Raw genomic sequence first — 576,716 nt, 5'->3', positions numbered from 1 at the left:
TCAGCCAAGAGGGCACTGAAAAGAAATGAAACCCTGGCTATTCTTGTCAGGAAAAAAATGGAAAGTTAGATGAATGAGGGGGAAAGAAGATCTTTTTAATGTGTCTACCATAAGTGAATTAAACACAGTGAATAATGATAATGAAGTGAATGCATTTGTCTGTCTGTCTTCACCTCTGACTTTTCTATGCATCAGTGATAATGGAGTATGTTTTGAATGCTATAAATAGGTTCTTGTATTTTTATTTTACTAGCTTTACTTGAGTTAGGTAATTTTAAATAACTAGATTACCTCAAAATATTATTTATTCAAGGTATGGTAAAGTTGCCTTGAAGAAATTCTCAGTTGTAAGATTGGGTACATCAGTTCTGTCAGTAAAAGTGTTTCACTCCAAAAGCAAGTATTTTTAATGGCTACCTTTAATTGATAAAGTACAGCTATAAACTAGCCTCAAACAGTTTTCCTGTCTGTATATAAAACATTTCCTTTTGGCTAACTTTGAGGCACGTCTGCTTGAAAAAACTTTAATACAGGGGAAGTTTGATTGTCCTGCTGACAATCTTTTGTTTAGAGATCAGCATCAAAAATTAGTGTCACTAACTTGCTCAGTGTTCAGTGAGGGCATCAGCAGTTACATCTCTACTCCTTGAGGAGGAAACAAATGACCCTTTCATATTTAACAGCATTATCAGACATCTTGTAAATGTAGCTCGTTTAATTATATTATTCAGAAAAATAAATTTTTAAGCCAGGAGAGCATGTGTGTCACCCTAATTTGGTAATAACTCACACAGACCCCCTCTTACATTAGTTTTGATATTGAACTTCTTGTCACACAACAGCTGAAGGAGGTATCATTATTTTTATCCATATATTTGTTTATTTAGGATTTGGCTTTTAAACAAACACATAACTTCACTGCTGGTGGGTAATCTATATTGGAACTGAAATCTCAAAGTTTTAGGCTTTGAATCAGTTCGAATTCAGATGTGCACCCAGGACAAGGATGTAAGTTATGTAGCAAAAAATTGTTTTCCAGGTTTGCAGAACTAACCTACAAGAACTAAAGGTGTGGTGGTGGTGGTTCTGTTGACACCCCATATAATCTAAAAAATGTGAAATTCAAAACAGTATGATCTGGATTTCTGATAACCTATGATTTTGAGAGGAATGAATGGAAGCAGTCTCTTGTGGTCTGTACAGAACAGAGCATCCAAGAGAAGCACCTATTATTCAAGAACACTTTAATGATAAACCATCCTCAATTGCAGTTTCTGCTGCAAAATAGATCTTCATATTGTTACCTATGCTTTAAGTAGGTGCTATATAATACACACTGCTGAAAAAAAACAGGAGAAAGAGCATAGTAGCTTGGGATCCTCTCACTCCCATGGTAGTGCTCCTTCCAATACGACAAAGTTCTGATCTATGACAACAGGTCCTAAATGAAACATTAATAGAAGCAATAACAAGGCATAGTATCTTGAATAAATGATCATAATCTTTCCTATTGCCCTAACAGCTTTTTCAAAATAATTAGGTTCAAACCTCCCAGGATAATGACATTTTGAAAACATCGAATATATGATATTCCATGTGAGGAATACCCTCTGAAATTATTTATTTTTTAATTGCCTATACTACTCAGAGATTATTTAAGTTAGGCAAAACAAACTGATGACAGCTTCATAATTTTTTAAATTAAAAAAATATGTATCTTCCTTCATTTTTTACACTCATAAATTTCACTGGGAAAGTATATTGCCTCTACTCTGATTCACTCAGTCAATTACCTGATCATAATCACACATTGTTGTGGAGTACTGGCACAATTCAGTCCCTTTCAAGAGGAAAATGTGAGCATCTTGAATGGTTATAGCATTACCAGAAACCACCCTCAGTTATTTCCTAATTTGAAGATTTTTTGCTTGGTTCTTTTCTTCTGTGCAGGACTTACTCTGGCTACTTTAGCTGCTACCTTGGCAACTGTTTGGTCATTTATATTGCAAACGCTGTTTGTAAGCTACAAAGAGCTTTTTGAGGAGAAAAGGGGAAGATTAAATAATAATAAAAAAATCTTGTTCTCGTTAGTCTTTCTATTTCTGCAGTCCCTCACTACTTCCTGAAAGAAAGCCTTGGGGACCTCACCAGAGCTTGAATTTCTGGTAGGTAGAAAGGAAGGGGATGGGGGTAAAGAATAAATGTCTGTGCAGATGCATTTCTGTGATAGTAACAAGTTGTGAAAGAAAAATACTGAATGCATGCAACTTTGAAGCCCTTGGAACAAAAGAACATCAGCATTTGAAGACTTCCTAAAAACAATTAAAAATTAAAACAAATAAATAATATAATAATGATTGAAAAACAATATTAGAACTCAGAACATTTCTAGAACAGGGTAGAGGCCGTTGCTTATTGCGTACTGTAGTCTGGTATAGAAATATCACATTATTTCAGCTACTGAAAAGTCATACCTCTGCACTGGCAGTTCTACTCTGTTTTCAAGCGAGTTGGCGGAGCCAGTGCTGATCCCTCTGCTACTATAGCCCGGCAATTTCCAACATCTTCCTCGTTCAGAGCCAACAGGAGTCTCTCAACCCCACGATGTTCTCAGCAGTGTAGATACAACCATAAACTATGAATCAAATGACAATCAAAAATTCCAAACAAGATATCCAGTAATGTACATATACAAACTAAAAGACTACTACAATCAAACTCATAACTACTTAGGAACCCTAGATACCAACATACTGCTATTTGACATATAGACTCAGGAATGATTGATTTCAGCGGCCTTTGCTCTCCCAGCACAGTAGTGAAAGAAGCACTAGTTTCTGCTTCTTATCAGGACACAACTAGTAGACCAGTATTCCTACAGAAGATATCTCAAATAATTTGTAAATCCCCAAAATACCTTGAAAAAAGAAGAAAAGACCATTTATGTCCAGTTATGAAGACATGCACATTCATTCCCTAGGGTACAGAGGACCCTAAGGAATGAATCTGAATTAGCACAAATTGTATGTGGTTAAACTGAAGATCAATTATAAAAAACAAACAAACAAACACCCCCCCCAAGCCCTCCAAACCCCCCCCATAAGAAACCACACCAGAAAAATCAAGCAAATTGATAGCAAAAGCTAGTATATATGAACTTACTGTAATGATTTTCAGTCTAACTGAAGAATACATAATACTTGGTTTCAACATAAAAGATAATGTTAAACTGACACAATCTTTTCAGCACAATAGTATCACAGATGCTGCTGATTATCAGACAAACTGCATTGTGTGGGTGAAGAAACAGAATTATATGAAAAGAAAAAACCCAAAATGGAAAAAAATGCAAAGAGGAGTTAGGAAGGAAACAAAATGATATACCTGGATAACGCTGGCAAAGAATATGAAGAAAATGCTGAAAGGAATGATAGAGGAATACAGCATCATCTCCAGTTTGAAAGTAGCACGTTCACACCAATAACAGTGCCTATGAAGAATAAACAAAGAAAACCCCTCACTACAGTGATAAGAAAAAGAAGAAGGAGTATAATAAAATGTTTCCAAGAGCTATTTGTAGATTAGCATCAAAAAAAATATTAAATGTTAATGGAAATTAAACATTCACAATTACATAGAACAGCTTCTCACACCACAAAGAAGTGATACATGCAGAAACAGACTGAAGTCAAGGAAATCTGCCGGTAAATCTAAGCCAGTGGGAAATTTGTGGTGATGAACTCATCACTAAAATATTTAATCTTTTTAATGAAATATGGGACTAATAAAAGCTCTCAAAAAGATGTCATTATGGACTAGATATCAAAGAAGAGTGATTTAAGTTACTCCAATAGTTAGTGAGATATTTTATTTCTTTCAGTGATAACCAGTTTACCACAGCACCACATTAACCAGCAAAAGAATGCAACTGGTTAAAAATAAGAAGCTGGGGTTTCAACCTGAAAGGTTGCACATTTACCAGATTTTCAATATAAGCATAAATATCAAAGAGGCTAACAGATTAAAAAAGACACTAAAAAAACCCTTAATATGCAGCTTTTAGATTTTAATGAAGGATTTGGCATTCCATACCTCAATTCACTCAGGAAGATCTTAGAAGTTTAAGGTCTACCAACAGAAATAATTATCTTTGAAAAGGTTTCACATTAAGATTAAGGTCAAACTGCACAAGTCTATAATAACAGAAAATCATGTCAGCGAGAATTTATTCTCTTACATCTGCCTGTGTTGCCCTTGATTTCAGTATGAAAAAAAGCAGAGACTCATACAACACTGACAAAGCCTCATGTAAAAACTATTTTCTGATTCAGATTTTCTAAATGAAACTGTTCTTTAAAGAAATGAAATTTAAAATTAAATCCTTGAGAAGAAATATTTAAGAGGAAATTACATGAGATTGTTCTTTTAAAAAGTGACAGGAAAACAGGCCAGCAGAGAATATTTTCTTCCAGAAATGAACAAACAGAGCTAATAATTAACTACAAAACCCAAAGCGGTTCTTAGCTCAGGTGTTACAGTAGAAGACAAAAGGATGCATGCACTGGACCATTCATTTTCTTCACTGGTAATCTGAATTCTGATAATAACCAAAGAAAAATAATTTCTGAATTGCCAAAGCAGCAGTTTCAGTTGATCATTGAAAATCTACAACTTAAAAAAAATAACCTATGATCTTAACTCCAATGCAATTACTTTAACACAGTAAAAGCTGAAGATATATGCAAAAATAAAGATAGAGTTGAAATCACTATGTAGATAATGCAGGGTATTTAAAAACACATCCATTTTCATCAAAATACTAAATACTTTTTCCTGTAAATTTTTCTGGAAGCTAGAAATAACTAGGCATATCTTAAAAAATAAATCCAGAGAATCTCTAAGACAAACATGTGCTATACATGGAGGAACACACAAAAGACGACCTGCACAATTTGGTGTAGAAGACTGACAAAGATTGTCCTAGGATATGCAAGAATGGTGGAGCATGCTTTGTGTTCTCTGTCTCGTTAGATGACACAGAAACAAATCACAGTCAACATAAAACAAGTGGCATAATCATCGGGTTAGCTGACTACATCACTCATTTTGAATCTGCGACGTGGTTCTTCATGCAGTGCCATATCAAATTCAGAATTTACTATCAATCACGTGCAAAATTATGCCTCTCATTGAACATGTAAGCTTTTTTATTTCAATATTGCACAAACAACTTCATGTCTTCTTCACAGTACCTTTTATTATTCCTTGCACACTCTACACACTTGCAATTTATAACTTCTTCCCAGATGCTCAAGTCTTTTATTCATGAAAGGCATAAATTCAGCAAGCCTTTAAAGCAAATTCATATATTTAGACATGTATTTAGTTCTATTAAGTCAATACTTCAAAGCCATCTTTAAATGAAGCTCATACCCTAAGGGGTATTTTTGAACCAGAGCTACAAATCCTGTCAGAAATTCATTTCTTGCATGCAGACTTTGTTCCATTGTGTTTCAAGATTGGACCAGACTAATATACATCTAAGCTGCATAGCGCGCGCGCTCGCGCGCGCTCAACTGACAGTCAGAATCGCCTAACACGCAGCCGCATCATTTATATACTAGTAATATTCACACGCATTGGGACAGCAGTAAATTTCTTAGGTTAGGAAACTTCCCTTCTGTTCAAATACACTAAGTACACAAGAAATAAAAACAATAAAATTAAAGAAAATAAAAAAAGAAGGAAACCCAGCAATTTTCTGTCATTAAGGCAAAGCACTTTGTTGTTTTAAAGGGGATATACATGCTTGAGACGTTCAATTCCTCCTTGAAGCCTGGGGAGTGAAACATATTAACTCCCTTTTGAGCCTTAGGTAAAACCAGTAAAATTCATCATCTGATCCAGAGTTTAAAACTGTGACCTGGAGAGCCAAGGCTACTCTTGGGGGGAGCAAATCAGGTGTCTAATTTCTATTTTAATATTGATGATAAAACTTGAAAGTCATTTACCTTTTTGCTGTTAGTACAATGTAAATTTGTCTCCATATTTTTTTATTTGACTGATTAAACTTTCACAAATGTATGAGTAATGGAAACTGATTTGTCAGGATTAGAATTTCCTAGCGGAGCTATAGTACTGATTGTTTCTAGCAGCAGAGCCACATAAATTTCCCGTCATAAGGACAGAATAAAATAAAACCAGATAGGTTGAAACAGCTTGAGAGAGCTAGGTTTGCAAAATTCTGTGCATATTTCAGCTGGCTGATAAGATTAGGCATCATATGATTGTCCGTATGTTTTTCTGGGCTGACAGACAAAAATTAACTGTTTCTGGATTTAGTTCATCAGAATTTAGGAATTCTATTTTTGCTTGTTAGGGAACTCAAATATAAAACCATGTTCTTACGAATTCTACTTGGGTTTTGGGAAATGAGGAGGAAATCCAGAAAAAGAAGCTGTGCCTAGTTGTAAAACAAACTTTTTCTGGTCAAAAGTGAAAACTTTTTTTTACCTAACAGTCTCATCAGCAACATTTTTGGTCTGTCACAGAAATCCTCACCACAGTAATAGTTGCGTGAGAGTCGCTCTCTGAAATACTCAGACCAATACCACCAAATGCATTGATACTTTCAGTGTTCCACAATGCTGGATTGGATATCCTAACAGAGCATCTTTTCCCCCTGCAATTTTAATTTATGCACTCTGTATTTGGGACCCACCCCAAAGAGGGCAGTGGCAACAACAGTATGTACACTCATACCTGAGCTGCATTTCTAGATTCCCCCAAACAATTACAGTTTGACTAATAAATCTGTTAACCCCATTTGGGAAGGATGGAGGACAGATTTATGTGGCTGCTTCTGCACTGAAAAAAATTTAGTATGGGAACATCAGAAGCTGGGGTGGCACCCTGTTCATCTAGTGATTTTGTGCTATTTCTGCCCCACTTTTAACCTCTGAGGTCTAGTGGAATCAGGAATAACCTTTTCCGTATGCATACAGGCTGTGACATCTACAGTTTCAGACTTGCTTTCAGCTCAGCCGACAGCCACACATTTCATTAACATGTTATTTCAGGCAAAACAGCACCTGGAAAACAGAATTTGAGAGACCAGCATCCCTCATCTGTACACAGAATATCAGCAATTCAATACTGATTGAAAATATTGTGACTCCTTGCCCAGGAGATTTTGGTTTGCCTGCTGCGGGTAAAACGCTGCATGCCTGTTTGGTTGTCTGTTGCTCTGCCCAAAAACCTGTGCCATGCCTGCCCATTTTAACTTCATTTCCATCACAACTTCCTTCTCTATGCTTTGGGTAAAATTATGTTTCAGAGGCTACCCATGCTTTTACACTTTTTGTATATCATTACCTTTTGCTTTTTCTCTTTTCTCCCGGCGGCAGCACCTTTGGTGTTATTTCTTTGGCCTTGAACCAGTTTCCATCTCCTGCCAAGTGCCATAGATCCACAAAATGCTTGTTCTGCAGTTGTAATTTTGCTGCTTCATATAAAAGAGCAGAGCTTGCTCTGGAGCCCTTGCTATAAATAGAACAGAATTTTTCTTAGGTCTCCTACTGATTTGCTGGATTGATTGTATCTCTGCTAATCAACCTGAATAATACATTGGCATTCTCCTTTTCTCTTAAAATCATACTGTATAAATATTTTGCTTGATGATTCTGAAAGGTTATTTATGTTGTTTGAAATAGAAAAATATCTTTATTATTCCTAGATAACCCTTAATTTTATATCGAAACATCATTATATATACATATCACTTGTGTACATATAATTGAGATATTTGAAGGTTAATTCTGATAAGGTGACCTTAAGCTACATTTTTTCCCTTCTCTTTCCGTCTTTTCCATCTTTCTGGATGCCAGACTTCAGAACATGTCAGTAAAATGAGGAAGATGTTTATCAAGTATTTAAATAAAAAACTTGCTCTCTTCCCCTCACACTCCCCTATAAATGCCTTGAAAATGCTGTTTTAAATTATACATTAACATCCTGAACAATTTTAATATTAAAAAAAAATCCAGTTTAGATATCTCAGTGTGGAAAGGGAGAGACATTTGGTTAATAAGATTTTTAAAAATAATATAATTAAGGATCCAGGTCATTAAGAGTATACTGAAAAGCTAGTTATTGATATGGTAATTTCACTGTTATGAAAAGAGGAAATATATAGGTCTATTTAAAAAATAATCAACTATATAGACTTAAATATTTGCATAGTTTACAAGTACATTTAAATAGAATGTAATCTACCTTTAGGAGAAAATACTTGCACCTGCAATGTTTGCAATGGAAAAAAATGAAGTACACCTGTAGTTTGCACCTACAGCTGGGATCCAATCCAGTCCAAAAGCAAGTACCTGTACCTGTAATGAGCTGTTTGAGTATTCAGAACAGATATATCAAATTTGTAACTTCAACTAATTGCCTAAGAGAGTACAATAATTAAGAAAATAGCCCAGGAATAGGACATCTATTCCCCATTCCTGCCTCTGCTCTAAAATGCTACTGCCACATATTTAAGATGGCTTTTCAAATTCTTATGCACATTTAAGAAATCTATTGCAGTCTCTTTTGGAAGTAAAGCGGAGAGCAGGTATATTTCTGGGTACACAAAAGATACTTGCTGTTGTGCTGATGTCTCATGACAATCTGAAGCATCCCACCGCAGCTCTGCTACCACACTCTCAGCTGATGCATGACACACTGGGTGGCAAACCCAAAGAGTGCCTAAGCCTGGCGCGATCGCCAATAGAAACAGAAAGCAAACATACACAACGAATGACACACGCATCCATAAGTTATATGCGATTAGCAGGAATATTTCCTCCATTTTGCTGAAACTGTCAGATCTTCAGTAATTGTTAGAATATTGTGCAGAAAACAAGCCAAGAATATGGGCAGGACCAGGGATTTCACACGCTTTGGCCAAATCAGGGGGAGCTCAGCATTAACCCTATATTTATTTATGTGTTTCTGAAGATATTCCCTATGAATCAACAGAAGCAGAGGGTATCTTAAATAGAAAAAGAATAAAATAATCATTCTTTTGCTGAACCAATATGAGGAAGTTAATATTTCTTTTTCAGGTGAGCACCAAGAAGAAGATTAATCACAGGGTGAGTACATTGTCTGACAACTCACTCATTAAAAAAAAAGCATTCATTACAATTGCCATCTCACTGCAATAATTTACATTATTTTCATGTTATTTAGAAAGTTTTAGGGTTTTTGCACTCACCCTAATTAGAGATGTCAATTCAGAAGGATATGGATGTTCTGGTGCCACTAAAAGTCAGATATTGAACACATTTCTGTACTTTTACACAGATAGGTAAAACAGAGAGAAGATACAGAGACAGATTCTCTAAGGTTACAAATCGTGTCATTAACAGAGACAGGAACAGGAAAAGAGGTAAAGATACAGGGTCCTCTATCTTAATTAGTAGATCTTAAGAACCACTGTTTGCAATGCACGTGCCACAAGATGCAGAAGGACTTTGTGTTATAAGAAATATTGTCCATATCCTAACTACTGTGAGTTTGCCTGTGCAGTTGCTTATTAACACAAACATGCAGCACTAAATATTTAGGCAACATGCACTTAAGTTCCAAGGTAGGTCTTCAGAGGGACAGACTTCTAGAGGGACCAACCTCTGGAGGGACAGATCTTCACTGTGCATTGTACACAGAACTGTAGGGTATTAGTTGCATTTGATTTTACCTCTTCTGTGTTTACCAGCCAAATTAAATACACATCTGGTACATGAAGGAAGTAATACTGCTTAAACCACTGTAATATGAAATCACTCACGTGCAACATACAACGCAGGTTTTGCATGTCAAATGGGAGATTACCTGACAAAAAAAGAGTCTTATGGGATGTAGAACTGAAATTTATGCATAAAGTAAGTGAATATTAAATATACGCATGAAGAAACACTAATGGTTTTAAATATAGTTACAGAATTAAAGATACTTGTAAGACAACTTCATGTTTGAACATATTCTGTGTATGTCCACTAGTACATATCAACAATAATAGAACTAAAGAACAGTTTAGCATAGACATTTTTTATATGTAGAAACAAGGTCTGCTTTTGCCATTTAGTATGGATAAAACCTTAGTTTAAAAGATGTCTCACTGAAGTTTCAGGATGTCAACCCGAATCAAGGTTTCAGAATCTATCCAACAGCGATTAACTCAGGAGCATGTGAAAAGGATAATAACATACTCTTTAAATACGATTAGGTAAGTAAATAATCTTTATGTAAATACAAAGCAGATGTAGCACTGAAAAATACAGTGTTTCATTATATTTGTCAAGAGTGTGATTCTATTATCCCTATTTACATTTTCACATTTGTACCAATGAATAGTCCCACCACAGCCAAACCCAGGAAAATTATTTCTAGAGTACAGAGAAATTTCATAAAAACACTGCTACTTAATTCTGGAGATGACTAAGTTTGAGATGTTGAAGTTCTGCATCTAGATATGTCATTGAACATCCCAACTGTAATGCTGTTAAACAACCGGGTACAAAACTGACACTAGTAGCATCCTTTAGTTGACTTTGCTAGAAGGAAATGTTTCATTAAACACTACCAGAATACACTTTGACCTCTCTTGTCTACTGCAGTGATGTCCATAAGGTAGGGTCTTGAAAAACATATGTTGTATAGTTGATCCAAATAATTCATGTTTGGGCTACAAGAAGATACAGGGCATAGAGAGAGCAGATCAAGAAATGAGGACACCAAATTTTGAAAGATGGTCAGACTTCCAGTAGGGATGTAAAGGAAAAATCAGAAATTGTCAAGAAATTGAGATAACTTTGGTTGAGAGGATAAGTCTTGGAGCAGAGATTTAGATGATCAGCTTTTGGAGATAGAAAGGAGGTAGGGTTTTATACTTACAGACTGATGAACGGGATATTGAACACTCACAATACGGGTAGTGCAGCTGCTCTTATTAATTCAGGGTGAGATCCAGAGCATAGCAACACCACAGATAGAATGGGTTTCGTGAGTAAAACCTCAGCCATTTTGCACATAGTGGTACAGATTTTGTAACACCTATCAGGGCAACACCACTGGCAGAACCACAACTGGCCTTTCAGGATCTATACTGTCTGGCTGTATTTATTTTGGGGGGATTTTTGTAATTGTAATTGTGCAAGAATACAGTACAAGTACATTGCCTCTGGGACTCTGCAGGATGACTTTCTCAGGGCTTTCTTACACACCATAAATTATATTCAACTCTCACCTAATTTAGCCACCACAGATGGAGGTATTCAGAGGTTCTGTGTTACAGAGCTTTCAAGTGTGCCAAGATAGATAACACATTTGTCTTGTGCATTCTCCTTTCCTTTGACCGGACTGTGAAGAGCCCATATCTTATAGCAATTTACCAAAAGTTTTGCATTGGAGTTCTGTTTAGGAGAAAGTACTATTGCTATATCAGACAAAATTTCTGCAAAGAACTGAGGAAGGGAAAGGAATGCATTTAACAAGCAAAGCAGGAGTGGAGAGAATAAGGTGTTGGGATACACAGAAATACTGAGACTAGAGAAGGAATTAAAGTTCAGTTTTCATTAGTGGAACTGACGATGAAGGTATGTGATCATTGCCTTCTAAAGAAAGTCTGGAGTATGAGTAAGGAAGCATGACAATGGTGCTATGGATAAAAAAGCTTTAAGTCAAGTACCAGTAGCTCTGAGTAAGACAGTTACAAAAAATAATGCAAAGAGTGGATGGGTAGAGAGCAATTCAGCTTGCCTTAAAATAAGTGTCTGATAGTTGGCCAACTGAATGATTCTTTGTACTCCATTTACTGTATCAAATGCCCATATTGATCTCCTTCGCCTGCACCACATCTAGCTCATGTTGGACATCTACGCTTAGTCTTAATCTCAGACTAAATCCCACTCATTAATTCAACACATCTGAAAAGATGAACAGGCCATCAGTGAACTGCATGAGGACTGGACTGGATATAGATCTCTAGAAGAACCTGCTGAGACTGCTGTTGGAGCTCTCACTAGGAAGACCTCATGACACCTGTATCTGGTGTCATAGGTGAAAAAATGGCTTAAACTGTGAGCGTTAACAGGTGGCAGGTAATTGGGAGAGGGTGGCAAATGTTCAAAATTGAACTTTTGATCAAACTATATGTGAATTTTGATATTGCTACCACTAAAACTGAATGTCCCAATTCCTCCAATGTATAAAGAGACATAAGCCAGAAATATCAGTTAGGACACTGATTGCCCATTGTGCTTCTGTGCACAAACTGTTTAGATTTCGAAAACAGGGGAATCATGGTGCTGGAAAGAAGAGAAGGCCAAAAAGAAATGTTTATGAAAGGGAGAAGGGGTTTCAGAAAGAAGAAGGGAGTCTGGAAAGAAAATTCTGGCTGGAGGAAAGATCCTGGAAGTCAGGAGACTTCCTGACTCCAGAAGGCTGGAGATCAGGCACGTGTGTGGAGATAAATGTTGGATGATACTTGGGGACCTTGGCCCAGTAACAGCCAAGCCTGGGAAGAGTGAGCAGCAGCATGACAGAAACCAAACCAACTTTCTGCCCAGCTTTCCCCGACCAGCAGTGACCTCCCTGATGGGATGCCGACAAGTAGTGAACTTGATGCTGTGGGGGAAACAAGTTAGTGTTTAAAACAAGAAAGTACAGTAAAATCTCTACTCTTTTTAGTTCTTAAAAAAACCCCAGTGCCTGGTTCCACTACAGGTCATTGCTCAGTCTGTCTCGCTCATGACAGCTGCTTACATCGCAGTCAAGCACGATTCTCCAGCTTAGCATGTGTGTCTTGGATGATCTGTCACATCCTACCACACCTGTAATGATCATAAAGGCTTTGCTGTTAATGGATCCCACTACAGCTGTCAGACCTTTAATTAACTTTTAATCTGTACCTTGATATTTTTTTTGTTAGAGGGTCATTGAAGACCGGGGACATATACCATCTTACCATCTTATTCATGCATTCCAGGGAATGAGACCTGGTTTTAGGATCATCAGCATAGATGAACTGGGTTTACATCAATACATGAACTGGTTTGTATCAACACCTGCTGTAGAATACAGACTGTGGCAGACATTTTCCTTCATTCTACAGCAGATTTTTTCAGCAAAATGGTTCATTTCAAATCAGAACTGGGTGCAAACCTGTTACTGTTGGTATTAATAACAAGGCATCTCGGACCTAAGAGCAAAACATGAGTAAGACAACATGACAGCAAATAAGCACCTTTAATGGTGTGCTGCAAAGAATCAGGGTCAGCAACTGGGGTTTCAGTGCAGATACAGTGATTTTCTAGAAGGGTGAGCATTCATATGGCAGTGTTTAGCCCTGCTGTCCTGTGATTAGCCAGGAGCTACATGGAAAGAAGAGAGCTTAATACAGAGGTCTGCTCCACCATTTTTTTTGAACAAACTAATGAGGCAGAGGAGTGGCTAGTAGTAATCCAAAAGGCAGAAATTGTTTGAAGTGTAGGTTGCTGAAGCAGAAAAGGCAGTAGGAAGGGATTGAGAACTGCTGTATAACAAGATAACAGGAACTAGGTGATACGCTGTCACCCACACAAGAGCAGCTGGTTGCTGTACAGGCGGTATGGCTGCTAACCACCAAGGTGTGCAGGTGTCATGTACACACGACAGCGATCTTCGGCCTCTGAATGTACTTACTGTGGGGCTTTGGTAGCGTTTGCAGTGTGTTGAGCCTCTCGGCACCAATCGCAGATATCAGCACTGGGATAGCTAGGTCTGCTCCTGGTTGATCTCTGGGCTTTTTAAAGCTAGGTTTGTCCACTATTTCAGCAGCATCCCTACTTCGTTTTTTTTTATACTTCCTGAGTATTAACATCATAATCAGATGCTGGTGCCACTCTGATCTTTTAATCAAGGTCAATTTAAACATTTATTAGTTTGTTAGCATATGGTCATATAAAGATGTTAATTGCCTCAATTTCATCCTCCATAAAATTGGCTGTTCTACAAATATATCTGGCTGATATTTCGATTTAGAGATAGCAACATTTTACTTAAAGGAAAACAAAAAAGCCATCACAGGCATGGATCTGCAAACTGGGAGACACCTGAATATATCAAGCAGACTCATTACAAGCCAGACAGGTGAAAGTCATTGTGACCTGATAGTGCAAAGATTTGGGACATCCACCCAATAAAGAAATCCTGGTGTAGCTTAAGATGGCATTACAGATCAGTTCACAGGGACAACAGCCTGGACATGCTCACCTTGCAGTCCTTGTCTCAGCTTCCCTTCCACATAGATGCAGACATTAAAAAATGATTTTATTTCAGAAATCTGAGCTGTGTAAATTAGTGGTCATAATACTGTGAGCCTCTCATGTTTTTGTAGTAACAGGTGAAGGGGTTGTCACTTCACAGTCGGGACATCACAGGAATTTAAGATAAAATTAATGTCTGAACAGTTCCTTCTCAACAAACAGAGCCTCTCAACAGCTTGTTCTTTCATTTGAGGACACACAGCAGGTATATATATGTGTGTGTGTGTGTGTATTTACATATATATATATATAGGTATGTGTGTATATTTATATATGGAAGATGGATGGATAGGAAGATAAACATCATCTGAGGATATATATTCTACCTTTATTCCCTCCATCAGCCCAAACCGCTATCAAGCTTTACACTTTCCTTTTCTAAGCTAGTCAGCAACCAAATCTTTTTTTTCAATATCTCTTGGCTCATATTCTTCCTAGTTACAGCTCAAAGAAGACAGCCTGTGAGCCTTCCCATTTCTGTAACAGATTTCAAACCGCTAACTTCAGAGAAGCAGCAAGCTAATCTGCTGACTCAGCTCTTTTTCAGGTTCTTAGTGCAGGAGAACTGGCCAATCATTGCTGTTCTATTCCAGTCTGTTCTCTTCTGCCCTGTTCCTCATGATGAATAGTTCTCCAGTTCTCTTTTAAGAAGGTGCATGGATAAATTATTGTTTTTATTTTCTTTAGAAAGAGCCTATTGCTTTTCTTCAAGAGCATCTCATGTCAATTCCTCCTCAAAAAAAATCCCAGCCTGTCAGAAATCCTTCCTTCTGTCTCTTCTTGTCTTATTCTGTGCCACTTAACCTTGCTGATCAGATCCATTCAAGACACACATGCTCAACAACAAGTGGAGCTGAATCAGTTTTAGAGATGAATTAACCCTTGTACAGGCCCTAAAAACTTACCTGGCAGGAAATTACTGGTATCACTGTGGGGCAAGTGGACTGTATGTAGCATTAGAGACTGGTTGCCTTCTTTCAGTCCGTAATTTTGTGTCTCAATTTTATCACAAATGAGTTTATTGGTCCCTTTCCGTCTGTCTGAATTTCTAAGATGACCCTACCAGTTGTGTTGCAAGTTAAGTGGTGATATAGAGAGATGGATTTTTCCTTCATGCTGTTATTCTGAATTTTAGTAGTACCTGTGTATCTTTCTGTTTTGAATAATACTAACCACCAGGATATGGGGAGCTTAGTGTTTCTGCTTGAATCTTACTTTGCTTGGGACTAATTTGATAAACTCAACTTCTGTTCAAGATGCTACTGGCTTGGATTCCGTCCTTTTTCCCTCCAAACTGTTCTCAGTTGCTGGAAATCAGGTTCGTAGGCAAAGGTTCTTATTGGATCCAACCCTACAGGACTGCTAGCTTTCAAGAGTGGGAGATTCAGAAGTCAAAATAAAACACAAAGAGAAAAGACTTCCTGTGTCCTTTTATCTAGTCAGAAGTAGAATTAATAGCAGTTTGCATTGGTACCCCAACGGAAGAGTTACACCAGTTATTATACCAGTACAACCTTTCCCTGAACAGTGTGTACTGCCTCGCATTGCTCCTGTTACAGGGGTTTACAGAGACACCCCTTTTGAAGGAGCTGGATGAAAGCTGCCGGGCCTAAATGCAGAAATCATTAGATAGTTGTAAAATGAATAGCAGGAAAAGAAGTTAAATTTTAGCTTGACACTTTCAACTTCATAATTTTAGCTTGAAAAAAACCTTAGTGGTATGCACAAGCAATCTAAGGTCTTCAGATAACCTTGTCTTTTTCACCTGTTTTATCTGCTATACTAATGAAACAAGGGTAGGTGTGGGCACAACGGTGAACTCACTGAGGTAAAGAGCATGAGATCCCATCACTTGCATTGTCCTTCCCTGATGCCTGTATTTTATAATGAGCTTTACTAAGCTGGTATTTTTCTTAACATCCTGAATACAAGGATCGAGAGAATATGACAGAAATCTGATTTCTATGTTTTAAAAGTTCTCCTATTTTTCTCATCAGATCATTCACTCTCTGAGAAAAAGGTCCAGTTTCATACATTCAAATCCCATCAGTCAAATGAAGACTTTATGTTAAACTGTGTAGCTGTCAGTTTTAAATTTTTTTATGATTTTTGAGCACTGGCATAACAAGGATCAAAGAAGCTGCGACATCTCTGGGTACAATAAGAAAGATTTCTTCCTCATCTTTGTGCCAGAATTGCTTATAGAAAAAAGTAGTATTGAGCACTCTTTAGAATAATTCTGTTCAGATTTCTCTTCAGATTAGCTTTCAGTGTCTCTTATCCTGAGTTTTACCTCCAGGAGTCCAACCTTTGCTCCTTTCCCTTGAGTGGGGAATGATGGTGAGGAAGAATCACACAAAGAACAACCAACTGAAATGCCAAGTGCTTTATACTCTTTTTATCTTTCATTGAGCAGAACAAAATATAGCCCTGTATAAAATCTATATAAATCATAAGGCTGCCTGAGGCTAGTTTTTTACTTTCCTTTTTTTTTTTTTTTTTTTTTTCCTGATTTATCTTGCTTTACAATGAGCGTGCATGCTTCAAGGGATACCTCAGGAAAGAGAATAATTTTTTTCCCCATTAGTTCTTTGATCCAGACTGCTCTATCTTCACTTCTCAGTTTCACTCTTCAGTGGGTAAAATGGATGAAGTCTAAATTTCTGAGGAAAACAGATTAATTGCAAAGATATTTGGTCTCCATAGTAATGTTGCATCCTTGTTATTAGAGATGAAGAATCACAGGTAAATAATGCAGAAAAGTCAAAAGCCTGGACTCTTGTCAATAATAATTCTTAAGCCTTTTCCCTAATCTGTTCTTATGTTTTCTTTTGGAAGAAAATTTTGCATTGTTTGAACAATTAAATAATACTAACAAATATATCAGAGTAACTTGAAACCTAATTGATGGATTGGTTAATTACAGTAAAATATAGCCATGTAGTGATAAAAACTAATTCTTTTTTAAAAAGCCATTCCCTGGCAGAACAGAACATTTAAGATGAAAATATAAGTTTAATATATGCTATCTTGGGAAAAGAAAAAAAAAAACAACAATACCCACTCTATCTGCTTTTTGATACTTATTATCTGTGCACTATCTACCCACTCATGCACGTTTGCCACTATTGCCCAAGTCATCTTTTATTTTAACAAAATATGAGTTTGAATGTAGCTTTTTATCTCAAAGAAAAAAATTTCTGGAAGAATGAGCAGAATAAAAGGAAGCAAATTCAATTATTCATTCACATTCACATTTATTGAAGATACACTTTTGTCTGCTACAAGCAAAAAGAGAAAATTCACACAAAGGGAAGGTGCACTTTGCTTAGATATCTGAGTTTCTTCCAATGAGCTGCAACAGCCATGTTCACTTTCATAGCACGACAATATACATAAGTATATATGGGTTTGGTGGGAAGAGATGAAATAATTATGCAATTTATCATGAAAGCACACTCAGTAACTCATCTCCTGAGGATTTGTCGCAGGTCATTGTTCAGTTTGTTCGCAGAACAAAGACAAAAGTCAATGGAAATATCCCAGGCTACATGTACGAGGACCTGGCTTTACATTTTTTGCTAATGGATTTCAAGAAATTAACAATCACAGCAGTTCATATGGTTTCTAAGATCATTTTATACAGATTTCTGGAAGCCTGTTTGTCTGTTTGCTTTTTAGTCTTTGGTTTAATCCTCATTTAGATGAGGTAATAAAGGAAAAAAAAAAAAAGAAAGAAAGAAAAAGGACAGCATGACACATATTGATATCTTCTATATGCAAATATCCTTGTTGATCTTTTTTTTAATATTCTTCCTTCACAAAACATGTATGTTTTTCATCTTTCTGTGACTATTTTTCTTCTCCATAGCTCTTTGTTGCAGTCTGATGACTATATTGCAGTAAGGAATATTATGGAAGTTATCAGTCATTAAACAGCTGCGTGTTGTGAAGCAAACAGAAATATTAAAGAAACTTATCATTAAATGAGTTGTTTATTTTGCAGCACAGGATGGTAAAAACAGCCTTTGCTAGTTTGTGGTTTGGGTTTGGGGTTTTTTTCTGTCCACATTCTTCTGGTGATTTTAAGCTACTGGAAGGTAGTATTTTGTTACTGCTTTCTCCCATCCCTGGGAAATAAGTTCTTAGGTATAATTGTTTGTTTCTTGGTTGTTTCTCTTATTGTCTGCCATTCTAAGGTATTGGTTTTATTCCTCTTCAGCCTAGAGGTTGACATACACCGTATACTATCATTTCACCATAGGGACAAATTACCTTCTTTCTCAGTAGCTGAAGATAATACTATATCTAGAAATGTTTGATGAATTGGGCTTGAAAGAAAAAATAGAATGTCTACATTTTATACTGCTAGTATTTAATCTTCATAATAGGACACAGAATAAAATCCCACAGCCAAGATATTCTGATAATAGTTGATTAATATGTAGTTTATTTTATAGTGTAGAATGCCTGTTTGCATGTAAATGCAAAATGAGAAAGAAGTTGCCATGTTCTTGCACTTTTTCTAAGTATTTTTACTTTGCAATTGCTTGTGAATGCCATTGCCTTAAATCTCAGGGGCACATACATAGCTATATAATCCATAAATAAAATAAAATAAAATAAAATAAAATATTGCTGCCAATATAGTGTTTTGAATTCTTTATGCAATGGACATTCTCAGGCACAGAGAATGACAGTTTGAAGCAAAATTTAGAGAATAAAAGAAATGTAAAAGTTTTCAATTTTATGTGTATACATGCATATATATATATACACACACATATTTAAATATGATTATATTGAACAGGACTTTAAATTTCAGCATGCCAGAATAATTCTATCTTCTCTCAGATGAAAATAGATTTCCCAAGAAAAATATTCAGAAGAAGCTGTATTTCTCTTATGATACTATTCTCCATATTCCTTTTGCCTTTGTGTTCTGAATTGCTATATAGCATTTTCTGATGAAGTGGGTTTTGGGGTGGGTTTTTGGGTTTTTTTTTTTGCTATAAAGAATTAATTAGTCAGAAAGAAAAATTTTCATGAAAATTTTGTAGCCTCTTTAGGAAAAATCTCTTCGGCAAATTTTCCAGGGTCCAAGACAGCATCTGGGGAAGTGTGACACAGAGTGAAGGGTTGACAGACTGATTCCAAGGATTTGTTATTTAACCTAAAACCATATGGCAGATCATTTACTAGTTTTACATATACTGTAGGCTCATTCTGGACTATCTGGGAAACCTATTGCTGTTAAAAGACCAGTGAGTTTTTTCCTTCTAATCATCACTGTAGAATACTCATAATTTACTCATGCTAATTTGCCTTATGATGGTTCTTGGCTTTCAGCTACTTGAATTTGATGTGGAACTTGCGCAAACCTCATGATTAATAAATGCAGCAGTTTTATATTAATCAAAAAATGGCAAGATATTAAACTTTCTGGATAGCATGAAGTATTATTTATGTGCTTCTGAAGTAGTTTTCAGTGTTTCTAAAATTATGATGCTAGGTAAGCTCAGTTTGTTCATCTGCTTACCTCAGATGCATTGCTTTGATGAATAATTAACCATACATGCATTTGTCAAAAATAGCCACTATTTTTCATTCTCTCTGCTGTGATGAAATTTTCTGTTAAATATTATTTTCCATTTCCTTCAGTGGCATTGGTATTTCACAGAATAATTTAAAGTACTTAAATTCAACACTCTAGGTAAAATAGTTTTCTACAGACCCCTATGCTAAAACACATTTGTTGAGAAAAACAGCCAAGAAAAGGGAAGACAGGGCTGGACCACCACCTGACACATGGAGGAAGCCAAGGGGACACCAGGCTAAGCAGGTAGCAGGCCAAAACCAAAGGCTTGTAAAACTTGACTCTACTAACTAGAGCTGAACATTGCTTCACCCCATCATCCAACAGCTACACAAAGGAGTAGCGTACGGCAGCAGCCCAGGACATATGGGTGTCTGTAGGAACTCCAGCAAAGATCACAGCAGACAGTGCGCTGCCGGCAGCACGCCAGCGTGCCTGCCAAGAGCTGATGGGCTTATGCATCAGAAGAGCAGACACTGAGGAGGCATCTCTCCCTAATCGTCTTCCCATTAGTACCCTCTGACACTACCAAGTCAGAAAGTTCATGTTTTAAATTCTTGAAAAGAGCACAGTATTAAAGTAAGAGATACAGCCACCTGTACTGATCTTGCACAGGAATGTGTGTAAGCCCAGCAGTGACAGTTTACAGGAGGTACAAAAAATGTCAATCTGTGCGCACCAACAGTCTAAAACTATAGCCTGTCTATCACTAACTCTCTTGAGAAAACAACATGAGTTTTGCAAATGCAATTTTTTTCTTTTGTACCCTAGCTATGAAGCTGATTCAAGGGTTCAAGAGGAGGAGACACAGAGAGTGGGGGACTCCAGGTGACCTACCACCTCTGCTGAATCAGCTTTCATTTCACCTGCTGGAATACAGGAGAGAAGGAACTGAAAGTTTGGGGAGCTGTGTAGCATTGCGGTGGTGACGAATCGCTGTCTGAATGACAGCTAGGCTCATCTGTCCAAGTGCTGGGCCAACAGCTCAATCAGACAGCTCTGAAGAAGCTGTCATCCGGGAAAGACATATCTGCTTGAGATAACAATATTGTATAAGACTCAAGTATCTTGTGTGTCTTATTTGTTTTTGATATATTGATATATTCTGGCTTCCAGGGGCATTATTATTCTGTGCCTCATCCTGTATGAAGGTTTTACATATAGAAATAATGTGTCTAAGTTTCACATGAAAACAAAATTAAAGATATAGTGAAATGAATTTTAAGACTAACTGCTTAACGAGATTATGCAGCATAAGTGAGTTCATGACTGGTCAAGAAACTGCTACTCACCACCGTTGATAAAAATACAAATGCAATTTCCATCTATTGCTGTTGAATTAAATACTACTTTTTTCTGTAAACAAAATTTGAAAGATTTTTTCAGAATAACTAGGTGCTTATGAATCCTGTTGCATTCAGTCATAGCTACAGTGGTCAGGACTTAAAAAAACCTGTCAGTACTATAGAATCATTATCATGCTTAGCAGGATAGGATTTTATAGCTGATAATTGAATGTCTGTGTGCTTCCACATGATTTGGCAATAAATATCAGTCCTGGTTGCTTTCAGCTCTTTTGCACATGTCATTTTCTAGAATATTTAAAATCTTTCCATAGAATTTAGATAAGTCACTTTGCTTTTTTTTTTTTTTTTTTTCATTAATTGCTTTTAGCTGCTGTAAATTACAAATATTTTTCTATGGAGTGGTCAAATTCCTGTTTGATCATATTCACACATCTTTCTATTAGTCTAAGTAAATTTATAGTGTAATTTTACAGAGTTGTCTCTCATTGTACATGAAGGACAGTTTGTTCTTCTCATGGAAAATCTGAGTCTGAATGTTGTATTATATTTTTAAAACAAGCTACATGTCCTTGCATGTAATTCCACTTAGCAATGGTGGCTTGCAAGGGCTCATCTTGTAAAGGGAAAAAGGAGAGTATTGAAAAATAATTCTTCAGGTTTCTAACAAAATGGTAATAGAAACTTTATGCACAAAATATACAGTAATTGACTTCATACATATAAATATTATTTACCTAAATCTTAACACTCCCCTTCAAAACACAGAATAGTAGTATGTACTCACACGTTTTGCTGTATATGTATATATACACCAATGATTTTAGGAAGAAACACTAGCTCGCTCTCACTAATCCCCGGGATTTATGCACGCCACAGAGAGGCTAAGCTCCATATGCCTCCTGCCTTTTCCTGCCAGCTTGCTTTTTTCAAGTCAGTAGCATCTTGTGACCTATAGCATCAAAAATTTGATGCAGGTCTCATACTCGTGCATGGTTGTTTACCCAAAGGCAAAATACTCTGCACTCCAAAACTGATAATAATTTTCCTGAGTATAGGGACACTGTTTCCAGAATCCTTGTGGAACTTTGGCAGCAGAAGACAGCAGCTCTTGTGGCTCAGGTCCACCCTAGGGCTGCTGTTCTCTCCCACTTCTTGTCCCAGCACAAAGCTACATTAAAAATTCTCGTACAATGGACTGGACTGGTCAGAGCCTGTGGGGATTTTTCTGATATAGGCATTCAAAGGTAATATGATTTTGGCAATCTAGATTTGCTTAGAGTTTTGCCAGCCTCTAAAGGATCGTGAGCACCCCCTGAAATGTCCTTTCTAACAAAGCATAAATTACTCAAAATAAACAGTCTACAATAATGATCTTTACACAGTGGATCAAAAGGATGCATTTTTGCTGCATCAGAAGAGAACATGGCATTAGACTATGACTTTTCAGGATAACAGTTTCTAAGATTTCACACTCATTGTCATGGGTTGATAGTTTTGACAGCTGGAATGGAAAATATTTGCACCTTTTTCTTGAGCCTGTACAAGTAATTTTGCGAGAGATTTGGATTATAACTGTATAGAGCCTGGGCCAGTAATACTCACCCCATGGCTTTATTCTGCATATAAACTTAATGCTGTCTCACTACTAAATCAAGAATGGCTCTTTTTGTTTGACAGGTGATAGATCTTCCATGAGATAAGCTATAAGACGATTTTCAAATGTTTGAAGAACGAAGGCTTGTCTTGGTGTTACTCTTTCATATATGACAAAATGATCGATATAAGTTTAAATATTAGCTTACAATACAAAATACCAAGGCAGTATTTCATGAGTATTTCATTAGTACAGAACAGGTATGGAAAAAGCAGCTAGTAGGATGGTTGGAAAAGTATTACAAAACTACATTGTGCTCACACAATAAGGCAGTCGATGAGTCCTATTCTTGGCTACGTAAAGCCCAATTCAGAGCGTACAAAGTAGCAGTGAGATCAATTAGTTGTTAATAAACCACCACATATTGTAATAAACTGGTACCAATCTTGGAGTAAGATTAAAATTCAGTTTTAATGATGTGACTTTCAGAAGATACCAATAAGCGCTTGCAGTGGCAATCTCTAGTTACCACTATGGTTTTTCTAGGTGACCATCAGTTTAGACACCGTCTGTAAGTAAAATGCTTTGTTATGAGTGTGAGAGCTTGGAGTTTCCTGCAGCTTGTAAGAAAATGCACAAAAACAGCCTCATCTGCCTCACTTCCACCTTTTACTATGCTTAAAGAGGGAACCTTTGCTAGAGATACTGGATGGTTACACCCAGAACCTCTGTGCCATATGATGCCATTTACCTCTATCATATAACCAAAATCTCTCACAACTTCTCTGACTGCATAGTAAGAGGTCTTCAGGAAGGAGGGAAGTGGGGGTTGAGATGTCAGGAGGAGGCCACCTCAGCAATGTAAGTACAGAGAAGTAGGAAGCACCCATGCTTACAGTCCACAAGGACTCTGTCCTCCTATCTCAATGTACATAAGGTAATAAAACCAATATTTGTCTGGCATTTTGTGCCCCAGACACCTAATATTCAGTGCATTCACTTATCCTCATTCACTAATTTCCTTGCCGATAAGTGTCATCATCCACTCCATTGGGAATGTATCAGTGCAGGTTTGAACCAGTTCCACAGCTTCTTTTGACCTGGTCTAGGCAGCAGTGATTGTCCAGCATCCAAGAGAGTACTCTGATTTGTGACCGATAGCAATGTTGACACTGCACATGACAATGCACCCTTAGGAGCAACTATTCTTGGCAACTATTGAGAGCAAAACTCAAACATCTCCACAGTTCTTAAAACTCTCCTGAATTCAGCCTACTTTCACGTCACTTAGATGTCGGTTGCTCTTCCTGCAGATGTTCTCAGGGCACTGGGCTTCCGCAGGGAAAATTTGAATGTCTTGCATCTGCCTGACATCACTAGTGACAAGATAGATCTGTTAGCTAGAGGCTACACAGAGTCCAGGTGTGGTCACGCAGCAGATAAATATGCCTTGGAGGACACTGTAGGCACTATCTGTATCCAACATTTTCTTCCCAAAACATTAGTTAGAGTGGTCTGCATATAGTCCCAAGGGCCAGATGGACGGGCAGGATGTTTAGCCTCCAGGCTGCCTTGTGATACTGCCGTCAATGTCGTGTGGCTCTTAGCAAGGACTGTGTAACTACAGTCTTACACAGAGTCAGTTCCAGATTTAGCAACAAAGCCCCTGTGTACTAAGTACTATGCAGAGCAAATTAACAAAGAAAATGTTTCCCCACCTAGATGACTTAGAGTCAGGAGAAAGACAAAACTAGCACAAGGGTCAATGAGAAGATGAAGAGAGGTTAACAAGAACAGAATTCCTGTCACTCTTTCTGAATATTAAAAAAAAAAAAAAACCCACACAAAAAAACAACAACAAAAAAACAACCAGACAACATTGGATGAATTGTGTGTGGTTATGAGTTGAGGGGATTAAGCTGGTGTGGCTAAAGACATGAAGCGCTGTGCTACTGTTTAAACTCATCAGACCACATGTCTAGAGAGGTGAAAAAAAAAGCTCACAAACCTAAATTACTTGCTTAAATGAACCTTTTAAAAAGATAGTGATGTACAAGAAACCCTGCAGGATTTAGGAAGCTTATCAGCCAGTATGCAGACTTGCTTGTTTCTGCTCTGTGTCTCAAGCATCATTCTAAGGGTTGGAAATTCATTTTCTCCTGTTGCACTATGTTTTAACCATAGACTGTCAAAGCTGACAGGTTCAAAATATGTTCCAACCTTGAAAATGCATCTTTTTTTCCTTTTTTCTTTTTTTCTTTTTTCTTTTTTCTTTTTTTTCTTTTTCTTTTTTCCCCAGAAACAACTTTGATAAGTTTTAATCAACAACTCTGAAATACCTGTATCAAGATTTAAAAGAGTTATTAAATGCTAGCTTCTTGGGCATGAGAGGCAACCACTCAGCAAATCCAGGGAATGGCTTCATTGAAAGTGACCAAAAGATCAGCACCTCAATTCTTATGCATTCTTTTTTTTTTCTTCCTACTTTTTTTTTTCATTTTTCGTTATTAAATTGGTAGTGCCACTATATGGACAGTTACCATGCCCTCTGAGCACATCAGAAACTGGAAACCTTGCCAGTTTAACTCTCTGTTGTTTCACTAAAGTGCAAGGAAGCCCAGATATGAATATTCATTATCTTGAAACCACACATTCTGGACAGAACACATCTGACCATCATGCAAATCCCCCCAAGAGTTTCAGGGCCTGATTTAGAAGAGCTGAGAGTGAAGAATATTATGTGGGACTTTGAAATTATTCTAGAACCTTTGTGACTAGGTTGTAGTTCAGACTACAAGCCTATGCAAGCAGAAAAAAGAAAGTAAGATGTCTCATATGGCCCTCTGCAAATCTCTTATTATGCGGTGGTATGTGCGTGTTATGTAGCCACTCATTTTTAAGCAAAATATGTGGGAAAGTGAGGGTGAAGAATGGATGGTGTCAACCTTCTGTGTTCCCAGAGTGCTGGACAGCAGAGATGACCTGAGAAATGCATTATAACTAATGACAGTAGAAGTCATAATCTTGAAGCGATAAGAAAGCAACATGGAATTGAATTTTATAAGTGTGAAGCTACTTCTAAGATGGTACAGCTTTCACACCACATTTTGCTAGGGGCTGTGCCAAAGGACATACCAAACATTTAATGCTATGTAACAGCTTTCCCAGAGCTAAGCAGAGGTCACTCCCATGCAGAATACTGACATAAAATGTGGGGAAATAAAATTATGAGAGGGAAAACAGAATCCTAAGCAACAATTTATTGTGATTCTGGAATAATAGCCAACATCCATTATGATTTATTTTGTCTACTGACTCAAAGGCTTTTTTTCTTGCTACTGTCTTACATCTTTCATCTTTATATTTTGGAGAGACATTTTGCATATTTTCCCTCTACTTTTCTGAGAGGAATGAAACATTTATTGTTTTGATATATATTCATTTAAATTTAATTGGATAGACATTAATGTTTGTATGTGCTACCAATGTCACTCTTGGAAGTCCTAGTTTCTGTGCTTCTTTTCAAAGAATGGAATCCTCTGCCCAGATTTTCTCATACACTCTGGATTGTGCAGATTGCTACGGCACACAAGGGCAGTCCTGCTGAGCAGGAGCGCGCAGCGTACAAGCCTCAGTATGGCAGCCCCTTAGAAAGGCAGAGCTCGACAATCAGAATTAAGGTACATTTCAGTTTCATTCAACAAACAGGAGCAAAGTGTTTTGAGTCAGAAATGATTGAACATAATGGTGTGTTTGCAATTATTCAAAGAAAAAAAATTCTAATAATTATTTTAAAATACTAAAGACTTGCTGTTCCATAAGAAGATTAATTATGAAACAAATATGGGAAAGCACTTCTATTTCTGACATCATGAAATATGGAAACTATAGGTTTCAAGAGCCTTTAAAGGAAGTAACCGTTGCATCGCATTCTCCCTACAGCAAACTTTCATCAGAAATTTCCCATTGACAATAGAGACTTCTATGGAGGACAAAGGAGTTTCTCTGGTATGATTCTCCCTAATCTATTTTCTCTAAATATTTTATACTAATCTTAACTGTAATGTTGGAAGGAAGAGGAACATGGAGATGCTGTTGAAAAGATTACCTGCAGTATTTAATCCTTTTTGCTATTGGGGGGAATATATATTCCCTACAGAAACTAGAAATAATAGACAATGTTTTATAAGCTGTTTATGTCAATGTTAAAACCAGACTTTGTTAATGTATTATTTTTGAGAATTTTAATTCAGATTAACCAATGGAAAAGGGAATTAACGTCCCCCCATTTTTCCTTCTCACCCATCCCCCCGATTTTATTTCAATATTCCTGATGGCTAGATGCAGGTGCAGGGTTTGTTTTGGTTGTTTTCCATATGACCTAGGGTAGGCAAAGGATCAACACAGATTAACTGAAGACACAAAAGCAATGTAGAGTTTGAATTTCCTACCACAAATTAGATTAGTCCTTCCTAAGCCCTGTATGTGATTAGCATGTCTAATGAACAGTTTTTCCTTTGCTTTCTTGCTCCAGGATGGGACCAGAGTGGCATCATCTTGACATGGGTGGGAGACGACACTGCCTGCAGGGTGGCTGGGCTCGAGCAGAGGGTAACTGGAAGGCTGATTATCAAGCATTCCCTTGCTCCTACCAATAATTTTCAGACATGAAAGACAATATTTTCATTATTTTTTTGTTTCATTTTTTTGCTCTATTTCAGTATTTTTGTATTTTTGTTAAGCTTATTTCCTTCTTAATGTCTGGAAAAGTGTAACAAGAGGTTTTGCAGGTTTTTTTAAAGTGTCCTTTGTCCAAAGTATAATTTAAATTAATGTTGAAACTATTAGGAATACATTTCCTGTTCTAATGGCAAGGTAGAGGCTCTTTTAACCTTCCCTTTCTCTAATTTCACTTTCTTCTGAACACTGAAATTAATTTTCCACTTACCACTTCTAATTATCAATCCTCTGATATACAAAAATATGGCTTTTCCAGAAGAAATATTTGGTAGGAAATTCTAGCATCCTTGCCAATAGTGGTCTGGATGCCACCTTGTGAATCTTGAGTATCATCTCTGTTGCTGAACCTGGCAACAGTTGCTGTCAGCCCCTCGTGCTATATTAACCCACATAATGTGACAGACTGCAAAGGCTGTAGCATTTTAGGTTTTAGTGAAAAATCAATGGCAGAACTTCCTTTGCCTAGAACGTGGCTGAAATATTGCACACATAGAGCAGTCTTGGGCATACATTTTTATCTGGCAATAGCAAAACAGGCTGGGAAGTTTCTCATCCTGCTGGGAAAGCTTAGAGTTTCTGCTGAAAGAAAGGTCTTCAACTGACCTAATGTATGCAAAATGTGCTTCTTGCTTTTTTCTATAGGAATTTGATTCCATATTTATGAATTGTTCTTAATATCTGAGCAAGACTAGCATTATACATTTTCTTACTATTTATATACTGAATAATAAAAATACACAAAAAAAAATTCTTTTACAAGTGCTACTTCTTCTGAAACACCTCCTAGCATAGGGCAGGATGTTGAAATTTCCAAAAAGGGGTAAATGGTGTAGTCTTAGAAACATGAGCAAGGTTTTCTTCCCTTTTATAGTGTAGCAGGTATACTGTGATTTTTTTTTTTTTCCAATTACTTCTTCCTCTTAGATAAGCATACAGTTTCAAAAGTGAATTTTTTCTTCTCAAAATATGTGGCAGACGCAGTATTAAGTAGCTTGCAGCAAACTGAAACAAGGGCATGATTATATAGAAAGCCTGGAAAGAATTGTGTCCACATCATAAATATTTTAAATACATTTTCAAATTATTTCAAGGATCTTTCTTTAAATAATAGTCCTATAATGAAAGATACACCATAATGCTATGCTAAATCAGGTCAGATTATTGGAAGAAACAATGTTACAAACCCCAGGCATCAAATAAAATAATCTGAAAATTGAATTTAGTAGTTACCAAAAGAAAATAAACAATATGTTTAAATAATCAGCAAAGAAATTTGTGATAAATGCTAAAGCCATAGATGAGTACTGCTTTCAAAATTATTCAAATATTTTGCTTTCAAAATTGGCTTTTACATAAATATTGCAACTTTTAGTATTTAAGCTACGCTTTTTTGTTATTACTTGATACATAAAATGTTTTGATTACAAGTAAACAATCACTTGACATTTAGCTTTGAATCTGTTGGCAACAAAGTATGCAAAGCGTCTATTGAATATCATCCTACTTTCATTAATGTATTTATTATTCCAGTTAAGAATAGTAATTGTAATAACTTTGAGTGCCATGGCAAAGTGAAATGACAATTCATAATCTTAGAGCTGAATTCTAGGTCTCTGCGGTTTGTTTTCATTATGGTTTGTTGGTTTTGCACTGCCTTTCTCCTTTACAGTGTGTGGGATCCATTATATTGATGGATGTAAGGATATGAAGATTGTAAAATCTTTATGAAAGGAATTACTGATGGTAAACACTATAGAGTTTTAAGAAAGTTATGGGGTGTGTGTTGGGGGGAGGTTGAGAGGTTTTTTTATTTTGTTAATTTGTTTGTTGGGTTTTTTTAATCCCTATGCTCAAAGCAAGTTTTATATGAAAGATTTAATTTCACGATAAATTGTAGGGGGAAATTAAGATGTAGGAAAACTATCCCTCTTGTGGTCATTTATGCAAGCATTGCTAAATCACTGTGCTTATACAAATTGGTCTTAAATAAATGACTGGTTTTTTTACTTTTCATTGTTTACATACTGAGGAAAAAATCAGTCTTAACTTCTTAACTCCTCCACAGCTTTTGGTGTTTTCCCTACCAATCTTGGGTTTTTTTCTAGCTAAAGAGCAGATCTCACCTTATTGCAATTTACTGGTAAATAAAAGTGTCTTTACATGCAAAGATGCAAGCTACCCTATCTTCAGTATTTACTTTTCTAGTCATAGTAGTAGTTTTCTTGCACATTTCAGTCCTCTGAAATGAGCAGAGAAGCAAGCTAGCCACAGCTGCCTTTCACTCCAGGTTTCTAACAGACAGAGAAAAGTGTTAAGATGTCTGCAGAACTTCAATTCACAGCCTAAATATTTCAACTGGTATTATATTTAGTTTGTTTCTAAAATAATGTTCTTCACTGTTCTTCTGTTTAGATTCCTCTGTTGAGTGTCACTGTAGCTAATCTACAAGTGCATATTCATGCACAAACTGAAAAATTTTTGAAAACTGGAAATATTTCGAAAAAACATTTATGTATTTTGAAGTAGGATTCCTAACTCATTAATAGAAATAAGTCCATCTTATGCCTCAGATGACAACAGGAACTCAAGTTCAATGTGCATTCTTTTCATTTATTTGAAAAATAGAGTATTTAAAACAGTAATTTATATGAAAAGAGACCACCTTTTTAAAATATAATGTACATTTTCTCTGGCAAAAAAATTGCTATTTATTTGTGAAGACTAGTATGGAATAGTATCCCTTTATTCAAAACAAAAGTGATCCAAATAATAAATATAACTGATGGATCACTCAACTATAATCTAAAAAAAGTAACGAAAAATTTTAGGTAATTTTTGGTTTAAAAAGACCAGGTAAGTAGAAGTCTAGTTTGGACAGGCAATTGTCTACTGCGTATGCGTACTGGTTTTCCGAGAGCATATAAGCATATTTCTCTTCACTGCTCAGTTCATTGGTTAAATTCAAACCAAGCAGTAAAAATGTTCATTTCTTCATGTGAACCAATGTGCAAATCACTGAACTGAAGAGTTCTGCTCTTCAGCAGAATCACTGCTGAGTGAGCAATGCAGAAAAGATGGAATTTGTCTTACAGATGAGGGCTAAGACCTACACTATGTCTTAAAAGTATACAGCAAATTTATGTTACACCACCCCTTTGCAGTTCCAGTCTGGGGCCAGCTACATCACTTTCCCAAGCAGAATGTAAGAGTGTTGGAAGGTTTCGTCATCGTCCCCTGGATACAGAGGGAAGGGATGGATCAGCATGATGAGAGTATCACTGACTACTGTGACAGTGGGGTGGAATAGGAAAGCAGGGGCAGGGATGAGGGTGTGATCTTTCCCTCTCTATGCTGACAGTAGAGATTGCATCTCTGGTGGAGCAGAAAGTGGCCATAAAAAAGGTCCAAGCCAAGGACACAAAATGTCAAGGATGCAAAGACTTTCCTTACACAGAGTTGCCAAGGAGGCACCCCACTTGAAGGGCAAAACCAGCTGGGGACAGCATTCAATTAATAAAGTTATTATGACACTTTTTATGTATTAAAAGGAAATACAGATGCCAGGGATGCCTAGTAGGGAGCACAGAAAGAATTCAGCCTTTTTGGCCTTTTGCTTCAGCAGTAGCCTTAGAGCAGAAATGTGATAAAACTCTCTGTACTTAATGACTATGCAAGAGGCATTTGCAATAGCACTCTGACATACCTTATTTTAATGAGGTGTCTGGTAAACTGTAAGGTTACTTCAAGGCAAAGTTTGTGCTCTGTGACATACCTTCTTCTAGCACAAAGACAAGTCCAATATCACCCGAGCAGCCTGTTCCTATAAGAAAGGGATTTATTTTTTTTTTCTCACTGTCTTTCTCTACCGGGTCAATAGATCATGCATCTCTTTTGGGATCCTCTTTCCTTTAAAATATCTCTCTCCAGGAGATAAACACTCTCTGTGTGTCGTCTCAAAAGCATAGGCACAATCTTCGCTCTTTCTAATTTCAGTCTTTTTTTCTAAAGGTTGTTTAACGAAACAACCACAATAAGTAACTCACTGATATGGTTTTCCTTGTACTAGGACCTCTGAAAAAATGGTGAATGAGGTAAAATTCAAACTCAGCAGCTTGAGTGCCTTTCCTGCATTAATCATTTTTATTTGCATTACTATTTGAGAGGACAGTGTAGATAAATTTAAAGGAAATATAAGGCTGAAGCTGATGTTAGTCTTAGCTTTACTTGTTTTTACCTCTCTAGTCAGTGCTTTTGAGTACAGCTATCTGGGACTCTCCCAAAACAATTTAAACCAAGGATTCATTAAATTATTTTGATGATCCACTTATTAGGAAAAAAAAAAATCTTTGTCTAAACCAAATGGGGGCAAGAATGTACACCCACAGGCTGCGACACTGCCTGACAATTTCTTCCCATGTGTCTTATTGCTGCTTCAGCTGAGCGAGGCGGAGGGCTGGTCGGTTTTCACTCTGGGGTTAGTACCTTCGCCAGGTGCCGCATTACACCACGTGGATGTGCCAGCTCAGTTGGTGTGTCTTTACCTCACTGGTTTATGGTGGAGACGTGCCCAGAGCTGCCATCATGCCACTGGCACTGCCAGAACTCTCTGTGTCAGTCCGAGCAGGGATTTGAACCCCGTCCTCTCCCATCAGCCACTGCCGACAAGGTGCAGCTTTATCCCTAACTATCCATATCAATAAAAATAAAATTTTAAGTTAAATATTTTATACTAGAATTACAGTAGATGTAGTACTGCAAAATATATTTTATATTCTTGTAGAACTGCTACTCAGTAGGAAAACAATCTTTATTCCATGAAGATTTCTAAAGTATTCTCAAAAGCAATTCTTACCTACACTGTCCCATAAATTACTAAGCACATAATTTACAATGTTCCAGCTACCTATATGATTACTGTGTCAGGTATATTGCAAAACTTCAGAAAGTCACAGAAGCACCATTAATCATGAAGTGCTAGCCTGAATGTTATCTCAGCTTCTCTTACCAACCCCAGTAAACCCACTAAATTAAGAAAGGAACGCAGTATCATTTTAAAACCTAAGATATCATTGGCTTAAAGCATCATTCATACTTCAAAAACAAATTTTAGTTTGAAATATTAGTAATCAGCTTCCACATCACTGAGAATATTTTTTTGCTTAAGGTAACTGTAACAGTGGATACATGTCCCTGAAAAGGAATATGCTTTTATTATCACTCCAAAATATTTTTGTTCCTTCCTAAAGTATGATCTTTGCAGAGATCACCCAGAAATTCTTGCCTCCTCATGGCAGTGGAACAATTTAAATTCAATTGTCACCAAAGCTTTCCAAGTTGAAAAAGCATTAGAATATTGTAGTTAATAGGCTTTGTAAATCCTTAAAATAATTTTATTTTCAGTAATACACAGACATGTAATTTTACATTTTTTAAGCCCTTGCCCATATATATGTATTTTCCAGAAAAAATCTTGTTCAACACCTGTTATCAAATGCAAAGGTAACCTTTTCATAAAACCAGAAACAATTTGTAAAAATACAAAGCAAAAACCCCAACCCCAAAGCAAACCAACCTGCAAAACCAACACCTAAACCTAGCAGATTTACAGTATATTTATGTGAAAGATTTTTGGGGAGTAAATGCATTAGCGGAGGTTTAAGGTGCCAGATGCACGGTGCCGGCAGGTGCAGAGCAGTGCGTGGCAGGACCGATGCAGGCTCTCATCACAAGGAGACACATCCAGGGGATGCCACCGTTCCCGGTTGTCCCTGAGCCCCCCCGCAGTATTTAAGGGAACAGCCACACTCGGCCGATGGGCAAAGTCTTTCCTCTCAGCTGTGTTTTCAGCAGCATTAACTTGCAAGAAAGACTTCTGCCCTCCTGACAGCATTTCTGCCACTGCACTCTCGACAGCTTTGTGCCGGTACAAGGGCCTGAGTAGCCAAGCAGTGAACCCAAGAGGTGAAATCCTAAGTGTTGAGCAAGCCTTGCTGAAAAAGACAGACAGTTAATTTCTAAGTTTATTTCAGAAATGAAAATGTAAACTGATTCACCATCTGAAAAGTTTCTGACCCATGCTAAAGAATACTAATGCCTCTAGGTGAACGCATGGAGCATGGGGAATAAACAAGAGGAGCTGGAGACGTGTGTGTGCCTGCAAGGCTATGACCTTATTGGCATTACAGAGACATGGTGGGATAGCTCCTGTGACTGGAGTGTTGGGATGGAAGGGTACAGGCTCTTTAGGAAGGACAGGCAGGGCAGGTGAGGAGGGGGCATCTCCCTCTACATCAATGACCAGCTGGAGTGCATGGAGCTCCACCTGGGGATGGATGAGGAGCCGACCAAGAGCCTATGGGTCAGGATTAAAGGGAGGGCTGGGGCAGGGGACATCATAGCGGGATTCTGCTACAGGCGACCTGACCAGGGAGACTGAGCAGATGAAGCCCTCTATAGGCAGATAGGAGCAGCCTCACGTTCACAAGTCCTGGTCCTTATGGGGGACTTCAACCACCCTGACATCTGTTGGAGGGACAATGCAGTAGAGCACAAGCAATCCAGGAAGTTCCTGGAATGTGTTGATGACAACTTTCTCCTCCAAGTGATAGAGGAGCCCACAAGGAGAGGTGCCATGCTGGACCTTATTCTCACCAATGAGGAGGGCCTGGTATGGGACGTGAAGCTCAAGGGTAGCCTTGGCTGCAGTGACCACGAAATGGTGGAATTCAGGATCCTCAGGGCAGCGAGGAGGGTGCACAGCAAGCTCACTATCCTGGACTTCAGCAGAGCAGACTTTGACCTCTTGAGGGATCTGCTTGGTAGAATACCATGGGACAAAGCCCTGGAAGGAAGAGGGGCCCAAGACAGCTGGCTAATATTCAAGGGTCACCTCCTCCAAGCTCAGGAGCGATGCATCCCAACAAAGAAGAAGTCAAGCAAAAACACCAAGAGGGCCCCATGGATGAACAAGGAGCTCCTCGGCAAAGTCAAACAAAAAAAAAGAAGCCTACAGAGGGTGGAAACAAGGGCAGGTAGCCTGGGAAGAATACAGAGAAACTGTCTGAGCAGCCAGGGAGCAGGTTAGGAAAGCCAAAGCCCTGATAGAAATTAGTCTGGCCAGGGATGTCAAGGACAACAAGAAAAGCTTCTATAGTTATGTCAGTGATAGGAGGATGAGGGAAAATGTGGGTCCCCCCCGGAACGAAATGGGTGAACTGGTTACCCAGGATATGGAGAAGGCTGAGGTACTCAACGACTTCTTTGCGTCAGCCTTCACTGGCAAATCCTTGAGCCACACTGCCCAGGTCACAGAAGGCAGGGACTGGGAGAATGCAGAACCACCCACTGTAGGAGAAGATCAGGTTCGAGAATATCTAAGGAACCTGAAGGTGCACAAGTCCATGGGACCTGATGAGATGCATCCGCGGGTCTTGAGGGAACTGGTGGATGAAGTGGCCCGGCCCCTCTCCATCATATTTGAGAAGTCCTGGAGTCTGGCGAAGTTCCCACCGACTGGAAAAGGGGAAACATAACCCCCATCTTTAAGAAGGGTAAAAAGGAAGACCCAGGGAACTACAGGCCAGTCAGTCTCACCTCTGTGCCCGGCAGGATTGTGGAGCAGACCCTCCTGGAGACTATGCTCAGGCACATGGAAAATAAGGAGGTGATTGGTGACAGCCAACATGGCTTCACTAAGGGCAAATCGTGCCTGACAAACTTGGTGGCCTTCTATGATGGGGTTACAGCGTTGGTGGACAAGGGAAGAGCAACTGACATCATCTACCTGGACTTGTGCAAGGCATTTGACACTGTCCGCACAACATCCTTGTCACTAAATTGGAGACACATGGATTCGATGGATGGACCACTCGGTGGAGAAGGAATTGGCTGGATGGTCACACTCAAAGAGTTGTGGTCAATGGCTCAATGTCCAAGTGGAGACCAGTGACAAGTGGTGTTCCTCAGGGGTCAGTACTGGGACCGGCACTGTTCAACAGCTTTGTCAGCGACATGGACAGTGGGATCGAGTGCACCCTCAGCAAGTTTGCTGATGACACCAAGCTGTGTGGTGTGCTTGACACGCTGGAGGGAAGGGATGCCATCCAGAGGGACCTTGAGAGGCTGGAGAGGTGGGCCTGTGTGAACCACATGAAGTTCAACAAGGCCAAGTGCAAGATCCTGCATGTGGGTCGGCGCAATCCCAAGCACAACTATAGGCTGGGCGAGGAATAGATTGAAAGCAGCCCTGAGGAGAAGGACTTGGGGGTATTGATTGATGAGGAGCTCAACATGAGCCGGCAGTGTGCGCTTGCAGCCCAGAAAGCCAACCATGTCCTGGGCTGCATCAAAAGAAGTGTGACCAGCAGGTCGAGGGAGGTGATCCTGCCCCTCTGCTCTGCTCTGGTGAGACCCCACCTGGAGTACTGCGTCCAGCTCTGGGGGCCCCAGTACAGGAGAGACATGGAGCTGTTGGAGCGAGTCCAGAGGAGGGCCACGAAGCTGATCAGAGGGATGGAGCACCTCTCCTATGAGGACAGGCTGAGAGAGTTGGGATTGTTCAGCCTGGAGAAGAGGCGGCTCTGGGGACATCTAATTGCGGCTTACCAGTACCTGAAGGGGCCTACCAGAAAGATGGTGAGGGACTGTTTATCAGGGAGTGTAGTGACAGGACAAGGGGTAACAGGTTTAAGCTGAAGGAGGGTAGATTTAGATTAGATATTAGGAAGAAATTCTTTACTGTGAGGGTGGTGAGGCACTGGAACAGGTTCCCCACAGGGGTTGTGGATGCCCCATCCCTGGAAGTGTTCAAGGCCAGGTTGGATGGGGCTTTGGGCAACATGGTCTAGTGGAGGGTGTCCCTGCCCGCAGCAGGGGGGTTGGAACTAGATGATCTTTAAGGTCCCTTCCAACCCAAACCATTCTATGACTCTATGATTCTATGATTTTTTTCGATCTTTCTAAATACTGATTTGATCATTCTTTAATTACTTAAACATTTAAATTCATGCCCTAAAGAAAAAAAAGTGCATTCTTGTACTTTGTTACATAACCATGCACTGCTTTTTCTTCTGTTTCACTCAGTTCTTATGCAAGTTGTTATATATTTTCCAACCTTAACTCTACTAAAACACCCTGAGAACAGGAAGAACAAGTCAGTGACTTGGCAGTGAAGAGTAATGTCAATGAAGTCAGTTGGCAATGAAGAATAAATTAATGAGTGACAGAGTATGTGTAGTGGCTTCATTCTGTGTTGGCCACTGACTCCTTGATAAGAGACCAACTTTAAAAGGGAGGATTTTTGAATATACTTGTGCCTTTTCCTGACGTACAAGATGTAATGCCTTTTCCAGTGTAAAAATCCAGGTTGCTGCATTCCTGCTGTCAGTCTGTGAAAGTTGGCATAAGGGCTGGGAATGGGAAAGTGTGAAGACAACATTTTGAGAAAAATCTGCATTTATTCAAGCAATCAGGGTTTAAATGATTGCAGTGCTCTTAAATAAAGAGGTGTTATGTAGTGTTATGTAGTGTAGGACAGAATAAATGCCAAATTTTACAATTTTACAGTTGTATGTTTAAAAAGAAAGCAAATTCAGTTCGTTTCAGAAACATCCAAGCAGCCAGCATCAGGACCCCAAGGGATGACTCCTACCTACTCTTCTCATAACATTTATAAACACCTCTTTTTCTTAAAGAAACCTGCAATCCTGCATGGATCTCATTTCCTTTCATTGCATTAGTATTGACTTCCATTAGGACTAATTATCCTTTTTCGTGCTTTATTTCAGGTGGCTAATACTTGCTGTAATGGAAGTAGCATAAATTAACTCCCTTCTGAACTGGGAGAGTAGATTGGAAGATCTTTGGGCCAAGAATCATTCCTTCTTTTTCTATCTAAACAGTCCCTAAGCATCAGTAGCCTTTCTTATCTTGGTCAAGGGCTCATAAGCATTGCTGTAATAGAAACACAAAGCCTGCATGCCACTGCCGATGTGTGATTTAATGTAGCTAACATGGTGAAGAGGGAATTATAAGCCCTGAAGTGGGACCACGAGAAACGCTACATTGCAATTTGGCCTCTCTAATAATTACAACAACAACAAATTTTATTGTGCATCCTTCCTCAGCATTGTTGACCAAAACCTTACAAAAAAGCATTCTGTTTTATTGGTTTTACTATTTACTATTAAATTTAATATAAGAATAATTTAATTCATATTCTTGCTGTGACTTATGTTTTACAATTGTAACCCATTCTCTCAACATTACAAAATAAATGTTTGCATGTAAAATGGGTAAATGTATTATATTTTACATTTAGCCTCAGAGTAAAGTAAACATGTCAAAACTAACAACTCCCAGTGCCTTCATTGCTAAAAAACACATAATCTAAAAAAAATATTTTATTTCATTTTTATGAATATTTATGTTCAGATTCTTAAAAGTAAGCAGTGATAGTAATAATTCCTGAGAATGCATGGTAACAAGCAGGGTTAGAGGAATGCCATATCAGAGTTTTATCTCAATCACAGCGTACAGAAAGAATTTATTTCAGCTGATCTGTATAATAGTTATGGGAATAACAGTCACAGACCTCCTATCCTTTAATCCCCAGCCACTTAATACTGAATGTAACACAAGAGTGTTTGTGTGCATATGTGCATACACATAAATATTTACTACTGCAGCCACCATTTTAGACTCAGGCAGTGCTGCACTAAAGACTTTCAGAACTGCGCTTCCCCCAGTAAGTGCAAACGTAGAAGTGAAATGCTGCAGGGAACTGAGGAGACGACCGTGAAATGAGGCACAGTTTGTACATTTAAGCTTCCAGTCTGGAAATTTAGGTATCATAGTTATATTAGCAGCCACATATTCCTCTCGTTAGCAGTGAATAAACTGGGCCACATGTCACAGACGATTAAGTACAGGCCACAGCGCAAAAGAGCAACCGGAAAACAAAAGAAAACAACTTGGTCTTCATTTGCTCCAACAGAAATTATTTTTTGGTGAGCTGTGCTTAACTTGACCCTTTCAAAAAATGCCTGTAGCAGCTGGCAAGTGGGGTGATATTCATTTCGTCCTAAATTTAGGTCTCTGGTGTGCAGGTACTCTCAGGAGCATTAGGGTGCCCAGGGTCATTCAGCACAGTCGGGGGAGGCAGTAGCTGCTCAGCAGGGTAGAGGGGAAGATACAACACCCCCGTACCATGGCCACAACACTGCAGTCATCGGTTGGGGCGGGATTCGGGTCTTTCCCCCAACATCTGGCTGCCCCTTAAGCAGAGGGTGTCCCCAGGCCCTGCGCCAAACCCTTGCAGGGGGATGGGATGGTAGTGGGTGCCCACCTCTGCCCTGGCGCCCACCTCTCCTGGGCCACCAGGCTGCAGAGGCTGGGGCTTCCTGGTAAAGGGCTGACAGACTGGCACCTGTTAGCAAGTGGAATAACCAGGGGAGGTCAAAAAGTTTACAGTCAAGGGATGCCTTTTAGGAGGGAAGATCATATCTCTATTTTTATGCATTTTTTCACATGAACGTTACATAAAGGACCCTATTTGAAAAGGACCTTCAGACAGAAAAGGTAAACATACGAATACTAGACGAATGCTAAGTTATTCTTTCCTACCATTAACTGACTCTTCTTTTGCACACACATGGCAAGTTTCAGTCTTTATTAGGGCACACCATTTTGATTTGGATGGCTGCTTGCATCATCTGCTAAACAAGTAGCTATTCAGTATCTGTTTTTCTCCTCTCATTTGACCTATGTTCCCATGGCCCATTTAGCATACCTTATTTTCCTTTTTCTTTTTTTTTTTTTTTTCTTTTAAATGGCATCATTCACCTTTCTGGAAAATGCCCTGGCTGAGTGTAAGCCTGGCTTTATTGGAAAATGCCCACATCCCTGATACTGGGCCTCTGGGGAACAAAGTAATGGAGGAGTCTCATAATTCAAGAGAAAATACAATTTTGTGATTCCATGATTTAGCCATCCCCCTTGAATGAACGAAGCCTGGGTTTCATTCTCAGGTGACTGAATAGTTCTCATATTTTATCCCATGACTAGTTATAAAATAAGCCCCCCCACTGTTTCCAGTGGCCTTATTCCAAACTTTTTCTTTCTAATCACTGCTCTTGATTTGATAAGCTTTATGAGAGGTTTTTAGGTGCTTGAAGTTGTTCCTTTGATTCCTAGACTTTGTTTTCTCCAAAGGAAAATGCTATTAAAATTCTGGTGGTAGGTCTTGGAATATTCTATCGTAATGGTATGTCCAGTTCAGGAGGGATAATCCTCACCAGAAAATTTACTGAGAACATTATTTTAGCCCTAACATTGTTCCCCTCTAGGGGAAAATATGCTGACTGGATCTTTAAAGTTGTTATGATGTGGCTATGATTGTTGTTATAATTGTAGTTAGATATGATGACTGTAGAGGGTGTGAGACTTGAAGCCATAGGGTATGTTAGACATTACAACTAATTTTAACTGTGCGCGTGACTACCAGCCCTGTCTGTAGGATGGTACACCTAGGAGAATGTCTATTTGTCTAGGGAAATAAAAATTTTGAAATAACTATTAAGAAACAATAAATCCCTCATAAATAGAATTTGTATATAAGTATTCTGAGTATATTTTTGCCTACACCAAATTACTAAATATTTATGTATTGCTCAATCTTTGCTGAAAAGCACAAAGAGATCATTCCTCTGTATGTTCACAATATCTGCAGTGTACAGGGGAGAGTGAAGTTCTGATTAGCGATGCTTTACTGTATAACTATAGATCAGTGTAGGAGTAAGAAGGAGGACAAAGACCTCAACGCAAATTGCAAAATATAGTAACAATTGCTTCTGTTTTCACGACACTTGCGTTACTACTTAGCTTTTAAAAACTGTGTAAAATGTGTTCCTCAGAAATGTATGTCCCTGTAATATATGTATTTCCCGATGCAAATTTCTTGAGGCTGACGTGTTTCTAATACTTTTTGGATTATTAGTACTGGAACAAAAAGTAGAGGGGTTGGATTTATTGGAAAGGACTGAGAAATAGCTATGAAGGGTCACAAATTTGACTGCAGGAAAATTATATTCAACAACATCCAGTGATTGCACTGAAATGATTCTTCACGAGGCTAAATTTAAAATAGATTTTTTAAGACTCAGGAAATAACTACAGAAGGGTAAGAATGAGTGCAGGAGAATTATTTTCAGCAATAAGCAATGATTGCACTGGAAACCAAGTCATTGTGACACTAAATTTTAAAAACAAACTTTTTTTTACCTTTAATTTGAGATTGATGGGCTACTGAATGTGTTCTGCGAAAAGAAGTATTTGGGTTCTGAAATTGTTGGGTGTCTCTGTCATTGTTATAAAAAGGATGAGAGCTTTTATTCCAAGCCCAAATTTCCATGTATAATCTATTTCGCTTTCAGTGATACCTCATTATCATCACAGACTAAATGAAGCAGAATGGTCCAGTAGCTTGGTTTGCATTATTCTACTCTATGATTCCTGACCCTAAACTTAATTCAATTTAGCATAGCTGCATTGTTACTATATTTTGCAAATTGGGTTGATGTCCTTGTCTTCTACTTCTTCCAGCACTGATTTATAGCTATATGGTAAAACACTGCTAATCAACGCTTCACCCATCCCCACAACCTGCAGATAGCAACCACACACAAAACTGATTTCTCCATGCTTTTCAACAAAGAATTAGTAATAAATATGGTACCAAGTCTCCATAGAAAAAAAAAGATACAGAACTTGTGTAGAATATTCTAAATTATATTAGAGGTTAAATAATTACTTAGCAATTCCACAAACAATAGTCTGTGGCACTTTTTTTTCTTTTTATTTCTTTTTATTTCTACAAAGCTAGAAAGTTCAACATTTCTGAAGTTATCATTCAGTCCTCAATGCACAATAATAAAACTGCACCACTTCAAAAAACACGTTGGTACATATTCTGTTTTTATTTTTCAGACAAAATAACTTGTCTTCTCTTCCACCTTACACAGAAAATAATGGGAAGATCCTATTAATGAGAAACCTACCTAAAAATATAAAGACAGAGGTCTCTTTTCTATAAGTAGAATGAAAAAAATCTTTGATTTCTGGTTTTATCTGGTTAAAATCTCTTTTAGTAAGGGGATGTAATTCTTTATGCACCACCTATAAGTTTTGCCATGTACATAAACCATAAAGTGAATGTAAGCATTCATTTATGAATTAAAGTGCTGCAAAATTCTTTTAATGCACTTAGTAATGAGGCCCAAGATTGTAAAAATAGCTATGACCTCCAAGGGCTTCTATTAAAACTCATTTTATAATGAGTGAATTTGCACTAATTATTTCCCACGGAAGGAGAGTACGAGTATTAACTTTTGGTCAGCTTTGGCAATGTGTATCTTCCAATCTGGTAATTTCATTATAAAGATTTATCACATAAAAGCAGAAAATCCATTGAGTTCCTTCCAAGATATATATTTGAGCAGATAGAAACCTATTTCCCACTTTTTTTTTCCACACAGAGATTTTTGAAAAGAAATATTTTTAAATTTTCAAACCATTAATGGTATGAAATGTATACTGTTGAACTATATGTCAACCTAAAATTAGGATGTAGTTTTCCTAAAACTAGGAAAGTTATTGTCTTTCATCATTTTTTTTCTTGTTATATCTGGTTACTTTTGCAAAGCACATACCAGGTTTTTAAGTCCATCTCTACTAAAAATTGCAGTTAAAAATAAGCAGATGTATTTAAATATCTTTTTAAGTGAACATACATTTAAATGCTTTACTGACATTTTGCATCTAGCAATACTTCCTTTTAGGTCCCAAACTATGGCAAAACATTAAACACAGGCCACATTTTATGCTAGTAATTTCCCAAAGTACTTCTGTACTTAAATGCTTTAAATGACTACATTTGGTTTCGCAGGATTTGAAGATAGATAGACATGATATTATTATATATATAAATAATATACTTTAGTTCATATTTATATAAATAATATACTTTAGTTTCACCAATTAACTTCGATAATTTTAATCGAAAAGTTGCTAAATCTTTATCTCTTTTGTGTATGTGAACCACACTTCAGGGACAGCATCTCTGCTTTTTCTTTTTTGATAGCAAATACAGAAGTTTCATGCATCCCACCCTCGGGCAGCACTAGGTAAATCCCTACAGACAACTGAACACATGTAGAGAAAGCCAGCCCCCATTTCCTGTACAGACAATATAATATCCTAACAAAGATAGTTTTACTGGCTCCTTCACAGAAAACAGGCAAAGTAAGGGACAAAGAACTGAGGGTAATTTTGTGTTCATAGTCACTATACAAGGAAGTTGCGTAGTCTTCCGCTTTCCCTGAGCTATTTTACCTGCAATACCACATATATCTCATGAGAATGATGTTTCTTACACCACTCAATCATTTACTTCCAGGTACTGTTTCCCCCTTCCCAATTTATCCTCCAAATATTCTGTTGATTAATAAATGGAAAGGTTCTATCTTCATTGTTTGCACAGTCTGCTCCTTGTATGTGTAGAAAGACAAACAACAGAAGTGAAAAGTAAATTAAATAAAAGGAAATACTGACTATGTGAGGGAGATTACATCAGTTTTCTTAGTTGGTTCATAAAAAATGAAGTAGAAAGGCAATTATCTGTCCAATTTCATAGACAATCTTCTGCCAAAAACTATAGAACTGGTACAGGCACTGGATGCTTCATGGTATGAAAGGAAGCAATGCATGGTGCTCGTTTCAGCTTTCGAGTCTCTGCCTACAAGTCAGTAGGCAGATAAGTATTTCAGAATCTATGAGTGAGATCTGTCGTTACAGCTGTCTCTTCAAAAAATTACAGAATATAAAAATAAATTTCCTGTAGAAGTGATCATCCTGTAGTGATGATCTCTTCTGGGACAATCTCAAAGAGAGCCTTTAGCTTTTTCTATGAATAATGTCTTCAATACCTTTAAAAAGCCACCACTAAAACCCCTTCAAAATAAGTCTGTGAGTGAAAAAGTGGAAAGACTACTTACAACCTTTCAAATGCTCCATTCTCTATGCTGCGATCTTTTATTACCTGAAAAAGAAGACAGGCGAATGGAAATAATACCTGATTTGCTCAATGCCTGAACGCTTTTAAGAAAATCTATCTTGGCTCCTTAGCCTTTGCCGTTATCCTGCAAACACAGCAGCACAGTATATAAAAATATTGGTCCTTACCCAATCACTCTTGAGGGGAACAGTCTTAGCACTAGCTAACTGTCCTCTGGTATGGATCAGGAAAATCTGCTTATCAGTACAGACACCAGGCACCATATGAGAGGATATAGATGGATTCATTTGAATATCAAGCTCATTTCTCCATTTCGAGCAAATGAATCTTAGGAAACATGGCACATACGTAAGTGCTAAAAAGGCAGAAAATAATCAGCACCATCAGGAGTAGTTGGGAATGTGTCCTGGGGAGAAGCCTTGTGGGAGAAAGTCAGAATTTGCCTTCTCATGAACAACCTTAGAGCTGAGATGATGCAGTCTGGACCAACTGACCTCTCTAGGCATTACAGGTTGGAAATTGGTTTATGCACTTTACATTCGAATACAGATGCAAAGTTAAAAGAGCTTTATTCCATGAGACATGTAGAAGTAGAGACTGTCCCAGAAATAGGCTAAAGGCTTTGTTCATATCTCCATGACTGAAAGTAAAGTTAGTAAAAAAGGATTGTGAAGGGACGACCCTCAGTGATTACAATTACAATTACATTACCTCTCAGGACTTTGCTTTGGTTCTTGATTTAAATGTAATTGAAAAACCTTCTCAGCAACGTATTTGTGAAACACAGTAGAACAGAGATTAGTCAGAGCCCAGTGTTAGGGAGAGAAATGATAGTTGCTTTCTCTAAAGGAAAAAGCCCATTTGTTCCTCTTACTGAGAATACAGTAAAAAGAAAGACGTACTTTTGTTGAAGGCTCAGTTCTTATATTCACTAGGGAATAACTAAACCTCCATCCTAGAGCTTTCACAATCTTCCTCACACATCGTGAAACTGCAGAACGACGTAGAACAGTGCACAAGGACAGCTGCATTTAAGGGATAATTTGTGTTAGACAAATTTACAAGCATTTATTACATATATATATACACACACACACATATATATCTCATTGACAATATTAAAGACAATTGTATATCTTTATCATCCCAAGAGTATGTATATTAAGTCACGTAGTATGCAGGCTCAGTAACTTTTCATCTTTCTTTTGAGAATCACTGACTGCATTAAACATCCAGAAAAACTGCATTGAAAATGACATCAATAATTATGTTTGAGAATTGGAAAAAACAGATCAAATTTCTAAACAAACAAACAAATAAACATACACACACACACATCAAAATCATAATACGAGGAAATAAAATGCAGGCACAGGCAGTTACCTCTTGAGCTAGCTTAATCAGCTATGAATATATCCTTTCTGAGTAATTCTCTGAGCTGTATTGTTCCCACTCAGGTTTATTCAAACAACCCAGTTTCTTAAAATGTGAATACCACAGCAGGGACAGTTTGTAATCATTGCTTACTACTGAAAATGCTGTTGAAAAGCTTTGGTTTTGTGTTTCACGTGTTCATTATGATTACATCATTCTGCTCACAAATTCTTCCTCCTTTCCTTCCTGTTACTAACAAGCAAAACTAAACAAAACTTTAAAAAAAAAATCAACTTGACCCTCACTACTGAGCCTATTATCCAGCCTTGTTTACCTGAATTGTTGAAATAAATTAATAACTTGTATATAAGAAAGTAAGTGAATATTTAATTAGATTTACAAGTTACATGAGACCAATTTATAAATCTAAACTTCCAAAGAAAATAAATTGTGCATTTGCTCAGAGCCTGCAGGAGATGCTGAATAAGCCATGGGTATTCAGTGGCTCATCCTTACTATATACTCCTTTAAAAAATCAGGAAGTTTGTGGACAAAAATATTGTATCCAGTTAGGAGGCAAGGTACAAGTGGCTACAGAAACTTCCCTCCTATTCCCAGCCACTAGAGAAGCAGCATCCTCCCTTCTCTAGGTCATCACTTCCTATGGAGTTCTAAAGAAGAGAGCGACCTAGTTACTCTTCTCTTCTCTACAACCCAACTCCTTCCTCCCTTTTTACATACAAATGACCATGCTCCACATTCTGCTGGGATGGCTCGTGGAGGCACAGGACACAGCAGAATTCTGCCTTCTTGTGAATTTTTTTGTAGGGACCCAAAACCTTTGTGAGATTAGTCATCAGCTAAATTCTATGTTATTTTCACTCTTGTTTCTTGGCAACTGGATATTATATAGAATGTCTAGTCTTTCCATGCTAAAGATTTGTCAGCTCAAGTTTTATGTTTGTATTCTATCAAAGAGATTAGTGAGGTATGGTGATACAGTGCTACATAATATACTGGTCTCCATACAAATTCAGTCCACATGTGTTTTCACTCTAAGATGTACAAAATTGTATTACAATAAAAATTCAACACTGTTCTTCCAAGTGTCATTTGAAAGAGTCCTTTCTTTAGTATCAGTAGTTACATCATTCTGTTAAAGTTATGTCTAAGTGTTCCACTTAATGGTAACAGTAAGCAGTCAACAGAAGCTACAGAATTCTGTAAAATAGCTGAAATTGCAATGGAATAAGTTAATAAAGAGTAAATGGAGTTTTCTTGTCAGCTTGAGGTAGAATAAGAATTTCAATACCTTATATTAGCCTTTGCAGAGTAGCTTTCCAGTTTCCCAGGGAACCTCATGCAAATTTGGTATTAATAAAAAATATCAGAATTGCAGATGATATGAATTTTCTAAAGGGGCAATGATAAATGGTACTGGTAATCAAAAATTATAAATCTCCCATTATGTTTTCCAAGTTGTTAAATATTTTTATGTACTTTTAAATTATTATTTCTTCTCCACATTATTTTTAATTGCTAGCTATTTTTAAAAGCTAAGAAATAAGCCAGAAGATATCATATATAAAAGCATTAGTTTCTCATTTTACTTCAGACAGTTGAGGTATGCAATTTATATTGATGGCATAGATCACTAGAAATGTACTAAAAGTCCAGAACACACAAACTTTTGGGTCCTTCAAACATGAGACAGCATCACTCACCCAATGAGTTCAGCAGGGGAAGTACTCACAGTGCAGCATGAGCTCCTTGGTCAATTTGCATTTCTTTGCAGTTTTCCAGGACACTGATATGAATGAAAGGGTGCATAGGCATGTACTGACGAGGAACACTTCGAGGTAGTCTATCTATTCTTTCTGCAGTATGCCAAGAAGGTGAAAAGGGAGAGAACCTGAGGTGTTGAGGCCAGTCTTTTCAAAAGCAGCTGAAGTAACAGTTTTTACACTTTCTGGTGGAAGCCAGGATTAATTGTAAGGACTGAAAATCTGGGATGACTGCATACTCCACGCTACGAAACTGCATGTCAGAAATAAGAAATGACAGAGAGTGTATTTATCAATATAGAATACACTCAACCTTCCGGTTGCTCAGCACCATTAACTACTGCTTTAAACACTGCTATTCCCAATGGTGTCACAGAAAAACTCCTGTTGTCTTCCACAGGAGCAAGGAAGGATTTCTCTGTCTTAAATTCTCTGGGAGGGGATACCCAAACATAATTAGACTATCAAAATTCACCTTTGACATAATATTCTTGTCTGTCTAGACTCCCTAGTCAGGAAAGGTAATGCACACTGCTCAAATCACATTTCTGCTTTGAACAGCTTTCTCCTGGATCCAAACTATCTCCAACGAATGCAGAGAGAGTCTGGGGACTGATCTGCTGTTTGGAGCAAAACAGTATTCTGGGAAATTTTGGTTTAGTGTCAATTTTTATATAAGGTGGAAATAATGTTTATTAGGTTTCTGAATGACTTATAACAGGTTCAAGAAATTCTGCTTATTTTTTTGTTTAAAGTCCTGCCAACTGCTTTTTTCCATTCATCATTATGAGGCCATTATGTATCTTTTAGAATGAATTCATTGGCATGTGAGCTACGCTTCATGTTATTTAAATTATTATTAATTACAATGAAGACAGGAGGAGCAGGTATAAGAAAAATACTTATCTCAAATATCCAATGTTTAGATGACTGTTTTGCTGCTGCAGTTTCATTTCTCTGACAGAAAAAAATATTTTTTTGGGGGGAAATAAATAACTTCTAAGGTAAAAGTTCAGCTGAAGATCAAATAGTGTTAAGAAAATGCTGTAATGTGACTCATTACTTAGGTCAATGCCTAGAATTATGGAGTTTTGGTTGATACCTTTATTAAAACCTTCACAGCGCAGGTAAAGCAGCTGCTGAAAACTTGAGTAAAAAGACAAAATAATATTGAGAATATTGTAGAGGAAATTATCCAAGCTAAAGCGAAATTCTTTGTCAAAAAATTCAGTCAGAAATTGAGAAACTGCATCTAAATATTTTTAAAACTTATGATTAATAAAAAAATATACGTTTTGAACCTTTATTGTAATAGAAAAATTGGCTGGTTCCATGTGCAGGTAGTAGAAAACCACACCAGATTCATGCAGTAATTGTATATTGGTTTTGGTATTCAACTAACAATTGCTCTCTAAAGAATACAGATGTGAGTGGGAGTCTTGGACAAATAAGCTATCCTGTAAAATATGCTTCCAATATTACATATCTATGATAAAGTTTTAATAACTTTCTTTGTTGCTGGAAGCTTCAAATATTCTGCGTTTACTGAAAGTTTAAGTATTCCAAACTGTATCACAGCGCTCTGTTAAAATGATCTCAATTCTCTTCCAAAAAAACATCTTTTATCTCATCTTTAATCTCAATTTCTTTTGTTGGTAAGGAGATTGTTCCACAGTACTGTGAAGTCAGTGCGAAAAGATCTTACTGACATTAGTAAGAACTGAATTGAGCTCAGAAACCCCTTCTTCTGATTTTTTCCCCTCAGCCTTTAGTGTTTGACAGTGTTTCATCTTCCTTTTTCCAGCTAATCAATGATTTTTGTTAGTGTTCGTGTTAGATATGCCAAAGACAGTGTACAAAACATAACCCCTTGCTGTAGTACTTCAAAGCTAATTTACTACGGATACTGAAATTTGGGTTATTGTAACCTCAGAATCTAAAAATAACCTGCTAAAATTACACATACATCCTAATTCTTAGGAGAGACCCAAACTTTCTCATTAATTCTTTTCTAAAGGTCTTGGAGGAAGACCTGAAGGGACAAGAATCTTTTAACTTTATTGCAGTCTTTTCATCTGTCCTTATCCAGAAATTTTAACACTTTTTAAATATATATCTTTATTAAAATTTATGCTCTTGAAAGTGTTGTTGAGTCCAGGAGACATGCAGGGAGGGATTTTTTTAACATTGTTTTCATAAAAATAAGGCATGCCATCAAAGTGACTGATGCTGCTTACTCATAACAGTCCATGAGAAAAAAAATCCATTAGTCTTCCCTGTGCCTGATGCCTTCATTTTTTCCAATAAAATAAATTAAAAAGTCTTTTGTGTCTCAGACATGGAAGTCAGTTCCCTGGGAACTTGTTTTCTCAGCATTGGCACCATTGTGCAAGAAATCCTGTCCCTCGATTGACAGAGTGCTTTATTTTGGATTGCTGGCTTCTGTGGAAAACCTTCTATCAAATGGCAGCACTCATATTGTCCTTTCATAAATATGAAACCAGACTTTTTTTAGTGTGGCAAATTAACCTTACTGCTTGTCGTGGTTTAACTCCAGACCATACAGCCAATCGTTCACTTCCCTCCCCAGCGCGATGGGGGAGAGAATTAGAAGGGCAAAAGTGAGAAAACTTTTGAGAGTGGGTTAAGATAAAGACAGTTTAATAATTGAAATATTTATTATTATTAATATCATTATTACTATTAACAATAATAATGATGAAAAGGAAAATAACAGAGAGAAAGAAGTAAAACCCAAGAAAGACAAGTCATGCAAATGGAAACAGCTGCTCATCACCAACTGACCGGTGCCCAGCCAGTCCTCGAGCAGTGTCCTCCCTGCCAAGCTCCCTCATAGTTTATATGCTAGGCATGATGTCAGATGGTATGGAATATCCCTTTGGTCAGTTGGCATCAGCTGTCCTGGCTGTGTCCCCTCCCAACTCCTTGTGCACCCCCAGCTACTCGCTGGTGGGGTGGGGTGAGAAGCAGAAAAGGCCTTGACACTGCCTGAGCACTGCTCAGCAACAACGAAAACATCCCTGTGTTATATCAACGCTGTTTCCAGCACACTACTCCTTCTGTTTTGAAAAAATACAAAAGATAACAGTGCTGGCCATAAAATTCTGCAGAAATGTATGCCCTGAAGTGTTTAAAAACACCTACTCTTGGCTCAGTTTAAACCCTGATCTTGTGAGATAGCTTTATGCTGCAATTTACAGTTCTAAGCTGGTTTCCTCTTAAAACTGGGATTTTGTTAATATTGGTATTGTAAGCCTAAATTATTATTATTTTTTTAAATTAAATTATTAAACAAACTGAGACCCCCCAGCAGACGCAAATCTGTCTGACTCCTCACCACAAATGAGCAATGTACACTAGGGGTCTTGCCTTGGTAGGTAGTACAGGCCATATAGAGACCAAAGAAAAAATCACCTTAGCTATAATTTTTGCTATAACAGCAGATTTCCTAAAAGTAACAGAAAGCTTGCATAGCACGCCTTAATTACTAAAAAATTTTTGTCACTGGGATGTTACTTCAAAAAAATCAGAATGGATTTTTGCAATATGTATTCTCCTCTTCTGGTGGGAGGTAACTATTTTTTTGCCTAAGTCTTATCTAAAAAATGTCATTGAAATGACTTTTTTGGCCAAATTTAAAAGCAGTTTTCTTCGAGGATATAGAGTGGGAAGCAAGGGGATTATGGAGAGAGGATAACTGGTATTAACAGGATTTACTCATCCTATAATATCTGTTTTATATTTGTGCTTTTGATTAAAAAAGATTTAGCAATACTGCTGGCTAATAGGAAAGCCCTTGTTTCTCCATTCCTATCTGCAAGATGATCTGATGAGAAGGAATTCCAGCCATTGCCTCTCTATAGTGAAGTTACCTTCATAAAACTTACATCTTTGTGAAAACAGTTTTAACAACTGCATCACTAGGTTATAACAATGATTTTTGCATTCTTTGTGTGAAATATATAGAATAGTTATCAGTTATTATCCAAAAGAAAGGAAGATAGTTTTCCACTATATTTGATTCATGATTGCAAAACTTAAAAAAAACCCCAAAAACCCAAACAAAACAAAAACCCAAAACAAAAAAACAAAATGAAAACATTAATAATTTTTTTTAATAAAAACCTCCCCTTTTAAGTGTTCACAGTGGGATGGTCCTTTGGTGACCTGGGATGAGCCAGGGAGAGCTCTGGCAGTTGGCTCGTATAATGGGCACTGTGCCTGGACCCAAAAGCTCCTTCAGAAGATTGTCACAAAGTAACTCATTATTTCCAGATATTCCAAACCCACCTTCTTTTACTTCGAAAGGGTTGTTTTTCAAGGATCTTGGCATAATATGGCATATATTAAGATTTACTGAAGTTCTGTATCTTAACACTTTTAAAGTGTAGATGCTTATGCCTTCTGAGAGGTATTACAGCTGCCCTGTTTACCCAACTAATTTAGCAACTACTCACCTCCTCATTTTTGCACACTAGCTAATTAATCTGCCATCAGATCTATCCATTATCTGACCTAAGATTTACAATTTCTTCTTCTTTCTAGCTCAATAGGTAGGTTTCTCTTACTTTTTCTTTCATTTATCCAACAGATGAAAAAAAAAATCTTGATTAAAATATGAGAATCTAACTTTCAGATTTTCCATTTTTGCATTTGTCTTACTTTAAACTTTTTTTATAGATTAAAAAAAAATATTACTCTGTGGCTATAGAGCTCTCTGATCAGGTGTAAAGAAAATTTGGGGTTACTAAATTCATATTAGGCTGTGGTGGGTTGACCCTGGCTGCCAGCCAAGCCCCCCCACAACCCAGCTGCTCTCTCACTCCATCTCTCCCAGTGGAATGGGAGAGAATAGGAAGACAAAAGTGACAAAACTCGTTGTTCAAGACCAAGTCAGTTTAGTAGATGAAAGAAAGAAAAGGAAAAAATACCTAAGCAAAGCAAAGGAAATCACTCACCATCTCCCAGAGGCAGACTGATACCCAGCCAGTCTCTGTACAGTACTCACCTTGGAAGACAAACTCACCCTTTTTTCTTCTTCTTCCCCCTTTTTTTTTTTTTTTTTTTTTTCCTGTCTTATGATGTTATATGATATTGGAATATCCCTCTGACCAATTTGGGTCAGCTGTCCTGGCTGTGTCCCCCTCCAATCTGTTGTCCACCCTTCAGCCTACTCACTGGAGTAGAGACAGAGTGGGAAAAAGAAAAGCCTTTGATGCTGCGCGATCACTGTTCGGCGATAGCCAAAACATTGGTGTGTTATCAACCCTGCTTCAGCCACAAATCCAAACCAGCACCATAGGGGCTGTCGTGAGGAAAGTTAACAGCCAGTGGACGATCCCAGGTTCATTCAGCTGTGTGGATTGCTCTTCACTCTGCTTACATACCAAACCATACTGAACTGACCAGCACAAAATAACAGATTTACACATGCTTTCCTGGTGCTTTGGAAAAAAATATTGTAAAAGTCACTGACTTTCTAGGAATAATGCTGAATATAAAATGGAAGAGGCTGTGGAGCTGATTAAATGCCAACAGATTGTCAATGGCTATTTTTCCTGCAAGCTTTACAAGTAGCTGATCATATTGTACACAGTTGTAAATTCTTTAAACAATATAATTGTTCAAGTAAATTTTGCTGTTTAGGCTACAGATGTTTCATTCAATGTATAATCAGGGCTAATAAAACCTAATAATACTGAATAATTGGTCATGCCATAATTAGATTTGACTCAGCATACTTTTGTGTTTAAAAATGCTCTAGATAAAGATTAGGCTTTATTCTCTTGAAACAAGTAATTCAAATGATGAGGCAGGTGCTTTCTCTGGTTTCATTACAATTCCTCTATTTTCCGATATTTTTTTTTTCAGTTTGAGGATGGATGAAAATCTTTCTAAGGACAGAGGAGACAGTAGCCATGACTTACTCTTCCAGTCCAAAACTGAGGAAATCAGACTATTTCTCTAGCTAAACTTTAATCTGTAACATTATAGATCTCCACAGAGACATTGCAAAGCTTAGTTGGGTAATACTTCTACAACTGGTAGTTCTGGTGGGTGGAAAGCAAATAATGAAGAATTATTTTAACCAGTCATGGAAGAGCAGTTTTAGCACAGAAGACACTCACATTCACTTACCTGGAAGTTGGATGCTGCAGTCTGTCGTACTGAGCGTGTCCTAAATCATAGGATAGTAGACTCTGAGCTTTCTCTTTTGAGCTTGCGTTTGAAGGTCTGTAATTCTACGGGGCATTTTTGATTCAAAATTATTGATATGGTAGAAGAACATACGTAGACAAAAATGATCTCTATCTGCTTTTAATTACTTTTTGTTTTCCAAATGAAGTACAGTATATTACAAAAGACCCCATACATCATAACTCAATGGTAAAGGGGGAGTTTTGCTTTTTCTTGACAGTATCAGAAAAGTGGAAGTCCTTCTGACCAGGTGCAAACACAAACCCCTCTGAGTTCCATACCTGCAGTGGCATATACCTGCAGTAAAATGTCCAGACCTCCTGGAAAGTATATTATATTTTTAACACATGAAAAGATTAAAACTGCAACACCCTCTGAATTCTATATCTGTAATGGCATATTATGGGGAAATAATCCAGACCTCCTGAAAGGGATATTACAGTTTTTAATATATGGAAAAATTAAAAATCAGCAAGAAAAACTCATAATAAATGATGTTTAGGTTCTCTGAATTTATCCACTGCCTTTTCGAAAGACACTAGCATTTCCCATTTAAATAACTAAACTAATTACCATATCAGCATTTGCCCACAATAACAAGAAGGACCACGTGGAAGCTTTACTACAGAACAGAATAACTAAATATGCCCACATTTTAAGATCTCCAAATGAAAATAATTCAATATATATAGAAGGACATACTTTTACATTTGCAGTTCTACCTTTTAAGCTACACCTTGGAGTTTTACTCAGGTTTTGCCAAAGGAGCATGTCCTTGAGGGCTGAGATCTGCCTGCGTGTTGACAGCACTGCTATACCTCCCTCCAGCCTACCCTCTTCACAGCTTCAGAATATCCTTATTCCAAGTTTCTTTTGTACCCCAAATATCTGGTGAACTTGATGTGGTGGGTTGACCCTGGCTGGGGGTCAGGTGCCCACCAGAGCCGCTCTATCACTCCTCTCCTTCATTAGACAGGGGAGAAAAGGTACAATGAAAAAAAAAACAAAACTTACGGGTCGAGATAAGGACAGGGAGAGATCATTCTCTAATTATCATCACGAGCAAAACAGACTGAACTTAGAGAGGGAATTCATCTTATTTATTACTAAGCAAAACAGAGTAGAGGAATGAGAAATAACATCAAATCTTAAAAACACCTCCCCGCACCCCTCCCATCTTCCCCGGGCTCAACTTCACTCCCGGCTTCAACCTCCGCCCCCCTCAGCGGCACAGGGGGACGGGGAGTGGGGGTTACGGTCAGTTCCTCACGCGGTGTTTCTGCCGCTTCTTCATCCTCAGCGGGAGGACTCCTCTCATCGTTCCCCCGCTCCAGCATGGGGTCCCTCTCACGGGAGACAGTCCTTCATGACCTTCTCCAACGTGAGTCTCCTCCACGGGGTGCAGACCTTCAGGAGCAAACTGCTCCAGCGTGGGTCCCCCACAGGGTCACAAGTCCTGCCAGCAAACCTGCTCTGGTGTGGGCTCCTCTCTCCACGGATCCACAGGTCCTGCCAGGAGCTTGCTCCAGCGTGGGCTTCCCCCATGGGGTCACAGCCTCCTTCAGGTGTCTCCACCTGCTCTGGCGTGGGGTCCTCCACAGGCTGCAGGTGGAATCGCTACACCCCCTCATCCTCCCTCCATGGGCTGCAGGGGGACAGCCTGCTTCACCATGGTCTTCACCACGGGCTGCAGGGGGATCTCTGCTCCGGCACCTGGAGCACCTCCTCCCCCTCCTTCTGCACTGACCTTGATGTCTGCAGATGTTCTTACATCTTCTCACTCCTCTCTCTGGCTGCAAAAGCTCTCTCTAACTGTTTTTTTCTCTTTCTTAAATATGTTATCACAGAGGCGCTGATTGGCTTGGCCTTGGCCAGCAGCGGGTCCGTCTTGGAGCCGGCTGGCATTGGCTCTATCAGACACAGGGGAAGCTTCTTAAGCAGCTTCTCACAGAAGCCACCCCTGTAGCCCCCCCGCTACCAAAACCTTGCCACACAAAACCAACACACTTGAAAATCAGAAATCCCATTGGGCTTTTTTTTTAAGAGATGATTCATACTCTGACCTCCAGATATCAAAAGTGGGAATGCACTGTTGTACGTCCCCCTTGCTATGTGTCTACTTGTAAATCAGCTCACAGAAGATATTGGCACTGCCTGCAGAGACTCCAAATGGTAGAGTCCCAGTCTTAAATATTTATACTTCAAATACAGTTTGTATGAATATAAAATGAGTGTCACAGACTGAAGTATTCTCATTTTGAAAAGCTATTACAATTTACAATTAACTTGACAAACTTACGTAAGACCTACTATCTCTTTTTCCTCTGGCATTAACAATCCAGGGAAGGTTTTCTCATTCTCCATGAGCTGTAAGGTTTGTGATACACTTTAAAGGGAAAAATCATTACTTTGAGGATTTGGGGGCTTGGGTTTGTCTTTTATTTTTTTTTTAATTTGGGCTAATACTTCATTCCCAGTACTTGATATTTAAAAAGATGTTCTCCAATGTGTGTTCTCCAATCAAATATTTCACAAAAATACCTTTCTTTGAATGGAGGATGTTTTGATCACATGATAAAAAACAATGTGTCCACTGTACTGTAACATCTGAAATCATTACTATGGGTATGGTATTTGCGAAATATATGAACAATAAAGAGTACTTTTCTGAAGAGCAATTTAGTATAAAAATGATACTATACAATGCAGTTCTGCATGGGGCAATGTATCTAATCCCTTATTAATAGCTGGGGTGTTTCATTTCAAATTTATCTTTTATAAATGTGGTTATGTAGGCATTGTTAGAGAAGAAAAGGAATCTGCTCCATTTTTCTTTCTGTTGTAGTATGAAACATGGTGGATGATAACTACATTTTTCTAGAGATGGAGAAGCAAGCAAGTACAAAAAGAAAAGAAAGTTCAGAGAGGCTCAAAGCCTCTTCCCGTTGCAGCTGAAAATAGGCTCTTAGGCTGTATCAAGACAGCAATATGCTCAGCAACTCTGGTTTCTGCACAGCAACTCTGGTTCTGTAACCAAATAAAATGTCATATGAAAGCTACTTCTGTCAAAAACCGCTCGGGAAAGTCAGAGCTAGCATCCATCTTCCACCCTGCCAAGAAGGCGATGCTGCCTCAGAAGAATTTGTTGGAAAAGTGGCTTGCAGGTTCATTGCTGGAGGCAGTAAACTTGCTGCCCCATCAGATGCAACCACAACAGTTTGTGGAGAAGCAGCAGTTCTCCTGCCTGCTCCTCAGCGATCTCTGTTTCCACTCTGCCCCTACTCACTCAGTTCACACAAAAGCTGCAAATTACACAAAATAGCCCACATAGTTAAACAGTGTAAGAAATATGGAACTCTTTAATGTAGCTGCTGACATCCACTATGTTGTAAATCGTGAATTCTTCTTTTAAGGTACATCTTAATAAAGGTAATGTTCAAGATACATAAGACATCATGTATAATGTTTTATATTTCAAAATTCTAATTCTCTGGTAAAACCAGCAATTTAAGAGCTGTAACTATGAATTGTGGTCATGCAGATATGTTTCTTGAGGACTTTCACTTATATTTATACCACTGCAGTGTTAAGTTACCCTTCTCTAAGCCAAATAATTTTGGTTACAGGCAGGTACCTTGCAGGTTTTCATGAGTCATTTCTTTATATAATTCCATTTAGGACATCTGCCAAAACAAGTGAGATTTAGTGAATCAAAGTTAAGGCTGGGTACAAACTCCTGAAATATTATCACTATGGGATTCTTCACCATAGCAAGGACAGTTAATGCAAATCATATTATTCACATTCTGGAAGGCAAAAGAAGTTTAAAACACAGATTGGAGTAATATGCAGAATTAAGAAAATATTTTTGAAATAATACATTCAAAGTCTTTGCCTTAAAATTAATCTTAAGTGTCTATGTCAGTTTGTTAGCTTAAACTGATGATATTTAATATAATATTATTTAAAACAAATGTGCTGTAATGTGTATTTTTTGTTAAATTTGGTTTATTAGAAAGGAACATGATAGGTATATTAAAAAAACTCCCCTCATCTTTACTATGATTTTCATCTCAAAACATTTTCTAAACACAAGACACACTTCATCATGAAATGAAATGTATTTATGATAAGAATAGAGGCTGATATCTAAGAATAAAGCAAAACATAAAAGAGATAGTTGGACACAAAAAAAAAAAAAGAAAAATTCAAGTTTGTTTTAAAGATGTAGGGCAGACAATAGCTGTTTATAAAAATTTCAGCTTTGACATGGTACGAAGCAGTGTCCCTCCCTTCCAACACAAAAAAAATTTATTTTTTTTTGAGGGGGGGGTGTTTATGAAGCATTCACAATTTTGCATTTGTTCTAAGTTTATCTAAGTTCTAGAAAATTAACCCCATCAGGATATGACTCTGAAAATGAAGGGTTTCTGGTTTTCAAACTTGAAGCTCACCACAGCAAAATTTATAGGAGTTACAAGTCTTGCCTTGTATTTTTTCCAGTTACTTGCAGTTTTGGGAAATGTCACTGTTAGGCTGGGATTCCCTTGATAAGAATCCTGATTGGCTAGTATGCATATACATATATACAAATACATAGATTTATGTGTACATATATCTAAATTTCAGCACAAAATATTAATCTCTTCTGAGAAGGTAGTAAGGAAAAGCTTTGATTTTCTTAAAAAATCTCATATTTGAAAAATGCTAGTTCTTCTTTGCTCTTGGAAGCAACTCACAATTTGACAATAGGAATAAGTCCCTCCACAGGCAAAATGAACATTACTGCAGTCGCAAGCAGTAAGAGAATGGAAAAGAGGAACTCTCATCTTTCTCATTTTCTACGGTAGAAGTGAAGATACTCCCGACCTCTTTCACAGATGTGCTCAGGAGAAAAAATGCAATTAGCAGGAGGTTTATTTTGAACCCAGGAAAGTATCATATGTTGCCAAATCCACTGAAAAAAAAAAAAAAAAAAAAAAAAGCCTTGAGCTTCTGCAATTAGCATCCACAATTAGTTATTACTTGGAAATGTAGGCATTTTCTGTATACTTCAATTCCAGGTGTGTAAGTAGGTATAATAATTCCATGTTTTTCACAGAGCTGATACTAAAATACATGCCTTAACATCTGCTATCTATTTCACATATTTTGGAAACAGAAACTCTTAAAAAACAAGCAGTTATTTTTTCTGTTCAGGACATGGAAAATATGTTAGTGAAACGGGCATGTGGCCAAGAAGTGATTGATATTTAGGAAAAGTAACACTGAGTAACTATGCATTCAGTGAAGGAAGTAGGAATGTTGTGACAAAAGAACAGAATGAGATGAAATCTGGTTTCCATAATCACAGAGGATCCAAACTAATGTTATATAGATAGGAACAGAAATGATGTGCTGCTTAAAATTTGGCTCCTTGATCCAGCACTTAAAGACCACAAAGTTCTTTCAGAATAGGTAATCTTTTACATAATACTCATATACTTTAGAGAGCAATTATTCCCACTTATATTAAATAAGTTGGTGCTGGTTGGCAATAAATCTCACTGCAGCACAATTTCTACAAGCTGTGCTCTACTCCCGAGGGTGCCTGAAAAGTTGAAAATGTAGAAAATTGATATTTTGCCTGGCTGTAAAAAGACATGCTGCCTACCAGTCAGTCAGGAGACAACATCTGACAGCCTCACCAAGACTCAGGCATTCATATGAAAGCCAAAGTTAATTCGAAGATTCTGTAACATACTGCCAGGATTTGAACAATGTGTGACAGTGTAAATCAACAATTTATTAATTAGTCATGAGAATCTGCAAATATTTATTTAGGATTATCTCCACACAATTCCTTCAGGAATTACTCTTTGGAGTTGCTTATTCATTTGTGTTCACAGACTAGCTTCAGGAAAATAAAATATTTTTAAATGTGAGACAAAGAATGGATTCATATTTTGTCCTGAGTTCCTGCTAAAATTTCTCAATAAACACCTTTATATTCTAACCATTGACCCTTAAAAGGTGAGGTCCGTTCAGCTGTAGGAAGAGCCTGATTAAACTGTTCCACAGGCAAAGGGTATTTACTTCCAGAAATTCCCAGCGCACTGACTAGGGACAAACTTATCTATTGCATACCCTACAAAAAGCATTCTTCAAATCATTCACTCCTAATTCCTTAGGTAATTGATTGCATTTCTACCAACCATCTGCAAGGACAAATGCTTTTCCCTTAAGAAATCTAACTTCCTGGCACAACGCTGAAAGTTAAGGTAGTTGATAAGCATAATGGCTGTGCCCTATTAATATATTATATACCTCAATAATAAGGAATGAGCAACCTGTCTATGTACTAACAAGAACATCAGTTATAGCAGAATATATTTTTTCACGCAGAAGCTCCCAAATTGTGGCTCCTGAACCTATGGTGGCAGCCTGTTTGGTGGTTCTTCTGGAGGACTTCTGCTTCTCACTTCCTTCTGAAAAGGGTGAGTATTTATAAAGTCCGAGAACTAAACACAAGGTGTGGTGACATTTTAGACACTTAAGAGTATCTTGCCCAGTCTCCAGCTTTCACTTGCAGGGTGCACAGGTTACCTGCAGGAGCAGATGCCCCAGATACTGTCAGGCACTTAAGTCAGCACTAGACACATCTCTGTGTGTGTGAACTGGTCCAGAGATCTCTCTGAATGCCGTTAAAACCTTAGCATATGGAAGATGAGATGTTTTTCTCTTTTCTTTCCGGGTTACGGTGTTGAGTTCATGAGGCTGATTTCTGCTAGGGTAAATGAAAAGAGCACTGGTCATACAGTCCTATAAAGCACACTGATGTCTTTTGCCATTCCTGTGCTTTGCCACTCTCGGAAGTCCCATCTCTAAAAGGCATGTGATATCTCCATCTTTGCCTGTCCTATTAATTTATTTGGGTTTGTGGGTTTTTTTAGTTTATTTGTGGTTTTAGTTTATTATTTTTTTTACTTACAACTGTGGACATTATCAAGTGTAGCTGGATGATAATAAACCTTCAATGGATGTAAATAACAGAGACTAGAGATCTAAATGCAACCGATACATTTCTTTTACCACTCATAACATTCAGTAATATGTGTGTAATTCAGTAAGGATTTAGAAGCAGTAGAAATTGAAGAACAGATGTCATTTGAGCTCTATGGGTAGGAAATTGCAGTGCACTTTACATTTGTATGGGACAGCAGAAGTGCTGTACCAAATGAACTCTTTGTCTGCTCTAACTGGCCTGGAGAGTGCTAATGGCTATGTCTATTTCACTGATTTTGTTCAGAGCAGAAGTACAGTTTTGAAGCTAATCCCCTGCTTTTCTCCATTTACCATGTGTTGCTTTACTGCTGAGAGCAGTTTTGGTGTTCGTGAAATAGATTTTTTTCAGGGGAAACTAAATCAGAAGCTTTGCTCTCTAAGTGCTTCAGTGCTAATGAGTACATTATGCTCTGAACCAATGTGCAGGTTGTACCACCACAAGATCTTCCACCATGTACTTAACATTTTTTTCCTTACAAAAAGAGTCCAACCACAAGAGTAGCTGAAAAACTCAACCCAAAGAATGGGTTGAATGGCTCAATCCAGACTGAATTTAAACTGAAATAACCCCTGCACTATCATACGGTAGAAGCGGGAGTAGCCTTTGCTGCAGTCGCTTCTGTTTACAGACCCTTTCCCATTGTGCTGCATTGCCTACTACTCTAGGCATAGGGATAGATTGTTTAATTTTTTAGCACTTAAATAAACTTTGATGACTTTTGAAACCCAGGCACAGGCACTCCTATGGCTTTCTCTTTTAAACAGTGGCAGGAACCTCAATGGGAGAACCAGCAGTTCCTTTCCTCATTCCATCTCACAAGAGATAGCTCAAACTAATCCTACCCTTGCTGTTACAGCTAAATAGTGTATTACAAAAACATCTGGAAAGAAAATGGAGTAAATTATTAACACTTTTTGCTCAGATATGTTTCAAATGTTTCTGATTTCTGACAATCAGAAATAAAGTTTTTTTCAGTGTCTCTGACTTCTAATGAAATAAAGATGAGGAAGCCAAGGTTGCTATGCACTGTGGCACAGAGGGTTTCTTATAAAGTTTCTTATAAACACATTGAGAAGTGCCTTCAATAGTGCTTTAAGAAATCATTCTGAGAGTGGATACTGGGAAAACAATGGCTATCGCTGATCCAGAAGTCTGATTACAAGATATTGGATTTATATAAGTATTGAGCTGCAAAGGCCTCAACAAAACCGATATCTTTCTATTGATGCAACAGTAAGATCCTACATGGCTGATTGCTAAAAAATCAGGAAATATAAATATGAAAGCAATTCCCTCAAGGTTAAGTTCACTGCATAGCATCTTCTGTAAGTTCCGGCATATGTATATACCAGGTTACCTAGAAAGTAAAGCAGCTTTTAGCTTTAGATCTTGAAAAGTGCTGACATTACTAGTGATATTGATAGAATTCACATTCAGTCAAAAAAATTGTAATTTCTATACAAATTTTAAAATAAGACAAAATATTATTTTAATTGATATAATATTGTTGTGAATTTGCACATCTGTTTTCTTCCTATAGCTTATTACACTTTTTTCTTCCTCAGAGTGAAAGAAAAAAATCCTTTTTAAGAGGCTAGTCTTTTGTTATCAAATATATTTCAAACTGATTAAAAAAAAACCCCTACAAAATTAAAGAGAAGCCAGATAATTTCATGATCAGTAGCTAAATCTTCCCTTCTGGTAGCCCAGCCAACGTTGCTTAGACAAGGATTGCCTATGTTCATGCTCTCATTAAAGTCACTAGCAATTAGCAGTTGCAGTTGATTAGTCCCTCCTAGCAAATGCAAGTCATTGGTCCCTCGGAGCAGCAAATCTGCCTGGCAGAGGTATGCAGCCACACGACACAGCCACAGCTCTTGTTGCGGGGGGCTGAGAATGAACCAGCAAGTGTTGCCCGGGTGAGAGACGTGCCTTGAACATCCTTTCTTCTGCCATGTCAGGTATGACAGAAATGCAAAGGAAGCAGTGGAGTGCTTTCACACAGGCAGGCCAAGTCCATTCGCAGCTGAGAGAGAAGAATGAGCTCGCAAGAATTTGTCACCATTCCTTTGAATCATGAAATATTTTTATTTTTCCCCCCCTTATTCACAAGCATTGCACAATAATAGATGCACTGTAAAGGGCTTTATTGTCCTCTAGAACATCTGATGGCCACTTCTGTAGTTAATAATAAGACCTAGTTTTAGTCAGAGCTTTTCAATGATAACTCTGAATCCTTTACAAATGAGGCCTCATTATCTCCACTTTATAAACAGAGAAATGGATGTACAAAAATGACTTGTTCAAGTCATCACTGTCAAAGCTGGGAAGAGATACAAAATAGAAAATTTTTTCCTTTTGCTTTATTCAGAACAGCTACATAATATGTGCAATACATGCACCTGAGGGCTGAGCCAGCAAAAACAGTCTTTAGTCGATTTTGCCATAAATGTCATGGGAAGGATGGGCTTTTCCCTTGCTCAGTTTATGCTTGTTTGGAAGTGGGTATTTAGCAACAGTAGGGAATGAAGGTTTTGTTGAAGAAATAATAGCAGGCTGATGGTAGGCACAGTATGGTCCTTCTCTGGTCTGCATTCAGCCCAGCAGGAGTGCCAGAATTGCAGTGTTCACTCGCTCATAACTGTGTGTTAAAATATCAGTTAAACTCTTTATTTTTATTTTTTTTTATATTACTGTTTTCAATTGGTTTTCAATGCATGGGGCTGTCAGCTGCATACAAACTCTTTCAGAAAACAGCCTTCCCCTCTTTCTCTCTCTTCATACACTGAATATTGAAATTCTGCAAAATGCAGGGTACAATATCTTCCCAACTTGAAAAACAACAGTTCTTTTTCATTGCATTTGTGTACCGTCATTATGGCATTCAAATGTTGTTCAGCAAACCAAAAGCAGGTTGCAAAATAATGTTTCAGTTCTGGAACCTGAGGTCCTTATGTATTGTATTTTTGCTCTGTGTGTTATCTCTACTTCTTTCTTTTCCTTATGAGCTGTCACTACTTCAAGAAAATTTTAATTAAACCCCAGTCCATGTGCAAAACTAAAATACTGGATAAAGGACAGAGGGTTCTGACATTTGCAGGCTCAGTCCTCAAGATATTGCAACACTCCTTGCAAATACTAATTACTTTGCAGCTGTCAGTACTCAAACAATGTTTATTTATTAATAATGAGACTGTTTTTAGTTGTGTGTCTCTATAGTATTCTGGAAGCTGCTGTACTTCCAGTCTAATAGGCTGCTCCATGTTTTCACAGTTTATAAGCTTTGTCATTTATGTATGAGGAGAAAATAGGAATAACTCTTATCATGGCATTTGCTTTACATTCCTCTTCATTCACCATTATTTCAAAATATCTGAGAGGACATATTCATGGCTGTGTCTGCACTTTCTTATTTAAAACAGTTACCTTATTATTATTGTTTTATGGTTCCTCTCAATCTTTCAGACTGAGTTTTAAGAAATATTTTACTTGCACCTGACTGTCTTAAACTTCCTCTTAGGAATTTTAAGATTCTGGCATTTGTAGTTTAAAAGTATACTCATTAATTCAAATGGTAGATATAGTGAAACAATGTCAGAACAAAATAACAGCTCTCCCACTAACATCAGCAGCAAGTGTTTTTGAAGTATTTATTTAAAAAAGAAAAATCTCAGAAACAACAAGAGATATACAGGCATTAATGCCTGACATAACAAACATTTTAAATTCTTTAATTGAGTAATTAATCAATGTGAATTTTTTTTTCTCTGTGATAAATATTGTGGGCGGCAAGTAACTGGAAGTTATAGCACTCCAAACCAAGGAAGAAAGCACTTATCCTAGAGAGTATGTACAGGGTGCATAAAGTGTTGTGGGATATTTAAAGCGTAAAGCTGTTAAGATACACAGAAGATTTAATGTTTTCTTGGAACTGAGCACTCAGTGAATCACACAATTAATTTTGATAATGGAATAGAGTGTCTGCAAAATTCTACAGGGAATTAACCAATATGAAGTATTTCCAAGAGACAATGTTTTCCTGCTGATTTATATACTCATCCTTTGGAGAATTATTAGGTCTGATGATATCAGTTGGTATTACTTCTAATAAATACAATTGCTAAATGCAGAAATATTAGAAATTGTGAACTATAATTGCTAGACTGACTGTTACAAGTGGTGGCTGTCAACCAGTCAAAACACATATGTTGGGTTATTATTTAATACAATAACCTAAGGCAGAACTCCAGCAGAAATCATAATGCATATTGCCTAATTAAAGAATATCAAAGTGTATCATCATGGAGACAATGACTCAATGTTAGGACAATAAGCCGTACTCTTACTGTTAATATTCCTTAACTTCTGAGTGCTTCACTTTGCAGGACTAACATTACAGTAGAACCGTTTTCAAGACCGAATTCGCTGGCAAGGTTTGAATGCAAATTTCCATACACAATGAGACCAGTGAGCATCTAATCCATGACGTGCTCCAGGAGCTGCAAGATCCACCTGAACGGCAGGGCTGTGCTCCAAAACAGACAGCTGGTGAGCAACACACGCCTTCCCCAATTCAGTACTTCAAGGCTGGAAAATGCCACGACACATCACTGTTTGTATCTCTTGTAATTTTTGATTAATGTCTTTGGATACTAAGATTGCTATCCTTACAAATTTAACGTCCTGCCTTTATTATAGTTCTGCTAAGCTCTGTACTTAGTGCTTTTGTATGGCAATCACTTCACCAGTCTGTCTTTCTCCCTACAACTGCGACTATCTAATCACTGCAATTCCAAAACCCTTTTGTTTTCTTTATAACTTTCTCTGCATAAATTTCAAAATTGCAGGTCAATCCTTTGACGATATTTCACATGCCGTGTAAGAGAATCGAAGCAAACAACATCTCTCTGTAAGGCACAATGGGCTTAAAGTCTCCACTTTCTTTTAGTGGCAGGTTTGAAGGTGTGCTTTTCAGAAGTGTACTTTCGCAAGTGGGTACGTCAAAGGCAAATTCATCACATAAGTCCTAATGCAATGTTAGCGTTACACTGCTATTGGTTAGTAAACATTTTAAATGGATTTTCTTTCAAACCATACCTTATTAAACCTGCTGGAAAGCTATGTCCATTTAGTAAAATTGCTAATGAAATTAAAGAATATGGGAAAAAAATCCTCAGATTTGAGGAAATTTCTTTAGTTTTCTAAAATATTAAACTTTAGTAGTTATTGTACAATGGAAATTATCTGTGGAAATTTATGTATATAGGAAGGAAAGACATTATTCAAGTTTTCTTTCGATTAATGAATCATTAAGTCCCATTCTTGAAAAAGTACTATGAAGAAAAAGTGATCATGGGTTGTGGGGTGCCGGACTTATCCAGGCTTCTTGGTGCCGAATACAGGGCCATTATGACCCAGCAGAAGGGGCCCTGGGGGAGTCCAGCTGGGGCGAGAGCAGGGATTGAGCAACTTGCTTATCTTGCACTGATAAGCACCGAACCTGAACAGGGGCAGGAGATGAGCAATTTGTTCATCTTAACAAGATGTGGCGCCTGATGGGTCTGCTCCTTAATCAACTAAGTGATGCCTGGGGTGAGGGGGAGCCTTCACAGCTTGACGTTACTTTGGTAAAACTAAATAGACCACCGCTCCTCTGTACTGAATGCCTTTGTTCTCTGCCACTTCCCCCCCCCAGCCCCGATCAACTGCACAACAAGCCTTGTTAAGGGCCAATCGGCACACAATACCTGACTTAGTCCCACCTCGCCAAAAGTATAAATCTGGCATTTAGAATCCTCTTTTCTGAGGACGAGAACTCCAACTATCCGGATGGGTCAATGGGCCTGGACCTCTCTCCTCCCCAAGCAGGGACGCCTCTTTGGTAAGACTTGCGCCTCCGATTATGTCGGATGTTACCCTGGGAAAACTATCATTAACAAAAGCGCTGAACTATTAACTTGAGCTCAGAATTGTTGCAGTTAGTGCATTTACCAACAGCAATTCTGAACTTTTATATCTGTCGCTTCAATAAATTACCTATTTTTTCTTTTCAACTTTGCGAAACTGTTTCAGTGAAAGTCCTTAGTGGGGCTCTGACAGGCAAACGTTGACTCTGATAAGTGGCTACACACATAACCCTTTAGACATAAACGGTTGACCAAGTCTGGGACTAAGACTGGACCTAGCCGCACCTAGGCTCCTCTCTGAGAAGGAGTTTAGAAAGCAAGGGGGTCCTTTCTGAACCTCGTGACTCAACGGGAGGGCCTCCCTCAGCCACATATCAGACTTGTACCCTTTCACGCGACATGTGTACTGCAATAACTTTTACCATTCTCCTAGTTCATTTTTTAGTTTCTTTTGGCACACTAAGTCTGATAAATGTCTTTTTGGAAACAGGTAAGTCCACAACAGTGAGAGCGAAGCTATGGAAAAGTTGGTGAGTTCTCTAACGGAGCTTAAGTCTCTTTGTACATTTTCACTTCCCCATGTCTCTGTTTTAGGTGTACCTGCAGTCTGTGGTTCTTGGAGTAAGGCGTGCTGATGTTGCCCGAGGACCCTGTCGCTCTGACCTTGTAATATTCAGTCATCGTGAAAAATTTCCAGGAATTCTGAGGATTGTTAATGAGAAAAAAGAACTGGCTACTTTGTGTCACTCATAATTGGTAACTGGACTAAGACAAATCTGTGTGTAACTACAAGTTAGTTACTAACCAGTTACTACTGGTTAGTGTAAAAAACCCTGCGTGCTAATACTGGAATGAAGAGGAATCTTTATAATGGAAATTGTTAGGGATTGTAGATTATTAGTTTTTCTTCTAATTATCTAATAATTCTCAACTCTGCATTTTACTTAGTTACTGAAACACATAAAGTGTATTAGGTATTTTAGGTGAAATGTCTACAGTGACAGACTTCTCATTGACTTTGTACTGCATGCCAAACATAGAGGCACCTATAAATATTAGTCCTGAAAAATCACGTAGGAGTACAGAAAATGTAAAGGTACCCCAAAGACTGTAAAAAGTGCAGTGGTATTCTAAAATAGAAAAGCAAAAAGCAAAAGAATATATAAAAAACCCCTTGTTTGTCAAAAAGCAGATGTTTTTTATTGTGAGAATACAGTACCTGACTCCCTAGCAGTGAACTATGCTCTCAGAATGAAGCAGTATGGCAATGCTACTGGACCACAGCCTCAGAAGAAATCCAGAACACAAGTAATAAAAAATGAAGAAATAATTGCAATACATAAGTGTATACTTATGATTGGATTTTAAGAAATGACTAGGGGTTGCCACAACCAGATGAACAGCCACCTTCTGAAAATAAATGTGTTTGAGTAGCAAATTAGGCACCTTGAATTTGCAGTGTTCATGTTTCCTAGTTCTTTTTTTAGAAAACCCAATTCAAAGTGATTTCCTGTAATGACTGAAAGATCCCTAAAGAAACATATGCCACTTTAACCTTAAACCATAAATATTTTATATGGTGGCTACCGTTTTATTGGCTATGACTGCTGTTTGTTTTTACTGTGGCATCTGTGCTCCTTTAAATCAATAGCAAGCTTCTTCAATGTGAATGGTGCCGATGAAACATGTTGTTAAAATTTCCTCTTCTAGTAGGATAGTTTTGCTTTCGAGCATTTCTACCTTCTCCCTGAGACCGGTGACATGATTTTCAGCTAGTGGAAATCAGCAGAGTTCTGTGGCCTTCCTCCAGAGCTGTAAATCAAAGCTATTTGGACAAGTATTAAAACTTGGGGGTTTTGCAGTTCAACATCTACAGGGGTTATTACATCACTAGTAAACAAGATTTCTGCTTCAAGGTGTTTTCAAAATACTTCTGTAAAGAAACAATGAAAAGAACCATGAACATAGAAGATATAAAAATCCTTAGAGTTTCCTTCCAAGAATTCATACTGTTCACCAAAACACACTTTTTAACTGTTTTGATCAAGTGCTTATGTGCACTTCTACAAGTATCTCTGCAGAATAACAATGCTGTCTTGTATATGCCAGATGTCAGCGTAGATGAAAGCAACTACTACACTGATGTTCATGAGACATGGCAGAGGGTGAATGATCTGTACGGGTGGAATTCCTTTTGATGTCCTCTGGTATGTCACTGCTTGCTGACCTACTCTGTTGCTTTCTGGAGCAAAATCCAATAAACTGATGCCAGTCAGTGCCTCCTGTTTTCTTAAATAATGCCATGCAAACTGTAGAAATGAATGGTAAAACAGAAAAAAATAATCCAAGTTTCATTCTGATTTCAAACTGTTGTTACATCAGTGTACCTCCAAGAGATGCAAGAGAAAAGGACCTTGTTGTTAAGCACTGAGATGTGACTCCGAAAACGTGGGTGAAATTTCCAGTTTGGCAGATTTTTTGTGACCTTGAGAAAGACACACAATCCTAATGTATCTGAACTTCTTCAATTTATTACAGAAATAATACTGTAACTTGTTAAGAAAAGCTTATGTGGGGATAAACTCACTGACTTTTCAAGAGCTTCTGTGCAACAACTAAGGAATGTACTGTTACATGTCATTAGGATAAGACCTCTTTCTCTGAGCTCCACTGAAATATCTTTGCTTTTGGTAGCTTCAGTTTAGACTGAACATGTAGAAACTGAACATGCAATGATGTGCAGTAGAAATAGGAGGATTAGAAAAATGTTGGAACCCAAGGAAAGGGTAAAAAGGAGGGTTGTCTTTGCTGTATTGTATGCTGAAACCTTAGTTTGACTGTCCTGATGGAATTTTTAAGCATATAGCGTTCCCAGTGGCTCGCCAGCCTTAAACCACTATTAGAATCAAAGCAAAGTCACACATTTTAGGAGAAGTGTAGAATATGAGGTAAAAATGGACACCTCCACTTTGGAGAAGGAGGGAACCCATGAGACCCTTTATGATGCCAAGGCTGGGTAGGACAGAGGGTTGTATATCCACATTGCTCAAAGCCAACACTCTTCTAAAGAAGACAGTAACACTCCCATCCCACAACACTTGGAGATTGCCTTGGCTGAGTACGTACTCCGCAACCCTTTGATTTTGCTCATGCCCCATGTACTTCCGTAATACATCTGTTCCCTGTGCAACATGTAGTGTCGTGATCTTAAGAAAAAAGCTGCAGCCCTTCATATCTCTCATCATCTCTCCTTGCTCTTTCCTCTCCAAAGCCTGATGTTGCCTGTTGTTGTGAACATAGAGGTCACTGCTGCTGTGGGTGCACCTGTGATCTCTTTAGGTGTTAACCATGGACAAGCCAGAATATATTTCATGCAGTTTTCAACCCACCCATCAATATATCACCCTTTGCAGAATGTTAACATTTTTGCCTGTTGGAAACATCTTGTGTTTAGGGCCCAGGAGTCAAATGTTCGCCAGCAGGACAACATATTCTGTATATGTAGGATATATGTAGGATAAACAGAGGGTTTGGATGCACCTGTGAGGCTCTGCAGGGAGCCGGTGGCTACCGGGCAGCAGCAGAGTGGCAGCATTGCTTTGCAGTTCCTGGTGCATAACTATGGGCCAAAGTAGACAAGCAGATGACTTCTTGGAGTACAAGCAAGATTTGGGCCACAGGTAACTCAGAAATCAGGAAATCTTACTTTGTGAACAGCAGAAAATGTTTATTCAAGGGACATGTTAGAAACAAATCAACTTTTCCAGTACTATCAAGAAATGTTAATGACTGTTTTCTACTACTTATAGGACCTTTTTTCTGTAACAAATGTAGATCTTTATCAGATGTTTCACTGTTATGAGAAGATTAAGAACCAGAAAAATGCCAAAGGTGTGATTTTTTATCTTAGATTCACTTCTGTGAAGAGTATAGCTTTATCTAAACATGTGGTATCTAAATATACAGATCTTTCTCTCAAAAAGACATTTAAAAATATCTTATTTGACTGAGATAGTCTTACCAGATATCTTTGTGTTGTGGTTTAACATGGCAGGCAGCTAAAACAACCACACAGCCATTCATTCACTTATCCCCCTGCAGTGGTATAGGGGAGAGAATTGGGAAAAAAAAGTAAAACTCATGGGTTAAGATAAAAACAGCTTAATGGGACATAAAAGGAAGATAGTTTCCAAGCCGTGGGACTCCCCAGCCAACTCCCCTCAGCTTATATGCTGAGCATGACACCATATGGTATGGAAGATCTCTTTGGCCAGTTTGGGTCAGCTGTCCTGGGCGTGCCCCCTCCCAGGTTCTTGTGCCCCTCCTGCGGAAGGCTCACGCCTCCTCGCTGGCAGGGCCTGGGAACCTGAAAAGTCCTTGGCTTAATTGTAAGCACTGCTTAGCGACAACTAAAACATCGGATTCTCATCCTAAATCCAAAACATAGCACTATACCAGTTACTAGGAAGAAAATTAACTCTATCGCAGCCAAAACCAGGGCACTTTGCTATTTAATGAATCCTTTTTGCAGAGTGAAAAAATGATTATTTTTCCTATAGTGTCTTTGTCTTGAGACTAGTTTTTAAATAGAAGGAGAATATGCATTTGTTTTCTTTTGCAAAAAGACCTCACCAGTGTGATGAATGAGAATCTACAGTGTATCCCTCTTAAAGAATTTGGGTGTGACTATAAATATTTTCTCAATGCATATGAAATTTTGTCAGGTGTCTGGGGTTTTTTTTGAGGTGATGATGATGATATGGGGAAAGGGTGGAAGAAGGAGGATTTCCTGTGATATCTAAGCTACTTCCCTAGAGATATCTGAAATTTGAGCTTTTCTGTGTTTGGCTGTTTATGTAAATTATTTCTGTTCCTTGATTACATGGGTGTGATTGCATTCTGTTGTGAGGTTTGTTTTTTTTCACATTGACAAGTAGCAACTCCTAGGAGAATTTCAGCTGATGTTCCCTGATAGAAAACCTGGCAGGAAGGAAAGATGAAAAGCCTTAAAGTTGTAAACTTTCCTTTCAGATAGAAAGAACTGTCTATTGTTATACAAGATGAGGGCAATTCAGAATAATTTTAATCATGATACATTTAGCTTTACCTCTAGGTAGTCCTTATTCATTTTCTTTAAAAAAACCCAACTATGTCACATCAAGTTTTATCAATAAGTTGAAAAGAATAAAGGTTAGCTTTTTACATGGTAAAACATTTAACAATACACAAATTGCTGCAAAATGGATGTCATTCTTTACAGTTGAGGAAGGAGTCTTTGATTTCGGTGAAGATGTAATGACTTTCCCAATGGAGACCTTGGAAGAATCTTTCTTTACATCCATACTTGGTAAGATTTCCCCAGGTCTCTGTTTCTCTGAGATCTAGCTCCGCAGCATACAATTTCATGCCAGTGACATTCCAAATGTTGCAGTGCTGTTTCAGACTTCATCCATTTTTCACCATCTTTTTAATGTAATAAGCTATGGGTGTCTTCCTCTGATGTTGTTGATGTAGTCTTATGCAAGTCATGGACCCCATTCCTGTAACACAAGCACTGTGCTTTCTTTGCCACCTGCCCTTTCAATTTGAACTAAGATTATCTCTTTTCCATTTTTTTTTATTAAAATAAATAGAAAATTATTACCATTAGTAACAATGGGGAAAATAAATTATATGGCATAGTACACTTTATTGGATTTTTTTTTTTTTGAGTTGTGATCAGGAAATAATATGACAATTATAACAAGAAAAAACCAGCACAGTAGCAAAATGAAGAAAAGTCTATAAAGGAATAATTCAGCATAAGATTTTATTTTATGGTTTTTATTGAAGTACCAAGTACATAAAAATCAAAGCGACTTTCCCTCTGATTTCTCCTTTAGGACCGAATTCTTCTTTGAGACTTAGCAGAAATTTGTACTTTCCATTTTTCCCCACGAGTTCTGTCTCTGTGATCGCTGGCATAGGGAAGTATATAATTAACTGCAACACGGCTTTTTCCTCTTGCTTATCATGGTTAAATCTTAGATTCACCCTTTGAACCTTAAATGTACCAACGTTATATACTTCTTTCTGAAGAAAGGATTGTTTGCTTTAGAGAACAGGTGAAGTGTCAATAATATATTTCTTTGGAATATCACTGCATATTGTATGTGTTCCCAGATGTTTGTGTCATTTTGTTTAGGGGCAAATATGAAATGTAAGACAACTTATTACCTATGACTTCTTGCATACAGATATGTTTGGAACGAGGACTGTAAATGGACTGAGAGATTGTTCACAGACAGATTGCTCATCATGCAGCTATTGTCAGGTAACAGACAAAGGTGGATGTTTTCAGCATCACAAACTCATCATAAATCAAAATTGAAAGCTAAGTCAGTGAAGCAATTAAAATTCATGTAATTTTTACACCCCTTAAAATGAATGTATTTGTTCCTAATCCCTTCCAGGTGTGTACAGTCTTGCTTAACTGTAAACCTCAGGGAGAGTCAGAGTTCTCAATGCTTTTTGAACTAGATTCTTTATTTCTCAGCTGAAATTGAGCAAGCCAAAATGCAAGTTCTTATTTCTGGAAAATAAAAACTAGATTTTTTTTTTTAATATCAGGAGCTCAACTGGATCTGTGCAGAAACACAACAAAGTACGAGCTGATTACAAGATGATTTGGGGCTATGAAAGTAACACCTCCCTCACAAGGTCGCAATTCTGTGTATAATTATGTTCAAGAAAGATCTTAGAATTGCTTAGGAATACAAAAAGATTGCTAAGCTAGTAAGAACAATGAAATGTTTTCTACACAGATACTAAAAAAAAAAGCTTATGTTCGGTGCTTTATCAAATGCAAGTTGAAAACAGATATCACCATTGCATAAAATATAGGGACAAAAACAATGGGAAGAGAAGAAAATCTTTGCACTAAGATCCAGAACTAGCACAAAAGAAAAATGGCAATAAATTAACCAAGAAAAAATTGTTTCAGAAACTAGAAAAAAGAAAATTAAAATAACTCAGTTTTGGAAAACATATAAAATGGAAGTCATGGGCCCAAAAATTGTCATTTTTTTGTGAAAGAAGGTCATATAGCTGTGCTATCTCTGAGAGCAAGGTGCTGGACTCTGACTCAGGAGGGTCATTCTTCTTTCCAACCTCACTAACTGCTAAAAGACATCAGCTTTGGGGCTGTTCCCCCTACCATGTCTTTCAAGGTCCATCTGCCTGAACGCAATAACTCTCGATTCTAGGATTCTCGTGAACTACGACAAAACTTAAGCATGGTGTTTATATATTTGTTTACTTACAGCCACAGTAATCCTGGTGTGTGAGGAGGACAGATGTTAATAAGGTAAAAATTGCAATCATGTGCAGGCATGTGCAGGCATGCACACATACACACTTTTCTGCACAGTTGCACAGTTCAATATTAAATAATTATTCGGTTGATTTTAATTATTTATAAGCTATTTAAATATATATCATTGAACAGTAACCTCATGGAAGCAACTGTCCCCAGAGATGTCTAAAATGAGGCAGACACGGTTATTAAATCATAGATATGTCTCCTAATTTTTTTGTTTCAAAATAAAATTTAAAAAAATTCATAAAACCAATTGAGGGCTCTGAATAATAACCACAAATGTACTTGTCAGTCATTTACAAAGAAAGAAAATGCATAATTAAATGTATCATACAGAAATGAATCCACTAAAATTTTCTTAGCTATCAAAAATTAATTCATGTTTCACTGTAGGAACCTTTTCTCTGACTCAAATACAAAAGCCACACCACCCCAGTTAGAAATTTCCCATCCAGAATAAGCACGCACAAGTCTTTGTGTATTAACACTCTCTAATTTACAGTTCCATTTTGAAAAACAGCAGAAGCAACTGGACCGAGGAATAAATTATCAAGGGAAGTGGTCATGGCAACATCACTTCAGAGAGTGAAGTCTGTGACATTAGCAACGATGGCTTAATGAACTGCTGTGCCAAATGTAGGTCGAGTTGTATCGTACTGATAGTCGGATTATCTGACTCTGAAACCGGAGACTTCAGTTTCTACCACCATCAATCTATACTTTTCCTTTTCCTTAGCCTTCCTGTCTCATTCTCAGGCTTTTTTCCAGCTGGAGGTGGATGCCAGTGGTGGGGAATGGCTGCATCTATGCTGTAGCCCCCACCCCAGGGGTACCTGGCGGTCGGGTTGCCTGACTGCCTCCACTGCCTTCCATGCCCCTGGAGAATCCTTGTTTCTTGTTTTGCCCCGACAAGAAAGCCACGCACAAACCTCATGAGCACACCAGCCTGCCAGCCTGCATCTGTCTGTGCCGTAAAGTAGATGAAGCAGGTGGCATGACAGCTCTTCTCCTCAAGAAAAAAAAAAAAAAGAGAGAGAGAGAGAAAGAAGACTCCTTAAGCAAATAAACAGAAGAGGAAGAGCAGCCTTATCCACACGGCCTGCCAGGGCAAATCTTTGACTTACGCTGTCCCAGGAACTTGGTCTGGGCATTTCTCAGGCTACTTCTGGTTGCCACAGGCCAGAGCTGTGTCAAGGAGTGTGTTAACAACTAAATAGTATAGATGATGCTGGAAAAATGCCTGTGCCTGCACCATAGCTCATTTTGTTAGTGTAGATCTAGCTACACAAGGAATTATCCTGGCAGGCAGGTGTGCTCTTCTGGTTTTGACACCATCACCTCACAGTTTTTGTTTCTCTTTCTGTTTTTGTATTGTTGTCCCCAGTGTTAAATTGACTGATGGGATTTTTTTACCTTTGTATAGTTTGAGGAAGGAAGGGTGGTGTTTACAGCTGCCAATGTGCAGAGATAAGCTCAATCTCAGTGCCTGGATGCACCACATGACATGACATGGGTGAATATATTCTTTGTGAATCTAATTATTCCTGTGGCTCCCTTTCTAAAACCTCATCTATCAGCATATCTTTCCTTGGACCAGGAAGCTCCCCAAAGGAGAAATCTCTATAAGTGTTTGGTTGTTTTTTTTCTTTACCTAAGTGTCCATTACTGACTAGAGCTGGAGACAAGACAGACGATGGGTCAAATTTTGAGTCCTGAGCCAGTACTGCCATTTTGTTCCATGGTCTACTCTTACCACAGGATCTTACCATGGCATTCAAGCAGAGTTTAGTTGCTTCATATTTCTTTAAACAGATGAAATTTTTTAATAAATTTCATAGCATTACTGAAGCTGCAAAAGGGAAATTTTAGTGATGTATAGCTTTAAAAAGAAAGTCTTTGCATGATATTTTCAATAACTTATTTTGTAGCTGAAGACTATAATTACTGTGCCTCTTGTAGATCCTTAACAAAAGAATAAAATAACAAAACCCCCATGTCTGCCAGAACATGGCAGTGAAACTCACAGTTCAATGAAATGAAAAACCGCCTGGACTATTTCCCTTCCAGACTGTCTTCCTGTTTTAGTAAGTCTACCCACAAGCTCTAGCTATGAAATGTGAAACATGAAAGGCCAGAGAGACTGCAGCTTTCAATAAAAAGCCATGTTATCACAATAACAGAAAAGATTAATTCCACATGAAAGTGAAAAATTAAATCTATGCCTCCAGATGTTGTGATAAGTACTGGTCCAAAGGAGGTACTATGTAAGAAGAACTGACTGGACTCAGACTATATAAATTCATATGAGTGGACGCCTGATGCATTTATTACAAATATAAACAAATCAAACTTCTAAACCCTTTAGTTACCTGAAATGCAGTCATGGCTGCAGAAGGCAATTTACCGCCCAAATAGCCACAGAGGCTATTCAGTCTGATGACTAAAGAACAACAAGGAAGAAAACATTTTGACTTTATTTTTCTTTTGTAATCAGTAACATCTTATTTACTGCCCATTTCATGACTGTCTATTAGTTTAATGACTGGAACAGACTGCCCAGAGAGGCTATGCTGTTTCCATCCTCACAGGTTTTCAAGACCCACCTGGATAAAATCCAGAGCAACCTGGTCTGATCTAAGAACTGACCCTGCTTTAACATGAGGTTGGAGTAGAGATGTCCTGAGGTCCTTTAAAACCTGAATTATCCTATAATCTTTTCAGTCATTCAAAATTTTAACAGTTTATATTGCTTTTAAAATATGCTTAGCTAGTTGTTCTTCATTTTTCTGCCTTATTCTGTATTCATTACTTTTTATACAGTCTAAGAATGTTACTGTATTTTAATTGCAATAAAATTTCAAATATATGTGGCTTTCTTACACTTTATTTTAGATTGTTACTTCTACATTGGTTTGAAGTGTTCTTACTACAAAATAATTTTCCTAACTCAGCTACACAACAGCTCATACTTCAAGGCCTTGTGATAAATATTATCTATTTTATTTAATATAATTTTACTAAATATAAACTTTAAAAATGCAAGCCATTTTCATGCATAACAAAAGCTTACCCATTTATTGAACTGAAACAGTATTTGACTGTAGTAGCTATCTTCCAAGCCATCTGTTTCAGAAGTTTCATTCAGTGACTAGTAATTTGCTCAAACAAAATCCCAAACCTTATCCTCCTTAGTTAATCCACAGGTATAGTACTATAAGAATATCTCTTTTGTGCTTATTAGCCTGTGATAAACTCTAAGACTATTGTGATTTCACTCCTGATTGATTGGATTGAATATCTCTTCTCATGTCTAATAAGGTTGTAGCAATTCAATCCAGAAGTTTGTAGATTTCCTGCAAAAGAAATTAATCTTTTGCACAGTGATATATAATCCAAACTGTCCAAACAACTGCTCAAACCATCTTTATCCATTGTTCAGATTTTTTTTTCTTGTACACTTCAAGCTCATTTAATTTCTATCTTTCCTATTATTACACTTGTTAATATTTTTTGTAGCTCCTAGAGAGTTATATTTGTTACCCGTTTCCCAACCTCTTTGAAAGCACAGATTGTCCCTCTCCCCAGGACAAGTGTCCTTCTGGTGAAGGAGTACAAAACACCAGGTTTCAACAGAAGAGATAGATTATTTCTGTTTATATTGATAGATAAAGTGATGACAGCCACATGTGTGTGTTGTACAGAAGATTTAGACAAAATGTGGTTTCATTCCTGTTTGAATAAAGACGCACTTGGAATTAAATTTGGAAACACACATGCACACACACACATATACACCACATATGTGGACCTCAACAATGCATGGTTTTTCATGTCATTGCTTGTGAACAGAAACTGAATCAAAACCTGAGCTTTTGATCAAAAAAATGACAATAGTTTCCAGTAGCAAGGCTGATGACCAAGCTGAGGTCTTCAGATTTGATTCTTGTTTCAGTAGTGAAACTGGTGTGAACAGGTCTTTTTCCTGAATTAGAATCCAGGCTTCTTCCCCAAAATTGCAGGGTGAGGGACTGCTCATAGGTGTCATTAACAAGCACATTTACGCAGGGCATTTCTATCAGAAGTCTTTTATTTGTGTAGCCCTTATAGCTCAGGAATGCATGCAGCCAACTGAAGAAGGACAGTGACTACCTTAAGTATTGTATAGCTGTAGAGAAGGGAAGGCAAAATCTGGGCAAGAAATTCTCAGTGAACTCTAAATGCAGGCTGTGTGATCTTTGTTGTTTATACTAATAAGACTAATTCACAGTCCTTTTAGGTCCCAGTCAAAAGCAGCATATATTTAATGGTATAAGTGGTTTGGTAACTCAAGGAGAGATATTCTCAGTCACTCCTGCTAGTATTCAAAGCTATGTTTTGAGAGAATTTTGTCACTCTGCATTCATGCACCACTTCTTTTACAATTAACTAATAGTAGTTCAATTAACTATTTTTGCTACTTAGACAAAGTAACCATGAGGAATAGACCTACTGAATCTTTATCTAGAACTCTGGGGAAAAAAAAGAACTTAAAAATAAATGTTTTTATATATCAACAACCTACTGTGAACTTTTATTAATGTGAGATATCACTTCCTAGTCCACACAACGTTATCTCCGCACAACATCCTTGTTGCTAAATTGGAGAGATATAGGTTTGATGGACAGACTATTCAGTAGGTAAGGAACTGACTGGATGGCCGCATCCAAAGAGTTCCAGTCAAGATCTCAATGTCCAAATGGAGATCAGTAACAAGTCGTGTCCCTCAGGGGTCTGTATTGGGACTGGCATTGTTCAACATCTTTATTAATGACACTGACAGGGGGATTGAATGCAACTTCAGCAAGTTTGCAGATGACATCAAGCTGTGTGGTGCAGTTGATGTGCTTGAGGGACGGGATGCCATCCAGATGGACCTTGACAGGCTTGAGAAGTGGGCCAATGTGAACCTCAAGAAGCTCAACAAGGCCAAGTGCAAGGTCCTGCATCTGGTCAGGGAAATCCCTGATACCAATACAGACTAGGGGATGGATGGATTGAAAGCAGCCCTGCAGAGGAGGACATAGGGATACTGGTGGATGAAAAATTGGACATGAGTTGGCAATGTGTACTTGCAGCCTAGAAAGCCAACTGCATCCTGGGCTGCATCAAAAGAAGCGTGGTGATTCTCCCCCTCTACTCTGCTCTCATCAGACCCTCTTGGAGTACTGAGTCCATCTCTGGAGTCCTCAGCACAGGAAAGACCTGTTGGAGCAAGTCCAGAGGGGGGCCACAGAAATAATCAGAGGGCTGGAGCACCTCTCCTATGAGGAAAGGCAGGGAAAGTTGGGGTTGTTCAGCCTGGAGAAGAGAAGGCTCCAGGGAGATCTTACTGTGGCCTTTCCCTATATAAATGGGGCTTATAAGAAAGATGGAGAAAGACTTTTTACCAATGCCTGCAGTGACAGGACAAGGGGTAATGGTTTTAAACTAAAATAGGGTAGATTTAGATTGAATATAAGGAACACATTTTTTACAATGAGGGTGGTGAGGCACTGGAACAGGTTGCCCAGAGAAGCTGTGGATGCCCAAACCCTGGAAGTGTTCAAGGCCAGGTTGGATGAGGCTTTGGGCAACCTGGTCTAGTTGAAGACGACTAGATGATCTTTAAAGATCCCTTCTAACCCAAACCTTTGTACAGCTATGTTTATGTCTAACCCTTCATTTATCTATCCATAACAGTTCAAAACATAATAATACAATTACTTGTCTGATAGTTTGCTGGTGCCTCTAGAATGAAAAAAGGTAGACAGAAAAAAATGTAAAAGAGCATAGTTCAACTATATTTGCTTCTGGCACATAAATATTTTATTGAAGTAAGGCTTTTGTATAGGTCATCATTTTGCAGTCTAAAGCATTTTCTTTATCTTCGCTCTCATTCACTGGAGAGAATTAAATGGGAAACTCCAACATCCCAGTGCAAGTATAATATAAATTTATCTCTATTTTGAATGTGTGTGAACTAACGTTTTTAACAAAGCTATACTAGTGCAGATTGAATAATGACAGTATTCTTCACTTTCTCATTTTCTTTTAATATTGTTTCCTTATTATATTGAATTCTGTGAATTTGAATTTTTCAAAAGAATAAAAGAGGAATATGATTCTCTGCATGCCTGTATCGCCTGTATTAATTTATACCATCATTACAAAATGCTTGTAAAACATTACTGAGACTGGCTAACAGAATTTTATACTCACACAGGCTACTGTAAATGAAAACAAGCAGAAGAGTGGTATAAATTAAATCATTTATGAGGGGTGGCTGCACCCTGAGAGTCATGTGCTGATAAACATCTGTCAGCAAACAGGTGACACCAGGCCTGTCTCTCTCTTGAAAACATCTCATGTTCTTTTGGAAGCAATTTCAGGAAGTTTGAGATGGCTTTGTTTCCTGGACACAGTGCTTAGAATAAGGCCTTCCAGACTCTCAGGTCTTCAAGGCAACTCAGGGAAAGATATGCTCAGTCACTCCTGTTAGGATCTGAATTTGTGGTTTGGGAGAATTTTGAAACTTTGTACTCACACATTATCATTTCATAATTTGTTTAAATAACTCGACTAATTAGCCCAAAGACATCCTCGTCTCTTCCTTGAAGTAGTCAACATCTTTTGATACCGATATACCAACCTTGTAGAATTATGGCTTCCTTTCACAGCAAGGGAACTTGTGCAAAGCAAAGAGCAAACTGACTTCACCTACATTCTTCTCACCATGAGAGGTGATCTGGCATCCTGTAATAACTGAATAGTATGTCTCTAACCTTTGTGCAGCTAACATTTGCAATATTATTAGTGGGAAATAGCTCAGTTAGTGCTTACTGACAAGCTATCTGTTTCTGTGATTTCAATAGAATATAATTTATTTTAAAAAGCAGGCAAACAGACTTACAGAACATGTTTATCTTGCTTTTATCCATTTATTATTAAAGAACATACACTTCATAATTAAAAATGTTTCTAATACTAAAGTGAAGAATTGTTGCTTTAAAGAGTTTTTAAATGAGTTTGCATAGAATCTTATGCATGCATGATGTTTTAGAAAAATATAAATGTTCAAAGTGTTCTAGAGGTACAAATCAGCAACAGATTTGCTTTTTATGCTTATACAATAAAATTGTTTGGTACAGGTGGTGTAAGTAGAAAAGTCTGTACTTAAGGATGCCTACTAGTTATCATTGCTACAGACCGGTCAGTCTCACCTCTGTGCCCAGCAAGATCATGGAGCAGATCTTCCTGGAGACTGTGCTCAGGCACATGGAAAATAAGGAGGTGATTGGTGACAGCCAACACGGCTTCACTAAGGGCAAATCATGCCTGACAAACTTGGTGGCCTTCTATGGTGGGGTTACAGCGTTGGCAGACAAGGGAAGAGCAACTGACATCATCTACCTGGACTTGTGCAAGGCATTTGACACTGTCCCGCATGACATCCTTGTCTCTAAATTGGAGAGACATGGATTCGATGGATGGACCACTCAGTGGAGAAGGAATTGGCTGGATGGTCACACTCAAAGAGTTGTGGTCAATGGCTCAATGTCCAAGTGGAGACCAGTGACGAGTGGCTTTCCTCAGGGGTCAGTACTGGGACCAGCAATGTTTAACATCTTTATTGGTGACATGGACAGTGGGATCGAGTGCACCCTCAGCAAGTTTGCTGACAACACCAAGCTGTGTGGTGTGGTCGACATGCTGGAGGGAAGGGATGCCATCCAGAGGGACCTTGAGAGGCTGGAGAGGTGGGCCTGTGCGAACCACATGAAGTTCAACAAGGCCAAGTGCAAGATCCTGCGTGTGGGTCGGCGCAATCCCAAGCACGACTATAGGCTGGGCGAGGAATGGATTGAAAGCAGCCCCGAGGAGAAGGACTTGGGGGTATTGATTGATGAGGAGCTCAACATGAGCCGGCAGTGTGCGCTTGCAGCCCAGAAAGCCAACCGTGTCCTGGGCTGCATCAAAAGAAGCGTGACCAGCAGGTCGAGGGAGGTGATCCTGCCCCTCGACTCTGCTCTTGTGAGACCCCACCTGGAGTACTGGGTCCAGCTCTGGGGGCCCCAGTACAGGAGAGACATGGAGCTGTTGGAGCGAGTCCAGAGGAGGGCCACGAAGCTGATCAGAGGGATGGAGCACCTCTCCTATGAAGACCAGCTGGGAGAGGTGGGATTGTTCAGCCTGGAGAAGAGAAGGCTCTGGGGAGACCTTACAGCAGCCTTCCAGTACCTGAACAGGGCCTACGGAAAAGCTGGAGAGGGACTGTTTACAAGGGCATGTAGTAGCCGGACAAGAGGCAATGGCCTTAAACTGAAGCAGAGTAGATTTAGATTAGATGTTAGAAAGAAATTCTTTACTGTGAGGGTGGTGAGGCACTGGAACAGGTTGCCAAGAGAAGCTGTGGATGCCCCATCCCTGGAAGTGTTCAAGGCGAGGTTGGATGGGGCTTTGGGCAACGTGGTCTAGTGGAGGGTGTCCCTGCCCATGGCAGGAGGGTTGGAGCTATGTGATCTTTAAGGTTCCTTCCAACCCAAACCATTCCATGATTCTATGATATGATTAAAAGACTCAGTCTGTAATTATTTTTAATCTTATCAAACTTAATGTACCGCTCAGATTGGAATTTTCCACGCTATGCTTACTAAAGAGAGAATTTGCTGAGGAAATATAATTTAAAATATTTTAGCATTTGCGCAGGAAGAGCTTAGGGAAAAATATTTTGATTCCTTTTATTAATAACACTCTTAAAGAAGAGATTTTTTTCTTTTGAAGATGTAATGCTTTCTTATTTTATTAAGTATAATAAAATAACCATAATTTATGATTGTTATTAATGTTCTCCCAAACTTGGCCAACTGATAAACCATTAACAAATTAGAATATGCGAATGGTCAATTAATGTTCTACTGTGCCTGCTGTGACCCATCCACACTCAGGTCATTTGTGTGTACTAGCTTGGACTGGGAATATAGAATATGTCTAGACTGCTGACACAGTAATTGGTAGCAACAGGGGGCATGCAAAAAGCATCTGATTCCAGAAAGTTTTCAGGAAAGCAGGGCTGCTTGGCCTCACAGAGGCCGTGGCGGACCACTGCTGGAAACTTGAGTGTATTTGTTTGCTCCAGGGAAGTGGAAGGAGTTGTTGTGAGCTCAAGCTAGTCGGATATGACAGTCCTGTCAAGTCGCTAAGTGGAAAGGGAAGAGGCAGCTGCTGGTGAACGTGTGTAAGGATAAGGATGGCCAAGTTCCCTGAAGGGATAACACTTGGTGCCCTTCCCTTTTGTTAAGTGCCTGATGCCTCCTCCTCCTCTTCCTCCTTCCTCCAGGAGATGTGCTATGCATGTTTCTTCCTGGAAGGCTGTGCTAACTAAACTGCCACTTACAAATACAAAGTGTGAGGGATGGTGATCCAGGGGGTGGAGAAGGATGTGATCACAGGTGGCTGGAGTCAAGAAGGTGTATGAAAACATTCAAGACCTGACTAGGCTGCCATGTGCCCTCCTGAGAATTATCAGCACTGTGTCCCAGAAGTGCTTTGGAGTGCCATGGGTCAACAGGGTGCTGAGATGAGAGCTGGCACCCTCAGGAGGGAGGGGTGTGCTGAATGTCAAGAGCTGAGTCAGCCAGGGGAAAGGGGGAAGAGCTGGATAGTTAGGCAATAGAAGAAGGATTTTGAAGGTGGACAGGAGGTAGGAAAAGGTGCTGTTCCTCCAAGAAGAAGGAACATAAAGAAAAGGAGGTTGGAGAGATGCAGGAGAGATGGGGTCAGGAAGATAACAGCCTGAAAGGGAGATGGATTCAGGTACACCCATGGAGAGGAATAAAAAGGAACATAGTGGTCTCCTCCATCACTCCAAAAGGGCGAGGGAAGATGAAGGCAAAAAGGAGAGTCTAAGAATACAGACAGCTCCAGAAATGTTTGTCCCCCATGAATAGGCATGAGACTAGACACTCACAGAATGTGTGTCAAATTATTGCAGAGGTACTTATTATACAATACATAATTATGTGATCAGAAGCAGGGCCTCCCCTTTCCACAAAATCTTGATTTTATTAAGCATGAAGAACAAAAAAGAGTAAGGAACTAATGGCCAGGGCAGTAGCAGGGCAAGAATAACAACGGATTAGTTGTCTGAGTATCTCTGTTGTACCAATTCAGAAGCTCAGTGAACTAGAAGGAAAGAAAAAAAAAAGAAAAAAGAGTGATGCTCGAGAGGAGTGGAGGATGCCCTAAGTGCCACTGAGTGGCTTTGTGGGAGGCAGGACAGATCATTTAAGCCCGACTGTTAGTATGTGGGTTTGGGTATCTCAAAGAACACACCTCAGCTTTGTTTTGCAGAAAAGAACAAGGAGCTCTGCTTTCAGCGTATAAAGATGTAAAATGCATACAAATGCTATCAAAGTACTAAGTATTCTGAAAAACCCACCTCTGTGTGTTTCAAATTAGCATTCTGAAGAATGGATACTTTGGGTAATTTTGGCCTTAAGCTATTTATGATAATTCCCCATGTGTGAAATGGAGTTACCTCACAGAAGGACTGTGTAGATAAATTCATTAGCATCTTTAAAAAATGCACCGGATGCACTGGCAAGCATTTAGAAAAGCTCATGAGAATTAACAATTCAGTGTGCAGAACAGATTCAGTAAATAATGAATGGATCCATACACCTAGAATAATGAAAAAAAAACAAATAAAATAGCATCAAGCTATCCTTTCAAGGAATACTCTTTATTCTTACACTTCAGCAGACAGGGTTCTGGGAAAAAAAAGTATATAAATCTACCAGTCAAAACTGTATCATGAGATATAGGAAGCCCAGTTAATGTAGCCTGAGCCAATTTTGCAATTTCAATGTGGATTTTAGGAGCGGGAGGAAACGTGTTATTTTATAATAGTAGAGATTTCAATCACTGCTTAATTCTTTGGTGTGAATATAGCAAGTACGGTTCCAGAAAGTTTTTCCTTAGCAGATATTTTCATTAAAAGAAAATGTTTTCTTTCGGGCCTCCACTGAGGTGGAGGCAAAGCTCTCATTTATTTTCAGAGAGGGAAAGACTGAAGCTGTTTACTATGCACCTAAATGTACACTGCTCATCTGAGTTTTTTATCATTGTTATGACTATTTGATAAAAGTCAGACTTTGGAACTGTACTGTTGTGTATGCATTTCCAGGTGCTTTTTAAATGAATAATATCATCTGGTATATCTTTGGCACTCTTTCCAATTTTTCTCTTTTAAAAAGCATTGCATTTAGTTACTCTGTCTCAAACAATAATCATATCTTGAAATATATCGCTGCTTTGGCATAAGGCAAATAAGATAAACCTGAACCTGTTTTCTTATAATTTTTCTGAGCATTAGACACAAAACTTTCTTCAATGCAGATTTAACAACATTTATATGTTTTTTTGAAAGTTCCAATGAATGTAATAAATCTCTTGAGCTCAGCTTCTCTACTTGGCAGTTTCACCATGATCCTTTTTTACAAATAAAAGTTTATACTCTAATCTTTAAGGACAGCTTATGTAAAACAAACCACTCTTGAAGCAAAATAGTGACGTAGTTAGCTGTATCATTAAAACCTTTCTGAACATAATGATCACTGTCAGGCACATAGGAATTACAGACTACTGTGCTTCTTTCAGTTTTAAATTACAGCAAGGCTCAGAGTACGCTGTCTGAAAGTCATCACACACAATCAGCAGTGACCACCTACTCCATCAACAGGGCATCATTTCATAATAATTCAACAGTAGCACAAAGCTTACAGTTCAAGTGAAAAGACTGATAATTTTAAATATAAGAAGGTAATTTATTATTTGCCTTCCATGTCCTAATTCACTGTTAGTGTGAGCGAATGAGAGCTCAGAAAATGAAGATATTCTTATGTAACTTGCCTCAAGTGTCCATCAGTTTAGCCATGAGAGAGTTTAGGAAAGTTTAACATTGAGTACTAATTTGTTGTCACCTATTACTTATTCATAGAAATGATGTAAACTCAGGTCTGTGTTTTGAATAGTTTCATGGATATGATTACAGAAAGCACAATATGTACTTCTATACATTTCTTTTATACACTATGTTGATTTTTTCAGAGCATGTTATGCTCAAAAGTCCCAAGGACTGCAGCTATATAAGAACTTTAGGGTGTGTAAATAGCTGTGGCACATATCTCAGTTTCACACAATATATTGTGACGTAATAATGAATGGTTAATGAATGGTTACAGAGGAAGTGAGTGTTGTAAGCAGTAAGGAAAATATCAACAGAAGATAATTTGTACAATGGTCAACATCGACTTGATTATTATTATCTTACAAATGATGCCACTTTAAATTCAAAATAAGGAACTAAACCAAATCATCAAATTATGTTAGGTTGATATCATGCTGTTTGTAGGTTAAATATAGAAATCTATACAAGGAGTTTCATAGAAATTCAAAACTGGGAAGACAAAATACCCAGCAAGGAACTGGAATTTTGTTATTGGAAAAATGAAGATGAAATTGAATTTAATTCACCTGGCTGGTTAATTGATGGAAAATGATCAAAAAATTATGTAGCTTGGCCAATAATTCCCACTTTTTATAAAGAAACCTCTGTAATGACTCTATCAAATAATACATCTTAAACATTTGGAGCTAAATTCATATTATATCATTTTATGGTATGATCCTAAAAAGCTAGAAAAACTAAACTCTATCCCCTTTGTCAAATGAATGTCATTTAATAAACAGAATGATGGTTGTGAACGAGAATGAAGCACTCTGTTCCTTGCATCCTCAAAGAGGGAATTCTCTCATTTAGGTGAAAAACTTGAAGCGAAAATCGAAAGGCAAATGTTTGTTAAAGTGAAATGCAAAATGGCCAGACAAGTTGTGGATAGCCCCTCCCTGGCCAGGGTGGATGGGGCTTTGGGTAACCTGGTCTAGTGGAGGGTGGTCCTGCCCACGGCAGGGGGGTTGGAACTAGGTGATCTTTGAGGTCCCTTCCAACCCAAACCATTCTCTGGTTCTATGATTCTATTAATTGAGTATATATGTTAATATAAATAGAGCATATGTTATCTAAGAATTCATCAGTGGATGAAGTTATCAGGAAAACAGGTTTAGAACAAAACAAAAGGGAATAACCTTTTTATACAATGTATATTAGATTATGAAAATCATTGCCAACAAACCTTGCAGAGCAGAAAACTGGAAATATGTTAAAAATGGGTAGACAAAGTAATGGAAGTTTTGTTCATTTGTGGCTGATTAATTTGAGCGTGTGCAAATATCTCTAGGTCAAGAAGGCATTAATCTGCTGAATTTGGAAGTGGATTTCAGAAAAACTGCGTTTTGTACTCTCCCATAAGCATCCACAGTTCTGCACTATTTTAGACAAAGGTTCTTATGGTCATGATAAAGCTCGGCAAAGTTATTTTTGTCTCTACCTACATATATATATATATACAGAGAGAGAGAGAGAGACAGATGAAGCATTCATAGACAGTAAATTTAGCTTAATCTGCTTTTGCACAGTGCTGAAGACCTCCAAAGACTCCTTGGTATCTGGGAACCTGTTGAGTGATTTTAAGAACTAAGATTAATAAATGTACTCTTACAGTTTAAACAGAATTTTTTAATACTCCTTGCTATAAATTGTTGAAGAGACATAGCTTTTTATTGCTGTCCTATATATTTTAAGCACTCTCCACTGTCCTTTTCTAGGACCACATTCTTCATTAGGATAATCAGAGTTCTGCCTTCTATTTTTAAATGAACCGGTACACTTTAGTCAGATACTCTGCAGTCAACAAATATGTGCTGCATAGTTCCTTGTCTGGAAGGAATCTCTGTTGTCTACTTTGAGAACAGTTCTCTCACTGAAGAAATATTCAGAGATATACCGACATGAATGACTTGATTGCTTATGGTCTTGTAGCATTGTTCCCTCTTTCAGATAATAAAATATGGATTGAGGCCCCATGAACAAATAAGTGCAATAAATCACTACCTATACTGCATATATGAAACAAAGGTAACTTTTCTAAAAATAAGTATATTTACATTATAGTAAGGTTTGTAAATCATGTGTGAAGAAGATTCATGTGGCCAGATTCACTATAGTCCTGAACTGCTGGTGTGATGCTAATTATTCTTCCATTTAGAAATAGTTTTATATGGGGGTAAGTATGTGGAGGCTTCTTGGACAATGTAGTGTGGCAACAACACTGAATAAATATTAGAAGACATAGTTTTCAATGGTACCATACCAATCCATACTAGGAGATAAGTCACCAACCTCATATTCTAAATATTTTATAGCCTTACGCAAGCAACAAACAGTTGAAAAAGAAAAATATTAATCTCTCTGAAAAACAGAAAACTCATATAACATTCTTGTTTTCTTGTTGCTTAGCTGTCTTGCTTACAATAAGCTAAAACGATTAAAAAAAAAAATCCTTCATAAAATACATTAGATTAGAAATGAAATATGCAATTATGCTATAGTAAAATTTCATATCATTAATAATCTTTCAGGCATGGGAAAGAGTCAAACTTCCAGACTCGAACAAAACCAAAATTCCCCTGCATTTGGAACTGAATGTTACAGTTAAAATATGAATGAAAATCCTGCAAAATGCCACCAGAAAAAGCAGTAACTGCCTTAACCACAATGCAAGGCATGGAAACACAGAGCATGTAGAATGTCTGAAAATGGAATGATCTAGTCAAGATACCCATGGACATAGCAATGAGCAGATTTTATGAGTGATCAGCTTTCACCTAACTTTTCTTTCACTGAAATCAGTAGCAAAATTCCAGAAAATTCCCTGGGAGCACTGCTAGTACAAAGCAGAGAGTCTTTGAAAATCATGCCCTGGAGATTTGAGAAGAATTCATTGTAAACAATCCTTTTCATCTGCTTAATATCTTCTCCTCGATATTTGTGCATCTCTAAAATGTGGGATGCAAGCCTGCTCTTGACTCTGAAGCTGCGCTATGTTTCCTATCTGTATCCTTGCACCGTCTCGGGTGCAGCTCAGCACTACACCAGTCTGCTCCGTGCTTTGCTTTCCAGGGAAAGGCATCAGCACTATGCAGACCAAAGGGAGCCGCAGCAGTCTCCGGCGAGGATCTCATCACAGTGACTGATACTCTGAGCCCATTGGGCTCACCTGCCGGTCGGTTTAGGTGCTGTGTAGGATGAGCCTCTGGCAAGCCAGACATACGAGTTAGAGGTAGGACATACAGAAGAAAGTAAAAATGCGGAAGCTTCACGTACATGTGTCCATACGTACACAGTCATATACACACACTTCTGAGTATCTCGGGAGAAAGTTTGCATTCTTTCAGTTTTCATTGCTGGTTCCTATCTGTTTCTATTTTACTTAAAGCATAAAAGTAATTTCTGCCTCTCCAGATGCTATGGTTTCCTCTTGCAAACTGTTACGGATTTAGGCAAGTCTAACGCAGCTGACTTTCCCTGTAATTATTGTTTATGTGGTGAATCAGGAAAAAGCTATTTAAATGTTACAGTCTTTCCAGGTTTTATTGTCTTGTCTTTGTAGGAGGACTTTTCTGTCTAATCCGGCTCTATCTGATCTAAATGCTCATATGGGCCCAGATCAAGTGTAGTTCTTAGGCACTTATTTTGCTTCAAACAGAAAATTCATTTTACCCTTGCAATTTCAGTGTGATTACTTTTACATACAAAATGGATGTATGTTTGCTTTTCATACAAAATGAAGCTTGTACCTAAATACTCAGCTCACTCAGGACAGCAACTGTCCTGTTGGTAGAACACAGCCTGCCTGTGACAGCTTTATTGTTGTGGGCATGCAGCTAGTGCTTCAACTTCCTTCTGTTTTGGCTATCTGGTTTTGCTCTCCAAGCAACTTATGGAGTAAAAAAATGGCTTTAAAATAATCCTGCGTTCTATTCTGTCTTTAAGCAAGCATCTTCCTTCAAAGATCTATCCAACCCTTCAGTATGGCTATCATGGCAGCACCTCCATTTGAGCCTACAGAGTCCTAACAGAGTTTAGGTTCTCTTATTTCTTGGATAAATGAGGAAACCTACCTGCTCTATTTGATAAACACCTTTATTTTTCCTCTACAGTAACATAGGTGTTGAAGAATTAAACCCCAACACCTCTGAGGTTTTGATTGCTGCTTTTGCACCTCTGTTGCATGCTGAAATTTCTCTAAAGTTAGGAACTTTGTGAAACACATGTTGATCCACTTTCTAAATGTTCAGAATACTTTGACACTTTTGCACGATAGAGGGGTTGGTTACACTACATGACGCAGAAAGTGTTTGCCAAAGAGAAGACATAATGTGCTGTTCAACAAGATCAAGGAACTCTGCCAAAAGATGGAGTATATTTTAACACTATCCTTAGATTTTGAAATGCAACTTTCAAAGCAAATTCCCATTAGGGTGGAAAGCTCCTCAATTCAAGCATTTTAAGAAATAATAGATAGCCCTCATGTTGCCAGGATTAAATTCCAGAAATTAGGTTTTATCTTTAACTACCTGCCAGTTGATTTCTTTGGCAGCAATGAAAATACAAATCCTCAATGTAGCTAAACAGTACACTTAGAAAGAATAAATATTAGAAACAGTCTCAGTGGAATGGTATGAAACTCATATGGACAGTTACGTTCACCACTGTTGCCACCTAAATATCCTATGTACATCAAAATGGGTGGAAAAAGAACTGAAAATTACATTCTGGCTTAGACATGCAAAATTGTCCAACTGCTACGAAATGAAGTAGTATTCCTTCATTCACATTTGCAAGCTTAATTAATTATCTCAGACTTAAAATTAATTTTAACCATTTGTTCATTAAACCAAAGAAATGTTTGTGTATACCATTAGGGTTTCTTTCATGATCTCTCTCAAATCTTCAGAACCATCTTAGAGAACACAAATATCAATAGTGAACTTCATAAAATAAAACTATAAGTATAACCTGATGTTTTAGATTTCAGCAAACAAAAAATCCAACTTTTAATGCAAGCTTAAAAAATATGCCTACTATTTTAGTGCACTAGAAGAGCCCAGGTGACTTCAGGTTCACCTATCTGTAAAATCACACAGTGGTTAGGAGGTAGTGGACAGCCAGCCTCTTAAAGGTCTCATGGAATCAATATGTTAACATGAGTCAGAAGATTAATGTGGTCCTTTGGTCAAGGAAATGGACTTAGAATTAAGACATCCGGCTGCAATTCCAGGTCTTTTACATTGAGCTTAAATACATTTTCTGGCTGCCTATGAGTAATCCTTTCATTTCCATGTCCTTTTTCAGTCTTGTTTGGTTGTAAACTACTAAGGACAGAGCTGTTGTGAAGAGACAAATTTCCTGTTTTCCCAGCAAGAGGGAGAAATGATATCCATCACTCTGCAAAGGGGGTGCCATGCAGGAAGGACTGTTTGAAAACTACCAGTCATTTAAAAAGAAACTGGTCTTGATATTGGTAAAGGAGGAGTATGGACATCAACAGAGGTCTTCCTAGTCAAGAATTTTAAACTTTCAAGTCAGTGAACACAAAAGTAAAGAATTGGTGGTTATGGAAACATGTCATCTGAAACAGCTGTGCTTTTTTTAAGTGACTGTGGCTTTTTGTCCACTTATTCTAGACTGAGCTACTAGGAGCTCAGAAGTAGCCAAATCTCAGCTGCAAACTAAGTAGTACCTTCTGCTACTTTGGGAATGTAGTTCTAAGTAAGGCAATCATCAATTTTGGTGATTTTATAAAATGGCAAGATTTCCAATTTTCTTATTTTCTAACAAACTTTAAGTTCAGAAGATTTATATACTACAGGCTTATTTACAATATTGCTACAACAGGAAATGCCCATCCATCTTTGAACTTGCCAACAAATGTCATCATTGCTATTACCAATGAGTAGTGAAAGAGAAAGACATTCAAATAATCAAAATGCTGGAAAACAGCATTGTTGCTGACTGCACATAACCAGAATGAAAAGGAAAAGGAAGTATTTGTGGAACTGAAATAGAGATAGTGATGGATCAGCATATTAATTGCACATCCAAAAGTTATCAGTTTTAGATATTGCTCTCAATGAGAAGCAAAATGGAGATAAGTCACTTTTACTTAAAATCTTCTTGTTTAACCACTTGTCAGGCTAAGTGAGTTGATAAAGGATCAACTACTCTATTTAGGTAAAAAAAATAGCATGGGAAATAAATACTATATTCTCTTGAACGTAAATATGTTAAAACTAGAAATTATATTTTAATAGTTTGAAAACAGGTTTTTGCTTGTATAATTTCAGGCAGTAGCAACTCCAAGGCATGTTTTGCACATGTTTATGTACCTATATTTTAAAGAATTTATTCTTCTGGTTTATCCATATTTCTCAATTGGGTCATTGTGATTTTATTCATATATTATTTTATTTTGCTGCATGAAAAAAGGGAAAACCCGTTAACAATCTATTATAAATAAAACTTGTTTGGGTCTGAGCTGTGGTATACAAAGTAACACACAGAAGCAGTTTGATGGAGTTATTTGAAAACTCATCATACAACAATTGTCATCACTAACTCTTGAGAGTTATTCCTTATTCATATTAAGAAAAGCCTGGCACTAAAAGAAAATCTCAGCAACTTCTCTGTGAGAACTGAGAAGTTGCTAAAAAATTTCTACAGTTTAAAATGACGTTAATCTTTTAAAAATTGTTGTGGAGGACTTACAGTTCCACTGAGGTTATTCACATAAGCAACAGCCAAAGATTTAGGCCCACAGTATCTCTTAACCTTAAATGTTTCTACCTGCTACGACTGTTGAGAGAACCATATTACAAATGGCATACTATAAAAATTACTAAGTGAGGCTTTGGATCATTTTTTCCCTTTTTTTTTTTTTTTTTTTTGTCAAGTCTTCTGTTTTCTAAAGAACAGATGTGAGAGTCTCTATTTTTTTCAAGACCATGATTCATAGTAAATAATAACTAGCGTGGTACTTTAGTTTCCAATGATTCTAAGGCTTAAAATAGAGGCTGTACCTGAAGCTCAGGTCAATCAATAGTGTCATCCAGCTGAAAAAAAAAAAAAGTTATATGTTTTAAATTACCTAACTTTTCAAGTGTTCTTGATATGTAAAAATAACACGGTTGCTGTGTACACGTTACAGTACTGACATGCTATAAACACAGATGTCTAACACGAAAACAGATGTTTTCAAAAATAGGCTAGAAACAAAATACACTGACAACCTCCAGCAATGACAAAATCTGACAAGACATAGGGTGCTCAATTCAGTCAGCTAAACTGAGGTGCCTAGTGCCCTCTGAGACCCTCTTGTGTATCATCTGAAGCATTCACCTGGGGCTGTTCTCCATGCATCACCTGAAGGAGTCCCGTAGCCTTCTGGACTGGCAAAGCTCAAGCACCATACCACAAATGGCACTAGATGCTCTGTGTTTGTAATGGAAACTCGTGGACTTGCACTTAGATCAGCAACTGCCCTGTGATTTCAGAAACGTTGTCAACAAATCAGAAGTTGAATCTACCTCTCACAATCCAAAGACAAAGCAAACTAGACTAAATAGATTTCTCTAATCAAGGAAGAATTTCAACATAAGTGAGAAGACCCAAGTTTCTGTCTTCGATGCTGCAAAGCTCTCAGTAAACAACGCTTGATTTTGAAGACATGGATGTGATTTGCTTGCATCCTAGGTGATTCTGGAGGAATGATATAAAATACCCTTGGTCTGTCAGTGTGCCCTAGTCTGACATTGGCAAAATGATATGCTGCATGGAAAGGGAGGGGAAGGTAGTCAAACCTGTCCTCACAAGAATGTCCTTGTGCATCTGTAACAGGACAAAGAAATACAACTCAAACTGCAACCATTGTACAGTTGATTGGGGCAATTAGTTTGTAATTGTTTCCAGTTTGTGTGAAATAATGAAGCATCTGTCATTCTTTAAGCTGTGGTTCTCAAGATTTCTAAGACTTTTTTTTTTTTCCAAAGCATCTGCAAAGTAGCAAACACTTTGTAGGTTGCCTTCTGTGCATGTCTGCTGCTTCTTCTCTTTGTCAGGGCTTCCTTTGGTGTAAATTCAACTCTGAATAAATTTGTAGGTCATAGCAGAACTGAAGAGGTAAACCCATACAACGTTGTAGAGAGACTTGAGAAACAAACTGTTAGGAAACCTGAGATATGCAAAGAAGTTTTTTTGTACTACTAACTATATCCAAATAAGCAATGGCACAGATACACCGTAGAAGCATATAACCAAGCAGCTACATTTATCTTTCTGTTCACTGAGAACCTATTCCATTAAAATATGTGGTGGCTTAATTCAGAGCTTAGTATTTTAATTTCTCTTAAGAGAATTCTTTGGTGCCAGTTTATCTGACAAGGCAAGACTTTAATAAATGAGGGAAAGAGCTTAGCAGACAGAAGTATAATCAGTACACAGTGCAATTAGTCAAAGCTTTGTATCTGCTGAAAAAAAAAAGCAACTGATAATAATGCAAGAAATACCCATTTTCTGTTTTATGCAACTCACACTTAAAAAGCTTTACTCAATTATACAGAGAAAAAAAACCCCAAACCCAACCAGCTCTGAAGTTTAAGTGAAATAACTTCCCCATCCAGACCACCTTTACTGAAGGATGGGCAGTGTTCTTAAATTGTACACATGTTTATATAGAAAAGATAGCTCTAAGATGGTATTAGACAGTAAGGATTTGATGCACTTTAGGAAATAAGAAGAGATAGCAAAATAGAACAGATTGGTTTTCCTCATTCAAAACCACTTTGGAGGTAGATGTAAAAGGGACTCATCTGGATAGTGCTTTTGTAGACCTCCAGGACTGGATATGAATATGCATAACATTATTAGAGGTATTAATGCTGCTAAAAATATTTTGTTATGAGAAAGTGTAGCTTGTGATACTACAAAACCAATGTTAGGCTTTTCTGCAGTGTGTGTAATAATAAAAGATGTGATAGCCTACAGATTTTTCTACCATAGTCACTGAACTGAGAAGAGACTATCATATTTTAAACATAGTTTTCTTAAATAATGAGGTCATTAAAAAAGAGCTAGAAGTAAAAAGAGCAAATGAAAAAATCCTGGATTGAGTGACCATGGGTTGATTTAATTGATTGAAAGTATATAACTAAAGTTCTTCAGCCTGACTCATTTCCCATCATACTTCTCTCCTCAAGGGAGAATGTCATTTTTCATTAAGAGTTAAATTGGGATAGCGATTGGTAAGCGAGTGGGAAGGCAAAACAATGACTCAGAATAACATCCCACAGCAAACATTTGAGGGTAGTTTGAAAATGAGTCACTGAAGAGGCTAGTTCAACCTCCTGAATTCACTGAATTATTTTTCAATGGACTGAGTCAAAAAAACCACCACCAAACCCAAAACCAGGCTGAGAAACAGAAATTCAGTCAAAAATGAAACTCAAAATGGAAAAGGAATGGAAGAACTATTCAAAGGACTGATAAAGAAGTAGAGAACACAGTTCTCTACTGAACAGCGAAGTTCATCTGTGACTGACATTTGTGTATGCACTCTGGTGTTTTAAATACCTTTTTCTTCAAGACAATGCTTGAATCTGTTATTTAGATTAAATAATGTTTTCATTTGAAGAAAACTCTCCATTTAGTCTGTTCATCACCAGTTACAAAGGGCAGAACACAGTCATACTTGCTGGCTAAGAACAGTTGTTAACCAGGGTTCTCCCTGAAAACAAGAAGACTGGGTAGCACAGGAGATGGAGGATGAAAGATGGTAGCCCAGAAGCTGTCTTCATATTCCTAAAAAAAAGGATTCTGTAGTGCCAAAAGGCCCAGAAACTGGTTTTGACACTAAGGCCAGGCAGCACTGAGTGGCTTGTATCCACATCACATAGTATTTGACTCAGGGTAATTTTTTTCTCTCCCGCAAGGAACCCCTGCCTCTGGATGAGCATTTTTTGTTTGCTCTTTCCAGTTTATGTTTGATGCAACAATGTGAAGAATGCATTGCAGTCCATCACAATGGTGCTATTTCATATCATGAAACTGAATGCATCCATCACCTGCTCCGTGGTATGGAATGAGGGCATGAGAGTGTTTAGAGGTGGCAAAGCCTGGTGGGAGCATAATGTTGCAAGACGACGTACAGTACGAGTTCAGCTTAGTGAAGTCTTGCCCACGCTGCCTATTGGGAACAGTCACTGGAATAAGCTATCTTCTGACCTCTGCCTGGCGTTGTCTCAGGGGATATTCACTGGAAAGGAAAATAGTAGTTGGCGCTGAATAGAAGACTGTGGGTTTCATTCACTATCCAGGAGTTGCACAGGGGAGGCAGGGCTGCCATCATCACCATCATCAACTATTGCCCTATGCCTAGAATCAGAGGAAAATTCGCTTGGGGTTTCTTGCAGCCCTCTGGGATATATAATTAATTCTTCCTTGAAATACTGGAGATGTACTTTGAGTTGAGAAGCACTCTTCCACTTCGCTAGTACTTACTTTGTCAGACCTTGAACCTGACTTGCTGCTAAGAAGTTGTGTGCCCTGTTCTTCAATTTCCAAACAGAAGATACTTAATCAGTTTCTGGAAGCATGATGCAAGCCAAAAGAACCTTAACCAATGGGACAAAGATGGCCCCAGATGATACAATTTAATGAATTTTTTTAAGAAGTTATTAATGTTTTCAAAAACTGGTAAAAGAGAAATCACCAGAGCCTTAGCAAATAAGAGATAGCCAAAATATGTTCCTGTGGGAAATATGTACTATGCAGTAAATTGCCATTGTATTGACAAAGTAAAACAGATATGAATACAATTGAGATAACCCACAGAAATATTTATTATCATTTTGTATATTTAATTACACTTAAGAATCACGTCAAGGACATAAAGGCTTAACAATCTGGAAATTGGTTGTAAAACCCCAGGGAATTGGAATCCCATGCTAGGAATTCTCATATGTAACTTAAATTTCTACTGAGAACTAGAAAGAAATCATAAGAATAGCTAATTAGAAAGAAGTAATTTTACATGATGATTCTTTTGTTCAATGTGCACCCGCAGGGAGGAAAAAGACTCGATGCCTACAAGTCATGCAGGTTCTCAGGAAGGATGGCTGTCGGATGGCTTCTCTCTGTCAGCCAGGTAGAGACTGAAGTGGAAACATTAAGTCAGGAAATGATGAACCATGAAAATGTAAGCAGAATATAGAGAAAAACAAGAAAGTTAAAAACAAAAACAAAAAACCAACCAACCAAACAACAAAAACAAAACAAAAACAAACCCCAAAAGTAAAAAAAAAAATATGGACAAACCAGCTGAATACAGTGGAAATAAAGCATTAACCTCCTGCATGTATGGCAGAGTATGTTACATGTATGTGAAATAAGTGGGAGAGCAAAAATTATAATCAGACCTATGTAATGTCAGGCTCAGCTTGTTCCTCACTAACAGCATCTGTTTTCTATCCAGCTGTTTTCATGAAACGTGTAGGAACTTAATATATTCAATATATCTTCCCTCCAGGGGAAACAAACAGACATACCACATACAGTGTGTAATCATGACATTTGTTATTATATTTTAAATGATATATATTTCATTATCTCAGCAGTGAAATCTTGTTGATGCAGTTAACACAATGAATTATGGCTCAAGTTTTTGACTAAAGCAATCAAGATTAGTTAGCAGTGATGGTTTACAGTATTTAGGAAAGAAATCATAGAATCACAAAATCAAAGAATATCTTGATTTGGAAGGCACCCATAAGGATCAAACCCAGCTAGGATTTAAAGAATTCTTCTGATTCTGCTTATTTTAAAATAAAATAATATTCTAAATAAGTAATCTAATACAGAAATATGTCAACTGTATAGATAATAAAGCCAGTTCAAGTTCTATCGGTGCAACTTTTTCATTTAGAAAAGTCCAAAGATGAAAAAATGAAAGATCATGCTTTGCAGAATTGGAAGGAACTGGATTTAAACAAGACATGTGGAAGTAAGTCATTTGAACATTTTTGTAAAAACTTCAATTACCAGATTTGCTTACATTACTTAGCAATTAGAGAGACAGATTGTATTATTCACATGTTCTTAATTCAAAAGAAATAGTTAACTGAATTCCCTCGTGTCTACTAAGAAGTGAGCTTATTAGTAGTTTTCTCCATGTGAACATTAATATCTTTTTTCTATACAACTATTTTCATAAATATATAAAACATATATTTACAAAATTCTGAAGTGCCAAATTTGGTTGAAATGGGCCAATGTGATCAGAAAATATTGGGTGAAGTCAGAGGAGGTGTCTCACATACTCAGGCATACATGTAGCTGGGACAAAAAAACCCCGAACTTGTGTGCAGCATCTTCACCCAACTATGCATTCTGGGTTCTGGCCTTACATCATGATATTTTCAAGTCCATTCAATCAAAATCTGAGTAAAAGATTAGAAATGCAATCACACTATAAAATTTCACACCTCTCAACTGTCGAGGGGACACATGGGAAATAACTGAACTTATAAAAGACAGGAAAAGGGAGAATGATAAAAGGCTGGTGTTGGGCAAGGAATTGAATAGGGTATTCCTCAGAAAAGAACAGGAACATTGGAACTGTAGTTTCTCAAGAGATGCTCACTGAGGTCAGGCTAATGAAAACAGCTTGCAAAGTGAATTTAGTAGTCAGAAAACCGTATCTGTTTTAAATAAAATTATCTCAGCTCAGCTCCTCCAATCATGTTGCAACACAAATACACAGATGTAATTAATTCTGTTAAAAGGTGCAGTTATAGTGAGGCTGAAGGTTTGACACTCATGTCAAAATTGACCTTCGGTGCTCCAGCTCTAAGGGATGCAGGTTAGCGGGTGGGGAAATAAAGCCAACTGGAATGTCGCTCATACACCCCTGGCTGTAAAAACTCTTATAATTTAACTATTCTTGCCCAACAAACTGCCTAGGTTTAAGACAGAAAATTTGTCTGTAGGTTAGGAATACCAGTGATGTCATTTTAACCATTATTTGAGAAATTTCTAACTGGTAGATAATGCTACAAAACGTATTTATGAAATGATTCATGCTGCCATCATACCGCCCTTCCAGGTCTTCCGGAAAATGTTACTTTTGTAGCACATACAGCACACAGCACATCGAGATCCCAGCCTTAATATGCCCTCTGTATTTCAATATATTAAGATATTCTAAAAACACACAAAAAAAGAGGTACACTGCCTCAATAGATCTTGCAGTTGACTTTGATATGATCCAGTCTTGTCTTTGTAGCAGTTTTTAGCACTTTTTGTGCTCTTTCATAACACTGCATGAGAAAAAATGCTGCACACTCAGCTGGATTTGTATTGAAGGCAGTGTTCCATGCTAGAGAATATGTGAACATCTGCCACTAGCGTCAATGAAGTCGTACAATTAATTAATTAATTAATGTTTAATAAACCTTAAAGATGAAAAGTGTTATGTGCTATTATTGCTTGTTGACGGCTTATGATGAGTGTATTAATGAAAGTCTTTCTGATAATTCATGAAATCTTGGGATGAATCTTTTGCTGAACCATTAAGATATTGAAACACTTATCGTGCAGGTAAATAGAAAAGAAAATCAGGTTATTTGTTCCCAGCACATCATCTGTAAGATGAATGATTTTTTTCTTTAAATTAAACAGAAGAAACATGAGTTAAACTAAAATGAAATGCTTAGGAATTTTATTTATTGTGTGATATAATTTTTTACTTTTTTGACTTCTAAGAAATATCTTCCATTACCACATAGCAAATCACTTTTCATTCATAACTAAAGGCAGCATCGACAGTTTTCAGTTGAGTTAATTGGTACCACGATCAAATATTGTCTGTGAATCTCTGTCAAATGGCATGGGTAACGAAATGCTGACTGGTTTAATGACCTGGAGTACACAGAGCATGCCAGTAATCTCAAGTGCTAGTGTAATTATTTGCTAGATTTCAACAGCAAATAATAAATTGACTATCAGAGCAAAGAGAGTTTCTCGCTTCCACAGATGAGACCTACATTTGAGAAAAGAGCAACTCAGTTTCTTTGTTTTCCATCACTGAAGAAGGATCATTTAATTTTAGAATTTCTAGTTGTAAAGTGCATTGATTTTGAATATATATGAGAATAATGTATACACAGAAAACATGCAAAATAATTTTGATCATTTAATAATCTTTTTTTTTGAGGGGGGAGTGGGATAAAAATGGTCTTCATTTCACAACCTCATCATTAGTAATATCAAGAAGGGGAAGCACAGAGATAAATATTTTTTTCATTCAGGACACGACTGAGCAATAATTTCCCCAAGGAGCCTCCTCAGAAGTAATTTCTACTATTTATAAATCGATTTTAACAGTTGCTCTCATTTCAGAGGGTATTAGCTACATTGATTCATATGTTTGTGTATTGTCTAACTAAGGTTGCTGATGAAGATCTTAATTTTTTTTCCCTAGATTTTCTAACCTTTTGTCTTTTCAAAAGTCTAATTTTCAAAATTCTTCTGATTCCTTTTCATAGAAGCATCCAAGTCCTACTTCTGGAAATACATGTGAAGCAACAAATATAGCTCTGTTTTCAAATTAATATGTCTCTGTCTTACCAGTAAAAATTTTGTGAGTATCTCTGTATTTCATACCTACAAACGTGAAATGTTTGAGAGCGGAGTTTGGTGAGTGCTTGGCTCGTGCTTGGCTCTAGCAAAATACGGCTTTTTGCTTGTCACATTTTTATTTTGTCTCCGAGTAGATCAAGCAGTCTGGTAAAATCTGTTTGCTAATTTACACGAGGCACGAATTCTCTGGGGTTTGAGGCGTGCTCTCTCTAAGTGCGCTGACAACAGTGACTGCAGAGCGTTGCACGCACATGCACACACTCAACATCAGCCTGTTGTGTGATGAAATGGCTGAGCAATAATAGATTTGCAGAGGGCATAAATCTGCTAATGGTGATTTGATGTTCTGCTTCCTTCTCTTAAGAGAGTAATGGGTTGGGAGGAAAGGGAGGTCGTGTGGCAGCAGGGAAGACATTTGGAAAGGAGATGGTCAGAGGATCAGGTTCCCTGGGGAGACGGGGGGTTATTTAACAGGGAGTTGTGGTGGCAGCAGCGTAGCTGGTGGCCTAAGCAGTCATGCACGGTGCATGCAACTACAGAAATTTCTGCACAGGGATGTTACATCGAATCATTCAGTAACCACATAAACTAAACTGATGTTAATAACTATGAAAGAGCCCACATTAGGAAGTGGTAGAGAATTTCTCCACCAGAACTTCCTCCCAACAAAAAATTAAGTTTTCTTAACTAAGCAGTACCACTGCTTCTCTCAAAAGCATTATACTTGTCCTAGACTAATAACTATTTCCCAAATAGTTTTAACTCACATATTAATTCTGGTATGTAAAACTAAATACCCCAATAAAGGAGAATCTTTTTAATAAATTCATATTTTAAAAAATGTGACTATGTAGTGAAGTCATGATGTCACTTCTTACAATACTTGAACAAGTGGAAATACAGAAATTCACCTGCCTGTAGAGATTCTATTTTACAGAAAACCAATATTATTAATAGCAGCAGAACTAAGGTTAGAATAACTAATAGTTATCTATACTGTTATTAATAGTTGTTCTCTAAATTATATTGATAGTATTGAATTGTAGATTGATGTGTTACTGTGATAATTAATTGCAGTTTAAACAACAGATGAAAAATTCCTAAAGGTCCTTTTAGAGAAGGCAAGTGGAGGTACCAGGAGTAGAAAGAATCTTAACTGGTTATAATAAAATAACATTATTTGAATATTTAAAAAAAAAAAAAATTAAATAAAAAGCCTTACTGACATATTAATTGGAGAAAGCTGAGAAGTATTGTGAGATTAGATAGTTCACTGAGATTAAAAATCCACTGTTCTTAAAAAGGAATGCTAAACATGATGGGAACTCAGGTGTTCAGTTTGAAGAAAATCACTGCTTTTAAAAATAATACTTTTCAATTTCAATCTCCTTGTTTAAATTCCTTTTAAATTTTGAAAGACAAAAATAGCATTATTAGTGGTTAAAACAAGAAAAGAATCTGATTTTGGTCCTGAAAGGGATGATTAAAATATTTCTGATGAAGAAACTGGATATCTCAAAAGTCATTGCTTTAAGAGGATTATATATTATAATATATTAACACGATTCATGTATTATATGAAAAGAATTCATTTATATCATACAACATCTCAATAAGTGTCTTCAGCAGAGAAAATAACCATTGCAGTAATCGACACATGTCATTCTTCTTGCAAGTTATACTGCAGAGTAATGCTAAAACTTGACTGGAAATTAAAAAGTCATCACCTCCTCAAATAACCCTTCAAGACAGCTCCCCCAACAACCTTTTTCTGGTTTGAAAAAAATGCCTTTGCTGAAGCAGCTCTTCCTATAGTAGTATGATTATTATAGTAGTGATAACATAGACTATAGTTTTCTAAAGTGCGTTTTCAAAAATTAAAAAATTTTCTCTCTTACCCATCCTACCTCCATTCTGACGGCGGCTATAAAATAAGCCTGTGTAAAACCACCCTCAGGCCAGTATTCTCAGGATAAGTGTATGTATCTAAGATCACACTGACCCTTCACATGGGTGGCATGAGTGCAGCCTAAAAAGATATACCTAATATAGCTTAAATTTAGCAGGGTAACGCAATCAAAAGTTAGCAGCTCAGGTTTCAGTATGGGCCTATGAGAACATACTTTCAGAAACTTAACTACAGGTATGACTTTTATGGAATGAATGCTTCAGCTATCCAGATGAAAGCTGGATAGTTGCTGCAATCATGCCTTCAGTTGCAATGTAGACATCACATAAGACCTCCTGTGGAGAGAGAAATCAAACACTGAAAGTCAAATATATTTCATTTCTCAGATACGTTTCAGGTAATTTACAATTATAAAATTTGCACAGTTGGACTGCATCTTCAACATGACACAAGCTCTTCCGCTGTGCTACACCAGTACTCTCTGCAAAAGGGAAAACTAGGATAAGAAGTTATTTTAAATTAGAAAAAGAGATGCTGAAACAAGAAACTAATCTAAAACAACACTTTCAGCCAGCCATAGATCAAATAATCTGTGCAATTTTAAACTTTATTTTGAAAAGAGAACTAAGGAAAGGTGCCTTTTCTCTCCTTGATTTTTGTCCTCAACAGAAATCTGAATGATTTAACTCAATGATTTTTCATGCCACAAAATGCATAAACGTATCTGCCACTATGATTAGGTTTATAGTCACATTAATTTGTGTAGTTATACCTATTACTGGTAGTAATACAATATTTTTTATGTTTCCTGTCTCTAATTACACAGAGAGCAGTACAACACATGCAAAAATCCTTCTGTAATAAATATAAGAATTTACAATGGAATATAATAGATTTCCTCACAGTTTTCAGTACCAGGTTATAAAATGATATATTAATTTCTTGTTTCACACATTTTTCTTATCCTTATTACAGACAAAAATGTGAGGCTAGTAAAATATACTTGAGAAGTTCAAAGAACAAAAAATAAGAAAATAGTCTGCTCCTAATTACTAATATTTACTACAACTGCACAAGGGATGCATATTAGTAAGATATATAAGTTGCCTCTTCAGTAGATTAAGCTACAACACCCTCTTTATTTTAATTCAAAACTGGATGGTATAGGGTATAAAAACCTTGTGACCTCTTTTGTGAGACAGCACTTCAGGCTAAAAGTAGTCTAAAGTGTTCATTCACCCAGCTTAAAATCTAAAATACACTCCCTATGTGACAGTGCCTTCTCCCTGACTGCAGAAGTTCAGCGCTATTAGGCATTTAGAACCACTAAAATGAGGCATGTTTTAACACATGCTAATTCATACAGGATTATAAGGTGATAAGAAATAATGAATAACCTAAACAAGACAAAAATATTCCTTCCACGTGCTCAAGGTGACAGGTGTTGTTATATCATGTTTAGCAGGGGTCTGATCCATTGTCTTCTGAAGTTGGTGGAAATTATCTGGTGTTACTGAGATTGAATGAGACTCACAGAGCACTATGGACTTTTTAATATCATAATACGTCACTTTGCCTAGTAGTTAAATTCATAAAAATTCCTCACACTGGACAAAAAATCTAATTAGTAAGAAGCACTCTGCTCTTTGAAAGAAATTAGCTCAGCCATTCAAAGCTATTTATGAACAATTTTGTGTAGTTTCATGTACTTGCAAACACCAGCTAAGGTCGTACAAGTGTTGCCATCACTATCTTGTGCTGGTACAATATTGTTCTTTGCTGTCAATTATTTTAGAAATGTCAATTCTTTAAAAAATGCTGGTGCTTAATCTAAGTACCAGCAGCAAATACAACACCCTGGGAAGATGGATATTAGTAAGAGTTGTAGATATATTAACATCGATACTAAAATATCATCTCTCTGTGGCTTACTTAGGATCACTTGGATATGAAGAAACCAAATTTCCACATAGGACACAACTTGGTCCTCTGTAAAATTATCATAATTTAGTAAAAGAAAGAACTTAGAGGAAATGAACAGCATGGATATTCTGTGTTGGTTTCAATTTAAGGGTATGTCCCTATGCAGGTAGATGTAGAATGTGATGGGCTCATTGCACACACGCTCTAAGCCAGTTGGACTGCACCAGCAAGGTCTGGAAGCCACAGAGACCCAACAGCACAGACCCATGACTGGGTCAGTGAGTTCACCCGAAGTAAAATAAGCGAGGAGAAAGTGGGAAGAGGGATCTACAAGGAGGACAGGAGGAGTATCTGCCCATCCTCACCCCCAGATCCCATATAGTCTGTAGTAGCTTCTAGCACTTCCTGCCTCAGAGGCCTCTATAGCCTTCCCAGAACTTCAGACCTTCTGCTCCTGAGCTTACTCTCAAGTTCTTTGTTCCTAGAACTTTCAAATCCCTGTCTCCTCTATGCTCACGCTTCCCTCATTCAACTTAATGCACATAGTGCCCTACTACTTTTGTTCAAGAGTCCCTAGGCTTATTTATCCTATCTGAGAGCTACTCAGCTGTCACCGACCCTTCTCTAACAACTTATCCTCACAATGAACCATCCTATGAAAGACTTCTTTCTGTATTTACCCGATCCAAGCGTTTCCATTGAGAACCTCATGTATCTTCCATTCACATCTATGCTCTTGGAGCTAATTCACAGAATCACATTAAATATTATCATGAACTTTTTGTAATAAGTAGAGAATTGTGTGTCCTAATAGTACTGTGATTCCTGAAGAAATGTGTCACTTACTTGCCAAAATGTACGGGGCCCAAAACACATTTTAGGATCCAGGCTTCAGTGATTTCCAAAGGTGACAGAGGAAGTTAACGACAGAGATAGAAATTACAGAATACAAACTGCAAAATTATCTTTGTTTTTTTTTAATATAAGTGCCCTAGCTTTAATAATGCATTGCAGAAAATGTCTTATATTCCTGGATATAATGCACTGAATTATAATTTTTTTCCAATTCCTCAGATGTACCTTTTCCTCCAGACCATGCCTCCTTATTTATTCACCTTCTTCTCTTTGATTGAATGTCTGTGTTCTCTTTAGCCACTCATCAAACTACAGTCCTTAGCCCTGCAAAAATTTGCTTTTATGACTTGTGGACAGTAATAGGGCTCAATGCTACAGCATTTCTTCCAAACAGCCTCTGATTTACAGCACTCAGAGAAAAGAATTAAAAGTAAGAGGTCTCTATGTGTATATACTCTTACTGTTGACTTTCCCTCAAGCCCTGACATAGACAGAATTTCATTTTGATGTTTCCGGTTGTCATCAGGACAAAATGATAGCCTTTTTGCTGCAGTCTAAATATCATACTGGGACATCTGTCAGTTCTCTTCCTTTTTTTGTAGGTTTAATCATTTTCCCCATTGATTCTTTTGAGCTGCAGATTCTTATTCTGAACAAACCCACCCCCCTCCAAACACTAGGGTTCTGCTGCTTATCAAAGCCATTCTTTTACCTTTCCTGCTAATAGCTTTTCATGATCTCTACAGTAATGTAGCTTAAATAACAAGCATGGCTTGTTCAAAGTAATACAGATATTTTCTGTTATTCACAATGCTCTTCTCACTTAGGGTAGTATTACGATTTTTAAGCAATGTTTCTAAATTTGGGGTTAACTAACAATAGATTAAAATATCACAAAGTGTCATGTTTGTACTTTATTTTTGTTTTACTGATGAATACAATGACCAAACTGTCTTATCTTCTTTTAGGTTGCCATTTAATCCTTTTTAGTTATGACTCATATATTAAAAATAAACAATCAATATTTATGTTTATCCTGAGTGTGCTCTTATAAGGAAAGATGAAGATGTTCTCTCAGAAGATCTAAACCATTCTGTAGGCAAGTTATTTTTAAAAAATGACATATTTTTGAGTAAGTGGAGATCCTGCTACTGTGGGAATATTTGACTGCATGCAATCTTGGCATTGATTCCACCCACCTCAGGCAGAATTATTTATTATAATGCTTATGAGTGCACTATAGCTAGTTAAGGGCATAGTTTCCTTTTTTTGCCTAATGCAGCAGAAACCTTTACATCTTCATTTCTGTTTTAATATAACAATCAGATTACTAAAGAAACTTTGCTTCAGTTCTGGAAGCTATAGAAGTACTTGCATAGGCTTGTGATGTAGATTCCAATCAAGGCATTTTCTGTCCTGCTACTGAGCACTCTAAACTCAACTGGAATATAACAGTAATTTTTATGTATATGAAACAAAACTGACACTAGGCAATGAGTCATTTTTCAAACAGATGAAATTATATATATATACACACACACAATCCTTTATCAATAGTATATACCAATTTGTAAAGATTTCAGTCTAATCTGCTCCCTCCACATTAGCAGAAGCAGTTTAAAAATGCATAGATCTTGTACTGCCATCCAAATTATATGAGAAGAGAAATAAATGCAAGTAGTACATTTTCTAGTAGTGGATCTATATGCTGTTTGTTTTACCTTGTGGCTGGCAAGACAGAAAACATGTAAAATGAGATTTTTGATGCTATGATAAGCTTATTTTGGTTTCTGTCCTGTCTGCTGGAGAGGACACACCCACACAGCTTGGCTCATTACCTCTAAGCACGACTGATTCATTTTCAATGGAAAAAATGGCACACCACTATAAATTAGTCAACTGGAGCTATAATTGAAAGAAAGTAGAGCACATGAAAGACTTGCTTTGGATGCCCAGATAAATCCACTTGACTTTCACTACTAGCATCTGACAAAGCTGGCAAATACTCTGGTGCTATAAAAGCTTAAGACATGCAAAAGCCTTTGATGCTTTATTTGTCAGAACAAGTAGTGGAAAATATTATCTGTTTCAGAGTGGGAAGATGAACGGCATGAAATGTGATGAGTTTGCTTTGCATGGGGCTATATCTGACTTTTACTTAGTGAATTACAGTAAATACAAGCTCCAGAAATTTTTCTTGACTTCAGCCTAGCACTACCATTTCTAACCACCACAGGATCCTGGAAAATAGGCTGTACTTTGCATCGACTATATTAATTAAGCAACCTCTTAGAGTTTACTAGTGGTTCTTTATTTTTTGATTCAGCGTTACAACAGGAAGGTTATTGAGGACCCGACTCACACAAGTGAGACAAAAGCTTAAGAAATAAATTTTGGTACAAAATCATGATAACACTAAAGCACAATAACACTTGACAGAGGAAAAGAATCAATGTAAATTATCAGTATCTGCAGATGCACTACAATCTTCCCATCTCAGATGGTAACTATCTGGGGATAGATGGGACTGTCTCTCCAGAATTACAGATGACTGCTCCAGGAAGATATTGATCCAAGATGCCTGAATTCCCAGTCAACAGAGAGAAAGAAGTGCTTCTGAAGACCTACAGAGGCAGATCCAGTCCATCTAACATAGCTACTTTCTTTTTTTTTAATGACTACACTGCAGATGCTGTCAACAGGTTTTTTGCTTAAATCTCAGTTTCAGCAGAGCTCTACTTGTGAGACAGGCAATCACTCTGTCCAAAGCAGTGACCTTTAAGTATCAATGACTAATGTTAAGTGCCAAGGGAACTATTAAAAATTAGGGAGATTCCTAAAAAGTAGATGGGCTGCATTGCTATTTAGAATCACAGAAGCATAGAATAGTTTGTGTTGGAAGGGACCTGTAAAGGTCATTTAGTCCAACCCCTCCTGTAATAATTAGGGACATCTTCAACTAGATCAAGTTGCTCAGAGCCCCATGCAACCTGACCTTGAATGTTTCCAGGGATGGGGCATCTACCACCTCTTGGGCAACCTGTTCCAGTGCCTCACCAACCTCATCATAAAAAAATTCTTCCCTATATCTAGTCTGAATGTATCCTCTTTTAGTTTAAAACCATTAGCCTTTGTCCTATCGCAACAGGCCTTGCTAAAAAGTCTGTCCCCATCATTCTTATAAGCCCCCTTTAAGTATTGAAAGGCCACAATAAGGTCTCCCCAGACCCTTCTCTTCTCCAGGCTAAATAAATCCAACTCTCTCAGCCTGTCCTCATAGGAGAGGTATTTCATCCCTCTGATCATTTTGGTGGCCCTCTCTGGACCTGCTCCAACAGGTCCGAGTCTTTCCTGTGTTGAGGGCTCCAGAGCTGGACGCAGTACTCCAGGTGGGGGTCTCACAAGAGCAGAATAGAAGGGCAGAATCACCTCTCTCGACTTGCTGGTCACGCTGCTTTTGTTGCAGCCCAGGATATGGTTGGCTTTCTGGGCTGCAAGCACACATTGTCGGCTCATGTCCAGCTTTTCACCCACCAACACTCCCAAGTCCTTCTCTGCAAAGCAGCTCTAAATCCACTCATCCTCCAGCCAGTTTTGATACCAGGGGTTGCCCCAACCCACATGCACGACCTTGCACTTGGCCTTGTTGAACCTCAGGTTCACGTGGGCCCACTTCTTGAGCTTGGATGGTCCCTCTGGATGGAATCCTGTTCCTCAGGCATGTCAACCACACCACTCAGCTTGGTATCATCTTCAGACTTGCTGAAGGTGCGCTCAATTCCACTGTCTATGTCATTGATTAAGATATTAAACAGCATTGGTCCCAATATAGGCCCCTGAGGGACACCACTCATCACTGATCTCCATCTGGACATTGAGCCATTGACCACTACTGTCTGGATGTGACCATCCATCCATCTTCTCTTTAGAATGAAGAGAATTTTGAAATGGACCTAACTGTAATTTTTGCTGGATTTAGCACATGACTAGATCCCAATATACACTACTTAAACAATCCTTATGGGGAGTTCTGAGAAAGAAAGGTGGGATGGTGGTAAACAGCATTCTGAAGAATTGTGCTTCCTTTGACAGTATGCTGAGACATTTCCTTTGCAGAGTTACTTCTACCTATCCTCCTCTCATTATGAATTTCATAAGCATTATCTTTGATTAGAAGTACTTATATATATTATATCTATGCTAACTATATATGTTAATTATACAAATAAAAATGTTAAAAAGTATTACAGAAATCTACGATGTTACTGTAAGAGTATTTTTACTGTGATTTACACTTTTTTAGTTTTACTGCAATTTGTGTTTGCTCTTCTGAATCCACCTTTTTGCAGCTTTGCCAATGTAAATTCAGTTTTTCCTCAAGGAAGTTACAGCCAGGAAATATTTACACAGATATTCCAAAGATCATACCTTTCCTTTAGCTCTCTTTCCTAATTTTCTTCATAGCTTGAGATCAAATGTATCCCTGCATGGAGTAGAAAAAAAAATAAAAAAGACTGTAGATATTTGATTGATGTTGGGTTTAAAGATTAACAGCGTTCTTCATGCATCCAAGCTAAGGATCTATCTTCCTAAGGGAACAAAATATCACAGAGCAACAGAGGCTGCACTCTTCAGTGGCACAATGATAACTAGAAAGTCTTATTTTGGGATGTAAATACTTCATTCGTATTAGACTACAGAAAATAAGTAACCCTAATATAGTCCAGACAGAAAACAAAATACATTGAACTGCTTTTACTTTTTCTATATATGCCAAAATTATCTTGTCTAAAGATTTACGGTTTTAAAAAGAATGAGCTCGTACTTTCCCAAAGTGAAATATCTTAGTTCAGTCCTCACAACACCTTTATTGCTAGGCTGCATTAGGAAACAGGTCTCATGTTGTCCCACTTGTTTCCTCTTTCCTTTGTTAGAGCTTCTTCCACTTTTTTTTTCTTTTGTCCATTCTTACTTCATGTCCTTTTCAGCTGTGCAATTCACATCTATATTATTCATATTCTAATGGTTATCTTTTTTTCGCATCCTGCTTTTGTCCTTCAGTTCTGTTCTCAGTTCATCCTCTAGTCACCGGAAAGCCACATAGAGTTGGTATCATCCAAAGCTGAGTTCTGCAGATGTAGCAACGAGAAAGGTGATGCTGCTGTCTCCAGAGCCCAAGTCAGTACTCATACAACTCAATATATATCAGCACAAAACAAGAGCTAGAAGAAAAGGTAGAAATATTCACACTTGACAGAAAACATTTGCTTTTTTCAGACATGATAAGGATCGATTTGGATTGTTTGTGATTATTTGAAATCAGTTTTCCTGATCCATACTAAATTTTTTCTGTTCAGTACGTAACCTTCTCTCCCAATAGATATGACATCATTGTGCAAATTGGTAAATTTCATTATAAAGTTTGAGAAAGTTAAAAACATCACAAAGAAGAAATCTGTACAAGCTTGCATTACTGATGTGGTGGTTTACAGGTGATCAAAATACCTCTAGTGCTATGCTCTAGTACAGTGCACAACACTCACTAAGGTATACTGAATAAAGATGTATAATTAAAATTAAAATTAAAATATTACTTCAGAAAAATTAAGAGGAACAGACACATACATATTTCCCACAGGTAGAGCAGCACTCCTCAATTGTCCAAAACCCTTTTTGGACAAGTCTGAACTCATTCTTTTGAGGAGCTTGATCCTTGATCATTCAAGTTTTCTGAGATAATAAATCTGCTCCTTGTACAGCATCTTATCTTGATCTGTGTTGGGAACTGTCTGCTTGGGGTTTTTTGTTTTGTTTAGTTGGTTGGTTTTTGTCTTAGTGTACTGCACAAACTACTTCATAGAGAAAATATGGTATCATGTAAAAATTAGAAGTGATAATGAATGCTCTGTTTTCCTCTGCATAAAAATCCCTAAACAGACCAACCTACTCCCAAACTTCACACAACTACACCAAGTTGTTTCTAAAGGGCTGAATTCTGATACCACTATGTGTTCTGAACATGCCATTAATCCACAGTTAGACTGATCTTCAAGAGGAATGCCACAATAGTTATTGAAAACGGATGTCCAAGTGCTCTCTAAGAAAGAGGCAAGTGTCATATAAGAGTACATGCAAATGAAATTCAAGCCCTGTAGCTCTAAATGTCATCCTGTGTTCAGCAAAATTTGAATATGGAAGATTTCGTTTTCTGCTCTATTTGCTGTCTTGGTGCAGAAGAGATTAATATAAATACACCAGGAAGAGATGATTAATTTGCCTTGAAAAGTGATACATCCCATGCTTTATTTGCTGACCATCTAGAATCATATTCTGACACATTTAAACTCCTGCTGATTAGTATTTTACTTTGAGAACAGTTTCATTGATTTTTGGTCTGGCCCTGAGTCCAGGGAGAAAAGTGCCTGGTATGTGTTCTGATTTGGTTTTGCTTTACATCAGTGATGCAGAGGAAGGACAACTGATATGTCATTTAAAAAGGGATGTCAAGTCAGCATGTTTCTTTCTGCTCTTCTCCCACTTGCTGAAGAGTCACAAGGGCATATTTAGACTTTTGAAGTTTGAAAACTCTTGAACTCTTTTTCTCAAAAGAAGACCATAGCGAGGTATCAGAACTATCTCTCTCTCCCACTCCCTCCCTCTCTCTTGCTAAATACCAGAGCAACTGCTACTACTTGAGATGCTGCATACATGCCTACAATGAAGGACACAACAAAAATGAAAAGAAATTCACAGTGATGCAGATACAACTTATTTCCACTGTAACCATGGTTTCATCAGTGAGTACTTCTATTGTTAGTACACCATTTTAAAGGCAAAGAGGAAAACAGCAGGTCTTTCTGATAGCAAGATAGATTTGAATCCAACATGACAGAATGTCTTACATAAAGAAGACACAAGACTTAGGGATGTATATTATCACTCTCATTATTGCCAGGACATTCCTGAATTCCTGAAAAAAAAATCACATGCTTGAAAACACTAAATGCCATAACTGATTTCTTAATACTTTGTAGAATACTCTGAAATGATGAAGATTGCATCATGCAATGAAAAGATAAACTAGGACAATATACACAGATATTTTCTATTATGGTCATTAGTATTGTATATGCTTATCAAGTATTTTCTTTCAGTCATTTATCTAACAAGCAGTTTGGGATTAATTTAATTAATTTAAACTGTGTTCAAATAGACATTTTCTAGCAAGTCATATTAACACATTTGGAAGATATTTCTGTTCCTCTTGAAATTTTATCTGAAACTTTGAAAACTACATCTTTAATCCCCACAGTTGGTATCTACTTCATATATAATGGCAAGGATTAATGCAACATAGAATGAAAAGTAAAAATCAGTGAGGGAAGTTGTCAGAAGAAAATTCAAGCACTCAGATGACAAGAAATTCCAACATGAAGATTAAAAAACAAAAACAAACAATCAAACATGGGGAGTACTAGCATAGCTATATTTTACTCTTCCGTATTTTTAAAATCCCGTTTATGAGTTATCTATAAATATAATGCATCAAAAGAGTGGATTCTGAAATCAGAGTCAGGGTAGCAACTTACTAAGAAAGTTTTACCCCTTTATATACATACCAATGAAAGTCATGACAGACTCTACCAAAGTAATGCGTTTAGAAATTCTGCTGTAGGAGCTTCTGTTTGTCATTTGCAGAAGAGACTGGGCTGTGGGACAAATAGCTTACATGAGCCTCAGAACTGCTGACAGACGGACAGACAGTGGTTTCTCTCTTGATTTTAACATTTGCATTTTGGAGGTGATGTTTAACAACACATAGATGATGTACTTTTAGGCCAGTCTACCTGCTGTGGAGTTTACCGTTTGTATGGAGAAATTAGGACAAAGGCTTAACTATTTCTCATGCTATTTTTACTTTCTTCTCTAATTCTCCCAGGTTGTTATTGCAATTTCAATCTCCTTGGAACTGTTTTATCCAGGTTCAGACGCACTGACCCATGTTTAAAAGGAAAACAAAACAATATGAAAGAAGACACTTATGTACTCAATAATTTTTTTCACAAGTATCAGTCTAGTTGTCCTCTCTCTTTCCTCTTCTCTACTCAGGAATCCTAGTTAAACTCCAGGTTTGACATGCCTATCACTTCCAATCCCGAGTCATAAGATTGCATGACAGTAAATCTATTTTTAAACAAAACACGAAACTCTGGCCTTCCATTATGTTGCAAAAGAAGTCTTGAAATGCAACCAAATGTAACAAATGCAGAAATACATGCAGAAAACCTGAAACCCAAGTTCTGAAATCTGTCACAATCAGACACAGCCAGAGAGGAGAGCGCGGACCTCATAACCCTGTGCCCTCTGCCATGCGACACTTCTGACAGTGCTCCCAAGAGCTGGAGGCGAGAGGTTTCCTCACCCCGCCTCCCTCCCGCGCATACCGCGGATGTGCCTCCCTTCAGCTCAGTGTATTACTAGCAGTAGCTGCACGGGGTCCCAGCAACAGCGTGGCAGCAGTGATGGAAGAAAGTAAGCTGCCTCTCTGGAGGTGACAGGCAGAATTCCCCAAGCGAATGCCTGGCTCGCCCTCAGAGAGGTCCGTCAAGAGCCATTGACGTGTGTTGCAGGTCAAGGCCACCAAGGGCAGCGGTAAGGAAGCGCTGGGTGCTGGTGGAAAGGACCAGCGCTGACATACATGCCCAGTGACACCTCATTCGCCGCAGCGCACCAACCTACGCTTCTCCCTGACAAAGTTCAGTCCCCTTAGGTGCACCCTCACTTTAAAACAACGAAAAAGCAAGAAAGCTGCATGTACTTCAGTCTCTTATTTAGTTTGTTCCTCATTTATATGGCTCACTATTTAAGCGTTCAGTCTTTGTGTACAGTCACTATGAAGTTATTTGTAAAAATAATGTGTGGTAAATTGGCAGACAAGTACAGTTTAAAATATAGACAATCTGTTGAGTGCTGTAGGAGAGCTGCCATAAAATTTCATTTCTTACATTATAATATGTTTAACATTTTATGCAACATAGTACTTTAAGAAAAATGGCAAAATTAAACAGTAAAGATTCTTTGAAAATGCCTTGTAAGGAAGAACGCACATAGGGACTGTCAGGGCACAGCGGGAGCAGGGGCTGGGGTGGCAGGGACTGCCCCGGGGTGGCAGGGCAGTGCCTGGTCCCAGCGCCCGTCCCAGCCCCAGCCAGGAGCAGGGCAGCCGGGGGGCACCGGGGCAGCCCCAGCCCTGGGCATCAGGCACCTCCACAGGGATGGGCCGGGACACGGGCCGGCAGGTGGGCCTGGCTTGGTGGGGCCCATGGCCAGGCGGGGCAGGGCTGTGGGGAGCTGGAGACCGGCCCTGCTGAGGCATTGCTGGGGTGGGGGCTCTGGGGGCTGACATGGGGTCCTGGGCCGGCGACAGGGTGAGGGGGAGCCTTGGTGGGGGCTGACATGGGGTCCTGGGCTGTGGGCAGGTGAGGGCAGCCCTGGGGATGGGGTCAGGGCCAGTCAGGGGTGATGGTGCCCTTGGGGCTCTGGTTTATTGAGCTTTCAAGTGAGAGAGAAATATCTACAAACAGGACCATTTTAACCTTTAAGACAAGAAAATCTGTAACTGATATTCTGTAATTCACAGATAGAAATCTTCAGTGTAGTTTTCCAGGGTGGAGCTCAGTATTGTGAACTGGGGAGTTTATGAAATAATAAGATTGTACTACTTGCGCTCTACTTGCAATGAGCTACAGAGGATTGCAAATATAATATGTACGGGGCCCAAGGGCCCTGACAGCAGCTATTAACAAACACTGGTAACTTTCTATTTAGATTCACTACTTGTTAAAATTCCATAAAGACTCAGAAAACAATAATCATTTTCTAAACTCAGAAAATAATACCAAGTTGTTCAAACACATGAAGAAAAGAGAATACCAATTGTTTTTGCAATTGCAATTAAAAAAAAAATAAATAAACAGACATAACAAATTATTCACTTGAACATCTAAACTCTGTGAAATTGAAAGTCTGCTGAGGCTAAAGCCCATGCCTATCAGAGTCAGAATCTCAGCCCAGTTCTTTACACCAGTATCTAGCACACAATGAAGTTTTTTTGTGTTGTCATCGGTCTCTATTAAAAAACTATCTCAACAAAAGTAGCAAGTCTACAAAACATTATTACTTTATTTAGTTAAACTCAATAGGTTTGATTTTTAAGGAAAGTAAATGGGCTTTTTTGTTCAGATGTTTATTATTTAGATATTAAATAATAAATGCAGGGGGAAGAGAGTTGTTGGGGAGCTTTCACTACCTGGAAACTGTTTGGCAAAACACTCAACATATTTTTAAGGTCAAGATCTGCAGAAATGTTCTCCATGTTTAACTATATGATTTACAGCTGGTTAGCCTTGACTACATTGGTTTTTGTGTTCCACATGTATAGGTTTTCTTTTATCAGTAAAGTATTTTCTATGCCAAACTCAGTTTTCATTAATCTTTTTCCTGGCAAGAGTACACTTGAATATTTTTCCCCATGTGCATCTGTAGCACTGAAGAGCGATAGCAGGGAAGTTCCCAGCCTTGTAAGCCCTAATTGGCCCCACCATACTCTTTAGGTCTGAGTTAAGTGTTAGGCGATGAGGTATCCTATTGCTTCTGATGAGATTCACACAGGAAAATGAGCTAAGGGCAGTTTGTCTATGCCAAACCGTAGGAGATGCTCTGAGGAAAAACAGGGTTTAGTCTTAGTATTCTAAGGGGCCATATAGGATCGTGGGATGAGGCCTGTCAGTAAGCATTTATTAAATCAGGGGATGGGAAAAGAACATCCTGTACTTTGTCAGTGCCTTGACCACTGAACTCTGACACTAGTGGTAGTCATTGTCTTTACTCATCTCTCTCTCCCTAGCAGAATGAGAATTATGACAGTCATCTTTTTAACACAGCTTCAATTTAATTGGAAAATAACTGACTAATTGTATTAATCACCCTATGAATGACGATGGTTGTTTTTTTCTTTCTGAGAATGCTAGGTAAGATGTACTCACTGGTTAACTACATATCTCTCTTACTTCCCTGTCTGGTGTTTGAAATAATTCCTATTTCTGCAGAGTATATTTTTTACTTTAAACTGTATATTTTTCTCCTTGCAAATTTCAGATAGTCTTTTTCCTATTATTTGAAAAATGTTTATCTTAAATAATAGTTATCTATGTGTATTAGATTTGATTTGCTTTTATCTCAACAAATGAAGATAGACAGAAAAGGACGACCTGGAAGCAAAAGATAGAGTTGCTTTCTAAAAAAAAAAGATTAATAATCAGTAATAGCTGTTAATGGTCATGTTCAACTTTCCAGTAATAAATGGGAAAATTATTCTTAACAAAATGAAATGAATGCTAAAACAGTAGGAATAAAAAAAATCTCCAGGACATAAAGGAGACATGGAGAAGTAGAATGTGAACAAAAGATAATTTCTTAGGTGCGTAAAAATTTCATTCTAAAATGGAACTTCTATTGGTCACATTTAATAGCAAGATTTGCTCATTTTCATGTGATTAATATTGAAAAAATAAATAATATTTGGGGTTTTGAGAAAATTTATCTCGAATTTTCTGGAGAATTCTTACTGCATTGAGATTTTGTAGGCATGATTTTTTTTTTTAAATTCTCTTGAGGATCTGTTGGTAGGTGTGTACACGAGTATGTGTGTGTGCATGAAATGTGACAAGTCTCCTTCAGCTGGGATCTTCAGTTCTGCAAACAATGACTTTTTATTCATCTCTGCTCTTCTGCTTGCCTTTCCTTTCCTTCTTCGGTTAACTAATAGCAGGAGAAGTGTGAAGCTTGTCACGCATACAGATATTAAGAAATCTTTGCCATGACTGAAAATAGTTTGAAAGTAACAAAATAAATTGCCAGCAGCAATGCATATAATTAGCAGAAAATATGACTCACTTAAAGGGTAAAACTTAGAAATATTGCAAACAAATGTATTTTTCCCTACTACTGAATTTCTAGTCCATTACTCTTTTCAACTCTGAATTTTATTCAGATAATTGAAAAAAGAATTAACATTTTTATATTTTATTAAATATAATGGGCATTAAATAGCACTAAAATGATAAGAAAAGTAAATATTTTGCAATAATATATTATGCCAAACGTGCTCTAGAATAGCTTACCTTTTGTTTAACATAAGCCGTAACAATCTAACATATAGACTGCAAAATAAAGAGTAGGCTCAACATAACTGAGTTTTATGTAAATTTAAATTTGAACTGCTTCATGTTTAATGACAGCACAAGCACTCATAGTTCTTTGTTCATGGATGGCTGATTATTCATGTTACTCTATAAGTGTATAGAGGAGTACGGAAAAGAGCAAGCCTTGGTGTGCAGTCTGAGGAAGGGAGAGGCTGCAAACTACCAACCCTGTTGCATGTAGTTAATGCTGTTTGGGCCACATTATGAAATACGCTTTTCTGGTAGCACACAGTAGTGTGCAAGTAATTTTAATTTCTCTCTCTCTTTTTCTCTTTTTTTTTTGTTCTTGTCTCTCATTTATTTGATTATTATTTGAGATTCTTTGTCAGGTATATTTTATGGGCAGCAAACTCAACAGATAGATAGATACATAATAAAATGCTTTGTCTATGAAAACACATGTGAGTACATGAACTTCCAAAACAAGCAACTAATTTTGGCTTCTTGTAGTCCTTCATCTTCCACTGTTTTTCTCTTACTGATGATTGTGAACCGAAGCTTGTGCCATAAAGAAGATGTATGGTTTATATACTGGCTTCTCTTTCTCAGTTTTACATTAATGAAGAAAATACTTTGTACAAGTAAAACTCCTGCAGTCAACTCCTTTTTCTGGAAACAAAACTGGAAATCCCTTCGAAGTACCTGGTTGTTAACAGGGCTCTTAGACATCACAGTGAATAAAGAATCCTGTTTCTTTTCCTTGTTTTCTCTCTATCTCCTTTTTCTTTTTTTTTTTTTTTTTTTTAAGGCCTGGTTTTATAATTAGCTCTGTGTACTAAACAAAATGAATTTACATTTTCCAGAAAGCAAGAAAGATACTTTATTTTGCTTTAATGTAATTCCTTTAACCCACAATTTCCTCATAAAAAAAGGCAAAAAACCCTCAACCAAACCCAAACCAACCCAAACCTTAAAACAGTAAGAAAGAGCCAGCACATGTATATGGTAAAGCTAAAAAAAATACCTTGGTAGAGAAAGATTTAAAATTGGATTGCTAATTTTTGCCCTGTAAGCATATGAATTCTTGATTTCAAAAAGTGTGTAAAAATGTGTGGTGGGTTGACCCTGGCTGAGGGCCAGGTGCCCACCAGAGCCGCTCTATCACTCCCCTCTTTCATTAGACAGGGGAGAAAAGGTAAAACTTACGGGTCGAGATAAGGACAGGGAGAGATCATTCTCTAATTATCATCACGAGCAAACCAGACCGAACTTAGAGAGGGAATTCATCTTATTTATTACTAAGCAAAACAGAGCAGAGGAATGAGAAATAAAACCAAAATCTTAAAACACCTCCCCCACCCCTCCCATCTTCCCGGGCTCAACTTCACTCCCGGCTTCAACCTCCGCCCCCCCCAGCGGCACAGGGGGACGGGGAATGGGGGTTACGGTCAGTTCCTCACGCGGTGTTTCTGCCGCTTCTTCATCCTCAGGGGGAGGACTCATTGTTCCCCTGCTCCAGCGTGGGGTCCCTCTCACGGGAGACAGTCCTTCACGGCCTTCTCCAACGTGAGTCTCCTCCACGGGGTGCAGACCTTCAGGAGCAAACTGCTCCAGCGTGGGTCCCCCACGGGGTCACAAGTCCTGTCAGCAAACCTGCTCTGGCGTGGGCTCCTCTCTCCACGGATCCACAGGTCCTGCCAGGAGCTTGCTCCAGCGCGGGCTTCCCACAGGGTCACAGCCTCCTTCAGGTGTCTCCACCTGCTCCGGCGTGGGGTCCTCCACGGGCTGCAGGTGGAATCGCTACACCCCCTCATCCTCCCTCCATGGGCTGCAGGGGGACAGCCTGCTTCACCATGGTCTTCACCACGGGCTGCAGGGGAATCTTGCTCCGGCGCCTGGAGCACCTCCTCCCCCTCCTTCTTCACTGACCTTGGTGTCTGCAGATGTTCTTACATCTTCTCCCTCCTCTCTCTGGCTGCAAAAGCTCTCTCTAACTGTTTTTGTCTTTCTTAAATATGTTATCACAGAGGCGCTGATTGGCTTGGCCTTGGCCAGCGGCGGGTCCGTCTTGGAGCCGGCTGGCATTGGCTCTGTCAGACACAGGGGAAGCTTCTAGCAGCTTCTCACAGAAGCCACCCCTGTAGCCCCCCCCGCTACCAAAACCTTGCCACGCAAAACCAACACAAAATGTTAGTTTGCACATCTGTGATGGAGATTCCCCAGCCATAACACAGCCCCATAAACAGCTCAGCATTCTTTGCAACCTTTTGCACACAGTAGGAATGAACTGAAGACACTGAAAGCAGTGCTGGAATCTCCTAAACTACTGACTTTGTCTATTGGCAAAGAAAGGCTTTATTCTGTTGGCATCCAATTATTTTATGAAGTTCTTTCCTAGCACCACAAGTTACCTTAACTGCACCAAAGTGGAAGTGGACGTGCTTTCGCTACACATGAAAGTGAATGGTTGAAAGGTGGGGAAACATTTTTAAAGCAAAGACAGATAATTATTTTGTTAAAGTCTGTTTAACATTCCAAGTAAGATATTTAACCCATATGGTTCCTTACAGCCCATTCTCTACCATAATATTCATATACTTTTACAAGTAATTTGCAAAGCATTTTCACTAACGCTTGTTTTAACTAGCATCTCTTGTGCATTTATTTTATCTTTTCACAAGCAGAAGGTGTACAGTGAAGTGCCTTACTTCAGCATGTTTTCTTGTGTGTCTTTGTTTTGGCATGTTTATACACTGCTACATTCAGCCCAGCTGCTAAGAAGATCCTATGAGGGTCCTTCATTTTGTTATTTTTGCTGAGCAGATGAGATTTTTCCCAATAATGAAACATTCCGTGATAATAAAAGAACATAACTGTCAAACCCCAAACTAGTTAATCTAGACCACAGACATCCAGAGAACCCATGCAATAAAGTACTAAGAATAAGAACTTGTTTTAAAACTCCATGCTTAAAATCTAGGTTGAGAAGTGGAGTGTATATTTTGGCTTTCTCCGAGTAACCTGTCTAGCTGAAGAGCCACATTGCGCCATAGTGCAGTGCTTGCAGTTTCCTGATCATAGAAGGATTTTTACCCAGATGAATAGCTCTGTTGTAACAAAGCTGAAAGATTAGGGAAGTCTAAGTAGTTGAAGCTATCTCATTGACATTACACTGAGATAGAGTTTACTGGCAATCTAATGTATTGGGTCTGTCAGAGATGGAGTTAATTTCCCCCACAGCTGCCCTCATAGTGCTGTGCTGTGTATCGGTAGCTAGCAAGGTGTTGCTAACGCACCAGTGTGGTGGCTACTACTGAGCAATGCCGGCACAGCACCAAGGCTCTCTCCAACATTCTCCCCCTCACCAGTAGGCTGGGGGGTGGGCAAGATCTTGGAAGGGGTCACATCCAGGACAGCTGACCCAAACTGACCGAAGGGATATTCCATACAATATGATGACTGCTCAGCCATAAGAAGCTGAGAGAAAGGAGGAGGAAGTGGGGGTATTCGTTATTTACATTTGTCTTCTGGATCAACTGCTATGCGTACTGAAACCCTGCTTCCCGGGAAGTAGCTGGACATCACCTGTGGGGAAGTAGAGAATGCTGCTAGTCCAATCAACCATTCCATAGCCAGGAACTAGAACCTGTTCTGTAGATCAGACTGAGACAGAGATAAAACCCATCCTTTCTCAGCTGAGGACTTTCAGCTGTACTGAAAGGTGCGAACTATGCTATCAAACTCTCAAGCTTGTCTTTTATTGGTCTTTAGTTGGCTTTGAACAATTCACATTTAAGCTAAGTCTATGCCCCGTTCTAAACTTTCTCTCCCTCCCATCAAATGTCTGCAATGAGACATTTTTAAGGTTACCATGACAATTTTTGAAGCCACATGTGGAATGGTTTTTTTATGTGAGAAAACCAGGTTTAAGACAGTCTTCTAGTGAAACACAGCAATCAAGTTATGGAAGGTAAAACCCACAGCTGAAATAGGTAAGAAATTTAAAGTGAGGAACTACAGAAAAACCCTTAAAGCTATGATAATACACAGAGAACCTTTGGGAAATAAGCATGAATGTAATTGTAAAGTACAATTGGAATTATAACTCCAATTACATTGGAATGTAATTTATTCACACAATATTACATTTCTTTTTTCCAGTATCAGCCAAGATCCTCTGAACTTTATTTTTGCACTCCTCTCTTTAGTCTCTAATGGCTTCTTTATCAAGTGAAGACTAGCTCTAATTATTGTGGGGTTTTTTTTCTTCCTATGTAACATTTCTAAGACAGGTTCTTCTTTCTCGATCTTCATCTAAAAATCTTATGCAGGCCTTCATCATGCTGTAGTAGCTGTTGGCAAGCTTTAACAAATGAAGTGCTGCATCATCAATATTATTCAAAACAAGGCTATAGGAATCACCTTCTTATTGTTTTGACTACATCACATATCTTTGCTACCATCACCTGCTCCTCACTTTGCACTGTATGTCTTGAAAGTAAAGACAAATATTTTCCAAGTTGGTTCTTTACTTCCCTGTATGATCAGTTATTCCTTGAGAGTACGGTGGTGTCAGTTCCCTCTTTTACCCTATTCATAGCAAAAGATTTCCACTTTATCTTTGTTGGAGACAGCATGTGAGAAAGACCCATGGCGAGACTTACACAAGGGAGGAAGTCAGCTTTCAGACGTGTCTTTAAACTATTCTTTCTGCATAAGATGATATTTTCTTTTTAAAAATAACCTGGCAAATGGTAAGGAGGACTTCCTATGGTAATAAAGAGTACAGTCTCACTGTACTCTTCCTATCTGTCTTTATCTCCTGTAAGTTCCATATGCTCAAACACCAGATGAAACAGAGCCAGTTCACAGACTGACTGGGCATTTCATACTTTTGGGATAATTGATAGATTTGGTTGGCATACTTGGAGCTTAGATAAGCAAAACTATGTTTTGGAGATCTGATGGTCAAATTCCATTCAAGGGAAGCTTACGCTCATAATTAAATGGTATGTTCAGTACATTTCACTACTGAAGTTTCCATAAAATGTATCATTGTGCTTTTATGCTCTTGATCAAAATTATCCATGCAGTTAAGTTTTACCAAAAGATACCCTCTACTGTAGGGAGCATTCCCTTATGACAAAACTCAAAGGACTTGCTCCATCCCAGTTTTTGTGGTTCTTCCATAGTTCTTCATTTTCCATTCTTTAGAGTTTTTCCTTCTTCCACCTCATTGACCTCAAAAGCCTACATGCTTGAATAGAAGGAGGCTCCTGTTTAAATTGGTACCACAAAGCACAGGTACTAATTGGCAGCTTCTGCACTATCCAGTAACCTCAGCACTGTAAAACACGATACTTCAGCCACTTACTCATCTGTGAATCTGGCAACAGCAAAGGTAAGGGCAGCAGGTCAAGGAGGACAATACTATGAGTAGCAATAACAGTCTTTCTGTGCTGGGTTTTTGCTTTAATGATCAAAAGGCAGTAGAGAGGACGGGCATGAGGAGCTGAGGGGCCAACAGACTTCTCAAAGTATTCCACAAATGTTTATAGATCGAGTGACTGTGAAGGAGACCTGTCTGCTCCACAGCTTTGCAAACAATTGACTCCAGTCCATGGAACAGGAGGAGTTGGAATCTCTTCCAAGGCAAGTGCTGAAAACAACCACCCTGGGTGAATGCGGGCAGTGAGCTCAGTTCTCCCACATGCCTGGCAAATGCTTTAATCAGTAAGTTGTTGTTTGAAAGAGGGGAAGAAGGAAGGATGTCATCAACAACACTCATCTTTATCAATATTTAGAAAAGAGTGATACTTCCATGCATACAGATTCTGTTATACAAAATAACAGTTTGAAGCTGGAAATCCTGATCTGATCTACATACCTTATTGTGCAGAGAGTAAAGTGCTTTAACTCCAAAGGAAAAAAACCCAAACAAATAATGGAAAAAATGCATCAGACATGACCTTCTTTGAAGCCATTCACACTAGCCAGCCTATGTGGCAGCCTGCTCAACGTTATTGCTCTCACGAGTGCTTTCTGAGCTGCTTGTTTTTTCCTCAGTCACCTAACTCAAAGGTCAGATTTGTTGTGATAGCCACACATATAATCTCTGATGGATGATGGATCTGGCCCTCAGCTACAGTGTGACTGTCAGGCAGCTGCTCTAATGGTTTTTATCCTGAAGATAAATTTAATCAGGATAAGGATCTGGAATGGCCAAGAAAAGCGACAAAAAGCCACTTGGAATAGTGGCACAGTTGGACGGGAAGAGTTACTTTATTTTGGCTCTTTTAACCCATGCATTGTGCTGAAAGACCAACCTTTGGAAACAAACTCTGGCATGGCACTATACTTTCTTTGCGCTTGTTTTTAAAATGTCCGTGTTGGCAGCTCTTCTCAGCTATTTGCCTTCTACCATTGTGGTGGGTTGACCCTGGCTGAGGGCCAGGTGCCCACCAGAGCTGCTCTATCACTCCCCTCCTTCATTAGATGGGGATAAAAAGTCCAACGAAAAGCTCATGGGTCAAGGTAAGGACAGGGAGAGATCATTCACTAATTATCATCACGAGCAAACCAGACCGAACTTAGAGAGGGAATTCATCTAATTTATTACCAAGCAAAACAGAGTAGAGGAATGAGAAATAAAATCAACTCTTAAAACACCTCCCCCACCCCTCCCATCTTCCTGGGCTCAACTTCGCTCCCGGCTTCAACCTCCGCCCCCCTCAGCGGCACAGGGGGACGGGGAATGGGGGTTACGGTCAGTTCATCACACGGTGTTTCTGCCGCTTCTTCATCCTCAGGGGGAGGACTCCTCTCATCCTTCCCCTGCTCCAGAATGGGGTCCCTCTCATGGGAGACAGTCCTTCATGAACTTCTCCAACGTGAGTCTCCTCCACGGGCTACAGTCCTTCACGAACTGCTCCAGTGTGGGTCTGTCCCATGGGGTGCAGACCTTCAGGAGCAAACTGCTCCAGCATGGGTCCCCCACGGGGTCACAAGTCCTGCCAGCAAACCTGCTCTGGCGTGGGCTCCTCTCTCCACGGATCCACAGGTCCTGCCAGGAGCTTGCTCCAGCACGGGCTTCCCACGGGCCACAGCCTCCTTCAGGTGTCTCCACCTGCTCCGGTGTGGGGTCCTCCAAGGGCTGCAGGTGGAATCTCTACACCCCCTCATCCTCCCTCCATGGGCTGCAAGCCTGCTTCACCATGGTCTTCCCCACGGGCTGCAGGGGGATCTCTGCTCCGGCGCCTGGAGCACCTCCTCCCCCTCCTTCTTCACTGACCTTGGTGTCTGCAGATGTTCTTACATCTTCTCACTCCTCTCTCTGGCTGCAAAAGCTCTCTCTAACTGTTTTTTTTCTCTTTCTTAAATATGTTATCACAGAGGCACTGATTGGCTTGGCCTTGGCCAGCGGCGGGTCCATCTTGGAGCTGGCTGGCATTGGCTCTGTCAGACACAGGGGAAGCTTCTAGCAGCTTCTCACAGAAGCTACCCCCGTAACCCCCCCACTACCAAAACCTTGCCACGCAAACCCAACACAACCATACACGTGCATCCTCTGTGTATTTACATTTTCCACAATACAGTGTCAGGAACGAGCGAAATAAACCTACTGTGAAGCCACCAGAGCAGCAAGTGTCACTAAGCCTGAGCTCGCTGCTGGCCGTGGCTCCCTGCCTCTCCAGCACCTTTCTGAAGCAGATGAAGTGACTTCAGCCTTCTGAAGCAACAGGGTCAACCCTTCATGGATGAAACTCTTTTTGGTATGTGGAAGAAATCTAAACAAATATTTCTTGCAAGAACGAATTTTGTGTGGTTGATACCTGCAGATCATCCTCAAACTGGGATGAACTTAATTTCAAATGAACACTCTGAAAACCCCGCCTTTAAATCGTTTTCTGGTACTCATTTATTCTTCCTCTAAGAACCCCCACCCGCGTCCCGTCTCCACATCCCTTTTCCACCCGCCCCCCCCGGCCCTCGCGGGCCAGCACTGACGGGCGAGGAGGGCGGCAGGACGGGGATGAAGGGGCGTCTCCGGGGGCGGCAGCCACCGCCCCAGCGCCCGGCGCAGGTGACGTTTGGCGGCTGGGGCGCCGCAGTCCCCCGGCCCCTCCGCGGGGCCGGCTTTGCGGGGCTGGCTTGAGGCGCCCGCCGGCCTCCCTCCCGCCGGGGAGGTCCCTCGCGGAGCCGGGCGGGTGGGGAGCGGTGAGGGCGCCCAACGGACAGGCACGCGCCCATCCTCCGCCCTTTCTAACGGCCGGAGAGGAGCGGTGGCGCTGAGGAAAGGGGAAGATTAGGATCTGGTTAGGATCGCGCTCTAGTGTCCCTTTTTTTCCCATTCCCCCCCCCCCCCCTTTTTTTTTTAAAGGACGTGAGGGAATTAGCGCCGCGCGAGCCGCGAAGCAGCAGTAGCAGCTGCATCTGGGGAGCCGTGTGCGTGAGGCAAGGGGAGCAGACGTGATTACTTCAGAATTTATTTAAGGACTGGTGGAAACCACTGCAGCGGCTTCCAGGGGAAGTCCCCGCCGACGAGGAGCGCGCCGAGCCCAGCAGCGCCCGTAGCCGCTCCCTCCGTCACCACACCCGCCTCTGCCTCGCCCGCTGCCGCCCTCCTCGGGCCCCCGGCGCTGCCGCACGGCCAGGCTTCGGACGCGGGGAGGGGGCGCTTGCCCACGGCAAGGGTTTCCAAATGCGTAATATTAATTACACGCCTGGACTATTCAGATTATAGTAAATTTTACCACTGCTTTGTCATGGTCGGATTATAGCAGATGATACGTTTTATTACACTAAAAATCCGATTAGATGAGATGTACTGGCGTTTGCGTGAACTCGTTTAAATTCCAGAATACGGCAGTTTAGAGCTCTCATATCCCTTTCAAGACAGGCATCACCGAGTAGTTAGCCCAGACTAGGGCAGTACAGCACCCGGCAGCCGACAGGGACGGCAGCGGCCGGCCCTTCCTCGGAGGGGAACCGCTGGCGGAGCCCCGGGCGTAGCCGGTTCTGCCTCGCAGGGCGGAGGCGTCCGGGACGCGCGCGCTAGTGCGCGGTGTGCGGCGCGGCGCACGTGCGGTGGGTGACCTGCCGGGGTTCTCCCAGCTCCCATTGCCGTGGCTCCGTGGCCACGGTTCCCGCTTTGTGCCGCTGAGATCAGGCTCTATACGGTGCCTGCCAGGCAGCGATGAGCTGCGGGCAGAGGATTTCTTTCTGTAAAGCAGGAAACCGCGTTTGCTTTTGATCAGGCAGGGGGTCGTGCGTGCGTGTGGACTTCAGTCACTCACAGAGGCATAATTAGCCTGAGAGGTATTGAAGAGCCAGAGAAGCCAGATATCGCTCGGTTACGTTTAACAAAAGATGAGAAATAAAGATGCTTTCGCCCTGGCCCCTCCCCCTGTAATCGCTTGCCTCCAGCTGCAAAGATGCTGTTGCTCTAAAGGGGCTGCTGGAGCTTTAAGAGCCGCTCCCCCCCCTCCTGCTCCCGACAATGGTCTGAGCCGAGCTCTGCTTCCCAAAGCAAAATTTGTAATATGCCATTTTTCCCATGGATGCTTCTCCTCTTGGCTGCTGACGAAGTGACCGAAGAAAATGCTGAGGTGCCAAGCAGCCAGTCTTGCCGGAGGACGGGTGCGGGGGCTTGGGGTTCCTCGGAGCAACGCCTATGTCACCATTGCTAGGAAGATGGTCCAGGAGTGCGCGGCTGTGTGAGTCCCCGCTCGAAGCCGGTGGAGACTGCGGTTGTTATTGATCAAGTGAAATAGCAGACGCCGAAATAAAAGCCATTAGGTACTGAACCTTCTATTTCTGAGTTAGACATTCCCTCCTGAGCCCCGATACCCTCCAGGAGGTGAGGTGCAAATGCAAAATCTTGCTGTCTACCTCTTGCTGTAGTACTTACTTGTGTGGTATTATTTAAATGCATTTCTGTAATGGGAGTTGGGGAATTTCAGACTAAAAACTTCTTCTTTTTTTTTTTTTTGGTTTTTTTTTTTTTGGTGTGGCTGAGGGAGATAGGAGGCTGGAGGGATGACATAAAGAACAAATAGTTGGAATGAGTCCTTTTTTTAAGGTACTGTGTTGATCACCCCTCCTGTGTGGAAGGAGTGCAGGATGCTTCTGTTAAAGGTGATATCATAGTTTAGTGGAGACTGGCAGGTAAGGAGTTAACTAGGAGGAGGAATATGCATGTAATGCAACTCAGACAATAGGAAGGATTTTCCTTATGGAATTACACTGTGCTGCCTAAGAGCGATCTTGCTCAGAACACCTGAAAAGACGTAATTGCAGTAAGAACTGGTTTTATCAGTCACTATATCTATTTAACGATTTGAAAAAAAAATAGCTTGTAAATGCAAAATACCCAGAATGATCCAATGAAATGAGTTTTCAAGCTGATGTCACTGTGGACAGGCTAGAATGTATGGTAGTTAGATTTCTACTTCTTTTTCCCGCAGCAAAATTAGAAGTAACTTGAAATGACTCCTCAACCTTGGTGTGCAAATCAAACATCAGAAAGCAAGCTTTTAAAACCAGTTATGGACAGAAAGGTGAGGGAATAAAATTAGATTCACATCTAAGGTGGTAGCCTTCAAGGTGAGCAAAATGAATGCTTGTCTAAGAGCCTTTGTCAGGCAGAAGCCAAATTCCTTCTTCTCATTCTCGAGCTTGCCCAAGTGAAAGAAGTCCAGCTGGTAAATTATTCCCAGGCTACATGAGATTTCAGAGGTGCTTGTTACAGCATTCATTTTAGAAAAATTAGTAATTCCAAGACTCTTGGGCAATCGAGAGAACAGATGTCAAATAGGGTGGGGCCCGGTGAGAAGAAAGATGACTACTTTTTTATTTTCTACCTTTATAGCGTATGGACAACAGAAATTTCAAGTAGTTTGAGAAAAAGTCAGTATTGAGGATGCACTTTCACAACTGGTCCATACATGATTATCAGCATCTGTAGATAGAAGATATATAGGAGAATTGCTATCAATTTAGTTTTTAATGGAGTAGCTCCTGAAAAGGAGCTTTATATAACTCTTAACAAGAGTGGGCTGTACTGTTTGTTTCAATTTTTGTCCATTCGCTCATCTGGAGGTCTAAACTGAGCTGCAGAATTCCTAATTGAGCTAATATTGAGTTCACTCTTGATGGAGACACAATGCGGCTAACACTAAAGATCTGCTGTGACATTTTTTCGTACATGTGAAACATCTTTAATGCAATGACAATGAACCATGTTCTTTCCCCCTCTCATAGAACAGAGCACTTTAAACAATCGTTGCTTTTTGCCAGTTAAATGTTGTGTGTTTAGAAGGGAAACCTGTTCATGATTTCTCGTAATATTGTGGGCGATGGTCACATAACATCCAGCGTGCTCCCTGGTGATGTATAACATATATTTGTGATTTTTATGCTCCTGTTTGGAGGTACTAGAATGACAGGAGGTTTATGGCTTGCCTATGTTAGTGACTTTTCCATCCATCTACACTGATCCAAACCCAGTGAAGTCCATGATAGAATTTCCATGAATTTAAGCTGTTGTTGGGTTATGCTCCATGCAGATGATTGGAGAAAAGACTGAACTAGGAACCAATCAACCTGGAACAGACTTTGCAGTAGATGGTGTAGTAGATACACAATGAGCAAGGAAGAGAATGTATTTAGAGAACTTTAATGTTCTGCTTCACAGGCTGCCATTGTGTATGGCTATGATACCTGAGCACTTCAGGTCTAGAACTACTATTAAAATAAGTTCTTAGGCTTTGTTTCAAATGAGAATTGAAATTACATTGCCTAAAAGTCTTTATCTAGGGAGCATGTATGTCCTACGTGGATTTTAAGGGAAGCAGTAATTTGTCAGTATCCTGCTCCTCCTTCAGAACCTCTCAGAAGGTTTGGGATAGTTGTAAGGTGCTACACAAGTTCAGTATTGCAATCCTTGAGAGTCTTGGGCACTTGGCGTACTCCCTGAGCAAGGGAATTGTAAAATCTGCTCTGTGGCTCCTGATGAATCTAAGAATCAGTGTTTGTGTATTAACAGTAAAATGCTGGTGACTTAAAGTAAATGCATATTGCATTGAGGGATTGCTTTTCTTACATTCAGAATACCAGATAAAGTGATAAAGTTTTTATTGCAGAGATACTAAGTTCAGTATCAATGGAGTTTCTGCTTTTCTTTTTAAAGAAACACATTTTAAAAGTCTTATTTTTGTTGACTAAGATCAGTCAAGCATAGCTTTAATTAAGTTGTAGTACTACAGGGCAAGTCAGCCTTTTTCTGGCAAAGGAACAGAAAATTTCTTTTTTTTTTCCTTTGAGTAAAGAAGTGTAGAATGCACGTTTAGGTATTAATGGAGCATATGTCACCTTGTTAAACCCCTTCCCTCCACTCCTTCCCTCTCCTTCGCAGTCCTGGCTGTATGGGAAGTATTGCAATGAATAGTGTACGTGGGGGCTTATTCTGTTATTCTGTTTTCATGGGCCTCTGTGGTCTTGAAGATACAGGACAGGGGTGTTTAATCCACCGCTTGCAGTTCATAACACGCGCTGAAAGAAATTCCACCTCCCTCAATGTTCTTTCTTGGATGTTCCCTCATAATAACTCAGTGGGCCTTCAGTCATATCCTGACAGAGCAAGATAGCTGCCACTTAGTAGTGGGTTGCTGCTACTGTAATTATCTGGCCTGTTCCTCACCTGCTCCTGAGGAACAGGATGGTTAATGAAGGTCTTAATTATCTTTTCCCTCTCCTGTTCCATTCCTCCCCCAAATCCTTTTCTGACTCAGTTTTCTGGGGGCAACAGCCTGCAGTTCTTCTCCAGTAGCACAAAGAGCAGCATGGACTTGCTAGGTGCATGGTTGGGCACCACTGGTATAATTAAATAGGATTTGAGGTATCAAATTAGGAAACCAAGTTGGATGCCTGACGTAGTCCTTCTTCATCTTTTTCTCCTTTCTTCATGTGACCAGAGTCTTGGTACCAAAATTCTTAGTAAATTATTTCAGTGGGAATTTACTCAGACTCTGCAAAGCTGACTCCTGATAGCTGGTTACAGATTCTGAGTTATTCCATTCAACACCATGTATCGTTCTTTTGAGAGGAAAGCAAGTCTGTGTTTCTTGGTTCTTCGGTTTGTTTATGGGTTTGTTTGCTTGTGTGGTTTTTTGAGAGAATGGTGTTGCGAAAGCTTTTTATTTTTTCCTGATGAGAATATGATGTATTCATATTTTTATTTCTTACTAATGGCGTAGTCAGAAACTTCCTAAATGTACCAAGCACATCATGCCTTTATGTATATTGTAAACATTAACTTGATAATAGATTATGACCTTGTATAGGAACAACTTCAATGTTGGAATTTTTGGGAAAACTATTTATATTTACTGTTTCTTCTCTTGTGATTCTAGAAGGAGCATATACCATTTAACTACTGTCACACTGTAGTTCCCCTGCTAAGCTAGGCTTCAACAATTTTTAATTCTTTATTCTAAAAATATTTTTTTGTTCTTTGCTTTACTGTGATTCATGGTGTGGGTTACAAAATGTAAAGCATTAAAATCTTTCTTCAAACCTTTCTTTTGTTTAAAACATTTGAAAGATAAGTAAAGCCAGAAAATAAGCAAGGCCATACAAGTAAAGTTACAAGAATTTTCAAACTTTCAAATTTAAAATGTTCTGAGACATGGCATTTTGTCATCCAGTTTAATATTTTCTGGGTTTTTTTTTTTTTTTTGTCATGTGAATATTTTCTGGCAAAGAGTAATTGCCTACATTTCCAAAAATAAGCACAGATTTTTGTTTACAATTTGGATGCCTGAATGCATGTGTTCATTTCCCATTATCATGTGGTTGTGTTTTCAGATTTCTCTGCTTTGTGGGTTTTTTGGGCTGTTTATTTTCTTTTTTGAAACATCACTCAGACTTGTGCAAAGCATTTGACACTATCCTGCATGACATCTGTGCCTCTAAATGGGAGAGAGATGGATTTGATGGATGAACCACTCAATGGATAAAGAATTGGCTGGATGGTTGCACTCAAAGAGTTGCAGTCAACAGCTCAATGTCCAAGTGGAGATCAGTGATGAGTGGCATTCCTTAGGGGTCCGTATTGGGAATGGCACTGTTTAACATCTTTGTCAGCCACATGGACAGTGGGATTCAGTGCACTCTCAGCCAGTTTGCCGATGACACCAAACTGTGTGGTGCAGTTGACCTGCTGGAGGCACATGGAAAATGAGGAGGTGATTGGCGACAGCCAACATGGCTTCACTAAGGGCAAATCATGCCTGACAAACTTGGTGGCCTTCTATGATGGGATTGCAGCGTTGGTGGACAAGGGAAGGGCAACTGATGTCATCTACCTGGACTTGTGCAAGGCATTTGACACTGTCCCACACGACATCCTTGTCTCTGAATTGGAGAGACATGGATTCGATGGATGGACCACTCAGTGGAGAAGGAATTGGCTGAATGGTCACATCAAAGAGTTGCGGTCAACGGCTTGATGTCCAAGTGGAGAACAGTGACGAGTGGTGTTCCTAAAGGGGTCGGTACTAGGACCGGCACTGTTCAACATCTTTGTCAGCGACATGGACAGTGGGATCGAGTGCACCCTCAGCAAGTTTGCCGACGACCACAAGCTGTGTGGTGTGGTCGACATGCTGGAGGGAAGGGATGCCATCCATAGGGACCTGGACAGGCTGGAGAGGTGGGCCCGTGCGAACCACATGAAGTTCAACAAGACCAAATGCAAGGTCCTGCACGTGGGTCGGCGCAATCCCAAGCACGACTATAGGCTGGGCGAGGAATGGATTGAAAGCAGCCCCGAGGAGAAGGACTTGGGGGTATTGATTGATGAGGAGCTCAACATGAGCCGGCAGTGTGCGCTTGCAACCCAGAAAGCCAACCATGTCCTGGGCTGCATCAAAAGAAGTGTGACCAGCAGGTCGAGGAAGGTGATCCTGCCCCTCTGCTCTCGTGAGACCCCACCTGGAGTACTGCGTCCAGCTCTGGGGGCCCCAGTACAGGAGAGACATGGAGCTGTTGGAGCGAGTCCAGAGGAGGGCCACGAAGCTGATCAGAGGGATGGAGCACCTCTCCTATGAGGACAGGCTGAGAGAGTTGGGATTGTTCAGCCTGGAGAAAAGGCAGCTCCGGGGAGATCTAAGTGCAGCTTACCAGTACCTGAAGGGGCCTACAGGAAAGATGGTGAGGGACTGTTTATCAGGGAGTGTAGTGACAGGACAAGGGGTAATGGTTTTAAGCTGAAGGAGGGTAGATTTAGATTAGATGTTAGAAAGAAATTCTTTACTGTGAGGGTGGTGAGGCACTGGAACAGGTTGCCCAGAGGGGTTGTGGGTGCCCCCTCCCTGGAAGTGTTTAAGGCCACGTTGGATGGGGCTTTGGGCAACGTGGTCTAGTGGAGGGTGTCCCTGCCCACAGCAGGGGGGGTTGGAACTAGATGATCTTTAAGGTCCCTTCCAACCCAAACCATTTTATGATTCTATGATTCTATGATTTATATACTGCAATTTTGGTTATATCTCATCACATGACCTGAAAATTGTAAGAGAAGTTACTTTTCCATTTAAAATTGTGGCAATGCAATTCAAGTTTTTTGATGTAAGCTTCAGAGAAGGGATTCTGATGCTTCATGCACGTTTTCTTTGCTCATCCCTCCTTTATATTTACTGTCAGCTCTGAAATCTTTTTCCCTAATAGGACTCATTGAAGATATGTAACTGTTATTGCCTTGTAGTAGTTGGTAGGTATGTATTGGAATGGAATGGAAAGGACTACTACCCTGGGATAACAAAAATCTTTAACATCAAGAAGATTGATTCATGTGTATATAGTGAAATGTATCTGAGATGTATAAAAATTTCTGTAACCTTGGATCAGCCACAAAATGCATATGGCATGGTAGGTCTAAAATGTAATAGAAATGGGCCTGCCAATAGCCTTATTCTGAGCCTTTAAGAACTGCAGCATTGAATGTGGCTGTGTCTCCCACAGAAATACAGTTGAAAAAGGCATGTATTTTTCACAGAATGAATGACTAATTTTGGTTATTTTACTAAAGAGATCTCTTTAATGGTTGAAGTCCTTCCTTTATGAAATATATTTTAGTTTAACACAGATTTATGGTCTGTGATTAGTGTGTCAAGAGTACGTAGTTACAGTGATTCCTTCCGATTTCAGAGTATGAAATATTTCAGTTGATTATATTATGAAACCAGAGTAAAAATTGTTGGGGTTTTGGTGGTTTTTAATCACCAAAATTAGGTTTAAAATTCAAAGTTACATAGAAGGAAAATCAGAAGTTGCTTTCTTTCCCCATTGGAAATTTATAACTAAAATTACTCAGGGTGTGAGCACATCAGCAGTCAGACCTAACTTTTCATAGCTATACTATTTTTATTTTATGTTTCAGTGTGAATCCCTCAGTTGTTTCCATCAGCATTGTGTTGGCTTAGATCTCTATGATGTGTGCGAACAAACTTCCTTTCAGCTATAATTAGACTGGAAGCTTGGTCTTAACTCTAATGTCCTGACCCCATGTGTGAACCACATCATCATGTGGTTAACCAAGGGTTGTCTAATACATGCACACCATCAGAAGGCTCTGGAAACTTCACGAACTCTTGTAACTCCTTGATGTGATTCACTTGCTATATAAAGAACCAAATGCGTATGTGTTGTCCTATTTGTCCTCAGCTGACAATCTTCTACTGCTAAATTGTGATCCGTCTGTTTGCTGACACTTCTTCCTCTAGTTACTTTCGTTGGTTTGAAGTCCTTCTCTGCTTTACCTGCCTTAGCTTTTGTTGCAGCCCCTCTTGAACATCCATTTTTTCCTCTCCTTTTTTTTCTTCCTTTTAAAATTCTTCAAATATTCTTAGTATTTTTATTTCTTCCTGCTGTCAAGCAGAAAATTCATAAAGGATGCAGTAAGGTCCTGGGGAAGTGGCTTTATTCTTGAGCATGTGCTGGAAGAAGGCCAGCATTTCTTGGGAACAGTGTTAAATGGTGATAGCCTCAGGACATTGTAAGCATCCCATTTGCTGGCAGGTGTAAGAGTGATATATGCCAGAAAAAGAAAAGAGAAAGAATGCTTTTCTAAAGGCAAGAAGACACAAATCATAGTAAATCAGAACAGCATATATATCTTTCAAGAAGAGCTACAAGAAATCTTTATTTGGGAACCCCACAATAAACCTGCAGTTGTTTGAAATTTTGTTCCTTTTTTTGGGTTGATGACCCAGGAACATCCTGAGAAGCTGGGTTCCCTTCACAGTTGTTCCAGGGTCCTCCTACAAAAGAACATGCAAGAACATGGCCCAGGATTCCCCTTTCCCCCACTCCTCCCTGCTGCAAGTATCAGTGCATCCCTTTCTGGCATGCCCTACCAGCACTTCTGATCCAGCCCAGGTTAGCATACTGCTTTTCCATGTTTGTCTCTAAGCTGAGGATGGGGAAAGGGAGAGGATCCATGTGGTTCCAATGGAATAGTGACATTGATCTCCAAACTGCTGGAAAGCAATGTATATCACCAGTCTGACTGCAAAATCAACTGTACTGATTCTGTACAGATTCCCCTGAGGCTGTGAGCTGTGGGACAAAACTTCCAAATAGCAGCTGCCTATATCAGGGACTGCCCACCTGTTCTCTGCCTCCTCTGCGGTCTTACTCATACCCCACATTTGTTACTTGTGCCATGTCAGGATAACATAGCCCAGGCTTTCAAAATTGTATCACTCTCACTGCCACCGCGTGTGAGCAGTGGTAGTGTATGCTGTGCCATTCAGATCATAACTTGATCTGCATGTGCAGGACATTGGAGGTAATTTCTTGAATGCTGAAGGTTCACCGGTGAGAATCCCCTGGGTCAGGAAGTGTGCCCCATGAGATGTTGATGATCATGAGGCAGGAAAGGTTCAGTGACAATCCAAATTGGTTTTTTGGGTCTTGAAGAATGGGCATGTAGAGACCTTGGTCTCTGGCCACCTGCTGCATACTGAAAAGTTGTGATTAAACTGACCAAGTGGCAGATGGCCTTGGATGTTTTAGTTATCCCTTTGCTCACTGTGAACTTGACCATCCCAAACTGGTTAGCCGCAGGTGGGATCTGGATGGGGACACTCCACAGAGTGATTGTAACTTTCCCAGTGAAATGTACTCCCACAACATTGTGAAAGGGTTGTGGAGGTGAGACAGTGGCTCCTCCCTGCTGCTAGTCCCACATCTCAAGATATCTGTGAATAGTGGACAAAGCAGTTCCATCAGCATGAACTTCCCAAAAGCTGTTCTGCCTCTGCAGGGAAATTGAAGTGTAGGGGATGGGTACTAGTTTATTCAAACTGTCCTTCTGCTGGTGCAGCTGCAGAGTTTAGTCACTCTATGGTGCCCCACAGTACATGCTGTCCGTACTCAGAAGAGGAAATGGTAGGTTAGTTAGCCATGAAGGTTGGTTAGTAATGATGCAAATATGTTTAAACTTTAAGTTTTTTATGGTGATGGAGGCACTGATGTATTAACATCATCTCAATATGAAAGGACATTGTGGTGCTTCTAAGTGGAGTGTATAGTTTACGAGAGGCAAAGGTTTCTGGAATAGTGTATTTGGTCTGTCAGAGATGGAGTTAATTCTCCTCACAGCAGCCCTCATAGTGCTGTGCTGTGTATCGGTAGCTAGCAAGGTGTTGCTAACACACCAGTGTTTTGGCTGCTACTGAGCAGTGCCAGCACACATCAAGGCTGTCTCTCAAACATTTTTTCCCCCTCCCCTCAGCAGCAGGCTGGGGGTGGGCAAGATCTTGGGAGAGGACAAAGACAGGGCAGCTGACTCAAACTGACCAAAGGGGTATTCCATATGGTATGATGTCTGCTCAGCAATAAGAAGCTGAGAGATAGCGGGAGGAATGGGGTGGGGGCATTTGGGTTTTTTTACTTTTACTTGGGTTTGACTTCTGGAGTAACTGGTATGCATACTGAAGCCCTGCTTCCCAGGAAGTGGCTGGACATCGCCTGCTGATGGGAAGTAGAGAATAATCTTTTCCTTTTTGCTTTGCTTCTACGCATGGCCTTTTGCTTTTGCTACATTAAATTGCCTTTATCTTGACCCACAAGTTTGGAGTTGTTTTTTCCATCTTATTTTTCTCCCCTCCCTGCCTTGCTGCAGGTTGGTGGACATCTGCTGTCCAGCCGAGGTTAAACCACCACAAATAGAAAGTTTTGAACGTCATGAGTAATGGAGATATGCAGCATCAAATCAGATAATCCTGAGTAAATATACCTGACCTAAATATATTGGAGATGTGAGGAACTTTTCAGTGTCTATCACTTCAAGCTATTAACTGCTTCTCTCGCACCTAATAATTACTGAGTGGATAATAGCCACAGACAACCTTTACCTTGCCTTCAATCCAGACACCTTAAAACCAGGATGTAGACCTACCTGAAACCTCAGTAATGACACCATTGCCTATGAAAGCTATGCAGTAGTAGCTGATAATTCATCCTGAAATACCAATGTTTGGTGCCAATTTTGCTAGTTATCACGTCTGCTGAAAAAGTGGAAATTAAGAATACTAAATGCTGCATGAACATTCAGAATATGATCAAGGCCAGTTAATCTTAGCGAAGCTATGTCATTTTCCCAGCAAATCTTAGCAGCAAGCAGTGTTACACAAAGATTGCTTGTGACTTAGTGATGGTAGGAGGAGTTGGTTTTAATGAACTAAGTACCAGTGTCTTAGCTCTTTTGTTCCCTGGTGTATGGTCCATCTTTAAGTTATATTCTGTAACAGCTAGATCTTCTATTTCTTATAAATTCCACTTTCACAAGTTTCATTTTCCTACTTTGGAAAGCAGACCAGATTTCAGAGTATGTAGAGCTAATCAATCATAGTATTGAGACCGAAATGGTGAGAATGTTGCATGATGGCACACTTAACAGCAGAAATGTGTCAACCACATCTATTGTAGACAAAGTTCATGTCCAGAACGTCCACAGCGAACTCCTAGGTAAAATATTTTAACTCCCAGTAGTTGAACCAAAAGCACCTTGATCCCATTTGCTGAGATAAAAGGCTTCCAATAGTTACTACAATAGGAGAATTTCCAGAAATTAACCCTTAATTATGTATCAAGGTATGTTTGCTGTAATTCTTCAGTCATACTAGAAAAACAATTTCTGATTTTTGGATGATTTTCATTGGGTGGATACCATCTATTATTAACACAGTCTTTTTTTTTAAAAAAAAAAAATCTGACCTTTAGACCTGTCATATTTTGGGGTTTTATTTTCTTTCTTTTTTTTTATTTTTTCCCCCCATCCACTGAACCTAGTATCTCATAGCATAAACTTCTTCCTATACAGAAAATGAGGTTTTGAGATTTACATAAGAAGCTTTATAATTGAGGAATGGTACTAGGTGATATTTGCTCTGCTCAGGACTGTTTTTAGGAAAAAAACAATGCTAATTCTGACCCTGGTAATTCAATTTGCACAAGGTATCATAGGGAAGGTAATTAGCAGAGAGTTTCAGGTTCTTGATCTCTTAGTGAACGAGCTCACTGGAGAATAATTTCCCCTGAGGGTGGGAATAACTAGATAGAAAAATAGATGAATCTGGCATTGTTAAGGCAGTATGGTACTGGATCAATGGTTAGCCTGAGCTGTACTGTAGAAATGCCTAGAGCAGGACAAAATCTGGCAATTAATGGCAGCTATTGGCATCAATACCAGCAATTCAACAATGACATGAAGTAAGAGAGGGGAGAAAATCAACAATAAAGGAGACTACAATTGCAGGGGAAGTATCTTCTGTCATTTTAAGAGAGCATTATTTACAAAAGTATTAATAATTTAAAATATTATGTTACCCTCCATCTCCTTCCAGTCATTCTTCTCTCACACATTCAAAGTCTTTGCTGTGTGGAATTAGTCACTGTATTTAATCCCTGTCTATCGACCATCTGATTAACATTGAAAGCACAAAGTTGAAAGAGGGAACAATGCAATAATCTACTAACTGTGTCTATGTGGCAGAGTTAATTCCTCTTATGAAATCCCCTCAAGTGTTTTTCTACTGAAGAGATTTTCCTTGATTTGTGTTTTTTTAAAGAAATGATGTGTGAAGTGATGCCAACGATAAACGAGGACACCCCGATGAGTCAACGGGGGTCCCAAAGCAGCGGCTCAGACTCAGATTCTCACTTTGAGCAGCTGATGGTGAACATGCTGGATGAAAGGGACCGTCTCCTTGATACTCTTCGGGAGACACAGGAAAGCTTGTCACTTGCACAGCAACGCCTACAGGATGTCATCTACGACAGAGACTCCCTCCAGCGACAGCTTAACTCAGCACTGCCTCAGGTATGTAGTTTATAAACTTTTTTTTTAGATTCACCAATTTTCTGCTTAATGCCACTTACTTTAACCCTAATCAGTATTTATTCCTTGAGGCCCAAATTCTGCTCCCGTTGAGGTTGGCTGCAGAACTCCTATCAATTTAATAGTACCTGGTTTGACCTCTTTGAGACCTGTCTTCAAAGAGTAGGAGTAATGCTGCTGTCTTCAAGGAGGGCAAGATGAAGGCCTGTAGCTACTGGTTCTTTTGGCTGTTGCTCCAGCATTTACAACAGGTGAGGGATCATTTAAATTAAAGATCTAATGGTGGGAATGAAGAAAAAGAATGAGGATGTTTCCTATAGACTATTCCAGATAAGAGTTTCTAAATAGTGTTACAACAAATAGAACTAGCTTATGTAGGTTAAATAATGAACTACACACAAAACCAAAACCAATTGATATTTTAATATTTTTATTATTTTTTTAAATAATTATATAAATTTCATTATATAAAATTACTTTGGTCTGCTTTTAGGAACTGAAGAATCATTACTTCAGTTAAAATAATTATATGATATTATATTTCAAAAGTATATATCAATATAACATTATTTTTCAATATATTAGAATTAAAAGCAAAGAAACATCTTAGTTCAGTCTGTCTATCTGGCCAGATATTTGAAAAACACCATGAGTAAAAAGGCAGTTGTTCTTGATGTTACTTTCTTTGCATCTCCCAACTGTCACTTGCAAGAGAATTTGATTGTAAGCGTGAGTGCCTGGGCATACTTGCCTCGGCAAAGTTGTATACCTGTTAGACAGTGGCTAGAGAGGAAGGGAAACAGATTCAACTGTGATTGGAAGAAGGAAGTGGTAAAGATGAATCAAATCAGTGAGAAAGTTCTTGAAGACAGGAAAGGAAAAAGGCACCCACTGGAGTAGGGAACAGAAGCAGTTGCGTAAGGGCTAACCCCAGCAGGTTATCTTGGGATAGGGTTGAAAAATAGAGAGATACTGTAATCATTTGATGAATAGCATTAGCAACTTCAGCATTAGCTCCAGGCAATAAGAATGACTACACTTGGCTTAGGTCAAACAAAAGGCAGTAGCAATGATCTTGATATACAGTAAAATCAAGGGAGCTTTTTTGTTTTCCTCCAGTTTGTGGGCAGTTGAGCTTCTTTTCCACTGGTGTCCCTTCATAGAACAGCGTAAAAGAATAAACAAAAGGCAGCATAGATCCTTTATTCAAAGATTTATTGCTAGAAATCTGAAGAGAGGAGGTTCTGCATCTGTAAACCCCCATTCAGTGTGCCGCTTAGTACAGAGGCACTCTCCACTCAGCCCATAGTGAGATACTTCCATTAAGCACTAGCAGGTGTCTAAGCCTTAATGTTTCTGTCTCTCACATAAGGAAAACTCCTGCTAAAATGTAGGACACTAGCTAAGGAGAATAATATTCAGCATAAATGTGATATGGAGCCTAAAAGAAACAGAAATTCTAAGGAACTGGATCATGATATGATTTTAATCTTTATTTCTTCTAGTAAATGTTGGTGTTGCACGTTTTTGAGCGATAGCTGTACACTCCCTAAAAGTAATTGATCTGTCAGGTGAAGACTTTGCACTACCATGTACCATTAAGAATGCATATTTCACGTAGCATTCATACATATGTCTAAGTAGAGATGTGTTGTTTCCCATATGACAAACTGTGTGACATACTGCTTACACTTTAAAGCAGAAACAGATTTTTTTCCCATCAATTAGGTTGTCTAGATCTTCATGTAAGTAATTCAATTCTGTAGAAATCTGTTTCTATAACTACAGAACACTGGCCTAATAATACAACATTCTAGTAATACAGCCTTCCAAGAAAATAACTTCCATATGACTGCCATACTGTTTAGCTTCCTTTCTGGACTTGAGATATTCTATGTAGTACTTTTATCATTTTCTTATTTGTTTATGGTTTTATGAATGGCAAGCTTGCATTGCTAGCTGAGTGACATAGCCCTATGACAAAATGCTACTCAGCACTTTCATCGTGGAGAGGAAGAATTTTATGTTCACTTGATTTAAGAGAAGAATACATAAATATATAACTATACGATGATTATTATTTAGTTATAATGTGCCATCTAAGAGTCTTCATTATCAGCATATATTTCTTTTAGCTCTTGATTTCTTGAGTGGTTTTCAAAATTAAATTATTTCTTAGGATTTACATAGTGCTTTGCATGTAGAAAGTGTGTATTGACACATTTTTGTTAGGACGCTTTTTGTTTATTGTCTTCAACAGTTAAAAATATGATCTGGAAAAATCATTGCACTTTTCATAAATAAAATTTGAACAAAAAGAACGTGCATGAAAACTGGCGTAATGAATGAGCCATTGAAAAATCTTATCTGATTTGAAATAGGAAATAATTAATAACTTTAAATATGAAGCTTGAGATATTAATTAATGCTGTTACAGCTACAGCTGTTAATGCTGTAGCCAAAATGCGAAGTATGACTGTAGATGGCTCTAAGTTTTTATACTGAGCTATACTGCAACAGAACAATGTACAGTTACCTATGTCTTTCAAATTTGAATTAGAGAAATATAGTTGTCTTGTTAATTGCTATCATTGAAGTAATTTTTATTTCCATTAGATTAGCAGTCTTACCTTTATGAACATCTATGTCTAATTGAACAGCTATGTTTAAGGAAGGAGGAGAAAAGTGAGCAGGCAATTGCAGACCAGTTAGACTCAATGTAATAACAGATAAGACTTTAAAATTTATTTTAGAGGAAAAATTAATAAGTTGTCAAAAAGTTAACTTAAAAATATGACAACGGTTTACCAAAATTATCTTTGTACAGAATAACTCAACATCAGTGGAATTGTTAGACTAGGGAGCTATGATATCCCTAAAATAGATATCTTTTGAAGTGACCCCTTTTAAATTACTAGTAGATGTGAAGTGACTAAGAAAAAGCAAGATAATTAGTAAGGAAAGTAATAAAAGAGACAGAGGAAAAATTTTCACTTACAGTAGAAATTGACAGGGCAGAAGGAGGCTAGTAGTAGTTGATGAAGAATGTGTTTTGGGACCAATTTTTATTAATCTGAGCACAAGAAGGAGCATGCTAGTGGAAATTTTAGATGACACAAAACTGAGTTGAACAGTCAACTAAGGGAATGAATATGATATTATGCAAGAACAAGAGCAAGAGGGGTGGCATGATACTGCATGGTACAAAGATGAGGACCCTATATCTAACAGTTAATAACAAAAAATTATGTTCTGACCTTTTGGGTAGCAGTAGTAGAGAGGGAAAATGTATGTTATAGAACAGTTGCAGGCAGCCACTGGGAGGGGGTTGTGAAAAAGGGCAAATCTAATTCTGAAATGTGTTATGTAAGAGATTTATATTAGAAATAGATAAGTATTAATACAGTTAAACCAAGGGGTGCTTTGAAACTTATTGTCTGGGTTTTGGCTCAGTAGTGATTGAGAGTCAACCTCAAGTTGGAAGAGATTCAGAAAAAGACTGCTAAAGCAAAGAGGCAATAACACCTTCTGCATGAAGATGTTTTTCTGGGGAAAACTGAGTTGAGACGGAATATGAGTTATTTCATAAATTTTCTTAGAGAGGCAGGAAGATGGAGCGACTAGGTAAAGAGGAAAGTAATGGTTTAAGCCAAAAATAATGTTGATGGAGGAAATAATGAATATGAGGTACCATGAATAAAGATAGGTCATTCATCAGAAGAATTTCATTCCTGAATTATCAAGGAATGACATTCAGAATCCATTTTTCTTAGACAAAGATGGGGTAAAAACCCCAAACTGCTTTCAAGATTAAGCTGGTGTTAAAGACATTATATATCGTAGTACCTTTGGTTAACCTCTGAACTTGACCCAGAACGCCTGTTCCTGTTCCTTATTTCAGACTTTAGTGTGGAGAGATTCCACTTTGTGTGGGATCATTCACACAAAGAATGAAACATGAGTCTGAATATTTTTACAAAATCTATTAGAATTACGTGATAGTACAGTTAAGTTGAGAAGTGTTCTGTGCATAATAGGTTTTCTAATATTTAGAATCTAGTTCCCAAGTGGTCTTGTTTATTCTTCCCAGAGCTGCCTGTTGACAGTGAAAGCCTCTAAGGAAAGTGTATTTGGGTCTGCACTGCATGTTCCCTTATGACAAGAATTTATTGTATTTAGGTCATGACTCTTGTGTCCAGCAAAAAAAATAGTAATTGCTAAATACAATAAAACTCTACTGTAATGGGCAAGCATACTTAACATTATGTTTTTATTTTATCGGAGTAAAATTTAAGTCTTTTTCTGTAGCATAGAAGAGTGCTCTACTAAAAAGGTTAGTATCTGTAGTTAGGAACTGTAACTCCTGTTTTGAATGCTAGAAAGAGGAAAATGTTCAGTTACAACTTTCTCAAGCAAATTTCACCATAATCTTCTCTAAGCTAAATTGTCTAGAAAATGTCACCTATATTAGTTGGCTTGTAAACAAACATTGAAAAAATAAGACTTAAAATGAATCATAAGTCATAAGAGTTATAATAATTACAAATGTGCTCTGATGAACAATGCTGAACTAGGCTTGTTTTGTGGGTGTTTTATTGTTTCTTTTAGTCTTTCAAAAATAAGTTTCAAGGTGTGGAAGATACTGCAGTATTATTTATACGTTCATAGGTCATCACTCTGTAGTCAAATATGTATACTTTGTTTATTAATAATGTACATGCTCAGTGATTTGCATCAAAATTAATCTAATATTCACAGAATCACAGAACAGTTGAGGTTGGAAGGGACCTGTGGAGGTCACCTTGTTCAACCCTTCTGCTCCAGCAGAGTTACTAAGAACAGGCTGCCCAGGACTGTGTCCAGATGGCTTTTGAATATCTTTGATGGTAAACTCCACAACCTCTCTGGGCAACCTGTGCCAGTGCTCAGTCACTCTCACATTAAAAAAGCGTTTCCTGATGTTCAGAGAGAACCTCCTGTGTTTCTGTTTGTCTCCATTGCCTCTTGAATATTATATTACCAGAAACATGGATAACAACGTGGCCCAGGCCTGTGCTGGTGTAAGATGATATATCAAGTAGAACAATGTTGCAAGCACTTTAAAATACTTTAAGATGCTGAAATGGATCCCGATGATTGTCAGTCAGGACAATTTCTCTCATAATTGTCAAAGTCAGTCTCTTTCTCCTGTCCTGCACTGGGAATTTAGCTAGACATCCCTGGGCTCATTATTAAAGGACTGATGAAAATGTGTGAGATCTTTTCACTCTGAGGAGTGAGTTACTTTCAGTTTGAGTCTGGACCATTAACAGAATTATATTCTATTGGATTATAGTCATATATATGATTTATATTCTGGATGATTCTGAGAAAACAAATTCCAAATTAAGTTTTCAAATACAATGGTTTGATTTTCAATTTGAATGTTTATATAATTTTAATAAAAATATTAAATTCTTTTAAAGTCCTTTGAATAAAAATAAAATATTTAAACTTTTTTTTTTTTTACTTTAAAAGTCTGGTATTGCAAAAAATTTTTGTAAGTTTTGTGGTGATTTCATAAAGTCAGCATTTTTAAATTTTAAATGTTGCTAAAAAGTTTTTACACTTCAGAATCAAACAGAGCTTAAAGAAACGCTTTTGCAAGGCTGAAAAGCCTGTGATAATCACAATTTGAAAGCAAACTTCCTAGGTGAAATATTGTTCCAATTAAAAGTGGTAGATCATGACCTCCATTTAGTGACTAGTGCTTTGATTTACCAGTAATACATCAATTCAGTCTTTGAATAAAAAAATGTGATTTTAGAGAAAATTCATAGATGATGGAAATGTCATACCATCACTGACATTGCTGTAGTTATGTTGACATTTTCAAGTGGGTAACATATGTTGGTATATAGTTCTTGTTGCTTTAAATAATACATTAAATACCTATTTATTTATTTACCAAGTCTTCCCTTCATGTGTGTTTTGATCTCCTTTACTGGGCAGTTGCTGGATTTTTGTAAAGAAAGTCTAAGTTCTGATTTCGCTGAGCATTTATGTTAGCAGACTTTTTTTTACATGGCTGTAACTCTTTTCATGTTCTGATGATTGGAATCTGCATCTATGCTGTCTTTTATACTGCAGTTCATTCCAACTAATAAAGCTGTCTCTAAGTTTAGCTTTCAGTCTTAATCATATAGAATCTCTCTATAAGAAAATGGGAAAACTAGGCCCTTCAGGAAGGGCAGTTCATTCTGTAAGATGGGTAGGGTGAACCTGGAAATGCTCTGGTTTTGTTTTGTTTTTTTCTCGTGTCTATAGAAAGAGCCTGTCGTGGTTTAGCCCCAGCTGGCAGCTGAGCACCACGCAGCCACTCACTAACCCCCCCCCCCGGCCTTTCCCACCCCCCCCCCCCCCCAGTGGGATGGGGAGGAGAATGGGAAGGAAAAGGCAAGACCTGGTGGGTTGGTATAAGGACAGTTTACTGGGATAGCAAAGGGAGAGGGGAAGACAAAACAAAACAAACCAGTACTTAACAGAGTATATGAAACTGGTGATACAGAATGCAGTTTCTCACCCAAGGAACGTACAACTCAGACCGCACGCTCAGACCTGTCCTGAAACCGGACTGTCCCCGAGCCACGCGTCCTGGAGCTGCTGCCGCCTCTCCCTGGCTAGCCCCCTTTTATGCTGAGCATGATGTCACATGGTATGGAATACCCCCTTTGGCTAGTTTGGGTCACCTGTACTGTCTATGTCCCCTCCCAACTCCTTGTGCACCCCCAGCTGTCCCACTGGCAAGGCGGTGCGAGGAGCAGAAAAGGCCTTGGCTCTGTGTAAGCACTGCTCAACAACAGGTCCACATAATAAAAACATCTCTATATTATCAACACTGTTTCCAGCACCAATCCAAAACATAGCCCCACGCTAGCTACTGTGAAGAAAATTAACCCTCTCAGCTGAAACCAGGACAGAGCCTTAATGCCTAGTTTGGGTGGTTAACTTTTAGATAGCTAAACTTACGTGAGGTGAATTCTTCTGTGCATGGGTATAAAACCCTCTAAATTTATAATGGACCTTTTAAAAGTACAGCAGTGTAAATATGCTATTCTTTGGTAGAGATCATAGAATAGTTTATACGGAGAGGGACCATTGGAATTCAAGTGGTCAGAACCCCCTGCAAAGCAGGGCATGTTATCCAGGCCTAGGAAGAGGGTGTTACTGAAACACATATTAATCTATTTCATAGAATCATAGAATAGTTTGGGTTGGAAGAGACTTTTAAAGTTCATCTAGTCCATCTAAGACAGCATCCTTGTCTGAGAAATTGCACAGCAATAATAAAAAACTCTGTTAACAGTAGCTAGCAAACAAATGTATAACTTTTCATTTGATGAAATATTTAGTAAAAATTTACAACTTTATCAAAAAGCTGCTAATATTACATGTACAATAGAAGAATTGACTTGCATGTTTCTATACTAGCTTCTTTAGAATTTCATTTAAAGTATCTTTACTATGAATCTTTACAACAGACAGGGAAATATCCAGTACTAAAAAAATTAAAGTCACTCTTTCATCTTGATAAGGAACATGGAGGGGAAATGGCTCCAGTTTCTTAATCTATTTTTATTTATTTTTTTTGTTTCCAGCAACTTGGAGTGTAGTGTGATTCCAGTGAATCTCTCTGGTGGAGATCTAAAACCTAATCAAGTATGAATTCTTCAAGATGTTGCAAAAATATTTTTTTTTCTCTAATAAATATTGTCATTAGCACCTTTTTAAAACCTGTCCTTTCTGGATGTAGATAGTAGAATTTCTTGGGGTGTGGGACTGCAATGCTAAAAAAAATCTTTTGATATCCCCTAGTACCCCATAGATTTCAGCTAAACTCTAATTGTTAGCTACAATAATTCAGTAATAAAATCAGTAATAGAAATATACTGGTAATCATTAAGGTTTTATTTCATCTAATAAGATACCACTTATTTAGAAATGCTTAGTGGAGGCATGATAGAAGGGAAAATCCAAAGAGGGAAATGTAATGACCTTGTTTTATTGAACCAGTTTATGTAATTTGATCAATATTAAGCTTTAATAGGATTGTGATTAGAGAGTTTTGTTGATAGCCTTGCAGTTTCTTCCAATACTGATGAACAATGACTGTTTTACGGCCAGAGACAAAAAAAGTATAGGAATGCAACAGCAAATCAGTAGGGCCTTATTCTGAACTTGTATTTTCTGTTTAAATGTGTGTGCCTACAGTGCATAGATACAGAATAGTGGCATACATATAGATACATAGATGCAAAAATAAAATAGCCCATCAGAAAAAAATAAACACATTTTTAAATAATTGAAAAGAAATTTTGCTCATTTAAGATTGGACACTTGCTAAGCAATTTCAAGTATTTACTGTTTGGTTAGAAATAATAGTTTGATTCACAGTATTATTCTTAAAATAGCTCTTGTTCTTGTGATGAAGATGGAATAATGGCTTTTCTCACCATTTTACTTCTTTCTGGCTATGTTGAAGAACATAGAGTACCAATGGCATCCCACATATTTGAATGAATAATCAGTACTTTTTTTGGAGTACTGAAAACCTTCTCTTGTACGAAGAACTTTTGTAAGGTCTCCATCAATTTTCTTTATATTGCAAGATATTTTTTTTCCCCCAAAACATGTCCACAGAATAATTTAAAAAAAATTCCAAGAAGTGAAATGGAGATCCTATCCAATGTGTCTGTGGTGGAATTTCCAAGTTTTCTGTCTCAGGAGAGTAAGGCACTCAATAGTCATGTGTGAAAATTAAAGCTTAATCAGTGCTTGTTGCTATCTCTAGGAGATTTCCACTGTCTTAGAGAACAGTTGTTCAGGCTACCAAATAAAAATGTGTTCATTTTCAGGTGTTCTGAACCCATGCAGTTCCCACTAAAGTCAGTGCAAGTAGCAAGTCTTTGGACTGCCAAAATCAGTTTAGATTACTAAATATGAACATAAATATTTTCATAAACAAATTGGAATGATTTTTTTTTGCTAGTTATCTCAACTGTTTATCTCACAATATGAATATTAAGGGAAGCCTATTCATATGTATGTAAAAGACTAGATATCAAACATAACTATTAAATAAATTATAATAGAGTAAATATAGAGGTAAGTACATTTTGTTACAGGATTTAAATGTATGATGGAGAGGTGGAGCATCTGTAATTCAAAGGAAACTTGGCATTATTAAGTTACACTGGTTTAAAAGTGGAACACATTGCTGAAATATTAGTTGTGTCCAACCTTAGAAACATTTAGGAAAGGTTTAAATGTTCCCTTCCTCAGCTACTTACAGAACATGTATACGTGTTTTTCCTTTTTCTACATAAAAGCGAATAAAAGTTGTTTGCATAGTATTAAATACCAATTTTATTATGGTTGATGAGTCCTTACTAATATTATCTGTCAAAACACAGACTGGCTGTATCGGTGTAAGCAGAGCAATGCTTTACCTGGCTCCTTTCAAGACTGTCCTTTTTTTAAACTGCCAGCATATTCCCAACATCATAGATATAATTGTACATACAAGTAATTACCTGAATTCAAGAATAAGTTTATTTCCTTGCTCTTGTGAAGTTCTGTGTATTCAGTAGCATATTGCAAATATTTATAAGCATTTATATAAGGAGATTTTCTCTTAAAACCTGTGGACTTTGTAATAAATACTTGATGACTGAAGAAGACTGATGTGACAGTCCAGCAGAAGAAACTGGAATACGAGAAAAAAGACAGAAACATAAATGTTTAGAGGAGGATGAGCATGTGGTGAATGCCTGAAGTAAGCAACAAGACTGTGTACTCCCATTTCACTGTGTATCTGCTTCATAAACATTGTCGATTATTTTAGCTTGAACCAGGCACATCAACTGCTACATTAATTATTGATGGCTTATTATCTGAATGCTTATGTGACTGAATATAAGCTCACATGCCTGAATACGAGATAAAAATACAATGGTGCTGGTCAACTGAATAGAGCAGAGATGGTTATCCAAGTCCTTATAAATGAAGCTATTGCCAACAAAATTGTAGACACCGTAGTTTTCATAACAGCTACAGTCATGGGGTTTTTTTCTAGTTTTCATAGCAGCTGTAGTCATAACAGCTATAGTCATGTCTGTCAGTGTTTAAGAGACATTTGATCAATGGCCTTAATAATATGATTTAACTTGGTCAGCCCTGAAGTGGTCAGGCAGTTGGACTAGGTGATCATTGTAGGTCCCTTCCAATTGAACTATTCTGTTCTACAGTGAGAAAAAACTGGAAAAAATAAAGCAATTTTAAAAAGCTTAACTCTGATGGGATACTCTTTGCTCATGTCATTGGAAGTGGATGGTAGAGGCTCAGACATCATCCCAGAACAGCCCATCAAGACAAAAATGCAAGACAAAAATGTAGCTTCTTGAAAATACATATTCCTTCCTTAATAATTTCTCTATTAAAGGCAAAGAAAATTAATGTTTCAGAATCAACTTTTAGAAGTCTTATTCTGGCTGTCTTCTATATTAACAAATATTTGCCTATACTCACAAGTATTTGCTCAACATGAAATTATGTTAGGGACATGACTTTTTCTAAAATACATATAATTTAGCTCTCACTGAAGTCTGTGGAGTTTTCCTGTTGACTCTGAAGAAAACAAGTTTGCTTGTATTGTTGAATGTGTGTCTTTCACATGTTCCCCAGGAATCTGAACTTCTACGGATAGAAGTTAAGGGCCAGGTAGAGCAGTAACCTTATTTTATGTAATAGAGCATTTCTACAGTCTACTCAATAATCTGCTCCAAATTATCATTTACTGAGTAATTTTATCCTTTAAGTGTGTTTTTTTCCTAGTTAGCATGATATTATGTGGGTTTTTTTAAATTATTGTTGGTCTACTGCATTCTTTACCATGTATGAGTTCTAAAAAAAAAAATACACTGTGACAGTCAATTTGTTATGACAGTCAATCATAGAATCATAGAATCATAGAATGGTTTGGGTTGGAAGGGACGTTAAAGATCATCTAGTTCCAACCCTCCTGCCATGGGCAGGGACACCCTCCACTAGACCAGGTTGCCCAAAGCCTCGTCCAACCTGGCCTTAAACACTTCCAGGGATGGGGCCTCCACAACCTCTCTGGGGAACCTGTTCCAGTGCCTCACCATCCTCACAGTAAAGAATTTCTTTCTAACATCTAATCTAAATCGACCCTCCTTCAGCTTAAAACCATTACCCCTTGTCCTGTCACTACACTCCCTGATAAACAGTCCCTCACCATCTTTCCTGTAGGCCCCTTCAGGTACTGGTAAGCTGCAATTAGATCTCCCCAGAGCTGCCTTTTCTCCAGGCTGAACAATCCCAACTCTCTCAGCCTGTCCTCATAGGAGAGGTGCTCCATCCCTCTGATCAGCTTCGTGGCCCTCCTCTGGACTCGCTCCAACAGCTCCATGTCTCTCCTGTACTGGGGCCCCCAGAGCTGGACGCAGTACTCCAGGTGGGGTCTCACAAGAGCGGAGTAGAGGGGCAGGATCCCCTCCCTCGACCTGCTGGTCACACCTCTTTTGATGCAGCCCAGGACATGGTTGGCTTTCTGGGTTGCAAGCGCACACTGCCGGCTCATGTTGAGCTCCTCATCAATCAATATCCCCAAGTCCTTCTCCTCAGGGCTGCTTTCAATCCATTCCTCGCTCAGCCTATAGGTGTGCTTGGGATTGCGCCGACCCACGTGCAGGACCTTGCACTTGGCTTTGAAGAACTTCATGTGGTTCGCACAGGCCCACCTCTCCAGCCTGTCCAGGTCCCTCTGGATGGCATCCCTTCCCTCCAGCATGTCAACCACACCACACAGCTTGGTGTCATCAGCAAACGTGCTGAGGGTGCACTCGATCCCACTGTCCATGTCACCGACAAAGATATTAAATATGATCATAAGTCAAAATAGTTAATATTAAATAAGTCTTGGAGACCTACAGTAAGGTACTCTGTTGTAGGTTGGTTTATTTGAAATTATGAAGTAACCAAAGCTACAGATTTTTTTTTTCGCATATGGGGTTTTTTCATGACACTGTAAGCAGAAGGGAACATAATAGAGGGAATGACTAATAATGAAAATGTAATGAACAAGTAGATAAACCATATTTCTGCATCGAAGTGGTAGAACTCAACAAGAAGGACAGAGTGAAAGTCTGCATAGGAAGTAAAGCCCTAGGCCAGAGTTCGTGGAAGCCAGTATGAAAGTTTTTCCATTTATTTCAATCAGTGATATAAGTAGTCCTTAAAGAGCAAATAGCTAAGGAGCAAGCTGAACCAAGTGGGAGAGAGGCTGTGAATCTCTTCTCATATTTTTTTCACTAGCTGTTTGGTGCTGAAGTTACATCCATTATCCAATAATTGCATTACACATTTAAACAAGTGCACACAATAAAAAACAACCCTGCAGTTTTACAGGGAGAAATTCATCCCGTCTTGGAATGACCTTCCTGTCTATGATTTCTTTGGAGCCTGATCTTCTACCTGAATAGTCCACCACACGTCTACAGTTTTTATGGGTTATCTGGAAGACTGGGCATGTACATGGGAATGCAGTGCTTCCTGAAATGCATGCAGTTACTTCTAGAGTTTTGTGGCCAGTGCTTTAGACATATCCTAGTGAGTTAGGGAAGAAATATGCAGGGGCTTCTGGAAAACATTTTGGTGGGGCATGATGGGGCTTCTAGAAGACATTTTGATTAGGCAAGACCATTTGTGATTGATTGTTAATTTTTAGCTTGCGTAGCTAAACAAATGTATTTGCACTGTGCCCACATCCTTGTCATTCTCACTATTAAAACAAGGCTCATAAGAGTATTTGAGTCTGCAGTGCAAAATTCTGATTTTTGTATTTTTTTGCTGTTATTCTGACAAATATTATATAGGCATTGAACACTCAGAGATAAATACTACATTCAGAAAATAGATGTTCTGATCCCCTGGAAAAAAAAGTTACTTTCTTTGGTACTAATGAATAAAAGTGCCTTCTGGACAAATGTGTTTTGGAGACGGAATTTGGAGATTGTATTTATAAACTAAGTTTGTGTATTATACTTTGCTTAATAATATTAAATCCTGCATTGACAATGGAAATAATGGATAGCCAAGACACTAAGAAATGCTGAATGAATTTGCAATGTATTCATTTCTAAAAGGAGAAGGATGAATACTATCTCATATAATTGGCGCATAAGCACATTGTTGTACATCTTTGATCAAAACAGTGTAGAAGACAGTGGTTCTGAAATAGTGAACACTAGATAGATATAATTGCCCCTATTCAATTAATTTGTCATTGGCTGTAAAATCTTGATCAGAAATATTCCAAGAAAAAATGAGACATTTTAAGATGGAGAATTTCTTATTGTTCAGTAATTTATAGACAGTCATATCAGATCCAGATACCTGACTATTATTTGAGTTGCTGTTTGTATCTGCTATAAACTAGCACAAAATTTGTCAGACAAAACTTATTTAAAATTCTAGCACTGTATATGTGGACAATAGATCAATTGGCTTTCTCCATGTCTTTATGCTGTTTTATTGAATATTCAACTAAGTTCTGTGGCTCATTTTCCTTGCCATCTAACTGTACTTAGGTTCTTATCTATAACACAAATTTAATTGTCTCCTGAATTAAGAAAGAAGTATGTATTCATTTTTGTGTAGTCCCACTGATCTATTTGCAGTGTGAACTACTACTACTTCTGGCCACAACCATGGCATGCAGTTATGAGCATACAGTCAACAATCTAGTAATATCTCACATGTATAGATTCCCTACAGAAACTCAATATGTGGATTGTATGGATGGCTATGAGGAGGTGTTGTTTACTGAAAATTGTAATTTCAAAAAATGTATTGTAAGTTTCAAAAAATGCTTTCAAGAAGCAGCACAGTTTTCACAAAATTGAACAAGTCTATGCATATATAAATGCTCAGATTAAGTCTTCAAAAATAATACTGTGCAGGGGCAGATGGTTTTATTTCCATGCACATAGAAACTTCTGCAGACTTTATAAGGTTTAGTGAAGATTATGTGGGAACCTACATGTAAGTCTGAAAGTTGATAATCTGATTTCCAAAACAAATGATTACACAAGATCTCAAATAACCTGAATCAGACTTGCTAAAATATGTACATTTGCCACTAAAAAGATCACTATGTATTTCTAATTTCACTATTTCAGCTGGTTACAATTCTTTATAATTTAGTTATGCTTGAATCTGAGCCATACACTGATAGCTATTTTCTGTTTGAATACATCCTTGATAATTTTGCTTCTTTCTTTGGTATTGGAAAGCTATGATAGCCAGGATTACAAGAAGATCAGTAACAATTTGAGGTAATAAAAAAAAATTAGTGTTTTGATCTATGTTAGAAAATACAGAAAAAGACGGTTTTTGTTGGTGATCATTATTTGTAGTTGTCATGGTTTTACCCCAGCCGGCAGCTGAGCACCACGCAGCCGCTCGCTTACTTCCCCCCCTCATCGGGATGGGGGAGAGAATTGGAAAAGTTAAAGTGAGAAAATTCGTGGGTTGAGATAAAGACAGTTTAATAGGTGAAGCAAAAGCCGCACACACAAGCAAAGCAAAGCAAGGAATTCATTCACCACTTCCCATGGGCAGGCAGGTGTTCAGCCATCTCCAGGAAAGCAGGGCTCTGTTGCGTGTAACGGTGACTTGGGAAGACAAACACCATCACTCCGAACGCCGCTGCCCCCCCTCTCGCTCTTCCCCCAAGCTCCTTATAAACTGAGCATGACGTCATATGGTATGGAATATCCCTTTGGTCAGTTTGGGTCACCTGTCCTGTCTGTGTCTCCTCCCAACTTCTTGTGCACCCCCAGCCGTCCCGCTGGCAGGGCAGTGTGAGAAGCAGAAAAGGCCTTGGCTCTGTATAAGTGCCGCTCAGCAATAGGTCCATAGAACAAAACCAGCTCTCTATTATCAACGCTGTTTCCAGCACAAATCCAAAACATAGCCCCATACTAGCTACTATGAAAAAAATTAACCCTCTCAGCTGAAACCAGGACAGTAGTCTCAGATATGAGAAAAGAGAAGACTCACTTTTGCACTGGACAGAATAAAACAGAAAGTACTTGTCTCCTAGAAGAATACTAGCAGATAGGTATGAAACATCTGAAATACTACTTGTCCTAACTCAGTGCTGCACTTTTGAGTCCTTCACCATAATGTCTCTTTGTTTTCCAAAGTACCTTGCCTATATTACCTAATTTGCATGGTGATAATGATATGCTAATAATCCCCTTAAAGAAGCTACAAAAGTGTTTCTTTTACTCATAGTTTAACAAAAAGTTTACACTTACAGATGTATTTATATGTATTTTAAGGATGCCTTCCAGATGAGAATAAAATTCTTGCTTCGCACTGATTATTTAAAAAACCAAAAAAAGTACTTTATTTGAAATTTGAATTCATATGGCATTGAACTGAATGTAAAGCAGACGTTTTCTAGGCCTATGCATTAAGAACTGTTTTAGCTTTACAATTCCTTGTTTGATTTTTCCAGAGATGGGAGAATGACCTCAGGCATAATAGATAGGCAAGTATTGCCAAGTTGATAACCCCATAGTGCTCATTTCTAGAGTGTACACACACCAGCACCTCACAAAGAGATGTCAAAGCCAAGGCCTAATTAGAGGAGTAGCAACAGGGCAAGAGCTGTACTGTGAGATCTCCAGAATGAATTCCCAGACTTGTATCATTTGCAGGTGAGGGCAGGTTTTCAACTTCAACTTCAGCTTATATGCTACTTCTGAGATACAAGTAAAGTGTTTGTGTTCCAAAACTGATCCAGTCATTTTTGAGCACATGTAAAATTTAAAAAATCATAGCATGGACTTCCACCTACTTTGTTTTTTTTAAAATTTGTCACTTCACGGAATCACCGAATGACAGAATAGTAGGGGTTTGAAAAGACCTCTGGAGATCATTGAGTCCAACCCCCCTGCTAAAGCAGGATCACCTAGAGCAGGTTGCACAGGATCATGTCCAGGTGGGTTTTGAATATCTCCAGAGAAGGAGACTCCACAACCTCTCTGGGCAACCAACTTACAACATCACCAACTGATATCCTCACCTCCACAAAGACTTAAATGATGAAAAATCAGCCTTGCTATCACTTTTTCAACAACAAAGAAAGTATTTAGATATTTGTAAATATGCCAATCTTGTACATGAATGTACTTGCATACAAGCAATGAAATAAATAAAAGAATGCATATATGATATTAATTAAGTACAAGCTACTGATCCAGATGCACTTAAAAATCTGAAAACAGATGTGACCAAGTCCAGTAGCAAGTTAAATTTAGTGGACTCATCAACTGAAGTGTTTTCTCTAAGTGAGAAGGAAAAATTAAAAGGTATGGATACTACTGATTGCAAAATACTTTTTTTGGTTCTCTTATAATGACTCTGCTTCTGAGAAGAGGAAGAGCACTTTATACGTTGTCCTTGCAAAGTTGTTCTGTTGTCATTTTTGCATAGAACATATCCTTGAGTAAGAACGTAACCTGCCTACCTCCTCTTTTTCCATGAGTCAGTTATGACTCATGATTGTTGTACAGTTTCCTCCAAAAGTGAGTTATTTTATTTTATGAGTATAAAGTGTACTATGTATGAAGAACTGTGACACAAGTCGAAGTCATAGTAGATATTATTAGAACATTCACATGGAAGGTTGTACATCAACAGAATTTTAAATGGCTTGTGACATCTAGTTTGAAAAGGATGATGCTCTACATGCCAAAGATAAGTAATATATTTGTTCTTCTGACAGGGTGGTCATTTTGTCATGTAGTAGTATAAGTTATGTAATTTGATTATGTTGTACCCTTAGTATCCTTCAGGATCCTTCTTTTAAATTTTAGTAGTGAAAGTGATATTGGTATCTATTTAGACTATTATTTAGACTGAAATGTAGGTTCCTTTCCCTATGTCCAACCTTTTTTTCCCCAAAAACTTCTGCAGCATGTTGCTTCTGAAAGCAATTTTTGCACTCATAATGTACACACCTGTTGGAAGCAGTTTTAATCACTTGTGAGAGCAGGTTTACATGGAATATGGGTAAAACACTGATGGCTGCACATGACCAGTTTCAGATACACTGTCGTTGCTGGAACTGTTCTTGTAGTGATAATACACATGTTCAATTAGCTAAGGATTTCTATTAGAATTCAAGTGCCACTGCACAAAAGTTTCTACTGATTTTTATAAAAAAGAAATTCCAAAATTAATCTGATTGCATAATCATCCTTTAAAATCTTATTTATTATCTAAAACATTATTTTTAAAATCATTATAGTTTGGATTTTCCATGAAAGAGAAACTCTTAAATATTTTTGGTCTTTATCTGCACAGTTTTAGAATAATATTTTGGAACCATTTAATATAAATACATCTTTGAAAAAATAGTTTATTGGGAAAAAATACAATTCTGTATTAGGAGCGGAGGTTGCATTTTATGAAGAAAGAAATTATTCACTAAAAATTCTTATTTTGACAGCCAGATGTATTTTTCAAAGCATGTCATTACTGGGATATTGTTTTTATTAAGAAAAAAAAATAACATTACAAAAGTTGAAGACTTTTTTTTACAGACAATGAAAAAATTTTGAACACCTTAATGAAATGTTTATAATTTTCATTTAGAAATAGTCTTCTGTTTTGAATTTGCCAATTTGAAAAAAAAATAAAAAATACCTTCAGCTGGAATAAACATTGCAGCTGAAATGAAAAGAAGGTTTTGGGGATTTGTCTGATTTTTGTTATCAAGGAAATAAGAAAAAAACCCTCTATAGTGTAGAAGATAAAAACAGATTATTAGAAATTAAATTTTAAAAACAGTTAATTGCTAAACTTTAAAGCAATGAAATGTGTTCTGTTACTTACCATTGTCTATTTCACTGAATTTTTCTTACTTAAGTAAATATGATGATTTCAGGAAAAAAAGATTAGCTAGGACTCTGGCTGGCCATTCACATTCCACTTTTGGTAATGATTATTTTAGAAGGATATGCCACGTATGTGGGTTTTTTTTTTCCCCTTTTAAATGAGTCATAAAATAGATTGGTATTTCATGAAGGTGTAAAAATTCCTATCTGTCCATTTCTCTTCTGTTTTATAAAACAGCAAATGGTGGTTATTTTGCCTTCCACTACGATTATGTCTCTTGTTACCTTTCTTCCTGAAAAACACTTTCTGGGCAAACATGTCAATTCCAACTTAGCATTATTCAGTGGTAGAGTTGATTGCCTCTGTTCATAGCTTGAGAGAAAAAGAAGAGAAAATACTATGACATGGTTTAATCTTTGTAATTCTACCTTTTTTTTTCAAAGACAAAATATTTAGAAATAGGTGGGCATGCTTCTATTTAATTAGTTCTTCTTCTGTGGTTTAAAAACAAATATGTTTCCTCTCTGTTTTTTTTTTTTTTTTTTTAATTCAGCTCAGCCTGTATGCCCATATAAATGTCCAATAGTTGGTTATTTTGCACCTGGTTTATTTAAGAAACTGTCAGTGGATTATTTAAGGAGCTTTCTCTGCCCTCTACCATCTAACCAGTCTAGTCTCCTGACCCTTTGTCTGCAGAAGTAATTAATGCACTGCATTTGACATTAGTGGCTTTATTTTTGAGTTAAATTCTAATGGGAAGTCTTTTCTACAACTAACATGACATATACAAACCTTTTGGCTTGGAAATCTAATATTCTATTTGGGACTTCAGAGACAATTGGCCTTTAGGACCTTCTGGAACTGCATAGGACCATTTCTTATTAAGCTTTGGATAGAGATCTTTTGAAGCTTATGTTACCACATTCTGTAAATCTGCAGTTCCGTGAACTAAAGCAATACTTTGCAGTTGCTTCTGCATTTTGGGCATAGCAGGACCTGATGACCTTATTTCTCATTTAATAGCGATGAGGTTCTCAGCATTACTGAGCACATGGAGAGGAAGGAAGGAAAGAGAACAGACTATAGGTGAAAGGTTTGCAACTTCAGCAAAGCAGTTGGAGTACATTGGGAATAACACATAACATGTTCTTCAAATTCTTGCCTTCTGTCATTTTTGTAGAGAGTTTAGTTTCAACTAATTGAAGCACGTTGCCGATTTACATCTCAAAATATAGCATAAAGTTTACTTTAACAATGTTTCATACTTTTTCAGTGTTCTGTACCACAGTAAAACGTTACGGAAATTAAAATGTGATATTTCTACAGAGCAGTTTATGTATTTTTTTTTTTAAATTACAACCTATTTGTTAGTAGGAATGCCCCTGAAACAACCCAATTCTTCATTTGTCTAGCTGTCCCCTACAGAAGATGGCTCTTTTCATTCATATTAAACTGCTCTGAAAAAATGAGAAATTTGTATTTTTTCCTATTTCGAACAGATAGATATCACTTCCATGCTTACTTTTATTAAAAAAAAAATTAAAAGATTTTGAAAAAGTTAATCTGCATTTCTACAGTAGGACTGAAGAGCAATTGCTTCAAGGAGTGAGGAGACAAGCTATTGTAGATCATTTCTTTCTTACTTTGTTTGAGGTCACTCAGCTGGTAGAAACATTGCAGAAAAATCGAGGGTCATGTTACGACTGCATTCAGTCAGTGATGATTGCAGATTGTAGATTGCAGATATGCTTGTCTTCTTCTAAACTAACTGCCTCCTGCAAAGTGAAGCCGAAGACAGTGAGACAGTGCATTTTTTTTAATAGAAAAATGGTTTTAGATATCCCAAAGTCTGTATCTCTCGTGTATTATATGAGTAATCAAAATATTGACTTTTGTTGCATCATTGCTATTTAGTTTTTTAATTATACTCATTTTTAAAGTGATTGTAACAACACAGGTACCTAATTGGAAAACACAGGGTTTTTAATTAGAAGAGTGGCCGTATTTTGAAAGAGCAGCTGTCTTTGGAAGGTAGAACTTGTGCTAGAACTAGACACTGGACTGTGATTTAGAAAAGCTCAGGAGTGCTTAGGTATGCCTCTGATGCCGTATGAAACCATAGGTCAGTCGCTTAAATATGCTGTTCGTCAAATCTCTGAAAAGATTTCCTTTCTGTTTCTTTACCTTTTCAGTGTTTCTCAGGTGTAGCCCAGGTTTTGATCTAACTGGTCACTCATTTCCTCTGTCACTCAAGAAAATGCAATCTCTCCATACACCAGGATGCACATTATTCTAGTTTCCTAATATTGAGCTCTATTAAGATATACAGTAGTCTTCCAAAGAGAACAGCAGTTTACTGTTTGAAACTAGGCTGAAAAAGTATTTTAAATAAAACTTTGGGCTGGCTTTTGGAAGAGACTGTGTGGACATTCTCATACCAGATTTAAATACCTTTTCTTGTTCAAACATAGGAGCAAAGTTTTACCAAGAAACCTGTTATAATAAACCATTTAAGTTACTTTTGAAAGGAGAAAATTAGTGTATAAAATAAAGAAAGATAACCTGTGCAAGACCAGAAAGGTTTAATACCAATTCTGGATGACACTAAGTGAAGCAGAAACTTCTGATTTATGCTACAGGCAAAGGTAGGTTTTTGGTTGTGGAAACTACTTGTGAGATAGCTAAGAAAGCAAGATTTGTATTTCATTGCTTCTTTGGATGGTTCGTTGCACAACTATTTTGAAAGATGTACAATATATTTTGGAACATTCAGTTTTGCAGTAAATATTAATACTTGTGCAGCAATGATTCTCAAGGAATGCAGCTATGTATCTTTTATTAATAGATGGTAATGAAATAATTTCAGTTTATAAATTAATACACATTTTCTGAACATCACTTTTAAGCTTAGATGTGTAAAATTTGTAGCTGCCTTAAAGCAATAAAAAAAAGCCACAGATATGATATGCTGAAATAGTTGAAAAACTGTAATAAAAAGCAAAGCTTTAGCAGCATTGGTTAATGCAAATCTGTGTGGGAAAACAATGTGCATTGGTATTAAATGGATGTATTTACCATACAAATTCATTTTAGTAATACACAATCTTGCAAGATTTCTATGGTCTTTCACTCAGTATTCAAGAGCAATGCAAAAAAATATAAGATGAGCTTTCAAAGTTATACTTGTGGCATTTATATATTTTTTTGTAGTTTAAATATTAACAATCTTCATATTTAATGTGTTTGTGTGGTGTGTGTACTGAACATTTTTATTGATTTATGATTTTTTAAAAATATAAATAAATAAATAATGCTGTAGATATTTTTATCATATAGGCTATAGTGTTATGGTGCTACAAGAGCTGGGGGCTCCATGAGATCCAGGGGTCCGTCAGGGCAGTGCCTGGCCCCAGCACCTGGCCCCAGCCCCAGCCAGGAGCAGGGCAGCCAGGGGGGCACCGAGGCAGCCCCAGCCCTGGGCATTGGGCACCTCCCTAGGGATGGGCCGGGACATGGTCCCGCAGGTGGGCCTGGCTCGGTGGGGCCCTTGGTCAGGCGGGGCAGGGCTGTGGGGAGCTGGAGACCGGCCCTGCTGAGGCATTGCTGGGGTGGGGGCTCTGGGGGCTGACATGGGGTCCTGGGCTGTGGTCAGGTGGGGGCAGCCCCAGGGAGGGGTCAGGGTCAGTCAGGGCCGGTGGTGACCTGTGGGCCCTGAGTTCTTAAGGTGTGCTGGTTTTGGCTGGGATAGAGTTAATTTTCTTCATAGTAGCTAGTATGGGGCTGTGCTTTGGGTTTGTGCTGAAAACAGTGTTGATAATATAGAGATGTTTTCATTGTTGCTGAGCAGTGCTTACACAGAGTCAAGGACTTTTCTGCTTCTCACCCCACCCCACCAGCAGGATGGCTTGGGATGCACAAGAAGTTGGGAGGGGACACAGCTGACCCAAACTGGCCAAAGGGATATTCCATACCATATGATGTCATGCTCAGCATATAAAGCTGGGGGAAGGAAGTGGGGACGTTTGGAGTGATGGCGTTTGTCTTCCCAAGTAACCCTTATGCATGATGGAGCCCTGCTTTCCTTGAGATGGCTGAACACCTGCCCGCTGATGGGAAGTGGTGAATGAATTCCTTGTTTTGCTTTGTGCACGTGGCTTTTGCTTTACCTATTAAACTGTCTTTATCTCAACCCACGAGTTTTCTCACTTTCACTCTTCCGATTCTCTCCCCCATCCCACCGTGGGGGAAGTGAGCGAGCAGCTGTGTGGGGCTTAGCTGCTGGCTGGGGTTAAACCATGACACAAGGGAAAGAGAAAAATTGACAAATGTTACCATTTGAACATTTAACAAAAAAATCCTTAATTGATGTTCTATAATTCACAGAAAGAAAACTTTCCAGGGTGGAGTTGATAGTATTGTGATCTGGTGAGTTTATGAAATAATAACATTCCACTACTTGCACTGGGCTATGAAAGATTACAAATATATTGCAAAATGTGAAAACATCTTTATTTTGCATATATTAATGGCTTATGCTTTGCGATTAATTTCTTTTTTTTGTGCAAGTATCCCCAAATTTGAAATACATAATTCAGAAGGAATTTCCCAAGCCAATTTTTACAGTGACAGTTCTGTTCAAAAGCTACAACTTTGCAGGTTATAGCAAGTTGTAAGGTCTTCTGTTCAGCACATTTGTCTTCAGCAGACTTCAGTACCTGGTAGGGCTGCTCTTTTGAAGAAGCGGGGGTCTTGGGCATCGCAGGTCAAGGGAGGTTATCCTTCTCCTCTACTCTGCCCTGGTGAGGCCACATCTGGAATACTGTGTCCAGTTCTGGGGGCCCCAGTACAGGAGAGACAGGGAACTACTGGAGAGAGTCCATCAGAGGGCTACAAGAATGATGAGGGGACTGGAGCACCTCTTGCATGAGGAAAGGCTGAGAGAGCTGGGTCTGTTTAGTCTGGAGAAGAGAAGACTGAGAGGGGCTCTCGTCAACACTTACAAATATCTAAAGGGTGAGTGTCAAGAGGATGAGGCCAGACTCTTTTCAGTGGTGCCCAGCAATAGGACAGGGGGCAATGGGCACAAACTGGAACACAGGAAGTTCCATCTGCATATCAGGAAAAACTTCTTCACTCTGAGGGTGACAGAGCACTGGAACAGGCTGCCCGGAGAGGTTGTGGAGTCTCCTTCTCTGGAGATATTCAAAACCCACCTGGATGTGATCCTGTGCAACCTGCTCTAGGTGATCCTGCTTTAGCAGGGGGGTTGGACTAGATGATCTCCAGAGGTGCCTTCCAGCCCCTGCCGTTCTGTGATTCTGTGAACATTCTTTGAAGTTTAAGAAAACTTAAATTCTGTCACCCAGAGACTTAAAAATCATTTGGCTGGCTTTTTAAACTCTGCTGTCAGGAAGATGATGAGCCTAATTATATATGCCCAAGTGACAAAACAGTATAAATTAGTATGATTTGTTATCAATGCCCTATTAGGTTATAACTGACATTTGTTAGACATGACAATTCTCATCGAGATTTTAAAACAAAAATGCTTCTCAACTAAAATGAGTCTTGAAATTCCTCCATATGGGATATAAATTAGTCATTAATATACTGGTGAACTTGGTCACAGGTGATCTTATCTAGTGGTTTAGAGCTTAATTATCTGGAGGTGTTCCTTTTATTATAACAGAGATACTTCATGTAATTACTTGACTGAAGGGATATAATGTACTTAGGTTTATAAACCATATATGATTTTTACAGTCTTTATTACATCAGGGTTTTAGTGGTTGTCTAACATTCAGAAAAAAGCACACTTCATTTAATAAGGAAGAAGAAAATCATCTTAAGGAAAAATACAGTATTATTGTCCTTATAAGTGATGGTTAATGTGTACTTTAACACTTTCAAATGACTGCCCTTCCATTTTAGGTTGGTGGGATACAGTCTTAATGTGACAGCCGTAATTATAAAAGTGTCACTTCTGGAAATTAATAAAGAATTTCATTAAGAGCTCAGTGACTATATTTGTGAAGATTGTCTAGCTAATTTAAGTTGCAAAGGTACAGGATGCTATTAAGTGGTAATCTCATGCATTTTAATAGTTGTGTAATTCTGAAGAATTTCAAGGAGATAGATTGTTAAACAAATTCCATGATAGTGTTAAAGATGCTTTTAGCACAGTAGCTTGTTCATACCCCTTTCATTGTCAGCTTCCAAATATAAATTCGAAAACAGGTATAGGTTAAATCACTTGAGTGGCTGGGTGATTAACCTAGTTAGCAGGCTCATACAGTCATTGCTGCTCCACATAACAGCAGTCAGATGGGCTTACATCAGTAGGGCAACTTTGTGTCCTGGTGGGACAGATTGCCCTCATTCTTTGGGGCATCTGCAGCATCCCTATCAGTTTGACTGACTTTAAAAAATGGCCCAGATCCTTAAAGGTATCTTTGCCTAACTACCTTTGATTCCTCAAAGAGGTTACGCTTCATATCTACTGTTAGGCACAACCAGACTTGTTATCATGACCTCCGTGAGCCCTATACCTCAACTTTCGCACTCACTGACTTCAGTTAAATACTCCTCACTGTGCCATTAATTAGCTCAGAGAGGCTAGCAGCTGCAGTCTCTGCAGCCAACAGCCTACACTGCTGAAAGTTCCTGGAAAAGGAACCTTGATTCTCATCTAGTCATTGTCTGTTTGGGGGGAAATTAAAAACCTATAATTTTGCATCATTGCTTTAATGCTAAAAAATACAAACCTGGTATAAAATGTAGGTCTCTAGAGTACCATGTGTTATTTTTTATTGCCTACAGGCTGGCCAACCGAGTATAATTGGCTGAGAATGCATGTATTTTTTGGCTTCTCAGACTGCTCAAAACTGATGTTGAATTGTGTATAAGAGAGGTCATGGAAAGAGCACAGTACATTATGCTGGCTGTTCATCTCCTCTAGGCAGAGTTATACAAATATATGTAACTTTGCACTCTGTCATCTTTCTTCTGAGTAGATTTATTTCAAAAGAAAGTTGGTCTTTTCTAATCCGTAATCATGACTTGGCTTGTAGTCTAGGTTACTTACTCTGTGACCAGACTCACTAAGGGAATGCAGTTGCATGTGAAGTAAAACTAGCTTTTGGGAGTAGTATCATCTGAATTTGTTTTCCTGATTTGTGGGCTTGTAGTAATATACATATGAAATGGAACCAACTAAAAAGAAAAAACCCAAAACAATAAACTTTTAATCTAACTTATCACTAATGAACAAGTTTTCAATAAGTCTTCCCTCTCCCTAGAGGGAGAGCTCTGTATCAGGAGTATATAGGTATTTCTCATGATATATATGTGTAGAGTTGTCACAGAAACACTCTAACTGAACTGTTGCTATTACATAGCTCTGCTGAAGCACGTTTTTCTAAGAAGCTTTTGAAGTGTAAACTTAGCCTTACAATAACTTTTAGTTGAGGGTTATAGAATCTGAACTAATAACCTAATTTACGAAACACATTACCAGCTTCTTAAAGGCTGGATATGGTCACCAAAGTCAACCACAGGACAGGACAAGAAAATCTTGAAATGGGATCTCTAGTAAATCTTTTTTTTCTAGACTAGGTTGGGGAACTTAAGTCACTACGTCAGATGCAGTAACATGCTGATGTAAAATGTGTCAAAAATATTTTGAGGTTTGGGTTTGGTTTTTTTTTCAGAACTGGTAGTCCGTTAATAAGCTACCTCCCATTTTCAAACTTATTGAAATTATCTGTAGTTTAGATGCTAAAAGAATACTTTAAACAGCAAAAAATAATTTCTTGGATAAACTGAGATTTAACCTTAATCTGTAAAAATAGATACAGGGATAACATTTCTGTTTTCTAATGGACTCACTAGTCTCCTAGCAAGACCTACAAGTTGAGGTGAGGCTAATTTGGACATGAAGTAAGATTCTCTGAGTACAGTCAGTGGTGATAATAAATCATTGGTGAGATAGTAAGAAAAATTGTCAAGGAATTTGGTAGGTTCCTAATTTTTTTTAATTTAAATTGCTTCTTGTTGAAAAGGAGGACTTCAGCCTTTTTCAGGTTTTTCTCAATAAAAGTTTACATTGCAGGTAAAAGCGTATTGCTCCAAAATATTGGGAAAGTAGGAGGAGGATGTACTAATACGAAGTTATGTCAAATGAGGTTGTAAACTGGCAATATACATAAGAAAGGCTTATTGCAAGACAGCTTAATAATGAAAGGACGGAAAATGACATCATGCATTCGCAAGTACTGAAAATGAAAATAAATGTAAGGACTACAACTGAGAAGGGACATCTGTTTTGAACAACAAATGAAGTTTGCAGATTATGGTGAAATATGTAATACGGTATGAAATATTATTTTTTTCATTAGAAACTCTCAATGTAGAGGGGATCCTGTAGTGTGAGAGTGCTTGATAACATTGCAAAAGATAAGAGGTTAGAGAAGCCAGATAACCGTAAAATTGAGAATGCACATGAACATTGCATGTTCCTGAAAAAAAAAAATGGTTTGATTTTCGTGTATAATTAGAATGGGAGGGTTAGGCAGCATGCGAATAAAAGAAATTTAGTCAATCTTGAATGTAATGGAAAAACCTGCTATAATACAAACATTCTGTTGAAAAGAATTTCATATAAAATCATATGTAATAATGAAATGCAGCTAGTATCTTAGCAACTGTATGAGTGAAAATCAGGATAGGCATGCAACTATTTCTTTGATTATTTATGATGATACATTGTGGGTAGGAAAATGAACCTGACCTTCTTTCCAAAAGGTTGTGTTACATTTCTTGATCTGCTTAAAATCATAAAAATCTGAACTCTAAAGTTCTGCGTAAAAAATGACGTGGGTTGTTTTAAAAGGCTATGTAAGGCTTCTGTAAAAAGAGAGATTTTACAGAAGTAAGGTCCATCAGTAATAATTCTTGGCATAAAATCAAACATTCAGTTGGTACGCTGTGAAGCGGAATGGCTATGAGAAAGGCCCACAGGGGGAGGACAGTAAAAGTAGCAAGCAAACTGGAAGGAAGTCACACTGATACGTAAAGGCACAACTTCTAAAGCATTACAAAACAAAAATAATAAAAAAACCCTAATGAGCAAAATGGTTCCTTTGTGGATCAGTGGTTCTTTCTGCTGTTGCTTTGTAACCAGTTTGGTTTCAGGGCCCTGAATTTATTAATGTGTTATAACGGTTCTCTGCATGCAAATGCTTCCCTATTCTGCTCCTTTTGTTTCTCTGTTCTAAATTATGTATCACTATTAATAAAATAAAGCTTTTCTCTTTTGAGCATAGTTTTAACACAGTGTGGGGACAGGGAAGCGATAGAGTCTCCCTCACACACAAACCCTGCTCCTGCCATCCCATTGTACTTAATGTATGCTTAAAGCAAATCCCATGGGCCTATGTATTAATAGAAACAGCAGCTTCACGAAGTGTTCAGCCTCATGTTGTTTGTTTGTGGAATGAGAACATGACCTATTCCAGAGACACAAAATTGCCAAGTTTAGAAGGAATGATTTCAGCAATTAAGTAATTTTTGATAGTTTGGTTATTGTATTCATTTTATATTATTATCTTGGCCTTTTAGGGAAATAAAAAAGTTTCTCATTTGATACGTTTTACTCATTTTAAAACTGAGTGCAGAAGTAGCTGACAAGAAACGAGCAGAGGGATATTTGACATTACTGATTTGTATCTCAACCTCATTGTGTGCTTTTTTTCCTCAGATTGTTGATTTATTGCTTTGAACCCACATCAACAGCTGTGTGACACAGTTACCTCCAGGTCTCTTTAAATTATGCATATCTGAATGTTCTTTTTTTTTTTTTTTTAAAAAAAAAAGTGCTTCTGGCACATAATACATAGATAGGCTCCAGTGCAGATAAAAATTTTGATATGCTTTGGTTTGAGAGAAAGTTCTTTGCATAAGAAAAACAATATCTGCAAATGTGATGAAGTATTAATTAACTAATACTAATTAAAAAGTGGCAGGTGATGGAGTAAAGAACCAATGTTAGAAACTGATTTGGAATGAAATTACAGGTGCTTTTTTCTTTTATTTTTTACTTATTTGTAGAAAGCAGGCTTCTTGCATCGAACAAACACTTGGTCTGCATGTTCTTGAATGGCAAAGAAGCACAGGGCTGGATAGCTACACCTGGAGGGGTTTGATGTCGGGGGGGAGACGGTAACCACCTGGCAAGCAGAAAACAGGCATGTCACCGTGTGTGGGAAAAGGCTTGGTGGGCTGGCTGGTTGCAGACTGCTGCCTTGTGTCGTGGAGGAACTGGCCTAGCCGAGTTACTGCTTTGGAGAGAGCCTGTTGTCAGATGGTTTCCGCTGTCAACAGGAGGTTTTTTGCCCTCAGTTTAACTGCAGATAAAGGGGCTTTGAAGTGGGATTCTGCAGCACCTGAAGTTAATTTTTCTTGAAGAAGAAAAATTACATAAAAGTAGCAGGAGGAATAACAGGGAGTGGCAGAAAAATGTTTATAGCTGCTTTCATCTTGGTTGTAGTGCAAACTTGTACTTCCCTGCTGGCTCCTATGGGACTGGTTACTGAAGTCCTGAGTACTCCATCAGGAGTGGTGTTGCCATGAAAGCAGGGAGATGTTGCTAGAGATCTACTGAGTTCCTTGTGAAGTACTGGATGGTGAAGTGGTGAGATGGTGTTCTGTTGTACCATAGTCACACTTCTGCCTCGACAGTTAATACCTCAGGCTTTTTTCCCCCCGCTACTTCCCTGTGTTAATGCTCTCTCTGCTTCATCTCTCATTTGCTTTCTTGCGGCAATGCTGATGTTTTTATTAGCTTTGATTAATTTAACAGTACTCCACCCTGATTTAATTATAGTTACTCTAAATTTTACTAGAAGTTCTTAGGCATGATTTTTCACGACACTATGTTTTAAAAGCTCTTACTTTTATTCTAATCTTCCTTACTGTAAAGCCATAAAGGATCCATATCTGTGTTCTGTCAACCATATAAGTGACTTCTAACTTGTGGAGAGAACTTCTTATCTCCTTCCCTGGGGAAGGCAAATTACCCATAACTAAATTTCACCACCTCTTTTGTGTGATTTATTGTTCATACCAATAATTTTCCATTCTTTATGTTAAGCTCGTGATTCAAAATCTTGATGAAGTGTTGTTTCTGTTCAGAATCACTGGACAAAAAAGCTTCTGTAGGGCTATCTCACTCCCTTATGTTGGTCTAAAACATGTCTCATTCTGACACCAGGCTATGTGGTGGTGGCAGTGAATTCAGAAATATATTGCTTTCTTCTACACACAAAAGAATTTCATTGGAAAAAGAAAAGTAGTATCATGATGGGCCTGTCTTTTTCTTTTCCTGTTCTGTTGTAGAATTGTTGTTAGCCTTGCCTCTAATAATAACAGTATGGATACCTGCACACTCTTAAGTTTGTCATTACTTTCAAAACCTGTTAGTTTCTCTTTCAATTTTCAGTTTTCTTCAAAAAGGACATAGTTAGTTACCTTAAATTTTCTTTTCATAGTCTGGACATACTTGGTTTGTACCTTATTTTACTCCAGCAATGACAGCTGTTTGCTACCAATGGTCTGTAGAAAGACATGTATTTTTTCTAATACCACCTCTTTCAATGTTTCAAATTAGTGTTAATTTTTAATATCAAATGAAGAAGTTAAAGCCTTGTGGTCATATGTTTATGCTACCCTTGAATTTCTGAAAAGAATGAAGTATTTGGGGTTTTGCTTACTGTCGCATAGTTTCAAGTGTTTTTCTAGAAAAACATTTGCTCAATATTCAGTATCTAGTTCCCTGGAAGTAATTCAATGAGCACTCAAATGTCCTTGTGGAGCTGATGCAGATTCTACAGTTTTGTGCTGCATTATCTTTGAATATATGCCATGCCTTCTGAAATTGTTTATTATATTCTCTGTCATCATTAAGTTATACAACCCATTAATTAGCTTTATTACAAGAAAAACTTTACGTGAAGTACACTGCTTTAAATGATGACATACTGAATGTAAAGGATACATGAAGAGAGAGAAATTTTGTTTTAAGCTTCTGTTTATTATCAGTATAGATCATTTGAACTTATCCTTACAAGAATCTAATATTAACAAATCAAATAACGTAAAAAGCTTGATTAATCTGATATGCAGACCAACAACTCCAAATTCTGGTCATTTTGTTACATTTTATTTTTTCTGTTTGTTGTAGAATTTTTTATTCAGTTGAATGTACCACCAGGACAACTTTTTGTAGCAGTTTGGTGAAAGGAGTTTTTCTTACTGTTTAGACTATACAAATCTTTAAGTGATGAAGTTAGGATGGTATTTCTAATGAAAAAGTAAATCACTGTTAGTTTTCCTCTAGTTCATAATGGAAACGTTGGGGGATGCAAATTCTGGTTTTTATATTGAAGTTGTTCTATAATTTGTATTTTGACAACATCATGCATGCTACCACTGAAAGTAGTAGGTTGATGCACACCTAATATCTTGTTACGGAAGCTGAACTTCAAAAACACAAAAGAAGAGAAATACTAAAACAAAATTGTAAGTTTGTAACAATGCTACCTAATATGCAAGAGTTGGGTGAAAATAACCTAAAGAAATGGTAAAGAGAGCTCTTGGATTTGGCAGCTTTTTTCTTGTGCTCCCTCATTGTGATAAGTAATGGGCTAATGATTCCAGGAGTTCTCCATTTAGGTCATTGCGATTATTTTTCTTAAGGATTTTTTTTTTTTTTTTAGCCATGTAAAACTAGGCAGTTGAAGATATTTCTGTTGACTTGCATTAGAGTCTAGAGTTGTGATAACGAAGCTTTCTCTCAGAATGTAGCATACTTGCTATCTTCCAAAAACATAACACTTAAAAGATCATTAGTGCTTGGCAGCATGCTGCAGGTGTGTTATCAGGAGGTCAGAAAATGAAATAAAAATGCCTTTGTGAGTATATGTCTACATGGTTTTCATTTTTTGCTTTTTTGTTTAGCTTCTTATTGCTACATGAGGCAATTCTGAAAAGACTTTTGATTTCCCTTTGTGATTGTTTTACACTTAGAAATCTCAGCAATATGTCAGCTGTTGTCTTAAATGAAATCAGCCTATATTTTTACCTCCAAACCTCCATTAATACATTAAAATTTAAAGAATCAAATAGTATCCTGCTGGTTTCAGTGAATGAGTAGAAGAACAACGTGTTCAATTCTTGTTAAAGCAGAGAGCTTTTTGCTGAGGAGAACCATCTCCAAGAAATGTCTCCCTTGGGGAGTGGGGCAGTGGGAAGAAAAGAGGAGGGTTAGCGTGTCTTAGACTTGGCAGCTAAATTAAGTTTTATTTCTCCCTCTCTGTCTTAATGTGCAGATTAGGTACATTTGCACAAAAGTAGACAGTGTCAGTTCTGCATGATCAGGGGAATGCAAATTGTCTATTTCAGTGACAAACTTCTTCATTCTTTCCCTGTTGTGTATTACATTAAAGCAATGAGATGTGTAGTTTGTCTAAACTATTCTTGTCCTAATAATGTACTATCCACAAAACTTATACCAGGAAGAAATTGAAGCATTTTGTCTCCCAACTGTCTGCTTTTCTTTAACAAGATATTTAAAAACAAATAACAAACGAAAAACTCACTGGGCTTAAAGGTATGGTAATTTGTTCCTCAGCTCCTGCAACGTAGCTTTTCTAGCCTATCAAGTTTTTTAGATATCAGTGAACTGAGGACACTCAATAGTGTTCAAAATCAAAACCAGTGGCGTTTTACCTGAGGCTTTTTACTAGTCTAGAATCCTCTTGTTCTCTGTTCTGTTTCTTTTTTAACTATGGGAGGGCTTTTTCAAGGCCCATGGGTGTTTGTATATGTTACCTGTGTACACAGCAATATCTTAAATTCTGGCCTTGATCAGAATTACTGTGGATACATCTATTCAGCTATGAACATATTTAATTACAGCCTGGTTTTGTCTGTCTTTTTCACTAGGATCAGGAAACGTACGCTGTGTTCTTCCTCAAAGCCAGTAGTATTTTAGTCATCTGCTCATTCCTACTAGCGCAACAGACTTATTTCCATAGGAGAGACTTTGGCTGCAGAGAAGAAAAATGGTCAGCAGACTGTGCTGTGCAATCCATGGCTGTCAACATTAAATCAAACCCTCAGTTTAATAAAAGCAAATCAGATGGGCCATTGTTAATCTGACACTTTTGGTCTGAACATAAAAAGACCTCAATATTTTTTATTATTAGAAATCGATAATGCGTTCTCAACTTTAAAAAAAAAAAGTGATTTAAATGAATAAACCAACAGAATAAATACAGAATATAGAATCATAGAATCATTTTGGTTGGAAAAGACCCTTAAGATCATAGAGTCCAACCATAAACCTAACAGTGCCAAGTCCACCACTAAACCATGCCCCTAAGCACCACATCTCCACATCTTTTAAATACCTCCAGGGATGGTGACTCAACCACTTCCCTGGGCAGCCTGTTCCATTGCCTGACAACCCTGTCGGTGAAGAAATTTTTCCCAATATCCAATATAAACCTCCTTGGCACAACTTGAGGCCATTTCTTCTTGTTGTATCCCTGGCTACTTGGGAGAAGAGACCAACCCCCACCTGGCTACAACCTCCTTTCAGGTAGTTCTAGAGAGCAATAAGGTCTCCCCTCAGCCTCCTTTTCTCCAGGCTAAACAACCCCAGTTCCTTCAGCTGCTCCTCACAAGACTTGTGCTCTCTAGACCCTTCACCAGCGTTATTGCCCTTCTTTGGACATGCTCCAGTGCCTCAGTGTCCTTCTTGTAGTGAGGGGCCCAAAACTGAACACAATATTTGAGGTGTGGTCTCAGCAGTTTAGCTTATTAAAGATGGAGTGGGTGGCAGTATGTCTTGTTAAAATTGCCTGATAGTTTTGACTCCCTAAGGAACGCTGAGAAGTTTTTAAGCACTGGCATGCAGCTTAATTTTATTTCTCTAACACTGAAGTAGTTCTGATTATCATTCTGTTTGGTATGCAATATAAAGTGCCCTATTTCACTTCTTACTGCACATTTAAACTAGGGCTTGGTTTTCATTGTAGTTTAGATACACTAAGTCTATCTGTCAACAATGAAACATAGATTTTCATGGCCAGAACTTGTCTAAACAGATGACACAAAAGTACAATTTTGTTTGTTTGTTGAAGCAACTGGGGTTTTTACATAAGAGAAGAATTTCAGCTTCCTTGCAACACTGAAATGAGACAAATTACAACGTGGTTCTTCTGTTACCTTCTGAAATTAATACATTTTCTTGTAATATTTGCATAGATTCTAAAGTCCTATAGAGCATAAACATTAAATATTTAATCATATGCAAGTTATGCTATGCTGGCTGGAAGCAAAAAGTTGGATAGGAGATGCTCTGCAATACGCAAATTCATAATAGGCAATGCTGAGCACTTTCGGGCAGGTGCATGAGTTCCCTCACTTCCTACTAGGTTCTTTTTCTTTAATGCATTCCAACTCTGTCAAGTTATCATTCATGTTGTTGCTCTGTTTAGCATTTCTTCCTATCCCTAACACTTTTTATCTTGGAGGTGCGATGACCCATGAAATCTAATTTTCTATGTAAAAATTTTAAAGGGTGATGTGAACTGACGTATAGGAGAGCAGATCATGAATGCCTAAGACACTCAGGATACCTGTTGTCATCTTACTTACTAAGTCCTATAAAAGGGATATAAATGACAACTGCCGATGTATTTCATACAGATCATTACTGTCCCCCAGCTAGCATTTACATCCCCACCACGTGCACTTTGGTGACTTAGTAGAAAAGGTTACAACAGGATTTTGTGTATGGAAGTCAAAATAATGTAACTACAGCCGGGAGATATGATGTAGATCTATTTAGATTCAGAGCTACCAAACAAATAATAAACATAAATGATTGTACGTATGTCTCTTCAAACTGAAAGAAGACAATGTGTTTTAACCAGAGGAACAGTATTAGTATGGTGCTAATAGGACTACAAGACAGACCTTAGAAATTCAGTCTTACGGAGGCGGGGTGGTGGTGGTGGTGGTCAGAAAAGGTCATCTAATACAATGCTTCCCACTCTTCACTGTTCAGACTTGATTTCATTTAATCAAGCACTTTTTCATGCTTCATTATAGTACTTAGCTCCTGGTGAATGAGTAACAGATTTGGAAGGTGACAGGCTCACTCAATGTTTGTAATGCCATTGAGAGAAGCTTTGACCCAATAGTCCATTCCAGTCTAGTCACACTAACTCTAAACTACTGTGTGGGTCCTTTCAGCCTAGGGGAGTAGATTAACAGTGAAGGTGAGGAAGGAGCAGTGAAGCTTCATGGCTGCTGTAAGATAAAAACAGTTCAAACTGCACTGCAGATGAAGTAATTAATGCAGCTAAGTCATATGCTGGCTTTGCATTCTTCCCCCCTTACCCCTCCTTGACTATAAATTGCAGTGACAAACCCAGAAGCGGAGATCCAAGTCGCCTATATGCTTCCTGGCTCACAGGTAGGAATTCAGTTTGATCCAGTGTTCTGCCTTCTAAATGGGATGTGAGGGATGATCGTATACCTATGAGAGCTATATGTGCAGCTCCACTGCTTGTGCCGATTTTGATGCTGCCAGTGTGGATTTTTTAAGAAATAGCTGTCCCTCCTCTGCAGTTGCAAAATACAGTTATGCAGAAATTCTTGATCTACATCTTTTTCTTCAAGGAGTGTGTTAAATTAAGAACTGGAAACTGCATTGATCCCTTTTATCCCTATCAATGCTTGGCAGATCCATAATTTTATCAGATGTGACTCTCTCCTCCAACCCCACCCTATCCCCCTACCAATTGAATTGTTCTATTTCTTATGTTGGAAAGAGATACTGTTTATAGCATAAAACAGGATTTCATAAAGCGGTGGTAAATAATCCTGAATTTTTGTGTGTACTATAGGGATTTACTAAACAATGAGAGACACTTAAGATTTTTCCTAGCGATTAAAAGTTTGAGGTTTTCGGGGTTGTTTTGCATTGCTTTTTAGAAAGAAATGGCTCCACACTTTCACCTCATGCCTTTTTTTTTTTTTTTTTTTAATTCTAAATAATACCTGTCAATTAAAATTTTCTGTATCACTTCACATCAGCCTTTGCTACAGAGCCTCAGCTCTTACACTTCTTTCTCATCTTTTTCAGTGGGTGAATGACACATGCTAGGTTAAAAGCTCTGAGTACCTCTTTTTTATTCTCCAAGATAGTTTTGTTTCAGTTGACCTGTTACAACATTTATCCCCTAATCATGGTGGTTGGGAAACAGGATGTAAGTTGGTAATTGGGAAGAGTGTATGTCCTTTTATCGTTCTGCTCCCCAGTTAAGAATTCTCATAAAGAGTCTACTCATCATACAAAATTAACTTTCTTAATTAAGAAAGTTTCAAACTTTAATTTGGAATTAACTTGCTTAGTTTGCATGGTGCTTTTTTAGTTGTAGTTTTCTGAAAATAGCATTAAAACATTATCTTTATTGTATAGCATTAATAATTACTATATAATTATGTTAGAGATTTCTTCTGTGAGCTTCAGATAAAAAATAAACATGTGAGTTTGGGAATTGCTTCATTTAAAACATGGAGAATTTTAGAACCACTCTTCTGCTCCAAAAGCTACTTAAATCTTTCTTCTGTGCTTCTACTTATTATGTGATTCTAAAAAATTTGCCTTGGGCCCCTCTCATCCCACTAGGAACAGGAAGGCACTAAAGCAAAGGCAAGCCATGTCAAATGCCACACAAAATGGAAGTGTATTAGTAGATAATGCTAGTCCTGTCAGTTCATTTTTGTGGTAAGAGGACTTTATGTGACAGTGTTCATCACTGATGAATGCTGAAATATAAAAAATTTGAGTTTGGACAGGAGAAGAGAAAGCATGAGGCTCAGACTATATATGGCCTTGTTCATTAATATTATGTGTAAACCTAACATTTTCTTCCTTGGAAAATGTTTCATAACATCACTTTTTTAAAATGTGTTTACGTGAGTTCAATGTTTATTGTATTTCTTGGTCTTTAATTGACATTTCCTGGTACAGCAGTTTTGCAGATAAATCAACCTCTTACACTTAGTCAGAAAAATGCATTGACTGCATAATATTTATCACATTGTAAGAACATATTGATGTTACTGTCAGTTTTGCCTGACCATATGCTTGAACTTGAATAGACTGATGTAATTCCTGTCATCTTAATGTGTTAAATATAAAAGTTTTAATGTGGAATAGACTACAAACTAGGCAGGGAAAATTCTAAGGATTTTTTTAAAGCCATCTTAAACACAAGAGGATTGTTGAAGTCAGGTAGCCTCAGTTCATGTAAACAACTTGTAGAGAGAAGTAGTTGCAATGGCTGCATCATTCTGATTTTCTGTGTGTCCTAGTTTTGGCTGGGATGGAGTTAATTTAGTGGGTATAGTGCCGTGTTTTGGATTTAGGATGAGAATAATGTTGATAACACACTGATGTTTTTGTTGTTGCTAGGCAATGTTTATACCAAGTCAATGACTTTTCAGCTTCTCACACTGTCCCACCAGCGAGGAGGCTGGGGGTGCACAAGCAGCTGGGAGGGAGCATGGCCAGGTCAGCCAACCCAAACTGGCCAAAGAGATATTCTATACCATATGATGTCATGCTCAGTATATAACTGGGGGGAAGCTGGCCAGAGGTTTGGACTGTGGCTTGCGAACTAGCTGGGCATCAGTGGTCTGCGGGTGGTGAGCAATTGTGCTGTGCATCACTTGTTTTGTATGTTTTTTATTAGTAGTAGTATTATTCTCTTCTTTTTCTGTCCTGTTAAACTGTCTTTATCTCAACCCATGAGTTTTGCCTTTTTTGTCCCAATTCTGTCCCTCATCCCACTGTGGGGGCAGGAGGAGTGAGCGAACAGCTGGCCAGGTTTATTTTAGCTGCTGGCCAGGTTAAACCACAACATATGTGTGCCCACCTAAACTAAAAAAAAAAAAAAAAAAATAATAGGCAGCCCATTACTGAGAGACTGTTCAGGGAAGATTTCAGTCTCTAAAGTATTGCTGATGTTAGTCTGATCCCTAGTTACAGGTGCAACACTGCAATGTGTCTCTAGCATTTTTCTACACCTGTGCCTGTTTTGTTCACCAGTAACAGACCTAGAAGTGTTTTTATGTATTCATCCTTTACTGTGATGAGCCTTTCAGCATTGTAAATTGTTCCATTTTACGGGAGAATAGAATGGCAGCTCTGTCAGTTGTTGGCTCCACTATGATTTGAGTACTTTGTGTGTACTGGTGTATTCTCCCACTGATAAATGAAATGGATTTGCTGCAGTAATTCTTTCATTCTTAAAGTAGATCATAACATTTGAAGGTGAGTTTTATTTACTTCAGTATAAAATTATGTCTTTATCTCCTGCATCTGTTTCACTATTAAAAAGTCCTATAGAAAATCAAAGCATCTATAAAATTGATGATTTTTGCTTTTCTGCAGAACTTGATAGTTGATTCTTGAAGACTAAAGATTCAGGTTCAACATTCTGTGATCACCTGTTGTTTGATTCCTAGCAATTTTTTTTTTTCCCATAAAATTAAGGACTGATTATGCTAAAAAAGGATTCCTTTTGAACTTAGTATCAAAACTCATGGAACGGTTGAGGACAGAAGGGACCCCGAATGACCACCTAGTCCAGTCACCCTGCTCAAAGCAGGGTCACCTAGAGCACGTTACTCAAGACCATATCCAGTTGAGTTTTGAGTATCTTCATGCACAAAGATGCCTTAACCTCTCAGCAAATTGTTCCAATGTTTGATCACCGTTACAGTAAAAAAGCTTTTATTTTTCCTGATGTTTAAACAGAATTTTTTGCATTCCACTTTGTGCCCATTTTCTCTTGTCCATTCACTGTGCATCACTGATAAGAGTCTGGCTCCATCTTCTTTTTACACTCTCGTTCAGTATTTGTACACATCAGTAAGATCCCCCCTGAGTCTTCTCAAGACTAAACAGTCAGTTTGAACTCTAAACAATTGAGATGGTACTCTTCATGTGTGTACCTTAGAATTTGCTGGAAAAATAACAATTTCAGTGAAGACATGATATTTTCATCTACTCAGTAATTTTCTCTTTGGCATTGTGCCTGTACATTGTGGATGGTGTTTGCACAGCTGTTAGGAATTGCTCACAAAGAGACTTGCAGTAGGGAATCTAGCTCATAACGTTAGATACAGAAGACTTTATATTTTCAAAATCTACAGATTTTCAACCCAAAAAGATAAAAAGAAAAACTTTTTAAAGTATTTTTAAAACCATCCTTAGTAATGTTAGTTCATTGTGTTCTAGGAAGTTTTTAAGAAACACATCTACGTTTGGTGTGGAATTTAGGGAAACTACTCATGTCTGCTAGATGCTTTGCAGTGAACAGGGAGACGATTTCTTCACCAAAGGCATGCTATTAAGATAGGACGGTGGGTTGAGGTAGCAAGAGGAATTTAACTTGCCGGTGTTGATTGGCAGAAGACAATATTGATCACAAAGGTAATCCAGGTGTGTCCATGTCAGCCATTGCACAAGTTTTTGTTCTTATTGAAACAAAATGGAATTTTATTAGTAGATTAAAGTAAAATCACAGAAATCTGTGGTGAATTCCTTTTAAAAATGAGAAACGGCTTCAGATGAAACTCAAAGATGTAGATTGTATAATATCACAAGTAAGCAGAGTTTTGTATCATGGTATGCTTAATGGTCAGCTCCCATTGAATCACCCGTAGAATTTCAGTTAGGAATTTGAGTAGCTATCTTACTAGTGCTGTAGTTTGAAGGAGGGAGAAGTCAAGAAACATAATTCTTTTTGGAAGCTAAATGCACAATGAATCAAGCAACTACCTTTCACACTTAGGTGCACAAGTGATGGGGGGTGGGTGACTTTTTTTTTTTTTTTTCTCCTAGTTTAGGCAGTCTCTGTTATGTTGCTATAGCCCAAATTAATGGATTGTCTTCTGTTGCATTCAATCTTCAACTCAATATCTGGTATTATGTGCCTGCTACCTTTACTTACCAATGGGTAATTTCACAATGTACTTAAGACAGTTCTCAACAATAAACCTCTCAAAAGTCAGTGTGTGTGGGAAGGCTCAAGTGAAAACTGTGTCTGAATATGTTTGCTGTGCAAACAAGAAATACTTAGAGAATTTCAGGAAGAAGTATTTCTCCTGATTCTGGGACACTTTTTTTTTTTTCTTCTTTGATAGCCAAATCATTTCCAGCCAAATGTTGGAAGCTCCCTTCTGGTCTGTGTTTCTTGATGTCTTTCTCATGGACACTCAGAACAGGAGCAGGAATTTGAACATAACAAATTCTCTCCCGACATGGAGCTCAGAAGCAAACTTAGAACTAGGTTCCTAGTTCTGCACGCTGATGGAAATGGGTGATTATATCTGATATATCCTTAAATTACAGCTCGAAGAGAAGGAAGAATACAGTGTAAGGACCATCCATAAGTTGGGGTTTTTTTTTAACTTGCAGATGCCAATGTTCATTTTTACAAAAGGAAGGAGAATTTGTATTCACAAACCAGTTTCTAATGCTATTGTATGGTTGTGAGATAGAAATGATTAAGCAGAGCAACAAAGAGAATTAAACATTAAAGGCTGCTGGGTGTTCTGTTTCTGTAAACACTTCTGTATTCTGAATTAAATAGCATGCAGCTTTTCAAAGCCAAACTGTTCGAACTCTTGGGCCAAGTAGTGATGAAACTTACTGAGATGTAGATGTCCTATTTGATACAAAGTTCAGGTGAATTGCATATGTAATGATCTGCTTAAGGTCTGATCCAAGACCTCTTTTGAGCAACCTGTCACATTTCTGAGATGTCCTGACAGGAACAGCCAGATTGAATGAACCCAGATTCCAGTCTATTGGAGAACATTGTAATTAGCATTTCTGCAATTTGGCCATAGATTTGAATTAGCCCACACTATCTGTTATTTTTAGTGACACACTTATCTTTGCTCTGTCCTTTAGAGTTGTAAAAAGCTTTTAACCACAGAGTGGGCTCAGTGGAATGTTCTTTTGCCTTAGCAACTTTGGCACTAATGTAGGGAAAAGCATTAGAAGTGGGAAAGATGGAGCTGCAAACTCCTATACTTCAGCCCTGGACATCCCTGCTACCTAGGGGAGCCCAGTATTTCCTGCTGTAACTTAGATGTGCCAAAAGCCATTATGAGCACTGGAGCAGCACAAACTTAGGAACATGCAATGACCTTGGCTGTCACCTCCCTCAAGCCTCTCAGAAACGGTAGTAATACCATACAGCGAGATTGCCTTGTATTTCTGGAGCCCATACAGGCACAAGCTGACCTCCGTGAGAGCTAGTGGTGCTCATGACGCAGATCTGAGGCTGGGATGTAGAGGCTCTAGACTTGTTTTCGATCTCAATCCTCGTTGCCTAATACCTTAGTCTATTTGAATGCTGTTAAATATAAACATGGATTTATTCACCAAACTTCATAGTTCTGCTGATGTATCTGTAAGCAATGTTCGTTTGAATAAAGGAAGACATGCCGAACACTAATGAATATTATGGGAACTTCCTCATCAACGTTCCATTGTCCAGAGCAAAGAAAGTTCAGGCACATTTTATGGGGCAGATATGAAATGGTGTCTTAAAACAGGCAATGATCAGATTTGTTTGTTTTGCTTACAAACAAAAAAGAAATCTCAAATGAACAAGGAAAAAAATCTCCAATTAACTTGAAGTTGAATTAGAGTATAATAAATTAGAGTATGTGAATTACCGCTCATCTACATTTTGTACATTTTTTCACATTTCTTTGTCTTTTTACATCGAATCAGGATAGATTGCCTCCAGTTCTACTTGTCCAAAAATGTGAGTAATAAAAATTGAATAGGCATAGCGTGCTGAAATATCTCCACATAGATGTTCATACCCACTGAAAAAGAAAGGACATTATATTAGAAAGGCAAACAGCCATGAATAATCAAACAAAACTCTCCATGTATATTGCGACTTAAGCAGAGTAAAAGAGAGAAAAAAGAATCATTAGCAAAAGAACAGCTGGCAGAAACACATGTTTATTCTTTATGTCTCTCACGAGATATACAGCTTTCTTCTCTTACTGGAAAATTTAAATTGATACTGTCATTTGTAATAAAAACAGTTCATGTAGCTTAACTTCATTTGATGTATATACAGGAAGATAGTAAATTCTTTACAGTTCTTCAGGACAGTAATATCTATTAATAAAAAGGAACATGTATTAAAAGCCACATAGTGACATTTACATACTGAATCTTGTAGATTTTTTTTTTTAAATGAAAATCTGAAACAAATATACTCCTGTCCCTGTCTGAAGCAAGATGGTGTAGGGAGATAAAATGATTTTCTCACAGCTTAGTGATTTAACCCTAGTCTTGGTTTCTTTAACCTATTCCACTTTAGTTATAGCCCTTCCTTGAAACAAAATTGCAAAATATGCTGAGACTGTGATTTGGTTTTATTTCTAAAGATCTGTGAACTTATTTTTTTTTAATGGTCACAAACAGAGTGTCTATATTGATCATTGAACTGGAGTGAAGGATCACTAATAAAAGATCTTCTGTGCAGTGTGAGAAGGCTGTAATATTTTTTTACCATTAAAAGCTTATGAAGATAGATCCTCTCATTATCTTTTAGTAGATACATAAAATACAATTAAAGATGCTATTAAAATTATTTAAAAACTCTGTAACTTCTGTCATGTTCCCCAAAGATGGAAAAGCATGCTTGTATGAATAAAGTATCTATCAAGAATGTATGATCTGGACAGTGCAACTTACTGGACTGGTGGTCAAAAACAATTGGTTTGACATAACATAATTTACCTGGCATCCTGCCTGACTAAAGAGAATACAAACTATTGCTGTACACGGTGTGTTTAGTTTGCTGTACATATTTTGAGGATGATACAGGAAAATACTTCAGGACCTATTAATTTATTCTTCAGTATTTAAAATTGCATGACTTCTTTGAATTATGTATGATATTGATGTGTGACTGGGCAAAATCTAGCTTTTTTTTTTTTTAATAAAGGAAAACCCAAATACCTCTGAAATGCCTATTTTAAGTCATTATGCCTCCTCAGCATAAAATGTGTTCTTGACTAGAAAGATTATTCTTTTATGACAAAAAGCCTTCCAAGGGCTAAACTACATGACTGAGGAACCACAAGTGGACTTGGTTCCTCTCTGCTCCCCCACCCCATCTGTTTTGCCTGTTATATTCTGCCTGTGTAATGCCAGTTAGTCTTATGAAAATACAGCTTAAAATTCCTAAAGATGTAGTGAAATCAAGTCCCGAGAGTATAGTAAGTTTAGGGACCTTAGAACAAAAGTGGCTTTTAAGTTCCGGGCAGTGTTTCACTGAAGCACTAGAATAACATGAAGCAAATCTGATACAGAGCTCAGAAACGTTAATCAGTCTCATCATTACTGAGTTGAAGAATAAACTGTAAAGTATGTTAGGGAATTTATGTTAAAAGTTTAAAAGTAAAGGAGGTATTTTTTTAAGAAGCTGTCTACTTTTGAATATATGATTATCTTTACTTTCTATCACATGAAATGTTTCTCTACTAGTAAGCCTAGTATTTTCTCTGTAAATGGAAGGTACTTACAAGAAGAGGGTAGAGATGGAGTAGGTATGTAAGACTTGAAATTATTTGCAGGAAAGAAACAGTATGCTTCTAAACACTTAAGGTTCTTAATCCTATCTGTGTTATTTAAAAAATCATATTGAGAAGTGATCAGTCTTTGGAAAGTGCCATCTCTGTGAACAGAGTAGAACTGATCTATTGTGATCGCACTTGAAGTACAGTCAGTCTCCCCTTCACTCCACCTGTCATCGCATTTGCATACCTGCAAAAGGGAACATACATACCTCCAGGGTAAGCAAAATTACATAAAAACACAAAATTGGACAAGTTGGTTTCAAATAGAAGCAAACTAGGTTTTAATTCCTTCTTCAGCCTTTTTTTTTTTGCAAGGGTTAATCTTTTGTTCTTAACTTTTGTATACGTTTGTATTTCTTCTCAATTTTTATGTACTTTATGCCAGCTTTCAATCATATTTAAGATATTTTCATGAGACAAGTGAAACAAGAAGTCCTGACTGAGAGGCAATTTGGAGTAAAATACTACTTAAAGATGCCGTTGAATGTCCTGTCTTTGAGAAGACCTGGGCAATAGCCACTTTGCAAAGGAGATAATGATATTTTTCTACCATATTACTGTAAAAGCAAATATATGAAACCCTTCAAGACAACTGCATATATCTTGGTAGCTTGTTTTGCAGGACTGTAAATATTGTTTCCTGTTGGTGATATTTGAAAGTGAGGATGATACTTAGCAAAAATGCAACTAATGAAGTTTTGGTTCTTGCCGAGACTTCTGGTGTTAAACTCCAATACAACCCATGAGTTGGTTTATTTTACTGATGGGAAGCAAGATAGGTATCCCCTCTGTCCTGCTGTCCTTTGGAATTATTAATGCAAAAATTTCTGAAGCACACACTTTCAAAACAAAATATTCTGGTGAAAAGTGCAAGTATGGCAACATGGAACCACAGATGTTAATTTCTCCCAAAGTTATGAAAATGGGAGTTTAATATTGTTTGTCAAAGATATTATTCAAGAAAGTATTTGTTATCGGGTAATTTGAAACTCACATATGACTATTTCTATAGCTCATCAGAGGGAGTTCTCAAATTATTTAGTGAATAAGAATTATGTAAATTGAATACTTTGGCTGATTTTTTAATTATTTTTTCCCTGTTTTTTAAATAGTTTCATTTTAAAAAAGCTTTACATCCTTGCAAATCAGGAGCTGCTGGGGCTTATTTGAAATACTTAAAACTAAAAATGCTTTACACCTCTAAATCATGTTGTGGGTGAAGACTAATAAAGACTGTGTTTTGCAGTGGCAATCATTTAGTTATTCTGATTTTTAAAGCAGAAGAAACAGATGGGTTAAATGATCTTTCCAAAGACACATAACGTAACTGAAGTAAGACCTAGATTCATGCACTAATTGTTGCCTTAAAAAGGGATCTTCTTAATGAAAGGCAGAGCTTTTTCAAATGTGACCTTTACTTTGAAATTCTGTCACTTTCTGGCTAAGGTAAGCACCATGTTAATGCCTCTGATTTCAAGTGTAGTACATGTAAACAAGTATTAGATTATTCACAACTACTTTCATATAATATGAATGAAAAGTAAATAGGCTAAGATGGGATGCATATGGGTCTCTTAGAATTATTGTTCCTGTAAGCGAAGACTTTACCAAGACTTCTGTGTTCCAGTGCCGCCTTCTTCTGTGTCCTTAGTCTTTTCAAGTTGCCTTGTGACTGTGACCGAACCAGTCTGCTCATGTGCCGAGTGTTTGTGATGTGTTGGATGATTTATTTTATTTATTTTTTTTCTCCCAAGGAAAGTAACTTTTGGCATTTGATAGAAATTCCTCCTGGTTGACTGGGCAGTCCTTTACTGGAAAAGGCTGGCTCCTCATTTCCCAGGCAGCTCTTCACCAAACTGACCTCTTGGTTACGTCCACTTAGACCATGCCAGGAGCTGCAGGCCACAGAGCCTGTGTAGCTTCCCTGCTGCATAAGCACTCAGGTGGATCCTTTGGGAAAGGTACCGGGTGCTCAACTTCCTTCCCTGGCAGTTACTAGGAACTTCTTTTTCCTTCTCAAAACAGTTCTGGTCATAACTTGACAATTCCTTCATTGAAAGAAGATCTTCTTCTTCAACAGTTCAGATCTGTTGGGGGAATTGCTGGCACCTAAAACTGGGCTTTGAGAGCTGGCCATGAGTCTGTTAAGACCAGCAAATGTACTAGTTGGAGATTTCAGTGGATTGTGTGAAACATCTGGAATGAGCGACTGTGCTGTTATGGCACAAGTCAGCTGCGCGTTACCCATTTGCTGTGATTTGCATATGTCTCTTTCCAACCTTTTCTTGTCAGCAGCTGTTCCTGGGATGCAGTGAGCCACCGTCTAGCGGTACCCAGAGCAGGATCTGCCAGGTTTCCCTCACAAATGATTAGGCAGGAACTACTGCCAATGCATTGCGCCTTTCCTTCAGGTCTGCCACCATGGAGCGCAAGGGTATTATTCTTGTGTAGGTGATACTTTCCTTCTAAAGACCAATTTCTCTTCCTAACAGGCTAGGTGAAATTTGTGGCTGTGCCAAAACTGCATTGCTTTCTCTAATCAAAGACATGCCAAGACAGGATGCTCAAGGGTAGGATTTCATTGTAGCTAATGTTTTGGTTTTGCTTTCAGACTGAGATGAATTTCTATTTAAAGTTGTGCTTCCAGTGGTTTTTAATCAGGTGTAATGTTTAGGCTACTCTGAAAACCATGCTATGTTTGCTTCCAAATAAACATCATTTGCTAGTTGGTTGTAACTAATACATAGCTAAGTTATTTGGAGACATTACTAAGAATTGCACATGATTAGGGATTTTATAGTGATGTATTTTTCTTGCAAACTGGTGCTTCATTAAACACATTACTTTGCGATGTAATTGCTCTATGTCTTTATACTACTTGAGTTCAGAAAAATATACCTGCAATTGTGTCATTGTGAGTAACTTAGAAATACCATTATTACTAAGACACTGTAATATTTTCACTCTGTTTGTATTATTTTATGTCCTGTGTTCAGTTTTAGCATGAGAAATTCATTGCTTGAATTTCTTCAAATGCAAATGAAAGAATGCATTTTCAAAAAAATTGTAATTTTATTTGCTGCTTTACTAGATTATACTACATGGATTGATCCACCATATTATATTTTAATGAAAAGAAGCATGGATTTGTTTTGGTAGTCTGCCTACATTAATTTTGCTTTTGAATTAGATAAGAAAATTAATTGTTGGTTTGAATGTGCATGTTTAACAGCATTGTCAAAACAATCAACCCATTACTACAACTTCAGCCATAATCCAGTTTACTTTTTATACACATTGGTGTTTATTTTAAGTCTGTGATTTTTTTTTAATTTCTAATTTTTTTAATTCTACTTTTTTTTCTTTTATATGTCTTTCCTTGTTTCATTCTTTTCAGTATTGTATCATGTTTTTTAGCAATCTCCCGCCTACTTGCTTTATAGAGGTCAGAAGAACACATGTGAGAGTACCACCTTTCATAGCTGCTATAGAAACTTTAAATTTCAGCACCAGCAAGTCTGGAAGTCTTAATTCATAAAAATTCTGTATCTATCTTGGGGAAAAAAAAAAAAAAGAAAGAAAATTTTGTTTCAAGAACACCAAATTCCTACCTGAATGGCATAAAATTGGTATAACTCTTAAGCAGTGAAACTGCTATCTGGCTAGTATTATTAAAAAAAAAAAAAGATGGAAGCTATCAGGATATTAATTCTTAAAATTGTTTTTTTATCAAAGCTAGGAGATATGTGATGTTCCTGAACTTAATGTGCCTAATGCATTGATAGAAGGAGAGAACTATTTGGATAAAAATAAACTACAAAGCATTATCCACTAGAGCTCATTAAATGTTGAATTTCTTTGGAGTTTGTTCAATGAGTATACAGTGAAAGGGTGGATGGGAGGATATTTGGTTCAGACTGTATTGAAACTAACCTTCTAGATTTTGCATCTACAATTTCAAATTTTGATATTTCACCTTTAATGAATTAAAAAATACTTAATTTTACTCAAAAGTTTGTTAAAAAATTGTTTTTTGGTTTGTTGGGTTTTTTCCAATTTAAGGCAATTTTGGGTTAGTGCTGATTAGGAATGGACAGGCAGATTTTTTAGAAATGATTTCTCTCCTTTATTTATATGAGCGTAATTACAAAATAAATGGTTTCTGTGATTCCCGCTTAAGTTTTGTTACATGGCTATTTTGAATGTGAGAGAAAAAACATTAAACATGTTCTCACCATACCTCATTCAGAATGCAAACATGCAATAACACTAATTAATGTTTCTGGAATTAAGATATTTAATTGTGGTAGCTAACTATAGTTGGTATTTTAGAGTAGTTGGTTTTAAAGCTCCTTGTGTGGTCTTAATGAAACCAAATGGATTATGGACTGGGTTTTACTGTCTGGTGGTTATTACTCCAGACACATGTACCTGGACCTCCCCTCACACCAGTGTGAGGTAAAGCTGTTTCAATCTAGGACCAGTGAGGATTGTTTTAGTAGGAAAGAAGGCACAAGATGAGGCCTAGGCTGCTAATTAACCTTAATTAGCAGCAATTTGTTTATAATCGGAAGTTTTATAGCCGCCTCTAAGTACTTCAGTCCTCCCTGTGGTGGCTTTTTTCAGGAATTTCACCGGATCAGCCCTGTGCAATGCTTTGAATGTGTGTTGTATCTGAATGTTTGTGGCATCTTCTAATGTACAGAGTGCTAAACCTTCCTTTACACTGAAGGAAAACTCTTTCTTTGTAGCAGTAACTGCATTTTTTATTGCGTTCTCTGTTACAAAGGTCACACCAGCACTGTACAGACATTTGAGAGGCAGAACTAGACTTGGTCTATGCTGGTGCTATTCAGTAAAAAAAAAAAAAAAAAAAAAATTAGCTAGTTTACAAAAGGTATAATGAAGTCCATCCTAAAATCATTTGAGTAAGGACTTCTGAGGGTTTACAAGGTCTGAGGTCTAGGCTGTGACTTCATTTCTTCTGTTGTGGTGTTCATCTTTTATTTCTCCTCTTGTGGTGTTTATTTTTTTTGCACTTGCTACTTGTGAGATTTGTAGTTGTCTCTTCCAGGAGGTACTGGAGACCTTTTGAAGGAACAGTAACTAACAGAGAAACAGTAGAAAACGGAGATGCAAAGACAGCTAGAGGGATTTTGGAGCTACCTGTAATACAGCATATTTAATATTGGGGATTGGACTGGATGATCTCTAGAGGTCCCTTCCAACCCCTACCAGTCTGTGAATATCCAGAAATAGTGCTTTCCATCCTTGAAAATTTTCCTGAAGGGCTTGAGAATGCTATGGTTATATGGAAATACTTTCTCAAAGGTTCAGGAATAGGGTAAATATTTTGAGTATAAGATTTGAGGTACAGTAGGCACAGAAAAATGAAAGGGCATGTAAACTGTAGAAAAAAGCATGAAAAGAAATATAATATTTTGTATTATATCAGAGACATCAGACCTGAAGAGACTGTTGCATTTAAAGGATGATTTTTTTCTTTTTGATATCTCAGTTATCATCCTGTTAATCCAGATATAGGGGAATAGCTCAATTATATTGATTCCTGAAACCAGAAAATGCAACCCAAGGAACAATTTAGACTTACCTGAATTAAACTGGAAGGAAAACCAGTAACAGCTTTACAGCACTTAAGTTACAGTTGTAAATTCAAAACTTATTTTGGAAAGTAAGACTCTTAATACACTTTCTGTGGTGAAAGCAAACATGATCACAAAAATGTATACAAATATTTCTTCTCATTTTACAAATGCTTTCATTTGAGATGGCAGACTGTAGTGGTCTATCTACTGTAAACAAAACACCCCCTGAAATGTCTCACCGGAAACAAAATTTAGGCTGAGGTTAAAGACTGGAAAAAATTGTATACCTCTTTAGGGCTAGTACTACCATTCATATTGCTACTTACTTTTTAAGTTTTCCTAATTACCATAGCTTAAGAGCATGGGCTTTCATCAAAGTATGTTCTTCTGGTTGGAGGTGAGGGAGAAGAAGTTAAAGCTTCTGGTGCTGAGACCTTCTGGCAGCAGATTTGAGCTCGCTCACCCTACGAGAGCTGGAACAATCCCAGCTGGTAGAGAGTTCATGCACTGTGAATCCGGGCAAAGGAACTGAACTGTAAGTCTGAACTCGGTCCCACGCTGCTGTCCTTGATGTCATTGTCTTCTGGAGAAAGAATTATTGGAATAGGAGTCATTGTAGTGACGAGATGAAGACACTGCCACCAAATTGCCACAGTCAGTAAGCAGAAGCAAGAGTGCTGCCATGGGGGGAAGAGGCACTACCTCCTGCAGAGGATGATTCTGAAATCCAGTGTCTGGCTTGCTGAACCTCAGAACAGGCGCATCGCTTGAGGTGGAGCAGTCCTTTCCCCTTTCTTGAATCGTAGGAGCCTAGGGAGGGAACAGCCTTCAAGCAGATAGCGTTGTTTACGTTACAGTGAATTTACAGCCAGTGAGATAAACAAGGTCCAGCCCCAGATCTCCTCATAGTGATGAATGCCATCTCTCCCTCCAAACTGACTGACCCTCGTACAATCTTATTCATGTGGATATTGGCACATGGTTTAAAATGAAGTCAAGGAGCAGAGGAAGGAACTAGTACAGCCACAAGTAAGAGAGAAAAGTACTAATGGAAATGTTAGCCAGCAAGTTTATTCTAATGCCTCGGTCTCCTTGTTAGGAGGATAATTGTCCATTATAGGGTTCGCAGGCAGACAATTAAAACAAGATGGCTTTATGGCATTTCCCCATCCTGTCATGCTCTCAAACCCTCCAAGTGGCATTTATGTTCTTGAGAATTCAGTTTATTTCACAGTATGATGTAGACATCTCTGTTTCTTTTAAAAGGATAAAGTATTATACTGACATAAAGACTGTAAAATATTGTAATGATATATATGACACATGGTGTCGTCATAGCACATAGTAGCAAGACGTAGCTTATCAGTTTTCCCACTGCATATTCAGGGGAATCTCTGTGTTTTTAGGTGTATGACTTCTGTTACTTTGTTAATGGCTGCCACAAGGCTGCCAGGTTTCCATTGCTAACCCATCCCTACTGCTTCCTCCACTCAAAATCCTTTTCTGTCACATCCCCATTCAAAATGCAGAGCTGGTACGAAGGTACTGGTCTATTCCTGCTGATTGCCCTTTCCTCCCATCCATTATCTTTCCATTGATGCAGTTAACTCTCACCTCAGGTGACCTCCTGGATCTAATAAAGCGTTCCTATAGAAATGAGGAAGTATTAAAAAAAAAATTTCCTCGCTCTGCTCTTTAGTCTGCAAAAGTCTGTGGGAGTGCTAATTTCCTTGATTGTGAAAAAACTTGCATTATTATCTATTGGAGATCATCAGCTGGAAAGGATTACTTGTTTTCATCCTTTTCCTTCTGTAATATCTTACATGTAACAGCATCCACAGACAGAGGTGCCACTTTTCGACCAAAGTAAACAAGAGGAGGAAGCAATTAGGAAATGATACAACAGTAGCCTGCCACTGGAATATGCCACTTTGCAGAGAAATGCTTCAAAAATAGAATTCTCTTCTACTTTATCTGTATGACAACAGAAACCAGAAACATAAACACTTGCTTACTGAGTGAAGAGATTGCAAAGGAATGCTCTGTAACTTCGTCAGCTAACGTGGTGAATTAAATGCCACATCTTGAATTACTCAAGATATCAACAAACTCACAGTCAGGCAAGGCTAAAAATGTGATAGTCCAGATACCATTTCCTTGCCATCCTCTGCCTGAACAGATCACATATGGTCTAGTTGTAGGCAAAGCAGCATTATCCACCAAAAGTCCTCCATATGCTGACAATAACTTTTAAATATGGACATTGTGTGGAATTTTAATAGAATTACAACATACAGGATGCTTTTAGTAGCATAGTTGGGGTTTTAACTAAATGAAAAAATAATAACATAAAACTTAATCTGTTTTTACTATATCATGTTGGTATTAATGATCTGTTGCTCAACTTGAAGTTTAACCCTAAATATGGGGGGGGGGGGGGGGGGGGGGGCGTGGTTGGGTTTTTTAATGCCCTTCTGGATTGAAAGTTTCAGGCATTGACAGAGTACTGTCAGAAATTCATGTCATGTGTTGTCCTAGATCAGAGGACTGCCTGTCAGGAATACCAGCAGATTGATATATGGATATGGAAAACTGACTGAGGATTTAAGACTTTGGGCATCATGTGTATCACAAATGGTTTTGTTAAAGATACATATTTCTGTCAGTAGCTTTTGGAGAAAGAAGAAGAAAAAAACAAAACAAAAAGCAAGAACCACTTTCATTTTTTAATTTGGTATAAAACTTTCTTTTCTTTTCTTTTTCTTTTCATTTGACTCCACAAATTAGTCACAGATAGAATATCTAAGTCTCAGAAGATAATTTTGTCCTTTGAAGAACAGGGTGTTGAAATTGATGTTCTACCTCTTTTTCCTCTTCATTTTCTATGTGTGTATCTTCTATGCAGACTTTTACTGTGGTAATAAATTATCAACATTGTTGCCTCTCAAATCTGTGTTGTTTACTTTTGGCAGGACTCGGGGGGGGTACTTAAAGAGATTAAACAATTACTAAGTAAGGTCTCTCAGCACTATCTCTCTTGCTAATGTGAGAAAATGCGTGCATGCTTCAATTTAAATGAGAGATGTTTTTAATATATCATAGTACCATAGAACATGATGTAAATGTGTTGGAGAAACATGATGGCATATTGGAAGAGGAAATAAGATTGGACGTGAAGCAGCAAGTTTGCTAAGGGGAAACATAGTAGATCTTTTCATTGCATGCTTTGTAGCCTTTGAAAAATTCTAATGGAGCTGGAATTGGTGACCATTATTCGAGCCATCCCTGAGTCAGTATTTCTTCATTTTCAGGGAGGAAGGAATGAGTCCTTTTTTTTTTTTTTTTTTTTTCCTTCCCCCAGGATGTGGAAAGCCTGATTTTGCAAAACATCAAATGAAGTAACTGCTGTTCTAAGCATGGTTAATAAGTGTAAAGAACCCACTGAACACAAATATGGTCTCTTCCACTTCCTAGTAATTCTGAGAGTATTAAAGAATGTAATGAGAGGAGAAAAAAAAGCAAAAAAAAAAGCTGCACTTCACAGAGCGTGGTCAGTTTATGAGAAAGATTATATAAAGTGTTCATCTTCATTGGCACTAGGAGATGGATCTTTCTGGCACAGGCTGACGTTGCGCAGTTCCATACTTTGTAGTAATCTAGTTGAATTTTTGTCAACTTTTTTCAGGGCCAGGAATTGTTTTGTTGTTCATTGTTATTTCCTTCTGTCTTCTTTTTTTGCCATCAAAGAAAGAAGAGGAGATCAGATCGATATTTAAAAAAATAATGCCCACCCTACAAAACATGAGACTGAAAGTTAGTGTGGTGGGTTGACCCTGGCTGAGGGCCAGGTGCCCACCAGAGCCGCTCTATCACTCCTCTCCTTCATTAGACAGGGGAGAAAAGGTACAATGAAAAAAAACCAAAACTTATGGGTCGAGATAAGGACAGGGAGAGATCATTCTCTAATTATCATCACGAGCAAAACAGATGGAACTTAGAGAGGGAATTCATCTTATTTATTACTAAGCAAAACAGAGTAGAGGAATGAGAAATAACATCAAATCTTAAAAACACCTCCCCCCACCCCTCCCATCTTCCCGGGCTCAACTTCACTCCCGGCTTCAACCTCCGCCCCCCTCAGCGGCACAGGGGGACGGGGAGTGGGGGTTACGGTCAGTTCATCACGCGGTGTTTCTGCCGCTTCTTCATCCTCAGGGGGAGGACTCCTCTCATCGTTCCCCTGCTCCAGCATGGGGTCCCTCTCACGGGAGACAGTCCTTCACGACCTTCTCCAACGTGAGTCTCCTCCACGGGGTGCAGACCTTCAGGAGCAAACTGCTCCAGCGTGGGTCCCCCACGGGGTCACAAGTCCTGTCAGCAAACCTGCTCTGGCGTGGGCTCCTCTCTCCACGGATCCACAGGTCCTGCCAGGAGCTTGCTCCAGCGCGGGCTTCCCACGGGGTCACAGCCTCCTTCAGGTGTCTCCACCTGCTCCGGCGTGGGGTCCTCCACGGGCTGCAGGTGGAATCTCTACACCCCCTCATCCTCCCTCCATGGGCTGCAGGGGGACAGCCTGCTTCACCATGGTCTTCCCCACGGGCTGCAGGGGAATCTCTGCTCCGGCACCTGGAGCACCTCCTCCCCCTCCTTCTGCACTGACCTTGGTGTCTGCAGATGTTCTTACATCTTCTCACTCCTCTCTCCGGCTGAGCTCTCTCTAACTGTTTTTCTCTTTCTTAAATATGTTATCACAGAGGCGCTGATTGGCTTGGCCTTGGCCAGCAGCGGGTCCGTCTTGGAGCCGGCTGACATTGGCTCTATCAGACACAGGGGAAGCTTCTAGCAGCTTCTCACAGAAGCCACCCCTGTAGCCCCCCCCCCGCTACCAAAACCTTGCCACGCAAAACCAACACAGTTAGAAATATTAAAAAAATGCTAAAATGGATATTGTTTGTTATTGTTTGAATTGAGAAAGCATGTATAATGTGATTAAGTCTATTTAGGGCTCTTGTGTAATAGTTATTTATTAGGCTTGAAAAAAAGAGTATAAATAAAAACTATTGCGGTGAATTTTGTAAGTGATTAAATAGTTGACTACAAAGTTTTAACCGTTATCTCCTCCTATGCCTGAAATTAAGCTTGTTTTGGATTATTACCTCCACTTACTTTCACACTAGTGAATATAATAAGAGAACTTCAGTATTTTTAGCCATTGGAATCATAAAATTCCAGCTAATTAAGGTGACAATTTGGATAAAAGATAGAATATTCAATTCTGGATGTTGCAGTGAACATGTTGCACTGATGAAACTGTGTTAAAAAGCAATCAAAACACAGAATAAAATCTTTTGTCTCATTGTTATACTGCCTCTAAGGAAGGAAGGGACTATGATCATAGAAATTACTAAAAAGCAATCATACTTCTTGCTGTGCTATGCCTTCAATGAAATTGCTACTGTAAATTTATTCTAAACTTTTGGTTTTATCAAAGGTGTGCAAAAAGGAGATGGTGCTTTATTAAGTCCGATAGTTGCACTTACCCAGAAAATGGCCAAATAAGATTTTCGTATATAAATCTACATTCTGGTAGTTTAACTATTGTTTAAAGTATTTCCCATGTAAGCAACTATTAATATATTTAGGCTTTTTGTTTTGAAAGGTTTATAATCTTTACTGTGATTTGTGGGAAACTGAAGAATTTATTTCTTATAACAGGTGTAACTTTTCAGGGGGAAAGAAGAGCGTGGGAACTCCGTGTTCCTCCACAGACTCTTTCTTGCAAATCACAAAGTATTTTGCTCCAAAGGTTGTAATGTGTGTGGGGTTTTTTTGTTTGTTTGTTTAGCCAAATGAAATAAATATTTATGTATTTGACATGTATTTGACATATGCACTTCACAAATTTCCATCAGAACATTCCATCCATAATCTCTGTGAATGTCTCTAAATATGCACTGGGGTCTGAAATGTGCCCTCCCTAAGTAAATGCAGTCTATTTTGCAAAGTCACAAGCAGTAATTTAGTGTTTTGAAATATTTTAAATTGGGTGGAAGAATTATGTGAATTATGCACACACAACAAGCCTTTTAAAGAAAATAAATCTGTACCTTGTACAGCAGGTGATGTTTATGTGTTTACTGTGACACAAAGGTGATTGATTTTTGAAGAAGGGCATCATCTGCTACTTATTTATATGCAATTTTTTCTTTTAGAGAAGTGTTAAAATGATTACCACATCAGAAATCCTTTTTGTTAGCATTACGATTGCAATAATCTCATGGAAATCTTGGTGTCCTCTTCAACACACCATTATTTAGTAAAGAGGACATAAGCTTCTGAAATTGCTCCTTGCTCTATGCACGCCCCGTTTTCTATTTAAAAAATAAAAACACAAATTAAGATTCAGATAGCAACTAAATACTATGCATTAATATTAATGTATTGAATAGCCTTGGAGCTGTTCTAAAGAGCATTAATTTCAGCTGTTTCATCTTAACTTGATTTTTCAGGGCTGTTACCAGTTTATGAGGGGAACCAGAAAGAATATATCCAACTTCTATTCTGCCACCCTATTTGAGACATATCCTGCAAACCTAATACAACTGAAGGATGCATTTTATTTCCTCTTTTATACTATTGATCTCTTTTACTGTGCCTGATGTTTTACTTTATCATAATCAGTGATCTTTGTACCTGAGCGTTAATTCTGTAAGCTTTGTCAAAATTCCTTCTAATGTGTTAATGCCTTTTTTCCCCTAAAATCACAGTTAGTGTGGATACAGATATAGCGAATTAAGATGTAAATATTTTTCTGCTTTAACTAACTCACACGCAATGCTTTGCCAATTTGTAACAACAATTTTCCACCAATTTAGAAGGGGATAATGGGAAGCAAAATTTCTCTCTCATTTTTTCCCCAGTAGATACTTTCGATTTTGAACAAACAGTTGAAATTCTGAAAAATATAGATTTCTGCTCTGTTTTTACTAAATCTAGTGCTTACTTCTTTACAAGAGTGAAGTACTGGAAATTGTGGCAAAAGTGTACACTTTAAACATACATACCGATACAGACACACACGCTTATTCTCACATCTTAACTATCTGGCATTTATGTGAAGTATTCATTGTACTGAATTTTGTCCAAAGGAAAAAAGATTACTTTGTAGTAAACAAATATGTCTCTGCACAACAGCTACCAAAAGGTAACCCTGTGTATAATGAAGTTACGGTGACAGCATGTTCCTGATCGTCAGTGAGGCAACCATTATTTTGCAAACAGATATTTAGAAAGAAATTGGAACTCTAGTTTTTGAACAGTATCTTCAGCACATCAGAAACTGTGGCACTGATTAGTTCAGGTAAAGAAGGTTTAACACAACATGTCAAAAGTTCTGCCAACGTTATTTAAGGTTCTGGGCTTTTATCCAATGAACTTTTCTGGTTTTGAAAATATGTGTTAGACTAGATTTAACTGCCATTGGTGACTAGCCATAGAGGAAATTGCCACTGTAGAAGAACAGAAGTTTACAAGCAGTCCAATTCATATATAAGTTAAAAACCAAGAAACCTCTTGTGTGCTCTGAAGGTTTTTAATCGTGGTTTTCAAGTAGAAATTTATATCCAAGTTAGTTCCTTCTGAAATAATATATTTTAGAAAAAGGCGGATTTGGTTTTTTTTTCTAGTTTGACTAGATATCTAAATGTTACATGGTCTCTTCACAGATGGGATTTTATTAGACGATCTGAATTTTACTATTCAGGTAAATCAAAAAATCTGGTTTTCTCTGCAGAGAAAGACATTTCATATTTTATTATATAGTTAGAGATAATAATATACATTTACAGTGGTTGTAGAAGTGATTTTTGATAAAAGTGGGAAAGTGCTGTTGAGGAAAACAGCTTCTACTGAAATTGAATTTCTGATCTTGTGCTTGGAAGCCAGCTGTTGCCAAAATACAATGAAACTAGGATCCAATAAACACGTGACAGCCAGTATTTTAATCAAAACACTTCAAGAGGTAAAGCATTAGAAAGAAATGCAATATATATACCAAAATCATAAATACCTACTAGGAAAACCAGATACTCCCTACCTGGTAACCTGATAGCTATGAACTGCTATTTGTAGACAGTCACAAAAGCTCAGGTCCTGCTTTCGTACCACTGATTCCAGAGAAGTTTAGCGAATTCAAAAACACTCCTACGAAGTCTAATTAATGATAGATTCGCAGAGGTGTTGGAGCGGGTATTTATATTTGGCCGGTAGTTCATGTCTGTTAGTGAAACCTGAAGAGAGTGAATAGAGCTAATGAATTTGGAACTTCCAAACTCTTGGCAGCTCCAAGAGGATGCTGAACCACTGACATGAAGATGCATAGTGATTTAAGATTCTCTTTAAAAATAGTAGAGTGCCTGCAAACTTTGGTCTGTATTGTTAATTTTAACTATACCATATGTTTAATCTTTCTGTCCTTTTCAGAAAGACAGTCTGACAGAACAGTGTTTCTGTGGAAGCTGCAAAGACCATGTGATACGCATTTACAGGAAACTGTGAAAACAAGGATGACTTTATCTTAAAATATGGCATGTCTTAATCATTCATTAAAAGAGATTGTCAGAGAAAATCACTTTCTTCTCTCCCCCCCTTGTGTGTATAATTAGAAAGTGATGATGAAATGCAAATTATTAGTTAACAAGAGATATGCAAACTATAGCATGTCTCAAAATCCACTAGCAGTTAAGTACTCATTTTCTCTATTGTATCTATTATCAATACAGTATTTGGAGTGAATGCAAGGATGGGTAAATATCAAGTGCTTAGTAATACATACCAAGAGTGATCAAACTACATGTGTTCACAGCCTAAAAACTTGCTTGAATTTCTCTTTTAAGTAACATAAGAATACAACCTCTATATTTGCCATGCTGCATAGAGATAAATCAGATGTTCCTTCTCTGTTGACACATATAATAATGAAACACATCTGGTTTAGCTTTGCAGCTTCTAAGGCCTTCATTTGTTTTCTTCCTCCAGTGGTGAGGCACTGGAACAGGTTGCCCAGAGAAGCTGTGGATGCCCCATCCCTGGAAGTGTTCAAGGCCAGGCTGGATGGGGCTTTGGGCAACGTGGTCTAGTGGAGAGTATCCCTGCCCATGGCAGGGGGGTTGGGACTAGATGATCTTTCAGGTCCCTTCCAACCCAAACCATTCTATGGTTCTATGATTAATTGAAATATTCAAGATCAAATTTAGGTAGAGTTGTCCAGAAAAAAAAACAACTTTCAGTCACTGCTGTAATACAGATGGATGTGTGTTATTCATGCATCTGCATAGTTTTACAACAGGCAGGGAGTACGAAAGTGATTCTAAGCAGATTATTTGTCCTTAGACTTTTTATCCACCCTACTGCCTTCAAAAAGATTTTTGAGACTGATTTAAAGACGTTAAGTTATATAGAAAAATATGCTCTTTCTTTCCATTTTCTGAGTTCATAATACAAATGGATAGTTCTGTTAAATACACCTTTCCTCTTCTATTTAGTAGCTTTGTGTTTTGATGGGAAAGTCCTGAAGAGCAGACTTGTGCAGGAAGTAGAACATCACTGATAGAAAAGTTTGTGATCTGAACATTCGTGTGAGATGAACATTTTAAGGACTAAAGTCTTGACCTTTCTTGCAAATCTACACTTACAGAAGTACTTTGGTGTTGGTCAATTAAAATGCTCAATTTTAAAATTAAAATATTTGAAAATTAAAAGTTTATCTGAAATATATTTTGATTTTTTTTTTGCAGAAATCCAAACATTTTAGTTTGGAAAAATGTTAATGGAGTATTTCAACAGTAAGTGACATTTCTGCTTAAAGCTCAAGTGAAGTAAATGTTTCAAATCTATTTTCATATGAAATGGTTTTGTTTTCATAAACCAACATTTTTGGACAGAAGAATACCCCTTGGAAACTTTTACCAAAAAACCCTCTACTTTAATGGAGAATGAAAAAAATATACATTTTTAATCTTCTGGAGCAGTACTGCCTTTCTTCTTGTATCTGCACAATGACGTGTGACATACATTCACAATTTATTTTACATTTCTCACTCCATCAAACAAGCTATTTGCATTTTTCTCCACTGGAATCATTTATTTGCACTTAAGTGATCAACAGCTGTGTTCTAAACTTCACAGTAACCTCACTTGTAAATCTAAAAGGAGTCTAAATAAGGATTAGGATGTATCTCTGGCCAACTAGAGAAGGGTAAGCAAAGAAAACAGCCTGCAAACAAAGAGGAAAAATGGATTCTTCACAGTGATACTAACACAAGAAGCTGATGAGCTGCTCTGTGCTCATCAGTCTATTCCCTTATGTGAACCCATGTCCAAAGGGATAATGGTAATTTCTGCCTTGTCCAATTCTCCCCTTCTTCCTGATTATCCTTGCACCACTGATTCAATCATCTGACATTCTGTTGCAGATTAATTCCCCTCTCGTGGCTTTTTTTTTATGGAGACGGTACGGATTCAGAAATACATATTGAATAAGTGCAAAATCATAATTTTAGGAGGTTCCTTTATGGCCAAATGCTTTTATATCCACAGAAGGAAAAGGGAAGTAGGAGGGAGAGAAATGAAAGGAGGTGATTGGGAAGAGAGGATGTGACAGGGAAATTGTGTTCTGGATAAAATGTCAAGAGGATGGGGATGTGGAAAGTTGCTCTGGTTGTGTGGCTTCCAGGAGACTCCATGAGAGGATTAAGTCACCTGCAAATAACAGCACTGGATCCTCATGAGTGTTCTGTCACCGTGAAAGGAGCACACATGAATATTGAAGGTTTTTCAGGGTTAGGTATAATTTCCCATTTTCTGTCATCAATCAAAGATGAGTGATGTGAATTAAAAAATCAAACAACTTGTAGGCAATAATATACCTTAAAACCCCCCAGCAATTCACTGGTACTAACTCTGAGGAGAGTAAGGCCCAAAGCAGCAGCTGAAACATGGATTATTACGTTCCATTTTCATACATTCCTCTCTCCAGTAGTATCCAAAATGTTCAAAGAGAGAGACGTATGATGTGTATAAGAATTGAAGAGGACCTGAATAACTGAATAGCCTGATTGTTGAGAGGCTTGGGGGTTTTCAGCCTGGAGAAGAGAAGGCTCCAGGGAGACCTTATTGCAGCCTTTCAATATATAAAGAGGGCTTAGAAGAAAGATGGAGAGAGACTTTTTACCAGGGCCTGTAGTGATAGGACAAGGGGCAATGCTTTTAAACTGAAAGAGGGTAGATTTAGATTAGATATACAGAAGGAATTTTTTATGATGAGGCTGATGAGACACTGGAACAGGTTGTCCAGAGAATTTGTAAGTGCCTCATCCCTGAAAGTGTTCAAAGCCAGGTTGCATGGGACTTTGAGCAACCTGATCTAGTGAAAGATGTCCCTTCCCATGGCAGGGGGGTTGGAACTAGATGATCTTTAGAGGTCCCTTCCAACCCAAACAATTCTAGGATTCTATGATTATTATGAGTGCTAGACCTACCAGCATAATTTAGCTGTATCATTACAGCTAAATATAGTAGTGTATAGTATTCAAATTTGCAGGATAGGTGATGCAACCATCTTTCAGGACTTCGAGCACAGCAGAAATTAATTGAAAAATGAGATGCCCTTTGTAGGCTTTAGCTATACATAGGACTAACTGCATATTTTTCTTTCATGTTGGTGGTATCCAACCAGGAAAATATCAGATGTGTTAGTAAGCTCTTTCTCCTGCGCTCCTTATTGTTAAAACTTCATTGTATAAAATCTTCACTGTATGTAACAAACTTTTTCATCCTTTAGAGGAATTCAAGTGTAGATATTAGAGAAGAGATTTAAGGATCAGCAAGTGTTAGTCCCATAAACTCCAGATGGAAAGCAAGCCCATAGCCTATCCTTTGAACTTTGAACCTTCTCCTTTTCTACTACAATAGTTTATTTCCAACTAGAACATTTTTAAACAATTATGGATTTTAGTCTTTCTTGGCAAATACTCTTTAAACACATTAGAGGAGGATTAGTTGCTCGTTTTACAGAATCTTTGGTGAAGATGCCATTTTCTATATCTTATCAAAAGGACAAGGTTGAAGATTTTATTTAAAAGTTTAATGCCCTAAGCTATCATTCCACTAAAAGGGAAGCAGTTTTTACAAACATGTTGCTTAAGAGCTTTCATCTGAAAATAATTAAAAAGAATAAACACCACCACCCAAGGACTGATTACTTGCCATATACAGTAGATAAGGAGTTTAAGTTAGTGAATGTATTTGTATGCAAATGTAAAATTAATAGTCAAGTTTAATGTCTCACACAGGAAACTAGCAGTTATGAAGATCTTGAGGTTTGCATAGGCCCTCCAAAATTTGGAATCCTTCTATAATTCATAATACTTTTCTGTAATCATCACAAGCCAGCTACATACACCATAGCATCTGTCAGCTAAATCATGCAAAGTATTGGGAAAGGTGGGAGTATTTAAGTTATTAAACTGGAATAAACTATTCCATATTAGGAGCACTGTGCTTTGTCCTAGTGAAACAGTACAGTTCTGAAATGAATGCAAGAAGGCAGTGCAAGATATTCAGTGTGGGAGGTCCTCTAGGGACATAGACTATAATATTCCTGATGTGAGTCTGGGATCTTAGCTGCTGTCAGCCACAGCCACGTGTTGGCAGCTTTAGAAAACCATGTTATCCCCAGAGAAGATGGTAGGGGAGAAGGCCCTTTGCAGATTCTCTCCAAGCTTTTCAGGGTGTACTGGAACTTCAGGTGTTTTTCTGTTAACATGGAAGATTGGGTTCATCTGCTTCATCTATGATTCTTAATTTTTAAAAAAGAATTATAGCTTTTTTATTTTGATGTTTTTCATTTCTTAGAGAGAGATTTGTTCTCAAACGTGATGAGCCAAAGCCAAGCTCCCTATGAAGCTGCTAATGATGCATGATAAAAGTGACATGCTTGCTTCAAGCTAGTGATTTGACTGACGTTTCTCTTAAAAATAAAATAAATTCATCTTAATGTATGCTTAGAAAGGAATGCAAACACTTTATATGTTATCCATGAAGAACAGTTTCAATGTTTACTTTTTTAGTTATCCCACTTCCCAGTGGGAGCTGGGTGTGTATTTCTTTTTAAACAGAATTGAAAAATATTCCTACTGATGTGTGATCTTCCTAAATCGGAATGTGTTTATAAATATTAACTTATAAGAGGAATTTATACTGTAGTCACAGAGGCACATCATTTATTAAAAACAATTTAATATTATTTATGAAATCTGTATTTTTTAAAGAAATAAAATTACATTTCTAAACTAAGAATTTAGGAACAGCTTGAAGCCTCCTGTCATTTATTAAAGTTATTGCAATACGTAAGTACAGAATAAGGCAATGTTAGAAACAATAATCAAAAGAGAAAATATGCCCAACTCGAGGAAACTTTTGATTATTTCTTTTACATGCTCCTGACTCTTGCTTTTCTTCTTGTAAAGCACTTGCATTATCATTGCATTACTTCCTTACTTACTAAACCAAAAATTGTATTTTTATAACAGATCATTTCAGGAGAATGGAGATAGTAAAATGCAGTTATATTTGCATTCCTGCTGCTTAATTGCACATAGATGAGAAGAGAAAGCAAGGCAATGCCTGTAAGACACAGGCCCAAGCCGCAAGAAGGACAGCCATGTTACCTCGAAGGCAATGCAGGGAGACATTGTGTGCCTCAGGGAGGGAGAGAGCAAAAGAACAACTCATTCACCAGGAAATACACTTAGAGCAATGCCCTGAGAAAGACGTCATCCACTGCTGAAGGTGATGGGGGAGAGGAATACTTTGCTGCCTCTAATGGCTTGCATTGCTTGCAAGGCTACGTTCCCATTTGTGCTGCAACTGGGTGGTCGGTCTTCTGAGAGCTCCAATAGTTGCAGCTATGCTTCTCCCTGTGTACCTTACTTCTAACGATGCCCTAAGAATGACTCCTGGCTATATAAATTACACAAAAAAGATCACGGCATGCCCTCCATATTGGACCTCCTCTGTCATCAACATTGAATTGTAAGAGTACAACAGTGGTGCTTATAATTTGGGAAAAATTCACAGTATGACTGATTAGATTTTCTTTTGACGTTTTAATCATCATAAAGGCTTATTGCTGCTTTGTTGCACTGAAACCTTTGTGAATTGGATAATAAATACATGTCATATATTTGAAGGATGACTCCTTTCCCTGAAATTAGTTAAGCTTGACTAAATGTTGCATATGCTAGAATGCTATCAGTTGGCAAATAGGTTGCTTTCTTAGAAATGTTCTTAAACTTTGCAACACATGTTGCAACAATGTTTTAAGTTATCACACAACACTTATTTTAAAATCAATACTGTGTATTTTCTTGAAACTTAACTGCTAATGGATAGTTTATTTGAACAGGCAATTACTATGATAACCAATTTAACATATTGTAGCTTTTCTGAGAAATGCTTTTGGGAACTGACTTTATCCCAGTACAATTTAAATTCAGAACAACTTGCTGTGGATTTGGATAATATCCTTTCCATCGGCACCTAATTGGCAGGAAACCAGATTAATAGTACATGAGGAGTTCTTCAAAAAGTTGATTGCTTGTAAGTGTGCTAAAATACCTGAATAACTCTCCATGGCATTACACAGCGCCTACTGTGTAAATAGTCCCAATCAAGCTACTGAGACTAGTGACTCGAGTAGATTTAACTTTCAGATATTGCTAACAAACTACCTTATAAAAGGACAAGGTTCTCAGATTGGCTGTCCTAAATCAGTAGATACTTTTTTGAAATTCAGGCTTAGGTCTTTGTAGCTAGCTCTGTCTCGACTTAAGAGTTGCATGTCTACAAGCACTGGTAAAGAAATTTGGGCTTTATAGTCTAATAACAACCCAGACATTATTTCTCAAAGATGACATTTGCCTCGAGAATTTAGGACCAATTTTAATACATCCAATTGTTTCTGTATAGTATATTTTTTTTTATATCCTGCTTAATATGTGTCTGGTTTGCAAAAATATGTACACAACATATGTCTTTTCTATTTGCTTCTTGTCCAAAACAGTTTTAGCACAAATTAGTACATAAATAGTGACTATTATTAATGTTGGCATTAGTCTGGAATCATTTGTTATACCCACTCATCTATATTTCGCATGCTGATCATGTTGAAAACCAATGAAGCATGTGAAATTGCAAACGACAAAGTGGAAGCATTTGCAATTCTATCCACTTCTGCTTACAGATTAACTGTTTTAATCTTCAAAAAATAAAATCCCCATGATACTGAAGGCCAACAATATGAGGTCTAGCCATGTGAAATTTGTCATGCCTGCAAATGGAGATTTGTACCACTTGTACCAAGATTTCACATACAGGGTTCCAATGATAAAGCAGCTACAGTGTGTGTACCCATTTGTGTTGTAGGTGCTTTGCACACATTTATTTATACCCACTATGTTGCTTGTATAATATGTAAGTTTGTGCTGGTGAAACAAGAAGGGAACGAAGCAGTGTGGCTGAATTGCGCAAGGTCACTTTTATGAAGTTAGTTGCAGGGTGGGACTAGAAGTCAACAATTTTTGTAATTGTGCTGCAGATGAATCAGTCCCAGAACCTTATCTAGGTGGTTGTATCCACCTCACATTAAAGTGCCTTTCCTAAAGGGCATTGAACTCCAGGCTTGATTAACGGTGACACGTTACTTTCTGTGACAGGAGCATAAGCTCTGAATGAACAATTATTTAAATGTTCTCAGCTGAGAATCATGCCCTCGTCATCCATGCTTGATGTACAAACATGGTCTCCTGACTGTCTACGCTTTTGCCCATCTGTTTGGATGGCATAATGCCTGTTCTCAAGTAGGTCAAAACCTTGCCGTAGGGCATGTATGCCAGGCAACAATGGCTTTCAATGGAAGACTGCATAACCCTGAAAGTGTCTTCACTTCTACAGGAAGTCCTTCCTTTGGTGTAAGATTGAATCATTAGCTCCTCAGGTTTATATACTTATCCTCAGATATTGCAGAGCAGTATCTGAACAACAGGGAGGAAAAGGAGAGAATGGCCTGGTACGATGGAAACGAGGCAAGAAAATCTTTCTTTGGTTTTATCCCATATGAACTCTGAGAAGAACAGTATAGTTTTACTGTTTTAAATTGTGGAACCTGCCAGGCCAAGGGGAGAATCTGGTATGGTGTCTGTTGTGTTAGTTTTCTCTGGCTACTTCTACTCCACATAATCAGGCCCCTGAGGCTGAAAAACAGGGGGCATTGGTCAATGCACAGACCTCTGATTTCTCATGAAGACGACCTACTGTAGGAGGTATTGCATAGAGAGCAGACTGTCTTCAAATAATTCTCATCCAAGAAATTAGTGAAGATATGTACATAATTTTAATTAGTCTGACTTTAATACTTGCCTTGTTTATATCTGGCATGTAAAAAAGCAGCATACAAAATGGTAGTAATGGAGTTGCTACGTGGTATGACTTGCTCATTGTATGAACACTTATCTATAGATAGCAACATACATATCTTTTTGCAGGAGATAGATAGTAAAATGAGTAAAATATCTTGTATATGTTTTTCATTGTTGATCTCTCAATAGAGTAGACAAGAATTAATCTTCTGAGCCCGATGGCTGCTGTACTCTGCAAAATATAAGCTAAGCTCTTTTAGGTTATATTAAATAATGATTTAAATTTTCTATTACAAAATATTTGAGATGCTGTCATGTTTATTTTATTTCCAGCCAATATATACTAGCATAGCAATATAAGCACAAAAATAGTTAAAATTATGTTTCAGTTTCAATGGCTTCAGTACCCTGAATGTCACTGAATGGATTTAGACTGTACATCTGTCCCATTTTTCCCCCTGTGATTTAAGATCTGCAGAGTTATCTCAGATATGTACTGATTTAAACTGGTATTCACTTTAATGTACTTATTGCAAAAAAAACCCAACACTAAAAGCTTCTGGAGTTCGAATACTGCAGAAAACTCCATAAAGGTTATAGTGCACTAATTCCATGAAATATAAGGGAATAAACAAAGTGCCCTCTAGTGTAAAAAGCTTAGTAATGCCTGTTTATGAAGTATAATATATATATAATCATCCACTCTATTTTTGTTCTAGTAAGGGCATGGATAGAGATGAACTTTTTAAATTTTGCTGATAATTCATAACTGATTTTTTCACTAACACATTACTCTCATTTATTCATTATAAAAGCAAATTCAGGCCCACCACCAGGAAAAATCAGACAAAATAAAAATAAATAGCTCAAAACCAGTATTAGGCATATGCTGTCCTAAAGAAGCATCAGTTTCCATTATGCTTGTCTTTGAACAATGTCAGTCCTGGTGGCCTCTGCCAATCTGTTGTGTTTCTTCCTCTCCTTCCCACTTGCTCCATGCCATAAAGCTTGAGCTGGTTACCAGTGTCGTTGCCTGTCTAGAACGGAGAGAAAACTTCCTCATGTATACCTTATCATTGGCCAGCTGTTCCTTTCTAGCTGTAATCCAATGCAATCATTTAGTTAAATTGTCCAAGTTCTCCATATGAACAATGGGTACATATTTATATAAATCTTCAGGTGGGCAGTCAAAAGTGCTTAAACCAAGAACCCGAGTCTCAAGATTAGTTTTACAAGTGGTCTTGCTCTGTAAAGCGATCTGCATGCTGCCCTGGAAGTCTGAAGAGAGCTGGTAGGAAATCTTACATATCAGACACTTCTATGCACGCATGTGACTCAGTGCTTCTCAGAATTATTCAGGACTCAGTTATCTTCTGAGATGGCAGCCTATTATTTAATAGTCTAAAGGTTAAAACAGGAGATTTGGGGGTCTTAGTTCTTCGCAGCTTGGATCCATAGCTGTGTCACCCTAAATGAATGACCTAGCCACCAGACTTCCAGCAGCTGTCTGTGGGGCCCATGGCATCCTGCCCAGGGAAGCAGTGTTACTCGGCAGCCACAAGTGCAAGAACCTCTCAGGTGGAACAAGGGTGAGCTGGAGCACAGCACGAGTCTGGTGAGACCAGCGAGCTGGAAAAGGGCAGCCCGACAGTTCCAGCACTGGTGCTTGGGCTGCTGGAATCGCATAGAAAACAACCGAACTAACCTTCTTTCAGCCAAGTGCCCTAAATTCTTACAATGCCTTTGTACCAAGGTTCATCTTGCTGGCCGTGCTTCTGGACCCTTGTATTGCTTTGCAGTCCCGGCATCAGCAAGAGCCATGGCAGGAGCCCTCAGACAGAACAGGCATTTGCCTGGAAGTTAAGGCTGTCTTCTTGAATTGGGAGCTCTGGTTTACAACCTCCTAGGCTATGTAAATGTTTTTACCATTAGGACATGACTTCAATTCAGTATAGTCACATTAGGATAGTGTACTGCTTGTCCATATACCTCAGATACATCTAAACATTCTTCAGGGACCTACAGATGAAATCCGGCCTTCTGATAATTAAAAAAGGACTAGGAAGTGCTGTGTCCTTGAAATGCATCACAATATACCTCCATGAAACAGCAAACTGTCAGAGAATCAAAACCAAGTCAGGGTGATACAAACAATTTCCCTGACGGTTCTTCAGAGCTGCTTCAAAACCACTTGCCAAGCTTGAAGATGCATCTCAGAACAATTTAGAAGGACTGTACAAAATACCCTCTTGTCTGCTTTCTCTTGCCATAACCCAGAAATAACAGGCAGCTTCCAGAGAAGCCCAAATAGTTGTGCTCAAAACATTAGACTAAATCTTTCTTAATAAAATTCAGGAATGTGTACTACAGATGTTTCAGGGTACGTTAGCAGTATGTGGTCAGTAATGATGGCCTTTTGCAGCACAGAGAATTGTTACGATAGACCATAGGAAATGAAACAGCCTACTCTGAAGCACTAAGGGAGAGCTGTTTTCTGTCTCCGTTGTCCTAATAAATGATGGACTGCAACAGATTTCCCAGTTTCATCTAAACTTTCTGTAAGCTTATGTCTCTACAACTTTAGACCACACTCCTTTAAGCGTATGATTCATTTTAATTACATAGTCTGGAGGTCAGTCTGCAAAGGAAGATCTATAGAGGAAGCGTTAGGAAAACTAGCTGGCTAAATGTTCAGGTTAGGGACTGTGAATAATCCTCTGTTCTTTTCTTCCTAAATTTAACCCTTTCAGTGGCAGCATTATAAGCAGCACTTATGGTTTGCCTTGCACTCCTGTTATTACTACTAAGTAGGAGCCAGTCTTTTTTACAGATCTTGCAACTTCCCAGTCAGCAGGTCTGTGTTTATTGATGCTATTCTGAGATACCTAATTTCCTGTGCGCTCTGGGAAGCCTTGGTGCCTAATACAGGGTTTTGGATTCTACCCCAGTGACCAGGTGCCTCCAAGTTACTTGTATAAGCACCTCACACTTTTTTTTTTTTTATGTCTAGCTATTAAAACAGAGTTAATCAGTGTTGAACTTCAAGGTGTTATGTCCAGTGACATGAGGTAGCTGGATGTTAGGAAACAATAAGATGAAGAAGTCCCTGATCAGAGACAAATTGGACAAATTTTAGATGAGGAAGCAAAAAAGCTGTAAGTGGATTTATTTTACTTTAAAAAATTCAGAATTGTAAAAATCAGAGTAGTATATGTCAAACCTATGCAAATGTGTATGTCCAGCTTCATTTAAATATATTGTTGAAGAGATTTAATAGGAGTAACAGATAACGAAAGCTTGAATTCAAGAGTGACTCCCTTTGAATTAAAAGTGTTTCACCGAATGTTGAAACTTTGCATAGAAATCTAGCCTGAAGATACTTGGTACAGGTTTTGGTTAACACTGTTAACCTTGTCCTTGACTGCTTAGCAATAACTAAGATATTAGTGTGTTATCAACATTATTCTCATCCTAAATCAAAAGCACAGTACTATACCAGCTGCTAGGAAGAAAATTTAACTCTGGCCCAGCTGAAACCAGGACAACTGAGTATTTGATAAATCTGATAAAATGTGATTTAGTTTCATGAAATTCATTCAGGCCAAGTTGGTGGTACTAAAAATCAAAAGTACTCGATCTGTAGCCATCTGTGGCGAACAGAACTCTTTACAGTAAAGGTCACATGTCCATTGTTCTGAAAACGGCCCTAGAAGTGAAACAACTCTTGTTGTTTCTATTCAGTAGCTGTAGAATATGGGCAAAAAAAAATAAATCATACTGTGGTTATCAAGAAGCAGCAGCACAAACAAAAGAAGCGTCTTAAAAATGTAGGTTAAATCAAAACTTGGAGTGAGGGAAGTCTGTTATTTGGTCTTCCAGCTACCATCCGTTTTACTTCTGTTGCCTTTCCCTTTCTGTGCTAGAAGTGGTAAAAATTATAAGGTGAATCCCAGTGCGCTGCATTTTTGATTGCTATTTTATTATATGCATCCCATTTTCAGGATATTTTTGCTTGCTGTTTATCTCTCAGCTAAATTTGGAAAGCTGTCTGCAGGCTGGTGTTCTGTTGAATGAGCTGGCTGCCTGAATAGATAACATGACGTGATTTTGCACCAGTGAGGGACTGTAAAGTAAGAGTACTGTTCTCTGGCTTGCCAAGGGCCTCTTTATGTATATTAAATCTTGTCTCCTTATTTCATGTGAAAAGTCAAAACTAAACCAATAATCTCTTTTCTGATTAATTCTCAGATTTAGCAGAGAAATCATTTGGAGGAAGGGTTGAAGGGGAGATGCCTCATACTTTACAATAACAAATTCAAGACATTGTTAGAAAGTAAGGCTAGAAAGGGATGACTAAGATCAGCTACTCAGATCTGCCCATAGAATTCCTCCTAGGTACTGCCATACGTTGTGTCTGAAGTGAAGTGACTGAAATCTCTTCATTTTAGAGACTCAGACTGAATATATCAAATTTTGTGGTAAGTTATTTTGGTTTTTAATTTCTAAACAGAGAAGTGTTCTTACATCTTAAGTCTAGTCTTACCTGTATACACTACAGAGCTGGAGACAAAAACAAAGCAAATGTGTATCTTATATCTAAATCTTCAGATTTTGCCTTTTTTTTTGTTCCTCACAACCAAAATTAACAAAGTACTTAGTTAAATTTCATATACATTTTCAGAGTTGTCCAAGCTTGAGTTCACAAAGACATACTATTTCACTAGCTTTTGGCACAAAGCTGCTTCTGCGCAGAAAAAAGAACGCAACGAAACAGAGTGCTAGAGAAGAGATGATGAACAGGAGGAAATGATAGAGAAGACAGAAGCAGGGCAGAGCTCTGAGGCACTTCAGCTGTGAGGATCTTGCCTGTGATACAAAGGGAAGCTGAGGCGTCTTTGCCTGCCTCTCTGGCTGAATTTAAAAGCTATGCTTTTGAAGTCCGTACCTGGCTCTAATGGAGGTGCTTTTGGGAATCCTCTAATCTGTTCCTTTTTGGTGATGCATTAAGCACCTTGTGAGAACACCCCCATTTCCAGTCATCCCATTTTAAGAAATACATAAAATACTGCTTTCCCAGTATCTTGTTTTAGATACCATTCCTGTAATGTTTTATTAAGTAAAGGATCTACCCTATAAAAGTCACAGTTTTATATAATGTTGTTGCAACTCTACAGTACAATAGGAACAAAAGGAAAACACAGAACTTTTTAAAGGCATCAGTTATGACTGCCACTGGCATATACCCAAAAATTCTGTAAAGGAAACTGCCACATGCTGCCAGCAGCACATAACGAGCACACTCAAATCTTTGCATAATATTTCCACTTTGAATATGTTGCTTTTAACCTCCGGAAGTAGTGCTGAAATTAGTTTTCCCTGAATTTTTGCTGGAGAATATATAGAAATTTCCTAGGCCATGTTTGCTTTTCACAGACTTTTAATAAACGAGTTTATTGCCAGGAATGTTTAGTGATATGAGGAATTTTATGAGTTATACAAAGTGAATTTTGTAATTGTAATTGTGAATGATGGCATCAGAAATTGATTTATGTTATGTACAGAAGATGTAAATGTGTCCGTTTAAAGCAAGGGATGCCAGATGAGAATACCATTTTCAGAAAAACATAATTCGAACCCCACCCAATATTAAATAAATACTGAAAAAGCTTCTTTTCACAGATTTCAAAATCAGCAATAGAGATATAGTGAGCGAATAATTGTTCATTGTGTATTAGTCACCCTGCTGCAGTAATTATTATTGCTAATAATAGCTGTCTCAGAATGTTTGGACCCTGAATTTGGATTAACTTTTCCATCTGCTCATCAAATAAAAGTCCTTAATTAGGCAAAGACTTGGAAAGAATCATTAGGAAGCATTAACTAAACATAGCTAGGGCTTTGTGGAGACATGTATCTTTTTACTGTCTCTTCCAGAGCAAGGGCCACCCTAAAGTCATGGGAGATGTATTGTCATTTTCCCTGTATGGTAGCTGTAGGATATCCCTTATCCTCTCTGGCTTTTGTCCCAAACAGCTGTTCACAATATCTCACACGATAAAATTTGTACTAGTAGTGTGACACTTAAAAGGATCGAATTCTGCATCATGCTGTCTTGAGATCTCTTGTAACCAAACATCATGGTTAGAAGCAGTGTAACTTCTCACTGCATCATATGCAAAACAACATCCCTAGTGGTGTTTAAGGATTACAAATTTCTTGTGCATCATGGCATACAGCAATCCAAGCACCCCTCACCAGCCCTGCAGGAATAGATCTATCCAATGACTTTATCCTTGTAAAAGGCACTTCCAGTTTGAGGAGGAAGGAAAGCAAGAAGATGTATGAGTGAAGGAGAACGGTTCATGGCAGTTTTACTTTCAGCAGTAGAAAAATAATTTCTATTTTTTCTGTATTCCAATCCTCCAGGAAAAAATACGTAAAACTAGAATCTTAACTTTAAACATGGACTTGTGTTTGACTTGACGAGTATACTTTGCTAATAAAAAGATATTTTTATTTTGTGGTACAGCTTCAGACTATTCCATATTTGTGCAATTAAAAAAAAAAAGAAAAGTTGTTTCCATTGTTCATCAAATATAAAGGGAAAAAAATGGTTTGTTCTACCTTCTTGTAGCTTCCTACTCCCTCTCCTTGCTGCTTGTTTAATTGGTTTCCTCTTCTCCTCCCCAGCTGCTTAGAGATTGTTCTGTCCCTGTGGCTTTGCTCTCTGCAGCTTCACACTCCTGATTTGCTCTCTGCAGTTGTCTCCTCTGCTGCTCTGCTTCGCGTGTGAGCCGCAGCAAACTGTCATTGACAAATCTCAGAGAAGGTTAGGAGCTGGGATTTTCGGTTTTTTCCCCTTGCTGTGCCTACATGTGGAAAAGCAAGAAAACAAGGATGGCGGAGCGTATTATGTTGACGTTTATTCTGTTTCCCCCTCTATCCTGTCTAAATGATGATACATATTGTGCTTATATGTGCCTAAAGCATAGCACAATCAGGATACAGACAGTAGCAGTATATTGAAGCTAAATAAATAAGACAAGAGCTTTTCTCAAACCTAATCAGTTATTTCCTTTAAAAGATTACCATAAAACCCTATTTGCTTCTTAAAAACAACTTCTGCTGCATATCTGCAGCAAAGTTGCAGAGGGATTGTCTTAATACATTGCCAGAGGGGTTTTCTGGCTGAGCCAGGCCATGTTCATTGAAGAAAATTGAAATTATAATCATATTGGGAGATTCTGTGATCCATGCTAAAAAAAATTACATTTAAAATGTTTGTTAGACAAAGCTATTTCCACTATTGATGCTTTTATTGATGGTATATTTCAAGAAAAATGAATTTCACTTAATTTCATAGAATATGTTTGCTAAAATTTATTGAAAGGCAATAAGGTCCCGTGTGCTTGTGTAAAGCTTTCTTATTTCTAGTATATTTAATTTAAAGTGAAAAAATACCCAACAATTTCTTGCTTGAAGGCTTTGCTTATCAATAAACATATTTCTCAAACATCAGCAATGCTTATTGCAGACAGTATAATAATCTTCGGGGAAAATCTGGTCACCAGCAGACTAGGAAAATTTAACTATGTAAACTGTCATAGATTAAGGCAGGAAGTGACAGCTAATTATTATTTCTGTGATTAATCGTTGCAATTCAGTACTGCAAAACAGCTCAGCTCCACAGTACATACGTCACATGACGACATGGGACTAAAACCATAAGTCTGAATCTCTCCACCTCAGACTGGAACTTTGAATTCTTATTTTCAGGAAGATTTAATCATTTATCCATTGATTAATTCCCATTTAATTGCTTACACCTACTAGGAATCAAAATTAATTGAAATTACAGTCTCATCCAGCATTTTGATGCTGATCATCTGTAGATAGAGTTGGAGACAGCTCTGATGTGAATGGGGGAAATGAGCACAGACCTTGTGGTGGGGATGGCCCTTCAGTATGAAACTTCAGCTCGACTTGAATTCCTCTCCTAATTCCTATAACATGCTCTCGCTGAGCTGGCAGCACTCATGTTTACAAAAGGGTTGTATGATTTCTCTGTATCCTGGTAAATCTGGGACTCAGGCTGAAGGAGCTTGGAAAGGCCCGCAGGGTCTGTGCAGTGTCTGTGGGTTGATGGGGTTGGCAGGGATATAAAGTCCCATTTCTTTCCCCCAGTATTTCTGCATGCTGTAGCTACAATGTTGGAAAGTCTCCCACCAGTTGAGCTCTCTTGGTACTGGAATTGAGAGAGCTAGAGGAAACCAGCCACCTGCAGCATTAATTATTGAAACATTTACAGCTACTGGGAAAACTTCCTTAGCTTCCTGGCCCACATCAGTGCTGTAATTTCAAATAATTATTGGGTCATTCTGTTCACTGAACCAGCCAGCTTGGAACTAACACAGACTTTAAGTTAGCTGAAATTTGAGACACTGCAACTCATTAGTCATCCTGAACATTATTGATCAGAAAAAGATGTTGTAGTAAGCTTCCCTGACATCTGATTTCTTCCAAAAAGAAAGGCCGAGCCACCTAAGCACGATTCCCTCACCAGCAGGAGGGAGAGCGAAGCTGCCAGTAGCACCCCGTGGCACCAGCGGCAGTTGACGGCTCTCAGGAACTGGCAGGTGCTCGGGGCAACACTGCTTTCCTGAGGGCATGGAGGGGCGGGTGGCACTCCATGGTCAAGTGTGCATGTGTAAGGCTGGAGACAGGTGATACTCCCTTCACATGCCGGCGTCTTTTGGATACTTTCTCTGGAGGGAGAGGGGACAGGTAGAGGAAATAGTATGCACAATGGATAGAGCATCCTGGAGCAGTTTCCTGTGAAATGAACTTCATCTGTATTTCTCCTTAGGCTGGGTCCACTGATACGAGGATCAGATTGAGTGTTTTCTCTAAGCTGATGCAAGTTACAGCCATTGCAATAAAAAGGAAGTAGAAAGAGGCTTTCCTCTGTTTTATTTTTACTCTTGATTTCTTAGCCCATTGATGCAAGTGAATCTCTATAGGTTTGTTTTTAATGAGTATGAGGTGACCAAAGAGAATGGTACAAGCCTGGTTAGAAGCAGCTCTGTTTGCCCAGCCTCTGCCTGGGGAGAAAGGATGCAACGCTGCTTGTTCCAGCAGGCTGCACGCATTCCTGCTGCTCTTGGCGCTGGAGATGCTGTGAGGAGACGCGTGGCTGATCCTCGGCAGCATCAGAAGTGGAAGACATTGGTCTCTGGATTTTATGCTGACTCCCAATCTCTATCCTTTCAGCTGCTTGTAAGCCCTAGGAGAAGGAGATGGTCCTGTGATGAACCCTTCCTGCCAGCCCAAGGGGAGAAGTTGGGTGCCCTGTGTTAGTAAGGAAAGAGGATAACATGGCGAAAGATTGAAGAGGAAGGAGTGTTTTTAAATGGAAAGATTACTCCTGAAAGCGCACTTGTCTCCCAGTCTCTCTAGCTTCCCCACTACCTATCTAGCCTACTTCTACTTCCTACCCCTATTATACCCATGTAGCTGAGAAGTCTTGAAGTATCTTTTAATTCTGCCCAGTACCTACTTCCACTGTCACACAACATTATTTGCTGTTTAAGCTGCTTTTTCATAGCACTTCAACAAAAAGGTAGACACTCTGCTGTGAAGATACGATTGGTACAGTATCTCTGTTACCAATTACAGTTCAAGTTTATTTATTGGTAAAAGAATTTTTCATATAGCTAAGGGCAGTTCAGGTCACAAGAGGAAGATTTTTTTCCCCAAGGGAAAAAAATGTCAACATCTGCAAACATTGTTAAGTTAATGAAAATGAGCTGAAATCAATAAATATAATATGACATATCCCTCATTGGACCAGAAGTTCAGGTTTCAGAGACATCTGTGCAATTCCCAGCGAAGCCTGTCTTTTTCATCAAAACCAGAACTTTACCTGTCTATTAATATTTTACTTTGCTATGTGTGTTTTTGTTATTTATATGTCCCTATGAGTAACTCACAGCTTAAATGGATTTGCGCTAACCTCATTGCCACAAGATTCAGACGTGTAACCATCTTATATTTCCCAAGCGAGGAAACAAAATGAAGAGGTATCAAAATCCCAGTTTTGACAATTCCACTTACCCTATGGGGTTCCTGACTCTGGGAATAACCCTGTTGCTGCTTTTTTGTGGAGCAAATCACAGCAAATCACAGGTTTGAAGGGTATGATCTAAATCCTTCTGGAACCCATGTACGCCAGCTACTTAGTGATGGGTTCAAAACCAGCAACGGGAAATGAACTCCAGCCTCCCAACACCCCGTCTGATACTTTGAAACCAAGTGACTTGTTTCCATCCCATAGCTCTGTAGGCGACCTATGTCACCCGTCAGAAGTGTGGGGTGAAACCCCCCCAGGACGCGCAGGAGCTGTGGAGCTGCGGAGCTGTGCGTGCTGGCCTGCAGCCCATGGCTGCTCCCCTGCCTCACCCCGGCAGGCAGCCACACACCCAGCGCTCCGCGCCCCGACGCCCCGACACCCACAGCCGCTGCTGTGGGACCTGCGTCACTCTGCTTCACACGGCTTTGCCGTGGTGAACATCGGCTCGGGAAATGAGGGACAAGACTCCTTCTATGTGACCTCGGCTGGATTGCCAGGATGTCACTGGCCAGAGATTACAGTGCTTTAAATCCCGTTTTTCACAAGCAAATTAGTCTCCTTGGAGTGTTTTTCTTCATCGTTTACTAGTCAAAACGTTTTATTGTGCAGGCTTCAGCGTCTTATCATTGCAAATACTTGCATAGGTAAAATGGAGTTGAATCTCTCATAGTTTCTTGGCATTTAAACTTGTTGGGCACATTAAAGTAGGATTTTTTAAGAAAGAGCACCATCTTGCGGCAGTGGGTGCTCTGAGTGTGCTCAACGGCCGAGGTGCTGAGGAACGCCGCGCAGTCACTTGGGCATTCCAAGTTTCAGCAGCAGTAGTCTTTATAGTGACAGTTTTACAGCTGAGAATTAAGGAAATAAGAAAAGATGAGGTAACATATTTCTTTTGTATTATCGTAAGGATTCATTAAGACTAATTTGGAAGCATAAAAATAATTTCACATCTTACTGAAGTAGATAAACTTTGAGATTAAATACTTCTAGACGTTTTCTAGGATGACAAAGTGACAAAGCTAGATTTCAGGCTAATTCCTGAGAACATGAACTTTTTATTTGAGGTTTATAATTCCTGCACAGAAATTATTTTAGACTGTAAGTTTAGGCTATACACTTTCATATACTTGTTTGCTAAAGCAAGGCAATGGCCTTGAAAGCGAATCCATAGCACTGTCCTTTGCAGTGAAGCCAGCTGTTAGAGCCTGGATTTAAGCCTACAGTGCATTCATTGTAAAGCAGTCACTTTTGTACTAGATGTTATTATGCTGTAGGTGAAGTGCAATCTTCTTAGACCTTCTGTTATCTTTGATATTTTGCTGTACCTCTCTGTACGGTCTGGCTGGTTTCATGCTTTGTTTTCCAGAGTCATTAAGTATAAAAATGTCAAATAGAACTGCTTCATTAAATGGAAATGAGATGAGAAATTGACTCTATTTATATAAGCTAATCAGTTTACTCAAGTTATTACTTATTTACATAAAATCAGCACTCAAAATTTACATTTTTACTGCAGTTTATTTTCATGTGTATGTGGCACTCTCAGATCCTCTGGTGTAGCTGCTACGGCTCTTAACATCGAGCTGTGAACGTAGAGTAGCTGTTGAAATCAGGCCTGATATGCCGTGCCCACGATCAAGTCTGCACAATTGTCCCAGCAAAAATACCGTCATCCACTAGGCAACTGCATCACACTGCCATTCATCATTTGGTATATCAGAAATAAAATAGGAGCATAAAAGTATCTTACTTCAAAAGTAAATACAGGATTTCTTTTGCCTTCTCTTAATAGCAGAGGAGATTTTCCTATGACACATATTCTGTTGCACCGATACTAACATTTCAGATACATGCATACTTAAATATATATGTAATACAGATGTATATTTTCAAATATATATATACACATATATATACAACTCTGCAGAATAATTCCCAAAAGTTGATTCCATGAATAAAAGTGAACAGATTTACATTTTTATGTCTCTTTCCAACATATGACAACCTTGCAATAACTGTTTTGTTGGTGGAAATGCAGTTCAAAATGGGTATAACTTAATGACTCGCAAAAGTACTTACAAGTCCCTTTTGTATTACCAGAGTGGACTTCATAACCATGAAAATAACTTTTATATTCCCATTAAATGTCTCCTAGCCATCCTACATAGCCATTGATTGTTACTGTTATTTCATATCAAATCGTGCATGTTCAAAGCAAGCGCTAAATCAGACCAAAACACATGCTTTAATATATGAATTGCTCTTTAAGCAGAAAATTTCCTGAAAATTTCCATTTAAGCTTTTGAAGGAGTCAGATTATTTCTGATGGCTTCCTGAAAAACTTCAAACTGTAGTTTTCTTTTTAGCAAGTAGCTTGTTCTTCCTATTGTTGAAGGGTGGGCTAACACGACTGATCACGGTGATACCTTTGTTCCTATCCTGGTAAGTGTATTTTGTCTGTGCTGTGGTAATGGCCATGTGTGTATTTAGGCTAAAAGCATATATTAAAGCCTTAAAGTTTGATGTGTCTACCTCCAGTGAACACAGATCAGAATGAGCACAAGCTATATGTTACACTCACATCTGAAAGATCATTGAGTGAGAAGTTTTGACCAAGTATGATAGAAAAACACAGGTGCTGCCAAGTAGAGGAGACTGGAGATCTAACAGTTTCTGCTATGCCCTTGAACCATGTTCAGGGATACATACTTCCACAAAAAATGTAAGAAATTTTGAAGGACATTTTGACTATCCATTAACAATAGAAATTTCCTTTTTGTTGGTGGGTTTTTCTGGAGAGTTATTGTTTTCTTTTAAAACTCTGAGTTAAAGATAGAATCTAGCATCATGCACTTGGGTAAGCTATGATTTTTTCCAGGGTTTTTAAAATGTATTTTATCTTATAATTCTAAATATTCTGTGCATGTAGGTAAATGATCGTTCTTTAACTTGAAACCTACTGCGTGTTGGAAGTGAAAACTCATAGAAATAGGCTGTACATATTCTAAATTCTCTCACTTTGAATGACTATTCTAATGAATTTGACATTTGTTACCCTTCCCTCTTAAGTGCTGCCACTTTGCAGTTTTGGGGAGAACGTGGCATCTTTTACTTTGCTCAAAAAAATAACAAGAACGTGTTCTGAAACAAATGCCTGCAGCAGCTTCAGATATTGTCACCTCTCTGCTTGGTGAGAGATGCCTACCCTTGGTCTGGGTCACCTCATGTTTTGAAAGAAATGAAGATGCACTTTCATCTCAGCCACCGCAAATCACAATCCAGTGCAGCAGTACAAACAGTTATTATTAGTAGTTTGAGCTAATGTTGCAGCCTACAAAGTGTAATGTGTGTGAGTGAATCTCCGTTTATGGAAAAGGCAGAATGCTATAAATGGGTATATATACATTTTCTATAGTTTAAGAAAATCATTGCCTTTCCTCACGTCTGTTCATGTTTAAGATGTGTGAAAAGTTTCTTAGTGTTAGGAACAGCTTTTCTCTTTTGGTTGTATATGCGATGGGTGCCTCCTTCTGAAATCACACGTCTAAATACATCTGCCTGGAATTTAGCAGCCACAGCTCTACTGGAGACAGAAGGAAGGTGGTGTAATCTTATCTTTGTTTTCTCTGAGGGCTTTTTCTCCCATGCCTCATTATTTCTTATTTAGAAGACTGCTTGAAGGTTTGTTTTGTTGTGTTCTCTCTTTTTCTTTTATATATTCTGCAGTTGTTGCATAATATTGAGATTTCAACGTGCACAGCAAATATATTAAAACGAAATCAGAAAAAAACCTCTTCGTTCCTCTCCCTCCCCAAATATAAGAAATTCTAGTTTCTCTAATGATCCTGGCTTTGCAGAGTTACTCAAATGTGTAAAAGAATGCGAGATGTGCGTTTCTAGCAGGAGTAGTTGTTAACTTCCATTTTATTATATGTATCAAAGTCATTTCAAGAATCCAGCCCTGTATTATGTAATTTGTCAGGATTCATACTCATCCAAAGAGGTCGTTAAAACGATTACATGCAAGCTGACAGGAAAACTATGTTTAAACATTCTACATGAAGCACTTACTTTTATGTATGTTCATAAGGAAATATTTCCTTGCCAAAAGCTGGGTAAAACTTTCTGGCATGTTTTGATGAGGTGAACATTAAGGTGTTGTCTGTTATTTGGTGAACAAAAAAACCACAGTCGTCAACTACTTAAATTTAAGTCATAGCATTTGCGTGGCCAACAAACCACAATTTCCCTACTATACTGTGTGTTATCTTTGATAAATTACTGTATTTGTAGTTTGTATTTGTAATTTATCTTTGACGACTTTCTTGCCTTGGCAAGCATGGTCTCTGGTGCTGCTGCCTGCTGCTTCTCCTTGTCAGAGCCCTGAGTCAATAAGCTTCAGTTTGCCCAAGTTCATTTTTGTATAGAGCAATCTTTGCCCATTTTTAAAAAATCTACAGTTAGTTCTGAGATCCATTGGCTCTTCAGTGGTGCCTACAAGTCCTTTTCCTTCATTCCACTTCTGCAGGCAGCCTGTGTTTGCAGCTGGGCTTTTGAGAGTTTGAAGAATATGTGTAGAATACAACACATCTATACGTGTTTCATGCATAAGCTGATTAATTCTGGCTCGCACACAGCCAGAAGAGTAGAGAAACTCTGCACCCGACACAAATTTCCCAGTTTCAGAGATACTATTGCTTCAGGTTTTTTGCCATTCTTGTGTGAGGATTTTTGGGTTTCTTTTTGGTTGCTGTAGGTTTGCTCCGTTCTCTTTGGCCTGGTCGGGTGCTGTGGTGGATCCCCCGCCAGCGCTGAGCTGGTGGTGCTTCGTGCGATCCCATGTCTCAGAGAAGAGGTGACTCCCACCAGCATTTGCTTTCCCTGTCATGCTCTGTCTTTGTATTTTGCCACCCACTTGCAGAGAAGGAGAAAACTTGTTCTCCCAGATAGTCAGTCCATCATTTTGCTTAAGGTAACTGTAGGGACACATCATGAATCAAGATTGCTGGCAACACATGGCAGAGTCTGCATGTTTTGATACTCTATGATTGAATAATTTCACAGTAATAAGTTCAATAAGAAATGTTAACACTGACTTTTTCCTGCAAAGAGAAAATTTTGAAACATACTGCTAATACAGGGACAATCTTGAGAAAATTTCAGCCTCATTACACCTTATAGCTCTGTTGTTACAAATGTCGTATACAAGTAACACGGTACTACCTCTAGAGAACAGATGTGATTATGTCTTTTGTACTGTTCATCTTGCATGAAACAGAAGCATATATAGTTCCATAAAAATTTTTCATAAGGGATACAAATCATTGTCCCACTTGTGAGCTTTAAGACTCATTCTAGTAAGACTGTAATTTATATTTGCCGTGTAAATGAGTTCAGCAGTTTAACAACAAACTGAGAAAAATTTAATGAAAAGTACTTGGTACTCCTATCAGTGATTTTGAAGGCTCATCTTAAATCTTTACCTAAAATATGTACTACATATTTTACATATGTACCACTGCTGAGCAAAGTTGCTTATGTGCATATATGTTTGCAAGACTGGAACTTCAGAAAATTAAAATGAGTTAATGTCTGACCTTTTTGTCAAACTATAAAATATCCAGAAATTAAGAAAACAATACTCCAAAATTATGTCCTGTATTATTCCACATGAAACATTTTATGCATCTATTTAAAATAATTTACAATTCACCTTACTGCCTTTTCTCTTGAATGAGGAAACCTATTTAATTTTGATAACAGCCATAATAACACTTCAAAGGACCCCTGATTTACTTCCTCTGTAATTGCCTTCTGCTTCCATTAGAACTGTTTATCACTGATTTTAAACAGTACGTAACACTGAGGGTTTCTAAAATTATTATAACTGAGTGCGTTGGCTGTAGAAGGACTATAAATTTGAATTGATTAAAAGTAGCATGTCTTTTTGACAAAAAGAAATGAAGATACAGCTTGTGGAAAAGTTTGGGTTTGTATGTAGTTTGTATTTATCGCCTCCATCAAAATGCTAATGAAACAGTAATGGACCAGTGAGTGAGTTAAAACTTTAACAGTTAATATAAAGCTGCCATGCTGACAGTAGTGAGTGGGGAGACGTACTCTTTCACGTTTTTCTCTGATCTCCACCAACAATTATGGATTGAGTAATCTGCGTTCTATAACAAGCACCCACCTGTGTCTGAGCTGTTCATAGATTTTCCAAGAAGCCAGCACTTTGCAGAGGAATGACAACTGTGATGGAGAAGCCCCAGCACACGTCATTTTTTCCAACATTATCCTTGTTCCAATGAAAGACTTTACATCTCCCCAGAACTATTGTCGATCTCCATCTCTTGCAACCCCCTTTTCATTTACTGATGACCTGAAAGAGCATCCGTAAAGGATCCTCACCTGCTGTGGAAGAGGCTTGGGGGTTGGGATGTCCATCCCGAAGCAGGAGCAGGACCCCCCAGCAGCCGCAGCCCGGGCTGGCAGCGCGTGCGGCAGGCAGCGGGGGACGCGGTTGCAGGCAGCGGGGGACGCGGTTGCAGGCAGCGGGATCGGCCTTCCCGGGCTGCTGTGGCTGGCCCGACAGCAGATGGCACTCGGTGGAAGGGGATCGGGCGAGGGCTCGGCTGTCGCCATTTGTTTGGCTGGTGCCTGGGGGTGTTAGGCAAACCGAGAACAGGGGCGTGCGGGGCGAGGGGTTTCGGCTGGTTGCAGAGCAACAGCCTTGCGGCTTCGCAGACCTGAAAACGGGTCGTTGTTTTCCTGCTTCGGTATAGTATAACTAGAAATAATGCCTTATAGTGCCTTTGTATCTTACAGTTTCTCGATGGTCGTTTCAGGTTTAAAGCCTGCGTAAGATGTTATATTTTGCTGGGAAGACATCGGTTTTCCTCGTGTCGTTTAACACATAACTCTTGCTAGGAATACAATGAATCGTGCACATAAATCCTCACTTCCATGTCCGTTAAAATGAAAACAGGCCTCCGGAGCGTCAGCGTCAACTGGCTATTCTTACGCTAAAGATTTAGTGCCCAATTCCATGTTAAATTTGTGACATATATCACTGCATAGCTAAGAAATCATCCGATTCACATATATCGTAATACTGAATGTTTATAGATGTTCATTAACTGCATCCTGCTTGACAGAGATTAGAAAGTGGGCCCTTACGTTTTAAATAGGATATGCATATACTTAAAGAAAAGCCTACTTAGTGACTGAGGGGCCACTTTCTAATCTCAGATACATAGCACTCTCTGCCTATTTACTATCTATGGAAAACCATTATAGTGAGCAGAGATTAGTGGGCAGTAAAGTTGTACATTCTGCAATAAATTACCTGTATGATGATAAATATTTTAAAATAATTTCTTGAACCATAGAATGTTTTTTTTTTTTTCTTCTTTTTAAGTCTATCAGCAGCTTCCCTAGGCATTTTGCTAAAACCTTTATTTAAAAGCCAGTATGCAACTTCGATGTGACCTTTGGTAGGATGAGTCACAGATTATTTTTGCATGAATAGTTTGATACCCACATTTGTTCTCTTTGTATCTGCAATTGCAAGTCATATGGGGATAATTAGTTTTGTTTTAGAAGCAACCACAATGCAGTGGGAATGCTGCATCTTTCACATAAGGTGAAATCCTTTAAAGTATCTTCCTTTTGACTTGTTTTTGGCTTTGTTTTCCTTTCTTTCTGAAGAAACATCCTCATCGGTCTGAAGACATTCGTAACACTGCATAATCAACAGAGGAGGCTGATTTTTAAAATGCCTCAAGTGATAGAAACCCAGTGCAAGACATAGGGGACAGAGTAATATTTAAATATGTGTAGGAACATGATATAAATTTTGCATCAGCACAGAAGCCCAAACTTAAAGCTTTCTCTTCCAATGATGTCATCTTTCAGCAACAAGAAACCAAAAGTATTCTGTTTTTTGGCTGGGACCTTTGGAGAGGCTGCTGTTCACCCTGCACAGCTCTGTTGTACTCATGTGCTGCTCATAAACCCCTCCCTGTGCTGATTGAACGGTATAGGAAAAGACCGGCTCTGCCGCCACTTCTGAAGTTGAAAAATATATAGCTTCTTAGCATTCATTGTGCTAGACAATTCCTTGGAACACCTACATGTACATTAAGATGCTTGTATGCTGAATTGCAGGGAAAACTCAATGCAAGAGGGATAAATCCTTCACTTGGATGACAGATGAAGTCTTTTTTTTGGGTGGTAATTGTGTAACCGGTCCACTGTTACTCCCTTATCCTTTTGTTTATGTAGCCTAGTTTCATGGAAAAAGCTTCCCATGTTCCAATCTAAGCCATTTTTTCCCCTATGTCATCTCTGCGGTGTCTGTGCAGCAATATTCTGTGTCAGCAGAAACAGTGTTCTGTGAGGCAGCCTTTGCTTTCTAAGTTTTGAAACCTACTCATATAGTATAACATTTGTTTTAACTAGCCTAGTAGTTTATTGTAAGGCATTAGGGGATGCGGTTGGTAGTTGCAGTGTTCATAGCACGTGTGTTTGGTACAGGGTTTAGGTCAGTGGTATTTTCTGTATCAGCTGGAGGAAGGGAGTAAAAGTACTTTCTTTTCTCCATGGATGCTTCCAGGGCTGATGCATCGCAGTCTACAGAGCAGAAAGGGCTGCACAGAGTTGCACCATTTTGGACTTTTCTGTGGATAGTAACATGCCTGAATAGCCATAGACACAACTCCTGTGTTCTGCCATCTTCAGAACAAAACATCAAATGAGGTCTGAGCCAACTAGATTTTAATGAAAGCAACATTTTGTTAATCGTTTCTATAAAATCTAGCTCACCAAATTTCTGAAGAAGCTAATATACAAGAGGAAGAAACCACAGGTTTGTCAATGCCTAAACCAGATGACTTTCATTGTATAACCTACCAAACCTTTAGAACAAAAGCATTAATGTTGAAAGTAACTATTCTGATGGAAAATGTCCAGTGTAGTTTTGACAGCAGCATTTTTAAAGACATTGTAGCTAATCGCTCTTTTCTTAGAAGAATGAATGAGCAAAAAAGTTCAGTGCTCTGAATTTAGGTACATGATCCTAGCTCAAACTTAGGTCCTAAACCCCCAACCAATCACAAAGTATACATTATGAATGTATATATATTACAGCTTTAGGAGTTGATTTGGGAAACATTGAAAACTGTTAAATCATGAACATCCTGTCAAAAGTTATTTACTGTTATAACAGATACAGAACTTTTTGTTTTGTACTTCTAGATTTTTAGGGGAATATTATTGACTACTGGAAGTAATTTCTTTTAATGAAGAACTGATTACAAAATAAGAACTTATCAGTGAGTTCTTTTCATTTAGCGCAGCTCAACTGCCAGAGAAATATCTATCTCACTTATCATAGATGCTGAGCACCCATCATTTCTGTGGAAGGTGATAGGATGCTCAGCATATATTGGAAAGGGCCTGTGGTTAGCAATACTTCCTGGCAATCATTAAGTGAAAGAAAGGGAGGCTGATGGGGGGGGGGAAACAGGTTCTAATTAAAAATTGCTTCTCTGGAGTCAGCTGCTTGTAGCTGCATATTGCTGAAGGGTGAAATCGTTTGTGAAACAAGCAGACTGAAAAAAATCCTGCTCAACTTTTACAAGCAGAGGTGACTACAGTTTTATGCAGTAGTCCTGTCTGCAGGATTCAGTATGATCTGTACTCTGGTGATTAAATCAGGAACACTTAGTGAAGTAGGATGTTGTCTTTTGGACTCCGCTGTGCCACTGATTACAGCTATTAAGATGTTGGAGTGTGGCAAGAGAGCAGAAAAAGGAAAAGTCTGTCTTCTGGCTAAAGCAGTTGAATTATTCTCTGAAGCATTCTGTGCTGCCTCTGCTACGGACTGCTTGTGTGATTTTGGTCAAGTCACATAAACATAACTCTTGAGACCCATCTACGGTTTGCAGGTCTCAAGCACTCTCAGTAAGAATGAGAAAATTTCTTTGGTCATATAATATTGAGTTAGCTGAAAAATGTCCCATAAGGTACTTCAAGCTGGATGTAAAATTAACTGATGCTTTTGGTTGCAATTTGCCAATGTCACTCAGTCTGAATTACTGATATATACTGGAAAGTAAAAAGTAACCTCATCTCAAGTTGCACAAAGGAAATGAGACTTTTAATCACTGGGATAGAGAAATACATATTTTTCTGAGTGGGTGTTAGCAAGACTAAACTAATTGTAAGGCCAGGTCTTAAGCAGCTGAATACTTTCTTATTCAGAGAGTAACATCAGAATGTCAAAAATATTTTTAAAACCCTATTGGGAGAAAATAAAAGATATCAGAACACAAAGACTGTCATCATCCAGAGTAGTTCATTGTGCTGAATTTCTGGACATTTAAAAGAAGTCTGGAAATGTATTCAATTTAGAAACTTTTCTCTCAAATCTGTCCTGCCAAATCAAGTAAACAACCCAACCTAAAAGTACTATGCAACTGCTGCTTGCTTATTTCCATAATATAAGAAACACCTCCATACCACATGGATTTAATGCTTAGAATAGAATACATAAAAGGATAAAAATTACCAGAAGGAAAACATGGACAGGGTGGATCAATGTGCCGAGGCCAACTGTATGAGGTTCAGTGAGACTCAGTGCCTGGTCCTGCACTTGGGTCACAACAACCCCATGCAACGCTACAGACTTGGGGCAGAGTGGCTGGAAAGCTGCCCAGTGGAAAAGGACCTGGGGGTGTTGGTCAACAGGCAGCTGAACATGAGCCAGCAGTGTGCCCAGGTGGCCAAGAAGGCCAACAGCATCCTGGCTTGTATCGGAAACAGTGTGGCCAGCAGGACCAGGGAAGTGATCGTCCCCCTGTACTCAGCACTGGCGAGGCCACACCTCGAGTGCTGTGTTCAGTTTTGGGCCCCTCACTACAAGAAGGACATTGAGGTGCTGGAACGTGTCCAAAGAAGGGCAACGAAGCTGGTGAAGGGTCTAGAGTACAAGTCTGATGAGGAGCAGCTGAGGGAACTGGGTTGTTTAGTCTGGAGAAAAGGAGGCTGAGGGGAGACCTTGTCGCTCTCTAAAACTACCTGAAAGGAGGTTGTAGCCAGGTGGGGGTTGGTCTTTTCTCTCCAAGTGATAGGACAAGAGGAAATGGCCTCAAGTTGTGCCAGGGGAGGTTTTGATTGGATATTGGGAAAAATTTCTTCACCAAAAGGGTTGTCAAGCACTGGAACAGGCTGCCCAGGGAAGTGGTTGAGTCACCATCCCTGGAGGTATTTAAAAGATGTGTAGATGTGGTGCTTAGGGGCATGGTTTAGTGGTGGACTTGGCACTGTTAGGTTTATGGTTGGACTCAGTCTTAAGGGTCTTTCCAATCTAAATGGTTCTATGAATCTATATGGAATCTTTTCTGGAAGAGGGTAGCAAAACTGGAATTCACATTGTGGTTCATATGAATGTTTGTTTTCTTCTGCAAGCATTGAAATAGACTTTTGTTTCTGCAGAGCTATTTCTACTGTCTAGGGTGTTGCAAAAAGTGATATTTCTTGACTCAAACATATTCTGAAAGAATTAGTAGTTGTTGAAGGATGCCTTGAATAGAAATATCTTTTACCTTCTTAGCCTGAGAAAAGATATGAAACATCTTGATCACATCTAGTAATTCGACTCCTCTATTTCAAGAAAACTCTCATTCTTTAAGAATAAGGTCAAATATTTTAAAACTGAGCCCAACACCTTAAAAATAAAACAATCCTCCACCAACTTCACCAGCAGCCAAATAAATCTGCTATGTTGCTCTTTGGCTTGGCTATGACATGATCCAAATGTTGTCTTCCCCGACACATTTTTCAGCCATTTCTTTAGTACCTTATGCAACTGTCATGGAATAGTTTTCAGGGGGTTGTTTTGCCTTTTTAATTTTTATCATGTTCTCATGTTTCAACAGCTTTATGTCATCCTCTTTTAATATTGCTACAGCTTATGCTTTTCTAGGAATGTCTGCTTATGACATGATCCCTCTTGGCTAGACCATGCACGTTGTTGTATAAATTACATGTAATTTACATTGTAAAAGTTGAATGTTCTCCAAGAATAGTTATTTTCCACACTGAACTGCTATTCTCCTATTCTAGGACTGAAACTTGCATCTAGCTTCAAGAGACTTTTGAGATGTATACTTCCTTTGGCCAATTCTGTTTCTAATTCATTAACTGTATTCACCTGAGATCTGACATCTGATGACAAGACACATGTGAACCTTGTGCAATGTTTTGTTTGCATCTTGGTACATTTGGCTTTTCTTGTGGGTTCTTTGCTGAAACCTTTGTTGAAGGTTTTCCCTTCAACAAGAAAAACCATCTTCTGTTATCTTTTTAATTTGTATCCTTTCCTGCTTTCTCTTCTAATTTTTGAAGATTAGTGGGATATATTAGGTTCTAAGTATTTTCTTGAAATACAAGATATTTTCTATGCTCTTGAAAGCTCCTATATAACTTGCATTGTATTGTTTTGCCTTGTTTTTTTTTCTCCTGCCAGTCTGTTGGGTTTTGTCTCTGCATTTTTTGTATTTCTGTTATGTTAGCCATGTGTTTTTTAACTGTGCTGTACACGTTATGTACTTTGTGCTTTAGCTTGAGACCTCTGTGTGTGTTTCTCCATGTTCGCTGCTTGTGGTAAACTCATGCCTCAATCTTGAGTCACCTTTCACATGCTGTTTCATTATTGATATTCTACATGGATAATGGTATTAAAAATTGTAAAGTTTTGACAACTTACATCTCCCCCTTCTCTCAGGCTTTATTTCAGACTATGTGCACTCTGTATTCAGGAGATATGATTGGAATATGTCTAGATAATATAACTTGTGCCACGTTTGTTCTAGATTACTTGCATATAAAGAGTCTTGAAGACTTGGCAGCACAGCTGCCAGGAATCAGCGATCTATAGACAGTACGGGCAGAGCACATGCTGTTTTACATCAACAGCTAGGGATAACTGAGTGACATGAAATAAAGGTATCCATCATCTATGTGGTATCAATCTGCATTCTCTCCCCAATTACAAAGTTGTTTTCTTTCAGTCAAAAATGCAACTACTGCACATCATCCAGTATGATTTATCTTGATGGAAATTTTAGAAAAAGATTAATATTGATCATTCCTATCCTATCTTTAAATATTACCCTAAACACCTAATGATTTTCAACAGAAAGACTGGAAGTGCATGAAATCTTTTATTATGTGCCATAACTTTAAACCTTCTGGAAAGGCTTGGCATGTTTATATGCTAGTAAATCAAACAGTACTGGGAAATATTCCTGGATGGTCAAATACAATCGTCTGTAGTAATAATCTATTGGCTCAGACCCTGACACACTTTTCATTCACACTAATTTACACTTCTTCTGGGCAATTCCTAAGTGTGGTGTGGGAACTGGTCTGTTGCAGGGACCATTCCCAATATGCAGTTTGCGTGCAGCCTCTTTGGAGACTTCAGCATCGACTAGCGTATTTGTGTCCTCTGCTGTGCCAGTTGGCCGCAATGCTTGGGAACTTTCCCAAGCACATTTAGTTTACTCCTCTAAATATAGCTTTCCTTTCCCCTCTAATGGTGTCACAGCCTCCATGCCAACTCTGCTACCTCTTCTGTTTTAGCTTTGACACGTTATGCCTACCTCTTTCTTGCCCCGTTAATGGCTCCAGCAACTCGGATAGCAGCTCTGGAGATGGGCAATAACAGTGAAACACAGTAATGTTTGGGATGGGATTGCTTAGGAGCATGATCTTTGTCTAAACTGAAATGAGAAACGACTGAGCTGAAAAAGTCTGTGAAAGGGTTTGTGAAACAGGTTTGTGCTTGTTGAAAGTTATTGATAATAGTAAGAGCTTATTTTTAGCCCTCATGAAAAGGGATGATTTTTAACCATGGAGCTTGATCTAACATGTAATTTTAAATCTAACTATAGCATTCAGCATTCCACAACAGACATTTTGGTCTCTTAATAACTGTTTACCATTTTACTCTTTAGATGCATTAATTGCAAAAATGAAATTGCAGAAATTAGGAAGAATTTTTCAAGGTTCTTGTAAACCAAATGAAGAGTTCTCTGGTTAATTTAATATGTGAACAGTTCAAAGACATATGAAACAATAAAATATCTTGTTTAGCTTGAAACAGAAAGTTCATCTGTTCAGATATTATGAGGCAGAGTGTATGTAATGGAAAATTATGGGGAGATAATCATGAATGAGTCATTTGAAATTTTTAAAAAATAAAATCACAAGTTTTATTTAAATTGTTGACTCATCTGTGATTTATTTTCCCAACTGTTCTATCTTGCTTGTCTGTCAAACCACGTACGTGGTCATCTTAGTTTTTTCAGTTAAACAGAGAGCGCAAATATAGAAAACCATTCTGCCATTTAATGAAATTTCTTTCCTGGTCAGTGTCCGAAAGCTTTGAGTTACAATTTGTGTTTGTGCTCATCTAAATTGGTTCGTATGCCACCTGCTTATTCTGAGGTGTAATGTGGTTCAATCTTAGCAAACCACAGCTAACTGCAATTTCAGTGCTGTTTTCCATGCGCCAACTAGAAGGTTTGGAGTCTTGGTAAATGGACGGGAGTAGGAGTAAGATAAAATGTTTCCTTTTGATTTCCATCTGGATGTGCAGAGAAGGAGCAAGACATACTCTGTCATGGTAAGCTGCTATCTGGAGATGTAGAGACAGATAGTGAAAATGATTAGGGATAAGAAGGAAATTTTAAGTGAAGAGAGGCTGTCAGGATTAGCACTGTTTGGTTAAAGGAGAAATAAACCATGGCATATTTATGTAAAATGTAACTGCTATAGAGGAGCTACACCAAATGTATCTATTTTCTTAACAGAAGAGAGGCCAGTGGGTGAAGTTGAAAAATAGAAAAAATTAAAAATGATGAAGTCAAACAAATTGTATTCTCTGTATAATTTTTCTATGGGTATCTTTCCCATAAGGTATTGCTGAGAATACGTACTGCATCAGACTCAGGAAAGGAAACTTTCATATGGATAATGCAGGTTAAATCTGTGATTGGCTTGTGCCATTTTTTCTTTCCAAATGAAAATTCTCCCTAATGCACTTCAATTAGGAAAATCTTCTACACATGACAGATACAGTGATTTTACTATTCTATTAGCCATAGATGCATGTATTTTATATACATAAGCTCATTATATATTTGGTGCTCTACAATTTTTTAAGGATTTCCTATGCCACCTTAAGAACATATTAACATTGCCACTACTTAACCCTTATCAAAATTTAAAGCTGCTTGATACTATATAAAAATCTAAACAAAATTCTGAGCTTTGAATCACAATAAATGTATATTGTATCCATATAATGTACGTAAGAGACATGTTCATGCTGCAGTGAACATGAAATAAGCACAGATATAGTACTAAGGAACTGCCTGGCCTGAGGTTGCTATGTTATTTAACCTTGTAGATATGATTTAACCTGTTTGTGTCACAATATCTCCTTTTATAAAAGGTGAGTAATTTCGCAGTTAAATTTTGCTGTGCTCCATAATGTTCAGTATCTTAGTCTGGGATGTTAATCTTGCATGTGGTTATAACAGCAGACTGAATGTGGATGTGACTCTGAATTTGTTGCTGAGGATGTTCCTTTTCACATCATTTGTTTTAGGAAAGTGTGAAAAGCTGTTACAGGTTTGCGTGGTTTTGGTTTTGTTTCACATAGTTACAGGAATAGTTATTTCTAATAGTAAATTTCCCTCAAGTGTACTTAATCAGTGGTGGGCTTCTTTTGTTCTCGATTATAATGTTTTGTTGTCATATTTTGATGACTTGTTTAACATTCAGTTCAGGCTCCCAGGGTAGGATTCACTGCACCTAACTTCAGACATCTACAGCGTAGGCATTTCTGTCTTTACTGCCACCCACCTCTGTGGTGTGATTCATCTCACACTAAAATAGACATCTAAAATAGGTCAGAAGCAGTGCCCCTTGAAAGTGTCTCTCTTTATTTGCTGTAAAGGGAGCCTCTGGTAACGCACAGACACTGGCACTTACGATGCAAATAAAGCCCACCAGAAGACGCTGATGTTCATTCCTGCCATTGCTTTCTTGAAAGAAAGAAATGGAAAAGCTACCTGAGGTACATTGGTGAGGAGCTTTCAACGTGGGGATGTAGTCCTTGCTCAACAGCAGCCACATAATTCTCAGCTTCCCACCTGGTATCACTCTACCTGAGGCTCTCTGCCCTTTCGATCTAGCGTCTTTATAGTCTTGCCGCTGAGCTTTCAGCATTTTCAGAATGAGCTATGAGTGCAGAACACCAGGCAGTAGTCATCTGCTACCATGCAGAAGGGACAAGGTTTTGTTTAAAGATGAGAGCAGTACTGTGTCAGAATCGCAGTGTTTGATTTAGGTTTGACTACATTTTTATGCGTTTGTCAAGTAGCTATTTTTCCTGACCGTCCAGTCCACGTGTATACTTGTAGACCATGGTCTTTAATAACAACAGTTCTTTCTTCAGTTAATATTGGCACACACACACATATGTTAATTATCAATCCATCTTCATGTCGATTTTCTAGCTGGAGATACAGATGAAGCCGTAAGAATGTTAAGAACATATATATTACACTGCTTATAAGTTTATGGCACTTTTTAGATGCATGGCAAGATAAATCATGAATAATGCTGCTTAGTCACTTGCATGATGAATATTGAAGGAAATTTTTTTTCCCTTTTTATGTCATCCAGACTGAATGCAGAAAGGAAATAAAAAATACTTTTATTTTTCCTATGTCCTATAAATACTATCTTACTTACTTAATATCCTATCCTACTTTTTTTTTTTTTTTTTTTTAAAACATGTTTAATAAAGAATAAAGGTGGCTATTGTGAAGATTAATACTTAGGAAGTCCTTTTGCAGGATTTAGCATGTTTTAAAGCCATTCAGCCCAAAGGTTAGGAAAATGGTGTTTTTATATTGTAGTCTTTTAACTTTTTTTCCAGAATTTTCAGAAAGATAAATAGGATAATTGAAAATCAACATTAATTCAGCATTAACTAGCACAGCATATTCTATGATTGCCCAAGTCTGAATTCTGAAGGAAATAAAAAATCAAAAATATTTATTTTGATTTGAATTCACATTTCCTAGCACTGGAAAAGTATCTTTCCACTGTATTTGTATATCATAATTTTCTTCCCAGAAAAATGCAACGCTTGCATCTACTTAATATGTATGCAGTTACTGGATCGTTCTATATTTTTATAATAGCTTGTAAGGGGAAATGAAAGTCTGCTGAGTCAAGAGCTGGAACAGCCATTTGCCCTCAGGACAGTATTGACTGTTTTGTTTTATAATCCCCTATCTTTTCTGTGTTGGAAAGATGACTTTAGACAGTATCAGTACACAAACACTCCCACTGTACTTTTGAAAGGGAAAATGGCATCGAGAGGTTAAGGACAAGTGCAGAAGAAATAGGATACATTTTTAGAAGAGATGCTCTTTCTGCATTCTACCATGACCACTTGTCTTTATAAGGCTACATGTGGGACAATGAAGAGATGTGCACTATAGCAAAGTCTTGAAGTCTTTTCAAGCTAATATGTTATTACTGATTTGTGGTATGTACTTAAAGAAAAAAAAAAGAAGTTAGAAGGTTTGATTGCTTGTCTTTAGCTATAAATAGGAATTTTACATCATCTGTAGAAGACTGAATTTTGTGAATAGAGCTGGAGCAACAGGTCTGACATTTTCAAACTTGCTCAGTCACTCCAATTACCTGGCCTGTTATGTGTACAACAGTGAGACCTAATGCTCAAAATGGCATATAACAGCATCAGCGGGGCTGAAGTGACTTAGAGAGGCTATTCAAAGACTGAGCATCCTTGAAAATTAGATGAAAGACGTCTTCAATTAAACAACTGCATTAATTACTGCTTTTGGAAGTATGACTGTAAATATTGTTCCCATTAACAGTCATTTAGCAGATCCCAGTTCCAATGGTTGTGATCCCATTCAGAATCATTGCTCTAGTTAGCTTCAGGACAGAAAAGCTACTGGCATAAATCTATTTTTGGGAATTTTATTAGAGCATCAGTAATATTTCAGTTCTTGCAGAATGTGAAAGAAGGTATGATTATGCAGTTTTATGGGGTTTGTTCTGGTTATTCATGTTTCTCTAGTTTATGTTCATTTCATTCAGAAATATGTTCACTGATACTATGAAAAATTATGAAATTTTAATTGAGAAAGAAAACAAACAGCCTTCTTTTGCAAAGGCCCACTGATATCCGCAATCCTTACTCAAGTGAGTATTCCTAGTTCCCATGTACAATATGGGACTAATCAGTTGTGAATTTTAGCTTTTGATTCAGTTCTTGAAGTTCTTACTCAAAGGACCGACTTAGCAACTTGTATCACTCATTAAGACAAAAAATATTTTCCAGATGGAGCAGAAATAGAAATAAATGACAATTGCCTTGGCACAAGCTTTCCTGAGAGCCTGTATCTTTTGATATAATTCTGCTACTCATTTTCATTAGTAGTTTACTTTCTGAATAGTTTTTATACTTGTGGAGTGGGATACATCTCAGTATATGTAAAGATTCCAGAATCAGTATAAAATGAATACAATGAAAATTAATAAAATAATACTATTAGGAAGAAAAAAAATATTTTTTGAAGGGAGGAGTGGCAGGTTAGAGAGGATATCTATCCATAGTGAGCTGTGCTAAGTTGTAGTGCTTGAACACATTATCTCAAATTTCTATCTTCTTTTGTTTTTCCATTATAGGCCCTCATCCTATTTTTAACCTCATGATGAGGCACATAATGTAAAACGTTCACTTAAAAAGAAAAAGCCTCTGCTGGGGATGATACATAGGCAATGATTATCATCTCTTATGTTCTTTCATAATTTCTCTCATCCTTAATGTACTGTGATCCTTTGCAGTAATTTACGTGACTTAGAGTCTGCATTTACTGGTAAGAAACGACTCTTATTTTGCCAAGTACAGTGATACCACTGCATATAATGTTACAATATAAACAACTTAAAGGATGTAAATAACGAAAGTGATACCTAAGTGATATGACGCAGGGTGAAATAACAAGCTGACTGTTTTCATTACTTCTTTGCTACCATCTGGGATCATGTTATTTTGGAGTTTTTGGTCTTGATACATCAAGAGTTAATGTTGGATTTGACTGGAATTTTATTAAAAATACTCATAAATGCAGTCACTGCTATGATTCTACATTTAAAAGTGTCTTTCATTTCAAAGAGCCTCTAGACTTTTTCATGAAATATGTAGTTATGCCACAAACCAGAAAGGCAGTCATTCCTGGCATCAAAAGTGAATGGCAGAGGACACAGGTTGTGTACTAAATATAGCTTAGTATCTGTGCTTTTGGCAGTTGAAGCCCAAGAGTTGTGGAGAAAAGTAAACTATGTATCTCTTCAAATCAGGTAAGATACATGTTAGTGGAACAGAGAGAAATCTTCCCTCGATCTTTTGTTGTTTTGTTTCATTACACATTCTCGCAACTCTGCCGTCCTCTCCTCCTTTAACTCCCACATATTATGCTCAACGTCCAGAACACTTCTCTATAGGCGAGCATTATGTTTTCATTCAGTTTCTTTTTTAGATTCACTGAGTGAGTCACTGTCATCAACACATAACTTAAAAATAGATAAAACCAGTGGTTATATCAGGTTCATTTCAGTTACTTAAGCTTCTGTGTACAATCTTGATTTCCTGATGGTCAGGTTATATGGAGGAAACACAGATGCAGTGCTGAGGACTTGAAGTGTTTCAAGAAAAAACGAATGGTACTTTGGATATTTCATCCCAGCTTTGTTGAACCATGAGGAAAGGGAGTCAGATATAGAACTATTTAATCAATGTCTTGAGAGCGTGAGAATTAATTTCTCATGCCTGTGATGACCAGAATATTGTAGGCCGCTGCTGCACAAGAGTCCTAGCTGTGGTCAACAATTGCCTGTCCAGAACGTACAAAAGGAGGGGAAATTTTGCTTCTGCCCAAGCAAACAAATTGCAAAATCAGACATTGTGTCTTTTGGACTTGTATGCATTGTGGTTGCATTTGGTGGTTGTTGATGATGCACTGCATACTTGGTAAATTGTCAAAAATGTATTCTGGATTAGCTCCTGTATTCATAAACACACTTAGACCTTGAATCAGTGATTTTAATTTTATTCACCTTTTATAGCATAGAGATAGTGTTAGAAAAATGAATTTGGAAGTTTGCCATTTAAAAGAGAAATGGTTATGAGAGTCTGAGGTTGAGTAGTCAACGTTAACTCTGTTTTTTCAAAATAATTGCAATACTTGGTAAAATGTCCCAGTATATAGAACAAAGCAAGGGTACTTCAAAAAGGAATTACATTCACATTTGCATTTCCTCTGAAAGCTTCAGTCATTGTTCTTGTGCTTGAAAGGGAAGCCATCGTACAGAATACACCTGTCGGGACATGTTTGATCCTTTACTATTGCTGACATTGAGTTTATACAGCTAAAAGTAGATATTTTGTTCTGCAGTGTAGTTGCCTTCATAGGTTACACAAATCCTTATGTTTGAGGTTAAAATAGGGCTCATAAGTGCATACGGACTTCGTACTAGCATTTGCTCTTGTAAGACATGCTTCCCTGTACAAGCACAGGTATTTGTATATTCAAGATACAAAGCAACAAACAGCAGTGATGGAAAATGTTGATAATCAGCTCTTAATTACAGAAACAGGATGACTAATGGGCTTTACTTATCAATAAGATAAGCTGATCTATTTCCACAAATCTTCCATTCTAAAAGAATTTTCTGTTTGTACCAGAAGGCTGAAAGGGAGCAAAAACTTCCTTGTACTATGTTTCATTTTCCTTAATTCTCCCTCCCACCTCGCCTTCTGGGAGCTATACCAGCTGGGAAAGGTTAGTTTCTGAAACTTGATATGAATGAGTTTTATACATTCTTTAAAGCATATTCATTTGTCAGATAATATGTTTTTGTGTTGCTATTTCGGTGGAAAAAAATGGAAATACTTTTGCTGTAGAACTTCATTAAATGAGCTAAAAGGAATTGTAAATTAATTTGGATATGGAGAACGATTAGATGCGATGTGTGACTTTATGAAGATATTCATTGCAATTTGATATGCAATTTGAATATCTTTTGTCTGAACTGTGGTAAAGGTTTAACATCTTTTTAGCCATTAATAGTTGGAGATCAGAACTCTTTAAACATTAACAGTTTTCAGTTTAAAGCAAATTCAGGGAATTTTAGCCAGATGAGTAATGTATCATATGATACTCCCTCTATATTGATGTCTACAACAACAGATATTAAAGAAACATTAATTCAAGTGCAGTATTGTAGATTTTGGAAGCTTAGTAGGGTTTCTGTGAGTCTGGGAAGTAAAAGTGATGTGGTCTAGGTTTAATGTGAAAGCTTTCTAATGTTCTGAAAATCATACACTCTCACTGCTGCTGGAGGAAGGCATGTTTCTTTTATGTGGTTTTCCCTGATAGAGACAGAAATGAGAACAGTATGTGATATAAACTCCACGTTTCTGGGTAATTACTCACCTAATTTAATAAGAGCTGGTGATTTAAATCTTAACTCAAAACATCTGCTTTTCTATTGCACTACATATTCTGAGGAGAAAGTATATCACACAAGCACTAGCATATTAAAAAACTAAGTGTGTTTGTCAATTTAAAAAAGTGTATCTTGTCTAAGCAGTCGAGACACAAGGTTTTGCATTATTGTCCCTGAATTTTCAAAATACTTCACATAGTGATCTGGTTCTTCTTTTCTGTGTAACTTACTGGGTTTTAAATACATATATATATATTTCTCTACATATCTACATATATATATACACATATCTACATGTATCAACATATATCTACATTCTTGTATCTACTATAAAAATAGTAGGCTACACATCAAAAAAGAATACTTTTTTTTTAAAAAAAAAAATTGTATATACCACACAAAGTTTTGGAGAGGGGTATCTAATTAAAATGCAAAGTCAACATAACACATATAATATAGATTCAGAGCTTGGTAACTCACACACTAAAGCCATCTCAGGAGCGTTGCCACGTCTCATACTTTTAAAGATGTAGGATTTCTTTTCTTTTCTTATAGGAGGTTTTTTTTTTTTTTTTTCCTCCACTACAACTATTTCACTTCATGGAATAATTAAATCATTCATTGGAAGACTCATTGGAGCAAGTATTTGAGTTGGGATTACATCTTCTGTGAGCGCTGCTACCACTGAGCTGTAGTCATGGTCTGTAGGTCTGTTTCTCCATTTGGCCTGTTGGGTCTGGTCGGTTTCCTTTATTCTGTTCCATTTTCTGCTCGCTCTCAGGCCGTGTTGCTTGATACCCAGCTTAGTGGTTGTGGCATTCAATTAGACATGGGAGACCTGGTTTCAGCTCCTTGTTCCGAGGAGATTGCTGAATCCCAGCTTTGAGGCTGCTGGCTTTTCTGAAATGTGACTGTGTCTCTCTGTAATTGTGAACACGCATTCTGCCATGCATCAGTTCATACTTTACTGAATTTACCTATACTCTGACCGATTCCTGAGAGGAGGCTGGTTTCACGTTTTTCAGAAAAATGCTGTTTTACACAGGTGTTTTCATGCTGTTTGAGTGTTACATCAAAATTGCATTCTGATTCCACGAGGGTCCTGCAAGAATGTGGTGTTGGCCTGTTTTGCAGTGAGCTAAAAGAAAATTTATAGTCGTTACTGGGAGCACTTTCACATGAGGTAAAAGTTAGTGGAGAGATAGAACAACACTTATAATGACATGTGTTCTCTCCAGATCTATACTGATTAGCTAGGGAGATGTGTTTATTGGAACTTAAATGCAGGGGGAGGAGGGTTGTTGGGGTTTTTTGGTGGTGGTGGTTTTTTTAAGTGCAAATTCCATCACCTGAGCAGAAAAGCCAAAGCAACAACAGATAAAAGATCAGGAGCAGTATTTTGAAAAGCAGTAATTTTTTTTCAAAATAATAGCCAGCTAAGTCATGGTGGGCAGTGATCGCAATAAGAGGTCCCAGTGGAAGGGTCCAGCTAGAAGATGATGTGCAGCCCTTGAGGAACAACTAAGGAACTAGCAAGTCAAAATACAGCAATAGTGTTATGATCGTGGAAGGCATTATTGAGACTGTCACTAGAGCAGTTATGTTTAACTTCGGTATTGACCATTTCTTAAAGATGTTGACAATATTTTTTTAGGAATTAACTAGTTTAAAGTTTAGCAAATGCCAATATGGGAAGATAAACTGAGTTTCCTACATCCCTGATAGAAACAAGCATTAAAAATTTGTGACAGTTGAAGTGAGGGAAGTTCAAACTAATAGGTACAGTTATTTAGCACTGAAAGTAGTTGTCTGTTGTAGAAATGTATGTAGGATTTTGCACATGAATTCTTCAAATTACGCACTTGGTGAGGAAACTGAGAGGTAAATTTCTACCATCATTCAGGGCAAACGACCTTAAGTGTCCATAAAAGAAACTTAATTCATTGTACTGCGGGGAAATATCACACATTTGGTAGGTAGATTATAAAGAGAAAGTATCAGCTTGGAATAAAGGGTTCTATACTCTGATTACCAACAATCTGGTATCTTTCCTTTGACCAGTTGAGGGACCCCTTTGCTAATACCAGCATCTAGATTTTCTGGAAGAGAATTCAGAGGGAAGAATAATCTGTAATCTGAAATCTAGCTCTCAAGAAAATGTTTGAAACAGTAGCTTTGCTTTGATTTAGTAAATGTTATAGAAGCAATATCATGGTAATTATAAGAAATGGTTAGACATGATTAGGATCTAAGAGGATTTTTTGTCTTTGGCTTACAAAATAAGATTATTGTGGTATATGCCACACTGGCGTACACATTTAAACAGACAGACATCTCTGCATCTATCCCAACTCCTTTCATAGTCATTTTACTTTAGAAGCTGTGTTATCTACAGTTGCTAAAAGCATTAAGATAAAACAGAATAAAAAACAGAGGCAGCCTGGCAACTCACTAGGCTTTTAGATTTTTGACAAGTTTCATTTTGAAAGTACTCTTTCTTAAGTAGTTTCTCTGTCTCTCTTTTAAACCTTACGAATAAAATACAAAGTGCTTGACAGAACATGTAAAGTTAGTTTTACAACCACTTTACATTTTTTACCCTTTACTGAAACCCTACTTTTCAATTTTTGTAAATGGAACGCTTATTTTTGTTGCTAAAAGGTGCCAAGTTCTTTGAATATTACTTTCTTTAATGTCTTCATGTAGTTCAAACGATCTGTGTGTGAAGAAAAAATGAATGCTTTTTGGATGTTCAGTGCAGGTGTTCACAAGTATTACCAACCTTAAAAAATAACTTTTTTAAAAGATACTGTGTATAGCTAATGAACTAAGCTGTAGGTCTATAGTTTAGTGAAGCACAGTAAGGCTCAGAATAAAATTTCAGCCTTATACTTACTAATATTTGGTAATCCTTTCCTAAAGAGAGATTCAAACTGAAGATGAGAAAAAAGAATTAGAAAAGAATGAGAAAAGAGAGACTTATAATGTGTATTATATTTAAACTGACTGTAGCTCTATAGTGGGAAATATTTATTTCCCACTATTTGCAGCCTGTAGTAGCACCAAAAAATTAAGAAATATAAAAAATATTAATTTGGAGAGCAATATACTTTCTTTTATCTAGGCAAGACAGTCAAAACAAACAAACAAAAAAAAAACCTTCGTGTTATTTAAAGCAAGTTGGTATGTGTTACCATAGCTGTCAGCAACTGAAATGATAAAATTATCATTGTTATCAAATACAGCTATAAACTGAACACAAAGCATGCTTCAGGTTAGTCAGAAGAGGTCCTCTGTTTTTCACTGTGCATGCTTGCTTGAAATGAAACTGTGTGTTATTGGTTAACTGGGATGCTTAGCATAATCACTTTGCAAGGCTGTGGTGGAGGGAGGTGATTATCACTGAGAACAGATGGGCAGGTCCAAAGCGTTGCCAGATTCTGCACAAGCTCCATGTACTGTAGGTTCTAGCTCTCTTTTCTTCGGCATTTCTAATTTTTATTCACTGTGCATATTTTGAAGGGCTAGCTGAGTTGGAGGTCAGGGAGCAATGACCTTACAGTTTAGCTCACAGATGTAGGAGTGGGGAATTCAAAGCGCTGTCACTATACGTCTGAACGGATGGGGCAGACTGCATTTTCTACAATTGCCTCCCTAAATGTATGAAAGGATTTATCTCCGAGCTTAGCACTCTACTCTGCATCTGTAGCTCTCTGTGGATTGTATTGTGTGTGTGACCAGAAATGATATTCTCGGATATGAACACTGTGTCTGCCTCTCCTAAAGTGCATCCTCCTAATGGGACCCGGTTTTATACTTTTCAGGTAAGTGAACTTTAATAAAACTGAAAGGATTTTTCTTGGTACTTAAACGATAGGTAAACTTTGAGTAAGAGTAGCTAATAGGTTAAGAAGCTTATGTGTTAATTCGTTTTGTATTGGTAGGAGAAAATATGTAAGAAATCAACATCCTCTCAGTAAGTTTGCTGCCTTAAAAAAATCAGCATGTACATTGTTCCTAAACAAACATGAAATTGCATTCACAATAGTTTGGCTATCGATTGTCTTTCCCAATAATATTATCATTTTACAATTCATTAGATTTATAGTTCCTTAGATGGACCCACACTGTCTTTCTCTTTAGTTCAGTAAGCACTGTGTTGGCATTATCAGAAAATCCAAATTCACATTATACAAAAAAAAAAAAAAAAAAATTAAAAACTTTGTATGTCGTACCTGTCTGGATTTTTTCATATTAATCCTGAATGTAGTTTCATGCTATCTGATGCTTAATTTGGTTCATGTGGATAGTAATCATACATGTGCAGTTGATAGAACAGCAGAATCTATTGTTAGGATTATTAAGGTTCTTTCTCAGTTTTAAGCCAAGTTTTGCTCATTCAGGTAAATAAGCTTGTGTGCTCAGCTAAAGGTAAGAATTTATTATATACTCTAAATCTAATGTGCAATCCAGTCTAATTACAACCATCTTTCAGTAGCATTTAATTAAAAGAAATCTTCAGTGCCTTGGCTCTGGAAAACTATGTAATCCTACATCAAGATTTAACAATAATAACAGCCTCCCCCCCTGCCCCAGCTGCTCCTTATAGCACTCCAGCCCTGCAGGGCAATTCAAACACTCCACTACTTTAAAGTGGCAATAGCTTTTTCAGCTCAGTCTCTGGCACAGGTAGCATTTAAATAACCTTCCCATTCCTGACTGTATAATGGTTTTGTCTTTTTTGGTTACTTTATGCTATTGTAGAATGATGTCTTTAATATGTAATAAATCCTGTGTATGCTACCAGAGCAAACAATCTGAGGCAATTAAAAGTTGATCATAAAATGCACGGCACACTTCTTTCACAAAACACGGGTACCTCATTCTTTGGGTCCAATAACTGCATTTCATTCTCGTCTTCTTTTAATCCATTGTTTTTAATCGTACTGTCTTGCCCTTCCTACAGTGATGTCAAATGATAGTTGAGGGCTGTGCAGAAAGAGTGGCATCCTCCTAACAGTGATGCTCTGCTGATCCTGGCAGTGATTCAGAGACATGAATGCCCCAGGCCTGTTCCTCTACAGCGTGACTACTTTTTTCACACACTGACATCTAAATATTCTGTACAGCCTCACGTAGCTGTGCTTTTAAACACAGTTCCTGACGTCAGGTATTCTTTCTGAGTGTGTAGAGTTGAAAAAGTCACTAAAATTAGGATGCTTGGTTGTGATACCAAATTGACTATTTTATTATGTGGTACTTTATGAAAGTACGTGCTAACAATGAAGGATATAATTTTTTTCAGTATGTATTGTTGCTGCTAGCAATCTCTGTGATTACTGTAGACATTATGCCACATACAAAAAATTCTCTTTTAAAAAGTATTTTTTCCATTTATTTTTCAGCTGAGGGGACAATAAATAAAAGGGAAATATAACTGAATTTCCTGTTGCATTCCAGATACTTTAATGAGCAATGTAGAGTTAAATGACCTTGGAATGTAAAGCTGCTAATTCAGGACAGTCTGTGTTTGTGTTCTAGAACGGCCTGGTGTTAGCGGTTCTAAAAGAATCCCTGAAAAATTAAAAAAAATGACCAAAGAAAGCCTACATTTTCCTGTGATGCCCTTTGAAAATTATTTTTTCTGTTTATTTGTTTACATATGTGGAGTATAAAGAAAGATATGTGAAGTAACTTTGCAGTTCTTGCCTTGACTCCCTTTGTCATTCCTTGCTTCCTGGCTTTTGACCACCATGTTTGTGGTATCTTCTCCTTCCCTCTTGAGTTACCTCAGTCTCTGCTTACAAATGTTATAATCGCTGAGAAGGACTTCATGTGACTCTTGTTAATTGTTTTCATCTGTTTTAAACTACTTCCGCCTTTTGCTTTCTTACCTATTCTATTGTTTCCATATGTTACGTTGTAATCTCTTTGAGACAGAGAATCTCTTTCCTTAGCTTGCAAACTTACGGGACAGCTCAATGGTTCTTAATTTGAAATATATATGCTGGTATTGAACCTAAATGTGTGAAAATATTCTTAGCAAAGGCAATGTCTAGCATGTTTAAAACTGAACGAATACAAAAATTGTGAGATGAGGGCCTGAACTCCGACTGATGGGGGTAATGAGCGATTAAGCTACTGAATTAAATGTACATTGATGTAATGATTGAGCAGCTGAATTAATTGTACATTGATTAAGAAATGCAACATTTTAATTCTTTCAGCAACAAAAAATGGTAATGAAAGAAGCAGAAAGCATGCGTGCAAGTTGTAACTGCATTATTGGCATTTCACAGATCTTCTTAGGAAATAAGACCAAATTGGCCTCTGCTGGCCAAGGAATCAGCCTGGCCTTACAGGGATCTACCAGAGCACTTGGGCTGGGGAGAATCATCATTAGTGGATATCAAAAACTCTACAAGTTTTTGAGCATTTATTAAGATCTTAATCAAATGCTTTCAATAATATGCTTTAAAATCAACTTTATAAAGTGTGTTCACTTTATAAGTGAGTATTAATTGAAATTAAAAGTCTGCCATAAATTTTCAAATTCAGAGATTTTCTTGCCTGATGAACTTTATTTTTAGTAGATGAAATCAACAAGGAATTTCTTGACAACTAATTGCAGCATTTAAAATTATATTTTCTCCTGCAGTGACACAGGATGAATAAACAGGTTTTTTCACTTCCCCTTTCTGTCCCACTTTGTTGTGTTTTATTAGCTTCTTTGGTCTCCAGGACACCTAGCGCTTGGGAAAAGTAATGAATTTGAAAAAAAATTACATCAGTATCTGCGACTATCTGAAAGCTCTGAAATTCCTAGTGCCTTTGTTCTGCTCAGGAAATGTGTCCTGAAATTCTGCAAATGTTGAAAGTGTGATTTGATTCAGTATATTTGCTGAACCACCTGCTATAATTAAAAGAAGCTTAAGCTTTGATCCCTAGACTATGCTTGATTAAAGCAATTAAAATAGAAAGCTATATGAGAGGAGGTCATATGAAGAAGTTGTATACTGTATGAAAGGAAGGAGTTGTAACTCTACTATGAACAAGGTTTGGTTTTATAATAACCAAGGCAATACCACAGTTTAGTGCTTTGTATTTCAATATCTCTCTGTTTCATCTCAATTTACTTGTGCCAACCTTAGCAGTCTTCTGCAGCTGTATAACAGAAAGCAGTGATTTTCTTTCTTTTTTGTCTTCAAGCTCAATAAAAAGATTGCTGCTACTCTATGTGGATAAATTAGTTTGCCAGCAATCCCACAGTGAGCGTGTATCTTCCATGACCGTTGTAAACATCAAAGTCCAAGTAGTAACATTGTGTTGCTCTCTGGTTGGTCTTGTATTTCACTGTATTTAGCAGTTATTTGCATAAAGTAATGACACAGCTGGAAAAGTTTGGATTAGAAAGGAGATATTTTAACTTGGTTATCGGTTATGAAATGGGAAACATTAATGCACTGAAAAAAAACTTTTTAATCAAGATGATTTTATAGAGAACTTGAGGGTGTTTCCTTTTTTATGAAAGCATAGCAAAAAGGAATTTAATTTTGAGATTTCAGACTGCATTTTTGAAAGTTGTGTAATACTGCTTTGATCATTTAAAAGCAACTTAAATTTACGTTGGTGTTCATCATATCCAGTAAATATTTTATCTTTTCTTAAATAGGTTCTCTACACTAATACATGTGAATACTAACTTGCACAACTTCTAAACATTCAAAGTATCTTCACATTGTACACGTTCATTCAACAGAATTTGAAACTGAAAGAGCCTTTTTTCCATTTCAGCATCTTTGCAAAAGAAAAAATCTGCAATATTTCTATGAACAGTATTTCATAACTTTCAGTTATTAAGCTAAGCACACATCTGACACACAGATCTAAGCACAGACCGAAATGCAGACTCAAAGTAGTTGCCAATAGGCAGAATTTAGGAACAGGCACGTGCAGTAGAGCGAGACAAATGCTCAGGTTGTGGCAGCACACGGGGTCTCATGGATCCGGCTGCATCTTTACCTTTGAAATCAGCAGTATGGAGTAACAGTTTTCTTAGATGTTAAACACAAACTTTCAAATATTTGGAAGCTATACTAGCCCATTGTATAGTCAGATTAAATTTGTGGTTTATACAGAAACTCTTAGGAGAACTAGAGTATACTCCTTTTTGCTAACAAGTAGTGAAGTAAGGGCTGGTCTTTTCTGAAACCTTGGGAGGTTAAAGCAATTTTTTAAAGTTGTCACATAATCAGAAGGTCTATAAAGAAATAAAATTATTTTCTTACCAAACCTGCAGAGAAATCCTAAAGTAGTCATGTGACATAGAAGTGTAAATACACTATGAACTTCTGTAAAACTGCATTGCTGATCAAAGGTTTGAAACTGGGTTACTGGGAAACATTGCTATACATAAAACCTATCTATCACCATAATACTGATTACTACTGGGTTTTATTTCTTAGCAACTAAATGTTACACTCCAGTGTTCACTCCAGATAGTGAATTAACAACAGAATGCAAACAAAAATGTAACTTTCTCGTACAGAAGATGCATTGAGGTGTGGAAAAAAGCATATTCTGTAAGAAATACTAGATTCACTCAATAATTTTCCTGTTAATTCATATATTAATAGTTTAAATGAACTGTATACTTACCTAGAACTTCTGTTTTATACTGTCTTGTAGTTTTAGTGTTTCAGTAATCCTATTATTCTTTCATGCATCTTCTTATATGGAAATAGTAAATGAAACAAAAAGCCTCACCTATAAGAGAAAGTATCTTGTTAAAATTTATAGTTGCACTTGTTACATTTATCATTAGCTTATGCTTTGGGCAGGTATGCCATGCTACTCTCTTTAGTAGGCCATAATGTTTCTTTTTTGACTATTTTGTTGACTATTTGTTGACTATTTTCTATGCCATATAATTTGATATCAAAGACACAGCTTTTGAGTTTCTTTGCAGAAATCCCCAGTTCTATGAAAAAAAAAAATATCATTTTGGTGATGCAGGTGGATTATTAGTCACCTTGTATCTGATGTGATCACTCATACCACTGCAAAATTCTTGTAAAATGTATATTTGATGACTCTTTTCCTACTCAATGAAGACTTAATGGCACATGTAGAAAATATATCACATATAACATTCTGAATAGGGTCAAAAGTTTGTGGGTACTTCCAGTGCTGTGTCATCAGGTCCAAAGAAGAATTGTGGAATCTGATCTTATCTCGAACCCTTCAGCTGGCCAAGCACAGGGCAGCTCCTCCCAGCAACCCTCTGCCAGACATGGGATTTCTCCCTAAGTTTTGCTTAAAGAAAGATTTTTTTCTCTTCTTACTTAATGCGCTGGCACACCACGTTTTTTTACAAAATCATGTAAAAGTACTAGAGGCATGTTCATTGTAAAAGCTGCAAGTCGGTGGCCGATTGGTAATTTGTATCAGTAATGATGGTAAACATCACTAAAAGGCCAACTACAGCAGGAGTCACCTGAATGATTAGTTTTGTGTGCAAAAAGTTGTGGTACAGATCATGCAGGTTGTTGTAGACTTCAGAAGGTATGGAAGCTGTGTTAGTGAATATAAATGAGAACAGTGGCAGAAAGGCTGACAGTGAGGTGTTTTTAAAGACTTCTGACATGATAACAGTGACAGAAAGTAGTAATGCTGAACCAATGCTTTACCCTGTAGCCGAAAAAAACCCCTCCAAAAAAAAATCATTAAAAAATCTGGGCAGTGTCAAAGGCAGGAGACAATAATAAAGTGATTTGCATTGCAAATAGCTTGGAAATATTTTTAGCCATATAAGTGGGTTTTATGTAACTTTGGAATTTAGGAACTTCAGAGAAATAGTGTGAGAAATACACTTAAGGCTTTTTTACTCAGAAATAAATGACAAATGACAATAAAGGCTGGTCTTACATTACAATGGAGTGTTATTTATTCTTATTTACTATTATTATTCTGTGATATGTATTTTTATTGCCTGTTTTGTGAAGAACAAACTTAAAGCTTTTCTGCTCAAATACAGATATGTTAATGCAGTGTTAATCTGAATGTACCCCCAAAAAATAATGTTTTATGTATTCAAAAAATTATAATATTTTGAAGGAGAAATATTTTAAAATTTTATACATTAAAATATGTTATACTAAATAAACTTTCAATAAGTTTCATCTGGTAGTGCTGTTAATTTTTTTTTTTTTTAATGGAAAAGACTATGAGCATTTGTTAATCAGTCCAGCTATACTGACAACTAGTAGGTTTAATCATTTTACCGAGTTGGTGAGAATGTGGCACTTGGACTCCAAAAATGGAACAGAATTATTCAGGCTGACAGGAAAATAAAAGCATCATCTAAGTGTTTGGCTAAAAAGCCCTAAAACTGTGTTACTGTGAAGTATTTAATGTAATGTGCCTTAAGTATCCAGAGAAATAATTTTTTTTTGCACAAGGGTTTTTTTTTTTGCGTAATTCTGTTGTGCCAGAGAATTGGAATATGTGGCCATCAGAGCTCATGAAAGACCATGTCCTCACCACCAGCAATCCTGTCCACACCCATGACACGGGGAGTATCTCTGACAAGCTACTTCTTTTCTGCTTAGCTTCTGAGTTTTACCTGGAATCTTGCTGAGAGTTACCCCAGCTGCCACCACATACCCTTTTCCTGTTTAAAAATCACTGCATGGCCCCACATTTTCCATGGCTGTTGTTCTGCTGTGGGTTTTTGGTTTGTGGTTTTGGTTTTTTTTCCAGCCAGTCAATAAAATGGTCTGATATAGTTTTTATAAATACACTGTTCTGCATGCAGTGAACTGGGAAGGGTGACTTGACTGAACAGTAACTGACTGTTTGATCTATAGATACATTTGCATCCTCCTCTGGGGGGAAGCACACGTTGCTTAAGGAAGAAATGAGAAACATTAGGGTCCTAAGATAAGCCTGATTACCATGAATTTCGTAGTGGAAACCAGGAAAACTAATCCTTCTCCCCAAAAGCCACGAAACTAAACCTATGCACATATACAGACTCATGCTTTCCAAAAAAGCCCATAAGAAAATAATCAAGCATAGAAGGATTGTGTCTATAGTATTTTTCAGTTGTAGAGACTTAGTAAATTATGTTGTTTACTCCAAAACTAGAATAACTAGAATAAGCAAAGTATATAGGACCTTAAAATACATACCTAAAAGAAAATAGAAAGTGCTTAAAGGCTTTGTGTCTAAGGCAATGTTCATGTAAGTTTTTCTTTTGCCTATCATACAAAAATATTTTGTCCACTTATTAGCATTTTTTCATGTGTTGAAGCTGAACAGTAACCAAGCAGAGCAGTCAATGCACGTTTCCCATGCTGAATTCCTGTCATTCAGAGTGTTGCAAAGTAATGGAGCAAAGAGTCAGAAAGTACCTTTCCTTTTTCTGCCAGGAGCACCAAGGCTAAAACCGAGCTGCTTTTTCTTTTCCAGCTGAGTGGATGTGACCAATAAAAGCAGGGGACTAGTAGGAGGAATAGCAATAGGAGTGCTTTCCTCTTATTCCAGAAATAGGATCATGGTACGGTTTCTGAATCATAGCTAGAAACCATGTTTCTGGCTCAATTTCAGAAGTGCCTTCAGTGTTGGATTCTGAACCTGGACTTCTTTTACCATAGTTTGCATAGAAAATAAAACTAGAGGAGGAAATGTACTGGTATTTTCCATAGTAAGAATACTAAGAATTATTACACAATAAGGTGTGTTGGTTTGATAGGCATCGCCTGTTCTGAGAGCACAGATTGTGTCTCTGTAGATGGGTCTCCTGAACATCCTGTATAAATTGTGATGATTATTGGAACTGGCATGGATTTTCCCTTGATGAATATTAAGAAGCACTGCTGAAGCTTTCCCTTACTTCTCCTCCTGCCTGTAATTAATTTGCTGATTTCATTGAACATTTCAGGCATAATCCTAGTAGTTGTCTCAGATCTAGATCATACTGCTTCCTTCTTCTTGATTTGCTAAACACTGGACCAAGTAGAGGACAGTACTACTACCTGGTATTTAGTAAATGAGGATGTATTGTCTGGAAGTTTTTAGTGCTGTCTTGACTAGCTTTTAGTACTCTGTATAACTTCAAAATTCTTCTCAGTATAGCTTTTACTGTCTGAAAGCCTGAATTTGTCAGCTATAAGAACATAAATGTAGCCCTCTACATCAGCTGATAAGCCTATGCTAATTAGATATCCTTCAATATCCTGGAAATATTGTATATCAGCACTTAAAAAATGTTTTTCTTTTAGAGAAAGATATAGTCTAGACAAAGATACAGTTGCACAGAAACAACTTATTAGACTTGGAAAAGAATAATTAAATGGAATTATTATAATTACTAGGCTAGCACAGTATTCGCTTTATTTTATATAAAGCATTTTCTCCTCACAATTTTTTTGTACATTGTTCATAAATTTGTAAGGCTAGAGGATTCCCTGTTATTTATGTAACATTTAGTCATATAGTCTTCATCACCAACAGCATCAGCTGATGATGTTGAGAGGCGGGTGATCTACCTGCAAATTTCTTTTTATTACATCTGTCTTAAGGCAAGGAAAAAAGCAGGTGAAGACAGACAATGAAAAATACTTGGCATATTGAACTGTCCTATGATTGAAGGCAAGCAATAAAATGCATGATTTTAATGGTTTTAAATAAGTTGAGATGTGAATAAACTTTTTTGTAGTAGCCTATAGATATGTCTGTTTTGGGTAAATTACTCTAATAGAAGCATTAAAGTAAATATCCCAATTTTACCTTGATTCATACATTGTATTCTTATTTTGAATGGAGTAGCATTAATACATATCACGAGATTTTTAATACTAAATTTCTATAGTAGTGATTTCAGTAAATTTTATTTCGCCTCAGCTATTCCTGTCTAGTTCAATATTCAGTTGGCAGTTATGCTTGGCATAACATTTATGGAGGACTATAAGGCTAGGATTATTTTGAAATGACAGCTGACATAATTCAGTTGATATTGTGATTCACTCAAATATGTAAACAAATGAGAAAAATATGGATTCAGTATTTCCACTGAAAGAATTAGAATTACTGATTCATGGAAATTTAACTGATCTGTTTTCATTTTTTCACTAGGAGGAATTATACAGTTTCACATGACTAAGAGTCTTTGTTCCTATGAAATGCGTTATTTCTAGTGATAGGTCTAACAAAGTAATTGTGGTTTGTTTTGTGTTTGGGTTTGTTTTTGGTTTTTTTTATTAAGTATTCTAATACTGCATGCATGGTGGTGGCACAGTGTGAGGAATGACTTTGTCTACACAATCAGCCATAACAGTGTTAGTGCTGAGCAAAGCCAGAGTGGTGAGGAGATGCCAATGGCACTGAAAATGCATTGACAGTGTGATTACATGTAGAGATACGGTTGTGCTATAAGCCTATCCGAGGTGTAAGGGAAACGACTGGATCTGGATTCCTGTGCTTATGTCTCCATTAGTTAGTAGTGTGGCAAAATAAAAATTAATCTCTAGAGCAAAAGAGGAGGATCTGATGCCTGTGTCATCCATGTTTGTGGGCCAGGTAGCTTGTTTTGGAATAGGTCTAGTCAGGTCCCATTGGCTGAATGTCCACAAATGGATGGAAAGTGTTAGATGCACTCTCAGAGATTATCTTTCAATTTCATTTTGTCCAGGAGGGATCCAGTTCAGGCACTCTGCAATCACTTCAAGATGCAAACCAAAGCCAGTTGAGACAATGGAGAAATTTGCTTCAGACCTCCTGATGCAAACTAAAACACTAATGTAGACTTGATTTCTGTAATGGCAGGCTCTGATAAACAGCATTTCAGAATAAGGGCGGAGTTCTGAGAGTCCCAAATCATGTTTTGGGAGAGTGTATCCATCTGAAGGAGTCCAGAAAATAAGCCTCCCTATGATGAGCTAATCTGTGTCAATATAACTATATTGATAAAGACTATGTTGACTCTCTAATGCCATAGTCATTTCAGATTAATCTTTTCAAGGCATGCTATTTGCAGTGTGTTTTATAATTTTCCTAGGACTGTATCACTAAAGTAAATATTATGTGGAGAAAATTATTATTAGGATGTTACATTTCTGAGCAGGCAAAAAAGTATTAATATACAGTTTTGATGAAGCAAAGAAAAAGATTTTTTGACATTGTTATGGAAAGCTATTTTCTTTACCGTAGTTGGTGTCGTGGTTTTACCCCAGCCGGCAGTGGGATGGGGAGGAGAATGGGAAGGAAAAAGACAAGACCTGATGGGTTGGTATAAGGACAGTTTACTGGGATAGCAAAGGGAGAGGGGAAGACAAGACAAAACAGTGCTTAACAGAGTATACGAAACTGGTGATACAGAATGCAGTTTCTCACCCGAGGACCGTACAACTCAGACCGCACGCTCAGACCTGTCCCGAAACTGGACTGTCCCTGAGCCACGCGTCCTGGAGCTGCTGCTGCCCCTCCCCGGCTAGCCCCCTTTTATGCTGAGCATGATGTCACATGGTATGGAATACCCCCTTTGGCTAGTTTGGGTCACCTGTCCTGTCTGTGTCTCCTCCCAACTCCTTGTGCACCCCCAGCCGTCCCGCTGGCAGGGCAGTGCAAGAAGGAGAAAAGGCCTTGGCTCTGTGTAAACACTGCTCAACAACAGGTCCATAGAACAAAAACATCTCTCTATTATCAATGCTGTCTCCAGCACAAATCCAAAGCATATCCCCACACTAGCTACTATGAAGAAAAATCAATCCTCTCAGCTGAAACCAGGACAGTTGGGAACCTGAATTCCAGATTGGCTCTGTGGACAGATTTGATGTCTTTCATAAGGTTTGAAAACATATACGGCCTCTGTTGGCTTGAAGCATTGGATGGCTTGGATAGCACTGTAATGAACAGTGGAGCATAAAGCTAAATATTTGCTAAAATGTGCTCAGGAAAAGAATGAAATTAGTAACTTACACTAAACACACACATACACACATCTATTGGTTGAAAGAAAGCTGTCAACATCAACCTTTGTGCTTGAAATAAAGACCTGCTGACAGTAGTGTGTATGTTCTTCTCCCCAGCCTGGGAACATTGTAGCTTGCTTGAGATGGGCTGTGAATTTTGATCTGGTCAGTAAGAGAGACCAAAAGATTTTTAAATTTGAATAAACCAAGGAGTGATATTAAAACCAAACTTGGAATTCTCCATCAGCTTCCAGTTTAGGGAACAATCCTCTCTCCTTTTAGCAGATATAACAGTCACCATCATGTTTCTCACATACATAAAACTAACACAGCTCACCTACAAATATAAGTGAATGAAGGAAGAATGAGCAGTTTTGGAACAATCTCAGAGAGGTGATCCGAAATAGTTTGTTGTTTGTTTGTTTAATTTCACATAATGGTATAAAACTCAATGCATTTAACCAAACTATTAATCAAGGACCAAAGGAAAATTTCAGGTCTGTAGGGAGCATGAACACCAAACTCAAAGTTACCCATTGACCTAAAGAATCTGTCAATTCTACATAGATTGTCCCTCAAGAAACATTGCTTCTATTTTAAACATGGTATCTTTCCGAGCACACACAAAGCTTCTCTACTGATATCACTTGTAAGACACTTCTAAGAATTCCTAGAGGTATGATGGGAAGCTGTAATGGGTTCATTATGGAGGAGTGGTGCTTTGAATTGCTTCTTGGAGTTGGATTGCTGGCAAGTAGTTGAATAGCTATCCTCTTTTAATCAAAGTAATTTTGGAAGCATCAGTCATGGTTTTTAGTTAAAGCTTAATTGGATTTTGCATTTACCATAGTATAATCATGTTTAGTACTCAGTATGGCTTTTTTTTTTTTTTTCCTTCTCTCTCTTAGAAGTCACTACTTGTTGTTGCATCCTTTTGAATAGTAAGAAAACAAAATGTAAAAGTTATGTTGAAATATTTTCTACTGTGTTCCTTTTTTCTAAGGGTGAGTCAGTGAATAATATGCAGAATACAGCTCCTACTGAATGCAATAGAAACAAGTATCTTTTCTTCAAATGCTGTGCTCTACCACAGCACAGCACAGCACATCTTGAGTGACTAGAAGACAGAAAATACTTACCATAACTAATATGAGAGCCTGTCCTCATTTGTACGGACTCTGAAGGAACTCTCACTTTTGCCGAGCTCTGCCGCTAAAGAAGTCATATCTGAAGTCAATAACAAGTCTCAGCTTTGTCAATATTCGCTATTTACTGGTGTTAATTCCAGTTTTCCAGACCAAAATAACTTTAGAAATCTTACCTTTCAATGGCTCTCTAAAATAAGTAGATGCAAAGTGACACAAAAATCTGCCTTGATCAATGAACAGAATTCATTCAGGTTTTGTGTAGCAAATTAGTCTGGCAGTTTTTAAAATAAATCAACATTTGTTTTCTCCTGACAATACTATTGTATTACATAGTGCTCAGCACCTTTGACATTTGTGGAATTAGAGCTCCTGAGGGTAATGTCCCAAGTAGACTAGAACTGTAATGTATTTTAGCTGTTTAAATATTAAATAAATAGATATACTTTTTACATTTAGCCCAATATTAAAAAACTCCTAGTCTGTTTTTGTTACCTGTTAAAGATACCTTTAATTGGATTCTTTATGTACTCATTTTCAACACTTTCATTATGTGATTTTCTGAAAACACCACTCTTTGTGGTGAAGTTCCCCGATTATTGTAATATTTAGCCTCCTCTCTTATAGGCCATTTTCTTGTCATAGACTTTTAATAATTTCAAGTTACACTTTAAAGCCACACACTTTTGGTCAGTTATTAGTCAAGCAGTTGTCAAGTATAATTTTGGGAGTTAGACAGCAGATAGGCCAAATAGCCTTTATGCAGGATTACATTCTTAAGCTCAGAGTAAATCAGCAGGGACCATGAAGAAAAAACAAATCAACCAAGACAAAACCAAAACCAACCAACAATAAAACTATTGTTGGAATTTTCTCAGAGTTCCCCACTTCCTTTCTTACTCTTCCAGGAACAGCAATATATGACAACACTTCACAGACTGCATCTTATTTCCCTATTCTGACCAGCACAACTCCATTGGAGGTTTGCGATTCAAGACAAGTTTCATCCTCTCTCTCCCCCTTGGCTTGTGAGGAGATTCATAACAGGTCTCTGAAACCAACTCTCCCTCCGTTACACGTGGTTTTTTAATATTAATAGGCTATTTATAGAGGGAAGCTTAGTCCTCTGGAAGCACAAAAGTAGCAGTAATGTATTTGTGTCAAATTTAGTCTCTAATCTTTGTAAAACAACAACAAAGAGACTAGTCAATCTTTTTTATTCAACAAGTGGAGAATTTCATTAGATGATTATCTAATTTTAAATGCCCTTCCCTCTTAATGTAGGTGTCTTCTACTTAAATGTAATGCTTATCTGTAAGAATTTTTAAATGTGATTGCTAGAAGTGGAAAATAAAGGAAATATATTCCCCCCTTTAATCTATGTTTTGCTGCAATTTGCATCAGCTCTTTGCTTTCTGTATAAACAGAGAACTCTGATGTGCATTGAAATCTTCTAACGCCAGCTCCTGGTCCTGTTTGAGTCTCATTGATGTTAATTGGAATATACTGAGAACTCTTCTAAACAGCTCTGGACCCATAGTCCCCTGATTTGTGGGCATGGGCATCTTTAATTTAAAAGCTATGCTAAGGAAATGTGGTGGCATGACCCTGAAAATAGACAGCATTAGATCTAATAGTTACACCTTTAGGTTAATTCTTATCTCTAAACTAAAATGAATGTGTTTTTTATCTCTTCAAACAACTATGACTTTCTGGAGAAAGAGCAGTTTGAACTTTTCTAGTCAATCAGAATCACTAAATTAAATTATCATGACTCCAGCGTGGTCCGTGACTGTCTCTAGAGTAGCAGTGGTGGGCTTTACTAGAACAATAGTATATCTGGTGTATTGTAAGCATTTAAGGAGAAAAGGAAATTCAGAAGTTCAAAGGAAACGCTTATGAGAAAATCCATGCTTTTATCAGTCTTTCAAAATGAAAGTTTAAAGGAGGAATTAACTGTCCATTTCTGTTATAAAAATCAATTGTTATACTAACTTAATAAAGATCCTAACTCTGTGAAAAATGTAAAAGAATATAAATCTCCCCTTTCTGTATCACAGACCATTGATTTCAAGGGAGTTATTCCTAATCCATGACTATAAGCATCTGTGTATCTTCATAGGACCAAAGCCTGTCTGCCTTGTAAATTTGCTATCTGTCTAGCTTATCCTAAAAATGATATGCCATGTTAAGTGAAATCAGGAAGATTGTTGAATAACAATGTTGAAATCAACTCTCAGATACTTTTTTAGAGAAGTTGTGCTTGCATGTGTACCTGTAGCTCAGTTTGCATAGTCACTGTGCTTAGCAGCATAGTGAAACATTGCTGCTCTCAAATGTTTCCTGCTTTCATTGCAGGCTTGTCCGCTATTTTAATTGTTTGGGGTTTTTTTGACCTGAAGTACCATAATGATGTTGTGAAACTTCAGCACCAAGTGTTTGGGAGCACTTTCTAGGTCAATGGTAAATTAAGCCGTTTATGTCTTCAAAAGCATTGACTTTTTAAAATAATACATATTTTTTATTTTAAGGTAAACCACATGAAGTAGGTCCGTACTCCCAGCATGTCTGTGAGTTGATATTATAGAAGATTTATTTTTTTCCAACATTTATTCTGAAATATCTTGATAAAGCTTTAACCCACAAAATTTGCAAAATGTACTTGAGAAATCTTTCTTCGGGCAGTACTTATGCAGTTGCTTTTTCACTGGAATATTTTTCCCCAGTAATTATATATAAACTAAATATATACACATGAATTTTAATACTGCATATGTGCACAAATATATATATATTTCACTATGAAAAAATAGCACTTTGGAATCTGATATAAATGGCAGGACATCAGAAATCTTTGGAGCACTGAAAGAATTCTTAAGACTAGGGGGGTTTTTTTGTAATTTTGAGGGATTCCAGCAGTCAGAGTTTAAAAATATCTCTGAGAAAGCATGAGCTTTTACAGCTATGCAGCTGTCATTAGCTGTCACAGACCACTTAAACATGGTGTTGAGTATTATTTAATTGCTGACTCTATTCATGAAAAGTTTTGTGTTTTTCCAGATAAATTTGAGGATATGGCAGTCTAGTCTTGCTTTTCATAGGTGTAATCAGCAAAAGGGTTATTGTGGGGCCTCTGAGTAAAATTGTACACTAATAAAATTCTAATGTCCTGGTGGAAATGCAACTGAAGTGTCTGATATGCCACTGCAATAGAGTCCAGGATGGGACCTTAGTCCTGTATGCTGGACTCTATCATACCCCTAATCCTGTGGGTAGGAATATGATATATGTGAATTTCTTGCACAGGTCAGGATCTGCTTTCCATGCTGTGTGACTAGGTGGGAGCTCTGTAAATAGAACTTTTTTATTCCTCAGCTTTTTGACTGCTTTTAGAATATCAGTGGGTAAGGCTGTATAGAAAACTGGTCAACAGAGAGAGAGAGAGAGAGCTTACCTTCCATTTCTCCAGAAAAGACTGTCCAGGCAATTGTTTTTCATCATTCTCATTATCTAAATGAAGCAAACTTCACCTTAAGACTTTTACTTCTTAGAGACTCCTGGCCTTAAGGAAGCTGGGGAAAGTCAGCCTGTAGTAGGAGCTGATAGTTCCCACATGTTTGCATGTTTGCCTCTGTGATTCATTCATAGAATGCTGGATTTCAGAAAACTGCTTTTGAAAACTTGATTTCAGTTTCAGGGAAAAAAATGTATTAGTTGATCCCCCATCAATGAAGAATGATTTCAGAGCTGTGAGATGAGGAGCCAAGGGCCATATGCACAAGGAGATATTGGCATGACCCTCATTTTGGCTCACAGCTTTCACTAAAAAAGTAGGAATGCCATTGTATCTAAGTCTGCAATTAAGCAACAGAGAGAAAATTTGAATTAACTATACAATTAAGCACCTGTAAGACTTTAAAATCACATTTAGCCTATCATCTTTTTTCCCCAAAGGTAGCCAGAACAAGGGAATGAAGTATGTTGGCCAAGACAGTTCCCTCCATAAATATGTCAAAAATAAATACATTTGCTTTTGGCAAGTCAGCATTTATTAAATCATCCCTGGTAATTCCCTGTTCAGCAAATAAAATCTCCTAGATTTCTGCAATTGAGCAAAGGGCTAGAGTTAGGTCTTTTAAAGGTCACCAATTCCTGTAAGAGGAAGAATTTAGAGATATGAATTGTTTTTATTAAAGAGGATTTTACCAAGGAGACAATGAGAATTCATTTCGATCTTGAGAAGCTTAATTGAGAAAGACTCATAGTGTGGTTGAAGAATATGCTGGAAGCTTTCCTATGGCAGCTGCAACTTGTGAGATCCAAATCACAAATTGGATTGCATTTCTCTCACACACAAAAAAGGATATGGATATTTTCAAATTTAAGTCCCACTCATTTCGTGTACCAGCTGCTTTATCACCATTTAGTCTCCTTTTATTCCATTTACAGTTCTGATATAGTTACAGCTCCTTTAACATCTCATTGAACATGACAAAAATATACATACAGATAGCAGCTGAATATACAGTATGGTATGACTGGATGGTATAATCTACAAAAAGAATAATAAAAATGTTTTCATTCCATATGTTCTGCATATTTGGGAAAACCAGGCATGTTAGCTCTGATTCGCCACCTCACATTTGCATGAAACCAGTGTAAGAGTGGAAAGTCAAACCCATTATTTTCTTCCACTTAATTTCTTCCAAATAACAGTGTTATATTACTTCCTGACAGGGTTTAATTAAGAGCTCTGGAGATTTTTCCTAAACTAAGGTTTAAGATTCTTCAAAAAACTCAATTGTGAATTTATCTGACCAGGAGAAAGCTAGAAGGCTTGTTGTCATCATTATTTTATTTACAGTGTATATGTGTCTTTGTGTATGATGTGTGAGAGTTAAAATCATTTCAATTTCAGAGCATTCAGCTCTGGGCCCCCCAACATAAGAAGGACATTGAGCTGTTGGAACAAGTCCAGAGGAGTACCTACAAGACATCTGGAGAGGGACTGTTTACAAAAGCACATAGTGATAGGACAAGGAGGATTGGCTTTAAGCTGAAGGAGGGTAGATTTAGATTTAATATAAGAAAAAAATTCTTCACTGTGAGGGTGGTGAGGCACTGGAACAGGTTGCCCAGAGAAGCTGTGGAAGCCCCATCCTTGGAAGTGTTCAAGGCCAGGTTGGATGAGGCTTTGAGCAACCTGGTCTAGTGGAGGGTGTCCCTGCCCATGGCAGGGGGGTTGGAACTAGATGATCTTTGAGGTTCCTTCCAACCCAAACCATTCTATGATTCTGCAATATGTACAATTTTTTTTAAATGGGTGAGCACAGCTAAGACCCATTTTTTGCTAAGTGAAGGTACAATTCTACTTTTTTCTTTTCAGAAACAAATTTGGATTATAATTCAAGGGAAATACAGATTTCCTCCATTTGTCTGTTTTGGCGTCCTCTGAGGACTCATGTTTCTAACACAAAAAATTCGCCTTCACTTTCAGGGCAAGGTTCATCTCACTTGATAGTCTATATCTGTACTGTGAAGCTTTACCCAGACTTCTAAACCTACTTGCAATTCACCTATCTTTTTTCTGTGTACTATGTAAAGTTATAAACTACTCTAAAAGTACCTGGGGTACTAAATCTAAAAGATTCTGGGGTCAGCTGAGAACGGTTATCTTTGATATTTTATGTGCTGATATTTAGTCAAATCAAACTTACCTGCAGTGTCCACAGGCTTAAGAGTGAATATTGGTTTTGTTTTTAAACTTAGCTCATATTTTTACATTTTGAAAATTTAAGGAGTAGGTTATTCATCAAAATTTAATGTATGTGTTCGCTGTATACTTACTTGGAGGAAAGCAAATCTGAATATGAAAAATGTGTATTCCAATCACCTTCTGAAAATTGGATAAAGATAAGCTGATAGCAATGTTTGAAGTGTGGTTGTCTGATCCTTTCTTACCTAACATTATTTTAGAGACATTGAAAAATTACTACTGAAATAAACACCATTCACTGATTTTTGTATCAAATGTTATGTATATAACCATAACAAGACTGGGGTTTCCAATGAATAACGGATGTAGTTTGGGGTTTTAGATCAATCTTTGTTTAAAGAACACATCTAAAAATACTGTTTACTTACATTTGTAGTAGAATTGGCTATGCTTTCAAATTTGAATACTCTCTCTACGATATGTTTACTTTGCTTATATTGCTGAAGGAAATTTCTGTCTGTTTAATATTCAAAATAGTTTTGATATAATCCTATCTGTCAAGAATTGAGAGACAGAGCAAAACAGAATGAATTATGTCAAAGTTTACATATCAAGAAATCAATCTTGACTTAAAAATAATACTATGCTTTATATGAAACATATATTAAAATTGTCAGTAGACCTGCAGCTTTTTTTTTTTTCACGATTTCAAGTTGTTTGTGATGATCATAGCACTGATCTACAGCAGCTTAGGAAAGCTATGACCTGCATTATAAGGTAATATATGTATGGATATACTAGGTTCTTGATATCTTTTATTTTTTGGTTCTAGAGTAGTGTAGTTAGGCAGTTTCTAACAAACAAATGCAATGGCTTTAGATAAGCAGCTGTCTGGAAAATATTTTACCTGATCTGGGAAACAATGACTGTTCTCTAAAGAAACTAACTCTGTATAACTGCAGGGTCTAAGGACTTCTACGGAATCTAGGAACAACAGATTACTAAAGAAGTTAGAGAGTTACTCTTGAGAAAGAGAAGAACCGATCAGTGACTGTCACAGTCAGTGCATTGATCCCAGATTTTCAAAGTCTGAGATGATATGAGCCTAGTAATACTAACAAAAGATAATCTTTTTTTTTTTTTGGTCATTAATGTTGAACCTTTTCTCAATATCTGAGATATTTTTAAATCCTGTATTTCAAGTGGGCTGCTGTGAATGGAATTTTTTAGGATCCGCTGATTGAGAAGGTGCCACAGTCTGTTAGCCAAGGATGACTTCCAGAGGGACTGAAAATGCAATTCATCGTCAAAGGGATTCTATGGAATTTATATTTCCAAATATCAGTTGGCTCCAAATCTCCCCAGCTTAAAGCCAAAACTGTCTGAAACCCATATAAGACAGAAGGAAGTGCAGGGGGGTTTGTAGGTAAAAATATATTCTTTGCCTTCAACATGCAGTGGCAGCACTTGAAGACTCACTTCAGGGGATAATTAGACACGAAGCAAGATTTGTAGCTGTGACACTCCTTATATACAGTTTACTCTCATATAAAAATCAAGCACCTTGAAAATGGTTAAAAACTGAACAGGATCTGCTATAATATCAAACATTTCATGCATTAAAGCTGTAGGTGAAAGGTTTCTTCTGAACGTGCTATTAGATAAAAGACAAATTGATCACTGTCATTATCTAGGGTTTTTTCCAACCTAGCAGGTAAATCGCTTTCTTTAATGTAGTTCTGAAAACATTTAAAGAAGCTGTTTTGTGGAAGACAGTAATGCTGGAGAATGGAGCTTCCAAAACAAAATAATCATCTGTTCTTGCAAAGAAGGTATTGAAGTAGAATTATTTTGGTGTTTAGACCCACAAATCCAAGAAACAGTATTCATTGCTGCCCCTAGCAAAACAGATGGAACTCTGTGCTTCTCAACTTGCTAATTAAACACAAATTAAACCTTGTTTTGTATCAGCTATTGTTTGTCTTTCTCTTTCTTTGTTCAGAGCAGTGACAAGAAGACATATAATTCTCTTTACTTTCCCTCTCATCTTTTCTTGCTTCTGCCTACCCTATGTGCTGATTTCCTTAAGAAAAGCTAAAATTTTGCATTTTTTTTTTTAAAGAGATAGAAGGGTAAAATACTTTAAGAAATTTAAGCTTCCTTCACAGCCTAAAAATTTTTGACATTTTTGTGCTTTGTGGGGTAGAAAGAACATTTCCATTCGAAGTCCCGCTGTGGTAATAATAATGAGAGTTTTACCACCTACAATGTAAAGGTAGCTCTGTTGCAAGTTCAGAATGAACAACTTGTGAGCTGGCCTTCTCCATCTCTCAAAGGAAGGATTAACGATAAAGGCTGGCATGTCTTGTTCAGATTGTCAGTGCTTTCAAAGACTATGAGCCCCTAAAGCTTTGCCACTTTTGTGGAGCTTACTCACTGTGTGACAAAAAATGTTACACAAAAAAATATTGCTCTGTAGGAAAGCTGATGGAAATACACAAGATCAATGACTGCCTTACAACAGCTTCTGAATATTTTTAATATGAAATTTTATATGAAACCATATCCATATATTCCATGATTTAGTATCCTATGAATTATTTGTTATTGAATTTTCATCAAATACACATTAAAGTATATAGTATCTTTATGCTTTTTATGAAAATAGATATTATGTTCTGGTGTCATTATCTTTCTATTTTAAAGTTATAAAGCTTTAAGGGTTAACTCTGTCAGTCTTAAAAATGCTGGAATTTGATGGCAGTATTGTGTCTAAATTATAAAATGTATGAGACACCTTAGCTTACATAGACCATAGCTGCAAAGGTCCACAAATATATCATTCTGTTAATTCACTTCTATGATATATTTCCTTTAAAAAATTTCCATTGTCCTGTTATTTACAGTTGTTGCAAATTAGCAATACTAAAGGTATGATATTAAAACCAAATAATGTTTCTCTAACTTTCCACATAATCATGCAGAACCTCTGTTTCCAATATTCCCACAACACTAAACACATACTTGCTTGGAGGTATTAGAAATGATCCTTATTATTTGCCCTTGCCATGGTGCATTTCTTTCAGTATCAGTTTACATATCCTATCTGTAATCTTTCTAGATGAAAAACTGCAATGGACTTAAGTGATTGTCTAAGAGCTCCAAAATAGGCTCTTTTTTTATGTGTTTAATAGTGCTATATTACGACAATAAAACCAAATAAAAAGTTAACAAAGCTACATTTTATTTACTTTCCCAGATTTATAGGATGTTAAAATGCTAAGGAATGTAATTTTCACAGATTTTCTTTATACTGAATATTATAAAAATATATTTTCTATAATATTATTTTAAAAAATGAAAATTTGTATATTGTTTGTATACTGCCTTTTATCAAAGGCATTCAGGGTTTTTTTTTCCCCTAAGATCTATGTCAGAAACATAATTTTATCAAAACCATGTTTCAAATTATTTTTTTTCAAAGAAAATTTAATGTCACAAAACACTTTGTATTATTCACATACAGAAATAAGACTAAGACTCTCTTTCAGAATACACTACATAGTATTAGCTAAATGTGCTAAGCTTTTCTGAATATTTCTGCTAGAAAAATGGAAGCGATGCTTTGTTTTGTGGTGTGCCTCTTCTGTGAAGAACACAAATATGCTTGACACTGGTCAGCAGGTTGAGCAATACTGCTATCACACACTTTCAGGAAGCTTTATCTGAACTCTTTAATTTAGTGAGAAAAAACCCCAACAAAAACTCCTCCATAAGACAGTATAATTACATGTATATATAAATTACATGTATATATAAAATAAAATTCAAAATTGTTTTGAAGATCGATAAAAACTGGGCCATTATTAGGATATAAGTGAAGACATTAACAATTTACATTAACAATCCAGAAAGAAAAGCAAAACAGAAAAAACCCAGAGTCTACGATAATTTTTTTCCATTCATAAATTTGGAAGAAAATATTTTCAAATGTTACTAGACAGAAAAAAAAGATTTTTTTTTCCTTACGCCAAGCTGAGCTGGTGATCAGAGATGTAGCCATTAAGTGCAACTGCAACTATTACCTGTAAAGGTTTTGAGAAAAGACTAGATCTGTTTTAAACACTGGCGGGTTTTATTCCAGTCCAACTTGATATTTAATAGAAATGTGTCAGCAGTTCAGTCTAGAGGCATATATATGACGAATATAAAAATAGGAAGGATAATAAACTTGCTGTTTATCGCCAAATAGCAAAGCCACTACAATAAGCAAGCGGCTATGACCCATACTTCATTTTCAACACTGTTGGGAGCTTACTGGTAATTGAAGACTACTAGAACTGTTGAGCAAAATAGCTCCTTTTCCTTTTCCAGGAGAGGGAGAATACATGCAGGCTAGTGTCAGGGAAAAAGACAGAAAAAGTAGTCAGCATGGATCTGTGGTTTATTGACTTTCTCAGCTACCTCTTCCAACTTCCACTTTCACTCTGTCAAAGGATGGCATCCTATGGATGGAAAAAGAAATAAAAAATAAAAGTCATGGTCATATATACAAGATAATGTCTGCCGCAGTTAGTATTACAGACTAGATTACTTCCCCTTAGGGGGCCTTTGCGATCCCAGAGCAATGAAAGGGTTTTGTTGTTTTGTATCCCAAAAATACAAAACAAAATATTAAACAATATTAACCTCCCAAAAAGCAAAGTCCAAAGTCACAATTTTTTTCATAATGCATTTAATAATAATATAGGACTACAGAACAAGTCTATGACATTTTTCTGGTTACCGAATATCTCTCTTGCAATTTTGTCCTGCTCAGAACTTGTCCAGTTTCCTTCAGCACTTTGGCTGTATTATGGAAAGTAGTTTAGATGAACAACCCAGAAAGATCATATTTTGTTCATTTTCCCTCTCTGTCTGTGATTTGTGAATATTTTATCTTTGTGTAAGATAGTTTCTTTATTATTGTGAGTTTACAAAATATATTTCTGTAACTGTAGAGTTAAGAAACTTTTTTTTCTTGATGTTAAAACATACACTTATAATTGCACACAGAAAATATGTCTTAGTCATGGCCTAATATGCCTGACTTCAAAAATAAGTCATTTTTTTAAAAAAATTGCAACATTAATAATACATTAAATACAACAAAACTCTCCAACATTTACATGGAAAGTTTGAAAGCACACCACCAAGTGTGTTTTTTCACATAATTCAGCATATGCAACAAAGCTGCCCAGAATAACCAGTAAAACATTTCATCTCAATTTTGATCACTGTCTTGTATTTTAATTTATGCATGAATATTATAATTCATTGCATTTTATCAGACTACTAATTCAAAAATAAAAAGATCTATCACAAAAATAAACACTTTGATCTATGAGAGTACTTTGAATCTTGTGGAACGAAAAAGATTCACCAGTTCTTCTCAATCTAAACCTTTTCACTATGTTAGTTTCAATAAGGTTTGTGTTGAGGGAATAGTACAAAGCAATCCAGATCTCCTCGAACTTTATTCACGTCACCAATTTTTCCCACTATGATCCTTATATGCCCTCCTGAGAACAGATATTTTGGAAAGGACATTATCTTTAGACTTATCCAATGAAACATTTTCAGTGGGGTCGCAATATGAAAGGGCATGGGAATGTTAGAAGTTTTTAGCCAGGGGAATATTTTGGCATCATATGCTTAGCAGGAAGTTTTGTTGCCAGACATTGATGTTACAGCTAAGTTAAAACTAAGCTGGCATGAGACTGATGAGACAAAACTAATGTTTTCAAGAAGCTGAAGTTACTCCATATTTGGAAGCCTAGCTCTAGGTAGGAAGCTTTTTCTTGTATTAGATTAGAAAAACAGAAGCCATTTTAAAAAATATTTCCTCCTTTTCCTTTTTCCTACTTTAGATCACGTGATGCATTTTTGCCTTTGTTTCTTTTTTTCAAAATTTTAACTAAACAAGCTTTTTTTGAAGAAAGTAATATACATCAGATGCACAGTTTTTCCACTGCTTCCCATCTTTTCCTCCCTACTCCGGCCTCCTCCTGTTTTAGAAGCAGAAATCTGCTTCAGACGAATTACTCTACTTCTACGCTTCTCTCATGTGCATGGGCTGACCCTGTGTTACCAGCAGGCTGGGTAGTGGAGAAAGCTCACAGCTTCTCTCCCCTTCTTCTGCACTGTTCAGTCGTTTGAGTAAGGGACTTGCAGAAAACTGGTGAGGCACTTCAGAAAGATATGGAGTCCAGTGTGCAATGTGGACCTCTGTATTAAATGTGCTGTGATTGAAATGCAAGGTTTGAAGGGAGAAAGCTCCATGGTGTAATAAATACAGAGCCTATGTATGCTAGACAAACTACGTGTGGAGCTGTGCACGGAGTCCCATGGAACTCTACCAGCAGTGATGTCCATTCATGCTATTTTGCATTGTTAGACCTGAAGAATGCCCTTCAAGACAAGATAGCTCTGTTACCTTGGAAACATCCAGCTGTCCATGGATAATCTGTCCAGCACTTCTGCCACTTTTCATAGCTTTTGTCAACATTTACTGAAACACCACCTTTGACTCAAACTAAAACTTGGTTATGTTTATGGAAAAATCACCATTAGCCACTCTGGTTTTCTGATTACGCTTCAGCAGCCTGACTGGAAAAAATGAGTTTGTTATACAAGAGCAGGTCTTCCTGTCTACCCAAAGCCTGAATGTTGTCTCATTTACTCCTTCCTTTCACCCACAGAAACTACCATTATTGCAGTAGTTTGAAAAAATTAGCCTTTTCCACTTCTTGAGGATGGCCTCAAAAGGGAGCATCATTTTTCTGGGACAAGTACCAGGCACTACTATTGTTATTTCAGGTGATTACTTACTCCCAACTTACTGTTGAGATCCGGAGTTGTGTGTCTCAACTCGTAACACAGTACAGAGCACGAAGCTTCTGGCTGCTACTGCTGTTGCTGGTCTCAGTTGCAACACGCACACAAACTAAACTGAGGGACATCAGACATAATACAATGTTCTATATTTTTGAGAAAGCATCGAAGGTATCTTAAATAAAGGGTCAAACTTCATGTTTTTTCTTAAACAGGCTAACTTCATGAGTCAGTTAAATTGATGTGTTTAGATTGAAGATGTGAGGGAAAGGGAGTAAGGCCATTGATGACATGACTTTCTCTTTAAATGTCACAATTTTCATTTATAAACAACTTCTGATTAGCCTTCCCGAGACATACCCCCCCTCCCCCTCCATGTACTAGAACCAAAGATGCAATTGGCAGAGCTGCTGCAACTAGATATCCATCAAGATGAGAAGGAGAGGGAAGGAGAGACTGATGACAGGGCCAAAGTGCTTCAGAAAGACCTGATGGCCCCAAATTATTATCTCCAGTAGTCTGGTTTTGGTGACTTTGGGGGCACTCTTTTCACCTGGAGTCAAGAGAAAGGTGAGTTGGCTGTTGAGCAAGTATTGTTCTTCATAATGCATGGAGCTTTACTTTGAAATACCTGTAACCTTCTCGCAGCTTGCGAATTAAGTGTGCTTTCTCTCTTGCCAATCTAACAACCTACTTCAATGGCAGTGAGAAAACTGGGTCTTTAACCTCGCATTTGGCCTTTAAGTACCATCATAATTAACGACAGAAGAAGTTTGCCCAAATAAAGACTAAATACATGTTAAAAAGAACCTGTGGAACTGTCCTGTGTTGTATTTTTGAGAAAAGAAACTTTACATTCAAAGTCAGCCTCAAAAGCCATTCTTGGCTTTTGAAATGCTACTCATTTAAATTTTAAGATATTCTTCTCCTTTTTCTTTTGACATAATTTTCTAATAACATACCATATTACATATATTCATGAAAAAAATGAATGCATTACCAGTAGTATTAGGTTTTGCTTTTCTTGAGAATGTTTGTATTTCTTTTGAAACATAAGTAACAAAAACAAAAAATAAAGTTTCAGTATAGCATTTAACCAGAGGTGATTTGACATATGAAGTGGCATTTCTCATACATCTCAAGATGAGAAAATGTCAGTAGGATCAGTCTACTAAAACTCCTTAGGATGCTGCAAGGTGTTGATGATAATGAAGTGGAGGGATTTGGCAAATTTCCTCTGGGAAGGCAAAGCTTATCACCTGCCTAAGACTCCTATCAAAGCTACTTCACAGATAAACTGCAGGGGTGGTGTGGCTTAGATGAAGAAAGATCAAATCACCTGGTTTGATCAAATCCTACAGAATAGAGGCTGCCTAAGGAGACTTTCTAATTTGGATTGCAAATGCAGTTATTTATTTTTAAAGATAATTCTCATACTAAGCAATAAAGGAAGTTCAAGGCAGAGAGTTCAGATTGTGTTTTTGCTCCTTGCTATGTGACATATTTCATCTTTCACCGTTACCATGCTTAGTTCATCAGATACAGAATCATAGAATCATAGAATCATAGAATGGTTTGGGTTGGAAGGCACCTTAAAGATCATCTAGTTCCAAGCCCTCCTGCTGCGGGCAGGGACACCCTCCACTAGACCACGTTGCCCAAAGCCTCATCCAGCCTGGCCTTAAACACTTCCAGGGATGGGGCATCCACAACCTCTCTGGGCAACCTGTTCCAGTGCCTCACCACTCTAACAGTAAAGAATTTCTTTCTAACATCTAATCTAAATCGACCCTCCTTCAGCTTAAACCCATTACCCCTTGTTCTGTCACTACACTCCCTCATAAACAGTCCCTCACCATCTTTCCTGTAGGCCCCTTCAGGTACTGGTAAGCTGCAATTAGATCTCCCCAGAGCCGCCTTTTCCCCAGGCTGAACAATCCCAACTCTCTCAGCCTGTCCTCATAGCAGAGGTGCTCCATCCCTCTGATCAGCTTCGTGGCCCTCCTCTGGACTCGCTCCAACAGCTCCATGTCTCTCCTGTACTGGGGCCCCCAGAGCTGGACGCAGTACTCCAGGTGGGGTCTCACAAGAGCAGAGTAGAGGGGCAGGATCACCTCCCTCGACCTGCTGGTCACACCTCTTTTGATGCAGCCCAGGATACAGTTGGCTTTCTGGGCTGCAAGCACACACTGCCGGCTTATGTTGAGCTTCTCATCAATCAATACCCCCAAGTCCTTCTCCTCGGGGTTGCTTTCAATCTATTCCTCGCCCAGCCTATAGTTGTGCTTGGGATTACGCCGACCCACGTGCAGGACCTTGCCCTTGGCCTTGTTGAACTTCATGAGGTTCGCATGGGCCCACTCCTCAAGCCTGTCCAGGTCCCTCTGGATGGCATCCCTTCCCTCCAGCATGTCGACCACACCACACAGCTTGTGGTCGTCGGCAAACTTGCTGAGGGTGCACTCGATCCCACTGTCCATGTCGCCAACAAAGATGTTGAACACTGCTGGTCCCAGTACCGACCCCTGAGGATCTCTGGGCACATCTCATATTTGGACCATGTCACATCATGCAGTATCCTAGCAGGTTTGACCAGTAAAATGTAAAGGGAGATTTTTATTTGGTTGTTTTTGTTTTTTTTTTACCAACAAATTCTGTATGTAACAAGGTGTGAAAGCTATGATCTTATATGATAGATTGATTTTCTAAATTTCAATTTGGTTTCTCTAAGTTATTTGGTGATAGCCATAGTGAGTGTCAGGTTTAAGAATCCAGTATGGGATGAACAGAAGAAACATGGATCACTCTGCAGTAATTAATCCTTTAGGGAACAATTTTACTTTATTCCTGTCTTAATAGCAACATAGTTTTTAAGTACAAGTTTATATTGAGTTTGTATATCATTTGACATGTTGAAGGTTTTTTTGTAACATTTTATATTGTAGGTAAACTATTGTGTAAGTAGGATAACAGCAATGTACCCCCTGAAACTGAAGTATCACAGGGTCAGTTACAATAATAATGCTATTTATTAATGGACTGCTTGTAAAGTCAGGGAAATAAATAATCCAATGTAATTAAGACTGTCAAAAGGACACTGTCAATCCTTTAAGTCTATAAAACTATTTTATACAATGTGATCTTCATTCTGTGTCACATTTAAAATGGATAACCTTGGGTTTTTCCTTTTCAAGTTTTTGGTGAAACTAATCCCATGTAAAAAGACTGCTTTCGCCCACCTTATGCTGTGACAGATTCCTTAGGAAATGCTGCCAAGTAATTTATTTGTGACTTCTGGGTCAGTAATAGACAAGGCATTTTCCTTGTACAAAAGAATAGAGGAAAAGGTCTGAAATAAAATGCTCCTCCATATAAGCTCTTCTGGGGACATGAGACAGAATGGCAAAACTCAGCATAGAAGAACTGCAGCAGTCTTATTTTTAAAGTCACTTTCCAACTTTCTGGAAAGAAGATACATTTTTGTTGATGATTTTGAGGATGAAGCACACAAAGAATAATCAAAGAAAATATTCTCATTCTCTGGACGGACTTGGAGATACGTCGCATATTGCTGTCAATATCAATAGATGCTGGGAAAAATACACTAGCCTCTAGAGCCTGAGCTTTAGAAATGCAGTAAAAGATACAAATATGTAGGGGACAGTCAATTCTAAGGTGCTGTGGTGGGTTGACCCTGGCTGAGGGCCAGGTGCCCACCAGAGCCGCTCTATCACTCCCCTCTTTCATTAGACAGGGGAGAAAAGGTACAATGAAAAAAACTTACGGGTCGAGATAAGGACAGGGAGAGATCATTCTCTAATATATCATCACGAGCAAAACAGACCGAACTTAGAGAGGGAATTCATCTTATTTATTACTAAGCAAAACAGAGTAGAGGAATGAGAAATAAAACCAAATCTTAAAAACACCTCCCCCCACCCCTCCCATCTTCCCGGGCTCAACTTCACTCCCGGCTTCAACCTCCGCCCCCCTCAGCGGCACAGGGGGACGGGGAGTGGGGGTTACGGTCAGTTCCTCACGCGGTGTTTCTGCCGCTTCTTCATCCTCAGCGGGAGAACTCATCATTCCCCCGCTCCAGCGTGGGGTCCCTCTCACGGGAGACAGTCCTTCACAGCCTTCTCCAACGTGAGTCTCCTCCACGGGGTGCAGACCTTCAGGAGCAAACTGCTCCAGCGTGGGTCCCCCACAGGGTCACAAGTCCTGTCAGCAAACCTGCTCTGGTGTGGGCTCCTCTCTCCACGGATCCACAGGTCCTGCCAGGAGCTTGCTCCAGTGCAGGCTTCCCACGGGGCCACAGCCTCCTTCAGGTGTCTCCACCTGCTCCGGCGTGGGGTCCTCCAAGGGCTGCAGGTGGAATCTCTGCACCCCCTCATCCTTCCTCCATGGGCTGCAGGGGGACAGCCTGCCTCACCATGGTCTTCACCACGGGCTGCAGGGGAATCTTGCTCTGGCGCCTGGAGCACCTCCTCCCCCTCCTTCTGCACTGACCTTGGTGTCTGCAGATGTTCTTACATTTTCTCCCTCCTCTCTCTGGCTGCAAAAGCTCTCTCTAACTGTTTTTGTCTTTCTTAAATATGTTATCACAGAGGCACTGATTGGCTTGGCCTTGGCCAGCGACGGGTCCATCTTGGAGCCGGCTGGCATTGGCTCTGTCAGACACAGGGGAAGCTTCTAGCAGCTTCTCACAGAAGCCACCCCTGTAGCCCCCCCGCTACCAAAAGCTTGCCACGCAAAACCAACACAGGTGCATTAGAGAGACAGTATAGGCACCTAAATTTAGAAAAAACAGTAGGGCATGATGATGTGGGATAATCTGGCATTTTTTTCCTTTATATGGTTATTTTTAGATTAAATTTTCAGAGATCTACATCTTGTGATTAAAAAAAAAATCATTCATTTAAAAAAAATCTCTAAGAAAAGGATATCAGTCAGATTTTTAATTATGATGAACTACTTTGTTAAATGTTATTTGTAGTTTTTATCATGTAAAAGAGATGTCTGAGCATCATGTTCATGTACATGTAACAGCTCAGTAGGTCAAGGCATGTCAGGCTTGCTTGGCATCTTATGTATGCAGATCATGTCTTGTAAGTTTATTATAATTAAGGCGGGTGATTGTTTTAAATGATAGAATTACATGACTAAATCTCATTGCGTTGCTATCACAGGAATTGAATTCAAAGTCCACTGTAGGCCTAAGGGAGTTGGCAGTGTCCAATTAAATGAAAAGCATGTCTAATACTAAGTGGCTAACAGAAACATAATTACCATGGATAACTAGAAATAACAGGATTAGAAATGAAAAATTACACATTATAATTCTGATCCTGAATTTATTGTGCATGAATTCAGTAGTGAACCCATGCATAGCAAATGTCAGGATTGGGACTTAAGTAAGAATGGATCAACTTTTATTATTGTCTTTTGAGGAAGTAGGAAAATATGAGACTAGCTGGTACATACGCATTCACCCTCCTTCTACTACCCCAGCTAAAAACACTCCCATAACTGGCTGTAACATTGCCAAAGTCTTGCTACAGGTCTGCTTAGACCAACACAGACCCACACTTTAGTATGGTCTAATTCACAGATCTGTTCTTGCTGATAGGTGCAGCTGTGGGGGAATCTTTTTACTGCTATGTAGGATTTTTAGGGGATATTACCAGCTTATTGAAACAAAATTGCTTTTGGTACAAAACCAGGACTACGTGAACTAAAACTGGGATGATTTCATTGTGTTGCCAAAAATACATGTTCTGATAAGGCCTATCGTGTGCTGTCTGTATGCATGAAGAAGCTAATAAGGAACAACATGTAGGTAGTGTAGTATTAACAAAACAATATATCTTGAATTCCCTTTTAAGAGGAGAGAGAGAAGAACCAGACATGAGGATCCTTTCTCTTCTGCCAGACAGAACAGCACCTGGCCACTGACTGGTTTAATTAGGTTAATTTGAGGGTGGTTTTATTGATCAAAATCAATTTATCTGACGTATCAAACCAGTTATAGCTTATTTTTTGCTATGCTTATATACTAGGTATCCTTATTAGCAATGGGTTTTAATGTACCTCATCTCTGTCTTCCACAACGGCCTTGATCCCCTAATACAATTCCTAATATAATAATTTTGCTTTCTTCCTTCCTTCAAGTAGTTCTGAGAAATCATCTACTATTCCTGAATTTTACTTCTAAATTCATCTAGTCTTTTTCTCCTAGACTGTTCAACTTTCCACTGCACATTACTTAGATAATCCATTATAACACTTATGCAAAAGACCGTATAATTTGATCTTGAAATGTTTCTATTTATACTGAGCTTATCCAATTAAAAATAGTAAAGGCTTAATTAATCCTTACAGCTTTATACAACATGGTTTAGTTACTGCAATATAGTATTGGCAAGAAAAATAGTAGTTATATATCTGTAATATACCTACAGGTACTAATGGATTCGATATAACTCTTTTCAGACCCAGATGTTTCTCTCCTTATTCTGAGGAAACTTGTATCAAAGACATCAGTAGTTTTAATATGTCCAGAGGCAAATCCTGTAAATAAATTCTCTTCATATGCAGGAATAATTAAATCTCAGTCTTGAGATTCTCTGTGCATGGATCATAGATCAGAATTTATCATATTAAGGAAAAGTACATCAAGGTTGCAAAATCAGAACATTAAAGAACTTGCATGTTTCACAAAGCAAATCTCTTAGTTCACCTTCTCAAGGATACATTACTATTAAAAGGCATCATGTACTTAGTTTTGTTTTGATTCTTTGTTTATTGCAGAACATATGAAGCATTTTTAAATATGCCGATACCTTCTATTTCATATTCACCCTTCTCTTCTTATCCTGTACATTCTGAATAGTTTTATCATTTTGACAACTGGTGTGATATTACCAATACAGCAAATGAGGCTTCCCTGATGTAACAAACTCAAAAATATTACTGAGCTTCCTAGTTTTGCATCCATGAGCCTGTAGTAAACCATCTGTGTGTATAACTTTTAAAAGAAAGGTGTTTCATTGAAGTGGACTGACCTGGACATTCACCCAGCATTTGCTGCTAGGTTCAAGTTTTATGATGTTTGGCCTGAATTCGATTCAGCCTCCCCCAGGCTGATTGGGCTGCAGCTCTCTCTCTCTCTCCTTGCCCTTGCCCTTGTCCTTGCCCTTGCCCGTGCCCAGCAGGATGCCTGCTTTCCCAGTGGTCCAGCCTCCTCGGAATGGGTACCAAAGCTGTCCCACGGCCCCTTCGTCCAGAAATGTTTGCTCTTCGGCACTCCAGCTCGGTCATCCATCTATCTGAGCATACATACTCAGATGTCATGCAGGTATTCCAACATTGATCGTCTCTAACTTTTGCTACCCCAAGAAAATAATGATTTAAGCAGAAAAACACTAGAGTTGGATGTATTTTCTCACAGCAGATAATTACTGCTAATTAGACATTCTCTGGACTTGGAGGCTTATGATTTAAAATTCAACATCCTTCTTCCCTTTTCTTCCTCCAGCATCTTTTACAGTATGGATCTCCAGATTCTCTTCTCAGTAACTGACTTTTTCTTCTCTTATTCTGAACAAATGGAGTCTTCCTTTATAGCTTCAACCTTTTTCAGATAGTCTTTTCATTAGTTTCACTCAGTCACCTTCCTTAGGTATCTGTTGCCTGGCTCCCGCTTCTCTGACACTGAGTTTTGAAAAACTCATTAAATTCAGAGGATTGTCTATTTATAGTTTCAGGATATTACTGTTGCATCATTTCATACAGAAGTTAAAAAGGAAGCAGGTAAGGCTCCACATTCAAATGTTAGAATTATTAAACTGCACCCTGACAGGCTTCCCAAACTATCACGTAAGTGAGGAAACGGGAAAAATGGAATGCTATAGGAATTTAAGATCTGTACCAATACAGCCTTTGAAGGTCAGTTTTGCCTTGAAAGTCACTTTTTGTCCCTTATATCTGACTATTTATTTCTTTAAGCCACACAATATACAAACATAATTCAGTTAAACGGTCTTGTATATGCACACCTTTGCTGCAATCCCCAAACCTCTTATTCTGGCACTCTTAACATTTGAAATAATCAGGGGTATCTACTGCAATGGGCAAAAGTGTCATGAAGATAAAGAGAAAGAAAATGTCCAGGAGGAGAGAAAAAGAGAGTTATGGAGAAGAACATTAAATACATCACATGTGTCCCTGCTTGTAACTTAGATGCCAAATCAAATTTCACCACCAATTAAAATGCACTTAAGTCCTAAGCCATGGACTGGCTGTCAGGGGAACAGGTAAATTTGAAAGAAGAGGGAGACGTGTTAGAGGGCTGCTGCCAGGCGTAGCAGGCTGCTTGGTACAGAATGTGACGGGAAACCCAGGAGGCTTTCCTTATCTCACTGGCTTACTGAACCATAAAGATGAAAATGTTCAACTTGGGGCAAGACTGAGTAATTGGTTTTACCTTTTTTCTTGCCAAAAAGCAAGTTGAAAAAGAAGCATAAAATATGTTTTAAGTTGAACTAGGTATTTCATTAGACAGCTACTTTATTTCATTTCCAGGTTTGAAATACTGTCCCATAAAAGTTAAATACATAGATTTTTTTCAATATCTAAATTATTATTTTGAGATAAAAATCCAATTAATTTTGAAGACATCAAAATTTAGCAAAAATATTAGTAAAATCTGTCATCTGATGAAAGTAAATTTGTAAATCATTTTATTGACCTGAATCTCTGACTGTTTGGTGTTACTGTTAGAATGAAAAATAAATTCAGTTCCTTCCATTATTTTTCCCATGACATGACAGTAAAATTATTTTTATAGGAGGCTGCCATGGAACTACCTCTCTAAAAGTTTACAGTCATAAAAAGTTGCATTCTTCTCATTGCTTGCAATCTTTAAATACTTTTTTCAAACAATCTCAAGCATGTACTTTTTGTCTCATAAAAAATTACTTCACTGAAAGATTTAAATGATAATATATGGAATATTGTTAAAGTGTATAAATTTGTATTAGGAAAATATGTTTCTGTATGTTGTATCATACAACATAGTTCTTAATCACTCAGCTAAGCATTTTGCCCATCTCTTCTTTTCATCTTCATATCCTCTCTCTGGCTTGACGCTGCCTCAGAAAAAACACTGTAGCATGTACACAAGTGCTTGGCATAGCTGATCAAAGGTGGGTTTTCATACTGGCAGTGAATACAGTCATCTGTCTTAGCTGAAGTCCCTGTGTTCAGCAGCTCACATATAGTATAGGTCAGTTTTTGGGCCATATCAGTGCCTTCTCAAGAAAGAAAAAAACAGATACTTTCACCTTGCAAACCACTGGGCCCATCTTTCCTTTCTACATCTGATTCGTGCCTTTTCTACACCCATACTAGAACCTCAATGATTTATTTTATTTTATTTTATTTTATTTTATTTTATTTTATCCTGTTGGTAAAACAGCTATGGGCTCTGTCTGAAATCTTTCAGGCTTAGAGAGGTCAAAGGGGCACCATCCAGGCACCCAGTGAATAGGGTTGCTTCCCTGAATTGCTGCCACTTTTTGTTAGCTTGTTCTGCTTTTTTTTTTTTTTTTTTTTTTTTTTTAAATGGCGTTGTTTGTACTTCAGATAAGGACACCTATGCCAATTCATTTTCAAATGTAACATGGTGACTTTTTTGTGCCATTTAGAAGTAATAGTGATTACTACTACCAGAAGGCTTACATCTGAGAAAGCTCTCTGAAATCTGCGTAATACACTCTACCAACCCACAGTACTGTGTTGGTGAGGACTGAAAACCTTCTTGAAGCTAACTGTGTAATCAAAGAATATGAAGGTAGTATTTATGTTTGTGGGAAAAAATTCATCTCTACTGATAGCTGGAGCTAAGACTGTATGCTACCAAAAACATTAGAAGAGAGTTAACTGACTTTCTGTATATAGGCAGATTAAAAAATATATATTTAGCCTAAACACAGCTTGTTGGTGGTCCACAGAGTCTTTAAGAGTCACTTACTCTGAGGTGTATCTCTCAGTAGAAGAGCCTGTTACTACCCAACCATGTCTACAAGCAGCTGCAGCCGTGATTAAGAAGAGAAATATAGCTGTAAAGCAATTTACTTACCCACCGCTGCTGAATTTAATTTGAACATTCCTTATGGCTTTAGTAATCTAGTTTTATCATATAGTGTTTTATTTGATCTGAATATGCTAATGAAGAAGACTGAAGTATGTATGAAGACAAAGGAAAAGTAGCAAAAAGAGAAAAAAATACTCGGAGAACATAATTATATGTTGGCTATATTTCCATGATGCTTGTGTTCGTGGTTTTTAATCCTAAAACAGCTGCATAAAGAATGTTGAAATGTTTTTCAGGCTAATTAATAACATAGTGAAGTCACATTTACTATTTATTAATTAACACATGGTTTTGATTGGACAAATGAAGCCACTGTTTTGTTAGTGAATTATAAAGATTGAAGCTTTACGTTCGTCAAAGTGTATTAGACTTCCTTACTTGAATGTGATGACCTTCTGAAGCTGATGAGATTCCTTGTGCTTAAAATTAAGCACATGGTCTAGTAATTTGCAAGATCAGAGACCTTGAAGGTTGGCACCCATAAAAAAAGTGAAAGAGGAATAAGTCTAGTGTGTCAAGAAGCTGTTAAAAGTATTCCATTTTTAGCAAGAATACTTTTGAGAAGCACAGAATATCCTAAATGAACCTGAGATATTTATCTAACTGACTTCACATAATTTACAGAAAGCCTATCCAAGTTGAACTCATTATCAGTGTACAAAACAATTAATTAAAAAAAAATAGAAATTCTGCCTATAAAAAGTAAGGCAGAACTAACCATGACACATCTTGGACAAGTATTAAAAAAAGCAACTGGTGGAGAATGAAAATAACCTTCATGAAAGAGTAAACATTAGATAAACAAGATAAAATTAGGTATTTTTGATTCAGGTATAATAGGAGTTTTTTTCTTTCCTTACTAAAATACAAAATCTAAACCAATTCAAGTATCTTCTAAATGAGAAAAATTAAAGCAAAATTATTTGAACAATAACAGTAAAATCTCTTTTTAGAATGAATATAGTATTTTTAGTTCTCATTGCATATTGACATATTTCTTATGTAGCCTGTACTTGAAAGTATTTTTCTCTCAGATTTCTCAAGAAAATAAATTACTCAGTATCTTCCATATGTTGTTCCTTCATTGAGTAACACCTACATAGTTTGTGCAGCAATGCTATAGACTTCAAGAATGCCCAGCACTGAAGACAAGTGATTTGACTTAAAAAGAGAAAAGAGGTGCTTTAAAGAAAAGCCCGAATACCTTTTCTTTCCTCACATGCAATCAGTTTCCAGGTAGTTTGGAAGAGATGGGCAACCTGGGCTAGTGGAGGGTGTCCCTGCCCGTAGCAGGGGGGTTGGAACTAGATGATCTTTGAGGTCCCTTCCAACCCAAACCATTCTATCATTCTATGATTCTATGATTTTGGTTTTATTAACTGTCTGTTCCCTTTGCCCAGGAAAGGCATTTGGCTACTTGAAGAAAAGATCAAGTTCTCCGTGCCGATTCTTTCTGGGAGCACTCTGCCATATTTGTCTTTTTCAGGGTGGACAAACACTTTTCTTGACCGATGCACATGGCATGGCTCTTCACTCTACTCTGCAATGGCTGAATAGTTTGATTTTTTTTTTATTTTTTTTTCTGATGCTTAAGTACAAATCAGTGACTCGGGCCACTTTCTTTCTTCAACTGGTTTGTTTGATCAGTTCCAAGAAGAACCAAGGTTTTTAGGTGCCTCTCAACAGTTAGAAATCACTATTCTGAAAATTTAAGTGCTCCCACATGTTGGTCAAGTGTGAGATTTGACTGGTTTAAGGTTAAGTAAATGCTGCCCCAGGTCCTCATTGCATTGAGGAGAGGAGTGAGATTTTAGTTTCTGGACAAGTCCAGTGTTACAGGGGTTAGGAGGCTGCAGCCATGGTATGTGTATGGATTAAACAGTTTCTTTGATAGCAGCAGCTAAAAAAAATAAATCCTATAAAAGCTTACTAGACACCTAGGAATTTTTGTGGTTTGGCTTGATTTTTTTTTTTTTTTATTCTTGTTGATGTTACAAAATTAGAGAGCATGATAGTGCTACAATCACATTGTGGCCTCCGGGGCAGGTTATCTGAAGTACCAAAAGCTGCCAGGCTGTTGTGTAATTACATGAAAAAGCACCAACAGACAAAGGTTAAAGTTGGCTGGTGGACCATGAGTTCAGGCAACAAGGTTAAGAAATTTTAGGTGCAGCAAGAGATATCTTATGTCCATTCTGATCCCTGAGGGAATTACAGTTTTTTCCTTACATGTTTATGAAATACAAATGGTGCTTTTATGGCCAAGATCTGCATATGCACCCCTTATGCCTGGTTATTATTATTTCATGTGTGATTCAAGAGAGCCGTGGCCTGTCATTTAAGCCTTGCCCTGTATTTGTGTCATGCTGCTTTGTGTGTCTAGGCCAGTTCAGCATTTTCAGAGTCCTTATGTATTCAGCTGAAATCTGAGTGAAGCCCTCTGGGATTGCTATTTATGATTTTGTTTTGGTGTGTCCTGCTACTGTTCTGTGCATGTTTGTTTTCTTGTATGAAATGCAAAACTCCTTGTTTACTTTCTGACAAGGGATTAGCTTCATCTAGAGTAAAAAAATGCTTTGAATGAGCTTCTGCTCCTAACAGTGAGGAGGATCCTAAGCTCCGAGTCTTTAAACCTTTTATGCGAAGGGATCAGTGGGGATTTTTAAGTTGACTAAACTGATGGAGATTACCATACCGAACAACCCTCAAATAGCTGAAAAGGTTAGACATATGTTTCAGACGAATGTACTTCAGCTGAGTAATTGGAAGGCAATGCAGTGTTGAAGAGTTACAAAATATCATGAAGAAAGTTATAGCAAAAAATGCATAGCATTTTTGCATAGATTTTTACCTGAAATGTAATGTGCTACCTATAATGTAGCTGTTACAAATGAGAAACAACATTTCTCCTAATGTCTTTGGAATGCCACTGTTTAATTATAAATAATATAAAGATTTTATGCATTAGATAATTGGATTGAGCTGTAATTGAAAAAAAAATAAAAATTGCTGCTAAATTATCTAAGTAGCTAAAATAAACATCAAGATAGTGGTATGTTCATGTAGTAAAACCAATCTCAGATTTTAGGAAGACAGTTATTATGAAATCCTAATGTACCCCTCTTTTTCTAATGTATTCACATGGAATTTCCTGTATTCAGGTACTACTGCAGGACTTTACTGGCAGTGATACTTTATTCAGGCTTTAAGGTGGAACGACCAATGGAAATTTTTAATAATGACAAAGGTTACTTATGCATTCTTAAAGGTACTCAAGGCCTTTAAAAAGTATACTCTACTCCCGCCCGTATATTACAATGTTGCTCAGACCATACTCTGCCTCTTCGTTGCATTGGGATTCGGGACACTAAAATTGGTTGGATAGAGGTTCTTAAATTTTGACAGGGTTAGATTCAAGTTATTAATAAAAGTGGTTTTCTTCACCAAAGTGCAACTATATTTTCTAGAGAAAACTGCAAGATTGAAGTTGCAAACTATAAGTGTATATCTGAAGAGTTTTAAATTCTTCAGAAACAGCTATATTTCTCAATTTGAAAGGGATTTTCTTTTTTTTTTTTTCTCACAGAATGCAAAAATATATACCGGAAAGTTTTTATTGTATTTTGAGAAGTTAAAATGAGTTTTGCTATATACTATCAGAAATCCTTTTTTCAGCCTCCAGAACTTCTGGGACGCTCATGTTGGCGTGTAGGCTCAGATGGGGAGGGGAAACCCAAGGCTGCCCTCTAACGGCACTTTCTCCAGTGATCCAGTGTAGCACAGCTAACCAAACCTGCCTGGTAATTACCGTACCGTAGGTTACACAAACCATTTCCAGTAATTATAGCTCTTCTTTACTTCTGCAGAACACCTGTAAGAAAATGTACTTTTCATCAAATGAAGAAACAGTTGAAAATGTCTGTGGCAATTTTAACATTGTAGGGTTCACAGAGGGGAGAATGGTTTTGACTCTTCACAAATCGCTTCTGTATAAAAAAGAAAAGCAAAGAAAAGAAAAGAAAAGAAAAAGACAGAGGTACTCAATTTATGAAGCAGTAGGCTCTGCTCGTTGCCGAAATGAATTTCATTTTGTCAGTGCACTGCAATTAGAGAATATTAGGAGAATGATTATGACTCTGGGTTTTTTTGTATCTTGATGCATGTTAGAGCTGTTAGCTTCTATCAGCTGGATATCATCCCAAAATTAGGGAAATAACATGTTCTGGCAGGACTCCAGACATGCTACTGCCAACTGATGCACCTGTGTGCTGGGTGTGAGCTTTACAAAGGGTCCAGAAAGCAAGAGACAACTTAATTCACTGTAATTGTGGTGGGGTTTTTGTTTGGGGTTTGGAGGGTTTTTTTGAGCCTCGTGAAGAACAAATTACCTTTTGATGGGAAATGTCCCTGCAATATGAAATAAGAGGGCTGTGTTCTGCTTCAAAATGAGCAAAACAGTCTTATTTTGCATTATTACTCAAAGAAAAAAAGGGAGGAGGTGAGGAGCATTCTCATTGCTTCTGAGTACCTAAAAAATGCTTTATAAACACCATTCTTTTTAGGTACTGTCGGTTGTCTCTGAGAGGTAATTTCTACTATTGGAATATACACAAATATATTCCTGTGCTTTAAGTGCCTGTGTCTTTGCACAGTAAATTCATTTGATCAAATATGACTTTTAAAAAAATCACACTGATGCTGGCCAATAACACTGGGGTTTTTAATTTGTAGACCTTTCAGCATTACCTAAGAAAATTTCAAGTATATTACCCTCACTAAAGCTGTCTGTTGGTCTGGAGGAGGCATGCCAGATTGAGCCGAAGCTGAAACTCAGGAGCAGCTGTAAAATGTCTCATGCTTCCTCAGAGAATTGGCAGTATTTCTAATGAAAAGCTGCACTAGAATTTAGTTAATTCACTTTTTCATTCTTCCAAAGGAACAAAGGGCACACAGTAATGGAGTGGTAAGAGCTGTGTTTATGCTGATGCCTACTGCAGAAGCAGTAAGATGACACAAAGTATAGCTCAGAAATGTGGACTCTCTCATGAGTAACCCTATAATTTTGTAGGCTTAAGAGAACCTTTCCTATAAGTACATAATCCTGTGTGGGGTTTTCATGCTTTTTTCATGCAGCATCTGGGAGATTATAAACCTTGTCATTATTAGGAGAGCAAAAACTGCAAACTCCCTGAACTCAAAATCATGAACTGTGAGTAATTTTCTCAAAACTTTCCCTGTGTGAGGATATGACCTAACTGTTGGAAACAGGTAGGAGGATAGGTAGAAGGTAGGTAGATACGTAGATAAGGAAAAAAAGTCTTCAAGTGTACTGAGATGATAGCTACTCTCTTGGATGTCTCTGTTTTCCTATGTTCTCCTCCAGCCCATTTTGAAAGATGGCATGATTTCAAAGGATGTTTCACTGTGGGACCTTCTTTCAAATTATTATTTCTTAGAAAGTAGAAGCTATGTAAATTTCTAATTTGTGTTGCACCAGTTGGACAGACAGCATAATAGGAGTTAAGAATAAATTTTCAACTATGTTAAAATAAAAAAAAAAATTGTCTATAATGTTAAAATAAAAAAAAAAATACTGAAACAAGGGCATAACAGAACCTTGCAAGATCATAAGCTGAAATGTACTTATCATTGGCAAAGTACTTTTACAAAAATATTGCCAGAATAGGGGCTACTTCTGAGATCATGGAGACACAATCTGACCATTGGTCTGTCAAGGGCATTAGAACTGAGAAGGGAGATTTCAGAGCTCATTAGGAATATTTTGTGTCTAGGAAAATTAGGCACCAAGTTCATGCCAGTTCGATTTCCACAAATATCAGAGAACTTCTGAGCTTCTCCAGTTTTCGTGGCGGTGGAGTTGAGGTTTGATTCTCTCAGTGCTTTGTGTTGACAGTGTTTCAGTGAGATAGTGGGGAAGTTATTTATACTGCTTACTCTGTGTGATTACAGTAGCTTTCCTGATAAGGGAGACAGAGACGTTCTTCCACAAGACCAAACTTTGGACCCACCTGGCCTGAGACTGTGATTATGGAGACCCCTAACCTGACACACCAGCTGCCTGCTGTCCATGGGGCATGGTCCCCTGTTCTCTCCTTCCATTTCCAGGTTGTGGCCACAAGGGTCTGCCTTCCCCTTCACATTGCCAGGACATTCACTAGATGATTTAAATCACCCACGTGGCAGCTTGGGTTTTTTGTTTTCACCCTGAAAATTTCTGGTTTTATTAAATTAAGTGATCTCACAGAGGAGTCAAATAAGCTGCAGAGATGCATGTGGTCAGCATATGGAAATGGGACCTACCCTTTCAGAACCTGTAAACTCTTATGTCAGCTTGTTATGTCTCTTGAAAGTGTACTGTGAATCACCCCGGCGGAAATCCACCCTGCCCACTGCCTGCTGGGGATGTTGCTGGGGCAGCTTGACTTCCAACCTGCATGCCTCAGGCAGCATTAGTATTCTCTCCCACCCCAAAAATCGGCGAGCAAGTTGTTTTGATTTTCTGTTTGGCAGTCTTGCACTCTGCCACTCTCTGAAGTGGATGACCTCTTTCTAATCTACATAGAGTCTTGAACTGCTAAACTTGTGTAATTTATCATGTCATTGCAGCTGCCCTCGGGGATGTTGTACAGGAATTTTGATTATTTTAATCACAACATCATTTTAAATGGCTTTATGAATGATACTCTTTAAAACTTAAAAATAATTACAGAGCATAATTTACATTTAGAAAGAGCACATAGTTCATAATAGTGAATGAATAATACATTTACTTGACCTGAAGCTTTTTCAGTTATGGTACACTAATACAGACAGTTTCTAATATCTTTTATACTCTACGTTAATTCTTAGAACAGTAGGTTTTGAGATTTTGGGGGTTTGGGTTTGTTTTTTAATGTCAAGTCTCCCTAGAGGCTAAAGATTAAAAAATTCTCTGAGGCATCTCTCTGTAAAATAACGAAATAATCTCCTTGCCTAACTCAGACCTACAGGTCTGCAATTAATATGATAATATAACTATTCTGTTGGTCTTCTCCATATACAAGCTAATTTATTTGTTCCTGTATGTTTATCAGTGTTGTCTAGTAGAAGATAAACTGATAAGACTTTGCTAGTTTGCAACTTAACTTGAATAGATATATTTAGTGTCAAGCCAAATCATGAATGCTGCTTCCTATATTAAAAGTATCATTGGAAATTGCCAGTTGTAGAAAAATAAAAGAATAAGAAAAAGCTTTCTATAACTAAATACTATCTTTTTCTGTTGTAACAAGACCAAAGAAAATCAGTAACTTCTCTTCCCAAATAAAAACAAATAGTCCATAATTAGCTCTTCCTAATACCCCAGATCTGCATGGGTATACATGCTTGTGATATTATTTCACAGTATAAAGCCTGGAGGGCCTGTATTCTCATTTCCAGTATTTAAATAATAGAATATTATTCTAATACTTTCTTAGCCTGCTAAGAGTCAGTTACACCTATGCATAGAATCTAATTAATTATTCAGAATCATGAATATATTTTATGCCTAAGGTATTGTAAATATTGGCTATGGTGATACTTCAGGGACATAGGGAAATTTTCAATTAATCTAAGCAATTTTTTTAATTTTCAAGATAACAACTGATTTTTTAGTCTGAAAATACTTGCCATAAAATTTGTTCTACATGTTCATTCTGTGCATTTCTCTTAAATTGGTTTTGGAATAATTGATTCCACTGCAGTGGCTTTAAGGGAAACTTATAATTGGTAAGCACAAAGTCAGATTTTATTTTCTGTTGCAAAATAGATTCTGTCTTAAACTATTCATACATGGAGTATTTATGCAATTACATAATAATCTGCCCAATTTTTTTTAAAAAATATATTCTGAGATAAGGTTAAATTAAATTTTAGGTCAAATTATATTTCAGGAGAAAGCTGAGAGACAGATCTTTCTCTGCCCATGTATGAAGCGATAACAATTTTGTTGCTTATTTTCTGGCTATGTCATAAGAGTTTTCATTGGAGAGGGAGCGTGCTCACTGTACCTGCATAATACATTGACACAGTTGTACTGCGCTACTATTACCCAGAGACTATGTTGGACACACTGTGTAGTTATAATGCAAGCTGCTCTCCAGCAAGCTTCCTTCTATTTCAAAGTCATAGTATTTTTGACCTTATTTATCTCTGAGAAATCTAACCTGGTGCAACTATATTGAAATTAAAGCTGATTTTTTATACACTAAACTAACTTGAATTACATGATGAAGGGGCACTCTTGTAAATCCCACTCTACAACACTGCAGTGCTTCCATGCTAAACAACTAGTGCTCAGTTTTCATTACAGTGATTCCATTTTCTCCTAATAGAAAATTATATTTGGGATTTTTTTAGTTCTTAATCATTGGATACAGCCTCCTTTCCCAATAATATTCCCCACTCTTGCCCCCAAACCCCTCCATATTCTAAAGTAGTATTTTTTATTTGTAGGTAAAATTAGCTGGTAGGAAGTAGGTGTTGCTGTAGCTTAACTGTCAAGACAATGGGAGGACAGACATGAATTTATATAATCTCCTTTATCTGATACTAGATAAAGATTAGGCTAATAATTCTGACATTTCCCCTGTTTCAGTGTCTGTAACATTAATACACTATTGGCCTTCCTATTACTTCCATATGCTCTAATAAGAAAACAATAGCTAGGAACAAGTGCATGTGAAATGTGTTTATTAATATAGCATATGAAAGCAAATAAATATTATTTATTAATATTTGCCTCAGCATTTATTTGTGGATAGAGTGGGAACAAACCAAAGGTATGTACTACTTCATAGAAGTTCTAAGGTAGAATGTAGTCATTATTAACTTTAGTAAGCGTAGTTTGGCCACCACGTTCTTTCCTTCATTGTTACCACCTTGCCCAGATTTACCAGAATTAAAAATTTATTTATATTACAGGAATGCCTCTGGCTAAATATAAAAAGGGAATAGGACTCTTGGATATTAGGACTGGACTAGAACAGTGTACCCATGAGAACATTAATAGATCTGTTATGACATTTCTTTTCCTGTTAGAGGGGTGTCGTCTATATTTATAGATTCCATCTCCCATGGATATATCTGTTTTGAGACAGATGGGTGAGTGGGCACTCTGTACCAGCTGTAGGGATACAGGCATTAAGCAGCCACAACTTGGCTCCACTGTTGCTTGCACATCTTTCCTCCTCTTAGAAGTTGCCTTTATTAACCACATATTTACAATTGCTAGTTGTGCATATAATTGTTTTTCTGAAAGTACTTTTACACTTTCCTTGTTAGGCATTTGTTGTAGATGACCATTGTTCGCATACATTCATAGCAGCAGGTATAACTGGATATTAAAAATAATATATTAAATGAGGCTAAAGATGCCAATACAGAATCAGTGATGCCTGCGTACAAAGCTACAGCAGGATGCAGGATGGTTTTAGAGCATAATATAACCTTTAGTTCATACCATTCATAATACACACAAAGTGCTAATTCTTCTAATTATATTTAGATACTGTTGTTAATACCTTTATATTCTATATATAAAGATATTCGGCATCAACGTTGTGTTGTTCAAGTAACACTGAGTTACTTGTATAACACATGGGGACTATGGGAGTGACTTCCGTACAAAGGTATTTGCTTTGCTTTCAGCTGAGGAGATGGAAATAGCACCAAGGAGTGGGAGTCTAACAAAATGTCCCTTTGCAATTCTAAATAACAGTGCAAGCATGTTTTATGTACTGTCACTCCAATCTACATGTGTATCTTCTTGGTCAGGTAGCCTGCAAAATGTTCTGTTAAGCAAGTAAATAATGCTTAGGAAAGGAGGATATGTATAGGGACTCACAGCGCATGCATTAAGTCAGTGATCCATCCCATTTCACTTGCAGTATTTGTTTCACTGCAAGAAAAACTTCTGAGTACTAGGTGTGTCACTGTAATAGTGGTAAAATTTCTTCTTTAACACATTTCTTAAATGACACATCTCAAAATTTCCTGCACAAACATTTCCTCTTTCCTGCACAGCATGTACTTAAGGCTAAATTTAGGAAACTGGTGCTCAGTATATCTATCAGGTTTGATATTGTGAATTTGTGTGTCATCTGCTGAAAGTTCCCTCTGCTACAGACGATGTAGGAATGTGTTTAGGACTCGGGCTCTCAGACTTCCCTGATGAGTACAGATGCCAACCTCTTCTGTAAGGAAAAAGTTGGTTTAGTTTTAATAATCACAGCGAGTGCTTTAAAGAATAACAATGTCTGCAGAAAGCAAAAATGGAATGATGGCAGGAATGATTCCATTAATCCAGATACGTCCTAAATTTCACTGGCAGACCTCTACCAACGGTATCCCAGTCCTCATGGTCAGTAGCTCATCGTGGTTTCAGTCAGAGTATTTATTTGATAAGGGAACTGGAGCATGAATCATCATCACTTTGAAATGGACTTTAACTGGTCTTGTGGTGTAGAGAAAGTCAGGGACAGATTAAAAAAACCTTGTGATGCTTTTTGGAAGCTTTTTCATGCATCCTTGAAACCCAATTTAGATATCATGTGTTAGGTGTGATGCTGGAGTTAATAGGACTTTGCTGTAATGAGGCATTTTTGGAATAGCTCTTGAGCAAAGTTGATTTACTTCTTGCCAAAGAAAATCCAATAGATAGAAGCAGGTAAAAAACAGGTTTAGGAATTTGTTTGCAACAATAAAAAGGGCAATAATGATAAGGAATCAAGCAGCAGAGGTGGAAAATTAATAAAAGAACCAAGTGCTGCTCTATAGCTCCTAATGATAGTGTTTACCTCTACCATATATTGTCATGGCTGTTAAGCATCTACCACCCTAGTAACCTTAGTATTCCTCTGGGACTCCAGACAATTGACGAGTCCTTCAGACCCACTTGAGCTGGCAAGTTCAGGCCAACTTGAAATCTTACATATGGTGAATGGAAAACCAAATAAATTCGCTACTGCATGCACTTATCACATATTTGAATGCAACAATTGCACTCAGAGCATCTCAGATGTGTCAAAGAACAGTGTTCTGCTCACTTTGTAATCCCTGGGTTTTCACTGTTGTAGGCTGACCTACAACACAAGGAGACTGTAAGTGTGCAACCTTACTCTGGTTGTGAGATCACCTTAATTTGGTTTTGAATAGGAAGGAACAAGGTGCCTTTTTTCTCCTCCCTGATGTGTTTGTGCACATAATTGTGTGGAAACTTCAACATAAACATTGCAGGCTTTCTGTGTCTGCCAGCTGTGGCCCTTACAAAGCACAACAGCCTGGCTTTCTGTGCCCCAACATCTCTGTTACTACAGTAGTTGACTCTCCATGGTGGTATGAATCTGCAGGTGACATGCAGATATTACTGTGGAGTCCATCTAATGGAAATATTAGTACAAATGACATTCGTTCTGTTTCAAGAGCTGGTGCTGGGTGTGGTAGTGATGTCGACAAGTGAGTGCTCCAGAGGTAGAATTATGCTGTCCAAAATTTGATCTGATGTTGAATATATCAAGTCGAGCGTTGTTTAGTGCTCAGATTCTTCTGTTTGGCACAGGTCTGATGATAAAAACTTGGAAAACCAAAAAGACAAATAATGTCTGTGAGAGAAATTATATAACTTCAGACCAGTAATAGCAAATAAAGCCCTTCTAGCTTCCAAGTTTAGACACAACAGAGTTCCATGGCCATTGACAGAATAGCCTAATGAGTACCTCTGAAATAAAAGCAATTTTTATCAATAAAACAAAATAATTGATTGTAATCTGCTATTAAATAAAAAATGTTTACTCAACCTCCTTTTGAATATTATTTTACTGTGATTATTTTTCTTTTCTCCTGTTAATACTTCTAATTACCTGTATCTTCTAGTTAATAAAATGGATTACTCCAAAAACAATTACTGATTTAAAGAATAACTTAGCTTTTGTTGAAATAAGCAAAGCCACTCAGTCTGAGAAGAAATTCTGCGAACAATGCAAAAATAGGATTAGCTACTTTTACACCATTATTTCCGCCGGTTCTCCAAACCATTGGTATCAAGGATCTTCCATGTGGAGATGGGAGCAAGAGAAGTGCAGTACAGCTCCCTCAAGAGGGAATATTACATGGAAACTAATGCAGAGGGAATCATGGAGTCCTAAAAATAGACCCAGCTTTATAATGAATGTCCTGTTACCATCATAACTTTCCAACTATGTTGTCAAGCACCTGATACCGACAGATCAAGAGATTAGACAAAAGGCTTTCTGTGTTAAAACCATACAAATTGCACTGAATGCTTGCACATTTATAATTAGGGAGTATTATTGCATGTTCCTGAGGGTGAAAATTCACATGAATGCACAGCTATTTAAGCAGAAAGATAAAGGGAAATTCTTCATTTGCAGCTTGAGGAAGCAAAAGGGACAATGAGGACCAAAATTGTTAGCTAAATTTGGCCTCTTGCTCTCGCAGTGTTACAGTCATTTTGTTTTTATAGTTATAATTGAAAATAATCTTGAAGCATCTCTTCCCTGTAAAGGAGCTGTGTACAAACAGCACCTTCTCACTCCACTGATCTGTGTCTTGCACACATTCTGAGTCATTCACATGCACTTCAGGGACAACTATTTTTTCTCTGTTTTTCTCTCCTCTGTAGGATTCTAATATCAACAGCACTCTAGGGAAGGGAGGTGCAATATATTCCACCTGGCATATCATCACCATTAGCACTGGTTCCATTCTGATTATAAAATGTTAATTGTTCTCGGTGACCAAGATAAAAATAACCATTTCTGACTTTCAGATTCTGGTGTTAACTTGCATGCAGTGGATTTCTCTATGCCTTTTAACTGAAGTATGTTTTTCATACTAGAATTATTTTTTCAGTAATTTTTAATAGTAACCATGTCAACTGTTGTACCTTTAGTGGAGAGATTTTTTGTACTTTTCTTTGTGTTTTTCAGAAATCAGTGCAGAGAAAAAAAGCCTCAATCCAGCGTTTATTTTGAAGAGAGCAGAATTTTAAGTAGCTTTCATCACCTTTCTCCTTTTATCAGCAAAATCATTCTTGCCAATTTGTTCTTTAAGCAGTTTTCGTAAGAAATGCATGAGATATAAGTATATAAAGCTGTAAAGGTTTGTAGCCACACATATGTACATATTCTGTATAGTTTAGTTGATATGAGTAGTCTTCAGTATTTACAGACTTTCATACAAGGTTTAAATTATTTTTGTAGTGCTGATACAGTTTCATGTTATTAGACTTCAGAAATTCTAAAGAAATCTTTAGGAAGACCGCTGTTGGAGAAGTTTCATAGTCAAATACAAAAATTCAAAAGCAGTCACCAACCTGAAAATGTTTTGTGTTTACTTTTCCAGCTGCAAGATGATTTACTAGAATACCTGAAAGAGAACTGAATATGCAGCTTGTTTCTTATTTTGATGTTTTGATGCTATCTGCGTTAATACCAAAATAAAAATGGATTAGAAGTTAAACCACAGAACTATTTTCCTTGGGAATTCCTGTAACTATATTCCTATTTACTCACTTATTTCTGTGTTTAAATGAAATAGAGATATAAAACTGCATTCATTAGTAGCTTATCCCTTCAAAATCTGATGGAATAGAAAGACTTAAACGATTACAAAAGAAGGATGGCTAGGAAAAGGATTGTTATTAAATATAAAATCTAAATCTATGTCATTTTGTTCTAAATATAAGAGGGTTAAGTAGGCTGCCAGCAGCACTGTTCAATTAAAAATGGCTTATATCCCATAGTTCTGCTATTAAAGTGTGTCTGTTTGACTTAATTCCACAATAAAATTGTTCTGTTAAAAATTCTTGTAACAGCATATGGACAGGGTTTTATGTTAGTCAAGCAGATGCACACAGAATTCTAATATGTACTTAAGGAGATACCCTTTTAACAATATAAAGACTTAACCTATATTTACAGCTGGGATTTGCATGAAGGTTTATTCTGTGAGGTATTAGTGGCCACCATCATACTACACAAGCAATTTTTTGTGGGGGTGGCGGTGTATTCAAGTGGGAAAAACGCAAATCAGCACAATGAAGATTATGTCAGAAATACCTTTTACTTTCGATTTATATATATGTATATTTATATGTGTGTATATATATATAAAAACCCTAAATCAAACACAGGCTGTGAACAAATACTATGAATGCTTTCTGACTAATTCAGCACACTGCCAGCTGTCAAAAAGCCTTTAGTCTGAAGTATGTTTCCCAGCGCTGCTCTAAAAAAAAAAATCCAAATAGCAAGTGATGTGGTTTTTAAAAGTGGCTGAGATGCCTAAACATCTTACAGTACACAGTTGTCAAACAAGATGACATTCTTGAATCTTGTGAGAAGGAGATACAGAGAAGTGGTCACAGGACACGTGACATTTATACGTTGACTCCCCTTGACTTGAACTTTGGATGTTCCTATGGGCTCCAGGTCAGTATGTGGTTGTGTATTGGACACGAAGTGTGTGCAACCCGAAAGCCTATGCAGGTTAGGTTAGGCAATTTATTGTGGGGTTAGTTAACACAAAAAGTCCTGCTTAGAAAGGCAACAGGCAGTAAAAACAGGATAATGGAAAGTGGGCAGGGTACACTACCTTTCAGGCCATTGGTAAATGACTTTCAGAGGTTACAAGAGAATACTAAGTGAAAGAGGTACCAAAGCATAAGAGCTGCGAATCTAAGTAGGAGACTTCTCAGGTGTTTAAGTTGTTTCTGGGCAGAATGATTTATAGTATTTGAGGACACGGTGGACTGATACATGACAGAACAGCAACTGCTGGCAGATTAGAAATGAGAAAAAAGGTTAGGAGTATTTCAACAAAAACATGCCAATGAAACAAAGACATAGCTACATAAACCCTTCTATCATAACAAAATGAAATTATCATTTTGATGATAACTCTCTGTTCATGTAGAAAAACCTGATGCAGTGAAATTCTGGACATAATATTTTGGGGTTAATTTGTAAAATAAAGTAGAATGCAAGCATTTTAGTTTACAATGTTTATGAATTTTTTAGTTTAGATTAGTTGTGAGTTCCTCTGAGCTTGTATGTGAGCCCAGAGAAGGTACTGGATATGATGGATAGGCATAGTACATACAACATAGCAGATATTTTTTATTAATGTACTTGAGAAATAGAGAATCACTCTTAGAATCCATCCTTCTCACAATGTTTGTGAGTTTTTTTCTTTCATAAAAATCATTGTGTTTTGTGCTGTGAAGTAAAATGACACCATTCAGTATGTATTCCCTGGTTTAACCTAGCTGTGCAAAGGCTGCAGTTCAACACATTTCGATTTTTGGTGGCGGAAACTCTTATCTCCAAGCTGGATGCCTATACAAAGGACCCTTCCTCTTTTTGCACCTGTCCAAACTCATTCTTCAGCTTTGCAGTTCTTTTAACTCCTGCAGAAATGCAGAAGTGAAGCTTGCTAAAACGGGCAGTTGGCCAGCAGTAATCAGCCGTGTTCAGAAATGCTGCCTGCTGCTCCGCTTCTGCCTCATGATTTTACAGATCGCTAATCCACAGGATTCTTCTTAATCCATCCCTTCTGGCTTTCATTTTTAAGGTTTTATTATAAGGTTCTACCTCATGTAAAGACCTTGAATTAACTATAATGATTGTAAAGAACATTTTTAGACATTCATCATTGTGACATATAACATCTGTACTCTTCAGAAATATTGCACCTGTTTTTAACATCAGGACTGTTACACGCTCTGTGTAGTGTATGTACTCTTTAATATTAGTGATACTACTTAGTCTAATTAAGGGTGAGGTCCCATTGTTCCAGGCAGGGTAGAAATGTAGTCATGGCTACAAAGCGCGCACAATGTAATAATGTGATACACCAAATTAAGGGAAGGCTGGAACAGAGGTGTAAAAGCAGAAAACAATACATTACTGCATAGGACATGTAATGCTTATTGTACTTGCAAATAATGTTTGCAAACTTCCAGGTTTTTAAGGCATTTTACATGTTTCACAGCTGGGATTTATCAGCAGTGGGTGTCTCTGTTTCTAGAACTATAATGTGTACTCTAAAAGCTCAATACTCAATAGTAATATACAAAAGAGAAAATTCTATTAGACAGCAGTGACAGAAGCATGTAGTTCAGAAGATGAAGAATAACAAAAGTCTTAAGTGAAGTATTCAACACCATAACAAAACATGAGCAGGTGAAGATGTGACATTTCATTCCCATCCAACAAATGTTAAAATCTAGACGTCGCTCCATCTTGCTTTCAAAGTGTAAGTAGGTTTTTTCATGCAAGTTCTTTCATCTAGTGTCAGGAAGTGACATGAAAAAAGTCTGCATGGAAATTTGTGGATATCACAGAGAGATATCTGAATTTTCTTCAGTTCAAGTTCACTTGTAAGAAAGTGATTTTGTTGTTTTAAACCAGCACATTCTCCTAAGTGTGGTTTCAGAATGCTGGAGTACCGAGTACAGCACAGTATCCTCATGTGGTTGGAAAAGTATCAGAGCCAAATAAAATGCGGTGGTTTTTTTTTTTTTTTTTTCATCACCTTCTGCTGATAGCTTTGAAAGTTTTGGAAGTCTAGAAATGATAGTGTATTGTTAATGCCAGAGAAGGGGATATATTGGTCTTAAAAAAAAAAAAGAGGTGAGCTGGCAGTAGCGGTCATTGTTCTGACAACAAGGTATCTGTCTATTAATACATCTTGGGCACTAAAAGGCTATGAAATCAGCCTCAGTTTGGAAAGTATTTGTTAACAGCTTTTCATTTGCCTTTACGGAATAGCAGCATTGACTATATCTATTCTACCTCCGTTTGGTTGCAATAATGTGTTGAGCAAAAGTATGCACTTGTGATGGCTTAAAATGTTAAGGGTTATTCTTTTAATCACCCAGGTATTTTGGATATTTCACAAAACTCTGTTTTGGAAATTTTGGAGAAAGGTTAAATATGTTTTATCTGAAATTCCCTTAACATGACTCCCAGCCATTGAAAGATTTTGAGAATATATCTTGTAATTTATGTTGACCTAAAGCTGGAAAACAGGTTTCAGAACACATTTACAAGAGTAATCTTAAAAGATATTTATCAAGAAGTAAAACTTGCAGTTTTTCTGTCTCTTATGTGATTGGAAATAGATAAAAATCTGAGGAAGAAGCTCTGATAATAGTTCATTCATAATATTCCCAAAGTTACCAAGAGTTTCTTGTTTCACTTCTCCAGAACTGGTGAACTTGCTCCTGCTGATCTTGAATATGAAATGGTTAAAACGGAAGCCTTGTACTTAAAAATAAATACAAGCCTAGATATAAAAGTGAAAATCACCATTGCATTTGATTTCTCATTGGATTAGTCAATAGTATTTATACTAATAATCTGAATGATTATATGAGTTGTAGTATGTTTCAGAACATAGTGTAAGATATACAACCCTAAGAAGCAATGCTGGAAACCTGATAAAGCACGTTTAAAATTTAAGGACTTCGTGTACTCTGTTTGCAGTGTTGACATTTTTTTGAAAAGCTTTACTTAGGAATCTCTGGCTACATTTTATAAAATGCAAGTTTCTGTCTTTTTTAGTTTTGAAGGTTATAGTAAGCATCAATAGAGTCATCAGAGATCTTAGAAACAACTAATATGAGGTGTGAACCATTTCATCTGCTCTTTTGGAGCACCGTGAGTTTACATATCTGCCTGCAGTCCCAAGGGAGCTAACATCTCAGCAGGTCACGGCACAGAGCGGTGTAGAAATGCCTGCTTTGTATGCAAAAGCAGGGTGTTATTTTGTTGTTGTTCCTGGGTTATTGAGCGTTGCTTCTTCGTAGGCATCATGCCCCACTCGTACGGCGCTGTTGCTTTCCATTCTGGGGTTAGGTCATTCAGGACTAGCTCTGGGGTCTCCCGTGCCCGCAGACTCTGTTCTGTGCACTGTAGATTTTGAAATGGCTCCAGTTTGCTTAAAAATCCCCTTTTTTCTTTTTTTTTTTTTTTTTTAAATTGCTGGCATGTTTGGTTTAGAGTCAGAGTCTGAGGCTGGTTGGGACTGTCTGAGCTGGGCTTCTTTTTGATTCGTAATCTTTGCCCGTGCTTGTAAGGAATAAGTCATAAAACGCACTTTTTGTTCTGTGTGCAACTCGCACGTACGCCCGGAGAGCAGGAGGCTCCAGATGAGCACACTGGGGAAGTGTAGTCAGCCTGGAGAGCTGAGCAGCACCTGCAGCTTGGGGGCTGCTGGCACTGGCTACACATACAAGCCATTACTGGTACGTACTATTCCCAGGGTACCTAGTGATAAAAACAGATCAAAACTTAGCAATTTCCTCTCCAAAGCTTGCTGATGAATACTGCTGCATGTGAGCAGGGTATTCTTGGTTTTCTGCTGAGAGAGTTAACAAAATTTCAGCAATGTGTAGACACTGTGCAAGAAAAATTAGTTATCCCATCTGCTTTCCTTTGACTAACATTTCTTCCATCACATGTTTAAAACTAAGCTTCTCTGATGGAATTAAAAATAGATAGCTACAGAGGAGCCCACATCTATTCATTGACAGTCTTTGAAACTTACAACCATAAAATCACGGGAGTAACAGGCTCAACCAAGCATATATAGAAAAGCCAGATTTTCATTAAATGCTCCAGTTGCATTGTTTCTGTATCTCAGCCTCTTGGGAAAATAATGTTGGGAAGTTCAAATATGTAAATAAATTGATGAGGCTTACACAAACTGGAAAAGTGAAAAGGGTTAATTTTAATTCATCAGGATGGTGAAAGGCAGAAGGTTTCATTTATTCTGGCTCTCATACCAGCCCAACACTGCAGTATCTGATCACCTCAGAGTTACTGCAATAGTGATAGGGAATAATTGATCTTTTTGTTTGACAGCACAATACACAAACGGAAGAGGATAACCGTTCCACTCTGAGCTTGTCACGACCTAAAGGGTTACCTGGCCTGCGGGTGCATAGAGATCGTACCTGTGGGTTCATAGGACACGGAGGCTTTATCCTTTAAATTCTCTACTTTATTACAGATTACCACAAATACCACAAAAAATCACCACTCACAAGTATACCTAAGATTAATAAAGTGAAGATATATATAAAGCTATTGCAAATTATTATCAGCAATCAATAGTGTAACATCGATCAATAATAGCAGCACCCAGTAACAGCAGCAAATATATGTGTAATATTGCAGATACTACAAACTTATTACTAGTGAAGAAAAGTTATCAATGATATAACAGCAAATATACTTATGATAGATTACTTATATGTGTGTGTGTATATATATATGGTACCAAGTACATTAAACAGATTCAGGAAGGGACCAAACGATCCCAGAGAGGAGGACCAACCCATCCCAGAAGGGGACCCAACCATCCCAGAAGTGGGGGGACCAAACAACCCGACCCCAATTTTTATTTTTCTAGACTGTTTTCCTGTTCTTGCAGTTAAAGCAGCCAATGGTAGTTACCGGTTCTTTCTTTCTCAGGATGTTTTCCCCTTTTTCCAGACTATTTTTCATGCTTCGATGGTGTCTCAGGATGTCTCTGGTTTCTATGTACCCAGCTGTACTTCAAAGATGCCAGCTGCGCTTCTCAGGAATGCTTCTGGTTCACAAGCCTAGTTCCCAGGCTAACAGTTCCCAGGCTGGCAGGCATCCTCTCTGTCATTATTTCAGCAGACATTTTCTTCTATTCAGTAATTTTTCCTTCTAACCAGGTTGCTTTTAGGGCTGCTTACATCAGAGTTATAATTGCATGTTTTAATTTTTCTATGAATAAGAACTTTGTCAGAAAAAAGTGAGATATTTGGTTACAAAGCTGATGATAGTTTAGGAAGGTAATTTAAGTAAACTAAGAATATGTGATGGGATCCTCTCTTTTACCCATTGTTTAGTAGCTGTCAGGATCAGACATTAAATCCAAGCAGCCTTTAGATTCCTTCTGTATTTGGGAAGATTTTCCTCCACTCCTGGAAGAGGGTGCAGCAGCCAGGCGATCCCCTGATCTGTGCCGATCTCCTGCTTGGTGCCGAACCATCACGTGTAAAACGTTAACAACCGAGTAGGGGAGGCACAAAAGTGCCATTACTGCGGGAGGTGCCCAAACTGGTCTGAAAGTAATTTTCTCTTCTGGAGGAGTTAACCGTTTGTAAAGGGGAATAACTCCAATAGGAGAGATCAATATTTTGTGAACTTAATCCTGTGGACATTCACCTGAGCAGTAGCAGACCTTGGTTCATATCCACATTCTGAAAATGACAGAGACTAAATTTGACATGAGTGTCCTGTCTATTGTGTTACTCTCTTAGCTATACTGTGCAATGACATGGGGGTCTCTGTCGTATATTGGAAATAGTCTTAGTAATTAAGAGAGAAGTAAAAGAGAGTCTTGCAGGGTGACAGTGGAGGAGAGGAGACAGGCAGCTTTAGTGCCTCAGTGATAACTAAACTCCCACTGGAATGTCACATACATAATCTTTTATTTATTTTGTTTATTTTAATTTTTTTTAGTAACAATATAGTACTTCCTAACATAGGATTTCAAAGGTATTGAAACTTTTGAATATTAACAGCAAACCCAGACTATCGGCATTGATATATGGCACTGAAGAAGATGCATAACCACATAAACTCTCTTAAAGAAACAGGCATGTAAAACGTTTCATTGTCAGTTTCACTGTAAATGTGCAATTCTGTCTGACCCTGTCCTGCTAGAAGGATAGGCTCTGAGAAGGCAACAGCTTCAAAGATGATCAAAAGATGGATAAATAGAGTATGTTTTTAAAACAGATTCACCTGAAATCACAGCTATGATTTCCTTCAAATTCCTGTCTTATTGTAGGAACATTGGAGTAGTTCTCTCACTATATGCTATTGAATTATTCAGTAACACATCGGGTTGCAAAATGGCTCGACAATTATTTTTTCCTTATAGTTGCTTATCATTAGTCCCATCACGGCGTCTGAGATATCTGGATGAGTAAAACCATAAAGCTGTTAAAATTGCATCGAAAGAGGCAGAGTTGTTGGTAAAAAGAGTGGGATTCTGAGTTAGAAAAGACGGTACTTCTGTTAAGTAAGGTTACATGACACTCATAACTAAGACTATCAAATGAATACATTATTGATATAACGTATGTATCTTTGTTCCACAACAAATGTTGTGTTAATGATTAAAACTGCCACACTTCTGACTCATATATTATTAACCATGTCTTCTGCCAGTGTTAATCATGTATTCCTTTGATGCGCACAAGTGCATACACCACGCCATTGTCTGGAGAGAGGGTTAGTCAATATACATATGGTGAAATTCTTCATAGGTTTGCTTTTTTATATTGTTGAAAGCTAATATACTGTATTTAAAACATTATTTAGTCAATTGCAATATTAAATTGCAATATAAAGTACTGACTAAATGTCATCTTTTTGGTAACCATTTTTTCCTAAGCTTATTTCCTGTGACTACTGCTACAATTTTAAGTAATGTTTCTAACTCCAAAAAATGTAGTGTCCTGTTTTAGTGTCATGCACCAAAGTGCGAGCAAAAAGTAAATGGAAAAAAACCCCAGGAATTAGTCATATTTTGAAGTCATGTGGATGGATGGATGGATGGATGGATGGACATGAGAAGAAATTCACAAGTTCATCCTAACAAAACACCTTTTCCGTATACAGAAAAATTATAATGATTAGAGAAATACACCGTAAAATCAGTTATTACTAACTGAAGATATTTCTTAGTTACATAAGATGCTCCATTGCACTAAGCCCTTCATGTCGATACCAATGAGACTAGCTTCAGGAGTGAGCTCTTTGCAGCATTCAGGCCTCTACAGAACTGTCATCCTTTGAGATGTTTTATTATAGTCAGAGGCAACTCGCCTGGGAAACATCTGCACATGTGAGTTTTGAAATGTAACTGTCCCGTGCCCAACCAGCACTTCTTGAGCCTTTCCACTTTTGGGAATGTCATGCTGTGGGTCTCCCCAAGGGATGGACATGACAGCTGTGCATCAGTTACCAACAGATACTGCAAGAGAGTTACCTCTGTTTCCCATCCTGCTCCCCCCTACCAAATGCGTGAGCTGTTTTCACTGCTTTTAAGATATTCCTTTTAAGACATTCCTGTGAGTTAGCCTAGCCAGGATGACTGTTTGTGCACACTGTTAACTTGGTATGCACAAGCTAACGCAACTTATTTTAGACCACGGTCTAAAAAAAGAAAAAAGTTACTTGCATCATTTCAAGTTCTACTAAGGCAAATTACTTTGCATTTTCCACAGGCCAAGAGCAGCGGTTAATCTACAGTGCCTCTTTTGGTAAATTTACTGTCATCGGCATATTTGCAATTATAATGCTTTCTGCAGTATCTTAATACCTATGAGATATATTTTCTTTTATGTTTTATGTGGAATTGTGATACATTGCAGATTACATTAAAGTTATCCTTTTAACTCCATTTGCAACAGAAATACAGAATATCTTGGAGTAAGGATTTAATATTGAGGAAATTAGTTTCTTTCTGAGTGTTCCCAAGCTGGAATAAGTTTGCTATAGTTGAAACCCATACCATTGTAAGGAATTTTTCATAGAAAATATTGCTGACACCATTCCTCAGCAGTCTGATTGTCTAGATATTGTCTTGGTCTCTGAATGCCTCCTTTACAAATAGTTAGCAACTTGTTTGTGTTTTGCTTGAAACGGGAACTGAGCTCAGCTTCCTTCTGACAGAGATGTGGTAAGCTTCAGCGCCAACCAGAAAATCCAGTGTCTTTGGCACCTGCTAAAGTTTTCCTTTCCTGTGCTTGCCTGTGGGCAGCGATGATGCAGCAATGGTGAGGAAACAGCTTTTCATAGCAAAGTGTTTTGCCAAGAAAAATGGAATTACATGACAAAACACCTTGTCTATGCTTGGCATTACTTAGGAAGCAAGACTGGCTGAGAGGACTGCGCTATATTCAAACCATCTAACTTTAGGCAATTTCCTCAGATGTGAAGAATCACCTTTGAAGGTACCTGCCTTTCTCACTTACAGGTCAGGAATCTTGAGCTTTTAACTTCCAGTACTCCAAATTACATTTAATTTAGATCAGATGTGCAATTCCATTTCAGCTTTCTTGGTACAGATTCTGGATCATAGTTGCTCTTTATTGATCTGCGCTCTCTCCATTTCTTCTCTGTAGGACTGGTCTTTTAACTGATCAGGGTATTTTGATCTGCATGTTCCCAACTATTGGAAAACTTGCCCTATTAACAAATCTGAGATCTTCATTACCTCATGATGGTTGGCTGTGTGTTTTATGGTGATTCTTCTTCTGGGGGCTATTAGTTCATATCTTTCTTTTCCCTTTCTAGCTATGTTTTATGAACACCTTTTAGTTTATAAAAATAATACTTGACGTGTACATAACATAGAGATAAAATCACATGATAATTTACTAAGTTGTTACAGTTGCCAACTTTTCAGTAACAATATGATGTAAAATTCTGATTTTTTTTTTTTTTTAATAAATATTGGGAACCTGTATTTCTTTTTTTCTAGTCCCAATACAATGTTCAGAAAATTCTATTTATTATTAAAATTACAAAATATTATTAGTGGTGTTGTTAGACCCTCATGGTTTAAATTTGGATTTTTACACTAATCAAGAAAATACCTCTGTTTTTCAAACTAGATTCTTTATTTTTTTATATATGCATTTGTCTATATCTGCAGTTATGATGTACTCAAAAAGATTGGTTTTGTCTGGATTTGCAGCCTTTTGTGTTGCTGTGTGGGTGAGTCTGAGAAAAAATATAGCCAATATTTATCCAGTGATGCTTTGATGCTAATTCTTGGGCTGTTTGAGTAAGTGTTGCCAGGGTAATGTTTTAGTCTTTTTATTATATCCTTTTCATTGTAGTCAGTGGAGTGTGCACTCTTGAATTTAGCATTTTAAGCTGTGCTATACTCTCAGTTTTATATGGGCATGATAATTATTGTTATACTTTAAAATCCTGGTGGTTAGCTATGTAGAATAGCTGTTTGTAGAGAAGAAAGATCATGGGTATCAGGAAACCTTTTCTGTCCTGGACCACTCCTTGGTCAGTGCCACAACATCAGGGACTAGCAGCAGCACAGCAAAGGAAAGTGGCCTGGTGGACATGTCCGTGACTTGCTTCACTTACCTCAAGTCTCCTGGCATACACACAATTTAAGTACCTCTTTCATTATTTTCAATGGATTTTCAACATCCATTTCTGTACATTTTCATTAAAAAGATGTAGCTCTTCCAGCATATTCTGTTAGGAAATTTGATCTGATTTATACTTCAAGCAGCTGAAGGGAATATTGCAGGTGGAGAAAATAAACTACTTAAAGAAAAGCTCCTGAAGCTTATTTTTTTTCTTGGAGTATTTTAGATTCGGGCTTTCAGTCACTACAGTGTTATAAACCAGTGTCAAAAATGACAGTTGAAAAAGTTTTAAAAAGCTTTTGTGAATAAAAATACTGTTTGAATACACAAAGGTACACAATCCTCAGTTTGCTGGTCTTCACCTGCAAAGTTTCGTATTTAATTTAAATCAGAATTATTCCAGTTCTGTCCTTTACATTTATAATTTCATTTCATCTTTGAATGTGCTCTTCTGTCATGGTAAGCAGGCAGCTAAAATAACCATGCAGCCATTCCCTCGCTACACAGGTGGGATGGGGGAGAGAATCAAAAAGAAAAAAAAAAAAAAAAGAAACTTCTGGGTTGAGATAAAGACAGTTTAATAAGACAGAAAAGGAGAAGGAGGAGGAGGATGATGATGACGATGATTATAAGGATAATGATAATGATAATAACAGAAGAATCTACAAAACAAGTGATGCACAGCACAATTGCTTACCAACCGAGGACAATACTCAGCTAGTTCTCAAGCCACCCCACCTCCCAGCCCACCCCCCAGTTATATAGTGAGCATGATGACATCATATGGTATGGAGTATCCCTCTGGCCAGTTTGGGTCAGCTGTCCTGGCCACGCCCCCTCCCAGCTTCTTGGGCACCCCTACCTTCTCGTTGGCAGGGCAGTATGAGAAGCTAGAAAGTCCTTGCCTGCTTAGCAACAACTCAAAACATCAGCATGTTATCAACATTATTCTTATGCTAAATCCAAAACACAGCACTACATCAGCTGCTAGGAAGAAAATTAACTCTATCCCAGCTGAAACCAGGACATCTTCTTATCATAAAATGCTTTTCATAAAAACTTTTCTGGAAAGACTGGGTAATCTCTGTCTCCTACCTAGCCAACTTACCAAATGTAGAAATTACATTTGAGCTATAGTTAATGGAGAGGAATAACCAGTTTTATGTGCATTTCATCCTAAAATAAATCCTGACATTGGTCACATAAATTTTGGTTTTATTTTGATGGTGTAGGTTTTTTGGGTTTGGGTTTTTTTAACTCCTAGACTCTGTGGTTGAACACATTATTTCCTGCCCTGGAGCAATACAAGAGATGGAACTGTATCTGAGGGCTAATGCAAATAATCTTTTGTTTTCAATCACATATACTTCTTTTCATATTTTTTTCATGAGATAGTAAAAAAGAGGCTTCTGGTTTGCCTCTTCCTCACTCACAGCTTCTTTGCTATTTTGAGTGGAAGTGCCTCCACCTCCCCTCCACTGATATCCTCCACCTTTGGGCTGTCTTTCCAAGGTGCAGTTTCACTGCCTGCATCTGCCACTGCTCATAGCTTTTTCAAATGATATTAATGTGAAGCTGAACTGATTTCTGACATCTGGCTGTTGCCCAAAGGGTTATGGACAGCTGAGTAAAAGACCACAAAGTCTTGTTAATTTGTCTTTGCTGCTGCTTGGCAGCATCATAAGCAGCCTCAGTTCCTGAAACTGTGTAAATCATGAATGTATCACTGCACTGCTGTGTATTTGTTTGGTATTTGGATGTCTTTTGGTATGTCAAAGGACTGACTGGATGGTCTTTAATAGCAAAGAAGAATACTGCTGCTGAAGTCTGTGACTTAGGCTTCTATACTGACCAGGAAAAGCAAATAAAGCAAAACCACCAAAGTGCATCCAACCAATGCACATGAATGCCAAGCATACATTGTTTATACACACATGAAACGTTCCCTTCTGCCTTTTTCCAGAGCAGAAAAATTCTCAAAGCTATACTTGCACAGTGCCTAGCAAACATGGTGGCAAGTTATAATATACATTACTTTCAATAATAATTGCTGTAAGACAGGAAGAATGCATGTGAAGGCCATCACCTATTCAGGACCTGCAGAATGTTGTGGCAGTCATCAGTGGGACAGGGAGGGAGAGAGCCAGATGGCTTGGAAGCTGGCCCAACAGAGTAGCATTAAATCCCCCAGGAATTAGCTCTATTCCACTTGTATCTTCAAGAGCAAGCTGGATTTTTTCAGCAATGTCTTCTCTAGAAGATAAATATTTAAGACAAACCACCAAACTAAGAACAGTTCTACCAAAACACTTTGCAGACTGCAGATACCTATGTATTTGTACATGTTTTCTCTGAGGGGACAGGCTGTGAGAAAAATCAGTGTGCAACAGTGTTAGCCATATTTACTAGGCTGTAGAATTATAGTTATAAAAGTGGTACTTGTATAAAAATAGAATAGGAAATTCTTTTTGTGGGGTCTAGGATTTGCACTGATTAACTCAGCAGACCTGGAATTAGAATTGGCAGAGCTTTAATCAAAAAACCTCCTTCTTCTTGCATCATCAGACAGGAGAGAGAGTGTTTTTATGTACTTTTTATTTTCCTCTTTAACTTTCTCCAACTCTATAGTTTTAAAAACATAGATTTTTCTATTCTCCAAAGAAAGAGCAGAAATAAATTCTCTTAATCACTACATAGCCAAATGCCAAAAGGCATGTCTTTGTTGTGGATGCCTTTCCAAAATATATTTAAATCAAAGGTGAGGAGATGGAAGAAAGTGTATGTTCTTTAAAAGCTTTTTCATATAGTATTTTCTCAGATAATGTTCAAAAATCTCTGTCTTGGTAGAAACTACCAATGGTGTGCTGATATCTAAGATTGAAGCTTGTTGTCTGAGATGCTGGTAATCGTACATTTCAAAGCTATACCAAGACAACTTTCAGTTATACACTCAATTTGTGCAAGGTTATTATATTTTGCTGTGCATTCACATCCTTCATACTTAAAATTTAATGAACCATCCAAGAAGCCTTAAATGTGGCGTTTCCTATATCCCCCCTCCCTCAGCTGTGTTGCAGAGTCTGGGATGGAGGATGCAGAGTCAAAGTCAACCTCACCCTTGCTTTGTCCCTGTAGTGGCTGAAGCAGTTTTCTGAACTCTCTCTAGGTTTCGTACAGCTCTCTTGACACAGCTGCGCTGAACACAGCAGTGTGGTGGGCGTACGGCCACTCCTTCTTGACTGGCATCCCTGGCCGCAGGGGAAGGACTGTGTCAAGTCATTTCTTTTTCATCCTGCACCATGGGACTGAGTTCAGGGAAGACATGATGTTCCTTTTCCTTTGTAAGAGGAGTAAAAAAGTAGTTTTTCACTCCACTGTCTGAAGAAAGAACTTCTCCTCATTACCTCGTATGCCTTCTCTTACTTTTCCTAGAAGGAGTCGTTGGTCTACATTTGAAGTCTGGCATATTGGGAATTCATAAACCCACATAGCATAGACGGTACGAGCTCACGAGACAAAGCAGGCAATGACTTGCAGAGGGGGTACAGTAGGAAGTTCCCAGACAGATGTAGGAAACTTTGAATTAATACAAGTTGGTTTTTTATACTGTAATGGCTATTTTTTTAATATGAAGGTTATGAAGGATAAACCATCATGGAAGCTTAGCTATCTATGATTACAATTTCCAGATAGACTTATTTTGAGAATGCTACTGAAGGACCACTTTGCAGTTGGTCAAAATAATTCAGTGTATATTCTGACAATTTGGCTTGGTGAGGATATTTCAACTGATTAGGCACAGCACAAATTCTTTTATGTATATGTATGTACAGTTAAATGATAAATGTGTGTTAAGTGCCTATAAAGAGTATCCTATCTAACTTGTACTTTCCTAAGTAAATACACAAGCCAAAATTAGCAAACCACAAATCTCTTCTCTTAAAATAGAATTAACTTACCCTCAGTGTTGATATTTGAGAATTTATAGTGGTGGGAATTTTTTAATGGTTTTCCCACCATAGGAACACTTATCTAGTCATGAAGCCAGATAACATGCTGCTTAAATCAAAAGTACAAGCATTGATTGGCTCTTTCAGGGAAAAAGACATTCACCTCTTACCTAGTGGGAATGCTTAGTTGCAAAATTCCTCAAGACTGTCTTTCAAGCTCTTCGTCATTTTTCACACATTCATACTGTGATATTTATTTTTAGTTGTTCTGCTACTGGAAAATTACAAAAAGAAAAAAAAAACTTCATTTAGCCTTTATGCTATATTTTTCCTGAAAAAATATACATAATAAATGATGTAAAAACACTGTTGAGAACCTGACTCCTGTTTGCAGGCTGAAGTACCCTGATAAGGACATAAAAAAAATGAGCACTGAGGTGATCGACATGATCACAAGCCTGAATGAAGACTTCTGTACTTTATCCCTTACTATCTTCTGCTTGCACTTGTAAACTGAGAGTTGAGGTATATCCTTCTGGGCCTCCCTAATGTACATGGGGGGTTCGTACCGGCTTCTCCTTTTTGTTTGCTCACACTTGTACCAAACAGGCATTTCCTAGAGTCCATAGCCCAGGCAGAGCAGAATATCTCTCAGGATCTCAAGAAGGTGCTGCATTCTGCACTCAGCCAAGGGCACATTTTCTCCTGCCTCATCCTGCTTCCAGGAGATTAGAGGGCAAATTGTCCCTCTGCAGGAAACTTGACATGCTGGCACATGCATTCAGGGAAATGAGGGAAATATTACTACACAATAAAACTGATTCTTTCTCCTATTTTTTTCCCTACATAGAGATCTGAGGACTGGAACAGGAACAGCCTTTGAACAGGCTTCACCTGACTTTTGTGGGACAAGCAAAGTTGTATGCTGTTGCTGAAAATGATTTAGGCATTCTTTTGGCTTTGCTGCCTGCTGTAGTCATACAGTAAGAATGAGACTACAAGAAGTAAAATTTTCAAATTAGAGCAAGTATTATTCACTGTATTTTGAACGTGTGTTCAGAATTTTGGCTTCATTTTGCCTTTGTGAAAGCTCTGATAGTCCCTATGACCCATGTCTTGTTTTTGAGATTTCTCTCTCCCACAAGATCTGTGAGGTTTTTGAAAGCTGTACAGGCTCCTCAGGTCCGCTCAAGCTCTGTCTAACCTGGATCTGTCAGAGGTCTGATCTCCTGGGACCCTGTGCACAGTTCAGCAGCATTCTTAGCATGCCTTCCTAAACAACACTTGTCTTATTGCAGGGCAGTATGCAGACACGCGGGAACTGCTGGATCTGCCTTCCCCGCAGCCTGGGCTTCGGTGACAAGAAAGATTATTACTGTAGGCCGGGGACCGCTCTGGCAGCTGGGTCATGAGAGGAGCAGGGTTTCAGGGAGTGCAGGAAAGCACTGTAGGTGTAGTCAGCTGGTGGGTTTTTTGGTTTGGTTTTCTTTCATTTTCTTTTCCTTCCTTCCTTTAGTCCTCGATAAAATGACTTGGAACTGGATGTGGAATGTAAATATCAGACTCTTTGTGCTTCGTTAGACAGAGCAAAAGAGCAGTCAGCATGATTTCCACAGACCTAGTTTGAAAAGCAATTAGTGTAACATTCCAACATGTTCTTACAGTTTCATATTTTTACATGGTATCAAAGGAGCATGTCCTTTGTTTTCTACACTTGCAATAAAAAAAAATCTTGTAGTTTGAAAAGGCTTTATGTGAAGGAAATTCTAAAAATTAGGCAAGGAAATATTTTTCGGTTTTGACTAAAAACTCTTCAGACAGTTCCTTTCTAGACTTTTTATTAACTGAATTTTTAATGATGGAATATATGCCTGAATTAGCTCTGTGCCTCGGTACAACACAGAGGCATGATCTTGAGTTATTTTAATGGCTGTATGAACTCAAACTCTGATTATCTGAGCACTGTTCCGAATCTTTATTTGCTATAATAAATTTCTCATAAGTTCAATACATTTAAATCAATATTTTATAGTGTAAATGTAAGAAGTTATTTTAACCATGCTGATTTTCAGCATTCACATCTCAAAAGATTTTTAAAATGAAATTAAAGAATAATTAGACAGCTCAGTCACTGTGATACAGGTAAACAAATAAATATGAATCTCACTATCTCTTTAAAATGATCTTTTAATAATGTATCTTTGTATCATCATGTCTTTCTACATTTTAGGTTTTAAGGGCCAGATCTTGCAAATTTTTACATGTATATTTAATTCTACAGAGACAGCAAGTTCCATGTAGCTCAGTGGAAATACTCCCATGTACAAAAAGTCAAGTATGTACAGGTTAGTGTACATACCAGAGAGCCGCTATTGATACAGATGGTTGTAGAGGGTGGTTTTTGTTATTTCTTTTTAGTTTTTTCTGCAGCTTATCATCATCAAGCATAAAATAATTATTAATTTATGTATCAACAAGATCAGGTTGCTCAGAGCCCCATCCAACCTGGCCTTGAACACTTCCAGAGATGGGGCATCTACCACCTCTCTGGGCAACCTGTTCCAGTGCCTCACCACCCTCACAGTGAAGAATTTCTTCCTAATATCTAATCTAAATCTACCCTCTTTTAATTTAAACCCATTACCCTTTGTCCTATCGCTACAGACCTTACTAAAAAGTCTGTCCCCATCTTTCTTATCAGCCCATTTTAAGTATTGAAAGGCCACAATAAGGTCTCCTCCAAGCTCTCTCTTCTTCATGCTAAACATCCTTATATACGTCTTTGTATATATTGCATTTTATAGATGCAAAATTATTATATATTTATGTGTACACATACATGCACAGACACAACAATTCTGGTCATACAAATGATACTCCTTTTGATTTCCTTAACTTCAGAGTGTGGACACTTTCAACTCTGTTGAGTTAAAAGCACTAAGTTGATAATTTAGGACCATTCATGTACTTCCCATCTTACAAAGTTATTGCACATAACTGAATAGTTAACTGAATGAGAAAGTATAATTAAAGAACAAGGATCTTATATTAAAGGATTTTTTTTAGATGGGGGAAGAAAAATAAATTATGTCTATTTTAGTTCAACAATAAAAGATGACTTTCTGCACAGAACCAGCTGGCAGCTTCAGATAAGAGGCCCCTCGTGAAGACAACTTTGATATACTAAGAGCAACTGATAGGAAGATGGGGCAATATAAAGCATTAGATTTAGTGAAAAGGTTATTGTTGATGGGTTTGTTGATTTTTTTTGAAGAAAATATCTAACATTGTTTTCTAGTACAAATGATAAAAGAAATCACAGTGAGTTTTTTTTTTTTTTTGTTTAATTTAGATGATCTAATAAAAGCTCAAACTCATTTTTCAGGGATAACTATGCATTTCCATTGAATAATCAGTTTCCTGTCCAGTCACGTTTTGAAATGGTCTTCCATAAACGAGAACACATGGGTGGGATGATTGTTACTGATAGGTATTCAGTACTCAGTCTGTGAATTTTAAATATATGTTTGAGATTATTAAAGTACTTTTTGCCAACATCTGGATATAACCCTTTCTCTTTAGAACAGGCAATATGAATGGCACCTGAGAATATATTTTGTTACTACGAATTCACATGACAACTCAAAGTAGTACTATCAAAGATATCACACATATATGCTGTATCTGTGGTGAGATGTGCCACGATATGCCATGATGACTTTGCGGTCTCCAATCTTAACAGGGGAATATTTGTTTTGTAGCGTTTCTTCTAGTCTAGCCCACACTTAAAAAAAAGCCCCGAAACCCAAACCAATGGATTCTGCATTAGTGTACGTTTGTGTACATGTATGCATCAGTGCAATACAGATTAAACTGATTTCAACTTCAGTTGAAGGTACTGGTTGTTGAACTAATCATTTAAGGTGTGGGGGATATTACATGGAACAGGCTTCAACTCTGGATAGGCTTAGCTGAAGCCACTTTCCTAGTCTGAGTGCAGAGAATAGGCAGTGAAATACAAACTTCTTGAAATATTGTACCTATGTATTATGGAAGTGTTCTTTTTGGTTTTGTCTTGCTTTTTTTTCTCTGACTACTAAAGTAACAAATAGAATACTTTCTACAGGAATCGCTTTAGAAAGTAGCTAATGGGTCCACTCCTTTGGGGCTTTTTACCTTGATGACTGTTCCGACAGCTTGCTAAGCATGACCTCAGTTAGCTCCCCCACAAAGAGATGACATACAAGGGAAGAAATGGTTCTTTTTCTGACGTTGCCTGTTTTCACTAATTAATATGAGTAAATAAAATTTTCAATAGACTAAACCATCTCAATAAAATTTTGGACTGTGGTGAGTGATATAAGACTTGTCACCACAAAATTGTTGTCAAGAAACACCAGGTATTGCTCTGAGGGAGAATTTTTCTGAGAGCAGGATTATTATTATTATTTTTCTAGTAAGTAGGTTCCACCTGTCAAATACCTACATTATAGAAGTCAAAGAGTTGGGGAAGATTCTGCATTGGGCTCTTCAATCTATCAATAAATTAGATGATTGGAATTTGTCAGCAGCTTTGGATACCACTGATTATAAAACCTGACTTCCTTTTTTATTCCATTTCCTTATTTTGGACATGGCCTTGAAATTAGTGCTGTACTGCTCACATTATAACTGAGAGCAGGAGTTCCTGCTTTACCAGAGCTTTGAGTGGGGACTTGCTAAGAAGGATTTGATTATAACAACAACAATGTTGGTATTTAGGAAAATATGTCCTGTTTCATGTGATCTGAACAGCACTTGAAAGCCCAGTGTAACTAACCAGTTAAAAAAATGCAGTTGCTACATGGTGTAAACTCAGGAATATGGATGTTAGTCTTCATGAATTTTCACCTGATACTCGTAGGTTAACTTACAGATTTAGCTAAAACTTTGTTTAATTTTAGTGGTTCCACAGAAGCTTGAAACTGTAATCTCATGTATCCTTTGTCACCATTTCCATCTAGCTGTGAAATACAGGCCAGTTTGGTGCATATGTGGACTGTTATTCGTGATTATTGTCTGATGCTGTCTTGGAAACTCCAGGAGGTGTAGCTTGGCTGTCTATGTACCGAGAGGGCTTTTCATAGGGGATACATTTTCTGAAAATGTTTGCCAATGTGCCACAGCCTCATACAAGGCTTTGGTATGGGGGAACCCAAAAGAGGGAGGAGAAGGAGCCTGGAAACATTTCTGGGTCTATCATTTAGGATACAGCTTGAGAATCTGTCCCCATGCATGTGGTTCACAGCAAATAGTAGCTGAAGTGCTCATCCCAAGCAAGAATTTATGCATGTTCAACAGCTTCATTTTAAGAATTTTTCTCTCCCTGTTGACCCTGTTTTCTCCTCTGATAAATTTTAATGCTTATGCATTTTCTCAAGGAGGAAGACCAAACTGTAATAGAAAGTTTCATGAATATTAATTCTAATAGGTTATCGTTACTAGGGTACAAAGTAATAAGTAGATGCTATAATACTGGATGCACTCTGCAATGGAATAAATATTTTATCAACATGCATGAGATGGGAATTGCTGCATTACTTACACTGCATAACTCACTCATGGATTTTGTATCTAAAATGATTGCCAGTAAAATGTTCATGACAATATGATGTCTTTGCCTTAACATGCATGGTTGGAAGACAAACAATTTTAGAATTAATGCACAAATTTTATACTTTTTATTAAATATTTTTCTTTCATTTCTCTTCTCTTACACTTGATATTTTAAGTACTATGAGTCCAGTTAGATATGTAAGGCTATAAGGAAATAGCCTTACAGCATTGAAATACCAGGAATCACTGATTTCCAATTATGTAAAATTTCCGATTGTAGGCCTGAAGAGTCAAAATAGTGGACCTTAAACCTATCAGCTGCTAGAATTGAACACTGTTCATTTTATACCTTTCATCAATAAGCCTTTAATCACAGTTTTACAAGAGGAAAGAGGGGGAAAACTGTTTACAAAATAATTTGAAAAATTAGGCTGAAGTTACTGAGAGATTATTGTTGTTAACAGTGATGGACAGTAAAGATGAATTAGTTAACAGCGCAGATGCAGCAGTCAAAAGTATACAGTAGATCTAACTTTTCACATAAAAGTGCAAAATTATCAGAAAACACCATATATGAGACATACATAAATTAAAAATGTGCAAAAATATGTAAACGTAGTAGTTGCATATTTATAAACATTGAGATTAAATTCAATAAGCATTGAACTATTACTAAATAAAGACATGTGAGACTGAAATAATGAAAGGATGAAGTTTATAATGTGTATGTTTTCTTGTGCTGAGATATTGTTTAATGAAGACCCTGTCATGCTGACATAACGTGGGCTGTGTTTTCCTTAAAAAATTCTGGAGCAACAGTGGTGTTAAAGATCCATCTAAACATGATACATGAATTGACCATGAAGTTACTTTGCATGGAAATGTTCTTTTCAAAAGTAGCTGTTTTGTATGAAGTGAAATCTCCTTTTAAAAAAAAACAAACAATAAAAAAGCATTATAAAAATGTTTTCAAATATTTAAGGGTATAAATCTAAAGAAGGGAAATCTGACACAAGGAAGTTAAGAACTTCCAGCATACATGGAGAGTTTTGCTTAAAATTCAAGATTTACTCTTTCTGGTACCACTAATAGCATAACTCTTCTTTGAAACATTGAAAATTTAAAACTCTTTCCAATATTTAAAAACTGTTACAAATCACAATGTGAAGTTCATTGGCAATGTGTGGTTTGTAGATAGATGAACATGTCTGTGGCTGTTATTAAATACATTGATAGTGTGCACATTTTTGTTTACTGCAAAAGTAAGTAATAATATACAGTCAGGTTTAACTTCCTCATAAATTATAATAGTAAAGTCATTATAAAACACATCTTGCAATATGTTGTATTTTCCAAATTTTATATTGTGCTATTAGAAATACTTGAATCCAAAAATAATGTCTTTTTTGTCAGTTCTGAATACCAGGTTTACTGAATTGAGTTGGTAAACAGTCACAGATATAAAGCTTAGGTCAGTATTTACTTTGAGAGATGATGAAGCTCAACTATATTTAGCATGAACATTGTATGTATTGTTACATATGCTCTCAACAATGGACAGAAATTGTTTAGGGGTTTAGTCTAGAACTGTTTTTTGTTTGGTTTCGGTTTTGGTTTTGGTTTCTTAAATGGCAGTCAGGATAGATTGAATCAGAGGTTTAAAAAGTACTTCTAGAACTTTTTGAAAATTTCTGTTGTTAATTTCCTCTGAAGTAGATATTGCGATCTGAAGAAATGTCAACTTGTCAGATTGCCTACTAGTTGATGTCTTTATAAAGAAGAATGTTTTATGTTGGGCTCTGCAAAAATAAGTGAAAAAGTCATGAAAAAGGAGGAAAAACAGCATTCAATGCTAAGATATATTCTTCAGATAGCTGAAGGGACTTCCAGATTTTTATCCACACATAAGTTTTTTCCTACTATTTTTCCACTCTTATGATTATTTGGTGCAACAGAGAAGTCTGAGACGGCATGAAAAAAAATATCAATTTAATAGGTACATTTTGCCTAATAATTTAATAGGTTTACTTATTTTGATTTCTTTCTATAAGACATTTTAATTTGGCAGAGAAGATCCTACTTTCTTCAAACCTCACAAACCTCTGGCTTTATGCAGAGACCTCAGATTAAAGTTAGCCATGGAGCTATGATTATTTCTCCATGGTTATCTGACTATATGACAGTGCTTCAGGGTTCATTTCTGTGAACGCAGTACAGAACACCAAAGTGACTTTCTATTTAGTTGTTCTCAGTGTCTCATGAACCAGGAGATGTAACAATACTTTCAATTTTTTTATGTGAATTTCAGTTGAGCCACATTTTTATTCTCTTAGATCAATTTGCTTGAATGATAATAGCATTCATCTTGTTAGCATGGTGTAATTTAAATATACTGTAGCACTGTACAAAATTCTGTTCCATTCAGCAGAATCTCTTGCCCCCTTTTTCAGATGACGGTTGCTGCTGGTACAAGCATTGAGAATAACATTCAAAGGACCATATCCTGCCCTAATGTATGTTCAAAATATCTTGGATTTTTTTGTAATTTAAATGCAAAGCCTCCTTATGTGAATTTGATACTTTGTTGCCCACAGAACCTTGTGCATTTTGGGATTACTTCACATTGTATATTTCAGAGTCAATGAATATTGTACTACAAGTGAGGTCTCAGCCTATCAAAATTACTGAATTACTGTCATTTTTTTCTATATGGTTTGATGGTGCAGCTAAATAAAGATAATGATAATATATTCACAGCTCCTTCTGCATTTACCTTGCTTCCCACCTAGCTCAATGCTGCTGTCAGTTGAAATCAGTAGCATAGCAATAGGCAAAAGGAGGAAAGCAATGAGAGGTTATATTTATTCTATTTAACCTTGTTCTGAATTGGATTTTGATACAAAGATGTGTAATACTAAATTTAGAAGGAAGGTAATTTCATTTTTCTTGATTAAACAAATATATCCCATGACTTGAAATAGAATAGGGGAGGAGTTACTATTGCTCGTGAAAGGCAGAATAAGAAATCTATTTTGTTAATAAAAACATATTATTCACTTGTAGTATAATAGGTCATTTATCTTTTTCTACTAAAACTATTCAGATAATGGAAAGTCATTGGGCCAAAATTGAACTCTTATGCATTAATGGGGAAACATTAATGAGAATTTGGGATGTACCACTGAGAAAAGACTGTGGCTCTGCATTGTATAGAAGCTATTTTTTGTAATGTAATGTGTTTAATAATTATTTTTGTTTTCAGCTGAAGATTATGTTTATAGGGGAACTAGCAGAAGGAATTCTGGATAAACATTTCCATCACGTTAAGTTCTTTTAAGATATAACAAATAATCAAAGTACACGCAGAATATAGTTAAAATAGCTAATAGCTAAGAGAAAAAATACTGTCATTTAATATTGGCAAGAAGTGAGATCATCATCCCAGTTTGGGAAAAAAAATTCAACATCTTAAAATACTGGAAAGTTTGTGCTCTTAAGGGAACATAGAGAAATTTTTTACACCGCATTCTTAGAAGATACTGCATCTGACTGTCTGAATCATTATGGATTTCTGAATACATTCCTTGAATGGACCAATATTATAAATTCTTGGCTGTGATTTGTACTGTTTGATTCCAGTTTCAGACTTGCTTCTATGCAGAGGAAAAAAGCTTCCTCAATACATAATGTATGATTAATGTCCAATCTCTTGCGGATTTTCAACATGACTTTAACTTCTCCAAGGCAATTTTAGTGTCTCATTCTGCAAGTAGTACCATTTTTAATGGAAGATAGAAATATGAAAGATGATAATATGACAGAACTGGCAAGCATGGAAAAATGCAGGATTTCAGATTTAGTTCTGGAAGTCCATACAATTACTTCAAAGCTGTTTGGGGTCTTTTAGTTTGTTTGGTTTTGGTTTTTTTTTTTTTTTTAAAGTACATTAAGACAGGATCTAAATAGATGCTTTCTTAATAAAATAAACCAACAACTCAAGTGGTTACCTTTTATTCTTTGGATTATATCTGTTACCACTAAAATCAGTAATTCATTAACTGCCATTGAACAAGAATATCTTTATTCTTGTCTTGAGAGATTACAAGAGCTGTCATTGTAAACTACAGGTCTTAATTATCCCATATTTTTAATTTTGTTCCTTCTCTTTGGACTTCTGTGAGGATTTTTTTTCTCCAAAAAGAAATATATCAACCTCCACAAGAAAGGGGAGGAAGAAATTTAGAATTTCTTAAATGCTCTTCTAACTTCATCTCCTGATTTTCCTGCCTAATGTTGAATTTAATGTTGTTGTCTCTCCTCTAGAGACAATGGAGGCTGGAGTCAGTCTCACCTGTTGGCTCTCTGTTGACTAAAAGGAGGACCTAAAATGCCATCTTGTCTTAGATACCTTGCTTATAAGTGATTAAAATTAAGAAATACAAACTCTGTTTTTCCAATTTAGAGATGATGTTTAGGGTAAGAATTACCTCACCAAACTGCAGCCTCCTAAAAGCCTGACGTTCAGTTAAGCTACGATGCAGCCACTTTCAATGAAGGAAACAAGGTATACCATCTGAAGAATCATCCCCTCTTAAAATAGCTTGGATGGATTGTCACTGAGGGGTCTTTTTCTCTTAACTTAAGCAGTAGATTAGGCGAATAGCTTAGCCTAGACATTAAAGACCATTCTCAAAGCTGAAACTTGGAAAAAAATGTAATTCCTGTGTAGATAATAGTGAAAAAATCTTGCAATTCAGTTGAAAGACTAGGCTTTAATAGTTCCCTCTGAAATCTCCCCATGAACTAAAAAGAATTCTTAAATGGTCTTTAATAAAAAAGTTAGTTCCCATTCTAGATTTCACTTTTAGTGTAAATGCACTTAAAGTAAAAACTTTCATTTTTAAAACTATTGTTTATTTCATCCCCAGGGGACGATAACACAGTTCAGTCACAAAGGGTGTGAAACAAGTTCTTGCCACTATTATTTACTTATACCCAGGTCATGAGGCCTAATTTTAGATTCTCACTTTATAAATAGATACAAAGTATCAACTTCTTAAAAGGAGATACAGTATTTGTTCAGTTTTAGACTTCCAAATAATTCTTTATGAAAGCTTATCTTACGCAGATGATATTTTATACTTTAATTCCTCAAATTTCTTTTCAGTTTTATCAGATTTTTGAATTTAGAATTAATAATGACCAAAAGTCCTGTTAGATAAAAGGAATCCTGTTCAGAGACAGAATATAAACCCTACCAACATCTATATGTCATCCAAATGCACAAAACCTTCAGCAAGAGCGAGGAGTGGAAATCTGCACTCACCCTTTCGCCCAGCATCTTGCGGGGAGGATAGGAAGGGAAGGCACTTCTGCTGCACGGGCACTTCTCTGGGCACAAGGTCTTCCTGTGGCACTGGAACAATTGCGAAAACAGATCCAGCTTCAGTTTAAAGAAATACTGTAACTGAAAAGAATCATCCAAAAGTTGATGAATAATTGCAAAGTGTTTTTTTCATTTCTAAATCCTCTAGTTTCCTGATGATTGGAAACTGTTTATGCAGCTATTCGTTACTGAATAAAACCCAGCTCCTTAGACTTTTTCACAAGTACACTTTCATATTATGACTGATTGTTCTTATGCTAATTAGAAAAAAATTGCTAAAGGAACAACTTAATGCACTTTGTAATATATCAGAAAGAAAATTAATTAAATCATTTATTTTATTCCATTGAATTCCAAACCTGCAATTACCTGTGTGAACCATGGTTTTAATAACTGGCATTAAGGCTGTCAAATCTACAGCTGAAACTGTTTGAATGCATCGTAACTTTTCAATTATTGGGCTACATTATTCTGAAATCCTTTCTGGGTTCTTGTAATTACTGTGAATTGCACAACTCTGTATTTCTACCCTTTGTAAAAGGGATAGTTGTGGAGGATGTTCTCAGAAGCATAAAATTTTCAGTCAGTATATATTGCACTGGTTCAGCATTTTAATTACATAGCATTAATTATACAGTTATAATTAATTATAAAACTCAGTTATTTAGTCAAAAAAAGTCACAATAAATTTGATTTGGCTTTTCTGGCTCTTCTGGCTTCTTCTGAGACCTAAAATATATTTCTAGAAGTACTCATGTAGAAGCAGGGTTTGAGATGCTAAAACTGTACAGAAAACATAGAATAGATTGTTTATAAGACATATATGCTAAAATATTAAAAAAGGCATATTCAACCTGAGGAACATCTCTTAATGGTATTAATAACAAATGTAAGCAAGTTTTTAAATATAAAGGGTGTATAGTATATAATTTTGATTAATAGAAATACACTGCAAAGCTCACGATGAAACTGAAACTCAGGAAGAAACTGCAATATATTAAAAATTGAAAACTCAGATATTATGATGATTTTCAAGGTACAATTTTGTGGGTAATTTCCCACAAATGAAAAAAATCAAATTTGCATGCTGTTGCTCTATGAAGTTTACACCTCCACGGTCTTCATTATAGGCCTCAATTTACATTTATTCCCACCTAAATTTTCTGGTTTATATTTTTCATTATTATGACTTGTTGACATGACAGAAGCTGAGTGAAGAAATTGATATCATATACAATAGTAATATGCTATTGCAGATTATTCCCTTCTCTTACGTATTGTTTTGTGGGATAATAAGAGGCACTTAACTGCTAAGTTTGCTCTCTTTCATGCAAGATATCCCAAATCTTGACTGTATCTATATATATATATGTATCATTTTTATAGATTAGTCTTTAAACAACCACTACAATTGTTGTATGCTTTGAAAACACTGTTTCTTCATAAGAAGAAATCTTAGTACTTAAGATTAAGTACTTAAGTACTCTTAAAGTATACATGTGTTCTAATATGCCTGGATGGACATTACTGATGGATATAGAGTTGTTTAGACAGAACAGTCTATCATACTTTTATATCTCAATGCCATTACTTGATGTCTGGAAACAGTGCAAGCTCACGGGCGGAACAAAGACAGGACATTTGTATGCAGATCCAGTTGCTGTGGTTGCATGACCTTGAGCTTCTGCAAAATGGCAGTATAAATACTACTTTTTTTTACAGTTCTTTAAGATCCACACTAAAAAAGTAAATAGCAAAATAGAAAAGAAAATGGTAGCGGGTATTAAGCGTGCTGTGTTTTCTTCATTCGAAACAGCAGAACGGAAGTCTGAAGTTTTTAAAACGAAATTGCTCTACATAATAAATGAAAACTTACTTCACTGCATATAACTACAAAGAAAACTAATTATTTAATCTTAGTCAAGTGCAAAACCAATGCGTTTTGTTATTGCACCATCAGCTGTTCCAGTGCTCCTTCATGGAAAAGCCACATATATTCTGTCTAAAGGGATACATACCTTCAGGAATTCTTCATAGAGCTTCTCACAAGTTTCAGAGTAATTTGAAAATGCAAGGTTTTTTAAATTCCAGCATATGTGATTCATGCTGTTTTGTTTGGGTAGATGTTATTATTAATTACATAGCTTACTGTGTGTAAATTTTTAACATCAATGTTTTTTATTATCTTATGGCTTTAGACAAGATATGGAGCATTTTCTACAGTAGTTCTGTAGGAAAACAGCAATTTGCTTATATTTTATAAAATTCAGCTGTTATGCAGCATCTTATAAAATGGCTGGGTTTCATTCATTGGCAATCTTGATTCTTTACACCATTTCAAAAGGTGTTTTGGGAGGGTTAGAGTAGGGAGGGGAGAGAATGAGAGAGAGAGAGAGAAAAAGCTTTGGTAATATACAGATACCTTAAAATACCAGTGTATTTATTTTTCTCCCAAATGAGAATGAACTGTACTTGCTATGCTTTCCAGATACTTCTTTTTTTTTTCTATCAAAGATTAAATCCTGCTTGTTTTCGCAAGTTTGTTCATGTGAATAAGCTGAGCATGTTTTTTTCCTTAAGTTTAAGCCAAATGCCTTTATTCTCAGGTGAACTGAAGCAGAAATCATTTTTTGTATCCTGGGAACATTTCTGAGATTGAGAGGAAAAACTAATCCAGAACTATTACAGATAGGAACAAAAAGTCAGCCTAAACATAATTGCAAGCCTCCAACCTTTCTCAGGTTGCTGTGAAAGATCCCTGAGCTTTCAGCTCAATTTCTTAGGCTTTTTTTCAACCTTCATAGGATTCAGGGATTTACCAAATAGTGACCTACCTCTTGAAGTTACAAACACATTTTATGTGGTCACCTGACACTTTCAAGCACCAGACCCTTTTGGCACACAGATGTCTTATTTTTGTGCATGGAAGGAAAAAAATTGTAGGGAGGTTTCCTTTTCTCAAGCATTTACCCAAACTCCATAGCTCAGTCTTCAGAAGTTGCTTCATTAACAAATAAAACTTGCAGATAGAAAAGCAGTTCCAGTTCATTCTCACGGCCAATGACTGTGCAGCCCTGTATGTTGAGCATGGCACTAATATTTTGGCCCTCATCTCCCATTTCCCTGCTGCAGGGCCAGCGAATCTCACTGTGCAGCTCAACATTTCTGCCTCTGCTCCAGACCTGGTGACAGGCAGATCTGCTGCCTGACCAGCTGTGCCAAGTGTGTTAAATCCTAAGGCAGAAAGAGATAGCAGCAGTGTGCTGCAACTGGGGAGATGTATCACAGGCAAATGTATGTCTTAGCACCAGCGTGGCATCCTGGTCCTCAAGCGTGTGGCTGCACACTCATGGTAACGCTGTTACGTGCACAGCATTGGTGTCCCCGCATAGCTTTGCAAGCACTCTAACACTTTTCCATGGCATTTGGACTGACACAGGCCCAATGCATCAATTCCACTCATTTGAGAGATTGAAAATTGCCGAATGGAAATCAGGAATTTTTAGGAGTTGTAGCAGCATTAGCAAGGGGTTTGCAAGGAGCAATGTTCAGATGACATGTAAGTTTTTCCACATCAATTTTTATATATGCACTAGGAACGGACACAGTACCACATGGTTAGCTCTGTTTTCAACTACAGTATGCCAATTTATAGGTGCTTATCTGTTTCATCCTGTGAGAGGAAACAACTTTAAAATCGGTACATCAATATCATGATGAAGAGGTTTGTATGGAAAAAAAAAAATAATCTTGCCTGGGTTCACAGAAACTAGATGTTACTAGACAGCTTTACTGAGCAGATCCACTGGAGTGAAATACCCAGGACCCTTCAGCTTGGCATTCCTTGCTGTGGCCCACATGGGCTGACACCCACCTGGCTGCTTCCTCACTCCTCAACAGGACAGGGGGACAAGAATGGATGAGAATGCTCATGGGTCGAGATAAAGATGGGGAGATCACATACTGGTTACCACATGGGCAAAACAGACTCGACTTGGGGAAAATTAGTTTAATGTATTGCCAATTAAAATAGATTTGGATGGTGAGAAATAAAGACAAAACCCCACAATGACACCTCCCACATACCCCCACACTTTTTCCCAGGTTCAGCTTCATCCCTTCACTCCAAACGCCTCCACCCCCTGCCCCAAGGGGTGCCGGGGAATGGGGAATGGGGGTTGAGGTCAGTCCATAACAGCTCCTCCCCGCTGCTCCTTCTTCCTCACACTTCCCTCTCCTGTGGCATGGGGTCCTCCATGGGCTGCAGTGTGGATGTGTGTTCCGGTGCCTGGAGGTTCTCCTCCTCCTCTTCCTTCTCTGACCTTGGTGTCCACACTGTGGTTTCTCAATCGATTTTCTTTCCCTCCTCCTTTGTCCATGTGGCATTTTTTTTACCCTTTCTCACACATGCTTTCCCAGAGGTGCCCCCACCTTGGCTGCGGAGCTCAGCTCTGCCCTGCAGGGTGAGGGGTTGGAGCTGGCTGGATCCGGCTGTGTCCAGCACGGGGCAGCCCCGGCCTCTCCTCACGGGGGCCACCCTGCAGCCCCCCTGCTGCTTGTGTACCTGTGCTCTGAGCCTGCCTCGCACATGCAGATCTACACACTGGGGTGAGCACTGCCCGTGTCCATCTAGTAACTGAGATGAAAATGTCCAGCTTTCAGACTCCTCTATGAGCCACCGTCTGCAAGAGCACATGGAGAAAATTCTATCACCAGAGGTTTTCTCCCTCTTCAGCTCATGTCACATCTCAAACCAGCTTCCATGTGCTTTCAAGAGAGGAACTGAAAAGAACAGAAGAACTTACCTTGCATTTTCTGTTTTCTTCTAGACCTCCCCACTGGTTTTCTCTCTTTTTTTTTCTTCCCCTCCCCCCCGCTTCTGAGACACATCTTAAGTAAGGAGGCTTTCAAGCCACAGAAGGAAGATCTAGATTTGGAAAGAACTATGCTTTGCCTGACTTTTAAGGGAAATCGATGCATGTGAAAATGTTCTTTGAGGATAAGAGCAGATTTTCATTGGTTTGGTAACATTTTGCCTCTGTATTATTACTGAGAAAAATCTTAGTCCTTACCACCAGAAAACAGATGGGAGGAAATCATTCCATGACAGAGATTTAATGCATAGGAAATTTTTTTCTAGATAATGGTGATACTCCTAGATACTTTCAGTTACTGCTCTTCTGGAATTTGCATTTGTCTTGGAACACAGATACCGAAGAGCCACTAGCTGTTAATGACTGAGAAATACCTCATTTGGCAAAGGCCAATTGGCAAATCCCTTTGCAAGGATGAAAGAACGCCATCCATCCTTTTTCTGTACCCTCCGACTCTGGTCCAAATGTTACTGCTGACGCTTTCCTGAACACTTTCTATGCTGAGGTAAGAGGACTGGAAAGAGAGCTTGGCTCTTTGCCGCAGCCATTAGCAGGCTCAGTCACCATCCCCTTCTAATAACGTAATCTTAGTTTTATTCATTTTCAATGAGCTGTATGCACTCTGACACCATCATGAATCAAAATGAAGTTTACATCCCAGCAATCTTACTGGTCCTTACAAAAAACCCCCACCATCAAAGGTCAAAACTCTCCCCTGATAAATGAAACATTGGGAGAAACTGTCCGCAAAAGATGACTAGTCTGCTGCTTGGCAAATATGAGCCTAAATGGATTTAGAAATTCCTTTTGAATTTTTATTTATCTGTCTTTACCACATGGCTGTCAAGTACTGTGATTTTGTTAGCATTACAATGTAAAGTCATTTTTAATCCATTTGAGGCAAGGATAATTGCCACTCGCTATGATCAGTGAAAGTCTGATAAAATGTTCACTGCCTGTCATCCGAGACTAGGATTTAGATTGCTTGGGATATCTAGCAGTTTCTTAGTGATAATCTTGTTTGTTTGTTTTAAATCCTCTGTGTTTATATGCTGATATTCCAATTAAATTGAAGTATCTGACTAAACATCTTTTAGTAAAAAAGAATTAACTCCGTTTACTTATAGATGATCAGTGCATCAAATTCCAGACTTACTTTTCTGCAACCAGTAACAGTACTCTTTCTTGCTTTGGTTACATGTAAAATTTTTATAGCTACCAAAGATGTTGACTGATTCCTGGCAGTTTCAATAGTTGATTATTGTGAAAATAACATTATTGAACATTTGCAATACTTTTCAATCTCCTAAAATAAGTGATGTCCCCAATTAGCAGGCCATGTCACTCCCAGTGTGTCTGAAAATAGGTTCACATGTTTCTGTTTTGTACTTTTTCTGCACTACAGATTTGGAAAGTTGTACTAAGTTAGGTTCTGCTCTGAGTTAGTGAGTGAGAGGGGGTTTAAGATAGAAGCACAAGTGTCCTGGTCCTGAAGAATTAGGTCCAGGACCTGTGCAAAAGATATAAGCTCAGATTCAGTTTATTTTTATGTTTAGATTTCAAGGAATCCTTCAGTTAAACTAAGTAAGAAAACTTGAAATTCGTTATTTTCATAGGGCTTTAAATGACAACAGCAGCAACTTACAGGTTTTTTTTTCCTTCCTAGTATATTGAAATAGTTGATGGCAAAGAATATCACTTTAAAAAAAGCAATCAGGTCATTTTCATGATAGTTTTATAATATGCTAATATGTACAAAATAAATACACTTTTAGAATCAGTGTCCAGTAGGTTGAAATTGTTTGAATTATACTAAACACATCATTCAAAGTCTAAAAATGGGATTCCTCAAAATCTTAACAATTATGACAGGTTAAGTTTACATAAACTGATGGACGTGCTATTTTTTTTACAAATTATGATAATGAAGGTTTGATTGAATCTTCTAACATATTTTAAAGCTGAAGTTAAATATGCATATTAAGGGTGAACAGTCATAATCTAATATGTGTTTAACCAAAGCTTAAAAAGCCTTTTATTTACACCTATACAGAAATCTTTATTTTTTATTAAAATATGTGCCTAAACTGCATAATGAAAGTAACGGAACAGCCACAAAATGACAGCAAACAATTAGTTCAGACAGTATCCGTATTAGTCATGTTTATGCTACTTACTTTTAATATTGATGTTCAACAGTTCAGTGCTGCTATCCTGATCCTAAACCTTCACAGAGTGGCGAATTGTGACATCTATGAACACAAGGATTATGTCAAAATTGCATTTCAGGTGTTTGATGGATCACTGTGTCCACTCTGTGGTTCTTGTTTGCTGCTCATGGCTGTGATCAGAGCCCATTGCTGTTCCCGCCTGCCCTGCCTGCTGGGGTCTTGTTCTCCCCAGTACAATGGTTACAGATATAACCCACTCTGATTTACCTGAGAATGTGCCTGGGGCGAGTATCTTTTCCCCAACATATCTATAGCTGAGGTGAATATGTTGCCAGGCAAATTTGATTTTAAATGGAATCAGTTTCTAAAACTATTTAGAAATGGTTTCTAAAAATGTAGCTATAACCTATGTAAATGCATCCAAATTCCTCAGAATATGGTGGAAGGGATTGTGTGTGTGACAGATAATGAGACAAATCAGTTGTTTTAGTGGGTTAAAACAGTGTTCCTTCAACCTAAATCCCATAATGTGAAACTTCTGTAATTTAAAATGGCAGTGGCTGCTGGTATTGTGGTTGCTAGCTGTAACAGCTGTAAGCATAAAGCATAAAATATGAGTTTTGAGGACAACATAGCCCCCATAGATGCTCAGAAAACCCCACTCAAGCTTTGCTCCTATGCTTAGTGTTTAGACCTACTCATAGAATTAAAAGTAAAATCACTGTAGACTCTAAACCAAAGACATTTGATGGATTATACAATCAGATTAGTGCTAGGACGTCAGTACTACTACTAGTTAATGTTGATTGACACTGGAAAGTACTTTTGGTGTTGGGGTCTCATGGTCTGACTTGCTTTCAGTGTATAGCTTTTGCTTAATGAACCTGGAAGCCTTTCTCTCTCTTGCTGCTGTGGTGCCTTTGCTGGAACCAAGGGGAGACAGAGGAAGCTCTCCCATGCAAAGGGGAAAAATCCTGGACTAGAATGAAATAACGATTAGATTGTAAAGGGCAGCCAGGTACTGGACGGGGGAAAATAATGATGAATCATTAAGCATGGAGTGTGGGAGCAGATGGAGGATCAGAGACACCCGTGGGAACAGGGACTGGTGGCTGTGCAGGAGGGACATGAACTGAGACAGATGAGAAGTAAGAGCAGAGAAGAAAGTTTTCAATGACACAACTCTCCCAACTGAAAAAGCAGATCATTGGAAAGAGAACTTTTCATGGAAATGTATCAGGTTTTATAGGAAAGATGTCTCTGGTCTAGAGACTGAGAAGGTGAAAGCGTGACAGAGGTGCCCCCTCAGAAGGTATCCTGAGTTCCAATAGACAAATCTGTGAATGATGGTATAATAGTGACTTCTGTGCATGAGGCACTTCTGTAGACAACCATAATCCTGGTACTGGCACCTAAATAACACTCTTGCACTCTTGTAATATAGCTCTTTTACTGTAATTACATATACATACAAATGTATTACATTCTGAGTGGTGAGACAGACATTTTGTTGTAATTGTTTCCTCGGCCAATAGTTCTGGTGTATTAAATTGCTAATAGTTGTCTGCTAAGAAGAAACAAACATGCCCCAAGAAAGAAAAGGAGTTATTTTAAAGGTCAGTATGACTTTAGTACTTGTTTCATGCTTACAGCAGATTGGAGTCAGAAATAGTCGGAAAGCATATCGATATTGCAAGTGACGGATCAGAGGAAAAAGCTTACACCAAAGATTATGTTTTGAATTTCCTCAGTGCCTCAAGGAAGTTAGTGGCTTGGAAATGCATAAATACTTTATACAATAATGATTGATTATAATACTAAGGCAAGGATTAAAGTTGATTTCAGTTTCCTAAAGGAGATGCCAGGGAAAATAAAATAATCTATACTGAGAACTCTAAACTGTATATCTCAAATATAGCATATTTATTTTCTTTATCTGAGGAGCCATGATGACAGACCATTAAAAGAAATTCATTAAGAGAAACTCTCCCTCCAATGTTACATTTACATTCTAATGCTGCTGCAGTGTGATTTAGTTTATGTTTGCAAAAAGATAGAAGTGGGAATATGATCTTTCTGTAGAGTTTGAATTTCACCTGACCTTTGAATTGCACCATTACTTTTTCATTCATATGTAGTAAGGCTATTGAAGGTTGCCTGGGTAGTGATACAATGAATTTTGCAACTCATTTTTCTGACTAAATTGTTGGTGCATTGTAATCTAGGTAAATAAAACAAGCACAAAAAAACTTTAGAAGAGCTTCTCATCTGCCCATTATTTGTTGTCTGATCTTTCTTATATCTAATTGTTGTATGTATGTAAAATATTTAATTTTTGATCTAGATATGTCCGTCCTTTGTATTTACACATCTTAGAGAGACAACAATATCAAATTATTGGCATCAACTGGCTTCTTATCTATTATTCGTTATCTTGTATTTTACATAGTAAAAGGCATAATTATACAGTAAGGCATAATTATAGGGTAAGGGAGAAGTGTGAAGAGACAGATGATTTGAAATAATGGAAAATATTTAAAAATTAAACATAAAGAAGAAAAAGAAACATTGTTAGGGACAAGTGAGAAGAAAGAAACCTTATGAAGATACTTCTAGAAAGGCATCCTGTGATCTACTAAATATATTAAACTTTATCTCTCTTAAACATATAGTTCTTATATATGAATAGATTATTCTGCAGACAATTTAAAAATTTTCCTACCATGATTTCTTGATTTTGAGGCATATTGAGTTACTTCTTAGCTTTATTATTCTTGCAATTAGACTTAATCCAAATTTTATACAAATGGAAAAAGAATCCTTTTCAGATCTTAGTTTTAAAAACTTCTCAGGATTAGTCTGTCTCTGGCTAAATTTCTGTTCTGAGAGTAGTATTAACATAATTCTGAAAACTGAGAAATCATAATACATTTTACATAAAATAAATAGTTTCTCCATTTTAAAAAATACTACTTTTGAAAATATCTTTGAAGAAATAACCTTATTTTTTTTATATAAAATAAAAAGTCGAATGAGTTCTCCTGTCTTCTCTATGTTCATATCCTCCAGGTCAGGATCAAAAGTTATTAACAATTTTTTAAATTTTGTCAAGATTTATGGAATCAACTAGTACTGCATTTGAGGAATAGATAGATTAATTTTGAGATAATTGAAAAAGAATCAGTTGAGGATACTTTGAAGCATGGACACCCAGTTAGATTTAGGTGTGGAACATGTGCTGGGAGGCTGGTTTCCTGTCATAAGTCCGTAATATTTTCTTGTCATGAGGTCATTCTGTGCCTCCCCTTGAAGGGCATGATCTCTACAAGGGAGAGGAGAAAGGAGAGCAAGAATGTATTTGGTTTCAAGATTATAAGAATAGAAGCAGAACCGCTTCCAATTTGCAAAATAATCAAAGAAATGAAAATAGGTTGTGTATATTGTGTAAAAAGCCTTGCTGGATTTCAGAAATTATAGAAGTACCTCTTGAAATGGTCTAATTTTTCTGGTGAATTAAGTACTTTACTATTGACTTCAATATATCTTGCTCATTTTCATCACATGAAAATCTGGCACTTTGTCTCTTTGATCTACTATTTTGCTAAAGCACAATAATTAGAATATTAGTGAAATATTATTAGCTCAAGCGTACACTGGAAATTATTTCTTCTTGCAGTCATGCAAAAGGAATTTTATATTTCCATTTAGTTTCAGAAAGATTTGGGGTTTTTTTCAGGCAAGTATCATTACTGAAGCTTTATTAGGAACTATTAGCTTTAAATTAGTTTTCTTTTTCAAATATCAACCTCGAATTTCATAATACATTTTTATTTGTTCCATAAACACTGTCTTTGATATTTCTCTTGAAGCAGATGAAAATAGATACAGAACTAACCACTTGTTCAACTCAATTGATTTTAAAATATTGGGTAAGCATCAATATTTATGTTGAAAAGGAATCAATTTTGATTGATAACTATATGTTTAAACAACAACATTGAAAAGATGTCATTTCTCAAGATGTATTGTTTACTATTAGATCCAGTTAATCAATATGTGAATTACCTGCCTGACTGTTTAAAAGAATATGGTTTGTCATAAATTACATGGACTGTTGCTGGAAAGTCTGACACAAGCCTATGCAGTCACACTGGTAGTCTTTCCTCATTTTTATTTTCTTACACATTTACACCTGTTTTAACTCAGAACCCAAATCCTAATGAAGTTGGTAAAAGCAGATGAAGGGTAAAAATAGGACTAAAAGTTCATAATCTGTTTAGTATTTCTAAACTGAGATATATAATGTGATCTATCTGACATAGCCTTTATCAAATTGCATTTTGCAGTCACAATTAGTCCATGGTAGGTGTACTTTTCCTCCAAGAAGCAGGAAAAGACTGGAAATGGTAGTGAGTTTCAATCCCGTGAATTACACAGTCACCAGAAACAAGCATACTGCTCACACATAGGAACGACACTGCTTCCTGGGAGCTACTGTAGGTAAAACCCATGTACTTCCTAGACACTGTTTAACCTTTTTCTCCTGTAGTAGAGTCTGGTCTTATGGCCTCCTGCCCACAAACAGCATAAAATCCCTGTTAGTTTTCCTGTTCATACATCCCTTCGAGGACGAGTCTGAGCTGTTGCAGTAGTACAGTTTCAAGATCTCATTTAACCTCCAACTTCAGGACCAGCTGTCCAGGTGGCATACAGTTGGGGGCAGTTTTAGCATTCAATAGATTTAGTTACTTCTGCAAAGAAAATATGCCTACAGGGTAAGGAGACAGGTTTTCAGGGACTATCTTGTGGTATAATTCCTTTTTGGTAACTGTAAATGTGTGACCTGTATCTATATATTCTAGCTAGTCCAAAATCCTCTAAAGGTATCCCAGGAGGCATGTCATTCTCTCCACTTCTTGGTCTCCCCTTAAAATATTCTATTCTCACATGACAAAAATTATGACCTTTTTTTGGTTATTCATTTATTAGTGTGTCTAAGGAACAGAAAAGGTTTGTACGGGGTCCCATGGAAAATTACATTTTTATGAAGCTCTGACCTCTAGCAAACTATGTGCTTTTATTCTTCACTCTAGAGCTGCACCTGAGGATGAGGTCTTCTTCAGACTGTACCTCTGTCACAGCTGGTGATATTATGCACTCTCCAGCTGTCAGCAGAGGAGATGAGGTTGTTCTGATTGTATAAATGAACTTTATTTGGCCTGCACAAAAGCATTTGCCTGAGATCAGGAGCAGGAAGGAGAGTGATGTGGCAATGCTACGGCAAACACTCAGGAATTCCTAGCACAGTCAGGGAGTCAGGGACTGGAAGCCGCTGCAGGACATCTTGAGCCTTAAATCTCAACCATATGCTGCAAAGCCATCTGCAGATTATTTTTTCATTCTGCCAGCTGTGTGGACAGCTCACGTTGCAATTTGGGAATTGCAGGCTGTGGAGGCAGACACCTCTGTAGCTGGCATAAATGTGCACTGCTGCTTATCCCAGAAGGCACCCGAAGGGAAGGGAAGCACAGAACAGTTTTTTTCTTGTTGTTCTATCCTATACTTTTCTATCCTTGGATGCAAGGATCTCCTAGCCTTTGTTTAATCTGTCTCCAGAAACACTGCAGTAGTGAAGGACAGTCCTGACTCTAATCTACTGCTACATCGTGGAGATTCCCGGTGGCTGGAGGTGATCACCCATTGTTGTAAGCTTTTAGAATGGTCCCAGCACAATTTATCCCCAGGACAACTAGCTGTCACCCAAAGTAATTCCCAGGTTTGGTTTGGGAGTTGTCGTGAGCCAGAGACAGTAAGCCACTGAGCAATTTGCCAGTAGTTACCCTGTTTTCAAGGCTGAGGAAATGTAAGTAGCATAGGTTTGGCCAGAGTAGGTAATTTTGCCTTTACCCTTGAAATGTATCAAGTTTCCACTTGCAGCTTTTGGTGGGCTATAGAAGAATGTATGGCTGTTGCCTAGGTCTTCATAAACACAAACAGGTGTGGTTAATTCTCATGCCTGTCAGAAAGCCCATATGCCTTGCAATAATATATTTGTTCTTATAGTCGTCACTGCTATTTTTATATACTATTCTTTTACTCAAATGTTACACATATTTTTAATTAATTGCTATGTTGTTCCATTGTAGAAAATTACTGAAATCTGGAGGTTACTTCTGCCTTGTTGAATTTCTTATCCTGGGATTCATTTGTAATTTTTTTTCCACTTATAAAACTGTTAGCTACTGCTTACATATTTTACTTTTAATTCCCTTCAGTTTAACTTACTGTTCATATTTCTGCCATTATTTTGTTAATTTGCTTTCCTGCTTACAATTTAATGCACTTTTCAAAGCTGCTTCATTTTGCTGAAAAGACTTTACTGTTAATCAGAAAGAGAAATGTGTTTCCAGTGTTTACATTCACAATATTATTTTGACATAGAGATGAGAAAGAGAATGGAAATGAGAGCTCCCACTGAAAAGTGAGCTGTGTCAGAAGGTAGCATGGCCCATGTTGCTGGCCCACGACTCTGTAAAGGAAGAGTTAGCAACCAAAGCACTGAAGGAGATCACACACAATACCGGCCCATCACGCTCTAGATTCTACTGTATGAAAGTGTCTAACTCAGCTCTCCCCTGGGATTACTGTTTGTTTATCAGCCCAGGTGGCTGTGATGGCTATCTTTTCTCATTTCTGTTGATTTATCAGGAAAATTGATTATGCAGTATGTAGCTGAAGCCAATTATCTGTCATGTTGTCACATTGTCTCTGACTTGTCCCTCGCAATCTACTGCCTCTTTTTTTTATACTCGGATTGTAAGTTCCATATCTTTCTCTGGTTTATACCACATTGTACAATGAAGTACTAGACCTTGGGGTAGCACTTCCAGTGCAAATTTATAAAATGATTTAATATGAAATAAATTTGTTGTGTGTATGGAGTGTTATACCATAAAGACTGAAGGAAAAGTTATATTACTTTCACCTGCATCATCCAGAGATGATGTCCAATATATTTGACCTTAATGAGAAAGTGTTTCCAAGTATTGTATTGCTAGCGGCAAATATTTCCAAAGCTATGTGTGCATGGGATGATATATTTGGGTTTATTAATATTTTCAAATTCAAATTGTCCCTTCAAAAGAAGTTTACTGGTTTAGACTTCTAAGCCTGACTGACTTTTGAGAGAGACATCTGAAGTCCAATTCATAAGTCAGGATAGAGGGATCCCAACTGTATAAATCCTTGATAAGGAATCCATCCATTGGATTTAGGTTTCAAGATGCAGATTACTTTTTGGAATTAAAAGTTCCCAAAAATATTAAGGTATTCTTGGGATCTAGCTTAGCAAGAGTTACTGTGAGGGACTAACTTTCTGATGTAGTTAGCCTTGCCACATTAACAGATCCGATGGAGGGTATGGCTGATGATGCTCATCTCTTATCTGGGTCCCAGCATGATTTTTTTTCTTGACTGAAAATAGTGCAGTAGGTGCTAGAGGCATTGCCACCTGGTACTTTTAGGCCATGGGGAATCATTTATGACTTTGCAGCTACCATAGAAACCTATTTCAACTCAACAGAAATTCAATTCATGGAAAAAGCTTTTGAGTCTGAATCATTCATATGTTGTTGCTCCTAAGGGGTTTGCCAATGCTGTCGAGACTTCTGGAAACATGTCCAGTCCCTCGGAGCAATAGTTTTATTCAGATGCTTTGAAACACTGACTGTATCCACAATGTGGTCCCATGGTCTGTCCTTTTAGTAAGGCCCCAACAAAAACTAACATTCTCCACACATGCCTACATAATATCATCAGTTTCTAAAGACGTGAAGAAATCTGAGAGAGCTATTGAATTTCTATTGCTGAGTTTTCAGAATATCAGAGCCCAATGCTCTCTGACCAGGTTCTTTTAGCTATTACATATGAGGAAGGTATAATGTTTAATACTAAGTTTACTTGTTTGAAGATATTTGACATTACCTGGGATTTTGATTTAGAAAAGTGATACAGCAATATTCTGAAATCACAACACAAGCACAATCTATTAATCACACTATATGGTGAAATCACATAATGAACATAATTCTCTTTACCATTGTGTATATATTAGCTGTGATGGCACTGGGAATTGTTGATTGCTGGGAAGGAATACATAGGTTGAAGTCAGCTCAAACCTGTTGCTTCTTCAAAGTCAATTTTGCTGTTTGCTCAATATTTATACTCTTTGTTGGGCTGAGCCACATAAACCCCTCCCCCATGCTGGTCTCTCTGGCTCAGGAAGATAATGTTTTCTATTGATTATTTTAGAGAAGGCCATTGACATAACCAGTTGACTCACTCAACTGATACAGCCATTTATCTACAATAAAGGCCACTTCCAGTGTACTTCATGTTGAGATACGTTCAGCTTGCTTTATGACTGCTGTGGCCACTTCCAACATTCGTTTCTGAGCTTCATGAGCACATCATCCTTGTCTGTCTTCTCTGAGCTTTATTTCATTGTACTGGTTCACTGATGGATCACACAGAATGAGCAATATTGCAAATTACAGCAGATATTCTTGGAAGAACAAAAAGAACGTTAAGCAATTTGTATGTGCAACTCCTTCTTTCCTTAACGAATCCAAATGACCACTTTCAGACAATAAAGCTGAAGTTTGTCAAATTCACCTTTTTGGTCCAGTCTTCTGTAATACATAAGTCCTAATATGGAAGTTGCATCCATAAAGAAACAGAAATATGATACTGCACGTAGGAAAGGTGAAGAAGACATCAGTCATATGAGCAATTCTTTTTATTACATAATTACTTCTGTAATACCAGAACAAAGATTTGGTTTTAAATGTTTTATAAAGATATCTATCAAATACTATCCAGTTATTACAGAGAAGGCCTTTAGAGAGTATTTTAAAAGAAATACAACTTTTCATTTATATTTAAAAATTGATATGTGTAAGTTTTTAAGCAAACTGTTGTTTGAAGATCTAGTAAAGACTGCATACATATATCTTCATACAGTTTTACATAAGCTACCCCATAACAGACAAATAAAATTATTTAAATCTTGACATAAATTGTAGAAAAAGTTGAATAGGCATCCTGAGGCAAGACAGAAGATACAACTTTATGCAAAGCTCAACATGATCACAGGGGAAGAATATTTTCAAGTATTTCTATTTCAGCAGATACGGGCTTGTGTGTCTATGGATATAAAGTACAAAAAAGGATAGGTTTTGTTATCCCCTTTATTTTTGCAAAGCAGCCTCGTTCAGTTCTCATATTTCATTTTTTCCTGTTGAGAAAGTCTTTTGATATGACTGCAATGCTTGGGGTTTTTGTTTGGTTGGATTTTGTTTTGTTTTCCAAAAAAGTCTAAAAGGGAGTAATGAACACTGAAATGTTGTCACTGCATTTTAATTCATTTAGTCTTGTTATTTTTGGTCACTGAATGCAGTTGAAAAATAACTCCAAAATTTAAAGAAAGAACTGTACTGTTCTTAGATGTCCATTTACTCTCTCCCACACCAGATTACATTACTTTCTTAGTGTATAAGGTATATATATTTCACATTAAATAAAAATATTGTATTAACTTATTCTGTAGCTCAGTGGCTTATTCATAAAGGTGGTAATAAAATTTTGATTAATAAAGACTAGAAATGGAAATATTAGATACCACACAGCTTTACAGAGTATTGAAACCTAGTTGGTTCAAAAAAAGATGAGAAGGAACAGAGGTGCCTCGAGGTGCCACCTTCAGTTCCGTAATATGAACTGATTTTCTTGCACTGCAATAGTGCTAAAATAGATGTCTACCTATGTAGATATCTTCAAGACTTTTAGTAAATTCAAATGTGATGATTATATACTAAATATAGCGCAGGCAACTAGCTTTCTGTCTGACAAAGAAGTCAGATTTCCAGTCCATCAGGGAGGTCAAGGCACAGACAGGGTGCTCTGCCCAGGTATACTGAGGCATTACCTTTCCAAACCGTTAGGTGATTTAGCACCCAGGCAGGGACCCTGCCTGCCAGGTTACCCGCGGGAAGCGCCGTGAGATAGCTGGGGTACCTGTGAGAGAGCTGAAGTGGGGCTGGGTTGCGGGCTGCATGGCCACACCTGGGACAGGGTTTTTTGGGCAGCTAGGATGTAGACTTTGGCACGTAACAAGAACCTCTGGAGTTATCTTCTGCTTTATTTCTGATGCCTGGGATTCTTTCATCTTTTACCTCCTCCTCTTCACAGCCTTTGTTAAACAATATAAACTCAGAAGTGCTATGTCTGCCTGAAACAGATATATTAGATTTTTTGTGAACTAATGAGTGATGGCTATATACTAAATATATTCCAGGCAATTACTTTTTGTGATCACAGAGATTTCAGGGCTTCAGACTGAGAGGATTGCGTGTCTCTAAATCAAAGTTTACAAAGTGTAGTATAGTATGATTGCTGTAATTATTAGTTATCTTCACTACACTTAACTAAGTCCCACTGCTTTTTTTTACAAGTAGCAAAGCATGTACATTCCCTAGAGAATGAGGAACTAGTGAGGTATCATTTTCTGCAGGATTTATGTTCTCCCTGTTTACAAAAATCTTGCTTTTATGACCAGGAAATTTATTTTCATATATGACTGGCATGATGCAATGCTGTAGCCTTAATTCATTATCTACTTTTTTTCCATATCAAAGGTACCAAATCCCATTTCTCTTCATTGAAATATTTCTCTACAGTTATAAGAAATTTTCCCCTTTTACTAAGGAACTAAAAGGTAAATGTTTAACATAAATGGCTTACTATAGAGTTTTGTTGGTAATTTATGCAAACAAGCAACTGTTGAGTTTTACCAACTTAAATTAGTATAAGAAATTCTCTTCTGGAAATAGTGTCATCTATTAAGTTTTGCTTTTCAAGGAATTTTAGTATCCTCTTGATGGGAACGATCATTTTTTTCTCAGCTTTCTCACTTGATGACTATTTTTTTTTCATAGATACACCAAATAGTTGATGAGTGAGGAGTTCCTTTATTTACTATATTTACTTTTATTCGCTTTCTGTTTTATTCAAGAGATATTTCCAGATAATTATTTACAAATTTATCTCCTCCTTTTGCTCAGTTACCCATCAAATAAAGCATTAGCCACATTCAGAAACGTGACAGAATAAGCTGTTTGAGCAAGTTAATTGCTATTAGCTATTAATTGCTTATCAGTTTATCAGGGCAAGCACAGAGTTTAATACAGGGCTACCAGCATGGATACTTTGGTGATACTTAAACCCAACAATCTTAATCTCATTTGTGAGGGCTGGCACTTAAAGTTCTATTGTGGCATTATGATGTCATCCACTGCTACTGGGCTGGGAAAGGTACCAGAGTAAGTCATCCTGGCCAGAGACAGAGGAAAGAGTGCCTGGGTGAGAGCTGCTCGTAAGCTCATGGGCTCTAACTGTGGCTTTCTACTCAGCTACAGTAAAATTTTTCCTCAAAAGTTAATATGCTTTTCAGTTGGCTTCAAGTAAAGTCTAGGGATTGACTTTTTAGAAGCTAAAAGTCCTTCAAAGTTTTTCCACTGTTGTGATTCAGTTTGATTTTTCTGCACCCACAGGCATCAAGAAGAGGGGTACCAGGGCAAAAGGAAGAGAATACAGCCATAAGGTTTTGAAGCACTCTGAAGTGCTATGGCAGCCTAAGCTTCAGTTGTATATTGTGTTTGCTGTCTTGTGGTTGTCATGAGAAGTATAAAGAGGCAATTTAGGAAAGATAGAATGTTATCTGATTTAACAATATTGCATGATAATATATAGTTAGGCAAACAAATTTGGGAAGATTTATGAGGTTACAGTACTAATGCATTTAAACCCAGCTGGCAATAATGAGCATGCTCTGAAACAAGTGTTCCACTTCTATTAGATTTCTAGTGTTTGTCTTTGGATGTTTACTTGTCATTTTTATAATGGTATTGTTTCTGGAAATATACTGTAAATAAATATACCCAAGGAAAAATATGTATTTAACATACAAATTTTTACACAGGTTAGCTAGTTTGGGGGTTTTGTTTTGGATTGGATTGCGTTTTTTTAATTTCTGAACCTTGGGGGTGAACACATCTTAGAGAAATACAAATCATAAACTGAATATTATACAGTAAAATGTGAGAAGTTTTTGAAGTATTTCTATGCCGTGAATCTGACAGATGTATCTATGGGCAGGTAGGAATGAGTTGGCATGCATTCTATTTCACAGGGGAGGCGTAATATAAACATGGTTTGTTTGTGTTGCAAAGACACCAGGATTTCTGAGAATCAGTATTATTAAACTCGTGTTTCCCATTTCTCGTGATGCTAGCTACTGCAAATGCAGAGTGATAAAGAAGGGCTAAGCTATAGTCTGAGTCTGGTGGGTTATGAAATTTAAACATATCTGGTGAATAGGGCTTTAAAGTAAGGTTGCCAAGGGAAGGGAACCTCAGTCCATCTCATTCGTCCCAGTTTTATGCCAGTGCCAGCAACAGATGCCCAGAGCCGGGAGAAGGATCACAGGTCAACAGGAGAGCATCTGAAGTTCAGCACAAAGCAATTCCTTTCTCCTGTAGAAGATCAGGTTCGAGACCATCTAAGGAACCTGAAGGTGCACAAGTCCACGGAACCCAATGAGGTGCATCTATGGGTCCTGAGGTAACTGGCAGATGCAGTGACTGAGACACTCTCCATCATATTTAAGGAGTCGTGGCTGTCCAGCGAAGTTCCCACTGACTGGCAAAGGAGAAACATAACCCTCATTTTTAGAAAGGGGAAAAAGGAAGACATGGGGAACTACAGACCAGTCAGTCTCACCTCTGTGCTCAGCAAGATCATGGAGCAGGTCCTCCTGGAAACTACACTCAGGCACATGGAAAATAAGGAGGTGACTGGTGACAGCCAACATGGCTTCACTAAGGACAAATCGTGCCTGACTGACGTGGTTTAGCCACAGCCAGCAGCTGAGCACCACGCGCCACTCGCTCACCCCTCGCCTGGCAGGATGGGGAGGAGAATGGAAAAACAAAGGCAAAGCCTGTGGGTTGTGATAACGACAATCTACTGGGAGGGCAAGGAAGAGGGAAACAATCAACAGTACTGGTAACAGATATTCACAATGGGTGATAACAGATATTCACAATGGGTGATAACAGAAAGCAATTTACCGATCCCAGGACCAACTCACCAATGCTCAGCTCCTCCCGGAGCCACACTGAACCTGCCTCTCCCTGACTAGCCCCCTTTTATGGTGAGCATGACATCACATGGTATGGAATAGCGCCCTGGCCAGCTTGGTTCACCTGTCCTAGCTCCTTGTGAAATTAACTCTATCCTACCTAGAACCAGGACACCGACTAATTTGGTGGCCTTCTACAACAGAGTTACAGCGTTGATGGATAAGGGAAGAGCAACTGAATGTCATCTACCTGGACTTGTGCAAAGCATTTGACGCTGTCCCGCACAACATCCTTGTCTACAAATTGGAAAGCCATGGATTTGACAGATGGACCACTTGGTGGATAAGGAATTGGCTGGATGGTCACACTCAAAGAGTTGTGGTCAACGGCTCAATGTCCAAGTGGAGAACAGTGACGAGTGACATTCCTCAGGGGTCAGTACAAGGACCGGCACTGTTTAACATCTTTGTTGGTGACATGGACAGTGGGATCGAGTGCACCCTCAGCAAATTTGCTGATGACATCAAGACGTGTGGTGGGGTTGACATGCTGGAGGGAAGGGATGCCATCCAGAGGGACCTTGGCAGGCCTGAGAGGTGGGCTCATGCAAACTTTAGGACGTTCAACAAGGCCAGGTGCAAGGTTCTGCACAGACTGGGTGGAGAATAGATTGAGAGTAGCCCTGAGGAGAAGGACTTGGGAGTCTTGGTGGACAGGAAGTTCAACATGACCCAGAAATGTGTGCTTGAAGCCCAGAAAGCCAACCATGTCCTGGGCTGCATCAAAAGAAGTGTGACCAGCAGGTCGAGGGAGGTGATTCTGCCCCTCCACTCCACTCTTGTGAGACCCCACCTGGAGAACTGCATCCACCTCTGGGGGCCCCAGTACAAGAAAGACATGGAGCTGTTGGAGGGAGTCCAGAGGAGGGCAAAGATGATGAGAGGGCTGGAGCACCTCTTCTATGAGGACAGGCTGAGAGAGTTGGGATTGTTCAGCCTGGAGAAGAGAAGGCTCCGGGGAGACCTTATAGCAGCCTTCCAGTACCTGAAGGGGGCCTACAGGAAAGCCGGAGAGGGACTGTTTACAAGGGCATGTAGTGACAGGACAAGGGACAATGGTCTTAAGCTGAAGGAAGGTAGATTTATATGAGATAGCAGGAAGAAATTCTTTACTGTGAGGGTGATGAGGCACTGGAACAGGTTGCCGAGAGAAGCTGTGGATGCTCATCCCTGGAAGTGTTCAAGGCCAGGTTGGATGGGGTTTTGTGCAACCTGGTCTAGTGGAGGGTGTCCCTGCCCATGGCAGGAGGGTTGGAACTAGATGATCTTTAAGGTGCCTTCCAACCCAAACCATTCTATGATTCTATGAAATTATTTAATAGTCTATATATGCATGTTTGTGAGTGTGCATGTATTTCACTAAAACACTACCTTAGAAGTGTAATTTTTATTTCCTCTCCCCTTCATATGACTCTTTCAGATCTTGTGGTGATAACTGTAATCCTACACTGAGCTTTCCTGAATAGGAAAGCTCAAAGCTGTCACGTATACTCTGTCCTGAATGTTATCATCTGCGTTTATTTAGTTATCTGGAGACACAACATAGTAAGAGGAGACAGATGTAACACTGAATCAGTAGTAATATAGTAAGATAATGAACTTCAAACAGAAACAGTAGATCTACAGCATCTCAAAGGCACCTGGGTTTGTTTGAAGTGTAACTTGCATTTAGAGCACTAGATCTGGATCAGCAAATCTGATTTAGTTTTCAAAGTGACAGTCACACTTCAAACAAGCCCAACTGCTTTTGAAGTGTGTGTGTGAGGATTAGGCAGCAAACCTTTCTGTGATACACGCTTGTAGTAAATATTTTAAACATAACTTCAAAAAAATTCTCTGTGCTTGCCCATTTCTGAATTTTCCTTTTTATGGAGAAACATGGATAGTGTTAGGTGGAGTCATCTAAGTTATGTAACTGAATTAACAAAACTTTCTTCCAGTTCATATACTGTGTAAAGTTTATGTGAGGTGATCATATACATACATGAGTAGTTCTGGCAAGATGTGCAACAAAACTCAGGAATGTGCATACATTTTTCATCAGAACAGATACTACACCATTTTTTAGAAGTCACGGACTAGATCTCAATTTTGGGATATTGTCCTGCTGGTAGTCTTGCTGTTCTCTGGCATTGCAGAGGCTCTACCCATGCCTGAAAGACCTAATAACAAGATGTGGACGGGGAGGGATGAATTGCCTGTGCTCTGAGCAGAATCAGCCTCTGGACCACCTGTCCAGTGGGCAGCTCAAAAATTTATAGCTAATGAGGCCTTATTTTGATGTAAATTTCTTATTTATTGAATGCAATCACCAGAGTCCTGCAGAGCTCTTGATAAGCAGTATTTTTTCTTCTATATTGAACTGCTTCTCATACCCAAGAGTAGTCCATGTATAGAGGATATAATTTATACTTTTTTTTCTCCTTTCATGAACACAGCACATTATTGAGCATCAGTGAAAATGTCCTTTCATCAAAATTTCTGATTTAGTGTCCTATTTTTCTGAAATCAACAAGACCCTTTGTATTATTTTTGCTGACTCAAAATAAATAAAATTCTTTAGGATAACAAATATTTTTATTATTATCATTATTAACTACCGGGCTTTATCAATTTCTTTCTTTAGAGGAAAAAAAGAGGAGCTTACACATTACATTTTCAGAATTGAAAAACTGCTATGTGTTTTACACCAATTATCTTGTATTCTTAGGGGAAAAAAAAAGAAAAAAAAAGAAAAAAAGCTTTAAAATACTTTAGTAGCAGGTGACAGCATATGAATGTGTGTTGGTTTTGCGTGGCAAGGTTTTGGTAGCGGGGGGGCTACAGGAGTGGCTTCTGTGAGAAGCTGCTAGAAGCTTCCCCTGTGTCTGACAGAGCCAATGCCAGCCGGCTCCAAGATGGACCCGCCGCTGGCCAAGGCCAAGCCAATCAGCACCTCTGTGATAACATATTTAAGAAAGATAAAAAACAGCTAGAGAGAGCTTTTGCAGCCGGAGAGAGGAGTGAGAAGATGTAAGAACATCTGCAGACACCAAGGTCAGTGCAGAAGGAGGGGGAGGAGGTGCTCCAGGCGCCGGAGCAGAGATCCCCCTGCAGCCCGTGGTGAAGACCATGGTGAAGCAGGCTGTCCCCCTGCAGCCCATGGAGGGAGGATGAGGGGGTGTAGAGATTTCACCTGCAGCCCGTGGAGGACCCCACGCCGGAGCAGGTGGAGACACCTGAAGGAGGCTGTGACCCCGTGGGAAGCCCGCGCTGGAGCAAGCTCCTGGCAGGACCTGTGGACCCGTGGAGAGAGGAGCCCACACCAGAGCAGGTTTGCTGACAGGACTTGTGACCCCGTGGGGGACCCACGCTGGAGCAGTTTGCTCCTGAAGGTCTGCACCCCGTGGAGGAGACTCACGCTGGAGCAGTTCGTGAAGGACTGTAGCCCGTGGGAAGGACTCACGCTGGAGAAGGTCGTGAAGGACTGTCTCCCGTGAGAGGGACCCCACGCTGGAGCAGGGGAAGGATGAGAGGAGTCCTCCCCATGAGGATGAAGAAGCGGCAGAAACAACGTGTGATGAACTGACCATAACCCCTATTCCCCATCCCCCCTGTGCCGCTGAGGGAGGCGGAGGTTGAAGCCGGGAGTGAAGTTGAGCCCGGGAAGATGGGAGGGGTGGGGGGAGGTGTTTTAAGATTTGATTTTATTTCTCATTCCTCTACTCTGTTTTGCTTCGTAATAAATTAGATGAATTCCCTCTCTAAGTTCGGTCTGTTTTGCTCGTGATGATAATTAGTGAATGATCTCTCCCTGTCCTTATCTCGACCCACAAGCTTTTGTTATACATTTTCTCCCCTGTCTGGTGAACAAGGGGAGTGATAGAGCACCTGGCCCTCAGCCAGGGTCAACCCACCACAGAATGAAATTGCCAGTGTCTGAATGTTAACATCATTTTAAGATGCTTTATTATTCCTTTATTTTTAACATGTGAGGAACAGAGGCTAGTCAGATCTTTGTTGGTTGTGTGATTTCTGATATAGAAGATGCCATTCCTTAATTTGGTGTTCTTTGTAAGTACATTGTATATTTTTCCTCTGGACAGTCTATGTCAGTAGTTATAAATTCATCATATTTCTTGCTGAAGAATGTTTGCAACTAATTATCTTGTTTTGTCTACTGAAGTTTTTAAAGTTAATTGTAATAGTATAGACCAAATGAAAGGTTACTGTTAAAAATCTCAGTATATAAAACAAGGTTTGAGCAAATTTTAATGTTACTTCTATTTTCATAAAGCAGCCAAATGATCTATTAGATTGCTGGAAAGAGCAAAGTTGGGATTCCTTCCTGAGTTACATATTTGTGCTTTGTGGATGTTAGATAACTGTTTAGACTAACTGGAAGGAGAGCAAATCAACATAAGAAGAAAAAGTCATTTGTTTTTGGTGAAAAGATCAATAAAGCATTTCTACAAAACAAACCACTTGTATCTTACATTTCTTATCAAACAGAACATAAGTTAGTGAAATCCATGGCCATAAACCCTCACAGATATTTGTCTGAATTGTCACTGAAAGCATATTACTGCACAATTCCTGTATAGCCAGGTTTGTTGCCTAACTATTCTGATAAAAGATTTTCCTAATGCCGCCCTCAACTGCCTTAGCTGCAATTTAACCTGATTGATTATTTATGCCCCACTCTCAATGCACACGGAGAATAATCATGTCCCCAGTTAAACTTCTCTCTTCTAGAGAAAACAACCTGTCCTTTTTAAACTGTCTTACAGACGGCCTCTCCCTTACATTTCGCTATATTCTCATTTGAACTTCCTGGTACTCATCCTGACTCTGGTCACTTGTCTTGTTATCTTCCCCAGGAACCAAACCACCCCATATGGCTCCAGTTGAATACTAGCATGTAGAAGACTTGGATAATTACTACCATTTTATATTTGTTATTTCCACAATTTTATTTTGGGGAGTAGGATGGGGGAGGTGATTGCCATCAGTGATACCAACTATAAAGTGATCCCTGATAGCTAAAGTTGCAAATTTTATTTTATTAACAAGCTTTAGTTATGCTGGGACAGGTCAGACCAGAAGCAGACATCCATAGAAGCAGACATCCATAGTGTAGAAGAGGTAGTTTTCCCAACTGCCTTTATAGAAGCCCTATATAGAAAAATAAGGAATTCAAAGGTGCACTTCTTTTCACCCCAGAAGAAATATCTATAGCATGTTGGGTCAATCACATCCTAAAAGTATCTTTATTCCCCTTTGCTGCTCTTGGGTGACCAGTTTGGATATAGATTTTAATATAACATGCCTTTCAAATTAGATGAGATAAATCCAACCCCAGAAAATCTAATATTTGCATAGTCAAGCATCAGTTAGCACCCATTCTTGCCAGGAAAAAGATCAAATATATTTTATGTAAAGAGATCATTTCATGGATGAGGTCAGTTAGTAGACTTGATTCTGCTTTTAGCTTGAGAAATCTTTTCTGATGAAAAGAAGAAAAAACCCAGCTTTTTAACTTAATGATTTTTTTGTTAGAACCAAGTATGTGTAATAATCTGAAGTTTGGAGGTTGTTATTAAAAATAATAGAATCAAGCATGTTTACATTTTCTTTATTCTTCTCCTTTTCTATAATTTTTTACCCACTGAGAATATTCATTAAAAATGCGAAAATAGCCTTTATAAAGTGATGGAAAATATTTTTAAGTATATTTAAAATATTGAATGATTTAATGTCAGTTATTTAGTATGATATTTCAAATTCTGAAAGGGGAAAAAATGTGATTTTACTGTGGAAGGAAAGATGTGTTCTGAATCAAAACAGCAGACTTGTTGACCTATTACTAATAACTGAATGAGTGACCATGGATAAAATTTACCCAGAGACAATGCTGAGGAAGAAGGGAAGGAAACAAGTGTCAGAACAGTACGTGTTCCCCAAAATGAGGGAGAAGGACAGGTCACACTGTATTTTGTCAAGTTTGCCTGGAAGAAAACAACAAGATGCTGTGTGGAGAAAGAAGTCGAAGCGAGAGAAGTAGAGTTTGAAAAGTGAGTCAGGCACACTAAAAATCAACCAGACTTGTAAGCTGGAATTGGCACCAAAATAAGCTTAACATTCCTTACCGACGTTATAAGACAAGGCCTATTCTGTTTACTGGTAAGTATGTGTTGCTTCTTACAGTCCCCCTTCATATATCCCCTCTCTGTCAGGATTTATTTTAGGTTATTTCTCAGGGCCATGTACTGACCTCAATCTGCCTTATAATGAGAGTTGTACGTGTGTGTGTGTGTGCTGAAGCCATTGTACAGTCTGTAAAGTGCTTCAATAATTCGCATCTTGTCCAGGGTGATTCCCTTTATAACTTTGTGTTTATTTTAGTTTTGAAAAAAAAAATGTGGCATAAAATAAAACTCTGTGCTGGCAGGGGGAGGTTGTAGTCTTGTAATTCAATACAGTAATTTATTCTTCGATTATGTTACTGCTCCGAGACCATTTCACATATTTAAATATCTGGAAAAAATATACTTCTGATTAATTGGAATAAAATCAATCCCATTTTCCTTAAAATTATTTTATAAATTAGTCCTAGTCTGCAATTTTAGACCGTATTTTGCTCTTTGTCTTTATTGATAGATGATAAATTTCTAGCTGTGGAGTAGTAAATTGTCATCAGCTGGATGCAGTACAATATTTAATCAATCAAGACATACTGATAGAATTATCTTTTATGTTAAAGAGTGTCATTTGAAAATAATGATATACTCTAGTCTGCAACATAACTATACCTGCAAATTATTTATATACTTTTAGAAGTGAATACAAATATCTGTAAAACAAAGGCATTGATTATTAAATGGAAAAAAAGTTAATGGTGCAGTTTCCCTTATTATATAGCTAATTCACTTCCATACTCTGGTAGTATGATTTGAAGAAAAAATCATTACAGCTCCAACTAACAAGACTTTCATCCCACTTCTGAAAAGTGTGCTGCCATACTGTCTTACATGAGTAATACATCTACAAAATAGAATACAGTATGTATAGTAGAACATTCTGAAATATGACTAATTAAAACACATTGTAAGCCAGTCTGCAGTTTCATCCTACACTATCTATAATATTATGAGCTGTTTAAAAGTCACCCACCTGAATTATAAATTCAGCTTTATTATATTTACAGATGTTTATAGCAGTGATGTTTTATCCCATCTGGTTTCAGTAATAATCCAACAGCTGTTTTATTTGCTTACAGACTCTCTGTGCCTCAGTGTTCCCATCAGTCAGGGGCAAAGCACTAAAGACAGAATTGTTGTTATTTTCAAAGTGACAGAGTGGGCTGTCCTTCACTGGGATATCTGTTCCAAATTGAACCAATCTAGTTAACATGAACTGCAAAACAAGAGACTTTAAATTTTCCATTTGTCTTTTTCAAGGGGAAAAAAACCCCAAAACCCACTTTAATTTCATTCTTGTTCATAAATATGGGAGAATGACTCTAGTTTGGTATAATTACATTTGCTAAAGAAGAAGAAGAAGAAGAAGGCGGCTATATTTTTATAATCTTTAACATTTACTTCTTTACGGATGGAAGCTGTCAAACCTTTGAAGCCTCAAGCTCTTACAGCTTGATCCTAAGGATGACAAATAAGGAATGTTGAATTTTTAGCATCTACTCAGGCCTTGTGCTTGAAATCATTATTTTTAATCTTTTGTGAACTCATATCTGCTGTCATAATCTGAAGAGTCTCACAGAACACAGGAAATTTTACATAAAAAATTGAAAGTCTGTTGTCGATTTTATCATGCCCTTTATCCCTTGTCCTTCTATTTTATTATTACTGTAAGTGTGAAACCTATATTTGTTTTAATAGACCCATACCCACTTGGTGGACATTATTCATCAAAAGCGTAAAGTTTAGTGTTGTCTATACAACAAATAATACTGAGCACCAAATCTAAATTATTTAAAAATAGAGGGAGTGGGAAAAAATTATCAAACCAGCAGATTCCATACTTTGTTCCGCAGTTTTCCATTAAAGAGCAATCGACTGTGAAAAAAAAAAGGAACGTCAAATGGGCACTTTTTATCTGAAGTTGTGTAAAATTCACATTTTTACATGACAACTTTGCAGGCTAATTTGGAAGATAATGGAACACGGGTTTGTGTTTGGTTGTTCGGTATTGATCAGAGAGTTAGACTTGGGTCGTTGCTTGTGGATGTATTACTTTTTAAGAGTGATTCTAAAACCACATGAATTACATTCATGTTATTATTTCCCTAGTTTCAAGTGAAAACTATCGTGGCAGATTTGTGCAATGACAGTAATCCTGGGTGACAAAATCATTGTCAAAAATTGAGCCATTTTCATAATACTCGTGTTGCTGGGGAGATTCGCTTTGGCTTCTAAAGGCTGTAGGAATTAATATTTATATGGCAAGTGTGTAGTATAGCAGGAAAATTAGGCAGAAAACATCGCAAGTCCTAACAATGGTATTTCCTTCCCATTATCTTTAAATCTATCTAGAAGTACTATCATGTGGACTAACATTTAAACAGATAACATTTAAAGTTTCTTTCCGTTTGACTTCTGAAATAATAGAATTTTTGGTACTCTTGTTCTTCTAAAAAATCATGAAAGTAACAGGATACAGCTGTTGAATTTAGAGGACATTTATGTAAAAGTCAGGTTACATATGCTGCAAAGTTAAACCAAAATATGTATATCCAAATTCATTCAAGTTGTTCTATGGCCTTAATCAGACATATAAATTTTGTCTAATATAATACTTAGTTCTCTATTCTTCTTTTCAGGTGTATTCTAGAAGCAAGTTTGTTGTTTGGGGTTTTTTGAGGTACTGAAAGAGAATTTGGGGGGCTTTATTTTTTGCTTAGAAAAAACAATTACATCTGGATTAATTTGGGACCAGAGTCATAATGGTAAATAATTCACTCATAATAATAGGCCATCCACAGAGAGGCAACACTAATTTGAGATGATTTCTTCTATCCAGAAAGGGATGGCTGAAAAAGTAAATACTTGCAAGACTTAGTTCAAAATCTGATGTAGATTCAACTGAGTATTTAAAGAAGGAATTCCTTCTTGATGGCAGTTCTCCATTTGTCCCATTTCTGTTTAGTGAATGTATGGGGTTTATTATTGTAGATGTTAACATTGGCTCAGAGTCTCTGAAGTTTTTTTCTTTCTTGCAAGGAGCCTTGACTGTGTGCTTATGTGTGGGTAAGTGTGTGCATATTTCAGAATTTCAGTCAGTGCCCACATTGCTAAAAAAAAAAAAAAAAAAAAAATTTAAAATATTTAAAAATATGGAGTGTGAGGTCACAAGTCCACTCTCTCTTACATAACAGAAATCTCATCCTCTACCTTTTTCTCTGTGAATTGATCAACTCTCACATTGTCACATTTAACCTCACTTTCCACATTTTAAATGTCTTGCAGACTGATAAATAGCCCAAACCCGTGTTGCTGATTCCTTGATAGTTTGAAGCATGTTTAGTGGCTATGTAAGAGCCACTGAGATCACACCTGAAGAAAAGCCCCTTATTCCCTGTGGAAGCACGGTGTGAGTCAAAGTAACAGTTCAAATTAGAGATTCAGTAGTTCAACGTGATGTGGCCCATCCACATCATATTATTTATTATGTAAATTACTTCTAGTGGCCCATTTTCTTGAAAGGGTAAGAATAAATACCCACTGTATAAAATTGGGGAAAAGGAGGACCAAATCAATTTTGCTTACATTTATTTGTGGAGAAGTACAGAAAACTCTCCATGCAAACAGCATCATAGTGCAAACTGATCTGGTAATATTTTTAAGAGATTAATTCAGAGACTACTCTACAATTTTGAAAGTATGGGTTTTTGTGTATGAAGAGACCAAAATTTTAGTCCTGAGATCCAGATTTCGTGTTTTTACCTGGGTCCTGTTACAATACAGTATTTCAGGGTACATTTTTTTCAACTTAAAACTTGTGTGCAAATGAACTCTCATTTTTAGCAGAAATGTAACAATAAATATTTCAGAAGATTGACACCAAACCCATATATTTAAATCTTGCATTCAGCCTAATCTAGAATCTAGACTATTATTATGGCTCTTTTGTAGTAAGAAGATAAACAGTGAATTATATTCAGAATTTTGTAGTGTTTTGTCATCAAGGTTGAAATCTGTTTGCTAGTAATGGCAAAATTGCTAAAATAAATCCTTGGTCATTTAAAAAGCATGGAGAATTTCCAGCAGTATTTCCTATGAAGAAATAATAAGAAAAGAAAGAAGGTACAAATTTTTTTACAAAATTGGATTGGATTAAAACACAATAAATGAAAGGTTAAAACTCTGAGAGAATTGTAGTAGATAGTCATTTCCTATGTTAAATGAGTTACATCTAAATTTGTAAAGCAGATTGGTTGACATAGCTTGTGTTGAATGTAAAATAAAAATGATAAAGCCTTACCATTCTTTCTCCATGCAGAGATTAGTTCACACTTTCATTCCTGAAAGGAACTGTGGTTTAAAGATGGAAAATCCAGAGGAGATTTTAAGCTGAATCTCCCCAGTGTCTCTGAAATGAAATTTTATAGATTTTTTTTTTTTTTTACAAAATTTTTCCTATCTTTCAGTAGGCTTTTTGTTCATTCGTTTGTTTGGTTTTTGTGAGGATGATGAGATGCTGTTTGTATTTTCATTTCAACTCGATCTGTACTGGACTGTATACACAGGCTGAAGAGTTGAGCGTTGCAGCTAGGAGGTCTTGTAATTTCTGTGGCATACCCTCAGCTTGGAGACTAGTTATATAGGTTTTCTGCATATTAGGTCATAAAAAATAAACCTCGCAGGCCTTTCCTGGGAACAATAAGCAAAGAAAGCAGCATTTGTTAAGCCAGCCCCTAGAGGCAGAGATTTAATGGTAAGGGAGCTGTGGTGTGCCTCCTCTGCACAGTCCTGCTGCCAACACATCTGGCAGCGCTGTCAGCCTGCCTGTCCCGACGGCCTCTCGCTCTCCCAGGCACCCTCCAGCCTCTGCTCTGACTGTATCTACCTCAGCTGCTTCACCAGGGGAAGTCCTTGACTTTATTTATTTATTTATTTATTTGTAACCCCTAGTAGTCCTTTCCGTGGCTACAAATTTCTGTTGAATTTGTTTTCAAGGCTTCTGCCCTCTCTTCAAAGGTAAACATGGTATAAATGAAGAGCTGTCATTTTGAGTCAGCTGTTTTTCAGTGAGACTGAGTGTTATACCCCAAGTATTAAGACAAAAAGAGAAATGGCAGATAAGATAGTCTCTGAGATTGTATTTATTCAGATGGCAAAAAATAAAATGCTCTTTCTTGGGTTGTTTATTGTGAAAGAATTTTGTTAGTGCCCTGATATCATAGTATAGTATAAAAACAGTGCAATCAACTGAATAATTTTCATATAGTTGTAATTCACTTCAGTTCTTAATTAGCTTTATGACCATAGAACTTCTACATAAGCTTTAAGACTGCAGTTGTGCCTGTCAAATCATATTAGTTATGCAACAGATACTACCTTCAGGGCTCCCAAAGTATGACTGACCATGCAAGATTTCTGCTGCAAATAATAATTCCAGACGACAGTATTCCCTTGATCCCTGTATATATAGGAGGAAAATGCAAGAGCAGAGGTTGTTATCATCACATTATTTATTACATAACTGGGTAAAACAAAAATATGCTTTGCTTTGCTTCTAACCTGTGGGAGAAACACATTCCCTGAAGCATTACGTTGTCATATCTCAGGGATACTTTGGACAAAAAGTGTATATTTAAAATGAGTTTACTTGTACGTTTGGAAGCATGAATTAAAAAGCAAGTTGTTGTGAGGTTTTATCCTAGTTATTAATTCATCAAAGCAGATATGACAGAAATAATGATTTGTAAAGCTCTAGGGCAAACTCAGTTTTACTTTGAGACTTACTCTGTAAAAACCTTATGATATAAACAGCAAGAAAAAACCCTCCTTCTGTCATCATTCGATTCAGAGAAGTCCAAGCTCTTGACAGCTGAGGAGTCAAAGCTCAATGACTGAGCAGTCTCTGGTACTTCAGATGAAGAGACAAAGCCAGCCACTTTTACTCCAGAGGTACGAAGAGGTGACTGCTTGTTGTGAGTGCTAGTACTGCAGGTATGGCAAGAGCACAGAGGAATTTCAGAGAGCAGCAGCACCGGAATAATTAAAAGGCTTGAAGAGGCTGTGTCAGTGACTCAAGTAAAAAGGTCTGTAATACTGGACACAGGTAGCCCAGCTAAAGTGGATGATTCTCTGGCAGCAGAATTTTGAGTAATCATTTGTTTTTAAGCAAGGGAAAACTGAAGCTGATGACCAAAGAAAATTTCCCTAAGAATAAGCTCCATGCTGCTCAGCAAACTAATAGGAACTCCATTCCTTAATTATTTGAGATTATATTGACCAAACCGTTAGGTATTGTACTGCTGGTAGCAGGCTTGCCTTGGCACAGGAAAGAATGTACAACTTGATAAACTCTTATCTTTTTCTGTTTCCAAGCAAAGCAGCAAAAGCATGTTACCAGACTGCTTTGCCTTAGTGTAGTTAGAAACTGGAACTGTAAGTCACCAGATGATACTTGTTATCCTTTTCACCACTTGTCACCCATCCGGATGCCCAAGCATATGCCAAAATTTTTATTTTAATTCCAACTGAAACAATACAAATGAGAAAAAGTAAAAAATAATTACATACTACATAGATTACACAGCAAGTTTTTTGTGTGAGATTCTAAAACTATTATGGATACTTATCCATGTGTATAAACTGTATGTAAATTGGTTCCATCTTGTAGCGCTGTAAAGTTTCTCTTAGAGGAACGTGAAGGAAAAAAATATGTGTGTATGTAAGGTTTTGTGCCTCAAAATTCTGACTCAATATGACTTGAGATCGTTGGCTTTCTATTAAATATGATATTTTCATTTAGTATGGATCATCAGTTATAACCTTAAGGACAGGAGTTTTTTAAAGAAAATTCTGGAAACTCCTGGACTTGCAGTTTCTGAATCCTAGAGTAAGACCTACAGGCAGAAGTTTTAATGATACTTGTGAAAAGTGAGAGAGGAATTTTAAAATTTAAATCTCATTTTCAAAGCTAAGTTAAGGGCTTTAACATCAAAGTTTGCTGGATAGCCTTACAAGTTCTTGACCACTAGGGTGTAAAATGAAATACCAATTAGGAGGTATGACACAAAACATCACTACATGGTTCATGTGATCCATGTGATCAGCTGATCACTAAACCAAAATCCACTGAGGATGTCAGAACAACACTTTCCTTACTACCTTGAAATTTGCGTGGAGGTTTACTGTGAATCCAGTTCCAGCTGCTGAAAAATGGGGGGGGGGGGGGGGGGGGGGAAGAAAACAGTTTAGTTACACATTGTCAGATTATCATTTGAAATCTTTTTGAACATTTTTTAATATATTATTAATAATATCATATACCATTAACTCTTTAGAAACTTGATTAAACCAGACTGAGCCTAAGAATACCTACCAAACTTCTGTTGAACAGCACTTTAGTTCTGATAAAAGCGGCTTTCAGCAACTCCAGGGGAAGCAGCAAACCACGGCCTTTTGAGATCATTGCTAGCTTTTCTTTTAATAAGTAGATTTAGCCTCAGCTTCATCCTACTGGCTGATAAGATAAACCACCTGGACATGTTTTTTTCTTAAACTGCTTTCTTTTTAGGGGGAGGGGAGATTAGGAATTATTTCAGTTTAACTCTGGCTGCTTGCGGGTGGTCTTAAGCACTGACTATTTTGGTCAAACTAAAATTACCTTAATATTTCAAAATATGTATATATCTTTGTTAAGTAATGATGCTTTTCATCAAGACATCTTTTTTTTTTTCTGAGTCATGATCACAATTTTTAAAGACTTTTCATCCTTTGCCTCACTGTTTTCATGAGACATGTAGCATCTTTTTGCTGTAAAAGATAAAATTTACCACCACGGTTTACTATATGTTGTGCCTGTGGAAAATAAACACATATGGACTGAAACCTTTTCATTATTGAAATGAATGACAAATCTGTGACTGCCCTTTGTATAGACAAAAAATTGTGTATATTGTTGAAAAGTAACAGCAATGGTAAAATCAAGACATTTTAATAGGAATTTTGACAAATGAAAAATGTGTTTTTCAAAAGAAACTATTAGTTGCATGTATAAAACTTAACATTGGAGCAACTTAAAATTCAGTTTCATTTTATGTTGTTATTTCATAGGAAACTCACTCCAAACTAACAGACATGAATATTGCTCTGACTCATCACAGCCTTTCACTGTAATGCCCAAATACATTTTAATAGTGAAGTTCAAATATCAAGTAAAAATAATGAGCGTATTTTTTTCACAATGCATGTATTACTCATGTTAATCTGATATTAGATAGATGCTGATCAGTGAATACCTTAACTTTTTTCTCCCATGCCATATTGCAACAGCTGCCTTACAGAGAGGCAGGAACTCTCACTAAGTGGATATGTTGTGTTGAACCTCATTATGTGTGAAATGTGGTGTCTCTGATGCTATGAAATAGGCCAATTCCGTTCTTCTTCTGGTCTGGTTCTGATAGCTTATGTATGGGGGATGTTGCCATCACCTTGAACCTTCTTTTGTTTCTAAACTGAAACCAGTCTTTTCCATAGGCACTCCATATTAGATATGCCGAGACTTTAAATGGTTTTGGTAGATGCTGATGCTTACATATGCTATTTTAGTTTGTGTTGATGATTACTAAATATTATTTAAATCCTCAAACTCTAGTGTGCGTATGGATTTGATTATTCTAGTGCTTACATCTTGAGTAACTTCATATATAATTTTATTCCACAGGAATTTGCTGCACTGACAAAAGAATTAAATGCGTGCAGGGAACAGCTGCTGGAAAAAGAGGAGGAGATTTCAGAACTGAAAGCTGAAAGAAACAACACAAGAGTAAGTATACAGCAGACCTTTTCTGGATAGCATGTGTGTGTAAAGCAGGAGGAAGATACTTATATATGAATTTAGATCTTCATTTGTATAAATAAGAGGACAAAATTCCAGCCTTTTAATAAGTACATGAGACTTGTAAGGTTCTAAGTAACAGATGTACCTACCATGCCACAGTCCCAGAGGAAATGACTGTAAGGGTTAGCAAGACATAATACAAAAATAGCAGATTTTGTATATAACATGGTTAGTACATTCAGTTTAAACGTTTTCTAAAGCAGGGGACTCATGCAGCTTTCCAAGCCGCAGGGCCTGCAAAAGTAGCCTGCACATATCCTCATCTCTCATCAAGGCAAAAGGCAAGGTTACAACAGACCCAGCTTTCTCTTGTGCCTTGGATTTGATCTGAGTAAGGATGAGATGAAGGCTGCTACACATATCACAATGAGTCTGCTGTTTAGTCCAGATGCAGCCATGTGACCCTTGAAGTAAATGTCATTTGACATACAGCTGAGTGAGGACAAGTTTTCACCCTTAAATTTACTATGTTCTGCTTCAATCAGCAGATGTTATTCTGTCTGGGAACAAAAGTATGTGATAGCACCTTCTGAAAATTCTCAAATGGTGCACAGAATGGTTTTCAGAATACAAGAATTTGCACATGCAAGTGTCTGGGCAAAGGCAGAACTGATCAAGAAATGAAAGAGGGTATCAGAGGAGGCTTTATGGGGTGTGGAAAGGTGTGAGAAAAGAGATGGAGTGGTCCCAGATCAGACAGGAGTCAGGCTAGTAAAGAACGTATGGAATAGATCTCAGAGAAGTTGAACACCAAGGATGTTTTCTTATATCCGTATTTCATTCATGTGTGATCTGGGTACTCTTCCTGTTTTCCTCCTCTCGCTAAACTAATAGCACTTTGGCTGCTCAGATAACATCTTTCCTTGGTCAGCTAATTTGCTTTCTGAAGGAAATCTGACAATGTAAATGACAAAAGAACTGAGAGAGGGTCTTTCTCCCTCCTTTCTTCTGTTCAGGGTGCCATAGACTTCAGAAATCCAAGGAAGGGCAGATGATACAGATGCCTACAAAGAGGCAAAGCTGTCCCATCTACCTCCATGCTAGCTTAGAGGTGCAGGACATGATCACATTTACCACAAAAGTCTTAGAGGTGATGGGTTTGGGAAATGTGATGGGAGACAATAAGTGAGACCTACTTTTTCTCCCATGATTCTCATATATTCTAAACAGTCCAAAATGACTCCCACAAACATAGAGTTAATTAGTGGAGAAGCACGTAGGAATTGCACTGCATTCTTTAGGTTTAGCAAACCATCTCAACTACAAATCTGAAGACTTTCTAAAGCTGCTTAAATTGTCAGTAACTGCTACATGTACCAGTTATTTTAGTATTTAAGGTAAAAATAGCAAAGTCAATTAAGAAAATAATTTACGTAGAATAAAGAATACTTTGTGCTAATTTCCAGCACAAACTTTTGAATACAGAGATGTAGTTAAAATATACACTCAATTGTACCTATTCAATAATCTACACATACCCATTCCTGCACAGAATATATATCCATTTGCCTTTCTTTACAGAAAAAATACCATATTAACTAAATTGGAAATATCATTTCCTCAGTTGTCCTAAGCTCTTCATAAGTATGCGCACAATGCTTTATCCACTTCACTACAAAGCCCATTGAGCACCGGCTTTGGTATATTAAAACTGTAGTGTACCAATACTTACTGTGGGTCTGATATAAGCAGCACAAACTAGCAAAAATCCCAAGACAACCTGGTAGCCAAAGATAGTCACTTGCCAAACGACTGCGAGAGAGAAGGAAGATGAGTCAACTGCAAGTCATCATCTAAGTCAGACTGAGCTCTGTCATAGGCACTTTCCTCGCAGACCAAGAAGCTTAAAGATCATCCATCTTATGTTTCTTGTGTTATGTAAAAGAAAAATCGGTAAGAGATTTTCCAGGAGAACTAGTACCCGCAAATGAGAGTTATAGAGTGTGGCAATTCTTGTGAGAAGTCCTTGCAGTTAAAATTAGTAAACTCTACCAGTGTGTTTTCAGAATGAGGATGAAGCTACGTATTGGAGATGAAAAGCTTAAGGCAATGAAAAAATACAGGAAATGCAGGAGATGTTACAGTAAACAAGAGGGGAGGATATAGTTCAAGTGTTAATGGGGAAGGAGAGAGGAAAAAAAAAAAAATCAGAGATGTGCCTTGCCCTGACCTCTAGCCTTTTCATTAATAAGTTATCAGCCCATCACATCATATATATGCCAGGCTCTAAGCTGCCATATACTACATTAGTTGCCGGAGTTTGCTGTAATAGTAATACTGTCTTCTATAGACTTCTGTACACTTTTTATAGGGAAAATCAACATTTTAGATACAAAACTGTTGTCTTCAGAATACAGTCTTGAGGACCTGCTAGTGATGAGATTTCTAGGAGCATTCATTGAGAAGGCATTTCCCATAAAGAGGCACCTTTGCAAACTGAGATGTATGCTGTTGTTAATGCAAAACAGCATTAATATTTTGTACAAAAAAGTTGCTCTAAAATTTTTCTGTTAATTAAGCAAAGATTCTAATAAAGTAATAATTTTTGGAGGACCACTGATACACTGTTGCAATGAGGAAATTTAATGTATTTTCTAATATATAAAGTTAGTCCAACTAATGCTTCTTTCTTCCATCCCACTAGTGTTCACACTTAATCCAGCTCTAGCTTGGCTACGCTGGCAAGGCTTACCTGCCCTCCCAGGACACGCTCATGCATAACCACATGTAGTGGAACTACTCACTACAACCACTTTTGTCCTAAGTAGCACTTCCTACTGCTTTTAAATAAAGAGCCTTAGTTCCAAGTTCTCAGATTGCTGTTTCTGAATTTTTTAATCCAACCTTTTATCTCCCTTGGGTAACAGCATAAAGATACTGTTTAAAGTACTTACTGCTTCAAACTGAAGGTCAGCAAGAAGAAATAAAAGTGGCAACTCTGTCAGGTTCTGAGTACACACCAGACTTCTAGCTCCCTTTTACATTTTCAGTTATGCCTAACTGGCACTTTATTCTGGACCCGCACCTATGTGTTCGTTTATTTCTTGGCAACAGGCTCATACAGTTTTTGCCAATCTTCACAAAAACAAACAAAAAACCACCCCAAAACACCACCACACATCCTGATTTGCCACTCTATGCCAAGCTGCAGTGGCAGACCCTGACAGTAGTGTGTATTAGAGAGGGACCATGATGGAACTACATTCTTTGGGACCCATATATTTCAGGTCTTAGCTTAAATACCAGAGCTTAAACCTTACCCCACTATTTAATCAAGTTCCTACCCAACCCTTCTAGCAGCATTCTTAAGCAAAGATTCCTACTGGCCTTTTGCTGTTGAATATGTATTTTACTGCCTATGATAATTAACTTTTTCTGACCTATTACAGTAGAAATATTTTCATGTCAAGAACTTAGCTGGCAACTTAATCTGTCACTACACGAGGCAAAATAGAAAATGCAGGAGCATACGTATATGTATTGATTGGTGTGGCGTTGGTGACAGGAAGACAAACAGGTTCTCTGGAAAATCATTGCATGGGACTTTGAAAACATATACAAAAATATCTTAATAGAAACTGTTAAAGTTATTTCTGTGGATATTCTCTGTCTAGAATGATGACCTACAGCATGTGGAAAGACAGCATCTTTTCTGCAGCTGGAACACAGGTCAATGTGATCTAGCATATTATTTGATGGAAATTTTAAAATAATACTAATTTGGCTGTGCTAAGTTTAAATTAAAACTGAAAGCTATTTTTGTCTCAACTTGTATTCTTCAAAAGTAGAAAAAGTTTGTAGGATTAACTTATTAAATCAGAATATGATTGTGAGGAGATTCGGGGTTTGGTTTGGCAGCTTAAGCAAAAAATATATTACAATACTGGATGGATTAATCTTAATGTGGTTTTTTTACTACAACAAAAAAAACCCAGATGCATACATATATTTTTATATGTAGCATGAATTGTAACAAATTCGTCTGAAATATTTTAGTTCAAGCAGTTTTAGAAACAAGAAAAATTAAACCTATATTCATGAATGAAACAGCAGTAACAAAGACAGTGTCATCATCTTTCTTTTACTTAATACCTCAGGAGCTGAAGCATTTATTAAAGTGAACAAGGCTGACCTAGATTAAATTTTATTCATATTTTATTGTCTCAATTTCTTAGTGAATGGTTTATGAAACATCTTCAATTAGGCACTGCAGTCTCATAATACCTATAGATCACAACTTAACCCTATATTTTATGATTAAATTTCCCTTTTGTTGTGTTGGACAACTCTAAGAATATATTTTAAAGTATATTTTTAACTCCTTTACTTAGCTCATTTTTTTAGAGGTCCTTTTACTTACATCAGTTTGATGGGTACTGAAACTAAATCAGGCACTCCGTTTTCTTTTTTAAATATGATAACATGAATTCTTACAGGCTTGAAAGCCTTGTACACATGAAAATCAGTATAACCTTTTCTAAAGTTCTGTAAAGGCAAAAGCATTATTTCACTAATGTAAATGACAGTAATTGTCATTATTTTTGCCTCAATGTTATGATCTATCTTCTAGACTCATGTGCTTCTTCTTTCAAAATAAGAGCTTCTGTCACAGAAAACAGCATGACAATAGATAGTAAATGTAATATATAGTAATTCAATACCTGTATTTTCAGACACTGGATAATCTAATAGTTATTATATTTGTATTCACTATTCTCATAAAAACCCTCTTCTTCATTTCTATTACTTTGTATCATCCTGATTATTAGATTTTCTTTCATAATTTTGCTTCATATATGTGTGTTTCCATTAATGTTTTAGGATGCCAGTATTGTATTTTCTGTCTTGGATGTACAGAAAGACAGACATGGGACATACGCTGTAGTTAGGCTCTAACTTTGTTTTTTCAAAGAAAGATTTTCACCAGTAATTTACCAGTATAGCTATTTGAGGTCACTCCAGCTGACCACAGGTGCAAACTGGTTTCCACCACGGTGGAACAGCACTGAAGAATATGACTGATTTCTTGATTGGTTTTAGAGAGAATCTTCAACCCCATGTCTGCCTATTTTACTTGTCGTCTTTGCTTGCACCAGAGATGGAGATTCACTAAACAATGTGCATTCTAAATATAGACTGAAAGGAAATTCAATTTTGCCTGTGCTGGTGAGAAATTTTAAGCTGGACTTCGAAAGAGAATGGTCTTCTTAGTGGGTTGCCCCATTCCTCTAAGGAATCCCTGAAGCTAAATCTGTCTGATTTTAGTAAACCCTTATCTTCTACATTTTTCCCCTGTATTCTCTTATTTATACCTCTGTTTTTCTCTCCATCACCCTCTCCTGATTCTTTAATTTCTTCATTTATTATCCTGCTATGAACTTTTTTTTTCCAGACAGATTTGTTGAAAATAAAGGAAGTTAAGATAAAATGTTTTGTATTGATTAAAAGCCAGGTCTTGTAGTAATACAAACTCTACTGAGTCACACTAATTTCAACTTACTGAGTCATCATTCCTAAAAAAGAATATTTTAACTTTTTTTCATTTTCCATATGTAAATCAGTATCCATGTAGTAATAATGGTATAGTATAATATAGGTAGGTTATGACCTACATGATGTAGTTTATATCACTGAATTTAAACATGTATTTCCATTTTACAGGAGTCAATCACTTCCATAAGTGCTTTGGAAGTGATTTGAGAAATACAGGAAGCTGGGTATATTCTAACAATTTTCTCTATTTTTGTTGATTTAGTTCTAATTAACATTTTAAAGATGCTTTGATTATTTTTAAACATTCTTTAATGCTCATGAAGAGCCCAGAGCTCCAGAAACCTTCGTCCCATTTAGCTAAGATACAATTATCAGCATGGCATCTTGACCGTCCTAAAATTTGCCCAGCATATCAGTAAAATTCACTTGTCAGATTATTCCATAATTCATTGTCAAGCTTATGTTTTCCAGTAGGAAAAGCATAGCAATGATGCGTGGGTGATTCTGTCCCGCCTGCTGCTGTTGATCTTCATCTTCTTTTCTCTGCGAGCTGCCTGTCCCTCTGAGTGCTCGACAACTGTAGCAGCTTGACACAGTGTGAGGGAGCAGAAAATGCTCAGCAGCACATGATCTTTATAATGCCAGAGGTTAATTGCAACATCCTAAAATACCTAAAGCTGTTTCTAATAATTCTTTTGTAATTTAAATGAACTACCAATATTGTTACAATGTTATTTCAAATGAAATCTCGTGGTGTTCTCACAAATATTTGGAATAGTAAATCTTGAATTATATAGGGAAGAAAGTCCTCAGCATGCCCCCACACCCACAGGATATTGCCCTTTCCTTCAGTCATTAAACTTAAACATTGCTTGGACACACCATTATCTTCAATGTCAATTTTTTATGATGGTATGTCCCTCCCCCCCATCATTCTAGCAATGGGACACTTCATAGTTCTGTCAGTGTAGTTATGTTTGCTCTTCCCAGGTGTCATGGTTTAAACTGGCTTGCAGCTCAACCAACCACACAGCTGTTCGCTCACTCCCCCTCCTCCCAGTGGGATGGGGGAGAGAATAGAAAATGAAAAGAAAAAAAAAGTAAAACTCATGGGTTGAGATAAAGGCAGTTTAATAGGACAGAAAAGGATAATAATAATAATAACAACAACAACAGCAGCAACAAGAAAAGTGATGAACAGCACAATTTCTCACCACCTGAAGCTGATGCTCAGCAAGACCCTGAGCTCCCCCACCTCCCGGCCCACCCCCCAGCTCTATACAGAGCATGACATCTTATGGTATGGAATATCACTTTGGCTCAGCTTTTCTGGCTGTGTCCCCTCCCAGCTTCTTGGGTACTCCCAGCCTCCTCACTGGGGGGCAGTATGAGAAGCTGAAAAATCTTTGACTGCTTGGCAACAACTAAAACATCAGTGTGTTATCAACTTTATTCTCATCCTAAATCCAAAACACAGCACTATACCAGCTGCTAGGAAGAAAATTAACTCTATTCCTGCTGAAACCAGGACACCATGGAAGTAGGGAAGATCTATTACACTTTTTTCAAATATAATTGTAGTTAGGGCAAAGATGGATAAAATAGCAGTATCATTTCAGCAGAGCAGAGGAGCAAGGATTTGCTATCAGGTGCTCAGTCATAGTCAGATGTTCTAAACCTTGGATTATACTTCCCTTCCAGAATGGCCAGGAGTAATGTGGCACTGGGAGATCTGGTTAATAATACTCTCTGCTCAGCTGGATTTGCTGCAAGCAGTGCTCACAGAATTTGTGGAGAAATAGAGTTGACTTTTGTTGAAAAGCAAAAATAAGAATTTTTTACAAGCCAGAAACCTATGTCAGCATGTCTTCTTGAGCATTCTTAGGGATGACAGTAAGGAAAATTCTAGTGTTCATAGGTAGCTTGAGTGAATAAGAAAAGAAAGAAAAAGCATGAAATATTCGTAATGTGCACAGTAATTCTCCATGAGTATTTTGACACTTAACTGTGATGTCAGCTCATCTGTCTTCATACAGTAAAATAAGCAAAACAATATTTTTCACTTGATTTATTGAATGACTATGAAATATAGGCAGATATTGAAATATGGTTTTGTCACCTCTACGATGGTAATTCTAAGCTAAAGGCAAAATTAGTTTTTGTGTATATTAAATGGATAACTTTCATTTGGTTTAGTTTTATGTATTATAAATGTTTCTAACATGGCAGTAACTTAAGGTAAAGTTAAATATGTTTGCTGGTAGTGTAGAAAGGGTAGGTGCTGCACTGTTCATCCCACATAGTAAACTCCTCCATGTTCATCCCATTGGAAATTCTGAGTTCCTACCATTCTACCCTCTTCTTATACATGGAATCTTATTTAACTTTTTTTTTTCCTCTTCATCACTCTCTTCAATCTCCATTCTTCCTTCTCTTAATAAAATTCTTGTCTTTCTTCTGTCCATGCTGACTTCAAATTCCCTGTTGAGATTGTCTGTCTACACCAGTTCAAAATGGGGTGCTGGATGTATATTCTTTTTTTTCCTGTGTTCCTTATTTATCTCTGTGCTATAGGTTATGCGTAATTCATTCTACCACTAAAGTTTTTACCATGCCAAGAATTCTGTGTCACCATCATTTTTCATGTCTCCTAATGGTTTTCTCTATTTTCCCTTCCAACTAAGACTTGTATACAAGCTCTCAGAATTCTCCTTTCCAATCATCACAGTGTTTGTCTGGGAGATAAGTTGTTTAGGATAGTAGGGCATCAAATATAATATATTTGTTCAATGTTGGCCAAAAAATAGTTACCAAGGTCTTGTTATTCTGGGATCTTTTAGTGGGTGTCAGTTTGAGCTTCAGACAACTACTGACTTATGGAAGGAATGGCCATGCTGAAAGCTCAGCTGTGGTTTGACATTTTTATTTTTTTTCCCAATTTCCCCAGAATTTCGTAGCATTTTGACTGGATTTAGATTGTCACAGAGGTAGCTATGATGGATTGAAAAGTTTCTGCGTAAAGAAAGTCAGACAAGACAGAAAACAGAGCAGGATGAGCCAGGCTCTAACAGGATCAGCCAGAAAATGGGAATGACTGTGGAGAAATGTATGTCCACAGCATAGTTCCAGCAGGGTCAGGGCTACGGAGGGGGCTACCTCAGGGCTACAGAGCGGGGCAGAGTCCGGCGGCAGAGAGGAGGAAATGTTGCAGCCGCACAGTCTCTTTCAAGAGATGGGGCAGAGAGTAGGCCGTAGCATTAGAAATCAACTACTGACTGACTTTCCTCCAGCTATCTCCTACATAACTGTGGCCTAAAAAAATCACGAAGATGTATGAATTTAGACCAAAATTCAGAAATTAATTTCTATTCATGACAGCAGTTACCTGTGTATTGAGTACTGCTATGAACAGAAATACTCTGTGAGTATTTGGAAGCTATTCTGAGCTCATCAAAGTGACAACCTTACCACATCCCTGTACTGAGTTCCTGATGCCTCTTTGATGAAGAGGTCTCTTCAAATTTGCCTGATACTTTGGACTGCCTCAAATAATTAAAAATCCACATACATCTGCCGTCAGCCCTGCAGGGATCAGATGACAAAGCTTGTGAATTTCTTGCTTATTTGCTTTTGATAAATATGGGCCATCACTTGTATTCAGAAACTGTAGAAATACCCTCCTTTCTTGAACTACACGGAGTCATTACAATTCTTAATGTATTAATATTGTTTGCATATATGTTCGCTATTTTTTGTGAATAATACAGTTATTGTAACATAATAACCAGGTGCAAATCCAGACACAAGAGCTATGTTTGAAGAAAAGATAACATCAAACCCTAATCATTCCTGACAATAACAATGTACTACAACTATAATGTGATTACAGTCTGGTTTTGCTCCTATATCGATTAATTTATGTGACAATAAATGTCTTTATGTGACTGAGAATAACTGTGGATTACAGATAAATACATATCTATACTAATAGTAGCTATATTAAGAACCACATCGAAGGAGACATAATAAACAGTTATCCATGTAACTTTCAAATTTCCGGTTCAATGACTTAGATATAATCGTATGTTGTAATTATAATACATTTAACATGCATTGTGATTCATGAATTAAGCTGCCCTGCTTTAACCTTACAGCTAACCAATTCTCTTCTATGTTCAGACAGTGAGAACAGCAATAGCAGCCTTATGAAAGTATAGACAAATGAGGAATTTTCTATATAGCATCAACATATCATTTTAATTTTTCATTTAACCTCAGAGTAATAATGAAAAATAATTATCATATGTTTTTACACTAGGTTATTTACAGGTTATTTTACAGATATTTAGAATAGTCTGAAATTTCTCTTTATGGACCTTTTTGTCTTCGATCATGTTTGTAATACAACAGAAACAATGAACATTTTAGAGCACATGCTAGTGAAAAATGCCACTATCTATGGCATTTAGAATGAATAGTCTAAAAAGTTAATAAAATATACTGTTTACTTTTACATATTAATTAACTTCCAGTATAAATTAAAAATATATGACAGCTGATGTGAATTAATTATAAATTTCTTTAGGTTTTTTTGCATGATGCTTTAGACTGGCTTTGGTTGTTATTTGGTTGCTAATGCTCATCAATTACTATCACAAATAATATTGTAAATATTGTAAATATTTGTAAATTTAGTTAAATGGTGACCTTATGCTAAGTTATTTGTTGTTCTTGCTTTTCATAGCAGATTTTTAAGTGAAATCTTGAGTAAATTTCCTAATTTTTTTCTTCTATCTGATTTAGAATCAAAAAATGTCAATAATTCCAGCAATCTCTCCCAGAATGAGGTTGCCATGAAAAATGTCATTTGATAGCATGCACATTGTAGCTAGAATTTCCATGGCATTTAGGTGCACAAAAATTAATAACCTTTTATATCAAATCCAATAGCTGTTACTGGAGCATTTGGAGTGCCTTGTCTCAAGACATGAAAGGTCACTGAGGATGACAGTGGTGAAACGGCAAGCACAGTCTCCCTCAGGAGTTTCCAGTGAAGTTGAGGTCCTCAAAGCTCTGAAATCTCTGTTTGAGCACCACAAGGCTTTGGACGAGAAGGTACAGTATGGAAAAAAACCTTACTGAATACACTCTTTCACTTACTTAACTCTGCCTTATGATGCAGCAGAGCAACAGTATTGTTTATTTACTTCTTGGAATATGTCTTGTACTTTCAGCATTTACAGGTGTCCAGAGAAATCCATAAGAATGTATGACCAACAGCTGTAATGCACTGCAGGTCACTTTAGCTGTCTTTTGTAGACAATAGTACTGACTTTTCAAAATAAGCAAATCTCACCTGTACCAGACATGCTTCTCCTATTTAGCGCTAAATAAACATGACACCATGGAATTTAGTGTCTGTACAATATGCTTTTAAGTTATTGCTGAAAAAATGTAGGTATCTCAAATTTTAAAAACATCCATTAAAAAGGCAGAATGAGATGTTTATAACTATACAAAGGAACTTGCCTCTTAAAAATTTTTAGAAGGAAAACCTCCTAAGTTTCAGAGATGTTTTTAGCATTTACTACATAAGGACAGTGTTCCATTTACAAGAAGGGTAACCTAAAATAAGTAGTAGATCCTTCGTTATCAGAGGTAATGAAGGGCTTGCAGAACCAAGATAAAAGCCACTGATGATAACTGCATCTAGTCACGTTAATTAAGGGGGTCTTTCCACTAGATTCCTGTGCTGGAAAGACTCCTTTGTGTGAATGAAACTTTGTGCAACTATGCGGTATCACCTTGAGCATTGCTTTCATGAATTCAGAAATGAAACAGTATGCTCAGAAGATGATAGACCCGAATTACTAAGCGCCTTAAAACAACACATGTAGGGAGCACATGAGAACCATTGCTCACAAGCAAAGAACCTAGTTCCTTGGGGTCTGTCTTGGCTGATTTGCTTGGGCACATCACTGCGGCTGAGTTGCTTCTCTCAGCTGGATGGTTAGGTAAGCACGGGAGGCGTGGTGCAGCACAGCATCTGAAACTGTTGAGCTGTGTTGTGTAGAACTCATTCACTGGTCTCACAGTAATAAATAAACTTTTTTAAATTCAGAAATATACTCAGAAAGTTAACTATATTTAAGGAACTATTGTTAAAAGAAACAGCTTTATGAAAGGATAGCTGTAGTTATATAGTAATATTTATTTTTCATTGGTAATAAAGGTCTGAAACACTGTGGGTTATGAGTCATACTGGGTTAACCGTCAGCTTCAAAGTTAAATCAATTTAAGGAACTTATGCCAAATCAAAACTTATTTTGTGTTTAGGTATATCTCTTTATTTATATGTTCTATTCACTTGCATATCATGAAAGCATATTTAAAGAAAATCTAGAAAAGGGAATATAATGACTTCTAGCTGTAAGCAATTAATTGTAATAAGCTTTTGGATGTCATTAAGACTTACAGAATCCTGTATTATTAAAAATATCTTTGGAGGATTGATAGAGGTTATGGTCTGAGCTTTGATCTTTTGTCTAACACTTTAAACATTGATAAAACTATAGAAAGAGTAGGGAGCTCTCCTGCTTTTATACTTTGTGTTGGATAAATATGAGAAATAATAAGAACTAAACTTTAAATAGATTCTGATTATTCAGCAGTTATGTACTTCTTACACATTTTCTTTTGTGAATGTTTTAGTGTTTAGATACTATACATTTTATTTTACATCTCATTTTGAAAATTATTGTACAGAATTAGATTGAAGCTAAATATAATATTTTTACCTATATTCTTGAAAATTCTGGTTGTATATTTTTCAGTGTAACATGTTAAAATCAGTCTTCAGTTAATTTAAAAATTTTGGAGTGACACAGGTCTCTGTCCCAGTGCAAATGGTAATTATCAGTGTAGAAAAATCAGCCATCTGCAATCATATTAACAGGAGATTTGTTACATTATAAAACAAGTTTTAAAATTGATTGATTGGCCAAAATTAATTTTTCCTTTGTGCTATTCATCTATGTGTTGAACCTTTTTTACTTTTATATAATAAATCATATTTTTATTATAAAACATTCAAGATCTACCAAGAAAACAGTTTAGTAAATGATTTTAAAATAATTTGTTCTAAACCTAGCACGCATTATTTTAAGGTACAAATCTTGTATAAAATTATGTGTTCATGTTATAATATCTCTCTTTAGGATTGGATAAAAGATGTTTTATGTATCATCCAGATACTTGATAATATAATGCTATCACATTATACCACACATTGTCAGCATTATTGGGATTTTTATAAAAAAATAATGGAAATAAAAAAGACTCCATACACCCAAATGTGCTAAAAAACCTTTATGGCATGAGTCATCTATTCTACACTTTCTTTGACAGAAAAATTATATAAGTTAGATTTGTTTCAGACTCTTCAGAAATAAGATGTTAATCCACTTGTGAAAATTCATAGAAGTAATTCAGAGATTAGTAGAATAATGTAGGTTGGATCTCCTAGAGGACACCTGGCCCAACCTCCTGCTCAAACCAGGACCGACTTTCAGGTTGCTTAGGGTCCTCTCTAATCAACTTCTAAATATCTCCAAGGAGAAAACATATTCTGATGTTTCACTATTCTCATTGTAACTTTTTCCCATAATACCTAGCTGGAGTTTCCATTGTTGAGTCTTGCACCTGTTCTCTCTTGTCCTGTCACACTGCGTCTTCAAGAAGCTGGCTTTGTTTTCTCCACATCTTCTGGTTAGCTAGTTGGAGACAGCAATAAGGTCTCCCATGAACCTTCCCTTCTTAAGCTGGACCAGACCCAGCTCTCTCAGCCTCCTCTCATATGTCATGTGCTCCAGACCGTGACTAACTTGGTGGGCCTTCATTGAAGACTGTCAGTGTCTTTCTTGTACCAGGGAGCCCAAAAGCAGATGCAGTCTCAAAAGTCTGGAGGGATATAATCATTTCCCTCAACCTGCTAACTGAATTGTGTGTCTGGCCTTATTCACACCTAGGTCTTTTCTGCAAAAAAAATGCTTTGTTTTCCCCAAGCTTGTCCTGTTGCCTGGAGTTATTCCATTCATAGTAATGGGATGCCACTTGGACTTTGTGTCACTGATCACAAACCTCTGAGCCTTGCAGTCCAGCCAATTTTCTATGCACTTATCCAATTCATGTCTCACCCTTTTCTCTAGGGGTAAATGGAAGATCTTGCAGAAAGCCTTGGTAGAGACAAAGCTAAAAACATTCACTGTTCTCCCCTCATCCATGGAGCCAGGCATCTCATCACACAAGGCCGTGAGATTGGCCAGATGTCATTTGCCTTTGACAAAGTCCTACTGGCTCTTCCCAGTCACCATTTTGTCCTTTATGTGCTTGGAGATGGCTTCCAGGAAGATTTGCTCCATAACCTTCCCAACACTGGCCAGCTTATACTTCTCTAGATCTTCTGAGGATAATTCCTGCCTTTCATGATGGTGGATGCAACATTTGTGGCTTTTCCACTTATCAGGAATCTCCCCTGACTGCCATTACCTTTCAGAGATGAAAAAGGCCCCGCTATGACAAGTTAACCAAGTCTCTCAGCACCCTTGGATACAGCCAATCTACTCCCTTTGACTTCTGTATGTCTTCCCCTCCTGTATTGTGAGTTACGCTTCACTCCCACAGACTTCCACTATGCTCAGGGAGGCCTGACGGCAGAACTTTGCAGTAAATACTGAGGCAAAAAACCATGTTATATGGTTTATAAACCATGTTATACTGATGTCACAGGAAATAAACACTGCCCCATCAGAAAATGCACCCAAAACCGACGGTTAATGCATAGAGTAATGAAAACTGTCAAAAGTGCATTGAAAATGTATCATGACCCTTTGCAAATGAATATGGAAACTTTTCTTTGATTTTTTTCTTCCCAAAAATGTTGACATTGAAACCAATAATTTAGCCTTACACCCCTCAAAAAGCATAACAAGATATTTTCCTAAAAATGTTTGCTTTTTAAACTTCCAAAAATCCCAAGAAAGTCTTTACATTCTTGTAAATACAAATTTTCTTTCATTTTTTCACTTCCTACACTAAAACATCTTGAGGTGTTGTAACAAGCTCTGCCAGAAAACTTGACTGGTCATGCAAGGATTGCTATGTACACAGTACAAGAACTACAAAAACATCCTTATTACTATAACAAAATTCAATGAAAAATACAAAACAGACTGGAAGATGGAAAATAAAACATATCAATTCAGGGCTCATATTTCCAGGGAGGCCTGCTTAAGTATAAGGAGAACCAGGAATGATAACTTAACTTCTTTCAAAAAGCCTATTGGCTCTCTGTATATTACATGAAGTCTGGGATTTGCATTTACCTTTTGTCGAAAAGATAAACCACCATAGAGAGATTGTGATTGCATTATTCAGAGAAAGCATGACTATCATTGACAGTTATTTCAGTGCCTGACAGCTCCTTCAGCATCCCTTCACTCCCTGTAGAATGAAATCTTGTCATGAGCTTCCCATGCTAGACAGCCAGTCCTGTTTGGCTGAACCCAATAGGTACATCCAAGGTGAGTAGAAGGTAGTAAGAGTATGCTGTTATTCTTACCCTATTATCTACATGAGATCCTAGCCGTGTCAAACAACAGTCTTCACAGTCTGTTCTTGCATAGTTGTAGTGTATTTTGTGAGAATTTTCACTTTAGGACATGGGGATAATGAAAGTTAATTTAGTTTAAGAATATTTACTAATTTGTATGTTTCTTAAAGAAATCTCATTGTGTCCCCTTGGGTAAGGGAGTTGTGTCGCAGCAATTGATACTGCACTAACTGTATTATTATTATTTAGAAATTTAATTTGACAGAAGCTATACATATTTTCAAACATCTTTACATACCGAATTATGCTACAGTTTTTAGAAAGCTGAAAACACAGGACATGGGCAGTTCTGTAACCAATTCTAGATTTTCTTCATGTTAATGTTAAATTCAGTGATTGTTTTTTCTAAGGTTAGATTATGTCCCACAAACAATGAGCATTGTTACAAAAATGGAAAGTTTTAAACATTAGAGGTTAGGACTTACTATGACTTGGACCGATGTGAAATTCTGACTTAACATTTCTAATAGCCTTTGTAACTGTAGCCTTGCAACTGTATTCAAGCAAAGGAGGCAGGAGACCTGCATAGATGAGCAAGGAGCTTCTGGAAAAGCTCAAAAGGAAGAAGGAAGTTTACAGAATGTGGAAGAAAGGAGTGGCCAGTTAGGAGGAATATGGGAATGTTGTCAGATTATGTAGGGATGCAACAAGGAAGGCTAAAGCCCACCTGGAATTAAATCTGGCAAGGGATGTCAAGGACAACAAGAAGGGCTTTTTCAAGTACATCAGCAGCAAAGGGAAGACTAGGGAAAATGTGGTCCCGCTGCTGAATGAGGTGGGTGCCCTGGTGATGGAGGATACAGAGAAGGAAGAGTTACTGAATGCCTTGTTTGCTTCAGTCTTTATGGCTAAGGCAAGCCCTCAGTAATCCCAGACCCTGGAAGTAAGAGAGAAAGTCTGGAAAAAGGAAGACATTCCCTTGGTTGAGGAGGATAGGGTTAGAGGTCATTTAGGCAAACTCGACATCCACAAATCCATGGGCCCTGATGGGATGCACCCACGAGTGCTCAGGGAGCTGGCAGATGTCATTGCTATGCCACTCTCTGTCATCTTTGAAAGGTCATGGAGAACAGGAGAAGTGCCTGAGGACTGGAGAAAAGCCAATGTCACTCCGGTCTTCAAAAAGGGCAAGAAGGAGGACCCAGGAAACTACAGGCCAGTCAGCCTCACTTCCATCCCTGGAAAGGTGGTGCAACAGCTCATTCTGGGGGTCATTTCTAAGCATGTGGAGGAAAAGAAGGTTATCAGGAGTGGATTCACCTTGAATTCACCAAGGGGAAATCATACCTGACCAATTTGATAGCCTTCTATGATGGCATGACTGGCTGGGTGGATGAAGGAGGGCAGTGGGTGATGTCTACCATGACTGCAGTAAGGCTTTTGACACTGTCTCCTATAACATCCTCATAGGCAAGCTTAGGAAGTGTGGGTTGGATGAGTGGACAGTGAGGTGGATTGAGAAGTGGCTGAATGGCAGAGCTCAGAAGGTTGTGATAAGTGGCGCAGAGTCGAGTTGAAGGCCTGTAGCTAGTGGTGTGTCCCAGGGATCAGTACTGGGTCCGGTCTTGTTCAACATGTCAGTGACCTGGATGAAGGGACAGAGTGTACCCACAGCAAGTTTGCTGATGATACAAAACTGGGAGGAGTGGCCGACACACCAGAAGGCTGTGGTACCTTCTTTACATTGAAGGTGAAAAAAGAGACTTCTTTACTTTGAGGGTGACAGAGCACACGAGCAGGCTGCCCAGAGAAGTTGTGGAGTCTTCTCTGCAGATATTCAAACCCCATCTGGAGGCAATCCTGTGCAACCTGCTCTACGTGATCCTGCTTTAGCAGGGGGGTTGGACTCCAGAGTTCCCTTCCAACCCCTACCATTCTGTGATTCTGTGAAGATAGTCTGTATGGAAACTTCTCTTCAGTTAGTCACCCCTGACCTTCTTAATGCTTCAGATCTGGATGACTTCTCTTACTGCTGCTAAGTAGCTGATACCTTTCTTTGCTTTATTTCGTGCAATGAAAAGATGCAGAAATAATGTAAAACAGAACTATGACATATTTTGGGATTTATATATGAATATATAATGAATAGTTTATAATACAGCAAATGAAGACAAGGTTTACTAGACATTATTAGAGTTGAATAGAAAATAGAAGCTTAGATTAACTTAATGGTTAGAACAGATACTGAGTATAGAGTAGGTCAGGAAGTACATATCATTATATGCAATTCAGGAAGAATAAAAACTAGAAAAATGGTTATTTTATTTCTACCATTCTACAGATATATTTGACTTTGAATATCTGTCTGAGCATGTTTATTTTCCTGCAGACATTTTTCCTATTTTGCTTTAAACTTTGGGTTCAACATTTAAAATGTTGATTCAGAAAGAAGAAACTGTTTGAAGCAACTTCTTTGCCAAACCTATTTTTTTGTCATTTATTTTTTTAAGAAAAGCATCCAGCTGATCTTTACAGAGGAAAGCAACTACCAGGTGTTATTATCCTAGCTAAGATTCAAAAAACACTGGTTCTCTTAAGATTAATTCACAGCAGAAAAGTATACCTAATATTCTTGCAAATAAAACCAACCTATTCATGTCAACACTATCACTATTTTTTTATTCATTAGCAGGTAGCTAGGAAAGCTTTTGTTCAATAGACTGTTCATTAAAAAGAAGTGATTCAATTCTAGTGTGTGCAAGTGTTTTTTAAAAGCTCTTTGGGAGCTGCAGATCTGGAGAGAAAGAAGAAAGAATTTGACAGCAAGGAAAAAAGTGGGAAGCAGTTGCTAAGAGACGGAGAGAGATGGGTGATATTTTGCACCGACAGCAGTGCTAACATGACATTGACTATGTTACATTTCAAAATAATGTGGTTGCATTTAAAAGCCAGAGGAATACCCAGTCATCAGGGCGCGTGTTGGATACAGCCTGTAACGTGTAGAGAGCTACCCTTTTCTGCCGTGTCTGTGGCACTGTAATGGGAATCTGTCCTTTAAAAATGCGTATTATGGCATGTTCTGATAGATCTGGTGACATCTGATTAGTCTTACTTTATGAAACATTATTTAGTAAAGCTTTATGTCATGTCCGAGAAAATAGAAATACATTGAAAGACTATATGAAATTATAGTATTATGTTATTTCGTAAGTGATAAACACAATCTCACTAAGATAATGCTTACTTCTGTGAACTATATTACTCAGTTACTGTCTTTGACTTCCAGAAAAGAGAAAATGATGTAATATTCTAATCATTAATTTGTATTCATCATATGAAAAAAACCCAAATTATCAGATAAAAATAGTTTGCATTTGTTTCTGTTCCTTTGTCTCTAACAAGATAATTACCAGGAACAGCAGCCTTTCCTGCATCTCTCAGAAATGAGGATGGTTCTGTACATTTTGTTTGATGTAACAGAAATTTGAAAAGGGATTCCAATACAAAATTCTTTGCAGTATATTTGTTTATTGCTTTTCAGAGGCTTCGGCTGTTGCCCCATATTTAGAGCCAAAGGTTATTCAATATGAACTTACAAAGTTCATGAAAACATTTACATACGTTACTATGGCATTTGTAGCCTGTATTCTTTCCTGGAATGTGAATGACCAAACCTAAAACTTTATTCAGCTTTTGTGTTCTTCTTCAAGTTTATTTTGAAATGAATTGAAGACTGAGAAAGAAATTTAAAGTGGGAAATAAAGTTACAGTTTCTGGGCTGTAAATGAGAGCAGATTTGTCCAGATCAGAGTGCAGATGTAGCACTTTTCCTTTTTTCCACTGGTAGAATCAAAGATTTCCCTCAATTTTAACAGCCGCTATGTATGTGGTTGAATATGAAGAATTAGTTGCAACTTTTCCTATGTCACCATGGCAAATGTGAATCTGAATTAGTTGTTCACTGGTCAGATGAAAGGAAAAAAGGTCTTCCATGCCAAGGCTGAGTTGCTTTCAGTTCCTTGTGCAACTCTTAAATTCAGAGAACAAAGAAGGGCCATCAGACTGCAATTTTGGTTAGGTCATTATAAAAACGACAGTGCATTAACTGTGTACATACAAGGGAGGCAAGGCAAGGCAAGGCAACACAAAGCAAAGGAAACAATTTCCAACTGCTAATCTGTGTCACACTGATACTGTTCCATGTTGTTACTGACAATGGGACAAGAATGAAAAGAATTGGATTTTAATATAATAGCTTGATATTCAGAGTAAAGACATTCATTCTCTACCTATTTTTTCTGAAGTGCCACGTAAAAAATGTGTCTCCTAAATTTTCTTCAAAACAAATGCCTATTATTTCCAGGTAGTGTTGTTTTCAGGCTTTAAAATATCCACAGGATTCAATTCTACAGTACCACAGTGTATAAAGGTCATGAATGATTTTTCAGATTCCAATTCCTTGTGTAGCTGTGACCTCCTCAGTAATGTGGCCTAGTTGGTTTGCAAATTCTAACACCATTCAAAGTTAATGCCAGTGTTAGACATCTTATATTTTTAAAACATGTATTCTCATTTATAAAAAATTTAGGCTTGAATACGAGGAGGTTTCAGAAAACTTAAAGTAAAATTGCCAACTTGTGGCATTTAATTTCAACTATTGACAACTACCGTCTTGTGAATTTTCTCTCAATCATCTTGTCCCTCAGCAGTGCTTACAGCCAAGAGGACTGAGGCCAGGAAGATGACTGTCATTTTTCTATATATTTTTTACATCTAGGTTGAGCTTTCCGTTAAGAAATTGTTGTCTTTGTAGAAATTGAAATCAGGCCTCTCAAGGCAGGACTACACCCCTAATAATAGTGGAGAACTAGTGAAAGGCAGAAATGGTAGTGGGAAGAGAAGCAAGATACAGAAAGAGAGTTTTGGGATCCACAGAGGAATCAGAGCCTCTGGGAAGGCAGAGAGTATGGTAGGAGTAGGGAGAGAAGAGAGATGCCAGTACCAGATAGTGGACTCATACTGCCTTGTTCTTCTTCTCCATCTGGATAGGGAAACAGCTCATTGAGCAGCCCTTGGAAATTGGTAGAACTGGTGAAATAATGCTGGTTTTTAAGCAGAATATGATTTAAAAATAGGAAAAAGGAAAGGTGAATGAAGAAATACTTTTTCAGCTATTTAAACAATTACAGTTTTTCAACTATAGCCAGAATAATTGATGTTATACGTTTGATGTGAAATATTTTTATGAAAATTACAATTAGATAGAAATTATGAATAAATAAAAATTAGAAAATATAATATTTCAAATTAATTTCACATATTTTACATGTGTTAGAATTGAATACTAAAAAATTTATGTAACATGACTGTGATGATAGCTTATGTACTACCATAAACCTGAAGCTTTAGGAGTATGTTTGCCAGAAATTATGTAGCTCATTTTGGAAAGCAAGCTTAATGATTAAAGGGTTTTACATACATCTTTGATGAAAAATAGTAAAAAAAATGTAATAAATAGGAAAAACATTTTGGGTTCTGTTGCATATTCTCCCTGTATGCTGTTGTTCTGGTATAAGAAAACAGTTGAAACATTTGTGAAAGCCTGTAGTATTTTCGCTTTTATCACTGCCCCTCAGAGGTGGCTCAGTCACTGCCACTTCAAGATGGCTTCAACTTCACTCGCATCAGGTGAGGAACAGGCAGAGTCAGCTACTGCAGCTCAGCTATTGATTAGTCATACCCAATTTAAGATACAATATGCATCTTTGGGAATGTTAACAGTTGATTTTTTTTTTTCAGTCTTACAGTCCTGAAGGAATAGAGGGAAATTAATAAATCAAAAATTGGACTATAAAATTGAGGATTCTTTCTAGTTTGGGGGATTTCTTATACCTTAACACTCTTCAGCTCACTTTTCTTTTGCTCCTTTGAGCACCTCTCACTCATGATTTATGTTCTGTTAAGGCTAGCAACATTGTTTAGTGTATAGTAAAACTATGGTCACCTGAGAGTATTCAAATAATTTATACGAATACATAAAATGCATTTTAAAATTTTGTTTCTTTTAATAGAGCTGAAGTATATAAAGAGGACCAAAACCTCAAAGTACTGCACAAGCAACTAGATTTGCATTTGTTAGAAAGGCTGAATAGTTTTATTTTTTAGTGTTCATTTCCTGAATATGTATTTGATCTTTAGATTTAGTTAGTTTTAAAGTTTACTTGGGACGAAATTAGTGTATATGCTGCTATAGTTTTGCAAATAAGTAATTTTCATCTATTAAACTCTAAGCCAATCTTGGGATATACTGAATCTATTTGCAAAATTTCACTTCTATCAGTAGTAATGGAAAACAAAGTATGTAAGAAAAGGTAATATTTATTAGATGAAGAGATATCACTGGGAAAAGTATGAAAGCATTAGGGCATACACATCCTGTTCAGGGGTGTCTTGTATTTGTCAAGGATCTAAAAACAATTTTACATACGTGAAAATGTACAATGTTTCATTGTACATTAAAGATTGATTTTTGTTTTGCTTTGTTTTCCAGCTGCATCTGTTGGTCCAATAGAATAGGCTAACTTTCCCTACAAACATTGCTAACAGCCTTAAATATCCATGGATCATCAGCTGGAACAGCATTACCGCAGTGTAGCTGGAATGGGGATAGAAATACATCCTGAATGTTGGCTGATTAGCCAGGTTACAAAGTCATTTACTGTGAGGTGCCTAATGCAGTTGTGTAGATTAGGAGAGGAGTTGCCATAGGCTCCCTTCATAGTCAGAAGAGAGAGGATCACCTACACACAGCACTGCAGATCACTTGAAGTCTCATTTGCCTTCAGTCATATTGGGAGGCTGGCACCTGCATTGCTACCTTACGTTGTCTACTGCTACGTGATGCTGAGCCAGGGCACTCAAGCAACAGTAAATATGTCTTCAGAGATATTAAATTACTATTTTTACTATTAATAATTAATATTGAATGATAAATTTAATGGTAATACTAATTTAGTAGGTCATAATCATCCTTAGAACAGACTAGGTCATCTATGAAACTGGTACAAACACAGCAGTCTTTTCTGCTTATGAGAGAATATCTTGTTTATGACTTTTTGCAAAACCCAAGCAAACTGCATGGTGATATCAGAAATCTTTAGGATGTGTGCCTGAGGCAATGCTGCAAGTTATTTTTTCAATGAATTTGTTGCATTCAATTAGTATGAACAGATTAGTTGTCTTCCATGGAGTGAACTTAAAACATTTGCAGATGTTTTTTTCTTACCCTTTGTAAAGGATACTTGTGAAAAACATTTTCTTTTTATGCCTAATGTGGTGTTAGAATATTTGCATTTGCTATGTATTCCATGAAATTATAGGCAAACTGTGGAAAAGCAGTATGGCATTTGAAGTTTGACACCTATTTTTGTGGGTTAACTCTTCCTATAGTTAGGTTTAAATGTTTACTACACAGTATGTCTCAAGAAAGGATGCAACACACATGCCTGCAAACAAACTGGCAAGTGCATATGGCAGATTATATAATCTTTAAAGACTGATAGAAATTACGTTACTGCACATATTTTGATTTTTCTTCTAGGTAAGGGAACGACTGAGGGTTTCTTTAGAAAGAGTCTCTGCACTGGAAGAAGAACTAGCTGCTGCTAACCAGGAGGTAACATAAAACACTTTCTCCCCTTTTGAGGTTCAATTTCTTTAATACTCTGTCCCATGTGTTCCCCGTCACTTTTCTTAAAACTGTCAGGAAAAAAAAAAAATACATTCTGAGTAAGCTGCTCAGTGAGGCTTGTTTAAGGTGGTTGTAAGATTACTACAACCTTCTGTTTAGTGATTTATTCCTTTCTTCTATTCCCTTGTGAGCAAGCCAAAATCCAAGAGCTAGTGACAGATTCCCAAATTTCTTATTGGACATGAAAAATGAGTGTAAACAATTTAAAAACCTGAATTTCCATTTTACTATAAGATTCAGTAAAACACGTACACACACATATATAAATGTTTTATATATAAATATATAAACACACACATTATATAAATGCTAAAATTGATGGATGAAATATTATGGGTGACATTGAAATTTAGATTTATCTCTTGCCTTTTAATTGCAATGTTTCATGGCGAACTTTGGTGCCATAGAACGATTGTGAACTTGGACAAGAGATTTTTTTTTCCTGCATGGTAGTTTGCAGGCTGTTCTCTTTTGTTTGAAAGTGTGAACGGCAACACATAATTGTGTTGCACACACAACTGTACACACATGTAGAAAGAAATTTTGCAACCCAGAGAGACTATTCTGAGGCCAGAAAATATAAATAATGGAGTCTGTTGATGGCTGACATCCCTGTCACGTTCTCAATCTCCACTTGACGTATGCTTCTCATACTTTTAAAAATAAGTCAGACAAGCAATAGAATTGGATTAAGGCTATTTTGGGTTATGTCCATTTACTGGTGTCATTTTACTCAGCCTTAAGGCAGAAACTGAAGACAGCCACAGACAAACTTAAAGTACTACCAAATAATTCTGGAAAAATGGAATACTTGCAATTCAGAATAAAATGTGATCATGTATAATAGAGATTCCTAAAGTAATCTTTTTCCAATATTAAGCTAGAAAAAGTTACTTTCTTAAAGTAACTTCTTAAAAATAGGATCTGCAATTAAGATATTAGTACTTCCTAAACCATGAACTAGAGATTTTGAATCATCCCTTTCTTCTCTGAAGTAACTACACATTATCTGTGCAAAAATAAAATCTCTCTTTAATTCTTCCCTTTCATACTGTCCAGAATACTTGTGTTCAAATGATTTAGTTACACCATGTTGCATAATCTGTTATTTGCAATAGTGTTTATTAAATAAAAAGCAGTCCTTTTGGTCAGTCAAGCCAACTGAGATGCATCCCACTCCCCTAATCCCTCCCAATCATGATCCAATTCAATCCAAGTTCACTTCACTGGGCATGGGACCAGGTCTTTAGAACATCGCCTTGTTAATTGGAGTTTTAAAAAAATTAGTGAAACTCATATTGACAATAAGGAATAAAAACATACACAACAAAATTAAATTGAAATAGGACTTTCATAGCTTTTCTTGACCCAAATCCTTAGAAATATCATGCAAACTTTGTGTCTATGTGATACTAAAAACATTTAGAAGGACATTTAATCAACGAAGCACAACGTGACCATTAACATAATTGGAATACTGTCATTCTAGTTTCCTATGAGGAACTGTTAAAGCTGAAAAATGGAAATTCAATATAATAATAATGAAAAAAGAGCTAGATGGGAAGAGATGTGGAAGAGAATGAGTGGATTATTTTCAGTTAATGCATTTAAACAAGAGTTCAGATAATGTTCACACAATGAGTTACTTAAACGAGATGAAATTAATTAGACAACTGCAATATATAAGCCTTTTTTATACTAGATTCCACAGTGAATGCACAGGCAATAAAGGGCTTTAAAAATTTATTGTACTGTGTATGAAAATAAATGGACCAAGTTTCCAAGGGAATTGAATATATGTTTTTCAGTAATTTCTGTATTCCTGTCACTCAGTGTCTGGTCTCCCAAGAGAATTCATATTTTCTTTCATATCCATTTTCTCATACTGATTGTAAGAGTGTACTACATATTCAGGGCTATATCTAAACATAACATGATGACAGAAAATTGGTCTCCTGATTAAACTAGTATATGATTAGGTATATAACAAGTATCAGATTCAGGGATAAAAAAATAGTAGAAATGTATCTGTTAAGGTAACACCTTTCTCTGAAAGCTTATGGCTGTGGCTTTGATGCAGAGCAACAATGAGAAACTGCAGACACCCATGAGTATTTATTGAAAGTTTCCTTGTATAAAAGAGAAAAATTGAGAGAGACTATAGCTTTCCATCATTAGATGGTAAATAAGCTCTCGTTTAACAGTCTTTGTAGCATATTACGTACATACCGAAGGGAGTGAAAAAATCTGTAATTCTGGCAAAGCTGATTTCAGCTCTAGTTGCCAACACCATCTCACAAAGCACTTTGTATTTGATAGGGAATAGTAACACACATTGACTTTAAACTGCAGGGACAATTGAGATGGACAGTTGGACCCACTGGGAGAACTTAGCTTGTGTAGCTAATATTTCTATGTAGTCATACAAGGGAAATAGAGAAGGGCTTTGGTCTGAAGTTCCAGTGGTGACTGTTGATATGGCATAAGTCACTGTCCTTGGTTCAGTTGAACTTTTCAGAAACAAGAATGTCCACCAAATGGTTCATTGCTGTTTTGATTCCTTGAAGGCAATAGTTTCTATAAAAAAGTGAATATGTAGTTTATCATCTCCTTTACACATAAATGCTGCACAGAAATCATTTTGATTTTATGTAATATTTTAAATATGCCAGTGATTTGTAATATTTTTAACAAGTTGATTCTCTCTGTAAATTACAATATAAAATATACATCAAGGGAATTGTTATGTTTACTACAAGTTTAACAAGAATGGTACAGGGGTAGAATTAAATCAGATGTGAAGTCTTGGTTTTAAGTTGTGTCAAGCTGAAGGATATTTGCAGGGTACATCAGCTCCTATTAAAACATGTTTACAAACAATAAATATTATACTGTATTTTACAGAGCACAGGATTCAGCTCAGAATTGGAACTCTTGAATTTGGGTGTCTACATGTGAGCCAGATGTCTGAAATTCAACTGTAGTCTGTGGAGCTCCAGTAAATCCAGTCTGCCAGCTAACCTGGTGGTCAATCTGCCAGGGCTGCCAGATACAACTCAAAATTGACAGGAGAGCTATTTCTGTCTGGAGCTAGAGGTGGGGAAGGAATACCCCTTGTCACTATGATGACACCAAATCCCTGCGTTAGGCAGCTGGCTCTCACAACAAGCCCGTATGTAGACACCTAATGCATAGACAGCTAAACTTAGGTGTCTTATTCCTTACAAACAGCAGAAGCTCTCTGAATCAGGCAGTGGGCTTCTAGATATGGGGGAGATGATACAAAATGGGCCTATATTATACTTAAAGAGTAGATGATTGAAAATTCTTGGCATATAGATTTCACTGGGAGAAAAAGTTATTTGACTGTATATTTTATTTTGCTGTAATAGATTATTGGCGGTAGCAGGGACCTTTAAACATAGCAGCAATCTGGATTGCGGTTAGAGAGTTTTCATGCAAACTGGGGCAAGATAACTGGCTACAGTAATTACATTCCATAGTCATAATATTTGCTTTTTAACACCCGTTATCACACAATGTACCCAAAATTATCACACTTTTTTCTTTTATGCTTACACTGGAAGCCATTATTTGCTCACAACCAGTAGATGTTGTCCTATTCATTGTCTGTTGTAGCTGAGTAGTAGATATTGTTAACAATTTTCTGAAAAATTTACCTCCCATATTTAGTTAAAATTACTGTAAAACATTGGTACATTTGCTTACCCCTCAGGTGCTTTTAAATTGATGCTGGCTTTCATCTGTTTCCACATAACCCATGGTCTCTACAAATTGTTTTGTTGCTGAAGGTTGTAATTTCCAGTTAGCGGTTAGACAAGCTGCAAGTGATACATCCAATACCAAAGCTCAGTGGTACAGTAGTGTCTGTATATGAACATTTCGAAGGCAATGTGATGTTTTTCAGTGAGGATATGAACATTTTCAAATTTCAGCAAGGTTCTGCTAACCAGCTTCCTTTTTACACACTAATTGGAGAAGAATGAGATTCATTTGCAAGGGAAGTGGGATGCGAATTTTCCTTCCTGGCTTTGTCATTTATGATCTTCATGGAACTTACGTTTAATATTAAAATTACTGACAAGATAACCACTTTTGTTCCACAGCTTTTGAGATGCTCTTACTAGTGTTATGAGTGTGAGCCTTTGTTAAAATCATGCTAAACTGCGGCATGTGCAAACACCACACTAAGATATTTCATTAGCACCATATATCACCGGGAACTCAAGTGCTAGTGGCTGCCACAGGGCAGGGCTACGTAGATTATAGACAGATGGGACCATGGCCCATAGTGATGTTTTTAAATCCAGTTCTGCTGCAATGCGCAGCATTAAATGACGACTGTTGTGATTTCCATTAACAGATTTCTCTGTTTCCCAGATGTCTTAACAAATAGTTTCCCAAAAGATGACCTTTAGAACTTTTTCCCATGGATTGTATGTAAAATTAAGCTTTATATGTAGTTAATACTATACTGGGAAAAAGTAATTTTTTAAATGGCTGCGCTTACTATGCACATGAATTTTCTCTTGCCCTTCTTAAACATTTATCCAGCCCTGTGTTAATCAGATTCATATATATGTGGCTTTCCAAAACTCTTTCTTCTTTCTGGTTAATATGTTGGCTTTTCCATCTTTCCTTATTAGTAGAAAATGTGGCATGGAAAATACAGCTTTAATTACATTTATTATCTCAAAGATAGGAACACAGAAAATACTGGGACTGTGTAGAATATGAAATTAGAGAAATTACTGATTTGAGTTTATATATCACTGTGCTACCATACGCTTTTCTTCAGCACTTATTGAAAATGCCAGTGCTGTTTGCAAACGCCAAACAGCATTACATTGCTTCTGTCAATTGAAACATAGATTATATTTAAAACACTCAGGCTTCCTTTAAAAAAATCATTGTTACAATTTCCACTTGCTTCTGCAGAATTTTCCCAACCTTTGAGGATAAATTTCACTCCTGGAACTATCAGAGAGATTGCAGGTGATTCGGATTGCAGATCTCTGCTTCATATAACTGCATGCATTCTATTTGGGCAGTGGGTTTCTTCCTGACGGTGGGTTAGTTTATTCATTAGGGTGCCCTAATGCTATTTTTTATAGCATCCATGAAAGCATTCATAAATGATTTACATCACTGAAGAGAAAGGATGATTTGTGATTTTTGATTCTTTATATTCTATACCAGAAACACCAGAAAATGTAGGCTCTTACTCACAAAAGAACTTTCAAATACCATGTTAATTGCCTGACTTTTGCTATGCAGGGCAAGTCAAGACACCAGCAAAAAATGCAGATACTTTTAACTGTTGAGGACAGTTTTGACTCTCACCATGAGGGATACTGCAGACATGATTATAGTATCATTACTGCTAATTAAATGTTCTGTAATATTTAATATATATGTATTTTAAAGTAAAACGTCAGCTAACTATGGTGTGTTCTTTTTACCCATGGTTGCACGTGAAAATATAGTTTTATCCCCAGCTGTTTCAGGTCCTATTATCTTAAGGCACTTTTTGCTATAGAAGTTCCTTGGTGGCCTTAACCTTTGTCTGTAACACAATGCAAAGTGGGTTTTGGAGTAGAAATGTTGTTAAAGGAATAGTTTGCGGAGAAAAATAGCATGTGTATTTCTTGAATGTATAATATACACAGAATTTCATCAAACTAAAATTCAGAAATTATGGATATCAAATCTCTGGATGAAATTGGGTGAAATTCAGTGACTGTTTTTCTGAAGAAGGCCAGGCTAAATGGATTATACCTATTTCTGATGACTTTAAGTATAATTTTTTGTGAAAAATCTAAACAGTCTGCATCTATAGTACCTCATTTTACAGTATTTTGTCGGAATGGTGTAACTGAAAGTTATTGCTTTGTAAACTCTGTCATACATATTAATTTTTTTTTTTCAAGCTATAACTTTACACAGGTTTAACTCTGGAGAGACCTTCTTTGTGGTCTGAACTTTAATTTTAAATGTCTATGTAATTGTGCCAAATTATATCTTTTCTGCAAAGATGCACGTAATTAAAAATATCTTGGTTTGAAATGTAATCTTTATGTGCTATACATAATTGCTTTTCATTCTGCCTTTAACCTTAGCCATCTAGTTAAATGCTAACTCTGCAAAAAGTTATTGTTGCCCTTAAGTTTTAAATGCACTAATGAAGCAAAATGTTTTTGGGTTTTTTTTTGTTTTTGGTTTTTTTGTGGATGTTTCTCATACTCCATGTTCCAAAGCATTAATTTCTATCTCTGCGCATTTGAATTAGGATGTGTGGCATGGCAGCTGAAGAGGTTGAAAACTAGTACAGCAGTACTACATCCTTTCATGCCTTATTTTTTTTACAAAGTAAAAAAGAAATAAGCACAAGAAATAATCAATTAAATTGCTATAGCTATTTCATTTTATGCCCTTAACTAATTCTGATCTAAGTTCTCAGAGGAAAGAAACCACTAAAATTCTTTGAGGGCAGCAGAGCTTATCTTTGCATTGCCATCAAAAGCATTTTTCACTAAATTCAGGACAGAATAGGTCTAAAATTCAATGTATTTTTCAGATAGTCACTTAAGAACGCTAACTCCTATTGACATATTTGAGATGAACATCACTATTCCACTTGCAAAAGTGGTTTCTCAGTATAATTTCTGTAAATATCTATCACAGAGAAAAAAATTCCAAACAATTTGGAGTACAAAAAGCTCGTATATTTTCTGCAGTGACAGCAGATAATGTTTTTGCACATATTTTAGTATTGCTACCCAAAAATCTTGATAAAAAATGCTTATAGATTTAAGTTGTCCTTTTATATACTTTCCTTAGTCACTTAGGCCTATTTGTGTGTTCGCCACAGTGTACTGTTGGCAACCCAGTAATATATGTTAAATATACTCAGCAATTTTGGTCTTCACTGAAATGACTTGGCAGAGCAGAATTGTGTGGCTGCCCAAACATCTTGGGGTATTTTCCAAAGAGATCCAGAAATGCTGTGTTCTCTTACCCCTCCGTTTAGCATGTAGCACCCGTAACAAATCCTAAAATACTGATAGCATCTTCAAATTTTGCACTGACTTTTCATCTGGTTTGAATGTCTCCTGTGTATTCTTTAGAAGAAACCAATTTGTAAGAAAGAGTGTGATTAACAGAAGGGATGCATAGTTGATGCTCATGTGTTCATGGAGAGCTTCTTTTGAGGAAAAATGTAGCTGAAGGGAGAACCTGTTTATTCCTTCACTTATCCGGTGTGTTTAATAGTTCTTCTAATAAAATCTTTGATATTGAGTGCTTGTTAACTTGTATATATTAGTCTGTTTTCAGAGGTGAAATTATTTCTATTTGCAAAAATAAAAAAGTGGCCTAATCTTAATTAAAACCTAGAGTGCTGCATAAATATAAATATTTATTAGTATATTTAGTAATAATATATTCCATCTTCACATTTATATTGAAATGCTTTCATTGCACATTTTTGCTATGATTATTATTGTATTACTACACTCCCAACAGAGCTCCAGTAAAGGCCTAGGACTCCATTTTGTTGTAAAAAAATAATAAAAATTAAAACCTAGTTCCTGCTCCAGAGCATTTTTAGTACAAATTTGCCTTGTTGTGTCCATTGCTCATACTGCTGTGGAACAGAGGGCATTAGTGTAAAGCCAAGGTAGCACCATGACCTGTGCAATATACGTGGCGGACATCACTTACCGTTTTTAGTATCACAGGAGCTCTGCGAATATCACTCACAAGACTCAGGCTGATCTGGTCCTTTCCGAATATTCTTGTTCCTAAAAGCATCAAAGTTATTTTAACTTGGGTGACTAGTTTACTGTTCCTACAGCAGGAAAACTAAGATGCCATCCAATAGAATTCATGGGTGTGATGATCGACTTTGGAAGTATTGAGAGATGAACTTGGCTAAATTGCATAATTTGATTTTTGGAAGCAGATGGCTGTAATGGCATCTACTCAGGAGAACGGTCTGCCACACCGCATAAATCCTGGTACGTGCTCACCACGTCATAACTGAGTACGTGCCCTCACCCCAGCTCCATGCCTGTTTTTTTAATGGCAGAGAGGCTGGGGCTGCAGGCATGCAGCCTCTATGAGGTCCTGAGTCTAAAGAACTGTAGGACATGGTATTCAGGGCTCCCTGCATAACACAACTACTTTGAGGGTCTGTGCAATGTTTTATGTTTATCAGTAAATAGGCATCATGGAGCATGCCTGACATTTCTGCTAAACGACAAACAAATGTATCAATATATGACACAGAGCCATGAAGCTGAAGATCATGTCTCAGAAAGTGATAAATGGATCTTCTGATATCTTCCCTACTTTATTCCAGAGAATTATGGAATAGCAAATCTCTACGTTTCTAGCACGGGTTTTCCCGTGCACGGGACCACATATTCCTCCCCCAAAGTAGAAAAAGGGAGAAAGAGGAGATGGGATGACAGCCAAAGAAATACAATCTAGGAGGAGAACACAGGGATGGCAGGAGCCAGACGTGTGGGTGAGCATATTTCACAATAGTTTGCTTACACACCTGAAAACTCCAGGAGATTAATGAAACCGGAAGGTTATTTGTGTATGGTTAGCTTAGGGATTGTTCGTAGTCAGCATGAGATTAGATACTGGGATAATTTCAGATTGTATTTAAGATCGTATATTTGGCAGGCTGTTTAGGGAGCTTACGAATCAATGGAACACAACTCTCACCAGCCCTGGTTTCGTAAGGTTATGTTAGCAAATGCCTTACTTAAACACACCAACTTGCTAAAGTAAAGAGCGTGGTGTATATTTAAAGTCATGGCGAGCTGATTTACATTGTAGAGTTCACTGTTACTTGTACAAAGGGTATCAGTGAAAATTTTAATGTCTATTGTTCCATTTGGTCACAGTATACACACAGTGCCTTTCATGAGACATCAGAAAGAATACCTCACTTTTCTCTGATCTGTTATTTTGGGATTCATAAACTTTGAAATGTATGCCATTTTATCCTGCATTGGAGGTATAAATTTAGGTTTAAGAATGTAGTTGATTATCTTTCTGTCTGTATCAGCTTCAGGGTCATTTGATATTTGTTTTCATGTGGAACAAGATAATTTCACTGCAAGAATTAGTCTTGTTGATTCTTTATCGTTAACAATCTTCTTGTGCATCCATCTTGATGAAAATGCAAAACACATGCCCATTATCCTTTGGTTTTAATGTGCTGGAACAATAGATTGTTTTATCATTTGTTTAATGTGCTTCTTTGGAATGAATATGCAATTTTGTGCATATTTGTTAAATATTACATGATTTGTTAGGAACATCTACATCCACTAACCCTTAAACGAGATTTTAAATAGCATAACAAGATCACAGTATTATGTGTTATGCCTAATACTCTCCATAATAAATTTTTTAATGTATGAATAGGCCTTACATGCTGCATTTGAAGAAAAGATATAAATTAATGACATGAGCCAATAAATAAAGTCAACTTTAAGCTTCAGTAGGTTCATATTTATTAATCAATATTCCCATTAACATATGAACCAAAATATGTATCATTTGTATTTTCGGATTAGATCTCGTCAACCCAACAGTGTGCGTGCAGGTCTAAGAGTATCCTACAAATTCATAAGGTAGTTAACTAGCAAGACAGTAAAAACTAATATCTGTGAGCATGGTCAGCAATAACATGAATCAAAAGTAATTTGCCACTCAAAGGTCTGTATTGGCCCTCCATTGTCAGGAGGCAGAGCAAGGTCCACAGGTGTGACAAATCAATTCCACATTTGTTACTGATACACTATGAAGAAAATTATTGCCATTTTGCTACTGCTCTGCTAATGCTGATAAAACAGCTTAGTGATAAAATATTTGTGAGAAAAATAGGAGCAGAGACTGTGCTGAGGATAAGCAAAGGATAGGTGTATCTTGGTTAATGCTTACCTAAGTAATCATATCAGGAGATTTTTAAAATCGGGTTTGTTTGGTTTTTTTTATTTTAGTGCAAACAAGTTCCCAACATGTCTGAAATAGATATAAACATAGAAGTAATTTTACTTGAGATCCAAAAATGTAAAAAATATCATGGGTTTGATGGGGCAAAATTAAATATACTTCTTTGGGATCTTGATTGGAAAATATCAGCACTAGGAAATATTAAATAATCTTCATTAATATTAGAAGGTACTATCAATCTATAGGTGGAATTAGTCCAAGAGGAGTCGTAGAGGGCTTGTTTTATTTGGTTCAGTCTATAGTAGATGATCCAGCTTGCTTGACATTGCAGCTGGAGAGTGTAGTTTGGACACCGTTAATCAAGTAGAATCCGTGGTTACTAAAAAGAAGAAAAAAAAGAAATCATATGTATAATTCCTTTTCCTTAGAAAATTACTATCATGTTAAATTATTTTCTGCAGTAATCCTAGAATAAAAACATTCTTTTAGAAGTTTCACTTATGAAGAATGTTCTTTATCATTAAAAATGTATAAAAATTGTATCAGTGAGGACCATATCCTTGATTTTCACAGGAGAAATCTGTGGGGGAAAAAAATGTCTCCCAGTAAGAATGTCATTGAGAAGTATTAAAAACTTGATTAAAGTTAAGTGGGTACCTTTGGTTTACTATTTAAAATATAGACTTTAATTTGCTCTACTGTGCTTTGATTTCAACAGACTGGGAGTTACACTTAAGTTGGAATTTCTTCAGTTTGTACATGCAGATCAGGGCTTTGATATTCTTTAATTGTAGTTCTGGGGTAAGGTTAATTTCCTTTCTGGATTTTTACTCATATCGTATCTGTTGTATGTTCATGTTTTGTACAATCAGTAGCACAGATGGTGATTTTAATACAGATACACTGTATAGCAAAATCTAATAAAACTACACATGCAGAATAGTAGGGGTTTCATAACAGATGTGTCCAGTCAAAATAAATCTAAAGAATCTCAAAGTGTCTAGGTGACAATATGCAGACAAAGAATACAAAATTTCATTTGGGGAAGGCTGTTTTTACTCAGAGGTAAATATATTAATGTAATGAGAAGAGGAAAATGGGTTTGCAGTGCAAATAGCTAAATAATTCATTTTAACCTGAGTCGGATTTTTTCAAACTGAACTGTATGTCTTAAGCATGGGTAGTTATCAGTTAAACGCTTATGTACTAAGAGCAATTACATAAAGCCCTGGCGGCACATTATTTTATTTATATTCAATGTCCTGGATACTGAAAATACTTTTGTATGTCTAAACATATATATCCATATATAATTATATCCACTGTGTCTGGGGGTGTGTGTGTGTGTGTGTGTGTGTGTGTGTATAAAAGGAGAATATCTGTGTATATATTATCATATATATCATGTATATACACACACTATGTATATATATTTCAATAATCAGACATTGTTGAAAGCAATGGAGATGGTAATGTTTCTGCCAAATACATTCTCAGCTCTGACCAGCTGGAATCCAATACCTGTACTAACAAAAAACTCTACGGCTTTTGTATCCTGGTTTGAGTAATTTACTAGTGTCTTTGTGAGAGTAATAATGAAAGAATAATAATTTTGCTACTCTTTTGCTGGTTAGGAAAAAAAAAAAAAAAGCAAGATAAATTAGTCAGCAGGTGTCAACTACATACTATAATACAACCATGTAATTGATATTTGTTATTGTTTTTCCATTGTGCTAGTCTTTGTAAAAGACAGTTCTTTCACTATATCATATTTCATACAATTTTTGTGACAAATTAAAAGTAGCACATTTTTGATTACTTAGATGAGGGTTTCTGAAAAAATGTACTGAAATGTACCTTGTAATCTTCTGTGAAAAATCTTGACAGATATTCTTTTTCATAATAGCAACTGCACAATTGCTTTAAATGACTCCTGTTCTGTTTACAAAGTGTTGCCAGTACACCATAGAAATAAATGGTGCGTGCTCTAGACTACGTGCAGTAGCACAAGACACTTATTTACACAGTAACACTTAATTTGGTTTAGAATGCGTAATGAAGCAGAGGAGACTAATACACATTTTGCCTTATTACCAGCCTCAAATGTTAGTGCATTATTACATGTAAAGTATAAAAATGACCGCTGCTCCAGGCACGTGGTGTTGAGAAGGAGTCAGGACTCAGTGGCGGTGTGCAGGGATGGCAGGGGGTCCCCTGCTGCAGCCACAGCTGTGGGCTACCCCTGGACCACAGGACCCTGTGACGAACAGAAGCGACCTTCGTAGGCACCTCAATAAAACACTGATAACCAGGACCTGTCAATAGTTATCACAAGCACAAAGCACCAACAGTAAAAGGTCACACCTGTGGTTAGTATTTTCATGTTTTACCAGTAAAAATTATGAACCTATCAGAGATTCAGAGAATCTTCAGTCATCTCTGCATGTTGTCATTCATTATTTGCTCTTCAGTGGCATGAAAGCAGAGCCTGAAAGTGCTGGCCACCATACAAGCAGGATCGCAGAGAGCAGTGCCTACGTCAAGATTACAGAAATAAAATAATCAAGACATACCAGAAGCTGCAGGGAGCAAGATGGTTTAGCTTTCTTTGACAGAACTTGAAGCATAGAAGGTAAAGACTTCCTTAAACCATCAAAGAACTGTAACCGAGGGCTGGAGCTCAGTGTACCACCTCCTTCTTTTGCCACAAGGTAAAGACTTTTTGTCTTTTACAACGCTCCTCTGATCAGTTGAAAAAGAGGTGCTGTAACTCTGAATGTACGTTCTCATGAAGAGCTCGCTAGCAACTGCTGGATTTCTCATAATGACAAGGCAACACTTCTTGGCCGTTAAGGAGTAAGAGTATAGAGATTTCCTTTCAATTTCTGCTTATTTAAACTCCATATAGCACAACCATACAAGATTTGCTTTCATTAGGCCTACTACTGTCTAATCTCCAAGGGTTATAAAGACTCCCTCATGAGGGTGATTTCACCTTAATGGGTATTTCTCCATAGGAATGAAAGCTAAACAGCAATATTAATAAAAGGTCAACAATCTCAAAGAGGAAGGAAGAGAAGAATTTATGATGTAAAAATGTTGAAAATATGCATTACTCATAACTCCTACAGGTTTTTTCTTTGAATAAAGTAGTATTTTTCTTGACACTTCAGGACGTGTTTTAAAGGGCTCAATTGTGTAAAGTTTCTGAAAAGCTCACCACTTAAATAGCAATAAACCATACCGGAATACAGGGAAATATAAAATAAACCTAGCTGAGGTTGTCAGTCAGACATGAACGTTTAGTTTAACAGTGAATTTTCAGAGTGCTACAAAAGCCCTACTTGCAAATTTGTCTGATTCTTTTTGTTTTAAGTAGTTGAATGGGAGAGAAGACAAACTGCTAAGTTAAAAAAAACCAAACATCAAAACTGTTATGTTTTTTTCTTCACCCAAAGTGAGCCCAGAGTGCACTATTAGTGCTGAAGGTTTCATTCCCCACCTTCCAAAGTTATTTTTGTAATCTCAAAAGGTTTTTTTCTTTTCTTTTGTTCTCTCAAAGTGTGGCTAGTGTTGATTACAATGCTACACGGTCCATAGTTATTTTAACTCCTACCTATTGTGAAAATAAAGCTCTAAGTCCATATTTGTGCTTTTAAATGTAACTAGTTGCAAAGCTCAGAACCTGCATTGCTGAAGGGAAAAAGTCAAGCATTACAGTTGTAAAGCTGTCTTCAGGGAGATTAATTTTTATCTGTTGTTTTAAGACTCTGTATGGATTTATGAGAAATGTGGTTTATGAAGTCAGAATGTGCATTTAGGATAGCCTGAAGAGCACCTTACATTCACTCTCTCAAATGCTACATATATAGCCAGTCATCAATCCTATGCAGTTCATTTGATCATGATACTGAAATGTACTGAGATTTTAGCTTCCACTTGGGGAAGAAAGATTCCCCTCACTGCAAGCCAGCACCTCACTTTTCCATGTGTATTTATTAATTTCATTTTATACATGGATAACCCCAAAATTCTGTATTTGCTGCTCTGTTGGAAAAAATTAAATTTGTTTCATGCCTTAATCCCTTCTTTATCCCATCTACCAAAGTCAGACATTTCAGTAGATGAGAAGGAATTTACATTATTAGACAAGTTTGTGAATCTTAGGCTTTCATCTGCTGTTGTCTAGTAAAGAATGTTGAGAAGGCGGCTGAGCCACACACACCACCTCTCCCCCTGGGGTTTCAGGAACACTTTGGTGGTCATATTTCTGAACCATCTCACTAGTGCATGTTTCATCACTGTTATTCACAAGTGAGACAAGCTCCCTACTTGGGCTCTTCCTTTGATCAATGTAGAAAATGAAGCCAATCAGAATTTGTGACTCAATCCCATTGATTGCAGGAAATAATTAAAACATTGTTGATCTTTATGACAGGCTAAGAAAGTCACCATTAGTGGATGACTAAGTAGAATTGGTTCGGTCATGTTGATTAATATGTAAGTTCTTACAGGGAAAAGGAAGTCTTATGAGAGTTTAAATGACAGGTGTCAGGATGGTATCTGCCAAAACCACCTAAGCCAGTTGCACTGCTTTACGTAGTAAAATTCAAACAGGTCTTGTTGCAATGCAATCAAGCTGCTAATCCTGAGATCCGTTGTAGTGCTCCAAGTGTGTCTCTTCAGGGCAGCTGGCACTCAGTTGGTAACTCTGCTTCTCACCACAAGAGCTTGTGATCCAACCGCTGTCCTGTGGGGCCTGTGGTTAGGTCCAATTCTGTGCTATTTACTGGAAGACCCCATAGCTTGGCATGTGCAAGGCTTCCTCTGGGATCTTGCAAACAGTGACAGCGTGATGTAACTTAGAAGTGGTTTCTTTCATGCAAAATATGCTTTATTGTGCCAAAAGGTGCTGTGTCATGATTTTGCCTTTCCTGCCTGGTGTCTTATCTCATTTCAGGGCACATAATACAACATAAACAAATACGCAGGGACATGTGCAATACTCATCTGTAAGAATGTAGGGGTTTCCCCCAGTTCTTCAGGGTGTATATTTTAGGCATGTTTGAAGATAGGACTGCTCAATTGGAATATGTTTAAAGCCTAGACATGGCTAATCTTCTTGCCAGAACAAATTTAAAATCTTAATAATGTATCTACTTTCAGACAAAATTTAATTGCTCATTCAAAAAACTTGCCACTACAGTGTAACAACAGACTTCCATTCGAATCTTTTCATACTAATTTGACTACTCATAAACCAGCAGATTACAACACCTATACAGAGTTCTCGGTTTTGATTTCCCCAAGTTGTCTGTTGTGCAAACTTATCAGTGATTTATTCAGTGATGAAAATATGTGTGAAAACATATGTAGGTAAGTGTATAGTATGCTATGCTGGAATTGCTATAATTTGGCAATCATGAGGCAGCAAGTGATTACAAAACAGTGGGACAAGAAGTATAAGCTGAAAAGTTAAGGGTGGAAAGACTTTCAGACACCACTGTGACAATTTCTTTTGCTTTTGGTTTGTAAATTGCATTAACGTTGTAGACTGGAGGAATCTGCTAAGAAATTCCAAATCCTCAGTAGATTTTTCTCTGCACTTGTATAACATCCCCTGCCCCTGTAACAGCGAATGTATTTCTGCCCCTTGGGTACCACAGGTACTGGTTTTGCATCCCCTATGAAACTGTGTTGAAGTGGAAACTTGTGACCAGCAGCTCCTGGGCACTTACTCATGCTGCTTCTGCTATTCTGCTGATAAACTCAGACTGAGAGGATGGAACCATGAATGTCTTAAAGTACTGAAGCTAAATCTGTCACACCTCAACTGACAGAGTGATTAAAATTGCAGTAAAAGCTGAAACGATCCAGTGGGATTCTAATTAAATATTGAAAGTCTCTTTTGAACAGGATTATTAAAAAATTCCTTTTTTACTTATGGAGAAGTACAATTCAAATTAATATTTTGGCATATCCGTGGGATTTATGTAAGTCCTGTTCTTACAATTTACAGCAGGTATCCAGGTGACCCCACTGAATGAGATGCAGCTTTTCTAAACCTGCCCTCAGGAGCACATAAAATCTCACATAATTGCCTTAGTTTGGTTAAAATGTCCTTCCCCTCATGAAAAAAATCTCATTTTGTAATACCTGTTTTTACTCAGATTCAAAAAAGGATCAATTTGTTTTTCCTGAAAAAGTTTTACAAGTGTGCATCCCATGCTGTTTTTCCTCCACCAAGGAGTGAAAGAAATATAGTCTATTGTTTGTACAAGATCCTGATAATACAAAATGCTGATTACAATTCCTTTCAAAAGTTACATATAAAATGTCAAGAAAATGTATGTGCATTTCTGGCCCTATAAATAAAATAAAATATTAAGAATGACAAGTTTATTATACAATTGAAACAATTTCAATCATCCTATTTAAAGATCTTTGAACTTTCTAACCAGTGGCTTCTGAAAGGCTGTGTTGAGGTTATCACAAATTAGAAATATAACTGGAAAAGGCTATTATTATGTTTATGAATCAGGGTTTAAATTTCCATTGAAGCAGAAGGAAATCATCTCAGTCTCTAAGCATCCTTTATTCCCCATACTACACTTAATATTTACCACATAAAATTTTAGACATTGATTAAAGCTTAACACAAGCTATCCCTGTCAAAATGAAGGCAAAGTCAGAAGGTGGACCCAGGGTCTGAATTATGTTCTTTGTAGACTGCAATCTGGTATTTAGCATTGTTTAAATATAGACTGTTATGATAGAATAACGTAGGAGGACATCCAAGTAGACGATTTCACTGGTCTCTGAGAGACTTACATAAATAAAAGCTGGATGGAAAACTGCTCTAATACAATCACAAGAAGTTTGGTTTCGCATACTGTCCACGTAAAAAGAAACACTTTCTTGATAAGAAGAGATTAAACAAAAAGCCTTCTAGATCTGTCAGCTGTAGCAAAGTGAAATGTGGTTATCAGTGAGTTTAATTGCCTAGGACAGATTTATTTCAATATTGCAAAAATCAAAGAAACAAGTTCAATGGTTTAAGGTAGGGCAAGTTTATATCAAATAGCTTTTCAAAAGCTTAAAATAATTGTCTTCCTTTAATGCCTTACAGTTTCGAAGTGATCCAGGTTCTTACTTGTTTTACGGGACTGTAACATTATATATTTGTGTTTAGAGCCTCTGTTAACAACAAGAAAAATATATTTAATTTGTTCTAAAACTATTTAAATTAATGATAAATACAATAAATTCAAAGTAGAAAATTTGTAATAATTAAGTAAAAAATATTTCTACTGTTTTAAATATTAGAAGGAAACCCGCAAAAAGAAACCTCTGTAAACATTTGGCCTTATATATTTATAAATTAAATTAAATATCTTTATATCTCTACATACTGTAATCATTTATTCAATGGAAAGCAAAATTAAATCAAGATGATTACAGTAATTACATTTAAATCCTTTACTGATGGATGATTTTAAAAACAATTTAAATAGCAAAAACATTAAAGAAAAAGTCAGTAGAGAAATTGATTAAGCAACAATTTTAAAAATTAGAATAAGATTTTATTTAGCCTACACAGAGGCTTTTGAAAACATATAACTAAATTTGGGGTTTTTCTCTGTACCATACTGTGTAGAGTACTCTGTACTGTATACACACGGTGAGAATGGAAATATGCATCCATAACGTAACTGGAATAGTTTTCCCCACTGTGCCTGAGAAGTGGGCAGGAAGGTTAGTGTATAATGCCATATTACAGGCATGGCTTTTACTTCATAACTTGAGGTATTTCTGGAATTTCTGCAGTCCTTTGCTGGTATTTATTTTGCTTAAATTTAGCCATTATAATGGGAACCTCTAGTTTAAGATAATCATCTGTTTTCCCTTCAGTCAGGAGAAAAATTATGCATGTCGTTCATCCCACCTATTTCAGACATAGAAGACTCACTGGTGATGTTTCTCTCTCCAACGTTTATAAAGCAATCAGATAAGCACTTTTTAATCTAAGCCTTCAACTTTTTGACTTTTCAGTTATCCTACTCTGTGCCAGCCAGATAAGTTCAAGATCTTCAGCTCAGTTATTGTAATTCTGCCTTAAATCACTGGGTGATATGGTGTGCCAAAGGCTGCAACTTAGCATTTTTGCCCTAAGTAGACTGTGCTCTGTGCTGGGGTCAGATACGGAGAATTCACTTTTTTACAGAGCAGCAGCACTGCGAACAAGGCCTCAGGAGCCAAGATTTCAAGCAAAATAAATTCTCATGTTTAGGAAAAGTACCCAGAATTCTATCCTTGTAATTTACAGTATGTGATATACATTGATAGTAACAACAGCTTCTCCCCGAGGATTTCAGAACACTTACAGGGAAAGCTTGGTGGTGAGGGCGTTATGTTGTCTGGTCCCTACCTACTCACTATTCTCTGATTCACCCAAAATCTTATCAGGTAACACCACCAGCAATCATCTCAGACTCCCAAACCCTGAGCCCCCCTGAGCTTTCAACTACAAAACCATTCTTCCTGTCTAGAGTTATCAGTTTTCCTTCATGGAGCTGTCAGCCCTACTTATGAACCAAATACCACCGTGATTCATAACAGAAAAAGGAATGCATTTAGTTCCTTTCCACCAACCTGGAGGGATTTCAACTTAATATTTGAACGGGGAAATATTTTCTTACATATTTATATCTTATATCTAAACTGTATCTGACAAGCTTCTTGTGTTTCGTAGGTTAAGTGCTGCTTTCTTAATGGACTTAAAGTAATTTGATCAGGAAGATAATTCAGGCTTGTACTTGTTGCAAAGTAGCAGTCACCTTTTGTTCAGCACACGCACACAGAAAAGCTCAAACCACAGGGCAAAAAGACATGTCTCTGAACAAAACCTTAAGGAGTGGAAGAATGCTGGTGCTTTGAGGGAAAGTCTGGCAGTGAGCCAGTTACTGCTCCTAGGAAATCTAATAAAAGCTTTTCCAAGCTTTTTCCAAAAGCTTTTTTAATGACATTAAACCAAACAGACCAACAAGTGCATAATAAAAAAATGGATCTATAGTAGGCAACTGTTAATAAAACAAGTGTAATAAATTGGTAGTTGCTTTTCATGGCCATTATAGGTAAGTATATTATTTATTAATAACAAAGTTCATTATCTGAAACCTCAAACTATAGTGAGGTAACAAATTGCCAAACAAGTGGAAGATAACTGATTAAGTTTTAACAGCAGAGGTACCCAGTCATTTATGATTTAATATGTTTAGAAATGAATTCTGACTTTAAACTTCTCAAATAATTTTAAATTAATTATTATTTTGTAAAATGCTGTAAGTAAACATGTGGTTGGAAATTAATTTTTCTGCTTCATTTTATGTCTTGCGAGAGGCTTGGCACTATGAATAAATCCATTGCATCTTCATAAATACTTTGCGTGTTCCTGTTTATTTTTATTCTGTCCAATGAATCTAGTTCAAATGTTGCCATTTTTTGTGTGCTGATTTTTCCGCTCCTTTTTTGGTTATCCTTCCCAATTTGGTGGTTTTTGCAACTACACTGTGAATTTTTTATTTCTTTCATTTGTATGTCTTAGTGTCCTACTACAGGTAGTAATGACTGTTTCTCTTCTTAAATAGATGGAATTTATGCTATTTTTTACTGATTTATAGTTTTGTGTAATCTTTATTCATTAAGAAACGATTTTATTATTTCATTGTCCTTTTTCACCAGCATGGGTGATGGGTATGGTTCTATAACATCAGGTACTTCTTCAGATCAGTTCTGGCTTACATAGTGATATCCTGCTCTGTGGTGTATTTTAATATTTGAAATTAATATTCCCTTAACACCTGAATTCCAACTAGTATTTTCAACTGTACAGGCATGAGATGTAGATTTGGTCATTTATGGAAATGAAGACTGGTTGTAATTTTGAATATGAATTCTTGAATCCTAACTTCATAAAAAACATATGATTCAGTGCTGTCTGTAAATAATTGTCCTGGTTTCAGCTGAGAGGATTGATTTTTTTTCATAGTAGCTAGTGTGGGGATATGTTTTGGATTTGTCCTGGAGACAGCATTGATAATATAGAGATGTTTTTGTTCTATGGACCTGTTGTTGAGCAGTGTTTACGTGGGGCCAAGGCCTTTTCTGCTCCTCGCACCGCCCTGCCAGCGGGACAGCTGGGGGTGCACAAGGAGTTGGGAGGGGACATAGACAGTACAGGTGACCCAAACGAGCCAAAGGGGGTATTCCATACCATGTGACATCATGCTCAGCATAAAAGGGGGCTAGCCAGGGAGGGGCAGTAGCAGCTCCAGGACGCGTGGCTCGGGGACAGTCTGGTTTCGGGACAGGTCTGAGCGTGCGGTCTGAGTTGTACGTTCCTTGGGTGAGAAACTGCATTCTGTATCACCAGTTTCATATACTCTGTTAAGTACTGGTTTGTTTTGTTTTGTCTTCCCCTCTCCCTTTGCTATCCCAGTAAACTGTCCTTATACCAACCCACCAGGTCTTGTCTTCTCCTTCCCATTCTCCTCCCCATCCCACTGCGGGGGGCGGGGGGGGGGAGTGAACGAGTGTCTGCGTGGTGCTCAGCTGCCGGCTGGGGTAAAACCACAACAATAATGTACACAAATCCTACTAAGATTTTAGAGGGAATTTATATTGGTAATATAGTAGCGACATTTACCAAAACTGTAATTCAGAAAGCTGGGCTTTAGGAAAGTTGAAGAGATTTTAGAGTTGAGACAAAAATCTAGAAGTTGTGTAAGGTTATGTTCAGAATGATTATTTACAGAGTGGGGCTTTAGAAATTGTGCCACTTGTTTCTATGTAACTTTGAAATCCAGAAAACAGAATCTAGATAGACTGAAGTTCTTAAAAGTTTCAGTGTTAAAAAATTGTCCCTTGTCAGTCACAGAAACTGAATACAAAAGTGAGAAGAATGTTGAAGACCAACATGTGCATGAGAAGAAAACAAGCTATAGGAGCAGGGTTTTTAGTTACAGGATATTTTTATGGACTTAAGCTATAAAAGTTAGAAAGGTATAACTAGAAAAGTAATACCATTTTAATCTTCTTAAATTCACAACTGTTTCATTTTTCTCAATCAAAAAACTGACTGAGCTTGGCAAAGTTAGCAGGGAGCCAAATTTAGACTTGCGATAGGAAGCTATCTTTAGAGTTAACTATGGAGAGACTAGCATCTCTGCAATTTTACACTCACTTCAGGTTAGAGTCATGTTCAAAAGTGTTGCTGTGGTCCAGGTCAAATCTTGACAAGTATGCTAAATAGGAAAAGAATGTCTGTGATTGATAGCAATTTAGAAAAGGAATCTAATCATTTGAGGTCCACACTCAGAAGGTGATAATGAAAAAAATCTGTGCTATACTTGATCATATTTTGGCGGGTATTATTTGGACTTAAATGTTTAGGCTGATTGTCCAGTTTGGGGTACAACAATGGAAAATACAACAATGATATTTATGCGCATTTATTTTCTATTAATCTGTCTTTAATTTTTTTTATTTTGTTTTGGTTTTAGCAGATATGACTTCATCCTCAATAATGTTATCCCTTACTTTTTCAAAAGAGAACTTTTGAAAACATTAATAGCATGAAAACATTAATAGCATGAAAACATTAATAATTATATCAAGAATTATTACCTTAGAGTGTTAAAGAGTATGTAGGTACTTAGAAAGCCGTCTGTAGACATGTTTTGTGGTAAATACATTAAGTTGGATATCATAAACATAAAAGCATCAATATAAGAAATAGGTATTTCTCAAAAGTAATATTACTGAGTTTTATCTATATTGAACAGTCATTTTCTTACCTAGATCTGTGCTATTACCACTGTCTGCTGTTGTAATGATCATTAGAATTTTAAGAAGACTCAGAGACTACCTAGGAAAAATATTTAGTTGTTTGTGTCTTCACCTTCACCTATTTCATCACCATCATCCATTCAGGCGTGTTTTCGCTATCTGTGTTGAAAGTTACAGAAATTGTTCAGTGATTAAATTAGCAAGTTTGCAATAATTTGCACATTATTGAAAGTTCAAGTTAAATAAAAAATAAGTAATAAACATGAGTGTGATAGCAGTTAAAAACCTTTTGCTTCAACAAACCAAAAAGTAAAAATTCATGTTTATTTGTAAGACACAGGAGAGTTTGCATGCTTCCTTAGGAGCATTAATTCTGCCTTAATTTATTCATTAAATCAAGAAGAGAGAACAAGTATGAGAGCAAGTTAGCTGTGTGGTTCTTCACAGCTTAGACCTGTTATCTGACAGCTACCCTAGAGTTGAAACTTTTAAGATGTGCCAGACTTCAGACTCCATGTTGTTCCTGTATATAGTTACTCTGCATTCATTACAGTAATAAAACCACTGACACAATAAGCTTTAACAATGATGGATTTTTGGCAAAGAAATTGTTCCCAAACATTCAAAACTCAATTGAATCCCCCAAAATAATGATACACAATATTGTATTGGTTTAGTTGCCTTTCACTTTGAAGGGATAAATTAATTTTATGTGATTATTATTTATTTATTTTGTTTAGAAAGTGATGATCCTAGGATTGCTAAAGACCAGCAGAGGCTAAAAAAATAAACTGCTGTGGAATATGTGATGAAATTATAAAATTTTGCAGTACTGTCTATAGAATATTCTTATTGTGATAAAGGACAATTAAGGATTTGTGTTAGACACAGATGATAACTCAAAATGAAGGCATAGTGAAGTCTGTATTTTAATGGAGCATTGAAAGATTATCATATGAAAATCCAGATCTATCGTTGGCTGCTAGTTAACATATCCTGTGATTTTATGTTTCTTTCACATAACCTATAATTACTCTCCATAAATCATGATTTTATAATATATACATTGAAGTATATCTCTCTTAATCTACCTGAAAGTCACTTTTATCACTAATTGATAGGTAATTTTGCTTGCTGGGAACCATAATTTCTTTAGTTTAGATTTGAGAACAATTTGAACCGTAAAGAAACAGACCTGAGTGAAGCTATTCAGAAGAAAAAAAAAAAAAAAATTTAAATTGCCGATTACTGTGTAAAAAGGGAATCTGTGCTAATGAGATTATAAAGACCTTTTTCTGTTATTTAAGACAGAGTTAATTCTCTTATTTAAGCAAAACATTTTAAAGATTGGTGTATTTGTACAACCCCAAAGACACTGAGTGTCTCAGACGGTTTTAATTCCCACTCTTATATTTTCCCATAATTGCTCTGGGTGAAATGTTGCCCTCAAGTCTCAGTCTTGGTACTGAAATCAGTGGGAGTCACACGAGTTCTACAAGGGCTGTAACTTGGAATTTAGTGAGCAGTAAATCAGTCTGACTCATATCACAACAGTTTTCAACATTTATATTAAGGAAGAGTTGTTTCAATTGGTGTGTCCCTGAGATCTCAAATGCTGGTCAGAGCTGATTCAAATGGTCTTTACAATCAGAATTTAAGCATAAGTTAAAATACACATTTGAAAAAAACTCTTTTTCAAACCAAATTATTCAGATCAAAGTAAATATATTTTAATGTAAATGAAATTAAATGAAATTAAATTAAATTAAACTAAATGTCCCACAAAATCATGGCTGCTGTACACTCCTACCAGGTAGTACTGCCTTAAATCTTCCCACTTACCCCATGCTTTTGTATTCTAGGACAGGACAGTGTTTTAGGGTGTTTCTGAGTCGGGATTTATGCAGACACAATACAGAGATAGAAGCCTTAAGATTTACACCAGCATTCCAAAAATGGCATCTGTACATCCTACCAGTGTTCTACTGTGTTTAATACACAAAGTTAGCCATTCAGTAAATCATTTATTATGATTTTATCATGAAAGCAGAACATTACAGAGAGATCTAACTGTGCAATTTATCAAAATAAATAAGTTTTATAGTAGCCAGATCTTTCAACTTACCATAGTATACCATGTAAAAAATATTTCAGGACCTGAATCTTTCCATCCTGTGTATTGTCTGAGAGTAAGATACAAAGTCGGAGAGAAAGCAGCTTATTTTCCAGTAGCTGCATAGGATTTTTAATAGCACTACCAATAAATAAAACAGTATTTTGAATGCAATAAAACCCACTTGTATATGCACTAAAATAGTCAATGAATATCACAGTAGAGGACTTTTATATACATATTTCTCTTCACAAAAAAACCCTTAAAATGTATGTTGCGGTTACTACTTTTGCTTTAAATCACTTACTTAAACTTTGCTTTACATCACTTGTTTTTAATTCCTAGCCTGTTGGCATTGTTTTCCTGTAAGGCCAGTTTGGCATCCATTGTGTTCTCCATGAAGGAACAAGTCTTGGTCTTGCAGTGTTACAAAATTGGTGCCTAAAAGCTCTTTCATCTTTCAAGCTAAGAAGTACCCAAGCACAAAGGATAGAAGATAAAACAAGACAATGTCAGCTATCCTGTTATTTATAGGTTTCTTTGTATCCTTAACAGCCTTTAGTCATTATTAATATGTTTGTGTTTTAAACCTCTCTCCATGTAGAGACATAATTTTGCAAATGCCAGAAATGGCCAATATAGGGTTGAAATGTTAATAGATTTAATAAATTGCCTGCTCAGTAGATTTTGGGTTTCTAAGGTATGTTGACCGCTTATTTTCTTTCTTTTGCAGATTGTAGCTTTGCGTGAACAAAACGCACACATTCAAAGGAAAATGGCAGCTGGTGAAGGGCCTGCCGAATCAGAGCACATTGAAGGAATGGAGCCAGGGCAAAAGGTTCATGAAAAGGTATAAAATGTTAGTTTTCATTGGATCACACAATCAATATGAGAAATAATCATATTTCTCGTGTGTAAGATTTTTGTAATGTGAATAATTTCTGGGACTTCCCTTTAGAATACTGTCTGCCTACTGAAAGTAGAATCAAAAAAATGAGCTTGTTTAAATGGAAAGGAAATGCAAATGGGCAGGTCCTTGCTTTTTGATACGGTATTGAATTAGACCCACAGCTTATAAGAAACTTTTCTTGGAATTTTTTATGTAATGCTACAGTTAAGGATGCTATATCCTGCTGAGTGATCCTCTGTATGTCACATACAGAAGAGCAGGGTGTAGTGGCATTTACATGCAAAGGGGTAAATATTCAAAATCTGCTGCCAAAATAGTCTTTAAGGGGAGGACAGAGACCTAAAAGCTAGAAAAAGTAATTTTCCTCTGTGCTACCTATAGATACTGTTCAAATTCATCTGTGTTCATACAGAGAAAAGTGAAAAGCATTTTACTTATTTAGCACTCGTTCAATATGAAATAGGTATGTAGAATTTAGGCTAAATATTTGCTGCTTAAGGCTGAAAGAGAAAAAAAAAAAATCTTTAGAAACAAGGTTTTCTTCCAAGTCTCAGTTTTCCAGACTGATGAAAAACAAGTTGCTTATCTTCCTCTCTTGCTTTACAGTTATTAAATTGAAGTGCAAGCATAACATAGCATTTGGCAGACAGCTGAAATGAGTAGAGTTGCTGCTTGGATCTCTAATTGTGCAGTTATGTCTAATGGCATGTGATGAACAGTGGCATAAATCATATTTCTAAAAAATAACACTTGTCATTACTTATTTATTTTATAGGCAATCCAATTTACAAGGACTCACTTGCACTGCAAGCATTAATTTTGCATGTTTTGTGGTTTATTTTCTGTGTGTATTTTTCTTTGAGTAATCTATGTGGTTGAGAAACATAACAGTAAATACTGTTCAGCTACTTTCCTGTTCCATGCAAAATCTTACTCTTTGACATATCTGTGAAATTTTGTTAAAACAGTGAACATCCCACTCGCTTGTGCTTTTAAATACAATCACACTGCTCAGCTAAAAATCACTTTTTCCACTTTCTTTGCAAGCTGTCTTCTGCTTTGAGCCATTGGGCTCATTACTTATAAGCAGAACTAAGTGGAAATAAGAATATCTGTCCTTTAAGAAATCTTCATATTTAAAAATTAGTGAAAGGGGAATGAAAAGACATTATTATCATTTTATATGAAGTGTTTCTAGAATATTATGTGCAGAAAACTTATATGCTTCATAGAACAATTTAAGTTGATCTTGTTAAGCTGAATTAAAGTCTTGTGCTTACTAATTTTTGCTCCTTATAGTAATGAAAGCATACTAGATAAGAAGTTAACAAGAGGCAATATTGACACCAGATCAACCAGTGCGCTCTAATTCACAATCTCTGCGCCAGCTGCTCTCTCCCTTTCTGCTATTACTTTAGTGCCCGCCATCAATTCCTCCTTAGTTTGTGAAGTCTCCACTTTGTAAAATACCTCAGTTTAAGCCCAGACTCTAAGCATTCATTTAGAAAATATTCCTTCAACTTCAGCAGTGGGCATGGAGAACAATAAGCTATAACATAATGGTTTGCACCCTCTTATAATACAAGAGGTCAAGGTTCCCTATATAATATGGGAAACAGGCTTGTAATAATTCTGCAGAGGTGGATCTGGGGATTAATGGGGATGATAAAAATATCATGGACCAGCAGTATAAAGGCAAATGCCGTGATAGGACAGCTAAACAGAACGAGAACCTGCAGGATGTGAAATGTTCCTGAACCTTCCTCAGCACTGGTAAGGCTTCAGCTGAGGTCTTGTACCCAGCTTTGGGTCCCACACTTGAGAAGAGAAGTAGACCATCTTGAGAAGAATTCAGGAGATAGCAATAAAAACAGTCAGAAACCTAGAGAATGTAACCTGTGAGAAGAATTTTCAAAATGTAGGCTGAAAGCCTAGAGAGGAAAAGACTAATGGGCACAGAATTATTATCTTCAAATATATAAAATGTAGCTTCAGATATAAAGGGAATCAGTCAAGGAGTCTTGAGAATTGGAAACTTTTAAGGATTTTTTAGGAGAAATAACCTACATTTGAGACAGGATACAGTGCTCAGAAGGTGGTGAGCTAGGTGGCTAGCTCTATGATTCTGTATTACAGGCCAGCCAGAGGACCATTTTAAATTCTATATTCACAAGCACTGTCCTCCGATTGAAGCACCAAGGCTTCCAACAGTAGTATATTAAATCCCAATAAAGGTGGTAATATATTCAGTAATTGCTACAGAACTCTGACTACAAAAGCAGTTTTATGAGATAATAAAGCAAGGCATATGTCCTTCTCATTGACAACTACATGGCCAATTCTTATGTGTGAAGGCTAAGAGGAATTTTAAAATAGAGAAAGCAGAGAAAAAAATATTCTGATGATAAAACTAATGAAACAAAGACAAGTAATAAATATGAGAAACAGTTATTGAGTGTGTAGAGTGATCCAAGAACATGCAAAACCCCAGACATAGCCATTTTGCCATGTATCAGTGTAATTTTTTTTAATGTAAAATAATGAAATCATATTATTTAAATCTGTAAGAAAAATTTCAAAGGATAAAGAAAATAAAGATATTATGGCATACCAATGATACAGTTAATGTAGCACTTCTTCTCAGTTCCAAACTGTGAGATGTTTTAGAGAAAATCCATCAAAACAAATATTTGGGATTATTCCTGTGCAAGATTTTTTTTCAAAGTTCTATTTTGTTATGTGTAGTATTATATCGGAAACATTTTTTCCAGTCCTATCTGAAGTCACTTTGAATAGCCTTATAATTCATATTATGAGCAAAATAAACATATCTAGAAAGAGAGAAAAAGAGATTCTACACTACCAGTATAAAACCCAGATGTATTTTTATGGAACTTCACTTCATCATTCTTTTTTTTTTCTTTTTTTCAGACAAATGTCTATACAAATGCCAATATTTTGGTTTGAAAAAAAAATAAAAATTGTACATATCAAAGACCAACATCAGATTATTTGCCCATCTAACTTACAACCCATTGTGCTGTTTCCTGTGTAATTTTAAGTCAGTATGATTCATTCTGGTTTTATCAAAAAGCAATATAAAAGCCTTTGTAAGTGTATGAAGTAATGATTTAGTTACTTGAGGAATCCAATGTCTCTACTTTTATTTGCCATTTTGAGCTATCAGTAATTTTCATCTATATCCAATCAATGGTCACGGTCAGACTGGAGGAAGGAAATATTTTTCCACAAAGTTTGAAGGATAATTTGTCAAGATACCCCAAATATAAGATTTTCCTTACTAAAATAGTAGTTAGTACATTTAAAGACAAATTGGGATGGTGAACCGTGGCTGAATGTCATGCACTGTCTACCATGAGTAACTGAAGCAAGAAATAGGAATGAGTCTCAGATCCTGATAGGAGGCATGGTGTGCTCTCATTTCTTGCTATAAACTGTGTCCCTTTGAAGTGGTGTTTGCTGGACCCCCAAATATAAGATCCCGAGAAAAAGTATTTTGTTTGCAAATAAAGTCATTATTTCATGCCGATACTTATTTCAGCTTCATAAGAGCTATGGAAATGTAATTATTCAATAAAATGGAATGCTTTCAGAAATGCTCATATGCAAATTGGGAAGAATTGAAGTCGCTTTGGAAAACATTTTTTGTTTGTATACCTTAAACGTCCACCATTAAAGGATCTCCTTCACTTACAATGATCTCTTTCCTTGATGGTTCAAAATTCATCGCCTATTTCTGGCCCATACTGGAGAATACTCCACAGTAAGTTCCATGCCACATCTTTTAATTCAAACACATAACAAATCATTGCTATAATTCTTCTGAAGTTAAGAGAGTTTTATCAGAGAAGACTTGGCCTGGGGAATGACTATTTTTATCCTCAAAGATGCCTTGTATGCAAAGGAGGATTCCTGTTTGGCAAAGCACTTGAGCATGGACTTCTGTTACACCGAAGACATGAAAGCTAAGCATTTAAGTGCAGCGTAAATCAGGATGTTTCTCCTTGGCAGCACACTGTTTCTGTTTTTAAACTTGATCGCTGACATTTGTAGCTGCAACTTGTAAACACTAGTAAAATACAAAGCCTATTTGTCCTTATTTGGTGCCTTTATTTTTTTTTAATATTTCATATGTCACTATGATATCAAAAACCTGCTAATAAGGGAACTCTTCCTTATTCCAAGATACATAACCGTACCATTAAAACTCATTCTAGTTTTGTGTTTTTACCAACTTTTTATAACAAGTATACCACCCTGGTCCTACCCATAGTAAGGGCAGTTTTAGCAGCATAGTTGTTCCTTTCCCCACAGAATGATAAACTAGGACATTTTAGGCATGTGGAAACAGATACGTATGCCAGGTAAAACAGTCCGATAGTTCTGGTGCAACAAAGACATTTTTCTCCTAAATAAATAATGGTACATTTCATGAGGAACTCAGAGCTGTATATAATTACTTTTTACATATATTAAACATAATGTACCTCGGGCAGTTCACATTCAGCTTATTTAAGAATCACGTTTTCTTCTTACTCATAACACTAACATATTCCAATAATTTAATCAAATGGCAGTAGTTTATAAATACTAAAATCTGTTAAAACATTGACAGCAATTATAGATATTGTATCCTGTAGGAGTAAAAGCTGTTTTGCCAAAGCAAACACAGTGGACTAAAATCCTCAGAGTGCAGATCAAATAAAATTAAAATGAAATAATATAATAAAAGTAACAGATCACTTTCAGAGCAGTGATTCATGAGAACCTGTTCCATTTTTGGACTTGACTGTTTTTGGATTTTTTGATCACTTTCTGTGGTCAGTAGAAAACTGCAGAAGAAAACCTTCTGTTTCAGTTTTTACTTATTAATTTATATCACATGTGCTCCTTTTTTTTTGAATTAATAGATTAAAAAATCTTTCCTTTTAACTGGCAGCATAGGGGAATGGCAGAGAATGGAGTGAAGGCAGGATATGTGGAGCCCTCATCAGAAGCACCAGTTTAAGAAAGGACTTAGTAAGGATCCATCAAAGACATGTTAGTAGCTTAGAGAAAGTTTGCTGTAAGGACTTTTTGGTTTGCTGTTTACTGAGTGCAGTCAGAATATATGATGTATAAAAAATAGTGGGAGACATGATCCTTGCCCCAAAGCATTCACATTCTGGACTAGAGAAATAACACACTTCAGACACAAAATACATTTGATAACCAGATGATGAGTTTGTTTCCAAGCAGCGCAGATATCTTTCTGGCTTTCTAATCATCTCTTTCTGGATTAATATTGATAAAGCTAATTAAAGAAGCATGTGCTGAGGGGGACTTAATGAAGATTGACACACCTGGGGAGGTGAGGAGTTTTCAGAGTGAGAGGAAAAATGGATAGTCTTCATGAGTCTAAGGAGTAAGTCTGGGAGAGTATGCAATATTTTCTCTGAAAGAGTCTAGGCAAATATTCTGTAAGTACTGTTCTGCTTAATAGTTGAGTATATCTGTATGACTATGAATTCTTAGTACTCAACACTATAGCATGAGGATTTTACTATACTGAAAAGCTGTATTAGTTATGCATTATTTACATGATAAATCAATAGGCTTCTCAGATCTGTAATTTTCCCAGAAATTGGCTTTAGGTCTGTTTCATTTAAATTAGTTTGTCTTTCAGTCATAAAAACTTCTTTTCCTTTTCACCTAATAGGAACCCCTATACACTTCTATATGTCAAGCCTGTTAAGGCACTGCTTTAAAAGTCTCATTACCTTTGCAGGGGAATTTTACACATCAAGCACTGTGCTAGCTGACAGCATTGGCTGACTGACTTTTGCTGAATGATTTACTGCAAGGACTTGCCAGGCCAGTCATTTCTAATAGTAGGCTAGTGAGACTACTAAGAAAAAGGAGTTAGTCAAGGCAGATAGGGTTTGCATGTATAATTTGGTTTGGGCAGCTAACTAGCCCTTATAATAAATAAGCAGGAGCTGATTTCTCTTTCTCCTGTGTAAGATCTCAGAAACTCTTGTAATAGTGTAAAAGAAAAATAGGCAGACATTCTGGAAGAGAAGAGCAACAGGAAGAGAAATACCCACCCATCAAGTAAACCTTTTTTTTTTTTTTTTTTACTCTACCCCATTTTGCAAAATGAGTAAAGTGTGACAGATGATTACAGGCATCAGAAAGAAGAATAAAAGCTGAAAGCTGATCAGGAAGCAGAGATATTCTAGATCTTTAAAGCAGTAATAAAAGCTGGAGCCTTTTGATGGCTTGGTAGAAAGAGCAAGAAAGTGAGGATGTTTAGAGAGCAAAGTGCTGGAGAAAGCAATTTTTACATCAGTATTGTGGTGGGGAAGAAATACATCAGCTGAAAGAATGTGGGCTTTGATAGTTGATTAGAGCTTGGAGAAAATTCAGAGTAACTAAAGAGGACACCTCTAATCACAGAATCGTAGAATGGTTTGGGTTGGAAGGGACCTCAAAGATCATGTAGTCCCAACCCCCCTGCCATGGGCAGGGACACCCTCCACTAGACCAGGTTGCTGACTATGAGACTACTGCCTGACACAGACCAAAAGATGTGGAACAGCCTAGAGAAGTAGCATAGCCTTCAAACCAACCATTTAGAAGTGACTGTGACAGCTTAGGTGTAATGTTATTATTTTTTTTATAACTTTTCACATTCTGCTTTGTGTGCTAATTATATGGGTGATCATCATACTGTTTTTACTTGTTTAATTGTCACTTGTGATTGGGCTATCGCATAGCTATGTATCTGTGGTAATATCATTTACTTTCCTGTAAACCTTTTACATGAGGCATTTGAATGGAATAGGGGTGGAGGAACTCTACACTGTAGTAAAGAGTGTCTTCTGGTAACTTGTTACTAATTTATTCTTACATCTCAAACAGTATCAGTAAATGTTACTCTATGTAGCATTTAATTTTACTCTTTCATAAAGTCAAGTAACGTGTATAATTTAGCTTCCTTTGGTGATTATTTTTCTTCCTTTTTAGTATTTCTATACTACAGAATTCAGACAAGTTTATTTGACCTGAGAAAATATACAGTATTTCTGTCTCTCCCCTGATGATCTGGCCTTCATGGCCAGCCTTTCTAAGTCAGAAGGAACATCTCCATCACTACAGAGCTAAAAATAATCTTTTTTTTTTTTTTTTTTTTTTCTGGGATTTCGGGCAACACTTTCCAATTTGTCCGCCTAACTGTTTTAAAAGCTTCAAAACAAAACAAAAAAGCCCTATCAAACAAAAGAAACAAAATACCTGTTTTTAAAGCTTTTAAACTTTATATGGCATTTCTTTCCTACTCTTCTTCATGTTGTATGTATTATTTGTATTATTTGTAGGAATTATCTTGGTTCAAAGAGAGTCTAAACATAACTTAGGTTTTAAAATTGGTACTACTGCTGATCATGTTGTGTTTCCAAACTATTTCTTCAGTGATTTATACCATCAAAATTCTGTATATTGCATACAAAGTACAGGAAAGCTTTCATATCTCAGCTGCCGTATCAGCAGTTGACTGACCAAAAGTCAGAGCAACTGACCAAATACATCCATATTTTATAGAGCAACAGCTGGCACCTGCCTTAGTAGAAGATGAAGGGTGAAGTCTCACAAAATCAAATGAGTCAGTGATGTTTCTTTAAGTTGAGATGCCATCCTAGAATAACAGAGAGTGAAAGAGGGATATCCTGGAGTCCAGTCACAATGAGTGCCATGACTTGGCATGTTATAAGATTCAGAGAGGACTTGCATAAACTTGTGTTCTTTGCTTACATGTATTTACAGTATTTATATAGGCAAATGAACCTTCACATAGTTAGTAAATAGAACTTTATGCAGACCTTTGAAAAGCCATTTTAATTTAGACTTTACGTTGCATGTCAAGAAAAATATGTATAGTCAAAAGGGTGTTTTTAACAAAAGTTTTCACGTTTTTTAAAATAACTCAGTTCTGACATAACTCTAGTGTAGCGTAGTGTCAGAAGTCCTCTGAGTTATGCTATTTGGCGAAGGTAGCCAGCCTAACTACCACAGATCATTGCCTTGAACATTAGGAGGAGAACCTGAGAGAAATTGGTTCAGCATGAACTCTCGAAAACCACAATGACATTATACTCACTTGAGAACATGGTGAGGACTTCAGTTTTGACACTAGGGATTTATGGTGCAATGAACTTGCCAGTGCTCCTTTGAAAAAGAATTTAGAGTGTCTTAGTAAAGAGTAGACATAAGGCACACACTTTTAAGGTTAAAAAACCCCCACAAACAAAACCAAAATACACCCAAAAAAGCCCCCTGTGCTTACATCATAAAAATAGTGGTTTGTTCTAGGAATTCTAAAATACTTCTGAATTTTAAGATTACTTTAAGTTATTGAAAGGTACCTGTTCTACAGAGCTTAATTTAGTCCTCAGGCATGGAAATGCTTATGCACACATGCATCATGTGAATCACCTGCGCTCGTATTACCACAAACTGAGAGGCCTTGATGAGGAGGAGTTCATTCAGGTAAATGAATCCTATCGCCACCGCTAACTGTTCAGAGGTAGCCCCATGAGATATTCTTTTTTTTTCCTTCTCACCACTCTCTGAGGTTAAATTCTAGCACAAAATATGTAATTAATTACTGATTGATAGTATTTAGACCAAATATATCTGTGCCACATGTTTTACAACTGGAGAGAAAATATTACCTGGATGTGCTTTTTACTGTTCTTGGGCTTTGCCTTTATAAAATTAGATCTGTGTGTATTTTGCCACTTAGGTAGTTGACTGTAAGGTTCTTTCTACAAAATAAAGTGGAGAAGTACTTTGCAGTCAATACCGTGGGACAATTTTACAATTTCTTTGCTAACTGTTGTAGTCTGGTGTCCTTACTCTTTTTTTTTTTTTTTTTTTTTTTTTAACTGACGTGTACCTCCACTCAGTTTGCCTTCAGTATTATTACTATGGCTTAATTGAAAGGGCAATATTGAATGGATTAACAGAGGCTACAATATTCTGGGTTAATCTTGTTCTACACTTTCTCCTGGTGTTCCTTTTAGCATTGTTCTTGGTTTTTACTAGTAAACCAGTCTGCAGCTGGATTTCCTATTATTATTTCATGGCAGAGAGAATAGGGGAGAGAAGCAATGATCTAGGGGGGATTTATTGTTATGTGTAATGCTTCAATTTGCTGTCCTTCTCCCTGCTGACACTCCTATACAAGCAGCAGATTGCCTTACTGCTGTGCTTTTTGGATCTTGAAAGAAAGAAAATCTGATACCAGGGATGTTGGTTTCCTTTTCATACTGTTCAGCGGTAGGGAACATGAACATTTATTTCCCTCCTCCATTTCCACAGACCATAAGCAATTCAAAGACTTTTTTCCCCTAGACATTTCTTGTTTAATCTGTATTGCCCTTTATGGCACTGGATCCTACAGGATATTTTTTGAACTTTGATTTCCTTTGTGGTATACCACCTCTGTTGTAGTTAATACCATCACTGTCATCAGATTTACCTGATGATTATTTCATCTCCTTTCTGTTTCTCCTGCTAGCTCGTTTTGCTATATTTGGGTGAGTGTAAAAGCTTTCTTTATGAAGTAAGAGTATCTCTGAAACCCTTAGTATGGACTGTGATTTCTCAGTTATTTATCTGGAATGTGGTGATATATCACAAAAAAAGCCCTTCCAAAAGCCCACAGCAGGCCTTCCTCTTGCCGTTGCTCTTTCCCTCATTCCCAGTGATGAGGAAAGCAAGTCCTACGTTGCTGGGTACAGATGGAGTTGCTCATTTAACTTTGTTTGCTCTGAACTAGCTCAAGCGAAGACATCTGAGGTTGTATTAGGTCTTTCAGGCTGAGGCCAACCAGATTTCTCATCTGGTTGAGAAACCTTTGGGAGGGGGCAGAGACCCTTATGGTGTGTGTAGCAGGCTGTGTGTACCTGTGGTGTCTGTAGAAAGCAAAAAAAAAGATGAAGTCAAGAATATATGATGATACCATTTCTGCAGCATTGTGATCTAAATAAGTAAATGTGACAGAAACAGATGGACTATATTTTATTGGATAAACTTGTTCGTAAAAATAAGCAAAGCCTTGGGAGCATATGAGCTGTGGCCATGTTTGGGATTTTTTTCCAAGGAAAAATAACCATTGCTAGTAGATACTTTTATGTGAAATTATTTAAATTAAGGAATGTGTTCATATGTAGCTCTTGCATGACCACATTTGATAGACAGCATCATGAAATTTCTTGATGGCCTTATCTGAAAGACCAACTTGTCAGCCAGATCTGCGAGCCATGTACATTTTTCATTTTCTCTGCTAGAATGTTTCAACCAGTTAGAAAGTTTGCTTTAATGTTCCTGCCCTCCTTTAAAGATTTCCCAATTGTTTCAGCTTACTTCCAGTACTTTCTTTTTCCCTCCTCTCTGTACTAATTTGACACAATATTTCTTGCATATATTGGGGATTTTGGGCAGTGTAGGGATATGACAGTTAAGAATTTCTACTTTGAAACTCTTTTTGTGCATGATCTTTTGACAAGATTTCCCTTAGAGCTTCAGGTAATAATTGACAGAGATCTATTCAAAACTGAGATTTCATTATTATAAACATTCAACTGATTGTTTATTTACAAATGGATTGTGATTAGTGCATTACATCATCAACAGGAAACTGAGTACCAGGAAATATTTCAGCACAAAAAATTCAACTAGATTAAAAAAAAAAAAAAAAATCAGCCAGATAATTAATAAATAGATAAATAAATAAATAGAAAGATGAGAGACATGGACATTCTTCACAAAACCTGTAATAGAGAAAATGCTGCAGTTCCATCCCTAGCTTATTCCGTAGGGAATTCCCCTGGGGCATGGGAGGTTCCTACTCCTTTCACTAATTGAGAAAATGCATTTGAATCAGTGTCATCTACAAGATGTCTTTTGCTTCTACCAGCATAGCATATTTTCACATTCTTGTTCAAGCTTTTTTTGTTTGGAAGAGAGGAGAAAGCATGACCAAAAAACTGTTGGTAAAAACCCTCCTGAGAACCAGAGGAATGTTATGTCAGTTGCTCCTTGAATTAATGCTTCATAACTTTCTACCTGTGATCTTTTGGAGTCATTATTCTATATGATGTACCCATATGATCGATATAGCATAAAATAATAGAAAGGCATAAAAGTGACAAAATGTCTGTTAAAATTCCTAAGTAAGCTTTTAAAGTATGCTTCAAAATTCTTAAAATACCAAATTTTAAGCTGTCTTTTATTTTTAAATATTTTAATTGGTAAGTTGGAAATTTTGAATACAAGACGGCTCGATATATGAATACAAGAATAATGTAAAGCAAAAGTGGACTATGAGTAAAATTAAAGCAGCTTTTACAAAGAGTTCATGAAAGAATTATGAGGGAAGTTTATGTATGTAAATCAAAATATATACATGCATAATTTGCCATCACAGCATTTGTCTAGTGGTGAGAGATTAATTCTAAATACATTTTTATTTGTCTTTCCAGAAATCTCAGATATTAAGTAAATTAGTAGAAAAAAAAAATCTTTTGCATTTAATTTATATGTGTTTGTGTTATTAATATCTTAAGGAAAAACTTATATTAATGAAACGAAAATATTTCTCTGCTAGTGAACATACTCCTAGATATCACAGCTTGCCGTTTCAAAATAACCGTGGCTTATATTACATGAGGTACATGATCACATGCCCTTTAGTGCTTTTCAGATTTGGTATTTGGCTTGTGTCTACTTTGGAACTCCTTTCGTGCATGATCTTTTGAGAAGATTTTCCTTAGTGCTTCAGCTACCTTGCAGCAATTCCTGGATGACTACTCAGAGAATTGTGGGGCAAATTCAATGCAGGGTAAAATTTGTTCGTCTGTGACAATTGCTAAAATTGCTATATGAGATTAAAACTGTAAAACAGATTATAATTAGCAAAGATACAAAATTTATCTCAAATTTGCAGAATGGAATAAAGTATGACAATCAGAAAGTTTTATCCTGTTTGAGTACTATTTTGTTTACATATGTGATTGCTGCATATTAATGGGACTGTGATTCAAGTAGACTAACTGAACACTTTCCGAACAACAAACTGAGTGTAAATAAGTATTTAAATTGCTGTTGTCATTTTACCATGGTGTTTTGAATGTAGATCATTGATGGCTCAGCAGCTAACATAAAATGTCAAGATAATATAATTAACAAGTATAAAGAAAGCAATTTTGGAACTGAGTTATTTGATGTAATGAATTTTTAGAGTAAAAGAATTTTATTCAATGATCCACAGAGGGGCAGGTGGTCTTGATCTGGGTTCATTTTATGGCTGATTAGGGAAAGAATGTTGTTAAAGCCATTAAGCAATGTTCTTTGAATTTGCTAGAAGATTTCTGTATAAAAATATTTTGACAATAATAATACAGAAGTATTATTTTCAGCCTGGAGAAGAGAAGGCTCCGGGGAGCCCTTAGAGCAGCCTTCCAGTAGCTGAAAGGGGCCTACAGGAAAGCTGGTGAGGGACTGTTTACAAGGGCAAGTAGTGACAGGACAAGGGGTAATGGCCTTAAGCTGAAGGAGGGTAGATTTAGATTAGAAATTAGGAAGAAATTCTTCACTGTGAGGATGGTGAGGCACTGGAACAGGTTGCCCAGAGAGGCTGTGGATGCCCCATCCCTGGAAGTGTTCAAGGCCAGGTTGGATGGGGCTTTGGGCAACCTGGTCTAGTGGAGGGTGGCCCTGCCCATGGCAGGGGGGGGTGAAACTAGATGGTCTTTGAGGTCCCTTCCAACCCAAAGCATACTATGCTTTTATAAGTGCTAATGAAAGCAAGCTTGGTTTTCTTTCAGATCTTGCTAGAAATACTCCATATATACATTGCTGTACACCCTACCATCTGAAGGACAAGTGCCTTTTAGGACTATTGTTCCTGTGTGATGCTCTTTGAGATCCATAACTTATTTAAAATGACAGTTACAGTGAAATACTTTGTCCCGATACTGCATCATATAAATTTAACCAATAAAGTTGCACCTAATCAAGAAAGTTCATGACAGGTTAGACTACTTTGGTTTTATTTTTTTTCATGTTATAGGTCAAAATCAAATCATTTTGGTTTTGCTTGTTCTTTTTGCCTGCTTTTTTGACATGAGATAATTGAATTTGTATGAAACCATTGCTTAGCCTATGCTGGAAAAGGTTAGTGTGACTATTATAATGAGGCAATGCCAGCAAGTCCTGCTAGTGAATGCACTTTTTTCCTAAAATCATTTATTTGCACTATAAATCATATTCCTGAGATCATATTCCAAATGCAATGTGAATTCTGGACTCTGGATTTATTATTTTTTTCTTTATAACTATATTCATACCAGGGCTTTCAGCAGCACACAAATTACTTCAGCAGAACTTGCTTCTAATGTAGACCTTACTAGTATGTTGACCAGACTTTCCGGTGTAGTGAATTTGTGATTTATTAGTGTTACTTCCTGTCAGCAGCATGGCCTATTTTGCAAATTAAATAGACTATGATGAAGTTTAAATGCTGTGTAAGTTTAGCTAAGATGTATGCATGAAGTTTCGTGCTTTTTAGGAGTAGTATTGTTGCAATTTGTACTTGAATAGTTACAATGTCAAACTAAAGCTATTTTGGTATAGTATTCTGCTCTTAATGCAAACGTTTACTTCTCTATGTGATGTTACCTTCTGGAATCCCTTGATATGAATGAATACTAATCTTTTGCAATTTTTTTCATAACTACACCTGTCTTATCAATCATGAAAATTATTGTGTTTTTTTTTTCTCTTCCTAGTTGCTTTTTTAATTTTTAAAATTATCTTTGTTTTAGAAATTCTTTAGAGTCCACATTACAAGATAATTAATGAATAATGTCACTTCTCTGTAAACAGCGCCTATCAAATGGCTCCATAGACTCAAACGATGAGGCCAGTCAAGTTGTTGAACTTCAGGAACTACTGGAAAAGCAAAACTACGAAATGGCACAAATGAAGGAGCGTTTGGCTGCACTGTCTTCCCGAGTGGGAGAGGTAGAGCAGGAAGCAGAGACTGCCAGAAAAGAGCTCATTAAAACGGAAGAAATGAACAGTAAATATCAGAGAGACATTAGAGAGGTAAGGAGTTCACCAGACTCACCTCCTATTTCTTGATTGCTGTTCCTGTGATACCCAATAAAAACTGATAGAAGCCAATGAGTACAGGAAAGCAAAAGCTGAGCACTGATGAAGGCCCTTGTACATAGGAAACGCAAAGTTTACTGTAAGAAATAGTACTAGAAATCTCTTCATAAAACTGTGTTCATAAAAGTGCATCTGTATATGCGCAACTCTAATAGGAGGAAGGCCAACACCTTTGTGTTTCAGCGTTACTAGAGTGCCATTTTTCAGCCATTTCAAGTTTTTGAGATGAACTCTGATAAATAGAGATGCTGGTCATGTAGGTAGTCTAAAGTACATTTTTAAAACTCCTGGGCTGTTCTATAAAATGGTGTGATTTATATAATCAATTATAATATTTACTCATGTGTGGTAATTTCATTTCTCCTGTTATAATATGCTATTCCCTTCTCTCAATAAGTGGAAATATAATTCAATTTTCCTTTTTTTTCCTCTTCTTAAATTTGTGGTGCTCCTTTGTACTCTCCAGAGTATCTTCTCTTATGTGGATGTTCTCAATATGTGTGGATGGTTGGCTCCTGGAATTTATTTTAGTATTTTGAAATTAGAGTAGTTATCTTTCTGTTACACTGCTTCCTATAACAGTATTTCATATGGATTTATGTGTGTGTGTGTGTATATATGCATATGTATCTATATATTTAACCTGTTATTTCTAGTTTTCTGGAAAAAAATGTTCCTTCAGAACTTCTGATGTCTGACAGCCTCAAAGCATCTTCACATCTTTGTACTCTGCCTCTTTTTTAAGTATTGTGTCATTCTTATCCAGTTACAGAAAATAGTTTGTACTGATATGTTCTTCCTTTTCCACCACTGCTACATTATATCACTAGGGGGCTCTAATACCACCGCTCTCATTTATCTGTTGACAAATATTACTGTTCCACGGACACTTGATTGCCACTTGCTCCTTCTCCCTTAAATACCACATTACACCAGCAACAGGTCGCTTGCTTTCAGCCCTTCAATTCCTAAGCAGAGTGGCCACCAAATATCAGCGCAAAATCTGCTGTGAAAGTTATTTGTAAAGGTGGAAGTGCCTGTCTTCATTATTTCATACAGCCACAAAAGATAGTCTTCCCAAACCAGAAAATTAAATACCTGACAACAAGAAGGGTAGTTTAGTATTATGTAACTTGGATAAATTATTGGATTTTTTTTCTGTGTGGTTTTTTGTAAAATGAATTACATACATAATTACTATTTTTATGGTGGTCTTTTTCCCAGCAATATGCAGAAGGATCACCTGGATATGGTCCACTTTAGGACTAGCTATTTGGATCAATTTATACATTCATTGTGTCTTACTTGAAAAATAATCTCACTTACTTCAACACTGCTTTCACAATGTAATATAATGCAAACAGCAAGACATGCTCATCAGTAAATACTTTCATTGTAAAGGATTATGTGGCAACATGTAAGTCTTCTCAAGAGTTTAAAACTAGTTTAAAACTAATACAATTTTCTGCTTTCCTAAAATTGATTGAAGATAAATAAACAATGTAATAGACATACTAATGAATAATCTATCTGAATTACAGCTATTGAATTTAGTGAGGCCGGCTTGTAATACATGAACAGATACAGCTCAAGATTTTAAAGAAATCCTTATCTGTAACGGATATGGATCACATACCCATATGTTACGGTTCTGTTATCTATCCAGCATTGTGGACACTTGTTTTCCTGAAATTTCAGGACATGTCACCTGCTGTTTGCTACATGTCCTTCAGCAGAAAATTTTAGCAGGACCTAGGAATGAGAGTAGCAATGTGCATATACATTTTTTTTCCCCACATCACTGCACTATGTTTTCTATTATTACGTAACTATAGCAGTCTTTCTGTTTTCTAATCAAGCCCACTGTTGTTTAAGAAGCAAACATGTAAAGGTGAGCTGCCTTTGCTGGTTTTTTGCATTGAAAATATAGAAATTAGAAAAATATACAAAAGGTGAGGATTGTTTCTGTTTGCTCTACTCAACAGCTAACACTTTAAATATCATATTACAAGAAATCCCAAAGGAAATAAATTCTCTTTAAAACAGAAAAATTACTGCTGAGCACATCTTACATCCCTGTGTACTGTTAGCATTAAAATTAAACTGATAGAAAATTATGTAACATTTTAATTGCATGGTTCTTGATGGGGTTTTTGTCACATTAGGCAATGGCACAAAAGGAAGATATGGAAGAAAGAATAACTACGCTGGAGAAGCGCTACCTCAGTGCACAGAGAGAATCCACCTCCATACATGACATGAACGATAAGCTGGAAAACGAACTGGCAAACAAGGAAGCCATCCTACGTCAGGTGCAGTATCTGCATTAGTCAGTTGATTTCTTCATACACAATGAAAATTAATGCAAGAAAGGGGGCAGATCTACTGTAGGAGGTTGCCATTAGGTTAATCTGTTCATTTTTAATCAACAGATCAGTTAATCCAAAAAACCCCAAGTTGTTCAGCATCTCTAAACTTCATGTCACCTACTACAACTGTGAATACCAAAGCAATGTGTATGTTCAACACTGTAAAACAGCTGTGTTTTCTAATAGTATATTGCATAAATTAACATCATCATATCCCCAAAGTAAAGGATTATCTTTGCTTCTTCTGTAACAATTTTCTGAATTTTATTTTTAAAGCTGAATGATCTTTGAATATCTTTTCTAAAAGAGTAAAACATGATTGTGCAGTTTTCTCTCATGGTACTTTGTTTCCACGGTGATTCCAAGAGCTGAAGCGTCACGTGAACAGAAAAAAAATGGTATGTAACTTCAAGAATACAATGTAAACTGAAAGCTAACATAAAATGAATATCATTCAAATCATAAAAGATGAAATTGGTCCTCAGCCTTAGTATCAGAATTCTGTATTTCTTTTCACCTATCGTGTCTTCAAACAATATAAAATGCTATATGGGAAATAAGCCTGTATGATCTGATAATGTCTGCTTCTATGATTGTATGCAGATACATTTACATACACATGCACACATCCCTCTGTATGTGTGTGTATATATATATACACGTGACTACCTCTTCAAGGAAATTAAAGCATCAGGACTCAGACTCTCCGGCTTCTGCCAGCTTCCTTTGGCTATTTTAAGAGGTATCTTCAATTGTTAGCCGGGGAAAAAAAAAGTACCCAACAATGGAAAAGTAAGGTACCTTCATCTGTCCTTCGAGTTTTTATTGCTGCCAATGTAAGTCATGCCGTGCTGCAGAGGTCTCCCACTCAAAGCAGTGAGCAATAGAACTAGGCTTAGAATATATACAGGCGGACTTAAAGCTGCTTTGCAGCATTGCGATGTGTAAAGCCTACCTTTTCATGCTTTTGAAGGATTAAAAAAGAATCTAAAAGCACACGCCTTTTTCATTATGTCTTCTATTACCTGGAATGAATGGGAGAGCAGGAAACACTTGTCAAGCTGTGAAAAACTTCTTAATCATGTGGTGCATGTCAGTAGGCAGGAAAATACTGCAGTTATCAAAAGTTTTCCTGTTTCTCTTTAATGGTTATCACAGATTAATCAGTTTCACTGCTGTAAAATGAGACTTAATTGTAGGTTCACAATGAAAAATATAACTGTAAACTTAAGCAAGTAGCAACCAGGATATGATCATGAATGAATTAGTTGGGCAACAATTGTCAGTTTTAACATTTCCTGATATATGATTGGCATTTGTTCAGAAAATTGCATTTGGCAATTTATGAATAAACTTTGCTGAGAATTCTATCATTTTGGAATTGTCCTTCTGTCCCATTTTAGCTCATACATAAACTTTTCTGTGATATGGGTTCAATATTTCCATTTAGAAAATTCTCATTTTACTAGAACTAATACTTTTATTTTGCTCAGATAAACAGCACATTGATCAGAGGAGCTTTTGGTTCATCTTCATTAGTACCATTTTACAACTCCTTTTCTTCACCTTCACGTGATTCTTGAGCCTCAAATCACTCATCATCAGTGAGACTGGCAGCCTACACAGTTCCGTGCTTGAGTTAATACCTTTCACTGAGCTCTCCCAGGTTGTGGAGTATCTATGCTTACGTAGTGAGTTTTGATCGCTTCCCTGATGTCTAAGAAATTGAAGGAAAATCTAATTCCGATTTTATTTTTTATACCTGTTTATCTATCTTTGGCCTTCAGTTGGAAGACAAAAACAGACAGCTGCAAGAGCGTCTGGAGCTGGCTGAGCAGAAGCTGCAGCAGACGATGAGGAAGGCTGAAACCTTACCCGAAGTGGAGGCTGAGCTGGCTCAGAGAATTGCAGCTCTGACTAAGGTACTACCCTGAGAAATAGGTTCACTGCAGAAGCCCCACTGTTTAACGCTGATTTCCGTCCTGATTCCTCACCTCAAGGACAAAACAAAAGTAGTGTCAAGCTGATGTGAAAGGAGGAAACATTTCCCGATAAATATGTGCCACAAGTTTAACCAGGAATGGTCTCAATGACGTGTTTTGTAATTCTTAGGATTTTGGTAATAGGAAAAGTAGTTATATGAAAGTTAGCCTAGACTATATTGATAAAGGAGTCATATATTTCTAACATGTCAGCATTACTTATCCAGGGAGGAGGATTCATTTTACTGTGTAAGGGTTTCTAATTTAAGGGGAGAGGGGAAGTCCCATTCCTAAACATACTTAGTTCTTCTGGACGTTTTCATACACCATGTATATGAAACAAGAATTATTTTCATTCCAATAAGTGCTATAAAATCATATCTGAAGGGCAGCTGGGATCATTTGTACAACACAAATGAAGACAACTTGCAGTACATACTTACAAGGTTTGTTTTGAATGAGTCTTTGTATCACCTATTTGCAAAAACAACTGTGAAACCCTGAGAGGACTTCAAACTGGGTTTTTTTCTGATGAATTTATTAAATGGCAGCTTTCTTGCAGAAAAAATAAGAAGATAAAAATAAATTTTCAGCAGTGTGGTTTTCATATTTGGCCTCTAATACTTTCAGATGTGCACGTAGTTAGTACTACAGCCCAGGTATTATCAGCTTCATAAAGACATATAATGATAATATGTTTATTCTTAATCTCTTAAAATCAGACAAATAAAGAAAAATTCATTTAAGAGGCTGTATTACATATCATTCTGATTTATCTCAGCTTTCCTTTCTCTATTGCCAAGGAATGATTCTAGCTATTTATGTGCCTAGCCGTTTTTATATTTGATGGATTTTTTTTCAATTCTCATGTTTTTTCCATTTATAGTGAAGCCTTAAGTGCTGAGCAGCTCACTAATGAAGTCCAATTTTTAAGCAATTTAGTTAAGTAGAAAGAAAGAGAAGCTTTGGGGGTATTTGATGGTTGAGGTTTTTTGGGGTTTTGGTTTTTTAATTTTATTAAGAGAAGATCATTATTCAGTAATCAAGATTTTGTGCTGTCCACTTCAGGCTTATATGAATGGGTGGGAATTTGAAACAGTGACTGAAAATGGTGGGAAAAAAAAGAAGAATCAGCAAGAAAGAGAGCTACATGAAATACCAAACAAATATTATTGCATTTTAATAAAAACTCAGGTGCACATAAGAGCAACCCCTTGGCATTTTAACTTTTTTTTTCAGATGTTTCTGATTCAACAAATAATCACATATTGTAATGCCCTCAGTAGCTTAAAAATATTGTTTTCTATTTTAAGAGGTTTTTTCCTGAATAATTTCTCCAGCAATTAGGCACCAGTAAGTATTTTGCAGTCTCAAGCATGTCTTTTCTTGCAACTGCATTTTTCCTTGAGCACATATTAATGACAAATATTGTAAGAAGAAATCCCATTTCAACCATGCAGAGCACTCAGGGACTTCCATGAGATACTGTTGTTATTGTGACCATAAAGCTGCAGTATACATCTCCGTTTGTCGTCTTACATTATTTCATGGGATGCGTTTAGAGAGCTGTGAACAGAGCTGATGCTCCACACCGTTTCACTTTGATGTACTTTATCGAAGCTTTTGCCAAGCGGGAAACTGTAAGAAGTCTATTAGACTGTAATGTCAGTTCTGTTCATTTCTCTGTAATTACAAGAAAACTGAAGAAATTAATTTTATTTAAAATTATGTCTTTTTGGAATACATGACATGAAGAAGAATGTCAGAATTTGACCAATAGGCCAAATAAGCCTATGTTTTATATATCCTGTATACAACATCTATGCAAACTGTAGAGCTTATTAAAGTGCTGGTTTGACAGCTCTGAAGTTTAAAGTCCAGTACTTTTCATGGATCAAATAAACGTAGCTCAGAACCAAGGACGACGTTGTAGTCACTGCAGCTTACTTGAGTGGTTTTAAATTAGCTAGCTGGTATACTGTTACCACACTAGCTATTCAATGAAAGCTGCAAGACCTACCTAAGGGGCTGAATAATGCTTAATTACCTTTGCCTTTGTTGAGCTTTGTGCCAGCATACACATTGTCAGGAGGGCTCAAATTAGCTGGCTTCGACTACCTTAAGTCTGCCAACCTGAGCTATGGTCACTGCAATGTCCATGTATACTACGTAAAAAAGAGCCCCCTGAATCAGCTAGTCTTTCTGTTCTGCAAAAAAAGTCAAAACTGATTCTCCTTTCTTTTGTACTACCTTTATGAAAGTGGCTTCTCTGAGATTAATGGGGTTACAATCATATGAAAGAGGTGAGTTAAGCCTAATATTTTACATGTTTGCTAAAGGAAAGTAGTATGGGGTAACTAGAAATGATGACTGCTTCACTGTGGGTAAAATAGGTCCAATTATTTACATGTGGAAACAGAATAAACATGTTCTGGATTTGGATGTGATTTTCCTCCCCCCCCCCCCAGTTTAAAATATGCATGTTACAATTCTGCATTCAAGTTATTTTACTCTTCCTCATATTAAATCTGGGTTGGGATTCTGCAAAAGAAGGATGTAGAATGAGATCCTTCTGTGATGTCAGTTTTTAAAACAAGTTGTTTTTCTTTTTTTTATATATATGGGCTAGTGAATGTCTTTTGCTACTTTTCCATGCCCAAACTAGTTCATAAGGAGTGAACTTCCAAAAGTTTGGACTGTACAGTGAACTCAGATAAGTACCCATAAATTTACCTGAATCATTTGAACTTTTCTTTGGCTTTGTTTTCACTGTGTTCTGCCCATTGGGTGAGCAACTGGAGGGTTAGTCTGCCGGAGGCAGACTAACCTGGAACAGCATGATCCCATGTACTGTGCTGTCCTGCCTGGCCGTCGCACTGGTATCTGTCTGGTCATGACAAGTAGCACAGCTCTCGGCATGTATTCCAAGATTTAAATTGCCATGACTCATTGAGCCACCTTGTACTTACTCTCACAGTATTGGTCTGTTTGCCTGCCCTGCACAAGAGGCAGTTGGTAGTAGAAAGAACCTCCCTCAAATATTAACTAAACCTTTCTTTATCCTGTAAGATGTTTGTTTTCCTCAGAAGAGACAGATATTGGAGCATCTAGAATCTTCAGATTGTTAGTCTGTCAAACATGGTTTCTCCTTGCATGTATTCAAGGAGGGGTCTAGTGGAGACAACCAGCATCCACCTACTTCCATTCACTCACTCCCACTAGTAGTCACTCTGCCCCTTGGGTGCTTGTGCAACAGAGGTACCATGTCACTTCTCTGATCACAAGACAGCAGTCAGCATTTTACTCCATCATTCCTGTATGCAGGTCACCAGAAATACCAACAGTGCTTTTTAGCTGCATTAGAGAAGCATTGACATGGAGAAGAGGAAACCATTATCATAATAAACCACATTTAGCATAGTAACACATTCAGCTTATTTTAAAGGTGATAAAAAATGACTTGAAAGTTGGAGGCACGTGGGACACAATGCTTATTTTGTGACAATGTGGGGATTTGGTTTGCATTAAGTAGGGAAGAAGTTGCAAGAAAGTGAAAGGAGAAAGTCTGCAGTGGAAAGGATGCAAAGAGGGGAAAGAAGTTCTCCTGCAAGAAGTGGATGTGGTTAAGGCAGAAAACTCTCTGATAACAGGAGAGAGAGAGAAGATGATGTGTTAGCTGGAAAAGGAAGTTGAAAATTTTCTGGGAGGAAAAAAAAAAAAAGAAAAAAGAAAAAAAAAGATAAAAACTTCTGTGGGGATGGGAGCCTAAGAAAACTCCACATTTGCAACACATTAGTCTCCTCAAACCACCTCTCTTTTTGTGCTTCCCTTTCACAGAAGATTTTGTCCAGATAGGAGGAAGAAATGAAAGAAAGAAGTTTGACAGAGCTAAATGGAAGGAGTTGCTTACTAAAACTAGGAAGTGGAGAAGGTAGTTGGGGAATGAAGAAGGGGCAGGAATGTGTGGATATCTAGTTACTGAAAGGTTGGGTTTCAGAAAAAGAGGTGACTTAAGCCATTTTGTCACACTTGAGTTAGTTAGAAATGAGCATGTGAACAAGTAGCTGATAACTGTGAGCTGTTGTGACTCAGCCACCATGATCGCCTATTTTCACTTTCAGTTGCATACCTCAATTCAATAATGCCTTCTTTCTTCTTGAATAACTCATTCAAAGGATAGCCAAAAGAATGTGTGCAATAAGAAGCCATTAGAAATCTGGAGACAGCAGGTGTTCCAAAGTCAAGGTCTCAGAACTGTGGAAACTGGCTTGTACCAAGGAAGAAAAATTATAGCACCTGTACTGTACAGGTGCTTTCTGCATCTGAAATTGGATATTTTATTTTTTTTCAACTAAGATGGAAAGACCTAGAAAATGTGCAGTGCCAACAGTAACAGATGATGTGAAAGCAACATTTTTTTTGTGGGCGCATTAGCAGCAGGAGCAGCAGCAGAGTTTTAACAGGGTTAGAGAGCAATAATACAAGCTGCTTTGGGACTCCCTCAAAGCAAAATTTTCCTCTCTATTACTGGCTTATACTGGCTATTTCTTTGCTATTTCATTGCATATAGAGTGCAAAGTGAGCATTAAGACTCATGCTGGTATCTCATAGGGGTCAGACATTGTTAGTTTTTGTCCATATATTTTTAATCCAGTCAAAAATGCACAATTTCACAAATCTATTTATAACTGAACATGCTGGCTAAATGCTTTAAATGCTAGTTGCTGAATACCACACTATGTGTCTTACTAATCCTCCTGTACAGAGTACTGGTGAACAGGCACACAAGTCATATATTAAAAAGAATGGTCTGCCAAGCAAGTAGTCATGCAAGTTCCACTTTAGGAAGTTTTTAACTCAGTTAACTCTTAGCAAAGCAAGTCAGAAGAAATCCAACTTCTGTTTATGTCCCTTCCGTCTCATGTGTATCTGAAATTCTGCTGGGGGAAGCTGACTAACACTGGTGTCAACCTCTGCCTTGTGCCTCAAACCACATTAATGTCTCAGTTATAAAAATAATTGGTTCTTTTAGAGTGACACAGAATAACACTTTAGGAAAAAACAAATGAAATGCAAATAGATAAAGGAAACATAAAGTATTCAAATACATTTTAAGTGTTTACAATAATGACATTTCTTCTGATTCTAAGGCATATTCAATTTTAAATAATTTTAAAGGCTCTTTATCCTACCAAAGAGATGTAAAGGGAGATGAATGTGGAGATCAGCTCTGTTTTCTTTTATGCTGGAAAACAAAGTACAGGTACTCTGTGAGTACCTGAATGTGAGCCACATTCAGGAAGGCTTTTTAACAAGCATGTATCCATCAACATTTTAATATACTTTGTGAAATACTGAAAACTATCGTGCAAAAAGGGTTATATATATCTTAAACATATATCTTACTGAATTATTAAAGCAGGAAGTTATGAAATAGCAGAATTAGATAGCTATAAGAATCTTGAGAGAACATCATATTCTTTCAAGGATGTTTTCTATATAAGAATTCAGATAACATATAATTCAGACAATAATTTTATTCCTCCTCCTCTTCCAAATAATAGTTAGGCCTAACACCACAATTATTTTATGCATTGAAAAGACTTTACTGCTGAGGAATAAAGTATGACATAGTTTGGACTGAAAATCTATTTTTTAGTTTGAAAAATAAATGTCAATCATATAGCCAGGTAGATGGGCTTCTCAAGGACAGGTTATAACACACAGCACCACATATCAGAAGACTTAAATGAGATCCCCTTTGAACCTAGAAGTATTAGTTTGGTTATCTTCATATTTTGCATTAATCTGCAATTAAGTGTATAGAAGCAGTGAAGATTAAGTATCTTGCCTTAAAAGTGTGCAGTCAGCTAATGAAATTTCTAAGTAGTTTACTTTTGTAGGATGATACCCCCAATAGGTTCTACATCTCCATGAAAATGGTTTCAAAGGAGGTAGAATTTCTTAAGCCTTTACCATCATCAGCTCATAGCTTTGACGATTTCAAATCTTCACCTGACCCTTAGAGACACATTAAGGGAAGGCCTAGAACCAAGAGTGCAGCCAAGACTCAAAAAGGTGAAAAGTCTGTCTTCTGCAGAGGAGGATGAAGCTTGGTCTCTTTATGAAAGTGATAGCAGGGTCTGGTTTTCTGCAATCACAAGGACTGAACTTTTTCAATCCTTTCTATTTATCCAGTTGGGAGAGGAAGCAGTGCATTAGGAATTGTGTGCTGAAACAAACCAATATGTAAACCTGAAAGACCAGATAAAGAAAGTCGTAAAGGGATTGTTACTGGTCCAAGTTGTAATAAATGGACAAAATAGTTTCAGATAATAAGTTCAAATACATACAATACTCCTGCTTCATGATCAGAAATAATAAGTGCACTTATTAAATGAGCTTAGTTACATAGTATACTGACTGTTCCTTAAATTTTGCAAGAATCTGAGTTTTGTGAATATACTTACTCTGAAAAGAATAGTAGTCATCTTCAAAGTTAAGCATTATTCTTGTATTTATACAAAGCAGGATTTTCTCATATGAATGTCTTCGTGTCAAAAGCTGCAGTTTATATTTATAAATCTCAGATCACAAGCTTGTTTTCTGTCTGATCTTTTGGTCCTGATAATACTACTGAGTTTAAGTTATAGGTAATTTTACGTCATGATATACATCCTGAATTACTTTGGTATATATTTCTAATTATTCTGATAAATCATTAGTAGACAACAGCATGAAAAACAGTCTTACTAAAAAAATACAGTTGAAAAATTAGTATTTCTTTTATGTATTAAAGTTTGCTCATCTAAAGATGCAGTTCAGGATCTTTTTTTGAGAGAGGGTAAATCTGCCAGAATGAAATAGCATTTGACAAGCGCAAGCTCACAACTCAAAGTCATCAGTAGCGCTGTCTATACACCTTATGCACATTCCTGTTTCCATAGCAACAAATCCAATATAGCATTTCCCTTTCTTTAAGGGCTTTTTTTTCATTTTGAATGATAACTTAGATTTGTTTGATATGACAATAACATGAATATTCATGTTTTGCAAAAATGACCTAATTAAGGTCAACTTCTGTCAGAAATAGTAATGAATCTTTGGATGGATAACCATTTCTGTACTCAGTAATAACTTTTCATTCCTATTAATGATTTTTTATTTATAGGTTCTTCTTTTATCTGATGACCTTGATCTTCCAAAGAGATCCATCAGGGTGGATCCTTTCAAAGGGATGAAAACTATATTGTTTATTTGAATGAAAGGGCTTACGTAGTGTATTCTAAAATGGAATACTAAAGCTTGAGCCTTGTCTCTTTTGATGTTCTTTCTGTTTTCTAGAAATTAGGGAATGTACCATAACATTGCACAGTTCTGTAACTGATCGATCCATTAATTTAGTATTTATGCATTGTTTTCATTCCTAGAAAATGATAGAAGAATTATAAAGGACTTTCTGACATTGGCCTCGTAGAGTCCTGTTCTGGTGTTTAGTTTGCCATAATTCAAAAAAAAAAAAAAATCATTAGATTAGACAGTGTTGCTTTGAATCCACTCTGTAGTAATATGTCATCAGCCAGCCATCACTAACCTTGAACTTCCATGTGTAGGTTGATAGCTTTTTTAGCATTCCATTATTTTCAGTTTCTCCACATCAACTGCATCATATTCACCAAGTATCAGTGTAGTTTATTCCACGTAAAAATCTGTCAGTTAAAAGTATTAAATTTTCAGTCACACTTTTCTTTTAAGCATTCTGTGCTGTGTTCTGTTCAGTGTCAGTGTCTTTAGTTCTGATTTTTCAATTTTGTCCCTCTCCTTTTCCTTGACTTGTTAGTCTGATCCAACCTCTTCTACCTCATCTGATGATTATCAATATGTTATGGAAGCTAAACTACAAGAAATGATCTCCATACGTAGGAAGGTAGTCCTACTGGACTTTACTTTCTATTGCTAAATAGAATCCATCTGATTTGTTTTCATTTTCTTTAACTTATTTTATTTTTTTTTTTTATTGATAATCAACCATCGTGCAGTTCAGTGCTTCAGGAGCTTACGATTTTACGATGGCAGGTTTGTGTTCAAACCATGCACAGTCTGCATGTTACATTTGGCTGATTTCATTGCTCATAAATAACTCCAATGTTTTGCTGATGCTTGGATGTAACAGGCCTTTGTAGCTGACACATTTCAAGCAATGCTGTTCAGCTGCCTGTTTAAATAAAGTTTCTTTTCGGAAAACTAAGTTTGCAGTTAGTAGTAGCTTGCTTTATGTTTTGTTTAAACTTTACTGAGATAAAAACTTATGAAGCCACTTAAATTACAGAAAGAGTCTTTCTATTTTTTTTACAGGCAGAAGAAAGACATGGAAATATTGAGGAACGTATGAGGCACTTAGAAGCTCAACTTGAAGAGAAGAATCAGGAACTTCAAAGAGTACGTGTGTTGCAGACAACTTCTGTGTACTTTTCTTTTAATTTGTCGATCTAGTGCTACATTATGTGCTCCAGCACACAAATCTATCTACTGATAAATGTTTTGTTCATAGCAGTGATGGTAGCATCTTCCCACCCAGGACACCACTTAACCATCTTAATATACTAGTTTACATCTAGTTGCAGCTTTCAGTGTATTCTGCTGATGCAAAAATGAATGTGCATTAATCAGTAACTGTAATTACCTTTCCCATAGAATTTCTTTAAATGGCTACAGTTACCATATTTTTTTTTTTTTTTTTAGTTTTTAATGATACAAGTCTGTACTGGTTAATTTTGGACCCTACCAATCTGTCTCTTCTATTCTACATTAAAGGCAAGGCAAAGGGAAAAAATGAATGAGGAGCACAACAAAAGATTATCGGATACCGTAGACAGACTTTTGACAGAATCCAATGAGCGTCTGCAGCTACACTTGAAAGAGAGAATGGCAGCACTTGAAGAAAAGGTAGAGTGCAAAGAGCAGTATAAACTTCGGCTTAATAAAGATTTTTCTATATGAAACCTGTTCTGCTTTTGTCATGCATCATGCTGGTTTTCTGTTACCAAATATTACCACAAATATGGTCTTATACATTCAACTCCTACTTCAAGAGTGTGTTTAAGAATCATTCCAGAACTAATGTGAACTACATATGCTGAAGATTATGAGTCCCTGTTTTATCAGTGGTGAGTCTGATGAAGTGCACGACTCGGTATGAGGCAGAGAGAAAGTGGACAAGAACTGAGGAATGGCCACGTTTCAGATGTGCTGTCATTGCCATATTTTAACCTGCTGATTTTACCTCATTTCCTCTGGGAAGAGTAAAATGCTGTCACCACAGGAGAAGGAGCATCTACCCTTGAAGAGGGAATGTTATTTACAGGTTTTCTGCAATGTGAGACACAATGGGGTTGCAAAGTTCAAAATCCATGACCTTTTTATTCACCCTCCTTAATCCTTCCCTCTTCTACGTATTCACCTTCAGTTTGATCTGAGGGGAATCTTTCAGTATTTTTCAGAAGGGTAATTCAGAACCTCTCAGAGGATGTACTTCTGGTTTCTGTCATTGAAACAAAATATCATACAAGGGAAGAAATAGGCCTGCCAAAAAGAAGAACCTGGGAGAAATAGTTGTAACAGTGTTATAGTTGCTCAGTTCAAGGAAAATGCAAAGTTTTTGCTGTTCCTGAAAGAACATGGTCCTACGTGTTTGGATTACTTCAAGTGTTTTAGATGTAATATATACTCAAACTGAAGCGTTAAGGGATTTTAATTTTAAAGTCTGGTGAATATGATCTTTGCTAACTTGTACATGGAGGCTACATGTATATCGTGATAGCTGAATACTGAACATTTCTCTAATTTCTTTCTTTTTTGTCTATATTTATTTTTTTCTTTTAATTTCTAGAATGTATTGATTCAAGAATCTGAAAGTTTCAGGAAAAATCTGGAAGAGTCTTTACATGACAAGGTACTATACTGCAATTTTATCTATTTTTATCAAAAGTTTCACATTTATTATTAGGAAATATGTACATGGTATATTAATTATCCAACTAGCATGTGAAATCTTCCTGGCATCAATGATCATTCTTTTAATCACCTAGATGTTTTAACTAGCCTTTGGGGGTCTAGTTAAGTTTATGGTTGAGATCCTAGCCTCAGGAAGGCAATACTAAAATTCACATTGATTTCACTGGCTCTGGAATTTTTGTTCTATCAGTTTTAATTCTGAAAAACTCTTGTTTAACAGAGATGTATGCATAAGTGGTTACATTTTCATAGTGAAGAATGTAATTGCTTGATTTGATGCAATGCTTCTTAACAGGTGCAGTGGCATTATACTAAATATAGTTGCAAGTGGCCTTTCTTAGTTCATTGCAAATTAACCCCTAATACTGTTTAGTGAATCAGTCAAATTACTTATAAATATTTATTCCAATCCCAAATATTAGGATTTTGTTTTGAAGTTATGCTTGCCTTGACCACAGTAGGATACACAAATGTATCTGCCTTTGGATTCAAAGAAGTGGTTTCATAATGTATCAAATCCATTTAAAAGAGATTGCATAAAATTTTAAAAACATAGCTCCATTCGGTACTAATATAATTATATCATATGACATCCAAAATCAAGAACTTTGAGAAAAATAACAGAAGAAGTATCTGTTCAAATTGTTATTTTCATCTACATTTGGATAACCTTGTAGAAAGGCAGAGATTAAAGCCCAAAAAAAGAACATGTAGTGCATTTTAAATAAATAAAATTTCCCTGCTGTACTACCACAGTTATAAGGTGATTCAGCTGTCACAAAATCAGGATCATGCTTCACCATCAAGTTAGAGGACGAAAAGGACATTTCTAAAGCTGTGTCAATTGAAACAAAAGTTTCTATCATTTTGCTACCAGAGAATCTAAACCTGAATTATGGATAGCAATTCTGTGTGTGTAAATAAGGTATTTTGCCAACGTTATCTCCAACATAGCTTCGTTGTTTTAACAGTGTTAGAGTGGTAGTGAATACAGTGGCTAATTCTTTTTCAGTGTATTTTCTGGCTTGAATGTTCACAGCGACTCTTGACAAAGATGAAAAATCTGGTGTCAAAATCTACATTTGTATTGAAAGTATGTTTGCAAAGACATTTTTATTTATTATATTTATTAATTCTTGCTTAAAGATGGGAAGTGAAACAACAGAATCACAGAATCACAGAACAGCAGGGGTTGGAAGGGACCTCTGGAGATCATCTAGTCCAACCCCCCTGCTAAAGCAGAATCACCTAGAGCACGTTGCACAGGATCGCGTCCAGGCGGGTTTTGAATATCTCCAGAGAAGAAGACTCCACAACCTCTCTGGGCAGCCTGTTCCTGTGCTCGGTCACCCTCAGAGTAAAGAAGTTTTTCCTCATGTTCAGATGGAACTTCCTGTGTTCCAGTTTGTGCCCATTGCCCCTTGTCCTGTCACTGGGCACCATCGAGAAGAGTCTGGCCCCATCCTCTTGACACCTGCCCTTTAGATATTTATAAGCATTGATGAGAGCCCCTCTCAGTCTTCTCCAGACTAAAGAGACCCAGCTCTCTCGGCCTTTCCTCATACAAGAGATGCTCCAGTCCCCTCATCATCCTTGTAGCCCTCTGATGGACTTTCTGCAGTAGTTCCCTGTCTTTCTTAAGCTGGAGAGCCCAGAACTGGACACAGAACTCCAGATGTGGCCTCACCAGGGCAGAGCAGAGGGAGAGGAGAACCTCCCTCAGCCTGCTGGCCACACTCTTCTTAATGCACCCAAGGATACTCCACTACCACTCTGTGCAATGGATGGAGATGAGTTCTCTTCACACACAACCACACAGGTCTGACTCCAGAGCTTCTAAATTTCCACTTTGAAGGGTTTATTTGTTCCACTTTGATGAAGAAACTGATGAAGCAATTGCAGATGCATGGACTTAAAACCAGATATTAATAGTCTCTAAATAACTGGCAAATCATACAAGTAGAGTAACCACCAAGTCATCTATTCAACCAAGAAATGGTGTAAAAATAGTCATAAGAATTACTGAATCTGATAATAATTAAGCGCAGATCCCTTTCCTTCCTAGCATTTTAGAATCCTGAAAGTTTTAAACTCTAAGAACAGCTGTGTTACTTCTTCATCCCATGTTCTCTCTTAATTTGTTCTAAAATTTTTTGATTTGTTTTCCTTTTATTAGTAGACTATTGCTATTTGTAGACTTTGGGAACAGCGCCTTTTTGCCTAGTGGTTGCTGTCAGTAGTCTTTTTGTTAGTTGGTTCCAAAAATCCAATTTTTTGTGAAACTCCATCATTTTCCACAAGTAGCACCTCATACTGGAGTTTCATCAGCTCCCAAGAACAAGCTGTAAAGCTGCAGTTCAATAAAGTACCTATAATGTGGTTGTCTCTAAGTCTATGTCTCTATTCATAAATAAAAAGGTCAGGATGCAATCTCTGTCTCTAAAGGGTAAATAGCACGTCACACACTGAACTACGCCTGTCACGGAGAGTGCAGTTAGTGCACAAATCAGTGCTGGTTCTTCTCCTTATACCTTAGCTGTATAAGAAGAAAAAAGTAAGTTTCAAGTACAAACCTGTCCTGTCACCACTTCCAACCAGTGGAAAAACACTAAAAAGTGCTATACAACCTCCTCTTGATGCATCTCTTATTAGCAGTAATGGGACTTGAATGAGTTCACTGCCTTTTCTTCGTATAGTCAGTGCTACATTTGTTTTATCTTACTTGTTTAGCTTTACGAGAGCAATATCTCATAAAGTAAATCTATTTTGTATGACAAGTGTAAGTATATCTTAGTTTTCTCCTTTCCAGGAAAGACTTGCCGAAGAAATTGAGAAGCTGAGATCTGAACTGGATCAGATGAAATTGAGGGCTGGTTCTTTAATCGAACCCACATTGTCAAGGTAATATTTAATGACAAAAATTTCCTCACTTTGAGTTGAAATAGAACATAAATATGTGTCAAGCCTTTACATCAAGGATGTGTTCAGGCCACACATAAAAATATATTTCTTTAAAAATGTAAAACCTGTGCAATGATTATTATTGTTGCTTTTCACTTTTTTCATAGGTAAGCAGTGAGTATACACTGAAATATTACTGAGATTAAGGGAAAGTTTTTTAAATTATGGGATGTTTTCAAAAGTATATCTAAATACCCATTTTTTCCCAGGAGAGCTTAATAATAAAGTTGCAACCATCATCTTTAATGCTGAAACTATTCAGCATATTTATGATCATATTTATTTATTTATTTTTCTGTCAAGTACATCTAATCATTATTTTTTTATTACCAAGAAATAACTCAGCTTTTCTGAGTGTATAAGATAAGACCACAGACCTTCAGCTAAAAATGAAGGCAGTATTCAGAGAGATCTGAAAATATCGTAATAGGACATTAAACATTACACCTCTTTGTGGTGGAAAAGCAATATAGGAACAATAGTGAGACAGGTGTCAGAGAAGTAGTTACCAACAGCTGAAATGAATTTATTATTCTAGACAGACAGTCCTTCTTCCCTAAAAGTAACCCTCAAAATAAAATTGTTATTTAATTATAATCGTGTGCCTGTTTTCATAACAAGCAACATGTTAACTTTTAAAACCTCCCAGCCAAAGCTCATGGACCAAGACTAAATTCAGAGCACTGTAATCCTCTAAAGTTATTCTTGTTGGATAATTGTTTTGCTTGCATCAGGTATTGTCTGCCCATTGTTTCGTCAGACATCTTGCTCAGTACCTGGATGTGGTTTCTCCCTTGATCTTTTATTATCTCTTGAAATAATATTTTTCTATACATGGACAAGTGTAAATCACTGAAGTTCAGAATGTGATGCTTGTAACTGTTCGAAGTTTTGTTCCTTTGGGAGTGAAAGTGTAACTACAGGTACACACAACACTGTTTTTTGAGAGTTCTTGCAAGAACACAGACTATTGAACTGCTGCAACAAACAGCAGAGATGTTTTTGGAGCAGCCATCCTTGGTGAACAGCAGTCTTTCTTGCTGGACAGATGAGTAGCACTAGCTTGTGCTCTGCAAATAGTCTGATTTAGTTTGATTAGCCTTTGTCAAAGGGCTGTTTGAACTTGATAAGATGTCTAAACATCTTGGGAATTCAACAGGTTCCCCCAAAACAGCATACTTCCCCTTCTATAACCTCACCTCGCGAAACTACCGGCCCTCTTGGGAGTAGGGAGGTATCAGCATTAAATGCTTATTGTTCTCAGCCCATATTCAGTTCTGTATTTGCAGGAGTTTGTCCTTTCAGCAGAAGAATAATGAAGCTGGTCGGCAGATAGGTATTTGCTGACAGAGGCTGGAACCTGGGCTGTTTCTTTTCTCCTGCCAACTTGCTGCATAAGTACCAAGTATTAGTAATTACCAGAGCAAAGTTCTATTACAGCAAATACGGTACAAACACAGAAAATAAAAACCAGTCACTGCCCTAAATGGTTTACTATATAACAGATGAGAGGGATACAGACAAATTAAACACAGAGACCCCAAAAGATTATTGTCTGGTGCTTTAGACAGAGCGCTTAGGAGATTTGTAGCCCAACTGTTGTCAAGTTGTCTTATTTGTATAATGAAAAAAGTGAGGTTTAGAGAATTTTTTAAAAGGTAAAATCATAATTTGTCTAATATTATGGAAGCTCCTACTGGGCTTGATGGGAAGCCTAAAAGAAGATAAACTGATGTTTATTCAGAAAAGGACATTTATGATAACAGTATGAGGTCTGATGTATGCTCTACCCAAAATCTAAATTCTAAAACATTATTCAGTATCTGTGACATTTTTATATATCTGATTTGATTACTATGGCACATACTCATGCTTTAGGAATTCTGGCACCTCTTTTTTTAATTTGTTTTCTTACAGTGTTTATTTTTTTGCAAAACAAACTATATTAGTGCTTGAAATCCTTCCACTATTACATTAGATTTGTCACAGTACTTGTAATACTAGAAAGTAATTGTGTTTCTTCATACCACTCTGACAAAGGAGCTTGTAGTAGAGGCTTTCAGGTTTATCATGATGTTTTTGCATTTCCCATTTATCAGTATACAGCCCTCACAATTATAATATTTTATATTTTACTTTATTAAAGTGATGTTTGAAATTTGAGACCAGTGCTTCAGTCTTCCAAGTATGAGTATGTTTTATTTCAAATTAAGTTGTTCACAAGGAAAAGTTAATCTCTATGTTTGGAAAAAGACATAGAACTTGAGCTCAGGAAAACAGTAATGCTTACAGTCTGCAGTTTTCAGCATTAAATATACATGGTTTTCTGAATTATTTCCTTTATTTTGGAAAGGTAGATATTCTCTTACTTAGCCTTTATGTCTAGGATTAAAGCCATCATTGTTTTGAACAGCATTCTTTTTGAAGTGAGATACGTGTTTAAGAACAAAAGTTGTTCCTATTCTGTTTCCCATAACTGATTATTAACATGGCTGTGAACCCTGTAAGTTGTCTGTAGGTGACTGTAAGCATTTTTCCCAAGTTTAAGAAAAAGAAGTACAACATTAAACTCATTTTATGCTCTTACAGATAGTGAAATGTCAAACATTTTTCAGTAGTCACTATAAACAAGTACATATATAGTTGTCTTATTGGTATACTATTTGTTACATTTCATTTTTCTACTACAATTGTACCATTCGTATATTTTGATGTGGAGATTGCTTATGGGTTAAGAAATAGGAATTGTTCAGGTCTCCACTGCTGTGGCTGAATGCTCAAATGGTGCTCCTCTGACTCGGCCACACAGCCCATGGGCAGGACGCTTTTCTTGTGTCATGTAGGGAACTTATTGCTGCTGTTTGACCAAAGACAGAAAGGCCAGGGACCATTGTATACAGCCAAGAAAAGATATGCTGAAGTCATCATGTATATGCCTCGCCACAATGTCCCAAGACTTACCAGGACTGCAGGAAAAATTGGGGGTTAAAACTCTCAAAAGCATCATCAAATAAACATGAATCATATAACTGATGTTATATATTGCAGGGCAGTTCACTAATGTTTTCATAATGCAGAGCACAGACTTACAGTATGAAATTGTTATAGATATCCTCATTCATGAACATGTTAACATGCTTACAGTAACCTCAGGCATATTTATTCAGGAAAGTAATGGAAGGAAAATATACAGGATAGTACATTCAGCAGCCAGTTCTGTTAATTATCTTGTCCTGAAATCTGCTTGGTTTTTCATATTCCGATTTTGAACAATGAGTTTTACTATGCAATTCCTTCATTTTGAAAAAATCAAATGTTCTATTCGTTTGTTTTCTTCTTTCATTTTCTTGTAATATGATTTCAAGTTTTCACTTTTAAATTATATTTTGTGCCTTGTTTTCGTCTTTTATTCTGATACTTAATAATTTGTTTAAAAAATATATCTGTGTTCCTAGACTGAAGGTCATTGGATTGTTGCTGTTGTTCGTACTATTAGTCTCTTAGTCTTCTGTGGCTCTTTTTATAGACCTCACCTTGACACATCAGCAGAGCTGAGGTATTCTGTGAGCTCACTGGTTGATAGCCAGTCTGACTATCGGTCAACTAAAGTGATAAGGCGACCTAGAAGAGGCCGGATGGGTGTACGCAGAGATGAACCAAAGGTTAATCCCCAATTTTTTCTCATATATTACCTGATAAGAGAGTGTATTTCAGGCTGTTAAGCTGACAGTTTGTGTATTTCCAGGAAAAACAACAACAACAGCAAACCCCCAACAATACACCAAAAAACCAACAAACAAAAAACCCAGATAGCAGGGTTTTTTTCTATACATACTCAGACAAGAGTACTGTTGTACTAAAATGAAGGCAGAAAAGGTTGAAGTTCAGACATCAAAGTTCAAGTACACCTGACTGTCTGTCTTTTCTGGGTATATTTTTGAGTAAATTTTCCTGGTAGTTAATTTTACATAGCATTAGAAATGATGTGAAGATACTTTACATCATCTGCCGTAATATTGCAAGTATCAATGGTGAATTAATCATTGAATAAGTATTGTTAAATGTTAGTGGCTTTCCTTTCCAATTTTATAAAATCACAGAATCACAGAACGGCAGGGGTTGGAAGGGATCCCTGGAGATCATCTAGTCCAACCCCCCTGCTAGAGCAGGATCACCTAGAGCAGGTTGCACAGGATCGTGTCCGGGCGGGTTTTGAATATCTCCAGAGAAGGAGACTCCACAACCTCACTGGGCAGCCTGTTGCAACTGCTTTGCAGTTGTTTTCCATGGACTAAGCCATGTACATCCTAATTCCTGCTCAGGTAAAATCACTTGGAGATCACGAGTGGAATAGGACTCAGCAGATTGGCGTTCTGAGCAGCCATCCATTTGAAAGCGATACTGAAATGTCCGACATCGATGACGATGATAGAGAAACGCTTTTCAGCTCCATGGACCTCCTGTCACCAAGCGGCCATTCCGATGCCCAGACTCTGGCAATGATGCTTCAGGAGCAGCTAGATGCAATCAATAAAGAAATCAGGTATGTAGCCTGTATGCAGCTGTGATGCACTTATGATTACAGCTTCAAACTTTCTTCAGTGCATGAGTTCAGGGACCATTCATAACAATTAGGAAACCACTTGCACATTTTAAAGGATTGGTAATGTGTCCACTTTTCATATGAGAGTATTGATTGTGTGAAGATAACAATGGCATCTTCATTTCCTAACCATAGAAATTTCTTTCAAAAAGTGTTCCGAGTGAAGAACTGCTGGCCAATTGAACAGAAATATGTTAGAGAAGGCTAACACAGGGCAGATATGACAGATCACTATTCACAGTCCTCTTTTCAAGGTCTTTTTCACTGTTGTGCATGAGTCCTCTTACTCACTAATGACCTCCTATCAGAAATGTTTTATTATTTCGGTGCTTTTCATGCATTTTTCTGATAATTATTCCCGTGTTACATCTCATATAAGCCACATTTTCTAAGACATCATTTTGATTTTCTATGGAATCACAGAATGTGATTTTTCATGCTCCAAGTTGGGTTATAGTGCTTGGAAATAGGTTGTCAATTGAATGTATCTTAATAATTTCTGTGCAAATTTAATGGAGTGATAGAGAATCCAATGACATATTTTAATTGAGTTTTATAAATGAAACCATATTTTAGGCTTAAAGCATTCTTACATGCTTTTCAGGAAGGGTAACTTTTAAATACTTGGCATATGAAAAACATCCTCTCATTAGTGACTGTTTCTTTAGAAGGAGATGAAGGAGATTACGGAATGTATTAGTGACTTTCTGGTAATGCTATAGACAGAAAGACTGTGGTTAGAAATATAATCAAAACCAGATTACCTTTTTCCAAAATCTTGGTCATTCTCTGCGCAAGGTAGCTTTAAAGGGAGAACTCTATTGGAATATATTGAATTTGAATAACTTTTCTGTTCATGGGAGAGACATTTTATTATAGATCTACAGCTTGCATTTTCACTACTCCCAGAATTTCTTCATTCAGATAGGATTACTCTGCTATTTTCTAAAATCTCTTATTACAACTGTCAAGTTGTAGAGAGAGTCAAAGAGAAATTTTGTTGTTGGGAGGTTAAATCTCCTTAAAACAGCGTATGTAAAAGAAAGAACCTTACCTATATTTTCTGTTATTACAAAGAATTCAGCACTGTGACCAATTCAGGAAGCTGTAGATGCAACAAATATATTTGTTTTAAAAGATACTAGCATTTTGACAATTTAACAATTATGTAATACAGTAAAAGGTTTTCACAAGAAGTTGTACCTGGAGGTGACATAGTGGGATATTATTTGTGCCACCCTGAATCAGACCACTCAGTGGTTTACTTAAAACAGGATCTTTACTTAGATGCTATGTAGCCATTTTTACTGGAGGTCCACTGAGAGTTGTTTATTTCCCCTGCTGCTAAGCTTATACTGAAGTATAGGCTTTCTTTACCATCACTGTCATTATTACAGATCCAGGCAAATAGTTTTGTATTCTTTTTTTTATACGTTTCAGGAAAAATGGTTCCAGAAGGATAGTCTTATAAACTGTACTGCACTTCACATTTTCTTGGGTTTGGGGGGATTTTTTCTTGCCAAACACTACAAGTGTTTATCAAATGATTGGAGATACTGAAAGAGGTTAAAATTTATTTTGTCTTAGATTTGTTTTATTACACAAGATGATTCAGAATTTAGATTACTAAAATAAGACTTACAATTCCCTTTCAAAATATTATTTGCCTTTAAGTTCCTGCCATGAAAAAAGTGTAGACATTTTGTAGAAAATTTGAAATAGATGTCAGGGGAAAAGCACAGCATATGAATTTGTAGATTTCTGTTTTCAATGTATTATGGTTTCATTTATTGTTTTGCTTCATTTCACTCAGAAAAGTCTGGTTCAGTCTCAGCCTCCCAAAACTTCTTATTCTGCCATTTAACCTTGATCCTTCATACTTTTTCCTCCTCTACACAAAAAAAAAAAAGCCTGCTTTTAACACAGGTTTATGGGCAAAGGGCTTCTAAACAACTGTTTAATTTTAAACATATTCTACCATTCTAGGTGCAATCACAATTAAAATGAAAGAAGCCAGTGGAAGCATCCTATTGAGGTTCTATATGCTTAAGAAACACATTTGTTGCCCACAAGAGAGCTATTTTAATGAAATTCCCTTAAAAACATAATGCTTTAGAAACAACTGTCATTTTTTCATCAATTTGCGGGGATGAAGTGGGCAAATTGTTTTGCATGTTCTCTTGGTTTATTAATATGGATTATCTCAGCAATTCCCTTCTTAAAGGCCTAGTTTCATTTGACTTTAAATTTGTGTTCATGCTTTAGCAACAGAAAATCAGATGAAGCCAACTTAAGATTGGAATTAGTTTCCTATGGTAAATCGGATTGTTAACTCCCCCTCCTCATACTGTCTCCTTTGCAAAGGAACCAATCTTCATGAAATATCATAAAGTCTTGTTGTTAGGCAGATTCTTCAAACAGTTTTTGAGGATAGAAGAATTAAGAAAAAGAATCTTATACTTCCAGTAATTAACAAATACACTTTTCAGTGTTATTTTGGAGTTGATCTACAATAGTCATCTTTGTTTTCTTTTATTTTCAAATCTCATTTGAAAGGCAACATTTTTTAATTTTGCTTTTGGGATATGCAGAGACAAATATAACCACGTTCTTCTCTTATTTAATAAGGTTAATCCAAGAAGAGAAAGAGTCGACAGAACTGCGTGCCGAAGAGATAGAGAACAGAGTGGCCAGCGTGAGTCTGGAAGGCTTAAATCTGGCCAGAGTCCACCCAGGTACATCCATTACGGGCTCAGTGACTGCATCATCACTTGCAAGCTCATCTCCTCCCAGCGGACACTCAACTCCTAAACTCACCCCTCGCAGTCCAGCCAGGGAGATGGACAGAATGGGAGTTATGACGCTGGTAAGAAACTTTGTGATGTCAATTTTAGGTGTGATATTTCTAGTACCAAATACTTCATCTTTTCACTGTATGAATGGCTTATGTGTCTAAATTTTTTTCACCTCTTCATCATTCATACAGATAGCAAATTCCCTAGAATATGAACGTTTGGGCGGCTTTGGTGTTTGTTACTGTGTTTTTGAGCATTGTATGATTCACCAGGGACATAATGATCTGAGGATCAAGGGCCTTCAGCACATAGGCAGTGCAATTAAGAACAAACAGAACTGATCATTGGAATTACTGTAATCAATTTATGTGTAAAAAATGGTTACTAATTAAAAGCTCTGAAGTAATACAATTATTACACAGTGGTCTGTGGGACTATTGCTGAGTTTAAACCTACAAGAAATGTCTAGAAGACATTAAAACCTTCTACTGCTTCATATATACAATCATTTGGATATACTTCTATATTTCGTATACTTTTTTATATTTGCAGAATTTTGTATGTATTCTTCATGAAAGTATATCAAGCACTTGAAAGGAATGCTTTGTTTTCCAATAATTCATTTAACTGATGTATTTCACCCCTGCAAGCAGCACACATAAACAGATACCAAGCCATCAAATTATCCTGCAAAGCGTTTCTAACATTACTGTACTTCTGAAGACATATTCTGCAATGTCTGGTTTGATCTGAAAAGGGATGTGCAAAAAAATTAGTTTTGGTCCTAGACAAAAAGAAATAGTACAACAGTCAAGTAAGTGAAAAAGTAGTATGTGTCAACACATTCAAGATGAACAACTCTGATATTGATAAGAGTGCAGAGGCAGGGTACGGTGTTCAGTGTGGGCTACAAACCAGTCTGGAGCCTGGTGAATTCATCCCTTTAAGCACTAGGAGAGAATCAAAGCAGCCCACTCTGCTGTTCTCTACATACAGTGAGGAGAATAGGATATGTGTGACCCCATTTTTTTATTTGCTATTTCTCTGATAATCTGAATGTCATCAGTGTCCCCTTGTGGTCCATTCCTGGGAAGCAGCAGCACCGGTTCCCTGTGGACCCTCTTAGCAGAGGAAATGAGCTCTGATCTCAAGCAGAAAGCAGAAATTAACCTTCCTAGCTGAGAAGATTGTTAAGAACAGCTGGGAGTGGAGCCTGGCTGTTCATTCTCCTCAGTTAGGAGTAGGGACTTTTGTCTACCGTCATCTAGCTGAGTAGTCTCTTTTCCTGGGAACTGACAACTACTTGTATCCACCTCTACCCCTCCCAGTTTAGGATGGTGTTTGCTGCCTTCTTGGGAACTAAAGACAGCAGAGAGGAGGTCAGGGCTGGCAGCTGTTGTAGACTGTGGAACTGATTCTTTGCTGCGCCCAGTTCCCACCACTGAACAGCAGAAATGAAAATGGTGGTGATGCAGACTGTTGTGGAGGAAGTGGGTGTGCAGGCTGCCACGGTGCCACCTACTTCACCAAAGCAGCACCTTCCTGAATATGCAGTTTGGCTTCATTTCACCAGCCATTTTAACTAAGCAATCTGGCTACAGATAAATGGTAATGGTTAAACTGACCTTCCAGCAGACAACTGCACTGCCTGGTTGGCTGGATTTGGACACAGTAGCTTTGGGTCAGTAGGTTGACCAGATTCAAATACAAAATGACAGCATAGCCTCTGCACTTCAGGTTGCCATGGCCTCACTGGCACCCAGCTGTGTCTGTGCTCAAGCTCAGACAGATATGTCTGTGTGAGTTGCAGTTGAACTCTTGACATATCATAAGCTGTAGAAGTAGCACCCTGCCTGCTCAACGGCACAGCCTGCAACTTTGATCACCCTCATCAACCATTTCAGGATACTTCTGCCCTGCACTGTTTCAGCAGTTCAGTGTTGAACATCTCCTTCTCCTTGCTGGCTGGGGACAGACACAACAGGCTATCAGACATCCTCTCAGTGGAAACTTTGAGTTGGGAAGAGCTCTGTAGAGGTCTGGTCTCTAGAGCCCAAATATTGTCAAATGATCCTGTAGGGGTTAGCTGGAGGAGCAGTATTGTATGAGTTTCCACGGCCCAGGTCCATGCAGTAAATAAATTCTGCAGAGTATCTTCAGCTTTCCTTGAATGAATGAGACATCTACCAAAAATAAAAATGAAAAGGAGGTTGAACAAGACACATGCTAGCAGCCTTCTACTGCCAAATCATCCTGCAGTACAGAAGATGGATGAATTTGTATCCACTGAACATGCCAGTCACATTAATATGGAATACCTGGACAGAAAGACCATTTTTTCAGACATGGTATTTGTTGATGATATTTTGTGTTAATACTTGGTGAGACACTAATACATTTGTAATATTAGATAAAACTAAAAAAACCAAAAACAAACAAAAAAACCCAAAACAAACCTCGGTGTTGGGGTAGTGGTTTTATATGAAAACTCCAAAAATAAAAAGTGCCTCTATCATAGAATAGAATCATAGAATGGTTCAGGTTGGAAGGGACCTTAAAGATCATCTAGTTCCACACCCCCTGCCCCCACCGTAGGCAGGGACACCCTCCACTAGACCACGTTGCCCAAAGCCCCATCCAACCTGGCCTTGAACACTTCCAGGGATGGGGCCTCCACAACCTCTCTGGGCAACCTGTTCCAGTGCCTAAGCTATAAGCTTACTATAAGCTTGCGTTATCCTTGCAATATCCTATTCTTTGCTAAGCTTATGAGAACAAAAGAGATATTGTAACTTTAGAAAAAATAGCTGCTTTCCCAGAATGGCATATTTGTCAGAGGTTGTCTTATGTTATGACAGCAAGTGTATAATTAGTATATAATATGGATATTATTAAATTAATGAAATCTTCTCTTCCCACTTCTGAATGTGAGAAGAACGAATGCACGGCATTTTGTTACACTCAGTAAGATCTATTAATCATTCTTTTTTTGTTGTTGTTGCTTTTGTTACCAATCTAAGCCAAGCGACCTAAGGAAACATCGGAGAAAGGTATGATATTGTTGGGGTTTTTTTAAGTTTGGGAGAGCACATTTATCATATTCCTCTGCTATTTACATAACCGGGTTCCTTGGCAGCTACTGCATCCTCTCCACTCCTTTTTGTTTGATTCCTGAACATTATCACTAATCCTACCCAGAAAAGCTTGCAGGGATCATAGCTAAGCCATAGAATCACAGCCCACCAGTGATACCTTGGAGTAGTAGCCTCTACAGAACAATCTTAAAGGAACACAGTTAAAAACAAAGTGTGGACAGAAAAGAACTACTTTCAAATGTATTTTGGCCATTCTTCTTGCTAGAGGAACCAGAGTCAGATTACTTGAAATCTTCTGGAGCAATATAAAGTTGTTTACAGAATTGGCACTGAATATCGGATTTGTCTTTACATGAGAGGAGATGTATTTAAGATAAATCATTATATGCTGTGGCAAAACTCCTTTTTGTTCATGCTTATTTTCAAGCATTCTGACCATTCTGTTAACAAGCCACAGAAGAGTGGTCCTGTTCATGTCTGTATTTACCTTCTCCCTTACATCCCTGAGAAACTTTACTTGAATAATTCTGTTAAATACAAGAGATCCGCTCATGTCTAAGGTTATTTTCATGTTTAGACCTTTACTAGATCAGCTTGTTTGGCATACAAGGAATTAATTTCTTCCCCAACTGTAATCTTTTTTCTTTCAAATATGTACTTTAAGCTGCTATATTTAAGCAATTGTTTTTTCCCAATAGTCTCTTTCAAAAATAATTCTTAAAATTTGCTCAAAAAATTGCACTTGAATCCATACGTGCTTCAGTTCACTTGACAAATTCATGCAGCATATGTTGAAATTTTCTTGAAAAGCTAATCTGCTCTCACGGAGTCTCTGTCCCCAGATTGCAGTAGTTGAAGAAGATGGGCGTGAAGATAAAGCCACAATCAAATGTGAAACTTCTCCTCCTCCAACACCCAGAGCCATCAGAATGACTCATACCCTTCCTTCTTCATACCACAATGATGCCAGAAGGTAAGATATTTGTAACACGTACTTCACTATTTTACCACGTATTATTCTTTTCAAATCGTGTTGTTTTTTAACTATTCCAAAATGACCTGATTTCTTCATGTTTCTAAATCATTTAAGGAAGAAGATGGGATTGTTTCACTTGTGGGGAGATTATTACTGTAGTATAACCAATTAATTTGTTTGCAGAGCTGCTCAGAAGAAAATAAAAAATTACCTGCAAATGTTGATATGATATCTATTCAGTTTCTTTATTATCATTTTGTAGTAGTTTGCCTGCTTCACTGGAGCCAGAAAGTATTGGTCTTGGCAGTGTCAATAGCAGCCAGGACTCCCTGCACAAAGCTCCCAAGAAGAAAGGAATCAAGTCTTCGATAGGACGTTTGTTTGGTAAAAAAGAGAAGGCTCGACTTGGACAGCTCAGTAAGGAATTAGTGGTAACAAACCAAGATCACCATTTCACAGTCATTTTTCCATTTTTAATTTTGCTTCTGTTCAGTTTTCAATTTGCTTTTTTGTTTTTCTTTAGTCTGGCAGAACCTTCCCATTAAACTTTATTGCTATCAGCAATTATATTTGTCAGGAGTTTGCTATGACTATAATGCAAATGAAAGGAGACTTCTGGCACAAATTACTAGAGTCATCCTCTTGACTGAACCTACTGCTTCAATACTCTCTTGAATTAGGGTAAAAGTGGTAACAGTGTATTCTCAAATAATCAAAGTAAAGAAGAGATGAGAAAGTAGTAAGTAATAAACATCTATAAGGGGTGTAACTATGTTATATGGAAGGTCCTTGCAAGTAAAAGGAGTTGCTTTTCAGATTTCATTGTCTCAATAGAGGTCTGCTAGTACCTGTCAGTGAATGTCACCATAGCCTTTCGATTAGCTATGCTGCTCACAGCAATGCTTTGTTTTCTTCCTACTTAAGCCCTTTTCCCTTGCCAAGACTTTAGTCTAATTCATTCCTAGTAAAAATTTTCCTCTGTGATATTCCGTAGGATATGCCTATACCACATGCAAAAAAAAACCCCAGTCATAGCATAATTTTATTTAACCACCTTAAGGTAGCAGAAGCAATGGAAGGTGAAGCGACGGTCTTCAGCAAAGGCTTATAGTCTGCATGTGCAGATGGGCAAATACATCCCTAGTCTATATTGCTAGGCTATCTGGTTTAGCTAGGTTAAAATTAGCATATATACACATGCCAACACAAGCATCAAATTGGTATAGATGTGTCAGTAAAATAGAAATACTAGCTCTTTCCTAGTCACGAAGATGTCACATAGTACGAATTTGTGAGGCACTAAATTTTTACTTCCATGGTGACCACATAACACTTGTAAAACAATTTTAAGAGTTTGCAGTAACTATAAACACTTAAGCAATATATAAGCCTGAAAATAAAAAACTAAATTCGTATCAAAGCATGTCCTTATTGCAACTAACAAACCCACCACTAAAATTGTACAGAATAAAATATAGTAATATTAAGGTCAAAGTATCAGAGTAAAATCAAATAACTGAGCATTCTCCATTTATGCTCCAACCTTTCTCCTCTCTGCCAGAGAGAACTTTATGTTCTTGGAAAAAAAACACCCTAATTTCTAATTGTAATTTAAATTCCCTTTTTTCTCACTATAGGAAGAATAAAACTGATTTATTCAGTCTTTTTCATAGTTTAATGTATTTCAGAATCTATTAAATGAGTCTCTCAAATACACCTGCATGTCACCATCTGCACTGATGGAGAATTTTATAACTTTAGACTGCATTATTAATTCACATTTACATTCCATAAAACCAATTTTATTGATACTGATGGATTATGCATAATAATCTATGATTTCACAGAAACTCAGGAACATAGAGGACAAAGATGTAATAAATGTGTTGGTCTTCCCTGTGGTTCCTTGCAGTGTGGAACAAAAATAAAATAACAACTTTAAAGATTGTCTCAGGACCAATGTAATCTGGCAATAGCTTAATTTCTTAATAATACTCAACATGATTAATAAGACATATATATAATTGGATAAAGCCTATTTGTAATTCCCAACACTAGCTCATGAAATTGCAAAAAGATGTTAGTGAAGATTTGCAATTAAATGAAATTTTTGTGGCTTCCATCCTTTAGCTCAAGAGCAAAGATTTCAGTATAATGTACATTTTAATTAAGCAAACTAGGTTTACAAGCATGTATAAAATTATCAGTAGGATTGTTAACTGACAAAAAAGTAGGAGCAAAATATTTTTAGAAATTAAGACAACATTGAGCAGCTGAATTACAGAGTAGTTTTTATCATCTTAATTTTTTAAGATACCAAAAGAAAAAAAAAAAATTGAGTGTCAGTTTCCATTCAATGGCAGTACTTTAAAGACAAAATAAAATTTTAAAAAATAGCAATCGTGGTAGTACTCGAATCAATTCTGTGACAGGTATACTATCTGTGCAGCTATATAGTTAATAATTCTATTTATAGTAAGATACTATATCACAGAAATCTAGATAATAAGTCCTATCATCACTGCATTGCAATATATTTGTATGGTTTTCATAACCTAAATTTATAATGCAAAATCAATAAAAGAATCTCATTTAATTCCTTGCTTAAATTAAACATTCTAATTATGTGTGTATATATATCTCCTTCTTATATTTTTGAATAAGGAAAATACCTTTTCTCAATAGCATTTCAAATACTGAAGAGGTAATAAACCTAATTTTGAGCCTCAGAAACATTAAGTTGTTTTCTTATATGCATATTTGCACATGCACACAATTATGCTTGACGGAGTACTTTAAAAGTTCATGTCAATGGAGAGGATGTTAGGGATCCCAGTGATATACATTGTAAGTAAACATAATACTTCTGTAACTAATTCTATAGTATCTCTAAAATCACATGTAATATATACTCATATTTAAGAAGCAATACTGGAACCTCCAAAGTTTTATCACTAACTTCAACAGAGCCAGGCAACCACCCAAAAGATTTCTTTGCTCTGCATTCCCTGCAAAACTCTGAAATCATTAGTTTTCACTGCTAAACTTGCCAGACTTTTGTGATTTTGTAATTTGCTACTTTTACAACCTCTGCTAAACCATTTGTGTTATTGTTCAAAAGCAAATTAATGCTTTAGGAGATCTTTCTTGGAATCAAGATTCAAGATTTCTAGATTCTTCAAGATTTCTTTTAATTATTGGAGAAGGGAAAATGAATGTTACAGGGACCATGAGTGCCTTTTTTTTCTTTTGTATCTGTTTGTTTGTTTGATGTTGAACTCATCCAGCCTTCTCTCACTTGGAGAAATGCCACACTAGACACTTCCCATGTTACATTTTAAATATTCTAGTCCCTAAAACAAAGAATGCATTACAGTGATTTTCCCTGCCCAGGCAAGCTGATCTGGATGATGTATGCAAGGTCAGCTTGTTAGGCAGCATTTATCGTAGCCATCTACATGCCTAAATACCGACAGGCACAATCACTACGTCCAGTACAACGTACCCTGGGTTACTCGAAGGGCCAGAAGTGTTTTACTTGTGGTGAAGTCCATTACGCCAAGAATACTGTCCAATCTGTGATAAACCCTCGTGGCGCTGCACTCGTGCCATCTCTATCTAACATACTGCGAGCCGCTCTCTCAGAAACGTGTGAGATATTGCTACAGCAGCTTGCTAAATTAAAAACTTACTTCACAGTCAGTGAGAAACGTGAGGTATATGTTCACGTTTTCGGCATTTGTGATTGGAGGCATCATTCTCATCATGAGATTTGCAGAAGTAATGTCCTCTTTAATAAAGAAAATTTCTGTCTAGAGAAGCAGGAGTGTTAAGACTACAGCTGCTTTGAAAGGGCAGCTTAAAACCAGGCTTTTCTAAGTTAACATCATACATGTGATACAGCAGAAGGTTTCGATCTCACTTGATTGAGGTGCATGTAAATGTGACTTGTAAAAGGCTGTGATGCTATTTCACTATATAACATTTACGCATTATTTTATGGTTAGAATCAATGAATCAGAACAGTAATCTTTTCATCTATACTATGCTTTCTTAATTATACCAACGTCCACTCTACAATTGTTCACTAGCCATTACCTGAGAAATAAGAAGTTGCCATTGCCAAAAGGAGTCAAGCACCAACATTTACCGTACTGTTGTCTTCCTTCTTGTACCAGTTACACACCTTCTGAATAGCAACACATGAGGAAAGCAGCCTTCGAAGAAGTGCTGCAGCCTCTCTGTCTGCACACATACATGTGCGAACGAGAGGGCAGCGTGGAGCCAGAGCCAGGAGACTGTACTGACAGCTCTGTGAGCAGGTCCCTTCTTCCTTGAATCCAGGCAGCGATAAACAAGTCAGAGCATCTTTCCACTTCTGCACCGGGAAAGTCACGTTAGCTGACTTATTGTATGATCAGCATGGATCATACAATACCATTCATGTCCTTAGTTTATAATATGATTTTATTTTGGTCCGGGTGTCCTGGCTTACTGCAAACTTCCCTTGTCACTCTATGCAAGTTATGCAAATTCCCATGACTTTGACAGGAATTAGGTGCCTACAAGGCACCTCCAGGGAGACCTAGGAGGCTTTTTACTTTTCTGACAGAGTCTTTCTGTCATCTCTGGCTTGGGATTTTGCAGGGATAATGACAACAAAAGCTCTGAGACTATAAGAGCAAAATGAAGACTTTAGTATTACAACATTAAGTGATGCTGTATTATGTCAATGAGACAGTTCTTGAGATGGCACTTTCATTTGTACACTTCCCAAATAAGCTTAAAAAATGGTGAGGGCATTGCTTACTTAAGACCATGAGACTGAACCTTAGAAGGCAAAGAAAAGCAGGCAAAGGAGGTCAGGGTGCTCTTCTCATGTATTTCTGCTAAAGACAAGGAGGAGGAACCAATTTTTCCCTCTACTTGTACTCTTTTCCATGTAGTAAACACTTGCCCAAATTCACTTCCGTAGGTGATAGATGTTCTCCAAAACACCAAATGTCATGGCTTAAGGAAACAAACACAGATGATGGTGGTGGGTGGGAGGGGGATGGAAGGGTTGAGAGGGGGAACAACTGGGCAAGAGCTATGGGAAAATACACAGGGGCTTGGTTTGGTTTGTTTTCCAGGAGGTTACATGGAAACAGAGGCAGCAGCTCAGGAATCTCTGGGATTAGGCAAACTTGGAACCCAAGCAGAAAAGGACCGAAGACTAAAGAAAAAGTGAGTACCTTTTTCACGTGACTTTCATTGGCTGAAACTTGATTAAAATGTCAGGTTTTGTGTTGGTTTTACGCAGACATGTAATGAGAAGCAAGACCATCTACTATGGCGGTTTACCACTTAGCGTGTTTTTTTCCACTGTAAAAGTTTTTAAAGCTGCATATAAAATATAGGGGAAAATCTGTCAATTGTACAGTAGTGTTTCATTTGTGAAAGAAAATAGGTGTATGAGAAAGAGACATTTTCTACTTCACATTGCCGTTAATTCCATGCCGTTTGCCTTCTGTGCAATTCTTAAAAACAGGCAGGCACTTAATGACTCACTACATAGATTTTTCAGAAGGGAAAAAAAAAGATTTTTTGCATTATCTATTGAACACATGATTGTTTCTGTCTATAGAAGTCAAAGGCTCCCCATAAACCCTAGCAGCTTCACTTTCTTTTTGCCTGTCAGCAAATGGCAACCTAGCTTTTTGCTCGCATAAATTATATAATCATTTCATGCTGTCTTTGGTGCATCTCCTTGTAAAACCAGTACACTGATTCATAGCAGCTGCCAGGAGCTAAGAAGAACTGTTAAAATAAAGCTACGAACACAAAAGAAACCTCTTGGCAGCATCGCAGTTCCAGGGTAATTAGAGGGTGTCAGAGAAAAAAGATGGTACTTAAAAATGACTTTGCAAATTCATTCTGTAAACAAACAGGTTTATTTTTCATCCATAACCATTAACTTTAGTGCTATTATTCACATTCCGAAAGCCTCATTTTTAAAATTTGTAGGGTTTTCATGTTTCTTTCAGTCTTTTAATATTCCTTTGCAAAGTTTCAAGAGAATTTGCAATTGTAATCCAAATAATCAAAGGATAATATTTCAGCTTCTCTTTAAATTTATATGTAGAATATTTTAAGTCACTATTTCCATATCAAGCATATCAAGAAATATAACTTTCAATGTACACATGCATGTAATGTACAAATGAAAGTGTGCCATTTAAATCAGCCTGAGTTTAGCAAAGATAGAGAAGCAGTCATTGTGCTAGCTGAGAGAGAAGAAACATTTTAAATTCAATTAAGAAACTCACAATAATTTTTACAGGGGTATTGCAGTTGATGAGTCTTGTCCCTGTATTTCTTATCTATACATTTTTTCACTCATTAGTCATTTAGAAAATTATGGATGAAAAAACATATTACTGTGCTATTTCACTAAATCTAGAAAGCAGTTTTGAGACCATCATTACCATTTGTGAAGAATTTCATTGAATTTTCAGCAACCAATTTTTTGCAGTCCCTATTTATCTTCCAGCTCTGAGGACTGGAGGTACCACAGTATTGAAATCACTTTGAAGGGATGAATGTGTTCACTTCGTTCATTTTCTCATGTTAGTTCCTTAAAGTGGATGAAATAACATAGGACTTGACACATACTACTGCATACATGACATGACTGCTTCATGTATGATACTGGCTACCAAGTTTTGGGTCTGGAAATAGCAGGCGTAGAGGTATTCTGTTATTAGACTTCCATCTAATCGCACACAATTAGACTTTTTCACGCTTTCTGCTTTTCAAGTCTTTCCTTTTTCCCTCCTGTGTCTGTCTGCCTTTGATTCTTTATGGATTAGATCTAATCCAAATGTTCTCTGGTGGAAGGAATCTTTCCTTTGTGGCTATGATTATTCATCTAGTTTGAACTGTATACTATTTATCCTAAGTATATGTTATATACCTATGTCATGAAAACTTTAAATTTCTTCCCCTGTTCCTTCAGATTTGTCTGCTTTCATAGCTTCTCACACTGGAATCCTTACAACTGCTTTTAAGATTCATCTTAAGCTACTATCAGAGAAAAGTTAACATACATTGCTAGTTTATATATATATATGATGTAGTTCTAGAGGAACTTTAATGTGGGAAAAATGTAACATGTATACATTATCTCATGTATATGATAGTATTAGGATGCCAACGTATCAATAGGGTGTAACAGAATTAACATTTCCTTGTAAAAAATGCAGTCAGGGATTTGCATCTTACCTTGGGAAGTATGAAGTTGAAAAAGTCCAGAAAGTAATTTAAGTAAAAAGTTTGTCTCAGTAGGTCAGATTCCTTTCTGACAACACTTAACAATGCATAAATCCCTCTGGAAGTAGAGTCTTCAAATACACGCAGTAGCTGCAAGTTTGCTGATCCGGGTAGTGCAAATCAGAATACTATTCTGTGTAAAATTAAGGACGATAGTAATGTGTAAGAGGTCTTTATAAAAGGTATTAAGAGAAGTCTGAGAATCATTTGCTATCTTGTGATGTAGCAGTAAGATTTAAGGCCAAGCGTTTGATTCCTTTTTACTGCTAATCAGGCCCTACAAACCCTGCAGAGACAGCGAGCCCTGGCTCTGGAACAGAGCGAGCAGAGCCCTTCACCTTGTGAGGATTTCTATGGCTAGTGTCGATTAGGACAGAAAACCCCAAGAGAACCAGGTCCACCAGAAGGATAATTAGAGGATAGGCTAAAGCATGAAGCAGTCCTTTGTATTATGTTTCAGGTCTTGGAGAGCTTTCTTTATGCTAGCTTTGTCACTTCCTTAGGAAAAAAAAAAAAAAAGAAAAAACAACCAAAAAAACCTCAAAACAGTGATCCCTGAGCCAATTCCCTTTTCTATAAAGCAGGCATAATACCACCTACTGAACTTGTGTTTCTCTTTTACACACATAAGTCAAGTGAAGTGGCTTTTGGCCCTCTTAATAGCTCAGAGAACTTCTTTTTCAGTTCAATGGCAGTTCTGGTGCAGGAAAGCAAGGGTTCTCCCCTTGACATGAAACCAGATGTCTGATTCATCACTGTGATCAACACATTCTCACAGTACTCATTAACCTCACCAGAGTTTGCAATTAGCTTTGCATTAGTAAATTAAAATTGGATTGAAGATATTATAAAAGGACAAATCCCTGTTAAAATGTTATCCATGGTATGCCTTTCCGTTGAATAAATCTCTTAAGTGAAAAATACCTTAAAAAGCTAAAATTCTAAATTTGCATTTTTTAATGTATTCAAGTAATATCAGTAATATTCAAGTAATATCAAGTAATATCAATATTACATCAGCAATTCAGCAAGGATGCCCCTACCCCAGGGATGAAGAAGCACGATGTTTCAAATTGTCAGCTGCTGCAGCCCGTAGGTACTGATGGTCCACCAGCTGTCCTGGCCACCTGCTCCCTGAGTAGCAAGCACGTGCATTGGCCTTGCTCTGGCAACGTGCAGGGCCGTGTTACGCTATTTTAGAGCAATTTACATGCACAGAATAGACTAGTGAATAATACATTTCAGTCTGAAAAGTTTCAGGGGGGAATATGATAATTCTGGAGACCAATTCTCTCTCTGGTGATTATAGTGTCATTAACCTAAATTTCAAAGTTTTCCTGCTTCTTGCTTAGAAGATGCTATTTAGATGTAAAATTTCTTTCAGTTTCAATAGACTACTTAGACATCATTAAAATGTAATTAACAGTTTGTCTCAATGATATGCCAGACATTTATAAACCTCAAACGAGAGTCTCTATTCATCCAACATTTGGTTATTACAGATTTATTAGGAACAAGTCTTTCTCCTAAGGCATCAGAGATATTAAGGAAGCTGTGTAGAATATTTTAATTAGACCCAACATGTTCCTAAAATCATCTGAAAAGATGAACTTCAGTTGCCTGATTCATCCATAGATGTTTATTCTCAGACATTAAATATGACAGCTCTAGTTAATATTAAAACTTTTTAAGTTTTACTATTTGTAAATTGAGCATGCAGTCCTAGAGAACAAAAAATGAATGTCAGTAGTGTTTAGAATGTTTAGGGTGTTATCCATTATTTGGTGAAAATAAGTGATGTTGGGATATGACAAAGAATAATGCACTGCCTTTTTATTATTTAAACTAGCCTTTATATTCCACTTCACTTGTTCCATACAAAAGCTGTTAATATTTTGTATATAATGTCTTCTGCCTTTGTCTGACTCTCAGAGCCTATTTGCCTAATGAGTAACTTCTTCAAGAAACCTCAGATTTTAGGACTAAAACCACTGATTAATGGCGCTGATACTGTCTATGTCAGCATTACATTCATTTGAGTCCACAAATGCTTCAAATAATTTGCACTCATTTAAATAAAAAATTTATTTGGATAAGATACACTTTCCAGAAGGCACCCATCACTGAAATGAGAATGGAGATTTTTCTCTTAGTAGTTTTTTTTTTTTTAGTGAATAGTCAGTCTCCCTGTGAAAAATGGTTACCTAATTTCCAGTTCTGAATTTTGTAGGTACCTTTTCTCTGTGACTGTGTATACACTATCCCAGCTGCTCATAGAGATCATCCTTCATGGATGTTTTTGCACCAAATAATATGACGGTGCACAATAACTTGGCATTCATTCAGGGTTGTCACGATAGCCCAAGCTAGGACCCAGCGTAGGAAGTTTCGGGTACCCAGGTTTCTACCACAACTCATAAAAGTTCGCGGAGGGTTCAGATACAGGCATAGTGTCCTCTGGCGCAGCAGCAGGTGGTCAGCATGTGTCCCACAAGACAATTCATACCTCAGAAAAGGAGCAGATAACACTGTGCCTAAAATTAAATGATCTGCATCCACCTTAAAAACATATCCCCACTGACCTCATCTCAGGTAGCAAAGTAAGGCACTTAACAGAAGCTCTTTAAATGTTTCCCTGTCCTTTTCACTAAAAAAAAAGAAAAAAAAAAAAAAAAAAAGATGAACCCTTTATAAAAATATTCTTTAACAATGAACTCAGCCAAACTTAAAATATTATCAACAAATAGAGCCATGTTTACTTCCCTTTTTGCTATAACTGTCCTAGTGAACATCAATTGCATTCTCCTTGTCCACAGTTTTGCTCAGGAGTGATGTCAAATCATCCTTACCCAAAGCCTCACTGGTGGCAAATACCACTCTAAAGAGTCTTGCTTTGTCTTTTAAAGTGCAATGTAGCTCTGTGTGCCAGTAATATATATCCTTTTCAAATGTAATGTTCGATTTGATCTGCAACAATATGCAATGTTGCAGCAAGTATGTAGCTGCCTGAGGAAGCATGATGAAGACAGACAAGACCTACACATCTTCTATGTCGCATAAAAGTATGTGCAGGATGTGTTTATTTCATCTTGTGCAAGGCACCAACATAAGCCAAGGTTTGAGAGACATTTAAGTGCTGTGTAGTCCTAGATTGCCACACAGATGTGGCTTTGACCTTGTGCATGTTGCTGCTACAGTCTGAGATCAGGCTATGCCATCGCTTCCTCAGCAATCCCAAATACAAATTATCTCCACAAAAAAAAAAAAAAATTACATGCAAGTGAGCTAGCCTGGATCATGGTCCTAGTTTCAGCTGGGATAAAGCTAATTTTCTTTCTAGTAGCTAGTATAGCGCTGTAGTTTGGGTTTAGGATTGGAATAATGTTGATAACACACTGATGGTTTTAGTTGTAGTGTAGGTAGTTGTAGTGTTTCTTCAATTTTGTTTGATTTGACTCTGGAAAAGAATCTATTAATTCCACATTTCCAAAACAAGCTTAAGATGTGAGGTTTATATTTTCCAAAGCAAATCAAAGTAAACCATTCTTTCCTATGAACCTGTTTTGGGGAGATTTGCTCCACAAGTACAGGTTTTTGTTTGCCAGATGTGGCCTCCTGCCTTCAAATGGGTTGTAGAAAGGCCTTGATATGCCGGGACACGTAACATATGTTTACATACATGAATAAAGACTTGTAGAATCAAGACCTAAGTATTTGTCATATGTAGAATTATGGTGTAAAAAGAAATTCTTAGTGTTCATAGCCTTATAATTAACCTTGCAGAGAGAATTGCAATGCTGGTAAGTCTCAGCTGACTACAGTGACGTACATATTAAACAGCAGTAACTTCCATATGAACAGAACAGTCTTGTATTAATTGACTCTTCTTCCTTTCTACCTAGGAAAAAAAAAAAAAAATGTTGATAAGTTCCTTTGATAAATTTGACAATTCCCTAATAATACCTCAGTCCTTTTCTTTTGTTGGTTTTCATTTGTATGTAACCTTCAAAAATGGAGACGTGATAGAGAGAAGTCACAAAAAAAAAATTGTGGTGATCCATTTTTAATAAAATCACTAAAAGAAAACAGAACACTGGGACTTCCATTTTTTATGAGCAAATCTAAGTTTTAGATCCCTGTCAACAGGCTACTTGACAAAATGTCCAGGTAGACCTTTTTGTGGAATAAGAGTTTGAAATGCTGTAGTTATCATTTAGTTGCTTTTAAATCCACACAATGCCCCTTTAATTAGGTTTTATGTGTGCCACTGCAATTAGAATTTGACATAGTATATTTGCAACTACAAATAATCTGTCCTCTGCAGCATACAAATAGCTGTTTCTAATCATTTTCTTAATTGCACACATTTTGAAAAAATGAATCCAATCGGATTAATTAAGGTCTTTTTCTGTGCCATCCATCTGATGTTCCTGTATACTTAATGCTTACTAAACACCATTATATCCTAAACGTACATGATTTATTTTTCTACAGTGGCTCTTAAGAATACAATGCCTTTTTTCCCCCAATCTTTTATTTACTAAATCTTTAGGAAAATTCAAGTTTTGCATTTCCCTTCTCATCTGTGAGAAACTGCCTGATGCTGTTATTAGCTTTCAGGCTGATCTTTAGTTCTTCCTCCCTTTCTAGCAAACAATACTGTGCTCGGTAGCTGTTATTTTCTATTTTCTCTTTCCACTGGAGGAAGGAGAGGTATTCAGTGTTCTGACATGCAGTTTAGGATTGCCTGCTGTGTCCACCATGGTTTTCTCTTGGCTGGATCTGTGTCTAATCTTCGAGACATACATAAAGATGAATTTTGTTTTTAAACTTAATTCCTTTAGCAAACATTTTTAACACTTACTGGAAGACCCTTTCAAACTGTTAGTCAGTCAAAGCTTTTGCAATGTTAAAAATGTATCTTGCTATTACATTAGATACTTGGAGCCTTTTTAGCATTACAAATGCAAGGATATATGGGTATTTATCTTGCAGAGGATTATTAAACCTTACTGAGATTATTCTGAGGATGAAAAAATTGATACAACATATTTTATTCTATAGCTAATTCATATTTTTTAAAATCTTGTATTTTTAAAATAACATTTTTATCCTTTGCCAAGTTTTTTTTAATTCTTTTCCTCATAAAAGATAAGGATGTTTGTATCAACGAGTTGCAAGTTTTTAATCAAACAAAACCAGAACAAAGCCCCAGTCCCTGCCTTATCTACACATAAAGGCATAGGCCTTTATTGCAATTTGGGATTTCTGGATAAATGTAAGCGTCTACCCTCGCAGCTGGCTCTCTAAACAATGATCTCCAGCAGATACAAATATCCTGTCAGATTAACTGTAGAATTAGGGTTTAAGGGAAGAATGGATAAAACAGAGCAGAGGAAAAAAAAAATCTCTATATATTTTAGCTTAATATATGTCTAAGGGAAATCGTTGTCTTCCTTCAATAAAATGGTGATAAATTAGTTGTCTTATGAAAAGGTGAAAGTTAGAATTTAAAAGATCCATTTTTTTCTGCTGCATTTTATTATTCCGAGGACAAGATGCTCAGGAAGTGAAGCAATGTCCCTTGATCCTCTACTTCTATAGCAGGGGAGACTGGAATGGCCTTCAGGTCCCACAAGTTATCCCCAGGTGACTGCAAACTGCCAACCCATCAAAGCTGCCAGAAAATCACTCGCATTCCAGTTAATGCCCCTGTTTATTTCTCTCCACCCATACCCAAAGGAGGATTCAGAAGAAGATGTAAGAAGTGGGAGGTCTCATTCAATAGACTCAGGAAGGTCCAAAATTAAAAGCTTTTCCAGCAAAGGTGTTCAAGTCACTCTTTACAGTTAGCTCAGTAGAAAATGAGCATGACGGAGATTTTAGCCCCAAAATCACAAATGCATATTCAGCTCTAGTGGTACTTCCATCAGATTTGGTAATTGTGTGATTAATTCTCTAGTCCTTTATTTATATTGCATGCCTTTGTTGACCTTCCTTTCCTTAATTTTCCTTTCTTCTGTGTATAAGTTTGTCATTTGTTTCCATCTACTTTTCTGTATCGCACTGTCTCTCCTCTCTCCCAGCTATTCTGCTGATCTCACACACATGAAAACAAAATTTAAGATCTTGAAACCAGCCCTCTCCTGAACTCACTGAAACGTCCGCAACCTCTTCTTAATTAATCAGAGCACAGGCTTTTCACCCCGAAGTTTTCTACAACTATATCTACCAAGCATTTTTATATCTCGGTAAATCATTTGTTAATAGAAATATAATTTTCTGAGATGTCTTGGTTTCATTCAGGCATATAATTTTATTTTTATGATGGCAATTAAAGGGTGCTGAAGAAAGTTTATTACTGCATCCTGCTTTCTCCTGCAGATACTATTACCAATTATATTGGCAAGACTAGGTTACTTAGAGGGCAAATCACTCATAACAGTATTGCTGCTAATCTAGTGTTAGTATGACTGCTCAAACTAAAATACTGCACAGCATGAATAAGCATTACAAATGTTAGTCACCTGTGTGCATGAAATCTGCCTATTAAAAAAAAAAAGAGGTCTAGTTCATTTATGATTACTATGAGATATTTTTCTAAAATATTAGTAAAGTGCACATAGAAAAGTAAACCTTGGTTTGTAATCCACTCAATTTTACTGTGTCTCTATGTTTTTTTGCTTAAATCCACAGATTTGGGATTTTCAGGAAATTATTTTTCACAAAAAGAAAAAAAAGAAAAAGAAATTGTTCAAATCTGGGCAAAATGCTTTCATTTGAAAATCTATTCCACATTCCCTGTGTTTGCAGAGCTTTGGCATGAATATGTATTGTAGATGGAAGATGTGCTGTGCCGAGTGGTACCTAATAAATAGTCAAAATCAGTTTAATGAAAATCTCATTTTGACAGATGCATCTGTTCTTCACAAGAGCATTTCACTTCTTTAAAGCGTTCAGAGACCAGTTAGAATGATTTCCGTAGTTATAATAGTGGTATTATTTTATCTGTCATATGATTTTTTTTTTTTTATGGACTACTATATGTTCATTAACATTTATGTGCTCTTTTTTCCATTCATCTCTCTCCATCTCATCAAAAGCATATCTGGGTAAGTTAAAACACCATGGCTGCTGAACGTATTCATTTTCAGCACCATGTTTATTTTCTATGTTTTATTCTTATTTCTTTTTGTTTTCCTGTGAACCTTATGTAACAAATCCATGCAGAAAACTGACCCAAATGAAAACGCTCAAAGTATTCAAAATAATGGTAAACCTCAAAAGCATACACAAATTCAGGTCAGGACTTGCTCCTGCAGGGTTTAACAGAATGGATTAACTACTTGGAGATAACTTCTGTCAATTTTTTTTTTAAACAAACACATTTTGGGAGGTCTAAAGCCCAGAATCACAAAGACATTTGAAAGTCAGTGGAAAAATCATGAGAGCGAAGACCTAGATTAAAAAATGCTGTGAAGGCATAAATGGACTCAAACTCATAAACACTCTAGTAATCCACAGTACACAATTTATTTTTTTCTGTTTGAGCCCTCATGCTGTACAATACTACAATAGTACAGTACTATTTCATTTGTGCATATAATTCTACTATATTCTTTTTCACCAGTTCATTCTTTTATGTTGGTTTTTTTTTTAATCGTTAACCTGCTATCAAGTTTGAAATCTTCATCTCCTCTTTGATCTATCATACAAATGTTATTTTTTCTTTAATAATTTTTGGAACTTAGGGAGAAAATTTCATCCGTTCAAAGCACGTATGAGCTATAACTTTCTAAAGGTGTAAGGATAAAAAACTCAAAGAGAACAGGGGTTACCACATTATTTTAGAATATGAGATTATGGAATGGCTTTATACAAATAGATTTGATAACATTGAATAACCTGGGAACTCCGGGGGTCTCTCATGTAGTGCAGCACATACAAGATTACAAGACTAAGTATTATGCAAGTCCTTTTATTTCACAGATGGTTTATTATTTTTTTAATAGTAACCCTCTGCAGCTCTGATTCGCTAGGGTCTGTATTCAGTATTCCTGACCATGCTTAATATATGTCTTCACGAAAAAGAATGCTGACCTTCAGTTTGCATACACTTAAAATGTACACCTATATAGAATAATTACAGCATAGTAAAATCTTTGCTAATCTGTGTTATCTAGGATGCTGTTAAATTTATAGTTCCTTGTTTTATAGATTTAAAAACTTTAATTTATTAGTTACATTTTGCTTCCTATGTTTCAGTCTTTTTTTTCCTGAAAACCTCTTAAAGTTGGATACAAAACATTTTGTAAAAAATGGAAATTGATTTTTGTCCAATGTTCTCAGCCTGACTATTATATAAAGTATCAAAAAGGAGGAAGAATGAGATTTGGAAATTGTTTAAAAGCCAGGTCACTTAAGCACCAAAGTTGAAACAAGATCCGACCCAGTTTTTAATTAATGCAGTCTTTAAGTCAGATGGAGCCTTTCAGATTCAATTAAATCAGTATTATATGGCAATATCAAGTCTGAGTCTTCCCCCCCCCCCCACTTCCTACTTTAAAAACATTTATAGTCTTGTGGAAAATAAATAGATAACATGTAACTTGTTATTTTTTTATTAGACATTTAATATCATTATTAATGTATACAAATTCAACAACCTTATTTTGTCATACAATTACCTTAGCTACAGGATTCTAGCTTCTCTTAAATATTTAACAAATGACAACAGAAAAGATAAAATCCAAATCCAGCTTGCTTAATTGGAAATTCTCTCTCCTGAATTTTGCAGTCTTCGAATGCGAGTATGTTAGCTTTCAAGAGGCAGATGTGCTTAATCTTAACTTGCGATCATAGAATTACTCAGGTGAATGGAGCATATTTGGTCATTCATTTCTGTCTATTTCTCTTCTAGCAACCGATCATGTATAATATTTTATTGTACACTAAACATTATTGGTGATAATAATAATTGTGATAATGTTGATAACAATAATAATCGGAGGATCTGCTAGGTAAACACTTTCGTTTGTTGTCTCTTTGAGAAAGTGTCTATGCGTAAAGGCCATTTCATAGAATCCAAATTGCCCATTAGCCAAAATTTTTAAATAAATTCTGCGGGTATTTTACAAACATGATTCAGCTCTTGACTTCACGCCTCCTTTTCAATTTTTCTTCCATTTAGGATAACATTTTAACTAAGACCCATTATAATATGCACAATATACTATCCTTGAGGATTTTTCATGTGAACCCAACTAGAACTATCAGAGTAAATGCTATTATTTGCAGAAATATGAAGATCTGTGTTGAAGAATTGTTCAAGTTTCATCAAGACAGCATCCGGACTTTGTGTACTACACAGAGTGTTTGCATTATGTGTATCAGAAATCCTAAGCTGTTCTTGTTTGCTTCATGGCGGGGGGGAGGCCTCATATTCATAAAGAAAATTGAATGTCACTGAATGACACGCTTTAAATCAAGATCATGTTAACTTCCCACACAAAGTCTATTTAAAGATTATTCTTATTTTTAATAAAGTTCATTGAATTTTACGCAATGAGTTGGTGAGGGCTGCTGACACAGAGCTAGAATTTTCCTGGTGCAAGGGGAAGATATATACAAAAGAGAAAATTTGCACGATAGTAACATAGTTTTGCTCTTATCATTTCCCCCTTCTGTTGGCTCCCATGTACCTTTGCTGTCCAGGGGGATACTGAAGCTTTCAGAGTCCCCATGGTGTGAGACAGCTGTGCTCTCAGCTTGGTAGGTTGATTTGGGCAGTTGTACCTGGCTCTCAGAAGAATAACGCTAAAGAAAATGGCCCAGTGTAACAGTATCTTTAGGAAGTAGTTTTGGGGAGTATTAAACATCAAAAGTCAGTGCTAGGGAGGCAACCCCACTTCTCCGACACACAACACCACAACGCAACTTGACATGATGAGATTTTTCTTTTCTGTCTTTGATAAAAGAGTGAAGATAGCCCACTTTATGAGACACTCTCTCTAAAATGGACAAAACCAAGCATCTCTCAATTTTGGGATGAAAGCTACAGAGTTGATGTTCATGAAATTTCCTGACTTTGCAAAACCAGGCTCAGGGTAATGATATATTTTAAGTAGCATATTGCGGTTACTCCCCTGATGTCTCCAGGCAGAGGATTTTATTTGTGAACAGTAATAATGTTATCTTTTAAAATATGGCTTTAATTTGGAATTCATTCCAGTGGTAGTAAGTGGTTTAAAGCCCTATCTGCAAAATAATAGCATTTATACTAATGCCTAATTAATGTCAGTTCTTCCTTATCAGCTTGTTTTCATATGTTGCCAAAAAACTAAATGAGCATGGAAATAATTACATTTTAATTCCCTACCTCCTTACCAATGCAAAGTGGACACATTATACGTGTAGTAGTCTTCTGACAAAGTCTTAGGGGGAGAAAATCCCCACATTCCCCTGTGAAGCATCTTCCAAATTAGAGAAACTGCATAATGCTAGGATCTCCAAACCCTGTCTTTGTAATGAAAGGAAGAGGGAGTGACGAGCTTTAGGGTATTCGTCTCTTCTTCCTCCTGTGATCAGTTGTATGTTTTCGTAAAGAAAATTGAACTGCAGTCTCCAATATTTGGCTTTGGGGACCTTCTGGTTTCAGGAAGCCAGTGACTATTCCACAAGGACAATAGGACAGTCAGGCTATTCTAAAATATTCGGATTATATTCCAAAATAGGCAGATCACCGGATTCTTTTTTCTGATGATTTGCACTATTGATCAAAATGATACATGTTTTGTCCTACATGACACTTTTAACTTATTTTGAAAGAGTGGAGTTTTTTCTATAGTGCTGGTTCATATAAAAAACCTCAGAGTTTTATTTGATTGCCAACTAAAAAATATCTGTCTTTTAGTCAAAAAACAGAAATCTGGGGTTTACTTCTGTTTTAGAAATTGAAGGTTCAGGTTCTGCAGATCTCCTTGTGTGTATTAAAAAGTAGTCAAAGAATACTTTTCAAAAAGTAAAATACAATTTAAATAAACTTTAATATTGGAGAGGTGTTTATACAAAACATTTGGGTGAAGGAAGTCTAAGTTCTGAAGCATAAAATTCTTTTTAAGGGAAAGCAATATTATAAAAATCCTTTTAGTGTTCCACATTAATAAGTGAGGCACAGGCATTATGATGGCTGTATTCCCTGCACATGTCCAAGTAAAGGATTTTAACTTTACACTAAAAATATTTTCAACCCAAAATACTTTCCTTCTACATGCCAAGACCCTTCGGATTATGTTTATCATACTGTAGTCTTTGGCTATAGCATATATACAGAGGACATCCCATTTCTGGCCTGGCCCCATTTTCTTCTGCCAAAATCAATAACCACAACTATATTTTCCTTTAGCTCTGTGAGCCAGACTGCCTCTGAAGTAACAGAAGCGCTTTCCTACTCTGGGAGAGTATATTTGTTTGAGAAGCACTGGAATAATGCTAAGCCTCCACAGCAAGCCTCGGGCCAGTTCAGATGTTGCAAAGTCACAGAGGACTCCCTAGAAATGTGTAGTGTACTTTATAATTCCAGCATAAAGGAAGTGAGCTTTTCATGGAAGTGAGAATTTAAAGTGCCAATGCCTCCTCTGCAGGAACCTCGATTCCTGAGGCCACACAGGGATTTAATACCAAATCAAAAAAACAGGCCAAAAAGTTCCTCTCCATCTCCTTGTAGACTATGTGCTGCTGATCTCCTGCTTGGAGCAGGAGCCCAACACAAGCAAGGAAGGCCAGCAGCCCTCAAAACCATGATCTCTCTTTTTTCCACTTACTTTGATAGCCAGCCCTGCTCTTTCAGCTGTAATGGGCAAAGAGAATACCCCAGATAAGGAAAAAATCTGGGATCAGGTCCCTCCAAGGATGATGCCTCCATGGGACTCCCGGCTGCAGAAGGGGCTGCTCCCTGGGCTTGGGCTGGGTTTGGGAAAGGAGCAAGTCATACAGGGTTTTGCAGGATCCATGCTCTGCCATGGGACACCAAAACTGGCCAGGGGAGGAAGAGGCACCCCTGCAAGCTCACAGCCCTGGTGGCAGCAGGAGCCGTGCAACCCCATTGCAGCACCTGAGGGAGGTAGAGCACTGCTGTGACTCTCCAGGCACCCCGCAGAACCAGCTCCAAGGGAAGGCTGCAACCCAAATACCTCATCCACAGGTAGCTGGGAGGTGGCTGTGTCTGGCCATGCCTAATTCTGCTTTCCAAAGCAGCCAAGTGTGTATGTTTCTGTTGGCCTTCACTGCTTGTCTCCATGGGAATATGGGATTTCTGCACCTCCTCCAGCTACTGAAGGTAACATGGTGTTTGTGTACCCAGAGGGCAACTTTTTCTCATTTTGCTGAGGATTTTGCTTTCATAGAAAGCACGGATAGCGCTACAATGTAGAGTCACAAAGGGCAAGGTATGCTGCAAAGGATGTGTGGGAGGAGAAGCTAGATAAACTTCAGTAACACCACCAAGTGTTTGTAGTGCTGTGCATTACTACAGCAGAAACATAGAAAGTAAAGCAGCTGTCTTTCTATTAATATTCAGAGCGAGGGATTTAAACACGTATGCAAAATTACTATTTGAGATCCATTTTCTACTAAAGCCAAATTCTCTCAGTCTGGCCCCTCGGCAGTGCAAAAATCCCCAAAGGAGTACTCCTTACAAGTAAGATCACTCCATCGCTTTTATCTGGTGTGATTTTGTAGTACATATATTTGAAAGGCTGCTAAGGCAGTGAAGAATTGCCAAGGGACAACTGAACCACAAAGGTTGTAGTAATAAAGGAGGACGGAGCAAAATTGAAGCTATAATTCCAAGATTTCCTTGTTATGTGGGAATGTTAGCAAATTTTAATACTACATTAGCATAGTCCCTGTCTAATTTGTTTTTCACTACAGCTTGTTGCTGAGAGCATTCCTTTGTGTTTCACTCGGTAGGAGACAGCTGAAAAGATGTTGTTAAATAGCAGAAAAAAGACTTTTGAAGGACTGCTTTTTCTACACCACCACCACAGTGGGTTCTTTATTCCTGCTCCAGGAATAAAAATGTCTGGCCAAATGGTTGAACATGTTTAATATAGAGCACTCCTCTGATAGTCTAGCTGACTGGCCTATACGTAACTACCAAATATTTAATACCACTGTATTGAAAGTATATTTTAAGGTTTGAGAATGATGTTTTACATAGCACACTCATTGCAGTTCAAAGAAGCTGCAGTGCAGGAGTTGGAGTGGTATCTGATCAACTCAATAGAAATATATCTGTGTATATATGTATATGTATAAAATTGAGAAACCACATCAATTCTATAATTATAAAAATATATACATCAGTAAACTATGTGGATTTCTTTTGTATATTAGCAATAATAATTTAAAAAAAAATAACATGGAACTATTAAAGGTACAACCAACTCTTAATTAGCCATGGATGGCTTATTTAAGATGCAGAGTAGCTGTACTCCAGAGACCCTAGAATTGTGCCTAGCTGGTCTTGCAGGGTATAGTGTTTCAAACACAGAGACCTCTCATACCCGCCGCGTTACATCCATTCTTAGCTAAGGTCTAGAAATGGGCAATTTTGGGCCTTTCTGGGTCATTACCAGACCAGAGCTAAGCTAGTCTCAGGAGACATCCCTCAGTTTTCTCCTTCACCAATGTCTTCTATTATCTGAGTGATCCTTTTATATAGTCTATCCCAATTCTGTATCACTTCAGCTAAGAACAAATAGAAACCTCACCTTTTGTATGTTAGGTGTTTAAAGGGATGTCAAAATGCACCAAGAAAAAAAAAGAGTTGGGAATAGATGAATATATTCAAAATGGAGAAGGAGCTGTATTGTTCATGGGTGTTTTCTCTGCCTTTTCTATGCCTGTCATCCTGCTTCACTGTTGTTACCCTTAACAAAAAGGCAGAGTTGCATCTATATTGTCCCTACACATGCTCTGCATATTTAACAATTTTTGATCCATTTCTAGACATGAACTTCTGGAAGAAGCTCGGAGAAAGGGTTTGCCTTTTGCTCAGTGGGATGGGCCTACAGTGGTTGCCTGGCTGGAGGTAAGTGTTGGCCATAACTTGGAAGCGTGAGTCACATTTGTGGGCTGCTTCTGTGTGCTCGCCCTTGCAAATTCTAAGAGACTGTTAAAGTCTCCTCCTCTCTCCCCCACGCACCGTGCCGTGAGCACAAAGCAGATTTTGACATTGGATAGTGTAAATTGGAGACTAGAGCTGAAAAAAAGTAAGACAGGATTACACAGGGGGATAAGGACAGGAAAAAAGGGTTATCCAATGCACTTGAACCCCACATTTTTGAAATCTTATAATTTCTCAATCTCTAAATATCTAGGAACTCCACAGACTGAGATTATGTAGGATGATGTGTTAAGGAGAAAACAAAAATTAGCTATCAAATTTTATTTGAAGTTACCACAAAAGCTACATCTTCAGAATCTGTAATAAATTTAAACAGTTTGTAACTTTCTATCCTTTTAAAATATGATGGGAAAGGGCTGGTTTACCTAGATATCACTCAGAACAGGAAGAAGAGATGTTCCTCTCGGCACTTTCACCTGGGATGTGCGAGATCCCGATTGAAATCTCTCTGATTTGACAGGCAGTGCCTTCATCTCTGCAATCTGATCTGCAGAGAGCTCTCCTTTCTCTGGAGAGCCTAAATGAACGGATTCTGGAACCCATCTAGAGAAACGTTCAGCAGAGCTCTCCATCAATTTTGACAAAAATCAATGAACGTTTTAGGTGAAGGAACTATTCAAAAAATACATACCCAGATGCTGAGGGGAGGAGAAAGCAGCAAGTAAGGACGTTCCTATACAAATACACAGTCCCTTTCACGTGGCAAGGCTGAATCAGTTCAGTGCAGATACAAGCTCCCTGTTGGCTCAAGGAACAGGTGTCTTATTCCTTGTCTATACCAAGAGTCTCTATGTAGTCCTACCTATTCTCATGTCTGCTGTGGGTAGCATCCATTGATCATCAGATAGAATTTGTAGAGTTTTTCCCTTTAATTAAAAAAAAAAAAAAAAAAAAAAAAAAAAAAAGATCCCCCTCCAAAGCTTTAACAGGAGTAGTTCAGGGAGTAAATGAAGGATGAGGAACAAAAGCAGCTAATGTCTACAAAATTTCTGCTTCCTGTTGGAATTGCTGAAGGTACCTAATGAAAAAGATGAAATGAAAACTGCAGAAAGGCAGTTCAAGTATTTGCACATGACCTTGGAAAATAGGATGGTGTCTTCCTTCCAACAAAATATCTCTGTGAATATGAAGCATTCATTAATTTGGCCACTACCTACCTTTTTCATATGACTTTGGGAGTTCTGTAACTGGATTTGTATCAGTCAGAAATATTCAATATTACAGTCAAAGCTGATTTGCTGGAAAGGTGAACGTAGAAAGGTCTATACATTTCTGAATACTGAGAAAAATCTGCCCTTGACGTCCCCCAGGGTGATCCGATATTTGAAGACCTTTCTGACAAGTTAAGCCCTGATCTTTTTTTGCCTTGATTCTTAGCTGCAAAATAGGATATGCTTCCCACTGTCTCGGAGAGGGGCTGTAGAGAGAAATTGATTTCTGTGAACTTGTGGGGAAATATGATGAGAGTAGCACAGGGAAGCCCATGAGGAAGTTTATGTTGTGGTATTCAAAGTGGATTGAATACTGATGATAAGAAGATATGAGGTCAGAAGTACTGAATTTAGTCAGTGATCATCAGTGCGTTCAGTCAGCAGATGGACACAGTGTCCATTTCATACTGTCCTGGGGAAAATACAATACGTGACATTTGGATTAAAAAACTAAATTAATATTAAAGGAGACAAAGGCCCAAATTAAAGAAGTATATGTGATCACAATTGTGACATTTCCAAACTTTTCTGGGCTTAACTTTTCAGCCTTAGCATTTATTCTGGTCAGTTGTATGTAGCACAGACATAGTTGAGATATATTTTAGGAACTGTGGGTTTTCTTAACTAATTCTGGAAAAGTATATCAATCTTGATATCTGGGTTCTCTGCCTAGAACAATTACTGTGCCCTCTTCTTAGAGACTGCTTTCATCTAACTGCATTTTCTGGTAGAGACAGCTGTTTGTTAAAGAACTAATTTACCTAATTTATTAATGAACTAATTTACCTAATGAGCAGCAAACATTTCAATTTATTTCTGCAGGGTGACTAACTCCCAGTATTTACGCTTTCCTGCTTTTCAAGTGCATGTGTGAAAAAAACTAATATCAAATTAAATGAGAATATTAAACACATATTAAAGCTATACATAGCTTCTTCATGGCCCTTTGTTTAAGTGCAGCTGATTGTAACCTACAGAATTATTTTTTTTCATTTTTTGACTTTCATGAAATTTTGTATTTCATTAAAGTTAGTTGGAATTAAATCATATTTGTAAGATTCAGACTAGCATTGAATGAGGGGGCAGTGGCTTATTCCATCAGTGGGAAGGGCTTTTTGAAACCTGATGCAGTCATTCCTCGAGCCCTGCGATACATCAGAGTCAGTACAGAAAAGCCTGTCTGAGCTCTTTTGGAATCTGACATTCAATTCTGTTTTCTCCGTGAAATAGAAGTGATCTAACAGCTGTCTTTTAAGGAAATATGTCCCAGATACGATAAAGAATAACACATTACTACCCTGTAGTGTGAGAAATTAAATAAAAACCCTTTCAGTTTGTCTCTGCTTTCCAGATATGCTGGCGAATTTACTGGTGGCATATTTTTAATAATTTCTTTGACCTTATGTCCTCTTTTAGTAAGCCATTATTAAAAGAAAAAAATTAAAATCATTAAATCAGATGGCTTATTCTGAGTTTTTGATAACTTCATTTACAGTCACAGATGCTCTATCACACTGAAATTCAAACACAGATCGTCATTAATTGCCATCTACCCAGAATTAATTAAAAAGATCTGAAAATGGAGAATATAATCACTAGTATCACATAATATCACTGCATTGTACGCCTATGGACAGATTTCTATTTCAGAAACAGTAAAATAGAATAAAATGCTACTGCAAGCCATTAGTAACAAATCAGTACATTTGAAAAGTGCTTTTGACAAATTATATTTGAAGGTATATTATATACCAGTACAGTGAAGTACAGCAGATCTATGCTGAACAAAATTAGGTAGCTATATAAATGTGTATATAAATTTTATGTATACAGAATTATGTACACTCAAGATACATTGAAGGATAAGTAGTGAAGGGTGATTTATGCACTTCGACACTCAGTGTCACAAAATCTAGAATATTAGCTAGAACATTGCTGCCCAGTGGAAATCTTTTGTTATACATTATGCTTCTTCACCCCAGTGGGGAGAGCTATGTACTAAAAAATGGAATTCACAGCACCAACCCACGCGCGATAGTGATCTGGAAAAAGGTGAAGAGAGAGGGCAGGGAAGGGCTACTCTCCAGAGAGAAGTATCTTCTTCTCTCAGGTTACACAGAGCCTACCTGGAGTTAAGCACCTAGCGAGTATGTCTTTGTTTTCTATTGTGTTATCCCCAAAATCTCAGTGATTATGGCATTCACTGCTTATGTCCTTCTCACACTTTATAGCATAATGTATTTCACGCTGTGACAAAAACTTCCCACATGCATATATCCCTGCTACAGAATTATCTCCTTTGGGAGGCAAGATCTGTAGACACCAACAATCATATTAATGAGGGAGCACAAAATGAGAAAGTTGAGAAAACCTAGAAGAAGTCATACTCAGTAGGTCCCAGGAAAGACCGCTAGAAGGGCAGACTACCTCTTCCAAGAAAAGAGTAAAAGTGGGGAAGCAAGGGGCTGTTGCTGACCTAGGCTAGTAAGACTAACATAAGGAGAGGAAAAGCGGGAAGTCACAAGTACATATCTTCTAAATCCACAGGTGATGTAGCTGCAGCTTCTAACCTGTATTTCTAGCTGGGATATGATAGCATACCAGACTGTTCCCAAACTTACACTAGGTTCATTAACTGCACACTGCTTGCTTTATTTCTACCAAGAAAATAAAAGCTGGGAACTGTAAGATTGTGAGTACACTGTGGGGACTAACATGGAAAGAGAGAGAAAGCCATTCTAGCACAAAAGTGAAAAAAATTACTTAATCAGTTCCTCTTAGATTTTTTTCTGTCTGTGGGCAGTAAGACTGACTTGTGCCACTACTTGCTCATTAAAGGCCTGGGAACGGAGTAGCCCAGGTGATGGAGGCACATAGCTCTAAAAATAATACAAAGCACCCCTTGCTTTAAAGTTCTGATTACAAAAAAAAGCAACAAAAAGAGTTCACATGGAGCCGTGGCAATTTCGAAGGTTCTGAAACAATTTCATTTTATTAAAGACTGTGATAGGCATACTCATTTGTGTCTATTATCATGCTTATTCAGATTGATAGGTGCCTTGATGATGAATTTCATTTGAGAAATGAAGCAATGCTTTGGATGAATGTGTCCTCTCTCTCAACAGCTCTGGCTGGGCATGCCAGCCTGGTATGTTGCTGCCTGTCGTGCCAACGTGAAGAGCGGAGCTATTATGTCTGCTTTGTCTGATACTGAGATTCAAAGAGAAATTGGAATCAGCAATCCTCTTCATCGCTTAAAGCTCCGGTTAGCAATCCAGGAGATGGTATCACTGACAAGTCCATCAGCACCTCCGACATCCAGAACAGTGAGTCCTGTTCAGATAACTTTTTCTTCCCCACTTGACCCTGCAGGAATCTACAGAAAGACATTTGTAATACGAGAGTGGCTCTATGGTAACACACACTTCGCAATCAGTGGGAACTGTCCTACAGAGACTTAGAAGGACCTGTTCATCACTCGCTTGATTGTTGATCACTGATATTTTTCCTTTAGCAGATATTCTTATCTTTTTTAAGTAAGTCATGCTTTTCCTGAACCTTGATGTTATCTAAATGATCAGTATTGAGCATCTTCTTTGTAATTTTTCCTGTATTTTTCCCTTTGTCTTCCTTCAAGTCATCTCTCCCAACCAAATCAGATTGTGTTTCTCTTTTTTGTTTGTTTCTTTTTTTTCTTTTTTAGTTTGTTGGGGTTTTTTGTTTGGTTGTTTTTTGGTTTTTTGGTGTTTTTTTTTTTTTTTTTGAGGTGTGGGCAAGGCAGGAGAAGGGAAAGGCTATGTAGGAACACAGCTCTTTTGAATCTTGTTCCCATTCCCCTTTGCATCCTTTCAAATATTATCTAATCTGAGTCAGCTGGCTTTAGGTTCTTTATGCTTTTAAGAGAAGCAGTGATTAGAGGTGTGAAGGGAGAGTCTGGAAGGGAGAAGTGGAGCATGTGCGTTCAGTGAGGAAGGGAGAGAAAGGGGAGAGTGGCAGCAGATAGGAAGGGAGCAACTAAAGAAGAAACATAGAGATACAGGTCTAAAAGGAAAAGGGAATATATCAAAAAGAGCAAGAAAGTACATTAGAGGAGAGTAAGAAGGTATGTGCTACATTAGTGGAAAATGAAGAAAAAAAGGCCAACCTGATGAGGACAAAAAGAAACAAGAAGACAAAAAGAGAGCTTTGAGCTGAGAGGCTGATAGTGATGGCAAAGAAAGAGGCAACAGAGACTGTAACAAAAAAAAAAAAGAACAAGAAAAAAAATCAGATCAGATGGGAAACATGACACAGAAGTGAAGGACAAAGACTACTCCTCAAGTAGCGCAGCCGAGACTTCTAATAAGAAGATAACAATAATAATAATAATGTTAATAATTATTATGTTAATAATGGTAGTAATAATAATAATAATTATATTTTGTAATCTCTCATCTTCATGGAATTCATGGAGAATCTTTTGGTGGAAATGACAATTGAGATAGATATCTTTGAGGGGTACCAGAACCACAGAATTATATGAGCAACTGGGCAACAGGACTCTAATGTTCCTATTGACTAGCTTTTTATCTTCACATTGCTAAGGTTCTTTAAATATTATAGTTCCCTATCTGATATTTTCTCCCCTCAGAATGGTTGCATATGTCATAACCATGGTAATACTGTGAATCATAATGGATTTCACCTAAGTAAAGCAGTATAGACTTGACATGATGTTGAATTACTAAACAAAACTCTCTTGGATTTTAAGAGCATAAGAGCATATTTCAAAGCATAAGCACATTGACACTTACAAAATGAGAAAACAGTACATTCAAGCTAGAAATACTGGGAATAATTTTGCCTTGTTTTTTTAATTCTCCCTGAGTAATTGGCAGCACAAAGCTGCCCTGCCCTGGCGCGTGCACTGCTGAATCTCAAGTCTTTCTGCGTCCCCTGTTTCTCAGGAAAGGAGTTAATTTACTTCAGCTCTCAAGAAAACACAGCACATTTCATCTTACGTGCACAGCAGACTTCCACACCCCCTCCCTGCCTCATCTCATCGTCCTGCTAATAATCTGACTGAAAACAACGGGATGAGGAAAAATAGTTTTACAAGTGAATTTTCTTGACGTTTTTGATTTACAGAAACTTTGGGGAAGTAATAAGTATTTAGATTACAATATGAGCGTGTGATGTGTGCAGAATATTTAGGCTGGAAAATCTTTAAGAACCGAAGCTTACCTCCAGATAGAGCTATCACCTAAAGGTTCTATTGCCACCTGTGTGTAAAATGCAGCTTTAATAATTATTCTTTCCTTTGTGACGGTGTTCTGCCGGATTTCATCCATCAGTTCTAGCTGAAATACTCCATCACGTCTGTTTAGAACCCTCTAACGAAAGATACAAAGCAAGTTGTCTAAAGTTGTCTCTAGTTGCAGCTCGATAGAGGCAAGAACGTGGTTGTGCTGATGGTGATGCTATACGCTGTTAACTTACAGTGGTGCTGCCTTTCTTCTTTACCACTGCTTACCTAATGTGGATCCTACCTGCCTTCCTGTGGGCCTTGTCCATAGCCCTCAGGCAATGTTTGGGTGACCCATGAAGAAATGGAAAATCTTGCTGCTCCAGCTAAAACGGTTAGTCTTTCCACTTTCATTTTAAATGGTTTCAGTGCTCGAAAGAGACCTAGGATGTATCTGCTTTAACGCAGATGCCGTATCTTCCGTAGGATGCTTCCCAAGCATGCCATTAGAAAGTCGCAGGGAGCAGTGAAATTGAATTTAAAGAACAGCTACATCATTTCCAAGCAAAAGAAATTACAAACTGTGTATTGCGATCACAAAAATTGTGTGAACCTAAACCCAGTATTGGAGTTTTACAGTACGTAATAGTTTCACTGCCTGTGTGAAACCTTATGTAGTGAAATGAAATTGTTGAGGTTACAAGTGCAACATTTCCCCTGTACTCTTCTCCCTAAACATAGTTTTATATCTGCTGAAATAGAAAGAAATAAGAAAAGGCTTGAGAGGGGTGCATTACACAACTCGGTGTGTTCATTAACGCTGAGTCTTTCATGCCCATACTTGTGTATTCATGCTCTTTGATTTAGGGTGCATGGCATGTGTTATTGATTGATTGATTTTTGTCAAATCTCCCTGCTTTGCAGGGACATAACTAAATATTAATAGTTTTTATTCAATAGTTCTTTTTTTTTTACTTGGAACAGATGTTCTTTTAGGTTTTGCCTTTAGCATTACATCATAAAAACTCTGTAACAGTGCTTATATGACATGATACAATCCTACAGTGAGATGTCTGAAAAACCTATCTTCACTTTGGAAAACTTTATAGCCAGCCCAATCCATAAATGGTGGGGGAGGTACTGAAGTTAAATATTGATGCAATAAAGACTTTTTTAGTTTTAAAATTTATACTTGCTATACTATTTTAAGTTTCTCATGAACATTCATGAAGCATATTCTCATACATTTTTTTTTTTTTTTACAACTGAGCTCGTTTTTAATTTTATTATTGTTGGTAAAGATAAATACAAATACAACAACACTGAACTGACCAGAAGTAGAGTTGATTCTGTTTAACTGGCCACCCAGAAAAATATAGTTTTGCCATAAAAAATGTTATATAAAAAGCTCCTTTACAATACATTCACAAGAAGACAGCTTTTTACTCTGAATGTTTCAAAATCGAACTGGAAACAAAAAATGGCATCTCTAATGCCCAATTTTGTAAGTAAATGGTTGTGTTTTGATTGTGAAATCATAGAAGGTGTTTAAGATAATGCTGTAAAGTTTCACCAAGCTATAAAGATTTTATATCTTGAAAACTTAGCTAGATTTTCCAACTAAGTTTTTTTGGTTTTGATCTTGTAGTTTTTAAGGTAGTTTAGCCCAGGGCATTGCTGCTGCCTGGAGTTATTTTATCAGCACATTTACATGTACGTTTTCATTTGTACTAAGATTACCATACACATGAAACCACCTCTTTTTATAACTCATTTTTATTGTCTTTTTACCTGCTTTACTAATTGCTTCCCGCTGATAACACAGAAAGAGTCTGAAGAAGGCAGCTGGGCTCAGGTATGACCCTTCAACATGATTTTTTTATACAGAGGACTAATAATAATGTAATTAACAATGTATCAATATACATAGAGTATAGTATTGTGACGGAATCTCAATGATTGAATTATGGTTTACACATTTTAGAGTTCTTCTAATACAAATAAAATATTCTCTGGACAAGTTTGCTAGGTAAAGCACAAAGAGGAACATATGCTGTAAATACATTTCTTAAAAGAAAGAGACATTTTCTACGTCCCAGCTAAATCTAAGAAATTTTTGAGAATAAAATATACTAAGAGTTTGAGATCTAACATTTCTAAAATTACACCAGATTTTTTTCTTAGAACAATTGTATAAATCACACCCAACTATCAGTCTACAAATAGTCTTGTATAATTAGGAACAAAAATTTTCAATTCAATTAGGCTATCAAATAGTTATATTTTTCAACTTCTTTAACTCTCTCTAATATATGCACACTCTTACACAGTCTTACTGTCCTTACTTATGGCATTCCTTTTCTCTTCAAAATCTCACAAGAATGAGAAATGAGGGGACTATATTTTCCCCCCATAGAAAATATAGCCTGCTTGCACTGTGTTATCCTATTGTCTATAATGACAGGAGACATTAAAAATAAACCCCAAAAGATAGTTAGGCTTGAAAGCGGTGCTCAAAGCTGAGCGTGATCCTACTGAGGTGTTAATCTTGTGATTTATGAGTTCTCTTGTCCATTGTTTTAGCAGTACCAAAATATTTTACAATAGTGAGATGTAAAATCTATTTTGCATCTTAATTTTGCAACCCACACAAAACCAGCTTAACATACATTTGTTGTTTTCATATGCTTTCTTCCTCACCCTAATGAAATTTCAGCTGAATGTACCTTAATGCCTGAATGCTAGCTTCTAGGAGGAATCTGGTTTGCTCCTTAAAAAATTAATTTCTTGAGCTCCACCCTTAGGATTAAGCTGTTCACAGCTGAAAATATCTCATTAATAGAATGTATTTGGTCACCTGCTCTGACCGACGGTGAAAGTAAGCTTAGCAGACAAACAACTGAAATAATTAACTTTTAGTCTCAAGAGGACTACAGGTGTGTAACCATGAAGTGTCATTAGATCCTATTTAGGAAATCCTAGCCCCTACTAAATAATAGTGACACAAAGTTCAGGTGATTCCCTGGAGCCATGTTTGTGTGACCAAGTTCAGTGTAGGATTTGCCTAACGTAAATATTCTAGAAGGTCAACTGAAAGCAAGTAAGATTACGCAACAAACACATTTTGATTGTGCAATAAGTAAGTTTGCTTACATTTAAAACTCAAAATTGCAGCTACAGAATTCCTTAAAATTTATAAATGTAGAAAACAAGACACAACAGGCAAAACTGCTATCAGTAACAAATGCCTCACAGTGGCTTCCACCTCCGATGTCAAAATGATGTTAAAAGGAAATGGTTTCTTTTAGACAGGATTTCTGAGCTAGAAATGAGCATAGCAGATATAGATAGATATTCTGACTTCAGCCTGTGGTGCATCTTGAATAAACCGAAGAATTTATTTCCCCTCCCCCATTTTTTTCCCCTACAGACCCTGGCTTATGGTGATATGAACCATGAATGGATAGGTAACGAATGGCTCCCCAGTCTGGGTTTACCTCAGTACCGAAGTTATTTTATGGAATGCCTGGTAGATGCGAGGATGTTAGATCATCTGACAAAGAAAGATCTGCGTGTGCACTTAAAAATGGTGGATAGCTTCCATCGGTACGTTTGCATAAGGACTACACGTATAAAGACTTTGATGTGTCTGACGTAGTGCTCAGTGCTGCACAGAATAAACCCAGTTACTTTCTGTTGTTCTGGCTTGGAAAACCACACAGAGAAGTGAGTGCTAAGTGTCAGAAATCTGAATTGAGAGACATTCCTTTTGTAACAGCAACCGCATTGCAATCATATCTCTCATAACTAAGATATTGGTACAGATAAATTTCATAATAAGCAGGGAACCATTAATATATAAATAAAGCCTTGACAATACAGAAAGAGTAATAATTTATTAAGTGGTTTAAAGTATCAGAAAATGGTAGACTAAGATTTGAAGCCCTGAGATCTCATAATAATGAAAAGCTATTGTGTGTAGCACATAAAAGCTGTTAACAGTACAAGCAAATTGACAGTTGTTCAGGTTATCTAGGGATATAGCCAGGAAGCTAAATTGGAAATATGGAAATAAAGGCATTTAGACTTCAGGGAGAATGATGTTTATGTGACAAGAAGTGGATTTTTTTTTAATGTACTGTCTGATTTGTCACTTTTTGAGGCCTGATTTGACAAAACATTTCACGGCTCGCAAAGGCTGACCTTTTCTGAATACAATTTTTAATGTTTTGGGTTTCTTATGCTAGAACATTTATTCAAACATACTTATTTTGAGTTTGTCCATTTCATTTTTGAAGTCTGTGGAGTTTTTTTAATGGTTTTGCTCTCCCCTCCAACCTCAAGATTTACTACATGGGCACCATGAAACACCTCATCTGAACTGCAGGAAATACATTCTACATATGTTCCCATCTTCAAAATTATCTTTATTAACTCTGTGAATGTTTCTCTTTAAATAACAGAACAAGCTTGCAATATGGAATCATGTGTTTAAAGAGGTTGAATTATGATAGAAAAGAACTGGAAAAGCGAAGAGAAATGAGTCAGCATGAAATAAAAGGTGATAGTTCCTGGGAATGAATACTGGGACTGTTTCTTCTTTTGAAGCCTGACACTATTAACCCCTTGTCATGCCATTTTAGCAAACCATTTGAGCATGTGCTTTAAGTTAAACAAACTTAAGTCCATCTGTCTTCAGAACACAAAATAGACACAGTTAAATTAGACACAGTTAAGTACTTTGCTAAATTGGGGCTGCAATCCTGAATGGCTGTTGAATTTGGGGGACAGATCTTGTCCTAACCTCTTTCAGTCTCAGACGCAGAAGGCCAAATGGGATGTGCTGGGGGCAACACTGGGAAATCGGAGCACTCAGGACCCTAACGCTGTGCTCCTGCTTTTGAAAACCTTTGCCTTTGATTTGTTACTTCAAAATGTGTATCATAGAAAATATTGCTTGGAGGGGTGGCCCCTGAGGCACTCGATGGGTATATAAGAATAGTTCCTAACAGAAGTGGCCTTATTAGAAGATTTAACAGCTGATTTAAAAGCATTTTTCTGTGTAAAGCTCTCTAGAGCAGTTGCAGGCTCACTGCACAGTTCCTTTTATATATAAGGATGAAGGTTGTTGGGTTTTTGCCATTATCAGAAGTGAATGCTTTGATTCCTTTAAGCATTTCCAGCTCTAGTGAATACAGCAGTTAACGCTTCTCAAGCACAATGCTGGTTGGAAGAGCTAAAGAAAAGAAAAAAAAAAAAAAAGGTGGAAATTAGAGGGAGGAATGGCTACAGTGATAGCATGCATTTGCTCAAGGCAGATGATGGTGTGCACTAATGAAAAGACCTTGACTTGTGTGTGGAGGCATCAGTGTCAGCCAGCCTGAGCGCCTATAGCTGGAGACTGTTGGGGGAGGGTTGGGTATTGGTCTCAAATTCTGGTGTTGCTTCACCGCTAGTCACCGCTAGGACAAGGCTAATAACCCACAGCCTCCTTCACCCAACCTTCACCCTGTCGTGCATTGGTCAGACACGGTCCCAGGTGGGATTTGGTCTCAGTGATCCCTGGCTGCCATGCTGTGTTTCAGCCAGTCCTGACCCCAAAGCCTGGGATGCTCTCGGTCAGGCGACGGAGAATGCCTGCTCCCAGAACAGCTATTAGCTGGACTTCTAATGGTTCAGGAAAAAGCCTCACCACTTAGTAACACAAACCTCAGTATTATGTTTCCACCTCGCAAGTATAAAGATCAGTGTAAGTAACTTTCTTTTAATCTTATGGGCAGGGTAGGATACTTTTTTTATAATAGCCAAATCCTCAAAAATGGTTTCCTACCTCATTTTGTTGCCTTAGCTTTATAATTGGCATGGACCTTAACAGCTCAACCAGCTTTCTGAACTAAAAAATAGTTTTAGTCTCTAAAATTGTGAAGTCATCATTTGCTTTATGGCATGTTATAAAACGGTAGGTGCTGACCCGACTCTCAAAATGTTTAATACAAAACTCTTCAGTGAAGTCTTGAGAAGCAGATATTTCTCCTGTGCCCTTGCACTGCTAAACTATCTTGCCTAAGAATTGAAAAGGGTATCTATAGGAGGTGGGAGGAATTACATTCTGGAGATGCCCTCTGGAGGCACCTTCCTCCTTTGGAAATGTTATTTAGAATAAACATTTACCTTGAAGGTAGCTAAAAATCACACAGTTGCTCCCACACCTTGGGTTTTGAATAGGAGATACTGAAACCATTAAAGCCCTATGAATAGTTTGCCGGCATTCCTCATTTAAGAAATAAAGCAGTATGACGTCCACAGTGCATGCACAACCTGTAGAGTTTGGAAGTTATCAGGTATCAGGAGACTGAAACTGGTGTTATGTCCTTACAGATGTGCTGGTATGGAGCAATGATCGAGTCATACGCTGGATACAAGCTATTGGCCTCCGAGAATATGCAAATAATATCCTAGAAAGTGGTGTACATGGTTCACTTATAGCACTGGATGAAAACTTTGATTACAGCAGTTTAGCTTTATTATTACAGATTCCAACACAAAACACCCAGGCAAGTTTGTTCATGCTACTTCTGGTTAATCAGTACCCATTATTGCCTTTTATTCCTTTTCAACCATTTTAATTTTTTACTTTGGTATCTCTAGGCACGGCAGATCCTTGAGAGAGAATACAACAACCTTTTAGCACTAGGAACTGAAAGACGACTTGAGGAAGTAATTAATTTTATTTTCAGTATTTATAAAATATCCCAGTAAAATATAAAAATTAAATTGAATGCATGAAGACATGTTAAGTCACACTTTGTTAAAAGAGCCAGTTACAGCTTTAAGAAAAAAAATTAGGAAATGCCAGTCAAGGTTTTTAAAGTAACTTCAGTATGGCTACATATTCGTATCATTTTGGATGCTAAATTTGGCACTGCACTCTTACCTTAAGATGAACATTTTCCATACAGGAAATACACGGAAAGGGGTAGAAATTTCGCTGGCCAGGGCAAGCGGCAGAGGGGGAGGGAATGCCTGTACAACCTATTCTTTAGGACACTTACATCCTTTCTTTAGAAATAAAGAAGAAAGAAGAAAAGTGGCTTTTTGGTTTTTTGTTCTTCAAAGTTCAATATGTAACAGAGTAGGATTTGGGGCAGTTATCTAGGATAGGGAATCTCAAATCCACCTACGGAAAATACTCATCTTAAGGTAAGATTGCAAAAATATTCAAGTCCTGGACTTCTGCATGTGAGAAGAATAAAACTTTTAAGGTCCTGCTAAAAATGTGAGATGCCTATGAATTCTGTGCACGCACATAAGCGTTTAATTCTTTATTAGCATTTTACGTAAGCCTCCTAATGCAGTAACAAACCACTGCACTTTCTGTCACTGTATTTGGAAGAGATCTGACTTTTAAGAAGTTTCTACTTGAGCTGATTCTAAAACTCTACTATATCAAGCCAGAGATTTAAGAAAAGTTTTCCACCCTAGCATGTAATATTTCTAAAGCATTAACTTTACCAAGAGCGTCTCAACGGCACTGCAGTTACTGGATGCAGTGCAACAAAGCAGGGTAGTTGTTGTGGAATACATTTGACGGTGGGAGAGGCAGCAGACAGCAATTAATCAAAAAAAATTCATTTTCCTTTATCAAATACAACTCTGTGTGTTGACAGAGCGATGACAAGAACTTCAGACGTGGCCCCTCCTGGCGACGACAGTTTCCTCCGCGCGAGGTTCACGGGATCAGCATGATGCCGGGCTCCTCGGAAACACTGCCAGCTGGGTTCAGATTAACCACAACATCAGGGCAGTCACGGAAGATGGCAACTGATGGTATGCAGTCATTTACTGTTGAAAAGCAAGAGGCTTACTCTAGCACGCTAAATTGACTTCTAGACTTCTAGTGCATAGCTGTCTTGCACCAGAATGGCTGCTTTCACATAACTAAGATGAATTGAGTCCGGGAGAGTTGAATTAGGGAATGGAAAAGCACTGACCTGGCATACTATTGATTTTTTTTCAGGTTTGCTTCAGACTGTCAGTGTTCATTTAATTAAAAAAAAAAAAGAGAGAAAAGAAGAAAAAGAAAAAAAACCAGGAAAAAAAAGGCCATCTAGCCATCCTAGATCTGCAAAAGAAACATTCAGAAAAAGAGGAATTAATTTACTGACTTTCATCTAAGATTGTGTGTAGTACCTCAGCAAATTTTTCAGCTCATTAGCTTCTCTACCAGGTGGAGCGTATTTTAGAGAATGAATTTAGAAAGGGCTATCACCTTTATTTTCCTATTTGACTTTCAAACTAACTAGCTTAGCCTTGACCATCAAATAATTCAAGTTGCTAACAATTAATAGCAATCAGACAGGTAGTGTAGTTAGCAAATACTGAATTTCAGGTACTAATTGAGTTACTGTATACCAGTCTTAAAACTTCCAGAAGATGCACTAACTGAGCAATGTTTGGAAAAGTAACAAGCAGATAATAATTAAAAAGTAAGTAAAATTTAAAAGTCATTGTAAGATGGCAGGGAGAAGGAACAAATCCCATTGCAGCTATTCCTTCAAGTACACGGACAATAAAGCCACGTATAACTGCCTGAAGTTCTGAGAAATGCCAGTACACAAACTGGCCCGTTTCATGTTTATTTCCTCATGAGAGAATTTAGGTCTATGAATAGACTTGTGTCAAAATAATGTAATACACTGCTTGTAGTGATTACATTCTGTAACTCTTGAACGAACTTGGTATGACAATATTGCCATCTAAATTCCATTAAAGCCATCTAAATGCCATTAAAGTTTCTCACCTTTAAAAATAATACTTTATAGTTGCAGTTACAGATGGAATAATTTACTGATTGCATCACTATATTCCATTGACTCCACTGCTCATGCGCACGCTTTGCTTTTAATCCTGCACTTTTTGGCAAGGATGAAGTCTTAAGACAAGAATCCATTCCAAGGCAAATTCCACGTGCAAATAAAGGTATTAGCTCCCCAGGCTTTTCCATGGCCCACGTTACTGTAGTAGCTAAGAACCTTACAAACATGCATGGATTTCATCTGCTAGCAATGCTATGGTATTATTCCCATTTTACAGATGGGGAACTAAGGCACAAGAGAGATTCAGTGATTTACTTGAAGTTTTTCAGAGAGTTTATTATTGAGCTGGGTACTGAACTCAGTAGACTTAAAGGTAGGTAGTTTTGAATACCTACATCTTCATGCAGGACTTGGCTTCCTATCTCACAGTGCTAAGAAGGCTATAGTATTTAAACAGCATGACAGGTACATTATTAGGACTTCCAACAAAATAAAGATAAAATAGAGTTTTAAACCGTATTCACTTAAGACAGATTTCAATAGCACATCAGACATGAAGAAGCTCTGAATGAGTTCTGAACTAGACCACATCCAGATCATGTCATAGAAAGCCACAGAGCAATTTAATAGCCACCCTTCCAGTGGAAAAGAGACTGATTTATTTTCTTCATGATTCTAAAGAGATTCTGGTTTGTTTCTTTTTTTTTTTTTTTTTTTTTTTTTTTTGCAATTTGCAGTTGCTTCATCACGACTGCAGAGGTTAGACAGCTCAACAGTTCGCACATACTCATGCTGACAAGGCCTAGCAAAGAAGCCAGCACTGAATTGTTGTGAGTATTCATAAGGGGCCATCATGAAAGCTCTTTATAACTGCACACTACACTCAATATTCCTTGGCATATCCAAGCAAGAGCCACCATGGAGCAGAGGATCTAACTCAGACTCACTAAGGTGGCCAGTTGATCAAGACAACAGTCTCAAGCTCAGTCCAGGAGATGTTACGTTATTCTTTTCCCATCTCAAACAGCAGGTTCTCTCTGATGAAACCACCTTAGCAGATGAGACAAAAGTTTTCAGAGAACCCACCTCATATGATAGCTCACCAAGCATCATGTATTTTGTATGTTCTCAATCTCAAAGCTAGAACTGGAGAGACAGCAGTAGGCACAGGGAGTGAATTTACTTTATGAGAACTTGAAGTAGTTCTACCAGGAACTGAGGAGAGAGGGGGGGGGGAAAGGATAGAAAACCAGAAGAGATTTATGGTTTTTTGTTTGTTTTTCTTTTTTAAATGAGAGATTTGACTCAATTTAGAACAACAGGTAGCCGCATAAAGCTAGAACAAAACTTCCCCTATACAGAAAATCTTCCAAAGTTATCTATTACAGAGATTCTCACACTTCTCAAATCATTCAGAATTGACCAGTGGCAAAGAAAGGATGTTCTGAGCTGGATGCAACTTTGGATCAAATCTAGTACCAGAGTTCATGTTGTATTTTTCACCACTTTTTGAAATATGGCTATGAATCTCACAGATTCACTCTTTCAGAGTTCTGTTGTTTTCTGCTACATCACAAGTTTTGCAAAAAATACTAACATGACGAGTGCTTTCATCAATATGGCACCATTTCATGCTAATATTTTTCTCAGTACAACAGTTTTATTTTCCATTTAGTTCCTCAGGGGATTGCAGGGGAGCTGGAAAGAATATTTGGATAACACCAAAACCTCACCAGGCATTGAACATGCTTTGATAGCTGTTAAACATTGTAGGCAAGACATACCAGGATATGCAAGAAAGTCCTTTTTTTTCAGGGGCTTGGGGCCATCAAGATTTTACTAATGCTAGGCATGTTGAAAAAGCACTTAGAAACAGCAAGTCTTACCAGTGGAAAACATAGATTGCTCCGGATCCTACTGATGACATGAGCCTTACTTCAGAGATCTTCAGGAGACTGCAAGAGTGTAAAATGTTAATCTAGTAGAAAAAGGAACTTTTCATGTCACCACTGAAAAATAAGCACAGGAGATATTCCCCCACATGCACCCCCAAGGTTAGCATTCGGTCCTACAAAAATGATGACGGAGCACATAAAGTATATATATAAATCTTTTTGTGTAAGTAGGTATCGATTAGAGCATGGTGTTATGTCAGTAAAGTTAGTAACAGTAATCTCACTGGGTTCAGTGGGGGTAGAAACTGATAGCAGAGATGGGTATCTTTTCTCCTATATGCTTCAGAATTGCAATGTTGAAGGCAGTAGAGTATTACCGAAAAATTAAGTTCAAATGCCAAGCTTTCTAATAGGCCAACAGTAATGAGCCAGGCACATGAGCTGATATTTTCCAATAGGTTTGAGGAATGCAACAAGGGCAGAAATTGAAAATTGGTATGTTAACAAAAATTAACTTATGATTATCCAAACTGTTTATTTCCACTCTGTTAAAAAAAATTGTCGAAAATATAGTAATCCACAAACAGAAGTAAAGTAGCAAACTTTGTTGGCACCATATGGCAGTTATGCATTTTCAGCAAAAAATGGTATACGTATGCAAAGTTATACAAGCTATACAACTTCAATTGCTATAGGAGTCCTAGTAGTTTTTCAAGGATCAGGGATATGTATCACATCGGTACTTGACGCTTGTCCGCTATTCTGCCAGTTACATTCTAATCTTAAATCCTTGGGAGCTCTGTAAGAATGCCAAATTTACATCTAAATTGTAAAGGCTAATATATGAGGATGACTGACATTAATACTACTATTTCTTTTCGTGTACCATATACTCCTTTTAGAGACACAACAAGATGGTGTGAATTAGAACTTTAGTATATGCACTGTTCATAAGTGCAATTTCAAAATGTCATGCAGATTAGAAACCAAAGAAGTTAAAATAATTTTGGATTTCAGTAAATATATTAAAAATATGCAGGGAAAAGATTTCCTTCATTTTCCTTCATCAGCCTTGAAAACTTAGATGACCTGAGTCTCAAAGATGAATGAAATAAACCCAAGATTTTGTGATCGCAGTTTCTTCACGGAAAGAACTGATTGATACTTGGACAGAAGGGAAGATTATTCATTATGACATGCCTCCTGAAATTTTCCAGACACAGGTCAGACTGAGACCCAGGCTTGTAACACCTCGTATAGAATACAGCAGGAGTTGTGTTCCTCTGGTGACTAAATGATCTACACGCATAGAATCAGGGACTGACTCTACGCAAGTAGCGGAGGGGATGGATAGCTGGATGAGCTATCACACCATAGCAATGTAAGAGAATTTTTAATGTAGCAAAGGGGAATATGCATCTGAAGAGCAGATTAAAAAGAGAGCTGCAGACAGGTTGCACGTGGATCAGATGAGACGGCCTGTGATCACAGCAGGCTGCAGATTCCTGCATTCTGCTACTCACCTTTCTTACTGAGAATGTCAAAGCCTTGCATTTCGAAATAGTTTATGCCAACAATACCAATTAGGTACAACATTACAGTGTCTTACGGTGTTTCTTCACAATAGCTGGGTTCAATTCATATGCTTTCAAGTTGAGATCCAGGTAATACTTTAAACATTTGTTGAAACCAGCACGACAAGCTGCCAGAAAACGTGAACTGACACTCTCAGAACAGTTAGATGAGCATACTCCACACACCCCAGTTTGAGTATACTCTCAGGATCAGAAATTTAAGAACATTTAGACTGCTGGCATCTGGCCATTTAATCTTGCAAAGAAGTTTACCCCAGAGCACATGGGACAGAGAGGTCAAGCTCTCTGCTGCGGTGGTTGCATGTTGCCCAGCTGAGCATCTGCAATGCCGTCACACAGCCAGGGCGTTTGGCAGTCACGCTCTCTTTTCCCCAACACTTTCCTCTTATGAAATACTTGTCACCACCAAGTCAGAAAGCTCAGCCAGGACAGTTTCATTGCCACAGGCTGGGGCAACAGAACATACTAGTTTCACTTTTCTTCTAATGAAATGTGAAAGAGGATTTGGTAAAATCAACTGTGTACTCGATCAATGAAGGGTTCCAAAGAGGATTTGTAAAGACAGATGGAGAAGAGTTCCAAAAAAGACACGAAAAAATTCACATCGCAGAATTTCCAGATTTCCATAATCTGGAAACAGCTGGTCCATAGCAAAGAAATCATCAGGGTGAAAAAGGTGAAAGCTGTCGAGCTGCAGTGAACAAGGAGAATCACAGAGTACATCAAGGTCTATAAAATGTGTGGTTGACCTTGTGCCAAACAGGCAAAAGACTCCAGATGCAGCAAACTAATCCCAGTGCTGAATCCAAACATCAAGAAAACAACGGTAAAATGAACCAATCTAGTAAAAGATTAAAATGCATTATTAATAGATTCATGTTGCAGATCTAAAATTAACAAACAAATGCATGTCTCCCTCAGATACTCAAAACTCATGTTTTAGTAAAACATGCAATAGCTTGCTTAGTGCTATAATATTTTCTGGTGTCATTGCATCCTAGACCAAATTAGAATCAAAGACTCTCGCTAATTAATGTTTGTTTATTTTTTCCCTTAGATGTCATCTCTTTCTTCTACTTTACCTGAAGTGCACTACCGCTACTTAGGAAAAAGAGCATTAAAACTCTCTGCAAGAACAGGGTAATAGGGAAGAGAACACATAAGGTTTATCAAACAGATATGATGTTCCTTTCATGTATTGGTTAGTTTAAAACAAGAATTTAAAAATAAACCCCACAAAACTAAATTCTGTTGAAAAAAAAGAAAAACAAAACAACATCCCCTTTCCTCTCAGCATTTCTGTCATCAGAAATTTGGCAGTAGTGCACATCCAAAGCTTTTATCAAATGAAGCCACTCATTTTTACATTGTTCCATCTGTTTTATTGTAAAATACTAGACATTTACGTATTTACTGTGTATGTATTTCTTTTAAAATGTGTAAGTCTTATGTAAATGGATATAAATATGATTTTTTAAAAATAAAATCTATGGTACATGGGGTCTCAGTGCAAACATTTGACAATACAGTGTCAATAATACTGTTTGTATCTTTCCATTCCACCATTTTTACAGTTTTTGGATTGTAACAGTCAAATGAATATGTTTAGCAGAGTTAGAAGCTTCAACATGTTCCTACTGAGAAAATCTGTCAATATTTAAAGTTGAACACCTGCCTCTGATGATGTATAATAGAATGATATAACCTGGAACTGGAGCCAAAATGGACCTCTAAAGACAAAATGGAAATGTCAGATATCCATAGAGAAGCACCATGATGGCTCACCTCTTAAAAACAAATAAACCCAGAAGAACTGTTTACAAAATAAAAAGCAATTTAATAAAACATGATTTATACAAAAACCAAAAACTTTCTTCTATGTTACCTGCGGACCAAGAAGAATCTTGCTTTACCAAGAGCCACCTTTTTGTTCCAGGATCTTCAGACACCAGCCAGCATTGGAAAATTAAATCTAATATTTGCATATGATCAGAGTCTCGTTTCCAGATATATTCAACAAAGAAAAAGAAAGAAAAGAGAAGCCAAACCCCACCATTTCTTCATTATAACAGGGCATTAGACAGGCTCCTGTCTAACGTTACGCTTTTAGCCAAGATGGCCTTGCTGAGACTTCACAGAAGTCAGTTTTATCAGAGGAAATAACTGAAAGACAGAGTGCTTAATATATAGTGTATAAAAGTTTAGAAGAGCAACTATTACCTGCTGTGGCTTTATTTGGTGGTGTTATTGTTGTTTATTCTTTGTTTAAATGGGAAGTTTCAAAGTAAGACCTACTTAATAGTCATTTACCTATTTGCTATTTTTCTGCTGCTTGAACTTAGCTCAAGACCTGTCTTTTAGTTATTTCTTTTAGCAGTCTGATCTGCAATGTTTGCACGTACATAAACATTTGTTTTGTCTATTTTCATTTGGCAAACTTCAGTCAATCAGATGGTGAAAGATTTTTCTCCCCCAATGTCAATAAAAAAGAATTCAGTGCTATTTGTGTTTATAAGTCTATTAAGCTTGGTATGCAGTAGCATTAAAATAGTTGGATGCCAGATACTTATAGCTAAGCATAAGCACATTTTGCCACTACCAGGTGAGTTACGATGGATTTACTGGTGAGAATCTGCCACGAGAGGGAGCACTGAACTTGCTAATGGGTGCGATACCATGGCTTGGGTTAGCACACAACCCCATAAAGACACGGCTCTTTACGTACACTTCCTCGGGTTTAACCGACATCATTGGTCATGTTCCTTCTCCTCCCTCAACCTCCTTTTGGATTCTTTTAGTCCAGAATGTCACAAAGTAAAGCAATGCAAACACCCTTTTCAGTGGCTGTAGGAGCATTGGAATACACTTCGCCTTGTAAATGCCAGCTCTCATTTTACAGAATTTCTGGTTTGGGCCCGCATTGTCACAGCCCACGCTCAAATTCAGGGGGCAGAGGAGAATGAGGTGTGTTGAGGAAAAGCATGAGCAAGATTTTGTGATCAAAGCTGCAGGTATCCTGCTGTAGGAGTACAACATCCCCAAATTACTTATTTCCATAGTGAAAGAAAACAGATTAGAAGAATTAAAAATATCTTTTTAAAAATAGTATTATTGTGACTTCCATTTTGATCTAAGGCTATAAAGGATATAAAATATAAGGATATATAAAATAAAAGGATATAAAATATCCTTTTATATAAGGATATAAAATCTCCTAGTACATCCCTGTCTCCCCCATATAAGTTGAAGCTCTACTCTCAACAGCCAGACATCGCGGCTATGCTAAATGTTGCCTACTTGGCTCCAACCCTTGCAGCACACTGGGACTAATTATTACATCAACCTCTTCCAGCCAAGTTTCAGTAACTCCCTGACCATTCAAATCTATCTGCATGCTTCTTCTCTCTGTAAACGAAATTAAGAAAATCAGTGCTCTCCTATCGCTTCTTAAATGGGCTTGTTCTTCCTTGATGGTATAGCCAGGTTGCTGGGCAGCACCGGAGCCCCACACAAGACTGACTACTCCTCCCTTTCTCCAGCTTGGCACGAAGCTAAAGCTGTAGACAAAGCATTCTGCAATCACAGTTCCTCAGCAAAAGGCTCCTCTGGAGAACAAAAGCAATGCCTGCGAAACAACTATTTTTTTCCATACTGTACTGCTGCAATAAGGTGGCTTGCTTTGTCTGGGTTTTCTGGATGCTAACAAATGAGACATTTGGCATTTCTGGAATTCTCCACATTACTAGGGCAGTAGCAGAGTGAGTACACCTGACCACTCTGCCCCTCTCTTTTAACCACGTCTCAATCGTAAATGATTCCCATCAAATAGAAAAAAAGAAAAGAAGAAAAAATATAATTAAAAAAATTTAAAATAAAGCTCAGGCTTCCTCAGAAAGCAGAAATAAGTTATTGCAAACATTTTTGTCATGGAGACATTTTAAGAATGCTAACTATTCAAGCTAACTATTCAGTTCAGATAACAGATAATTGTTTCTTGTCAATATTAATATGAGCAAATAGCCCCTCTGAAAGGTAGGTGCCTAAATCCATTATTAATTTATTTAAAAAAAAAAAAAAAACCAAAACCAAAACAAACACAAGTCTGACATTAATTCTCTCTCCCTTAAAAAAAGAGCCCCGAGCTAGACAACAGGTTACCTTTCCTTAATAATGAAGAAACTGGTGTAGGAATGTAAGATGTCACTGAGAAAATTATACAAGATGGAGAAAACTAATTCTCCTTTCCTACATCCTATTACAGTATCTTTACTAGAGGGCTCGTGCTCTCACTAATTAGTTCCCCTCCCGTTTCTGCGATTGCAAGATGACTGCAGCCGGGATAAATACACCAAACATACACGTCTCAGCTTTCAGTGTACGAGAAAAATAATGGCCATGTACCTCATGAATGTGTCACAGTTTCTCTGTGATAAGACCCTTGTAGCTTCTTACTGATTTAAACAGCCCATCAGCGACAAATCCCAAGATCTCCCTCTTGCCCTGTAGCTGTTCAGCATAGGTTGCTAAGCTGTAGCATTGTGAAACTGAAAAATACTCCATGGTCTCTGTAAGGCACTCTGTTATTTGACATGAGCCTCCCATTAAAGTCTTGGTACTTGAACAATCCGTCGCGAAGAAAATAATATCTTCAACTAACTGCAACTTATATAAGTATTTCAAGAAAGTTATCAGGGCATCTGAGGAATAAAATTACTCCCACATATAAACCACTAACCTGTATAGTTATCTATATAGATATAGCATATCTACCATAAAGGATCATTAGCCTTTACTCAGTCTTTAAATGCTTTTACTCCCTGTTCAGATTGTGATTTTCAACTAAATCAAAGAGCTGAGCAGGGTGGCTACCTTATAACAATTATATAGCAAAAAAACAAGTACAGCATAGACTGAAACCAGGCTGGTTTATTCTATGACTGTATGACCTGATTCAACACGGCTGGCTCAGCTGCATGCAGTCCCTAGTGAGAAAACACATGGACTTTTTATTTCCTATGGCACTGGTAGAGCTCATTGACTCTAGAAAAAGGTCATATTTATTTAGAATACATGCTTTTTATTGAACATTACTATGAGCAAATCAAGATTTTCACAGATTTGAAAGCCAGAACTTATCATTCTACAAAAAAGGCACTTCAGAAAGTTATTGACTAAAAAAATTAGAGGAATCTAACTTACAGTAGAAAGGCTTAGGAAAAAAAGAAATCAGTGGAATCAAGAAAACTAATATAAAATTTTTTAAATTTATAAAAATTTAGAAGACATAAAGGCTCATCATTTACAAGTGACAACAGTTTAGGTCTGTAATTATTTTCACATTAGAATTCCTATCTGTTGCTGTCATCAGTTCACAACTTACCTTTTGTAAGCTGTTTTAGCAAAACTCAAGTTACTGGTCGCATTATACAATAATGGATTGAAATGTAAGGTTACATGATATCATATGAGATAATCCAGTGGCTCCTTCCCTTTAAGGCTATAGAAATGTATGAATTCTATTTGCAATTCTCAGCAATCTTAATAACCAGCATATAATGACAACATGCAGAGACTTAAGTATGCTTCATTAGCTGTGGCAATATTGTAAAGAACATAGTAACATTTCTGAAATTAAAAAAGTTAGTCCCAAATCATTACTAGTTTTTAAAATGTGGCATTTCCTAACAGAAAGTCTCTTTGTATACTGCAGTAACTGACACATTTGTTATCAGTCTCTTATCCCATTTAATTTTTCTTTAGTACTTCTTCAATGTGTTTAAACACGCTAGCATCTTCAATGGTTGGTGTTATCTGAAAAAGAAGGACATACAGAAGCATGTGATAGTATATTGCTGTTCTACAACAGTAAGATAGAATTTCATTCAGAGAATCTTCTAAATCTAGCCTTCAAAAGTGATCAAGTAAAAAGTATCTGGAAAGCTCTGGAACCTGATAATCTTTTGGGTAAGGCAGAGTACAAATAAAACATAGTGTACTACCTGAGTCATGGACCAGTTGGAGGATGGTCTAGAGAATTGAAACCACGATGTTGTGTCTTTGGATATGCACATGTGCCTAGTTCATGAAAGCATACAGCTCCAACTTACCTTATATGGTTTTCCACTGACTAGTGCAGAAAGAGCTGAACGTGGTATCTTGCCAGAGCGTGTTTTTGGTAGCTGTTTCACAAAGATGCCCTTCTGGAAAGCTGCTACTGGACCAATGTTAGTTCGAACTCGTTCAACAATCTCTTCCAAAATCTTCTTCTCTTCTGTCTTTATACCTAGTGAAGAAGTTCATATCCTTTACCTTTTCTGAGACTTTTGCAAGTCTTAGTAACATCAGTAGCATCAAGCTCTCACCTTCTCTCAGCACGCACAGCGCAAATGGAACATGTCCTTTTAAAGCATCCTCCTGGCCCACAACAGCACAGTCTGCCACAGCATGGTGGAAGAGAACACACTGAGGGACAGAAAACAAAACCAAACCAAACTAATAATAACTGAACGTTTCAGTGAAAAATTCCATTGGCATGGACATTAGACTTATTTCTTACATTTTGACAGCAAAAAATATTTAGTCAGGACACCTCGATTCCAATTACACATGCTACAGATGCACGTGTGTATACTTTCATACACACGTTTAGTTTTCAAATACAAGAAATAAAAACTATGGCAGCACAAGATACAATTATAGAACAAATCAAAAGTGATCTCCCCACAGCTTTGGGAAAGTATCACATCTTGGTTTTTGTTAGTGAGATGTTCGCTAGAACAAATAACATTAGTCTAACATCACAAATAACACGGAGCTAAGTGCATGGAGTAAGGACCAAAACCGCAGGAGAACTCCTGCTACAGGGCTATAAAGTCATATTGGCTCATTGTCTCTGACTTCTATCTTTTTCATTCTTTGTTGCACAAAGGCATAGTTTCAACCAAAGCCAAATACAGGCCCAGCCTCAGCTTGCAGCCATCCCAGTTCAGCACACTGTCTTGGAAGCATTTGGTCTCAGCCTCCTTAGACAAAAAACGGAATTAAACCAGAGTCCCTCCCTTCCTACTTCACGTTTACACAATTACACAAGTGATGGATAGTAGCACTAATATCTCAAACTCTCTTTTAGTAAAAAAAGTGAGATCCTCTTTTCCTTCCAATTAGCCAGCTGAGGTTCTCACTTCCTGGAAAAAAGTCACCAGGATGTCTCAGTGCATACTGAGGTGTGTGTCACTAAGTCTGGGACAAAGTTGGAAGTTGTGAATCCTCTTCCAATGTAACTGGCTCTTTTCACGTAGATATCAGCGTCCTGTGGGACATCTTGCTGTCGACAGTCTTTCAACACATCCTCCGTACTCAGCCAGAAAAAGGACCTAACATGACCGTACACAAAGGCCACACAGAGGTCACATAATGTGACTGAGCATATTAATTTATTTGTGCATACACGGACTATGTGTTTTCTCATATCAGATCTTCACATACTATGTTGTCAAAATCAAAGGCAGTGGGATGACTGAAAGAAAGACTGAAAGAAATTTTAACAATAACAGGCTTTTTTCTCTCATTAAGTAGGAGCACCACATTTGCATTGGCTACTTGTACAATGGTATGGGAGTGAGGAAGAAGATGGGAAAGGTATGGAGAAGACAGGAGAAAAAGACCTGAAGGAAGGAAAAGCAGAATCACTGCTGTTCCGATTAACAAAAGGGAGGCTCTAGTGTGACCTGGTTGTGAAACCGATGGTGGAAGAAACAGTTCCAAGGATCTCCTATAACGCACCCTAAATGCTGATTTCACCATCCTTTAGATTTGTAGTCAAAACAGGAAGCAAACCCCACTCCTCTATGCCATGTCACTACATCAAATGGGTTTTAGCAAAATAAATCTGCACAAAGTGTGTGTTGCATACTTTGTTTGACAGAAGCTATACTCATTTCACAAACTATGATCCCAGAAAAATCCTAAGCTACAATAAGGCAAATAATAAATACTTAATGTTGGAGGCATGTTCTATCAAACCACAAAAGCATGACCATTTATGCACACCTTTTGAAACTGTAGATTTTTGACGGGAATGAAATGGGATGTGCACGTGCAACAGCCTGGAGTTACTTCTGAGTGGGCTCATCCCAGAACTAGAAGGGCTGAGGAGCCTGCTGCAAAAATGTTGAAGCTAAATATACACAAGTGTACTTGAATTCAGATGCAGTCTACTTTGTTCAGAAGTCATTGTATCCAAACTGATGAATCACACAAGAATGAATCTTATGCAACTCCAAATCTCCATGGTATTTCAATGCATCACACACTTATGAGCTTTGGCCAGTCCTAGCCCAGAGCCTCAGTAACGCATTCCGTTTCCTGCTATAAATGCCCATTCTTTCCTGCTCTGACTTCTTGACCTTGACCAAAGCAACTTGATTGCCATTAAAAAAAAAAAAAAAAAAAAGAGAGGAAAAAAAAGAAGAAAATGCAACGAATTGTGGAAAAGTAGACTAGTAAGGTCTACAACCAGAGAAACTGTGCTTTCCACAAAAACATAGGAAAAAGGTCTGCAGCAATCTGACGTTACCATCAATACCATAATTACCTATCAGGCATCAACAGGACCCTACGGTGGAGATTTAAGTGTTGCCACCTTGTTTTGTAGTAGGTTGTTTGCATCATTGAAGTCTGTCAATTGTTCATAAAATTCTTACGTTAAGCTGTAATATTGCAGTCACTGTAATATTTTCCTTCACTAGTCTATCCAAATTCTTACCAACATCCCTTTGACTTTGGGACGGCTAATTTCAAATGACTGAAAGTGTAAACACTAATTTAAAAATTATCAAACTTTGCAAGACAGGCTGAAAAGAAGAACAGAGAGAATTGGCACTAGGTATTTAAATATTGTTTAAAAGTAAGAAAAATTTCAAGAAAGTGAAATGGCATTCCTAGAATGATCACTGGGTGCAAGGACGGATGTCTAATGCAGCAGACGACAGAAACCCCACTGTGAGGACAGAGGTTTCTCATGCTAAATTCTTCATTTTCAAGTCTGTTGCGTCAGACAGGCAAGACTTGATCTGGGCATTTTCAGAAAGGCACAAGGCAAGCAAGGACACCAGAGATGTACAGACGGAAGAGATGGATGGAGAGACACAAGCTGAGGTTACCATAACATTCACTGATTGGCAAGGTAAACAGTAACACCTACTGCACTGCAGTAAAGATGGAGCCCTAATGATACTAATAGATACCTTAGACAAAGAAACTAATTGTTTGAAACATAAAAAAGCTGCAATTGTTAGTCAAAGCACTAAGGAAAAACTTGTTAAGCTTGTAATGCAGCTATAATGTAAATGCAGATAATATACTTGCTCAACAAGGTGACTGTCACTTAATTAGATGGCGATTCAATGAACCTCTAATTCTGTATTTACTGATCTTACTGAAGAGCTAATTGTGGTCTTGTTAATGCTTTCCCATTTAACTAGCAATTTGCTGTGCATGCATTCACAACACTTGGTTTTTTGCTTTGTTCAAAAGGTGAATAGGAAAGCTTCTAGAATTTTGTAGTGAGGAAACATGTTTTGTTTCTAGTGGAAAGACCTAACTAGCAGGGAGGAAAACAGAGACACTGAGCTCAGGACAACAGATACAAAGATAATACAGCTGAGGAGGTGATTCAATTCATCACTTGTACTATCTTCAGATTCAGCCTGAAGCAAAGAAACAATGCCCAGCTCAGCCCCTGAGCAGTAAGGGGTAGGGATGAGATTCCCTGCTGCGCTTTAGTAGAGCAACATAAAAAACTGACTTCAAAGGGAAAGAGGTTTAAGCGGACTGAAAGCCACCTTTACGGCTTCATAGACACAAGTCAGGGCAGCGACTGGTTCAGCTCCCTGGCTGACCGATCCTTGAAGGATTGCTTATGTTTATCTGAATTTGTTCACTTCCATGTAATCAGAACTTCTTCTATTCTCTTTTAAGTTTTCTAGCCTTTAAAAAAAATAGTCACTAGACTAATAGACATTATAAAGCAAAAAATGACTAAGAGATTAGTTTGTGATTCAGTGAACAGTTGAATTCAGAGTTCTGAAAAGTGTAGTTTTCCCTTGTACATGCCCAGCACACTTTTTTCTATACTCCCTGAATAAGCAATTGATATGTCATCAGGGAAATTTGTAACTGGCAATCAATCACAGCAGTTCCAGAAAGGTGAGTGAACAATGATATGAAATTCAGATATTATTATGAACTGCACTATTGTCAACTTTTTGACTTGCATGAGTATTACATTAATGACTTTCAATTTAACAGCAGGGGTTTTTTTTACGGAAATTTTCATTGTTCATTTAGCACTGCTCATACAATAAGAGACAAAACAGCTCTCCAGAAACTGTGAAGAAAACTCTTCAAATCAAGAAAAAGCACTGAACGTGAGTCTATGCGAAAAGAATTCAACCAACAACTAAAAACTGTATTTTAGGAATAAAAGTTTCTATTCCTAAGTAACTACAGTAGCTGGTGAAACTACTTGGCGCGCTGACCCTGCATTATCTTAATGTATTCCAAAATAAGTTATCAGAGCTTACACAAATGCTTCCCATGCTACCATAGTGCTCCTTAACTCCACCTTCAAATGTCAAATCATGCCTGTTTTATCAATCCCATGGTACAAACTACTTATTGTTGACGAAGTTTGTTATGGTCCCAGAAAGCACCTTAATAGGAAGGACCAGAAACAATTAATGTTTTTGTTAAAAGTACCAATGCAAATGCAATTTAAAAAAAAAAAAAAAACAAAAACCAACAAAAAAACCCCAAAACTACCAGAAAGAAAATGAGAGATTTTGTGAGATTTTCAGTCTCTGCTTTCTTTATTCATCTTTCACTCTTCTTTTTTTACTGTCAGGCAATGCTCACCTCTTCAATTGCGCCTGCTGAAATTCTGTGTCCAGCAACATTGATCACATCATCAGCTCGAGACATGACATATAAATAGCCCTCTTCATCCATATAACCTGCATCCATAGTATCATAATATCCCTAGACACAACACAACCAAAAATAAACTCAGAAATAGAACTAGAAACATCTCCCATGAAACCAACAAACAAAACTGCTTGTTTCAAATAAAATATGTATTGGGAGCCTGAGAGATTTTATTCTCTAATATTTTTCATCATTCTTCTGTCATAATATACCATGCAGGTCCCTTTCCAGAAAAGGTTTTGTAGTCTTTGTTAAGACAGAACAGAAGACAATACATAAAGCTGGATGTTTTCCCACTCTGCTTGCTTTAATCCCTGATGGGTTGGAGAAGGATGTTGCCTGAATCTACACAAAGAGAATGGAATTGTTACGATACAATGACAGTTGTCAAATTGCCCATAAAAATATTCCTGTTTGGTGGATCCAAACATGCATCATCATCATGATGCAAATGCACACAAAAAATAATTTGCCTGATCAACCCGCTCGTTTACTTTTATTGAACCAAACCTTCCATTTTGGACATTCACATAGGACCACTCTACCTATCTCTAAGGCAAGGAGGAAGCCAGTCCTTGGATAGTTCGTTGGACAAGGAAACCACCAGTTCAACTGGGAGCCTCCAATATATTTACATGCACAGCAGGCAAGCATGTATTCTGGACTGATAAGAAGTTAAAATGACTGCATGTCAACAGTAGTATTTGAAGCTATGCTAGTCTAAGGTTGTGATGCTTATATCTTTAGATCAAATGACATGAACCAACTTTTTTAGGTTCAGAAGCCTGGGGTTTACTACTTCTGTTTGAGATCTTTTAAAAAAAAAAAAAACAAACCCAAACCAAACAGTGTGTCCAAACACTTAAAATATGCATGAACAAAGTTTTGCCTTGAAATGTTTTTAATTCTATAACACATATACCAAAGATCTCCCATTAAAATAAAGCATGGTAGTTTTGTATGTTATCCAGTCTAAATCTACTATCAAAGTTCTGCAAGATTACAAAAAGTTTATATAATTAATTTTGTAATTCTTACTGGAAATTTTTGGAAATACAACTTCTGGAATGTTTCCTGATTTTCCCAAAGACCTGAGAATGCTCCAGGAGGCAAAGGCAACCTTAAATTAAAAACAGCAGAGGAAAGTAGTTAGAAACACAGATATAACAAGTACAGCTCATGCTCTCCATTCATACTTTATATTCAGATAATTAACTATAAGCTATACAATCAGAAAACAGTTATTTTATATTATATGCTGATAACACATCTAAAAGACCATATATTTGTTGTGATCACACGCATATAGCTCTGAACTGTATCAGACCAGTTTTATATAACATAAGCATCTCTCACATTCAGCAAAATAACGTTTGGTCTAGTAAACACTACGTGCTGTACTGTGAATATGTTATGAGCATTCAGCTTTCAACATTTCCAAGGATTAAGCATCTGTCAGGAATGTGTGCATAAACGCTATGACACAGACAATTTCATTATTATAGGTATCTCTTTAACACACATACACACTCAACACATGTATAGACATATGAATTGAATTATCAGATGTGCAGATCTTCAGTTTCCATAAAAAGATATAACTCAAATTACTTCAGTCATGAGAATCTGAATAAAAATGCTTTTTTAGTTTAACTATGCATAGTATTATTGGAATTATTGGAGGAGGTTTTGAAAGTATATTGATGAAAGTCTCTTTTAGAACTAGAATAACTGGACTTATTTTTATTTTTTTAAAAAGTGAAGCTGCAAAATTTTGGATTGCTTTATTAGTTGAGATTTCAGTGCACACTATACACCCATTCTTCAGTCACGGACACTGGCATGACAGGACATGGGGCACTTCACATCCGTATCTGCCGGAAGAAAAGAAGCTACAGATGTCTCTGCTAACAAAGAACTGTTTTTTTTCCTTCAAGCTCTGATAGGGTTAAACACAGCTTACTTGAACTGCCTAGGAGACACATATTCAGGCACATCAACACATGTCTTATGAAGCTTAACCCTAGTACATGCAAGCAAGCATATTTATACAAATAAAATCATAAATGCCTCATACAGATTTTACTAGCATATGCCTGCCTTCCTACCCAGCAAATCTTTACCCAGGGGTATTTTATTTTCTACTCTAATAGTGCCCCTATGACTCGAAAAGGCAGCACCTCTAGTGAAACACCCCTCTGTAGCGTAGCAACGCTGGTATCATTACAAGTCTCTTATGATGTTCAGGTCACAAGAACAGGTGCTACCAGCTCAGTGACATGTACAGTTCTAATGTTACATATCTATAATTATTCTTTTTGTAAATGTAGATATGTTCAACCTAAATATGGTATAAAGAGTACAAGCCATATTATCTAGTAATGATTCAAATCCATGGTTTTGTTTTTTTTTTTTACAATCTCGTTTTTTTCAGCTTAATTCAGCTTGGTTAGCATAATAGAATATACTACTATAAATATTACTACTTTCTCTGAGGGTTCTGGCTCAACACATGCTATAAATCACGTTCCCTGAAAGTATGGTTAACGTAAGGCCAGAAATGCCAAGACGCTTCACAGGTAGTCATCCAGACTTCAGGAGGGCAGGCTGGCTTCTGCCCATCTGGAGGGAACTCACTGGCCTATCATAAGCCTTTCCAGGTTAGCGAGCATCCTTGTGATACACAAACACGACCTATAGAGTATTTGCCTTGAAAAAAAAAATTACAAAAACAACACATTGATCCTGGTGTTTGTGTAAATATGAGTTTAAAAGAAAAATCTCTTATTTAGATTCAAGAAAAACCACTAGAGAATAGTAGTTACTATGGTTGTTGCCTGGTTGCTAATAGCATAGCAATTCATAACAGCCTCAGTCATTGCAAATTTTGCACTTTAAATTTATTTAACAGTCTGAAACATCCTTGTGATGGGAGAGAAAGGAATATTCGTATTGACAAAGTCCTTAATTTCTCCACAGCTCTTTTCAATACTTTGCAGTTAGTCATTAAATAGAAGAACCAATTTTATTGCTGAAATCAGAAAAAATTTCCTTTCTGTAACTGTAATTGTTTAGAAATCTAATCACAGAAGTATGAAGTATGCAGCCTATCACCAGAAATATAATCCCTGCTCCCACCATTTGGGGTTTTGGGGGCTTTTTTGTTGTTGCTTCTCTATTTTTCTTGTGGTTGGGGTTTTTTTGGCTTGTTTGGTTTTCTTAAAGCAAATTGCACATCCAAAGTGCATATTTTGTGAGCCTATGGAGACCACACTGCTAAACTACTGGCTGCCACAGGTATTTCTATAGCACAAATCATAGCACAATACAGACACAATCTGAAAATGTGCCTCCATGGCTTTCTGTAAAAGATTACTTGCAGTTAGGACTCCATTCCATCTACTAAGCAAAAACTGAATGCCATCTTCCATGTGTCCCTCTTTCAGACTAAACAATTCCACAGCAATGGGCACATACAATTCTTCCATGATAGTAACGTTCTCAGCATCATTACTACCTAGAACTTCTAGATGCTGTGCAAACACAATTAATTAATAAAATTAAAGGTAGAATTCAGCTTGACGGAATGCAATTACATGTATTGGAAATTTGCCAGGACATCAGGATGAAAATGCCCAGAGTCAAAAATACCTCCATCCTACTGCTGTCAGTGGGAAGGCTGCCATGAATTCCAAAGGGAGCAGAACTGAACCATAATTAGGTGAAATGAGCCAGAAGAAAGTCAGATAGTCAGAAAATAACAGCAACCTGAAAGCCAGCATCTCTTCCTTTCCTCAATCCCTCCATAAAAAAAGGAACATTTTGAGATGTTGGGCTTGGGTCTGTTCTCTCTAGGAACCAGCACACACCTGCAAAAGTTCTATGTTTAAACACTGCTGCCTCTTTGTCCAAACATTGAGTTGATACTCAAGGACTTTTGAGGTTATTTTTATTAAGAGGACGTATTGACCAAAAAAAAAAATGCCAGCTATGCATAAGTAAAAGCATGATTGCCCCAGACATGATCCTGCTTTCTTTTCAGAAGTGACAGGAGCAGAGACGACCAAAATAGGAGGAGGTAGGTTCCTTCATCATCATTTCCACAATATGCAAAGAAGTTGGTTTCCCTTTGGGAATTATTTGCTGTATTTCTCTAGCTATTGGTTAACTCCTCTCTCTCATCCTGAATACCAAGCCACAAACCAGCCAGCGTTGAGCCTTTAGATTTGCTATCAGTTTAAAGATAAACCCTCCCTTACACTATTCCTGCTTGGATTTTTCATATGGTCTTAACGCTGGCAGCATCTCCTCTCTCATCGTTGTTTCTTCCTTCTGGAGAAGACAGTCACAAGCTTCAACAAACACAAATTCAAGATAAGTTTGCCAGCTTTTTCTAAACTATGAATGTGTTACCAGCTATATTGGATCAGGTTAACTACAGACAACTCATCCCATATAAGTAGCAAAGGATAGGCACAGTTTCAAACACAAGAGCAGGTTCAAGCCAAAAACTTACACTGAACTGAATCAAAGCACCTGAACTTGATAAAAGTTTACCTTTGGATTTCAAACTTCAAAAAAAGCTGTATAGGTCTGAATTTTGATCTCACTCTTGCCATTTTTTCACCAGTACAGCAACAACACTACAAATGATGCTATTCTCCATTTACTCCAGTGAAATTAAGGTGACCATAGCAGAACTGCAGGAATACAGATCCAGGCCCATTTCTCATTTCAAGGTTGAACACATTTAGAACAGCATCAGGAAAGCTACGTAAACTGTGTAAATTAAATGATATAAATTATATGGGTTCATTTTACAAAGATCCACTCTGGTTACATTTTACAAAGATAAGAAGGTAATTTCATTATAAAGTGGAGAAACTAAGACAGATTAGGTGAGCTTGGCAGCATCACAGAAAAACTCTGAACTGCTTTCACAGTAACTGTTTTCTGTTAGAGAATTTTAACCGACAATCATTACCCATTTTTTAAGCATTGTTTTACAGTTCATTTAGTTTTTCATACAACGGTGGCTGACCTTATACAGAACAGCCCACCTTTAGCTTAGCCCAAGAAAATCTGACTCTGTGTGTCACATCCTTTCAGGATGCCACTCAAAATGATGCAAGATTCTTTGTTGATGGAACAAAGCAATTATAGAGACAGCACTCAAAAGTTAATTTACAGAGAAAAGCAGATTTCTGAAAGTACAAATGAAAGTCAAAACCTCTTAGAGGTGTTACCTTGCTGAATTTCAGAAAAGACATCCTTTTATTTTATGGTAGGCAACGGTACTCACAGGCTGTTCATTACAGCCAGTCAAAGCAAGTATAAGCCATTGTTAAATGAGTTTGGGCTTCTGAATGGAGCTAAATCATCCTGACTGGCAGCTATATTATTACTCAGCATTTATGTATTGCTGTGCATAAACATCACTCTTAAAAATTTTTGATTGCAAGTTCGAAAGCCATCTGGAATTTAGAAGCTTTTTCAGATACAAGGAACAACAGCACTGGAAAAAAAGGGTGGAGAAGGGGCCAGAAAAGAAAGGCCATCTCAAATATTCACCAGTTTGCATGAAATAGTCCTTTAATTAGCTGCAAGAGGTCACAAAAGTAGTTGGTTTCAGTGTGGATTTTGCAGAAAAAAAAGAGTTTAGTGAGAAAGAGAGAAAGCATAAAAAAACCTAGTGAAAGTGCTTGGAAAAGGCTAAAAGTAAAGAAAGTTCAAATGCTACTCACATGTATTCAGCCAGAAATCTGTTAGAAAACCCATCTTTGGCCAAACTCAGTCCTACACATTGTTTCACTTATAAAGGGAAAAGACAAAGCTGATAAAAAAAACCATGGGAGGCTGGCAGGGAGAGCAAACTTTTGCACAGATTCATCACAATCATCTAATCTGACCTCCCACATAACACAGTTTAAAGGATGTCATCTACTAAATCCTGCCTCAAGGCCGTAACTTTTGTTTAAATGACAGTGTATCTTTACGATAGATATCCATGTTTGACTTCGAAGTGTCAAAGAAAACTACCATATTGCCAAGAATTTGTTCCAATGGTTTAATAATGTCACTGTTAAAATTACGTGGTTTACTTCTCATCTAAACATATCTAGCTTCAGCTTCCAATCTCCTTATGCTAGATTAAACAGCAGTCTCTCAGAGATGTCTTTGTCCTGTGGGTATTTCCCAACCTTGATAAAGTCATCACTTAACTGATCTTGGATAAACTACATACCACAAGTTACACTGTTTCTTTGAACCAAGCTTTCCAGCACTGAAGTCACTCACATTCATATCTCCTCTAAAATCCAGCCAGTTTCTCAATAGCCTTTTGAAATACAGACATAAGAACTGAACATAATGCATTAATGGTTTTACTAACATCATATCCACAGATAACAGTAATAGCTCCTTTTCAGTTTCCCTACTGAGTAACAAGGGATCATATTGCCTGCTTAGTTAAACTAGCAGCTACACTTCATTCAAAGATCTTGTGTATTCAGAGGTTTAGCCATTTTCACATAAAAAGCTCCTTTGAAAGTCACTGCTTTCTAGGGTACAGTCCTTCACCTTATAAACCTAGCAAATTTTCATGATTCCTAGGTGTATGACCTCTACTTACAAGAACGTATTGCAAGTGGTCTATGCAGGGCGACACACTTTCTTTACATGTTTCTACAAGCAACCCTTTTCTCCCTCCAGCAATCTTCCTTGAGGGTAGCCACTCAGACTGGTCTGGAACACATCCTCTGTTGGGTTGCCTTTAATCTTCTGCCACCTTATGTAAATTTTTTATTTTGTATTTTAAAAATTAATAGGAAAACGTTAAACACCACTTCCAAAATGGCAAAGCACATCATTCAAATGACAAAAAATAAAATTAACTCAAGCAATGGAGATATAGCTAAATCCCCTTCAGATATTCTAGAACAATCACATATGAGAGACATTTCTTAGAGTGTTTTGAATATTGGGGACTATTACATTCATAGAAGGAAATTTCAGAATATTGATTATTTTTTTTATCATTGGATCAAATCTAATGATAAAAGAATATATTCTTTTAAAAGCACAGAACAGCAATAGTGTCACACTTACAAAAAGAGAAAAATTGACAGCATTCATTACTGAGACACAAGGTAATGATAAGATCTTCAGCAGCTATTTTGGCATCTCAGGTAGCTTCTATTTAACTGTCTGTTTTCTGAGTTAAGGCCATATACCCCTCTCTTGGCTTCAGATGGAGCCAACCCTTCCTTTCACACTGCATCAACTGCTGGCTTCTTTTTCTTCCTGGGAATGGGAAGAGCACAAACGAGAGCTGCGACCTTTCTCATGAGCATATCCCAAGTTAGAATGTCCATGGGTTGACCCATCAAGTCTTATAAGATTTTTCTTTAATAGGATACCAAGGTACTACAGTGTGCTGCAAAAGATGACATCTTTTTCTTTCCATGCGAACTGCATGAAGTTCAACAAGGCCAAATGCAAGGTCCTGCATGTGGGTCGGCACACCTATAGGCTGGGCGAGGAATGGATTGAAAGCAGACCCGAGGAGAAGGACTTGGGGGTATTGATTGATGAGAAGCTCAACATGATCCAGCAGTGTGCACTTGCAGCCCAGAAACCCAACCATGTCTTGGGCTGCATCAAAAGAGGTGTGACCAGCAGGTCAAGGGAGGTGATCCTGCCCCTCTACTCTGCTCTTGTGAGACCCCACCTGGAGTACTGCATCCAGCTCTGGGGGCCCCAGTACAGGAGAGACATGGAGCTGTTGGAGAGAGTCCAGAGGAGGGCCACGAAGCTGATCAGAGGGCTGGAGCACCTCTCCTGTGAGGACAGGCTGAGAGAGTTGGGATTGTTCAGCCTGGAGAAGAGAAGGCTCCAAGCAGATCTAATTGCGGCTTACCAGTACCTGAAGGGGCCTACAGGAAAGATGGTGAGGGACTGTTTATCAGGGAGTGTAGTGACAGGACAAGGGGTAATGGGTTTAAGCTGAAGGAGGGTCGATTTAGATTAGATATTAGAAAGAAATTCTTTACTGTTAGAGTGGTGAGGCACTGGTTGCCTAGAGAGGTTGTGGATGCCCCATCCCTGGAAGTGTTTAAGACCAGGTTGGATGAGGCTTTGGGCAATGTCGTCTAGTGGAGGGTGTCCCTGCCCGCAGCAGGGGGGTTGGAACTAGATGATCTTTACGGTCACTTCCAATCCAAACCATTCTATCATTCTATGACTTTCTTCCCTTTAAGCTCTTTCTATTGTGCATTTTAATGATTACATTCCTGGCTTCGGCTTGCTCCAAACTTCCACATAGGTATTGATTATTTTTTTTTAAAGCATTATAAGAAATATTAAACAAGTAATCTTTTTATTGAACATCTATTTGTTCTCTGTATAAAGACTGAACACAGTACCACAAATAGTGAAACTGTGAATGGGTCGCTTACTTCTGAACAACATCTCTTCCACTAAAGGATATTAACTTCATGGTATTTACTTCAAAATTCCTGTCACATTTCTATTAGGCTAACTCAAAATTTAAAGTTATAAAAAGCTGTAAATCTATCATAACCCTTTCTTTAGAAAACCTCGCAAATAAGTACTATTTTTGACTACTTGACACTCTGACAGTACTTGTACATAAAGTTTTGCATGATTTTGCTCTATATAGCGGGGTGGGTCATCATTTGAATCATTTTAACTACTGACAGAACAATGTAATTTTCCTTCCTCTTCCTCTACTAATTCCAAATTCATGAAAAAACCCCACAATGTTAATCATCTGCAGAGCCTTTCACACAGTCACTATCGTTAAATGCAATTCAACCAACACAACCAAAGCATTTCACAATCACTGTATGAGGTAACTACACTGTCTCACCTCTTTCTGAATACAGAACAGAAATATTTATGTGATTCTGTGCAGTAGAGATAATAAAACATATTTGTAAATACTTATACCATAAACCTCCATTATTACAGCACAAAATTAGCTATACAAACACTAGAGGAAGTGTAACTAGGATCTAGCAGGAAATTTATTGGCAGGCATTACTCTGGATAGAATGAGTCTATGGCAAATGTAGTCCTCTTGCTGTTGTGAGTGAACATAAAGAATGACACTAGCTAATCAGATGGTGCTGACAACTGCTTCATAAAATAAACCTAATGGGTTTGCAATCTTTACAATATAAGAGTAAAACTGAGTTTCCCACTGCACTGGAATTTAAATGGGATTTCTCTTTGCTAACGTTCCTTATGAGAACAGGCAACTTTGAAAATTCTCATGGCTAACCATGATTACATATATACACATACACACGCACATTTTCAAGTGTGTATTAATTACAGGCAAGTCAGAAATGCAAGCAGAAGTGTGTCACTAAATCAGACTGGTCTTGCTAATGGAAATGGAGGTATTGCTACTATCATTTTCACTTCAGAATAAATCCTCAGTTAATTATCTTTCATGTCCAAAGATTCTAGCTCAACAAAATGAAAATTTAGAAACAATTCATACAAGCCCATCCTCACGAGCTGCAGTCGTCTTCATTTTCCCTTGCCCTTTCATCATAGATGTTGTGACACTGCATTTGATTACTTTATCCTGAAAGACCTTTGAAGTCAAAAAGATTATTGCATTGTCCAGGTAAATTAGCCTGTATGAGAGTTCTTATCAGCAAAAATCTTTCCCAAGTGCATAGATGATGGTTATATGAAAAAACCTCAGGTATCAGTTGGCAGATGAGTAAAGAAAAGAACGTACCTGGGGCAGAAAGATGGAGTAATTAGGTGTAAGAATTACCTTTCTAAAGTATTTAATTTTATCCTGCAGGAGTCAAAGTTTACAAGTCTGCTGCAAGGATATTTTAAATACTATACTTATGAGCACTGCAGGCCTCAAGCAACCCTCAACAGTCTTTAAAGGGAGTTAGGTTGGGATAAAAATAACAAAGAGCGGCAGCATACCACTTTTGCACAGTTAGTATTGTAGGCAGTGCGTGGCCATTCTCCTCTCTCAGAAATACTAAAGAATATTTCTCAACTCACGTGCGCTGCAGATAGATAAACATCTGTGTTCTTTTCTAAAATGGTACGCCGTATTTTGCTGCTGAGTGTATGACAGAGTAATAGTTGAAACTACCCTGACCCCCCATTTTCTTCTAGCTGCACGGGGATGTGTCCCTGGGGTGACAAACAAACACTGCCAGTAACAAGGATCATCCCCACTATTTTTAAGGGGTCTGTACACGTAGCAGTCTGCTGAAGAGATGAAGAGAGGAAAGGCTTCTTTGCAGGAGGGCTTTATGAAAAGCAGCCCTAATCAAAAAATTTAAAAAGTTTACAGCTAAATAACTGCTTAGATGAATAAAAGCATAAGATAGAAAATGTGATGCCTTAACCTAAAGGCCACAGATTTTTATGACCAAAAAAACAACTAAACACTGCAGCAAATTGTCACTTACCAGAATGAAACCTGGAACAAAGTGTTAAGACACTGTGAACCATAATATCCTAAACTCAACTTCTTTTAACAGTCCAGACTGAAATGTTGGAAGTGTTTAAAAAAGAAAAAAACAAAACAAAAAAACCCCCACAATTGGCCTTCTAGAGGTCATCAATACCTTTGCCTTGTTTTGTTGGGTTTTGGGTTTTGGTTTTTTTTCTGTTAAGCTGCAGAATGAATTTTAAGAGATCCTATTTTCTCACAAGATTAAGTCAGAAAAAAGGCCGGAAGAGAAAGTGGGGTACCTTTTGCTCAGAACCTACCTCAGAATTGGTTTCATATTGACTATGTCAATTATACAACATGATTTCTTTGCCCCCTACTCTCTTCCCTATTTCAGAATGGACCTTACAATACATATGGACATGATAAAACAGTAGTATTGCTGTGCCATTACTCTTTCTTGAGCAATCCAATGCAAAAAAAAAACCAAAACAAAATCCCCTCTTTCTCCCTATCAATTTATTTGACTGCATCAGCAGTCAAGATAAACCAAAACAAACAACAATAAAAAAATCTATATATTAACACATTTGTAATCCCTGAATGCCTAAATGTGGGACCACATTAGGGAAAACAAATTCTAGCTTTAAGAGTTTGACAATAACCACAACAGGATCTTCTAATATGGCAATATCCTCTCCTGACAGGTATTTAAAGATAGTAATGATTCAGAAATATATGCACATGTCTACCAACATTACCTTTTAGTAAATATAATTCAGCCTGTTTGGCAGAGTTGCTAAGGATGGAGTTCATTTCACCTCGCTTTTGGTAGATAAGGCTGAGCACCTACCCTAAGCTGGCTGTGTCACCACAGGGGTGCCAGGGGAGAGACATGAGCACATCTGGCAGGCAGTTTAGTGCATCCTAGCTGAACACCTAAGACAGCTAGCATTAATTTTCTTACAAAATACCTTTCTCTCTCTCCACTGCTTACATGCTTACATTTTATTATGGCATCAGGCACTACAGAAGTGAGAGCTTCAAAAGGTAGCCCTCCACTTTGACTTGGATTACTGATACTGCAAACCACGGAGCAGTTTTAATTATTCATACTCAGCAGTGGAATGAATGCCCAACCTTGCACATGTAACAGGAAAACTACATCTAAATATGAGTCTGCTGCTTCAGAAAAGATCGCGTGTGCATTTAACACATGCCTGTGTGTCCTGGTGGCTTAGCTTAAGATGCTGAAAATTAGGCAAGGTATAGACTTCATCCTGAAACCAAAGGTCTGTGTCACCCAGTACAATAACTTAACTTGATACTATCTTACTCTCCACAGTGGCCTCGTTACATTAGATCAGTAGTACAGCCAGCAAAAAACCTCCACCCCTTGGCAACTCCAAGTCCCAAGCAAACACTACACAGCCAGCCAGCCCGCATTTTGTGCTGCGGGTCTGCAGCACGCTCCAGTGCCTGCAGCTCCTACCTGTGTCATCTCCAGCTCACGTGGCCACTGCCTCAGTCCTCAGCTAACTTCTCGCTTTAACAACTCATCAAAATCAGTACATCTGTCCCAACGCTTTGGCTTTTGACAGAATTTCAGTTCACGGAAGGTTAATGCTAATCTTTATACTTCCTTCCATTTACCTAAGCAAGCAGTGAAGAGTCTGAATTAGAATCATAGAATCTTTAAGCTTGGAAAAGACCTCTAAGATCATCAAGTCCAACCGTCAACCCAATATCACCATGCTACTAAACCATGTCCCGAAGTGCCACGTCTACACGTTTTTTGAACATCTCCAGGGATGGTGACTCCACCACCTCTCTGGGGAGCCTGTTCCAATACCTGACAACTCTTTTGGTGAAGAAATTTTTCCTAATATCCAATCTAAACCTTACCTGATGCAACTTGAGGCCATTTCAATTACAATAACTCTCCTAAATTTTACCAGAAAAAAGGGGATGAACGTATTTCTTTTGGGACTTGTATTTGCTGGCAGTGAGGAAGCATTGAGAATGGAAGTATTTTCTGTGACTGAAAACAAATAAGACTACAGCTAACGTGTGAATCACAAAGTAGGTATCTGTCTGAGAAAAAAGCCATTTGACTAAAAGCCTGTGAAACATCCAGAATCCAGAGGTGGCACGGGCTGTGGGGAGCAGTAGCCTATTGAGCCTTACAGAAGTAAGGAAAGGTTCTGGCAACAGTGAGACAGCAGAAGGTAAGATAAGAGAAATAAAAATTATATTCACAGTGTTACCTAAACAGAGGCCCCTTTATCTAAGAAAAGGTGCTAAGAAAGGTGTACTTTCAAACAGAATATTAAAGCTTATGGAACTTATCTGACCGGAGTCTGGTAAATAGCACTAAAAATCACCTACGTGATGCACAGCAGGGGTTTTTTCTTTCTTTCTTTTTTTGCTCGAGTCTTTTCCTGTATGTATTTTGTCCAAAGACTACCATAACTGAACACTGTTTGTTTCATGCAAAGCACACACAGAGACATCTTGCTGTTTTTACAGAGAACAGAAAATACACATTCCCCCTCTAAGAATGCACATCAGTTGGGATTAGAAAATAGTGAAAGAGGAGGCAGCATCACACCTGTAAAACAAAGCATGTCAATCTGCACCGCTGCGCTAGCTCAGTAAACTGAAAGATAACATAGTGAAGAGAATAATTCAGTATCTTGCTCATACATCACAACAGGAAGGCTTCATCCTGTGCCAACAGACTGGTAATTAAGAAAATGGTAAACTTTGCTGTAGTCTAAGAAAAAAAAATGCACACAGCAATCCACACTCATTCACTCACACAATTTCATCTGCAATTTTTCAACATTAATGGACATAAAAAGTTCTGGCAGTTGGTATCAATATTAGAGACAGACATGCTTTTCAATCCTCATTACTTCAATTATTTTATATATATATAAATAACAACTTCAGTCAAAAGACAAGCAACCCATGTAGGAAGGTTCTTTTAGCTGTAAGACACTTAGTTTGCTTACTTTACCACAATATTTCCCAAAGCCTTCGCCTTTACTGGTTCCTTATTTTCATCCAGAATCATCACTGTAAAAAAGCAATATAGGAAGAGAACTCCTGTTAAGCAGTGTATTTTTAGTTGGAGGACAGTGCCTGGTTTTCAAAGGCTCTCAGGAGACCCACAAAGATGTTCCCCAGCTGACAAGGCTTATTCTAGTCTAGCACAAAGAAGCAAAGTAACTCGTGAACTACCCAAAGCCGCACAGCAGGGCAACGCTAGCGTGCAGTGAAGAATCCAGACCTCCCAACAGCAGCCTTTTCCCTGGATGACACTGGCCCATCATCTTTTGTGAAAGCATCATATCCTGGTACCAAGCTTTCTGAGGAAAAACACCTGAAATGGCCTCTTCCGTAGCAAGTTATCTGGGAAATCTACTACAACCAGCCATTCCACCTGAAGGTGTGGGCATAAGGAAGGAATGACAGATAGCAACTCGGCCTGTGATAAATGGAATTAAACAAAGTGAAATGACTAAACCATGGAAAAACAGAGAGGGAAGGTTTTGACAGACTGAGCTGACATGGAGTTAAAAACATGCTTTTTGAAGCATGCCCAAGCAAAGAAAGCAATGTTCAGCTGGATCTAATTTACTACAAATAATCTTACTTTCTGTATTAAAAAGTTCCAGAGGAAATAGGGAAAAGAGGATGACAGACTTCTGACTAAAACGCTGTTAAGATTCTTATGAGTAATATCATATTCTATCTGTCCAAAGAATACCAACACTTGTAATTTACTACTTCTGGCTGAAGCCACTCCTTCAAAGAGGATGGTAACTCTTCAGTTAAGTAACTGAAGAGCCTGCTGAAAGCAATGGCTCGGCACATAGACACAAGCAAGCATACAAGGCCAATTTTACAAATCAGTGACTTGGAAGGAGTAACTGGGATAGGAAATCAAAAGGATGACTAGACACATAGAAGACACTTAGGTAAACAACCAGAATGGCATGAATAAAACCCATTTATAATCTGTAAACACTTTTTTTTTCCTTATATATTTTTAGATGGTGTAAGAACATGCGTAAGAACATAGTATTGTTGGATTTGGAGAATTTAGACTCAGAACACACAATGAGACCCACTCACATGTAGCTTTCAATGCTTTCTTTCCTATTTTTTTCCTATATTTATTATACTAAACTAAAATCAAATCAGTTTATTGTAACTATTTTATCAAGGTAGCAATTCCAGCATTTACTCTCCTCCGTGCAAGCAGTGTATATCAATGTACAAAAATTTGGGGAAGGAAAATATGATACTACTCACTCCTGAATTACTCAAGAACTTCAAAATGTGGGACTTGCTTCAGATTGAAAACAATGTAATGAAATTATCTGGAAAGGGTTCAAGTAGATCAAAGGGAAAGCACCATATAATGTCTGATTTATGGCAACAGAGCTAGAAATTAATATCATATCTTGATTCACTTTTAAATGCAATTTGTGCCACTGCACTTCAATATCATCGCTAAACACGGGTTTTATTCTTTATATTCTACAAAATCAGCAAAGAAATTGGCTTATTTCAGCAATACTGTGACAGGAAAGAATTTGGCTGCGTTTTTTTTTTTAAAAGTAGATTTTGTAACTTTCTATTTATATCACAGCATAAATACAACATAACTTTAGCAGCGTCCAAAACCATTAACAGTTGCATGTATAATCTAAAAATACAGAATCTATGCTTCTAAATGGCATAAGGATCTCTTCTAATTAATATAGCAACAGCAAGAAAACAACATCAAAACAGAAGTGGGTAACAACAAGACAGCTGTGAGTACAGAGTAATTTCAAGATCCACTATTTTATGAACGGCTGCATTACGGGACATAATCGGCCTCAAACCAAAGACTGAAAGAGGTAAAGTTCTTTCATAAATCTTTAGCGAGTTTTCATGCTCACTTTATGTTTCCCTTTTAAGGCATGCTAAAGACATTTCCTTCATTCCATTTGAAGAAATTCTTTACCTACATTAGTCTAATGTTCAAAAAAATTCATAGGAAATTTTTATATTCTTGCTACTCTTATTTTTTTCTAGGCCTGACTACCACCTGATAGCACATGTGATGCAATTACATTCCTTCACTCTTCCCTATTTATGGCAACTCTGGACAAACTTCATGGCTTTGTTTTAATGTTGTTTTTAAGCCACTGCTTGTCTTCATGCCATAATTGTAAACGCCAAACCCAGAGCTGCTGAAAATGTTTCTTTTCTTTAATGTTTACTTCCGCTTGCATGTACTAGAAGGAAAAACAGCTTAGCTCTTTCTGCCCAATAACGTGAGAACTTTTCCTGAAGATGGTTTGAACTTTAATCTAGTGATTTTTCAGACTTCAAGTAATTATTAAAACTGTGTTAAAATCAGGGTTCCTAGGTATGAAAATATTTTTGCATTCTTAATCCTGTGGCTGCACTCTCTGCATGGAAATACCTTCCAGACAATGAGTGCTCATCCTTTTAATGTTGGTCGTTAGCCTGCCATTTCTCCCAGCTGGAAATAAAAATGCTCCACAAGTATTGTAAGACAATATGCTTAAAAACTCTCTCAAATAGGAGACCATATACCTGTACAAAAAGGCAGAAAACTGGCTTTGATTTTTTGATTTTCTTTTAAAAAAATGAGATGAGTTCCAATAGAAGATTTATATCCTTGCCAAGCTGCTTGTTAGCTCACTATGATGTAATTGTGGAAGACACAGAGCTCAGTAAGAATTTTCTTTATGGACTTCAGAAAACTTCTCATATAAAATTGTTGGGCCAAAAGAAAATCTAACCAATCAAATCAATGTGTCTCTGAGACATAATTATTCGATGTACATCTCCCAAACCAAAACAGATTAGGCTCTGAACATTGAAAACACAGGTATAACAGAACACTCAAAGTGGAAGTTATAGCAATTATTTGTCTATTTATCATTTCCTCTTTTGCTGAGGGTTATTACTAACATTTTTCTTCCTGATTTGCCAATACAAATGTTACTGCTGCTCTCATTTAAAACAGTGCAACTGTAGATTAAGCCTTAAAGCACAGTATTTTTTTCATATCTTTGTTGCATCCAGCGTAGAAGTATGTGCTAGCCTTTTCATATAACAAAGGCAGAAGTAGTTGATCAATTTTCTTGAACATAACTCTGAATTTCTTATTCACAATCACATTGCACAAAAAAGCAGAGCTTCCTGTTACAAGGAAGAGGAAAATGTGTTAAAAAGACTGTAATTTGCTTTCCCTATGAGGTATGAAAATCAAAGAGCACTTAGGAATATAAGCAATATCCTTTTCTAGCAGCATATTTAGCACAGTTTTACCATTGTATCCTGGCACGGGTTTTCCTGCCTGTCCGGGTGGAGGTGTCGTAGAGTTCCCCAAACCAATACAGGAAGCAGTAATTGCAGAACCAGATTCTGTTAAGAGAACACAAATACTGTCAGTTAAGATTGTTCTAAGTGTTATTAAATATGTATTGGTCCTAAGTTTTGCTTGTAGTTCAGCACATCAAAATAATAAAAAAAAAGAAAAATCCCAGAGAAGCAGTGGAAGATTTAGAATTCAGGAGCTTTTATGGTTTATCTAATAAATGTAAGTTCATTACAGAAATTTGCATTCTTCAAGAGGGAACTTTTTCGATTCCATAGAAGACAGTCAGAAATAAACACTTGTTGCATTACACCTGTAGTTTATTCTGTTATGGGTATAAGGTTATCTCATGCTAGTAAGAAATTGCCTACAGCAAAGCCATGAGAGAAATGCCGTGTAGGGCAGATGTACTTCAAGGGTTATTTCATGAGTCAATATACTTGGGAAGAATGAATTCCAGAAAAAAACATCAATCCACTCTTGTAGGTTATCCCTGTAAATCTGTTCTGTTTTGGAGCTACACATTCAGAGGTTTGGAAGGTGAATAAATGCCAAATGTTCTTCAGCACGACATTGGTCAGGAAGATCAGAGAAGAGGTAGTCCCTAACAAAATTTACTGTAAATAATGAAGTCAGGAATACCTCTTTTATAGTCCTGGAGATCTTACTAGTATTTCTCGGTGAGAACTCTTTTGGATAACGAAAAGGCTCAAAAAGAAACAGGGTAGAAAAGTCAGACCTAAGCTTTCAGTGTTGCCAAAATAAACTCAAAATAACAATCTAAGGAGTGCAAATCAAACTGCTGCAAGATTTTGTGATCATAATCCAGATGTCCTCTCCTTCACCACCTACAAACATTCAAGTTTTATTAACCACAGCATTTTGGAGTGGTTTTTGGGGGGTAGGGATCAGGGGAGATGTGAGAAGACAAACGTCTCTTGGTTTTTGAATCTTAGGAAAATATTAATTCATCTAACTGCCGACAGACAAACTGAACACTGGCACTGCGTGCCTTTGCTCCCTGCACGGAGCCCACGGAAGGCAGGACAGGAATCCCCTCTGAAGAGCCAACAGGAAATACCTTGTTCAGACCTTCCAAACGAGACAGCACGAATATCTCCTGTAATGCCTACCCCTTCCTAATTATCCCCACAGTTTGGCAGCTAGAAATTCCTCCCCCCCTCACCTTCCTCTTTTTCTTAAGAAAGTTCAATTTCACATAACTTTTTTATACTATAAGAGTTGTTATTATAGAAGAGGAATAAAAACTATCAAGTCATGTAACAGAGAGTCTAAGTTTTAAAAGAGACCAGTTGCTCTTATCTCTTTCCCTCTAAGAAAAAAATCTATAGAAATTACTTTTAAATGCTGCTGTAACTCTGAGCCACAGAAAACAAAGTGCAGGTGGTTGTAAACATGAACATAAACAACACAGTATGAGACTATTACTTTAAAACCATGGCTTTATCATCCTGGAGATGTTCCAAGTGTCAGGTCACTTGGCCTAGAATTCATAGTCCATGCCACCCTCAAGCATCAGCAAAACAAAGCAGGTTTGTCTTCAGCTCTATTTTTATATCTGATCAGTATGGTCAAAACTATTTTCAGTTCTCTTGCATTAGGAAATTACAGTTGTTTTCGGTGTGAATTTTCTCAGCTTCCATAGCATTCATTTAATGACTGTTGAAGTGGGAGATGACTGTTCAAGTGCTAGAAGGAGCAGGAACAAGAACAAAATTACAGAAACCTGTGGTGGTTTTAAGTTAGGTGTTAGTAAGTAGCTGAAAATTAGCATTAACATAGCATAGTTAAGCTAGAGCCTAACTCCAGCTGTGGGACACAGAATGAGAATTATCAACCCTCAATGCTAATAAAGACAGGCTAAAAAGTTTGCTTAGTTGTTTCCCCATCTTTCCCTGTTCCTTCTTCTACATAATGCACATTCCCTGCACAATTGTAGATCCTGATCTTTTCTTCCAAGGAGCAGAACACCCAAGCTATGGTTACAGTGGTGACACAATATCAAAGTGATCTAACATTCCCCATCCGTGACCATACTGAAAGCTGCAGGAAGAGAAACTCACAATTTATTGAGCAGTTTGGGATCTTCATTTTCTGCACAGTATCTATACTGAAGACTTTTTTCCTCTTTTCCTTGGAACAGAATGAAAAAGGGTATTTTTCTTAGAGAACAGTGAAGTGGAAAAGACAGTGGAAGGGACAGATTCTTTTTTGACTGTGTTAGGAGGAAAAGAAGTGGTACCATGGAGTATACCTTGCTTTACATATTGCATGGCAAGAGATAAAAACCATACTGTAACAGATCAGGTGAGAAAGGTATTTTCCTATCACCAAAACATAGTAATTATGTTTGCTACTGAAAGGAAGGGAACACAGCATCATTGTTAATCTGATGTACCAGTAAGATCTGCATGATCTGGGAACTGACAAACATTTCTAACCAAGAGCTCTCAATTGAAAAACCCTCAGGGGAGAAGGAGAATCTGAAATTTCTCAAAATTAGTTTGGATTTGCTTGACTCTCTGATCCACTGCTAATGAAAACAATATAAACTAGAAAAGAAATTTCATTCATTGACTGTCCCTGCTTTTTGGACAACAGTGAATAAGACTGAATGAAAGTCCACTTATTCTAAACAAGAATCACTTGTTCTAAAACTTTGTGAATAGGTCTTTATAATTGCTTCTATTTCTTCTATTGTCTTCTCAATTACCAGTGGATATATCATTTTCATATTTACTCAGTGCTCTAATCTCTAAGCTGTACATTCAGATCCCATGGGTCAATAACACTTTTTATATACATGAAAAAAATACAAGGTTTTAGTGCTTGGACCAGATATTAATTCAGAGATGGAATCCCAAAAGCATCTGCTCTTTGTGTTAGGTTAAGAGTTTCTGAATGCTAAAGATTCCCTTACAATGTAAAGGCACGAAGGACTACTGTCAAAGGATAGCATGAATCTGTCCCCCCTACATTTCTTGGGAAACCAATGCGTATCTTCCAAACAGGATGCTGGATTGAAATATCATTTTCCCAAACCTATCAGAAAACAGCAATCCCTTTCTAGGACAGCATTTTTTATCAGAGAAATAACAGTCTGACTAGAAAGTGGAATTCAATTCAAAATCCTGCTGAAAAGAAATCATCACTGTTGAGAAGAATACAGGAAAATAAGTACTGATGAGAAATTCTCTTTACCAATTATGTGCAATACAAGCACCATGTGACTCTTTTGATTATTTGAATTTTGATTATTTCCAATAATCAAAGTTGCTTAAGAATCTTTGGGTTGAACTAAGGTTGGTTTCTTTACAGTTCAAGTCAGGACCTACACGCAGGTTACAAGACCCAGTTCTGAAAGTTAAAACAGCACCAGTTTGAAGAAGGGTAACGCTTGTCAAATGGACACTGTATTCCACCTACCCCTTACAGCAGGTTTCCAAATGTACAAACAGACATCCCTTACCTGACACTCACTTGTTGATAGTTGCAGATTCTCTGAAATTAATGCACAGCGTCTAGACTGATCCCAAATGCTGAAGTCTTTAGGAACTTGTATATTTTTAATGTAAGGAACAGAATAGCAGATCTGTCTTCCAGTCAGTCCCTTCTGCAAATGTTTACGTGTTAACCTTCCACTCACTACGCTAGCAAGTTCAGTCACCCATCAGCTGTGGAAGGCTTTTCAGGGACAACCGGATCATAAAACCAATCTCCTTTTTGCATAATACCTTATAACGCGACAATGAAACAGTTATTTAGAAAGGCAATGTTTTACACTGGAAGAGTGATGTTTCACAACTAGCCTGGTAACTACATTCAACATCTGCACTGAGTTATAATGGAATGAATATATATACCTCTGAGAATAATGAAAAGCACTTCACTGAGACTTGGAAGAAAGAGTTAGTGAGAGATTGTCTTAAAATCACAGCTGTTAAAAGCGTCCCAAGTCCCTCCTTATGTTTATACTTTCAGGATAAGGGCTGGTGTGAAGAAATAGCCCTCAAAATTTAAAGATATGACCTTTGTTTTGCCCCACTCTATATGAAAGTGAAAGATATTATTTTAAAGATATTTCAATATTATTATGCTATATTGGACAGTTAATGAATAGTCCGATACAGGCATTTTTGTTGCATTTGCGCCTCTGAAAGCAATTCTTATGTCAGAGAAGGTGCTGCTGATGCAGAAGCAAAAAGCGCACTCTTACAATTAGCAAGGGGAGTCTGTAAGGGTATGCCTGACTTTATTCATCAAAAAGGTTCCACCTGCCTGTGTGCCTGACTTGCAGAAGCTGCGCTCTGCCAAATGATGCAGAGTAACAGCTAGTAAGTTCTGTGCTTCAAAATTATCTTGCTCATTCACACTCAATAGTCAAGTTCAATCAAAATAAAGTTTTGAAATAACTCAGGACTTTAAAGATGAAAAATGCCCTGTACCACTTACATTCCTGCTACATTATAATTTCTAGACCGTGTCTCATGTTCCGCAACATAACAGACTGTCACACTGCTGAAATATTATATTTTCTGGTAGGAAATACTTAGGGAAAATACACTGCATTCTGACATTAATATTTGAGTTTGGGCTGCACTAAGTGAGTAATATAAGGGTGTCTGCTTTGAATTTCTTAGGATGGAATGGATAGACACTGGAAGCATGCAAAAGAGGTGGGAAGTCATTACCTAACAGGAAAAAAGAGAAGAAAAAGGAGCTATTGTCATACATTAATGAATGCAATAAATATAATACACTAAATTCTCACTGTGGCAGTGCTGCTTTGAGCCATTATCCTGGCAAAGCTGTCATTTTGGTTGAGGGGAATTAAAGGAATTACTACAGCAGAAGACAGCACTGATAAAATGGAGAGGAAGGTCTATGGAAGGAGAAAGCTTAGACAGCATCTGATAACAAATCCATCCACATAGCAAGAATGCAGCTCTGAAGAGACTCCTTGCGCATGCTCCCTCCACACAGTGGCCATTTTAATTATGCCAGAAACGGTGGAATGAAGAATTCAATACAGTAACAGCAACGTGCTTTCTAGTACGGCAACAATGACTAGGCATCCAGAATAGAAAACCACAGTATGAGATGGATTATAGCACTCAAAATCTGCATCACAGCATACCATACTGCTTCCTTATAATAAAACCAAATCTAACACATCACATCAGTAGTAAGTTGCGGGAGGGTCCTGAAGATTCAAGGGCCAGATCATCAAGCATTCATACAGACCTCATTTCCATCATCCTTCAGCATATGTCTGTGCAAAGCAAAGCAAAGAGTTTTCCAGTCAGTTCTTCATCACTAAAATCCAAGCAAGTTTCCAAGCCTCTGACCACTCTCGCAGTAGGTGGCCTTACTCACAACTTGTGATTTAGCACTGTTAACCCTGACAAATTCTCTCTAGATAGCCATACTGCAGACTGGTAGCCTAAGCACCACTTTAGTCTTATTCTTACTGGTCTTGGAAGATAATTTCAGATAATCATTTTAGTCTCTGTACAGCACAGCTCAGCCATGCCTTCAGCAAGGACTCAAAAATATCCACTGTACAATTTTGCCATGAAGTTTTCTTCACCTCTTCCCTACAAGGGATCTATACTCTCTGCAGAGCTCCAGGTTGGTGCATGAGACATGATACAGTATTCATCAGATACCAAGCACACCTGGCCCATGCTGGGTATTTAACTACAAACAGTCTGATGCTAATTATACATCAACATTACAACAAGGAGATGACACCTGGCCATTATTATCCCAGGGCACTGAAGGGCACCGAGGAGAACAGGTTGGATAATCCCAAAGCAATGATGTGTGATGCTGGGCTGTCAGCTGGCAGACCGCCACAGAAGTCCACAGTACAGCTGCACCCACGTCGTTAGCATATGTTGATATGCCATGATTTTTACCGCCTTCTAAGGGTAAAGGCTAGTGAAAATTAGTTTGCAGATCTATGATAATTGTATCATGAACTTTGCCATCCATTTTACTCATTTCCTCTTTAATGACAGAGCTGATATCTACTGAAATTCTCATCTTCTAATATGTTTAGCAGGGTACTGCAGCAAATTATAACAGCAAAGTGAGAGGAGCCACAAGGAGACAACAGTGACTGAAGAATCTGGAGAACTGTAAATTCTTAAGGATTCCCCGATTCAGTTTTACCAACTGTCAGAAAGCAAGTGTGAAATTAAATCCAATTCACACATTATGCACAATTAGGTTAGATTAAAGACAATCTGTCATCTTAAACTGTGAAAGGCTTTGCTGGTTAGTAGTGAAACTTCAAAAACTCTTTCATGCATCATTTGGTATTTCATTTCACCCCTTATTTCTAAGGAGTATGAAAGATAGAGCAGAAAAATTCTTGAACAGTGATGGTAATTATCATTTACTTTTCCTCCATCTGACTGCATTCTTAACTTATTCCCCTGGTGAATCAAGCGCATGCAGCATCAACACAATAAATACCAGGTGCATACAGAATGTCAAAATATGGTATGTGAGTAGCAGGGGTCTATCTTAGCAAAACCCACAAGAAGTATCAAACTTTAGGTGAGGTATGCAAGTTGAGTGATTTGTAATCAAGATTTTCATACTTGTCTTACATGGAGTTTTTCAACTCCTTACAAACTTAAGTAAAACTAAGATAAAGAATATGCAGTAAACCAACTGGAAAGAATTTCCATTAAGACTTTCTTGCTCAAATATTATTTAGAGAGACCATCACATCTAAAGCATGACCTTGTCCATCAGACTGCCTACAATTTAGATTATATTCATTTGGCAGAAGATCAGAACAATTTGTTACCTTGAGGTGGGACGGCTGCAAAACATGTTCGTTCGTCCCACTAGCACTCTACAAAACAGAGTGTAAAACCTCTACAAGTTAACTTTAAGCCTCATGGAAAAACAACAGTGGTTTTCACCTATTCTTCACATCCAAGTAAAATCAAATTTGACCTTTCTCACTTGGATAAATTGTACACAGAGCCTTAAAAAACCTCTACTTAACTACTTAACTTTCTCTACTCAGAAACTGTAATGTAGAAACTTCATTCAGAAAACATGGCAAAGAGATATAAATAGGAAATGAACCAATCCGTTTTTTAAAGGGTGACTAAAGAAACCAGAAAGATCCACTAATTAAACAGACTATCCAGTACAGATGTACTTGTACAACAGGACCAGTGCATCGCACAAAAATTTGCTTTTTTTCTGGTTATGACTACTTGCTGTTCAGTATTCACTTCCACTTGAAGTTCTCCTTATTCTCTATATTCTTTATTGTATAGTAGCACCAAGGTGCTCGATCAACAACAGGGCAATACACCACAGAAAGTAGTTACTGTATGAAAGACAGCACAGACAATAGCTAAAAGGGACAACAATGTGACAGCCATATTCATTTTCATTATCCATTACATGAAGGAGGATGATTTTGTAATTAAAATGCACAAATGGACACTGCACAGTTGACTTGAGCTAATTTAAATGCACATCAGTGAAGATAACTGTAAAAAAAAAAAGTGGTCTTATTATCCTTGTACAGCTTGGCTGTACATTCCCATCTTCCTTTCTTTCCCCATTTTTACATGGAATTGGATTGAACTGATTGAGATTTTTTTTTTTTAAATATTATTCTTTCTTTCAGCCAGGTTAGTTTTTCCCAAAATCAATGCTCTGATTCTGCTCGCCATGTGGCCACATGCATGGTAGGACTGGTCTAAGAACAGAGCTACAAAGGCAGTGCCAGAGATGAAGGAGGGATGCTCCACTTCCTCTTTCACCAGTGGTTTGCACTTATGTAAGCTTAGACCGTTCACAAATCACACACTGAGTTACACCGTGCCACCGCCGAGCTATATATCTCAGCAATGTTTCATTTAAAACATGCATAGTACCACAAGTATTTCCTTTCCCACAATCAATTTGTCCACTTAGTCTAATTCACAGTTTAGGTATCACTTTATATTTTAGATGTCAAATGCAACACAGGTACACATTTAAGTGCCAGGCCATTTTTCTGAAACAGAGCTTTAGCGACAAATAGCTTTCTGAAAGCTCATCTATGCCATTACTCTATTGGTTTAACTTTATGTCAGATCCTAACCTGCAGTGAATGCCTCCCACTTCAGCTGGGACATTATTTCCAATCTTTAAAAGGAAATACTGCACTATATTCAGTGTTGCATTAATTGAAGTATATCATACTTAAATAAATGGGCAAGCATTCCCATATTATTAGGCACATATACAGCACTGAGAATGACAGCTTCAAGCTTGTTTGCACAATCCAGGAATTATGATGTTAGTATTCACCTGACTGCAGAGCCACATTAACACGTGTACAACAACAGCTGTGTACAGCCAGGCAGAAGCAGAGTGTTTCCCTCACTCTTCTTGTACAAAAGCACAGGGGGGAAAAAGAAATAATCACAAAATAAGCTAAACGTATTTGAAAATCTGAAGCCTGATTCTCAAAATAAAATCCAATTTGTTTATAAAGTAATATATTTTCTGAAAGTACCTGAGTTTCCATGCTTATTCTTAGAATTTAACATCAGAAGAGAAATCAGCAATTCTTTCAGAATTTTCTAAATGCTTCAAAGCACTTGCAGTCATAATGCATCTATTACCATGAATACATACTACACTTTTGAAGGCCAAATACTTCTTGTACAACAGTTCTATTGCTATATTCAATCCACTCATTTAAAAACAAAATCAACCCCCAAAACCATTAAAATTCCCTCAAGGCTCCCTGTCACAATCCTATCCAAACACAGAACATACTTACAAACTGTGCTGTTTGTGGTATCATACATACACACAAGGCCTCTGAAGATTTCAAACCACTTCCAAATAAAAATCTCCAGAATAAATGTACAAAATGTAACTGTAAAAAAAGCTCTAATTAGCTTGGTTAAAGGTTGGTGGGCCACAATAAATATTAAAACCAAAGCAGGAAATAAGTTCGGTTATCATGAACCGGCAAGCTAGTCATAAAGCACCACAAGTTTATGCATCCATTTTGTAAGTATACTAGGCTCCTTTGCCTCCAAATGATAATTTATAATGTACATCTTATAAGTCACCTATAGCAAAATGACAGCCAAGATAATCAGAGGAGAATAGAAAGGTTTTGGGTCATATTTTGAAGATGTCAGACGGCATGTTTAAAGATGCATTACGTCGGGCAATGCATTGAGTTATAATATATTTTCAGACTAAAAATGAATTCCCAATTTTTATTTTCCTCCTACTGTAAGATCATAACTGATACATGATGAAATACTAAGAGATAAATGGAGATTATAAAAAGTAATTACACATCTCATTGCTAACCGTTTACTGTTTAATCATTTTGGGGAATCTTAATATATTGTATGCATAGTAATACTGACAGGATGGAAAAGACAGATAAAACTACTGCTGTGCAATTCAAATTTTTTTTTTCTGTATCAGGTTCTAACATCTTAGAAACTCCTGTTCCCTCTCTTTCGACCTTCACTGGACAGCCTTAAATCCTGCAGGGGATCACTCCTTCCATGCACTAGATCCATGCAGCTTACTACTAGCTTTCCTGTTCTTAAATCATCAGGAAAAATCATCTGCTTTACACTAATGAGGACTTTATTCTCTGAGCAACAAAAAAAAAAAAAAGCAGTTGCCATGCGACAAGAATGAGATCAGCAACCTGTAACATCTTCACACACAAACAAACTGGAGGTGCTGTCACAGCTTGTCTCCTTCAGGCAGATGAGACCGCACTGTTCTTATTTAAGATACTCATTCCTAAAGGTGTCCCTTCTTCTTCATTTGCCTATTCAGTGCACACTAAACATCGTTCATGGCTCAGCTCCATAACTTAAGACTGCTTTACAGTTCTTTTGTTTTCAGTCATTTAAACCACATCAATGAAATTTTAAAAAGGAGGAAAACATTTATAATACTTCATTCATATTAATGCATGTCCCTGGCTGCATGTGGAAAGACAATCAGAAAAGATTAAGATTAATAAGCACTGAGAAACTGAAGTCAAATGGGAACAGAAAAGCTGGATACATACTTTCTATCAATTCTAAGTTACAAAATGGCAGCACAAATGAGACAGAGTGGCTGCAGCACACTGATACTGAATTTCTATCAACCCAGAGAAGGTTGAAGAAGGAAGCAGGAAGAAAAAGAGTATAGCCAGGAGGAAAACAGAACCTTCCCAACAATTTAAATAACAGAGGTGCGTGGGTTTTTTTACCAGAAGGCCCTGGTGTGCTTACTGAGTTAACTATGCCCAAACTGTAACCAATTCCATAAATAAAAACAAAAGGGATCCATCTTTTGTGTCGAGCCACAAGACTCAGTCCATCTCTGACCCAGTATCATCTTTGCAATGTGGTGCATTTCCCAAAATGCAAGGGAGAACTGAAAGCTGTGTGCAATGGATATTTGAAATAACCCTCACAAGAGAAACATTTTTGGAGGAGAAAACACACTTCAGGAAATGGAGGAGACGGGGAACAGCACCAAAGAGCACAATAAACCTATGCAACTGTAATGATTCATTCAAAGTAAAAACACCTTAGAGAATACATATATAATCCAGATATACATTCTTTCATGTCCAACACATGCATAAGCAGTATATAGTAATAAACAAGACATTTCTGTAAAAAAAATTTCTCAGCTAAGCAAACAGAGGCTAAATTTCTAAAGGAGAATCTTCCTCATATGGATTGCACAGAGAAAACTCATGAAAATTCAAGACTCGAAGATGGGTATAGATGACTGTAAGACTGAAATGCTACGGAGGGCAACACAATCAGGGAAGCAATGTCACTCATTTTACTAAGGCATGTCACAAACCATATATGATGGACATGCTAAACTCTGTTAGCATCAGCAGAGAGTCAATATTTCACCATTAGATTAACAAGGATGACACCAATAAAATGCCCAGTTCTGAGCACCGGCAGGCTTCAATGCTTAACTCTCTTCTCTACCCGCCTGGAAACAGGGTGCTCCAAGGTAAGGCTTTCACAAGGAAGCAATTTCACCACGTTTCAAAATACAGGCTCATTTAAGAAACTTCTGTAATTCTAATGTTCCACATGGCTGCCCATATAAAGGCCCAAGTCACTTACATCATAATGAAACACCTTCAAAAAAAAAAGGTGGGGTGGAAGGAGAGTGAAGCTGAGGGAATTTTGTCTCTGTAATTACAGCACACTCCTGGGATGTACAGAAAGATTGAGGGCTCCAATGTCCTACGCTGAGGAAGGGCAGGTTTCCCCACTCTTCCTGCACATCTGAGCAGTAACATTACTGGAATACTGGGACAGAGAGGCACCAACTGCTCTTCACAGCTTTAAGAGACTGGTTATCTCCCCCAAAGCTATTTAGCGCAAATTACTTGGCTCATTAGAAAACAAGAGTGTCAAAACCTAATTTAAATCCATGTCGCTCCTTTAAGTTATGTTAAATTATCATAAGATGAAAACTGCAAGAACTATCAATGCTCCAAACTCAAGAGAGGCGCCAGTCATCAGGATGACCCTAGGAAAGAGCTTGATTTTGACACAGGTTGACTAGACAGACAAAGAAAAAAAAATAAATCCAAGTTCTGTTATTTTTACTTTCTCTGAAGCTAATGGTAAAGGCCGCTGTACAGAATGAGGCAGCCACACACTACTGAAAGTTCAGTCTCTGCCTTGACAATGCCTGTGGCCCCTAAAAAAAATTCGTCCTCTCTCCCCTCCAATAAGGTCAACCAAAAACCTGTTTGAACTGGGTGGGTGTCCTAACATGACACTGAAGGGATGACGAGCTACTGTAACTAATGACACACAGTCCACATCTGTGCAAGTCTGATTACTAAGCAACAAACAATGGTTGAAACAATCTTTATGTTCATACCCGTAAAGGACAGAATGCAAGCGCCCAGGTTAATGATAAATGATTAATGATCACTTTTCTCCTCTTCCTCTATATGAACATCTAAGTTCAGTTATCCAAAAAATTACACTCGGAGGCTTCTGCAATTCAGGGCTGCAAAGCTGCAGAAGTTTCTGCAGAGTAATTCCCACTTCTGAAGAACTGTTCTGCAGAATATCACCTTCCACTAAAAAAATATTGTGCTAGTCTTAACAGGGTACACATTTTTTAAAAGCATGAACTACATCTACACTGAGGCATCACCTGGTAACCTAAACCAGTAACCTGGACTTTGGAAAAAATCTGTTTAATCTCAGCTCTAGACTCTTGGGCTCCGTAACTCCAGAACTGAATTTCTGGCATTCAGAAAAGAATTTCCAAGAATTGACTCTTTTGCTGCAGATTAAACAGCCACCCTTTGTTTAGTCTGCCTTTCCTGCTGCCTCTTGGTCTGAAAAAGTCACCATATTAAGGAATGCACTGGACTGACCTGCACAGTTTTGAATGGGGCAAAGCAGAAGGTGATTGAAGAACAAAATCCGGAATCCAGTTGTCAAACGTGGGGAGATGTAGGTCTAGACTGACAAGGTAATCCACCTAAAGAACAGCTCTGTAGTGGAAACCTGTAAAGATCAGCTAACATAATTCAGTTGCAAAATCCACCTTTCTGGAAACTCACGAGAAGATTCTGCATGACGTTGCCAAGACAACACAATGGAAACTGAAGACTGGGGACCACGTCATGCTGCTTGGAGATCACATTAATAAACTCTTCCTCGTACATGACTGTGGTAGGAAGTACTTCATTGAAATATATTGCAGTGAGTACACTTAACTATGATTTGTATTTTTTACACTGAATTCAATGACACACTTGGTTTGTTTGATACTCCTAATAAAAGACCTGTATAACCATTACTCCTATGTGGAAGTACATAGTAAGAGCATGTTCCAATAAAAATATCACCAGCATAGCAGCTGCGTGTTTTAGAGGTAAGACACAGAGAAGGAACAAGAACAATTTTAAAAGTGATAAGAGTATATTAATTAATTGTGCTACAGAACTTGGGGAATTCCTACCAGTAAATTTTATCACACTATGTATCAAAGTATCCAAGATCTCATTACAACGTGTACATACTATAACCTTCTTTTTCAGCAGCCATAACGGAGCAAGCACTATGTGATTTTTGTCCTAATGCCTACTGTAGACACCCATTCCGTACTGGATAAGGCAGCTCATTTCCATGAAAACAGAAAATCTGCATAATCTTCTCATAGTTCTGCCTGCTAGTGAGCTGACACTCGGCACACAGCGGATACCTCCAATTTGAGCTTCCTATACTTGCATGCTCTCTAACTTTGATACCCATAGTACACGACCAAAAAGGTTGCATGGAGAAATGTCTCTTGACTGAGATTTTATGCATGTCAAGTTTTATCACTGAATTTTCAGCTTCAGCTCTATTTCATCTGAATTTTCCTATACATCTCAAAATGGTTTTATTTAAAAATATCAAGAGAAAAAACCTCCTTACATCCTATACTTATTATGAAGAAATGGAAATCTGACTTAACATTTTTTTAAAATGTCAAGAATGAAGTGGTAAAGTTTATTTTTTGTCTCTTTACTACAAAACACTGAATAGCTAACATGAAAGTAGTTGACGATGTTTAACACAAACTTTCAGAGCCTTCCTGCTTCCACAGCTCGTCACAACCTCATGGCTGTTACCCTTTGTTCCCCTCTAGAATTCAAAGCTAGCTCCAAAACCAAGGTAACCCAAACTTGCCTTTCATTGTTTATTGAGGTCTCTCCGAAGGATGTGACACAGCAGGTACAATCCAAACACTGTTTAGGCTATTTCAAATAGATTTGGGAAGGTGCCCTGTAATGTACTTACCTGGAATACTCAGAGCTACTGTATCATTTCCTTAAAACATAGCAACACAGAGACAGAACAAGGTCCAAAATGTGCATTCCTGTTCCCTTTCAGAGAAAATACCACAAAACATATGTAAATATGACAAGAAAATTTATCTCTGACTAAGAAAAGCTCTGTTTTGTGAAACTGAATTTGCAATGGTTTCCTGGTTAGCTTGGGCAAGATACTTGTCTTTCTCAATTTAATGTCTGCAAGACTGGAATAACTTTACTTACTTCACAGGGATGTTAAAAGAATTAATTTGGTTGTGTTTGCACAATTACTTTAAAAATGAAAATTGCTATTTAAATGCTAACTGTCACTTTGTATAAATGAGCAAAACCTAAACACTTGCATAAATCCAAAACAAGACTATCCTCTCTCCCATGTATAGATGAGCACAGGATCTGAAAGTACCGTTCTTTCATCCATTGCCATGTCTCCAAAGGAAACAGCAACTGCTTATCAGTACTTACTGCCTCAAATCCTACTTGCCGCTCATTGAGCCTGTGACATACATTTCGCAGCTTGTAAGATGTGCTGACTATACTTGTAACACAAATATTAACATTTAAAATAAGAGTTATTGATGAAGGTGTATTGGCACAAATCAAAGTTTTAATCAATCAGGCCTTCCAGGTGTAGTTGCTTTGAAGTCCCCTAATGAAAGCTTTCTTCTGTTTCAAAGTACTGTTTCAACTCAAGGGGATTTCATATACCAAATAAATCTTCCAAAGACAAAATGAAAGAAAACTCTATCTACATTTCTTTGTCCATACTCATTTATTTCTAGTTTCAACATATGGCAAAGGGGGCAAAAGCTTTGAAGACACCTTACTAAACCTGAAGAAGGAAGCGGTTTACACTCCCTTTTTATTTTGTAATACTTCTGTTTGTCAGCTTTTTGTTTCCCTTCACTCATACTCATTTCCATCCCCAAATAATGACTCAGTTGCTTCTCCTTCCTACAAAGCTGATCTCTTCTCTCCTTTTCTCAGTCATAAACAGGGGAATAGAAATTACCTCATCATACAAGAAACATTAATTACCCAACTACTGGATTGCCCTCCTCCTCCATCTTCTGCTTTAGCCTCAGTTGAAAGATCTAACGACAAGACACCACTGCGTAAGTGAGATCTATAGTATTCAGGTAAACTTAAGATGTCAGTATTTCTCAGTTTTGCAATGCTCTTGTTTTGGAAGAATGCAGACAAATAGCAAATTGGAGAAGTAACAATTTGCCAGATTATCAAAGGTTAAGTGTTTTCATATCTAGAAGTCAGAAGCTTTCAATCTCGGGCATAACAAAACAGCAATTTATAACTTCAGCTGCAATTTAATTGCCTAAAAAAGGTAATTCATAGAATTCAATAGTTTTGTTCTTTTGAATTGAATTTTGTTATTAATAAAATCCATTTTAAAAACTTATTAGCTCTACATAAAATAGCTAATTGTCTCAACCTCTTCCTGCTGGAAATGATTAGGGGTTTTTATTCTGTGCTTTTAGTTGTCGTTGTTTATTTTAGAGATAGTTCAGGGATAGTGAATTGTTATTTCTGAATTTTTGGGTCCTCTATTCTATCATCAGTCACTAACCTTGCATATTTCTAATATGAAGTGAAACAGCCAGCTATCTGCTCTGTAAAATATTTCACATTCAGCATGTACAGCTTTAACCTAGTGTACTGAAATCCAGTACTATTGGATCGAAAAGGCTTTTCCAGCACAGAAATCCACTTTCGATAATATTTTACCCAGTGACAGACACAGCTGAATGTGACATAACTGCTTGTTTTTTCACAGTTAATGGGATACGTTTTGTATTCTGCTAAAAAAGAAGAGGGGACTGAACAGCCGAAGGGAAGGCTGCTTTCACCTGCTGCCCTGGCTGCTGTGCTGAGGGACAAGCGAAGCCTTGCAGAGAGAGGAGGACCCGCTTCTTCCCCCTGAGCACGTTAATCTCAAGAGAAATTCAGGGACACAGGACAGTGTGGGGAGAAGCATTTCTACTGCATCTCACTTACCAGACCTGACCGTTCACTATTTTAAAAGTTATACAAATCTAATTTGTTAGCTTGTATTCTATTAACCACTTTTTCCAGTGCCTGGGAGGCAAGGAGGGGGTGTTGCCCTTTACGTGAGGGAAGTCAGGTCAGGAGCCAGTTGAGAACTTACGAGTGAAGACCAGCAGGCAGACCAACATTCATGCTGTTGTTGTGAGCATCTGCTGGAGACCTCCTGATTAGGATGATAGACAAGGCCTTCTTCAAACAAATGGAGGAAGACTCACATTCACAGGCCCTCATGCTGATGGGGGACTTTAACCACTCTGGTATCTTCTGGAAGGACAACACAGTAGGGCACAAGCAATCCAGATTTATGCAGTGCATTGATGACAACTTCTTGACAAAGTTGATCATGAAGCCAATAAGGAAAGGTGCTCTGCTGGACTTCCTACTTACAAGGAAGAAATGGTCTGGAGCAGCCTTGGCTGCAGTGACCATGAGACAGTGCAGTTAAGGATTCTGAAAAGAGGGAGCAAAGCAAAAGCAAGACCACAGCCCTGAATTTCAGGACAGCAGACTCTAATCTCTTCAGATATCTTCTTAGACGAATCCCATGGGATACAGAGAAAAGAGGGTTCCAGGAGAGCTGATTGATATTCAGCGAGCACTTCCTCCAAGGTGAAGAGTAGTCCATCATGACAAATAGGAAATCGAAGGCAAGATGCCTGAATGGATGAGCAAGGAGCTCCTTACTGAACATAGAAAGGAAGCGTACAAAAGGTGGAAGTAGGGGCAGATGACCCAGGAGTATAAAGATGCCATCCAATTGTGCAGGGATGGGGTTAGGAAAGCCAAGGATCACCCAAAGTAGAATCTGGCAAAGGACATGAAGGGCGACAAGAAAGGATTCTGTAAGTACATAAACAGCAAAAGGAAGAGTAGGGAAAACATAAGCCCACTGCCGAACAGGACAGGGGATCTGGTGGCAAAGATCACAGAAAAGGCTGAGCTACTGAACGCCTTCTTCACCTCAATCCTTATTGGTAAGATTGACTTTTAGGATTCCCCTGAGACCAGAAGTAGTCTGGAGCAAGGAAGACTTACTGTTGGTGGAAGAGGACCAGGTTAGGGAGCACTTAAACAAACTGGACATACATAAGTCCATGAGGCCTCATGAGTTGCACCCATGAGTGCCAAGGGAGCTGGCTGATGTCATTGCAATGCCACTCTCGATTACCTTACAAGGGTCACGGCAACTGGGAGAGGTTCTTGAAGACTGGAAGAGAGAAAATGTCAGTCCTCTCTTCAAGAAAGGCAAGAAAGAAGATCTGACAGGAGGCATTGGGCACAAACTAAAATACATGAAATTCCAGCTGAGCACACACACACAAAAAAAAAAGTTTTTACTATGAGGGCGGTTAAATACTAGCACAGGCTACCAAGAGAGTGTTTGGAAGAGATATTAAAAACTGGACAGGATCATGGGCAACTCTCTCTAGATGACTCTGCTTCAGCAGGGGGGTTCAACTAGATGACCTCAAGAGGTCATCAACCCAAATGATGCTGTGATTCTTCCTTCTTTCTTTCTGTTTATCCCTTGAAAGTTCTCCGACTTACCAAATTTTTTCCTTCAGACCAAATGCCTTGCTTACACTCAACAGCACACATTTCTACAGAAATCACGTGGAAATAAAAGAGGGTCTTCGTTCTAATCAAATTATTAAATGTTCTCAAACACTGCATTTGAAATGGACTTAGCACATTAAGTCCTGCTACAATTTAATTTAAGAGGATGCTGTGAATACAAAAATCAAGAAACATGCTGTACTCTGATCTGGGCTCGTGGTGGTCTTAGAAAAGTCTCTCAAACACAGTCTTACCTCTGCACGTTATGAGTACAATTACATCCACATGCTTAAGATCTCTCATTGATACCTGAGATACATCTGAATGAATGCAGTAACATTAAACCTTTGCACTAAATATACGTCAAAGCTAAAGGCAATTATATATATATATATGTGCACACAGACAGATAAAAGCCCATGCAAAATTACATACAGTAATATTGATTACTGCCAGTTCAGTATGTAGTCAAAGACATTATTTGATCTTTTAATCTTTTTCAGTTAATTACTCATCCTGCATCAGTGAGGCCTGTTCTTGCCTACAGACATTAGGATCACAGAGAAGTGAGCAAAATATAGGTCACGTCTCTCATATTTATCAATTAATTAGCAGATTAAATAAAGATTGAATAAAAAAATGACACAACTATCTTCCAGTACTTTCTCAATATTTATCTAAGATTGTGAAGTCTTTTAATAAAAATGATGCATTCTAAACCTCCTCAAGTGATTTCATTACATAACATATATTATAGATGAACTAAAGAGTTTTCCACTTTTTATTCTAATTCTACATATCTGTTATCTGATCCATCATGGGGGAATCAAAACGTTTTTCTCCGTATAGAGAGAGACCAGAGAAAATTTGCACCTCAAAACAATGACGCACAAAAAATAGAAGAGGTATTATTAGAGGGGTGCAAGGGAGGGAGGTAAGGAGGGAACTTTTGTAATACATTTCCTTAACTCAAATAGCCACAATGTGTGTAAAAAGCAAAATCTGAGTCTGATCTTGTAATAGTGAAATTTAAAAATATATTAATCCAGTTAAATTATAAGGAGATACATATGATCAAGCCTTAATCCAGAATTCAACTGGGATTTCTGACAGTTACACATAGATTGGTATGCTGATTCCTCCACTGCAGTCTAAGTACCTAATCCTCCTCCAGATACGACACGTGGGAATAGTTCAAAGCTGCACCACAGGAGGTTTAGAATGGACATTAGGAAGCATTTCTTTATCGAGAAGATGGTCAAACACTGCACAGGCTTCCTAGAGAGGTGGTCAATGCCCCAAGCCTGACAGTGTTCAAGAGGCATTTGGACAAGGCCCTTAATAACATGCTGTAACTGTTAATAACCACTTTAACTGAAGCGGTCAGTTAATAGCCACTTTAAGTGAAGTCGTCAGGCCGTCGGACTAGATGATTGTTGTAGGTCCCTTCCAACTTAAAATATTCTATTTGTTGTTTTTCGGCTGGGACAGAGTTAATTTTCACCAGAAGCTGGTAGGGGACACAGCAGGACTGCTGACTCAAACTAGCCAAATGGATATTCAATACCATATGACATCATGCTCATTATATAAGCAGGGAGGGGCTGGCTGGGGAGGAGGGATTGCTGCTGAGGGACGGGCTGGGCATTGGGTTCTGGGCAGTGAGCAAATTGCATTGTGTGTCACTCGCTTTGTATATTCTTTTATTAGTATTGTTGTTGTTATTTTCATAGAATCATAGAATGGTTGGGTTGGAAGGGACCTTAAAGATCATCTAGTTCCAACCCCCCTGCTGCGGGCAGGGACACCCTCCACTAGACCACATTGCCCAAAGCCTCATCCAACCTGGTCTTAAACACTTCCAGGGATGAGGCATCCACAACCTCTCTGGGCAACCTGTTCCAGTGCCTCACCACTCTAACAGTAAAGAATTTCTTTCTAATATCTAATCTAAATTGACCCTCCTTCAGCTTGAACCCATTACCCCTTGTCCTGTCACTACACTCCCTCATAAACAGTCCCTCACCATCTTTCCTGTAGGCCCCTTCAGGTACTGGAAAGCCGCAATTAGATCTCCCTGGAGCCTTCTCTTCTCCAGGCTGAACAACCCCAGCTCTCTCAGCCTGTCCTCATAGGAGAGGTGCTCCATCCCTCCGATCAGCTTCGTGGCCCTCCTCTGGACTCGCTCCAACAGCTCCATGTCTCTCCTGTACTGGGGCCCCCAGAGCTGGACCCAGTACTCCAGGTGGGGTCTCATGAGAGCAGAGTAGAGGGGCAGGATCACCTCCCTTGACCTGCTGCTCACATCTTTTTTGATGCAGCCGAGGACACAGTTTCCTCTTCTTTTGTTGTCCCAGTAAACTATCCTTATCTCAGCCCACAAGTTTTACCTTTTTCTTATGATTCTCCTCCCCATCCCACCGGGGTCAGGGAGGAGTGAGGGAGCGGCTGCATGGTGCTCAGCTGCTGGCTGGGGCTAAACCACGCCACCTATTCTATTGTATTCTATTCTGTTCCATTCTAAATGGGAGACATTCCAAAATAATCAATAGAAGTTGGATGAGATCCATACAGAACAATATTAAAGACCAAGGAGTCTACTCTGTACTGCAGATTGTTTTTAATAACATAAACCAGATGTGCAAAAAACTTAAGCCTGAAAGTTTCCCTAAATACCAAATGTTCTGTCACAAAATAGTCACACATGCAAACAAGAAAAAGTACACCTGGAAAAAATACTGATGTAAACATTTTTTATTGTTTTTTAAACACAGACATCACAAAAGAACTTTTTTGTATCTATAACTTTTAAAAATGCTGTGTTTTAAATACATCCTGAAGTCACTTTTCAGACCACTTCCACAAAACATTCTTCCTGCTTCCATTTTTTTCACACTTGGTCCTGCCTATTTAAATGTTCATGGAAATAGAAACCAGTTCTACCTGCAGACTCAGGAAACAAGTCTGAAAATGTCTCTCCTCACTGTATTTTAGAAATGGTATTTTAAAACACTCACCAGTTTGCCACCAGTGGTCCAAGACAGGTACCTTGAAGACCTTTTTTGACCATTCTAGTGTGTCCACATCACAGTGCTCACCAGCTACAAATAACGTTCTGAACCTTTAAATAAAAACAGAGAAGTATATATCTTGATCTGAATAGGGAAAGGAAAACAAGAGAATAAATTAAAAAAAAATCTCTGGTTGGTTTCCCAGACAAAGAGAAGAGGGGAGGGAGGACTCTTACTCTTTGTATGCTCCTTCCTACTACGTAACAATTAGAATCTTAGCAATATTAATTTATGTTACTTAATACATCATGTAAAAGAAGCTTTCTTTTCTGAATGCAAAGACCTTGGGAGATCAGAGGCAAGCAACTGTCAGTGGAAGTAAAAAATAACTAAACGCTCTGTACGCAGGAACTAAGTAGATATACATTAGGCAAAACATAAGAATGACATACCAAGAAAGGGTCATAAAGAGATATCACAAAAAACAATGAAGAAATAAGCAGAACTCAAATGAAATGCCTGTAGCGTAACTCTTAGTTTTAAGTTATTAATAATATTCCATTTAGACAGATTTTAATATTTTTTGAACTGTTGAGTCCTCTTTTTATAGGCCTTTGGAAATCAATTTGGGGGGAAACAATGGGTCATAAAGCCATCTCCCTGTGGAGAGGCAAGCTATATATGCATAAATTAAAAAAATTAAGTAATCCTACTAGATAATGCCAATCAGATGAACATTCTGCAGCCTTGGGTCCCTGATGGCAGTACTAGACTTCAGTTCATTTGACGGGACATTTTGGAGCCAACTTTGGCAGAGAAGAGATGCAACGCCTGGCAGTCCTGACAGATGTGATCTGCATGTTTGTACCATTAAATTAGGTAATGCTATATAACTGGGTATTAAACCCACACACAGTCTTTAACTTCAGAATCTTTTAACGGATGTTTAGTCACACTTTATCATCCTTCATTAAGCATTGCAAATTCACTTCACACCCCATTTAGAATGGTAAGGTCCTCTATGTCAGTGGTAGTTTCTTAAATATGACTATCATCACTCAGAAGCTAGACATTACCATACATTACTGCATGCTGGTAAGGTTTTGATCTTTCTAACACTTGCACTGTAATTTTATTCATGTCATAGTAGATTTTTTGCATTTATCTCCTAATGAGCAATTTAAAACTCTATTAAATTGCATATTGTTCGGCCTCACCTTGAGTACTCTGTGCAGTTCTGGGCCCCATAATTTAAGGATGGGAAGGTCCTTGAGTGCGTCCAGAGGAGGGCAACAAAGCTGGTGACAGGGCTGGAAGGAATGTCCTGTGAGGAGCAGCTAAGGACTTTGGGCTTGTCTAGTTTGGAGAAAAGGAGGCTGAGAGGCGACCTCATTGCTCTCTGCAGCTTTCTGAGGAGGGGAGGCAGAGAGGAGGGTGCTGAGCTCTTCTCCCTGGGATCTAGTGACAGGACACGTGGGAATCCTTCAAAGCTGTGTCAGAGGAGATTTTGACTAGACATTAGGAAGCATTTCTTTACCGAGAGGGTGGTCAAGTATTGGAATAGGCTTCCTAGAAAGGTGGTCAATGCCCCAAGCCCATCAGTGTTTAAGAGGCATTTGGACAATGCCCTTAATAATGCATTTTAACTGTTGGTTTAGCCCTGAAGTGCTCAGGCAGTTGGACTAGATGATCGTTGTAGGTCCCTTCCAACTGAAATACTTCTATTCTATTCTATTCTAAAGTCCTAGATACTGATGACACCGGCCTGTATCACCGTGACACCTGTGACACCATGGTCACCTAATAAGATACTAAAGAGAAGAATCATTTATAATATTGCCCCCACACCGCCAACAAAGAAATAAGCAATTCTCATTGGTTAGAAACACAGAACTTTAATTCAGTTTCATGATGTACAGATAAAAATGAATGGCCAACTATACTCAGATGAACTGCTGATTTATATTCAACACTTTGTTAGTAGTACATGCCTAGTTTTATAGTCTGTGTTGTGACACCATGGTTTCTATTGACAGCAATGCACAGTAATTATCTTACTTTTAGCTCTTATCATCAAAAAATATGTCTATGCTGAACTAGTTCTACAGGCTTCTCCTATAGTCCACAAAGAACATGAGGCATCTTTAGAAACTAATTTACCTTTAAGACACTCAAAAAGCTAAGGTTTATTTTTTACATAACAAAAACAAAATGAAAACCAAAAAGAGCAACACTAACATGTGACTAAGCTACAATGTAGAGACTTTGTTAAGTTACTGTTTAAAAAAATAGCAATAGACACAGCTATTAAGTTATAACTTGGAAGGGATGTTCCTGCATCTCAGAAAAAGGCAATCAGGAATGTCTGAAAGTTTTGGACATTCTTATTTTGCCACACACTTGAACATGTTCCTATTTAAGCAAGATTTTGAAACAGAAATCATCTATTTGGGAAACAAAATCTGAACCAGAGGGAAATTTAAGACCTAACATTTCTGGGTTTGTTTTACAGATAAAACACAACAGAAAACTGCACTTCCTTCCCCAGAAGGCTGGTGTGGCAATCTGAAACAGTTCAGCCACGTCAGTGCCTGTTTGTAATCACCAGCTGCAATCTTGCCACAAGGAATAATGTGAATTCTGAATGCAGAGCTGCCATGCACACGCCCTATTGCTACAGGCCAAAGGACTTGCTTCCCTTCTGTAGTATCCACATGGCGTGGGCTCATGCCTTCCCTCTCCCAAATCCTCCCTACCCAGCGTATGACCAAAGACAGCACTTTCATTTTACCCAGACATGCAATTTAAAACCTCAGAGAGTTGAGGGAAGAGAGGAAAGATAAGAAGCAAACACAGATTCACACTCCACATCAGAAGAACTCTGTCTACTAGCAAATAAACTCTTTCTCCCTTAGAGTGAAAGCACACAGGTATACACACGCTACAAGGGACTAAAACATTCCATGAACAGCCTGTCCTGCCAAGAGAAACTGCAGAGATGCTCTATCAAGTACTGCATCAATCATCAAGGCTTCTGAGATGACAGAATGCCTAATACAGATACAAATGGACCTTCACAGGGCCCAACATCAGACCCTGGGAGGAAAAATACTTCTAAAAAATGTCCCCTTGTTAGGATCGCAGCATGCTCTACCACAGCCAGATCAGTGTCAGTAACTTTTTTTCCACTTTAAGTCTTCACACAGACCACTATGAATGAAGACAACTGCTGGACAAAGGACTTGACTTGTCCTTCAGCAATGGACACAAACTGCACTGATTATGTGTAGACCTGTGGTCACAAAAAGAGAGAATTCTTAGATATGGCAAGCATGAAACAAATTTCGCTTCAGAGGTATGTAATTTAGAAACAAAACCACAAGATTCATCTTTCCATGCAGATGAAATCCAGAAAACAATTTAGGAAAATATGAGAAAAATCAGAGCAAGTAACTCAAGAATGTCAGAAACGAGAACGAGAAATGCACAGATGAGCCTGTCTGACCACAGAACTGGGAATACCTCTAAGAGGGAACATAGAGATTGACCTCCCATCTAGAGACCACAGACATCCCATAACAAGGCTGCCCAAATCAAAAAGCATACTTTGAATATTCACACTCCACTTCTCTCCAGAGGATAGGCACATCCTGTTAGCATAAAAGGCAGCCTCTCACAGTGTAAGGACTAGTGACCTACATGCTGTATTGATGTAAGGCAGGAGAATGTATAGAGTAAAGCTACATCTGGAGACAACTTAAGTAAAACATGAGATGAAACATCATGAAGTGCAGTAAGCCATGTGCCCTAAAATTGAACAGAGGGTTTTTTCACAGTGACACTTGGCCTAGACATTTACAGATCTATTGTTAAAATACAGAAAAATAAACTTCCACAAGCAAAAGATACTGGGAACTCTGATCACCAAGGTAGGGACCCTGGACCAGCTAAACATAACAACCTGAGAATGGTCTTACCTGTAAACTAAGTAACAATCACAGAGGTAGCCATAATAATAACTTTGATATATGAAAATCAACTTAATGCACATCTTGTTGCAAACTTATGAAAGTCAGATAATCTTGAAAAATGTTACCATGTTGAACTTGAACATGCAGATGAAAGAGTTCAACTTCCCTAACTTCAGAACAGTGTTCTGGCCAACCTTCCTTTCTGACACCCCAAGATGGCTTGGAGTGGCTTCCTTCTTGGAATAGAAGGCAGGGGGTCAAAGGTATAAGCAGCTTTCATATCAGATAAGCAGAGGTTTCTGTACTCATAAATATACAACATCATTTTGGTAAACTGCTTTCCAAGCACATCTCCCACATTAGAAGATAATGATTATAATGAGTGTGACCCCAGTCAGCATCTTGCACCTGAATGTTTTTTATTGTAAAGCACAAGCCATTGCTGATAATTACAGTTAATAGCTAACTGGAAGTTATAACACAGATACACTGTGTAAGTAAAAACCACAAACGTATTTTATGTTTACATGTCGGGCATTCCTGTTAAGTACTGCTCAGTTTACATTACATGGAATGTTTTGTAATTAGGTATGCTAAACACAGCATTTCAGCTATGATGTAAAAATTCAATTTATGAATTCATTAACTTTATAAACTGCTGAAAAATTCTGTTATGTGTCCTTGTTTAAAAGACAGGGCTATTAAAACCCCAAGAACTTAGAAGACTTGACAAAAAAGTTAAGACATCACATTATTCCCTGAGCCAAAAGCAGAACTCCTCTCTTCTGAATTGCCAGCTTTAATAATCAGATCTGATACTCTGAAGGCTCAAGAGCAACCTTATGTTGCAAGAAAGAGTGGGATTAACTCTTTGGCAAATTTACAGCACAAAACCATCCAAAAGAATACCAGAGCAAAGTGCCACAAGCCTAACAAAGCATAGGAACTATGGAATTCTTTTCTCCTATCAAACAGCATAGCAAGAGAGATGGCAATGGTTATAAAATGTCCCACTCTGAAGAATTTTTTAACAGTCCACTTAAAACTTCAAAGCATGTCAATGCACCTGTTGTTGCAGTCATCTATCATTGGAATGCAGCTAATGGGGAAGAAAGACCTTAAAACTTCTCTGCTAAATAAGTATGTTCTAAACTGTTGCCCTGAAAATCTAAATTCCTAACACAAAATTCAGTGCAATCAAGCTTTTAGGCCCTATTCAAGAGTCCAGCAGAACGGACTTGAAGTATCACCTGATACAGAGTACAGATCAAGGTCCCTAATGGCCCTGACGCAATCTAAATTGTTCCATACAGCACGTACATTTTGGTGCCACTCCAAGCACAAAAGAAACCACATCTCCAAACTATTTCCCAAAAGCAGGAGTGTTCACATGAGTAATAATCTGAGCTGCACTTTTCCAGATTAAAAGATCATGGAAGTATTTTTAATTCTGGAATGCATACACCATTTTTTTCTGGCTGTGTTGGTTTTGCATGGCAAGGTTTTGGTAGCAGGGGGGCTACAGGGGTGGCTTCTGTGAGAAGCTGCTAGAAGCTTCCCCTGTGTCTGATAGAGCCAATGCCAGCCGGCTCCAAGATGGACCCGCCGATGGCCAAGGCCAAGCCAATCACCACCTCTGTGATAACATATTTAAGAAAGAGAAAAACAGTTAGAGCTTTTGCAGCCAGAGAGAGGAGTGAGAAGATGTAAGAACATCTGCAGACACCAAGGTCAGTGCAGAAGGAGGGGGAGGAGGTGCTCCAGGCGCCGGAGCAAGATCCCCCTGCAGCCCGTGGTGAAGACCATGGTGAAGCAGGCTGTCCCCCTGCAGCCCATGGAGGGAGGATGAGGGGGTGTAGAGATTCCACCTGCAGCCCATGGAGGACCCCACGCCGGAGCAGGTGGAGACAACTGAAGGAGGCTGTGACCCCGTGGGAAGCCCACGCTGGAGCAAGCTCCTGGCAGGACCTGTGGAGCCGTGGAGAGAGGAGCCCACGCCAGAGCAGGTTTGCTGACGGGACTTGTGACCCCGTGGGGGACCCATGCTGGAGCAGTTTGCTCCTGAAGGTCTGCACCCCGTGGAGGAGACTCACGTTGGAGAAGGCCGTGAAGGACTGTCTCCCGTGAGAGGAGAGGGACCCCACACTGGAGCGGGGGAACGATGAGTCCTCCCCCTGAGGATGAAGAAGCGGCAGAAACACCGCGTGATGAACTGACCGTAACCCCCATTCCCTGTCCCCCTGTGCCGCTGGGGGGGGCGGAGGTTGAAGCCGGCAGTGAAGTTGAGCCCGGGAAGATGGGAGGGGTGGGGGGAGGTGTTTTTTAAGATTTGGTTTTATTTCTCATTCCTCTACTCTGTTTTGCTTAGTAATAAATTAGATGAATTCCCTCTCTAAGTTCAGTCTGTTTTGCTCGTGATGATAATTAGAGAATGATCTCTCCCTGTCCTTATCTCGACCCGTAAGTTTTCTTTCATTGTACCTTTTCTCCCCTGTCTAATGAAAGAGGGGAGTGATAGAGCGGCTCTGGTGGGCACCTGGCCCTCAGCCAGGGTCAACCTACCACACTGGCAAAGAAAAGCTCTATCTGCATCATGTTAAATAAGCTTTTTTTCCTGAAAAGACAGTGAGGAAGTTCATTTTTACTTCTTAACATAAACTGAAAATAAAGAACTCTTACTAATTCTTAATACACCTGGAGACTACAGACACCTAAACATGTAAAATAAATACATAAATAAATAATATTTTCAGGTCTTCTGATTTTCTCCATTTATGTGTTTGTTTTCCTCCTCCTTGGTCATGAGGATCCAAGCACTGGAGGTTTGGGTGACAGAGTCAGAAAGACACAGAACACAACTGCAGCTCAGCTCCTCCTCACAGTGTGGGTGCAGGAGAGTTCCACAAAGGCCTTTCATGAACACAGCTCAGGACCCTAACAGGAACGGCCATACATGATCTACAGCAGCACAGAGCAGGAGGTAGCAGACAGAACTGCATAATGTACTTCAATGTCCTAAATTCTGGATCTTAATCACACATCCTCTAGCAGCATGTGTGAGACGTCAATTACATGAGAAAGTATGTCATTCTGTTTTGAATTTGCTATTTGAATTTCACATCCTCCTGTTCCTGTGTTATGAGACAGAAAACAGGAGTTCCTAGTCTACTTTATATTTATTATTTCTGCACAGTTTTTATGCAGTCTCATATTTGTTTCTAAATAAAGTGCATTAATATCTGCTATCAGATGAACAAGCAAGAATCTCTAGATTCTCTTGATATAAAATGACAGAACATTCGCAATTGACCTGAAGTTCAAGAAAGCCAAGTGGGGACACAAACTGCAAATTAGTCAATACCATACAAAACGCAAAGTCTTTTTCACCTATGGGTAAAAAAAAGACTTTAGATTTTGTATAGTACCGACTTAAGACAATCCAAGAGAATTCTAGATATTAAATGCTGCACTAGAGAGTTTAGTAAAGAGAAGTCACATACCAGGAAATGAGATGGCCCAAAGCAGACTGAATTATGAGACAATTAAATTTGCAGACAAATGGAGAAGCTCATTAACTATGCAGTGAATAGGAATGATGAAATACCTCTTTACATCTGGGGCAACTGACTATCAGCAAGGAGACTCTTAGCTGGAATTCTCATTCAGCCAGAAAATGTGACAACCTGCAGAGCAGGTTAGCAGATTTGCCATTAAATGAATACTCTAAAGATAGACTGTCATTTTAGTCATTGCCTAAAAAATGCCAAGGAACAGCAATTGAATTTCTAGCATCTGAATCACTTTGTTGTCTATAAACATAATAGAAGGATAGTGCTTTAGGGTCTCAAATGAGCTTGTTTCCTACTTCAAGGAGAGGTAACGATTGATGATAGCACTCAAAACAGATGGAAGAAAGTAATGATGAACTTGTAATGAATACCTAAGGAATAAATCCAGCTTACTAATAAATAAAACTTTCCTGAGCAATTAAGAATGTGGAGGTCTAACGAAGCTACACGACTTTGCAGCTTCCCCTTCTCTTTGGACAAGTGTGATAAAAGACGTCTTATGACTGAATACTGCCTACACAGTCTGATGTAGTCCTTGCTTGATGCTGAGCAAATTATTCAAGATTTGATGTGGTCCAAATCCACGTAATTTTCATTTTTAGACTGTTTGCCATAAGATACAGAAACTTGGTCTGTAGAAGTACTAAACACTCACAGATGCAAGCCAGTATGAGAGGCATTTTATTAATATAATGCTAATAACGCATTTTAACCATATAATGCTAAGAACTCCGGAATAGTGGTAGTTCAGTGGCTCAGGCTGGATATTCAAAACTAATAGAAGACTTTGACCTTAATCTCTCTGTGCCTCAGCTTCCCATCTGCAAAATACAGATAATACCACTCTCTCATCTCACAGGGGATTTGTGAGGATGAACTCAGTCATGATTTTGAAGCATGCTGATAGTATAAACACCTTAAAAACAGTACAAGATAGGAAGTAGCTCAGTCTTTGGAGCACATAACCATAAGCAGTAACTCGGTTATGGGGAGATAAACAAAATATTGACTAGCTGCTGATTAAACAAACACTAAAGATCTTGTGCACTCAGTGAAATGAGAGGTCATGTGGAAAAACACTACAGGATCATGTAATCCAAAACTGTATTACAGGTTATAAACACAGTGGAGTAAAATTAAGGTTGAGTGAGTAACCCTAACCCAGTAAGAGCTCTTAACCTTAGAACAGTAATCCTTTAAACAGCTTTCACTTCCTCCAAATTATCAATACAAATTTACAAGCAAATACATGTACATCAAAATTGTCAAGAATACATTTCAATTCTGCTACACAGAGGTGGGCAAAGCCCCAGACGCTCTGCTATTCTCAGTTCATTCAGCCTGTTTCTGTAAGAAACTGCTTCCAGTGTATCCTTAGTTCACCTTTTCAGAGAGTACTGCTTTCCCAAGGCTGCCTCGGGGTCCTGCTGACGGATTGCTCTAATTGCAGTTGGTGAAGTAAAGAAGGCAGCTACTTCATGCTCTGCTAGCACACGGAAATAGGCACCAGCATCTGGCGTTCCCACAGGCTTCCCCTATGGAGAGAATAATTTAAAATGTCACAGGATAAAAATATTTCATAATTCCTTGACAGTTCAAGGCTTGAACATGTAACAGTAGCGGTAGTGCAGCAACAGAAGTAATTTCAAGTAAGACTTTAAAGAAGGCTTTGTTAAAAATAATAATACTGTGAGCATATTCACTTGTAGAAATAAATTCACAAGCTTTGGGCATAACCTCCCAAAAGAACACAGCATATACTAGCTGCTACTTAGAGAAACAGGATAAATGGACACATGAATGAAAAGACAGCCACAAAAGGCTGTTATGACACTGGCAGCAGAGGGAGTCATGCCTACATCTACTCTTACTGTGAAGCAGCCTGTAAAACACCTGGAGTCCCGCTGAACTAGGAGTCTCTGGACACAGTGGCACTGCACCTATATCCCCCTGCACAGACCTACGAGACATAATGCCAGCTTTTCCTTACCTAGAAATTTCCTGACAATTCAGAAAAAATTCCCACTTAGCCGCTTACAACTGGCTTCTTGGCACCTTTGTGCTACTATCGTACATGAAGACTGGAGAGAAGCCAAAGACTCCTTTTCTGTTTTAGTGTGCTACCAGGCTGTGGTCTGGTTTGTGGTTGTGTTTTTTTTAAAACTAAATATTGTCTTGAGCTAGGGGGCACAATCAGGAGAATTACAAACAGAAGTAATTAGATGTGACAAATTGTCCAATGGTAAGTAATAATAACAAAAAATAATCAAAAATACTTTTCTGTGGTGCTGCAAATATGAAAAGCAGTTGGCACAGGATCATTTAATCACAATCTTACTGTACGTAATTACCACAGTGCATTAACTGCTCCATACATATTCTGACATTATGAAAAGATTATGTTAGTGTAGAATGAGCTTTAGCTCTACTGGTATTGCCAGAACCTTTTCACTAGAAAGGCTGCACTTAGAAGATCAACTCTGCCAGAGCACACAAGTTAGGAGACACATACGCTTTTCATACTGCAAACACACCTTTGTCAATGCTTTACACAAGAAGCCACAAACATAAAGTTTCACTACTGAAATGCCACCATCTTTACAGCAGCTCAACAGTCACAAGACCAATTCATACCTTCACCATCCCTGTATAAATGCAAATTCAGAATAGATAGATTAATAGGTCCAGTGGGAAAAAAATCAGCATATGAAACTCTAATACTTTTCATTTTACCAGGATGCAAAAGGAACATAGGCATGTGAACACCTTGAAGAATCTAAATCCACTATTTCTATTCTGATAATGAGGCACTAGTAACAGTAAGTGTCTTCATGAAAACACATACTGATCAAGTTAGCTGCCCTGTCCCAACACAAAAAGCAGCATGCTGGCTGTGAGGCTGGCTCACAGGAATTCACCCCTTCCCTTCTCTCCCACTCACCCTCCCCTCTGCAACATCCCCCACGCTTACTCTGCATCCAGCTGTGCCTGAACACTGGCAAGAACATCAATGAACCATTTGGCAGATTTAAAGAACGCAGGACGCCTGAGGTCAGATACGTACCATTGGCTTTGCAGCCCTACGGTGAGATACTGCTGGTGAGAGGAGTGCTGCAGCAGAGGATCACCGTTAAAGGAAAAAAAAAAAACACAACAAAACAGAATGCACAATTGAAAAGCCTTTTTTTTTTTTCCCCAAGGATGGAGAGGTGGGGAAAAGCAAATGGAAAGAAAATAAACAAGAGAAACAGTCCCCAGCCAAAGTAGCAGGGAAGAGTATTATCAATACCAAATACTCTCTTTTTGCTAATAGCCTATCCTAAATTACCAAAAAAAAAAGCAAAAGAATGCCAGTTGCTTGCTGAAAAAGTGAGTTATGTCCTTTTTTTCAGTCATACAATGCACAGTTCCCAAAGAAAAATTTCTCACCAGGCTGTCTTTAAGTGTGCTCCTTGCACACTTTTTCATCACAACTTTCATGTATTCATCCAAGTGTTCATCAATGTTTGTTCATGGACCTATTTATTCAATTTCATGCCATCTCCCTATAATGTTCATTATACCTGCCAATCTGCCACCACCTGGTTAGGGGTTCAAGCCCACATCACTAACACAAATAAATGGTCTCAGACTGAAGAAGTCTGTATTTCCAGAAACTTCTCATTAATTACGTAACTGAACTAGCACCTTTTGTAATCATCTTGGACAGCAACAAACCTAACTGTGGAGCAATCTGAAATTGGTTAGTCTGCCAGTAATACTGTTGGCTGTTACTTTTAACCAAATGGAAATATCCAGAGCCTATAAAAGAGCTGTGTCTGGCCCTGAGCACACCCACTCCCTCCCAGGCACTCAGCTGCTGACGCTCAAGGCCAGGTTTGCCATGGTGTGGCTGTGTAACCTTGGCTCAGACCACTGGGAAAACAGCAGAGTTGTGAGAGGAGCTGAAAGGAGCTTGCCCTTGCTCAGGAGGTGATTGATGCTCAGGCCCTCACCCTTGGTCCCTGCCTGAGCTACGTCGCAGCCGTGCCTGTGCCTCACACCTCCAGAAATCTTGAGTCTAAGTCTTACAGTATCTTCAACACAAGCAGCTAAACCTTCAGGAGTGGATGGGTAGACACACATGGCTCTGACAGGCTGATATTTATATGTCACAGTTTTGGTTTGGAGAAGTACCATTCTCAGATCTAGGAGAAAAACAAGTAACACAAACAACGTAAGGAAAGGAACAGAAAGTTCCCCTGACAGTTGATAGGAAATAATACCCAAAGAATAAGGTGACACTTAAAATATTTATTTAGGGAAAAAAATCTGGCCCAGCTGTAAAATATTCTTACTGATTCTGCAGAAAAACTTCCCCAGTGCCTTGGCAGCTGTTCACGGTTTAGCAAATGCATAAACAAAAACTGACATAAGCAAAACAAATCTGAGACGGTGAAAATTAATTTCAGAAGCCAAAAAACTACAAATAAAATTGTTGAAGAGAGTTCTCATTTATTATACAAAAATTTTAAGAAGTACTGCAAGATGCCATGAGAGGCTTATTATCACATACGATTTTGATTTTTAAAAAGTTAGCAATATAAACAATAAAGCACAGGGTAATTCAATTCAGAATATGCTGACAGATTGCTGAGTCAGTTGGGGACTATGAGCAAATGAGATGTTTCCACAGGATTTCTGCAGAGATCAGTTCAAAACTTGTGGTTATTCAGTATTTACATCAATACTGGAGATGAAAATTTATTTTAGAAGAAACTGGCAACAAAATCTGTGCTTGGCAGGAACTGAGAGCATGGTAAACAAGAACAAGGTAATCAGAGAGTGATCTGCCTCACTTAATTTAAAAAAGTAGAAATAGACACTTCGTGTATCAGCTAGGGGGAGTCAAGTAGAAAAGATTTTCTTTTAATAACCTACCAAGAGACTCTGAGACAGACAGACAGATAGGAACATCTTTCTGGAAGTACCTAGATTTAGCATGTAATTTATCAGATGTCTACCAGCTGAGCAGACATCCACAGGCAGAATGTGTTGATGGATAATACACGATTATGAAAGAAGATTCGCAGTCAGGCAGCAAGAATGATCAAGGGGATAGAAAAGTTCTCCTATGGAGAAAGTCAGAAGCCACCGGGATGAATTACTTGAGGAAAAAGACATATAAGAGGAGCTATAATAAAATAACCAACAACGCATCAGTAACAGCTCTCAGCAATTCCCTTTCTGTCTGACCCCAAACAACAAGGGACTCTTCAATTAAAAATAAATTCAAAATTATGAGGAGAAAATTCTCTCTGCATAGCAAATATTATACATGGAACTCATAGCCGCTAAAACCTGCTGACACCAAAGCACACACAAAATCTTGACACATCAGGATTCAGAAGATTATGTTCATAGAGGCATTCGTCTTTCTGCTGCTGGCCCGGCTGCCAAACCTCCCCTAAGGACTTGAGATGATACATCCTACTGAATTTGTTCCACAAATACAGTCGGTATGGATGATGGCAAAAAGATCACAAAATTGGCAAAGTCCAGAGGCAGTGCTTGCTTTGTAAGCTGATGATAATGGCTTACAGAAACTGTAGAAAGGCTGGATGTGCCTAAGTCGCTAACAGCTGTGCCAAATGAGAGTCATATTAAACCTGTGGCTGCTGTTGCGTACTCTGTGGATCTGTTGCAACAGCAGGGACTGGAAGGATCCCAGTGAGCATTGTGAGGAAAGCTCCACATGCACAGCAATGCCTCACGACAGCTCTGTGTGGGACAATAGCTCCTTCTCTGTCCTAGACCACTGAAATGAAGTCTTCAATGTCCACGCTCCTTGGAAAGTGTGGGCATCCTCTTCCTCATCATGGCTCCAATTCAAAGTCCCAAGCCCTGGAACTACTATGCTGCCTTTTTCTGGACATCACAGGACCACAGGTCGTAGCTAGACTTTTTCTTCATGCTGGGATCCCATTAGCAAAAGCAACCCAGAGTGGGCTGTGAGACTTCAAGTAGCTTATTTATAGCTGAAGTTTGTCATGCCTTGGAGAAAACCAATCCAGAACAGATTATTAAAAAAAACCAAAAAACTAATAAACCTTGCTGTATTCAAAGGAATTCATTACTGGTTTCACATTCCTGACAATGGTGTTACAGCAAGTAAAAATTGAAAGCATGTAGTTTCCATAGCAATTGTTAAAACAACAAGTTGTCACCTACTAAGTAGTTTAAAAATAAACAAATCATTTCAAGAAGTGAGGGTATGAAGTCAATCCAGTTTATATTCAATAGTGGTTGGCCCTAGGCAAAGAGGACAAGATGTTCTTTCCCCATACCTAAACAGCATACTGATACTCCCTAACCCAAACCCCATCATTAGGCAATCATTTAGGAAAAACTTTGACTGCAAAATTCATGAATATCCACTGTTAAGACAGCTTTCTGAGCAGAGGAAAAATTATACACTATTCCTCTTTATAAAGATTATTTTTCTCTGTGTACAGAAGTCTTCCTTTTCCTCCCATTTTTAATCTTCAAAAAGATGATACTGATGTCATGAACACTGTCTCAAGGCTCAATTGGTGGCATATCAGAGAGAAAAATGGGAAAAGTACTACTACTGTTTAATAATGTTCTCACCAAGAGCAAAAATCACGAAGCAGACAGATAGGTCAACCAGATATTAACTCTGATTTTTCTTTAATACTCACTGTTAAAAGAAATAGGAATTTTACCCTTTTTATTTTCCAGAATTGACACATTTTAAATTCAGAAGTACCTTTATAATGTCAATAATCATCTTGATCCCCACATATTCACACAGAGATAAAACTTCACTGTAAGATCACCATGTAACAGAGACTGCTGAAGGAACCCATCGCTTTCCTCCCCGTTCCTTCTTGTCTTACTCTACACCTGCTAGAATGAAAACCTCTTCATTGCACTATTTATTTTAGCGAGTCTTTTCTGCCAAATTCATGCAACAATTTTGATGTGGCCCAGCGTGTCAGCGGACAAAAATAACTACTGTAAAACTACCAAAGTCTTTTTCTTATCTCCGAGAATGCCATTTTTCTCGCACCGCTTTCCTCTTCTATTTAACTAGCATGGTGGTGATGAGTTAATCCCTTTGGAATGAAGAATCTAATTAACATCTATTAGGTATTTAAACATTAATTAGACTTAGTAATTTATTACTAATGCTAGTATGATATTTGATTCTATAAATGTGCATTTCTGCTATCGGGTGAAGTTTTTGCTCCTTGTTATTAGAATATCAGAGAAATCAACCACGGTGCTCCCCAGCCTTAAAATTCTATTAATTTAGTGGGAAATCACTGGGGTTCTTCCAGACAAACTAGAAAATGGAACTCTTCTGCAATAGAATTAAATTTGAAAAGGAATAAAAAGTATTTCTAATTTTTTTACTATTTTATTTCTGTTTTTTTAGTGAAAGTCATTTATAGCTGGAGTTCTCTGTTTAATTATTTGTAGAGATCCTGAAGCCACTGAAGCCCCCAAAATTGCATACAGAACTATACTGGGCATCTGGAAATGAAATAAAGGTGGAGATAGGGTTTGAAAACTACCCATCATTAGGTAAATTGTGCATTAGGTAAATTATAAAATCAGTCTAGAAAAAAGCTCAATTTCTTTCTTCTCCAAATTTCAGCTAAACACATACATTTAGCGTTGATACACTCTGATTAGGTATGTTATGTGTTCATTGCCTCCGAAATGTCTTGATTAAAAGCAAAGGAGCTTAAAAGAAGACCTTATTATACATAAAGTAGGATTCTAAAATACAAAAGAAAATCAAAGCAATACTTTTTGACTAGTGGATAGAACAGCTGAATAAATCAACTGAAAACTCTGGATAATTATATACACTTAAAAATGTAAGAAAGTCATACACTAAAGGTAAAAAAGGGATTAATATCTATAAAGGCATATTTCCATAGCATGTAGGCTTACCTTTATGAACACCCATCTGCATATGGGAATGTATGACACATACTGACACTGCAAGGACCAGCTCTTAGTAGCATATGTTGAGATTTCTCACGCTCCTACACATACAAATAAGAATTCGGTCTACAAAGTCTTTAGCTAAAACAATCAACAATTTACTGTATCATGTACTGCAAAACCAGAAGTTATCTTAACTGGAGGACAATTATATACTGCAGACTAAGAGTTGACCTGAGAAGGCGCAGGCCTGTGCTGTGCTTGTCTATCTTTCAACTTTGCCCAGAAGGCCTATTCTGTGTGAGTAAATCCAAATGAAATAAGAAAGTAAGAGATTTCTAGCTTGTGTGGAGACCATACACCAGAAAATTAACCTCACATATTGATCCATACTATCTAACACAAAAAGTGGCATCAGCTATGGGATCAGCAAAGAACAGATACTATTTTCCTAGAGTATATTTCTGCTTTATAAATCTTGAACACACTTATTAACTCTGATTACCTATACAAACAATTTAAGGTGCTGGGAAAGTAGATTCAAGATTGAAGGACAACATGTTAGTACTTAATTAAATATAGCTTACAGTGATGTCCACACATCCTTTTAAGCCTTCATTTCCAGACAATAGAACAAGGTCAAAATAAGTAACAGGTTTTCTTGCTGAAGGGTACTGAATTTCCAAAGATTTCACAAGGTCTTTACGTACCATAAAGATGTAACAGCACAGATTGTTACCACCTGACAGGAGAGCGACAAATGGAGTCTTGCGGGATTTAAGTGCAGCATACAGACTGTTCCTTCCTCACCCCTTCACCTTAGGAAAAGGCAGGTGAAAAACGCACACTGAATACCTCAGTATGCAAAGCTATGTATACTTCAGTTAATTTTTCAAAGCCAAGTCTTGTTTCTCCTGTTCACAGTGGTCTCTTCTGTCACCACAAAGGTGCAGAAAAGAGAGTCCAGACCTTCTCTTCTTCACAGGAAAAAAATGATCTTTTAAGACACAATAGAAAGAACATTGCAGTGATCTCTTTCTTTCAAAAGCAGTTAACTGAGCCTACATCTTAAATCAAGATACTAAACTCAATCCCCAAATTATTTAGTGAACCTGTAGGAGTTCTCACAGATGTATCCATGCTTGTCCTACAGAAACGAACAACACACAGGAAGAATCTGGCAAGCATGACCTCTGGGATGAGAAAAAGCTATAGGACAGCTGTACAGCATGTACTACAAAATGTCATGAATCCACCTCTGCATCTGGAGTTATTTGCAAGTTAAGTACACAAGCATATACTGTTAGTTTGTCTGGACATTTTTATCTAGCTATATAAATGTTTATGTGTATATATATGTATATGAACATATGAATTGTGGGAAACTTACTCCCTTTTCCACATAAAGATATATTTAGTTACTAAGGAATCCTTTCTGCAAGGGTCTACCTCATGAATTTAGCATGTTCTTTCACTTAGCTGTTCCTCTAGAATTCTGCCTTTTTTTCTTTTCCTAGGACTTTGCTCTACTGCTTTTAAACAAACTCCTTCCTCCTTTTTTTTTAAACTACTTGATTACTTTTAATTTGCAATGTCCTAGAAATAACCTTGCTTCCCAATGTCCTTCAGAACTTGAATGTGCACTAAGAGCCAAGCATCACTCCTGCTAGCAGCAGACTCACGCTTGTCATTGACTCAAAAGCGTTCAGAAGTTCCACAGCGAGCTGGTTTGTAAATTCACAGAAGCAAGTGGATTCCACCAGATTATCAGAGACTCTTCAAAAAAGAGCTAAGCATAAGCAATGCTCAAACGAATGGCTGATTTTTATTGCCACAGATACTGTTGCACTGTAGATACTCATTGCATCATGTATTTCAATAATGCATTCATTGCAAGCTTTCATGCTCAACACTGACAGTAAGCAAGTCGGTAAACTTTACCTGGACAGAAGGTACATTGAGTTTCAAATTAAGAATAACCATTTGTTTAAGTTTTCTCCAGCTGCTGCAGTCACTGGCTGGGAGCATTAAGGCATGTGAACTTCTCTGTCTTAGCCATTTAGGAAAAAAACCGAAAAAAATCCTTGTGCTTGTTGTTATCACTTTGTGGACTTTACTATTTAATAAAAAAAAATACTTGTTTTGCCAACCTGCTTTACTGAGAAATTATAGAAAAATCAATCTGATGCCTAGAAGCTAAAAAACAAAGTTATTTGCCTCAGATCCTACAGATCACAAAATTATGTAGAAGAAAAAAATCCTGACAAAAGCTCATTTTCTATTTCATAGAACAACTTAACACACTGTCTTTCTAAGAACAGAAGAAAAAGTTAACCCTTTTAAAAGTTAACCAAAAAGTTAAAAGTTAACCACAAAGACAAGAACAAATTCCAAAACACATTTTTAAGATCTCAAGATTTGCTTTCCTTTTAAACATTGCATTTTGTTTCTTATTTTTCATTTTTCTGCTACAAAAATTATGAACCGGATTTTTCACAAGGCAACATATGCAGGTGTCACCTAGGCACAATCTGCTGTTCTATGAGAGATTACCAATCTTGTTCCTACTATGTGCACTGGTAAAAATAAAGTTAGTACCATGTGAAATAATAACATGAAACATGAATGTGAGCGCATATGGTGTCACAGACTTTGTTTACACAGCAATTAGTGAGGTGAATTAGAGCAAATTAGTATATCAAACCATTTAATGCCAATGCTCTTTACGTCTTCTGTTAGATGTTATTTGAGGTTTATTTTAGACTAGATTTTGCCTTGTTCACTAGACCAAAAATGCAGTTCAAAGTTTTCTGATGGAAAGCTATCCTACAGATCTTTGCTCCCTTGACTTAAAGGACTTCTCTTCTAGGAACTGTCATGGTGTCCCTTTCATCTGCTTCATGCAGAAGACAGTAGCATGTCAGTTCAAACACAGCCAGTAGGCTCCATCATAAAGTTTCTATATTCCCTATCTTCCATATCTCTGGTCACAGAGCCAAAACATAGGCCAGTGCCTTCTTGCCAATAAGGGAGAGGATCATTCATTATGTTCTCAATGCCCATGAGCATCATGAGAGATGCTGCATACCCTTGTGCCCCACACCATAAGGTATATTGACAATGGTGCAGGACAGGCCTAATTTTATTGTGCTTTTACTGAATGCATAATGGAACTGCAATCTACATTTGGTCACCTGAAAGACACTGGGCTATGTGGGACAGACACTGTGCTATGTGGGACAGACACTGTGCAAATGTTTCCAATACCTTCCAAATTCAGGGTATCACTTTTAGTCTGACCCGTATGTGAGGACAACTTTGAGGCCTTCCTTCAGACTGCAACACTGAGCACAGCTTCTACAGTATCTGTATGCACAGCTCTCTGCTTTCTTTATCATAGGTGAGGCATCCAGCAATGCATTTCTGTCAGGACTTTGCCGCCAACTCAGATCCAGTAAGAATCTGCCATCCCCATTTTCGCAAAATGCAACACCGTCTCCCAGACTCACAATAAAGGTAGTCTAACGGCCTGTGGCTGAATCCTCAGCAACACAGGTACACTCCACCATCTGCCATTTCTAAGTCTGTTGTTTTGGAGTTCCTTGCCCCACTGACCACCACCAGTCACACCGATGAAGTAGGTAAGTTTTCCTTAGGAATTACTGTAATAGATTGGAAAGCATAAACACCAAAGACATACACACTATTTAAATATATATGGCATGAAGAATGGACAGGCCTAAACAGGATCATCAGCATCATCAACAGGAAGAGAAGCTGCCTTTTCAAAGGCTGGCTTTTCAGAATGGATCATACCTCGTACAAAACTGTAGTATTCCCATGTAGGAGAGGCCCATAGCAAATGTATGAATGACCAACAACCCAGCCTAAATCAGAAGCTGCCCACCACACCTAAAAAGAAATAAACACATAAATACAGTGGAGAGTTTTTAAGAGGAGTTCAAACACATTTACCTGACATTTAAACAGAATTACCTCACCAGATTTGAGTCCATATACAGCTGACATTGTCCAGTTCAGCATAACTGCATAGCCACCTGTTGGTCTGACAACACCCTAAATGAGAAAATTTGAATATTTAAGATCATTTGAAGTATGCAATGATATTCCTGTCTTCAATGAATTTTTTAGCAGCAATAGACTTAAGAGTTGTCTAATTCCAATACTCCTCACTTAGGAAAAGGATCCATTCCAACAAGTACGTGCTTGTGCTAGCATTCCCACTGAAGAAGTAATTTTGGAAAGGAAACAAACAAACAAACAAGCATACAATAAAACAAACATAAAAACCCAACCCAAGCCCTAGATGACAATACTATTCAAAAGATAACTAACAAAGACTAGAATTTTGTCATTAAAATCAGATATACAAATATTTAGTCAACATATGCTGACAAAAAATAAGAGATGAGTGTTTACCTCACTTAAATTGTGGCCATCAAATGCTAGGCATGTTTTAAATTTATTGCCTAGTCTCTCTGTATGATCACTGGAAAAGAGGAGCACCTGTGGAGTAGCTGATCCCTAAAATAACTGGGGTAAATATACTCCCTGAAATGTAACCCTCTTTCCGGACTCTTCTTACAAATCTCAGAAAATTGGCTTAAACCAGATGTCTACTTTCGAAAGGTTTTTCTAGCCTTAAGTATACATACAAATGCAAAATGAAGAACTTCCCAGTCTTAGTCTAAAAGAGGGATTTGAAAATTAGAATGACAGAGTATCAATAGCATCACTTTGGTAAGCCAAAAACAGGCTCTGGAACACTGTTAATTGGAAAAAATTTGAAATATTTTGTGCTATTTGTGTGTTTAATATACATTTCATCACCTTCTAGCACACTGTTTCTAGAAGAAAGAATTAAGTAAATTATGTCTTGATGTCTTGAACTAAAATTCAGGTGAGATTCATCTGACCAAACAAATGTCTACAGTGCAGACATTACAATACAGCTGTCTGTGCAAGGCACAGTACATTCTTTCTGTGTAGTTAATAGAACGAAGCAGGCATTTTCAGGCCTTTTCCAAGAAATGAGGGACTGTGGAGACATACCAACTCATTAAAATGGAGACTGCCACAGCAGAGAATGGTTAGCTAACACTTCACAATTTTCAGAAAGCAAATTGTCTTTGTTTGTCTCAGCTTCTAACTTAGTCCCTGCTCTGAGATTAACAAAAGTTTTGTTATGAAGGTCACAACTAAGTAATTTTACTTGCATGACCATTTAAAAACAAGTTCCTTAAATGAATAAAAAAGTTATTTTATTAAGTTATTCATAGTAGCTTAGTGCTAGCTGGCAATCTCCCTCTCATAAGGACGATTCATTCATCAAGGTGTCTATATTTTTCTCTGCAGAGCTAATACAGTGAAGTAAACCTCTGAAAACTTTTATCTCTGAGATAAAATGTTTTGAAACAAATAGAACCACAGAACGGCAGGGGTTGGAAGGCACCTCTGGAGATCATCTAGTCCACCCCCCCTCCTAAAGCAGAATCACCTAGAGCAGGTAGCACAGGATCGCATCCAGGCAGGTTTTGAGTATCTCCAGAGTAGGAGTCTCCACAAGCTCTCTGGGCAGCCTATTCCAGTGCTCGGTCACCCTCAAAGTGAAGACATTTTTTTCTCATATTCAGGTGGAACTTCCTGTGTCCCAATTTGTGCCCGTTACCCCTTGTCTTGTTGCTAGGCACCACTGAAAACAGTCTGGCCCCTTCCTCTTGACACTCACCCTTTAGATATTTGTAAGTGTTGATGAGATCCCCTCTCAGTCTTCTCTTCTCCAGACTAAACAGGCCCAGCTCGCTCAGCCTTTCCTCATAAGAGGGATGCTCCAGTCTCCTAATTATCTTTGTAGCCCTCCACTGGACTCTCCAGTAGTTCCCTGTCTTTCTTGAACTGGAGAGCCCAGAACTGGACACAGAACTCCAGATGTGGCCTCACCAGGGCAGAGTTAAGGGGGAGGATAACCTCCCTCGACCTGCTGGCCATGCTCTTCTTAATGCAACCCAGGGTATCATGGGCCACCTTGGCCATGAGGGCACATTGCTGGCTCATGGAGAGCTTGTTGTCCACCAGGACACCCAGGTCCTTCTCTGCTGAGCTGCTTCCCAGCAGGTCAACCCCTAACCTGTACTGGTGCATGGGGTTATTCCTCCCTAGGTGGAGGACCCTACACTTGCCCTTGTTGAATTTCATTTGGTTCCTCTCTGCCCAACTCTCAGTCAAGGAAAATACATGTTTTAACAAAGGATCTTATCTTGGACCTTTTACCAATATAATTTAATAATTCACGATACATATGTTGCTTTTATGTGCCCATGTTCAAGGCAAAGGCAGAAGACATTTTTCTCAGCAAAACTGATGTTGGTCTTCCCTTAACTCCTCACGGATTCTGAACTTTATAGTTCAGCATAGAACTTTATAGTTCATCATTACATAATTTTCTAGTAGTAGTCTAAGCACAGCATATCCAGGGATGTCTGATACTGTCTCTGAATTTGCATTGGTAAGACCACCGCCAGAAAACTATATTCAGCTTGTCTTCTACGCTTTAAAAGAGAATTCTAAGTACCAAGCAAACACTCAAGAGTTTGCTTTTAAAATAAGATCTTTTAAAAATAGATCATTAAGACTAATTGACATTTGAAAGCAAACATTTTCAAACAATGCCCTACATTAGTTTTCAATTACTCAGTCCAAACTTTAATTTTCATGGGACTTACGTTCTCAGAACTGTTCAGTAACACAAACCTTCAGAACATGCTTAATTCCATTTAATCTTTAATATCATTCATTATATCTTATCTATGGGAAGATTAGCCAATATGTAAATAATGAATAAGCAAAGACTATTCAGCAATAAATGTTATCACACAAGTGATACATTAACTAATCTTGCCATTAAGTGACTATACTATGCTTATCAGTTAAAACACAGAAGATATTAAAGGATAAAAACATTCTGCCCAAAAGTTTATACTGTATAAACATTTTGAGGTAAGTGCAGTTTATATTAGTGCTATTTAAATAAACAAATGTGATTCACTCCTAGACACTGACTTTAAAGTAGTGAAATGTGAATAAATGAGCTTAATCCATTTCTAGCAATGCTTATAGCACTGAGCTTTGGCAAACATTTTCAACCTTTTTAATTTAATATTTTCTCAAGAGGAACTGCAAATAGGTTGGTCACAAACACTTAGACTACAGATAGTTCTTTACCTTGGGCAAGCCGGTTGTTCCAGAAGTATATAAAATATAAAGTGGATGGTCTGAGGGAACGGAGACACATTTATAATACTGTGCTTTTGCAAGCTCTTCTTCCCAGTCAAGATCGCGACCTGGGGCAAGAGGAACATGGCCCTGCTCATTGAAAAATAGAAAAGTGTTGAAAGAAAAACAGATGGAATAAATGAAAGTGGGTCAAAAAGCATGTACTATTCAATTTTCTGTACAGTAATCTCTGCTGCATTAGTTCTATTTACTATTTAAATCTTATGAATATAAAGTTCCCTCATAAAATTCAAAACCAAACTACAACAGATACACCAGAAATTTTATTTGTAAAAGAGAAAAGGGACGTGCATTACACAGACATCTGAAAGTTAATGTAAAGGCACAACTGTACACCCACCAAATTAGGTCGCTTGTAAATGAGAACTTTATCAGGCTTGCTCTGCACCCTTGCCAGTGCTCCTTCTAGGAGGGATATGTATTCCACTTTCCTTTTTGGTTCTACTCCAAAACTTGCTGTTACAATAAGTTTGGGCTAAAATAAAGAAGTTAGACTGTTAATATATACATTTGCAATATATTTTATATATGTAAACTAATAACATGTTTTCCATTAAATTCTTTGATTAATGGTGCTCAATGTATAAAATTTATCTTCACATAATCAGAAACAGGGGTTTAGATCAGGTTTCTAAGGAAATCAAGCTTGCGTGATATTGCTGTCCATGCATCTGTTTTTCATTCTGGAGCACACTAATTAAACTTCTGACACTCTTCACCATTTTCAACCAAATTTGAGTAAAAAAATCAACAGTATTAAATTCTTGGAAGTTGCACAACAATTAATGAACAGAGAGAAAACTCCATCTCCATTTTAGCCCCTCCATTAAGGAAAAGTGGTACAATGATGCCAACAATTACCTGTCCTGTTTAGCCAGCTTTCTAATTATCTGCCTGTACCCAATGGCATACTTCAAAACCAGCTATAGCACTTTGCTGGCTCTCATCCAGCCTGCAATTAACTGGCATGGGAGGGAAAACAGGGTAAAGAGGAAAAAGGCAGCAAATGAGATGACAGGAAACTAGAAATACTGGAAGAGAATAAGCTAAAGTCATAAGGCACATTAGGGAATTAAAGTCTTTCAAGTGATGGTTGCAGGATTCAGAATGCAAAACCACTAAAAATCAGATTTCCGCAGTTCTGAGATTTTTTTTAGAATAACTTCTATTTCCAAATGTGGATTTTGCATCTTTGTCATTAAGTTAACCTCAAGTTTTATGTAAGATTTCCTAAGTCAAGAAACCTGTACACAAACTATTTTGACTTAGGTCCCAAGACCAGTATTTCTATTTCTTCTATTTCAGGAAATAGAAGATAACACCAAAGAAACTTTGTGTTAGAATGAGTCTTCAATCTCCTTGCTTTTGGAGTTTTAGAAGTATATTCATCTACGCCCCTCAGTCTGATCAAGCTAGTTTACTAATTGTATGCATTAGCATAAATCTCATTAAGTAGGCACAAACCACAATGCCACAGTTAAGGCTGCATTAAACTCAGCACAGAAAACACAGATTAAATTGTTTTCTTGTGCAGTAACAAAATGTTTCCAGTCCAAATCTGTCAGTCAGGAAAGTTTGCTAATTAGTTTGTATTCAAAATAAAGATTTATGAGGAGCTTTAAAATTTCAGCATTTGTCATCTTTCAGGATGCGCTGATTTTAATAAAAGATGATACAATGCAGTTAAACTGAAAATTCATCTGGAGGTTACCCTGAAATTAGACTGTAATTAATGTCAGATATTAACACAGTTCTATTCAATTGTTAAAATGAAAGACTGTTGTCAACACCGGGTTTACAGTCATTTGTAAACAGTGTCACCTCTGCTCATCAACTGCTTTGTATGCAGTAAGGAAGTTTAAAAATAACCAATACTAAATTGGCTAAGGTGATGTGTTTCTCAAGTCAGGGTTGCTGCTTGGAAGTATCATGGATCACTCTGGGCAAATCCATGGTCCATCACTGGCTTTAACTGCTGTTTTCTAGTGTTTTACCTCTCTGCCTACTGACATTACTTCCTCTGCATCTCTGCTCCCATATTGTTTTTATACACCCATTTCCCATGTCTTTTATGACTCCATGTAGTCCTGCACGATAAGATTAGATAGAAATATAGCTAGTTTGAAGGAAAACCAGGAAATTTCAACGGTTTGCTGGAGAAGGAATGCCAGCAATAGTGAGCTGTAGGAAAAAAACCCCACCAATATGAAGAAGTAGAAATGAGGTAACGCAAAGGCCCAATAATACCAGACCAGTGATTTTATTCTGTTATAAAGACAGCTCCTACAAATTTTTCTATAGTCTCTAACAGCATACAAGGCAAAGTTTAGAAAAAGCAGTAATACATTTTATTGGGCCAACTAATAAAGCTGCAAAAAGCCCAAACCAAAAACCGGCTACCTTTGGGGCACAAAATGTCAGGAGTGTCATGAAGTGGTTTACAGAGAGATCCAGCACTCAGACCCTCACCATTCAACACACACAGCTCTCTTCTCTTTGTGCCACAGCAACACATCTGATCACAAGCCTATACTAAAACATACTGCACTTTTGTTGTGCCTCCCTCCTCCTTAAAAAAAGTAGCAGGCATTTGAAAGAAATCCAGTGCTTATGCAGTCATTATATAGTTCTGCTGCACCTGCTGGTACTGCTCTGGCTTTGTGGTTAGAAGATCCATGTCAGACTGCCATGCACATGTAGTTTTACCAGATATTAAACAGTGCTCTAAAGAAAGAGACCTGAATCATACCATAAAAGTAGTTAAAAGTAAAAAGCAAGATAATCCTTTCTAATCTACAATACATAATCAAAAAAATAAACAGTGCTTCAAGACTAGAAAAGACCAGACTGCAACTATTATAAGGCAATTGTGCATCTCAAGTGTCAGCAGCTGAGCGTGCTGCCTAATCACTCAAAAGGTTGGATCATCTTATGATGAGAAGCAGGGGTGACCATTAAGAGCCTTACCTGTGCCCAGGAACTGCCTTGTTCAGAATAAACTATTACAAAATATTAGCTTATTTTTTCAAGGAAACCTTATTAAAATCTCCAAATGTGTTAAATGTAAATAAGTGAGAAATACAGAATTTCTTACCGCAATGGAAGATAGTAACAGATAGTTTTGAGTAACTTGAGTGTTTCGTACATTTTGTATTTCAAAGAATTGTTGTTCACTTGCAAATTGTAATACTGCTTTAGTAAAGTGTTTTCAAAAATCACATGTCTGAAAAACTCCATTACTTCCATTTTATTTTGCAGAGTTAGGACTTAAAGTCTAAAAAGCCCTCTGGAATTGCATATAATTATTGTGATTGAAAAAACATGAGAAAATTTGGTTGTTGAAGGCATAGCAGCTACCCTATCAAATAGGCATATAAGCATATTGTTAAGTATTCTTCTCAGTTTTCCTAGTTTACTAACATAAAGTGCTTAAACAGATGTCATGTTAATTTCTCAAAATATAGGTAAGGTCCTTCAAAAGTACCTATTGTTTCGATATTGCAAACTATATATTCCCAGTTTCAGGTGAAAAGAAACATGACAAGAAATGCCTGTTCTCATGCTCTGTATCACTTCATCACAATTCACTGCAGAACATCTGTAACTGCCAATACCTGACAAGAGTAAAAATTATCAGCTGCAGGACTTTGAAGCATTCCCAGACCTATTTAAAATTCAAGATGAATTAAGGTAAGCTGGTAAAGTGCATGTACCTTTTCATAGTCACTAGAAAGTGCTTGTTATTTCTTTCACTTAGATCTTACAATAAAAGTGAAGTCTGACCTCTCTTCCACAAAAGCATCTCACAGCACATCTTTAACTCTTTCTAATTAATCTTACCAATATTAGGTCCTGTACTGCAGCATCTAAACCAATTCACATAAAAGCCTAATAGAAAGGTTAGGGTTTTTTGAGATTGCTTCAATTAATTCCTGAGTTCAGCAGAATACCATCTATCACAGCTACTTGTATACATATCTTAAGATAATCTCAAAAGCTTTACAGCATTGCAAAATTGTGGCATGTTTTGAAATTTAGATTGAGGATGTGCCTCTCCTCCTTACTTACACTTTCATTTGGACGAAAAATCATCCAAAATATCTAGATGTGCCTTTTAAAGAAAAAAGAAAAAGGCAATGTAAATTAGAATTTAATCAATGGCCTGTAGCTAGTAATTCAATAGCTAACCCTGCAAAAGACTTGTTGTGTGACCTTGGGTAAATCACTTAAATTTTGTCTGCTTACTTTTTAATGCATGAAGCAAGGATTATGGTTACTATGCTGTCTCCTTTTGTTCTTCAGAGAAAGTCCATTGGGATTAATTAGTTAATATTTGCAAAACACTCTAAAAGTAAACATGCTAGATGATTCATATTGTAGCAAATTCCATTTTAAAAGTCTATCATTTTTTCTTCTACATTATTTTTCCCTAATCAAAAGCTTCTATAAGTTAAAATTAATTTTTACAACTCGTTGAAAAAGTGAGGGAGCGGGAGGAAAGTCAGGGAAAACTATGGAGCTGTCACTAGTCTTCCCCCAGCTCTTTTTCACGATTCCAACAAACCATTTCAGCCCTTTTATTAACTTTTACTTTGTTAAAACATCAACAGGGAGGAGGGGGAATGGATTCAACTTTCTATTTACAAATAATTCATAAAATTCAAGCCTTGGGGATCTGAAAAGCACTTCTGTACACAAAAATCTAAGTTCCAGAAATCTTGTGGACTTTACTTCCCATAATGTTTTGGCTTACACACCCAATGAACGTGATTTGGTGATAGACGGCTACCATGGATGGTCTTAATGATCCAGGTGACTGAGCAAGATGACGAAGACTTTTGTCTCGTTCACTGGTAGAAAACAAGAACAGAAACTTCCAGTACAAACACTGTTAGCTGGTTTGAAACTAACGCACACACAAGCTACTAATATGCACATATCAGCTACTAAGTAGGTTATTAAAGTACTATTTGCATTTTCAGTTACAAAGATGTCATAAACAAGCTCAACTTGTGCTAACCATGGAAGCCTCTGAAGCATTCACCTCTATTAATTATGTTCTCTGCAGAGTCACTTAAGACAGCTGGTTCCCTAGCTGCCTTGATTCATGTACAACTTAGATGAAGTAGCTATAGAGCTGAAAAACGTACTACCTAATATGTATAAACATCAAATGAACCAATAAAGTCATTCAGAGTTGGCAGCATTTTCCTTGCACACTTGAGGAAAATGCTGTGTGAAAAGCCAATTTCAACGTGATGCTTTGTAGACAAAGATTGACAAATGGAAGAATAATGTATCCTGTAAACAGAACAGCGTGTTAAACTCATGCTTTTTTAAAAGAGGTCAAAATTTGTATCTCAATGTCTGCTATAAAAGTATCACTCTCAGCACAGATGTAGTACTTTGTTCACATTTCAATGTTAGGTATTATAAACAAATCGAGACTGCGTGCCACACAAAGACAAGTGTTATCCTCTCTGGATAAAAGGGGGTTTGACATTGATTTATATGAATAACTAATGCAATGGTGTTTGTTGTTCCAAATACATTATTACCTTTGCATGATCAATGCGAACAGAAAGTTCTTTAGATGCAAATCCACCAAAAATCAGGCTGTGGATGGCTCCTATTCTTGCACAAGCCAGCATACAGTACACTGTCTGTGGAATCATGGGCATGTAGATGACCACACGATCGCCTTTCTTCACACCATGTCTGACCATGACATCAGCTAACTTGGAGACCTGTACTGACAAAACATTCACAACATATTAAAAAGTTTTTTTCCAGATCTGCTGTTACCCCATAAAAAACAACTTTCACACCAGCAACAGGCCCAGGACATTAAGGAGATAAGGCAGTATGATACAGAAAGTCGATGAACGAAGCAATCCAGGTTCAATAAATTTAGGACAATTTCCTTTTTGCAAAAAAAACACTGTAAAACTTTTTGGGGTGGGGTTTTTTTTTTTGGTACAATGAGAATGGACTGAAGCTATTTTATACATTAGAGCAAAAAATCAATTGCAATGTTTTGCAAAATTTTAAATGACACTCTAACTATTCTTTCTTTTATCCAGATAACTGCTCATATTTCTCAATTTTAGCTTTTAAGAATGGATGTATACAGGGCTTTTCATAACACAAATTCTGTCCTAACTAGCTAAAGTTTGAAACACAAATCAATATGTAGAAATATTTTCTCTACTGCAATGTTGTAAACTTCTCAGAACCTGAGACAAGAAATCTTATCCCATGAACCAAATGTAAATACAAACTCAGAGAAATACGTTTAGACTCAAGAAATCATTTTTCCTCTCACTTTCAGATTTTCATTTTTGGTATGCAGAGGCCTGCAGACAGACTGTGCATGGCAGCAAAGGACTGGAACTCAATAAATTGGCTGGTTGATGAGAAGCAAAGCATGAGCCAGTAATGTGTGCTTGCAGCCCAGAAAGCCAACCGTATCCTGGGCTGCCTCAAAAGAAGCGTGACCAGCAGGTCAAGGGACGTGATTCTGCCCCTCTACTCCTCTCTCGTGAGACCCCACCTGGAGTACGGCGTCCAGCTCTGGAGCCCCCAACATAAGAAGTACATGGACCTGTTGGAGCAAGTCCAGAGGAGATGATGATCAGAGGGCTGGAGGACCTCTGCTATGAAGACAGGTTGAGACAGCTGGGGTTGTTCAGCCTGGAGAAAAGGCGGCTCCGGGGAGACCTTAAAGCAGCCTTTCAGTACCTGAAGAAAGCTGGAGAGGGACTGTTTACAAGGGCATGTAGTGACAGGACAAGTGGTAAGGGCTTTAAGCTGAAGGAGGGTAGATTTAGATTAGGTATAAGGAAGAAATTCTTCACTGTGGTGGTGGTGAGGCACTGGAACACTGTTCAAGGCCAGGCTGGACGGGGCTTTGGGCAACCTGGTCTAGTGGAGGGTGTCCCTGCCCATGGCAGGGGGGTTGGAACTAGATGATCTTTAAGGTCCCTTCCAACCCAAACCATTCTATGATTCTATGAAATGTGATAGATCAGCAGCAATGTCACCCGTCTACATCACCATGAGAAAAAATTTGTTACCTTGACAGTGTATAATATTCTGCCACAAAACTAGTATTCAATATTTCATTAGTAGACCAAGACAGACAATTTACCACATAGTAAGTTCTGGTAGAGTGAGTGTGGGAGCCTGTGACAAGCACTGTGTACTTGTGCCAACCTGCTTGTTGCAACATGGAAATGTGGCATCTTCTAAAGCAAAAGCAAATTACTAATTCCCCAAAAGAAACTGAATGAACTCAGCCCTCAGGGGTTTCTCAAGTTCCAGAGGTTGACAGCTGTGTAACAGTATCTAAACCTGCTCACTGTCTTTAATAGACACCACTGTGTAGAGGTGTATAAGTAATAGAGGTAAAAGTGCACGTAACTGTGCACAAAACATAGGCTAATAAGTTAACAGGAAAAACTTTAGACTAAGAAGAAACAAAGTAGACTTATAAGCTAATGGGAAACAGAATGGAAGTAGAATCATCCCAGGAAGTAGTGAGCTGGAATACTCCATAAGCATGGTTACACACCAGTCAGACATAACAAGAACATGAGTTTTGCTTGCAATAGTTTTACGTTAGTGATAAGACTAAAAAGTTAAATTCTCTAGGAAGTTCTTGGGATATTTGAAGACATACAAATCTAAGTTCAGAACAAAGGAGTTGCTCTGTCTTACAGGGGAACCTGTAAGTTCTCCCCTACAGTAGTAAAGCTCTTCTTTAAGAAGTTGCCATTCACTAGAAAATACTACAATAAACTTAAGAAGCTTAAACATTCCAGTTTCTTTCACTATCAATGTAACATGAATCTACTCATATATGAATTCCTCACATCTTACCTGTACAGTATTATTCCTTATCTATTCATTATATCACATAGATAAGGTTTTAAGTAAAATTTAGTCTCATGAAAGACCCTTTTCTTCTGGTACTGTAAGGCTGGAGAGAAAGGAAAGGAGAGACAAACTCCTGAGAGCAGCAGGGAGATGTTGCCTGTAGAACAGAAAATACCCAAGCTTCAGAAGCAGTAAGAGATGTTTTCAGTGACCCAGCAAATAATGCAAGCAATGGGAGCAGCCTAGGCCAATAATATATGTTGGGCAAGTAGGACAGGAGGGAAGGACCCTCTTTTTCAAGGATGAGCTACTGAGGAGGGTAGATATTCTTTGAAACGTTTTATTTTCATTTGTATTATTCATCAAATTTGAGTTTTCTGTATTTAAAGAGTTACATTATTCCAGCTTAATATTTCAAATTCTAGTACCACTGCTACTTTTCAAGATTTGTAGGTAATAGGCTCTTTCTTTTATGGTCATATTCAAGAAAACTTGGGGCAATTATATCCAATCCTAGAAGCCTATCTAGTATATACACTATACACATACTGAAGAGGTTAATATAGCATTACTCACTGCTTCTCTCTTCAGTGGGAATACATATTCAGACTTTCAGCAACCTGAGACACTAACATCCAGAAGCTCCAGATGCATCTGACCTGCACTTCCATTAAATACACAGTTCATCCACTATCAGACCACGCATATTTCTACACTTCTGCCTGAGGATTTAAGGAAATGGAAACATAGAAGCCCCAAGCATGCATGCTTACATCAGAAGATAACAGCACAGTTTCCATTTTTTATAAACATTGCACAAATCCCTGTTGTTATTTTCAGCTGCAAGAGAGAATATGTTTATAAGGCAAAGTCATCACCATATTGAGATGAAAATTCACACAAACTGAGGTATGTATATGATTTGAAACAGACCTCTTATATGAAATGTTACTGATTATCAAAAGAAAATATCTTTAATTCTAGACCTATTCATACCGATCAATGCTCTATAAAACTGACATACGTTATTGAAACCCAACAAAAATCAACAAGCCCTGGTCATGTACACAACTAGAATTTATGGCTGTATCACCAGCATTTACAGTCATTTCTAGATAGGATTGGTGAAAGTAATTGTAAGTAAGGATAACAACGCTACTTCCAAAGATAAATTCTTTTTCTGTACTTCCTGCTGGGAATGCATTAAAATCTGCAAACTCATTGTAACATAGAGCTAATATCACCTTATCTCAAAGAATTGAGAAAACTAATCCTTATCTTTGCTGCTTGTGAGACTCTCAAGGAAAGTGCTGACAAAAAGGCCAGAGGCAATGAAAACAATATTTAATGAGTAATTGCATATTCAGTGTAAGTGTGGATAGTAGGCAATAAATAGTTAAATACAATGGATGAGTATTATTATTCATTATTATTATTTTACAATTATTAATAATGATGAAAAAGGCAATGTTTGCCTGCTAAAGGAAAGAGGCATCTTTTAAAGACCATAATTAGTAATCTTGTAATAGAAGATTCCCAGTGCTTGTATACAAGCTATATAACTTTGGCACCTGGCTGTAGGAGGGAGACAGTGAAAAGATCTGCATGTACTTGAGTCATTTCTATTGAAACCTATCACGGGTTTAAGTGTACTTAAAGCAGAACACATGTATCATGCGGCAGACAGGAACCACATGTCTTCCATGCCAACTCAGTAATCACTTGTCTGCACTTAACCTCTCCACCCTAGAGAGTTTAATGTCACTGAAGACAATAACCCGATACAATACATGGGTATCTATGATCTTCCTTGTGCCCTTTTCTTCATCCTTCTGACAGCCAGGGAGCATTTGGACTACCTAATACATAATAAAACACTGTCTCTATCTGCACCTATTTGGAAGACTAGAGAACATCATAAAGCAGGTTTACATTGCCCTTAAGATTGCCCTACCGTGAAACCTCCAAGCAATCACTCTTTCTAAAAAGAGGGGCGGGAAGAGGCAGTAGTGACATCTCATTAAACTATTAAAACCCATGAAACCTTCCACTTTGTTCTGGTGTGTTGTTATTTATGGTTTATGTTAAGACAGCATACTTTATGACTCAAGATTTTACAGTTGCTATTTTCCTACCAGCATGCTATTTCTCTGCTTTTCTTCAAGTTTAAGATTGCTCTATCACTTTAATATATTTGACATTTCAGTAATAAAATCACTTTAGACCAAGTGATATAATAAAAAACTCAAGTAGCTTTTCAGCTTTGAAGATCTGGGCTTAAATTACACTTCTATCAAATGCAAGCCCCCAGCGAGCATGGCTTTATTTTTACCCAGCCACCACACAAATACTACATCTGTATTAACAGTTCAGGTTTGGAGAAGTACTGTGGTTCTAAAGTAAATCACCTGGCTGCCCCCAGTAGTTACAAAAAGCAGTTTTGGTCCATGCCAAAAGAATTCTTAGTAGACACGAAAACAGAAATTTCACTCCACATTCTCAAAAGAAGAATTTCAAACCTTCCTGGGTTGAATAATGACTGGGTCTCACCAATGTCAAGTCCTTCAATGCAAGCTAAACACAAAAGGATTCTTCAAATACCAAGAGCTCCTGAAACTTCTGAAGTGCATCTCACGGTGTACAAAGAGCCATGTCACTCACATACACATTCCTCTAAACCAAAGGCAGCAAGTCACCTTATGCTCTTCAGCTTCTCCACTGTGTTGTTTTTCCAAGACTATTAAAGAAAGTAGTCCTTGCTGCTTTCCCCCACCCCTTGAACAGCCTCTTCACTCTTCTATTACTCTTCTTGTTTCCTCCTTTTCCTACTGCTGCAACAGCTTCTCCAGCAGATGTACCACCCTGTTGCTAATATCAAGCCTGCTGCCAAGCGGGAGAGGACTGACAAGTGGTGCTGCATTAATTTCAAATAGATGAAGACCATGTTCTTGATGAGGTGGCAAAATCATGCTGCAGAGGTGGTATGGTATGCATGCCCCTACCACAGAGATCTTGAACACACTGTTAGGGGAGGAGAGAGCATTCTGCAAAGCTCATGAGGACGTCCACGCCCTTGGTCCCAGGATCAGCAGTCCTGGGACACAGTCTAGGGGAAAGCATGGCAATGGTGCTGCACATGTCTACATGCCCACAATCCCCAGAGGACCCCTGTGAGGCAACATGTAGGAACATCCCCTTGGCCCACTCTCTGCCACGGCAGGCAACAGCAACTGCAAAATCAGTGGTCGAGACACCCGCCAGAGTAAGTGTGCGTACTCCTTTCCCGTACATGCATTGAGCATGGAACTGTGTTTAGGTTTCTGGTAGAATTAGGCCACTGGTCGCAGAGCTGTGGAAAGGCAGTATGAGTCTCTGCATTGACTGTGGGAGCTGCTATGCCTTGAGAGACAATTCCCCAGCGGTCGTGAGCTGTAAGTTCTGTAGATCAGCAAGCTCTGTCAGAGACCACCTGCCCCATCCCAGCTCTGCCTGTTTGCCAGGCACAGTCCTGGTAACTGTATAAGCTGTGGACATGGCATGCCTTGATAACACAGCCCCCTCAGGCTCCTGCGCAGAAACCCAACCACATTGGCTCAAACGCAGCGTATAAAGGATCTGCTCAGTGGTGGTACTGGTGCTGGTACACTCTTCAACAAATACCAAGAAAAAAATACAAATCAGGATGATTTCTATTTCTTTCTCATACAGTCAGAGAGCTGCTGGAATTGCAGTTAGTTGCAGTAACTTCCCCTTCCTTTTTCAGATGCCAAGATGGTTTTTGGATTGAGAGAAAGCTACGGATTTTTGGGAAGGGCCATTTTCCTTCCTGGTTTGGGAGATCGGCTGTGGACTGTGTGTCTCCAAGGAGGGAATGGGATGAGAGGGGGACTCCATAATACTTATCAGCATGGCATGGATTTAATATTTGATCAGAAGTGATGCCATGGCATTCACTTGGCAGAAGAGATGGGTTCCAGACAAGCATTTGCCTTAGAAGAAATTTCTGGTACTTGTGAGGGATGCCCCAGCATCTAAGCTCCCCTAAAAGGCCATTATTTGCACAACATCCACTTGGAGTGGGGAGAGAAATCAAGCAGCAGTGAGACAGATGAAGGTGAGCACGGCACTTCCTAAAGGAATCCACAAGTCAAGGAAGCAAAGACTTCTGGGATAGCTATGCTCAGATGGCTTTGAAGCAAGCTCTGAGACATTCAGTTCAAAGAATGAAACTAAACCTAGTCCAAAGTACAACTCACAAACCGCATACAGTGGAAATGTCAGGAGCCTCAGCAGTTAATTCAGCATGGCTTTGCTTCACTCATCTGCCCAAGCTGCACCAAATTATACATTACTGTAGGAAGCGCTGATGCTGACATGCTGCAGTCTAACTCACTTCAGTCAGGGGAGGTAAGTTCCAGCTGCTTCTTCAGACTTCTACAGTGTCATCTAGAAGTCTTGTGTGTGGAATATGAAAAACCCAAGATACCACTCTTTGTAAATTACTCATTAGTCTCATCCTTTAAAGAATACTAATATTGGTATTTTTGAAGAGCTACTCCAGTGACATTGCAGTTAAGTCTTTCTAGGACATGCACTGACATCTACGATTTAAATAACATTAATAAAAGCAGCATTAAACAAGAAGTCTAATAAATAGTTTTATCAAGATAATGTTGATAAACAGGATAAAAAGGTGGGTTGTCAATCTCAGTAGAATTTTCTGTCTGTACTTTCGTTTTGACACTAAAGCAATTCTGAGAAAAAAATATCTTGAAATGAAAGTCACTATTTCTAGCTAAGAAGGAATTGGTCATTTTTCAAGGAAGAAGACAAAGAAAAAAGATGGAGTAAAGCATGAAGAATGAGAAAGACTACTAGAAACAAAAAATCTGGGTGATTCCTCAGTCACACACAGCAGGAGATACAAGCACAGCAAGACAGATACATACATGAATCCAAAGTCACAATGGCTAACACAGCTATTTCAGAAGAAGATGCTTTTAGGGTGGGTAATTATGGAAAAAACTTTCCTACAGAAGAAATTACATCCTAGCCCATTGCTGATAATCTGAAGCACTTCTTTCTCACCCATATTTTTGTAACATTCAATGCTATCAGAAGCTTGGGGCGGCGTTGGTGTTTACTAATCCCGTCATGTTACTGCACTCAGAAATTATTTATCACAGCACTGAATTCAATGTGTTAATTGTGCATTGTTATTGAAAAGAATCACAGAGAGAAATCATACTGCTTTTGTGTACACTATCTGTCAAGCGTAACAAATACAAATAATACGACTCTCAAATTCTTGAGATTTCTATTTAGCAAGTGAGACATTCTAGAGAATACACCCAGTGATGTAAGCAGAAGGGTTTTTTCACCTATCTAGCAATCTTTGCCTTAACCTGAAAATGGTAGTACTTTCCAACACAATCAGAAAATTTGGTTTTAAATTAACAGAAGCCATTGCTCCTTATTTCTTCTGGGTATCTTTATATTTCACTAATACTACACAGATTCAGCAATATTTCTAACAGAATTTGTGTCTCCCTGATCTTTTCCTGCCATCTCACTACTGGAATTAGAGAATGTCCCAAGGCATAGTCAAAACTTTCACCTCATCCCCATTTCACTGGCTTCAGTCCAACATTGTAATCCTCATTTAAAGGCCTGTAACAGGCATCAGTAAAAAGTCCAATCAGTACATTCTGGAAGACTGTTGTGTCTTACATTTGCCAAATTTCTCCTCTCTGCATTTGGAAGATTTCATCTGTAACAACATATAATTAACACACTTAAAATGCAACTGTATGCACTACATATAACTTCACTTTAACTAACTGCAATTCTCAAGACTTTCCAAGTGTGAAGACAGTATAGTTGTACAGAATATCAACACAAACTGATCCTGCCATTATTTACATCAATAAAGAATTGCTGAAATTGTCCTGCAATCCTTTTGTTCCAGTTCTGCCAAAAAAACCCCAAAACCAAGCAATCATTTCTCACAGGTTGGGCACTAAACATACACAAGCTTCCAACATTTCCCTTATAGTTTGGTGGTGCTTAACTTTAAAACTGCACCATCAGTTAGATCTGAACAGCATCTCTTAGATCTGAACAGCAGTACAACAAGTAAAAAAGATAGGAATAATTTGAAAACAACAGCTCAAGCTATCCCACCCTCTCTAAGGAGACATTGTCTCCAACCAAGCACCTACCTAATTTTTTGCATCCTTACCATCACTTGCATGCTGGAACAAATGATCCAACTTGCTACAGAATTCTGCATCTCCCACCCTGTGATCCACAGTTATCCTACATAACTTCTGGTGAATCCATCCAAAAACTCCCTTTTTCTTACCAAAAGCCGGAAAGAATTCCATCACTTCAAGTGCTGGTCAAGTGTCTCTTGTAGAGACATTTTGAACAAGCAGTCTCTCTGATAAGACACCCCCATTGCACCATCAGCTTACTGGCCAGACAAACTACTAAACATTCCTTGGACATGGAGAGTCCAAACAACAGTCTGCACACAGATACACACTGTCAGGCTATAAATTAGGAAAGGAACTCAGGAAAGAAGGCAAAAGGCTTCTTTCCGCACCAGGAGGTTCATCAACTTTGGTCATAGGTCTGATCCGCACTCATACTGATCTACAACAAAACATTCAGAGCACTGGAAGTCTATTTCAAAATGACAGGATGTAGTACTTTTAGCTTACCCTGAGCAGACTGAGAACATAGTGACAGGCAGTAACCGAGGGCTGTGAGCCAAACATCATCACCCACGCTCCACAGTGGCTTGTTAGGCCTTTTCTCAAAGTCTTTCCTAGCACCCACAAGATCCATGACACAAAATACATCAGCCCACGTCTCTCCCATTTTCAGCAGATCTTTTTGTGAATACTTTTGTTATCGGGTGTCCAGTAGTTACCAGGTAAACCAAGTTAAATTTATTCCACAGCAGTGGACTAGAAAGCTTTGACAAGCAAGATATTAATCTCAAATCCTGCCTTTCACTTATGTTTCCTTTTGATTAAGGAGACAAGCAAACTGTAGAGAATTCAGAAACAGTATTTAGATAGGACTCAGCTACCAGGAAGATTATAATGAACTTCTGAGTTCTGCCACACACCCCCACAAAACTTAAACCAGTTCTCCCATTCGGGTTGGTGATGTTGCTGTAAGAGGAAATGTGGAAGAAAGGATGTGTATGTTGACTAGCAAAATCATAGAATCACAGAATGGTTTGGGTTGGAAGGGACCTCAAAGATCATCTAGTTCTAACCCCCCTGCTGCGGGCAGGGACACCCTCCACTAGACCACGTTGCCCAAAGCCCCATCCAACCTGGTCCTAAACACTTCCAGGAATGGGGCATCCACAACCTCTCTGGGCAACCTGTTCCAGTGCCTCACCACTCTAACAGTAAAGAATTTCTTTCTAACATCTAATCTAAATCGACCCTCCTTCAGCTTAAACCCATTACCCCTTGTCCTGTCACTACGCTCCCTGATAAACAGTCCCTCACCATCTTTCCTGTAGGCCCCTTCAGGTACTGGTAAGCCGCAATTAGGTCTCCCCAGAGCCGCCTTTTCTCCAGGCTGAACAATCCCAACTCTCTCAGCCTGTCCTCATAGGAGAGGTGCTCCATCCCTCCGATCAGCTTCGTGGCCCTCCTCTGGACTCGCTCCAACAGCTCCATGTCTCTCCTGTACTGGGGCCCCCAGAGCTGGATGCAGTACTCCAGGTGGGGTCTCACGAGAGCTGAGTAGAGGGGCAGGATCACCTCCCTCGACCTGCTGGTCACACCTCTTTTGATGCAGCCCAGGACACGGTTGGCTTTCTGGGCTGCAAGCGCACACTGCCGGCTCATGTTGAGCTTCTCATCAATCAATACCCCCAAGTCCTTCTCCTCGGGGCTGCTTTCAATCCATTCCCTGCCCAGCCTGTAGTTGTGCTTGGGATTGCACTGACCCACATGCAGGATCTTGCACTTGGCCTTGTTGAACTTCATGAGGTTCGCATGGGCCCACCTCTCCAGCCTGTCCAGGTCCCTCTGGATGGCATCCCTTCCCTCCAGCGTGTCAAGCACACCACACAGCTTGGTGTCATCAGCAAACTTGCTGAGGGTGCACTCGATCCCGCTGTCCATGTCACCGACAAAGATGTTGAACAGTGCCGGTCCCAGTACCGACCCCTGAGGAAAGCCACTCATCATTGTTTTCCACTTGGACATTGAGCCATTGACCACAACTCTTCGAGTGTGACCATCCAGCCAATTCCTTATCCACCGAGTGGTCCATCCATTGAACCCATGTCTCTCCAATTTAGAGACAAGGATGTCATGCGGGACAGTGTCAAATGCCTTGCACAAGTCCAGGTAGATGACATCAGTTGCCCTTCCCTTATCCACCGACACTGTAACCCCATCACAGAAGGCCACCAAGTTTGTCAGGCACGATTTGCCCTTAGTGAAGCCGTGTTGGCTGTCACCAATCACCTCCTTGTTTTCCATGTGCCTGAGCATAGTCTCCAGGAGGGTCTGCTCCATAATCTTGCCGGGCACAGAGGTGAGACTGACTGGCCTGTAGTTCCCTGGGTCTTCCTTTTTACCCTTCTTAAAGATGGGGGTTATGTTTCCCCTTTTCCAGTCGGTGGGAACTTTCCCAGACTCCAGGACTTCTCAAATATGATGGCAAGTGGCCCAGCCACTTCATCCACCAGTTCCCTCAAGACCCACGGATGCATCTCATCAGGTCCCATGGACTTGTGCACCTTCAGGTTCCTTAGATATTCTCGAACCTGATCTTCTCCTTCAGTGGGCGGTTCTGCATTCTCCCAGTCCCTGCCTTCTGCGACCTGGGCAGTGTGGCTCAAGCATTTGCCAGTGAAGACAGAGGCAAAGAAGTCATTGAGTACCTCAGCCTTCTCCATGTCCTAGGTAACCAGGTCACCCATTTTATTCCAGAGGGGACCCACATTTTCCCTCATCCTCCTTTTATCACTGACATATCTATAGAAGATTTTCTTGTTGTCCTTGACATCCCTGGCCAGACTAATTTCTATCAGGGCTTTGGCTTTCTTAACCTGATCCCTGGCTGCTCGGACAGTTTCTCCGTATTCTTCCCAGGCTACCTGCCCTTGCTTCCACCTTCTGTAGGCCTCCTTTTTTTGTTTGACTTTGCCCAGGAGCTCCTCATTCATCCACGGGCGCCTCTTGACGGTTTTGCTTGACTTCCTCTTTGCTGGACACATGACACATAAAATTGTATATATAAATTTATAATTTTGTATACATTAGATTATGTATATAAAATACCTATCTCTAAAAGAATAAATAAAATTAAACAAGGAGCTGGGCCTTTTTAAAGTCTTCTGATTTCTTAAAATACTGAAGTAAGTTGTTCCAGCTCCAGCCTACTGTATGGTAACTTCCATGTTGTTTTTTTAACTTGGTCAATCAACAGAAAACTGATGAGGAGTAAATGTTTTCTGTATTTTCCTTAAAAGGCAGAGTGCAGTACACGTTTATAATTTTTTATAGCTGTATGACTTCTCTTTTCTTGCAACAGTGGAATAAACCCCTCACAAACTGAATTGCTGTATTGTGAGCCTCATTTCACATTTTAAACCATACGTTCACATTACTCCAGACACTACGTGCATATCTGAAGCAGAGTCAATGTGTTCCATTCACTGCAATGCATCACGCACATGGAAATACATTAAGGAAGAATATGAGCCTGATTCCAACTTTTTTTTTGTACTCGGTGTTAAGTGCAACTGCTACATGGAACTGGAAGAAAAAAGCCAGCTAAACAGAGGAGCAAGGTGAGGGCAAATCACCAGCTGACGGCTGTGAGAGCAGAGGACCTTGAACGGGGTACAGACACCACAGACCTTACAGACAGAAAACTAGTGCGGGGCTACCAGCAGCCCCACTACAGCCTACAACGGGGCAGGTGACAGCTCTTTTTAGAGATCCTCCCTGTTAAATTTCATTGAGTTCTACATTCAATTACATGCAGCAGTAGCCAATATACACATCTACATTTCAACAGAACTGTATTTTTGTTCATCGTAGCAACTGTCAAGTGACTTGACTAATACTTTGCTTTATCTTTTAAATATGAAATAAGAGCTGTTAGGGGGAAAGAATAAAGAAATCCAACAAAGAAAAGTTCAAAATTTAACCAACCACAAAAAAATTATTAAACTGCAAAAGAAAAAGAAGAACTAGAGGAAGATCAAAACCTTTTAGAAGCAGTATAACTGAGTACAGGCAGTGAAGCTTATAAATCAATACTGAGCACAGCAAAAGGAATAAACTAGCAAGGTAGAGCATTTCTACGTCTCTACTCTCTACCTGCAGTGCAATATTTACTGCCCATTTTCCGTAACAAGGTTATTCTCAAACATACCTGTTCAAGAAGTTCTTTATATGTTATTTTCTCTTTGGTATTTGTTACAGGACTGTCATAAATAATGGCAATTTGGTCTCCTCGTCCATTCTCAACATGACGATCTACAGCATTGTAACAGATATTCAGCTCTCCACCCACAAACCTAAAAAAGAAATTGGAAGTACATAACAGCCAGCCTTACAAACTAAAGAGAGTACTTTTTTCTTTCTTTTTTTTAAGGAATGGGAGCATTTGATTAAAATATAGCTCATAAAACATTATACTCAGTTCAGGAAGTAATTTTTTTATTCTACAACCTCACAATCTACTAAAAAAGCTAAACAAGCCTCTTAGTGAAAAAAAGTGAAAGTACCATACCTTAATTGACTTAAATAAGAATCTGCCATAATTGGTCTTGATTTAACTTACTTTGTATCAGTCATTCTGATTTTTACAGCTAAGGTTTCAGAGAAAAAGCGTACATTCACATAAAATAACCTGACATTACGAAAATATGTAATTACACTACTTTGTATTAGCATGCACACATATCTTTTTTTAAGAACAGGTTCGGGACACAAAATATTCTTATTCATCTCTTGGCAATAACAGTTAAGCATACAAGCATCTGTATCTAAATGAAACTGACCCCAACAGTTACAAAATCTTACAAATTTGTCTGACATTCATAATGCATTTGATATTACCATGTTTTACATCAGTGACTCAAAATCCCCTGTAAAGCAATGTGAGTCATAGGCTCTTCAACAACCAGACATTTACAGAAAATTCTCATCTTCTAATTAAAGAAACACACTTCACAAGCTCAGGTTTCATTTTTATTACCATTTTACACCGAAAAAGAAAATTCAAATGCAGTATAATCTTCAAGTAAGAACATACAGAAGGCACCAGATACAAGATGATTATACTAACTGAAAGATGGCACAGAATCTAAAAATTAAAGTCCACTTTAAATAATGTTCTTTGTGTCTGTTTTCTTCTATCTGCATATATCTCTCTACAGCAAAAAGAAGAGCAACACACAGAAAAACCACAGTTGAGAGTCTCCCAAAAATTCTATGGGGATACTCACTGTGATAATGTGATATTGTTATAATGTAACTAGAAATAAAATCAGATAGCCTAAAGTCACCCACTACTAGTTAAAAGAGTATTTCCTTCTTCATCTTTCCTGTCTAGTAAAGGACTGATCTAAATTAGGATATTTGATATATTATTCGTATATCTGTATTCACAAATGCCATAGGATAGCCTTTATTGTCAAAGAATGGCAATTATTAAACCAAAATCAGGTAGGATGTTTAGGATGCAGCAATCTTTTATTGTGACTCATTTACAACATCATTAATAAGGAGAAGGTGAGGGACTGGGAAAGTAACAAAAACATTCTGTACAACAAACCCTTCCCATAAAAGAAGAACTGTATGAACAATAAAGGATTGGGACTTGTTTCATATAATATGGAGAAAGTGTCAAATTACTGTCATAAAAGTTGTGTAGGATTCAAGTCATCCATTGATTTTTATATATAGGATGATATGAACAAGGTAACAAGGGAGTGCACTACCTGGACTACTATGTATAACCACTTAATGCTCAAAACATGAGCAAGCACCGGAGCTTGGATTCCCTCTCAAGATATATGGCAACATCAGCACTGTCACATAAATTTTTAACAATCACTTGCAAACTAGTATGTGAAAAAGATGTGACTGCAGGTTGAAACAAAAAACAAGACTATCGGGATAGTGTGATGAGAGCCTTGCTACCCCATTCAGAAGGAAGGAGGCTCTTACAGATCAGAGGAGCAGAGATGCACCTCCCATGACCACAACTGCAAGACTTTCGCTTCTCTACTGTCACCCAAGGACATGCTCAAATACCTCATTCCAGCTGACAAATAAAAGCTGCCTGGCTTTGAAAAGCTGCCCTGTGCTGCTGCAAAATTCTGTTGATCCTGTGATTCCCAAAGAGATGACGACCTGTGAGGAACTTTGATTTGCTTGAATAAGCTTTAGTTGGAAAGAAACAGAAGCATGAAACCAGGACCCAGTCTTGAAATAAGATCAGTGAGATGCTCCTATTTAAAACAGAGGTCTAGAATCAAAAAAGAAAATATTCCAATACACTGCAGAAAGATCTGAAGTGGATCTGCAGGATGTTTGTAAGAGCTGCCAGTAAATCTTGCCATAATAAGCAGGACTGTAAAATGCTAATCTGTTGCTAACCATACAACTATCTCAACACAGCTTACCAACTGAATCCAAGTCTGAAGAACTTTATTTTAGGCTGCGTTCCTAATGCTGAGAAATTAATGACATTCAACAAATGGAGCACAGTAGGAGTAACACAAATAAAAAGAGTAAACAGTAACAACTCTAATACATAGAAGAAACTGCATTCAGTGCACTAGTAGTCTCTTTGAAGAGCTCATCTACCATCCGCTGGTGCTATGGTGGAAAAAAAATGACAGGGATCTTCCTGTCAAAAATTACAGCAGAATTTAAACTGGTCATAATGTCAAAACAGCTTGCTTCACAGGAATGTTTTAAACCAATATTCTGACAATATCTACCTATTTTTTTGATGTCTTTTTCCCGTACACCCCTGAAAGCAGCAGCCTTTGATAATCCCCATTATGCATAACTTAGATCTAATAAGGCATCTTTTTAATAATTTGAGTGTGGTGACCCACATTAGGACCCCCTTGAGCCTCTTTAAAGCTGCCTAAAACTAAGAATTACTGCCTCTGTCTACCTGGGGCTCAGCACCTCCCATCTCATCCCAGCCCTGAGGTCTCGGAGGGTTTCTGTTGTTTTGCAAACAGGAATCTCAAGCACATGCACCTACCTCTTTAACTATACCTTAAAATGACTACTCTATTCACCTTTTAGGGGTAGGAATAGAAGAGGGCATGAAAGCGCTGACCTTCTGTTCATGTTTTACTCTTGGCAAGTCAGTCAGGTAGGTCTTCCATAGCGGACGGCATGTTATGTACAGCTTAACATCTACCATCTATGGCCTGGACAGTTTTTTAACTGCATTCAGTATTTTTTTGGATGTGACAACAGCCTACTTGCTACTAATGAAATAACTATAGTAGTGAAGAAGGCAACACATAATTATGCCTTAATTCACTCAAATATTCAATATGCTTGAATTTCCAACACTATCTGCTATCTTAAGAATCCAAGTAGCTGTATTCAGAGACAAACTCAGAAGCAAAGATCATTAAGAACAAAGTAAGTAAAGGCTCTGAATAAAGCTGTCATATAGGCAAAAGAAAAAACTACATTAAAATTATTTTGCACCATAACTGTAAACAAAGCTAAAATCCTTTTGTGCCATGTAGGGTACATATACTTCTACAAGCCAGATTCCTAGGAATCGACTGGATTTTTTTATTATTTTTCTAGATGAATTGAGAATCAAAGCTGAATAAAATGTTAGACAAAACCACAGTATCAGATGTTTTAAGACAATACTATGGTAATTTATCCAGTCATGTTTTTTAAGTATAAGTAACATTTGAATAGCAATCTGTGGAACATTCCTAAAGTTCAAAGGTGATTTTATATTGCACCTATGTCTTAGAGAAAAAACACAACTTGCAGAATTGCCCTCTGCCTACATACGTTAGGAAAAACTGTTTCCACATTCCCAAAGAAATACTTGCTTTAGCCTTTCTAACTGGGATTCCACAAGATCCCAAAATAATCTGTTCAAGCATTTCACTATCTTCAGCATTAAAAAGATTTTTCTTTCTAACATCTAAAATCTACATCTCCCTTGTCGTATTTTAAGACTTCTAGTTTTGACCTCTTCAAAGCCAACTCGGAGAACAGTTTTTCCTTCAACTTTGCAGCCAAAGTCTACGTGTTTTAAAACTTAGGTCTCCTTTTTGTCCTCCCCACCAAACAATTTCAATTCCTTCATGCTCTTCTTGACCAATCATGGTTTTTATTCATTATTTTAGATGTAGCCAAAGCCAGATGAAGTTTTGCGCCGTACCAGCCACTGATGCAGGTTGGAACAGTCAACGGTAACTGGGATTACTGCTTCAACTAAACAGTCAGGGAATGGTGACACTGATCATATACCTTTTCGAAATCATTTTGCATCCCACTGACATAATACTGGTATTTCCAATGGCATACTAGGAAAACATAGTAGGGCATGCTCACATTTCTTTCATGCTCTTACAGTATTTAGAGAGGATGAATTGGCACTTGCCCTATAGCTATATTTTAAACATGTTAACTGCCTCCTTCAACTTCTTCAATTGACGTAAATGAGACTGGAAAATATATTAAAAGCATCTGTTTCCGTAAGTCTCAGGTGTGGCAACCAAAATCAAAGATACTGGAAAAAACAGATATTTAGTATAGACCTAATAATATCTCTCTGAAGCAGGAGATAAATTCTAACTCAAGCAGCACATACATGAACTTCTTAATACTATTTTTAAGGTCTCCATAAACCGCTCTCTAGGTAAACCTCAGAATCAGAACTACATCTTTACCGTGTTAGACCAGCAAGCTATGGTTTTTTTGGAAGCCTCGCCTCTTCCTCAGTTATGTTCTGTCCTCTTTGTCTTCTCTTCAGCATGTCCTCTGAAAAAGCCTCTTATATCCTCTCTCTCTCTCATATTCAGTCTTTTCCTCAAAGAACTTATCTGTCTGTCGTCCTGCTGAGCGCACTGAATGCTGGTAACCATCTGGGATTTCAGAGGCATTCCAGTACTACACTAGTATCACATACAGCCTGTTATCACTTAAGGGGAACTTAAATAAAAAAATGAAATAAAATTGCATGTTGCCTGTTAAGACATTAAAGAGGATTAAACAAATTTGAATTGCTTAATGTTTTATTATCCACAAGAGAGCAACAGGTACCTGATATCCAAACAATAATTAGGGCTTGATGTTAAGTCTTCAGAGACTTACATCTTTATATAATCCCACTTAATCACAGACTGGTTGAGGTAGGAAGGGACCTCTGGATGGCATCTCATCCAACCCCTCTGCTCAAGCAGGGCCACCTGGAGGCAGTAGACCAGGACCATGTCCTGATGCCTTCTGAATATCTCCAAGGATGGAGACCCCACAACCAACTCTGTGCCAGTGCTCAGTCACCTTCACATTTTAAGTGTTTCCTGATGTTCAGAGGGAACTTCTGTGTTTCAGTTCATGCCCAAGGCCTCTGGTCCTGTCACTGGGCACGACTGAAAAGAGCCTGGCTCTGTCTTCTGTACACCCTCCCTTCAGGTATTTGCCCACATTAATGAGATAATTTCAGTCTGTTGCAATCTGCATCCACAGAGGGAGAAAGATGTCAGAAGTGAGGCCAGAAAAGAACCTTGGAAGATAAGTCTGACTTCAACCCATGAAACTTTATCCAGTTATCCCTGTTGTAAGACCAAATAACTTCCATCTGAGAAGCCACAATGCTTTACAAAGACCTAACGGTGTTACTTTCAGTAAGCTTATCATACTCAATAAATCAAACCACATTTGTTTGACAGATTCTGATAGCAAAATCATGCTCACTAGCATGTATTATATTAATTCCTTAGTTCTTAAAAAGTAACCATTGTATTGACTTCTTCATTATTCCGTTCAGGAATGCCAGACCCAGTGAGCTTTACTGGTCTTTAATTATGCAGGCAATCCTACTTGCCCTTTTTGAATAGTGCTATGACCTAGAAATCAAGGTCGGTGGACCACAGGCCCCCCTACCCATCCATTTTAGGACCTCTGACTGTTATACGGCCCTGCTAACTTAGAGAGATTTATCCTGGCTTGGTGCTGTTTAACATTCAGCTTAAGACATATAAACAATTTTCACTACTAGAGATGCCAAGCAATAATGTCGGACACCACTATGAAAGCAAGCTCCACTCTACTAGTTCTGTATCTCTTCATTTGGGCAGATTTGAGAGTGCTAAATATTTTTTATTACATTTTGAGAATGACTAGTATTTTTAAATTAAAAACCAGAAAATTATAAAAACAGCAAAAAACAACAATGCACTAAAGATGACCCTCATCCTGCATTGCCTTTTTTATCCTGTATTAGCTTTTCTTTGAGAAAAGATCAAAGAGCATGATGTAAACTTGCTGAAAAAGAGGCAATGATGGTCAACACAAAAATTTAACAGGTAAATCTCCTTTGAGAACATACTGTAAATCCTGTCTGGTAATTTATAAGAAGGATATCGCATTCTGTCTTGGGGCAGTTTGCCATTCACCACGTGGAGATATATATATAAAACAATGCCGTTGTTTTTGCCAAATGTTACCTTAACTGCATCCTCTAAATTACAACCTACTTAGTTTCTAAGATTAAACAACTCTGGAAGCCACTGTTTCTGAGTTTTCACACACGTACGTCCCCCGGCACCTGACGCCCGGTTTCCTGTGCTCACAGGAGCCTGTCCCCAAGCCAGGCCCAATAGGGGTTGGATGGGGGAACATCAGGCACGCGCACCCACATCACATAGACACGCATGGACCTCACACCCACACATATCACACCTGTCACAGTGCACGGTAATTCCCCTCACCCCAACACACTCATCCATCTTGCTTTTAATCTTTAATCTTAGCTGAGTGTAATCATTAAACTCCTCTGTGCTCTGCAGCCACCTCTGCCATCAGCTACGGCACACTGACCACCCCAAATACGTTCTGGGGTAGTTTGTGTTAACCACACGACCCCACACCCAGCACACCCCCAGCCTCTCGGCAGGCAGCTCTCCCCGTTACAGCTGAACTGTGCACTCCCGCGCCCCGCGGGGCCCGTCCGGCCCCGGCCCCTCCACCGCACCAGGGGCCACGGGCAGACTCACCAGGAGGCGCTCCCCAAGCGGCCCCGCTCCAGGACCCGGGCCCAGGGCTTGCACCACTGGATCTGCTCGGCGGCTGCTCCCCAGACCTTCTCGGGCTCCGCCACGGAGGACCTGAAAACTTTCTCGTACTCGTCCAGCGCCCAGGAGGAGGCGGCACGGCCGCCGGGCGGCAGGCAGCGGGCAGCGGCGGTCCAGCCCGAGAGCGGGCTCGTCGCGCAGCGTCGTCCCGGCCGCCGCCAGGCACCGCCGCCGCCCCGGCCCGCCGCCAACCCCACAAGTTTTGGCAGTTCCACCAGCCTGCTCAGGAAACCCATTTTCCGCGGCCTTCAAGGGAGAGGAGCCGCACGGGCTTCGTTAAGGCTGGAAAAAGCCCTCGAACTGCACCAGACGGAGCGGCAGCGGCGGCTCCCGTGGCGACGGCGGAGCTGCCCCTACAGCGGGCCGAACCGCCCCCGCCCCGCGCTCCGGCGCTGCCCCCGGACGCCGGCTTTTGCTCGCTAGCGGCCAGGAGCCGGAGGGGCGCGGAGGCGACTCAGAGCAAGGCAGCGAGCGTCGTCTGAGCCGTGGCCGGAGCCGTGTCGAGCGGGGGCGGTCGGGCGGCGGCCGCTGCTGCACCCTGTGGAGCCGCGGAAGGGTCGGGGCGGGCGCCATGTCGGGGCGTCCGGCCCTATCAGCTCTTGGCTGCGACCGACGGCGGAGGGAGACTGAGAAAGGAGAAATCGAGAATCTGAGATTACTTTTGACTTGATTTGCGTGACATGTAGCCATGATACTCCTCAAATATTTATTTTGAAAGCCGTTCTTGCTTTGAGAAAACTTCCCTGTGACAAAATGAGGCATATTCTTTGTACCAGGAGAAAAAGTTTATTCTGTTTTCCAGAAGACCTTCATCATCTGTAGTGGATCTTTTGTTTTGCATATCTTGTCATATATTTAGACACCCTTCCTGAGTTTCAGTGGTAATGTTTTAGAGTATTGTAATGCACAAGTCAGCTGAGACACACACCAGCTTCACAGACCTTTTTTTTTTTTTTGCCCCTCATGAAATTATTTTAGTGCTATAATAGGCCTATCTATTACA

At 37.7% G+C, this 576,716-nt stretch overlaps 2 protein-coding genes and 1 long non-coding RNA gene across 11 annotated transcripts; 1 reads left to right on the top strand and 2 right to left on the bottom strand.

Annotated features, from left to right (window-relative positions):
* The first annotated feature begins 126,013 nt into the window (after positions 1-126,013).
* Positions 126,014-481,105, top strand: PPFIA2 (PPFI scaffold protein A2). Of its 7 annotated transcripts, XM_075747796.1 has the most exons (33): positions 126,091-126,699; positions 138,036-138,286; positions 309,972-310,034; positions 348,106-348,207; positions 358,726-358,890; positions 370,986-371,060; positions 395,825-395,941; positions 409,952-410,173; positions 412,405-412,551; positions 414,396-414,530; positions 422,431-422,517; positions 422,946-423,029; positions 423,405-423,536; positions 424,480-424,542; positions 427,414-427,505; positions 431,092-431,227; positions 431,888-432,108; positions 434,797-435,034; positions 437,984-438,013; positions 438,901-439,031; positions 439,297-439,451; positions 444,167-444,260; positions 460,356-460,437; positions 464,870-465,070; positions 467,300-467,362; positions 468,794-468,823; positions 470,399-470,574; positions 471,432-471,529; positions 473,347-473,522; positions 473,617-473,685; positions 474,636-474,795; positions 476,522-476,614; positions 480,332-480,471. In XM_075747796.1, exons 2-32 carry the CDS (start codon positions 138,038-138,040, stop codon positions 476,578-476,580), a joined length of 3,852 nt encoding a protein of 1,283 aa, XP_075603911.1. In that variant the 5' UTR covers positions 126,091-126,699; positions 138,036-138,037; the 3' UTR covers positions 476,581-476,614; positions 480,332-480,471. The 7 variants fall into 7 exon arrangements, with proteins under 7 accessions (XP_075603870.1, XP_075603878.1, XP_075603911.1 ...); XM_075747755.1 differs by lacking the exon at positions 422,431-422,517 and having other exon boundaries at positions 126,014-126,699; positions 480,332-481,105; XM_075747763.1 differs by lacking the exon at positions 422,431-422,517 and having other exon boundaries at positions 126,014-126,699; positions 439,300-439,451.
* LOC142600966 (uncharacterized) lies at positions 310,998-343,987 on the bottom strand. The gene is made up of 2 exons (XR_012834482.1): positions 343,690-343,987; positions 310,998-312,937 (listed from the first exon to the last, which is right to left on the bottom strand). It is a non-coding gene; the product is annotated as an uncharacterized LOC142600966 (long non-coding RNA).
* Positions 481,106-484,330: 3,225 nt separating the features above from the next.
* Positions 484,331-576,314, bottom strand: ACSS3 (acyl-CoA synthetase short chain family member 3). 3 transcript variants are annotated; one of them, XM_075747721.1, is made up of 16 exons: positions 575,636-576,314; positions 568,780-568,924; positions 556,035-556,223; positions 550,817-550,951; positions 550,405-550,545; positions 547,159-547,239; positions 546,979-547,074; positions 536,587-536,738; positions 527,670-527,773; positions 507,080-507,175; positions 503,734-503,797; positions 491,296-491,377; positions 490,189-490,311; positions 485,637-485,736; positions 485,382-485,557; positions 484,331-485,085 (listed from the first exon to the last, which is right to left on the bottom strand). In XM_075747721.1, the coding sequence occupies exons 1-16, from the start codon at positions 575,947-575,949 to the stop codon at positions 485,020-485,022; spliced, it is 2,064 nt and encodes a 687-aa protein (XP_075603836.1). In that variant the 5' UTR covers positions 575,950-576,314; the 3' UTR covers positions 484,331-485,019. The 3 variants fall into 3 exon arrangements, with proteins under 3 accessions (XP_075603836.1, XP_075603855.1, XP_075603844.1); XM_075747740.1 differs by having other exon boundaries at positions 556,035-556,228; positions 575,636-575,863; XM_075747729.1 differs by lacking the exon at positions 556,035-556,223 and having other exon boundaries at positions 484,979-485,085; positions 575,636-576,092.
* Positions 576,315-576,716: the final 402 nt, after the last annotated feature.

This window comes from Balearica regulorum, chromosome 1 (genome assembly GCF_011004875.1).
Source record: "Balearica regulorum gibbericeps isolate bBalReg1 chromosome 1, bBalReg1.pri, whole genome shotgun sequence".
In the NCBI taxonomy this organism is placed as follows: domain Eukaryota; kingdom Metazoa; phylum Chordata; class Aves; order Gruiformes; family Gruidae; genus Balearica; species Balearica regulorum.
The sequence above is the reverse complement of the archived record's forward strand: the minus strand, read 5'-3'. Positions and strand labels throughout refer to the sequence as shown.

Excerpts from the sequence above, each read along its gene's own strand:
- PPFIA2 (XM_075747796.1), top strand. The coding sequence starts at position 138,038 with ATGATGTGTGAAGTGATGCCAACGATAAACGAGGACACCCCGATGAGT. Across the intron at positions 431,228-431,887 it reads TACGCAGAGATGAACCAAAG|GTAAAATCACTTGGAGATCA; the intron begins GTTAATCCCCAA and ends ATTCCTGCTCAG. Across the intron at positions 438,014-438,900 it reads TAAGGAAACATCGGAGAAAG|ATTGCAGTAGTTGAAGAAGA; the intron begins GTATGATATTGT and ends CTCTGTCCCCAG.
- ACSS3 (XM_075747721.1), bottom strand. The coding sequence starts at position 575,949 with ATGGGTTTCCTGAGCAGGCTGGTGGAACTGCCAAAACTTGTGGGGTTG. Across the intron at positions 568,925-575,635 it reads CGCTTGGGGAGCGCCTCCTG|GTTTGTGGGTGGAGAGCTGA; the intron begins GTGAGTCTGCCC and ends TTTCTTTTTTAG. Across the intron at positions 507,176-527,669 it reads GGACCACTGGTGGCAAACTG|AATCTGGTTCTGCAATTACT; the intron begins GTGAGTGTTTTA and ends TTCTCTTAACAG.